Source organism: Pituophis catenifer, unplaced genomic scaffold, assembly GCF_029215685.1.
Source record: "Pituophis catenifer annectens isolate HBS135680 unplaced genomic scaffold, rPitCat1.0.hap2 SCAF_6, whole genome shotgun sequence".
NCBI classification, from domain to species: domain Eukaryota; kingdom Metazoa; phylum Chordata; class Lepidosauria; order Squamata; family Colubridae; genus Pituophis; species Pituophis catenifer.
This window is the reverse complement of record NW_027256886.1, coordinates 51,974,447-52,523,284: the sequence shown is the minus strand read 5'-3', so window position 1 is coordinate 52,523,284 and position 548,838 is coordinate 51,974,447. Positions and strand designations below refer to the sequence as shown.

Sequence of the window (548,838 nt, the reverse complement as noted above, 5' to 3'; positions counted from 1 at the left end):
TAGTTAAGACCTTTTTATTTTTACACACAAATTGTGTGCTGATTTTCAAGACTTTTAAAAGGTTGGTTATGATCTTTATTGTCTGAAATTTTCTGGCAAGTACCTTTTTAGGATCAAAAAAAGACTCTTTGAACAACAAAATTGCTAAAGATTACCATGCTGAAAGGAAGACAGATTACAGTTTGCAAAATGTCTACAAAGGATAAAGCATCCAAAAGTACTTCAATCTGTGTGTATATGTGTGAAAGAGAGAGAGAGAGAGAGAAAGATATACATACACACCTTTATTTTTGATGGAAAGAAACATTTCTCCATCTAAATGAGCACTTTTAGCCTGAAATTTCCTACAAAAATTACTTTGTTACATTCTTCATTTGTAATTTTGTTTGAACTAACTGAAAATGGATACACTTAAAATGCTGTTAGCTGTATACTTCCTTAGATCTGAAATCAATGTCCGTAGACCTCCCTCATTGTATGTTCACTTCAGTGGGCTGGAAAGTAATGAAGAAAAATCTCCACTGCATCATTTTCCTTTTCAGTCACATCCTTTTTGAAATATCCTAGTATCTCTGCAGGGAGTTAATCCCTCTTCACGTCTCTGTAGTCACCAAAAATGTTTCTGAATTGAAGACATTCCTTAAAGGAGGTATGTGCATTGCTGCAGCCCATTAGTTTTTATTAAAATTTAGGCAGTTGCATTTTTGGCAGCATACTTATAGTTCTACAGTTTTTTTAATTCAGTTGTCATAAACTTGGGGTGATTTTATTTTCTGTGATAATTTGTTAATTCTAGCGTATCCTTGGAAGTATTCCAAAGCCTCCCATTTGAAATGTTTATATCAAATATACATTAAATTTAGTCATTAAATAATCATTGAATTAGATCTAGCATAAATTTTAATTCCCGGTGTATATTTTGAGCACTATGAATGATAAATCAATAAATACTTAAGAGATAACTTTCCCTGGATAATTTTTGTTTTGTGCCTTTATTATACTACATTAATCCATTAATCAGATAGAATAACTAGGCTTATACTGTACTATATATACCAAATTTTACCTGATCTACAATTTATTGTATTTCATGCATGTAGCCTACGTGTATCTCTGTGGTCTTTTTATGTATCATATTTTCTTTATCACGTGATATTAAAATATTGGTACTGTACAAGTGCTGTTCTTACAATTTGAGGTAATACAAAGTACTTTAATTGCTGTGTTACAAATGTTTAGGAATATGCAATAATTTGCAGCCTATTGTCAATTATCCCTAACATGTGAGAAAACAGGATACAGCTGTTCTTTCTCTCTTTTTAATGTATTAATATACTATAATGACACATGTTCATAGCATAAATTAAATGTGGATATACAAATGTATACGTATCAATTTCTGGGATTATTTAATGTACTGAATTCTTAATCATTATTTTTTTAAATAGAAAGGACTGTTTGTAATCTAATTCTAAACTGTTTATTCACATTTTAAATGTCAGTGTTTGGGAGACTGTGTTGTTGCTTTCTTCAGTTTTTAATTAGCATATAGATATCAAAAGACATTTGTGATGCCTAGCACATAGATTAAATAGCATTGTATATATTTACTCTCTTTGATATTGCCTAACGCTGCAGTTAAACAGTCCAGAAACTACTTGGGACTTACAAGATGCCAGATAGCCACATCTCTGCTGTTGCATTACCTTTTAGCCTGGTCTTTTAAAAGATTATTGTGTTTAGTGAGGATGCTGTCGACTTTGACTCTTCGTAGAATTTTCCCATAAAAGTGATCAGGGATAAGGGGCGTTAAAGAATTCCTTTCCCTGTCAATTAGTGCAAGATGGTATTTGGCTTCCAGCTGTTCTAATACTCTTACAAAAAGAAATAATACAATTGCTTACTTCAGTATGACTCCCACTACTAACTTCTTTAAGCTTCTGAAAAATGGCATCAATTTTCTCTAATCCATTTGGAGATCGTAGTGTGTTAATTCTCATGTACCTCAGAACATAGATTATTTACATTGTAAAAATAATGATTTCAGGACTTACTTAGAAATTCCATTGTACCAGCATTAATGAAGGATCTATTGTAAGCTATCATGTTGAGGCTTTTAAAGGACCTATTAGTTCAAGGATCATTGACACAACAGACTAATGAGTCTCTTGGCAATGTTGTCATTTGTTGTGTTAATATGTTTGCAGGCTGTGAACTTGAAGACTACATCTTTGGCTGGTTGTTTGTTTCTGCATCAGATATTACTATGCCATATATTGTGATAAAGACATCATGATGCTGTTAAATTATAATTAGAAATATTATAAGGTCTGATTATTTCCAGATTAATTCAGACAATGGTAACAAAACATTTTTGCATTCTAACTTATTCATTCTTTGGTCTGATTCTGATAGGTATTCACAAGGATTTTGTAATTTAGTGAACAAAACATTTAAAAATGACACATGCTATTTTTACCAACTACAATATATGAATATCTTGAAATGTTTCTTCAATACCTAGAAAAAAGTAACTTGAATGTTTGATTATGAAAATTAATAAAGTGCTTTTAATGCTACTTAAATTCAGGGCTTTACTAGAAATTATTTTCATGGGAACACCAATAAATATTTTCAGACTTGACTGCTCATTAGCATGAACTTCATTTGCATTCCCTAAAAACTTACTTACATGCTCATTTTAGAATGCTAAAAAGGCTACATATAATATATCACTGTTGCTCAGTAACAAATCTGGAAGTATTTCTGCTGGAATTAGCAATAGCACTTAGATTTACATACCACTCCATGGTGTTTTACAGCACTCTCTGAGTGGTTTACAATGTCAGCATATTGCCCCAGGAATCTGGGTCCTCATTTTACCGATCTTGAAAAGCTGTCAACCTCAAGCACCTTCAGGATCAAACTCCAAGCTGGGCAGAGTTAGCCTGAAATACTGCATTCTAACCAGTGTGCCATCCAATTGAATGGGAATTTCTCTGAAATAAACAGATACAGCAAGGACAGGCAACCTGGTTTGTCCAATGTTTTAGACTACAACTCAAAGCAAGAAAGTCATACCAGCTGTCCAGCTAAAACAAGCAGGCCTATATTGGGCAGCATCAATATAGGAAGATACCAGAGGCAAATGATCGTTGTGATGAGTGAACATAGCAATAGCACCATCCATAGTGTGCAGCAGGGGTGGGTTTAACTTCTCTTTGCTACTGGTTCGCTCACGTGTGCGCCATGTCTGCATATTTGATGGCGTCCGGGTAGGTGGGCGGAGCCTCCCGCTGTGGCTGCTACCAGTTCACCCAAACTGGGGCAAACCGGTAATAACCCACCACTGCTGTGCAGGAGAAGGCTCATAATAAACCAACCCTCTATTTTATGAAGAAAACTATATGGATAGTTAATAAGAAGTGATTAACAATACAATGTCAGATGATAGGCACCCCAGCTCAAGATAAACAAAGCTGTCAGGATTGATTTAACAAAAAGTTTTCAGAGACCTTTTAATAGAGACAAAATATAGCCAGATAGTCCTCACCAACGGTAATTGGGGGATCTGGAACTTCATCACTAAGCAACATGTCATAATGTGCGACATCACATGACTCACTTACAATCACAATTCCAGCAGTTCCAAACATGAGGGGAATCTTGCATGGTAACAGCACCTTGAAGATATGTGATCACCATTTGTGATCTCCAGCTGGCTTCCCTATTGAATTTACCTCATCAGAAGCCAGTAGTGAAGGTTACAAATAGATCATGTGACTATGAGGATGCTGTGATGGCCACAAGTATGAGGATCTGTTGTACATACCTCTAATTCAGTGCTACCATAACTTAAATCAGTCACTGAACAGGTGTATGTTAAGTGAGGACTACTTACATGCAAACAGATACAGAAAAATAAAATCTTCCAAAAGATCCTTGAACTCAGAGGGAAGCTCAGATCAGTCTGCTAAAGGACACCAAAGTTGGATCAAAGATGGAAGGTGCACACTGAAATTTTGTACAGTACAATGTCAACAATGAGACACCTTAGAAGATATTCCCCATTTACAAGAAAATCTAGCACTACAAGATGAAATAAGATCAGCACTCCAACTAAGTCAGAAACTACAGGTATTAATGGGATAGCTACATAAATATGGCAGTCAGCCATATAAATACGACAATCAGCAGAAAAGGAATCAGTCAATGTTCTAACCAAGTTAGGCCAACAAATCTGTGTCAGCAAGGAGACAATGCCAACATATTGGAAGATGTCAGTCTACATAGCAGTATCAAAGGAGATAACAAAGCATGGAAATTTCACATTAAGAAAATAATGCTTAGGCTCATCCAATACAGAATAAAGGCATATATGAAGACAGAGATGCCAAATTTTCAAGCTGATGATAGAAAAGGCCAAGGAATGAGATACATAACTCTTGTTGCACATTGTGTAATTGTGTAAACCCAAGAATGGGAAAAGGAATCAATATGTGTTTGATTGACTATGGAAAGGCCTTTGATTTTATTAACTATGTCAAACTGTGGAATGTACTTAGGATAATGATATCCAAAATCATCTTATTCCCTTCACATGACACCTACACACAGGATAGGAAGCTATAATCCAGATAGTACACACTGAAATAAACTGGTTTGACTTTGAAGTCAGCAAGGGAGTGAGATAATGCTATATAATCTTTACTTGTTTATTCAACTTACATTCTCAATATACATATATAGATTGGAAGATTAGTGTGGTTTTAAAACAAGAGGAAGAAGCATCGAAAACATGTGTTCTAGACTAGCATTTGGTAAGGTGGCAATAAAGGCCTTGGAAAAGATACTCAGCAATGTTTATGACCTTCATCTATGACATGTCTGTATCAAATGAGATCAGAATGGTGCAGACAATGGTTTTCTGTATGATTTTCTAAGGCAGAAAATTTGAAGAAACAAGACAAAGAGTATTGGCACTTTTGAACTTTGGTATCGATAGAATATTCCTGAGAGTATCACCAAAGAAAGAACAAAAGAAATGTGGAACAAATAAATCCATCACAAATGACCAAACACAAATTATATTTTGAATGTATTATGCAAAGACATAACTTTTTTGAGAAGTCTGTAATGCTAGAAAAGATGGGGTAAAGTGAAGAAGAGGATTACAGGCAGTAAAAACCCTGAAGGATTAGGTTGGAAACAGATCATTTGTAAAATGTCTGTGTATATGGTTTGTGCAGCTGATGATGAAAAGTCCAGAAATTTTGGAATCTTTAGATTCTCCATGCCTCCTATATTGGATTGCAGCTTGAAAGAGCAATCCAAGGGCTAACTGAAGATTAATCAAAAGGTAATTCAATGCTAAGGAATTCTGTTCAGCCAATAGAGAAAGTAGTAATAGAACATTCCTATCCACAGTATCTCCCAGTCAGTAACAGTAACAGAGTTGGAAGGGACCTTGGAGGTCATCTAGTCCAGGGGTCACCAACCTTTCGGACCTCAGGGACCACTAAATTCATAATTTTAAATCCTGCAGACCACTAATATGATCTTCCTGACCGGTTGGGTGGGCATGGCTAGGTGGGCATGTGACTAGGTGGGCATGGCCAACTTGATGTCACTCACGTTGATGGGTGCTTCACCGAACTCTACTCGCCCCTCCCCTCCCAGCCACTTCTCGCCTGCCCGCCTGGGCTCCTTAGGGCCCCAACAGGAAGCAGTTGTTGGAGCTAAGCAGCCACGAGAAAGAGTTGGCAAATCAGGTGACTCAATTCAAATTGGATCTGACCAAGAAGAAGGCTCAGCTGAAGCACCTCACTGAGGACTACGAGCATAGTCTTTCCAAGCAGAGGGAAGACCTGTGGGAGTGCAAGGCCAGGTACTGGTGCCCAGAGGCTCAGCAGGCTGAGATGGTCAGCCAGTTCCAGGCCACGATACACTCCCACTGGAACAAGGCTCTCTGGCTCTTTGCCACCAGCTGCGCTTCCCTCCAGCTTTCACCCAAAGCACCGCACCAGGAGGCTGAAACAGACCACAAGTCAGAATTTCTGCCCCCTCTGCCCTGCACAAAATGACCCCGAAGGGGGAAACTCTCTGTAGCAACAGAAGCATTCATTGCACATATCCAGCCCAGGGGCCGTAGTTTGAGGACCCCTGATTTAGTGCAATATAAAAAATGCAAACAATTTTTCTGTAGACCACCAAAATTTTCTCACAGACCACCAGTGGTCCATGGACCACCAGTTGGTGACCGCTGATCTAGTCCAACCCCCTGCTCACACAGGAGACCTATACTAGAGATTCGAACTGCCACTATGTGATCGACAAGCTCAGCATCTTAGCCACTGAGCCACCGAGCCAGGCACTGTCTACTGACTGGTCTCCTAAAGGTAAAGATAAAGTTCCCCCTTCTAGTACCCCAGTCTAGGGGCAGTGCTCATCTCTATTTCTATTCAGTCAGGTTAATCAATCAGTAAGATTTATCTAGCTAAGACTAAAAAAATTAGCGGCATCCATTCTGATGTTATCAGCATTTTATTGAATGGCTATCTGTAGCTTTCCAAAAAATCAGTAGGCTGGCAGGAAGCTGCTTTGCCCTTGAGAAATTGCCCCTCTTTAATAACTGCTTAAAAGTATTAAGCTTTTAAAAACAACAACCCAAAATTCTTTTCAAACCTAGTTCTGCCTTCATATGTTATGGCCTTCCCCACTTTGTAGCTGTCAATCTCCCAAAATCGACAGTATGCCCTTAGTCCCAAAAGGGCTACGTATCTCTATACGTCACACTGCTAGGTAGCAAAAGGCATGCAGAAAAGGTTGGATAATTAAGAAAATTCTGGATAACTTATTACACACAAATCATTTCTATATTTTAAAAAACATTTTTTTTAAAAAAAAAACCCTTCATATATTGCGTATCTGTTAATTCCCACATATAATAACTAAAGCTTAACGAAGAAAATGGATTTATTTATATACTAAAAAAATAACTATTCCCCATATACCTAGATACTTTGCCAGAGATTCTTCTCTTGCGGTATGATGTATACAAAGCATTTCTACATTCATACAGTTATATTAAATATAAAATAATTTTTGTGTTTATGCATGGGTATAATAATTGTAATTGAAGAACTGGATGCTTTTAAGCAGAAATTATAACTATAGTACAATCCCATTGAAGCCAAGCAAATGATTTTAGCCCTTATGACAAATATTGCTATCCATGGGAACGTTAGAAAATGTCTGAATTGAACTTTTTTGTTTTTTGTTATCTGTAATTGTTTGCACTGCTGAAGAAGCAAACTAGTGTTTTCCCTTAAGAGGCATCCCAAAGAAAACAATACACCCTATGCACTGTTTGAATGTTCAGTACAGTAAAGAAGGCTGAAAAATAACGCTGAAACTAACTGGAATTACAGGAAGTAGCACCTAATTAATCCCTCCCTCCAACGGAACAACTTCAAGCAATACAATGGCTTTGTAACTCAGCTCCTGGCTTTGCTGTCTCCACATGCTTTCAAAATCTTCTCTGGAACTTTGGGTGATTCTTCCACACAGATTTAAAGAATTTCAAGGGAAAAGGGGAAATAAAAAGAAATTATATCTTTCTATATAGAGAAAATGCGCTAAAGGAACAAGATTTGAATCATTGTGCATGCACACATACATATCCCACTTGGTTTTCAGTGCAACTTACTTTGTGGCAGAAGGATCTTGAAAAGAAAGTTTGCACAATCAAGACAGGGGTTTTTTTTTAAAGAAAATACCCTGATGTTTGTCTTAGAATAAAAAGAACATTGCACAAATTCTTAATATGGGTTGAAGAATGACATAAAAGGTTAAAGTAGCATTTCTGCAATTTTGAGGAATGGTTACCTATAATAAAAGACCAAAAAAAGATATGAAAAGTGAACAATTGACTATAGCAGAAGCAAAAAAACCACAGCTCCAAATATCCATTAACATTGGGTTTTTGCTATTTCTTTTCCTTTGTAATAATCAATACCAAAGGTGGAATGAAAAAAAGTAAAGATGTAATTAAAATAACTATAATTACACTTAATTGTGTGTACGTTGTCTGTAAAAGTGCAGGTACAAAATATTCAGCTGAAAAATGCATGTTTATATTTTACCAGCCAAACATTTGTGGAAAAGTAGCTATTACTCAGTGTGCCATTACTTATTTCTATTGGAGATATGTGTTGGCATTTACTCCAGGGGTGAGTTCTACTTACCTTTACTACCGGTTTGCAATGGGGCCGCTCGCGTGCTCTTCTGTGCATGCGCAGAAGCATTTTGATTATGTCGGAGTCAGTGGGCAGGGCCTCCCACCGGTTTTACTACCGGTTCTTTGGAACCGGTGCAAACCGGGGGCAACCCACCACTGATTTACTCGTACTGAAAATATATAGCTGAATAAATATAAGGACATGAACATGAGCAGTTGTCACTACAAGTTTTTCTTCTGAGTAAACATGCCGGTAAATTCCTACTTACCTTTCTTAGGCAGTCTGTCAACTGCACCTGAAATTCTATAACAATTGTGGCTTACTACCAGGAATATTTTGCTTTGTATCTTTTCAGTCTGCATCCAGCTCAAATAATACAATTGCCATATATTTTAGCACAAGTTTACCCACCTAGGATGGCTGTTAAGAAAACATTTAAGAGTCTCTCCCCTCAGATGTAAAAGCTAAAATGAGATAGAGGAAAAGGAATTTGGAGGGTGCTCACTGGTTTAGTTACTCTGATACTTGCTATTTTTCCCCCATTCTTCTTTTTGCTTGTACTATTTGTATTTTGCTTTCTGCTCAGAGTTCAGGCTCATTCTGGATGTTGTCCCTCCCATCTCCGCAATGAAATTCTGCACAGACATTTCTTTTTATAGCATCTCTGTCTCTACACCTAATGGGGTATTAGGCAACTACCCAGAATTAAATTTAACAAAATTTCATTACTTCCAGAGCTTTCTCTGAATATCATAATTATATGCAGTACACCACTCATGAACACAAGGCATTGAATAAGTACTAAGCATCGAGAACCTAATCAGGCATGAAGTTCTTAGACGCTTTTGAACTTCAATTCATATCAGCCTTGTTTGCCTTGGCAAATGGTTAGGAATCATGGGAGTCCCCATTCAAAAATAATTAGGAGTCCTAACCAGAAGATGAATCGCAATGTATGATTCATCGATAGTGTGACTTTCCGAATCCATTTCAGTCTGGCTTTAGATCTAATTTTGGAATTTTTTGGTTACTATAGCAAATATTCCTCTCTAAGTATTGAGCCAAATCCATTTTTTTAAAATGTTCTACAGACTTCTTAGAGGTACTTTGACCGAAACAGCCTTTGGGATCAAGTAGTTTGAGTGGGAATTTAAGATATGATGTTTCAACTCTTCCTGAGCAAGGGACTAAATTTGGTATGTTGCTTATGTCTTTCCTTCCTTATGCATCCAACTGACAGGTCACACAAAGATTTGGAGTTCAGTGTTAGTAAGAAGCAAATGACACTGAATTCCCTATCTTCTTTCCCTTTGTTCTAGACAAGCCAAAAGTGTCATGAACATTTGTACCAGTAACACTGGTACACTGCAAACTTTAGCAAAACAAGTTTCATGCAGAGAAGAGAAAAGCACACTGATTTGGTACAATTGATCTGAAAAAGAAATTCTTCAAAATCTGCTTGAAGTTACTCAGGGTTTTCAGTCTTCTCCAACATGAGATAGTTTTAAGAATTGAAAACAGAGAAAGAAAAGAAAAATATCTATCAATATTAATTACCATTTAGAAGTTAATATTACAATCATAAAATTGTTTTTTTTAATCCAAAGTTAAAAATAGCAACCATTGCAATTTACATCAAAGTATTGGCCATATGATTAGGGTTTCTATTTTGTATCTGTATTTACCATACGCTGCATGATGTGACCAGTAATTACTCTGCATGCACTGGTGCCACAAACTACGTTTTCTCCTGAAGGCTGCAAATCAGGTCAACATGATAACAATGTCTAAAATGGTATAGGGCCGTGATGGCCAACCTATGGCATGCGTGCCACAGGTGGCACGCAGTGCCCTCCCTGTGGGCACATAAGCCGTCACCCCAGCTCAGTTCTGCCATGCATGAGTGCATGCCTCCCGCTGGTCAGCTGGTCTTCAGGTTTCTGCCACGCATGAGTGGGGGGCAGGGCGGATGCGGGAGGGCCGTACGTGCATGTGTGGGGATGGGGCGCATGCAGGGGGCCATGCACATGCGCAGGGGGCATGAGTGGGAGCTGCACATGCATTGCATTTTGGGGATGCAGGAGCCACACACGCATTGCATTTTGGGGGTGAGGGTGCACATGCATGCATTTGTGCACACACATGCGCGGTTTGGACTCTTGGTCTGGAAAAGGTTAGCCATCACTGGTATAGGGTGTCCTGCTTGAGCATGGGTTGGACTAGAAGACCTCCAAGATCCCTTTCAACTCTAATGATGTTCTATGTTCTATGTCTTGTGCATTTTAGGTATTTTAGCTTATGAAGATTGAAAAGCAAGATTGTTTTGAAATGCAATGACACTAGAGCTGCATGGAAGAGCACATGACTCCATTATTAAACAGTTGCAGTTGTTTTCCATTGTCTTCCATTCAGTTCAAGAAGCTACCAATAGTTTTCAAACCCCTTTTTACAGTTCAATATGCTGCCAGTACTTTTCAAAGCATTTATATTTTCTTCATTAAAGATAAACGTAGCCACTCACTGAATTACGTGCACTTGGGAGTTAAGTAAGTCTTAGCCTGATTAATACAATCAAAACTCTGTATGCCTTTTAAATCTTACTGATCTCTATGTTATTAAATTGTTTTTGCTCCTGTGGGGAAAGATGTTTCATGCCTTTTTGTAGTAGGGTTGAATTATTGGTTTAATTTGCTATGAGCCATATTTTCTCCTTTCCAAAGGGAAGCCAGGGAAATAAATATATAATATAAAGTGCTTAAAACCTTGACCTGGAAATAACAGAGGGTTGAAATCCCTACATACCGGTAGCTATAATCTTGGCAGAGGATGTTAGTAGATCAATCATAATGATTAGTAATAACACGGCTTTTTTATTTTGGCTTAACAAATTAGGTGAGCGTCATTTGGCTTTTGGTTTAGCACGAAATGGGCACACACATCCATTCTCTCTTAGCCTAACCTATTCCACAGTTCTCTTTTTCATGCCTTTACTTTAATAATTAGCTGACTAGTTCGGCTTAGATAAATACCCTGCTAGGAATACTCTGCCTAGAACCGCTCAACAAATCACTTACTCTTGGATTTGAGTTTTTTTTTTGTGTGTGTTGCTGCTGCCGCCAAGTGTCCACAACTCAGAGGAGCAGCCTCTTAAATCTCCTGCCTTGCTTCTTCCTCATATTTCAGTCTACACATGTGCACAACCAGAATGCTCAAAATATAGGCAACTAAATGCATACCTGTAACCCAATGTGTATGAATCAGATATTTTTAAAACATGATTGTTCCATTAGTGAATGGTCTTTTAATATTTGTGCCTATTTTTTGGTGTTGTGAGGCATTCTGAGAGTGGCTACCATGGAAAAGTTGCATACAGATAAATATTTTGATGATTATATTGTGTATCAAGAGATATTATATCTTCCAAATGTAATCAGTCCAAACATAAATCTCCACTGGCTGAATCTACCAAATTGTTTGTGACATGGCAGCTTTTTTGAAATATTGTTATTCGTTTTTTAAAATACAATTTTAATAATGGTCAATACAATATTCTAAATGAATTATAGAAACTGATCCAATTTTAACTGTGGAAATCATGTTGGTATTTTGTTCATTTTGAAAACATTTTTTTCCTATTTTTAAATATATATTTTTATCAATCTTTAAAATAAGAAAGAGTTTAAGGTCTAAATGAATGCTTTTTTTTTTCTATCATGATTTTTTTTTCAACTATTACAAAAACTTTATATTATTGGGTCAAACAAAATCAGTTTTAAAAAAATGGCTATGAAATAAACATTTCAAAAAACGTTTTGAAAAAAAAGTCTTCCACTAAGTAATGAGTTCCCATGTTGTCTTTTTTTGTTGTTTTCATAGAAAACAAAACAAAATACTTTTCAAATTTGGAGCCTCAGAGGAAAGTTTTCCATAACAATGATCCATTCCTCAAAAGATCAATGCCTTTAGAAACATAACCAGAAACCTTTAGTTTAATAAACAAGGTTGACTTTTCTACAATGCTGTATTTCCTTTGTGGCATATGTTAACCTTTGTTCCTTGCTTATTATTCTAGGCTACTTTCAGCCAAAACTTTTCCTTGGCTTTACTTTGCCTTTCCATATTATTTTACTCAAATGGAATTTTCAAGTTCATCTTCACGCTGTATAATTAAGGCTTGACATATATGAACAATGTATCACACTGTCAGCATGGAAGGTTCAAGCTAGCAACTGCTTTTGTAGTGAGTGCAGCAGTATCTCAACGACCAAAGCTGCTTGAATGTTATGAATTTTGTGAAGTGGCAAAGTACAAGATGAAAGAGTTATAGGTGATGGACATTTTTAGTAGTATAGTACATTCCTTTTATTCCAGGTATATTGGGTATTGTTTGATGTTTCAGTAGTGTACGATTTTTCTAGAAAATTATCTTGATATAGCTTTCCAAGTATTGCTAGGGTAATATCTTTTACTTTTCAGATTTTCTGGGGTGCAGCTCTTATTCGCTTTTGCCAGCAACATTTTTGACAAGAGCTGTGGAAGTCGTAAGGCAAAATTTATGAAGCACCTTTGAAGCTTCAAAGGAACAGGGAGATGGAAGTCTGGGAATAGCAATAGTAGCAGAGTGAGAGGGAGGTCAACAGGTATGTTCACTCACTGCAAAAAGTATGGACTTTAGTTCAAACTACCAATTGATTTAGTCCCATAGCAAGTATATGAAACAAATCAGTTTATAGCTGTATAAAAAACAATAAAGGGAATAATGGCAGAAATAGGGAGAAAAGAGACTAAGACCCTGGTAGTGTTTTATTTTTCATTTTAAACTTTTGAACCTTCCTAAATATATTTAAACATAGATGCCAAGCAAGCCTCATTATAGAGAGGGTCCTGCCACTATCAAGAACAATTTGTCTCCAGTTGTGGATGCTGCAACACTGGAGGTTTTAAGAAGACCATTTGTCTGAAATGGTATAGGGCAGTGATGGCTAACCTTTTTGCCGTCACGTGCCAAAAGTGGGGGGAGCGCAGGGGAGTCGTGTGAACGTGTGCCCATACCCATAATTCAATGCACCCCACCACCACCACCACGCATGCGCGCATGAATCCCCCACGCTCTCCTCGCTTTTGGCATGCGATGGCATAGTGGACCCAGTAGGCCCATTTTTCGCCCTCCCCAGGGTCCAAGAAAGCCTCTGGAGGCCGGAAACGGCCAATTTGCTGACTTCTGGTGGGACAGGAAGTCCTGTTTTTCACACTCCCTAGGCTCCAGAGGCTTTCTAGGAGCCTGGGGAGGGTGAAAATGGGCCTTCACCCCCTCCGGAGGCCAGAAATAGCCCATTTGCCGGTGGGCCCGGAAGGCTTGAAAATCAGGTGCGCGCGCCAGAGCTGAGCTAGGGCAATGTTTGCGTGCCCACCAATATGGTTCTGTGTGCCACCTGTGGCACGCGTGCCATAGGTTCACCATCACAGGTATTGGGTTTCCTGCCTGAACAGGGGGTTGGATTAAAAGACCTCCAAGGTCCCTTCCAACTCTGTTATTTTGTTAAGAATAATTTCTGCCATAGCTGGATTCATTTGTATAAAGAAGATGGTGGGAACATTGTTTGTCAGATACCCTTTTGCACTTCCTTCATAATATCATTTAAAGCACTAGAGGTTTGTGTGTGTGAGTGTGCTAAGTGAACTCTGGTGCAGTTATTCTTTAAATCAGCTCTGTGCATGGAGTTGTTCTTTCCTTTCATGATGACCTTATGGCTAATGACACTGACCATGACCCTAGTTAAGATGTTGTCAGAAATGGGCTTAAGATTTGTTTTTTCTTTTCCTTCCATCCCTAAATTTGAGGATTGGCAAGGAAGGCATTTTCTAGGATTTAGGATAATCAAAGCATGTGAGTGAGCCAGATGTCTGCAATTTCTTCCTGTGTGAGACTTGCATCATTTATGTAGCACATGAAGGAGCTAATGCCTAAAGTGAATGGAGCAGGGAACTTTGGGAATTTAAGGTGAAAGTTTAAGGCTTTCACTGTGCCTATGATCTTCTCCATTCCAAAAAGTGCAAAAAAGAAAATGTAATTTGATGTCTTACACATACCCATTCACACACACACTGGAGGATATTGGTGAGCTACATGAGATTCTTTAGTTGTACTTATTTCACCCATGATGAATATTGGCAATATAGTTCTATGGATGGTGAGTTGTATTTGTATGGAGCTTATTCTCAGACAAGAATCACCAAAATTAAGAAATCTCATCCCACTTTCTAAATGTGCATGTTTAATTAATATATTTATAATACATGTTAACTGCTTATTGGCAGGGAGGAAGATAACTTTGGGAAACCTTCAGCAACTTCACCTTGATTCCAAATAATATGGAGGGAGGGGAGGGGGGAGACAGAAAGAGAGAAAGAGAGAGAAGCGAAGCTTTTCCAGGTAGAATCGACCCCTTTCTTAGAACGTTGCCATCTAACTGGCCTTTCAATTGCAGTGACATTTTCAGCCAATGACTGAAGAAACAATGGCTTTTCATTTACTTTATCTGCTCGTTGGAACAATCTTGTCCCCGTTTTTCCCTTTATCCCTGCCAGTGGGGAAAAAAAAAAACCCGGAAAGCAATCAAGATAAATCATGGCACAGAGGCAAGATATGTACGCAGCAGAGACAGAGAAAGGGAGAGCTTATCTTTTGAGCAGGTGCCTGAGCTGCAGGCTAAAGGTTGTGTTTAACAAGGCCGGCCCTTTAAGACAATATGATGGGCTTTACCCCCTGCGGTTGTTGACAGTTTGATTCTTCTCTTCCAGGGCTTTTTGTGGGAAGTGTCTGCAAAAACAGCGGCAAAGCCAGGTGGCAGGGATAAGATGGGGAAAATCTAAGGCTTTTCAGTGAGATGCCCAGCTGGAAAGAGGAGACCTCCTAAACGGCTGGGTTGGGAAAGGTCTGTGCATGTGAGGAGGAAAGGTTAACTTGCAAGCATCTGAACATCATGGATTTTCTAACGTGCAATGCTTTTTAGCTTTCTGAGATCTTTTCTTCATCATTGCTTAAAATAAAAAAGTGGTCGGCACAGAAGCACCAAGTGCACCTTTATGATAATTTTTTTAAAAAACCCAGTATCACTACTACATCTTCCTTCATTGCTGCCTTCTGGGATTTCAGCTTTCATCCTATTCTCAATGGGGAAGGCCACTGGGAATTTCATCTCCTCTCATTGCCACACATTGTATTCCCTAGTTAAGCTCCCCTCCCCCTTTATCGGCAACCTTGATTTATCCATTTTAGAAAGCATAGCTACAATAAGGCTCTGTATAATAACTTTGGAAAAATGTGATCTGTAGACATTTTGCTTTTGACTGAATACTCTGAAGGTTTCGATAACAATTGAAAATAAAGATGTTAATGCAGGGTATGTCAAGAAGACGCTTTTAAAAGGACTGCACAGGACTGCAATTTTGAGGTAATTGACCAGAGTCAAACAAAACCTTTAGATTAAATTAAAAGGTGCCCCCAGTTAACTGGGCAGCAGGCTTTGTATTATAATTATTACTAACAATCCGAATGTTAGGGTAAAAATAGAAAACAGGACCTATATTCCAAGATTTGTTGCTCATCTTTTACTCATAAAATAAATAAGAGCTATTATGACACATACCCTTTCTTTTCTGAAATATTCATAGACCACACCAAGAAAAAATGGAATTGCTTGTTTTTATATCTTATTTATTTTAAAACACATTCCATAGGTTTAACAATCCCTAATTTATAATACGTTTTTGAAAAACTGCAGTTAACTGTACTCAGTGTAATGGGCAACTGCAATTTATGGCTTAGCACTCTATGAGATCCAGACCACTATGGCTTGTTCCACAAACCAGACTCGGTATGATAGGAGAACCTAATCAATAAATTGAAGAGACTACTATCCACAGCTAGTTATTCCTGCCTTGAGATATTAAAGGGGGTCCTATCTTACTGTGATCCTCCATTATTTTCACATGCTGTTGCCATGACAATGTTCTTGGCCCACCAGTAACACAAAAGTTTTGCTTGTCCTATTGACCTCATCCTCAAAAAGACCATGCTGGCAATAATCAAAGGGTGTTTCTAACAACACACGATTGCTTATGGACACCACTATGAGATCCCAAGATTTAGATGTACAGTAAAATCTAAGTCTCCAGTATCTAGATATGAGGCAAGTTAAGAATCAGAAACTAACTCCAAAATATTTACCATTGAAATGTATGATTCGTGCTCAGCTTAAATCTAGTAGTTCAAATGTGCTTCCGCCTATGTACTTTATATTCTTTTCCTTGGGCAGAATCACTTCTTATGTGAACAATCTCTGATTTAACATTTTTTATTGGGTTATAAGATAAAATAAGATACAAAATATGAAAGTAAATAGGAAAAGGGTGGGGAGGAAGAGGGGAAAGAAAAGTGAGGGAGGATAAGAAAAAAAGAAAAAGAAACATTAACTTCCAACTCTCTCTATTGCAGTAAAATAAGGCATTAGTATCAAATCACAACTTTTTGTTTTTTCCATAATAATATGGACAAGCATTGATAGAAAGATCTGTCAATCTAATTAGTAAAACCCAAAATCAAAGTTTCATTCTCTTCCACTTCAAGCACAAAGTTCAGAAAGTGGTGCCCATGTGGAAATAAAAGTACTTACATTCTTTTCTTTAATCAAAATAGTCAATTTTGCCATTTCAGCCAACTCCATCAACTTCTGCAGCCATTCATCCATGTTAGGAATCAAAGTGTCCTTCCATTTTTGTGCATAGAAGAGTCTTGCTGTTGTCAACATATATAGTAACAAAGTTCCAAATTTTTTCTCCAAACTTCAGTTGATATCAGCAAACATGAGGTGGATCTATTACCCTGTTATTATGACAAAATGCACTAGGAAAATATGTGTATAAATGGGTAGAAATGAGCAATAGTTACAGGAGAAACCAAATAGACCAAGCTGTGCTTCTTTTCCTTCCATGTGGGCAAATTTTCCTGGAATGCTTCCTGCAAATTAAATATCGAAGCAGACATAATGATAAGGGGTAGCTACTTTTCTATGCTCTCTCCTTGGTAATGGTTAATTTTTTTTACTGTATTTTGTATGTACTAGAGCAGCTACCACATATTTCAATTTTCTTTCTTTCCACGTGACAGTGGTTGATTGTTTTTTTTTTTTTTTTGCTCAGACTTAATTTCTGGTAAAATACAGATTTTTTATTTTAAAAAATGTTTCCTAGAAGGCACTTTTTAACAAGACTGTTTTAAATCCACCTTTCCCCCTGCTTTTACCTCAAAGTGACAGGAAAGTGATAGTGTCTTCTACATTTTAAAACTTGTTTAACCATTGAATATGCCCAGAACAGCTGGAAGATTCTCCTCTATTGCCTACATTCATCTATTCCCCCTTTCTGGCTGTCCACTTATATTCACACTTAAAAAAAAAGTTAACTAATGATGTTAAATGCTTTGCCAAAGGTCCTAGCAGGTCAGTTGCAGAAGTACCATTTTGGCCTAATTAGAGCTTTTGTGGTAGCCCGGAGGCCTCCTTCATCCAGTGGCTGACAAGCTGGGAGCTGACAGCTTCAATTGGTCTCAGTGGAAAGATTGGTCTGGTCATGTTTTCTAACTGAGCCAGGTGTTCACTGAATGTGGAGGGTGGGGAGGATGGGGCCAGTCTCAAGCTCCTGTTTGATCTCTTTTGTTTTCTTTATTTTGAGATCTTCCCTTTGGCTGTACCATCTTGTGTCAAGGTCAAGAATGGCCTTCACAAAAACAGCAGTTCTGCTTATGCCTGGGCAGTCATTAGTGGAAATTCCCTTCTTCTGCCCACAAATGCAGAAATATTGGTGCAAAGACAATGTGGAAGCTCCACATTGTTTTATCTCAAGCCAACTGAAATGAATAACTTTGGAAGACAGAAGAGCCAAGCCACCCTTTAAGCCATATTAGAAACCAGGGCTGTTAAATCACATGTATATTTCTAAAAAGCCCTCTATCAATTCTGTCATGCTTCCAGGTGACTAACCAGATTCAGGGCTCCATCGGTAGCTCCTCCAGTAGCCGGGTTCATTGTAACTGCTCAGAGTCAAAGTATCTATCTGTCTCACTGGTCCTGATATTCTTCATGAAGCAACAGAATATTCAAGGATTCTCCAGTCTCATTAATCCATGCACACATTTGGGGAAGGAATGAATTGGAAAACATGATTGATTTGATTGTGTATGAGACAATTAATAAAGATTACAAGGATGGTAAAGGATACTCAGTATGAGCGTGACCATTATTGCCCAAAATGCATCTGGAGAATAAAAAGCAGGGGGAGAGAGAAAGAGAAAAAAATCCCACCTAGATTGAGAATAACTGCATGACGAGCAGTTACAGTCCTGTAGAAGTATTATAGCAGGGGTGAAATCCAGCAGGTTCTGACAGGTTCTGGAGAACTGGTAGTGGAAATTTTGAGTAGTTTGGAGAACTGGCAAATACCACCTCTGGCTGGCTCCAGAGTGGGGTTGGAATGGAGATTTTGCAATATCCTTCTCCCAGGAGTGGGGAGGGAATGGGGATTTTGCAGTATCCTTTCCCTGGAGTGAGGTGGGAATGGAGATTTTGCAGTATGCTTTGCCTGCCACGCCCACCAACCACACCCACCAAACCATAACACGTCCGCCAAGCCACACCCACAGAACCAGTAGTAAAAAAATTTGAATTCCACCACTGTTTTAGAGGGATTTAAAGAATCAGTTTAAAAAACTGGATGTAACGGAGAGAAAGTGTAGAAGTTTTTTGAAACAGAATGAAAAAAAAAATGTTACAAAATGCTAGAGAACTAATGGGAGTTATGAAAAAGGATGCTTGATGAAGTGAAATGAAAGAGGCTATGGATAAGGGTGAAAAGCAGTGGTGGGATTCAGCCATTTCGCACCACTTTGGGAGAACCGGTTGTTAACTTTCTGAGCAGTTGGTGACCTGGTTGTTGGAAGAAATCATTAGGACAGAGAACCGGTTGTTAAATTATTTGAATCCCACCACTTGGGAAAAGCATGTAAAGACAATGATTGCTACAAAACTAAGGGTGGGGGTGGGGGGTGGGGTGGGGGGGAACACTGTAACATGTATATGAAGAAGAAGTTAGCTATGAAAAAGGATTTTCCGAAGTATGTTGCATCAGAGATGGAACACAATTATATTGAAGCACAAATTGGTTTATTGAAGGACGAATGTGGAGGCCTAAGGAAGAAGGAGGTTATAAGCCCTCTTTATGGATTTTTGCAAATTATACTTTTATTTAATCCATTACATTACAATTATATAAATTCATTATGTGATAAAACATTGTATTCAATGTGATCGATAATGTCCCTGATTGGATTAGTTCATATGTGTGTTGAAATATATACTGAAGGGTGGAAGGAACAAAATCAGACCTCTTTACATAATGAGCCTAAGATTGTGTAAGTAAATTGTTATTTTAGCTCAGCTGCTATCTAGACACTCTGAGTGCTAATTATTAACCCTTCACAGAAGGCTTCTATTGTTTTGGTTAACACTTTCACTGATTCTGTTAGTGCCTTGCTACCTTGATGCTGCTGAGAATTTGAAGTACCTGATTGCTTTGTATTGAATTTGCAATAATGTTTATTTAAGGAATGCATGTGAGTTGGGGGAGAGGGGCGGGATGTCACATTTTCTTCCATGGCTCAAAAGAAGGTAGTGAAAAAGAACAAGGATTCATTAAGATTTTTAAAAGAGGCATAGAAAATGCAGAATGATTCTAATAGATTCTAAAAACCATATTTATATACTGCATGTGCCCAGCAGGAGATAGCCCAGGGTGGTTAAAATTGTTTTGGAAACGTGTGAAATGGTCTAAACAGAGAAACTCCTGCAGAGTAAATGCCATAAAGGGTAATAAAATTATTTAGGATGAAACCTAAGTGAAGTGAAGAAAGTAGTTTAGAGAGTACTTTAATAGTATAATCACTATTCAATACACTGAATAGTGGAATTGGAAAGAGGGCTATTCAAGTAGTCCTCAAGTTACAACAGTAATTGGGACTAGAATTTCCATCACTAAGCAATGCAGTCATAAAACATGACATCACATGACTGCACAGGTAGTCCTCGACTTACAACAGATCTTTAATGACTGTTCAAAGTTACAATGGCACTGAAAAATGTGACTTATCACCATTTTTCACAGTTACAACCTTTGCAGCCTCCCCATGGTCATGTGACCAAAATTCAGACGCTTGGCAATAGGTTCATATTTGTGACGGTTGCAATGTCCTGGGATCATGTGATTACCTTTTGCGACCTTCGGACAAGTGAAGTTAATGGGGAAGCCAGGTTTATTTAACAACCGGGCTACTAACTTATCAACTGCAGTGATTCACCTAACAACTATGGCAAGAAAAGTCATAAAATGGGGCAAAACTCACTTAACAAATGTGTCACTTAACCACAGAAATTTTGGGCTCAATTGTGGTCATAAGTTGAGGGCTACCTGTATTGCTTAGTGACCGCAAACTCAGCAATCTCCATTGCCATCGTTAACCAAATCCACTGGTCATTAGCTGAGGACCCACCTGTTCTGGTCCGCCAGCAGACCTGGCAGTGGAGTCGGACAGTGAGGAGGCTGGGGAGGACAAAGGGCCAGTCCTGGAGTCAGGGGAAGGCCCGGTCGAGGGCTCTGCATTGGAGGCAGAGATGGGGCCAGGGCCATCTGGGAGCAGACTAAGGAGCCTCCAGAGGTGGACAGCAGAGAGGCAGAGGAACAGGAGGAGCCTGTTCCTAGTGCATGCATGCGAAGAAGGCAAGAGCAGCTGAAGAAAAAGGACAAATCGGGAGTAGGGCCAGAAGATGATTCGCCACCCCCATAAGGCTTAAAAGAGCAGCAATGAGCCGTTGGGTTCTTTGTAGAAAAGCAGCGTTGATTCCTATGCTTCTTGTCAGCGTCTCTTGAACTTTGTGGGGTTTTTGCCAAGAAAAGCCTTTGGCAGGTTGCCAAAGACATCAAAGGTTGGTGATAAGGCCGAAGAATTTGTTTTGGACTAAAGCTGAGAATGAATTAATTCTCAGCTTTTTAATAAAATAAGTTTGTTCAGGACTGAATTGTGTTTGGTAATCACTATGTGGGCCTCGGTCACACCACCACCCTAATCCAAGCCATTCTGGGTTTGCTCCCCCTCAGCCCTGACCCTTGGTAAAATAAGGGACTGCCTCCAAATCCCCACATTCACCTAAATGCCCCTGTAGCTATCTTTTTGGCCATCCTGCCTTGTGGAGTGGCAATCAGCCTCAAAATTGCATAGCTCAGCGGCTTCTTGACACACTGCAGCTTGAGATCTGTCCCTGAACTGCAGTACCTTGGGAAGCCCAACCATTTAGCTGGGTGGTACCAAGCCACAGAGTACCCAGGAAGCATCAGCTGTTTAGCAAAAAGCCACAGCTGCCCTGGGAAACCTCAGACACATCTGCCCCATCCCAACTGCAGTCAGTTTTACCATCTTGGACTTGAGATCCCTGCTGCTGTGCATCCAGCGGTGGGTTGCTACCGGTTCGCCCCTGATCGGGCGAATCAGTAGCGATGGCAGTGACAGGCTCCAGCCACCTGCCCAGATGTCTCTGCGTATGTGCAGAAGCTTCTGCGCATGCGCAGAAGCGTTGTGTGCATACACGTGCCCACAAGTGAACCAGTAGTGACAGGATTTGAAATGCACTACTGTGTGCATCCCACTGCCCTTGCTGATCTTCACCTTCTTCTCACTGCTGAGGAAGCACTGCTGAGGAAGCAACAACTGCCTTGGCTCTTTGCAAGGCAGCTGTTGGCCATACTACACCATATTTGCCCTGCCCAAGCTTGGGAAGAAAGCCTCGGGTGGCCTGCATTACCTCACAAAGGGCCAGAACAGGCATGCTTGGTCAGAAATGGAAACAAGAAGATGATGGAGATCAGCTAGAATGGCAGGGACTATGGAGTGCAGGAGACCAAAAGGGCATAAATGGAGGGGAGATAAGCAAATGGGGGAAAATAAGGTGCCCCTGCAGTTGTAAATGCAAGCAGACTGCTGAGCGCTCACATTTTGATCATGTGACCATGGGAGCGCGGCAATGGCCATAATTTCAGAGGATAATCGTAAGCAGGTTTATTCAGCAGCATTGTAGTTTTGACCAATATGCTAAACCGATTGGTCGTAACTTGAAGCCCACCTGTAATGTTAGTGTCAAAAAGTGGATGAAGTCATAAAGGCTGTGAAAATGTTGAAACGGGAGTAGAGCTGCAGTTGTAGATGGTGTAACCAGATGATAAAATGCAGATATAGTTTACTTCTGAAATGGCTCTGTGGCAGTAGTGCGTTTAAAATCCCATCGCTACTGGTTCGCTCGTGGATGCGTGCGTGCTTGTGACACTTCTATACATCCAGGCAGGTGGGTGGAGCCTGCCTCCTGCCATCACTACCGGTTCACCTGACCCAGGGTGAATTGGTAGCAACCCACCACTTCTCTGTGGCTAGTTTAACATGCGTGGAGACTGCATCGAGACCGACTTCTGCCACCAATAGCCTCCCACCGGCCAGTCCGCTCACACAGAGAGGGACTCCTCAGGATGCTGTCGGCCAAGCAATGTCGGCTGGCGACACCCAGGGGGAGAGCCTTCTCTGTGGGAACTCCTGCCCTTTGGAACGAACTGCCCCCGGAAATACGCAACACACCTCGGTGTGTTTCGCTGTGCCCTTAAGACCCTACTGTTTCGCCAGGCAGGGCTAAATATGTAATTATTTTAAATTGGGAGTTTTAAATTGGGGTTTTTTTAATTGTGTAATATTTTTAATAATTTTAAATTTTGATATTTGTATATTTTTTGTTTTAATAGGCTGTACACCGCCCTGAGTCCTCTGGAAAAGGGGCGGTATAGAAATAAAATTATTATTATTATTATTATTATTATTATTATTATTATTATTATTATTATTATTATTATTATTATTATTATTATTATTATTTATTATCTACTGTGCTGAACGGAAAAATATGTCACTGTTCCCAAATAAATGGAAAGGTCGAAAGAGTGAATGCAGCAGGATTAATTTATTCCTGTGGTTTACAGGGTCTTTGGAAGAATTCTATTTGAAAACAAATATACATGTTGTATATTTGATCATTTAATCATGTACTTTTGGATAAATTTATTAAAAAAATAATTGTGATGTTACAAGTATGTTGCTTGAAAAATTTTAATGACTGCACCTCTGAAAACTGTATATTTTCTTCACAAATAATCCTTAGTGGCTTAAAAGCAGCCTATCATATTTTTCATTTTCTCCTCAGAACACAGAAAAAACATTCCTGAAAGCAGAATGGGGCCCTGAAAAAGCAGAGGAAAGGATAAAAAAAAGGGCTTTGCTATATATTCCCTTCTTGCCCATCACTCTGCCTAAATCTCTAATAGCTACAGTGATTAAAAAGAACCTCCTTCATTGTTCATCTAGTGTGTCCAAGTTTGTCAATTAGTAGGCCATATGGCGACCAGCAATCATTTTTCAAGTCTTTGATATTCTGGAAGGATTTGTTTTTACAAATCTTAGTCTCTCCCCTACTCCCCACCCCCTCCTCTCTCTCTCTCTCTCTCTCTCTCTCTCTCTCACACACACACACACACACACACACACACACACACTTTCCTCTCTTCTTTTGGAACCTATTCGTTGGGATCTGGAGACTCCTTTAACTCTGTCCTAGTCAAGCCACATAGAGAGAATGGGATTTTTGCCTCTTTCTTGTAGCTTTGTGGACCCACTGATTTGATAGGCTGTTTTTTCAAATGAGCTTATGTTTCAATTCAGGCTCTTGCATAGCTTGTTGAGCTAGAGATGCTGGAAAAATACTGCTTATGGAAACTACTAGTGCCATTGTAACCTGGAAGCAGTGTCTACCTGAAACCATGTGAAATCTGCCTCCAAAATCCAGTTCAGCTATGTTTTGTAGCAGGTCTCATCCCTCTCAGGGGGAGAGTACAAGTCAAGAGAAGGGAATATAAGGATTTTAAAGTCTTTCTATATTAAAAATATGTTAGTTAAAATCTGTTTTGGAGTCCTTTTCTAACATTCATCACCTAACTTCTCGAACCTCAGACAATTTCATCATCTACATGTTTAGATTCCCATTTGTGGAATTTGATTTATTTTGCCTAAGTAAGTAATGAGGCAATCCACAAGTGGGCTTTTGAATTAGGCCCTATTCCTATAACTGAGTAATTATAACACCTGTAAATGCGAATGTGTTGATTGATTTTGTTCTGTTTCCCCAATCAAATTTGCATCAATTTATTTACAAACAAATTATTTTAATAATCTTATACTGGTGTGCATTACCCTTTTAAGAAGTTGCTAGGTATGTCACTTATTGCTAAGATACAAGTGGTCCTGACCAGGAATAAGGTCCATTCAAACTTGTGACAACTTTGAAGAGTGATATGTATCACCAGTCCAGGGGTGGGCTCTAAATTTTTTTACTACTGGTTCTGTAGGCGTGGCTTATTTTGTGGGTGTGGCTTGGAGGTCATGTGACTAGGTGGGCGTGGCTAGCTGGTCAGTCATTTCTGGAAGGTCCTCGCACTTACGACCAGTCCTCGCACTTACGACCCGACTCATTTGTTTGCTTTTAACATTGATCAGCTGTAGGACAGCCCTTTGAAGCCCCACGGCAAGAGTTTAAACAGTTTTTTCCCTCTAGTCATCAGCTGGGACTCAGGAGGCAGCAATAGATTGGGGGTGGGACCAAATAAAAGGTAAGAATAACGTGGGGGTGGGGGTGGGGAGTGGGAGGGCGGTGGGGGGGGAGAACCGGTTCAGTGATGTCATATCGTCACTGCTACTGGCTCAGCCGAACCGGACCGAACCGGGAGGAACCCACCACTGCACCAGTCCTTATAACCTATCGTCACATGATTGCACTCCTGGTGCCTGACTTTTAATGATGATGCCCCAGCATCCTACAGTCACAGGGTTGCCATTTGCGATCAGCATGTTTGCCAACTTCTCACAAGGAAAATCTTGGGGAAAGCTGGCAGGAAGTTGCAAATGGTGACCATGTGATGTCCCTGCTTAACAAGGACATGGAAATAGCTTAACAATGGAAACAATGGAAACAATGGTGGCTGGAACCACCATTGTAAACATGTCACAGTTACATGATGCCATGCTTTATAGTCATTTCGCTTAGTGATGGAAATTCTGTTTGCAATTGTGGTCATCAACTAAGGATTTCCTGTATGGCATTGCCAATATTCAAAGTTTAGCATGTGTGCATCATAACGTGGATTAAAGCAGATGCAACCACACTACAAAGAGTTAAAGATAGTCCCAAACATATTTTCTTGACACCACTGTCAGCTGGGTTCATCAAAATCTTGCACAATTTATTGGAAATGATTGTGGGACAAAATAACTGACTTTATACTTCATTGGCAGTTGCACATCCCTCCCCCTCCATAATGGTTACAAAACACTGAGTGTAAAAATGAAGCCAACAGAGTTTGCATTAAAATTGCTAGGGTTAATTTGAAGTGTGATTAAGTTGACATCAAGAGAAGAAACCCCTGTGGTATATATAAAGCAGTGTATGTTTGTTGCCAAGCTGTATCATGCTCTGTTCCCCATTTTCAATAACATTAACTGTACAATGTTCAACTTCTCTTTATTGTGACTTGGGGGGGCATTTCTTTTCTGTTCTATTATTTCATCTAAAGATGCACAATATCTCTAAGCAGCCATGAAAGATTGCACAGAAAATGAAATGGTTTAGAGCAAGGAAGGGAAATCATTGAATGTTTTTCTCCCTAAAGCTACCATATCTATATGTAAGGACCAAAGCTGCGTTAAAGCTGCCTTTAAACTCCCTGCTGATTTAATGGGCACACCAATTACATTTTCTGGATATAGCAGAATAATTTGCTAAGAAAAATCTTCACTAGGAAAGTGGCTGCTTGGTGGCTTAAAAAAAAAAAGAACTTCAAAATAAATGAACAATTGATCTGTATGGGCACTAAGATATGAAATTGTTTTATCTGTCACTTCTTCCAACACTAACTTCTTAAAAGGAAAACAACAATCACAGTCAAAGGTGCTTCACTGCCTTGAAGAAAATAGAGGCAGTAAATGGGCAGTTGAATTATATGCTTCCAGTGAGCTTTTCAAGGGAAGCATTTACTGAGGGAGAAAATTGGTTGCTTTTTTTTTTCTTTTATCTTATAACAAGTAAGGAATAGAGTTTGTAAAAATATGGATCACCTTCACAGATGCTTAATTTTTGTTGCATAGGAACACACAACAAATAGGCTTCAAGAAATCTGGGTGAGAAATGGTTTGGTTTTTCATTGTTTGCCACCTTTGTACAGTATAAAGTTCCTTAACAAATCTCTGTGAAACACCTAGGAGACTTAAATGATGTAGAGTTTAGTCCATTACAGAAAAAAAAAGTAGTACTACTACTACTAGTAGTAGAATAGTAGTAGCAGAAGATCAAAAACTTGTGGAACACCCTGCTAAAATCTAAATTGTATTAAATAGTTTAATTTTGTTCTATTACTTATTTTTTTTCTTGGTGTTTATATGTGTAGGAAATTTTGTTTATTATATGGATTAGAATAGAAGACAAAATGAATTTAGCCAGAAAGTCACTTAGAGTTTCTTCAATAAAAAATTCAGGATCTGGGTTAACAGCAGATTTTGCTTGGCTGAACTCAGCACAGTTTGGATAAGTTCACACAACATGTTGGATTTGGGTTGTTTATGGTTCAGGGTTATGCTAAGAAGCATTGTACAGTATCAGGTGGGTTCTACTTACCTTTACTATTGGTTCGCATCATGCCCATGCTATAATACTATACTATAATAGTATGCAATGAAGAGGCCATGTTAAGCCATAATTTCAGTATAATGTGTGAATGTAGCTGTAGGATTCAAATAATACATGAAACCAGCCTCTGAGATACGGTAAGGGCTGGAGAACTAGAATGGGTTAATAAATTTCTAGCATTCTACATAATGCTGTAACTCCTGGACCAAACTGACTCTCTTAGACTAATACACTTACATCAATACAAATTCTGTTGCTTATCCTAGGAGTTCTCGTGTCACCAAGGATAAGTGCAATAAGTAGCACATTAGTCTCAGAAATAGCCTATTACTCATTTATTCTGCTTGCTGAAAGCTTGCTAAATATCCTGAACCTAAGTCAATGCAGACTATTCTTCATTTTTGACAGCCTATCACGTGGCTATGAGTATATGGGAAAGATTGCACAGGTGCCTGTAAAGTGGATGAGCAAATTACATAAAGTTATGACAGGGAAGCGCTCTTCTTGACCATTGCAGAACAGCCTGGGCTGACACGTGCATATTTCTATGTAAATTACAGTATAGCTGCTAAAGGATCAATTACAGTGTCTGAGATCCTCAGCTTGCCATTCAGACCAGATGGGAAACAAATGTATTTAGGATAAAGCAATGAGATTTCTCAGGCAGTTAAAACAGGGCGATCATAAATGCATGTACTTAAGATCTAAGAAGTACAATTGGGTAATGTGCATTGTATTCTCATCCTAGAAGATTTGGAGCATTAAACACTTACATTAGCCTGACTGATAAACCTGAAATGATCTTGTAAATGTTAAATCTGGTGTAATATAGCCTGGAGGTAAATAGTTGGTTTCGCAGACTTCTCTGTAGACAGGGAAGCAGCAGAGAAGGAACTCAGTCTAGTCACCTGAGGAATTACTTGTTTTAATTGAGGAACTGGCTCAGTATTTTCCATAAATAGGGGCAAAGTGATTGTGGCTGAAATTCTGCAGAACAGGAAATTGTGGTTCCTCCCTATATAGCACAGATCAAGCTGACAGTTCTCCCTTCCTGCAAGAGTTCAGAACTTGCCCCGTTTCAAAATCAGAGTTTCTACTTCAAAACATGAAGCACCAATACCAGGGGTGAAATGCTACCGGTTCGGGTCGGTTTGCCCAACCGATAATAAAAAAATGCTACTGGTTTGCCGAACCGGTAGTAAAAAAGTTTTTAAAAAGAGTTCTGAAGATCAGCTGAGCAATGCAGGATCATCAGAACTTTTTTTAAAAAAAACTTTTTAAAGCATTTTTAACTACCGATTCTCCGGAACTGGTAGTAAAAAATGTTTTAAAAAGGTTTTTAAAAGGTTTTAAAAAGGTTCCGACGATCACAGCTGGGGCGTGCGAGCTTGGGAACCTTTGTAAAAACTTTTTAAAAGCATTGTTTACTACCGGTTCTCTGGTTTTTAGCCTTTAGTACAGGAGTGTCAAACTCAATTTCACTGAGGGCCATATCAGGGTTGTGTTTGACCTTGGCGGGATGGGGGGCATGGCCAGGGGGCATGGCCAGCTTGGTGTCACTTGTGTTGGGGAGCGTCTGTGGTGGCCCGAGCACTCTGCCAGTAAAAACAGAGCTTGGGAGGGCTGTGTGTGCTCCATTTTCACTGGCAGAAGGTTGTAGGAGGCCGTCACAGCCGAAAATGAAGCTCAGGAGGGCCATGAGCTCTGTTTTCACTGATAGGGGCACTGCTGGCCAGTCCTTCATTGTTTCCAGGGCAGCCCACGGGCCAGAGCTAAGCAACCTGTGGACCAGATTTGGCCCGCAGGCCTTGAATTTGACACCCCTGCTTTAGGAGATAAAACTGAGATGAGATATGATAGCAACTTTTAGATAGCTAAAGAGTTAGCATAGAGCAGAGGAAATATCTTATTCTTCTTTATGCCGAAGGACTGGACTAGAGCCAGTGGGTTGAAATTAGCATGTTTCTATTTAGTGATGATCTTCAAACAAGCAGGATGTCTATGAGTACAAAATGCTTTATTGGCCTAAAAATGCTCAAATTATGATCTGAGCATTTTATTGGTCCAAAATTCTCAAAGTGTAACCTGAGGACATGTGGGACTCCCCCTTGGGACCTGAGGACTCTCAGGGTCACAAAATCAAAATGATTTGTCAGGTCTATGTTGAAAAATAGTACAATATTAAAGTCCCATCATGTAATTGTGAGAAGCGATAGTGGCAGTGAATGTGTCATTTTTAATATGGAAAATAGCAATAAAATGTACTGCATACAAACAATTTTTTTTTTAATTTTCCATAATTTGTAAAGGAGTCATGAGGGGAAAAAAGTTTAAGAACACAGAATAATAGGGTTGGAAGGGATCTTAAGAGGTCTTCTAGTCCAACCCCTTGCTTGAACAGGAGATCCTATATCAGTGATGGTGTACCTTTTAGACACCGAGTGCCCAAACTGTGTGCGCATGCGCAAACTGAAAGGTGTGCGTGCACAAATGCATGCATGCGCCAACATGTGTGCATGCATGGACATGTGCGCTGATGTGCGCATGCGTGGACATGCATGTGTGCATGTGCTGACATGTGTGCATGCACAGCAGACACCCGAAGACCAGCTGGCCGGCAGGAGGCGTGGCATCCCAACACCGGGAGTTTGGCAAGAGGTAAGATCTTTTTCTTTTGTGAGCTTCTGTTTCGTCATTTGCAGGGAAACAGAAGCTCACAAAAGAAACGCCACAGAGATCTGATCTGGGGTGACGGTGCGCATGCCAGCAAAGAGGGCTCTGTATGCCACCTCTAGCACATGTGCCATAGGTTTGCCATCACGGTCCTATATCATTCCAGACAAATGGATGCCCAATCTCTTCTTGAAAACCTCCACTTATGAACTGTGCTTGAATAGATCTTACATCAAGTATTGCTGACTTTTAACTCTATGATTCTTTAAAAGCATATGAAAGATTAAATATATTTACAAAAAATATATTCCATTTTTCATATCAAAGCAAATTGAAAAAAACACAAAAATCATCGTAGAACAATGTAGTGAAATCAGTGACAGAGAAAATAAACCAGGCAGGAGAATTTTAAAAAAAAGTAATTGCAGATTTAAAAAAATAAAAAATTAGGTTCATTGGGTCTGAGTTGTGGGTGACTGGAGAGCACCAAACAAATGGTGAAAATGATTTAGAAAATTATAGTGTCCGGATATTTGGATATTTAAAATTATAGTGTCCGGATACACTTTTGGTATGCGCAGCCAAACTCAGTCTGATGCAGTGAGGAGAAACAGGTAAGATGCCCTGACCCATGCAAGACTTTTATATGGATGCGACTTACAGATTTCCACAATGGAGGAATGTAGGGTGAAGTTAATGACACTGCCAGAGATGGCAAAATTAGCTACCTTGATTAAAGAAAAGACTTTATCTAGCTTTGTTTCTACCTGGAAACCATTTTTGAACTTTTTGCTATATTAATTTTAGGATTTCATGATTAGAATTGTTTATGATTTTAGAAACACTGTATTTTTGGATTTTAGATCAAATAATGTATCATATTTGTAGCTGTATCGAAGAAAATTGAAAGTTACCTTTTTTGTAATTCTTTTCTTTTTTCCTTATTTCGTTGCACTTTCCTCTTCCATATTTTTTCTCTTTCTTAATTCCTTTTTTTGGTCATTAATATTTTCTTTTAGAGAAATTTAATAAAATACATTAAAAAAATTAAATTTAAAACATCCTTTCTCAGGCTAATAGTCCTTAGATATACTGTATCATGTTACAAAGCTTACGCTTTTTCTTTCTGATATCTCTTTAGGAACATATGCAGATGCCAATCTTTTCCCAAAGGAAGTTCCAGGGACACATGTGTGCAGCTGAATCAAAAATTTACAAAGATCTGACTCAGGTGTGTATTTACACCTTAATTTAACTTGCTATTATCTCTTCTTTATTATTTATCAAGGTAATTGATAGATATAATTTCTCTCAAATTGCTAAATGGACAATTTATTTATTTATTTTTATTATTATTTTATTAGTCCAATTTATATGCTGCTCTTCTCCGTAGACTCAGGGCGGCTTACAATGCATTATAGCAATAGCCTGCATACTTTATGTATATACCTGCTTATTAGGGCTTTCGGGCCCCCCTAAGCGGTGTTATTCTATACAAAGCTGGCTTATTGCCCCCACAATCCGGGTCCTCAATTTAATTGGAATCTTTCAAATATCAAAAAAAGTTTAAACCAGTGTTTCTCAACCTCAGCAAAAATTGAAGTCCACACACACGTCTTAAAGTTGCTGAGGTTGGAAAACACCGGTTTAAATTATTTAACCAACCCAGGAGACAATATGCATCTAGCTGATTCTGGATGACAGCATTGATAAAGGTAAAGATTCCCCTCACACATATGTGCTAGTCGTTCCCAACTCTAGGGGTGGCTGCTCATCTCCATTTCAAAGCCAAAGAGCCAGCACTCTCCGAAGACGTCTCCATGGTCATGTGGCCGGCATGACTAAATGCCAAAGGTGCACGGAACGCTGTTACCTTCCCACCAAAGGTGGTCCCTATTTTTCTACTTGCATTTTTTACGTACTTTCGAACTGCTAGGTTGGCAGAAGTTGGAACAAGTAACGGGAGCTCACCCCGTTATGTGGCACTAGGGATTCGAACCGCTGAACTGCTGACCTTTTGATCGACAAGCTCAGCATCTTAGCCACTGAGCCACTGAGTCCCTTGGATGACTGCATAGCTCTAGTTATAATTTGATGGGAGATCACCAAAAAATTTCAGCTTTGCAGGATAAACTGGAGAATTAAAAACATCCCAGAAAGCAGCAATCAAGTCATTTTCCATACTGTTGTTGGAAAAGCAACATGGACTATATGGACTATATATCTATATAGTCATCACAAGTCAAACTCAACTCAGGGACTTACTTTCAAGCTTCATGTTAATGTGTGCATTAAAAATTGACTGCATATATTTATGCAATTCTGTAACTTTTAATTAACCAACATTATAATTTCCAGAATCAAGCTTTATTGGAAATTAACTATTATATCTGTGAGCCAATTGATGTAAAGAAACAATTTGGCATGCCTAATTTTGAAGGAACACACTGGGATATATTCTGCTGTGCTAGACAGAGTCATTCTTTCAATAACCACAGGATGGCAGTACATTGTAAAATATATAGTAGCTGGCATATGTTTGATGCTGCAGCTTAATAATATGACCATTTGTAATTTTAGAAAGGGACTACTGTTCAAGAATAATTGCTTGCTGGGAAGTTAGTACATTGGCAATTGCACAAGTTAAAATAAATATCTTTTTAAAAACAGAAAGAAAATTTACCGTATTTTTCAGAGTATAAGACACACCGGAATATAAGACACAGCTTAGTTTTTGGGGAGGAAAATAAGAAAAAAAAAAATCTGCCTACTAGGTATTCATCTGGCTAGCATCCTTAGCCTGGTCAGCTTCAGAACATTAGTTTGCTGGTTTTTTTATCCCCCTGCTTGGGGATAAAAAACAGCTTCTAAGGCACAGCTGAGAGGAAGCAGCAATGAGAAAAGCAGGCAAAGCACAGGTGGGGGGTGGGGGGTGGAGATCGCTTCACTCGGCTAGCACCTAGTTAGGGCTGAAAAAAAGCTTCTAAAGAACAGCTGAGAGTCGGAGCAAAGCATGGAGATCGCTTCACTTGCTAGCGCCTAGTTGAAGCACAGCAAAGAGTCAAGGGAGCAGGCAAAGCTGGGAAGATAGCTCGCTAGTATCTCGTTAGCTGAAAAAAAGCTTCGAAAAAACTACATTCGGAGTATAAGACGCACCCAAATTTTCAGCCTCTTTGGGGTGGGGAGGTGCGTTTTATAATCTGAAAAATACGATAGTTGGGCATCTGAATATAGACAAGCACTTAAAGCCTCTTCAGAGAGTTACTTAAATACTACATATTTAAGATGCCATTAATATTATTCCTCATGGGACCATCAGAAGATCATTGAAATACAATTGAGGCTTGGTTTCTGTGTGTCTCGTGCCCAATTCTTCCTTTACTTACTGCTGTTGTGAACACAAATTCAAAATGCATGAGTCTCTCAAGTGTGAAGATAATTTGTGGCCCCTGTAAAGTACTTGGAAGCCCATCCATAATTTTCTTAGTACCAGTGGGGGGTTGCTCCCAGTTCTGTCCAGTTCTTTAGAACCGGTAGTAAAAGCAGCGGGAGGCTCCGTCCACCCGCCCGAATGTCATAATTGATGATCTCCGCATGTGCAGGAGCTTGCGTGTGCACACGTGCTCCCGTTACAAACTGGTAGTAAAGATAAGTAGAACCCACCTCTGCTTAGTACTGCAACTTTAAAGAAATAGAGATCCATTCCCAATGTTATACAGTATATGCAAATATTGTGTACATAAGAATATGGGCATTTATAGTTGTTTTGTCTTATGTAATAAAAATGTAAACATCGCATATATTTTTGCTATGTGCATATTATCTATTGGGTTATCATAAATTCATTTTACTTGGGAGAAGTGCTACAAGTCTATTTTATTTAAGACACAGAGAGAAAGAGAGGGGGGGAGGGAGAGAGAGAGAGAAAGAGAGAGGGGGAGATGCAATGGATCTTAAGACTGCTACCACAGATGTACAAAAATAGAATATACTTCTGTTGAGATTTTTTTAAACCATATTTTCCTTACGAGTTTTGGAGATCAGATATTACTAAGCTTTGCAAACAAAATATTTTGCAGCATTGGCATCTGTTTTTTTGGAGTGTTATAGAACCATAGAAGCTGTGCAAAATAAGCATCATCTGATGCATAAATGCCGCTACAATCTGGGAATTACATAAAAACCCATCCATTTAGTGTTTTCTAGTAGTTCTTGGCGGTAAATTGTTGTCTGAGTGAGCCTAGTATTTTTTTAATGCCATTAAACAAGCTTAAACGTTCAATAAGAAAAAATGTAAGTGCTCAGACCTTTGAAAGCATCAAGTAATAATCTATTCCTAGGGGAGATCATTTCCTGGCATTAGAATCTAGAATATGACCTTTTAACCTCAGCAACCGTCAAGTGCATTCTCTCTAGAAAACATAAGGTAAGTATAGGTAGTCCTCTAGTTACGACCACAATGGAACCCAAAAATCTATGTTGCTAAGTGAAACATTTGTTAAGGGAGTTTTGCCCCATTTTACGACTTTTCTTGCCACAGTTGTTAAGTGAATCATTGCATTTGTTAAGTTAGTAACACGGTTGTTAAGTGAATCTGGCTTCCCCATTGAATTTGCTTGTCAGGTCACAAAAGGTGATCACATGACACCAGGACACTGCAACCATCCTAAATATGAACCACTTGCCAAGCATCTGAATTTTAATCACATGACCATGGGGATGCTGCAGTGGTCGTAAGTGTGAAAAACGGTCATAAATCATTTTTTTTCAGTGGCGTAACTTTGAACAGTCACTAAATGAACTGGTGTAAGTCAAGGATTACCTGTATGATAAATGCACATTCTTATGCATACTTCTTTAGAGGCATGCCCAATTGTTCATTGTTTGACGGGAAACATGAGTTGGGTTAATAATAATAATGTAATTCAGTCAGAACTGAAGAAGCTTCTTCAATGAGAAGTGAAACATCTTCAAGGAAGAACAAAGAAAGTCTAGTTGCCTCTTGAAAAAGCACCTTTGGGACAACCATGACCTGGATGACTGAGAATCTCCTTATACCATTATGTAATTCAGGGTTCTAAAAAGATAAAATTGTCTACAACTCTTGTTCCTCCATTCTCTCAGTATTTTAGACTTGTATCATGTTTCCTATTTTGAAAATTAAGTAGTTAAGGTTTAATCAGTGGGAAAGAATTGTATATGAGATTGTTTTAATCCTTCCTTTGAAGTCGTAAGATCATAATAGTCCTGCAATGTTTTCTGATAGAATTTGCTAATGATTAATATTATACCCAACACAGATTTATTGCACCTTTTTGCTTAGATGAGACTAAATTTGTCTGATTAAATAAGCATACAGCAATAGTGGGAGGGAAGAAACAAAAGAATGAAAGCGGTTTCCATTTTAGTGTATAGGTAACCATATTGCCATCTTCTAGGGTTCCTCCACCCCCTACCCCCTTAACTTTCCCATCTAGCCTACAGTCCTGGAATTTCTTATAAATCTTTCATGCAGATTTTTTAAAAACATGACATCTTTTTCTTGTGCAGTGTTAAGAGGTCTTAGATGTCCTTTTAGGAAGAAATAGAAATGTATTAATTAGGGATTACACTAATCACCATCCTTATTGAGAATTTTCAGATTCCCAATAAAGATTAAACTGATCATGTGGTGCCTCCTAGTGGTCAATGTAACTGAAAATACCACATATAGGCTATATACATTGTAAAAATAGAGAATTTTTCTGCCCCAGGAGACAGCTTGGAAGTAATTAAAATCTTGTACATGGGAAGATGGGTTGCCTATGTCCTTTTGATTGCCTTACTAATTTTAGCAATTTAGAAAATATAGAGTTTTTCTCAATATGAAACATATATCTTTCTCCATGAAAAATATATTCTATCTAATAGATTAGATATACTCTGACAAAAATCTTCTATGGCCATGATTTTGATGAACACATCTTCAAAATTCATAACAGAATAGGCTTCTTTCAGAGACCATCCAAAGTTAGCTAGGTATTCTCACCTGTCAAATTTCTGATAAATCCCCAAAATTGAGAACGTCATGGGCTTCAGAAAGGCATCTTTAACGCTAATCAGTGGTGAAAACATCATCTTGAAAACACAAATCAATACCCAGATGGATATTTAATTGAGCAAGTCAATTAAAGAAGGGTCTCTTTGAAATATTTCATCTCCCACAATCATATCTAGACTGAGATGTTTCTTCTCACCCAATGAGCTGGACCTCTGCCTGATTCCCAACTCACCTCATAGGGTTGTTGTTGGATATGTTCACTGTCTTGAGTTATTTGTAAAAATAATAAAAGTGGTATACAAACAAACAATGGTGAGAGTTGTATGAGTGAAGTTTGCTCTGGATAATCAGATTGAGCATGTGAACAAATGAATAGCACTATAAACAGCTCTGGCCAGCACAACAATGTGGATTCATAGCCTCCCTTACTTCATACATGATGTGGATCCCTCCATCACATATAGAAGTGTCTACTGATATCTATTTTTGGGGGCCCAGCATTATCCTACCATTGCTCTAAGAGGGAGGGGTTCACACATGGCTTCCACCTTTGCTGTTCCAAACACCTGGAAGTCATGCATTGCCTTGTGGTTTACAGTTCTCCTGAGATACTCTGCATGCAATATGCAAAAGGACACACTATATCTTGAAGCCATTATCACCTTTAGAATAGAAAAACTACACCACATTCAGGAACTGAGCATCCAAAATCCCTTCTGAATTCCAAGGAATCTCACTTGCTGTTGGATCTTCTGCTCTTTGTCTTGGATTCTTAGCCTTATATAATGCTTTCTGCCTAGGAAGAAGATACTTGGGGGTAGTGTTTGGGGACCTCTTGCATTTACTCATTTACTTTTTGCCTGTAAATGCTCCAGAATGAGGGAATACTTTCTCCTTAGTGCAACATTATGGGTTTTTTTGCTCAAACATTTCACACTGTTGTCCCAGTTAATTCTGCACTCGAAGGTTGCACAGATGACAAGGCAGAGCTAATCTTCAATGTCTTGGAAATGATCTAATGGAGCACTTACATGATTCTTGCATGAAGTTAGGTTCCTCCCATATCCTTGCTGTCATAACAAGCTTCTGAGTAAATGGAAGATATGGCACTGCTGATGACTGATTTAAAAAAGGACAATTGCTCACAGAGGTAAAATAGATCATGACATCTTTCTTTCTGCCTTTGGGATGTTATTCTACTCACTAACAAGTACCTGTGCCTCCCTATGTGTCAATGGACTCCTGGCCCTGCTATTGAACTTGAATCTCTTCTCGGATGGAGGTGGGTCAGAAAATGTGGTTTTATCTGCACCACACTGGTATCTGCTGTGGGAGGAAAAAATGGAGAGAGACAAATTATCTTCATGGTATGCAAATCCTACCATTGTTTTTTCCCCTCTGGCCTTGAACCTTGTACCATAACTCATTTTATGAATATTTATTCTAATTAATGTAGTAAGTAAGTTTATTATGTACATGAGCAAATTTAAAACATATCTCTTGCAGCATGTGCATTAGTATTATGGTGACTAGTCTGTGATAGGAAAAAAAAAACATCCTGGGTTCTCAGCATGATCATATAACCTCATTCATACACTCAAACTAATTCACGCAAAACACAACAGAATGTTTTTCTTTTCTGTGATGGAAGTGGGGGAAAATAAAGGGGAAGGAAAGAACTGAGAATAGGTAAAGAAAAAACACAGGACAAACAGAAACACAAAGAGGTAACGTAAGGTGATAAGAATTCTGATATAGTTTATTAATGTGGCATATTTAATTGGCCACTGTCACACTATTCAATCACGTTGTCACTGTTCTCCATATATGAAAATAAAGTTGCACCACAAGATCAATGGACAACCCAAAAGCTGTAACCAAGTCAAACCAAACCCAGAATATTGATAGAATCAATGAAGACTTGTTTCCTTTAACTGACTTCTATTTTTAATTAACCAGTACTGAACCATAAAATTTTCAGATCCATTGAAAGCCTACTTTTTGAGTCAGGCGCCAACAATTTTAATTTCAGTATTATAATTTATTGGACTTCCTAAATTTTATTTCTTAATCTCCGCAGAGCAAAAATAAGCTTTGGAGTAAAATTGGCTTTTAAAAACTATTGTAATAGCATATTTCAGAATGGTAGCATTAGCTTATGGAACCATATAGTGCATTGTTGTCATTCTTTCTAGGTAATTATTTTTCAAATTAAAACCACAGGATCAGCCTCGCTGGCACCTGGCCCTAGAACATGATAAACATCCTCTAACCTAATTGAATCATTAATAATTGTCATTCTGCAGAGTTGGAGCATAGAATCCAGATGTATACATATGCTTTCCTGAAAGTTAAGTAATGACCCTAGTAGGGTGTCCTAAAAAGCAATATTAAAAAGTCTTACCTAAACTCACTGAATAATAAAATATATGAATGAGGGTGGGGGGTGGGATAGAGACCATCCAGTTGAATTCCTGTCTGATTTTCTTACTACTTTCAGATTTTGAATTGTTTATTGGAAATGAATTACAGTGATGCTATTACTGCAGACATGTCTGTAAGTTCTTCTCAACTGGTCCGTTACCAATGAGTTTTTTCTCAGAATGGGACAGTATGATTCTTGAAGAAGTATGCAGATCTGAAAAGTCCTATCTATCCATCCAATGTCACTTTTCTCCAGCTTCTCATTTAGCACTTTAATGTTTTGGTTTTTGACAATGTTACTGGACTCTGATACTCTGCCATAACTGTGATACCAAAATACATATATAGCACAGGATTGCCATTTATGAGTTATATATTTCACAAAGCTATTTGTTTCAATTCCACGGGATAATTTGCAATATTCATTTCTGAAGTAGCCAGTCACAGTGATTAAGGCATGATATCAGCCATAAACTCAGCAATGTATTTCCAGGGTACATTTGCTAAGCATGCAAATGATATCTAATCAGAATGCAGAACCAAGTCAATCTGGTTCTCAAGACTGATCAATTCTGCATGCTGAAATAATCTGCATAACTTTTTAATGTCTCATTCTTCTTCACATCCAGTCATATCAGTTCTTGATACAATACTCCTTGACAGGTTTTTTTTTTGTTGTTGTTGTTAAAGACAAAGAATAAATCACCAAGGGAAATATCTTCGTCTTCTTCATCATGTACTTCAGGTAAGAATATGTGAAAATTTAAATTTAAATTTATTTTCTCATTTCACAGGATAGCAGCTCAGAATTCATGACCGTATTACAAAGCTGAAGCAAGAACTCATTTCTCCTTAAGTTTCTGTTTTACTCGGCTTAAATTAGGCTAATTAAATGGTCCATAAAGATTACAAAGTTGATAGAAAAGCTCTTTGGGTGGAGGCAGAGAGTGAGAAATTATCAACTCAATCTTTTGTAGTTTCTATTATGGGACATGAAATCTGAACTTTTATCTGTGGTGGCTTATTCTAGGAAATCCTTTCCTTATATTTTAGTATATAATCTTGTCTGTGTTGCCATGCCTCACTGTATATTTTCCAGTACATTCTACACCATATAAAATTCTCTTATTCTTATTTGTTTTCCCTTGAATCACTGAGGGCTAAGTTTCATGAGATGCTGTGAGGCCATTGATTACATTCCTTTATGATAAATACTATTGATTAATTTTATTTGTCATCCTATTTTTTTGACCTCAGAATAACACACAATGGTTTCTTTCATTTCTAAAAACAATGTGAATTATGGAACAGTTGAGGGAGATGAAATAAGAGAACAGAAAGCCACCGGTGCCTAGCTGAGGTTGAACTGACTGAAAACAGGTTACAGTTGTAATTATGGCCTTGTTGTGGTAAGGACAGTGAAATGGCCTCTGCCATTATTGCATCTGCAGATTGCCACTCATGAATCCTCTTGCATAAAGGAGGCTTAGAGACCCTTCTGTGGGGATACGTGGAGGAATTTGTTCAACATCTGTCGGACAAAAATTGTTTGAAGATTAGGTGGATGGTAATGGGCATCTATTCTGTGGATGAAATTTAAGGTTTCACATCATTCAGATAATTAAGATTGAAAGCAACTTCTGCAGCCTGTGATTTTAAGCAGAAGAGGAGCAGCTCAACTCTTCTTCAATTGCTTTTCAAAATGGTTTCCCCAATTTTTCTTTCCCCGCACGTCTTCTCATCATTCATTTGCTTCAAATATTGTTAAGATTGCTTTATACTTAAGTAACTCCCATTTGAGGGAAAAATACATTCTGCTGAATCAGGGATTGTCCCTTTGTGGGTAGAAGCTGGACTTTTTTTTTAAAAAATGGGGTAGTTTCTGATGGCTGTAGGAATTGTGGCTGAGAACATCATAATGTCACTGAAGTGAAGTAGTATTTTCAGTCCATTTGAATTGGTGATTTGAGGTGTTTGCATGATTGCCAAGGATCAATCAATCGGTAGTGATTCTGTTTATTTTCTTTCAGCCTTCTGAAATTAGTGCTTTTGTGATATACTAGATTATCAACTAGACCATGGGTGTCAAACCAGATTTCTTCAAGGGCCGAATCAGAATTGTAGTTCTCCTCCATGGGCTGGCTGGAGAGAAGGGGGGGGGAGATGGGACGGATGTGTCCTGCAGCATCCTGCCAGCCAAAATGGAGGGTGGGGGTGCACGTATCCCCCTGTGCCTCTTTTTTGGCCCAGACAGCCTCCTGCAGCACTTGGCCGGCCAAAACAGGGAGGGGGGGGACACATGGCTGCCCCATGCCCCATTTTGGCTGCCAGAGGCACCGCAGGCTGGTCCTTTGCTATTTCCAGGCTGGCCCTGCAGGCCAGATTTAAGCACCCTTTCAGTTGGACACCCCTGAGCTAGACTAATGAGAATTACTATACGAAATATCTAGAAAACACCATATTATGGAAGCTTTATTAGAGTTGTATGAAAGAAAACCTATGTTTGGTTGGTTGAAAGCAATTTATCTTTTGTACATTTATCATATATATATATATATTTGTATATGTGTGTGTGTGTGTGTGTGTGTGTGTGTGTATAACTGTTTGATATTGTGTCTATAATAGTAGCTTGAGAATCCTTTGTACAGAGATGCATATATTTAAACTGTTTCAATTTTTAAATGCCCTTGCTGAGATCAGCTGGCTTTCTAGTATTATGAATTCAAATCTTGTCTCCTTTCCAATTTAATTTGTCTCTTTTAATATGTTCTGGAATGGAGTCTCATTTTGAATCTATGTTAAAAGAAAACAGATAAATTAGAAATCTGTCTGCATTTTTTTCAGTAAATCAAATTAATTGCATTATTTGCCATGAAATAAATGCGTGACTATATGCAATCTTTTAACATAAGAAGTAATACTGTTACCAACAAACAGAAAATTCAGTCATTTTCTGCCAGCAGTGAAGTATTTATATAACTTCACCACCAGTATTTATAATCCTCAAATATTCCAAACACATACACACACACATACATGCACGTCTTGACATGCTAACTGGGTTCATCGATGTGCATGCATGGTAGGCAATGCACAGAAGCAATTTCTGAGCAGGAGGTTATGCTATGTGCATTGTAATCTATGCACTGCTTTAATTTACAGACTGATTCAAGATAATCAGCATTATGCTGAATGTGTTTTTTTGCTGATCACAAGAGGGAGCCTTGGAGCTTGTCAGTAACCCCAAATTAGTTTAATCAGAGAACATCAGACTGGAGTTACAGAACCATGGACAGCTCCCTGGACAGATCACCTTTGCTAGCATGGACTAATATTGAGCCTTATTATCCCTTCCGTATATCACTCTCCTTTCTTGAAAATTAAAAATATAAGGTGATAAGATCTCTGGCCTATAGTTTAAAATGGCCCCATCAGGCATAATAATTCCTTTATCCACAAATATGAAAGGCTGCTGGATCTACTGGCTTTCTGCTGGGATGAGTTTGCTCTCTGACATTCTTAGAATCAGAACCAAGATCTGGCATCGCTACAGATAACTTCTCTTTTGAATCTGGATCCTGCAGAGACTAGACCATGGCTGAATGCTAAATCAGTCATTTCTTTATAACTTGTACTTGTCTGGAAGAAGCTAGTTACAAACCACTTCCATACTTTTGTGAAGAAAACATAGATATATCTATGTTGTCTTTAGAAATCATGCTCAAGGTGTGAGGGTGGATATGATGTATAATGACAGAAGCCGTATGAGAAGAATAGGCTTTTGCTTTGTTATGATTTTGCAGAAATATATAGGGTCCCTGACCTACTCCCCTCCCCTTCATGTTTTTTATATTTTGGACAGTACAAGAGAAAGAATTGAAAAAACAGCAAGGGAAGAGCACTGAAAAACTCCAAAGAATCAATGAATGGGCCTGGCTCAGATAGTAAGATAACCTAAGGGTTTTAAAGGGGAAGAGTTAAGAGCCAGGAGAAAGAAGACATTGGGACGTTGAGGATGAACTGGTCCATTGGTTCTTGTTCTTCCCAGCACTCTTTTATAAACCCAATCCTGCCTCTAAGAAGTCAATGTGACTTTGCACAGATGGTGAAAACTATTACGATGCCGAAAGAGAGCCGCTACACCTTAGAAACTTTTTAGAGACATTTATTTTAAAATTTGATTTATATGCCGCCCTTCTCCAGAGACTCAGGGCGGCTTACAATGCGTTAAGCAATAGCCTTCATTCTTTTGTATATTTTATACAAAGTCAGCTTATTGCCCCCACAAACTGGGTCCTCATTTCACCTACCTTAGAAAGGATGGAAGGCTGAGTCAACCTTGAGCCTTGGAGAGATTAGAACCAGCAGAAATTGCAGGCAGCTGTGTTAATAACAGGGTGCACTAAACCCCTGTACTATCAAGGCATTTTCACATGCTTTCCTCACCTTTCTCCTTCCCCTTCCCTCAAATTAGGGTGCTGAGCTCCCTACTTATTTACCAAGCTGTAAGTTTTAAGCTTCGTGTTTAAGAATTTACAAGGAGTAGAATCCGAGTGTTGTGGCATGGCTGTGCCTGAGAGGGAATGGAATGGATTATTGGAGGGGGTGGGGGGGAGATAGAACCAGCATGTGACTGTGATACAACAGGGCCACATTTGGTAAGAATACCTGAAACAATATAAGTCTGTAACTGGGTAAGATATCTCAATTCTCAGACTGATTATGAAACAGGGTAAAACTGAATCAAAGACTTGGCTGCTAAAGAAACCAAATATTGGCAGTGTTTCTGACTGCTGGGTTTCTGCCAAACCTAGTATGGGATCCACAAAGAACTGGGTGAATTGAAAGGAAAGCAAGTACGTGTCTACCTCAAGCCTAAAGTTGAGCATAACAAATTTACCTTTCCCATTACCTACCCACTCTGTAATCAAAAATGTACCGTAAGATAAGGGTGCTACATATTAAATGTTTCTAACACTTTGGTTTTTTTAAAAAAGGAAAACACAATAAAACAATAGATCCTGTAAATATATACACAGAACAGGAAAGATAGAAAACATAAAATCCTCTATTCCAGAGCAAACACGGAATGCAATTTTTTTTTTAAAAAAAAAACGCTACAGAAATGCCATTGTCTTAAGATGAGTGCCAGGCCTCCCATACAATGTATTACCAGCACTATCGCTATGTATGATGACAATAGTTGATGATGGCAATCATTGGCATCAGGAATAGCACCAGCAATTAGGAATGAGGAGAGTAGGAAACAAATACAGGTGGTCATCAATTTACAACAATTCATTCAGTGACCATTCAAAGTTACAATGGCACTGAAAAAAGTGACTTATGACCATTTTTCACACTTACAACTATTTCAACATCTCCATGGTCATGTGATCAAAATTTAGATACTTGGCAACTGACTCATATTTATGACAGTTACATTGCCCTGGGGTCATGTGATCACCTTTTGCGATCTTCTGACAAGCAAAGTCAATGGGGAAGCCAGATTCACTTAACAACCGTGTTACTGACTCAACACACGCAATGATTCATTTAACAACAGTGGCAAGAAAAGTCGTAAAATGGTACAAAACTCACTTAACAAATGTCTCACTTAGCTACAGAAATTTTGGGCTCAATTTAGGTCATAAGTCAAGGACTACCTATAGTCTAATGAAACAGAAACTGAATCTATGTTTCAGCCCCTGTATATTTTCACATATACAGTAAGTCTGTTCAGCAGTTTATCAGGAAACATAAAAGAAATAAGATAGTAATTTCACACTTCAGTTAATCCCAGTTAGAATTCTTTCACTTATGGCCTGTCTTGAAGATTTGTGGTGGCACAGTGATTAGAATGCAGCACTGCAAGCTAATTCTGCCCACTGCCAGGAGTTCAGTTCTGATTGTCTCAAGATTGACTCAGCCTTCCTCCTTTCCAAAGTCAGTAAGATAAGGACCCAGGTTGTTGGGGGCAATATGCTGACTTTGTAAACAGCTTAGAGAGGGCTGTAAAGCAGAAGTGGTATTTAAGTCTAAGTGCTATTAAAACATAACTTTGTATAGAATGGATGTAGGATTTTGATTTTGTCAACCATATATTCCATTTACCCAGGTTGTCTACTAAAGATGCTGCTGTGGTTCTGTTGCTTTTGTTTCGAGACAGCATTTAGTTCCATAGTCTCAGGCTGTTTCAATTTACCAGAGTTAGTGGACTCTAGGTTCCACTAATTAAACATTGTCACCTATCAGGTTTCCAGAAGAGTACCCTCTCTGTACTAGCACTTGCCTTCTAGAATGAGGTATCCCCTGAAATACCACCTCACTAATATTTTGAATAGACCCAAAAACCAAGCCTTTGGTAAGGATGACTGACATCTCTTTCTTCCTTTTTTTGGTTCCCATCTGGGTTTTTGTTTTGTACTGTTTTCTTATTTTTGTATAGGGTCTTGCTTTTAAATGTTTTAGCAATTAGTAAACTGCCAAGACTTGTGTGGCATATTAATAATAATATAGTAACCTCCCTCCCCCGAAAAGCAAGCAAAGCAGATAAGAACAAGACCTAGCAATAGCTAAGAAAAGAAAAGTTGAAGGGACTACGGTAATTCTAGTTGCACAAGACCAAGCCTTATAACAATGTATATAAAGCCAGAATCAAGAAGATAACAACAGAGAGCAAATGCCTCCCTCTGCAAAAAAGCTGAAGAAACAATGGACCACTTAATTAGCAGCTGCGAGAAAATCACAGAGTCTGACTACAAACAATGGCATTACAAAGAAGCAATAATGGTGTGTTGTAATCTCTGCAAAAAATACCATTTGCCTGCAAGCAAGAACTAGTAGGACCACAAAATAGAGAAAGTAATTGAAAATGAGGAAACTCAAATGCTCTGGACTTTATAATTCAAACAGACAAGCATGTGCTACATAACATCCAAGACAAAACAATTGTTGATAAGAAAGACATAATGATCATGGATGTTACCGTACTTGGAGACAGTATACGAAGATCTGCAAATAGAAGTCGAAGGACTGTGGCAAAAGAAAGCAAAGATAGTATGAATAGTAATAGATACTTTTGACTGCAATCCCAAAACATATGGAGCACCACTTGAACACCATCAACAGTGACAAAATCACTGATTTACTTGGAACAGCTTACATCCTGAGACCATTGTCTGTAGAGATTTTCAGTTATCCAGGTCATGGTTGTCCTAAAGGTGCTTTTTCAGGAAGCAATTGGACTTTCTTGGTTTTTGTTTTTCTTTTTTTTTTTTTTTTTTGAAACCATAGCTTTAACACCATCAAACAACATCTGCTTAGCCCAGTTCCTGGGAAAGACTCAGTAGGTGAAAAAAAAAGCCAAATCCAGTCTAAACATCTGGCAACCATAATAATATGTGATGATACCTTTAATATTATTAAACAATAATAATCTGCCTATCCGTCTTGATAGGTGGATAAAATGCCAAAACCAGTCTAAACACAGTTGGACTACACATACAATTAAACTTTTGTCATTGCAGCCATGTTCTTACACTTATCATTCTATTTTGTCAGCATATTGCCATTTGACACGAGAGGATTGGGTTAATATCCTGAACCTCCTGAGTTGGGTAGGATCAGTGTCAATTTCTTAAACAATTGGGGGGGGGGGAACCCACGCTGCTAAGCTTTCTAGAAATGTTTTATTTTTATACCCATTAGTGACAGATATCCAACTGTGTGTTCCTGCATTATACAAAACACCTACAGTCAGGCCTGTAACTTAGGCAACTTGATTTGGAAGACATTGATTTCATCATATGACAGATAGTCAGAAAGATGATTTTTATCCTCAGGTTCTATGTTTACATGATTATTTTGAGTCATTTAAGGGAGGAGGGAGGGAAATAGCAAAAATGCTTCTACTTCCTATTATACATATTATTGGCATTTCCAAATTATATCATGTTAACATTCTGTGACAAAAGAATAGTACAGAAGAAGGAATATCTGGAAGTTTCAGCAATTAAAATACTAGAACAGAGAGTAAAAAAATTGTCCTGTTTCCTTTGCATTTGCTGTCAGATTCTAAATATATAATTGTAGCAGACTGGAGACCAGATGTTACTTCTTACTACATGGCAGCAAGAGTGAAAGAAAAGACCTGGAGCTCCATAGCGTGGCTGTCCTTATCTCCCTGGGAATTTCTCGCATAATAATGAATAGGAGGATCTCATCACCAGAGCAGCTGATGCCTAATTTAAGTGCTGAGGCTGTGTTCAATACAGAGATATTTTGTTTTGTTTTGTTTAAAGGATGGAACCATTTCTCTGTCTGGCTTCTTGCCCAATAAATCTCTCTCTTTGGTTTTTTGTGCTGCAGTGGTTCCCAGAACTTTATTTGGCAAAGGGCCTCTTTTGAAGTGCCAGGGTTCACTTCTGGAAAACAGAACATCTGAAGCACTAGTAAAGTATCATGGATCATTTGCAGACATGTTCAACTCTGCCCAAATAGCCAAGGAACTTAAGTGATACAGCTAAGTTTTCTAACAATTTGGTTTCCTCTGAGTAGACAGCATGAGCATCTTTTACATTGTTAGTCTCCGGCTGCTGATCATTAAAATAGGAATATAAAACAAAAAGTATTTTTTTTCTTTTGCTGCATAAAAATAATACTATTTTATTGCTCTTTTGTTGCATAACAATAAATACATTTTATTGCTCAGTGAATTGGTTTGTCCAGAGGTGGTATTCAGCAGGTTCTCACCAGTTCTGAAGAACCGGTAGTGGAAATTTTGAGTAGTTCTGAGAACCGGTAAATACCACCTCTGACGGGTCCCACCCCCATCTATTCTCTGCCTCCTGAGTCCCAGCTGATCGGGAAGAAATTGGAATTTTGCAGTATCCTTCCCCTGCCACGCCCACCAAGCCATGTCACACCCACAGAACCAGTAGTAAAAGATTTTGAATTCTACCCACAGGGTTTATCCATCACAAAAGTTGTCTCCTGTCAGAATTTAGGGACATTTTCTGATGATTAATGTTAGCATAAAATGTGAATAAACATCTGTTGACTAACTGCATATCTTTTCTACTGAACAGCTACAAACACATGGGAAGTATTTGCGCTGCAGTTATTCGGTGGTTTGATTATAGGTGAGAGGAAGAAAAACTAGTGTCAGAATTCATACTTACATTTCATGAAAGTACAGTATGTTCTATATCAAGCCAGCCAACTGAATTTGCAGTATTGATCACAATGTGAACATAAACATTTATCAATATAGAATTCAATTGTGTGCAACTAATATGCTGGAAGATGTATGGACTCTAAGGTGAGCATTCTTTGCACAGTGGATGAAGAAGCTATGGGGAAGTGGGGCAATTCATTTGAAAGCTTGTTATGGGGATCCAGATATTAATCTAATAAAATTATTCTGTGTGATAATAGTTATTCAGGTTTTTCCAACTTCTGATTACAATTTAGAAACTTCAGTGGTCCACAATAAAACTTTCATCACACTCTTATGGATAAAATAGTTGACATTTGAGGCATTTCAATTACAACAGAGACAAATTCAAAGGTATCCAGTAATGTTTGCTTGTCCCTTCAGTGAGATGTTTTCATTCTGCAGAACCAAGAAAATGCATCTTCTCTGTCATGGCACCTTTCTGCTGCAATAGCTTTCCTCTAAGAATATCTATGGCTCCCACCCTTCAAATGGGTTGGCATGTCTCTGAAGACCAGGTTGTGTTCTACTTTGTGGAGCTCCCAATGATTTATTGTGAGTATGATACAGATTTGTCTGGATGGTCATGTTCCTTTTTTTTTTAAAAAAGTATGTATTCTTTTAAAAACTGTAAACCTCACAGACTCTTTTTGAAGTCAGATGGCTTTGAATTGAACAGACATTTTTTTCCTATTTCTTTAAGGTGTAATATTTCTAAATATACTTATCCTTCTTTCCTGCATTTCATTTTGCCCTACAGCAGTCATAGGTCAGAACATAAGACTTCTATTAATATATATCAAGATTGGGCACTTTGTGTCCTACTGAAGAGTAATTTGCAGGATGCAGGTGTACAATTGCAGGTGTGCACACTGATTAGAAGAGAATCAAGTAATGGTGAATTTGAATCAACCTCTAAGTTGGGAGGGAGAAATTCCCCAGATCAAAGGAAGCTGATTTTATTTTATTTATGACATGTTAAAAATGTAGAGGAAGCAGAGAAAAGTGTAGAAAGGCAGAACCCACATAGTTTCCCCACCTCAAATGTGAATAGTTGGTTGGGCCAGAATAAAAGTGGATGCAGGTATTAGAGACACTGGTGTAGTGGTTAAGGCTGGAACTGGGAGACTCTTGAGTTCTAGTCTCACTGGGTTCAAAGCTAGCTGGGTGACCTTGGGGCAGTCATTGTTCTCTCAGCCCCTAGGAAGGAGGCATTAGCCAATCACTTCTCAAACACCTTGCCAAGAAAACTGCAGGCACTTTTCCAGGAAGTTGCCAGGAGTCGAAAACTGACTTGAAGGCACAAATACTTACTTTTTCTCAGGACTTTTTCCTGTGACACATTGAGCCACACTTTTTTTCCTCTTTCTGATACCTTCTTGTTTCTCTCTGAATCAGCAAGCTATGGAGAAGACAGGGGTTCCTCGACATTTTTGGAGCTGGGATGGTATTTATTCAATACATTTCTTTAAAGGACATTGTGAAATATGCTATATCCATATCTATTTTTAATATTTTTTAAACAATAAATTTGGATTTTCTACTATATTATTAATATACTCGAAGTAAAAGGAGGGAAAATATTGATGTGCCATTGTGCAATCATGATGTGTTCACCAGGAGGGATATTAGCTTTTAAAGCATTCAGAGCAAAATTAGAAATTTGCTCTTATGGTTTGCTCTGCTGGATGCCCAAATATTTGCAATGCAATTAATAAATATCAGGTTTTACTATTTGGTTTTAATTTGCCCAACACTGTAGTTCCTTGGAGCTGGTAAATATACAGCCATTCGCACATTGGTGAATTAAGAGTAACCAAAGCCTATGTGGCTGTGCCTTCCCCCCAATACCCCAAGGTCACTCTATCTCATGAAAATTGTCACCGTGCCTCTCTTGGGACTAAGTCTTCTGCAGTGGCTCAAATCCATTTGCAACATCTTGGGTGATCTTCAGAAAGGGCCCTAGGAGCTGGTTTATTTATGGCTTGAGTGTTTTTCTGTGTTCTCTTAAGGGAAGAGATACAACGCCAGTATGTAAATTCGGACTGTTATTTTATGCAGCTATGCATTAAAGCACCATCTGGAAACGAAATGTCAAATAAGGCGACGTGGTCTGCTGATCCTAACGTCCATACTCTTCCTTGCAAGGCTCCTTGCCAAAACCCTCCTTTGTCAAAGGCGTCTCCGATTCCCTCCCAGGCTGAGTGAAAGGGGGTGGGAGGCAGGCCAGTCGCTGGCTTCAAAAGGGGAGGGGCGCTGCAGAACTTTGAGCATCCAGAGCCTTGCAGCAGGGGGGTGGGGGGAGAGAGAGAGAAGCTCGCTAGCAGCGGGGTCAAACGCTAACCTTTCCCTTCGGCTGTCTTGCACGCCAGGCGTGGGTGGAGAAGAGACGGAAAAGCGGATCGGGGCGGCAGGGGGTGGGCAAGGGGGCTTGTCTGGGCTCCTCATCAGCAGATCTGGAAAGGAAGCGATTGCAGCAGAACCGGCTCCTGCCCGATGGCTCAGACTGCTGAGTGAGAGGCGCGCTCGTGGGTTTGCTCCCCTCCCTCCTTCCCTGCTGATCTCGCCTCGCGTAATTGAAGTAGAGAGCGGAGGGCGCAGTAGACGCCTTCAGACATGGCGGGGACCGAAGGCATCGCAGCAGGTAATGGGTTTGAAGGGTCCTGCGGCGGACAGGGACGGTGGGGGGGACGACGTTGCATGGGTTGGAGGGAGGCTTTGCCAGCAGGAAAAACCGCCCCGCGAAGCAATGCAGAAGATTCCTTGGAGAGGGACAGGCAAGGGATCCGGGCTTGTGGGGTGGAGCTGGGGCAGGAGCCTCTCGGCTGGCGGCTTATGTCTTGCAGGCTGTCACGAGCCTCGGGAGGAAAGCCCTCCACTCTAATGCTACAAACCCTCATCGCGCATACTAGCGGCGGGTAATCTTGCAAGGTGACTATCGAATAGAAAGGAAAGCCCGCGTGGAAAACCATACTTGGCCTCAGTATCATTTCTGCAAAAACGCCAATTATAAAGAGATGCCCCCTACCTGGGCTGAAAAAGATACTAACGGTCTTAACTCGCGCGGTTGGCAGCGCAGAGCGCTCACGTGCACCGGCTTCTGTCCACGCACGGGCTGAGCGCACGCAAAACATTTGGGTCCGATTTCTACATTTTGGGGCGGTTTGCGCAATACGCTTGAAGCAGAACCCAACGGGCCGAATTTACAGAAGACGCCAAGCCGCAAAAAAAAACAAAAAACAAAAAACAAAAAAAACAAACAAACCCAAAAACCCTGCACTTAATAATGCTCAAGGCTTTATCATTTGCGAATGCGGTCGCTAGATGTGGGACCTGAAATATATTGTGCGGGCATCGGAGCGAAATAAGACGACCTGAGCAGCCCCCGCGTATGCAATACAGTTGATAAGCGTGGGTGGGTGTGTGGAGAGAGACTGCTGGTTTGGGACAAAGGGAGGCCGTGAGGTTTGGTCCTTTTTCCTGAGGTAAACTTTGCCCCCGAGCGGAGAAATATTTCTGCTAGAAGCATCTTGGGGAGCTAATAAGGAAGGGAAAGGAGGTTCCACTTATCGGCAGACCTGATTAAGATTTCCAGGGTTTGACTCTACGCGTGGTGGGGCACCCCCCTCTTTAATTGCGGGGTGCACAGAATTTGTAATAGAGCCAATCTAGGGGATGTCCAGGCGTGGGACCCCCCCCTTTTTTTTTAAAGCGCCTGGCGTTGCGTCCCCATTCCTCGTTGTTGGCGAGCTTCGGGCCAGGAGTTGATGCCGAAGCAATCGTCTCTTTTGACCGAGGCTGGTGTCCAGCCGTCACGCGGTCCCCGAAGGCCGGGAAGGCGATTGCAGCAGCAGATCGGGAGGTGAAATGGCTGGCGATAGGATCCAGGTGGAAAAACAATGCGGAGGAATTCGAGCTGCCGCCCCCTCCTCCCTCCCTCCGCGCGGTGGCGCGTCTCTCCAGCGAGGCTGAGCCGCGGGTGTTCCCGGCCTCTGCATCTGCTCTGCGGCTGGGCGGGGTGCGGATCGCCGGTGGCCACGGCTGCCAATGCAGCTCTTGCCGGAACCGGTGACAGCAGAGGCCGGCCGAGGAGGCGTGTCCCCCTCTCCCTCCCAGCAAGGGCATTTAAACTATAAGGAGAGTAGCAGAGGTAACCACGAGTAGGAGATGAGAGAGAGGAGACCGAGAAGTAAAAGTCCCCTTTCAAAATCACAATGGAGATGCTTGTCACTATTTTTTTTTTTTAAATAGTAGCAAACAGAAAACTCCAGTTCTTTAAATTTCGGAGAGGGGGTTATGAGAGTGGAATCCAAACTATTGGCCAGTACTTTCTGACCCTCTTCCCTGCTTTCATAGTTGTGATTGGTCAAAATAATGTGTCGCATAGGACACCTTGGCAGTATTTTCTGAGCTCTGCAGTTTTTAAAGGGAGTAGTTGCAGCTTGGGTTCCTGCTGCTTTCAACTTTTATTTTCATGGCCCTTAATAAAGTAGTTACAGGACAGGTGCAAATTAGGGTAGTTCATCTCTCCTCTCTCCATCAGATAGGAATAGTTTGAAGAAAAAAGAACATTCAGGAAATAGGACAAACTTGACCCTACTCAACAGTTACTTGTGTATGCAGAATGGGAGAGGGTTGGATTTCCTGGATCACTTTTTGTAGTACTTGCTCTGGGAAGTGCAAGTCAGCCATGGGTGTGGCTGTCCCCATGTTGCTTGTCACATTGGCTACTAAAATATGCCAGTTCTTCAGAACTGTCAAAAGAGTAACAGCTTAGCTGTGCAATTTCCTTCACGTTGGGAATGACATGCAAAATTGAATCCTACTGTCAGTGTAGGCGAGATCTACATGGGGTTGATAATAGAAGGACATAAAATATAATTTAAGAACTTCTTCTCTTGAGGTCTGCAACTGAATGGTGCATTACATATAGGGTATCTGAATCAGAAACAAGAAAGAAGGGGAAAAATATCAGAGGAAAAGTGAAGAAAATACTTTAAATTATTGCATTTTACACACTTAGCACTGTGGGCGTATATTGTACAATAGCATCTCCATTTTTTAAAAAAAATGAACAGTGGCTTTCCCCCCCCCCAAATAAGGACTTAAAAATCTCCTTTTTGGTGGTAAATATTTAAAGTATGCTAGAGATAGAATTTGAAAAAATTGAAAAGCAAATTCCTTTAGTTGTCATATAATGAACGTTGTATATTTTACATAAGTAGGCAACTGGCATAAATCGATGTTAAAATAAATCACAAGTATTTAGATACATAACCCGTAGCACTTAGATACATAAGTTGAATTCCTAATTTGCTCTATGAAGTGATTGTGACATCTGTGTCAGTGTGAACAATGCAGATTTTTAATATGTAAAATACCATATTGGATTCCACAAACATTATGTAGTATTAATACAATGACATCTGTGGCAGTAAAATTTGTTACAAAGGCAAACCTGCTCGAGATGAGAGCAGCAAGATGTTGCAGCAAAAATCGGCCATTAATTATGGTGATGGTTCCAGGCCCTCAGCACTGCAGCCTTTTCAGCAGAAGCCTTTATAGACAGCGGAACTGATCCCTGAAACATCCAGCCTCCATGAGTTGGACCACCCCTTCTGCCTTCCTAGCCAACAGGGATTTACAGTCTCACATCTGAAGGGTGTGGCGTTGGGGAAGGTTACTACCATCGGCTCCCACTGTGTTAGGTTGAATAGTGACCTATGCATGGTGGGACAGCTGTAAGGGATGATGATGATGATAAACTATTAGGGAGAATCTGTTATATCTGTTATTAAAAAGTGGTGTGATAATTCTAGGGACACATAAGACTTGTAGGTGGTCTTTGAGCAGCTGGGAAGCATCTATTCCAGCTGCAGCTGGCCTCATGGGTAGCAGTGTTCAGCGATAAAAAAATTTTTTTATGCCAAACAAACAAAACTGGTGGTTTTGATAATTTTTTTAATTTTAAGGCAGGGCTCATTTGTAAGATCCTCAAAATCTTAACCCTTGCTATATAATGGTTGTATGCAATAGGACCAAGCAGAGATTATGACATATGAGAGGAATTACACCAGCTGTGCTTAATTAAAGATAGTCAAGTTCCTAGTGACTACTCAGTTTTACTACAAAGTATTAGAAACTTCCTGGGAGTGAGAAAGGCCTGGTTTCCATTAGAACTAAGAAAGGGTTGCACCTTTGCTCTAGTTCAGGAGTGTCAAACTCGTAGCCCGCGGGCTGGATGCGTCACGTGCTGGCCCCGCCCCCGCCTGGTTTAAGTGAAGGGAAGTCCCAATATGTCACGTGATGCCGCCATGACAATGCGAGTTTGACACCCTTGCTCTAGTTCATGCTTTTACTTCAGTTGAAGTAAATGCTGATAGCCAGAATCCCAGATGGTTGTTGTTGTTTTTTGCTACTGTGCTTATCAAGCCTAAAGATATGGTGAAATTATTCTTGGAATGCTCAAGGGAATCCCTTTCTCCTAGGAATAATAGGGATTTTGATTAGGTGTAGCAAATATAAGATTTAGCCTGACTTACATTTTATGGCTTTGATTAGTTATGTTATTTATACAATTTATTAATTACAACTTACAATTGTAGAAATACAATTAATTTATGTGATTAGTAACCTTCATGCAGAACACTCATAGTAGCTCTGTGTAAATATGCTTGGGTTTGTACCTGAAGCAGAGCTCCTCTTCAAAAATGCTGAAATTTTGAACAGTTTACATATCCTATACTTACATGCAATGAACATGTAAGAGAAAATAAAATGGAATTCTAGAAACATAGTTGCCTGTTTTGAGCCTGCCCAATCACAATGAGATCAGTCAAAGTCCTTTGCAAGTTCTTCAGTCTCATGATTAAAAATAAATCATTAAAAAAATCTCCTCTTCCCCTAACCAGGGCTGTCAAATTCGTGGCCCACAGGCCAGATGCATCACGCGCTGGTCACACCCAGTTTAGTGAAAGGGGAAAAGTTGTGATATGACATGTGACACCACCGTGACAATGCAAGTTTAACACCCCTGCCCTAACCTTTTCTTTTATACATAATTTAGGATGAGGTGGAATTTGAAATCATTTTAAATAAACAAGGCTGACTGTGGTCTGCATCCTTTGATTCTATAGGATAGGCTACTCCCAAATCTTCAGATCCAATTAACTTCAAGCTGCTTTGGGAAGAGTTTTTGTTTTGACTCAGGCATAACTTAAATTATTAAGACAGCCAAGGCTGCCTGTTGTTTGCCCACCTGTCTGTTCTGGAAACGATATACAGTTGATCCCAGCTAAAACTGCTGACATGCAAGTCTTTGATCGCGAGAATATTAAAGAAACCTGATGCTTAATCTTGGCTAGTTCTTTATTAAGATGTGAAATTAAAACATTTGTCAAAATCTCATAAAGTTGCTTCAGACTTAACCCAGAACAGGGACAGAAGAGGTGGGGGCTCCACTGGCGCCCATGGGGTGGGGCAAAGGGGACAGAAGTGACATAGAACCAGTATATAACATCATAGCACTGCATGCCCCTCCCATTTTACAACATCATATGTAGAGCCCAAAAGGGCAGAGCTTGCAGCTGGATGCCCTTTGGGCTCCATAATCATATACATTTGATGAGCAAATGATTAACAGGTTTGAAGGAGTAGATGTGCTTTATGTTGAGAAGATTCCTTGTGTTCAAAGGGTGAGGCAGCAATGCAGTTTTCCCTTATGAGGTTTATGTTGTCTCACCTGATGGTTCTAGTAAGCAAAAGAGGTGCCTGCAGATTTGTGATATGTACCTTAGTCATAAACATTAATTTTATGAACAGGAATCATTTTATGAACAGGAATCATTTTATGAACAGGAATCATTAAAGATACATCTTTAATGTAAGATATATCTATGTGGCATCGTTGACTTTAAGAAGAAGGAAGACTATGTTGCTTCGTGAAGCAACTTAGAAGATGCTTTGCAGGGGATCACATAGAAGTATAGCAATCTTTTGGAAGGTCTGGATGTGCCCAGTGATCAGCGACTTCCCCAAATCCGTGCTGTTCATTCTACCCCTGTTCCTCCTGTTGCCAAGATTGACATAATTTCTGTGATGGGACTTCTTGACCTTGAGTCTCTGTAGAACCCTGGTCATGATCAAAGTCAGGAGTCTCCAACCTTGGCAACTTTAAGCCTGGCAGACTTTAACTCCCAGAATTCCCCAGCCAGCTTTCTGGGAGTTGAAGTCCGCCAGGCTTAAAATTGCCAAAGTTGGAGACCCCTGATCTGATTTATTTTTTTTATACTGATACATTTTTTTTTAGTCCTTGACTGACTAAAAATTAGGTGATGTGTTAACTCTGTTTCATTAAGAAACAAAACACTTGCAATTTCTTTTAAGATGTGTCTTCTCTGAAGAAAGTCTTGTAGTGGTCAGTGGTGGCTACTCACAAGAAAATATGCATTAGGGTGTGTCTTTAAATTTTTCATGTTGGTTTTTTCCCCCTGACAACTCAGATGTAGCTTGTTATGTGGACATCCTTAAATCTGAGTTTGTGATCGTGTGTCTTTAGCCTGGATAAAATAATATTGTGTTTGGTGCTCATAGTGTTAAGTTTCTCAAATACCAGATGCATTTTCCTATATTAAGAAACAGTTGCAGACAAATATCTTTCATCATTGTCCATGATGCAGTAGTTTCAAGAATAGATGTATTGCTGTAATATTTGGAGGAAAGGTAAGATGAAAAGCTAAGAACATTTTAAAGCCGCAACAGTCTATAAAATCTCAAAATGAAAGTGCATTATCATTGTCCATATAACAGTGGGGGAAAAAACCTATGGGTTCTATCAGCCAATTTAAGTTATCTTTAAGAAACAAGAAGATTGTAAAGAGGATAGATAATTGACCTGGAAGCTAACAGACATTAATTGGACTTTACTGTTGTTATTATGGGGGCAGAGCATTCAATCAGGATATTCTAGTCACAACATTTAAATTATCTTTTTCAGTTCATAGGTGTCTTGGAAGTGGTATTCATATATTGTGCTAAATCATGGCTTTAGCCATGGCTTGTTGAGTAAATCTTAATTGGCATATTCAGTTTCATACATTGTAGCTAATTACAAGCAAGCATATCATTTACTACAATGTATGAACTTTGCAAGAGGGAACCTGTTATCTCTACTATGTGCATAGGAGCTAGATTTTTTAAAACTATATTCAAGTAATAATATGTAAGGCGTATATATGGAGTATCTATAAAACTTACTTTTGGGGAGACATGTACAAGAACAAGCTACAAATGTTTTGTTTCTTAGTGAAACAGTGCAACACAACCACCTAAGCTTCAGTCAATCAACATCTAAAGAATTATCAGTTATCATGAAAACAATACTTGCTAGCATTTATTTATTTTATATCCTGGCATTATTATTGTTTTTTATATACGATTCATGATAGAATATTAATTCTTCTGTTCAGTTGTGTCCAATTTTAAGAAACTGGCTGGATATACTCTACGGTATTTTTGGCAAGGTTTTTCAGAAGTGGTTTGCCATTGCCTCCTTCCTAGGGCTGAAAGGAAGTGACTAGTCCAAGGTCACTCAGATAGATTTGTGCCTAAGGCAGGGCTAGAATTCATGGTCCCCTAGTTTTCTAGCCTGATGCCTTAACCACCACACCAAACAGGCCAGTGGTGAAATCTGAACCGGTTTACTACCGGTTCACTGGCTGCACATGCACAGTGCACACCATGCACCAAATGCAAGATGCATGCGTGCCGTGCATGCCAAAAGAGGCATATGGTAAGTAGAACAGCACGCGAGGGGGGGGGGGTAATCAGCTGTAGCATGCAATCTTTTTTTTACTTTTAAAAGCATTGCTTTTAAAAGTAAAAAAAAAAAAGCCTCTGACGATTGTGCTGCTCAGCTGGGATCGTCAGAGGCTTTTTTTTTAACCTTTTAAAAGCATTTTTTCTACAACCTGAAGAGGTTGTAGAAAAAATGCTTTTAAAAGTAAAAAAAAAAGCCTCTGATGATCACGCGGCTCAGCTGGGCGGGGGGGGGGGGCAGGGATTTTTGCTACTGGTTCTCCGAACCACCCGCCACCATCGCTACCAGATCAGGCGATCCAGTCCGAACCGGGAGCATTTCACCCCTGAAACAGGCTCTTTATGTGTTTGTGTATGCATGTGTGCATGGGTGTGCCTATACAGGGTATCTCAATCTACAGTGGGACCATATTGTATATTTGAAGAGATTTAAACTTTCACCTGTGGTTGAATAATTTCCGTAATCTTTATCCATGCAGGAAATAAAATCCACTCTTGGTATCAATAACGAGAACCAATACATTATTGCTACATGAACCAGAATTATTCCAGTTTGTTCAATGGGATTTGTTTTTCTTTGTGTATAGACCATTTTTGGCAGTGTGGTGGCTCAGTGGTTAAGATGCTAGGCTTGTTGGCTGGAAAGTCGGCAGCCCAGGTTTGAAACCTGAGTGACATGCGACAGGATTAACTCCTGTCCTCACGTCAATTCCTGCTGACCTAGCAGTTTGAAAGCATGCAAATGCGAGTAGATAAATAAGTACCACTTCGGTGAGTAGGTAACAGCGCTTTGTGACATCATTCTGGCCACATGACTGGAAATGTCTTTGGACAGCACTGGCTCAATGACCTTGAAATAGAGGTGAGCACTGCCTCCTATAATTGGCAATGACTAACGGAATAAAATCCACAGGGACTACTTTACTTTTTTTTAAATAGAGCATTTTGGTTTTGAACTGTCATTATAAAAACTCTTACTACAAAAGGGTTTCACTGAAGTCAGTGAAAGTTGAGAAAGTTTTGTTCATTTCAGTTGAAAGAATCTGGAGAAACATGCATATATAACTCACACTGAAGTACTAAGTCATTAAAGAGCAACAAGAGAAGCACTGTAAAGCTTTTTAAATGAAAAACGTTGTAAAATAAATAGAAGCCAAGAGCTGTTATGCAAAGGAAAAATGTGTTTTTGTCTTCGTGGCATTTCAAAAAACTTTTAAGTGAACCAACTTAATTTGGTTTCATATTTTGCTATACAGATGGCCGATACCTAGAAACCAAACCAGATGCATAATCGCTGTTATGCAAGCTTATTTCTTGAATGCAACTACTTTACATGGCATTTCACTAAATAGCCCCTCACCCCACTTGTTGTGATTATAGGATGTGTGATTCATTGTGGTAACCATGGAAACTCAGAGGAAACTTGCTATATTTGCTAGAATGAACTAACATAGAATACATTCTATTCCAACAAGCTCAAATCAGTTTCTTCTTTTTCAAGTGAAAATAATGCAAATGCGTAAAACTTTATTTGGAGACTTAGTTTGAAGGGGATACAATCAAATATTGGAATTAAATCACATCTCCAAGCTGAAATCAGAAAATTGAATTGTTGAATGTTATTAGGTGCCTGTGAAACAGTGGAAAATTGAATTAATTTTCTGTTGGATCATCAGAGCCAATCTCTATATCCCTAGAAAATAATAGTGACACAAGAAATATATTTTGATTTCTCAGCTCATGCTCTCACTAAATAAAAGCAAATGCTTGTAAGCTTAAGAAAAAATGGGCACCACTGTTTCTAGCATAATAGCAATTATGGAACAAGATATTTCTCCTAATTCCTATCTTAGTCAAGATGCACAATTGGAAGCCTAAAGGAAGAGTTGCATCCTCTGTTGACAGTTGCCTGACATGGTCTGAATCATTGGCATATGCTTCCTGCCCTTTGAGCCAGCAGGGCAATCCATTTGTTCTTCATCTTTTTATATTCTATTTGATTTGTTTTATTCATATTTTATGTTGCCGCATTAGCCAATATTAACAACCTTTATTTCTGCCTGAAGATAATTAAATAGTCATAAGTTCCCGAGCATCTTAGAATTTAACCCAAACTCCTGAAGAAAAGAAGATGGAATGGACTCCCATACCGTATCTACCCTTAGGGACTTAGTCAAAATGAATAGTGCAGTTTATTCATGGTTAAAAGAATGGCATTTAAATTTTAAATGACCGTGGCATTAATGACTGAAATCAGTAATGCAGAAGATTGTTATGTGCATTGCTTTGGTTATTCTCTGGCTCTGAACCAACTCGACAGTGTGAATGAATGCCCTTTTGGATGCCCGTCCTTCCTCTTTGAAAGATACAGAGTTCATTCAAACGCCCCCATTTTCTTTCAGACGCAGTTTCAACATCTGCCTATGCATCTCCAGCAAGAAGTTTAGGAGATCCAGGAATCACACCATTGTCTCCTTCTCACATTGCGGTAAGATTTTTCATCTATACAGGTAGTCCTCGACTTGCAACAGTTCATTTAGTGACCGTTCAAAGTTGCAATGGCAGTGAAAAATGCGACCTATGACCATAGTTCATACTTAACGATCCATTGTGGCATCCTCGTGGTCACGTGATGAACATTCAGATGCTTGGCTGACTCATATTTATGACAGTTGCAGTGTCCTGGGGGGGGTCATGTGATCACTGTCTGCAACCTTCTGACAAACAATGTCAATGTCAATGGGGAAGCCAGATTCACTAACAGCCACGTTACTAATGTAACAACTGCAGTGATTCGCTTAACAACGGTGGCAAGAAAGGTCATAAAATGGCAAAATTCACTTAATGTTTCACTTTACAACAGAAATTTTGGGCTCGATTGTGATAGTAAATTGAGGGCTACCTGTATTAGCTTTCTCCAACCTAATATTTTATAAATGTATTGGATTTCAGTTCTTAAAATCCCTAGTTATGACCAAATCATCATTATCACCATCATGTACATCTATGTGGTTGCTAGGAGTCAAAGATGATTTGATGGCACATCATTATTTCAAAAACATTACAATATTATTGTTTAAAAGGTCAGCTTTGTTGGCAAATAATTTCAGTCTTCAGCTCCTGAACTGTATCAAAGGAGAATCAAATAGAGCCAGTATTGTCTACAATTCGTTCTTGAACCATCCTGTTTCTGTACCTTGGACAGAAGGACTCAGATGCAAATCATGCCGAGGAGCAGACATTTCTTGTTGTGGTGGCTATTGACTTTGGCACAACTTCCAGTGGTTATGCTTACAGCTTCGCCAAGGAACCCGAATGTATTCATGTAATGAGGTGAGGATCCGTATCCTGGCCTTGGTGCTTGGAACTATATGATTAGTAGATTTTTTAATTAAGGGGACTCGAGAAATTTGGTGGTGCAGTGGTTAAGAGTGCAGTACTGCAGGCTACTTCTGCTGCCTGCCGGCTGCCTGCAATTTGACAGTTCAAATCTCACCAGGCTCAAGGTTGACTCAGCCTTCCATCCTTCTGAGGTGGGTAAAATGAGGACCCAAATTGTTGGGGGCAATATGCTGACTCTGTAAACTGCTTAGAGAGGGTTGTAAAGCAGGAGTGAAATCCAGTAGGTTTTGACAAGTTCTGGAGAACCAGTAGTGGAAATTTTGAGTAGTTCGGAGAACCTGGTAAATACCACCTCTGGCTGCCCCCAGAGTGGGGTGGAATGGAGATTTTCCAATATCCTTCTCCCGGGAGTGGGAAGGGAATGGAGATTTTGCAGTATACTTCCCCTGGAGTGGGGTGGGAATGGAGATTTTGCAGTATCCTTCCTCTGCCATGCCCACCAAGCCACGCCATGCCCACCAAGCCACACCCACAGAACTGGTAGTAAAAAAATTGGATTTCACCACTGCTGTAAAGCACTGTGAAGCGATATATAAGTCTTATTGCTATAAGTGCTATTAACTTAATCAACATGTAATGGACAAAGTGAAATATAAAGAGTTATTCTGTGGTAAAATTGCTGGTTTGATTAGTGCTTATTTTAACTATAGATAGGGATACCTTTTGATTTTATCTGCCTAAATTAATGTGGAAATATCTAAAAGCCACACTAAATTATTATTTCTGAGTGAGTGTAACCCAATGGAGGCAGACAGACTTCCCAATTCCTATATTTAGGAAAAAACCTATCACAGAATCTCTGATATGTGAGGATTCCATTTCAGTGTATTGGCCCTTACACATCCTGTCTTTGCATCAAAAGACACACAGCCTATTCTGATCTTCTATAGAGCAGAATTGAGTGTCATTAGTATATAGATTATACCTATCCCCCCAAACTACTGAACGACCCAAGCAATGATATTACATGTTAATCACTATTGGAAACAAAAATGTATGTTGTAACCCACGTCACAGCTCTTAAGCCCCAGATACCCTCTTTACAAGTAGGAGTAGAATCCCTGCAATACAGTGCCCTCAACTCCGGGGAGGTTGGGCATTCAAAAACTTTCAAGAAAAACTTACATTAATCCTTCTTGCGGGTCTGTCAAAAATTTTAATGGATGCTCAGTGACCAGCCTTAAGTTAAGACCTACCTATATGCAGTCTTCTGATACTGTACCCTGAGCCTGTGTCCTTCCCAAGGGTTGGGTGGTCTGATTTCTAGATCAGGGCTGGGTCACTTGATCCAGTGTGAGAAGTCCTTGATGTACAACCTTTTGGTGAGGCAGGACTTCTTTTACGGTGACAGCACGAAACTTCCTTCTGCTTATCTCCAGACATGTCTGATGATGCATTTTCAACCAGAAGCATCAGAAATATGGAAATAAGCGATTATCTCAAGAGCACCAGTATTTCATAAAATAATCTATATACAACCACTCACGCATTAATCACGAAATCTCCAGAACCGTAAAGCCTACAAACTTGAAATTTGCCATGTATGTTTCTCTTGGCTTCTAGGTGTTCACTAAGAAAGGATTTTTCGAAATGACCATCAGAGCATTAGTATTTTCTATATTATTATAGCACGCTCTGATACTAATTAGTTAGACGTTCTACTCCCCCTCCCAACTTGAAAATAACTCTGGAGAAAATGGGATAGGATAGGACAGGCTTCTGTGGGGCAAGTCTCATGGAGAGAAGGGGTTAGAAAGCCTGAGGGAGAGAAGAGGATAGGATAGGAGACATTTCTGTGGGGCAAGGCTGAGGGAGAGAAGGGGGTAGGATAGGGGAGGATTCAAGCTGTAAGTGTCGATTTATCAAGCCCGATCACATAGTTTCGTAGCGAAGCACGGGGATCCAGCTAGTAGGAAATAAAAGTATTTTTAGTTATATAGTAATGTTCAAAGGTTTTTAGAAATGAGAATTTTCCTGCAAACCAGATTTCAGACTTCTATAGTTAGAAATGGAATGGCCAATACTGTACTGCAATGTATTTCCTTTTTCAAAAAAAAAAAAAAAAAAAAGCCTTAGAATGGCTTTTCCCCTGTGATTTGCAATTTTCCATTAATCTGAAATGAAAAATATATACAAAAGTTGTGAATTGTGAATACTGAATCAAATCTGAACATTAGTTCAAAAGTGAAAACTGGATCAGTGTGAAATACTATCAAGTAGTATTTAGCCAAACTATATTCAAAAGCTCATAAAAATGAACATAAGAAATCCCAACAGTGGTTCTTGTGAGTTCTTCTTTTTCAGAATTGTATCTAGAAAGCTTTTTTAAAATAAATAAATAAAAGGAATAAAAAAGTATGGCAGTTACGGTAAGTATGGCTTATGTTTATTAAACTGTGCGTAATGTAGATAGAATTGTAAAGTCAATATTTATGTAATCAGTGTACTTTGGAAGATATTTATTACAGGAAATGTCATTTCTAGCTACATTATATTTGAGGATGTTTACATTAAAATAAAAAAAATGTTAGTTCTATCTTATTCTTTTTCATTACCCCTCACCCTTCCAGAGTTTTCTTACTTGCTTTGCACTGATCCTTTTCTACTATTAGTTTTCAATAAAATGTAAACAGGACAAAATTACTTTCTTGTCACTATTGTTAACATAGCCATAGAGAAATCAATGGAGTGGATTGGGAGATGTGTAATTGAGTGTGAAGCTTCTGGTAGGTTGTGATTGCAAAATTGTTAGTCCAAGCAAAATCTCAGAGCTGGAAGGGTCAGTAAGTCAGTCTCCTCTGCTATCCTGTTCTATAAAATGTAAAACATTTCTTATAGTTCCTCTCCAAAAGAAAAACAAATACAGCTCCAAGGAGTTGCCAGCCATTCTGCCACAACAGCAGTTGTGAATGCAAGTGTCACAACCTGATTGCAATTTCTGTTATTACCTGGAATACAGATAATCATAGAAAAATCTTATTCTTCCCTCCAGCTTTAAACCTGCAGGTAAAAAGGGGAGGGAAGCAGCAAAGGAAGGAAAATTAAAATGCCCTTACTTGAAGCTCATGCTTTGTCGTGCTTTTTGTTCAGTTGTTAGGCTAACATGGAAATGAAGTAGCTTCTTTATGATATAAAATCCTCTTGCTTTTAATGTAGAGAAACTGCTCCTTCTTAACTCCTTCACAGACGCTTCTAGTTGTTTGTGACTCTGTATCAGAGATGACAAACACTGAGGTCAAAGCAGTGGTGAAATCTAATTTTTTTTCCTACCTGTTCTGTGGATGTAGCTTGGTGGGCATAGCTATGTAGTCATGTGACTGGGGGGTGTCAAAAGACAGAAACTCACTTTAACAATATCCTGCTGGAACAAGGGGGTGGACTAGATGACCTCGAGGTCCCTTCCAGCCCTGGATTGCTGTGCTCTTTCAAGGTATCCTCGGAAGCTGCGTCTAGTGCAAAGTTTGTGGTCCTTCCTTCCTCCCCCTTTTCCCTCACTCTTTTTCTTTCTTTCTCTTTTCCTTCCTTCCTTCCTTCCTTCCTTCCTTCCTTCCTTCCTTCCTTCCTTCCTTCCTTCCTTCCTTCCTTCCGCAGCACCCCACCCACCCCCTGTTTTTGGCCTAGCAGGCCTCAGGAAAGCCTCCTGGGAGCAAAAACGGAACCCCCCCCCCCCCAATAAGTAGTAAAGAAATTTAAAAAGTAAAAAAAAAGTTCTGATGATCGTGCGGCACAGCTGATTGTCAGAACCTTTTTTTTTTACTTTTTTAAAGCATTTTTTACTACCTATTCCCTGAACGGGTAGTAAAAAAATGCTTTAAAAAGGTTTTTTAAAAGAGTTCAGACTATCAGCTGTGCCTTGCGATCGTCGGAACATTTTTTTACTTTTTAAAGCATTTTTTTACTATGGGTTCAGGTGAACCAATAGCATTTTCACTACCGGTTTGGGAGAACCATCCCGAACCGGTAGCATTTCACCGGTCAAGGAGTTGAAACACACAAAAATGGGTCTGTCTTTGAGATGTTAAATCTGTACAGGTTAAGTTGAGGATACTTCATTCGTTTGTGAAAATAACTTCTATTAGTATAGGGTTAGGGTTGAATAGAGTATGTATACAAGAACTGGGGTGAGTGACTGTATTACTAAGCTATTGATTCATTGTATTTTGTCATAAAAAGGGTACAATCTCCTCCAACACATTAACTTTTTATTTTAGTGTAGTACTTGTACACATTTTTAACTTTCTCATAGAATAATAATAAGAGTTGGAAGGGGCCTTGGAAGTATTCTAGTCCAACCATCTGCTCAAGCAGGAGACTCTATAGCATTTCAGATAAATGATTGTCCAGTCTCTTTTTGAAAGCCTCTAGTGATGGAGCATCTGAACTTCTGAAGGCAAGTTGTTCCATTGGTTGATTGTTCTCACTGTTAGGAAATTTCTCCTTAGTTCTAGGGTTGCTTCTCTTATTGGTTAGTTTCCATCTATTGTTTCTCATCTTGCCTTTTGGTGCTTTGGAAAATAGTTTGTCTGTCTTTATGGGAGCCCCTCAAATATTGAAACACTGCTATCATATCTCCCCTGGTCTCTTTTTTTTCATTAGATTAGACATACCCAATTCCTGTAACCATTCTTTGTACGTTTTAGCCTCCAGCCCCCTAATCATTCTTGTTACTCTTCTCTGCATTCTTTCCAGAGTCTCAATATCTTTTTTATATTGTGATAACCAGAATTAGATGCAGTATTCCAAGTGCGATCTTACTAAGGCTGTGTAAAAAGCCTTAGTAAGGTGTTTTCTCTCACTGAAGCAAAGTAGCTTAAAAACACAATTAAGTGACTCCAAGCATATACTATCATGCTACTGATATTGTCCTTGACTTCATCCTAAGAACAATGCAATTAAGCCGAGTCTTGACTCCTGCTTTTTAACCTTTCCCTGTTAACATCAAAGTGCTTAACAGAGAAGAGTGACAGGGAAGACTTTATTTATAGTGCTCGAAATGCATAATAAAAAGACTGGAGGCGTTGCCAAGGTTCCTTGATGCAGAGTAGAGATGTAGTATAGGAGAATTGGCTTAGGGCAGAGTTGCAGTTATAGTGATAACTAGGATGGGCCAGGGAAAAAATGTGACAGGCTGGATGAATAAATAGGGACCGCTGTTTCATCAGGTCTCAATAATTTCTCTTATCATTTATGTATGATAAGATAGTATATAAGATAGTATAAGATAGTATCTTTGATAGTATTAAAATAAAAATGTCTGCAGAAGTAAATGGACAATACTTTGTTAATAAGCAATGCGACTTTTTTTCCACCACTGGAATATCTTAAAATACATCTCTTTTAAAATAAAACAAAATTAAGACTATAGGAAACAGGCTTATAAGAAGCTGTCTATTGCTTTGTGTAGACAAACACTCTTGATTAACAAGTAGCACTAGTTGACTAGTTTCACCTAAGTCAGAGGTCTCCAACCTTGGAGTTGAAGTCCGCCAGGCTTAAAGTTGCCAAGGTTGGAGACCCCTGACCTAAGTGACTATTTTAAGTCTTATTTGGAAATGCTTTGGATTGAACCTGGGACTGTCTGCATGCAAAGCATACGGTTTTCTGCTGAGCTATATCCTCTCTGGATAGTCCTAACTATATCTTGGTGGGAAATTTTATGGTTATACAAAGCTTCTGGTTCAACCAACATATGTATATTATGCACAATTGTGATTGTGTGTTTCAAGAGTTATCTCAAGTCAATGCAGGATTTAAACGTTGGAGGGCATTGGCCTTTTGTCTTACCTAGTGCGATTAGTCCTTGTGGTGGAGCAGGATTTGTATTCTTAACAATCAGTGGGCATTAGAGGCCTGAACTAGCCAAAATCTAGGTCAGAATCTGTTCCTTTTTTTCTAGTTATAAGAAGGTAGAAAGGACTAGGGAAATCCCAACCTGAATCTGTCACAAGTTGTAGACCTTTCTTTTAGTAACATTTCACACAGTATTACTCATATTTACATCCTAAAGGAAGAAAAGAAATGCAGGTTTTGCAATTATTGAATAAAAGCTGAAATTCTCTGCCAGCTGAATTTTGGACCCTGATGTGTACAGTCTGAAGCAGAGTCTCAGAGTGCATTGGCGATTCTTAAACATTGGGACCATCCAAGTTGAGGAAGGGTTTGATAGAAAAACTCATTCGCATACTAAAGATAGCTCTGTGAATCTTAGCCACAGGGTGCACCCTGTGTGCCTGACAGAGCAGCGATGAGAAGGGATTCAAAAGGTTTATTGCAGTTAAAATAAGATCAAAAATGAGTCAAAATTACAGTTATTAGGATTCCCAATCAAAACAATATTTTTTTCTTTGTTTTGATTGTACAGCTGGTGTGCAGGACTTCACAAGCAGCAATCTCAATTCAGACTCTGAATGGCACAAAATGATGCATTTTAATCTTTCTTTTTTTTTTTACCACAAGTCCCAGATTACCATGTGCCTCCACTAAAGTCTAATTCAAGATATTTGGATTTTATTATCTACAGTTATTATTTGTTAATTTAATAGACTTTTACAATTTGTGTATCCCCCCCCACAAACAAGCCATTGGGATTCTCTTTGCTCTATAATGAGCTCCTAATTACATATTGAGAAGGGAATTTCATGGGCTGAGAACAAAGGATGTTTTATTGCTAGGAGACAATTGTGCAGTGCTAATGTATTGACTCAAGAGTAAGAGGTTGTGACCAGTTAGTGTGCCCTTTTGACAAATGACCTCACCAGAAAAGCCTAAGAGATTTAGCTCACTTGTGTTATTGACATTGTTAATAATAAACGGGGTGCTGCAGCAAAGAGAAAAAATAAACACTGTCACCCACAAAATATACTCATATCTATGCTCTTTATTATTTGATTCTTGAATGCAGTCTCTTGTATTAAATGTAGTTTTACATGCTGGGGCAGAACCTGGCTGCTGCAGTCCAGCTCACCTCAGTAGCGAGCAACCTTCTCCAAACCAAGAACTACTCAAAATCAAAACAACTATATTTTTTTCTCTAATAGCCAAGGGCCGTAGGGGACACTTCTTTAAAATAGGGGTCTATTATATAAAGTACTTGATGTTTTTGTTTGTAGAACATCTGAGGAAACAGGATTTACAATGCTTTGGGCAATTTGATGGATTTAATTGACACATCTGCTTTCTTCTCACACAGACCCATCATAGGAATCCACAAGTAAGACCTGGCGACAGTAAGGTCCTGCTTGTGGATTGTCCGTTAGTGCTCGGGGGCACTTTGTGAGAAAAGTGGCACACTTTATACCTAACTGTTGGTGGATTTTCCTCCAGAACTTCTGAATCTCAGAAGTTGTTGTTGGTTGTTGGTTGTTGTTGTTTTTTCATCTTAGAAGGTTGTATACTAGTGGTGGGATTCAAATTATTTTACTACCGGTTCTGTGGGCGTGGCTTGGTGGGCATGGCAGGGGAAGGAAACTGCAAAATCCCCATTTCCTCCCAATCAGCTGGGACTTGGGACGCAGAGAATAGATGGGGGCGGGGCCAGTCAGGGGTGGTATTTACCGGTTCTCTGAACTACTCAAAATTTCTGCTACCGGTTCTCCAGAACTGGTCAGAACCTGCTGAATACCACCTCAGTTGTATACTGATTTTTTTAAATAATTCCATAAAGCTACTGTGTTTGCATGGATTAAATTACGCAGGTTGAATAGGAATAGGTGTAAACTTTGATGGATTTTAAATTATTTTCTCTATGTTCTAGGCGATGGGAAGGAGGAGATCCTGGTGTGGCCAATCAGAAGACACCAACAACTATTCTCTTGACCCCAGAAAGAAAGTTCCACAGTTTTGGTTATGCGGCTCGAGATTTCTATCATGACCTAGATCCTAATGAATCAAAACACTGGCTATATTTTGAAAAATTTAAGATGAAGCTCCACACAACCAGTGTAAGTAGTGAATCCATTTTATATTCTACATAAGAATGTTCAATGTTCATTTGATATAATGAACATTTTGTTTTAACATACTATCCAAATAAATAAATGATATTTTTCTGCAGCATTTTTACATCTTAATTTTTTTGTACCCATTTTCTTTACACCAGAGTTTCCACACACAGAGACACAGAGAGGAAAATACTTGTAAACTCCAGTGTTTTGAAAATGTTAGGATTAAGCCCAAAAAGGACACTGTAAAGTCCAATTGAGTCCAATTCTGTACTTAATTACATCTAATAAATAGAACTTGCCAAACTAAAGCTATTACCGTCTAACCTAATAAATATACCCTGGGAAGTTCTAGGCTATGGATAAATTTTTTCCTCTAAACCTCTAGTTCAGGACTCCTAATTTTGTCTCTTATTTTGGGTTTCTCTCTGGAATATGCTGCCTCCTTCCTGGGCAGGTCTGATATGACTGCCAAGATTCTTCCCCAGCTGCACAGAAAGCCTCAGAAAAGTGAGGTTTGTGTTTCTGCCAGGTTTCCCCTCTCTGCATACAGGGAATGGACCTCAAATCCGCCATTTGCAACCTTCCCTGCTGGCTTCCCATTGACTTTCTGGGGAAGCCAGCAGAGAAGATTGCAAATAATGATCACATGATTGCAGGGCACTTGGCAATTGGTCATAAAAGTGAACCAATGGGATTGACAGACCAGTGCGACAGTTTATGGTGTCTGGAAATGCTTTACAGGTCATAACGTACCCATTCTGAAGATGTCATGATTGCAAACCGTTCTTAAGTGATTTCTTGTAAATTGAGGACTACATGTCTGGGCTGGAATTTCCCTGTGAACAAGCCATTTATGAGTAAACTCACTGATAAATGTAGGATTTAAGCCTTAAGCCTTCATATTGCAGGTCTGTCTTTTATAAACATAATCAAGTATAAAAGAGAGATCATATTGAAATGAAAATCCAGGATAAATAGGACTGTAAAAATGCCTTCTTCAAGGAGTCATTGATAGGTGAAATGAGCATACCCATGTCCCATCCATCGCACGTTTTCCATTTCAGATTCAGATAGGTGTTCATCATTAGTAATATATACAGGTAGTCTTCGACTTACAACAGTACATTTAGTGGCCATCTAAAGTTACAACAGCAATGCCACCTTCTGACGAGCAAGGCCAATGGAGAAGCCAGATTCACTTAACAACCAAGTTACTAACTTATCAACTGCAGTGATTCACTTAACAACTGAGGCAAATCGTAAAGGTAGTAAAATGGGGGTAAAACTCACTTAACAAATGTCTCACTTAACAACAGAAATGTTGAGCTCAATTGTGGTCATAAATTGAGGACTACAATACATAGCAAGCTATAGCAAAAAAAAGGTGAGCCCATCAAATAGAAAGCTAAAGGCTTCAACCCTTTTCCTAGAAGTTCTCTGGGTCTTCGTGCCCCAGCCATAGCTACTCCTGGACTTAGCATTTTTGCATAAATCCTTCTGCCGCCAACTTGTTTTCATGGGGAGCCTTACTTTGCATACCGTCCAGCATTAGTATGTGAGACAGATAAGGCATTTATTACCTGTGCTACCTTTATGGGGATAGATAAAAAAGTGGGATAAATTTCTGTAGCTGTTTCCCCTGGTTATATAGTATCAAGGCATAACTATCCATAATAACACTTCTCACTTTCTCTCATCTGCGCAAGAGGTAGACCAATCTCACAAGAGATGTAGTCTTCTACTTATGACCATAATGGAACCTGTCCAACCTTTTTTGTGGTAGCTATAAAATGGCATTAAGCACATCAGTATCACTATGAATGTGGTTTTGCTAAAAACTGAAAGTAAATGCCCCTTTTTGATAAAATGTGATCACGTGACTGTAGGACCAGCTTTAAATGAAGCCTAATTGCTGAGCACCAGAAGTTTGGTCATGTGACCATAGGGGTCAATAATCAGAACTTTGAATCTGAGTTGTAAGTAACTCCCAGTAGGTCCATCATAAATTTGAATGGTCACTAAGCGGCCAATCATAAGTCAAGGACTACTTGTAGGAAAAGCTTTATTTTAAAACGCTCCTTTTAAATTTTAAATGTTATCATGATGCTACTCTTCACATTCCCCAAGCAATTGCCTCAATAAAACAGATGCATCAATGAGATTTAAAAAAAAAAAACCAAAACAACTAAAGTACAACACAGTGTCCAGTCAGACCACCATATATAATGGTTCTACTTAATCTCAGCTCTACCTGTGATTTACTGGAGCCATCTGCATCGAGGCAGCATCACGGTAAACTTGCAAATCACAATTAAGGGCAAAATAATAAAAATAAAGTGACACAAACTAAAATCAGTCAGAATTGTGAGTATTAATCAGAAGGCATAATGATTGAAGCTCAGTGTTGTATTTCAAGTCAAAAAGCATGGTTTAACATTTGCTACTTCTGAACATTGTTTTCTTCTTCAGAACCTGACTCTGGAAACTGACTTGTCAGCAGCAAATGGCAAGAAAGTCAAGGCCCTTGAAATATTTGCGTATGCTCTGCAGTACTTTAAGGAACAAGCATTAAAGGTAAAAACCCCTCAGATTCTATTTCCAGCTTTTTATATTTGTAGCTGTCACAAAATGCTGTCCAACCATTTTAACCTTGCCAAATTCCAGCCTGCAGCAGTTTTTTTGATATAAACAAAGTGGAGCAGCTGTAGGAAATGTAGAAATACTGATGACGTTAAAACATCTAAACTACTTAACTCCTTCCTTCCTCACTAAGAAGACATTCCAGAAGATTCCGTCCTTGCATACAATGTTGCATACATTGATAACTTTCTTCCACAGTATTCAGTGGCAACCATTTGGTGCTGCTTCAGCATACAGTAGAACCTATGGTCACGCATGTTTCTGACTACGACCAAATCAGGGTCCGACCAAAAAATTCACAATTTTTTTTATGGCCAATTTCCCCTTACACACCATTTTTTTTGTAAGCGCCAAATTTCCAAAATTAGGTTCAGGTCATGACCAAATCAGGTTGCGACCAAAGTTATGGAACGAATTATGGTCGTGACCAGAGATTCTACTGTATTCAGAAATGGTCTTAATGTGACATAATTCTTGGCAACAAATAATTTTGCTTTTATATGTTAATAATTATATGTTTGATCAGAAAGCAGAGTTGAATAAGAACCATCCAAGGATCTGATTTTTGATTGTGGGGCATTCAGAAAGGGATTTCTCCATATTCTGTCATTTGGTAAACAGAGATAAGTCCCTGAGTTGATTTGTCATCGCAAAGTTAATTGGACTACCATTCTCATAGATTCGTGTCATAGGTAATGTTGTGTTCCCTCAAAGTCCTATAGAGAGCCTGCTTATCTGTTCATTGTGGTTGCTTGTTGTGACTCAAGACTATGGGCATCTCTAATCTGTGGAGAAGCCACAAAGCCCATCTCCATGTCAGGCCATTCCCATTAGGCTAGTCTTCTTTTTTCTATTCAATTACAGCTCTGTTGGAGTTCTCTCATAATTGTTTAAGTATAAATGCTATAGACAAAGTACAAGATAATACAATTGAAATCACTTTAATTGTGCTGTTTCTGGAAGTATTCTCAGTGAAGTATTCTCAAGCTGCAGAATTTTTGGAACTCAAACTATCCATTTCATTGGAGCACATATTTTAATGCATTGGCTTCCAAATCTTTCTTCTTTTTCATAATAAATTATTTCCCCCCTTCCTGTTCCTAGTCCTGATTCAGAATCATGGAAGCAAAATAATTCTTGGTTGCAAAATACGTAGCACTGGGTGCCAAAGAAACATAAGAAGAGTTTCTATGAGAAATGTTGTTATAGGTAAAAAATTAAATCCATCTGTCCTGCATACCATAGCCATGATCAAAGACATGAATCTTCCCAGTTGGTTTCTAAGAAATAGGAGTGGCAGATACAATCTCAATAAGAAAGCAATTGCTTTGACTTTGAATGATGGTTTTGCTTATGTCTATTTCCAACTCTCTACATGCTCACAATATTTATTGAGGTTTGGAGAGGTTTTTATTTCAAGTTGATTACATGCACATGAATTTTTTCCCCCATAAAAACTGAGGTGTGAATGTTCAGCAGTGCAAATAGAATAGAAATTTTATAATTTAAAAACTACACAACAAAAAAATATATAAGGAGCTCTTAGCAGATTAATATCAACTGCAGCAAATTAGTTTCAAAGCTAACCTGTCTAGATAAATGTGGCATTGCCAGCCAGTGGCAGAATAGTAGTAACCATAGAGAAGACCCTTTCACATGCCAGTAGGAATGGGATGTAAAATAAAATGTGCTCACAGTCTCTTATGCTTTAGTCCCTTCCCATTTGGATTACTGTAATGTGCTGTACATGGAGTGGCCTTGGAAAGCATTCAGAAGTTGCAAAACGTGGTGTGGTTGATGTTGGGTACTTCTCATTGACCTCTCTATATTGAGAGCAATGTCGATTGTTGTTTCGCTTCCAGGTTTGATTCAAGGGGCTATTTGACCCCATTTATTTCAGCCCTAAATGGCTCTGGACTGGGTTATCTGACAAGCTGCCTTCTTCTATAGTAATTTTCTTGTCTAATCGGATTGAATATAGTCAATGCCCTCCAGGTCTCATTTATATGAGATTATTAGAAGTAGGTTTCTTTCCCATCTAGCCTACAGCTTGGGACGTGACAGATCTCCCATCCCAATATTAATCATCCCAGCCTTGCTTAATATTTTTTTTAGGTTAGCTATGAGATTTATTTCTCATACTGACAATAGGAAGAACAGTTACCAAAACAATTACAATGAACAGTGGGCAGAATACACCAGCTTCATAGAAGAGGTGAGTCAATCAATCAGAATAGATCTTGAAGGGACCTTGGTGGTCTTCTAGTCTAATCCCATGCTCAAGGAGGAGGTCCTATACAATTTGACTCTTCTTAAAAACCTCCAGAGTTGAAGGACCTAAAGGCAAACTGTTCCACTGGTTAATTGTTTTTCTTGTTAGGAAGTTTCTCCTTAATTTCAGGTCCCATCTCCCTACATTAAAAAAAGAATGAGAAAATGGAGAATAATCCTTAGATTATTGTATTGGTTAGATTTGGTTAGATTATAAAGATATAAAGATTTCTCAAACAGAAGTAGAGTTCTTGCTGGAATTTGTATGTTGTAATTTTAACATTCCTTCCAGTAAAATACTATTAATCAGGCTCTGAGGTCCTTTTTCCTGGAATTAATTATTTCCTGTCCAGACTACAAGAAGGAAGGTCTGGTATCAGCTAAGGCTGGTTAGATGCTGTCACTTGAGTTGAACAATATCCAGTCACCGCAGTTCCACCCCAGCCGCATTGCAATATGGCATTGGGGGGTAGCTGACTTCTTGTGTTTGAAAAAGCTATAAAGTTAGGAGCAAAGGCACACATCAAAGGAAACTGGAGAATCTTCACAGTAACATGCTGAGTTGCATCTTGAGGAAAGACCAGATTTTAAGGAAAAAAAAAAGATTTAATAGCATTATTTCTTAGGTTTTTTTTTTAATAGCATTGCTAGAAAGACTTTCCCTTTTCAGCTGCAAGTTTTAGATCTTATCACTGTGCTGTTGGTTAACCACATATTTTTTTCCTCTCAAGGAAATGACATTACACCTTTTCATTCGTTTTCTGGAAAACAAAAAAGATACACAAAGTTGTTACCCGTGATGGAATTCCTCATCATAAATACCACCAGCAACCAATTGGACGCAGATGCCTAAAGAAAACACAGAGCTATTTTCCCTTATACATTAAGAACAGACGCTTCTGTTGTTATTAAAAAAAAAAAACACCAAGCAGTAAACGCCTACACAGGGAAAAAATTTGCAGTTAACTCCCAAGTTTTAAAATGGAAAAAAAAAAAGTGATTTAATTAGAATGTTTCCTTTAAATAAAGCAACCCTTTTCAATAAAGAAAGGATAATAGAATGGATAGATGTTTACAACAAGTGTCATGAAACCTGATTAATTCTAGGAAAAGACATTTGGACCAGACTTCAGCATAATGCAATATTATGTTTGTTCAATTTGGGCCTTTGTTTTGGAGAAATACTTGTCCTTCCTGAATTCTATTTTCCGACTTCCTTGATAGGATGAAATTGAAACCTTGATTTAGCTATCTAGGCAGTCCTCTGTTTCAATCAGGTTGAGTGATATTGACAGACAGACAGTGCAAGAAGCAAGAAAATAATTTCCACGGGAACCACTAAAAAGTGTTACTGAGTTTTGAAACAGCTGGTTCTAATTTTATATCTCACCACTGCATTGCTTCCAATTATTTTAGGAACTGAGTGACCAAGCTGGGTCAGAGTTTGAAAATTCTGATGTGCGATGGGTCATCACAGTGCCTGCTATCTGGAAGCAGCCTGCAAAGCAGTTTATGAGGCAAGCTGCCTACAAGGTAAGGTGAATTTTGCAGGTATAAAGAGTAACAAAGATAAGCTTGACAGAGGTATTCAGGTGTAGTACATAGTACTAAAGCAGTTTTAAATTCCAAAACATTCAGATAACATTTGGAAATATCTCAGAGACTTCTTCTAATTCATTGAACTGTAATGAGGAGAAGGTACAGCACAATTGTACTTACAAGTTTCTGTTAATTATACAAATAGCTTAGAAAACCTGCAGTTATTTCATGGTTTTGTCTAGATAGGGAGGTTGACATCAGGTGAAAATTAGCAGTCTTATCAAATTTGCAACTTCAGAAATTCCCTGGTTCATATTTTTATATCTAATTAGTTATCAACAATTAATTGCTTAGCAACCATTTGAAGTTCTGAAAAATGGGACTTACAACCTCCTTGCAAAGTTGTGACATCCAGGTCACCAACTCCTCCCCCCCCTATTGTCATGTGACTGCATGGCATGGTGCTTGGCAACCAGCCTGCATTTATCACTATTTGCAGAACCTTACAATCCTATGATCACGATTTATCAATGGTTTTGACAGAAATTGGTTTTTATTTCCAGTTTCCGGTAAAATCCAGCCAACAGCAAGCAATAGGGTTGCTTTATGACTGTTGGATTTACTCAATGACCATCACAAAAAAGGTTGTAAAATCAGATCTAGTCATGTGGTGGTGGCCCACTCCACAACCAACATGACTTGCGATTGAAATTGTAGGTTTAATATAGTCATAAATCAAGGACTACCTATAAATAATAAAGAATAAAGACAGAATTGCAAAGTTCCTTTGTTTTTCTCAGCAGCACATGTGTCTCTTGGAAAAATACTAATTTTCTTCCTAATATTTTATAAATTTAGAAACTTCTGGCATTGGATCCAAGTTTGTTTTGCTTATATGATTGATGAAGATAGCCTTATTACATGATTGTCCATTACTTTTAGTTTCATTTCCTTTTTAGACATTTAGATGCATCTGTAGAATATCATCTATTTAATTTTCATAGCTAGCTTGATGTATATAATCCCACTGTCAGTGACTTGGCATTGTACGTTTCCTAAAGGTGTTTTGGGTATTTTGATTAATCCCTAATGTATTCCAATAATTTTGAATAATTTCACCCATCACTGATGTTGAGCAACATTTTTTTCAACAATCTATCTTATAGGATTACTAACGAGGACATATCCAAATTACTTTTAAGGTTTTCAGGAAGGACACAATTGTAGGTAAAGCTCAAACATTAGAGTCTGATGTTAATCTGTCTTGTCTTTGGCCTTATGTTGATATGCATTTGTAACCATAAAAAATAAATGAATAAAGTATTCATGTTCTATTAACAATTCCCGTGTGTGTTGCAGTGCAATGTTGAAAAATGTATGCATCCATTATGTATGTTTGGGACCATATTAACTAATCAATAATCAGAACAATACACACATAGGAGAAATGTATTACAAAAATAGAGAAAATAATGGTAGGCAGGGAAAATGGACATACCTGTAGTGGAAACCAAAGATGTCGGCAGACTATGGACAAAAAAAAATGAAGATGGTGACTGTGACAATGCAGTCTCTCTTCATCTTTTTATGTGCCTTCCATAGAAAAAATGGCTATCCCTCAGATAGCACTATTGCAGTGGCCATCTTGACTTTTTTTAACCACATCCTGGAGAAATTGAGTGGTTGCCTATGATGTATGATTTGAAGCTACTCTCTAAATCAGACAATCTCTGTACAATTAGGGCTCAAACCTATCTGGAAGCCTTCATGGGTAAAGCTTTACATATGGAGGCTTTCTTTAAGAAGTCTTCTGAAATGGGAAGCCATAACAAATTTTGATGAGGATATGTATTTGTGGAAGAGGCTACTCCCTGCTGTTCAAGAGTTGAGTTCAATATGTGTGTTTATATTACCTGAATAGGTATAAATGACTCACATGAAAAGGCAGAATACAAGTTGATGATGATATAGGCTAGTGTTACTATAACAGTACATTTGAGAAATTTCAATCTGCCTTTTTAAAATTGCTTTATTTTTTACATTTACTGAAGGGATACTTCCTTTCAGTTACTATTGTAACTTTCTACCTCTGAATTCAAAAATCTGATAATAAAACTAATAGGTACTTTTTGTTGATTTGAGAGCTGAAACTTTTGCTGTGAGAGTTTCTTAAAAGAAGCCAAATTTTCTAATGAATTATAGAAAATTGATACTAAATCTTAAATATAAAGTAATGTAACATCAGTAGGAAACGTTTTTCTTCGGCTTGACCTGGGCATAGACGTTTTTACATGTCGCATTACAAATTATTCATCCATAAACTAACCATAGTAGAATATCACCCATATGTCATTGAAATTAATAATATCGAAAAGATCTGCCATATTCTCCTATCTCTTTACATGGACTGTCTGAAGTTTTATGGAAAAACACCATCTGAAATAGAATGGATGCTCAGCTTTGCTCGTATATTTCAGTGGAGTTTGGACTGGACAAATGTGTCATTCTTACCATCAATGGGAAAAATCAAGAAACCCTGTGGAAATAACATGAAGAGTCTGGATGAAGGACAGTGAAGAAGACGCAGTGAGGCTAGTACACCATGAAAGCTTACAGAATACCAAAGAGACAAAACTGGCCTACAAAAAAGACTGAATGAAAAATAGAAGAGACATGGCAAGACAAAGTATTACATGACCAGTATACCAAAAAATTAGCTGAGAAAGCAATAACAACAGGCCAGGCAATAGTTATGAGTAGGAAAGTTGAAGAAAGAGATAGAAGTGGATAATTCTTGTTGCACAAGACCAAGTCTTAAGATCAAATGCATAAAAAGCCAGAATTGAGAAGATAGCAGTAGACAGCAAATGCTGCTTCTGCAAAGAAGCTAAAGAAACAGTGGACCATTAATTAGTTGCGGCAAGAAGATTGCATAGACTAACTACAAACAACTACATTACAAAGTAGTAACAATGATACATTGGAAGATCTTCAAGAAATTTGCAAGCAAGAACTGGTGGGACCATAAAATAGGCAAAGAACACCCAGATGTGTAACAATTGTCAATAAGAAAGACAAAAAAAAAAGTCTGGATAATGGATGTTGCAGAACCTGGAGAAGCAAAATGGAAGAGAAAGAACTGAAGGATGCAATAGACAAGACCTGCAAATAGAAGTAGAATGACTGTGGCAAAAGAAAACAAAGATTGTACCAATAGTAATAGTGTAATCCCAAAACAGGTAGAACACCACTTGTTCAGCACTGACAAAAATCACCCTCGTCAGTTGCAAAAGGCAGCTTTACTTGGAAAAGTTCACATCCTGCGACAATACCTTTAATGTCATCAAACAGCAACATTTCCCTATCCCAGGTCCTTGGGAAGGACTTGAGAGGTGGATATAAATGTCAAATCCAGTCTAAATATCCAGTTCACAATGCAACCAACCATAATGATAATAGTAATTCCTCTAACCCATAATACTGGTTCATTGGTAAGGTACTTTTGAGTTACATTTTGCACTTTTACCTATCTGATCATATCCTTGGAGTGTAGTCCTAATTTAGATGAAATGGCTTCAGTCCAACCAATCATGATTAATTGGATCTCTGCACTTTTCCCCAAAAAATCTCAACATCTTTTTTTTATAATGTGGTGACCAGACCTGGATGCAGTATTCCAGGTGTTACTAAGGTTTTATAAAGCGGTACTAATAACTTCACGTGATTTTGATTCTATGCCCTTGATTATACAACCAGAGATTGTATTAGCTTTTTGGGTTGCTGCTGCACACTGCTGGCTCATATTTAAGTGATCGTCCACTAGGATTCTAAGGTCCTTCTTACAGTTTTTGAGCCAATCTAACCTAATCTTATCTGTACTTGTACCTTTGCTTTTCCTGCCTAAGTGTAAAACCTTGCTTTTCTCCTGTTCAGGGTGGCTTGGCTAGGAAAATCAACATAGAATGCCTCCCAATCCCAAACCTATATACAATAAAATAGATTTGAGATTTATAAATAGGATGAAATGAGTCATTCCTCTCCCTTTTCTCTCAAAGCTGTATAATTTGTTACTTTATCTGGTAATTTCCATGAGTCTGTTAGGCATTACTCTTTACAAGGGATAGGCATGTAAATATTTATCTCCTTCCTAATGTATTATCCAACCTTTACACACACATATACATATATATATATATATATATACCCACACACCAGAGAGGAAACTCAAAACAATGGAGTCAGCATGGAGCATGTGATTTCCCATAGTGTACATTGAAGTTATAATTAGTAAAAACCCTTCTGAAGTAAACAAACTACAAGTGGCATGGCACATCCCAAAAAATATAATGCTATTTTGGTAGATTAGGAATCAGATTGGAACAATTTCGATTTGCCTACATTTTTATATCTGTGTGTAGTGCAAAACTTAAAGCTCAGTCTGTCTTGCCTTTTTCCTTAGTTGTAGACAAGAGGCTGAGAAATAAATGTATTTTCCTTCAAGTTTTGTAATGCTAAAGAAAATGACATATTCTGCTTCAAAAAAGAACCAAGGGGTCTGGCTTGGCAAAAAGGGATGGTGTTCGGATAATTTCACCTTGTTATTGAAAGTTTTTAGACAATTTTTCTCTGCTGATCAATTAGAAATGTGTTTTTCAAACTGTCAGTTTTAAGATATGTGGATTTTGATTCCTAGAATTCCTCAGACTCTAGAGCATATTATGGTTCTTACTGATTCATGAGTAAATATTAGTTTATATAAGAAAGATAGAATTTTTTTAAAAAATCATGGCAAGTAGCAATTTAAAGCTTTACCTCTTGATTGAAGAGAGGTTCATTTTCTGTCTGCAGAATATCTAAAGAAATGCATCACATTTGAAATATTAAGGGGAATGGGGAAATACATGCAAATATCCTTTGTTATAGGGGTGAAATGCTCCCGGTTCGGAGCAGATCACCCGATCCGGTAGCAGTGGTGGCGGGTGGTTTGGAGAACCGGTAGCAAAAATCCCTGCTCCCCCCGGCCCATGCCCAGCTGAGCTGTGCGATTATCAGAGGCTTTTTTTTTTTTTTTACTTTTAAAAGCATTTTTTCTACAACCTCTTTGGCTGAAGATGTTGTAGAAAAAAATGCTTTTAAAAGTAAAAAAAAAAAGATTGCATGTCACAGCTGATCATCCCCCCCCCCCTCGCATGCTGTTCTACTTACCCCATGCCTCCTTTTGGTGTGCACTGCACGCACGCACCTTGCATTTGGTGCGTGGTGCGCACTGCATATGCACAGCCAGCGAACTGGTAGTAAACTGGTTCAGATTTCACCACCGCTTTGTTAATGGAAGCAGATGGTTGTTAGTCAATGGTTTGTTGTTATCATCACTGCAAAATATTGTGGATGTGATTCTTCTGGGGATACTTCCACTAATTAATCCCCTTTGTTACATTAGTATTAATGTTTGTTTGGAGCATGTGAAGAGGGATAAGGTTGCATCATTTTGAAGCCATAATTAATTAAAGAAGCTAATTGATCATTTTGTTAAAATGGTCGAAGCAAGAAAAGTATGTTAACAACTTCCAATTTAGACCTAATCGCGGGACTTGGATTGCACAAATACGATTAATGGAATCTGCTCCTCCTGCTTTTTCTGTGCAACATAATAACATACTAATAGATTAGGTGCTTTCCCCAGAATGAACCCTTCACTGCTACTTCTAAATAACCAGAAATATTTTAGAGCACAAAGTAGGACTGTGGAGTTGACTAAGCTATCCAGCTCAATTAGTCAGCAAAAATGTGTGCTATTTGTTGACAAAGAGGGATGTGCATCAGCTGAGAGTCCAGTGTGCAAGAAAAGCAAAAGTTAGCTCCTTCTGGCCTGCTTCATAGAGCAGAATGTCTGCCCCTCCCCCTCTTTTTAAGGCATCTTAAATAAGAGGCATGCAGTTAGTGAAATCAATGCAGGTACCATAACTGAATTTACTTGTGATGTTAAATTCCTATTTTAGATTTCAAAAAAGAATGATAGGTGGTTTAGACCAGTGGTCCCACATTTGTGACTTTGTGACTGGGGGTGGGGAAGAGTAGCGAGTAGCAGGCCGGCACATATGTGAGTGTGCATACATCTCGACTGCAAGTCAAACTGCGCATGAGTGTGCATGCCAGCCGGCCTCTCATGCAGCCCAATTCCAAATAGGCCCTGACCCTGTAGTGAACTGCGGCCCAGGGGTTGGGGACTAGTGGTGGGTTTCAAAATTTTTTACTACCGGTTCTGTGGGTATGGCATGGCTTGATGGGCGTGGCTTGGTGGGCGTGGCATGGGAAAGATACTGTAAAATCTCCATTCCCACCCCACTCCAGGGGAAGGTTACTGCAAAATCCCCATTTCCTCCCAATCATCTGGTACTCAGGAGGTAGAGAATAGATGGGGGCGGGGCCAGTCAGAATTTTTACTACCAGTTCTCCGAACTACTCAAAATTTCCGCTACCGGTTCTCCAGAACTGGTTAGAACCTGCTGAAACCCACCTCTGGTTGGGGACCCCTTACCAACATATAATTCATTAAAATAGAAAATAATTGTAATACTTGTTTGTTTTGGAAAATGCAGGTTCAACAAATGATTTCTCATAACAAGTAGTCCTCAATTTGCAACAGTTCATTTAGTGACCGTTCGGAAGTTACAACAGTATTGAAAACAGTGACTATACTTAAACGATCATTGCAATATCCTCATGGTCATGTGATCAAAATTCAGAAACTTGGCAACTGACTCATATTTGTAGTGTCCCAGGATCATGTGATCACCTTTTGCGACCTTATGACAAGCAAAGGCAATGGTAACTCCAGATTCACTGAACAAGAGTGTTACTAACTTAACAGCAATGATTCACTTAACAACTATGGTAGGAAAGGTCGTAAAATGAGGCAAAACTCACTTAACAACTGTCTCACTTAGCAACATAAATTTTGGGCTCAATAGTGGCCATAAATCAAGGAGTGCCTGTATTTCCTGTAAAGGTGGGCTTGGATTAATTTTTCATTACATTCTTAACGTACTTTCAAAACCAGTGTTTTCTCTCTTTAAAGCAATTTTGCTTCTGAAACCACTTTCAATGCCCATTAGAACCGTGCAAGAGTCTGGTTAGGATTTACACTTGGAATATGGCTCTAGGACAAATTAACGTCTCTTTACTGGTACCAAGAACTGGTCCTGAAGATATATACACATCACCTCATTTTGTGCTGAAATTTCCCAAAATAGAAAATGGCAAAAACCCCAAGGGATCAACAGAAGAGGTAAATGCATATTCTACTCAAATAGCATACTTAATCCATTTCATTTCTGTTTGAACACTCCAAAATGTTGACAAATCCTGTCGTGTTTGAATTCCTTTATGCCATATTATTTGTAATAGAGATAGTGTGTGTGTGTGTGTGTGTGCGCGCATGAAATTCATGTGCATATTTATTTGTGCTATAGTTCAATTCTTTGAATTCTGGTCACACATAACTAACTGGAAGTAATTTTCATTGAATTCTACTTGTCCATAGGCATGAATGAAAGTGCATGTGTTATTCAGTTCAGCTAGATAAAGTGGATAATTAACTCTCAATTAAACAAGGAATCATTTTATCAATCGATGGTTTTTCAATAAAAATAATATTTTTTAACAGAAGTGTTATCATTGCTGTATGTCAGGATCATATTAGCTACTAATTAACTTCTAGGTATTTAGCATTAAATGTTTAATCCAGAGGATTATGAAAAGAGTAAGGGCAAGGGAAAAAAAGAAGTTCACACAAACACAACTAAGCTTTGCCTTTTAATCAGGATAGTACATTCTGTGGACTGAAAATGTTCGAAAACTCTGGCTTAATCCATCAAAGCAAAATGAAATTGATGTGCCAATTTTAAGATGTTTTAAACTTCTGAATGGACAAGTTCAGAGTGCTGCTTTGAACCAGTAGAAGGATAATTGGCAGTGGACAAGGGTTTTGGTTGAAAAGTTACCGACGAGGTTTCTAGATTGGGCCATGCAGTTAGTCTAATTTTAACACTTATTTAGAGGTAGAATCTCTCTCTCTCTCTCTCTCTGTGTGTGTGTGTGTGTGTGTGTGTGTGTGTGTGTGTGTGCATGCACAAACAATATATGTGTGGGTGCATCAGGGGTGGGTTCTACTTACCTTTGCTACCGTTTCGCAACAGGGCCGCGAGCGAGCAAAGCGAGCACGATCTTCTGCACATGCACAGAAGCGTTTTGATGACGTCGGGGTCAGGCGGAACCTCCCACCAGTTTTACTACCGGTTCTATAGAACCAGTGTGAACCGGGGGCAACCCACCACTGGGGTGCACGCACACACACGCACACACACACACACACACACACACACACACACACACATTATGTTACTTGGGTTATGAAACATCTATAAGCAAACAACCAACTTGAGAGATAGTGTTCATTTTTTTTTTAGTTTTTGAGAAATTATGTTTTAGAGATACATAACTATGTTGGGGATTGGTGTACTATACTTCCCCACAAAAGAGGGCTCTAGTCCACTACTTAATAAAAGGAAATTTAACCCTTCAATTATTTAACGTCTTCAATTATTTTTTTAAAATTGCCAATTAGAAAACTTTGTTTCAAAGTTTGTAAAGTATCTTGCCAGTCCAACATATATACCATGCAGATCATTAAAACAGGATGCTTTTTAAATTAAAAATTATACTCTGCTCTATTGTACCCATGCCACTCAAAAGCAGTTTGCAGAAAGCAATGTTATTTTAGTAAATACATGAGATATATTGTTGTGATCCAGCAGTACCTGGATGAAGCTGTCTATCTAGATCCGTACCAGTCGGGCTTCAGGGCAGGGTACAGCATGGAAATGGCATTGGTCGCATTGGTTGATGATCTCTGGAGGGCTCAGGACAGGGGTTGTTCCTCTGTCCTGGTCGTATTAGACCTCTCAGCAGCTTTTGATACTATCGACCATGGTATCATGCTGCGCTGATTGGAGGGGTTGGGAGTGCGGGGCACCGTGTTGCGGTGGTTCTCCTCCTTCCTCTCTGACCGTACGTAGTTTGTGTTGGGGACAGAGGTCGACCTTGAGGTGCCTTGTTTGTGGGGTGCTGCAAGGGTCGGTCCTCTCACCCCTTCAGTTCAACATTTATGTGAAGCCGCTGGGTGAGATCATTCGTGGTTTTGGGGTGAAGTTCCATCAGTACGCTGATGATACTCAGTTGTACATTTCCACCCCGGACCACCCCAATGATGCCCTTGACATGATGTCCCGGCGCCTGGAGGCCATGCAGATCTGGATGGGGAGAAACAAGCTCAGACTCAACCCTTCCAAGACCGAGTGGCTGTGGCTTCCGGCGTCCCGATATAGCCAGCTAGCTCCATCGCTGACTATTGGGGGCGAGATCTTGGTCCCCTCAGAGAGGGCTCGCAACTTGGGTGTTCTCCTGGATGCGCAGCTGTCTTTAGAAGACCATATGACGGCTGTGGCCAGGGTATCCTCAATTTATGACCAGTTGTTAACAAATATTACCCCATTTTATGACCTTTCTTGCCACAGTTGTTAAGTGAATCAATGCAGTTAAGTTTGTAACACAGTTGTTAAGTGAATCTGGCTTCCCCATTGACTTTGCTTTTCAGAAAGTCGCAAAAGGGGATTGCATGACCCCAGGACACTGTAACCATCACAAATGGGAGTCAAGCATCTGAATTTTGATCACATGACCATGGGGGATGCTGCAGTGCGAAAAAAGGTCATAAGTCACTTTTTCAGTGCCATTGTAACTTTGAACGGTCACTAAATGAACTGTTGTAAGGCGAGAAATACCTATACTTTGAGTATGGTATGTACAAATAAACAAACAAACAAAATAAACTCTTTACAATTCCATCTCGTTTCTCACAGGCAGGCATGGCCTCCCCAGAGATTCCTGAACAACTGATAATTGCCTTGGAACCAGAAGCTGCATCAATTTATTGCAGGAAGCTCCGCCTTCATCAGATGATAGATCTAAGCAGTAGAGCACCTGTCAATGGTTACACTCCCAATGAACCTATTGCCTCAGGTTTTACACCAGGTACCACTCTTTTAATTAGATTTTGATTTGATGATGCACCTAATTCCTGCAGCCCATCTGTTTTCTTATGGAAGTGTCTCTGTAAGTTGGTCTGAGTTTGATAATGGGAAAACAAGAGACAGTCCCTTGCTTATGAACTTTCTCTTGGGGGATTTTGGAATTTGCATGCCAACCTATGTGGAGATTCCAGATTTGTTTGTACCACTCCAATCAAAATCTGAACTGTGAACCGGGGTCCTTTTCTCTACCGACTAGGACACAAAACTGGGAGGGGGGGGAGAGGGTCTGCCTTGCCTGCCCACTGGCACCGGTACCAGACCCCTTTTGTCAGGGGTCCTCATGGGAAGCTGAGCTCGGAAAGGACGGGCAGAGACCCCGCCGTGCACCCATCTCCATCTCCACCAGGGCTGGTGCCCAGCCGGGTGACGGGGGGGGGGGGGCGGGAAGGAAGGTAGCTGCTGAAGGGTACCGCCTCTTGTTTTGGGGAGGGGGGCCGAAGGCATCCTTCTGGAGGAAAATTCTGGGCACTTCTGGGGGTCACAAATCATGTGTGCCCAGAGCCGTCAAAGAATTTTTGAGTTCTGTCTTGGTTTTATTTTTCTTCTCCTGTATTTGACAAAAAACAAAACAAAAACTGGATTGTTTTGGGGGGAAAAAGTGAACTGTTTGCGGTTTTAGAGAACAATAAACTGCTATTGGGTGTTATTTACTGATCTAATTTAAGTAAATGTTTTAAGAAATGTATATGGCTGTGCAACTCAAAACACTGCAGCTCTGAGAGGCATAGAACAAATTAAGGAACAGATATCAAATGAATATAAACAATTCTAACTAAAATTTAGTAAGCAATAGTGAACAGTGAACAGAAGGCAATTTTCCCACCAGGATATCCTGTTTGTTTTGTGGGCCTGGAGTCATTGCTGAAGATAAAAAACAATACAATATGCTCTTCTTTTGTTTTCCAGCATGCCTGTTTCCTTTTTTTTTTCAAATGAAAATAATCTTTAAGAAATATGATGGGAAAGGGAGATTTATGAGTACAAAGAGAGTGCCTAAAGACATTTTGGTGTATTTCTCCTCTACAGATCTGCTAAGCTTAACGAGACAGATGATCTGCCTTAAAGTCAGACAGATTTTCTTATTCACAGTTATTTATGAATTAATAGCCTAACTCATAACAAAATACTGCAAAATTACTTTCAGCAGAATTTGGTTTGCTTAATCTTTATTATATGTTTATGGCAAGTTTGCACTAAAAGGTTTGGTTTATATAGAATTAAAAGCCTTCAACCACCACAGATGTCTACTTTGAGTCAATTTGTTGAAAGAATTACACCAAGAGCTATACCACTTTGGGGGCCATAGCTTTGATTATCAATGTATTAGTTCTAATTCATAACCGAATGATGTCTAACCCACTTCCCGGCATCTGCTTTCTGCTCCATATACATACAGCTTTGCTTTTGTTCTTTCATATTTCTCTCATTTTCTCTCTGTGTCGCCACTAGCAAAAGAACATATTCGACGAAATCGACAGAGCCGCACATTTTTGGTTGAAAACGTCATAGGAGAAATCTGGTCCGAACTGGAGGAAGGTAGTGTCCATTCTGTTGATCTTGCTGGTTTTGCATTGCCAGCAGAATTGGGTTCTGAACAAAACTTCTGTTGTTCCTCACTGCATTAGTTCCATATCTATCCAGTGCTTCCCACCATGTGGACTTGTTCTCAACACCAGATAGGTATTGGCTAAAGAATTTTAGAGTTTGGAATTTATCCCTCCGAAAGGTTGCCCAGGTTTGCCTCTGTAATTTATATAAGGAAGTGCTGCTTTTAAAGATTGCCCTAAATTGTCAGCTGGTCTAAGACTGTGCAAGATTGTTAGCAACTTGCCTAATACAAGTCATATCATGACAGGGTTTTAATTTTTCAGTGGCTTTTAGTCAGCTTACATACACAATTCAGCATGCTTTTATTAAAATCTTTTGCCCCACTTAAATTAATTGAGTCGTATGGTTTTCAGAAAGAGGATTTTTTTGGGTGACAGTATTTTAAAAATATTTCACCACCATCTAAAAGTATTTGTAATTTTGTTGATCTATGCATTGCTTAGAAGATTTGGACTGAACCAGACTGCAAATTCTTTAAATAAGTTATTTGCTGCTCACGCAGGATAACAATCAGTGAAGCAATAGAAATTAGTTGCAGTGTTGTGTGACTCATTCAATAACTATTTATTTATATATTTATAAATATATTATAAATTTAGAAACCACTCATCTCCCTCACAGAGGGACTCTGGGTAGTGAGTGGTGTACAAGTGAAATATAAAAACATAAAAAATGTATATAAATATTATATTAGAAGGCAAGGATAGTTAAATTCAAAGTTAAAAAGGCCAGAGAAAGGAAGGTCTTCAAGAGGCCAACCAGCCCCATGGCTGCCTGTTACTTTGGGAGCCACAAGCAAGTTGGCAGAGCCAGGCTTGAGACATTTCCGAAAGGCCAGGAAAGTGGGGGTCCACTGCATCTGTTGGGGGGGTCAAAATGTTCCAAAGGGCAGGGGCAATGACAGACAGTCATTGACTGGATCCTGCCAGTCACAATTCTTTAGCTGATAGGTCCACAACTTCTTTCTAGATAGTGTCCAGATTAAAAGGTTTCATATTTTGTAGTCACATTCGATTGTTAACACTGGTTGTGGCAAAAACCTTGAACCAAGATAGTGTTTCAAGAACTTTTAGCTGATGGGCTCCCCAACATACCGTCTCTGCCTGATAAGCTGGGATGGGCCATTATAATGGGACAAAGATGGTTCAAGTAACCTGGCTTCTTACCATGTAGGGTTTAAAGATCACCTTGAATTGCACCTGGAAACACCTGGAATTCAGTGCAGCAGAGGTGTTACATGTGCTTTCATTGGGCGCTCAAGATTGCTTGTGTGACCTAATTTTGTACCAGCTGAAGCTTCCAGATACTCTTCAAGGATAGCCCCATGTAAAATGCATTGCAATAGTCCAAACAAGAGATGAACAATTGCAGAGTTGTTTAAAAGCATAATGAAAGCACAATGCTTTGGGGTGAAGGAACCACTATAAACCTATTTATCTTTATTAACTCACAGTATAAATAAGTCATTCTAGTTATCACTCTGTACATGGTTCAAGCATCAAGTGCCTAAATGTGCTGCATTCCTAATTTGCTCTCCATTTTCAAATCAGTAGCAAACTAGCTCATACAGTGAAATATATTTGTAGCTTTTGGCATAAACTTCAGTTACATGATTATTATTATTATTATTTTTGTAAACCTCTTGTGATTTTTATGAAGTGGCTTTTAAAATAAATGCAAAATACCTATTGGGGGAGAAAAACCCAACTGTTGTTATTCTCTTTGAATTAACAGGTGACCGTTACATAGTTGTGGATGGGGGAGGAGGAACAGTTGATGTGACTGTGCACCAGATCAGGTTACCAGAAGGACACCTGAAGGAACTATACAAGGCAACAGGTAAAATAGATTCCTCACTCCTACTGTTTATAGAACATTTAATTTCTTCACTCTGAAAACAACTTGTTACAAGGTTTGCTGGAAGTCATGTAGTCTGTTCCAAAGAAACGTATCTTTGCAGAAAAGCAAAAATTGGCATTGTGGTTCCTCAACTGCTTCAAGAAATGAAGAAGAAATTATATAGTGCATTGATTCTACTATATAATTTTGTCCCTCAGGTTCATTATGAGTTTTTCTGTGTTATTGAAATGAGAGTATCAGTTTATTCTAACGGGCATTTTAAATGAAGATACATAGGAATGGCTACATGTGTGTATATATTGTTCACTTGTGGTCTTCTTGACAAATGACACTTTCAAAGAACATGTAAATTATGTCGTGGGATGATCATTTTGGCTAGTCATGCACAACCTACTATACATGGCTTTTATACAGATGTTGCATTCTTCATGAATGAACTACCTGATGGTGCCAGGATGTCTCCCACGTAGATTTCTAGATGCAGCTTTGGGGGGATACATAGAGCTATAACTCTGTCTCCTTGTGCACTGAGTATACAAAGGTAGCATGTTTGACCATGAACATTTTGATGGCAAAATGCTATATCCATAATTTTTCGCTGTATCATTTCTTAAATAATGTTTTTGATTAACAATATTTTATTTCTCATGCAGGAGGCCCATATGGTTCTTTAGGTGTAGACTATGAATTTGAAAAACTTCTGTGCAAAATATTTGGTGAAGATTTTATTGAACAATTTAAAATCAAGCGACCTGCTGCCTGGGTTGATCTGATGATAGCGTTTGAGTCTCGCAAGAGAGCAGCAGCTCCAGATCGGACAAATCCACTGAATATCACCCTGCCTTTTTCTTTCATTGACTACTACAAGAAGTTTCGAGGTCACAGTGTAGAACATGCTTTAAGGAAAAGCAAGTAAGTTAGAAATTAGTTAAGCCATTCTGTGACTGTTTTTTCTGGAAATAAATCATATGGAATCACTGATACTTTTTTAAAAATAGATGTGCATAAGATTCACCATAGAACAATCCAGAACATTTCTTGTATTAGTTGCATGAAATATGAATAATTAATTCAAGTTCAACTGGACAAATTGCTGACAATATGTGAAGAAACACTAGCATATAAACAGTTTTTTCTTCTTTTCCAGCATTAAGCTTGTAAAATTGCCAAACCGAAACCTCCCTCCTTAACTAGTCCATTACAAAAAGAAAACCAGAGCTTTTTCTATCCCTTCGTTAAAATTCCATTTTGTGAAATTGCTCCATTTATCATGATGATGTAGACTGTTTATCATAGCATTTGTTAATGTAAACAATCTTAAAAGTATATAAGAAGGATGTGGGAGGTTTTTTCCTTCTATTTGGAACAATCTCCCATTAATAATTGATAGAAAGGATGGAGTACTATGCAGGTCAATGGCAGATCTTTAGAATGTTATCTTTAGAATTTTTTAAAAGCAACAAAGGCCTCTTCTAATAGGGTAAAAAATCTTGCTCTCTGCTACAAAAATATTTCTGTTTGCACAAAATATGACACTTGAATTTCACCAACCGGCTAGGCCTTATTGTCACATGCTGTTCTGATCCAAAAGACTCACCAACTCAGAAGCAGCTCTTGAGAAAGTGAGTGTCCTTCCTTGTGCGAACAGATGTGTGTTCTGCTAATGGAAAGCCTATACTCATCTTTAAAAGCATGTCCTTGCTGTGAATGACTTTTTGTCTGTAACAAGTGGCAATCAAATCAAGATAAGAAATTCTGCCTGCCTATTTTGCAGGGAGAAGGGATGTCAGACACAGAAAACAAGTTATATTTCAGTGGCAGAATAGGCAAGAGTTTCCTGCCAGTTTTAAACAATATTTTCCTTCTAAGGAGTGTTAAGTGTAGAGGTGTACACAGGAATGTGGACTGGCCTTGCCTTAAGACTTTTCCATCTTGATGTTAAATGGAAAATGGGATTGCACAAGTGAGATTGATTCCTGACATGATAGAGCATTAACTGTTTGACCTCTGACCCTAAAATCTTTGTTCCTACAGTGAGGCTGAAGTTGAAGAGTCAGAGCTGATGTACATCTTTGTACCCTGTTTCCCCGAAAATAAGACATCCCCTGATAATAAGCCCAACTGGGCTTTTGAGTGCATGCGCTAAAATAAGCCGCCTCCTGAAAATAAGTCTTTCCTGAAAATATTTAAACCATGAGCTGGAAATCAGGTAAGACAGCAAGAGGAATCCCATCTTGCTCCACGCACCCCAAAATAATTAGACCTCCCTGAAAATAAGGCCAAGCGCTTATTTTGGGGTTAAAAAAAATATAAGACAGAGTCTTATTTTCGGAGAAAGATGGTACTAACCTTCTACATGTAGACTTAGGTCTTTTTCCCAAATGAAATATTGATCCATCTCTTCACATTCCCTCATTCCCTACAAAAAGTTCCAAGTAATTCTTAACCTGTACAATATTGCCTCTGTTGACTTCATGCCTATTTTCAAGAAAGTTTCTTAGAACTAGGGTAGTTTTTTTAAAAAAAGTTGCTTTCTTTGTTTTTTCAGTGTGGATTTTGTGAAGTGGTCCTCCCAAGGAATGCTGAGAATGAGTCCTGATGCAATGAATGCCCTCTTCAAACCTACAATTGACCAAATTATAGAGCATCTCAGTAGGTATTAAGGGTGTATAAGGCTTTAAAACAGTCATTAAGAGTCAGAACATTCAGAATGTATAGAATTTATCTCTTCAGGACAATTAATCCAAAATGTTTATCATATTGCACTTTTTTTAGCAGTTGTTTAGTCTAAGTATATAAGTCCTATCATAATTTCCACTGAACATACAGCCTGAAAAATACAAATTCTATATGCCAGAAATAATTATTCTTGTTTAAAGATTATCATTTCTGTAGAATTATGGTTGAGATTATAAAGTTATATATGAAGAATGTTGCCCATTTTGATTTATTTACACTGTCTCCCTTCCTGAACACCTATATACTGTATAACATCCTGATCCATAAGTATCTGTATATACCCTCATAGACATGCATATACCTGTGCCTAGTGTTTTTATCAAATTGTTCTCATGAGATAGATTCTCACTGGGTCTTAGTAAATGCACTATTTTTCTCACCCCATGGATTTCTTTCTCTGCTCAGGTGAGATTTTTGAAAAACCTGAACTGACAAATGTCAAGTTCCTATTCCTTGTGGGTGGATTTGCAGAAGCCCCACTTCTACAACAAGCTGTCCAGAATGCTTTTGGCTCAAAATGCCGAATCATCATTCCTCAAGATGTGGGGCTCACCATCCTCAAAGGAGCAGTCCTCTTTGGTCTGGATCCTGCTGTCATTAAAGTGCGTCGTTCCCCCCTGACCTACGGGGTGGGAGTCCTGAATCGCTACGTGGAAGGGAAGCACCCTACTGAAAAGTTGCTAGTTAAAGATGGCACCCGTTGGTGTACCGACGTCTTCGACAAGTTTATCTCGGCTGACCAGTCCGTGGCGCTTGGGGAGACCGTGTCCCGCAGCTATACCCCTGCCAAACCTTCTCAGCTGGTCATTGTGATCAACATCTACAGCTCGGAACACGATAATGTGAATTTCATCACTGAACCTGGAGTGAGGAAGTGTGGCACACTGCGCTTGGATCTCACAGGAAGTGAGAAATCCGTGCCAGGCCGGAGGGAAATTAAAACGCTAATGCAGTTTGGAGACACTGAGATTAAAGCCATGGCAATTGACGTTGCCACTTCTAAAAGTGTAAAAGCTGGCATTGATTTCCTAAACTACTGATATTTTTTTTCTTTTCTTTTCCATGACCCTCACCACCTATTGTTTCAATGTTCTGTTCACTGGCTGCATTTTGGCTAGATAGATAAAGCATAGAAGAAGAAAGCATCAGGATTTTTGATTATTATTATTTTTTGCTCTTGAAATTACCTATTCAGAATCTGAACATAGTTATCAGGTGCTACACAGTAAAGTGAACAACCCAAATATGTAATGAAAATTAAGCGCTGAAATATTACTGCTCTATTTATTTGGGAGACATGTCTCTTTACTTGATGTCTTTCAAATGTTCTGAATTCTAGGGACTAATATAATCTAACCTGTTATTTCTACATTTAGGGTACTTTTTTTTTTTTGAACCACTAAAAGTGAAATTTATAACCATGATTTGTGGTTAACAGCTTCAAAGTAGAAATATCTTTTCAGCAATTTTAAAAGATAACCTCTCTTATTTATATGATGGAGAAGGAATACTGCAATTTAAGCATGTCAAAATGCAAATGAACAGCTGCTGCAAATCAGGATTAGAAATTGAGTCTTTGTAGCACAAAACTGTTACTTCTTTATAGGATCAAATGATGTGTTGGTGGGGGTTTGCTTCTGTTCAATGAAGTTTTAAGTTGGTAAATCTGTTAGAGCTGTAATCTTACTAAAGAAATGATCCAGTAGTAACATTTGTGGGAAATGCTGAAGCAAGAAGTATACTTAATTTCTAGATAATGCCAACACATTGGAACTTTATCGTAGGAAAGGAATTCCTCCCCCCTGTGGAGAGAAGTGACACTGCACCTGAATAATTGGCCATTTATAGTTTTAAAAACATTCAATTACAATGTTCTGCCCAATTAATTAACACCAACTCTAATTTTGCAGCACTGATGCTTGCATTTCCCGCTTTTTCAATATTGAATAGAAATGCTTCCCAAAGATTAAACCAATTCTGTAAATGAGAAAGTGTCTCCACTTCCCATTTTACTGTTGGCAACCTCTGGCTTTATTTATCTATACCTCTCTCAGCCAGTTCTTGTACAAAACAAAGGGGGTGTGGTAGCAATAGTTAACCAGAGATCATCTCTATCCTCAGGTTGTAGAGCGAAAGGATCCATTTTCATTGTCTTTCTCAGCCATGCCAAACAAAGGAAAAACTTCCTGTGTTGATCCTAGAGAGTGGTATCTCATACAAGAAAAGTGATAACATTTTCCTGGGGCCAACTTAATTATTTGATAAAATAATTTATATAAATATAACTCCATAGAAGTTACTCAACGTTTCATTAAGAAAATAATATTAAATTCACAACTAGGCACAATGTCAGTTATATACCAATCCCTGCAGAATCAGATGCTCTTCCTACATCTTCCCTTTGGAATAACTGCATAAACCAGGGGTGTCAAACCTGCTTGCATCGCGGGCCGTATTGTGGTGTATCACAATGTTTTTGCCTTTGTGGAGCCGGGGTGGGTGTGGCCTGCACAAGCTGTATCTGACCTATGGGCCGCCAGTTTGACAGGCGTGGCATAAACTGATGTTCAAAAAGTTGAATGTTCCTTGAAGGAAATGTACTGTCTTCAATTTAGCTCCTTGTGAGCTTCTTCCATTCTGTGACCAATAGCCTGACTTTAGCAATAGGCTCCAGGAAAAGTAACTTCTTGGCAGAGAAAAAGAAAACCCTGCAAAAAAGTAGTTGAGCTGTGTTATTTCTGACCAGAAGAGGGAGTACAGACATTATTTCTGAGATCACTTAAATGGCTTCCAAGGGACACAACAATACATTCAACCTGAGTGAAGCTTTAACTGACTTATGTCCAAAAAGGGAGAATGAAACATCAATCTTCACATAGAAACTGACTAAAACTCTAGTGCCATCTTGTCCAAACTGGTGTCATCCAGTAGTGTTGACCTGTAAATCCCAGAATTCCCAGGCAAGATAATCAGCAGCCATGTTTTATAGGATTTCTGGAAGCTACAATGTCAAAACTCCCTGAAAGCACTACATTGTGGAAGATCCCTAGCAACAGGGGGCTGCTTCTGCTCAGTCTGTCAAAAACTGCCTATGCCATGGACAAATCTTTTGATGTGACTACAGATGATTTGATGAAAATACACTGCCAGCCTAGTGTGTCTTTCTAGGCTAACAACTTACAATATGAAGGCTGCTTCCAGTTGAGCACTACAATTCAGGGCTTGATAGGTAGCTAATTCCAACATGTTGGAATTGAGGCCAAATTCATGACAGCAGAAGGGTCTGTTTTGTCAGCTGGAAGCTGACACTTCTCCCCCCCCCCAACACTGAGAAAACACATAGTCATCCACTGAAATCCATTATGCTTTCAAGATGTCTGAAAGCTAATTGTTTAGCTGGATCTTTTTTCCTATTAGCTATGCATGAACGAAAAGCCATAGAATCATTTTTTTCCCCTCTCAAAATCTCAGATTTCTTATTAAACACATAATTTAGGGACAAACTTTGCATCATGCAAACACTTTGATTTTCTAGGAAGAATTAAGGTCCATTTTTGCATTATATCTTATAAATATTTCCTGATAGAATGAAAATAAGCTTTGATTTACTATCAGAGGAGTAGATTGGGTCATTTTAATGACAACATCTAAACTTTTTCCTCCAATAATTATTCCCTTGGAATAATTATAAAGTATGCATGCTGGCATTTCTTCTTTCATCCCGACTGCTGTGTTTTTAAAAGGTATTTTTTTTCCCTGTATGAGTGAATGAATGCCTTTCTGTAGCTTTCAAATAAGCAACTCCATGGAATGAGCTATGAACAAGAATTATTTGATGTATATACAATATTTAAATATTGTACAGATGTTTTCTTTCTGAAAGTGGTATTTTCTTGTACAGAATGATCTTTATCCCTGTTGATTTGCATCAGTGTTTAATTTTAAATAATATAGTTTCTTCTGTGACTTCAGTAATTACAGGCTTTTAAAGATGACAAGAGATGTAATGCACAAAGATGATCTTATAATAAGGGGAGTGGAGTGTCAGGATGTCAGACAGTACCACATTATTCTCCGTGCTACGCAAATAATAGCTTACAGACACAGTGCTGGATTTTTCATTATTTTTGCTTTAACAGGTACAGGCTGCCTTAATGCTATGCATCTGTGTTCTGCTTTGGATAATACCTACTCTATATAGAAAGTAGATGATCAGTTACCACATTTTCACACCAAATGAACTCCAGTTTCAAGGCATACATTTTATTTTAGTTATGTCTCTTCTGCCAGACAAAAACTGAACCACAATGAAGCATCAGGAAGGACTGGCCCCAGCAATGGCAGATGAGTTGAAGTTAGTACAAGCCCGTACCATCCTCTGATTACAGAAATATATCAAGCTAAGTCAGGAATCGGCTCAATATAAAATCACACATTGGATGCCTGGATAAGCCTCAAATGAGTGTTTCTCAATCTTGGCAAGTTTATGACAGGTGGACTTCCATTGCCCAGAATTCCCCAGGTAGCAAGCATGGGAATTGAAGTGCACCCGTCAAACTTGGCCAAGGTTGAGAAATACTGCAATAGACCAATGGTACTTTTTCTGTATTATGAAATCTATATCCCAAATTGTGGAAACACAATTGTTGACTGAGTCACAAAATTTCACTGTAACCGTACAGTGTACAGACTACTGTGTTTTCCCAAAAATAAGACCCTGTCTTATATTTTTTTGAACCCTGAAATAAGTGCTTGGCCTTATTGCCATGCACTCAAAAGCCTGATTGGACTTATTATCAGGGGATGTCTTATTTTGGGGAAAACAGGGAACATTTCATTTTTTTCTCCTACTCCCATGACTATCTACTTGCTACATCATAACCTCAATAGAATGCTGGTTTATGACTTAGAATTAACATAAGGGCAGAAATGATTAAAAAGTGCCACAAGTGCTTGCTGTTCATTACTGTGGCTTTAAAAGTCATATTAACTTTCATGAGTGACTCTTTGAAGCTGTAACCCCCCCCCCCAAGAAGCTGAAAAGGTCAGACTACTTCAAGCAATAGCAAAAAATGGCGCTGGCAGGAGGTGTGAAACATTTCCTTTTCAAAGTGCAGTACCCTCTTACATAATGGAGATACAAATTTTAACCCAATACTGCACTTCAGAAATAAGCCCCCAACCCAGCAGGGTTTACTCCTGGGAAAATGGTTTTAGAACTACAGTGCTTATGACTTGTATCAGAAAAACTGGATGCAACTACGGTAATTTCCATCAGCCTACTTCAGAGCAGGTTTGTTGCAGGAAGGAAAAGTTTAGGGATGTCTAAGCTATCAGCACTTTTTCCCTCAAGCTGTTGAATTGTCAGCTTGTGTGAGGAAGAAATTTCAGTCACTTCAGATCCTTCTTGCTTATTCTTTTCTTTCTTTGCACAAATGCCGTCTTGTTCTGACTTTGAGGAAGGCTGATTAGAATCACTTTCCAATCTGAATTGCTTTTCAAAGCCATAGGTTCATCAATCCACTTTTGACAAATTCATTTCCCCCTTTTACATAGCAAACCAAATTTAAAATGGATTCCTGCAACAACACCCCCTCCTTTCCAGCATATATTTATTGAAATATCCTCATTTGATTTTAGATTACTTTTCAAAGAGTTATATTTCTGGTACAGAAAGCTTGATAGGAGCAAGGTTTATTTTTGTTATAAACTTTTATTTTCCCTAAACAAAAGTGCATGCATAGCAAGCATCTGTACTACTCTGTCTTCATGAATCAAGCTATCAACAAATTAGCTACTATTCCAGGTCTAAAGTACTATATTCCTACATTATTGAGAAGCCACATACTTGTGATGCAAGGTGTTAACGTGTCGCTTGCGGGAGGCCAGAGGTCCTTTAATTTCTGCATAAAGATTTGTTCCTTTTTAACAAATGGATTACAATAATCTTAGTTAACCAGTTGTTTAGCAGTGCAGAGTTTACATGAAAATATTGCCTTTCGATGGAGAGACATGTAAGATTCTGAACTGATTAATGCCTCAATGTGCTTTGTTTCATATGCCTGCAGCCAATGAAGGGAGATAACTCGTGGAGGGCTGCTATGCTTGCAAGATATATAGTATAGCCAACAAACCACTTTAGCTATAATCCTGCCAACAGAAGTACAAATATATTGGCTGATTTGCTCTTTTGGGGCTTGTGCTACTTTTAGTTATATATATATATATAAAGCTTTCAACAGTTTTTAGAATATATATACACATGGATACACAAACAAATATAGAATGCCACTGATATAAGATTCAGGTTTTGGGAAAATAATTTTCTTCCCTGCTGTCACCTCCGCCCTAAACTGAACATAATTTTGCTGGATGTTCTCTCTGCCACTCAGGTTCCACCCTCCCCTTCCTAAAATAATAGTGGAAATAGGATAGATGTTTAATGGAACAGTTTAGAAATAGAATATGTAATAGAATATGACAACTTCAGGCTTTATTATGAAGCACTAGGTTACACTTAAAATAAATGGTAAATAAATACTTATTTATAGGTAGAATTTATCCTGTCTTAAGTTGGTAGAAACCATCAAAATGCAAGTAGGAAATTGGAAGTTTCCAAATTATAAACTCTTATCTACCATCTGCTGCACAGTAATGGGTTTCAATTTCGTTCGCGACTGGTTTGCTTGTGGGTGTGCGCGCGATACTTCTACGCATGCACAGAGATGTCTGGGTGGAGCCTCCCGCCACCACCGCTACCAGTTAGCCTGATCCGGGCCAAACCGGTAGCAACCGACCACTGATCTGCTGGTTTCTTGCAAATGGACAAGATGTTGACTGTGTGAAAAGACACAGGTTCAAGTCCACTCTAAGCCACAGAAATGTGTTGGGTAACTTTGGGCCAAATGCTTTCTTACAGTCCAGCTGATCTCATGGAGTTGTTGTCAGGAGGGAGAAAAATGGAGTCTCAAGTGCACCACTTTGACTTCCTGGAAAAAAGGCAGGATATAAGAAGAAACATAAATGAAGTTATTTAGTAAAATAATTTAGTAAAAATGTTGTAAAAGGAAAGCTTGTTCTACTGATAAAATCTTCACCCTGAGCAGCAACATTTCTCTGTTTTCAGTAGAAGTTTCTGTTAAGGCAAAATCTTAAGAAATCTGGAAACTAGAAAACTTGTCAATCAAATATGGGCTTGCTAAAAGAGATCTCTGCTATTTGGATAAGCAAATATATCAATATGTTACAAGATCTACTTTTCAAACAAGGATTGTGTAATAATTATGGCAAATTGCAATATTTATGGGGAAAAAAAATCCAGGTACTTGTAGGTTGTGGAGCATAAGGCCAATATATACATCTATGCTTGGATAGCTTCTAAAAGTTTATAAAAACAATCTGGTCCGTGTGATTTCATTGACTGCCTGCCTTGTTCCAGATTCTTAAATACCACTAAATTCTGAAGATTACAGTTTATTACATTTACATCTGAAAACTGCTGTTCAAAATTTCAAATAAATTAGTAAATCATGTTGGAAGTCATGTTTTGTGTTATTTTTAAGGCTTCTTGTGTAAAAGTTATTTTCTGTTCAGTGTAGTTTACAATATTCTTTAAGCTTGCAAGTATTTTCAGATACTTTTCATTGTTTTGCTTTGTCTAATGTTTCATTACTACATATTTGCAACTGGATATTCCAAATTTATTTTTGAAATATACTAAACACTGAAATAACCTTACATAAAATACAAAAGGAAAAAAAGCTCACGCTGAATCCAGAATCAAAGCCTATGGCTCTTCCTTAGTATTTTTGCTCTCCAGAGGACTTCCCTTGGAAATTCTCATTTCTTCTAATAATATCCAACATTCCTGAAAATTACATTTTTTTTTCAAATTAGAGCGGCAAAATCCAACATGCTTACTCTGAAGTAATCACCATGTTTAATGGTCCTTGCTACCAATAAGCAACACCCTACAATCATGATCTTTCCAAATAAAGGTGGACTTCATGCCGACCATGAATCGTGGCTCTAAAATCCCATCAGCCTGATAGTGTCACGTTCAATATATATACTCTCGTGCGGAACTACTATATTCTTGAAAAAAACCTGAATCCTTCCCGTTTCAGTTTTTAATGAAAGGTTGCCTTAATCTAGATCTGGGATGCAATTTAGTTTACCGGAGTAATATTTGGGAAACTCCAGATTCAAACTGGCAGCTAAATACGTCTGCGAAAGACAATATTCCCATTTTCCTCCTTGCTTAGGATCAGGGTCGTTGGAGCACCCAAAGGCAAGCGGTCGATTTGAAAAATTGACCACCAGCGAAAAGAAGCGCATTTCTTCCTCTTTCTTCCTGCCCGATCCCTTTACTCGCACCCCCTACTACGGCTACGCTGCCTGTTCCCGAGTATTATTAAACTCCGGAAGTCTCCCTCCCACCGGTTGTAAAGTTCATGCAGGCTGAGGTCATAATGCCGTGGGATGGTGGCCGGCTATATTGACCTCTTCTGGGAGGGGCGGGAGAGACTCGGCGGAGGAGTGGCGTGGTTGGCAGAGATTCATACTATCGTGGTAAACTCCTCATTCCTCGCGGGTTCCTTGCAAAATTGAAACGGGGGGGGGGGAATCCCACTACCGCTTTCCCGCTCACAACACTTCTTAACGGAAGGCGTTTGGTTGTTTCGCTTTCTCTGACCGCTTTTTCTTTCTCTGACTCGCAAGTTTGCTTTTGCGGGAATGCGCTTCTTAGAGAGTAGACCTCTTATTATTTTTAATTTATTATTTTTTTCTCTCACTGTTTCTCTCTCTTCTGATATTCCGCATTAAGAAAGTTATGGGAAAGCCGTAAAAGCCAACGAAAGCTGGGCAATTGAAAGCTACGGGCTTCTATTGGGAGAGATGGGTGATTGTAGGTGGTCTGAAGAGCTTTGTTGGCTTTTAGGATGGTGAGCTCGAGGAGAGTTTGCTTACTAGAAGCCATATTACAACCCTTTAGTTAACACTGTGTGGCACATTTAAAGGCAGGAAAGGACTACCTGATACGAACGAATCCTGGAAAGTTGGGTTGTTGTTTTGTGGGCTGGTTCTGGATAGCTCCTAAGCTCACCCAAAGGTAATTTTTCAGGAGGCAACTGAACATTCTTGTTTTTTTTCTTTTGAAGACGTTTCGCTTCTCATGTAAGAAGCTTCTTCAGCTCTGACAGGATAGTGGGGAATGAAAGTATTCCCAGTATGGAAGAAATTTTACAGCGAAACTTTTTCTTTTTCTTCAAGAGAAAAAACAAGAAAGTCCAGTTGCCTCTTGAAAAAGCACCTTTGGGACAACCAAGAGCCTTGGTGGCGCAGCAGACTAAAGTGCTACTAAGTAGCATCAGCTGCCTGCAATTACTGTAAGTTCATATCTCACCAGGCTCAAGTTTGAAATCAGCCTTCCATCCTTTCAAGGTAGGTAAAATGAGGACCCAGATTGTGGGGGCAATAAGCTGACTTTGCATAAAAAAGAACACCGCTTGGGGGGGCCGAAATCCCTACTAAAGTATGAAGGCTATTGCTTAACGCATTGTAAGCCGCCCTGAGTCTCCGGAAAAGGGCGGCATATAAATCGAACCAATAAATAAATAATAAATAAATAAACCATGACCTGGATAACTGAGAATCTCTACAGACTCCTAAACTAACCTTGGCTGCTCTTATAAGCTTAATCCTTAAGAGATCTGTGTTTGCTTGGATGAAGAAAAAATAAATAAATCCAGCTCTTTAGAAATCCCAGGGCTGTTGGTTTCACTGGACAGTTGAAAAATAAATGTCCTATAAAAAGGCAAAATCACTTCTGTTGTGCTGCCAAAAAAAGCAACATGGATGTAGTCAACAGGAATAGAGCTTGACTTGAGGGTCCCCGTGTCCTTAAGAAATTGCACAAACACTTCTTTTATAGAAAGGATAGTAGGTCCTTGTTACCATCGTTCTAGGGAGGGTTTTCTTATCCCTGACATTTGCCGTCCTTCCTGAACTGTTTTGAATCTGCTTTGGAAGGCTTATTTCTCATAATTGGTGCCTATATCCATGGAGATGGTCTTCATGACATTAAGATACAGAAGTGATTGAAGAGTTTGACAAACTGGAAGTAATATATTTTAAGTAAACTGGCCTTAGTGGAATTAAAGTATGGATGCCACACTGAGCATTTGCTTTCTGTCATCGTAGCTGGAAAAAGCATGACAGCATTTCGGCGGCAAGTAGATGAATATCATCCGTTGATACCAGGATACACAGGTAAAAAATTTACATCTTTGGCCACTTCCGGCCACTAACTTGACAAGGATTGCAATGTCCAGATAAAGAGGAAGCCAATGATCAACTTTCTCAGCTCGATCGCTTTGTTACTGTTTAATATATTGGTGTACCAATAACAAACAAGATTATAATTTTTATTAGCATTCTAAAGCTAAAAAGAAAGCCACACATTGTGGAAAGGATGTTATGTTTAACCAGTGGCACTTTATCTATATACGACAAATTCTTGTGCCTTATAACCTTCAACTGGGCAAAAGAGTCTATCGAAAGGCAAAACTTTTTCAACTAAGGTACCAGAAAAATGGCTAATTTACAGAATGTATCCAAAATATGGGAGCCATGACTTGAATTGAAATTTGGCAAATGTTATAAAATATTTGTGACAGAATTATCATAAGGTATTTTATGACATAATACAAAATGTCATAAAACATTTCCTGTGGTTAACTGCTGAAGTTGACTGTGCTATACAGTTCAACATGAAATACTTTCAAGGCAAGCTATATGTCTGGATATCTCCCTGAATTTTTAAGAACTGTTCCGGTACAGCTAGTCCTAGACCACAATTGAGCCCAAAATTTCTGTTGTTAAGTCAGACATTTGTTAAGTGAATTTTGCCCCATTTTACGACCTTTCTTACCAGTTGTTGAGTGAATCACTGTAGTTCAAAGGTGAGTTTCAGCAGGTTCTGACCAGTTCTGGAGAACCGGTAGTGGAAAATTTGAGTAGTTCAGAGAACCAATAAATACCATCTCTGATTGGCCCCGTCCCAGTGGTGGGTTCCTCCCAGTTCTGCCCGGTTCCGCCGAGCCGGTAGCGGTGATGATATGAAATAACGATATGAGATAGCAAAGCTGGCTGGGGAATTCTGGGAGTTGAAGTCCTCCAGACTTAAAGTTGCCAAGGTTGGAGACCCCTGCTCTAGCCAATTTGGTAATCTGGCACTCTAATTTGCAATTGAATATGTTCCTTCTGGATTAAAATTAGGTTCCATCCCCCATCTATACCCAGAGTTATTTAAATGCTCAGGTTGTAGATGAATCAATTTCTGGAAAGAAATAGTAAAGATAGCAGTGCCTAAATTGATGCGTTCCAGATGAATTAACCTTCTGTATCCCAGGATTCATAATCACCCCAACCTGCAATTATTGTAGAGGAGTGTTACTATTTATGGAGCTAATACCGTCTGGATACCATCAATATTACATTCTTCTTTGCCGTCTTTCTTTGCTGACAGTTTCATTTGAAGTTTCAAGGTTTAACTCCTTTTTCATTTTCATATCTCAAATATAGAAAGACCCATCTTCCTTTCTGTAGCTCCATTTTAAGGACCTCCTGTTGTCAATCCACCTTGCCCCTAAGTAAAGGTCCTGTAGCATTTGTAGGACAGCTTTGAATACTCAGTGGCACGCACCAGACTTTAATCTTTGCCTTGTGCTAGGAATAATAATTTATGTTATGGGGATGGGTGGGAGAAATATAATGATCAAATGTTATGAATATAATCACCTGGCAAGAGATGGCAAAATAATATAATTTTGAAAGATATAGCCCCAGAGCTAAACATTCTGTATTATAACCCAACAAATGATCTATCATTAGATTAACTAATTAGGTTAACTAATAGGGTTATAATGAAGTAGCTGCTTCCAAGGGTACAAACTCCTTAAATAGGATGGATGGCCATTGGTTGGTTAGGGAAGCAATAGTACAAGAATTTTGCTTTAAGTGTTGGATTAGATTAGGGGTCTCAAACTCGTGGCGTCATGTGATGTATCTACCCACTAAACTGGGCAGAAGTGGGGCCAGCATGTGACGCAACCGGCCTGCGGGCAGTGAGTTTGACACCTCTGGATTAGATCATTGATTCTGAGCTTTAATATGTAGGAATTCTGGGAATTGAAGTCTTAAAAGTTGCCGAGTTTGGAGACCCCTGTCCTAGATATATAAACATGAAAAGTCCAGGCTATCCTATTTTGAAGGTTTCTGAATGGCGCCTTTCTTTGCTTTTTCTAGGATACATCCCTCTCCGATTCTATCGTGTTGGAACTAGCTTTGGAAATGATTCTGTGTGGTGTGTTAATACCTTTCGTGATATTACAGACAGAAATAATGACCAGGAAGCTGAACTGAGGCATACAGCAGCCACCGCGCCACAGCTACCACCTATTTCCACTAACGAAGAAATGTTAAATATACTTGATGACTATAATTGCAAACATCATCCAAATGTGATGGGTACAGTATGCATCATTTATAATAATTTGAATGTATTTAATTCCCTTTAATTGCCATTGCACTCTAGCATTATTGACAAATAATTGCATCTTTAGTTGTTTTGATTATTGAATACAGCAGAATCCAGATCATTTGGTTTTTTGTGGAAATGGGCAAAAGGCTGTTGGGAGTCTTTGTTAAAGGACTTCTCTCTGAAAAACTTCTAGCATAGCTTATGTTTAGATTTGCAAACAGATCTGGCAGTATTGAATATTTAAGATGTGATATAATTCAAGCAAGTAACAGTAAAAGTAAGTAATATATAATAAGTTTGGACCAAAACAATATTTAAATAGGAGTGAAACATGAACTCAATGATTTTAAAATTATTGTCACTTGAAGAGTGAGGTCAAACAGGAGAAGAAATATTCTCATTTTAAAAATAGGCTAACCCTTAGAAGATGCAACTTGGTAAAAGTAAAAAAGCTAAAAAAATAAAAAAGCAGAATAAACTTCCATAGTATTTGAGTTAATCTGCAAAATACAGATTAGGCATTCTCTGGGCATATTTGATTCAGTTGTATTTTGTGATTTGGACACCTAGAGTCTTCAAGACTTACAAGTCAGTCTAAATTCTGAAAAGCATAACCATGCCAAATGGAATAATTCTTGTACTAGGAATGAATAAAGTAATCTTGACTTTGCAATAAAAGATGAAGAATAGGATGCAAAGCTGGCTGGGGAATTCTGGGAGTTGAAGTCCGCCAGGCTTAAAGTTGCCAAGGTTGGAGACCCCTGATCTACTCTGTATCTGATCGATATATTCTCAGTATATAATAGATTGATTATCTTCCCCAAAGTACTCATATTTCCCAAACTGTTTCATTTCTGGTTTCTTTCTAGGAGAGCATGGGGGGTGGGAATCACATTTGAGCTTTTGGCTTTTGGGTGTATTTCCTTCTTTATTCATTCCAACTAGAAATGCATTCTGGAGGCTTAAGTAGGAAAGAGCTTTTTACTACAAGAAATAGTGACAAAAAGAGTGCTCTTTGTTCATTTTATTTTTCCCAAATATTGAAGCTTAAGGCTGAATGGCAAAGGTCAGTGTTTTATCACAGATGCCAAATTCTGTAGGGTTTGTTTTTTTTATTGCTCTACCGAAGGGACCTCATGGCTGTTATCCACAATGGAAGGAGACACTGGATGGGCTATGTGTCCTTGATGAATTGTAGTGATGAATAGGATAACAAATTTCTCATTGAGAGAGAGGTACGAGGAGTATTTCTCCAGTGTCAAGTCCTTTGATGTTTTCTTTTTCCTCTTTAAATTATGTGCAAGACTGGAAACATAAAGTATGGCAAAGGGCTCTAATAACCGTGCTATTTCAGATAGGGAGCCATATCTATTGGCTTCCCTCTGTGATTCTATGTGAATTTGCTTCATGTCCTCTAAAAAGCTCAGCTGGAGAACTAGAAAAGGTACATGAGCTGTGGTGGTGCAATGGTTAGAATGAAGTATTGTGAGTTACTTCTGCTGACTGCTGGCTGACTGCAGTTTGACAGTTTGATCCTGACCGGCTCAAGGTTGACTCAGCCTTCCATCCTTCCAAAGTTGGTAATATGAGGACCCAGATTGTTGGGAGCGATAGGCTGACTCTGTAAATTGCTTAGAGAGGGCTGTAAAGCACTGTGAAGCGGTATATAAGTCTAAGTCTAAATGCTATTGCTACATTGCAAATTTAGAATCAATTTTCCCCAATTGAGGTTCTACTATTATTTGATTTTTATAAATGGGGCATAACAGTTTCTCTGGTCAGAGTTCATTCCTTTCCTGTCAGGTTTACTACATTTCCTGATATCAGAACATCAGTCAGTGAATACTCTGTGGTGAGTAGATATCCTTAGTTTTTAGATTGTCTAAGAGATTAAATATTGTCTAGCAGATATTAGCTCTACTAGGTAGGTCAGACCAGATAGTCAACTACGTAGGAAGAGTAAAACTATTTTTCTCGAGATTGGCTATAACGGAATCTTCCATGTCTAATAGTGCTATACCAGTGATGACTAACTTTTTCGGGACCGTGTGCCCAAATCCCCAAAACACAATGTGTGCGCCCCCTCGTGCATGTGCCCCCCCACGTTTGTGTGCATCTCCCACATGCACGGCAGAGACCCAATGACCAGCTGGCCAGTGGGAGGCATGCATGCATGGCAAAGCTTAACTGGGGCAATGGCTTGCATGGCCCCCCACATGACCTCTCACATGCAGATGCCCCCACATGTGCCCCGCTCCGATGCATGCATGCCACCCCCTCACGTGCAGCAGAGACCCAATAACCAGCTGGCTGTTGGGAGGCATGAACACATGCGCAGCAGAGCTGCCACCTGTGGTACGCGTGCCATAGGTTCGCCATTACAGTGCTATACCTTCTCCTCTTTCTTATATTCCAGTGAATTCAGGAGGTCTCTGCCTGAGCCAAATCTGAACGTTATCTTAATAATTTTCCATCTCCTTTTCCCTAGGTAACAATTCCTGCGTATTTCTGTCAAGGTCATCTTCCTAACTCTTTACAGCAGCCTTCCCCATGCTAGCAATTTTCAAATATGTAGACACCTCCATAAATTTCCCCAACCAATATATGTTTCCTTATAGCAAGTTGTATGCCAGCCACTTGTAACAAAGCTAGACAGCTTACATCGATAAAACATTCATGGCTTTCCAGAATGACAGGAGAAAAGGAATCAACCTGGCCTTATAGAGAATACTATTTGAGAGTGCAGGAGATGTAGTACTATTGGGCTTGTGTGCCTTTAGAATCTTGGTTGGAGGAGAATTCACAGACTTCTTGCCTGGCCCGAGGAGCACAGGGCGATTCAATTCAGAGGAGATGGTCCTGCAGGTGACAACGCAAAAACATATCCTTTGCTGAAAATCCTGAGACTTTGAGATCACAGAACTGGAGCACTGGGAAGATTCTTCTAAAGAATTATTTTAGGTTAGGCAAAGTTTAGAATTCCTTCAAAATTTATTCTTCCCTTTGGTATCTAGGAAGTGATTTTTAATCTGCTGCTTTTCATCTCTGTCTGGAAAAAAATTGGGTCTTGTAAACCACATGGGTAGATGTTGGGGGCAAGGATGAGCCACTCCTGCTCTATGGTAGGCTCTTAGAAAGCTATTTAAGGGAAGATTTACTGAAATGCTAGGGAATAAACCAAAACATGGATCAGTTTCTCTCTGTATTTCAATTATGGTTAATGTTAGACCTGGTTTTCATCCCCACCAACACAATGAAGCCATGTCAGCCTCCCTTAGCTTATCAATAATACTTCTTTTGGTCATTTTGCAGGGCCTGTGGAGACCAAAAGAAGCCTCCTTGAACCACCAATACCAGGCTGGGGTGGCTTTGTGCCTAGATCCAGGGTCACAGAATTTGGTCATGGAGTACGCTATCATGTAATGGCAGAAAATTGCTACCGAGATTTTAAAAACTTGAGTAGAAGCAAAGAAGATCCTGCTGGGAAAGATCCCACGTATGTTCACTTTGAGATGTTTAAGAGGTGTCCATTGCTGCTCTGCCTTCATAGCATTTTGACAGAACAGTATTTGTTAATGGATCAGGAATCAAGTTTGGAAATATAATGTTAATAAATATATAAATTGCATGTAATGAGGCTTTAAAGCCACAAATGGATTTAAAATGGACCATGGGTTGGTCTTTTGTAATGGTCTATTATTATCATAATAGTGGTATAGTGGTTAGGGCACCAGGCTAGAAATTGGGAGACTTTGAGCCCCATTTCTACATTTGGCATGAACCCAGATGGCCAATTCTGGGCCAGTCATTCTCTCTTGGTAAGCAGTGGTGACCACTTCCAAAAATGTTGCCAGGAACCTGTCCAGGTGGTCACCAGAAGACTGACTCAATGGCAAAGGCAACAAACAAATAAATAAATGGAATCAATGTAGAGTATCCTGCCTCTCAGCCTCAGCTGTAGTAAGAAAGCCAAGTATTTCCGGCAACCGAGCCTAGCCAAACAAGTGTTTGTTATTATTTATTATTAAGATAAGAAATTCAGTAGGAATGAAGCTATTTTGTCTCAGCATGGGTGATTATTTCTGCCAAATAACTCTTAAAAACTCTAGGATAAAAGGATGATAGTCTGCCATGAATTTGGATTTTTGTTTTTAAACAATAGAGTATGAGAAGAAAACTATTAAGAAAAAATAGGAGAAGACCCAACAGGGTGGGGAGGGGAAGGGGGGGAGAGGGATGTCTGTCTGTCTGTCTGTCTGTCTGTCTGTCTGTCTGTCTGTCTGTCTGTCTGTCTGTCTGTCTATCTATCTATCTATCTATCTATCTATCTATCTATCTATCACTGTAAAACTGCTACCGTATTGATATATATTCTATTCTTTTCTATTTTAGGAAAGAAGTGCCTGTAACCAAAGATGCACGACAACAGAGATTTTATAGGCCTGAAGGAATGATGCCCAAGTACACTGGCCATATCCCACGTAAGGGTTCAGATTTTATTCTTTCAAACCATGAAATTTACTAATTCCTTGAAATAACTGCAGCCTCTTCTAAGACTACATGGATGCCTCTCCTGCAGCTGCAGGAGAAAATTAGGGAAAGATCCCTTGGTTGAAGAAATTACAGGCATGAGTCTCCTTCCCTGTGCCAAAGCACTTTTGGCCTTCAGGAATGCTATAATTCTAGCCAGCAAAGGCAGAGTTATGAGTGAGGGATGTTATGCTTCAATAAGTATAAATCAGAACTGGAAAGTAGAGGTGAATAACTGACAGCATGCAGCAGAAAACATCAGTCTACAATAGGGATGGAAAGCTGTGGCCCCTCATGATTTGTGAACTTCAACACCCAGAATTCCTAGATCCCAGAATTGGAAGTCTACAGGTCATAAAGGGGCCATAGTTGTCCATCCCAGTCTATCAGTTGTACCACAAAGTTGCTAAAGGAGTTGATTTAAATTTGTAACCTGAATGTTTAATATTCAAGTGTGCTCAACTTAAAGCAGAACAATGACAATAAGCGACAATATTCTAACTCTTCAAGACGAGTATAAAATAGGAGATGAAATATTTCTTCCAGTAGCTAAATAAGTGGCTGAATAAATTGAAAAAAATCTAGACTAGCTAGTTTGAATTATAAAATTAGAACTGTTTCTGCAAGAAATAAATTAGTTTTTATAGCTTCAGATTTCATAAGTAACAAAATTGATTATGAAATTCATTTGGCAGCATAGACACCCATACAGAGTTTAGTGTGTTGCAACTGATACCAAAGAAAAGCATAATGAAAATTTCTCTCTCCCATAGCAATATGGAGGGATCAAGCTTTTCAACATTAAAATTTTGGTAATTTGGTTCTGTTCTTCCCTAAAGAATTGATAAAACAGTTTCCATTCCCCCAATGACTGTTGGTTGAGCTTGTGGAGATATAAATGAAGGGGCATTTAATATCAGGAAGACTGCAAATTGATAATTTAATTTGTGCAGTGAGATGCCAAATTGGTTGCGCATGTTCATGTCGGAAACACCTAAGGCACTTCTGGGTTGAAAGAATTAGTCAGTGACATCACCGTTGCCCGTGGGGGCTCCTTTCATGTCCCTATTAATTGTCTATTGCAGGGGTGTCAAACTCAATTTCATTGAGGGCCGCATCAGGGTTGTGTTTGATTTCAGAGGGCTGGGTAGGCGTGGCCAGCTCGATGTTACTCATGTCAGGGCGCCTGTAGTGACCTGAGTGCTCTGCCAGCAAAAATGGAGCTAGGGAGGGCTGCACATGGCCATCCTGAGCGCTGTTTTTGCTGGCAAGGGTTGCAGGAGGCCATCTCAGTCGAAAATGGAGCTCAGGAGGGCCACATGTGGCCCTCCAGAGCTCCATTTTCACTGGCAGAGACACTGCGGGCCAGTCCTTCAGTGTTTCCAGGGCAGCCTCATGAGCCAGATCTAAGCACCCTGCAGGCCTTGAGTTTGACGCCCCTAATCTATTGTTTCCTTCACTGCCAAGCACTGGGCTCCTAAGTACTGATAAGCTGATGATAAATCAGGACTCTTGTTGACTGACAAAGAGCTAGTTTCTCAGGCTTCAATAATTTCCTTGGTTATTGTTGTACCTGCACGGCCAACAATCTTATTTCAATATTTCAGCAAGTTTGTTTTTCAAACTATTGTGCAATTGTGGTAAGAAGGTTTGCATCTACTTGAATGTCTTTCATTCTTTTAGCGTGAAGATGCAGTCCTTTTAGAAAAGCTAAAGTCTAAGCCTGTGTAGTACTTTAAGTCTTTTGGCCCCAAAATATGTATTTGAAACAGAATCCAATCTTTTACGATGGAGTTCCTACAGAGCAGTGCTTCTTAATCTCAGACTTTTAAGGTGTATGGACTTCACTACCACAACATTATTCACCATCAATTATGCTGAAGTTTACCCATCTTAAAGGCCCTGAGGTTGAGAAACATGGCTATAGAACATGATAAGATGTAATAACTGCCTTCTTTTTGTTGTAACAGTTAATGTATTAATCCAGCCATTTTGCCAGCCAAGAGTGTCCACCCTAGAGAAGAATAAAATTAAAGACCGTATGTTGTAAAATATATTAAAGTATGTGTGTTTTGCAGACGAACGCTCTGGCCTTGGAAGAACATTTGGAAATATATGCAGAAGTTGCTCTGTATGCAAACACACAGACGTGAACTATGGTGCTTATCTTAGTAAGAAACGCAAAATGGAAAAAGGTCAAGAGCACATCAAAGAACACAAGGAAACCTTAATTGCATAATATTTGAACTGTATCATTAGACGATTAAAATGAACATTAATGTCTGGAATGGGGCTATTTAAAAACTTTCTCTCTTTGACCAATCATGTGGAAGTGTACAAGTATTTAAACATATGTAGTATTTCTTATCTGTTTGCAAAAGAGTTATTGTGCTAGGAGAGAACTATAACATGACATATACTGTAGACTGAGAAGTCACATCAGTTGGAGGAAATGAATGATTTCAGGGGCATCTTCAATGAAGAAGAGGCTTTGAGGATATATGGAGAAAACGCAGTTGTCTTTGGGTTTAAGCAAGCATAAAAACTATAAGGTGTCAACAAGTAAGGAATTCAAAAGAGATTTCAAACATTGAGATGACGTTCTGCAAAGATGAGATAGCCACCACTTCCAAATAGATTTGTTGAAGTTTTGAAATAAAGAGTAAAATATTGAGAGTTGTTTTAAAAATAATTGACAAGAGTATTGTCCCAGTTTTTCTGGTGGCAGCCATGGTCACTGGAAACCAAGAAGAAAGAAAGTTACTTTCACATACAATGAAATTTCAATCTGTTTTAAAAGAGAACAATTGTAAGTTTAAAGCAGAAGATGAGAGGTGTTTGTTCGTTCATTGTTTACCAGGCATTTCAGTGGGACTGATTTTGCTCTTAAAAATTCTCCATAATTGTATTTATATTTATTTATGCTTAACAAAAAAGACACCTTGGTGAAGTTACCTACACAGACGATTGTTCCAGAGTTACTGCATTTTGAGAAAAAAAATATATATTTAAAGAAATAGTTTATTATCCTGCTGTTGAACATTGGGTGTTTTGCTATTAAGGTGTAAATATTGAGCAGGGGCTATTTTTAATATAACTACTTTAATATTTGAGCAGTTTATATAATATTTTTCCATTTGAAAGTACTTTTCTGTGTTGATAGAGATCAAATAATTATGTCATGCTGTTTGTTTAAAGTGCAATATATGAAATATTTATGTACATATTAAAATTATCTAGTTAATTACTATTCTACAGTTGACCCTACAATTTCTGCCAGCATTCCTTCTACATAATGGTCAGCGGATTTCAGACTTAGACATTCCTTGGATTTTTAACACTGCGATGTTCACCAACCATACTTAGACATAATATGGGAAATACATGCAAAGCACATGCTGATGCATTCCAGATAGGTATATAGACCAGACTGAAAGCTTATTTTGTGCACACACACAAAATCTAAGTCTCTGTTTTCCCCCACTTCACTTAAAAGGGATGATATAGTAAAACTGCTTGTTAGATAAACATCAGTTAGTCCCTGCCAATCACCAATTTACCAGCTTCTCCAATCCAAGTGCCCTCAGTATGTGGGCCCAAATTCACAGAATTCTTAGCAATAGCTTCCCTCTTCTAGCAATGTCTACTAAGTCCACACATCTTTTGGGGTGATATATGAGGCGATAAAGCAACATTCTCCAATCTTGTGCCCTCAGGGTGACTGAAGTCATTCCAAATGCCAGTGATCCCCAAGCAGAATGTTTTAATTTGGAAAGGAGAGGGAATTGTATTTGACTTGCTTGGAGAGCACCAGGGGTGAGGAAAAATTGTGTTAAAAGTTTTGTGAAGAGATGTTAGCATAATAATAAATAAGTGCCTAACTTAATTACACTCTGGAAGGTTCCCCCCCGCCCCTTTTGCATTTGATTGCATGGTACCTTGTCGAGCATTTCAGTTTCTGAATATTTCAGTTAAACTGTTAACCTTTACACTTAAATTTTTCTCCTCAGCCTATAATTTATATGGTCTGCCGTCAGAAAAGGGAGGTAGATTAGATGGCATCTGCTATACTGCAAACTATAATTATTAACAGTGTTTTGCATTACAAATGCACCCTTCAAATCCCTTCTCAGAAGACAGGTAGAGCTCCTTTGAAGCATAGGTAAGACCCACACTGGGACTACTTCAGTCTGTCTTCCTCAGAAAGAGGTGTTTGTCTGGGAGAGAAGTCCTGCTGAGTGGTTCAAATGGGTTGAAATACTAGATTACATGTGAGAAGTTTGGAGTTGCATTCTGCAAATTAAAAAGAAAAAACCTCCCAAAGAAATTGCTGCCAAGCTGAGAAGACTACAGGTAGGTCTCGAGTTACGATCACAAATGAGTCCAAAATTTCTGTTTGTTAAGGTAAATTGTGCCCCGTTTTATGACCTTTCTTGTCTTTAGTTGTTAAGTGAGTCACTGCAGTTGATAAGTTAGTAACCTAGGGGTTAAGTGAATCTGTCCTCCCCATGGACTTTGCTTGTCAGAAGGTCACAAAAGGTGATCCCATGACCCTGGGATGCAGCAGCGGTCATAAGTATGAACCAGTTGCCAAGTTTCTGAATTTTGATCACATGATTATGGGGATACTGGAAAGGTCGTAACTGAAAAATGGTTCATAAGTCACTTTTTAAAAATGCCATAACTTTGAACAGTTACTAAACAAACTTGTAAGTTGAGGGCTACCTGTAATTTTAGCCTGTAATTTTCACTTACTCATTGACCACCATTATCTACATAAAAGAAATGGTCCAATCCGGACCTCCCCTCTGGAAACAGATAATATAGTATTGAGGAATGTGTAAATCAACACATTATTGTAAGATACCATCATAACGCAAATGTTCAGCAAGGGAAAATCAATGCAAAAAGAATAGAGATAAAGCAGACTTACCAAAGTACAGGCCGTATTTGGATGCACATATGATAACTTAATAAATGGCTTAGAAATAGGGTTTTTTTTTTTTTAATTTGATTTATATGCCGCCCTTCTCCGAAGACTCAGGGCGGCTTACAATGTGCTCAGCAATAGCCTTCATCCTTTTGTATATTTATACAAAGTCAGCTTATTGCCCCCACAAACTGGGTCCTCATTTCACCTACCTTAGAAAGGATGGAAGGCTGAGTCAACCTTGAGCCTTGGCGAGATTCGAACCCTGCAGTAATTGCAGGCAGCTGGTCTTAATAAGCTTAATAACAGGGTGCCTTAAACCCCTGTACTACCAAGGCTCTTTTGAGTTTGACTATGTTTCCCTACCCATTGAACAAAGAAAGCTCTTAGCCATAATTTATGGTTTCAATTTAGAGCTTGGGAACAAACTAATATTAAAGCAGAATTACAGGTAATCCTTGAGTTATAACAGTTCATTTAGTGACCGACCAAAGTTACAATGGCATTGAAAAAGTGACTTACGATCTTTTTCACACCATCACACCGTTCAGCATCCGCATGGTCATGTGACCAAAATTCATGTGCTTGGCAACTAACTCATATTTATGATGGTTGGAGTGTCCTGGGGTCATGTGATCACCTCTGACAAGCAAAGTCAATGGGGAAGCCAGATTCACTTAACAACCGTGTTACTTAAAAACAGTGATTTACTTAACAACTGTGACAAGATTGTAAAATGCGGCAAAATTCACTTAAGAACTGTCTCACTTAGCATCAGAAATGTTGGGCTCAATTGTCATAAGTCAAGGACTACCTGTAGTTGTTCTGATTGTGGGCGGAGCTATCCTTTGTCACAGGATAGCTTAAAACAAATGGAAAACCAAAAGCTAATAAATTTCCTGCCATCAGTTTGTGTGTGATGGAAGGAAAAAGCTTATAACCTTTTTCAGCTTGCTATGAGGGACTAAAACAGTTTCAATATTTACTTGGTTTAAAGGCGATAGAAAGTTTACTTTTAGATCATATTGTCAAAATTAATAACCTGTTTGATATGATTTTACCTAGCATTGGAGAGATGGAGAAGTCCTTTGTTAATAGAAGGTTTTCTTTTCTTTTTTGTTCCCCTTTGCTAGTCCTAGGATATTAAATCCTAGCGAATATAGCACTGCACCAAGGAGATGCATTACAAATTTTGGTCTAAACTACCCCAGTCCTGTGTTTCATTATAGAAGTGTCAGGGTGTTTTCAAATGTTGATAGCAAAAGCTGCATTTTTCTGCCAAACTCTATTGAACAGGCTACATCAGTTTCACAAGTCAAATGTCTCTTAATTGATACGATGCTGATCACAAACTTTGCTATGAATAGTACAGTGTTAAAGTCTGAAAAGACCCATCAATCTTACATGCACTTTGAGCATATTTTGTTGCAAATAGCATCCTAATTGATAGGCCTGATTATATGGCGAGGAGCCTAATTTATATATCACAAACTGCAGTCCTTTTGTTATTGAGGAAGTTGACACCTTTACAAGAGAACAATATATGTCAACCAAAATATATACCAATTAGGCCTTAGTGAGACAGTGAAATGAATGATTTCAGAATATGCTGTATTTACAAATAATATACGGTTTACAGCCACTTGCATTTCAAACAGCAGTTCTCTTTGTTGCTACTATTTTAAAACTGTAAGCATTGAAAAAGGTCACAAAAATATGTCCATTAGCACTGAAAGCCAGGAAAATGGACAATAATTTGGTGTTCATTTAACTTTGCATTTGATGGGATAGCTGTGAAATGTAGTTTGCTTAAACACTACCCAACAAAGTGATTGGTGCTTCACTTCATTATTAAAAGAGGGTGTTTGATGGAAACTCATTGTTAACTATGAATGCACTGATGTGGTGAGTAGTCATACAAAGCAGTTGTAAGCATGGAGCAAGCAAGAGGTTGCTTACCTCTTCCAGTTTCAAATCCTTCCTAGAACAGAACATTATCTTTTTAAAAATTTTTACTTGATTCCATTACCAAAACCAAAGACTGTTTGGAAATTAAAGGCCAAGATTAGCAAGGTGTGCATTCAAGTTAGCTGTGGAATGGGACAACTTGCTGCAGCCAACTTGCCATGGCCAACTCACCATGGCCAACTCGCCACATCCAACTGGCTGCAGGACTGCTTGCCATGGCCAACTCACCGTGGGACAATTTGTCTCAGAACAAGAGTTACACTATTATCGAAGAAATGGTGGAATATAATCATTAAAGAAAGGATGCCAAAGAAGGGACAAAATCAAAAGGGAATGACATAAATTCAAATATTTGTTTAATCATTTTAAATAATTAAATTGAATTGTTGAATTGTTCCACAGCTAGTTGGCCAGGGTGAGTTGTCCTGTGGTAAATTGGCCGTGGTGAGTTGGCTGTGGTGAGTTAGCCATGGCAAATTGCCCGTGGTGAATTGGCCAGGGTGAATTGGCTGTGGCGAGTTGTCAGAAGAGGTTGAACTTGGAACCACACCAGGATAGATTCATGTGCAATTTATATCCAAATATCCAGTAAGAATAACTTTTCCAAATAAGACAATGATCTGAGATTAGTATTGCTGATATATATTTATTTTTTCTCACACAGCCAAGAAATGTTTTAAGTCCATGGAAAAAGAAAAGCATAACATTCTAAGTACATATCACATACTTTTTTATCATGCAAGTTGTCTTCGGTCTGGGTGCACAGAGCTAGCACTAAACCCGAGGACCTTATTTTAGAAATAAGATTAAGAGGTGGACTACCTTGAACCCCCCTTAGCTATTACTTTCCTTTCACCCTTTAGATAACAGTGATGGATGCTCTTCTTTCACCACTACTAAGCAAAGGTGCAAATGCAAGTTCACTTCACTTTTACCCAGGACTTAGTGAGTCTTTTCTCTTTGTCTAATGAAATATAATAATTTGGACCAGTCCTGTATGCTGACAAAATATCTGGATAATCTCTAATTTTACTTGGACACAGAAGCACCAATGCTCCTAAGGTTTTGCATGTCATTTTCTTACTAGAGTAACAACAACTGTACCCCTTGGCATAATGGGAGCAAGGGCACCGAAATTAAAATTAAAATTTAATTTTAAAATTAAAATCCCCTTGTACCATCACTTTGGCATAAGAATATATAAGGTGCTTGAGATGTTATTTTTTTTTATTAAGAGTTGCACAAAAGCTTTCTGCATTTCAAAATCAGCATGGTGTGAGTGTTTGCAGCACATCTTCTCTTACAGTTTCACTGCCGCAGAAATGGAATCTGGAAAGTTTTTAAAAAAGCAAGCATTAATGTATACATTTTGATATCACTGTTGCATTAGCATGAACTTTAGAAATTTTGTATCATCGAATCTCAAGAAATATAATTAATTCAAAATCACATTTGAGGCATTTTATATGGTATACAATAAAATGGTATACGATTAGTTTTGTACCTTTGTTTTAATAACTTTTGTACTTAGTACAAAATTATAAAAGAAAGAAAAGTGAGTAAGAGTAAGAAAAATTGCTGATTTTTAATATTCAAAGAAGATATTTGTGGCTACAACTCTGTGCCCACCGATGTAGAAGTAAAACTCTGTACTTAAAATGGATTGTAATCAATCAGATGGTTATGCCTGCTTTTTTGCTGATCCCCCATCAAACTCTGTCATGGGTTCAAACTCTGTTACAATCTTCTCACGCACCCAAGGCACCCGATTCACACAATTCAACAAAAGAACTTTTATCAAGATCAACTATGTTAGGATTCTGATCAACAAGACCTTAAATAGACTTGACTTTTTCCCCATGGTTTTCAGTGTGTCTCCTTTACATACAACTTTGTCTAACTCAGTGTAAAGGAAATTAGCTCTGAGGAACACAGTGAGGAAGGACCATTCATTTAAGCATCCAAATTAAGGAAAAGCTGGGTCCAATGGCAATAACCAATTCTGCCCTGGCACCTCCTCCTCTTCCTTACTGCAGAATGTTAAACTCTCATTCTCCAGTGAGATGAGCCTCATTCCCAAATCGTATACATGCCACTAGGCATCATGGCTGCAGAAAAAGTAGCTGGTACAGCTAGCCAATGGGTGAAACTGGGGGACAGTGAGAACATAAGCAATGAACAGTGAGAGAGTGTGGAATCGAACAGCTGAGCCCTGCTCCTAGAAATCATGAACTCTCAATTCTACTTGAACCTGCTGGGCATCCAACTTTTCCTTGACAAAGAGAAGGAATTTCACGAGAAATTGATTGAGCTAGATAACACACCTCTGCATCTGTATCCAGACACATACAGCTTTTTGTAATATGATAAGAAATATGCTGAATCTGGCTAAGGGCCAATTTACTTTAGCATTCTTTTCAACTCTGGTCAAACAGATGCATTGATGACTTCTTCTTTTTTTTTTTTTTGCAGTTCTTGTATAGAATCAGCTATTTATAATAGGCTGCTTATTATATAGGAGTTGTGCAATAATCAAACTTAATAGTCACTGATCACCCTTCTCTCAATGAATTTGTAGAATGTTCTTTTTAAACCAGTGTAAATTAGTGTCCATCATGATAGCTGAGAGTTTCAACCATGTTTGTCCTACTAAACTAGCTTTAGAATAATTTGGTACGTACTGTATAAAAACATACAAGCTATTATGTAAACCTGTAAGGCCCACATATGTACTGGTAGGACATACATTTTGTAAGTTTAATTTGTAATTAGTAAGTATGCTTCTTTTATTACTTGTTCTTGAACTAGTGAGGGTATACATACACATTCCCAGTTTCTCCATCTTGTACCGTAATCTTTGTTGCTCCTAGTCGGGGCAAAGTTGGATTTATGATAATGTTGTTCCAAAGAAATTTAACCTTAGTAATGGTTCCAACCTTAAGTTCTACATCTATTAGGTTCGTATGAATCTCACCAGGTCTGAGCCGCCCCCTTAAAATCAAAACAACATAAAACAGATAAAGTCATTTCATTACTTTTTTATATTTATACATACATGCATCTATTTTATTCCAGTCTGCACCTGGATCTTTGCTGCTCCCAGTTTGGGAAAAGTTGAGTTAATGATATCATTGCCCTACTTTTTTTAATGTAAATTATTTTTGAGACATCAGTTTCTAAATCCACAATATATATACGGTATATTTTCAATTTTCATTAGTATTAATATTCTATGCTTTGTATGAGATATTTACTTTAACCAAGACCTTTTCTTAGTTGACTTATCTACTGAGGTTATAGTTTCTGTGAAGTTTACCAAAATGATGATGGCCCAAATGGTTTGTATAAATTTAGTACATCTGAAAGAAGAACATCTGAAAGAATACAGGACTCAAAAATTTATTTAGTAGTATATAGATTTGCATATGAATATATTGCAGTACGGTTTTTCCCCTTGATAACCTGCAAGAGTCAGATTAAATGCAATCTAAATGGAAATAATTACCTGTCATAACCATTTAATACATCCCAGTTAGTAAAACTACTTTCTGGTACTATAACATGTTATTGGCTCAGCTAAATATTAGTGAAGTAGCAAGTGACATATTTGTCTAATTATAATACAGCTTGTAATCCAAACAGTCATAGCAAATGACAAGTGGAAACTTAAAAGCATAATAATTTGGAAAATGTAAATTTAAAAATCCTTAGGAGAAAATGACAGTCATAAACATGAAGATACTAAAATGGAAATGCAATGTGCTTAAAATAATTTTTGAGAGAAATCCTTAAACAATTGAAGATCAAGTGAAGATAAATTGAATTAAACTTCCTGTAATTTTCAACCATCTGGAATACCAGAAATTATGGGAGCTGTAATCTCAACTTTTTGAAAGGACAATTTATGGCAGGGTTAATCTTATAAAAATATCATTTGAATATTTTTTTAAAAATGAAATCCAGAACAAATTTGACATGCATAATTCTATATAGTACATGAATAAATCAGAATCCAGATTCTATTTTTATTATCTGGCAAGATGGAGAATCCAATTTTAACTCTTGATTCCAATATCTTTTGTTGATTTCTTTGAGAGATACTTCTAGATTGCCAGCTAATGATATATTTTGTCATATGTCACTTCTTAGTCTTAATGTTAAGAACATATTTTGTTCTTAGGGTTTTAATAATTTAGAATCAGGTGAGTAGCACAAGGTTTTAGAATTTTTTAAATTTCATTGCTACTATTGAAATGGTTGTAATTTCATTCTGTTATTTTATACATGTTTGCAACTGAAATAAATATTTTATTTTTTTTAAAGAAGAAATGTTAGGTTAATACAGGAAAGTCATCAATAGACAATAAGTGAAAATACTGTCTGAAAGCATTTTACATTAAACTACAGGTTGTCTTCATTTAGTGACTGTCTCATTTAATAACCATTCACAGTTATGATAGGGATGAAAAGGTAGTTTTAGGATCAATCCTTGCATTTACAACCTTCACAGGTCTCTAAGGCAAAAAAAGAAAAGAAAGCTGAAGATCTCAAGCATAATCATGGTTTTACTTAGTGACCACTTTGCTTAACAACTAAGTTGCCAGTCCTGATTGTGATCACTAAACGAAGACTACCTGTATCTATAGTGGAAATATAGATTAGGATTATTTATTGTTTTTATCAGTTTCCTTCATTAGAGAAGTAAATGTACACAGTCAAGGTATTATTATAGCAGAAAATTGTGGCCCACATACTTGCATTTCATTTTTGTTGTACTAGTGTACTTGGCTAAATGCAGTTTGCTTTCTTGCAAAAGGTTGGATTATAATAGAGTATATTGAATCTAAATTTAAGCAATGAATAAACTACCCTCCAAAATATTCTTGAAGATAGGGAACTATTTTTAAAAATTCTGTGGTGTTAAAAAAATGTGCATATTGTTCTTTATCTTATTTTTAAAAGAAATAGTTTAGATACATCTCTCAGATGAGGAAAGAACATCAGAAAAGTGAAAATAACAAGTATAAAATTCTACATTTAGATGTGGTAATTCTGAAAACTTACTTGAAAATTTCATATTGCCTTGTGTTCCCTCCACTCCCATACAGGGCAATATTTATGTTTCCCCAGACGCTGCTTCTTCCAGACAGTGTGACTGATGACTTGTATCTCCAACCTACACACCACCATTTGTGAGAATTTGGTTTTAGTCAAGCAAGTTTCTAGTACTAATAAAATTGACTGTATATAATAAACTCATAAAATAAGCTGCACTTTGAAGACCCAAAACATCAACTAGCTGTAATCAGGAGGGAATACCCTATTTTATTATTCACATGCAACAAAAATAGTTTTCCAGAATCCATGTATTTTATTACATATCCAAAATGTATGAAATCTGCTCATAATCTAGATTCCCCACAAGTAATGTCACAAAATAGCTTCAATGTAGCGTGGAGGTAGAAAAGCTGTAATATAATATCAGTCGTCACATCATATTCTCCTCCTCCCCCTCCCCCCCCTCTTCTTCCTCCTCCTCCTCCTCCTCCTCCTCCTCCTCCTCCTCCTCCTCCTCCTCCTCCTCCTCCTCCTCCTCCTCCTCCTCCTCCTCTCTTCAATTTCAGATAGTGTCACTGCAAAACCCGCTGAAGGTAAAAATGTAGATACAGTAACTGAAGATTAAATCAGAGCCTGTATGTTGTTCCATGAAGCTGATAGGTTTTTGCTCAGCCTTGTGGTCTCTTATGAAGTTAAAAGACAGGCTCCTGAGCACTGTTTGCATTCATTTTTTCAGTGAACCTTAGACTAAGGTGGGGGGGGCAGTTTCCCTAATTTTGCTTCATGCCTCTGTAAGAGGCATAGAGCATCACCCCAATTCTACCTCCTATAGTAATTGAATAAGCAGATATTCAGCACTTCATCTATAACTGCTCCTTGCCGATACATCTGATAGTTTCCTAACTGATGTCTATGAAGATTCTCAGTCATCCAAGCCATGACTGTGGTCAAGAAGCAACTGGACATTCTGTGTTTGTTTGTTTAAACGTTTTGCTTCTTATCCAAGAGCTTTTTCAGATCTGACTAGATGATGAGGAATGGAAGGATTTACATTCCTTGCAGACAGTTAGCCATTTGTATTCTTTTAGAGAGTTGTTGAGAACACTTGGAGATTTATCTGTGTCCTCAGGGTCACCCGAGTAGTGCAAATGGATGTGGAGCCTTCTTGGAACTGCTGAAAGTTCCAAGTTCTTGAAGGCTCCACATCCATTTGCATCACTAAGATGACCCCAGAGGATACAGATAAACCTCCAAGTGGCCTCAATGACTCTCTAAAAGAATGCAAATGACCAGTTGTCTGCAAGCAATGTAAATCCTTCCATTCCCCACCATCCAGTCAGAGCTGAGGAAGCTTCTTGGATGAGAAGCAAAACGTCTTCAAAGAAAAACAAGAAAGCCCAGTTATATCTTGAAAAGCAACTTTGAGACTTCCTACCTGATGTTTAGTGATCTAATCTGCAGAAAAAAACATATAACATGGCTAGCTTTCATGGCTAGGGAAGAGCTAATGTTAGACATTCATCTTCTCTCCCAGGAACAGGAGTGGCCAATCAAATTCTCTGTCTGTCTGTCTGTCTGTCTGTCTGTCTGTCTGTCTGTCTGTCTGTCTGTCTGTCTGTCTGTCTCTCTCTCTCTCCCCCCCCCATTTTTATCCAAACCAATCTTGGTTATGCATCTGGGAGGTAATATGGTTTTCTCCTCTCACAGTGGTAAAAGTACTTGTGTGTGTATACACAATTATATGCAAACACCAACATGCACAGTTGCAAGAAGACAAACATTAATAGTTTCCAATTCCCAGCCCCGCACTTACGGGTAAAATTTTTGGCTTCTCCAGTGTTCAAATAAAGCTTAGTAAATTCAGAAGTGATACTATCTTTAAATCGATCTGCATAATGACCCATAGGAGGACATCCAATTGCTGGACAGGGGAAGCAGCTGCCCTAATAAAAACATATAGAGAGGAAAATATTCGATCCTGTTCATTTTCTTTACGTTTGTTGCTAATTATGCTGTCTTTTTCTTTCCCTGTCCTTTGTACTATTAAATGAGTAGTAATTTTCCTTGTTCAAGACAATAAATTTTATGCCATGTTACAAGAGATATATATTTGTGTATTTATTTTTTTAAAAAACATAATCAGATTATTAAACACTCTCCCTTTCCAGCTGTACAAACTTTAAATGTATCCTGAAAGTTCAAAATTCAGCATAATTCATCTTTTCTAAACCTTCATTATTCTTCATCTCTATCAATTGAGAATGTCTCTCATCATCAAGTTTACATTTTGTCCAGCTGTGACAATGTTTACATACTATTAATGCAAACAAAGTCATATTATATATTAGAGCTGTTCATTGTAAGCCTGCAAATGTCACCTAGATACCTTAAATCATTTCCAATTTCTTATATGTTTGTGTGGCTGCCCTGTACAGCTGATTCTGGAAAAGAGGCACTTGGTTTGTAATGTTCCCAATTGATGCAAAATGCCTATCCAAATCCATGCATACCCCAAATCACATTTTAAATCTTTGAATGCAGAGCTGAATTATGGCATTCTTGCCTTGGATCTTGACAAAAAAAAAAATAACATGACACTTAAGTGTTTAATAAAGTCTACAACCCCTTTTCAAAAAGAGTGCCAAAAGTGTTAGGTGATTATTGAAGAACTATCTACAGTTCAAACTACCTTGCCCATGTACATTCTGTTTCTAGTTTGATGGTTTTTCAGTTAATTCATTCCTGGACTAAGAATGTGGAAAGATCTGTCACAAAGAGAATGGAATTTAGTGTTTTCTTTTTCTTAGCAACTTCTCAAAGAAGATGATTTTTTCCTAGGCTCAGGTGGTGACAAAGCAATTTGATTTGAGGGGATTCTAAGAGATGCAATGTGCATACACCTCCCATGCCCCAAATCATATTTCCATTCTCAGAATCCAGGTTTCTGCACAGCCCTCAAAATAAAAATGATATTTATATTCATATAATTTGGCTGTACACATCTGAGGCTCAAATCTGGATGCTCGCACCTCCTGTTGTTCACTCTGCCAAATAACTGATCGTCTTAGTTTGCAATGCATCCAATTGGACAACCCATAAATTGCCCCTTGACTGCCAAATCGGGATTAAACATGCAATTTTGCATTTGTGTTGAGAGCAGGTGCAAATTGCAGTTAGCCATTTTAGCCATAATTGTAAATTACACTTTGCTGGAAAAAAAAGAGAAAGTCACTGATTAAGCAACACCCAGGACTGGAGAAGGGCAAAGCAGAAGAGATATCATGGGAACAGAAGCTCTTGTAAACTGATGGTCTCATATATATTTTTTTAATCCCTTGTATGCTGCGCCAAAGAAAAAAGTTAAAACACTATAGTCTTCTATTAATATTTTGGGATGATGCAAATAACATACTTTTTCAAATAAGTTGTATGCTCCACAAGGGTAACCCAAAAATCCATCTGGAAATATAATGCTATCTGAATAATACTTATAGCTCCGTAGGTGGTTACAGGCCACAAAGTCACGGGTCCCTATGGAGCAGAAAGAAATGTTAGAGGCTATACTTCTTGACTCTTCCTATCAAGTGCTTTAAAGAAGATTAAATTAACACTTACCTCCTTAGTTCCCGAGCAAGGCCATTCTCTCAACTTTTTTCATCACTTTATTACCTTTGCCAAATGTTGGAACATTTCTTTAAAACCTTTCCATGAGAGGTTGGACATGTATAATACTTTGGTTGGGAGAAGTGCAGTCAAAAGATCAGTAGCAGTTACTAAAAGTAGTAGTTTAAAGAAGAAGCATTCTTGAAATTGATGTTTAATGAATTAAAAGAGATAGATTGAGTGAAGTAGCCCATTTTGAATGTATTAAATTATCCTATTAGTAGTATACTATGTTAGTAGTAATGACAGTTATAGTGAACAATTAATTGCATGATTAGTGCTTCTAAATATTAGACTTCTGGAGCTACCCTGTTTTAGAAACTTTTCATTTTTTTTACTATGTTCTCCAATCCAGTATATATATATCACTTAATAATTAAGATAGTTTTCTTAATCAAGGAAAGATTTCTTGACAATTCTACACCTACTTACTGTCTTTGATTTACCAGAACAGTCATGATTTGGGAAGAACATTGTGCCTGAAAATGCTCCAGGAAGTCTCACATGTGAGGATAAGCAATATAGACAGCAGACTGGCACATGGATTGGGTTGTCCCTGAGAATAAAGCTCATTTCAGGAGGTTCCCCAATTAGCCAGATGTGATGTGTCCATGAACTTTCTCACCACTGGATAAAGAAGTTGTCAGCAAGAGATTGGGGGAAGAACAGTCAAAGTATAAATCTAAAACTGTTAAAACAGGATGCTAGAAGCTGTAGTGTGCTCTGAGATTTAAGAGAACTTAAATGTTTAAGTCACCAGATAACAGATTAATAGAGTTGAAAGGGATCTTATAGGTCATCTGATCCAATCCCCTGCCTAAGCAGGAGACCCTACATCAGTTCTGACAAATGGCAGTCCAATCTTTTCTTGAAAGTCTCAGGTGATGAAGCTCCCACAACTTCCGAAGGCAAGCTGTTCCATTGGTTGATCATAAACAGTATTTTATTGTCAAATTCATATTCTTGCATATAATTACAGTACAATGAAAGCCATTAAAATGTGTTAAGATTCTCATATTTGGAAAAATGCAGAGATAAGGAAACCCAGATGACTTTTGTGAAAGATATGTTCTAAATTCCATGGCTGGATTCATAATGTAAGGTGGCATTTAGGAATTAGGCTGAACGTGGAAATGCAGCAAACTTTAAAAGCTTCTTAGTGCTCAAAAGTTTTGGGTCAAGTCTTTCCAAATCCCTGATCACCAGAAGAGTTAAGACAGAACAATTTCTTTCAGAGAGTTTGGTGCTGTTAATCAAAGTGTCAACCAACTGGCGAACAGCAAAATATCTAAGAAATATACATGAACATTTCAAAACCCAGTTATGGAATCCACTGCAGTGTTTTAGACTTGGGAGAGGGCTATATTAATTGATGCATTTGGTACTGGTTTTGTGAGAGTGAGTCATTTAGGAATGGTAAATGTGGGTTGTGGGGTTTGAACAACAACAAAAAGGTCTTTATTTGAGAGCCAAATAAATTGGCAGGTATACATTTGTTACTTAGCGATTAGGTTAGCTAACTCTGAAGTTTTCTTCTGGGTTTGAAAAATTGTTTAGTAATTGAAGTTGTTTCATAGCAATGTATTTATTTGCTCTATTTTATTGTACTTCATCATTTCTGGGAGCCTTACAAATAAATGAAAAATATCAGTCACAAAGCACAGTTAGAACATACCTAGTTCAAGCTATGCTGTTTATTGTTTGCTGGAATCAATCTTTAGTGCATCTATTATCCTTTCAAGCCTTTACCATTTTAGGATTATTAACAATCTGACAAGGTGCATAACATTTTCCAGGATGTAAAACTGGCTTAAGAAACCTCAACCTACTCATTCAATGATGAGAGTAAGAAACTTGTTCCAAAATAGAAAGGGGATGCTTTGAAAGTCTACTGGGCTGTGGATAAAATCATTTTTATTCTGCTGGGATTTTGATAAAAGTGGGACAAACATCTAATGATAATTATATTAGAAATATTTAAATAAGAGGCAGAAATCAAACTGGTTTCATAGCTGTACAGTGTATTTCATTACTTATTTGATTTTTATTTGGATTTTATCCTCTCTTGATTATTGTTTTTCCAGGCAGTGAACATACTAAATTTCCTTCTTCCTCCATTTTTCCCCCATAACAACAATCCAATTTAGTACGTCTGAAGACAAATACATAAAATATGTAAATAAATATTAATTGAATTATTTTTTGTATATGTCTATGTATAGACTGAGAGCAAGTTTTGCATTTCTGTACTATAGCTGAATATTTCTTTGCAGAGATGATACCTACCTTCCCAAATGCCATCAAGATCCACTATTTGTGAAAGAGGATTTTTCTGACATCCTGGCATTTCTTCTCCTCCATTTGGATAAAAATCAAGATGTCCAATTGCTTGACTCATCCCAAACCCTGAAAATTGATAAGAAGTAGTGTTATGCTTGAATATGTTCATGCTTGTCTCTCACATATTATGTACTACAGTATTCTGTAGTCAGCTTACCTAAGTTTGGAATCATTGGTGCTGAATCAGTATGAATCACGTCAACAAACTCAGCATCGTTTTTGTCCAATCTGATCTCAGGTGGAGTTCCTTGAAAGTAAGGTTGAGCAGGGTCTAGTCCTGTAATGGTATAAACGTTAAATATATGATTTAAAGAGGAGATGATGATTTCTGGACTAATTATGTAGTTATAATGATTTAAGTCCTGATCAACCCTAATTCCTGTCAACACAAAATTGTCAAAGAATGCCCCTAGTAGTATTATTTGAAATCAGTTCATAATTTAATAAACATTTGTAGCTAGAAAGTCTTGTAGGACCTATTGGCCATAAAGAGAAACACTAAGGATTTTTTCCATTTAATTTTTATATAATCACTATGCTTGTTTTATTAAATGCAAGTAAAAAAATGCTGTGAGAAAAATAATAATAATGAAAATTCATTTCCACAAGAGCAAAAACAGTAATTAACACAACTTATTTAAAACAGTTTCTAACTTTTTAAATGCAGTTGTTGGCTAAAAGGAAAAACAAAAAAAAAATATGGTATGAAAAATTATACTATATAATGTAGCATCTAAAATATGTATGTTAGAAAATGCTCAATATAAAAATAAATTCCATTTGCAATAAATACAAGTTGGAAAGAATCACAATAGTCCATATGCATGACATTATATGTGAAATAGTCATGGATAAAAAATAAACTTATTTCCTTTCTCCAAAGTCTAGCTTCAGTCTAAAAAAACTTAAGAAATATGCAAAGGAAGACAAAAGGGCTAGTATGAGAGACTGTAAATGGTTAATTTCTCAGCAGATAGTGCAAGGAATTTTAAAACAGGCTTGTCCAAAAGGGAATTTCCAGAGCAAGGATATATAAAAAAGCAACAAGATATACAAATTCTGCACACCAATAGGAATATTCTGAAGAGATCTAGAAATACAGAATTCCTATTGAGAAATTCAGCTACAGGGACTGGGAAGAATTTATTTATTTATTTATTTATTTATTTATTTATTTATTTATTTATTTATTTATTTAATTTGTCAACAAGTACAAGGAAACAAGTAACAGTATAGACATAGACATGGACACATATAAAAGGAAATAAATAAGCAAAACATAGCCATAAACACATAAAATGAGTACATATAAATGGGAACAGTAGGACAGGGATGGTAGGCACACTGGTGTCCTTATGCATGCCCCCTATAATTAGAGTATAAATTATGATAAAATACTTTGGTTAGAACTTTGCTTTAAAAGGCCATGCAAATTTCTTTATGATGTTGCCTTATTGTTTGAGAAGCAAGATAATAATCAAAGAGCAAGTAAGACAAAATAGTCTGTGTAAACATAGTTTCCATTTGCCCTCTCAGGTCATTTCTTTCATCTAGGATGCTCATTTTAATTGTATTTAAACCTTTTGCCTTTGTACCATGTATAATAGAAAATCTCATTAATTAACAGCACAACCTATCATACGAGACAGGGTAATCCTCTTAATCTTATGGATGCTATTCTACAGAAAACATGGAGGAATATAAAGATATATAAGTATGCATATATTAAATGTAGCCTCATTCTCACATTCACTTTCTCAATTCAGTGAAATTATTTACAGTAGTTCTTTAGAGTATGTGCCATCTTAGATTTAGATTCAGCAATACTTGCTTTCCTACTAATAGGTGCTACATTGCATCAACCTACCAGAGATTCTTCCAATTCCTTTTATTTTTCTTCCCAGCTCAGCAGCTGCATGTGCCCCAAGGCTATGGCCAATGAAATGTACCATGGAAGGAGAGTATCCATATTTCTCCTAATGATAAAAGCAGTTGTAAAGGAACATCATATATTTTGTTATCTCTGTAAGTGTATTTCTGTGACTTCCAATTCCAGTCATGTTTTACCTTTCCTAAGTCATAGATGGCAGTAGTTTCACAAAACCTCAATTGATTGTGAGCTAGCTCTAAGATAAAGTACTTAAACAATTTTCGGTGTGGCTAAAATGCAAACCATTTACCAAATCTCCGCCAAATCATCATACAGGCAGTTGCATTTTAATTTGAGTCCAAAGTTGCAAAACAAAGCTATACTTAATTTAATTAAGTTTATAAATTGCCCAACTCCATTAAAAGTCTAGAGCTACCAGCTTAATTCTTCTCATTGTTATCTGTATGTAGCATATGAGTCCTGGCTATGAAGTGCCCTGACAAATGGGAATCTGCATAAAGACAGATTTCAGTTAGGTCAGAGTATTCCATCTCTGATTTGCTCTTCTTGCAATGTAACTAATACGCAGTTTTGGACAGACCAAGCAAGATGTAGAAGGGTCTGAGATGACTGCCGAAATATAGCCACTCCCATATGTTCACATATAATACAGATTAGTTTGAACTTGATAGCCAAATCTGGCCCTTGGTTCTGCCTTGGTTTACCTTCCCAATAAGCAACATGGTAGGAAGATCATTTAAAAGCAATTTATTAGGGTATCCTGATAAAGTGGGATCTCCCTATGAAAAGGAGAACCCCAAGACCCATCTTATATTTCTTTTTATAGTTAGCACAACAAAGAAGAATGAAAGAGAAAAGTTGGTTGGTCAAGATCAGAGTAACTCCTCCTTGCACAGGAAATCAACTACAAACTTCTTTGAAGTTAGTTAACCAGATGCCAGTAGACACTAAGAAACTTCTTATCAGGAGATAGTATTCAGCCATCCTTCTGTAACTTATCTTTTCAGTTTAGGAATATTAGAAGGTATCTAATCAATCCATACATACACCCATAGGATAAAAGCTTTCCTACATTCCAATTATAATGAACCTGAACACTATTTTAAAAGAGAGAAAATAAGCCAAATTAAAATACAAAATAACTGTGTTAGTTAACAAATTACAAAATCCATGTCATGTGCCCCTCAACTGACAATTGCACCCATTTCAATGCAGGCAATAAATTTGCATTGTAAGCCTAGTTTGGGCTGAGGCGGGTGGGCAGATATCTATCATGACATGTATAGCTTATCGTTCAACCCTTCTAATCATGGCCTTATTCACCGTAGTTATAGATGTCTGAAAAACTACTCATATGATTCTAAAGCTGTTACATGGCAGAAGTGGCACAAATACTGTGTAATTTTTTTTTGAAGCCATGTTATTTTGAAAGAAATTCTCCGTAGGGCAATTAATAACAGCAATGAAAAGCTGCCTTTCTAAACAATATGAACATTTTTGCTTTGAATTTTAAACTCCTCTGCATCTTTAATATAAATCTCATACAAGCTGCACTTAGAGATTTATCCAATATGCGTCCCCTCTGCTTAAGTTCAAGAGCATATCCTCTAACAAAAGCTCTTGGTATAATTGCAACACTTTATATTTACAGCTGAATTCAGGATTATTTCCTGTCAAAATACAGTAATTATTATTATTATTATTATTATTATTATTATTATTATTATTATTATTATTATTATTATTATTTATTTATTTATTTATTTATTTATTTATTTATTTATTTATTTATTTATTTTGTATACCGCCCTTCTCCCGAAGGACTCGGGGCGGTGAACAGCCAGCAGATAAAATACAGAAAATACAAAAATTAAAACAATATTAAAAACCAATTAAAATAAACACCCCCATATTAAAAAACCCCATAATTTAGCAATTTAAAATTAAAGTTAAATATCCACAAATAAAATTAAAGTTAAATATCCACAAATAAAATTAAAGTTAAATATCCACAATGATTTGCTGTAGTTGTTATCAACCCTTATTCTCTTCAACAAAGTATGTTCCTAATAATTAAATTTTAACAATTTATAGGTAGTCCTCACCACCATAATTGAGCCCAAAATTTCTGTTACTAAATTAAACATTTGTTAAGTGAGTTTTGCCTTATTTTACGACCTTTCTTGCTGCAGTTGTTAAATGAAGCACTGCAGTTGTTAAATTAGTAACATGGTTGTTAAGTGAATCTGGCTTCCCCATTGACTTTGCTTATCAGAAGGTCGCAAAAAGGGATCACATGATCCCCGGGCACAGCAGCTGTCATAAATACAAGTCAGTTGCCAAGCGTCTGAATTTTGATCATATGACCATGGGAAGGATGCAATGCTAAGTGTGAAAAACGGTCATAAGTCACTTTTTTTCAGTGATGTCATAACTTTGATTGGTCACTAAATGAATTATTGTAAGCCAAGGACTACCTGTAGGATAATGTGAGATAATGAAATACTTTCAAAATAGTATCAATATTGTTGTTTAGCCATAAACAGAAACTTAAAGCCCTCCGTTATTTGTAAGCTTTATAACCATGAACTAATGACTGAAAACTCATTTACCTTAAGGATGTTTACAAAATAAGCCACTTCACTCCCTACCACACGGATGTTGTTAGCTGCCTGGGTATATGCACATCTGGAACCTTTGACCCAATCTATGCAAATGCAATTGACATCTTCCACCTGAAGCATTCTCTGCAAACAGATACAAAAATAAAATTGAGGGAAATGCTGGGGCCACCACACACCCTGAATTCTCTTTAGGATCTATAAACAGATTTCCTCAAGACTTTTCCTTCCAGATATTCGGAGAGGTAGTTCTAACTCCTCAATTTTTCCAGATGTCCGTAGATGTACTGCTGAAATGCAAGATAAAATTGCCACTTTAAGTGGCAAACAGGAAATGGAAGAAGATTGGTCTGGGCCTTAACCTGTCACTATGTGGTCCTCTGCTCCTTCCATATTTTTCATGCCCCCTTTTTGTACCTAGGTACCCATCTGTACCTAGTTTTTCTCACTGTTGCTTGGACATCTCTCTAAAGACTGGCATGGAGGAGGAGAATTTTGACAAGAGTGGTACTTGGAAGGAGTGATGCTGATATTAGCAACTCTGCACGTAAGTCAGATGCGGAAATGGAAGGGCAACTTCAAGTGTAGTGTGCCAAATAGCAGTGCCACTTGAATCAAACAGTGAGTCCTTTGGAGCTACTTCAGCTAGCAAATCTGGGAGTTATAGTCTGATACACAATTGACAGACATTGGCTTGGGAAAATATGTGTTGGATATTCTTCTTTGCCATTTATTGTATACAAGTATCATAGATATTTGGGCTTTTAATGTCACCATTTTTCATCATTGTGTTCTTTTATATTGTTTGGGGCAGCTGAAAGGCAGACGTGCTTCATTTAAAATGATAGCCTCCTATACCCCAAAAGCAAGTATCTTAAAGACTTTCATAGACCTCAAATATATTTAGAAAGAAAAAACCTATGGGTATAATTTGCTAAAAACAGTCCAATGAGGATTGAGCATGCTGAGTGACAATGCCATATTGAAAGGATCTTGGAGAAGCTAAGAAAAATGGATGGAGTAGAGCAGGGGTGTCCAACCTTAGCCACTTTAAGAATTCTGGGAGTTGAAGTCCACAGTCAAAGTTGATTAGGCACCTTTGGAATAGAGTATCCTGAGAAATATTATGGCCGACTTCTTGGAACTCTGAGCAGAAGCATTTCACATTGCAAAATTTGGTGGTATCCTCTTGTTATATTGCGTAAGGAAGTCAAGCCACATATTGGAGTTTCTCTTAACAGAAAACTCTAGCTCCTTGTGTGAATATTATGTGAATATTATTTTAAGTTTTAGGAATTAAAGGATCGGGACAACCTAGTATGATTTCATGGATCTTGGCTGCAATGACTTTTAAACCTTCCAGTTTGATCACTATGGCAAACCAATTCTGAAATTCACTCTTAACTATAAGTTCTTAGAGGTGGTCCTCATTTAACGACACTTGTTCAGTGACCATTTGAATTTATGATGGCAATGAACTAGTGATAGTTAGGATCAGACTTTGTACTTATGGAACTGCCACTGCTAAGCAATTTTTTTTAAATGACTGCATTGATTAACAATGGAGTTTCAGATCTCAGTGATATAGCTAAATGAGGTCTGCTTGTATTTTCTTTTCTTTAATTGTTCCAGCAGGCACATCTATGTCACACAGAAGTGATGCTTTTCCTAGTTACCTGTCTGGGTATTAAGAGATTTCCAAACGAAGGCATAATATAAATGTTTTAGTTTGCTGTACCTTGCACATATCTGATAGCCACCTCTCTTCCCCCTGGTCTATGAATCCATGGGTGATGAAACGGGTTATTTTGCTGGCATTGAAGTTGGAGTAGTCAATTGTTTCTGGATTAATTGCAGTGATTTCCTGTAAAAATATAAAAATCTACATAAATATTAGATAGAGAACGACAGAGAGAGGGAGAGAAAGACACAGAGAGAGAGACAGAGAGAGACACACACATACACATACACAGAGACGGAGAGGGCATTTGTTTTTTTCTCTACTCTTAAGCATTATCACAACTGAAACAATTTCACTTCATTCATGAGCACCTTGGGAATATGAATATTTCATGCATTAGATAGTTAAGTATGGATGGAGATTTTTGGATCCATTATTAATATTACCCACCTAATTCTTGAACAACCAAAGTATTGCAAATATATATGTTGTAAATTAATTTTCAATTTTCTGCAGCACTAATATACTTTCTTTTTCTCAGTGCGACATCAGAGTTGTTGTCTACAAGAGTATTTTCTGGTGTCTCAGACCATAATTGAAACCATTAATAAATATAATAAGAGTATTTATTTCAGATGCTGTTCCAATAACATTATCAACTACTAGATGGTATTTAAATATATGACTTTATTAAAATGTCTATGTTTTATAAAGCAGATGCAAAAAGAGTTAAATAATGTTGCTTATAGATATTCTCTAAATGGATTTGTTGTTTGAAATACTCTAAGGCATGTACATAGTCACACTATTATTTATGCTATGGAGTCCTTTGTGCGCTCTGAGCTTGCTTGCTTGTTTGTATGCAAACATTTCTTTACACAACTAGGTAACATAATCAGTGCTAGTGAGTGTGGGGTTTGCTTCTTGTTTCTACACAATAGCTTGCCCTGCCACAGTTGGTGGGGCTTTGGTTTTCTGCTTGGTAGTTCCTTGATTAGAGAATTGTATTGTTTTCTGATTATTGCTTATTATTATAATTAACAATTTATTATATTATTGGTTATGTTTCATGGAAAACTGATAATGAAAAAATGAAAAAAGTAGATGGGAAACTCTTGAACTCTTATCCAAGATAACAATCACCATAATTATATAAAGTGTTTAAGAGAATAAAATCTGAACTTCATTCTTTTTATGCACTTCACACTTTACTCATTGAATCAAATACATTACAAATCTTTCATCTGGAACAAGTATAATAAATTATATTATTAAAGGCATCAAGGTAAAAAAAGATAAAGATTCAATGAATCAACTATTTTAAAGATATACTGGATATTGGTTGTATATTACTAAACCACATATAACCAAGAAAATGGTCAACAAACTTTTATATTATATAGCTTTACTTTTGAATACATATGATCAAGCTGTCTATTTAGCCTAGGCTTTTCTTTTGTTAAAGCATGGAGAGGACTTGCTATAAAGTTGCCAAGAGTCGGACATGACAGAATGGTTAAAACTACTACGACTTCTCTTGCTAAAGTATTATACCTATGAAGCTAGGAAAATAGGAAGAAAATCTATTTATGTTTTTTTTTTATACCAGCATGGTATAACACATGCTGACTTCTTTGTCTTGATATTATGGGATGTCTATAATAATACCTTTTAATGTTTTACATCTCAATGAAATGTGGGAAATAAAGTATGTAAAGTCACTTGGGATTCTGTCCATCTATACATCTGTCCATCAACACAATAATGCTCCAAAGATTGAACAGAATGGAAACAAATTTAGTTGTTTATTTATTTAGTTCATTTATCCATTAAAATTCTATGCCACCCATATCCCTACAAGGAGACTCTATATGGATGAAGTAGCTGGCAAAAGCAAGATTGAATATGAAAAAGGATTGAATCTGACTGGGGATTGTAGAGACAATTCTAGACAAAGTCATCCCAGAGCATTCCCATGGCAGAAATAGTTGGGCAGTGGCTTCTTTACTCAACACCTGCATTCCTTTATACTCTTGAATATATGATCCAGAGCAGAGTATATGTAGTCTGCCCTGTGATTGTCATTGCTTACATACAGTACATGAACACAAATAGATACAACCTGAGAGAAAAGCAGAAAAACATTCATACATAACACTCTACTTTGATACAAGAAAAAAAAAAATAGAGAAACTTCCTATAGCTACTGATGAAATAGTTCTGGCATAATTCTAGAAGCCATGTAGTTGTATTCAAAAACCAGTGGTATGGCAGAGTTTTGAGTGCCTTTCAGAAAGCCAATAGAAAAAAGACAACTTCAGGGGACAAATCATTCCACAGTGAGGGGGTAGCACCTGAAAGGCCAAATGCCTCACCCCTTCCCTTTGACTTTTGTGGAAGAGGAATTCTCAGTCTACCTTTTAGACCTGCATAGATTGGATGTGCAGATCTATCTGGGTCATCTAGGAGAACTTAATCCACAAAGAGTTTGATAAATAATAACCAATATCTTGCCTTGAAGTCAGAAACACATTGGTAACTAATACAGCTGTACTAAAATTGACCTTATCGTACTCTTTAGATATTGGAAAACCAGCAAGGTTACATCTGCAATTCTAGATAAGGTAGCCACATGTAGAGCAAACAGCAGAGATTAGGCAGATGTGATTGCATTTTTGAAAGTGTACATGGAACCCACCACTATTTGAAGAACTATGCTAGCAAGTAAGGGAAGACAGCAGAAAACATACTCTTTCTGTGGAAACACAGTGTAACCCAGATGTACACATCTGAATTGCCAATATGTGTTCATTTTCTGCTTATAAACTGTAGATAGTAAAAAGAATAAGGATATATAATGGATATACATTTATGCTTTGGGGAGAGAAGTCTCCCTCTCCTTATTAAAAAAGTTATATACAAATATTTAGTCATTATTTATGCTGCCATTCATATATTTATGCTGTCACTCATCAGCTAGCCATACCCTTCTGGGATTCAAACCTGGGCTTGCTTGCATATTAGGCAGATGTATTAACCTCTAAGCCACAGGTTCTCCTTGCTTTGTCAGCTTGTACCAGGGAATATTATACTAGTTTCAGTGGTGGGTTGCCCCCGGTTCGGACCAGTTCTATAGAACCAGTAGTAAAACTGGTGGAAGGCTCTGCCCACTGACCCTGACATCATCAGAAGCCATCTGCGCGTGTGCTATCATGTTGTGAACCAGTAGTAAAGGTAAGTAGAACCCACCCGTGACTAGTCTCCCTTTATTTCTTTGTCAGTAAATATAAATTTAACACAAAATAGTTTGTTGTGAAAGCGATTGCCTGAGGGCTCCTGGATTGGGGCTGAAAGGCGAAAAGGAAGCAGTATGCTCCTTTCCATATTTGGGTAGACCAGGTTGCTTCGATAGAAAACTCATTTAATCTTCCCTGGTACAAGCTGACAAAGCGAGGAGAACCTGTGGCTTAGAGGTTAATACATCTGCCTAATATGCAAGCAAGTCCAGGTTTGAATCCCAGAAGGGTATGGCTAGCTGATGAGAGCTAAATAGTTTGAAATAGATCTATACTAGTCTCCTTTTATTTCTTTGTCAGTAAATACAAATTATATATAATTTGTCCAAAATGTTTTCAAATTCAACTAAAGGGGGATAGATCTCACCTGAAAATTGTCATGGTTCTTTTTAGTATACAGAAGAAAGCGTGTATTTATTTCTTGAGGTGTCCAAGGAAGTCGTGCAATGGGACGTTCCACTGTTCCAGACCATGGGATGTCATCAGTAAAGCAGCCCAGGCGGTCGTAGCAAACTTCTTTGCCTGTTATATATGTGTCAGATAATTAAGACATGAGTAACTGAAGCAAAAGTTCATATTTTACTGTCTATAGCATATCTTCTCTGGTAATGATGTCAGCAGCGTATCCATTCCTTTATCAAACTACGTAGTCATTCATTTTCTCCATGTTTTCTTTGTCATTTGGGAACTCTTCTGAAGTCAATATGGTTTAATCTAACCTTGAATAAAAAGACTTCTGAAAGCAATTTGCAAACTGTATGGGAAGGAGTTAGGTCCTCAGCTCTCTACATCACTTTGATATGTGGATTAATTTCTGCTGCATGGAAATCAGTTTTATTTGCAAGGAATAATATCGCTTGCAATCCATTTTGGCTAGGTTTTTTCTGTTTTTCCCTGTCCATCGGTAAGAGAGGAGCATGGATAAGCAATTCTGGAAATGCATAAATGAACAAACCTGCAAAAGGATTAGAATTCTAGTAACATTTCTATTTGGGATTACAGGAAAGGAAATTTGGAATCCCAAGACCAAGCTTGACATTTAATGGTTCACAATACAATTCCCTTGACACTTCAGCTGATACAAAACACAGATAAACCAACAGCAGTTTGGAGTTGTTACATAAAACAATCAGATCTTACCTCTAACTGCAACGAACAGTAAAAGCAGCGTGGTCCAAAAGACAAGCATCTAAAATATTTTTTAAAACAAAGAGAGAGAAAGCAGATGAATTGGTATTAAGAATAATTTATACTAATTTTTAACTTACATCTAAGGTAGTTATAGCAAATAATGAAAATATAGCAACTAAAGAATTTTACTTGATGAAATAAGATGTGACTTACTGCTTAGCCTTTGCTTGAATTCCAGACAAAGGCTTAAGCTAAACATGCCTGGCTCTTTTATAAAGTGCCACATCCTTGAGGGTTATTCATGAAAGTAAACAGGTATGTTTCAGATTAAGGTTATCATAAATACACAAAGCTTACAATCATATAGTGAAAATGGAAACTAGGTGAGCAAATCATTGAGGCATTTTTTGGTGGTACTTCTAGAACAAATGCTTAATTAAAAGTTATTCTTGAAGCCTTATTTCTCTATGTAGTAATTTTAAAGGCAATAAAATCCTTTATATTACATTCCTTGATCACCAAGTATTAAATAATATGAGTAAATTAAGTATATGAAAAGGAAGGAAAAGAATCCAAACGCATGCTTTCAGTAACTCTAATATACATTTCATAATCTAAACAGGAATATAGCTGAAATATTTTTATTGGATCTCAATAGTTGCCGGTTCTTACTTTCTCATTAAAGGTTGTAAAATTTGAGTGTAAGTATAAACTAAATATATTATTTAATGCAATGTTTCTTAACCTTAGTGACTTTAAGATGAGTGGACTTTAGTTCCCAAAATTCAGGCTGACTGACTTGAAGTCCACCCATCTTAAAGTTGGAATGGGACAACTCACCCCGGCCATCTTGCCATGAGCAAATCACTACTGGAAAACTCACTGCATCCAACTTGCCACAAGACATCCTATTGCAGGATAATTCAAGAGAGGGACAAGTAGAATTGCAGCAAACTTCACCTTCAATGACTTCTAACTTGAGAAGGTTCAAACCTAAAGCAAGACAAGGCCTGATGCAATTCATTTGTCCCTCTCTTGAGTGATCTTGAGTTGAATTGTCCCACAGCGAGTTGGCCAGGGCACATTGGCCAGTGCAAGTTGGCTAGACTGAGTTGGCCACGCCGAGTTGTCTTAGACCAGGGGTGTCAAACTCGATTTCATTGAGGGACACATCATGGTTGTGTTTGACCTCAGGGAGCTGGATGGGTGTGGCCAGGATGGGTATGGCCAATTCAACATCACTCATGTCAGGGGCATCTATTATGGCCCCGGCGGGGCTGGAGGGATCCATTGTCTCCACCAGAGGAAGGCAAGACCAGGGAGAGCTCTGTTTTCGACTGCAACAGCCTCCCTCTGCCAGCAAACATGGAACTCCATTTTTGCTGACAGAGGCACCATGGGCTGGTCCTTCGCTGTTTCTAGGGCAGCCCTGTGGGCCAGATCTAAGCACCCCACAGGCCAGATCCGGCCCATGTACCTTGAGTTTGACACCCCTGTCTTAGATCCTCTTGAAGTTGCTCAGGTCAAGAAACACTGATTTAATGTATGTTGCTGTTGTTATAGTTTCTTTGCTCTGTTAAGATGTTCCTCCAATTGACAGACAATGAGCAACTTCATTTTTATCACTAGATACCATTCTTTGCAACTTCCTTCCCCACTTGGAGGGAGAAATAGATTTCAGGCACGAAATCTTATTACTGTCATTTTCCAGGTTAGTTTTCATTGCATCCGGCATAACTGTGATTCTATTCAATGTTAAGGCTGTACCCAGCAGCTAAATGGGCAAGGAGATAAATGTGGGAGGGTGGCTAAGAATAGTAACCAATCCAGACACACACGGAGCTGAGATGTTAATTAAAGTGAAATGTATTGCTATATTCACACTAGTACTACCACAACCGTTTTTATTATAATGGCCTATTCCTAGCGTGAATACTTAAGTATAAACCTAACTAAACAAACCAATCCAGCTCCTCTTTTGAAATGTTAGTTAGTCTTCTTTTCACTTTCCTGGGAGAAAAAGGGGCAGAGTGAAATGGAGTGGATGGGAAGAAAGCCAAAAGGCTCACAGTTTTTTCCTAAACCAATCTAGCAAGCTTTGGAATAGTATTTAGAGCAGGACAGCCTTGCTAACAAAGCTGATTTTGTTCCTTGTCAGTCTCTCCTTCCAGCAGCTTCACTTGAAATCTTTGTCAGACAACTGTGGATTTTCTTCAATCCTCTTACCAGTCTGCAGCTGTCAACCTTCTTGGTGTCCTCAGCTCATCCAGTTGATTCTTTCACCAACAGAAGACCAGTGTCTTTCAAACTTGGCAACTTGAAGATGTGTGAACCTCAGCTATGACCTGAAAGAATTTTCCTCTTGACTGCAGCCTAACTATTCTGGTTCTTATACACTCAGATTATATGAGCCAGATTACAAGAATTCCTAGGACTTTTTTAAAAATAAATGACTCCATGGCTTTGGCTTTTTACCTACTGGGAAGAAAACATTTGACCTTGACATTTATGATGCTGTAAAGAACTTTTTTTCCCTCTATCACAGCAGTTCATTCTGCCACACTAAGAAGAATCATGGGCCTCTTCTGAAAAAAAAAAAAAACCCAGAGCCTTAACTGCTCCAAAACCATTTGGAATAACAGCATGACATCTTGCTCTTCTGAGCCACAGCTACCTATGGCATGTGCTCACAGTGTAATATGTGGCATTTCAAGTTCTGCTGACTTTTCCACAATGAAAATGCTGCATTGGGCTCATTAGAAAATGCTCTAAATGCAGGCCTTGATGTGCTGCATTCACTGAGGTGTGCCCAACAAAAGGCATGAAAATAATGCTGGCACTATAATCCCTCAGAAACGAAGAGATATAGATCCATGTTTTATATGGTCAAATTTTAACTTAAAACCTATAGGTGTTTTATTTATTTATTTATTTGTATTCTGCCTTTATTACATAATAATTATTTTATTATTATAACTCTCCAGCTGTGGTAATCCTCTCCTAAAGTTATCAGATAGGTTGAACATATAATTTTAGGTTCTAAAGAAGGTGTAGACAAGTTAGAAATATGATTTATGTCATGAACCAAACTTCATCCATTATGTACTTGCTTATGAAAGTGTAAAAGGGAAAAATGTGTACTGTGACATGACACACACACACCTTTCTTCGGTCTGTGTTGTGGTGGGGGTCAGGCACCCATGGATATAACTTGAGAAAAGTTATTTTAAAAACAGTAATAGAGACAATCCTGTGGATGTTTATTTGCACATGCATCCTGTTAAACTTTGCAAAAATTGAGTAAAATTGGATATGTCTGATGTAATGTTGTCCATGCAATATAAGAGGCAGTATACAAACAAAAGACATACCCACAAACTAGTAAAATGTTAACTTTGGAATAAAAGGATCAATACACCTCAAGGGATTCTTTCTTCAAAGGCTTTTATTTCACCACTGAGGTTTAGTAAAACATCATACAACAAAAGCAGTATGCTATACCAATATTTCCCTGCACATTTTAGCTCTTCATTTCTCTATGTGTGAAAACACAAAAGGGCATCACCTGTGTACACAAAAATGAAGCTGCCAAGGTTGTCCGAAAGTTATTAGCAGATTTTGGAGAGCATTCAGGGTCTGCACCATCTGCTTGATGACAGATGGCTCTAAATGCCAATACCAGGGAAAATCCTAGGAAAATAATAATCAAGCAGTCGGTTTGCAAGCACTTATAAATGATGACCTGAAACCAGCATGGTTTTGCTAAAAAAAAAATGTGTGCCTGACAAACATTATTGTTTTCTTTGATAGTGTGAATAGGTTAGCGAACCAACAGAATGTTGCAGATGTAGTATACTTAGATTTCATCAAGTTGGCTATAAACTCTGTTTGTAAAACTGAAACAATATGGAATGGATGGTCCACTGTTAGATGGATTCATAGGTGGCTGAATAATCATAGTCAATGCATGGTGCTTAATGGGTCTATGTCCATATGGAGGGAAGTGTGCAGTGGGATACCAGTATGCTGCATTGGTCGCATCACACTTGAAACATTGTGCCCTGTTCTGGTTGCCACAATACAATAAGGTCAGTGAGAAATGGAAAGAGTGCAGAGGATGGTAAAGATGATCATGGGACTTGGAGACTAAATCCCACAAAGACCATTTAGGATATGTTTAACTTAAAGAAAAAAAGGCTAAGGAAAGAAATGATAGCCCTCCATTAAATAAAGGGAAGTTACAAGGAAGAGGTTGTGGATTTATTCTACATAGTACCAGAGGATAGGATAAGAACCAACAGATGGAAACTTTACAGTGAGAGATCCAAACTTGAGATAAGGAGAAACTTCCTGCTCTTTAAGCAATGGAAGAGCCTGCCTCCTGAAGTAGTGACTGCTAGTAAAATGTTAACTCTGAACTACTTGAATGTGAGGGTGACTGTGCTCCGTCATCAGAAGGTGTTTTTGGTTTTAAAGGACCATCATTTATCCTGAGCAGAGGGTTGACCTAGACCAGAGGTTGGCAAACACTCAAAGAGCCACAAAGGTCCTAACCAGAAGCCCCCGTTCAATTCTGGAGCTGACTGGAAGTCCCGTTTCCCCACCATAGAGTCTCCTTCTAGCGCAGCATCCTTTTTCCTTTGCCAACTGGAAGTCCGGTTCCCCCACCATAGAGTCTCCTCCTAGTGGGTGTCCTTTTTCCTTGACCTGTCCTAACCGAAAGCCCTATCAATTGTGGAGCCAACAGGGAGCCGCAGCAGAGGGATGAAAGAGCCACATGCTGCTCCAGAACCACGGGTTGCTGACCCCTGACCTAGACCTTCAAAATTCCTATGATTCTGTGATTATATCATTCAACAAGAACCTAATCAGTCCAGAATCTATCCATAAACCTATTAATTTGCTCAATAAGCTGTTTCTCCTATGTTCTCCTATGTTCTCCTATGGCAACATTCACAAAATAAGAATATTTCATGTATTATATAGTTAAAAATATCATCTTATCATCACCTCTGAGCTTTATCCAATCTGTTCCTGGAAAACTATGCATATTTTCAAATACTTGTACATTACAGGTAAATTTAAAACAAAATAAAGTGACATATTTTTCTTTTTAAAAAATGATATCACAGGCCACTTAGAAACCTGAAATAATTGAATGCATATCTGTTGCAGTGCAATGAGCACGAATAGTATGTGGCAACGTTGAAAATGCTGTGCAAATTTGAGATTTGCAGGACCTGAAATTATTACCATTCTATGTATTCTACATATTTCCAGACTCTAGATCATGGTTATCCAACTTTTTCGCTTGCCCGGCACACATTGAGTGAAGAGGAATTGTCCTGAGCTGCATATAAAATAATATAATATAGTTAATGTGTAAAAATAACAAACTTCTTTTATTTTTAAATATTTTTGACAATCTTATGGGGCTGCATTCTAGCTCTCCAGAGCCGCACGTCGCCTGTAGGCTGCAGGTTGGACACGTTCAACCTGTTTTAGATGATTGTTGCAAAACAGTGCTGGAGACTCATTGTCTCTTTGAACCTTAGGAGTATTTTGAACATAGGGCAAATGATGAGAGCTAGGTAAAGGAAGTTCTTTACATAGTGCCTACTATCCCTGTGTTTGTTCCTCATTCGTGTTCAGTAATTTAGGGTGGATGACATCGTCTCTTCCTGTTCAGTGAGTGGCCCATGTTGATGATGAGCCAAGCAGAATGTGTGGTTCTGCCCTGAGAAACACTGACATATTCAATGCTTCCTTGTGAAGCAGGGGTAGGAGCATAGGCTATCTGGAATTTCAGGATTGTTGTACTTCACGTAGATTTTAAAATAATAGTATACTAATTTTATTCTCTACAATTACAACAATATGCATGCTACACACCTACTCTTTTCTCTAGTTCTGGTATAGATACCAACCTGTGGATGCCTTGAATATCAAAAGTATTTAAAATCTGCTCTTCATTCTAAAATATCAGGGTGGTAACAAGGCCTAAAAAGTGCCAAAATGTGTTAAAATTGTAAAGCAACTTTTCATATGAATAACCCAAAGCCTCATAGCAGAAAGGTTTAAACATAATTCAGCATAATATTAAGAAACATCTAGATAAATAAAGATTAACCAGTCATCAATCTGATAGCAATATCAGCTCTGGAACTGATTAGAACTAATCTGATTAGCTTCAGGGCTAAAGAAGAGTAGAAACTGGCTTGTAGATTCAAAACATCATCTTCATAGTAATCCAATAACCCTGTGCATATATTTATTTCTTCCTCAAACTATAGAAAGAAACCTTCAGCCTTGGAAGAAGTTTGGCCTTCAGATGTCTCTTTGGTGGACTCTTCAGCAGGTCTTATCTTCTCAACAACAATCATTTGATATTGGTAACCAGTCCCCTCTAAACCACCCTTTTCCATTCTTTCCAGTATCAAACCATTGTTGTTGAGAAGATAAGACCTGCTGAAGAATCCACAAAAGTGACATCAGAATGCCAATCTTCTTCCAAGCCTGAAGGTTTCCTTCTACACCTTGAGGGGCAAAAGTTGTGCACAGGGTTACTAGGTTAGTTGTCATTTGTCCCTATAGGTTTATATCCCTATAGGTTTATCAGCAAAGATAATACAACTTTTGCAATAATGGAACACCACCGATTTATATATCAAATTACCATATTTTCCGGCGTATAAGACGACTTTTTAACCCAGGAAAATCATCTCAAAAGTCGGGGGTCGTCTTATACGCCGGGTACCCGAATCTGAGTTGCTGGCGCTGACCGATGACACTTTGGGAGCGCCGGCAACATTGAGGGGAAGCTGTACTCCGAATTAGTTCCAACCTACAAGAGGTGCCAGGCAGTGCGCGGCCCACGAGAAAGGAACGCGTCCCCACTCTACCCCGGAATTCGGGTCACCTTCCTTCCTTTCCCAGCAGTCCACGGTGAAAGCGGCGGCGCGGTCGACCTGGGCCAGCGCCTTGCACACCTGGCTCTGAGTCTCCATTATGAGAAGCTCCATGCGACTTCGCATGTCTCCGCCCCAGTCGCGCAGCTCTAGCAATCCGCTCACCGGAGGAGCCATGAAGTGCTCGCACCGCCTTGCCAGATCTTCCTCGTCCTCCTTTCCCCACGGCTTTTCCCGTTGTAATTGCTGCTGCTGCTGCCGCCGAAGCTGCTCCTTCATCTCCGCCCACCGCACCAGACCCAGCCCGGCCAGCACCGCCGTGGCTCCCGCAGTCCAAGCAGATCGGCACCTGGGCTCGCAGGCGAAGGGTGGGAGTGCGCAGTGATCGACGCCGATCGCTGCCACCCACCATCGCCCCAACGGGAAGAACCACCCGGCAGCGATTCCAAGGAGCCCAAAGGGAACATCCTGGAGCAGCACGGGCTGGCCCAGAGGCTTAAACCCCGGGAGCCCAGGTGCCGAACCCCGCACAGCAGAAAAGACATGACAGCCGGTGCCCAGTTCCTTCTGCAGCCATCCGGATCAGCGTCCGGGCTCGCAGGCAAAGGGTGGGAGTGCGCAGCGCATTTTCCTGGCTTGCTTACCTTAGCTCAGTGGTTGGGGGGTCAAACAACCCTTTCACAGGGGTTTTGATGGTGGTGCAATACAGAAAAACGAGCGCAGCCCTCGCCATCCAGAATGAATGGTGCTGTTGTGGCGGTGGGGGAGGGGGCGGCAGAAGCGGGAAGAAGCGGCATTTGCGATGGCTGGAAGCTGTTGGAGTGAAGCATTACTTTCATTTGTACGGCAGCAGCATTCCGCCTTGGTATATTTGTGTCAGGAGTGGCGCAAGGCAGCCTTTGTTTCCTGCTGCCTGGGACTCAGAGTGGTAAATGGCATCTGATCCGGAGAGCTGCTGGATTTTGCTCTCTAATCCGGATGCCAAATCGGCCCCCTGCAAACTCTCGTCTCTCAAGGAGCGCTCCCTGAAGCGGGGCTGGAAACTTTGGTTGGACTGCTTGAGAGAGGAGAGCTTGCAGGGGGGCGATCTGGTGTCTGCAATGGAGAGCGGCATCCAGCTTTTTCTCTCCGCTATAAGAGCGCTGTAAGAGCGGCAGCCCTCATCTCCTAATGTTTGGGACTCGGAGCGGTAAATGGTGACTGGTCCGGGGAGCAGCTGGATTTTGCAGTCCCAAGCATTAGGAGATGAGGGCTGCCGCTCTTACAGCGCTCTTACAGCGGAGAGAAAAAGCCGGATGCCGCTCTCCGTTGCAGACACCAGATCGCCCCCCTGCAAGCTCTCCTCTCTCAAGCAGTCCAACCAAAGTTTCCAGCCCCGCTTCAGGGAGCGCTCCTCGAGAGACGAGAGTTTGCAGGGGGCCGATCTGGCATCCAGATTAGAGAGCAAAATCCAGCTGCTCTCCGGATCAGATGCTATTTACCGCTCTGAGTCCCAAGCAGCAGGAAACAAAGGCTGCCTTGCGCCGCAAATATAGCAAGGCAGAATCCTGATGCTGCACTTTCAGCAGACAGATGAGGGCTGCCTTGGCCATCGGCTGGCGCAAATATACCAAGGCGAATGCTCATGCCGCACAAGTTCAAGTAGTGCTTCGCTCCCACACTTCTTCCGGCCCTCAGTCTCTCAGGGAGATGCTTGACTTCCTCTCAGCCCCAAGACACTGGCTGGCCCATGAGATGAGAGAGAGAGAGAATGAGAGAGAAAGAGAGAATCAGAATGAGACAGAGAGAGAAAGAGACAAAGAATGAAAGAGAGAGAAAGACAGAATGAAAGAGAATGAGAGAAAGAGACAGAGAGAATCAGAGAGAGAGAATGAGAGACAGAGAAAGAGACAGAATCAAAGAGAACCAAAGAATCAGAGAGAGAATGAGAGAGAGGGAGAGAAAATGAAAGAGAATCAGAATGAGAGGGAGAGAGTGGGGAGAGAGAGAAAGGGGGAGAGAAAGAGAATGAGAGAGAAAGAGTGGGAGAGAGAGAAAGAGAAAGAGCGGGAGGGAGAAAGAGAAAGTGGGGGGAGAAAAAGGGGGACAGAGAGAAAGAGAATGAGAGAGAGTGGGGGGGAGAGAAAGAGAGTGGGAGAAAGAGAGAGAGAAAGGGGGGAGAAAGAGAATGAGAGAGAAAGAGTGGGAGAGAGAGAAAGAATGAGAAAGAGGGGAGAGAAAGGGAAAGAGTGGGGGAAAGAAAGAATGAGAAAGAGAGGGAGAGAGAAAGAATGAGAGAGGGAGAGAGAGAGAAAGCGAAAATGAGAGAGAGAGAAAGAGAGAATGAGAGAGAAAGAGTGGGAGACAGAGAGAGAGAGAGACAGAGAGGATGGAGAGTGCCTGAAGGACCCCATCCCGTACTGGGAGTCCAGGTGCTTCAGCAAGCGGGGCACTGGATTCGTATTAGTGGTCTGCGAAATTTAAAATTATGAAGTTGGTGGTCCCTGAGGTCCAAAAGGTTGGGGACCCCTGGCCTAAGACCATCGGAAAACACATATTTTTGATGGTTTTAGGAATAACTTTATCGTTGGGGGTCACCACAACATGAGGAACTGTATTAAAGGGTCGCGGCATTAGGAAGGTTGAGAACCACTGCCTTAGCTGCTTGCCTTGCTTCGCTTGCCTGAATCCATTCCATCAGCAAGCAACTCAAAGCTGGCTGAGGAATTGTGGGAGTTGAAGTCTACAAGTCTTAAAGTTGCCAAGGTTGGAGACCCCTGTTCTATTGGGTACGTAAGTTTTTTTCCCCTTTGGGATCTTTAAAAAAAAAATAGTTAATTGGGTTTTTTTTTAGTTCTTTTTTAGACCTAGCCATTTAAAGTTTAGGAAGTTTTAAATTTAGCTTTCATATAAAAATAAAAATAAAATAAAATAAAATAATATTTGTGTAGCTTTCTGAGATTTAGTGTGTTTCTGTAGTGTTTCACTCTAACTACACAAACACACAAAATCTCACAAAGCTGTATGTGGAATTTTGTGTGTGTAAAGTGTGAAAGTTGGGTTTTTGGGCTTTTTGTGGCTGTGTGAAGTTCCTGCTTGTTGCAGGGGCCATTTTGGGTCTAGCACAGCTACTTTTACATTGTGGATGAGCCAGTTGTGTTGTGTTGTGTTGTGTGTGTGTAAAGCGTGAAAGTTGTTTTTTGGGGCTTTTTGGGGCTGTGTGAGGTTCCTGCTTGTTTCAGGGGCCATTTTGGGTCTAGCACAGCTGCTTTTACATTGTGGGTGAGCCAGTTGATGTTTTTTTAATTTTTATTTGGTGTGCGTTGGAAGAGGGGTACCGTATTTTCCGGCGTATAAGACGACTTTTTAACACATGAAAATCTTCTCAAAAGTCGGGGGTCGTCTTATACGCCGGGTGTCGTTCTCCTGTAACCAGGCTCCTGTAACCAAAAGACTCTGACGAGCCTTAAATGGCTCTGGCGATCGAAGCTCTGACGATCCCAGCTTTGCTTGCTAATCAGGCAACTCAGCTGGGATGCCAGAGCCATGTTAAAGGAAAAAACTTTTTTCTTTTTACGTGGCTCTGCAAGCTCTGACGATCCCAGCTGAGTTGCCTGCCGATCAGGCAACGCAGCTGGGATCGCCAGAGCCCAGAGCCCTGTAAAAGGAAAAGTTTTCCCCCTCCAGCTTGCTTACCTTAGCTGCTAATCGCAATGCTTGCCTTGCTTCGCTTGCCTGAATCCATTCCATCAGCAAGCCACTCCCTGCCTGCAATCATGCAGGCAGGAGTTGTGGACTTCAACTCCCAGAATTCCTCAGCCAGCAAAACAAAGCTGGCTGAGGAATTCTGGGAGTTGAAGTCTACAAGTCTTAAAGTTGCCAAGATTGGAGAGCCCTGTTCTATTGGGTAAGTTTTTTCCCCTTTGGGAGCTTTAAAAAAAATAGTCAATTGGGGTTTTTTTAGTTCTTCTTTTTTAGACCTAGCCATTTAAAGTTTAGGAAGTTTTAAATTTAGCTTTCATATAAAAATAAAAATAAAATAAAATAAAGTAATATTTGTGCAGCTTTCTGAGATTTAGTGTGTTTCTGTAGTGTTTCACTCTAACTACACAAACACACAAAATCTCACAAAGCTGTATGTGGAATTTTGTGTGTGTAAAGTGTGAAAGTTGCTTTTTTGGGCTTTTTGTGGCTGTGTGAGGTTCCTGCTTGTTGCAGGGGCCATTTTGGGTCTAGCACAGCTGCTTTTACATTGTGGGTGAGCCAGTTGATGTTTTTTAATTTTTATTTGGTGTGCGTTGGAAGAGGGGCAGTCTTATACGGCGAGTATAGCCCAAACCCTATATTTTAACAGGAAAAGTCAGGGGTCGTCTTATACGCCCAGTCGTCTTATACGCCGGAAAATACGGTAGTCTTATACGGCGAGTATAGCCCAAACCCTATATTTTAACAGGAAAAGTAGGGGGTCGTCTTATACGCCCAGTCGTCTTATACGCCGGAAAATACGGTATTTCCAATGCATTCTTTCTGTATTAAGCTCAGGGAAACCATTGTAAAATGCAAGGAAAGGTCATAAGACATCATGGGCTCTCCTCCTGTGATCAGAAAGGAAGATCCATGATTGAAAACCTGCTCTTTGAGATGGCAGAGTAATCTAATCCTAGTCTTCAGGTACTAATGGTTCACTAAGTGGGACAGGTTAGAAATGAGTTTATAAGATTAAAAACTTGTTACAAACAATCCTCATCTTACAACAATTCATTTAGTGACCATTCAAAGTTTTAATGACATTGAATAAAGTGATTTATGACTGTTTTTCACACAACTTTTCCAGCATCCCCTTGGGCATGTGATCAGCTAGCTCATATTTAGAATAGAATAGAATAGAATAGAATTTTAATTGGCCAAGTGTAATTGGACACACAAGGAATTTGTCTTGGTGCATATGCTCTCAGTGTACATAAAATAAAAGATGTGTTCATCAAGAATCATAAGGTACAACACTTAATGATAGTCATAGGGTACAAATAAGAAATCAGGAAACAATATCAACATAAATCATAACGATACCAGCAACAAGGTTACAGTCATACAGACATAAGTGGGAGGAGATGGATGATGGGAATGATGAGAAGAATAATAGTAGTGCAGACTTAGTAAATGACAGTGTTGTGGGAATTATTTGTTTAGCAGAGTGATGGCGTTCGGGAAAAAACTGTTCTTGTCTCTAGTTGTTCTGGTGTGCAGTGCTCTATAGCGTCATTTTGAGGGTAGGAGTTGAAACAGTTTATGTCCAGGATGTGAGGGGTCTGTAAATATTTTCACAGCCCTCTTTTTGACTTGTGCAGTATACAGGTCCTCAATGGAAGGCAGGCTGGTAGCAATTGTTTTTTCTGCAGTTCTAATTATCCTCTGAAGTCTGTGTCTGTCTTGTTGGGTTGCAGAGCCAAACCAGACAGTTATAGAGGTGCAGATGACAGACTCAATAATTCCTCTGTAGAAGTGTATCAGCAGCTCCTTGGGCAGTTTGAGCTTTCTGAGTTGGCACAGAAAGAACATTCTTTGTTGTGCTTTTTTAATGACGTTTTTGATGTTAGCTGTCCATTTTATATCTTGCGATATGGTAGAACCTAGAAATTTGAAGGTCTCTACTGTTGATACTGTGTTGTCTAGTATTGTGAGACGTGGAAGTATGGAATGGGTTTCTCCTAAAGTCTACCACCATTTCTATGGTTTTGAGCATGTGCAGTTCCAGATTGTTCCGGTCGCACCATGAGGCTAGTTGTTCAACCTCCCGTCTGTATGCGGATTCATCATTGTCTCAAATGAGACCGATCACTGTTGTGTCATCTGTGAACTTCAGTAGTTTAACAGATGGATTGTTAGAGATGCAGTCATTGGTATACAGACAGAAGTGGGGAGAGTACACAGCCTTGGGGGGGCCCTGTGCTAATTGTACAAGTATCTGATGTGATTCTGCTTAGCTTCACCTGCTGCTTCCTGTTTGTTAGGAAGCTTATGATCCACTTACAAGTGTGTTCAGGTACCTGTAGCTGGTTTAGCTTAGTTAGAAGAGTGTCTGGAATGTTGGTATTGAATGCTGAACTAAAGTTTACAAAGAGGACCCTTGCGTAGGTCTTTGGAGATTCAAGATGTTGTAGGATGTAGTGCAGAGCCATATTAACAGCATCATCTGTTGATCTATTTGCTCGGTATGCAAATTGCAAGGGGTCTAACAGTGGATCCTTGATGGTTTTCAAGTGGGCAGCACTAGCCTTTCAAAGGTTTTCATGACTACAGTTGTTAGAGCAACTGGTCTGTAGTCATTCAGTTCCTTGATGACAGTTTATTTATGACAGTTGCAGTGTTCCAGGATCATGTAATCCCCTTTTGCAACCTTCTGACAAGTAAAGTTAATGGGGAAGCTAGATTCATTTAACAACCATGATACTAACTTAACAACTGCTGTGATTCACTTAAGAAGAGGGGCACTTTACGACAAAAAAGTCGTAAAGTGGGGCAAAAGTCACTTAACTACTGTCTCACTTAGAAACAGAAATGTTGGGCTCAATTGTGATCGTAAGTCAAGGACTACCTGTATTCCTTGGGCAAAAAAAGAAGTGAAAGCAAAAGAGGAGTAGTGACAGTATCTAACCTTCACACATTAGCTGGTATGAACCAGCAGAAATTCAAGTATAGCTTTAGGGATTCACCCAGTTTAGGTTGGAAGGTTCTGTCTGATCCAATGCGAGCCCAATATTTACTCATAAGCAAGTCCTATTATACCATAATAAATGAGTTCAGAAGTGAAATATTTTCACTTCATTATTACTGCATTAATTAATGAAAAGGAATTGTGCAATCACCTGTAGCATTTTGCAGAGTTTCTGGATCAAAAGTTATTTTAACCATACGGTTTATAACAAGTAGACTGTTCTATCCAATTGTTCCAATTCCTTTATTCATTTTTACCTCAGAAAAGTGCTTGATGTTTCAATCTGATAGCTCATAAAAAACCTGACAAATAACAGCAATCATATGAGATAGGCCTTTACTGCACATTTACAAGCAAACACTTTCCCCCATCCACCCACCCACACAAATATATATCTATATATTTGATATATATTGTTGGGAGGTAGGTGGAAGGCAAGGCACATTGTTGTTTGAGTGCTGCCTAACCAGAATGTTAACATTTGCAGAAATATCATCACAACAGCTACACAACTGTCTCCAAATGACAGGCACATATGTTCCCTGCATGCAGTGACACAGAAGTCTAAATGAAGCTTAATATGAGGTCCAGACAAAAGATTGCAATGGCTGTAGGTTCTTTAGTTTGAAGATGCAAATGAACAAGAAAATAAGGTTTAAGTCCATGGCATTTAAAGCAAAGTATCGTGACATTTAAAAATCACAATAAACTTTAAAACGAGAATCCTGTGGCTTTTAAAAGGATTAATCTCCGTAGGATTAATTGAATTGTCCGTTTAAATTCACATAGAGTAGGGCTGTCGAACTCGCGGCCCATGTGCCGGAATCCAGATGCGTCACACGCTGGCCAAGCCCATGTCCATGCCAGTTTAGCAAAGGCGGGAAAAGTCCCAATATTTAACGTGACACTGCTGTGCCAAAGCGAGTTTGAAACCCCGACGTAGAGGATCAAGTAGTAGTGAAGCGATTCTGATGTTGGAAAACTTAAAGACTCAATTTTTTTAATATATGAGGAATGTCTGCTATGGGAAAAATTTAAAAGAAAGCATGGGAACAAGCCTGGGGATAGGTAGAAGGAACCGTGAATCCAAATCTTTAATGTTTTCTTTGCTATGTGCACCATAAGTGAAGACAACTGATAAATATTTTGGAATTCATCTAAATACATTCTTTGCCCTATCAAGCAGACAAATAGCAATAGCACTTAGACTTATATACTGCTTCACAGTGCTTTACAGCCCTGTCTAAACCGGTTACAGAATCAGCATATTGCCTCCAACAATCTAAACAAAACCTCTGAAAAGGAAGAGAAAGATGCAAATTCTCGCTATTCAAATTACACTTTATAAACATAAACTCATCAGAGCACATCAAGTCTTGGAATCTATACATAAAATTAAAAAGCAAATTTACAGAGAAGTATCTTGTCAAGTAAAGATACTCCGTATCCTAAACAGCATTCATTATTTTTTTCTATTCATAGTTTGCTCTCTCTCTTTCCACACACACACACACACACACCACACAGGCTTTATGCCTATTTTATTTCTTTTGAAACAGAAATTGATACCTATTGTTTTATTATACCTAAAACAATTATGATGATTGTGTTCCGAGCTGAGACGATGAAAAGAAATGACAGAAGATTTGTTTCAATAAGTCATACTTCAAACCATCAAGCTCTTTCAGAGGCCACATGAAGAAGCTGTTCCTCATTACTCTTACAATTTATGATTATGTCCCCTTTAGTTTTCCACAAGGTGTAAGCATTTGAGGAACTTCATATTTTACTGTTCCATGGCCACAAAGGGAAGTCCTGGAAGAAGGGAAAGGGAAAATAATCCTTATATAAATCCCACATTTGTTAGTTAACTTCTCTCTTCCATCCCTTAATCCATGTTTTGACTATATACAGAGGTTAAAGATTTAGATTTTTGGACAAAAGGAAGGTTTATAATGCAAGAGTGAACATTACAAAATATTCAGGGTATTCCTATGATAGAAGGTCTAGAATACTTTATCAGAAGAAAACTTTCTTCTCTGAACCTTTCAGGCTGGACTTTCTGAGCCTTCTTCCCTATTTATAATTCTAGAAATGTTTTGGGAGGTGACAAGGGAGAAATTATTGAAAGTGTATTCTGAACTGGAAATCTCTACAACAGTGATGGCTAACTTTTTCCGGACCGAGTGCCCAAAGCGGGCCCACCCCCCAAAATGCAATGTGCATGCAGCCCCATCCACGTGTCCCCCTGCATGTCCCCCACACGTGCCCCACTCCCCTGCTCATGCGCACATGGCCCTCTGCATGTGCCCCGCCCCCGTGCATGCGCAACAGAGACCTGAAGACCAGCTGGCCAGCGGGAGGCACGTGTGCATGCGCGGCAGAGCTGAACTGGGGCGATGGCTCATGTGCCCACAGAGAGGGCACTGGGTGCCACCTCTGGCACACGTGCAATAGTTTTGCCATCACGGCTCTATAACAAACAGGTCGTTCTTATTTTGCATTGTTTTAGAGATGTTGTTTCTAATTTTTACTGCTTATTTATCTATTGATCAATATTTGTATAATTACAATAACCCACCTTGAACAAAACCATCTAACAAAAAAATAAAGTAAAAAGAAGTCTAACTGCATATGTAGCAAGAGGGCATGTAGTTCATGCTTATGTATTCACTCTAGCAGTTTGGAACAGCAGATCAACACTCCTTCCAACCATAATTAGTGGATTTCAGTATGTTCAAATCCCATCCTTGCTCAAGTCCCATCCTTGCTCAGATAGAAAGAATTTTTTCCTGGACTATCAAATAAAGCTTGATACAAATCATGAAAATTAAGTATCAGAATGGCTATACTTACTTGCGCCCATCCTGCCCACGGGTAAGATTTACTTTTTCTGCTCCTAGTTGAGCCCAAAAGACAGTAAAGAATTGCTTGTGCCAAACAAACTCAATTCTTGAAGCATTTTCTGGATTAATTTCTACATCTGTGAGCTTTGAATAGATTTGTTCTTGGTTAAGGCTACCCCTGTAAAAATATAATTGAAGAATTACAGAGCATCAGGACAAGTTTTTTTTTTTTTACAACTTCACAATTAATTATTCGGTGATATTAATATTTCTCATTCACAATTTATCTCAATCAGATAATTCAGATTGGATGAAGGTTAGGATATTTAATTTAGAAGCTGGAACAGTAAAGGGTACAATGGGCCAGAATACACAGTTGTAGTTGATTGATTGGAGAGTGCTGGCTCATGCCTGAGGCAATCTACACTATGATTGGTTGCTGTGGGTGTAAAGGGGAATTTTAATTTTTCTCCCTGCCTTTTTCTTCTGTGTGTCCTCTGTATGCTGTTTGATTTACCTCATGATGTTCCTGTGTTCCTGACTATCTTGTCTGCTATAAATATAAATGTAAAAATATTTATTTATATAAAATTACAATAAAGTGTAAAATGAAGTGTCTCTGACTTCATGTGGACAGTTGCTGCACAATTCCCTGACAACACACAACACATGTTATAAAATAATCTATTAAAGCTATAATAGCTTAAACAATTTGTTTCGTACCATATTTACTTATAAGACATCATAGGTCACCATAAAAGCTATTCCATTCCCATTGTCTCCACCCTGAAAGCTGATTCTATAGCCCATTTCATCAGGTATTAAAACAGAATTTACAAACTAAATCATTTTATTGTTGAAAAAAGGACAACATTCCTAACTTCTTCACTTCCCACTTTTTAACTTTTTTTACATCACTTATAGAGTACGATATGTTATTACCTTTTTAATTTGTTATTTCATAAAACACCTAATCCTTAAATTAGGAGCTAGGGTGTGTAGAAGTCTTTGGAAGTACTCTATACATGATAAATATGAAAAACTCTTAATTGAATTATTGATATAATTATCCTAAACTTAGCAAAACTGAAAATCTGCAAGAAGAAAGCATGAAATATACCTCATAATCGGATATTCCTTCATATCTCCATTTTTACTGTGGAAAACTGTATTTATTTCTCCTTTCACATATTTCATTCCATTTAGTTTGACAGATATATTATATCGCCAACCTAGGTAATATGACACATGTGTTATAAATGCAGCATTAGATAAATACAAAATAGCTAGGTATGAAATACAATTAGGCAAAGGTTATCTTTGTTATTGAGATTAAAATAAGAAAAAATAATAAAATAAGGAAAAAAATGATTGTTTAAAAAGTTTATAATGTTAAAGAATTTTAAGACATTTTAATAAATAATATTTACAGGAGTTTAATTTCTCCAGCCCATTATCAGTACATCCCATCTGGCAGATTATCCTAAAGGGAATATAGTTTTAATAAAAGATATTACCTATGTTGTCTTAATTGATGGTAATTTTAGCCACAAACTCAATTTAAAATCATCCCTCATCCTCAATTATAAGAGTTTGAAGGGCTGGGATATGAAAACAAGAATGTAAATATGTAGTATTCAAACATGTGTTTATTTTTTTTTTTTTTAGAAAAAAACCTAAACATCACACCTTCATTCAAAAGTGGATTTTTGCATAATGAAATAAAAATGAGATATTTAGCACCATACAAATGTAAAACCTAAACACTTTTCTCCTCTGAATTCAAATTTGAACTACCTTGGGAAATAGTGAAGTACTGAAAAGGATGCAATGTGGCATCAGGGGACGTTTCAACAAAGGACACCAAGCAGAACATTCCAATGAGAAGGCATTTCTTTTTTTTGAAGAATTTGTCTATATGAAATAAGAATTTCATATAGACAAGCTATTAAGTAGCTCATGCAGAAAAATATACTATTTTGGTATGTGTCTTTGTGTGTGTGTGTGTGTGTGTGTGTGTGTGTGTGTCTGTGCATGTGTGCATACCTCTCCTTAAACATGTCTATGGAGATTCTCAGTCATCCAGGTCATGGTTATCCCACAAGTGCTTTGGGTAAGAAGCAAAACATCTTCAAAGAAAAAAATGAAGTCCAGGTGCCTTTTGAAAAAGCACTTGTGGGACTCTCCTTAAACATGTTTTACTCATCCTGTATATAAAAAGATTAATTGCTTACTCTTGAAATTCTAATAGTATTATTTTTTTCTTGGAAGATAAATCTTGGCAGTCAGTCTTTCCAAATTTAGAGACTAGAACTTCCTCCTACAATATATGCATGCTATGGTTGCATATATGACCAGCCATGATAAGTAATTGGTCTAGTTTGATAGTTAATCATTTACTGTAGTTAAAATTTCCAGATTTGTCAGAAGAGATTGGCTGTGAACTTAGTCAGATATTCCTTACAACCTCAAACACAGAAGCGAGATCTCCGTGAAGGCATCCAGGTAAGAACACAAGACAATTTCTTGCACTCTTGTCAGCATAAACATGCATGATAATTCCATTTCATGCTACACATAACAAATGGAAAGTTATAACTCCTGATACAGCTTTACATTTCAGAAACATGACCCTGGTACTGGCAGCCATAATCAATCCTAAATTAGTAGGTTTCTTTGCAGATTCACTGGTTACATGATTATTCCACACATACTTTATGTACTCACTGGTGAAGGGTTCCTTAAATCCTGTGTTTAGATAGTAGTTTTGATTTCTTTTCTTCATTTTATCATGGGATTGATTAGCATAGTGACCCATTACTGGGCAGCCTTCTTTGGGACATGGAAAGCAATTTCCCTAGGATAAAATAAATAGATTGGTTCCAAAAGCTTTTTTCAAGTCTTTTCACTGTTTCTACCAGTAGTGGGTTTCAAATCCCATTGCTACTGGTTTGCTTGTGGATGTGCTACGCTTCTGCGCATGCGCAGAGACGTCTGGGTGGGTGGGCAAAGCCTCCCGCCACCGCCACTACCAGTTTGCCTAATCTGGGGCAAACCAGTAGCAATCCATCACTGGTTTCCACTATAGTCTTTATTGTACATTCAAGTATGCACTGCTATCTTGGCTTAGCACCTCAAACTGCAAATAGTAGATGTGATTGCAGGTAGTCCTCCACTTATGACCCAAAATTTCTGCTGAAAAGTGAGACAGTTGTTAAGTGAGTTTTCCCCATTTTATGACTTTTCTTACCACAGTCATTAAGTGAATCACTGCAGTTGTTAAATTAATGACACAGTTGTTAAATGATTCTGGCTTCCCCATTGACTTTGCTTGTCAGAAGGTCGCAAAAGGGGATCACTTGACCCTGGGACACTATGACCATCATAAATATGAATCAGTTGCCAAACGTCTGAATTTTAATCATGTGGCCACGGAGATGTTGCAACTCTTGTAAGTGTAAAAAATGGTCATGTCATTTTTTTCAGTGTTGTAATTTTGAAGGACACTAAATGAACTGTTGTAAGTCACTAAATGAACTGTTGTATGTGTATTTCAGTTCAGTTCAGGCAGATGTTGGCTGCCTTGGTTGTTTTGATTTATTCTTTATTACTAATGCCTCCCTCCCCCTACCACTAACCATTGACAGGGAAAGGTGAAGGTGAATGTTTTAATTTCTAAAACGAGAGGTCACAGGAAGGTGGCTTGTACAAATAGATTTATACCAGATCCTAGATATGGGAAAATTGTGATGACACCTGCCATCACCCCCCTTTTGATAGGATATCCACTGTTGCCCACCAGATTCTCCGTGGCCTGCGGCTAATCCTTTTACATTTGCAGGAAGCACACTCATTCAGTCCAATTTTCTGGAAGTGAGTAGAAGAAACAGCAATTGCAAGAAGATAATGGTGTGCAGGGAGAAGTAATTCATTGAGAGGAATTTCCTACTCAAACCTGGAACCGGTGGTTATTTGATGAAAATGTATTGTGTGAACACATTCAATACTTTGTGGCATGTCACATAGTTGAGGTCTGATGCCAAGAACAAAAGCTTAGAGGTTATGGATTTGTTTTTCCTTAAAAAAATGGATTTGTTCTTTAGCTATATTGAACTTTAAAACAAATGAACTCCAGCATATAGTGCCATGTTTCTACTTTGAATGGACCTATTTAAAGAAGCTAATTGGATTGAACCAAGGCAGAATGGCATGCTTACCGCTTGAAAAGATTCGTATGATTTGCAGGGATAGGCCAGGAACCCACTAGGGTAGAGAATGCTGTATTTGTAGTACTCATGGCTTCGTGAGTGATGGCAATTTCCAACCGAACGAATCTCTAGCAAAAGAAATAACTCTATCATTGCTTGCAATATAATGGAAGCCTGATTCCATTCAGGATGAAAACAGATGCTAAAGTTAAGCACAATGTCATTTTGTTCTGCTTTGTCTGCTGCAAGTGACTTGTTTTAATTAAAATGCTAAGCTCCTTCTCATTTACTATCTTTCAGCCCAACCTACTTCACAGGGCTATTATTGTGAGGATAAAAGTAACAAAGGAACTTATGCGTTCAGCACCTTAAGTTCATGGAGAAGAGGTGGAATATAAATCAAATGAGTACCATTATTATGAGCATGAATAAATTAGTGGGAGAATGAATTATAATGGAATATCATGGTAGCTATTGGTTGGGATCATGATAAAAGTCTAAGATAACTTGTTTATTAAAAAATATATGCTGCATAATAGGCTAAATGTGGCCCTTTCACCCTCTTTGTTCGACCATCAGAATCTCTCAAGATTGTCACATCAAAATGCCATCAAACTGTGAAATAATAGCACTTTGATTTTCAGTGGAAAATGAAATGAAATTGGTGTGATAGGCTTCAAACATCTATAACACATAAATCTCTTTCAACCTTTTCCTCCATGGATGATTTCATAGATCATCTCCTGAATCCCTTGGCAGACAAAATAATATTTTTAAAGAGTACAGGCTCAGTGCACAAAAACATTATTTATTTTTTAGAAGATTATTGTTTCAAATAATAAATAAATAATAGTTTACTGGGGATTTGTGTCCATTATCTTGTTTTGTTTTTCATTATTCTTCAAATAAATTCTCTTGCTAATTGGCAGTGAGGGCCAGCCTCTAAGATGTGAGGGAGGAATTAGATAGTGGTATGTACCCCTTTCCTTTCAGTACATGGTGCATAGAATGTGATACTTTTATTTAATTGTTGAACATGTACAGTATTATATAATTAAATATTTATCTGTTTGTTTCTGTCCTTGGTATGAAACACCATGTAGAGGGAAATGATCTTTTTCATCCTTGCTATAAATCACCTAGTATAAATAAATATTCCTTAACTTTAGAATGGCCTCATTGTTGGCAAGGAGTTGGTCCTTGTTGAACCAAATCAGATAAAGTTACTGAAAATAGGTGTAATTAATGATAGTTTGAGTCTATATTAACTTGTCCCCATGAGATGGAGATTTCATTGGAATGGTGTGCATAGTCACTTGTTTGAAAGGGTTTGCTCTCTGTTATCATATTAGCAGAAGGGGCATACAATCTTTCTTTTTTCTTTTCTTCTTTCATACCGTTAGTAGTTCTCAACATTATGTTGTCATTTTCTCATATTGCCTTAGAATAAAGCCTTAAGTATTCCTACTGGTGTGTCATTACTTCTGAATAAAAACCTACAACCCAATCCTGATGAGCAAGGAACAGAGCAATTCATCTATCCAATCCTAAGAGACTCAGTCTGAATTAGAGTTTTATTGGCAGTATAATGCTTATGAATGTAAATGCTGAAGATGAGGATAGGGTTACCTTTAGGAAAATGAGAATAGGGTTACCTTACCTTCCTGTTCCTGATCCTGTTTTACATCTTTACATCCAACCATAAGCTTTCCACCATTGGGATAAAAATCCATATCACCAGTGGCATTAAACATCCCAAGTCCTGTAATAAATTCAAAATGTGTTACATGATTAATCACTGTTATTGCTTCTATCACAAGATTCAGTTGTATCTGGCCATTTACCTAAAGGAAATCGGGCACCATTGCTGTGTATGACATCCACAAATCCAGCATCAGAAGGATCTAGCCGGACCATCTCAGGGAATCCTTCAAAACCAAAGGATGCTGGGTCTAAACCTAAATAGGGGGGGAAAATAACCCCACAAAGAATTGGAATATATATGCATGCATGCATGCATGCATGCATATTCCTTTTGGACTGAAAATGCACATCAACAGTCCTACCATAGACTGGTAATAATGAATCTATAAAAATACATAAAAGAAGTCCATTATATTGCAATGCATTTTGATTAATTCAATTTAGCATAAGAAACAAGGTGTGCAATTACAAAAACATGTTGACATTTTCCATATGGCAATGACAAATCTATCAGCATTTTCATATGTAAATAGTATTTGCTTCAGTTAAAATAATCAGGTAAAAATACATAGAACTAAACTACTGAACTTTGAAATCATAGCTGCAGTGACCCAGTATTGGTAGGTCAGGTTGACTGCAATTTATTTATTTATTAAATATGATATACTTTATTGTTTAGTCAATTGTCCATATCAAATGTGAGCATCAGCCACAGTAAAATACAATAAAATGAGATGAGATACAGTGAAGTGAGATAAAATAGCTATCACGAGATAAAATATAGTAGGTAAGATAAAGTGAAAGAATAAGATAAAATTCTACAAAATAAAACGGAAGAACTTTATTAAGTCAATTGATTATATCAAATATATCAAATATCCAAAATGCAAATAGATAAAAAGAAAACAGAACTTCCTAATAGATTGTTACCCTATGGTTAACTCCAAACTAATCAAGGTATTCTGTCTTCTTTGAGATGCCATTGGAATAAAGGATAAGGAAGATTCCTTCTTATTGAGAATGTGCAGGTTCGTTCCCTGCAAGAAGGCTATTTCTCTCAAGATTTTTTTAGTTTTTAATAAGGGTCTAAATAAGCAACCCTTTCTGGGGAGTTGAATTAAGCTCTAGAAAGAGGCATATTTAAGTTGTTAAACATTTCTAGTTGGGAGGCTGATTTATGATGAGCTAGCCCTTCAGAGATTTGACACTTTTAAGTGCTGCAATATAATCTTGGGCAACCACATCAATAACTCTTTGTTTGAAAGCTTCTTCGACCTTTAGATCTGATTGGATTGGAAACTGGATGGAGAATCCATATTGAGGGATAACATTTGAAAATTGAGTGGCCCAAGTGCAAGGTTGCTTGTTGTGTAGTTCCTTTTCAAAGTACAGCTTGGGTAGTCTATCTGGGTCCATGGATAGGATCTTCAGCCAGTAAGTAAATACTTTAATTACTAAATAGGTTTGTATACCCAACTCTGTCCTTACTGCTGAGCTGACATAGAGTTATCCAATCCCAACACACATTACAGAAAAGTATCTTATATCTGTTCCTGTAAGGGGGCATTTATATATCACTACAGTTCTGCACCATATGTGGTCATTGGGACAGTTTTGATATTACGGTATATATCTTTATGATTGGAATTGGAGAATCTGGGTAACTATGGTTGGTAAATTGCCTTCTGGTATTGGCATAGGCTGTAGACTTTGAAGAAGTCCTCTTAAAATGTGTGAGCCTGTTTCTGTGAAAACAAATCCTAAGTGTATACAGCCTTGTCTGTCTCTTTTGTTAGTGCTAATTTTTCCTGTTGGGTATCCTGTGCTTACGCTTAGGCATGAGTGAATAATTGACTATAATATTCCTCCCACATGAAAGCAGGTATAAGGGTGTCCATGGAGAACTATGTTCCCATAATAGTCCTGCAACTGAGTGTCAGAAAAAGGCTGGATTCGGATTCTTGGCTGCTGACTCTAAATTTAATCAGAGGGAAGACAAGTAATGAGGCTTCTTGAACTCAATGGTTTCCTTGTATTCTTGTCTGAGTACTAGCATGGCAACATAATTATTATTTGATGGATAGTTCCATGCTGTATGCATATTTTTTCTCAGGCAGCCATACTCTGAACCAAACCAATGAGGGCCTTTTACCTGGGACTTTCTAGGTGGGGCCTTTTCTGTTAAGAATTTTCTAGTCTTTCATTTAGGTTTTTATAGACTTTATTGTGTTTACCAGAGTCAGGGCTTGATCAGATTTCCTGTATTCAGTCAAATCCATCATATCCACACTGGCCCATTTGATCTTTTTATACTGGTGGATCTCTAGATGAAATGAAACTCATCTATCAATTGTGGTGTGGGGTCTGCAATCTGACACCCACAGAAATTAACAATTGGTGGTGGTCATTATTCTTCTCACATAAATCTGGAATTTTGATAAAAGGGACACATTACTGTTAAGAGACACATATGTAGTCTGAAGTACTACTTGATTTCTCTTGACGGTAAGTAAAGGGATATACAAAACTTTGGTCTTTGCTCCTTAAAATTTGGAAGTTACACTTATATACCAACTTTAACAACTGCATATTGGCAGAGTTTCTTTTCTTGTCTGTAAAGGATCATAAAGGTAATGAAATTTGTTGGGAATGTTCAGATTATTAATAAAATCTTGTACAAAAGACTCTTATTCAATTTTTATAGTTGCCTATCTCAGTCCAATTGACTATCATCTTTCAACATGGAGGGCATCTAAATTTTGCATCTATGATTCAGCATGGTCTACCGTTTCCTTCTTTTAAAAAGCCGTATAGGAAAAACAAAGAAAAAATGCAGGCTGCAACTGCAACTCACTGCAACTTTTCCAAATATTAAAAAGTTAAAACAATGCCATTATCGAGTGTCTAGTGCAGAAACAACAGAAAGGCAAGGAGAATGAGAGAGATGGAATGGTGTAATAGCATAACAAGATACGTGTATGTTGCCAGAGCCAACTCAATATTCTTGCATGGCTATCCAGCTTTTTATGTCAGCAGAACAAAATGTTACACCTGTTTCTTATTCTTCTAATTGATTTGTTCAGTGAAAATTAGAAACAGATACTGTATTGTTAGTCTCTTGAACTGGCTTCTTTCCTTAATGGGAATGGGCAGAAAGAGAAATAGTCACCAACCTGGCTGAAACGGGGAGATTAAAAAAAGAGATAAATAGCATTAGCACTTAGACCTATATACTATTTCTGAGTGCTTTACAGCTTTCCCTAAACGGTTTACAGAGTCAGAATATTGGTCCCAACAATCTGGGTCCTCATTTTACTGACCTTGGAAAGATGGAAGGTTGAGTTAATCTTGAGCTGGTGAGAACTGAACTGCTGGCAGTCAGCAGAATTAGTCTGCAATACTGTATTCTAACCACTCTGCCACCATAGCTCTTGCATGCTGCCTTTTGAAATTGGGCATGTTGGCTGCAATTAATGCTGTTGTATATGTATATGTACTATATATGTATATTCATCTGCATCTGCATCTGCATATGTGTGTGTGTGTGTGTGTGTGTGTGTGTGTGTGTGTGTGTGTGTATCTGATTAATAACAGCATTAATTGCAGCCAATATGCCCAATTTCAAAAGGCACATTATATACATATAAAGAATGGGTAATGGAAAATGTGATTATGAAAAGATTAGCAGCATTTCTTAAGCAGGATGCTTAATGCATGTCAAAGGAAGGCTAAGACTCATCAGAAACAATTTATTTTACATTTAACCTGGTTTAGTTCCCCAGATTGATTGACTTCCACTTCAAGGCTTCCTGTCTTTCAATCAAGATTGCAATGTGTTATGACTTTGGATAGCATACCACTTATTCTTCCAATGGCAGGAGATTTTTTGCCAACATATTGAAGTCGTCTTCCTGCCTCTCCAGCAGTATGAGCACCGAGACTATGGCCAATGAGGTGGACTTTGGAAGGACAATACTGATAGATTTTCTAGTAATTCAAGAAAGGGGAGAATGATTAGCAAGTAAAACAGCATTCTTACAATTTGCAAATGAAGCAGAATTTTTCCTGTATTGTAATAATAGTGACCTATTTTTAGGAGTCATAATGATGTTGATTACATTGACCATAGTTCTGTACAGCTACTCAGCTTCAAAGTATACACAAACCAACAGACAGACTTTGACCCATGGTTTAAAGTGAATATTCCGGCCAAATTTTTTTCACTTATTTTAAATTGTATGAAATTGCAATATAGTACTTCAAAATTAAATAATTTTATAAGATTTAGAAAAAATTCAATGGGACTTTTTAATATAGTATTTATATGAAAGTAAATCGGTGCTTAAGTGTTTAATTACAATGCTTAGGATGGATAACAAATTATATAAATATTTCAGAAGAATATGGTGCCCTTTTTAGTTTGTGTGAAATATTTTTTCTTGAGAAGAAATACTGTTTCTATTAGGTTCACCCATAAGGTTTGAAAAGTCATATAAGTGCCATGGATGGGCATAGATAATAATTTTTTCATATTGTCATTAACCGAAGAGATTCCTGTAACAAATATTTTTAATATAGCTATTGACTTGATATTATAGAATCTCAAATTTTGTTTAGTAATTATTGCTTATTTTTATTGTATTCCTGATTATCTGTGCACTGCATTATTGGAACAAAAACATTATCATTAGGTACACAATAAGTGTGAAATCACATCTGCCACTTCTTTAGCTGGTATTGGCCTTCAAGAGCATTTCTTCCCAAGAACCTAGGATGACATAATGTATCAGTGCAGTATATGCACTGATCCAAGCCATGTGATCTTTTGAAATTGACAGATGGAAATTTTATCAACGCACAGACTTTTTGCCATCTAAGATTTTTTAGTATGGCACCGAGTGTGCCAATAACCACAGGGACCATCATAGATGGTTTATGCCAGTGGGGTTGCCCCCAGATCACACCGATTCTATAGAACCGGTAGTAAAACCGGCGGGAGGCTCCACCCACCAACCCCGACATCATCAGAACGCTTCGCTCGCGTGCACACGCGGCCCCATATCAAACCGGTAGTAAAGATAAGTAGAAACCAGCCTTGGTTTATGCAATAAGCTTTCAAATTTGATGTCCATATTTTCATACTTCATTATGTACTCCAATTCTTTCTCTTCTATTTTGCTATCCACTGGTATTGTAATATAAATTATCCAGCCTTTTTTTTCTTTTTTAATCACAGTTAAATCTGGTGAGTCTACATTTTATCAGTTTGAATTTGTATTTAAAAATAACTTTTTAAAAATCCCTCAAGTCAATTTAATAAGCTACATATTCCCTCCAGGATGTGTCTGATTGGTTTGCTTCTAATTTCAGCTGAAACTGGGATTTTGGTTTGGAGTACTGATATTGTTGGTTTATTAATTTTTTTTTTTACAATTTTCTTCTTTTCAACATTTTCACAGCAGTAAACATTTCTTACATATCCATTTTTCTCCCTTACTTCAATTTACCATTTAGACATATGATTCTAATATAAATCAACCTTGGCAATTTTAAGACTTGTGGACTTGTGGAATTCTGGGAGTTGAAGTCCACAGGTCTTAAAATTGCCAAGGCTGGACACTCCTGGTTTAGAGCTTGATCTAAATATTCCTATTTTAACATATAAAATGGTTTTAAGTTTATTTTGTACAATTGATACAGATACGTTGGTAAATAGATTGATAGTATGTCATTTCTACAGGTAGTATCAGGGCCTTTGATGTTTTGTAATATATTTGACTTAAAATCTCACCTTCATAGTAAAGATAAATTTAGCTATCACTGCTCCAAGAACACGGATATTGCTGCCAGCAATGAAATAGGTGCATTTAGCTCCATCTTCCCAGTCAACAGCAAAACAGTTAATGTCTTCCACATCTACCAGAAGCTATAACATCGAAGTGATGTATAAAAAAAATTACATTTGGATGATTAATGTCAACAAAATAGATCCTTTAAAAAATACCTGGTCACTGAGTTCTTAAATTCCACAGGGATTTGTAATTCAGCCCCAAGCCACACAGTCCAGGCTCACCTACCAATTTCCTGTACATCGGCACATATAATAGTGCTTTATAGCGTTTTAGTGCTTTAATGAGTAGCAACTGATATGCCTACTGAAATCTTATGACTCATGAAAATAAAAACACTCCAGTTTCACAAAGGAAAGAAAAACAACAAAACCCAGCAAATGATCCAAGGGCATTATTATAAATAAAAACGATTATTTTACAGCAACCAGTGAAAACATTGGGGGGGTTGTTTGGAATAAACATCGCCTGATGGACTCTAGATTACCAACCTGTGACTTAAACCATATATTTATTAAGCAAAAGATGCATATTAAAATTTTGCTCCCTCCCCCCCCCCCCCCAGAATAAGGAAATATCATACCAAACACAGCTCCACTACCCAGCCATATTTTCCAGTGCTTGTATATCCATGGATAACAAAGCGGGTTTTCCTCAATGGGGAGAAGTTAGAATTTTGGAGACTTGATATTTCATTGTACAATATTTTCTGCAGGATAATTTAAAGATAATGATATAATTCTTTCAAATGTCTAACATTTTCAAACCAAAGAATGTAACGTATTTTCTTGGCCCTAATATTTCATAAGCCAAACTTAATTAGTTTCTATATTTTTTAATGAGAAATAAATGTATATGAGTGGGCTCAATGGTCTTGCCCTATTCATTTCCAAGTCAAGGCAATTGTTAAAAGCTGTTTCTTAAAGTCTGAAGCAACATACTGTATATCTTTTAGCTACATATACTGGAGCTGGAACCATAGACTCTATTACAAACAGATGTTTCTGACTTCTTCCAATTGACAATTTACCAATTAACTTCATAGTTTCTCTGCCTAACACATGGAACAAGTCTATCACTCGATTGCTGTTATCCAGATGGCAAGAAAACAACAAAAAACACTGATTTGCCTCAGTCATCAGATCATAAGTGATCAGACCTTGCAGCCAATCTGTTAAAAAGTCAGCTTTTTTCTTATTCTCAGTTGCAAATATTTTTAGCCAGTTTTGGTATTTTAGGTAACTCAGTGCATTGAATAATACTAATTCAGATAATTGGTGGCCTAATAACTAAAATTGCATGAATCTACAACTAACATTTTAAAATATTTTAAAGCAATTTTAGGGAGGCTCATTCAATCTCATTATACACATGTTGTGCATTGACAATAAAGGTTTGATTTGTACTTTATTAAGTATACATTTTTATCCGTCTAATTAGCCAGTCTAAAAAATAAATCCACCTGTTTCTGGATTATATGAAAGGGAAAAAATAGATATTTGCAAAGTAAGTAACTAAATTATAATAAGATTAATAATAATATATCATACTTGTGAGAGATTTCCAGTTTCTTTTGTGAAAAGTGAGAAAGAAATATTCATCTTTTCTGGAGATTCCGGTAAGCCGAACAGCTGTCTCCCAGGTATTCCTGACCAAGGGGGTTTATCAGAAAAGCAGCCTATTGTTTCATAACAGACTTCATTGGCTAGAGGGTATACAAAGCAAAATCTGAAAACGATTAATTACATTCATTTTTTAAAAAAATTCATTCATTTTAGACATTTGCAAATATAAATATTTCACTGCAGATAACTTTAGGACAGCTCATCTTAACTATTTTAAATGTTCATACGAGCCTTCCCTAACATATTGGCTTTCAGATAAATTGAACCAAGTAAAAGGTAACAATGATCATTTCAATGACAATGGTGATGAATGTATAATTTACGAACTTTGCAGAGTGTGTGTGTCACATATTCATAGTTGTAGTAGCTTAGCAACCACAATTGGGACTGACCTTAAGTACTATGGTCATTAAACAAAACATCATGGACCGTAATGGCATATGACCTCACTTTCCTTTCAATTGTTAAGAGAAACACCAGTCAGTAAATGAAACATCACATTGCCATGACTTATGATTTTAACTCCGCCTTCTTTCACAACCCTGCTTATCATTGCTTATTCACATCAGTTATGAAGCACACAAATGGTAATCACTTCACCATGGGGCACTGCAGTAGTCATAAATGCACATTGGTTGTGAAAGGTCTGAATGGCAATCATACGATTAGGGGATACTGCAATGGTCATAAATGCAAGGGCTGAAAAGCTTTCTTTATTACTCTGTTGTAACTTGGAATAATTGGTCAATGAGGCAGTTGGTAAACAACAAATACCTGTAGGACAGTATTGCATTGTCCTGTGCCTCATCTATTTTTTTTTCTCCCCTCCTCATCCCCCAAAGCAGAGAGATTGCTGAAACAAGCTATCTCTTCCTGAATTGCTTTTATCTGCAATACAGTGCATCCCTAAAAAGTGCTAACTGCGAGTTAACAAGCTTAACCTTCATTAGCTGATTAGATCCCTCTGGCCAGGTGGCACTGCTGCCTGAAAATGGCAGTACCCTAATCAGTTTTAAACTGAAGGCTTTTGCTTGTTCCTAAGCAGGAAACAGCTGCCACTTACACACTTCTTTCAATCTGAATTCCCCATTCTGTGTCTGCTTAGTTGCTTGAAATCTCTTCTACTAAAATGAATATAAATTCAGATATTAATTTTCTTCTTGCTAAGTATTCCAGCCCTGGGTGACCATTCCCACTAATGAGGGAAAAATGCTATAAGATTGCCCTTTTACCCAGCTTTCTTGTGAGTTGAGTTCCAGAAACCTTCCTGTCATTTGGGGTCACCCAGCTCTTTGGGGTTGTATCATTCTGACACTACAAAGCAAAGGAAAGCTGAAATAAAATTGTAAGCACAGTCACCTGATTTTCATTTTAGTGATGACTTCACTTAATGACCAAGTCACTGAAACCAATTGCAGTTGCTATATGAGGACTATCTATACCTTCATGTTGCTCCTCTAAAATTTGGTTCTGATCCGGAAGTCCCAAAGGTGCTTTTTCAAAAGGCAACTGTACTTTCTTTGTTTTTGCTTGAAGAAGTTTCATATCTCATCCAACTATAAGTTCAGAACTGAAGAGGCTTCTTGGATGAGAAGCAAAATGTCTTTAGCGCAAAGAAAGAAAGTACAGTTGCCTTTTGAAAAAGCACCTTTGGGACAACCATGACCTAGATCAGGGGTCAGCAACCTGCGGCTCTGGAGCCGCATGTGGCTCTTTCACCCCTCTGCTGCGGCTCCCTGTCACTCAAAATATGCGTCACAACTGCCAATGTGAGACACCTGCTGCCACGTGATTTATTGAACTTCTCAACTCCCAGTAGGCCAACCATAGATTAATCCAAGAAAAGAAAAGTTTCAGAAGAAAACAGAACATTTAATTCAACTACATATGCTAGTTTTGTGGCTGCTCAAGAAATAATCAGGCACGGGAAGGGTTTTGTGGCTCCCGGTGTTTTCTTTTCTGACCTAGATGACTGAGAATTTCCATAGAGTCTGATTCACTATACTTTTGTCTCACCCTACATAGTCCATAAACTTGAAGAAGGGGAACAATTTGTCACATTTATAAAATAATTAGATTTTATCACACATTATATAACTTATAATAAGATTTTAAGTGGTCGACAACTAGTTAAGAGAAAAATTTCTCTTTCCAAGAAAAATCTTGCAAATTTAAAATTCAGTGGAACTAAGTCTCATAGCTCCATCAATATTCATTTGCTCTTCAAGAAAATACCATCATCTTTTTACTATAATGGTTGGGGAAAGATAACATTTTCAGCAAGCACAAATGAAGAAAATGTCTCTAAAAATTGAAGATCTCCGCTATTCTTGTAGACAGTAACCAAACACACATATCCACACATGAACACATGACATCATGATGGAATTGCACACATATTAAAAGTTAAAACCCTACAGAATACATGTAACTTCATTAGGTTCGGTAGCTGTATTTATTTGCTGATATAGCTGACAAAAAATTGGTATATGAATTAATGAAATTTATATTAATCAATATAAAATGTGAAAAATAAAGAGTATTATTATCTACTTCCTTGTTAAACCAAACATGAAATTGTTCTGACGCAAAATATAATACATGGTAAATTGCCTTACCTTCTGCTGTGCCAAGTAGGAAGTAGACAACAATCCAAATTAGATTACTCTATAATAAATTTGAATAAATAGATTAAGTCTCGCTAAAGCTCATTAGCACTTCATTCCAATTGAATTCATTTTCTTCAAACATTTGCTTAAACAATTTAATCTCATTGTTATCTAACCTTGTATCACATTCAAATGAGTTCTGTGAACCTACCTCATTGATTTTAGTGAAATGTAATCATAACAATTTTTAAAATCTTTTTCTACATGTTGTTTTCATCATAGTGTCATAACCATGAAGTGCCTGTCTTTCATTTTAAGTTAGGCCAGGTGTTGTTATTGTTGTTAGTTGCGAAGTTATGTCTGACCCATCGCGACCCCATGGACAACATTCCTCCAGGCCTTCCTGTCCTCTGCCATCCCCTGGAGTCCATTCAAGCGCACTGCTTCAGTGACTCCCTCCAGCCACCTTATTGTCTGTCATCCCCTTTTTCTTTTGCCCTCAATATTTCCCACCATTAGGTTCTTCTCCAGTGAGTCCTTCCTTCTCATTAGGTGGCCAAAGTATTTTTAGAAGGCCAGGATCTGGCCTTCTAAAGAGCAGTCAGGGTTGATCCCCTTTAGGACTGACCGGTTTGATCGACTTGCAATCCAAGGGACTCGCAGGAGTCTTCTCCAGCACCATAATTCAAAGGCCTCAATTCTTTGGCGCTCAGCCTTTCTTATGATCCAATTTTCACAGCCATACATTGCAATTAGGAAAACCATAGCCTTGACTATACGCACTTTTGTTGACAGGGTTATGTCTCTGCTTTTTAGAATGCTGTCTAGATTTGCCATAGCTTTCCTCCCCAAGAGCGTCTTTTAATTTCTTGGCTGCAGTCCAGTGGTGGGTTCCAAATTTTTTTATTCCCGGTTCTGTAGGTGTGGCTTATTTTGTGGGTGTGGCTTGATTGTCATGTGATGGTGGGCGTGTCTTGGTGGTCATGTGATTATTGGCATATGTGACTGGGTGTTCATGTGACTGGGTGGGGTGGCTCAGTGTTTATGTGACTAGGTGGGCATAGCTGGTTGGTCATGTGACTGGGTGGGCATGGCTAGTTAGTCATGTGACTGGGTGGGCATGCCGGGTGTTTTCAGGTATGTTTTTCATGGGAAGCTGATTCTCTTGTTCTTCCATGTAATAATTAACCAAAAAAGCTTTGTGTGATTTTAGAGATATGAGTATACCTTCAGTTGCTACTTGTTAGTAAACATCCAGCACAAACTTGATTTTGTAAGTAAACCACCAAGCCACTCTAAAATCTATGGTCAATCTTGGTAAAGACTCAGAAATGACTATTCCAGTACAGTTGAGAAAAAGTCTCAAAACTAGCATAACACAAGCATTATTTCATTTTGTAAAGCTGCTTTCACAGTAAATATGGAGTGTTGCATAATTCTTCCCCAGAAAACACTTTTACAAAACACTAAAGATAGGGCACATCCACACAATCTGAATTTCCACCCACCAATCCCCCACAAAGCAGCTGGAAAGCAAACTTTGTCTTCATTTCTTCTGACCTTGAATTCACCAGGGACATCCATGAGCCAATCAGTCCTCTCTAAGTGACCAATAGCAGAAGAGAAAATCAGTAGCAAACATTCCTTCACCCCCAGAAACCATAATGAATTAATATACACACACTATTCTATGTGCAATTATCTGGTGATTTGCCTAAAATTCTAAGAGGCTGCTATGATAAAAAGCTATTGCAAGAACAATCCAGTTGTTTGCTTTGTTTTAAAAGCAATGAAAGGTTTCCCAACTGCCTTGCTAACATTCCTCTGTTGCATTCAAAAGCTCTTGTGAATTGGGAAATCATAGCATGTTGATAGTTGTATAATTAGGCATTTTTCTCAAGAGTGAAAGAAAGAAGGAGATGAGTTCTATCTATGATGGGAGAAGTTATGTGAACAGGATACTGCATCTATATATACCCCAGAAAATGGCAAGAGTTTCAGCTGCCTGCCCAGAAAGAAACTCAAGGGGAAATGAGTTTTGTTATAGTTTCCCATAAAACAGAGTAGAATTTGACAACTCCCAAAGCAGACAATACAGTGAAATTACTCAGATCTTGACAATATTTTAAAACCATGTAAAAAAAATCTGTGGATAATGCCATCTCCAGCATTTCTAGAACTTTTCCAGATTAAAACATAGAAAACTAGTGTGTGAGGATGCAATCTAGCATTGAACCTGACACATTAGTGATTAGGATTTTTCATCTCACAAAAAAACATTTCAAAGATATAACAGAAGTACGTATGTGTGTACATACACACAGTCCCAAACATCCAAATCAACAATGGGTAATCCAAGAACTTTTTTACCAGAGAGATCTGCTAAGTAACCCAGTTTTTAGCATTTTACCTTATGCATTCTTTTAGGGTCATAACTGTACCTGATATTCAGTAGTTCATAGAAGGCATGTGAAGGCGTCCCGGAACTCCCGGGAAGTTTTCCTGTGCAGCTTTTGCTGCAGCAGGCATCAGGGTGGCAGTGGCGCGGTGGCGGGTCCCGGAACTCCTGGGAGGTTTTCCTGCACGGCTTTTGCCACGGCAGGCATCAGCAGCAGTGGTGGAGGTGGAGGGGCATCCCGGAATTCCCAGGAAGTTTTCCCACGTGGCTTTTGCCGTGGCAGGCATCGGCGGAGGGGTGCTCCAGAAATCCCAGGGAGTTTTCCTGCACAGATATATAATATACGAGAAGTCTTGGGCAAAGTTCTTCCAAAGTTCGGCCATGTCTTCTCCTCCTTCTCAGTCTCATATCACAGAGCAAACACTCACAGTCACACAGATCTCAAGGCGCACACACCTCATAATGTGCACGTTTGGTCACACACATTAAGGCCAAGAAGGAAGAGATGACTTGGCCGAATTTTGGAAGAATTTTGCCCAAGACTTTTCGTATATTCAGGAGCTAGCCTACACCTCCCCCAATGATGAGTTTTTGGCGATCTAAGGAAACGTCTTCCAGCTCTTCAAGATCAACTTTAAGAGTGCCTTGTAACCCCTGCTGTGGCTACTTTTGCTCTTGGCTTCTTGGCACTCTTAAAGTTGATCGCTGCCACCTCTTTTCCTCAGAAGTGCAGTGCCTGCCTCCCTTCACATGCGATGCACATGTGCAGCAGCCCCGGAACATCTGCCTGGCCTCCTGCAGCACCACCACTGCCGCTGCCCCTCTCAGCCCCAGCGAAGCGGCTCCACCTCCCCGAAGGGCCACCCGCCCATGTGTGACCCGACCTCGGAAGGCAAGGGTGTGGGGGACTGCCGGGAAGGCTGCATGGAAGGCAGGCAAGCATGGCAGGGCCACGGGGGAGTAGGCTGCTAGCTCTCTTCCCCATGGCTGGGCAGCTCTGGCATGCTTGCCTGCCTTCCATGCGGCCTTCCTGGCAGTCCCCATGGCCAGGCCCGCTTGCCTGCCTTCTTCCCCCACCACCGCCTCCTTGTTTGGGCTGCTTACCTTCTGTGGCTGGTCCAGAGTCCGGAAGGCAAGCTGACTGGAGTTTTTGGCAGCCCCCAGCCAGCCGTAGCTTCTAGGAAGCAGTTGGCAAAAAAGGCTCCGAAAAGGCTTCTTTGCCAGCCCTTTCTCTGTAGGCCGCCAAAACATACCGGCAGAAAATGCTGCTGCCTTTGTCACCATGTTCTTTGTGCATGTGCATCCTTGGACTTACAAGGCAATGGGATGCGCGTGTGTGAAGAACATGGTGGCGACTAATATGGCAGCCGGGGTGAGCGAGCGGTGACTGGAGGACCAGTTCAGGGGCGTGGCCAGCTGGCCATCGTTACCGGTTCGGTAACGATCTTGGCCAACTTTCCTTCAACAGTTTGCACGAACCGGTGTGAACTGGCAGCAACCCACCACTGCTGCAGTTCCCATCTGCAGTGATCTTGGAGCCCAGGAAAATAAAATCTGTCACTACCTCCATTTCTTCCCCATCTATTTCCCAGGAATTGAGAGGGCTGGATGCCATGATCTTAGTTTTCTTAATGTTGAATTTCAAGCCAACTTTTGAACTCTCCTTCTTCACCAGGTAGGCCACGTATGAGCTGATGAAATAGTATCTTCATCATACCTATTTTCCAACACTTTCCCTTGCTCTATTTGGCTGAAGTTAGTATAGAAACATAGTTCTATAGAAGAATTGTTTTAAACTTCAAAGGATTCTTTAGAATTCATATTTATAAGTGAACGAGAAAAATTATATTCACATAATGCTACCTCATTCAGTCTCCAAAGAAATGTAACTAAATCAGATCTATTTGTTTGACTTTACATTTGGTTTCTGTAAGCAACTTCAAAAGTACCTCATGCATCGGATCATAATTATTCATGCAGAATTAAAATAAATAAACATTTATATTAAGATTAAGATTATTCAGGACACAGCATTTAAATATTATATAATTTATATCACAAATGTCTTATGTAGTACTCAGAAACACAAATAGTGGCTCCTCTGTCATTATCAGTCGACAGACTGGAATTTTCATGATGACCTTCCACAACATAGAAATAATATCTTTAAGATTGTAATGCACATGACACAACTGAATGGCAACAAGGTAGATTATTAGGTAAATAGTACGTATATGAACCAGTGCTGGGTTTCAAATTTTTTTACTACCGGTTCTGTGGGTGTGGCTTGGTGGGCGTGGCATGGCTTGGTGGGCATGGCTTGGTGGGCGTGGCAGGGGAGGATACTGTAAAATCTCCATTCCACCCCACTCCGGGGGAAGGATACTGCAAAATCCCCATTTCCTCCTGATCAGCTGGGACTTGGGAGGCAGAGAATAGATGGGGGCGGGGCCAGTCAGAATTTTTATTACCAGTTCTCCGAACTACTCAAAATTTCCACTACCAGTTCTCCAGAACTGGTCAGAACCTTCTGAAACCCACCTCTGGTATGAACTTAAAAGTCCAGACACCTCATTTTTACTCAGCTGTATGAAAGCATGTGCTGTACCTCATAGATACTAAATTCTTGTTCAGTACTCTAGGCGCTGTACAGTATCTTTTTTCAAGTAACTGAAGGTACAGTTCAAGTCTTTAAAAGGAGAAAGTGAAACTTACAGGTATTTGTCATATTTTATACACTTTTGATTGATTGATTGATTGATTGATTGATTGATTGATTATCTGATATAGTTGGTGTTGATTCTTAGTGACCAGATAAATTTGTTCTATGAAGAATTTTGTAAAGCAAATCATTTTTATGAATTGAGAGAAAATAATTTGTACAAAACCTTGAAATAGCCAACATTTGTTTGGTTTTTGAGTTAAATCAGCCAGTTTTAGATTTCCATTATCACTCCATCATTTTTCTAAAATTTGTAATACTGTGCGCATTAAATCTCATTGAACAGATATGGACTTGCTTTTGAAAAACATGCTTAGTATAATTGCAAAAAATAATTATATTAAAGGGATTTAACTTTGATGTTTCAATAAATAATGTCAGGCCTGCTTTGGGCCTTCAGGCCTGCCACTTTTAGTGCTGTGGGAAACTGGGAGGCAGATTGGTTGAAGCAAGGGTGATATATAGTCATAATAACATTCCTTTCTCCCCGAGTCAAGGACATCTTGCCCTGCACCTGTAAGGGTGTGACTGGGAGGCATCTCCAGACAGTGCTTTGATTGGACCACGGGATGAACATGTGGGTGCTGGGCAGGGGGTTGGACTTTCCTTTGGATGGGAAAAACCCAGGAGCTTTCAGATTCGGGTTTTCCCAGATGTGCTAATATGACATCTCTAACAAAATGGAACTTTGAGGAACTTCAGGCCTCGGAGTCTTCTTTTGTTGGGGGTGCTACTTGGAACCCTGCCAAATATATGAACTGATCAACTGATCAACATTAATCTTCTTGTATTTTATCAAATTATATGGAGAACTGTATCTCTGGCCTTGGGGTGTGACTGTTAAACATCTGTATTAAGACCACCTCCGTGATTTAAAGATGGGTGAGCAGGGAGACTGGTATGTGTTACTGAGATCCAGCTAAGTGATGCTAGTGATATTACTGTCTCTGAAATCTGCCTCACTGGGTTTTGGGTCTTCTTCAGCTTAGAGATTAGGACTGGAGTAGGCATAGCACTGATCTATTAGATAACCATTTCTGTTTCTTGCAAGGAGAGAATGCTTATATATTAAGTTGGGCTGTAGAGGCAAGTTGGAGCCTATTGGTGTATTGGCTTCTTTGATACTGATAGGATCCGATGTGATCTGGATATATAGAACATTACTACCATTCCTTTGCAATGATTGGAGTTGTTCTTAGGGTTGGTCCTAATCAAATGATTTGCCTCATGGATTACAATGCTTTGTGATCATGCTTGAAGAATTTTTTGACAATCTGGCAGGTGAATCTACTGAAGGCCTGATTTGCCGTTGTCATTCTGGGACAACCTTGTGGTGTTCATATAAAAACTGTGGAGGAAGAGGAATTGGATTCCTTTAGGTGCATGGTACATAGAACTTTATATTCCCATGTGATGGTTGAGTATGTAACATAGAATTAAATAAGCATTTGTTTTAGTCATTAAACAGTTAAATTGTACTTTGATTTGCCCTTTGTGGTTCATCTGTATAAAGTAAGATCATCTTTCGTATTGTCAATCCAAAAACTTCAAAAAACAGCTGACCACATGACATACAGTCCTTCTTAACTTCGATGGTTTCATTTTTGGCAGAACTGGAGATACAACATTACAACCAAGTAGTATTCCAAGAACTATGAATAACTTTTCTTTGGCAAACTCCAGTGAGATAAAATAATCAAAAAGGAGTGTGAGTAATGGTGGTTCAGAGCCAATATAACTTAATAAAAATGGCCCCAGGATAGAACTTTAATGTAGACTTAACTGGGACAGTGCTGGTTTTGAAAGGCTCTTCCCAACTTCATATTTTAGATTTCCTGTTTGGTAGACGGAATATACAAATGTGCTTAACTTGTCATATTGTGTTCTTCAGTATTCTCAAATATTCTTTGATAGCTGTCATAGTCACAAATGTGAAGTTGTGTCAGGCGCAAGCAGCCAGATTGACATGTGAAAAGTTCAAGTTGATTACTTTATTATAATCTATCTATAACACAAGAATCTCCCCAGACTGCTTCTGTTTCTTGGGAACAAATAGATAAGGTTCTACAGAATTTGGAGAGGTGATGGTCAGTCCTAGGTTTCCTGCAGCTATGCAATGACTCAAGGCTAATTCCCCACTTGATCTTTCCTTGCCTGGCAGTTTTCTAACAAATTGGCTCTATAAATTTGAATGAATGAATGAATGAATGAATGAAATTGTAGTCTTCATTTTTCTTCAATACTATTTGATCATTGTTGTATTCCTCAGAATTTCTGAATATTCTTAAAATGCTATTTCATGTTATGTTATTAGTTTATTTCTTTATATTGCTTTGGAATAAAGCCCTAAATGCTCATTCTGTGTGGTTATTGCTTCTGAATAAAACAAAACAAAACAAAACAAAACAAAACAAAACAAAACACAACACAACACAACACAACATAACAAAACAACAAAACAACAACAAAAACAAAAACAAAACTTGTGCCATTCAAAGGTATTGATTATTTTTTTCACTTCCTATTCTGTATATAGCTTTCAGGATCCTGCTTTTGTTCATTTCCTTTCCACTGCATGAAAAAGATGTTCGGAATGCATTTATCCTATTTTTTTAAAAAGATCTTAATTTCCCTTGTGTTGCAAAAGGATTTGAGCTTGTAAAACTCAACCAATCTATCACAGTGGCAGATAGCATCAAATAAGCAATTGCAATTTACAACTTTGAAAATTATTGAAGCGCATTTCAAAACTGAACCTGACTAGATGTAAAGAGAAATAAAATGGGAAGGAAATGGGAATTTTAAAAAAATAACATTTGATCCAGATGGAAGCTATAAGTATGGATCAATGAGAATTTCATTTACCAGTAGTTCATTTTTAATTAAAACATAATAGCATTTGCAGTTTTCTTCACAAAGAGGGTAGACTTCTCAGAACTGCACAGATGATAGAAACCAACCAGGCACAACTCTCTGAATGTTTACATTTAAAAACTGGATTCAATTGATTATGGATTCATAACCATCTGAATTATGTCTTTTACCTTTTCCTGACTGTTTCTCATCTTTAACAATTATATAGGAAGATGGGAAGAATCTGAGTTTTTAAAGAGTTGCATATGAGAGAAAAGCAACTTCATCTGCTCCTAGGTATATGTAGGGACATGCTCTCTAACCCTCTGGACGATTTCCAACATTCCTTTTTCCTATTAAAGATACATGGTTTCTTGCATTTCCTTTGGAAATACTGGTACATAATAAAAGTCTTTATGCCCAATGTTTCTTTCCTCCCAATCCCGATGCCGAACAGTAGCATCTTAGCAGTTGCATTTCTATCCTCTTAACAGTCAATTGTCCATCCTGCCCTCCCATCCCTATTGTATGTATCATTAGCCACTTACCATTCTAACATTTCTTAATGCTGTGAAGTCTTCCATGCAGAATATTCTCCTTCAATACTTTGCTATCCTTCCCCTACTTTGCTGGGCACTGTTCTGATAAGAGAAGAGATAAGGTGAGTGTTTAGGGAAGTGAGATTGATTGATGCACAGCTGCAAATTCTGTTCCATGAATGATAATTAAGAGGTTTTTTGTGTGGGCTGGGCTGGCAGTTTGCATGATTTGGGCTTGAATATTTCCTGCTATCATTATCTTCATGGATTTTACTCCAAGTGACTCCCACTGAAGTTTCATTATTTGTTACTTTTCAAGAGAATCAGCCATGCAGCCTGATAATTGTGCCATTGAATTTAATAGTGTTTTAGGTTTGCTTTTATATAGTCCTGTCATAATATTTCAGTCATGAACAATTCAAATAACAGTTCTTCTCTTCCCCACCATCATGATTTCACGCTTGACAAAGTTTTTGTGCCAAAGCAATTTATCCATCCATCTATGTGCTGTTTAACATTTTAAGCTCACACTTAAATGTTAACACTGTCATAACTACAAGAAAACATTTTCATGTAATAAAAGGATTTGACTGCTTTAACTTTTAAAAATTAAAATGAGAATGTGTAAATGTTGCATACATGTCCCTCAATTCTGAAACATCCACCACAGTGGTGGGATTCAAATTTTTTTACCACTGGTTCTGTGGGCATGGCTTGGTGGGTGTGGCAGGGGAAGGATACTGTAAAATCTCCATTCCCACCCCAGTCCAGAGGAAGGTTACTGTAAAATCTCCATTTCCTCCCCACTCCAGGGGAAGGATACTGCAAAATTCCTATTTCCTCCTGATCAGCTGGGACTCGGGAGGCAGAGAATAGATGGGAGCAAGGCCAGTCAGAAGTGGTATTTACCAGTTCTCTGAACTACTCAAAATTTCCACTACCAGTTCTCCAGAACTGGTCAGAATCTGCTGAATCCCACCTCTGATCCCCCATCCTATGAAAATAAAGTTCTCTGATCAGGAAAGAAAGAGGAGAGAAGTTTAGAATAGAGGGGCTGGCAATAATCTGAGCCACTATGTAAGTGTTTTCCTGATAGAGATTAACATCCCACCCCCCTGGATTTTTGTCTTCTGCAGATTTTGGCTAGATCCTGATCATTTTTAAAGGCGTCTATCTCCAAATTTCATCCTGTCATATTTCATTTTCAAAAAATTATCCTCCAAATGGACAGAACAGCAAGCAGAGTCCTGACATAATTTCTTTACATAATTTCTTCAAAACATTCCATTCTGTGTCAATTATTTTTTTAAATTAAACAATGGGAAAGACAGCAGGAAATCTAAACTCAATGTGGCAAGAAAAAAAGGGAAGGGGAAGGAAGGGAAGATTTCCAATGTCTCCTAGCAGTTTCCCACAAAGAAGCTCACAGGAACCTGGAAATCATTCCTGCTTCCACTGACTTTTTTTGCCTGGACATAGTTATTCTATTTCTCTGTTTAGGTAAAAAAATATCTCTGAAATAATGATCCAACAGGTCATGGGTTGTCAGAACTGGATCTAAAATTTTACATGCATCCCCAGAAATCATCGGAAAATTTAACATGCGAAAATATTTACATTGACACTGGAATACTACATAGAAGACAGTGAATTCTATTTCTAAGCTCTTGGCTTATTGAAAATTACCTGTCAATAAAAAATGCACTTCCCTTTTATTGTATAACTGGTGTGACAGAAATAGCATGACCCAGGATAGCTTGAATATATAATGGCAGGATATGCCATGCCTTGCTTAAAATTCTTTAAGTGTTGTATGCAAAATGGCAAATAGTGTCAACCCACTTATCTCTTTAGAGCAGGGGTGTCAAACTCAAGGCCCAGGGACCAGATCCGGCCCATGGGGTGCTTAGATCTGGCCCATGGGGCCACCCTGGAAAAGTGAAGGACTGGCCTGCAGTGTCTCTGCCAGCAAAAATGGAGCTCACGAGGGCTGTGGACAGCCCTCCCGAGTTCTGTTTTCGCTGGCAGAGGGTTGCAGGAGGCGGTTGCAGCCAAAAATGGAGCTTGGGAGCCCATTTTCGCTGGCAGAGTTCTCAGGCCACCACAGGCGCCCCAACACAAGTGATGTTGAGCTGGCCACGCCTACCCTGGCCATGCTCACCCTGGCCCCCTGAGGTCAAACACATCCCTGATGTGGCCCTCAATGAAATCAAGTTTGACATCCCTGCTCTAGAGTATCTGGCTTTATAAAAATATAGGGAAGCCCTTATGAAATGTAGATTATTCAAGATACCCAATTTCCATCATGATTATTCATGATACCCAATTTCCATCATGAATGAATGAAAAATTCCTTTTGCATAAATAGGTTACAAAAGGGATTCACATATGAATAAATTTTTTACATTACAACAATTTGACAGTTTTACATTTTTTACATTTGACAGTTTTGTCAAATCCAAATATTTGAAAAAAATCATGACATAGAATAAAAGAGAATTGCAATAGTGAACTGTTTATGAGATTCTGTCCTTCATGGCTGATCTTCAATATATTAATATGTACAGTACGTCTATAGTCATATGAGAATTTTTAAGGATGCAACTTGATGTGGTATTACATGAACATGATTAACTAGCACCTTAAAACTCAGGCATCAGTGGGGAGCAGTGTGAGAGCAGATAATGTATACATCATAATTTATATCATTTTTGTCAGCTATCATGATGAATTAGTTCCTTTGCAAAATGTTGCCATGATGAATATGTCACTAGTTTGATACTTTTATGGCTCCTTACAGACACAGATGCATTGAATATTCAAACTTTTAAAAATTAAGCATAGCTATAGGGTATGACAGGGAGAATTGAATCATTTCTCCTTGCTAGGAGTTACTACCCCATCAAGATTATTGTTGCTATCAGATATAGGCTGGCCATTTATGAATCACCAACCATCAAAAGAGGAAAATACATCATCTGGAAGAAAAATGGTACCCAAATTTCAAATCAAATAACTTTACTGTAGTCATTAACCAGCAAAAAAAAAGAAAAAAAAGAAGAAGAAGAATAGTTTTCAGATATCCAGAGCATCCAAAAATAAATAAGGAGTTGATACATAGAAAAATATGCTTAAAAGCTTCATTCTTATTAGTTAAAACTAACCTAAACTATAGAATTATAGTGCCACGACACATCTGAGGAAGGCACAATACAGTAGCAGACATAAAAAAATGACCAGTGGGTAATGTTAAGGCAAAGCCATTCCCTACTCAAACACATTCAATTGCTCTTGGTTATTCTTTGTCTAATTTTGTATGTCACACAAAGAACCTGGCAAACATATGTTATTTCAGGATTAATATCACAAAATAAAAATAGTGTGTGTTGCTAGTCATTATATCCTATTTTACTAATCAGGTCAAGCAGTAGACCCTACACCATTTCTGACAGATGGCAGTCCAGTCTCTTCTTGAAAGCTTCAATAGAAAAGAATATGTTTAATAGTTTCTACTTGTTATAATAGAATGGAATGGAATGGGATGAGACGGGACGGGACGGGACGGGACAGAACAGAACAGAACAGAACAGAACAGAACAGAACAGAACAGAATAGAATAGAATAGAATAGAATAGAATAGAATAGGAATAGGACTTCTTTATTGGCCAAGTATGATTGGACACACAAGGAATTTGTCTTTCGTGCATATGCTCTCAGTGTACATAAAAAGAAAAGATACATTCGTTAAGAATCATAAGGTACAACACTTAATGATAGTAGTAGGGTACAATAAGCAATCAAATAATATTAGGAAACAATCAATATAAATATAAGTAAGGATACAGCAGCAACAACAACAACAGCAACTTTTCTGAGTCAGAAGGGCATGCTCATAAAGGGTATAGTATCCTTCTGTATCTTCCAGCTAGGAATGTTGTAGATAGTGCATAACATTGGGCTAAGGTGAAGGCTCTTCTCTGATTGGGAGTATTAAGATATGTGAGGTACATGGCTGGTGCCACAATGTATCTCTGACTGTCCATCATGGGAAGCTAAGTAGTATTTCCCACATCTGATTGTCAATCTATGTCATACAGACATTGTTTGAGTTTGTCCCTACATACCTCAGAGATAATAGATAAGTGGGGAGGTAAGTCCTAAGAGGGGGAACTTGTTATAAATTGCTTGTTTCCACTCATTTTGAAACTTATCTTCTAATATCAGCAGCTAGAACTAATGGTCTCCCAATTCCTAGCTTAATAAGTTAGCTAGTAGGCCAAAGTGGCTCTCATAAAATTTAATTAGCAATGTGGAAAAAAAGAGAAGCAGGTACTCAGAACTAAAGGTTAGCTGAAATTAAATTAGACATATGAAAGGGTATTATTTTATTTATTCAAAACATTGTTGCACTTATAAAATACTTATAAAGTGTAACCAATAAGATGTCTCAAATAGATAGAGACAGACAGACAGACAGACAGACAGATAGATAGATGATAGATAGATAGATAGATAGAGAGAGAGAGAGAGAGAAAGTTATTCAAAATATTATCAGATTGAATCTATATAAGTCTTCTACTACTTGTACTACTTTTATCATTCTAGTATTTGTTTGATGTTCAGTCTAGCTACAAGAGCAAAGAACATGTTTCTCAGGTAGCTTTCATGAACTAATACCAGATTCCAAAGTCCAAAAGAGTTAATCGGCTTAGAGAGTGCTTTACTTTGAGGATGGAGTAGGGAAAACATTCTCCATTTCCCTATCTTGTTGATACATTAGAAAACTGTGGTACAAAAATTTTGTAATTGCTCCTGAGTTTTCTGAGCAGCTTTCTGGATAATGTAATAGTTCAGAACTTTTACCATACCTAATTAATTACAATGTATTTACAAACCTAAACTCCAGTTACATAAATATTGCCTCACCAGTATATGAGTATGCATACAAATAAATGGATGGTTAGTTAATGGTTAGTTAATGAGCTCCTTGTACTGCCTTGTCAGGGAAAACCTGTTTCAGCTTTAGACTGATAATAGTAAAAACAGTTCCAGAAGCTTTTCTTTATTCAGTAAGAAACCAAAATTTACTTTTCCCCCTCTTGTGTATTCAATGAGATGAGTCCTTCCTATACATGGATTCAACAGTATAACAGTATAACTTTATTAAAGATTAAAATTAGAAAAAATAATACAAATAAATATAAAGAAAGAATAGAATAAAAGAAAGAAAGAAAGAAGAAAAAATATATAAAAAGAAAATGTAGTAAATACATGACTTTTCACCTTTATCACAAGTACAAACGATTTTAATAATTAATCACCTTCTCTTAAAGTACAACAAATAATCTCTTCTACCCACATCTCATCTCTTAACTATAAACTACAAGGCATCATCATTTCAATTCTGATGTTGGGGAAAATCTATTAATGGTTGCTAGAGATAACAAACCTATTTTAACTTGTTCAAATAAACCAGTTATATTCCTGCTTTTTACTTCCAACAATCATGATTTTATACTCCCTTAAAATAAGGTTGTAGAACTTGATTTATTTTCCTTAATTGTCTGTCTCTTTTCACAAAAGTCTTCAAACTTTAATAAGATTATTTTGTAAATATAATATAGAAGATTTTCCAGGTCATTCTCTTAGTTTGTTGTTTGTAAATCCCTTTTAATTATTTCTATTGTCTTTCCAGTATAGCATCTTTTTCTATGTCAGTTCCAGTTTTGCCAGGTGGAACTTTTTCTTTTCCATATCTTTTAGTCACAGTCTAACTATGTCACCTATATGTGAGGAAGGCAGCTATATATTTAATATATAATGGCTCAACTATATATCATAAATATATTTATTTAATAAATAAATCTATAGAGTCACACACTATTAAAATTAGTTTCTGGGTTCATTGTTCAAATATCCTTCAATATATGCAATGTTTTAAAAAATGCTTCATTCTGTACTTGTAAGCTGAGTTTAAGTGTTTTTCTATTTTAATTGTAATTTTTATCTCTCTCTAGTTTCCTCTAATGTCCAATTTTTAAAACCTTAGTTTTTAAAAAAGATTAAAAGCATTTTCTCATGGGAAGGATTCTTTATAATTAATTTAAACATCTTATTTCAAATTTACCTGGACCCTTAGTCTGTTTATAGTTTCTATAATCAGTTTTAATCCTCCTTTTGCTGTTTACTCCTACAATAACAATTAATAATATTGTATATTATTATACAATAATAATTAAGTTCCAAAATTTGTAGCTAAAATTTATTTTGATAAGGATTGAAGGAAACTCACCTTATACTGTATTGTTGATTCAAAGGATGACCAAAGGTATTTCAGCAAGATGCTTATTCCCTCCAAACTACAACAATGCTAAATAAAAACCTGACAAATAAGCTTAGATATCTCACAGAGAGACATGAATATTCCCTGAACATTCACTACAGTGCCTCCAAAGAATCAAAGAGCTGACTATAGATAGAGATGAAATCATGGTCTCATTTGATGTCACAGCACTCTTAGATCCAGAACTAGCAAAAGAATGATGACAGCACTACTACTACACAGAATAACCAAATACATCAAAATTGAAATACCCAGAATCATGGATCTTATCAACCTGTGCCTCACCTCATACTTTCAGTTTAATAGACAAATATATCAACAAATCAAAGGAACACCCATGGGATTACCCCTTTCAGGACTCATAGCTGAGACTGTAATGCAACTGGAATCTGAAGTACTCCCACATTTACAACCCAAAGTATAGGTCTGGTACATAGATGAAACCTTTGTCATAATAAAAAGGACCAACTACAGAAAGCACAGAAAACTATCAAAAACATCTTCAAAGGAATAAAATTCATGAGGAAAGAAGAAAACAACAGTCTTGTTGTCATGGTCTGATCATTCGCTCCTCCGACTGGATTTCTGTACCACTGCCTCCTGCAGCAGGGAGACAGAACTGGTCAGGTGGTTCCGCCCCAGGCATCTGATGGATCTGGATGGATTCCAGAGGGCGCTTGGGCCATTTCCTGAGGTTCTGGCTCACGATTCGACCAAGGACCTGGTAGCCGCCTGGGATAGGGCGGCCGCCGGAGCCTTGGATCGCGTCGTGCCTTTGCGGCCTCTGACCCGGTGATGATCCTGTGTGGCTCCCTGGTTCTCCGAGGAGCTCAGGGAAATGAAGCACCAGAAAAGATGCCTAGAGAGCAGTTGGAGGGCCAGCCGATCCGAATCCGACCGGACACTGGTGAAGTCTCATATTAAGACCTACCTAGTGGCGATAAAAGCGGCGAAATCTGAGTATTTCTCTGCTCTTATCGCGTCATCTGATAATCACCCAGCCACCCTGTTTAGAGTGACCCGCTCCCTACTCCATCAGGGAGCGAGGGATGATCCCTTATACGGAAGAGCTGAGGACTTTGTGCAATATCTGTATGACAAAATCGCTCAGATTTGAGAAGGATTGGACTCTGACTGGGTAGTTTCAGGTGGGGTGACGGAGGAAGGCCTTGAGAATGTCATTTGGGAGGAGTTTGATCCTGTGGCTCCTGAGGACGTGGACAGGATTCTGGGCAGGCTTAGCACGGCCACATATTTACTGGACCTGTGTCCCTCCTGGTTGGTACTGGCCTCCCGGGAGGTTACACGAGGCTGGCTCCAGGGGATTATCAATGCTTCTCTGAGTGAGGGTAACTTCCCCGCCGCCTTGAAGGAGGCAGTGGTGAGGCCCCTCCTGAAGAAGCTTTCCCTGGACCCAGCTGTATTAGCAAATTATTGTCCTGTCTCCAACCTTCGCTTTGTGGCAAAGGTTGTTGAGAGTGTGGTGGTGCGACAGTTTCCCGTTCCTGGAGGAAACGGTTTATCTAGATCCATTCCAGTCGGGTTTCAGGCCTGGGGACAGCACGGAAATGGCATTGGTCATATTGGTGGATGATGTCTGGAGGGCTCGGGACAGGGGTTGTTCCTCTGTCCTGGTCCTATTAGATCTCTCGGCTTTTGATACCATCAACCATGGTATCATGCTGTGCCGACTGGAGGGTTGGGGATAGGGGGCACTGTGTTGCAGTGGTTCTCTTCCTTCCTCTTCGACAAGTTGCAGTTCATGTTGAAAGCGGGGCAGAGATCGACCACGAGGCACCTTATGTGTGGGGTGCCACAAGGGTTGGTTCTCTCGCCCCTTCTGTTCAATATTTATGCGAAGCCGCTGGGTGAGATCATCCGTGGTTTCGGGGTGAAGTGTCATCTGTACGCTGATGATACTCAGCTGTACATCTCCACCCTGGACTACCCCAATGATGCCCTTGATGGGATGTCCTGGTGCCTGGAGGCCGTGCGGATCTGGATGGGGAGAAACAGGCTCAGGCTCAACCCGTCCAAGACCGAGTGGCTGTGGCTTCCAGCATCCCGATATAGTCAGTTGGTACCATCGCTGACTTTTGGGGGCGAGTCGTTGGCCCCCACATAGAAGGGTCGCAACTTGGGTGTCCTCCTGGATACACGGCTGTCTTTGGAAGAGCATATGACAGCTGTGGCCAGGGGGGCTTTTTATCAGGTTCGCCTGATCCACCAGTTGCGTCCCTTTCTGGATTGGGATGCCTTACGCATGGTCACTCATGCCCTCGTCACATCCCGCTTGGACTATTGTAATGCTCTCTACATGGGGCTCCCCTTGAGGAACACCCGGAGGCTCCAACTGGTCCAGAATGCGGCCACATGGGTAGTGATGGGGGCGATCGACACTCCCATGTAACACCTCTCCTGCGTGAGCTGCACTGGCTCCCAGTGGTCTTCCGGGTGCGCTTCAAGGTATTGATTACCACCTTTAGAGCACTCCATGGCTTAGGGCCCGGGTATTACGAGACTGCCTTCTGCTACCAGTAGCCTCCCAGCGACCAGTATACTCCCACAGAGAGGGGCTCCTCAGGGTTCTGTCAGCCAAACAATGTCGGCTGGCGGCCCCAGGAGGAGAGCCTTCTCTGTGGGGGCACCGACCCTCTGGAACGAGTTGCCCCCGGAGATACGGCACATCCTGGATCTGCGCACTTTCCGTCGTGCCTTAAAGACGTTTTTGTTTCATCAAGCTGGGCTGACCTGACTATATTTTTAAATTGTTTTAATTTTAAATTGCTAAATTATGGGTTTTTAATATGGGGGCATTTTAACTGTGGGCCAAATTAATTTAATTGGTTTTTAATATTGTTTTAATTTTTGTATTTTCTGTATTTTATCTGCTGGCTGTTCACCGCCCTGAGTCCTTCAGGAGAAGGGTTAAAGGGAAAAGGAACCAAGCATCTATACAATAACTTCCAACAAAATGATTATCAAAAGGCACCTGACCACTCAACCTACCATAGCACAACCAACAAAAGTTGTGAAAAGAATAACACTTGCATTACATCAAAAACATCTCAGAAACCACCAACAGACCATTACAACTACATGGCACCACTGTAGAACACAAACCAACTAAAGCCCTCTAAAGCACCCTAAATGACCCAGCAGCCCCAGAAGAAAAAAACAGGAGTCACCTTCACATACAGAATAAGGACTGTAACAGAAGACTAGCAGAGTGCATCCATGAACATCAACTAACAGTCAGAAAACATGATAAAAACTCCTTAATTTCACAACACAAGGATAGACTCAATCATAGTTTCAACTGGAAAACTGTAAGCATCCTAGATCAAGCCAAGTCCAAAAACCTCAGAGAATTCCTGCAGGCATGGTACTCTGACAAAATCAGCAATAAACAATATCTACATGCCACTCAAAAGAGACAAAAAGCCCAAAAGGAAACAAAAAGACCACAATATCTCCTCACCAGCAATCAACACCAATATGAGCAGAGATTAACACTAGACAAACAATCAAGAAGTAAACAATAACCATTCAAGGAATTAACAACACAGACAAACAAATTAAAAGTAAACAACAGCCTAATCAAGGAACCGACAAGAACATTCCCACCAAAGCTGATAGGCAAACTGCTGGTTTATAAACATATGAGCGAATCTCACTCTCTCCTAGCACTGACATTATCTAGTTTGGTAATGAAACATCTCAAGAAAACCGCCAAGCTCAGAGAGCACCAAGGACTCCACAGCTGTCTAGAGCGCTTGTTGGTGATCTCAAATCCTCTCCTTGTCCAGAAAGGATTTTTTCCCCTCAATCCTGCTGAAATATTTCTATCCCAGATTTTTGTGATTTAAATATTTTAATTTTGTGACTTACATATTTTATATCTTCTTCCTTATATTCTGTGTTTCTTATAGACAAATCATATCTTGTTTTGGCATTTTCAAATAGTAAAATATTATCTTGTCTATTTTGAGGAGCATTTGCCCCATTACATTATAAATTGTTATCATATTTTTGGCTTGGTTGATGTTTGAGGCTCTGATTCACAACTTTCTTAGGGTCTCAAATATTCTGAAACCAAAGAATCCAGAATATTGACATTTTTTAATATAGCAATGATAGTTGCTTTCCAACTTATCAAATGGAGAGGCAGTCATATATTTAAAATGGAGCACATACAATCTTTTAATGAAGAACATGTAGTCAGATTGTATATTGTTCAGTATTTTTAAACTAAAAGAAGATCCTGTATGAGCAACATTATAATTCTACTTAATGGTAGACTCACATCTATACCTTTGCAATTGGTTATACCATTTTCTTTTGAACCTTTTAAATAATCTTTCAGGGGGTTTCTTCATTATATATGTTTAGGTATCTTAGTTTATTGTAGGGCTTCAACATCTGGGCTGCAAAATCTAACTGACACAAAGAAGTCAGCAAAGATATGCAAAATCTCTAAATTTACTCTAAACCTGAAATCTAAATTAATTATATTTAATTAATGTATTGTATGTATGTAATGTAATGTATTAATGTATAAGACTGGGAAGTAAATATTCCGTGAAATTAAATTAAATCTATATCTTTGGGCTGTGTGCCAGTTCCACCCATTCCAGAACTGGGAAGCTCTGCTCCCTATTACTCATGCCTTCATGACTTCCTGTATGAACTACTGCTCTAAATGGGGCTACCCTTGTGGAGGATTCAGAAGCTTCAGCTGGTACAGAACAGCTGCATCGATTGTAAATGGTATTGACTATTTGGCACATGTAATACAACTGCTGGGCTTTAACTCCTGTCACCTTTAAGGCTCTTCATTGCTTGAGACCAGGTTACCTGAGAGACCATCTTTTCCCAGTTGTTGCTAACCATCCAGTCCAGTTTGGCAGGAAAGGATGTTCCAGGTCAAGTCGGTCAAGGAATGTCAGCTCACAGGGACCAGGAAACAAGCCTTTTCTGCCATAGATCCTGCCTTCTGGAACATTCTTCCTCCAGAGATTAAGATTGCCCTATCACTTTTGGCTTTTTGGAAGGCCTAAATGACCTATCTATGTGCCCAGGCCTGGAGTCCTGACTTTGTGAAAGGCCACATTTCCTAGTTATGTTGACCCTGATGGATTATAATATCTCTTGGTCACTAATTGCATTCAATTTCTTTTTTATACTACAGTCCTTTAATAGTTTACTTGTTTTTATGATTGTTTGCAACACAGAGTCACTGTTTGACATGGGCAGCTATACAAATTGAATATGTAAATAACAAATAAATAATTCTGTGCTGTCATCCTGTGGTTATCTGGATTTCTCAGCCCACATCTGGCATCCCTTTGTGTACACAGCCTATTAAAAATGATATTTTTATTTGAAAGAACTAAAACAAAATAAGTGCAAATAATGATAACTGATTATTAAAAATATCCAGGTGCTACAGAACATGAAGTCTCCTTATATTGTCTGTTGCAAATGGAATATGCAAACATTTATTATATTGGATGAATCATCAGACTTTAGAGCCAAGGACATGAATTACAAGTAATGATGAAGCAACTTTCCTGTTTTTCCTCATTCTGCCTACAAAAGCCTTGACAAAGAAGCCCTCTAGTGGTGAAAATTATGTATTTAGTTGCTTAAATTAAAAGAAAGCAATGTGACGTATTGTGGAATTTTTCTAAATTAAAATTAAAATATTTCTTCATTACCATCTGAAAGATTGATCATTTTATTGTGGCGAAAACTTACGTTGCCAGATGTATTAGGCAGAAAAGTAAACATTCCTTTAAATGTTTACTTGGGAAGGCTGCTGTGGCTTCTTGGCATTTTTTCAAATTCTTAAACCTGTTTCTGTACAGTTCAAGGGGGACATAACTGGAATCACTTACATGCTTTTTGGAAAAGGAAAAGGCTTTGTGCTTTCCCTGGAAGGGAGTGAATACTGGCTCATGTTCTTTATGGAGATGGCTGATTATATCACATTCCTTCTCAGTATGGCGTGTTTTTCAAGACCAGCTTGAAGATTTAATCAATGTGAGTTTAGGGGAATAGAAAACTTTGAACATTTACTCAATTTTCCCATTGCGGCTATGTTGCTGCAGTGGGTTCTACTGTCATCTTTCCAGATATGACACAAGAATAAAGTGGGTGAGCCACCCAGAGTTTTTGAGAATGGGATGGTATACAAATTTTATTCCTTAAAAAAAAAAAAGGATGGGTGGATATGCGGTATGTGGGTGGGTTTTATTGAGGAGTGTGCACATCTATTCAGGAGAGAAACAAAGGAATGAGAAGGAGGATTCAGGGACGCGGAGGGAATATTAGGATATAACTCAGCAGTTTGTCACTAAACAAATAGGAGTCTCACTGACCATGATTACCATGATAGTGAGTTTGCGAACAGCAATCTATTTCATGTTAACCAGTATATATGAGTACATACAATATTCCCTTATGTGCCAGAACTGTCCACTGCCCCAAAAAGTTGCTTAACATTACGTTAAACTAAGGAAAGTGAGGAAAGGTCAAAATGTTGTTCCATTAATAACTGAGCCAAATCTTGTCATTTCAGTTTCTTTTAGTGATAGACCAGAATTAAATCAAGCCTGCATATCTCCTTGTGATATGGCAAGAATTCCATCTGGCCATGGAATCCAACAATATAAGTCTTGCTCTAGAGTAGGCCCTTCGTAAAAATTGTGACCTCATTGACAGGTATTTTTCAGATTAGAAAACAGTTTTGTTCCTGGCTGAGCAAAAAGATCTGTTTCTAGTCAATAACTGCATGTGTTAGTTTGAACACTGATATGTACAACTCTCTGTTTAAAAATTACCCTTGTCTGGGAGGCTATTGAGAATAAATACTGTATAGAAAACATTGTAGTTCCATAATGAATTGCACTAACTGTATGCATGAATTATTTTTGTCAAGCAAAAGTTAATATTTTGATAAGAAGCCACTTGAGCCCCACTTTAACTGGTTTCTAGAGCTCTGTTCAGCAAAAGACAACAAATAAGAGCTAAGGAATAAAAGGTTTAGGGAACCGGAAATCAGAATGGGTTTCAATTGCTTGAAGTGATACCACAGAGAAGTACAAGAACTATCATCCAAGAATGCATAATACAGTTTTAACTTAGTTTTAGGTTACAGGAAGACAGTTTCCTGTGAAATGCTAACAAAATTTCTTAAAAATAAGATATATTCTGAATGCTAGTGACTAGACATCTCACACCTGTCCTGCACAATAGGGTGATTCACATTAGGGACATTTAGTTACCAGGTGTGCCTTATCACTTGATTTAATAGCATATCAGTAACTAAGCCAGATCTTCCATACAAATTTAATAAAGTATTATAATTTATTCCTAAGAAAGTAAAATACAGAAAAGATATTTAAATTAAACTTTTACACAGTAAGGGTGAGAAAGCTTTTCTGTTTAAATAATACAATTGATGTATCTCTTTTGCATTAGCTGTAAATCAATCTGTGTAATAATCACTGGATAATGCTCCTTTGGACATGGAAAATATTGTCCCTAATTAAAAAAGGCATGCATTTAACATGCTAGATGGTTCCACAAATAACCAAGCCAAGCCCTATGCCATGAAGGACAATGATCCTTCCTATTGGCTCAGCAGAGATGTTTACTCTTCTCTCCTTTAGTCTGAGAATCAGAAAGAGCAACAGGACTCAAACTCTTACATAATTTGCCTTGCTTTAAAATCACCATCAAAATAGATGTCCTCTTTCCACATGTGAGCCTACCAAACCTCTGAGATGCCTCCCACCCGCTCCATGCATGAACCGCTGAAATACCTTTGTAATAAAATAGTCACCGCAAGGTCAAATGATCTTGAGTGGCAACAAGGGAAGATTCAGTTAGGAACCTGTGAGCCAGTAAATGAAACTTTCTATTCACTGACCATAACTCAAAGATAGTATGGTTAGCATGCTGGCCTAGTAGGAAGGGAATAACAACAACAACAACAACAACAATAACAACAACAACAACAACAACAACAACAGAAAGGCATTTGACTCTACATCACATGACTGGATAATCAAGTGCCTAGAAATAACAGAAGTCAGTAGAAACATCAGAAGCTTTGTGCAAAGATCAATGGCACATTGGAAGACAAAGTTGCAGGTCAGTGATGAGAGACTTGAAGAAGTTAATCCCTAGGGAGTTGGGCGGCATAGAAATGTGACTAATAAATAAATAAATATCAAGAGAGGAATCTTTCAAGGAGATTCGCTATCACCACTATTATTTTTCATTACCCTGTTTCCTCTGTCAACAATACTGAATAACTCAGGCCATGGCTATCAAAGATCAAAAACATCTGCCAGACTATCTCTGACTATCCTTTACATGGATGATCTAAAGTTGTATGGAAAAACACCATCTGAAATAGAATTGCTGCTCAACACTGTTTGAATATATAGCCAAGATATTGGAATGGAGTTTGGATTGGACAAATGTGCCACACTCACTATCAAACAAGGAAAAATAGTGAAAACTGAAGGTATTAAGATGCCCCATGAAAATAACATTAAGAGTCCGGATGAAGATGATTACTACACATACCTGGTTATCTTTCAAGCTGACAACATCAAGCACACTGAAGTCAAGAAAAAGATTAGAGGTGAATACATCAAGGGAGTGAAAAAGATCTTAAAGTCCAAACTCAATGGAAGAAATATCATCAAGGCAATACCAGTCATTAGATACACAGTTGGAATAGTGAACTGGACTCAAACAGAATTAAAAGCAATGGATAGGAAGACCAGAAAAATAATGACAATGAATCATGCCCTTCATCCTCGCAGCGACATTAACAGACTCTACCTACCAAGGCAAATAGGTGGGCGTGGAATGTTGCAAGTACATCAGATAGTTGAAGAAGAAAAAAGGCTTTGGAAGAATATCTGAAGGACAATGAAGAAGATGCACTGAAGTTAGTATGCAAGGAAGGCTTGCTGACTACTGGAGAGACCAAACTGCCTACAAGAAAGACCAAATGAAGAAAAGAACTGAGGCATAGGAAGATAAAGCACTATATGGCCAGTACATTAAAAAAAAAAATAGCAGGGAAATCAGATAATAACAAGATCTGGCAATGGCTAAGAGCAGTAAAGTTAAAGAAAGAGACCAAGGGATTATTTCTGGCTGCACAAGACCAAGCCTTAAGGACAAATGTATACAAACCCAGAATTGAGAAGACAATAACAGACAGTAAGTGCTGCCTATGCAAAGAAGCTGAAGAAACAGTGGACTACCTGGTAAGATGCTGCAAGAAGATTATACAAACTGACTACAAGCAGCAGCATGACAAAGTAGCAACAATGGTGCTTTGGAAGATCTGCAAGAAATATCATTTGCAAGTAAGCAAGAATTGGTGGAACCATAAAATAGAGAAAGTCATAGAAAATGAAGAAGTTAAATTGCTCTGGGACTTCAGAATCCAGACAGACAGGCACCTGCCGCATAACACCCCGGATTTAACAGTTGTCAATAAGAAAGACAAAAAAGTCTGGATAGCGGATGTGGCAGTGCCTGGAGACAGCAGAATAGAAGAGAAAGAACTGGAGAAGATAACAAAATACAAAGACCTACAAATAGAAATAGAACGACTGTGGCAAAGGCAAGCAAGGGTAGTACCAATAGTAATAGGCACCTTGGGTGCAACCCCAAAACAACTGGCGCACCACTTGAATACCATAGGCATTGACAAATTTGCCATCAATTGCATAAGGCAGCTTTACTTGGAACTGCTTCCATCCTGCGATCATATCTGTAACACCGTCAAACATCCAGATTTGCCTATCCCAAGTCCTTACCAAGGGACCTATCGAGTCCTTTGGTAAGGGACTTGATAGGTAGACAAAAATGCCAACTCCAGTTTGAACATCTGGCTGACTGTGCAATGAATGATGATGATGATGATGATGATAATGTCACACAAATAGTTCAATCTAAAATAGTTCAATGTTATGCTGTATTTCTCACTCTGTCTGCCTTTTTCTTTGTCTTGCCTTTGTGGCCCAAAGGTACATAAGGTTTTGCTCATGGCCGCCCAGCAAAGTATCAAAGCTTTGCTGAGGACCTAATGTGCACTGTATTATTGTTTGTGTGCATGCAAATAAAATTATGCAGTATTTTCAGAGTGATTAGGTAGCTTTGGATGAGGCATATGTTGGCCACAACACATTTTACCCTGGGAGTGAGATACAGAGCTTATATGACAGGGGCATACCTAGTTTGTTCTGAGTTAGACACTGTGAACAAGATAATCAGAGGATTAGCTGTAAGGAAGGCTTCAGACAAAGAAAGTAGGCATACGAGAGGGCTACTATATTTGGACTGCAACATTTCAAACCACAGAAAGTTTGTCTGTGTATCCCTTAGATGTCATCCAGTCATCATCCAGAATTTTTCAGCTACAGTATGGCTAAGTTGTAACAGAACCTGGTCTACCACTCTCAGATCCTTTATGCAGTCACTGTGGCTCAGTAATTTTGCAAGAAGATAGAAGAATGGATTATTTCATGTATAGGCAAATAAACTGCTATAGATATTCTCAAACTTGCTTTAGGGTTCAACCATTATTTTTTTTGTGCTCCTGATATGTCACTTGCACATCAGTTTGCTACCTTTCAGTTTCTTAGGCCTCCGTAATGTATGCGCTGTTTTCCATGCTTCAACAAATTTCAATAATCCTGCCAAGGGCAGTGAAACAATCGCATAAGACTTTCTAAAAATATTATCACATTCGAATTCTCATTGGGAAGCCTAAATATATTGAGGCTTATTTATTTTAGTGATTTTGGGACAAAGAGTATGTTTATCTTAAGGTAGTACACAAATAAGTCAGCTCAGCTCCAAGAACACAGAGGTTTTGCACTACTTCCAAATATAAATTAACAGTTCCAGTCCGCAATAGCGCAATTTATAGGTTCTTTTAGCTGAGGGGCCATTGATTAACATATAAACAAAACAAACATTGTGCCAGCATTCAAAAATATTATAGACTCAGGAATACAGTAACAAAACAACAACAACAGGGCATAGAAATATAGAAAACAAGGTTGCTTTACACAAAAAAAGTGCTGTGTGGTAAATATCACTGATTTATAAATTAATAAGAATCTTAATTGTAAATTAAGCATTGTAAATGCATTATAAAGATTGCTTGGAGGTGGGAGATATTTCCAATGTAATCTACTGAATTTGCTGCATGGATTGCCCCTGTGACAGTTGTGAGTTGTTCCTGGTTCAGAACGGTTCTCAAGAACTGGTAAGAAAACCGGTGGGAGGCCCCGCCATTACCCTGGATGTCATTATTGGCGATCTACACATGTGCAGAAGCAAGATGTGCATGCGAGTGAACCGGTAGTAAAGGTAAGTAGAACCCACCCTTGCCCTGTGACTATGTAGAACAGATGGGGAGGAAGCTAACCACCAGATTGCAAGGACACAGGTGAACAGTCAGATGAGGAGAACCAAACTCAATTGGTAGCCTCACACTGCAATGAACAAGGACACACATTCAATTTTGCAGCTACTACGTTTGTTGGATGATCAGGCACAAAAACAGCCAGGGAAGTGATTGAAGCTTGGGAAACAGGTCCCTCGTCAGTCAACAGGAGTGCTGATTTAGCACCAGCCAATCAAATACTTAAAAGGCAAGGATTGGACAGCACAGGCAAATGCCAGCAAATACCTAATGACTTAAAAGCCAGCCATCAGCACACCCTAATCAACATCTAAAAAGCCACTTACAACAGGCACTATGAATACCACACACAGAACAGCACACACTCTGCTAGAGTGAAGTTCCCTGAAGATGGGCTCAAACATGAGTCTGAAAGCTTGGAAGACAAAACTTCTGGTCCCGATGATTGACTGGATCCTGCAGAATCATAATGGTCAAGTGCCAATTCTTATCAAGAACTCTGAATGTCTTGTTTTGTTTTGCAGATCCAATTTTCTATATTTTTCATATTGAGGTGGTGATTACTGTTACTAATGTAAAAGATGCCCATATTTGCCTTTTATCATCTAGTACTAATGAGTAATCCATAGCAATTTGGAATAATTTGTGTCCTGTCTACCATGTTTCAATATTTCATTATTATAGATAGTTGGGAAAAGGTGGCATTAGCATCTCCAATCACATATAACATGAAGATAAAACAGGAGATATCTATTATCAGGAGATAGTCAACATTAACAAAATGTATAATGAAGTGTGTTATGCAGTTTGTTCTCATCAAAACTAATTGAACTGCATTAAAACTAATGAGTACTTTGATCAGAGTAATCCTTGTGATCACTGGTTATTCTAATCACAGGAAAGAGTAGAGTTTCTGTAAGAGGTTGCCCTCCATTTCCCCCAAAACCTCTTAATTGTATGATAATCTATTGTGAGCTATTTTAGACAATTGAGTTAACCAATTGGTTCCTTTTTATATTGTCTTCAACCTTGGCCAACAACTGCATTGCATTGAGGGAGGGGTGTCATCACAATATTTTTAATATCATGACTTTCCTTTCCATATCTTTCCCATATCTATTCATCTGAAATGCCTCATGCATTCCTCAAAAGAGAGGGAAAATAATCTTATTATTCTTCCATTCCTTAAGCGTAGGGTTTTCTTAGTTTATAGGAGAAAAGAGGTATTAATAAAGCCCAGTCTGTCATAACAAGCTTTTCAGTCTGGCAAATTATGGGTAAATGACTACTCTTTCAAGATCAGCAATTATTTGACTGATACATTTTGTGTTCCATCAGGAGTGGGTTCTACTTACCTTTATACTGGTTCACAATGGGGCCGCGCACGCAAGCGCATGATGTCAGAGTAAGTAGGCAGGGTTTCCCGTCGGTTTTACTACTGGTTTTATAGAACCAGTGCGAACCGGGGGCAACCCATCACTGGTTCTATTATATTTATGATACAAAGAGAACAGAATGGGGTTTTGTTGAAACTGGAATGTGTCATTTCATTAATAGAATTGACTTTCTTTGTCCTGTGTGAGAAAAAAGTATCTGCAATTTACAAAGCCATCTTTGCTTCTCTTTCTCCAAAACAAATGATGCCCACCCCCACCCCATAAAGACCACACCTTCAGGGCAGGGGTGGTATTCACTTACCTTTACTACCAGTTCACAAATCTGAGCGTGCACATGCTCACGCTCGCACGTGACACCTCTGCACATGTGCAGACCTTCTGCGCATGCATAGAGCATCAAAAATGGGACATGATTACGTCTGGGCGGGTGGGTTGCGCCTCACACAGCTGCTGCTACCGGTTCTCCCAAACCGGATAGAACCGGCTGAATACCACCACTGCCTCAGGGACCTTTTAGCTAGTGATACTTCCATTTCATTTACCATTTACCCTTCCTTCTCCTTTGCATCAATTAGTTGCTCTTACATGCTTCAGTTAGGAGACAATAAAACTAAGGCATACTTCCCAAGGCTATATAGGTAGTGATCCTCCCAACTCTGTTATTCTTATTTCAACTTTGATGCTAGTTCTCTGTCATCCATGTTCCCAACTGCATTCAGACAATATGGGTTACTGTTAGTATGAAATGGACCAGTTTTAATAATTGCTTATCAACAGTCAGTGGAACTATAGAATATTTATTGAGGGAATGCTTGACATCTGAATGCCAGAGATTAGGAAGCCAATATGAAACTGAGGAATAACATGATTTTAAGACGTTCTCGGATCACTTACACATTTCATGTAGAAAAGACAAGCTCACCAATATGTATCAACAAGCTATAAGCTTCTTAGAGGCACTGAAAAATGAATAAAATGAGATCTAGGAAGAGAAAGAGTTCATAAAAAGAGTTCAGCAACCCTTTAATCAACCTTGGCACTTCCCCCTTTGGATATATTATATGATGGATAGGATGTATGTTCAGGATTAAATAGCAGGACTATTTCAGAGTGTGAAGACTGAGCATATTCTGGTTTGGTAAAACTTTTATTCATTTAGTTCTGTCAGAGCTGGGAATTTTTTATATTTAGCAGAATTTTTTTAATATTTGCAAGTTAATACAGAAAATTCAGAAAATATGTTTCTACTGCCACCCAATGAAATTTATGCCACATTGCAGTTTATGTTGTGTCCACAGTTAATTGTTAATGTGATGAAAGTATTGGCAAATTATGGATATGAAAAGCATATAATATATAAAGTCAAATTTGGGGAAGCCTCACCCTCTTGCTCAGATTATATTTTATATTCTTGAGGTCTACATTCAGTTTTAATTATATAAGATTAGATTTTCTTTTTAGTATCATTCAATTTGTTATTGGTTTTAAAATATCAAATGTTTAGTGTTACAAAATGCAAATAAGCTTTACGAAATACGGGATTACATTGTGAAATAACTTCCTCTTTGCTTAGATTCTGACATCTTATTAAAAGCTGGCTATTCCAAAGAGCTTTATGCAACTGCTGTGATTGTAATTGCAACTTGGTGTGTGTGTGTGTGTGTGTCTTTTTTTTAACAGATGTATTTTTTAACATTCTTACAAAACAGGTTAAGCTGCAGAGTGTTTTTATTGATAAGAATTATCCACTCTTAAAGATTTTGATAAGTAGATAATTCTGAAATGCCATTTGTTGCAACTTTAATCTTGAAGAACAAAGAACAAAACTGTGACTTGCTGCGACTCAGTCCCTTTCTATGCATACCAGTATTAAAACCCCGCCTCTCTTTATTCCCATTGAAACAAAGTTGTGATTCTTCTCAAACACCTTTGATAAGAGGTGGTAGCCATGAAGCCCTCTAGTTGTTGTTGTTGAGCTACAGATTTTAGTACCGGCTGGTGTCTTTGGGGTTGTAATTTGGACTGTCCTATATTTCCTATTTTGGCATCTTTGCTTTCATCATGCTGATGTTGTAGAATTGTATCACTCTCCTCCCTCCTTTCAAGTGAGATGCCATGGCAGCAGTGGTGGGATTCAATTTTTTTTACTACCAGTTCTGTGGGCGTAGCTTGGTGGGCGTGGCTTGGTGGGCATGTCAGGGGAGGATACTGTAAAATCTCCATTCCCTCCCCAGTCTGGGGGAAGGTTACTGCAAAATCCCCATTTCCTCCCAATCAGCTGGGACTCGGGAGGCAGAGAATAGATGATGGCAGGGCAAATCAGAGGTGGTATATATTGGTTCTTCAGAACTGGTCAGAATCTACTGAATACCACCTCTGCATGGCAGCGTTAATTCAATCTGAGGGCCATGCCCTGTTGGTAATAAATGTGTCTATGTCTCCAATGCAGCAGACATTTTAAATCAGAGCCATATGGGCTGAACTGGAAACTCAGCTCTTGACCTTATACTGTTAATTCAAATGCATTTGTAGTCCTGAGAGAAGACCTCAGTGCTAGATTGGGCCCCAATGTCCATATCTTCTATGTACATCACAAGTGTCCCGTGGACAACCCTATGGACAATGAATTCTTCCCCACCCATTGCACAAAAAAGCAGAAATCAAACTTAGTCTGTCTCAAACAGCAAACAGTGCCCTTGAAAGCAACCATTCAGCTGAATTCACTACCTATCTGGGTCCTGACTACTATTGACTATATAATTGTCTCTAGGGACCTTCTTCTTATGCCAAGACTCTGCATAAAATTGACAGTGATCACTTCCCAAGTGTGCTCCAGTTAAAATACTTTGCTCAACAGACAGATACTAAGGCCTGTTACCATCTCTTTATAATGCCAGAAGAAAGCCTCCTTGACTGATCAACATCTATTTAATTTATGCTACATGAAGGACCTCACTCAAAGTAAGATGAACTCCCAGAGTCATCTTACCACTGCCAATGAAGTTTAAAAGAGTGCCATGCAAGGCTGCATATTGGTTCCACTCTTATTCAATTTCTATATCAACTCAATGGTGGGCCATCTCCACATGGAGTTTCACTCCACCATAACTTGCTGAAAGACACGTCTCTATTCTACTCTCTGCAGATGATGCAGCAAGATTTTTAATAACACCACTGGCCTTAAAAGAGCACTGAAAACCCTAGCACAGTAGTCCCAGGAAGACTGGGTACAATTCAATTATGAGAAAACTAAAATCATGATACTTGCCAAAAAACCTAACAGCCATTCCTGGAATATAAAGGGCACAAGATTCAGCTTGTCTCCTGTTTCAAATATCTGAGGGCAATCTTTTGCCAGCAGTAGGAATGCCTACAGGGACTATGTTGCTGAAAATACACAAAGGACCTTAACTGCCATTCTTAAATTCCTTAAAACAAGAAGTGGTGACTTCATGCCCATAGTTCTCACATTATTTGAAGGCAAGCCAATAGCAGAAGTTCTATTTTGCAGTCCAACTTTGCACTGTTAGACTAGAATTTATACAAGCCAAATGTTTAAGATCAGCCCTTCAAGTTCCTAATTGGGTCTCTAATGCCTAGACATAGGCTTCATGACAGTGGAACTAGAGTGCGGGTCACCATAATCAACGATCGGCTCAGACTATCCCTTTTCCCCACTTGGCCCTGCCACTATGAGTGATGCTTTTCAATCCACATGGAAACAGACAATTAAAATCTCATCCCTGGGCTTCTCTCCAGATCATCTACTCAACATGGGATATGATCAGGCCAAAGCTCTTATTAAACAGTAAGCAGCTGACACAGAGTTCCAATGGGATCTCTGCCAGGATCCCAAACTTTATTGCCAGTGAATCTAACAGATATTCTGACTCTCCTACAACATACCTAACTAAACCTAAGTATCAAAGTCGTGCAGTGCCTTCACTCTGCCACAAATGGCATACCATCACCTCAGCAGTCCTTGAAGGCTGATGCAGATTCCTTACTTGGGAAGACAATGCCCTGTGACTCTGTACATACAGAAACAAGAGAACATGTATTTCACCAGTGCTTATACTACAAATCAGGGGTGGAATGCTCCTGGTTCGGACCAGCTCGGGCGAGTAGGTAGCGATGGCGGTGGGCAGTTCGGAGAACCGGTAGCAAAAATCCCTTCCCCCCAGCCTCCAGCTTGCTTACCTTAGCTGCTGGTCGCAATGCCTGCTTTGCTTCACTTGCTGTAATCCCTGCAATCCATTGCATTAGCAAGCAACTGAATCTCCCTGCCTGCAATCAAGCTCATCGGTGAGCAGCTCTATCTGCCTGCCTGCCTTGTCCCGGTAAGTTTTTTTCCCCTTTGGGAGCTTTAAAAATAATAGTTAATTGGGGGTTTTTTTAGTTGTTCTTTTTTTAGACCTAGCCATTTAAAGTTTAGGAAGTTTTAAATTTAGCTGCTTTTATATAAAAATAAAATAAAATAAAATAATATTTGTGCAGGTTTCTGAGATTTTGTGTGTTTCTGTAGGGTTTCACTATAACTACACAAACATACAAAATCTCCCAAAGCTGTATGTGGAATTTTGTGTGTGTAAAGTGTGAAAGTTGGTTTTTTGGATTTTTTGTGGCTGTGTGAGGTTCCTGCTTGTTGCAGGGGCCTTTTTGGGTCTAGCACAGCTGCTTTTACATTGTGGGCGAGCCTGTTGTGTTGTGTTGTGTTGTGTGTGTAAAGTGTGAAAGTTGGTTTTTTGGGCTTTTTCTGGCTGTGAGAGGTTCCTGCTTGTTCCAGGGGCCATTTTGGGTGTAGCACAGCTGCTTTTACATTGTGGGTAAGCCTGTTGTGTTGTGTTTTGTAGGTTAAAAAAGGGCAAAGAAGTGACATCAACTTGGCCACACCCACCCAGTCACCTTACCACCGAGCCACGCCCAGTTATTAAGCCATGTCCACAGAACCGGTAGCGAAAATTTTTAGATTTCACCCCTGCTACAGATCCATTCCTACTAGCCTCATCTCTCATATAAGGACTTTACACCACTTTGTAGCTTTCAGACTAACCCTGCTACATCATACAATATTACAGGTTCTATGCAGTAGCACTCAAAATTTGTCATATTCATAAAGAGCTTTGGTGGTGCAGCAGACTAAAGCACAACTGGCTCACACAATGTAAGCAGCTGTGCTAGACCCAAAATGGCCCCTGCAACAAGCAGGAACCTCACACAGGCACAAAAAGCCCAAAAAACCAACTTTCACACTTTACACACACAACACAACACAACACAACACAACACAACACAACAGGCTCACCCACAATGTAAAAGCAGCTGTGCTAGACCCAAAAAGGCCCCTGCAACAAGCAGGAACCTCACACAGCCACAAAAAATCCAAAAAACCAACTTTCACACTTTACACACACAAAATTCCACATACAGCTTTGGGAGATTTTGTATGTTTGTGTAGTTATAGTGAAACCCTACAGAAACACACATAATCTCAGAAACCTGCACAAATATTATTTTATTTTATTTTATTTTTATATAAAAGCAGCTAAATTTAAAACTTCCTAAACACCAGCTGCCTGCAATTACTGCAAGTTCAAATCTCACCAGGCTCAAGGTTGACTCAGCCTTCCATCTTTCTGAGGTAGGTAAAATGAGGATCCGATTTGTGGGGGCAATAAGCTGACTTTGTATAAAAAAGAACGCCGCTTGTGGGGAAGCGAAAGCCCTACTAAGCAGGTGTATACAAAAGTATGAAGGCTATTGTTTAACGCATTGTAAGCCGCCCTGAGTCTCCGGAAAAGGGCGGCATATAAATCGAACCAATAAATAAATAAATAAATATTCCTGTGCTGTAAATTATATTTAATGAGCATCTACTTTGCCACATTACAACTCTTTATAACTTGAATGATAGTGTAATCATCTATGTACCAAACTTTTATGCTCTTTTACGCCCATCTAAGGAACCTATCCCCTTTTTTCAGATTTTGACTTTTAATATATACTTCTATTTTTTAAGTCATAGATCTTTTATATCTTGTAGCTTTTTATAGCTGCTTAGATTTTTTTAATTTGTACTCTTGATATATCCTTTATGTTTTGTTAATGACTGTATACCCACTTTCTTATGCTAATCTATGACCATAACAAAGACTTGATTTGATATGATTAATAAAGTAATACAACCTTTAACATTGTTTGGAAAAGCTCTTTCTCAGCACTTCCAGCTACATTTCTCTATTCATTTCCAGAAGGTCAATTTCCTTCTAGTTAGAGCTAATTTATTAAAGAGGTTGGATATTGAACAGTAGATGGATGCCTTGGAAAAAGTTGATCAATCTGCATTACAATTACATATTATTTAAATGTTTGCATATAGCTTTGATTTTTTGTTTTACTCAGAAGTGAACTGAGAAGAGTTATCAGGATTGTGGTGCTAAAGAAGATTTATTTCTTTTTTTTTCCAAATCTCACTTTCCCCCCCAAATTTTCATTGAGGCTAGCACCATTAAAGGAATAAATAAACCTCTCTTTAGTGTATATTAGTATTTTCCTTTGTTGGAAATTACAGCTGTGTATTCCACTTGGGCTATCCAGCCTATGTTTTAAATATGGCAATGGAGGATAAACCCCAATACTGGCTTAAGATTTCTTTTCAGTCTAGTAACTTTTTGTAAGCAGAATGGGGGTGGGCAGCAGCTGGCTTTCACCTGGGGCAGCAAAATGTTTTGGAGAAGCTTTGCTCTTAAACCAGCTGGCATTGAGAAGTTTCCCATCAATAGATTCCATGAGCTCAAAAGAAACTGACTGAAGCATGAAAAATTAGGACAACTTAAATTGGCCTAGCCTAGCCTCTCCCTAGTTGGCACTCTTTTTCAAACTGAGGCTATTTTAGTAATCAGGATCCCTAGTATTTTCCTATCCAGATCATTGAAAAATAATTACCATCATGATTAGGATTCATGTTTTGGTATGCTTTGTTAATTCATGTTAAACAACCCCTAGCTATTGCTATATTTAAATCTTAGGGAAGTTTCAGTATAAGGATCGCATGTTTTAGAACCAGTCTCCTTTTCAGAGTTTGGAAACAGCTATACCTGTTACAGGTGTACAGCAGCAACCCCAGCCCAATCTTTTGGGCACCAGGGACTGGTTCTGTGGAGAGAAGTTTTTCCATGGACTGGAGGGGGCCTGGTTTCAAATGCTGCCTGCCTCCTGCTGTTGGGGCTTCACTTGTTTGCGTGGCCTGGTTTCTGGCACGACACAGCCTGATGCCGGTCCATAGAACAGGGGTTGGGGTCCCTTGTATTACAGGATTCTTCTTGTTCTCCACCAACCCCTCAGATTAATTGTAGTAATTGTGTGAGTAAGTGAAGCTGAGGTTTTCTGTCTGCTCTTGGAAAAAGCAGCTGCAAAAAAAGCAAAGGAGGGGGAGGAAAAAGAAAAGAAAAGAAAATTGTAGGCTAGATGGAAAATTGAAAAGCATAAATTGAGAGGTAGCAATGGCAAGTCACATCCATACTGTTTCTAAGGAAATTACATACTCATGGATTAAGTCACTAGAAATCAAACATGGCTTAGATACTTTTCCATCTGATAGTTACACCATATCAATATCAATACTTATTCCATTTTTTATCTATAGAGCAGTAGAGGAAAAATGTTTGTGTGTATTAAAATCCAGTAAAAATAGCTACATTTATCATTGAAAATTTTTAACTTATTTCCTGAAGACAAAAGGGTTGAGAGAGTTCATGCCACAGTTTAGGAGCAAAACAGGTATATAGATTTTTATTAGATACCTGACAGAGTTTATTTTTCTTTGAAAATCATATCAGGTTCATATCAAAATAGGTAGTCTCTCAAATAATTCACATTTTTCAGAGGTTAAAAACAAACCCAACATCTATGAAAAGTGGTAGAAATCAAAGCAAATATTTCAAGATGAACATTATATAATTCTGATATCTTACACTGATTAACAGTCTAATTCACACATATTAAAGGAATTGTTTTAGACAATTTATAACTATCCTGCTTCAGGTGTCAAATTCTCATACACAGTTGCAAGCTAAGAGAAACGATTTACTCTAGGCCGTTGATGGCGAACCTATGGCACGGATGCCACAGGTGGCACGCGGAGCCATATCGGTGGACACGCAAGGTCAACTCTGACACGCATGCATGCGCCAGGCAGCTGATTTTTGGGCCTTCTGGCCCCACCAGAAGTCAGGAAACACACTGTTTCCGGCCTCCGGAGGACCTCCGGGGGGGAGGCTGTTTTTGCCCTCCCCAGGCTTCTAGAAAGGCTCTGGAGCCTAGGGAGAGCAAAAAATGGGCCTACCGAGCCCACCGTGCCATCACATGCCAAAAGTGGGGGAAGTACTGGGGGGCAGGGCGCATAGAATTATGGATATGGGCACACATGCGTGTGACCCCACCACACTCCCCCCACTTTTGGCACGCGATGGCAAAAAGGTTAGCCATCACTGCTCTAGGCTGATAACAGCAGAGAAGGGAAGAGATGTAAATCAAAAAAGTTTCTTGGAAAGGCAACTTGCCTGAGTGGTTTTGCTTTCAAAAGGAGCCCACAAATGAATAGTCAAAATCCAGTCCAAAGTTCACAGAGCCAAGTCAGTTTTTTTAGCCAGTCCATACTGAGAATTTCACAAGCAAAATTCATAGGAGCATGTCAGGTGTAAAAGACCAGGTCCATACCTGAAGGTTCAATTTAATTGATTTATTGCTAAAAGATTATGCACATGAATCTTCTCAATTAACAGTCAGCACTTGGTAAGGATTAGATAAGGGTCAACAGCAGCCAAGGGGGGTTGGACTTAATCATTTGGGGATATGTAGCATGATATTTAGGGTTGTCCCTCTTTTCACCCTTCCCCCTAGTTCCACCAGTCCTTCTCTTACAGAACAACACTGCAGAACAGGGGATAAAACAGTTGTTTCCAACAGAGTAACACAGGGCTGCCTCTTAAATCAGGCTACAGCCATCTGTCTGTAATCAAGAGCATCTTTGCTTTACTCTTCTATGTATATATCACCATCTGATTTCTCGCACTGTTCTGATGGTACCTGTGTTTGATAAGTCTCAGGTAATTTCAGGTTTTGATTTTCCCGGGGCTGATATTCCACAGATTCAATTGGAGCAGCTTCTTCAGAGTCTGAATCTGAGTCCTGGGCCATGGCAATAACAGCAAAGAATTATTGAGAATTTATCATTGTTCCTAAAGGATATATAATCAATGTAATATGTAGCAATTTTATACTTTATATTTATAAAACATTCAAAGTGTCCACAATAAATGGACAAGGATGATTTACAGCTTGCTCAGTAAATTTTGGGACCTTGTTTATTTTCACTAGTTCCTACTTTGTTGATAAAATATTATTTATTTTCTATACAATTTGAACATTCCCTACAGGAGAAATATATTTTCTTCTTATCAGAACTGGGTTACAGATCTGGATGACCATTTAATGGAACCAAGGAATTCGAATTTTCAATCCAGCTCTCGTAGCCCTAATTTTATCAGTTTGATCACTGTTAAACATTCCTATTAAGTCTGTCTGAATAAGCTTAATGCATAGCATTAGGCTACAAACTGAGAGACTGCTATACCAACCAACTGGGAGTCATTATAATCCAACCCTAGGAAAAAGGCATTCAGTAAGCCACTTCTGAAAATTTTGCCAGGAAAACTGCTGGCACTTCTTAGGAATCAACACTGGTTTGAAGGAGCACACACACAAACATTCTATAATTTGCTTTAATGAGCCGCGGTGGTGCAGTGGTTAGAGTGCAGTACTGCAGGCTATTTCTGTTGAGCACCAGCTGCCAGCAGTTTGGCAGATCAAATCTCACCAGGCTCAAGGTTGACTTAGCCTTCCATTCTTCCGAGATGGGTAAAATAAGGACCCAGATTGTTGGGGGCAATATGCTGACTCTGTAAACCGCTTAGAGACAGCTGTAAAGCACTATGAAGCGGTATATAGGTCTAAATGCTATTGCTATTGCTAAGTGCTATTAATACTATACATATTTATTCACTTCATTGGCTTCTAAAATATAACTTTATTTGATTCTGTCTTTCTGTTATGTATGAATCAAGCCATTATAAAATGCAAACCATGTTTTATAAATGAATGTAAGAACCAGGACAAACCTTGGCTAAAAGGGATAAAATAAACTTTTGCAAAACATTCAATAGCCTAGCTGCTGTGTTGAATGATCTTCTTGCTCACAAGTGAATATGGTCTGAAGGTGACAGAATTGCTTTGGCAAACAAAAACAAAATCAGAGCCAAATGCAAATAACCCTGCCTTCTGCTGGAGAACATTAATTTCAGCCTTAATAGCCAAGCCAAGGTCCTTGTCAATTTCCGTCAGAAATTTCAGTACATATAATTATTCTAAATGCAACCTGTCATTAGTGAAAGTAGGGCATTTCATTTGGGATGCTAGAGCTAAGGTTCATTTGATATCCTGAATGCTATGATAAATTTATATGCTTTTAGAGAGAGATTATGCTAACAGCATTGCATTACAGTTTATCTTGAAATATGTGACATCCATCTTGACTGATTACATGGACAATACATTGATGGCACTTTAAGATGGTAAGATTCTGCAGGGCTGTCAGTTAACTGTTATCTCGTGGGTTCGCTATCTTGTTTTTCTATCACAGTTTAGGAGAGATTAAACTTTATATTATGAGCAGAATTACACTTGAATAATACATTCGAATAAGCTTTTTAAAATGCTATGTAAGATTTGGGTGAATGCCAAGGCAATGTACCAATAAAAGTCTCTCCTTAGAATTTCTACAGATTATAACGTTGCCTTTAAGAATCCTATCCACTGAGACAGTTCTTTCTTCTTGTACTTTTCTTTCTGGAGATTTATATTTATTTTAATGTTTAATAAAATCTATATCTGAATACGTAGATATACAGTGGTGCTTAAAAGTTTGTGAACTCATTTGAATTTTCATTATTTCTGCATAAATAGGACATGACCTATTCTCCACAAAGTCCTAAAACTATGCCAGAAGAACCCAGTTAAACAAATGAGCCAAAAACATTATTGTTCATTTATTGATAAAATGATCTAAGTGATTCTTGAAATATTTGCACAATATTTGCACCAATGATCCCTCATTTCAATCTGAGCTACAAATATTCTCCTTTATCCGTATACATTTGTACTCCAGCTTACCCATTTGTGATACTGCCAAAAAACTTACTTATCTAACTTATCTATTTATCCAACATATTCTTGCCTCGATCTCTAGACAACACTGAAACATTTTCTGAGTATTCCACTTTATTTTACTACCAGTTTTATTTTCATTATATCCTTTCTTAATATATTCTGGAATTTATCATAACTCAACCCTATTTATTATACAATGCATTTTCTTTAATTCTGCAAATGTACAATTGCTTTATTTCTCATATTCATACATGTCTCAACAACTTACCTAAGAGCAAAAATATGTTTTGTGCCCTATTCTACACACTTTCTACATTTTGCCAATTGTCATCTCTTGTGCTGTCAATTTGGAAGAATCATAATTCTTCCAAACATCTTCCAGATATACCATATCTAACAAACTTACCACTTAGTAATTTTTGCATTCATTGTTTCTTGCTTTGTCTGTGCGCAGAGGAATAACAACAGAATCCATCTGATTATGAAGCCTCGTTGCAGTCTTCAGTTGCGTGCGCTTTTTGTGGCTGAATCAAACAGCTACAAAAGAACACTCCATATTTTAACATTTCTCCTGCTGCACCATCTACACCTCTACAGTAATTGTTCATTTTTCAATGTGCACACTATTTAGGACTTTCTTTTTATAACTTATTTTTTAATACTGACTGTTAGGAAATGGCTATTGCCTAACTAGTTGGTCAGGCAATATATAAACTATCAATACATGTTTGTCAAAAGGTATTATATTGCTTTAAGACTGTATTGCATCATTCTGTATCCTGATTGGCTAAGCTCTGTAGCAAATGTACTTAAGGGGAAGCCTGAATCATGGCTTGAGAACACTACACCAATTTATCTGCTTATTTGCTGTTACTCTCTATCTGATCTCTCTGCATGATCACTATTTGTTTATTGCTACTCGTTGCTTTCTACTATTTATTGAATGTTTTAATACTGAACTTGTTCCTGTTTGAAACTCAAGAAGAACTGTTTTATTGTGTAATGACAACAACTGGTAAGAAGACTTTGTACTTGGAATATCCCTGAATTGATATTTTAACTATCACCTTATCTGTGTATGACTTGTATTGTTATTGGACTTGACTTTACTTTTTTCTAAAAGTAAAAGACTACCACAACTCAGTGTGTCAGTATTAACTGTGGTTATTCACTCTCAGCTGCTTTCATGTGCATACTCAAGGGGTACTCTGCTCAATAACCCATAACATTGGTTATGAGCCAAGAATATCCTTAACACTGACTTTATCAAGTTTCTATCTCTTTGATATCAGTATTATTTCTACCCACAGCTGTAAAATTCTCCTTTCAAATATCATTTCTTCAGATTTATCTGAAATAATTTTATTACTTTCATTTTTCATTCCACTCACTTTGCCAGAAAGCCCCTTATTTAGTTCTCACATACTTTCCAAACACTTATTCCCATCAAAATTTTTCTGCATCTTTTAATTGTTAGTGCTCTTTGCACTTTTTGACTAGATTCTCTAACTCTGCAACTATTTTTTTCTGTTCCATGTGTATTATAGAGCCAATCTGATGTAGTAGTTAAAGCTTCAGACTAGAAACTGGGAGACTGTGAGTTCTAGTTCTGCCCTGAAGCCAGTTGGTTGCTTTGATCTAGTCACTTTTTCTCAGGAAGAAGCAATGGCAAGCCACTTCTGAAAAACCTTGCCAAGAAAACTGCAGGGACACAATTGAATGGAAGGGAAAATGCATTATACAATATTTATTTCATCTTTATTCTTTCCAGCATTCATTCTCTTACATGTATTTTCTTATATACAACAGTCTTCATGTGGTTATACCGCAAACATCCTTATTCATACTTCCCATTAATATAATCCCACATATTTCTATTACAGTTTCAAGTTTCTCCCATAATTTTCCTTTTTTTTGGGGGGGGGGAGAATAATCTATTTTATACTTTTTTTTTCATTTGGAACTTACAGGTTTGGAGGTATTCTATTTGGACATATTCTACTTCCACTCTTATTTCTTCTATTTCTTTCCATGTCTTCCAAGCCATTTTTCTCCCCAAGTTCACTTTTTTTTTTTTTTTTTGCTTTAATTTATATGCCGCCCTTCTCCAGAGACTCAGGGTGGCTTACAATGCGTTAAGCCTTTTAACACAACTAAAAAGTTATTTACCCAACATTAGATATATTATATCCTTTACAGATTATCTGACATATATGTAATAAATAGATAAATTGGGCTTTTAGATTTAGAGATGCTTTCTTTGTTAGAACAGATTTAGGACATATGTTCAAAAATATAAAACAAAGCAAAATGAAAGCAGGACTCTCTCATTCTTTTTTTGTGTAGGGTCCATGAATGACAAATACTTTTTTTAATATGCTTGTCTCATTCCCATTCATTCAAGCCTCCTCCAAGAATTTTTCCTCCTTCTGGATTGCATTAATTTTGAATGATGTACAATTTCCCGTCCAAACTTAATGCATTACCACCTTTCCCTGTAAGTATCATAAAACTCTCCCCACCTATGGATATTTAATTTCTATTAAATTCATACCCATAACAACCTACGTGACACCAATTTATGCTGTCAAATATATGTTTTAGCCATTTCATTCATAATTAAACTTGTATATCTTTACTTCCCTACTTGTATCATTAACTTCATAAGATCTATTTTTATTAAGATTTGTTACAGCTTTCTCCTTTGCCTTAGTATGCCATAAACACACATATATCTATTTTAATTTTTTTCCATTTAATTATTTTTGCCATTTACTCTTTTTAATAGTCACAATCTTCCATATGCTACTGTGTTACAAGAAGGATACTCTGCCGCCCACCATGGCTTTGGTCAGTTGAAGCTTTGACATAATGCATTTTACTAAGGTAAATAAAATGTAGACTATGTTTCTCAAATGTTAATCATACGCATGCTACATACAGCATTTTTAAATGTACAATACAGAGAGTATTGGCCAGTTGTGGCACATTTGAGCCAATATGCCACATGGGTTTTACTCCAAGCATGTGGACATTATTTATGCAAACTAGAATCAGACCAAATATCTTGCAAGCCAATACACCATTGCCTAGATCTTGTCAATTACCAGTTCCATGCATTGTTCCATACCATTCAGGATATAAACATTCCTGTTTATATGCAGGCTTTGAATGCAACAATTGCATTTTTGTTTGTTATTCAGGGGCTTTCTAGTTTAAAATTTATACCTGGGTTTGTCAATACAGTCTGTCTGCTCTGGACTTCTGTCTCATGCTTTGTTGCATCTTTGCCTATTTTGTACTGCTGTAGAAAGACTTCATGGATAAGTGGATTCTTAAAGTGAATTATGTAAACAATGAAGCTTTGACTTCCTTTCATTTCTCCAGGCACAGTTTGTTTCACCATTTTATATCAAATTGCTATTGCCCTACTTTTTAAAAGACTTTTTACATCTGAAACAAGTTGTAGCTTCAGTGCCTCTACAACCAAAGGCATTCAGAAACTTCATTAGTAATCTTTTCAAGTTTAATGGGAGAATGTCTGTAATAGTTGGAAGACTTATCTGAAGAGTTATGCTTCTGTAATCTTTTGTTGTCTGTTCTCTTGTGTAGAATATAGAATTCTACAGAAAGCCTATGAATCGTCACCAGAAGAAGCTGAAGGTTAGAAACTGTTCTTCATAATTTTAGCAAGTTGGGGTTGATAAGGAGAAAAATATCTTTTATATTGTTTCTGTCACTTTCTACATCTCAATTAGAAGAAGCTCAGTGGAGAAAATTCCACAATGAATGGACTGAAATACAAAGTTTCAGGTTCAAGGGCTCAGCAGATCAGGTGGATAATTTTTATTTTTTGCTGCTTATTAACAGAATGAATGTTCCCTAAAATCACATAGAAATCGAATTTCATTCAGTAACACGAACACATCAAAATATTTATTTGTGGTATTCAAATAAATGTCCTATATAAAGTTAAATTATTGCTGATAAAATAGTGAATTCACAGCATAGTTGGCACCATAAGGCATTGCACCTGCTCTTTCCAGACAGAATAATATTACAGAATTCTAAATATTACTAGAATTCACATTTTAGTAACATGTAAATAGCATCTATAGAAATGTTGGGTTGCTAATGAAGAATGTTCAGTAACAAACAACTATCAGGGTGTAAGATTGCAAACAAAACTTCTCCCACTTGAACAGATGTTACCAGTAAATACAGAATTTACAGAAACATATTGGCTCAGGCTCAGCTGAATGACTTGGGACCAGAATAGCAAAGGATTTTACTAATCTTCTTTTTACTATTATAATAGTTCTAACCACCAGATGGCACAAAATCATTCTTTTTTTCTCTAACAGAGAAGCGGACATAATTAAATATTTCTGACCTTATGTAGAGGTTAAATTCACTTTGATTTCTTTTATAACCTTTGATTTGTGGATAGCAATTATGATGGCAGGTTTTTCAGGGTGGTTCTGCCTGTGTCCTGACTGCAAAACCCTGACATGGTTGCCTGGAATGATTTCATAGCTTATGAAGGCAAATGATTAGGATTTTTGCTGCTTTCATCTTGATAGTTATTAAATACAATATTAGTTACTATGCAGTAAAATTTAAGTGGATAAAAATATTGTGGAAACTGTAAGCTGTATCAAGAAAAATATAGTGTTGTTGTTTTTTTTTTTACTGGTATAAATACATAAGAACTCATAAACAGTATACTATCCAAATGTTGGGAACAAACTATATTTTCTCACCAATTTTGTAATTGGGAAACTATCATTGTTCTCTCTTTGCCACTGCTTTTTTTTTTAATTTTATAATGTGCAACATATCTGCAGAAGTCTTTGCTTGTAATATGAGGTCTGTAGATTAAGGAGGATTTGAGGTGTCCCAGTAAGAATGCATTGAATGGGCCAATTCAGGTAAATGAAAATCTTTATAGGGATTTTTCAGTTGTGTAGGTGATCCTATGGATCTTCTATATTATTTTGAATTGCTGTTCTCCAGTTGGAATAATTCCCACAAATTAGGTTTCAATTCTCCAGTTATTACTGTAGTCTATCTGAAAGAGAATTTTGAAAGAGTTAAAATTCCTCTCTCCCCTATCTGATAAATAGAATCAGAGTGGATTTATATTATGAGTTTCTTTTTCATATTTTTCACTTTCCTAGAACTGAATTGGTTTTACCTCCCTTAATGATTATTTTATTCCATTTTATTCCCTTAATGGTTATTTATTTGATTTTGATGCTTCCCAACTCAGACTTTTTCCAATGTTTACATTCTTTTGCAAGAACCCACCATTTCATACAGTTGCCTGGTCCATTTACCGAAAACTTCCAAATCAGGCAGTTTCTTCTAATGTGTAGTTTGAAATTTTATTCTAGAAGTTTTAATGCACCGGTTCTAGTTTTGCCCTTTGGAGCAAGACAATATGTTCACCCTGCTTTTTGTGTGACAATGCTTCAGATATGTGAAGACTTTGTTTATTTATACACCAATAATTTATTATAATTTATTATTTATATAGCCATTCATCCCCCTCCAAGGGGACATGACTGTTATTATGTCTGCCAGCCTTTCTGTATTGATAAATATACAAAGAGCTTTTAAATGTTCCTCATATACTTTGTTTTTTTAGACTTTTCCTTGTCGTGTAGGCATTTTCTAAACTAACTCCATGTGACACTATGATTTTGAACTATGTTGCCTAGAGGTAGACACAAAAGACATCCTCAGGATCCAATACTTTTGTCAAAATGATAAACACAGTGCAATGTAACCTCTGCTCCTTTGGCATATGTGTGCAATAGAAAAGGGGTATAATGGTGTGTGAGAATGGCCTTTGGAGACAGGAAGAACAGCTATAGACTGGACAACTGGCAGGTAAAAGATACCTTAGTTCAGTGGTGGGATTCAAGTAATTTACAACCGGTTCTCTGCCCTAATTATTTCTTCCAACAACCAGTTTACCAAACTGCTCAGAAAGTTAACAACCGGTTCTCCCAAAGTGGTGCGAACTGGCTGAATCCCATCACTGCCTTAGTCCACAGGAGAAGCATGGGAAGTTTCAGAAGGAAAGCTTCCTAGTTTTCCAGAAAGTAGAACTCTTGAAAGAATCTGCTAATATATAACCTTACAATAGATAGACCTGGCATTCATTGCTGTGTTTCTTGTCAGGATTGCCTCAAAAGGGTGGGGGGGGGGCAAAGCTTGCATCATGATGGTATTACATCAGTTTGGTCCCCTTGATCTCTTCCTCAATGCTCTATTTAGAGAGCAGAGTGGGTGATCCGGACACAATGGTCTTACTAATGTAACACAAGAAGTACAGATATGTCTTTTAACTGTTATGATTATGAACAGTTATGATGACTCCTTTTGGTTCATGTCTAATTTGCAGTCAAAGACACCTATATTTCCTCTGACATGTCATATGGTCAAGCCAAGTCTCTGACATCCTGTATTTGTGCCTTACCACTTTTCTTAGATACAAAACTTTACATTTGTCCCTGATAGATTGTCTCCTACTCATTTCATCCCACGGCTCAAATCTGTCTAGACATTTTCTTCTTCATTTAGACTGTTAGTCACCTCTCTCAGCTTTTGTATCACATACAAACTTTATAAGTGTGCTCTCATCTTCTGAACACAAGTAACTGATAATACTGAACAGCATAGGAACACTATTTAAACTGTGGATGATCTCATGAAGTTATAAGAAAATTAGCATTCACTATACAAAACAAAGCATTTCAAAACCATGGTGTGAACCGATGGGCATTTGTCTGAGGTCAGAAATGTGGTTAATCTGTAAACCCAGAAGAGACACAAAAGTTATGCTATTGTTAATGTAAGAAAAAGAAAAATTCATGCATAAATATGGTTAAAAAAACCCAGAAGTTTTTAGAAAAATGTTTTCAAATGCTTTCTCTATTTTACTATTCATGCTGGTAGCTTATCTGTTGTCTGTCTGTTACCTGTCTATCTTTCTCTTTCCCTCCCTCTCTCTCTCTCTCTCTCTCTCTCTCTCTCTCTCTCACACACACACACACACACACACACACACACACACACACGAGGTGGGTTGCTACTGGTTTGGACCGGTTTGGGAGAACCGTTAGCGGAAATTTAGTGTGGTTCCCCGAACCATTAGTGACCTTTGGCTGGCCACGCTCTCGAACCGGCTCCCACTTGCTCTTGTTCTCACTGTCAGGAAGTTTCTCCTTAGTTTTAGGTTGCTTCTCTCTTTGTTCAGTTTCCATCCATTGCTTCTTGTTTTACCTTCTGGTGCTTTGGAAAATACATTGCCCACCCCCCTTCTTTGTCGCAGCCCCTTAAAAGCCTGTTGCCTATCACACTCTTGGGCAAAGTATGTGAGCCATTTCCTCCTTTCAGTGAAAGGACATCTAGATAATATGTAGATAATAAAGTTGAAAAAAGATGAACAACATTTTTACAGAACTATAGATATGTTGAGGCTGGATGTGACAAGGAATGGCTGGGAGGGGACGGCCAGGCGAGGCACCCCTTGACATGACATTCAATTGGCCATGCCCACGCAGTCACATGACCATCAATCCATGTCCACTGTCACATGACCATCAAACCACACCCACAAAATAAGGCACGCCCACAGAACCGGTAGTAAAAAAAATTAGAATCCACCCCTCTCTCTCTCTCTCACACACACACACAGACACATATCAGTGGTGGGTTTCAAAAAATTTTTACTACCGGTTCTGTGGGTGTGACTTGGTGGGTGTGGCATGGCTTGGTGGGCATGGCAGGGGAAAGATACTGTAAAATCTCCATTCCCACCCCACTCCAGGGGAAGGTTAATGCAAAATCCCCATTTCTTCCCGATCAGCTGGGACTTGGGAGGGAGAGAATATGAGATACCTGGTCTACCCTAGCATGTGGGAGGGGAGCATACTGCATCCCTTTTGCCTTTCAGCTCCAATCCAGAAGTCTCAAACAGTCGCATTCATGACAAACCATTTTATACCAAATTTATATTTCGCTGATAAAGAAATAAAGGGAGACTAGTCTAGATCTATTTCAAGCTATTTAGCTCTCATCAGCTAGCCATACCTTTACTTGGATTCGAACTTGGGCTGCCTGCATATTACGCAGTTGTATTAACCTTTGACCCACAACCTCTGAGCCACATATTATATATATTATTTAATATGTACTCGACAAAATAAATAAATAAAAATAAATAAATAAAAATAATCAAGCCATGAAATATTTCAAATCAGCCGAAGTCAAGTGATATCTAGAGATTGATTTGGAATAGATTAATGCAGTTTTACATCTGAAAGTATTAGAAGGTTATCTGGTTTAATCTATAAGGTTTTCCACATCCAAACAGCTAGCCACTTATTTAGTGTCTCTGGAATCAATTATACCATTCTAAAAAGAAAGAAGTAAAAAGCGGAGATGAGACCAAAAATGTGGAGATGAGACCATCTTCATTCACTGTTCATTTGACAAATAATAGAAACAGTATCTTTCCTTGACCACTTTTTATTGCTAGAATAAACCTTTTCAATATTTTCTTCATGTCAAAAGATATCTTTAGATGATTGATGTTCTTAACTTTTTTTAAAAAAAATTAAATATATTCATAAACATTTAACTTTTTTCAGGATATCTGGTATATTGCTAATAATCCCATGTCCTCAAACAAATTTGTAAATGTTCTGTACTGTAGCAGTCTAATTAAAATGACATAAGATTCATCTTTCTCTTCTTGTTATTTCAAGAATTACTCATCTTTGATTTAAAAATTGTACATGCAGACATACCCACGCTTTGTGCACAAATAGATTAAATGAGCCTGAGATTTCTGTATGAGTAAGATAATGGTGCTAATTTCAGCATCTGCATATACAACACACTTGCCTCAATTAAGCTCCCCTCATAAATGTTTTTGGGACATAATTCTATTCTTCACTGATGTTTTATTTCTTCAGTTCACTATGATTGATATGAACCATAATTTTGTTTGTCTGAGAAACATGGACATTCTGATTTTGAAAGTCTATTAAATTTTGCTTGAATATTGCATTATATGAAAAATAAAAAAAAATCAGGATATGGAGATTATGAAAATGGACAGGATAACTGTTATTTTATTTCTATAAATACATTGCTCAGAGGATGAATGGATTTGCCAGGTATTCTTTTAATATCCGCTCTAGTCTTCTAGTTCTTCAGCTCTTCTTCAGTCTAGAGTTGCAGTATGAAATATGCATGATAGAGTAGTAATACAACTTCAAATCTTATAACATGGGATTTCATTGGGATTTCATTCCTTACTTCTTTACATAGTTATGACCTTCAAAGCCATAAAGCAGATGGAGGCAAAATGGTGCCTGTAAACACATCATTTGGCATCTAACAGACTTTATATTTCACTAGACCTTAAAAAAAAAAGATGAGAAATTAACATCCTCTAAAACAAGACATCATGATCTCGAGTAGGTTTCTTGGTGTTAAAATAAACCACTTAAGTATTATATAAAATAAAGTTTGGCTACATGAAAGTATGCTCACAAGTCCAGAAAAAGAAAAAAGGAAACAGATTAAATTGGAGTATTCTAGTGAACTGGCAGAGGAAATACTATAATAATAAACTTTTTTTTTTTTTTTTTGCTGATACACTATTTCTTATTTGACGCTGTCTAGCATTTTGTGAAGAGGTAAGCTTTTCTCCCCATGTTATGCCCATTATGAGAATGGTCATAACATGTCTTCAGAATTCCATCTGTATGCCTGGCTCCAAAGCTTGCCGCCCTTTGACCAAAAACTAATGTATGATGAGATAACCATCTTCTGGATTGAAAACAAGCTGCAGAAGTATTATTTAAAACAAGTTTTTACAAAGAATATTAAGATGTTTGGAAGACCAATTTTTTGGGGGGAGGGAGTATTTCTTTTGTGAACAGCTTGTGGTCTTCCTAGAGACATCCAGCCTTTGTTGGAAACAGGTTACTAGACTATATGGAACAGGTGTGAATTTCCATAGAATTATCAGGGTTGGTTTTATGAACCTTGCATGATTAATGAATCTTTTATCTTTCAGACTATAAATAAATTTAACCTTACATTAAGCAGAGGTACTGAACAAAATTGAATTGGTTCAATACAAACTGTAATCTAAACTGTTAGGGGCCAACTTTCAACTTTTATATAACTTATATAATATTTTATATAATTTTGGCATATACATATATTATATGATCTTTAATTACCAAAACAAATTGTTTTCAGGAATATTTTAAAAATTGTAATTGCTCATCAGCTAGATAAAGATTATACAGTAGACCAAACAAAAAAGTTTACCATAGTAAAACAGGCATAACCATTAGTAGCTATTGCTCATAGCAGTGCTTAATCTATAAACAATATAACACAATTTGGCCATATTTATTTGTTTATTAATTATTACAATTATTTGTATGTTGCCAAATTGATCAATTTTACATTACATTAAAAATATACAATTAACATGTGACAACTTCAACACTAAATAGTTTATAAAAGGATGGAAATTTCAAGCTGGTGAAATGAACTGAAACACCAATTGAAATACATATTAGTATACATAATGGCTATTTATGTAACAATTTATTTCATAATAAAAATGATAAAGTAACATGGCAACATAAATACTGATATATAAACACTGGAATAAAATGACCATTGGAGATGTTATGAAAATCAGAGTTTTATGTAAACAAGTTATTTAACCCTAAAGAAAGAAAACATGTAAATGTCAGCAGATTCTTATTAAAAAGAACAGGTTGTACTCTCCCAGAAGCATTAGCTTCATTTATCATTTCCAATTTTTTTTTTTAAAAAAAACTGCATTCTATAAGGATATTTATGTTGTATGTGAAACTGTTAGTGCTCTGCCACAGATAGGTTTTTACTGTTGAATATGGGAATGGGAACATTGCCAAGGAAAAATCCCACTGTGTGAAAGGAAAATGATTTGTTTACAGTTGTTAGACATTCATGGTAATAAATATCCAGAAGCAAAGATACAACATGTGTTGTGAAAAAATAGACTCCTTGCTCTGCTAGCAGGAAAAGCAGAGGATGATAAATTTAACCAATAAGGATGATAAAAGTAGCATTTTCCAAATGCTACAATATTCTGTTCCTCTGACATTTGAATCAGTCCACAATATGTTATTTATTTGGCTGAAGACTTTTTTTGTAACAATTCCTGCAAGAAAAAAAAAAAACAGAATGGGAATCACTAACTGTCTGAAGTTCCTTGTTCCTTACTTTAAATTAAACACCAAAATAATTTTACTTGACATTTACTAACATAAACCTAAATCCCTAATAAATTCTGCAGAGTGCTGACAGGTTGAATTGCAAGCATAAAGGGGTGGAGGACTTTGCCCTTCTCCCCATCGCTACTGTTGGATTATTTATGAAAGAGACAAAGGAAATAGTCTGGGATCTGCAAATCATATTTTTATAACTGCTTTCTTGTATCTAGCATTTGATGGAAGGTTTTGATTTCATGAACAGCGGATTAAAGGAAGCCAAGTTTTCTTCTGTCAGCTTGAATGTGATGGAGGAGTTTGTTCTCTCTATTATTTGGAACAACTATGAGGTAGATTGCAGGTATCTCTTTTATTCTGCAGGTGAAAGAAGTATGTATGAATAACCAATAGCTGGGACTGTTTTCAACTTGCAGGGGAAGAGGGAGTTTGGGAGTTCTCTCTATTATTTTATTTTGGAAGAAAGGGATTTCTAACAATTATCCCCCTAGATGTTCTAGTGACAAAATAAATTATCCCCCTAGATTAGGGCTGTCAAACTCGTGGCCCATGGGCCAGATGCGTCACATGTTGGCTATACCCACACCCGGTTTAGCAAAGGAGCAAAAAGTCATGATACGTCATGTGACAACACCGTGACGACATTAGTTTGACACTCCTGCCCTAGATGTTCTAGTGATGAAATAAATAGCTGTTATATTACAAACATATATAATAAGCAATGCATTCCAATAGCTTTATCTAGTTACTTAAAACATTTTTGTATCATCCATCTGTCTCTACATCTTCAGCCAGTACAAAAAGGGTTTGTGTGTATTATAGTTGCTCATAGCTAGTGTTCCTGTTGCAACCGAAATGTATACAAGAGATTAGGCTGTACCTCTCTATAGCACTAGTACAGATGGTCCTCAACTTACAATCAGAACAGAGCCTGCCCATTATGGCCATTAGGTGTGATGGTCATAAAGCAGGTCACCCACACAACTCACCTGACATTACAACCTTGTTTGTGACATTTGTCAAGTGAACACCATGGTCATTAAGCAAACCCATTGTTTGCTATGGGGCGTTTTTACTGAAAACTGTAAACAAACACTTTTTGACAAAAGTATTGTAAATCATGATCATGTCACCATGGATGCTGCCACAAACAGCTGTAAAGGCAGGTTAAGGGTCAAGTGCTGAAAATGTGGTCACTTAACTATGGGGGGGGCTGGCCATTAGAACTTTGGAACCAGGTCATAAGTACCTTTGGTGGGGGCAGGTTCCATCTTAACTTCAAATGGTCTCTAAGCAACCAATCATAAGTCAATGACTATGCCTAGAAGCTTGTGGGAAAGAGAATAAAGCTGCTAGAGGCTAGATAGGTTGAATGAAAATAGGGTTGAAAGGCTTGATTGATTAAGATAGGAAAGGGAAAGGCATAGTAAAAGTGGAAAAACAATGAGTTGCCCAAGATACTGTACAATCAACTTCTCCGTCCAGTAATTTGGCAACCACTGCTTTAAAAGTTAAATCCTATGCTATTTTGCAACTGAGTTTTCAGTTATTTTAGCTTTTGTGGTCTCTTAATCATGACAATCAGATTGTGTTGCTATGAATATAATTGCTTCATGTTCCCATTTTTATTGTGGTCTGCCCATTGTTTAGATTGTTCTTTACAAATGTGCATTTCAAAGTTGTTACATTAACAAGGACTAAAAGGCTCAGATACAGTATTCCAGGCTGTGTTGAATGTCTATCCTGAACAATGAATTGCATGAGAGCACTGAAAGTATATAGGGAGAATCACTTGAGATGGAAAACAAAGACTAATCTAATATCTAAGAATCACCCACAAGCAAGAAAATTGGGCTTCCTATCTTTCCAGCAAGTACTTTTGAGCAACATACTGCTTCTAGTAAAAGGGGTGACATGTATATAATGGGAAATACAGATAACTGTCTGTAGAGCTAGTAGATCTACCTGCTTGATAGTACACTATTTATAAAGAAGTATTTTATGTGCAAGATAATAGAATCTATTTCTCCACCTCACACCATAATGATACATGTTAAGTTAAAAGAGTGTACCATCTGCAGAAATTCAATTTCCATTTGAAGAGCCTCACAGGCATTTTCCATTTCATCTTCTTTATAATTCTCCAACTGCTTTTTAAGCCTGTGCCAATATTAAGAAAAAAAAAATATCATGCCACCTGATCTGGTGAAGTTGTCAGCTTCCTCTTAACTGCAAACCTAATCCTCATTTAACCTTGATTACCTTAGCAGGAATTTACAAAGCCCCCAATAATTGGTGGGTCATGCATAATACACAGTTATAAATTTCAACCAAAATTAGTTATGAGGTAACAGCTATATTCAACAATCTAGAAATCACAATGCAGTATCAGCCAAAGATTAGCAGTATGTAGAAATTAAAATAATTTGGGAGCAATGAGGTTTATGTCTTAAACTTGCATTACAGATCTTTGTGTAATTTATTTCTGGCTGGATCTCTCAAGCCTTGGAAGAAGATGGTTGTTTATCCCCTTTTTGATAGTTTAGTTTAACCACAGATTAGATGTTTACTCTTGTGGTCAGCCACATTCTTTTTTTATATCTATTATATCTTATTTCATTTATAAACTATCTAGAGTTGTTGAGGAGTCAAGTAACGTCAACATTTAAATAAGTAAATAAATCTACCATATAACTGTATGAGAACAATGAGGGGAAAAAATCTACCACAGGCTGATCCTTGGCTTCAGAATATTTTGCCAGACTATAAGCTTCCTGGTTTTCTGTTTTCATTCTGCCACAAGACAAAACTATCATTACAGGGTGGTGGCTGGGTAGCTGCTTAGGCAGCTTAAGCATTTTGATGGTACCTTGTTTGCTTGATTCGTTAAGCACAGCATCATGTGACTGTAACTTACAGCTTCCTGTTGACTTCCCTATTGACTTTGCTTATTGGAAGCCAACTGTGATGGTTGCAAATGGCAACCACACGACTCTAGGAGGCTGCAGCTGTCATGAACGCATACCAGTTGCAAAGTGCTTGAAACTTGGTCATGTGACTGTGGGGATGCTACAATGGCTGTAACTTCAAGGGTTGTCCGTAAATCTCTTTTTTCAGTGCTGTTGCAACTTCAAATGTTTGCTGAATAAGCAGCTAGTAAGCAATTATTTGATACAATGTAAGCGAGGGTGGGATAAGTGTGAGGGTTTTGGACTAAGAGTTGGGAAGCTCACATTCTATTCCTTCATTAGACATGTAACTTTACTCAATAACTTCAAGAGTCATTCTCTTTCTCAATGCAATGGTGATAGTTGTAGCGAGAAAAATAGGAGGTGAGATCACTATTTACACTGTCGTAAGCTCTTGAATGAAAGGGATGGATAGAAATCTAATAAATATATTAGATACAGTGAAAGAGAAAATGTGACTATTTTTAGAAGATTCTTCCTTTAAGATAAAAATTTAAGTATAGTCCAAAAAAACTGCAAGAAAATACAGAAATGTATGCAATGGCTTTTTACCTAAGCAAAACAAGGCAACAAGCTTAACATTTTAATGGGGATTATTGAGTTCACATACAAAAACAATAGCAAAATATTGTTTTGAACAGTATTTTCAAAACAAATTTGTAAAGTTATAGACTTATGCTTTTTCTATACTTCCTAATACATTGCTGATGGAGTCTTAGTTCAGGTGACACCCTGAATACATGTCATAAAATGTCCTCAATGAACATGACAACAAATTATTGGTAGTGGCAGGCAAAGTGCTATTCATTAAAAAAAAAATCCTGATTTTTCTAAAATAGTTTGAGAATCAGGTTACATAAAATTCAAAAAGCATTTTTTCATTACAAACTAGTTAATAAAGAAAACTCCTGATAAAGCACAGTTTACTTGTTGAGTATCAGAAATGTTTGTCAGGCTAATAATGCAGGTTACATAAGGGATATGTTTGAAATAAATCTTTTTTAAAAATTAAATATATAACATATGGATATCATATTACATGAAATGTTTTACTAGCACAGAGATTACTTGAAAAATTAATTGAATGAGTGATACTAATTCCATCAGTGACAAGTTAATACATAATCTTATAATAAATAGGCCAAATTTTAGTATTGCCATAAGTTTTTTAAAAACCTTCTGAAATATGGGAGTTATATTAAATTTATTCTGGCTTTCTTTTTGCAGCCTCTGAACTTGTCTAAAAATTTAGACCTGAAGGATAGAAGGCAATTAAAGAAAGACAACAGAAAACTGAATAGAAGTGAGAAAACTATTTATAGCATCTCTTCTACAAGAAATTAAAAAGATCTAAAAACCAGGAATCCACATGCAGCATACTACCCATTATATTTGCTTAAGTAGATACTTGCTGGACCAAGAAAAGGCTATTTCAGATCATTTAATGGTCCGTAGTATATGCAGCCATAAAGTTATACTGCACTCCTTGTCATACCTGTCAGGAGACTGCAGAATGAAAGTTAACTATAAAATTGTATCAAATCCATTCATGATAAGAGAGGAACAATTTCTGGGGTCATTGTGTTGATGTTGAGAGTGATAAGTGAGCTTATATAAGTGTTATATTCTGGGGACAGTATATCTGTTAGAACATGGGATGTGGGCTGAGTTTTTATAGATACAGATATATTAGATATTGGTGAGGTTCACAGGTTTTCTGTATAGAGAATGGTACATTATTGCATGAATGCTGCTTCCATGCATAAAGATTCTGTTAGGCATAATGGTAGCATGCAGTTCTGAATTAGACAGCTATTTTAGTGAAACATTAATTCAAAATGCTTCTGTTAGTATGCCTTTATCCAGTGTAGATGTTTTTATAAGCCATTCTATACCCTTCTGGCAATTGTGAGAAAAAGGATCAAGCAGCTCTCAGAGAGCCTTCAGTAATGTACTCACTAATAAATGAGGGCTGGAGTATATTTATCCACTTTCCAAGATTACTGTCAAACCCCTAATCATAGCACTCCAAGGAAGTTGGATTCACAGTCCCATTAATGAAGCTTAATGTCATAAAAAAAAGCAGTTGGGTCATGGAAACTAGATAAGTTATGTTCCAGCTTTCATTTATTATTATAACACTCCACAATCATCTTTTTCCATAGCTACGGATCTACTATTATGTTTTGCAGTGATATTGTCTCAGGAACCTTTGTAAATGCTATGCACATTTGTTGGCTTTAAGGATTCATATACACAATCATAGATAAATCACTTTTAGTAAGACTGATACAAGAGCATGGTGGCTCACAAGGTTAGGATGCTGAGCTGATGATTGGCAGGCTTGTGTTCGAGACTCGGTTGCTGCCGTAAGATGGAGTGAACTCCCATCACAACTCCAGCTCCTGCTGACCTAGCAGTTTGAAAGCAGGCAACTGCCAGTAGATAGACTGGTACCACTTTAAGTTAATGGGGTCATGAAAGGAGCCCGCAACTGGGTGTCCTCCGACCAATGATGATGTTATCATTCCAGCCTTTCAACCCAGAAGTGCTTTGGCAGTCCCAACTCAACTGTAGTAAGAACAATTTTAGAAAAAATAGTCCGTATTGCTTTATTTTACTTAAAACTAAACAAATATTCCCCAATAACAAACGAAGTCTCCAAACACAAAGTAAAGAAAACAAATTCTCTCATCAGGCCAGTTTTTCAAATCAGAAGAAATGAATTTTGCCTAAGATCTGTTTACAATTCTTAATACTGCTACAGTTTATTCTGTAATTTCCAAATTTCAGAAAGATATTTTTTTTATTGAAAAAGTTTTCAAATACAAGTTTTTCCCCCTTTTCCCCCCCTCTTCCCTAACCCCCCCTCACCACCCATCCCCCCCTGTGACTTCTTCACAACATTAAGCTAATTCATAACTAATTACATAATATTTTAGCATTCCCTTACTCCCTCCTCAAAATACTGACCCTTAGCATAATATTCTTATAACCCCCATTTTCGCAATAATCTGCCCTTTTTCTCCTCCCCCAAACTTATAGTATATTATTACAACAACATAACATTTAATCTTTTATATATATTAATATAACATTTCGAAGCAGCCTTCTCCCCACATCCAAATTTAACATTTATTCAATTCTATCCAATTCCTCCACTCCCCTAAATATATGACTTAAAAATCCTTTTTCTTAAACTAATCAATCAGAAAGATATTTTTTCATCGCTGAAAAATCTTCAATCTTTCCCACCAAATTCATAACAGCTAAAAATGTACGTATTATGCATTGATTGTGTGCCTGGATATCTAAGTAATAGAAGCAGCTGTGATATCATAGGTAACAAAATAGGAAACCAAAACGCACAAGATGTAGCTAAAATATGCAGTAAAATGGGTAAGAAGTAGGGAAAACTGATTCAATCAATTTAAAGAGTATATTTATGTAGGAATCAAATCATCAGTGCTGGAGATATGCAAGAATATGCCTTGCCATGTTACATATCTGCAATCAGGAGGTATAGAAATCACCATATGTGACTATGTTTAACTTCATTGTATAGGGATGATTTATGATCCCATCTAGCAGGGAGGATACAATCTGTAGTTTTATCAGAAACCAAAGACTGGATCAAAACAAAAGTCAGAATATTAATTCCTTCCTAATGTCTATTTAGATTGCAACTCATTTGCTTGAAGTCAATACAAGCTTCAACATGTGCCCATTATAGGATAGGAAGAGCTACTGCTGGCCAGCTAGGTAATCAGTACTAGTTTCCTCTAAAGACCAACTTAATATACTTTGCAATCAGTCCCCTCCAGAGCAATCACTGCAATATTTTTATAGATTACCATAGTCACTATCCTTTCCTGATCTGTTGCTATAAGATCCAAAAGCTGAGTGAGCAGTTTTACAACAGGATTATTCTTCACTGCTGCTCCAGCAGGCATTCCTAATACACACCAGATTTGGACATTTATCACATCAGATGCATTCTTACTGGATACAAACCTGAAGTTTACAAGCAGCAATTGAAGACAAGATATCTTGGTATGTATCAGTTCATTTACATGTGGCCAAAATAGAGGCAACTGGCTTAGAAGAAGGGAAAGTATAGGTCAACTTTCTCCTGTAATGGTCTAGCATACCTTGCTATTTACTCAAGTTCCTTTCAGAAAGGACTCCTAAGATACATCACAACTTAATCTCCACTGATTGTCTGTCCCCAGCCATGGAAATCAGCTGTAGTCAGAAATGATCACAACATTGGTAGAATGGCAGTCACCGTTTGAGTCATTTCTCACTTGAGAATTTTCCCACTACTTGCTTTGATGAACAGTGACTCAAACGGTGACTGCCATTCTACCAATGTTGATAAGAGAGAAAGAAGGAAAAACTTTAAAGTGACAGGTCATTGAGGAAAGGGAGACAAGAGACAAATTATTCTAGTTCTGAAGATTTCCTTCTTCATGCTGCTTGTGCTCTGCTGTCAAGCCTGCAACTTGGATTCATCCGAAGGGATTGGGTAGCAGTTTCCACATGAGAAGGGAATCATCCAATATGTCAGCTGGAGAAAGTTTGTTTTGTCCTCAAGAGAGTAAGGAGGGCCCAGTGTGTGACAGCTGGTGGAATGGATCATGATCTAAGTACAGATAAACAGCCCATTTGGATTTGGATTTGGATTAGAGGCAGTAAGGAGAAGATACAATGGGGCTCAAGCCCAGGAAAGAATGAAACTGAGAAGAAAGGAAACTGCTGCACTAGACTTTTGCAAGACAAATTAGATTGTTGAATTGTATAAATATATTTAGGGTTTAAAATGTTTTAGGCTTGAAAAGAGCTTGCCTGGCTGTTGGGTGACAGAAAGGGAAAGGGAGAGATCATTTTCCAATAATACTCAATATTTTAAAATCTACAGGGAATGACAAATGGATCAACAGCTTTTCTAAATTAAGTTTTCCTGCATGTGCATCTGAATAAATAAAATTATTCCCATGTGAAATTCCAATATCACAATGTACCCTAGAGCAAGTTTTTATTCTTGGATGACAAACACTGATACTGGAATCCATAATAGAAACACTGACACATCTCTGACTATAATAGTTCCACTGTGCATTGATATAAAAAAGTTTTAGGAAATCAAAGAGCAATTGTCATTACAGAAATTCATTCTGTAGCCCAGAGATTACTCCAGAGATGGAAATTTCCTGCTTATAAAATTAACATTAAATTAAATTGAAAATATTTGCTTAAAACCAACATAATCATGGCCTTAGGCAATCTACCACTAATATGAAGGATTTGTTAAGCTCTAGTGGAAATATTTCCTTGAAGATTTATGTGAATGCAGTGTTCTTTGTTCTTATATGGTTTCATTAATACGGTTTCTTTTCCAATAATAAGACTTTAAAAAAACAATTTTCTTTTAGATTAATCAAGTAAACAAAACTGCCACCAATGAAATAAAAACACGATGATATCCCAGTGCTACTTCTAGATTTTAAAATTCTGCAGGAACTCACATCTCAATCAGAACAATTCCTTCTGTAGAATCTGTCTCTAGAAAGGATTCACTTTAAAAAATGAGAAAAGAAACAGGAGACCAAAAATGGACCAGTGTCATACAGCTCATCTGCCTGAATATGTAATTTAACATATAAATATCAGGTATGAGAAAACAGCTGTAAATTATGGATGTCAAAAACCAGGATTTGAAGGGCTGGGGTGTAAACATTAATTGAGTCATTTGTGATTAAAGTAATACCTAATAGGAAAGAAGAGTTCTAATAAGAAAATTTAGTCCAAGATCTACATTTATCCTTTCACAGATCAGATCTCCCACTCTGGGACTCTCCTACACTAAGAAGCAGTGAGTAATGTTGCAGACCAAGCTTTCTCAATGGTGTCTTTTCCAGCTTGGAACCTGGAGTGTCCGCCACAGAGAATCCCAGGTCCCATTCCGAAGTCCTCTGAAAGGAAGCCTGTTATACTCCTATTATCTTGCAAGGTCAGATTATAGCCCTATAGTAATATTCTAGTATAAATGTATTATATATATGATTCATTATGTGCTATCTAATTGTTTTTGACTCCTAACAACCACATGAATAGATTTTCTCCATTTCATTTTGTAATCATGAGATTCAGGACTTCAAAGCAATTCCTGATGTTCTCCTTGAAAATAGTGGGTTGATACTCAACACTGTATTGTGGAAACTAACTGTTCTTCAAACATATTTAAAGCCCAATGACAAAACTTGTTTGGAAACATTTTCCAATATATTTTATACTGCTAACTAATTAGTGAATGAAAAATTATGTGAATTGGCTTTCCAGAATTTGGCAAGTTAGATATATATTGCATTTGGATCTGCTCTAAGCAAAAGGAAGTAGTTTTTAAATATTATGAACTGTATTGAATATGTCACATGAAGTGGTGGGCTGCTGCTGGTTTGGACTGGTTCGGGGGAACTGGTAGTTCCGATGATCAGATGGCCCCACCCACCTGCATCCGTCCTATCCAGTCCTATATTTCCTTCTTTCTGGCTCAGTCGATTTGCGCGGCGCAGCTGATTTCCACACCTCTGCTGTTCTACTTACCAAGGCTGCCTTAGAAGGTAAGCAGCTGAGCTTCAAATTGCTGTATTTTGAACCCTGCGCGCAAGCACATTAGGCGTGTGCGCGCACGGAACCAGTTGTTAAACCGCTTGCAGCCCACCACTGGTCACATGCTTATTTTATTGTTATATATGTCAATAAATCAAATCATAGAATGGAATTTCAAAATAGACACTAGCAGATCAAAACAATTGGTATTTTCTGAACTACATTTTCTAGAAAAACATTGGCATTAACAAAACTGCACGTAGAAAATAGTTAATTGATTACAATAGTTTTCTTTATTCTAAAACTATTTATATTAAACAAATATATTTTCTTAGAATAAAAATGTGTTTTATATTTTATAATGTGTATTATAAAATATATATATTACTTTTGCTTTCACATCTAAGAAGCTGTGTATGTTGTTAACACTATCTTGAAATGTATTTGTAGTAAGCAGAAATATAACAACTGATTTTTCAGGGCAGGAAATAAGTTAATATTTTGTCCTGGCATATATCATATAATCCAGAAAGGTAATGGCCGTTCTTCAAAGCACGCGACATCCCAGTTTCCAGGCTTTGTGGATTTTTGTTATCAGTGGAGTGCATTTTGTTACTGTAATGCTGCTTTTGGACTTCGTTGACCTACAAAGCTTCTGAAACCATCCTACGATATTTGTGCAAACTAGTGTGAAATTAAAACATTTTGGAATAAAATAACTGCTAATATATAATCCTTTTATTTTTCTCAGTGTTTTAAGAATTTCTGTTATATCCTTAATATTATTTTCCTTTATTAGCATAAGTGCAGAATATATCTACTTAATGCATGTTTTGCTTTAGAAAATGTCCTGAAAAAATGCATTTTGATGCTACCTTGTTTCTAGTTAATCACCAATAAAAGTCACGGATTTTAATGAAATTTATTCGAAGGATTATACCCTAAAAACTTTTGCAAGTGATATTTTAACCCGGGATATAGTTATTAATGTGTAAACATCTTAAGATTCCACTTATATGGTTTTATATGATGGGAACAGTGGAGGGAATCAGGATATTTTGCTAACCCAGTGAGATTTTGTAAAGTGTTCTATAGATAAAAGTAACGCTAGTTCAATAATTGTTAATGTAAAAGCTTCTTAAGCTTTCAGTAAATAAATCTCTTTCTTTTCATTAAAATATTTTCATTTTGCTATAAAACAAGCCAATGAATTCAAATGCAGACGACATGCATAACATATATCATGACTCTTGTCAAGCCTTACTGTAATCTTTGTGCAAGATCACAGGTTTTTCCTTGAATTGCTAAGAAATGAATATTTCAAAAAATGTTATACCTAGTAAATAACCCCATCCCATCCCATCCCACCCCACCCTTTTTTCTTTTTTCTCCCTTCTAGCCTTTGGGAAAAAAGATAACACATTTGATTTAAGGACAAAATATGCCACTGGTATCTGCACTGAAATTTCTTGGTCCTATCCAAATAAGAGACAGTCAAATTGCAACTTACATTCATAAGACTATTTCATCCATTATGTTAAAAACTAAATTAAGTAATTCTTTAGTTAGTAGTTCATTACTAGTTTTCTCAGCTTTTATAAAGGCTAGAGCCATATATGGATGAAGAAGTGGCAGACACACAAACAAGCAGGTTTTATAGAAAGATGAGAGACGAGATATCAGATAGATGTTATACAAAGGATATACCATGGATAATAGAAACAATAGGAAAATATAATGAGTAAATTTATTTTTGTTTAATTGACTAAGGCAAGGATTTTGATTATAAAGATCATGCCAAAATATGGAATGTACAGTATTAAGCCTAATGGGCATAGCAAAATAGCTGATTATTCTTCTGACACTAATGTCAGAAGAGAAAAAAGCTATTGTAAGAGTTAATATTGTTAAAAAGAGTGGTGTAGAACAAGAAATGAGACCCTGATTATGTATGTATGTATGTATGTATGTATGTATGTATGTATGTATGCATGCATGTATGTATGTATTTTCTGATAACTATTTAATTTGTACAGGCAATATAGTATGACAGAGTTCAGAAAATGAAAGATCTGAGTTAATCTTAAGGAGGAAAAGTCTATGCAAACTACGAAGCCTATTTCATCAATTGTATGAAAAAGCTTGGTAATTTCACCACTGACCACAATACAATGAAAATAATATTTTTATTTTCTTGGTTCAAGAAGAGAACTAAAGGAAAAATCAATCAAAGACAATGATTAACTTAAACAAAATTGAAACGTCAATGAGACGTTTCAACAAAATCAAAATACATTTAAAGAAATTATTTTTCCAATGGCAAATCATGGGTGTGAAATTTGGCCACTGAAAAAGGAGAAGATATACACTGCAAGAAGATATACACTGCAAGGATCTCAAACTGGCAGCCCATGGACTGGATGAGTCACGTGCAGGCCATGCCCACCCCAGCTCCGCAAAGGGGAAAAATGTCATGATACGTCATGTGACAGCAATGTAACGCTGCAAGTTTGACACCTGTTATACAGTATATCATTGCATTATGGACTTGAGGATGGTTATTAAAAGTATCATAGGCTGTAAGAATGAAACTGCTACTCCTCAATGAAACCAGATTCACTATTCTCTTAAAGCTATGATCAACAAGCACTATGGACTACAAACAAACAAAAATTGTTTGACAATAATGAAAGTAGAAAGAAAAGAGAAGATGGATGGAAAGGATCAAAAAGTTACTGAAATATTTGTTAAAAAGCTTCACATTATCACTGGGAATAAATTTAGTGGACACCAATTCATATATCAATCTCTGGCTAGGCCTAACTCACTGCTAACTTACTTAATTAACTTATTTGTTCAAGAAATAAAAAGCTCAATTAAAAAGATTTCACATTACTGGCCTAATAAAATAAATGATTAAACACTGGAAAACATTTAAACAATGAATGAACTGATAGGAACAGAATTATTTTTCTGCTAAATTTCAGCTTCTCAAGTTTACTTATGTTTTCTTCAGTCAGTGCCGGCTTGTCACTCCTTATGTATTCCTTATCACACTGAAAGTTCAGCTGATTCATAGTAGAGACTCTCAAATTTCTCTTGGAATTCAGATTAAAATCCTATGTAATCAATTCCCAGATCTATTTCTCTTTCCTTCTTCTCCAAAAGCTATTGTTTTCTTCTCTCAACATTTCTTTTTTCTCTTTAAAGGGTAAATCAAGTTAACCCAGCTAGAGCAGGAACAGCAGAAACAGCTCTCCAACTTTATTAGTCGAAAACAATTTTTCCCATCTTCACCTTCACTATAAAATTCAGAGAAGCTCTCAGGGATTCTTGAGAAACATCAATTTCCCAGCCCAGGGAATTATCTATCTATCTATCTATCTATCTATCTATCTATCTATCTATCTATCTATCTATCAATCATCTATCATCTCAGAACCATTATTCTGAAATGAAGAAATAGGGGGAGGAGTAGGTGATATGGAGAGAAGTGTTCATAATAATCAGAATTAAAACTGTTTGGGAAAAAGAATGACCCTTAGACCTCATAAATCAATATACAACGTATATTTTTTTATAGGTATAGATATGGATTCTTGATGTTGATATCATCCATGCAGAACCAGATATTTGGGGAAAAGTACATGCCCACAGGATTGGAAATAATCAGTGTTCATTCCGTTGGGGAAAAAAAAGGGGAGGGGGTAACTCCAAGAAATCCTCCAATTGCCTTCATAATTTATACTAGCTTATTCTGCTTAAGATCATGCAACATCTAGTGCTGACCATAAATAAGGAATTACCAGATGTTCATGCTAGTTTTAGAAGGAGTCATGGCACTTTTGACCATATTGCAAATCTACACTGGATCATGAAACAAATATATTTAGATAAAGGGCCAGAGAAATAGCAATAGCACTTAGACTTATATACCGCTTTACAATGCTTTACAGCCTTCTCTAAGTGGTTTACAGAGTCAGCATATTGCCCCCAACAATTTGGGTTCTGATTTTACCCACCTCGGAAGGATAGAAGACTGAATCAACCTTGAGCCTGGTGAGATTTGAACTGCCAGATTGCAGTCAGCCGGCAGTCAGCAGATGTAGCCTGCAATACTGCACTCTAACCACTGTGCCACTGATAACACTGTATCACTGTTCTTACCACCACAAGAAAGGCCTTAAAGGCAGCTGTAAGTCATGTTCAGTCAGAATCATCTTTTGTTTTCCTCCAGCAGTGCTCTATATTCCCCTTGCTACTAGTCACTTTTTGAGTGATGTGCACTTTGAGTTTTAATTTAATTAAAAATAGCTTGTCCATGGTATCAAAGGATTGGATACCACTTAAAAAATTCAATAGAAATTGTGGGAAATTTGACAGAGTTAATGTGCCAGTCATACAAACATCACTTAATTTATTCTATTAAGCAGGGTAACAGATTAATAACATAAAATAATTAATTAGATATTTAATTAATAAAAGTTAACAGTTAATATAATAATAACTATTTGTCAATAGCTAATTAACAGATTAATAGAGGTTAACACCTATACTGATTGTGGGAAGAATGGAAATGTGTGTGTGTATGTGTAGTGTATATAGAGGAAAACATAAAATGCATGATTTTAAATATAATACAGTAGGGCTCAAACAGTTTAAATTATAGAAAGTAAAATTATAGGTTACTTCTATTTTATGTATAAACCTTTATTTTAGATAATGTTCAATAATTTGAATAATGATACATCACTTTCAGTTTATCTTGCAAAAATCTCAATATTTTTCAAATGTATATCCTTTACATCTTAATCCTGTTTAAACTTTTTATTCAGTCTCATCACCAGAGTTTAACTGCAAATTATAAGATAGTAAATAATCTTGGTCCTCAGCACTTTTGTACTTAAAATTCAATAGCACTTTCCTAGTTATACTGTACTGAATGTGTAATGATATCATAATAAAAATACTCCAAAGGGAGTATATTATTTATAAAAAGATGACAATTTCGAAAGTTTACTTACATAACAGAATATATAATACAAAAGTGAGTTTTGTAGTGTATATTGTATCATAGGCTTACAGACCTGAAACTGATCTTATCATTTAGAGTTTCTTTGTAATGTCACCAATTCATTTTCTCTATCTACACACAAATACTGAAGCAAGGTATAGCTAGAACATTTATTTATGCTTCAACCTTTTGTGACGATAAGAAAGAAAAACTGGCAGAAAAAGCTCCATTATGCTCGGCAAAAAAAGAAAGAAAGAAAGAAATATTAAATGCAACTTGTTACATTATAAAAGAGAGTTTTTACCTTATATATTCTGAATTGGTCTGAAGTTTTTCAGAAATTGTTATTTTTTCTAATTCTAAGCAGTTTGTGATAGATTTAGTTTCCGCTATTTCTTTTTCAAAATCTAAAAAGAAATGACACTGTTTTATAATAAACTATTATCCATTTATACTATACCATTAAAAAAATTACAATAAACTCAATAGATTTGTTCTTTGAACAGCTCCAGGCCAAAGGTCAAGTAGAGCCTCCACAATCCAAAATTCTCAAGTTCAATTTGCAGTTAAACCAGATTAGGAGCAAGAGGGTTTGAACTGAAATCCTGGTTATTCCTAGTAGTGAATGCAGACTCCTGCATGTCAAGTATAGAAGGGAAGGGTCTGGGTCAGAAGTACAGGAACATTTTTCAGATCCTCTGTTGGATGACCCCACTTGCCTAGACCGACAGCACACATAGATAAAAGCAGGGAGCAGTGAATAACAGGCATGGGAATGTTCCTTAGATGCTTAGAATGGGTGGGGAAAACAATAAGAAATCCTAGTCTTTGGAAAGAGAGAGTAGAAAGTTAAGCAGTTGCAAATAGAAGGAAACAGCAGCCAGCTAAGCATGTCCAAAGCTACCACAGTTGGATGAAATACATCTAAAGCAGCATCAAGGCCGGAAAAGCCCAGACTAAGCCCAAACCAGCATCAGTAAAACAGCCACAGAGGCCGACTCTGAAAATGTCAAGACTTTTATATGGATTAGTAATGCGAAGCCAGAAGCAGTGATAATGAAGAATGCAATACATTTAACAATATGAGGATAGAAAGTGTAAAACCAGAGCTTATTTTGTGCGTTTTGTTATAGTAACTTTCAGAAGTAACGAGAAGCTATGTTTAATTTTAAAGAAAAAAGAATCCTCTTTTTAGCAATAAAATTTGCTAAAATTCCCAAGTCGTGCAGGATAAGTTTGTTCTTTTATTGTTTATTTATATTTTACTATGTAGTCATTTTAAAGTAATTGAATATATGGTATTTTCTGCTTTCTCATAAAATGTCTTCCTGTGAGGATAAATTTCAAACACTATTTCTCAAATTATACTTGAACATTAAATCAGCTAAACATCAGGTAAGCAATATACCTGTGAGTTTCCTCTGAAGAGTAGATAAATCTTGCTTTAATTCATTCTTCTGTAGATGAAATATTTTTAATTGAATTGTTTCATGCTCCATTGATTCTATTTCTAAGGAAGTAATAATTTTCAAGTTAGAAATCTATTAACAATGTAATATTTATTACAAAACTCTACGGCATGCCCTTTCTAAATATTTTGAAATAGAATTATATAAAGAAAGTAATAAAATCCAGTTCTGCAAGAAATTATATACAGTATACTTTTGGATTTAATAATCGCATATAGATTTCCTGCTAACAGATATATGCATGTTTTAACTATTGTACAGGATTACATCTTATTCTATGTGCATTTTTATTGATAGTTATGTTGTCCATTTATATGAGAAAGTATAATATTAATTTGAAAAATATGTGACTAATTTGAACCTAAATATGAAGCAAAAAATAAAATATTTATGATCAACAACAAAACAGTAAGTGTTCAAAAATTGTTCTCCCAAATAAGAGAAAAGTAATATAAGAAAAACACTATATACAAGTTGCTTAGTAGCAATGATACACCGCAGATGCTGTTTTAGTTAATAGTGTGTTGGAGACTCACAGCACAGTTTGAATCCTGTGAAATACTAGTTTAACTACTGCTGCTTCTCACTGGTTCATTTTAAAATTCACATTTTCTCATACAAGAGCTTGCAATTATACAGATTTATCTGACTAATTACCTTTATATAAAAAAATGATATGAAAATTGCTGTCTGCTTAAGTTAGTCATTTGATGGATACATTAGATTCTACCAAACTACCTGTGAAATTAAAGTTGGCAACTATTGCCTGAATAGTTGCCTCTAGTCACTTTGCTTTTAGAAAGTATTATTTTTAATACAAATTTTATACTTATTTTAATAACTGTGTGAGTTTAATGTGGTTTTCTTTTGTATTTTTGCTGTATGTGTTTCTAAGCACAATAATGTTTCTTATCCCAAAGGGCATAATATGGTATCCTATTCTATTGTTGATCAAAGCAGTATTTAGCATGTGATTAGGGTTACTTTTCGGAGTAGGTAACTGATAGATCCTTTCTTTGGGAACAAAAGAAACATTTTTGTTGCTTTTGATTTTCTGTTGGAATAATTCTACAATCTAAAGTCTTTATCAAACTTTCAGTCTGTAACACTACAAATGCCACAAGAGAAAATTTTTCCCAATGTAGCAGTTCTTAGGAGCCACATATCCTCAACAAACTGGTAAACCATTCTGTTGCTATATGTTACTGATGTCATGAAGCTTTCTTGTCTGCGACTGCTGCAGTTATCCTATGACCAATAGTGTGTGATGCAGCTGCCATCCTTGTCATTAATATTCGATGCTTGTAGAGAAGGCCATGAAAGAATGTCTGTGATGCTATCCTAAAAAATGATCAACTTAGCATGAAAAATGGTCAGCTTGACTGCTACCTGTGCTAATTACAGCTCACACTGACTCTAGCGCTAGACCAGGGCTGTTAAACTCCCAGCCCATGGGCTGGATGAGTCACAAGCTGACCACGCCCATGCCTGGTTTAGCGAAGGGAGAAAAAGTCACCATATGTCATGCTATATACTGACGTGGATCGGCAGAAATCGAGGCAGATTCCCTTAACAGTAACAATGTCTTTAATTATTACGTCAACAAGCAAGAGAACAATTGCGAACAGCTAACTGCATGAACAGTGTGAACAACCCGAAACCTCGTAAGCTGACAGCTCTTATATACCCGAGCTGTCAGCGTCTAACCCAATCAGCGCCCTCCTATTTCCCACCAGGATAGCACCTCTTCTGGCGGCTGCGATTACGCATGCACCGACTACCAGGATATAACATGTCACATGGCGCCGTCATGACGCCGTGAGTTTGAAACCCTTGTTCTAGACTTTGAGGTTTAGAATTATTTTAAAAAAACTTGTTACATACAACTAATATTATTTTCATATTCTAATATTTACTAAGGATGCAGTAAGATAAAATAGCAAATGGAAAGTTGAAAGATAAATAACAATAACTAGAGACCGCCTACTACCACCAATAGCCTCCCATCGGCCAGTACGCTCTCATAGAGAGGGACTCCTCCGGGTGCCGTCAGCCAAACAGTGTCGACTGGCGGCCCCTAGGGGGAGAGCCTTCTCTGTGGGGGCACCTACCATCTGGAATGAGCTCCCCCCGGAGATACGGAGGATCCCGGATCTGCGCTCCTTCCGCCGTGCTGTGAAGACCTTTTTATTCCATCAAGCGGGCTTGGCCTGATCTCTTCTCTTTTTAAATATGTAAATTTTAATCTGTTTTTAAATTATTGGGGTATTTTAATTTGTCTGGGCCAAAAAGTTTAATTTGATTTTATCGGGTTTTTAAATTTTGTGTATTTATGTATTTTATTGTTGGCTGTTCACCGCCCTGAGTCCTTCGGGAGTAGGGCGCTATACAAATCAAATAAAGTAAACTAACTAACTAACTAAACTTAAATCTAGGCTCGAGTATATCCTACATAAATATAATAGAGTGTTGAAATCCACAGTTAAAGTTTTCTGCAGCAGACAGGAAGCTTCACTATAGTATACTGTTTTTCACTTTAGTCAAATGGTTATATTAAATAAAAAATTTAAAGTCTGGAAAAAGTATTATTTTGCCAGAGAGTTTTAGTACAAACATTTATGTTCTGCAGTAATCTAAGTTAAAATGTTTAAACTGAAGACCTACCTTTTCTCAGAAGACTTTCCTTCTCATCTAGTTCACCTATTTCAGTCTGAGCTCTTTTTTTAATTACAAGTTCCCGATTTAATATTAACCCATATTCATTGTTGAAATTTTTAATTTCCTTCAAAAATGTTTCATCTTCTTCAGCAATTTTTGTCTTTAGATTTTTCTTATTATGTTATAAAATATAAAAAGTGTAAATGAAAAAATTAACCTTACATTACTTTTTAAATATACATTTTAATATATAGAAAATATTGGGAGATATGTCAAAGCACTATCTATAATACCCAGTAATGGGTTTCAAATTCCGTCGCTACTGGTTCACTTGTGGGAATGCATATGTGCATGCGTCCAGGCGGCTGGGCGGAGCCTCCCACCGCTGCTACCTGTTCGCCCAATCTGGGGCGAACCGGTAGCAACCCACTACTGATAATACCACAATACCACTATATTGATCTTAGAAATAGAATACAAATATTAGAGTATGCATTATAAGAACATAATAAAAATATTCATCTTACATTTATACACTATGGAAATTTCCCATTTGACTATGAATATGGGAAAAATTACTTATTTTTGATGCATGGTCTAAACTGCATTTTATCATAAATAATCTCAACTGATTTCAGTATAATTTATTTCAAGGTACATTTCCTTATATTTTATGTTTGTTAATATTAGCAATAACAAAGTTATAAATCTATTATGGCAAGGACATTGTTGGTCAACACAAAATCTGGGCCAAAAAAGCCAATTGCCAGGAAGCCAGCCATCATGACAGCAGATGTCCTGTTAAAATTAATAGTTTATTGTTAAACACTCAAAGAGCCATTTGGACCCATTTCCCACAGAAAAGAAAACACCAGGAGTCACAAAACCTTTCCCATGCCTGTCTATTTCTTGAGTGGTCACAAAGCTAGCATATGAATTGGGTTTTTAAATTCGGGGTTTTATAAATTGGGCCTACTATTTAATAATTTTAATTATTTTTAAATATTGTCTGTCTTTGTGTTTTTAATTAGGCTGTACACCGCCCTGAGTCCTTCGGGAGAAGGGCGGTATAGAAATAAAATAAAATAAAATAAATAAAATAAAATAAAATAATAAAATAAAATAAAATAAAATAAAATAAAATAAAATAAAATAAAATAAAATAAAATAAAATAATAAAATAAAATAAAACAAAACAAAACAAAACAAAACAAAACAAAACAAAACAAACAAACAAACAAACAAATAAATAAATAAATAAAGGAAGTTGAATTAAACGTTCTGTTTTCTTCTGAAACTTTTCTTTTTCTTTTTTATTTATCCATGGTTTGCCTACCGGGGGTTGAAAAGCTCAATAAATCGTGTGCTGGTGGGTGTTGCACATTGGCTGTTGTAATGCATATTTTGAGTGACAGGGAGCTGCAGCAGAGGGGTGAAAGAGCCACATGTGGCTCCAGAGCCACAGGTTGCTAACTCCTGGTGTAAGGGGATATAACGATATAACCGTATAAGGGAATAATAAGATTGTGAGCCCAGAAAGGGGAAGTTATGAGGGAATGGTCTTGGAAAACGTATTTAAAGATCTGTATTCCTTTGTCTCATAGCCTTTCTGTCAGCTACCTAGATTAGCACAGAAGACCAGCTTTTGCAAAAGCTTCAAAAAAGGCTCTTGTATTGTTCAACGTGTCTCCTGTTGATTCAGTTTGAGAAATTCAAATCTCACAGAAATAGTAGCAATTTATTAGTTACTAATAATAATGATTGTGTTAAATAATACATTTTTTATTTTTTTATTTGTGGAAATAAATTATCATAATTACTTGTAAAAATCAATTATCTTAATTTATGGGCTGAGAACCCATTAATTGTTGCCTCATTAGAACCCCAAACCTTTGGGTTAAGTGTAATTCTAAAAAGGTTGGATACTACATATTTAAAATGCTACCATTGGAAACATACATATGCTTCAAGATTAGTATTCTTCTGACTTAGAAGATCAGCTTTCTGTTTTTCTAAACTCTCTTTTCGTTTCTTGAAAAGTTCTAAGTTAAAGAGCTTTTCAGATAGCAACTGAGCCTATAAAAAGAAAAACATACAAGTTGTGAAATTAAAAACAAGTGGTATTTTTGTTACGGTTTGTTGTTGGACAGATGTTACACATATGACAATATTTGTAAGATTTTAAAAACCAATATAAACACATTTTAAAAATGGTATTATCTGTTAATTCCAACTGATCAAAATAAAGCAAGTCTTTTAAAATAGATAGAGGTCCTGCATTTAGACAAACTTTCTATTTCAGAAGAATTTGGAAATGCAGATCCAAGTTTTCTCTTCCAAACCTCTAGCTGCCAAACTTTATCTCTGGTTCAGTTTTCCTTACATTTGAGACTGCTTGATTGCAAATGACTTGGAAATAGCTCACTGATGGAGAAACAGAGCATTCCATCTTCCAACCAGGACTCACCGTTAGTGAAGGACTTTGTCTCTTTGGTCATTATAGAACTGGGACATGCTGGCCGAGGAGTGACTACATTTATATTGGATTATACTGGTGAGATCAGCTGTGGCCCAAACTACTTATGCAATATATTCTTGAGAGCAGCATTTTTGAAAAGAAAGTACTGAACCTTGAAAGGTGAAATGCTATAATTCAAAGTTCTAATTACATGCTACCTAGTTTTTCATAAGAACATACCAAAAATGTATACTTCCTTGATCAAAAGCAGTTCAGCCACATGAGCTTTGTATTTCTCTATATATTTATAATATCTTGAATGCATGAAAATTAGAAATAAAATTTGTAGAGCAATCTGGAAATGGAATTTAGAATGGAACTGCAGTCAACCTAATACACTGCATTAGAAGAGCATATTTTGAATTTTTTACTATCCCAAAACTGATAAGTGGTGACAATTTTAATGGTGAACTGAATTTATTTTATCCAGCAGAAGTAATGCATATTGGCTTTTTCAGGATTGTGAATGCATACAACAGACTTTTGAAAAATAAATTGAGCCAAATATATAAGTTAATGTTCATTGACCTTTATGTAATTAATTATGTGAGTTTAAAGTTATAATTGGTTTAGGAATGCTTTTCTAGTTTTCCTCATTTGTAATTCATAGAAATTGTTTCCCCACTTTCACAACCTTCTATATCTGCCATAGTAACCAAAACTGTAAATCAGAATGAGTCAATAGCAAATTAGTGATGTATACAGTACATGGAATTATGACTGTCATAAATTATTTTATAAACAGCAACCAAATGAATGTCATTGCCTGTCAAAAATATAGTTCTTGTAATTTTGCAGAAGGGACAATGGGTTTTCTCTTCTGTGACCTTGGTTTATGGCTAAATGAGAGGTCATGAAAAATTCAAGAATGTTCAAGAACATTCAAACACATTCTTTTGATAAACTCTGTGAATTTCTATATATTTGTATTATATCTTCCTAACTTATTTACTTATTTATAATTTATAAATAAGTTATTTATAGTCTTTAGAAATAAACAAAAAAGACCCAATATTTTAAAAAATGAGATATAGCTGGACAGTCTTCTAATTGAAAGCAATTAGATTGATTTTAAATAGCTTAGGAACTTAATGGGCAGTTATAGATTTTATATCTATATGATCTGCTTACAATATGCTGTTGAAATGAAATTACAGAGATGGAAAATTTTGAATCCTGCCTCAAACGAACCTAAAAAAAATAGTCCCTTGAGTTCTTGCATTTGGAATCTCTCCTAATTTTTTTCAAGGTGGTCTGAAAGGATTTGGAAAAATGGTCTACCCATTTTTATGAAGTTTTGATTAATTTTATGAAAAACTCTCCAATGAAAGCAAATGCAATCAAAACAAATTTCTAAACTTGCAAGGAACTGAAGTGAGAAAAATTTGCGAATCTTCTAAAGCTTATTTCTTTTTTAAGAATTCCTGAAAGTTTTTTCTGAACATGTTTGAGAGCACTTCTTACAATTCCTTAAATGATACCTGAAATAAGTTAAATCATAATTTACCCTATCCTCTTCTAGAATAATTGCAAGGATTAGATCAAAAAATTGTCTTTTATTCACATCTTAGTATTGCCAAAGCATAATAAATAGATAATATTTTCCATTATCTGGTTCATTTTTGTCATCAGACACTATGATTGAACTTGATGTCCACATTTAACCACTATCAAGAAACATAACAAAATTTAATATCAATTAATACCAAAGGTAAGAGAATTTTCCTTCCTTCCTTCCCTCCCTCCCTCCCTCGCTTCCTTTTGTATCTTCTATGCCTTTAGAATAATCCTGTTGAACACTGCTAATACTATAAAACAGTGATGCTCTGTATGCTAACACATATGGATCATGATAAATTCCACCAATTTTTTAATATAAAAGTTGATATATAACAAAAAGAAAACAGTAAAAGATATCAAAAGTTATAACATTAGTTAAAAAATCCATTGCTCTTACTTCAATTTCCAATTTTTGTTTTTGTTCACCAAGTTGCTGTGTAATTTGATTAGCTTTTTCATGATTTTTGCTTATATCCTGTTTAACTGCAATATAAAGCATACACTTATACATTGAATATATTCAGAAACAAACATTCTTTTTCCATAAACATGAAATAGTTAAAAAAATCTCAAAGATATTTGATCAATGAACTGAGTTGTGGTACCAAATAGTAGCAAATTCGTTATGAGTACCACTGTGAATGTCAGCATTAATCAGTTTTAGGAAAAATAACACCTTTTTTTGAAAATAGGCTGTCCTATTTATTCCAGAGAATTAAAACCTTCAATAATTTTGATGAGCCAGAAATCTTTAAGGGCAATTCTCTCTCCCTCCCTCCCTCCCTCCCTCCCTCTCTCTCTCTCTCTCTCCCTCCCTCCCTCCCTTCCCCCCTCGTACACACACACCATTTTTCCAGTTCTCCAAAATCAGTTCCAAATCCCTGCAGAAAGGAAATAAACACTTTACCATCTGGCAATTGAACAATACAAAGCATTGTTAGGATATCGTAATTCTTCATGATTGCTGTGATGTTCTTTTATTCAATTACTTAGTCTCAAAGGGACATTTAAAGTTACCATGTTGTGCCAATTAAAAAAAGACACACACATCTATGGTTTTGAAACAACAGGGGAAGTTGGATCAGGAAAACTTGGACAAAATGAGTACCAATAATAACAACAATAATAGCAACCAGGGCAACAACAAAAGCTAGGGCTTCTTAACAATCAGATGAAGCAATCTGTGGCACTTCTACGCCTTTGCTTCTCTGCATTCGTATCACAGGTCAGTCTGAAGCAGCAAGCCTGCTTTATATATTTAGGCCTCCCCTCTTCTAAAGATCCCTGCGTAGTATCTGTGTCTTAATCTTAATTAAATAAGGGTAGGCCCTGACCTTGATGCATCAGACACCTCTTTTCTTCAGCTTTCTGTTCCACGAGGAAGATTTGCTGGAACAAGGAGTCTAGGTTCATTTTGAGATTTCTGAGTATGAGGAAAGGAAAAGAGTAATTGATCTGCTGTGTTTTTAGCTGTGGAGCTACAAGGTAGAAGCCTTTTCCACAGAGAAATCTGGACAAAACCACATCAGATGTGTGGTGTATGACAGTAATTTTGCTCTGATTAATAAACAAAGTCTGGCATCTATTAAACTAGCATATGACAGAAGGGTAACTAACTCTGGCTTGGTTATGTAATGTGCTATGGACTGATAATTTTTTATGATGGTGAGGTTTTAAATTTCTCTCTCACCTTCAGTTTAAAGTGGTACCGCCCACTTGCTCACTCTGTCACAGGAATGTTTATTTGTTTAATTCACTTATGTGGCCGCCCAATGCAAGCCAAATAATTCTGATTGGCAACAACATCTAACAAAAAGTATACAACACATACATCAAGAGGGAATAATACAACAATAAAATGGTGGCTCAAACAGCAGCAACACTATCATCCAATCGGGGCTCTGACATTTCAGGGTCCAAAGGCCTGGAGGAAGAGCCAGGTTTAAAGTCAGAGTCAGAGCCATTTATAGATAAGGAGGAAGGTCATTTCATATGACCCAGTCATCACGAAGAAGGCTTGTCTTCTGAGTCTTACAAGGCAGCCTCTTTTCAGTGAAGGGTCTTGGAGTGTCCCCTCACAGTGTGTGGCATCCTAGGGAAAAGGCAATTGTACAAGGATTCAGATCTATGCCATGTAGAGTTTTAAAGGTGATAATCAGTACTTTGAACTGCACCCAGAAGCCAATTGGGAGTGAATGCAGCTTGCAAATTAGTAGTGTCAAACGGCCCTTGGAAGAAGTGCCCATAACTCCTTGCAGGGTTTCATTCTGGACCAGCTCTAGCTTCCTGATGTTCCTTAAGGCCAACTCCATGTAAAGTGAGATATGACTGAGAAGTGAGGGACTTCTCAGGTGCCCCCAAATCAAAAACAGGTCAAGTGGCACGTAAGATGAAATTGTGCAAAGCCCCCCGGCAGTGTCAACCACAATTGCCACATGATTCTCAAGTAGAAACTGTTCACATAGAAAGCTACCAAATTGCTCATTGAATCTGAGTGGGCAATGCCCAGAGTCAAGAATGGGATTCCTCTGATTCTGGGATCCAAGAGGCACTAAATTCACACCCATATAGTCTTGGCAACATTGAGCATTGTTCTTCCCCATCCTGGCCTCCAGGAGGTCAGGGGCTGCGCTTGTTTAATTCACATTAAGACACAGATACTACGCAGGGATCTTTATAAGAAGGGAGGCCTAAATACATAAAGCAGGCCTGCTGCTTCAGACTGATCTGTGATATGAATGCAGAGAGGTCAATATGTAGAAGTGACACAGATGGCTTCATCTGATTGTAAGAGATCAAAAAAAGCCGCAGTCTTTTTTTGTTGCTGTATTATTGTTGCTATTGTCAGGACAGAATTTTGACAGCATCTTCAGAATGGCTGGAGTGTACCCTAGTATAGTCATGTGAAAAAGTTAAATACACCCCACTGAACTTTTAACTTTTAAAATATATTGCAACATACAGATATTTGATCTTCATTACAACAATATTGATAGATAAAGTGGATATAATATAACAAATATTCTGTGTACCATCTAAATTAGCTGTCTCCAACCTTTCTGGCTTGGTGGCCTGGCGGGAGGGTAAAGGAATAGTTCCCTGCTAGTGGTAGGCAGGCATGCATGAGTGCTCCATTGTAAGAACCAGACATGCGCACCAGCCACTCATGCAAGGGGAGCTTCGAGCGCGAATGCAAGATGGCTGCCACTTGCACGAAGGAAGCTTCGCGTGTACACTCTCGTCTGCCACTTGCATAGCCTGGTTCCGAACAGGCTGCAGCTTGTTAGTGGGCCATAATCCAGGGGTTGGGGACCCCTGATCTTCACACATTATAAGGTAATTCTTTAAACTGTAAACAAAATAGACTAGTATCTGATAAAGTTCCTTTTTGACCTTTTTATCTTCTCCTATTACTATGTAGATATTAATTTATGAATAAGAATTTTGTTGTTCATTTTTATAAGAATTTACTCAAACTTGCAAATTGTTTCACATATAGGATGAAAATAATCTATATTTTTAATCAAACCTGTAAACTTAAGACCTTGGAATTAACATTCTAGATTTTAATATATTATTATTATTATTATTATTATTATTATTATTATTATTATTATTATTTAGATTTATATGCCGCCCTCTCTCCGAAGGACTCAGGGTGGCTTACATCAAACGAAACAATCCCAATAAATACAAATTAAAACAGACTAAAACAGACTAAAAACCAATTTAAAACAGTAGACCCCATCAGTCCTGGCTAGGGCGTTTAAACAGCCAGGTCTTACGCTCACGGCGGAAGGTACGAAGGTCGGGGGCCAGCCAAAGACCCACGGGAAGTTGATTCCAAAGGGTGGGCGTGGCCACAGAGAAGGCTCTACCCCTGGGGGTCGCCGGCCGACATTGTCTAACCGATGGCACCCTGAGTAGGCTCTCTCTGTGGGAATGCACCAGGCGATGGGAAGTCGATGCTGGTTGCAGGTGATCCGATCTGGACCTAAGCCACAAAGGGCTTTATAGGTTAACACCAGCACCTTGAATCTCACCCGGAGGGCAACCGGCAACCAATGCAAGTCGCGCAGGAGAGGTGTAACATGGGAGTATTGGGATCCTCCCATTACAACCCACGCGGCCGCATTCGGCACCAGCTGAAACCTCCGAGTGGTCCTCAAGGGCAGCCCCAGGTAGAGAGCATTGCAGTAGTCAATCCGGGAGATGACTAACGCATGAGTGACTGTGCATAGGGCATCACAATCCAAATATGGGCGCAACTGGCGCACCAGGCGAACCTGGGCAAATGCCCCCCTGGTCACGGCTGAATATCCATTCATGATTGTAGTTTTGGCTTAGAATTACCATATTTTTTCTGGAAAATTGCTTATCTTTAACAACTAATGCTAGGCACATTCTTCTCACATGGAAATTAAAGCTACTGAATTTGATTGAGGAATTGAGGGAAATAAATCTATTTACTTTAAAAAAAATAGTAATTCAAAGTACTGATTGACAAAGTTGAATAAGGGAAAATTCACCTATTCTGAAAATAAAAATGTCAAGCATACAACACAGACCAACAGAACACACAGTCAGATAAGAACAAGAGGAAAAATGGGAAGTATTAAAATTAGAATGTTAAATTTAAAATCAAAGGATTAATCAAAGAAGAAAAACTAAATTTCCATATATATTACAAATTAGGAGAGTAAGCAAAAACATTTTAAAAAATGGAATTAGAGAAAATAACTTAGGGAAAACAATTGGTTGTTATAAAATTAATTGTATCACTGAAATAGCAGGTTCAAGAATTTTGGCAACCTTTCTAGAAATATTTGCCCAAAGACTGGATTTACCACATCAAGAGCCTGTCATTGTGAAACTGATTAAGGTCTGGTCAGTTTCAGGCAGCAATGCCAGCTGGCATAGGGTTCTAATGAACTAATTAAGGTTACAGAGCTGTTAACTTGTGATTAGCACTTTTTAGGGAAATTCAGTGCTGTGGTGAAAAAGCATCTTATGAAAAGCTTCTTTAAGCAATCACTCTTTCTTGTAATAGGAAAAATAGGAAAAAAAGAAGTCAGGCACAGCATCTTATCTAAATGATAGAACAGCAACCAGCAAACTTTGCAAATTTCTCTGTCTCTCTGTCTCCTTCTCTCTCTCACACACACACACATTCACTTAGCAACCATGTTGTTTATCAATAATTTTGCAGGAACCACAAGGTTTACCCTGAAGATTGGGCAATGTTAAAGGCTGTCTGTGGGATGGATATACCCACTGACCAACATATGTTACTTTAATTCTGCAGAATAGAAGAGGCTGATATCACCTGGATATCTTACTTTATTACTTTCCATTTCTACCTTTGTTTCCCTGAAAATAAGACCCTGTCTTATATTTTTTTGAACCCTGAAATAAGCTCTTGGCCTTATTGCCATGCACTCAAAAGCCCGATTGGGCTTATTATCAGGGGCTGTCTTATTTTGGGGGAAACAGGGTATTTTGCTGCTGTTATGTACACATAAGTTTGCTAAACAATATTAACCATACTTTATTGAATAAACCACAATTGCAATGTCACATAAAATCTTACAGGATAAACTATATATTTACAGCAATAGCTGAGACCACACAACACATATTAAATGAAAACCAAAGAAATCACTGACTGTCTAAATGAACTTGATGTACAATATTGTGTCCTGTGTCATGAACTCTACTTAACTTTTGAGTGGTGTACCAGGAATCTAACCTCCAAATTATTCAGCAATCATTTCAAAAACAAAACTTGATTTGGTTTCAGGTACATACATTTAGATTGATTGAAATGGTTAACTGTCCACATGTTTGATTAATAATTTTCCCATTCTGTAATATTAACACATTATATGCTGATAATTCTTTGAGTTCTCTGAGATCACATCTAAGAGTTCACCTCTACCTTAGTGTAATGTCTGAAATGAGTAATAATTTTTGAAAGTAGATAAAACAGAGGAAATATTATGCATCTAGGAACTGTGATGTGCCTTAGTAATAAAATGTCAGCTCTATAAAGATTTATGTCTATTGCAATCCCTGTGACTGATGTGAAATGTCAGTGAGGAACTTGTCTCATTGTGCTTTTCCATATTAAGGAGCTGTTCAGTGATTCAAGATTAGAAAAAATGGAATGGCATAGTTAAGTAGTAAACTGATGTTTTGGCACTTAAAGAATATATATTTGGTCTCAAAACATTTAACACTTGAGTGGCTTAAGTTCTTCAGAAGCATGACTAGAAAACAGATTTTTTACTCTGTCTCTCTCCCTCTCCCTCCCCCTTTCTCTTTTACATAGAAACAATTGCATTGGACTGCTTTTTTCACAGAGTGTACTGAATATTTTTGAAAACCCAACTCCTCTTGTTTTAACACTTGTTTTATTTGTTTATTAACTGCATTAAATCTGAATAGAAAGAACAAATACAGCTGTAATTATGTAAAGTATTTGACATCTTATTCCCTTTGCCCTGTAAGTTTGTTGAATAGCTGACAATAATTTTCCAAGTTAAAATATGATAAGCCTATTTTGAGACATTTTAAAAATTAACGCGATTCTGATTTCAATTCTTTAGATTGTTCTTTTTTCCCTTAAAAAAGGGAATACTCTAAATCAGTGGTGAATGCTACCGGTTCGCACCAGTTCGGGTAAACTGGTAGTGATAAAAACTACCGGTTCGGGCAAACGGGTAGTAAAAAAAAAGCTACTGGTTCATCCAAACTGGTATTTCCGACGATCAGCTGTGCTGCATATTTTAAAATTGCTAGAAAGCAGGAAATCCTGCTTTCTAGTGAATCTAAATCATGCGGCACAGCTGTTCGCCCCCTCACTGTTCTACTTACCTTCCCAAGCCTGCTTTTTCTGTGCGAAGCGCGCATTTGGAGTGTACTGTGCATGCGTGCGCACAGTGGGCATTTGGTGTGCATTGTGAATGTGTGCACAGCGTGCATTTGGTGTGCACTGTGCATGTGTGCATGCAACATGCATTTGGCATGTACTGCGCATGCACAGCAGCATGCATTTGGCACACATTGTGCATGTGCACTCACAGCATGGGTTTGGTATGCACCGCGCATGTGCGGATAGTGGACTGGTGGCAAACCAGGGAGGATTTCACCACTGCTCTGAATCTTTATATTTGCCTTACATAATATATAACATGAATTACTTTTCCAGTAGATTTACATAGGAATATTGGTTAGAAAAATGTTGTGGAGCCAACTACTGCATTATTTGTCTCATGGCACAAAGAAAATTCTATGCCTGCGCACACACGCATGCATTTGTTGTTGATGCTGAGACAATGCATCAGCAACTTGCTCTGAGAACATCTGTCACCATTTTTTAGGTATAAAAGCACAGTTGAATTCTTCTGTGATAAGAGAATAATGAAAGAATAATCTCTTTCCCTGTTGTGACTCTGACCCCCGAGCCCGTCTTTTCAAAGGGAGAAGACTCCAAAAGTGAAGGAGAGGAGTTGGCAAGGCCTCCCTCTCCAGGACCCTCCTCTCTGGCAATGCCTCAGGTGTCTTCCGAAGAAGAAGAGATAGGCCAGGAGCCAGGCATTTCCGAGCAGCCGCAGTTAGACAGCGACGGAGATAAGTCTTGGCTGGATCCCCGACAGCGTCGGAAAGACAAGCACACGCAGCAGAAAAGGAGGCGTGCCAGAGATTAAATTGAGTCACTGGACCACACCCCACAGGGGATAAAAGGGGGTGTGGTGGCCATTCAGGCTTTGTGACAGACAAAACTGAAAGCTAACAAGTCATTCTGCATTTCTGGAACTTTGTTATATACTCTGCTTGGACTGATTTTTTGGACTGGACTTGACTATTCTTTGGCTTTTGTGGACTTTGATGTTTTCGGTTGGAGGAGATAAATCTCCCTTTGTAAGTAAAAAACTGTTGGCAAGCAGCCACTGGGTTGCTGCCAATTCTGTTATCAAAGGAAATTCTTGTCTGCTGGTTTATTTTAACTCTTGGTCAACTGCTGGTGTGCGTGTGTGAGACGGGGACAGAACATTCCCTATGAGATTGAATATGTCCAAAAACAGCCATTACATGATGCCAAAAGAGAAGTGAAGACAGTGAGGGGGGTGAAGAACTGAATAAGAAACATTTGATGATAGATGTTTTAGTGGCATTGAACTCTACCAAATGGGCTTATAAATTCCAAAAAAGAGGAATCAGCAAAGTTTTTAGTAAGAAAAATGTTATTTGGGAAACTAAGGTCAGAAATAATCTTTAGAAAACAGGCAGTTTATTTCTTGCATAGATTAACTTCTGAGAAAACCAAGAAATGATGTTTTGGTGAACTCTTACCGCCCCTCTTATGAAAAGTAACAGAATGATATTTAATTGTAGAAAATCATGTCCTTATAGGACAAATTCAAATAAATCTTTTCTTAAATCACCTCCTATGAGTTGGCCATCATATAAATGTGATTAATATATAAATAATACTTCTATAACATGTGTTTTTTATAAATTAATATTCAAGCAAAGAGAGCAGTTTTACTTCACTAGTTTGTACTGGGTTTGATTAGAAAAGGATCCTTCAACATGTACAATGGGTTACTTTTTCCCAAGATTAGCTACAAAAAAGTAGCATTTGTTTCTCCAGAACTTGGATTACCGTAGTTTTGAATTAATCTAACTCATACTTCGGAAATCATACTGATCTCTGGATTCAGATTATCCCCATGGAGACTTATGATTGAATTCAATTATGGCATTTGCCACATACAAAATTAACTGAAAATTAGCTGGATTGTTATTTTCTTTTTCAGAAGCTTTTAACATTAAAAAAAAAAGCTTTACCGTTTTTTCATGTCTTCACTTCAGTTGTTTTTTGTTTTGAGAAATAATCATTGGCATATTTTATCATATTCCATGTGAAAGCAAAGCATTAATTTTGAGAAAAATATTGCAGATAAAACAAGCAGGTATTCTTTATCAACTACTCTGTGCAAACATAATAATAAATTTGGCTGGGCCTGAATCCTGCATTTGAATGCCCTGGACTATCTCTTCTGTTTTCTTGTATTACAACCATGGGAATAAATCATATTTTATCTTATCTTGCTACAGGGTTCTTTGTTTTATTTTTTGGGAGGAGGGAAAAATAATAAAAAGAAGGAAATTATGGTGAACAACAAATGTTATTTTTTCAATCATAACAGTTTTCTAATTTTCATTCAAATATTTGTGCAAAGAAATTGCTTCCCTATAACTTCTTTCTTTAATAGAATAAACATATGAGAATGTATTGGTTTTGCACAAGAAGAGAAAGAAGGAGCACAAGCATCTAATACTTGCTGCAATTTTCTAACGAATCTTATATTTTGTTACTGGACCATTTGAAGGTCCAGGCATCATTTTATGAGACATACTAAATGAGATACAGTTAAATAAAGATTTTAATTTTAATTGCTGAAAAACCATCAATAAGTGTAGTTATTAAATAATTTATAAGCTATCTTTGTAGGTTGCTTTCTTTCGTATGAGCTGTAGTGGTGCAATGGTTAGAATTCAGTATTGCAGGCTAATTCTGCTGACTGCCAGCAGTTCGGCAGTTCGAGTCTCACTGGTTTAAGATTGACTCAGCCTTCCATCCTTCTGAGGTTGGTAAAATGAGGACCCAGATTGTTGGGGGCAATATGCTGACTCTGTAAACTATTTAGAGAGGGCTGTAAAGCACTATGAAGCGGTATATAAATCTAAGTGCTACTGCTATTTTTAATGTATAAGCATTTTAATCTAAAACAGCAGCATGAAACAAATCCTAATAACAGACTATTAAAATAGATTCAAATAATTGCAACAATAATAATAATTAAAGCAAATAGAAATAGAAGTTAAATTACTTTAATACTGGAAATTATAAAATTAACTTTAAAATGGCAACACCAAATAAAGTGAAAAAATAAAGCTACATTAAAATTTATAACACGTAGGAAAATGAAAATGTTCATTCTTTTGGGGACAAAAAAGATAGTAGAATAGCTATCAGACATCTTTTCAAAATAAAATATTGTAAACCATTTCCAAATTCTATTTTAAAAATGTGTAAGAATATAGAAATCTTGGCCTTTACACAGTGTTTACATTAACTATTTTTGTACATTGCATGTAAATGGCTCTGTTTATATATCTGATTTTATATGTCAAATTTTTTGCAACTTAAATAACATTTTTTTAAGGTTCTTATGTGTTTGTTGGTTTATTATTATTTTCACTTGTTTTCTATTCTGAAGGAAGTTGGCAATCAAAAGACAAGGCGGCAAAGAGCAGCATTTGACTGAAACAAGGTCCTAGACCTGCAGTTTAATGAGGTAATTAGTGTTTTAATTTGTTTGACTTAGAACAGCTGTTAGGATGCCTATAAGGCAGCTTTCAGTTTTTTGAAACATGTTTGTTTCAAATAGATTTTATAATTCATCCAAGAAAATCTTTCCTCTTAGCTTGTTAAGATGTTTTCTTTATCTGTTTGAAGTAGGATGGATCCTTGCCACGGATAAGGGGTTGTCATTGAGAGTACTTTTCTGCACTGGAGAATAAAATAGAGGTACAGAATATTAACATTGAGTTTTACCCAAGAAAGAATGTGGAATTTGGCATTCCATCAGAGCCATCTTAACATAGGCAGCCAGCCCAAATCTCAACTGTAACTTTAAGGGATTTCATTCTGCAAGACACATTCTGATTTGTATTTAAACTTTACTATCAGCACACTGAGCTGTCTACTTAAACATGAAAACTTTTTTGGCTTTTCCACTATATTGTTTTTTAAACAATATAGTCAGATAAGTTTAGAGATTGTATAGGTCTGTATTCTGTGAAGATGAAATGTTCTCTAAAATTTTTCTATAGTTATCTGGAGGTTTTAAAATTCCATAGTAGGGATTCTTATATCTGCAAAAGAAAAATATCTTCAATACATGGGTTAAACATAAGTCAGTTCATATATTCTCATGGCCAAAGGAATTACAGTATATAAATCTAAAGTTGTCACTGATCGTCTTACTTATGATGAAAAACTGAGAAAATTAGCAAAGGAAACACAGTCATGAACTTTCTGAACATGAGAGCATTTTGGGAGCAGTGTCAACAGTGGATCTTGAGGAAAAAAGCATGAAATAGGCACCCCCCCCAAAAAAAGGAAAAGGAGTGAAAATAGAATGATGTGAAAGATAAACTATAATTGCAGTAGGAAAAAAAAAATTAGATTCTAGATTAATCTCCCAATAGAATGAGTGCAAAGTAGATGAAAGAAAAGCAGAAATGAGAATATGGAAGCTGCTTGGAATAGGGAAAAATAATTTTACACCTTTGGGGCTGTTTCCATCAAGTGGATTCTGCCACTTAATTTGTGCTAGTTGGGAGGCAATACTGCAGAAGTTCCTTCCCCCAAAAAATCAGATTACAGTGATTTGAAAGATACCCTTCTCTGTAACAGTATCCTTGCTCTGGAAAAGCTTATATCCTGAGGCTAGGATGTTGTCAGGTAAGTTGTCATGAAAATAAGTGATGGAGGCAATATATATATGAAACATTTAACAAACAGCTCAGTAAAGAGCAGCTTTTCATTACCTCTTTTCCTGTGGAATTTAAAGATTAAATTTGTTTATTGCATAATATTTTTTACTGGTTAATAATCTTCTCAAAATAAGAGAATTAATCTTGATGTACACTGTTTTCAAATTTTCTCCCATTTTGAAAATGTATATGTATGTATATATGCCATTAGAGATATAGTTTTTTTTTCATGGTAGAAAAAAGAAGGGGGGACAGCTAATGCTCCCATTATCTTAATTAACATCCTAGATTCATGAAAAAGATAATGTGAGTGACCCCAGATCAACACTAAGAACTGGCTTTTTCTCAGCTGAAGCTCAGGGCCTAAAGCCTGTTGTGTCCTCTTTCCATAAACCTTATTTTTTTTTAATGCAAATTGATTCTAAAAGGGTTCCTAATTATCAAATTTTGATTGCTAATGATTTGTTGTATACTGTAAGAGAATGTATACAACATTTGTTTAAGATTTTCAAGAATTCCGTTGACAGTTGCAAAACAAAATGGCAGCTCAGAGCTGAAACTCCGAGGCTAGGAGGGAGATGTTTTGACATTTTCAAGAGTGTGGGGGTCAATTAACCATCCACAGACCCCCCTCCCAGCAAGCTGAGGTATTTTCGGCTCAATAGAGCTGTGGATGGAGCCCAAGGATAAAACCCGAGCCGAGCCCGAAGATCAGCTGTTTGTCAGTAAAAAGACTGAGGGCGGTGGGGAGGATGTCAACATGGCTGGCTGCCATGACCGGGTCAACCACTGAGTCTAATATAGCTGGTGAAATGGTTGGCGAGACGGTGGCAACAGCGACTCCAGATAGGGTGTTGATAATGATGCCTGGGCTAATAGGCACTGCTTGTAGCAACATGGCGGCGATGATGTCTATGGCAAGGGGGGTTACAATGGCGAGGGGAATGGCGCTAATGACAGCGACGGCGACGGCAACACCAGGAGGCTGCAAGGAAGCCCTTGTTGTTAATAGAGGAGAGGGCAATGCTGCAAAGGCTATAAATGTTAGGATCCCTTCAACCTCTAGGGATCTGTTGCACTCCTCTTTCTTGAAACTCTGAGGACTTATTAAACTAATTGAACTAAGTAGCCTGAGCAAGGTGATGGATAGGGACTGAGGATTACAAACTGGAGATGATGACTTACTCTCCCCCTCAACTGTCCCTCTCTCCTTTATCAGATCTAGATCTATTACGACCACTCAGCGTTAACTTGCAATCTTAGATTGATCTGCAGCTTTATTTACCACCTGTTCCCCCAAGATTACCCTGATTATTTAACCCTAAATACTTTGTCCAGTGGCTCTGCCTTACTTTTTTGATCTAATCCTCGGCCATCGCTGGTATCAGGACTGGAGGAGATACAGACATCGAGAGTCTTGGATTATGGGGAGATAGACCACCTTCTCTTTGTTTGTTTCAAATGGTTTGGTCGCTGTGAGAGGACGACCTTTTGAGACCTCTACCCCCACCTCCTTTGGATGGACTTACTACAACCACAAGACTTCCCATCGTCGTGAGAGGGCGATGATGTTCCGATGTATTGACATTTGTAACATACTGGTCTCCCTTTTACATCTATTTCCTCCCTTATTTTAAATTACCTGTCTTAACCATCTCTAACACTCTTAGAAGAAAATGATCCTTCATCTCCTTCAACTCGCTCCTATCTTTGATGTATTCAACTGCGGAGCTCCTTGCACTGCGAGATTCCCCCCTCTCGCATGTCTGGCCCTCTCAGTTATCAAGGGCCGCCCTTGAGGACGGGTTTTGGAACCCTGAGAGGTGGTTTGCAAAAAACCGACGGCTTTGGGGGTTTTTAGATAAATCTTTAAGTTCTATTTTAAGGGGTTCTGGGAGGGATTGTGGGAATGGATCTGGGGGGATCCATAAATCCACTGAAAGGGGTAATGGGTCTGATAATCATGGTGGGGAGGATGGGGACAGAAATCTGACAAGGATGCAGGGGGATGAAGCAATGGGCATTAGTATAGTAAGTGGGAGGGGCAGATATGACGGCTGCAGGGGGCCATATTATGTTTCGGGAGTGCGCACTCGATGTTTACGAGCGATTGTCCACTCCGACCCCCAAAGCACTGCTCGTTTCCCGGGTTGTTCAGAGTCTCAGACCCTGGGTCTACGGCTGATGTTATGTAATGCCAGGTCAGTGGTAAATAAAGCCCCCCTCATTCATGATCTTATTTCAGAGGGGGGTGCTGACCTGGCAGGGATTACGGAGACCTGGTTAGGCCAGGAGGGAGGAGTTCCCCTTGTGGAAATGTGCCCGCCAGGTTTCCGTGCATTCCATCAGCCAAGGGCTCAGGGAAGGGGTGGGGGAGTGGCAGCAATCTTTAGAGAAAGTCTTTGCCCGAGGGAGGCCACTGTTCCTCAGATAGCCGGATGTGAGTCCCTCCTTGTGAAGTGGGGTCAGGGGATTCAGATGGGCCTACTGATTGCATACCTGGCTCCCTGCCACGTAACAGCGGTCCTGCCTGAGCTGCTCGACATTATAGCCGGGGTGGCGGTGGAAACCCCCAGACTTATTGTTATGGGGGATTTTAACCTGCCATCTGCTGGTGAGATGTCGGAGACGGCTTGGGAGTTCATGGCTTCCATGACGGCCATGGGCCTGACCCAGGTAGTTCAAGGCCCCACCCACTTGGGGAATCACACTCTGGACTTGATTTTTATCTCTGATCAGTGGCTGAATGATCTAAGAATAGGGGATATAGACATCAAGCCCTTGTCATGGTCTGATCATTCTCTCCTTCACATGGACTTTCAAGTCACTTCCACCCACCGCAGGGAGACGGAACCAACCAAATGGTTCCGTCCCAGGCGCCTGATGGACCCCGAAAGGTTCCTGATGGAGCTTGGGCCATTTCCTGAGACTCTGGCTCACGACTCGACTGAGGACCTGGTGGTCGCCTGGGACAGGGCGGCTACTGGGGCCTTGGACCGCGTCGTGCCTTTGCGGCCTCTGACCCGATGCCGATCTCGTCTAGCTCCTTGGTTTTCCGAGGAGCTGAGAGAGATGAAGCGTCGGAAAAGACGCCTGGAGAGTGATTGGAGGACAAGCCGATCTGAATCTGACCGAACACAGGTGAGATCTTATATTAAGATCTACCTAGTGGCGATAAGAGCAGCGAAGTCTAGCTACTTCTCCGCTCTTATTGCATCTGCAGAGAACCGCCCAGCTGCGCTGTTTAGGGTGACCCGCTCCCTACTTCAGGTGGGGGTACGGGAAGATCCCTTAAAGGGTCGAGCTGAGGATTTTGTACAATTCCTGCATGATAAAGTCGCTCAGATTCGGGAAGGCCTGGACTCCGATTGGGTAGATCCAGGGGAGGAGACGGGGGCAGGTCTTGAGAGCGTTATCTGGGAAGAGTTTGACTCTGTGGCTCCTGAGGACGTGGACAGGATTCTGGGCAAGCTTAACGCTGCCACATGTTTATTGGACCCGTGTCCCTCCTGGTTGGTACTGGCCTCCCGGGAGGTTACATGAGGCTGGCTCCAGGGGATTATAAATGCTTCCCTGAGTGAGGGTGTCTTTCCCGCCGCCTTGAAAGAGGCGGTTGTGAAGCCCCTCCTCAAGAAGCCTTCCCTGGACCCGGCTATATTATCAAATTATCGTCCAGTCTCCAATCTTCGCTTTGTTGCGAAGGTTGTTGAGAGTGTGGTGGCGCGACAACTACCCCGATACCTGGATGAAGTTGTCTATCTGGATCTGTTCCAGTCGGGCTTCAGGTCACGATACAGCACAGAAACGGCATTGGTCGCATTGGTGGATGATCTCTGGAGGGCTCGGGACAGAGGTTGCTCCTCTGTCCTGGTCCTATTAGATCTCTCAGCGGCTTTTGATACCATCGACCATGGTATCTTACTGCACCGGCTGGAGGGGTTAGGAATAGGGGGCACTGTTCTTCGGTGGTTCTCCTCCTTCCTCTCTGACCGTTCGCAGTTTGTGTTGGCAGGGGGGCAGAGGTCGACCTCGAGGCACCTTATTTGTGGGGTGCCACAAGGGTCAGTCCTCTCACCCCTTCTGTTCAACATTTATGTAAAACCGCTAGGTGAGATCATCCGTGGTTTTGGGGTGAGTGTTCATCAGTATGCTGATGACACACAGCTATACATCTCCACCCCAGACCACCCCAATGATGCCCTTGCTGTGATGTCCCGTTGCCTGGAGGCCGTGCGGATCTGGATGGGGAGAAACAAGCTCAGACTCAACCCCTCCAAGACCGAGTGGCTGTGGCTTCCGGCGTCCCGGTATAGTCAGCTGGTACCATCACTGACAATAGGGGATGAGATCTTGCTCCCCACAGAGAGGGCCCGCAACTTGGGTGTCCTCCTGGATTCACGGTTATCTTTAGAAGATCATTTGACGGCCGTGGCCAGGGGTGCCTTTTATCAGGTTTGCCTGATCTGCCAGTTGCGTCCCTTTCTGGATCGGGACGCCTTGCGCATGGTCACTCATGCCCTAGTTACCTCCCGTATGGACTACTGTAATGCTCTCTACATGGGGCTCCCCTTGAAAAGCACCCGGAGGCTCCAACTGGTCCAGAACGTAGCCGTGCGGGTGATTATGGGCGCAGCTCATTACGCCCATGTAACACCTCTCCTACGCGAGCTGCACTGGCTCCCGGTGGTCTTCCGGGTGCGATTCAAGGTGTTAGTTATCACCTTTAAAGCGCTCCATGGCTTAGGACCTGGGTACCTATGAGACCGTCTTTTGCCACCAATAGCCTCCCACCGACCAGTTCGTTCTCACAGGGAGGGACTACTCAGGGTACCGTCAGTCAAATTATGTCGACTGGCGACTCCCAGGGGGAGGTCCTTCTCTGTGGGGGCTCCAACCCTTTGGAATGAACTGCCCCCGGAGATACGGAATATCCCTGATCTCCGTGCTTTCCGCCGTGCCCTCAAGACCCTGATGTTCCAACAGGCAGGGCTAAACATACAAACATGCAAATGATTTTTTAAATGTTATCTAATTCTGGGTTTTATTTAATTGACCAAACTAAGTAACAATTTTAATTAGCAATTTTATGATGTTTGTGTGTCTATATTTTTCTTGACTGTACACCGCCTTGAGTCCTACGGGAGAAAGGCGGTATAGAAATATAATAAATAAATAAATAAATAAATAAATAAATAAATAAGATGTGTAGACGTTTGTTTTTTTTTAATTGAGTGAAAGATGCCAGCTGGGGAATTCTGGGAGTTTAGAAACATTGGCATATGGGATTCCTTTCAGAAGTGTTTGATCATAACAATAGCACTTTAAGTGATCATTGGTCAATGGACAATCAAGCCCCATTTTCTTTCTTAAAAGGCAATTCTCTTACCTTTATCTTTATTTTACAGAAAACAAGGGGCTGGATTTCAAATAGCTTTATATTGTACACAGACATCATTAAAATGCTTGTGATACTTTTCTACCAAGAGAAAAGGTAGTTATTTTAAATGCAACATTTCTGTATTTTGTTCTAATTTAATTATATTTTCCATCTGTAATTTTCCTGTTAAGTATATTTTCATAGTTAAATATCTTAATTAAATCACTGACATAATTGCATCATCAATGTACACAATGTCTAGTCTACCAGGTAGACTAGACATTTTACTTTATTGTAAGATACATGAACAGAATCATGCAAGTCTGAAAGTACAATTCTCCCCTATCTCCTTTACTCAGAAGAAACTAGAGAGGGCTTCTTCTGAGCCTTTTGCCATGCCCATTATCCAGTTGCAGTGTACGCTGTCTCTTAACTGAGGACCATCTCTTGCCCAGTCTCCCAAGGTCATTCTCACCTACCATTATATATAATGAATCCAGCCAAGCAATCTCAGTATTAAAATGTTTTAACTATCTAAGAAGTGGAGCATTTTCTTAGAAGTGCAGATCTATATGCCCTAACTTCCTAGTTCTTTGGTGCATCAACCCTTAACAGATGTACAAGTACTGTCAAAAGAATGAATTATACTGCAGAGTACATGCGGCTTATAGTTTATTGAAGTTTCTGTCAGTGGAATTAAATAGGATACTCAAAAATTCTATCAGAACTAGTCCATGCCTGATTTCTTTAGCGCTGTCTTGATACATCAAGATAAATGTTCATGAAGTACAGAGAAAACTACAATCATTCATACATACAATAATGCCTGTTATCTCCTCATTTGACATTCTTCAAATAAAAAAGAATTCAATAGTGGAATTAGCAGTGAGGATGGTATAAAAAATTTTTTTTGCTAACTCACTGGAGCTATGTAATTTTTAAAAAGAAGCTGTCCACAATTGATTAGTATATTTTATGCTAATACATAGTGGAAAGTTTTGCAAAGTCAATGAAAAAGAAAAGTTAAGGTCACACTATATATTAGATGTCATATGATATGAAGCTGAGTATGAGTCATAATTCATGCATAGAAAGTATGCATTTTGCTTCTTAAACCTTTCCAACCACTTGCTTAATTTCTAAATTTACTCCAGGGCCTGGTACACAGTTGTTCTTTAAAAAAAAAAAAAGGAACCATCACCAACAATTTAGAAGGATACACAGTAACTGGACAAGAAAGACCAGTTGCCTCTTGAAAAAGCATCTTTGGGATACACAGTAATTGTTCAAAATTTTTAAAGTATTGCTGTCTCACATTAATGGCTTTCACATCATGATTAGCATAATGTGTTGATTGATTATGCTGGATATATTTATACATTTCTCATGATAAGGCTTCCATCTGTTTCACTGCCTTTTGTGCCAGCCTGAAATGAATGACCAGTAACGTTAAATAAGCAGTATCTTTGATGCTAGACTAAATTATTTGAGACCACATACAAACTACTTAGTATTTGATTATTATGCATAATTCTGTATATGAATGTGTGTGTATGTGCATATGTTTATGGATGTGTGGATGGATGGATGGATGGATGGATGGATGGATGGATGGATAGATAGATAGATAGATAGATAGATAGATAGATAGATAGATAGATAGATAGATAGATGATAGATTCCTTAATTTCTTAAGTATTTGTCTTACTACATGTATAGAAATACAGAAAGTAGAAAAAAGCAAAATCATTGAAATATGTAATGCAATACTTCATTTAACATTTATACAGCAGGTGTGTTGAATTTTCTTAGCAGCTACACATTCATTTTGGGGCCTTAGTAGTAATACTGGAATTATATGCTTTATTGAATGTGTACATCCATGTCAAACAATGTATCCGTTTTAATGAATCAGTAGATCTATCTCCTATACATATTAATGATTAATGAGATTTTGAGATACCGTATTTATATTAAACTATTCTGAGCCATGCATTGTTTGGAGCAGCTATTCAGCATTCAGCTGACTGATTTGTTTTGCAAGGTTTGGCATGCTTTTCCCTTTCAAATTAATTTGTGTGCTAATCCCTTGCAAGAAATCAATTCTAATTTGAAAGCTCATTAGTTTGAATATATATTTTTAATTAAAGTATAGTTAATCTAGCTTTTTAACTCTATTTTTCCCAAATCAGTACGTATTTGAGCAATAGAATAACAATCGATTTTAGATTATCGTGTTTTTGTTACTTTTGTAGTTCCCTTTGTTCTGTTGTTCTAAGAAATATATTTCATATTCTTTATTTTTTTATTTCATTTCATAGAAGCTGCCTCTTAATGAACTTCTGAGATGTTTTTAATCATTATCTGAATGCATGTTAAAACACCATTAAAGGTAACTTTTTTTTAAAAAAGGAAAATTTTAACACCATAATGGAAGAACGTTAAATGTTTTTCACCATTCTATCTTAAATAATAAGAACCAAAGCAATCCTACTACATTTTCTGAGTTACCAGATTTTCAAACTAAATTCCTTATCAGAGTCATCCTGAAATGTGCAGAATAGATTTTCCTGCTCAAAGAAAGAAAATAAAGAAAGCCTTTATTCCACCATACCCAATGGGAAAATGTTTTTAATTCTACAGCGAGTCATCTTGGGAACATAAGGGGATGCCATGGGGACACTGGAACTAATCTTTCCACCATGTTGCCTGTAGAGCCTTCTTGATATCAAATTTTATTTTTCCCACTACTTGGAAAAGAAGCTGTGGAAATGGGTGGATAAATCTAATTATGAACTTGAACATAATAATGTGATAGTTGAAAACATATCTCCCATACACAGTGCAAATAGTCCCCTACTTACGGCCATTCATTCAGCAACTGTTGGAAGTTACATTGGCACTAAATCAAGGAACTTAAGACCCATGCCTTACTTTTGCTTCTACTTATGATGATGTGTCAAAAAGCCCCAATCTAGGACACCATGAAAAGCAAGCAAGCAACAGCCAGAGATCAATGGCACACCAGGACGCCCACCCCCAATTCAGCCCCACAGTGTGGGGAAAGGGGGCTTCTTGGTGCAAAGGGCAGAGTGGGCATGCCCTTTAGAAACATGATCAAGAAGATAGCAAATGGCAACTATGGTGGTGGAGTGTATGGTAGGAGGAGGTCAAAAATGGGGATGGGGGAGAATCAAAGGCTGTGTCTTATCTTACTGAGGCTTGGGGCTGGAGGGATCATACCTGGAATGGCTTGGATTAGGGTGAGTACTCACTTAACATCTGAATTCACGGTTAAAGACAGAAAGCAGGAAATTCTGGGATTTCTGTCACTAAGCAACGTGGTCACATGACGTCTCACTTTAGGTCACTGTCACTTAGCAATGGAAATTTCAGTCCCAATCATGGTTGTAAGTGGAAAACTACCTGTATATATAATTGTGTTCTGTTTTTTAAAAAATTAGCAGTACCTAAAGGATTATCATCTGATGGTTATTATTTTAAAACAGTATCCATCATTAAATTATAATAGAGGGAAAATTGTAACTACATTTCTGCCTAAATATTTTATTAAAAATGTTCTCTTAATTTCCACCCTTTGTGGGTAGTGTTGGAAAGGAATTATGAAAACTGTTGCTGAATACATCTGACAAAGCCTAAGTTGAAGATAGCAGAATAGACAATTATCTTAAGGTCTGTATTTTGTCACTGCTTTACTTTTGTGTTACCTTTTGTTCTCTCACAAAAATGCATGTCATCCAGATTGATTCATTCATTTACAAATGGACACATTTATTCTTAATAGATCAATTCACACATATCTACTCCCAATTATTTCCCCAACTCCATTTATTTATCCCTATCTTGTCCTCCATTTTGTTACTTATTGATTATATCAGCTTTATTGTTACTCCTTGCAAGTCCTCTACAAACTAAGTTATTACTGACCAGTAAAGGAAAATGTTTAAAAATGGAGACTGCAGGGTTCCTCTCTTTCTGCTTTTTAACTTCACAATTGCTTTCTGAGGTAGGTCAGGTAGAACTCTAAAATCATCCAGTAAACTTTTTGGATGAGTAGGGATTTGACCCATGGGTTTTACATTAGCCTCACATTCTTTGTTCAATGTGTATAGAGATAAAAGCTAATTCAACTGTAGTTTCTGGGCATACAGCCAATACCATTACCTCTCATAGTAATAATACAATAGCTTCACAAAGAAAAGACTTGAATCTTCAGCCATACCAAGTGAAAAAAAAAAACCCTAATGTAAAGCTATGGACCTGACCCAGTTAATTCATGACCCTACTCACACAGGGGGAAACACGCTGGACCTGGTTTTTGTCTCTCGACAGTGGTTGAGTGATCTTGAGATAGGGAATATAGTCACTGAGCCCTTGTCATGGTTGGATCACTCTCTCCTTCGCCTTGACCTTCAAACTGCTGCACCCCACCGCAGGGAGGTAGAGCCGGTAAGATGGTTCCGCCCCAGGTGCCTGATGGAGCCTGATAGGTTCCAGATGGAGCTTGGGCCATTCCCTGAGGCTCTGGCACACGCCTCGACTGGAGACCTAGTGGCTGCCTGGGATAGGGTGGCCACTGGAGCTCTGGATCGGGTCGTGCCTTTGTGGCCTCTGATCTGGCGCCGATCTCATTTGCCTCCTTGGTTTACTGAGGAGCTAAAGATGAAGCGCCGGAAAAGACGCCTAGAGAGTAGTTGGATGGCCAGTCTTTCTGAATCCGACCGGACACTGGTAAGATCTCATATTAAGAATTACCTAGTGGCAATAAAAGCAGCAAAACGTACTTATATTACTGCTCTTATTGTGTCATCAGATAACCGCCTGGCTGCCCTGTTTAGGGTGATCCACTCCCTGCTCCACCAGGAAGCGCGGGAGGACCCCTTGGAGGGTAGAGCCAAAGACTTTGTTCAGTATCTGCATGACAAAATCACTCAGATTCGGGAAGACTTGGACTCCGACTGGGTAGTTTCAGGGGGGATGACTGAGGCAGGTCTTAAGAATGTTATCTGGGATGAGTTTGATCCTGTGACTCCTGATGATGTGGACAGGATTCTGGGCAGACTGAACACGACCACATGTTTGTTGGACCTGTGTCCCTCCAGGTTAGTGCTGGCTTCCCAGGAGGTGACACGGGGCTGGCTGCAGGGGATTATAAATGCTTCATTGGGTGAGGGTGACTTCCCCGCCGCCTTGAAAGAGGCGGTGATGAGGAGTCTCCTCAAGACGCCTTCCCTGGACCCGTCAGTGTTGGCTAATTATCGTCTGGTCTCCAACCTTCGCTTTGTGGCAAAGGTTGTCGAGAGTGTGGTTGCGCGACAGCTCCCCCAGCACCTGGATGAAACGACGTATCTGGATCGGTTCCAGTCGGGCTTCAGGTCTGGGTACAGCACGGAAACAGCATTGGTCGCATTGGTTGATGATCTCTGGAGGGCTCGGGACAGGGGTTGCTCCTCTGTCCTGGTCCTATTAGACCACTCAGCGGTTTTTGATACCATCAACCATGGTATCATGCTGCACCGGTTCGAAGAGTTAGGAGTGGGGGGCACTGTGTTGCGGTGGTTCTCCTCCTTTCTCTCTGACCGGTTGCAGTCTGTGTTGGCAGGGGGGCAGAGGTCGACCCCAAGGCCCCTCATATGTGGGGTGCCATAAGGGGTCCTCTCGCCCCTTTTGTTCAACATTTATGTAAAGCCACTGGGCGAGATCATCCGTGGTTTCAGGGTGAAGTACCACCAGTATGCCGACGACACTCAGCTGTACATCTCCACCCCAGACCACCCCAATGATGCCCTTGAAATGATGTCCCGGTGCCTGGAGGCCGTGCGGATCTGGATGGGGAGAAACAGGCTCAGGCTCAACCCATCCAAGACCGAGTGGCTGTGGTTTCCAACGTCCCGATATAATCAGTTGAAGTCATCACTGACTATTGGGGGCGAATCATTGGCCCCCATGGAGAGGGCTCGGAACTTGGGCGTCCTCCTGGATTCACGGCTGTCTTTAGAAGAGCATTTGATGGCCGTGACCAGGAGGATTTTTCATCAGGTTCGCCTGATTCACCAGTTGCGTCCCTTTCTGGATCGGGACTCGTTATACACAGTCACTCATGCCCTCGTCACCTCCCGTCTGGACTATTGTAACGCTGTCTACATGGGGCTCCCCTTGAGGAGCACCGGAGGCTCCAACTGGCGCAGAGTGCAGCCATGTGGGTGGTTATGGGAGCGACATGGCGCTCCCATGTAACACCTCTCCTGCGCGAGCTGCACTGGCTCCCCATGGTCTTCCAGGTGCGCTTCAAGGTTCTGGTTACCACCTTTAGAGCGCTCCATGGCTTAGGACTTGGTTACTTACAGGACTGCCTGCTACCACAAATAGCCTCCCACTGGCTGGTACGTTCTCATAGAGAGGGGTTCCTCCGGGTGCCATCGGCCAAATAGTGTTGACTGGTGGCCCCTAGGGGGAGGGCCTTCTCTGTGGGGGCACCTACTATCTGGAACGAGCTCCCCCCAGAGATACGGAGGATCCCGGATCTGCGCACCTTCTGTCGCGCTCTCAAGACCTTTCTATTCCATCAAGCTGGCCTGGCCTAATCTTTTCCCCTTTTTTCTTTTTAATGTAAATTTTAATCTGTTTTAGATTACTGGGGTGTTTTAAATCTGTCTTGGGCCAAATTGTTTAATTCAGTTTTATTCTGCTTTTAAATTTTTTATTTTGTGTTTTATTTTGTGGCTGTTCACCGCCCTGAGTCCTTCAGGAGTAGGGCGGTATATAAATCCAATAAACAAACAAACAAACAAACAAACAAAGCATTCAGAGAAATTACAATTTCTCCCAGATTTTTAAGGAAATATTTTATGGAATAAGGTACATTGCAAATCAGTATCATTCAGGGGTGGGTTCTAACATTTTTTACTATGGGTTCTGTGGGCGTGGCTTATTTTATGGGCGTGGTTTGATGGTCATGTGACAATTCTTTAGGAGTTAGCAGAGGTACTGGTCTACCAGGCTTTTAACTGCTTGCAGAGCTGTACTGATCTACCCATTTGTTTTTGAAAGCACCAATCTACCCATTTGTTTTTCGAGTGCACTGGTCTACCACCACACTGCCTTTTAACACTGATCAGCTGTAGGGCAGCCTGTTGAAGCCCCACGGCAAGAGTTTAAACAGTTTTTTTCCTTCTAGCTGATCAGCTGGGACTTGGGAGGCAGCGAATAGATTGAGGGTGGGGCCAAATAAAAGGTAAGAATAATGCAGGGGGTGGGTGGGAAGGCCCAGCTCCCAAACAAAGAGAACCGGTTCGGTGATGTCATATCGTCACTGCTACCAGCTCAGCCGAACCAGGAGGAAGCCACCACTGGTATTGTTGCTGGCATAACAGAATGTGGGAACTTTGCCACAGAGAGACCTAAACCCAACCACTATGATACTCTGCCTTACTGGCTCCATACCTTCTCCATAAACTTCCAACATGATTGTGGATGAAACTTTTGTCAGTTCTAAGACTTTAATATAGTATTTCAGATAACGAGAACCAACTGACAGAAGATGTAGCTAGAAATGCGTTTTCAGGAAAGCATTAAGTAGATCACAAAATGTTGCCCTTTACTGCTGAGCTACAATCGCAAATTAAACTGACAGATGATTCAACTAAAACATTTCTTCCAAATGATAGCTGTCAAACTAATGCGTCACAGGAACCAGCCCCCAGAAGAATCACAGGTTCCATTCACCCGGCTATGCTTTAGTTCTTTGAGCAATCAGACATACTGTGACATTTGTTAATTGCAACTAGAGAACTACATAGCGGTATCACTAGAATAAAGAGTCAGTAGCTCAACTGAGTATCAGGATGAGTCATCCTGCTGCAAACCTGGATGCAGACAGTAAAATATCTTCCAGCCTTGAAACTCAGAATTCTGTCCAATCCAAAACTCTGATACAAGAAAAGGAAGAGTCCTATTCTTGAAAATCTGATTTACAAATATGTCTGTTCCAATTTTATCTTGTACGTAGACACCCATTCACAAAAAATGTCCAAGTAACTAATAATGACTTCTCTATGAATAAATGGAATATAATTTGTCCTCACCAAAAGAATGGGAGATGGAATCCTTAAAAGATTTAGATAATAATCTTTTAACCCTGTGCAGGAATTCAAGTTCCTTATTAATTAGAGAGATCAGGACAAGACAATTATTAAAAGGCAGAAGTGACACAACTGTCAGTAATATTTTGGAATATTGATGGATGGGGTAATTACTGTGCATGTTTTTCTAATACCAAACCCAGAAGAATAGTAAGCCCAACAAACGGGCTAAGATTTCCCAATTTTCCTTTCATACAGAACAGATTGCCACAATGCCTGTGGACTTTGAACATTTCATGCCACTGTGCATCAACTTGAATTTAGCATCCCAGAATCAAATTAAATATAATTAAAAAAGGATTACACATAGCTCTAAATTTAGGTCCATATTTGAAGCAAAAATTGGAATCCGGGAATGTTCCTTTTGGAATCTGGGAAGACAATTCATAGATTGTTCAAATATTTATTCATTTGTTTATACCAGAATGAATGAATTTATTTATTGATTAGCCCTTGGGCCATATCAAAGTGCAGAGTTCATTTGTTTATACAATTCCTATGGCAGCCATCTAAAAGCTATGACTCTGAACAATGAATAAGAATTAAAACCAAAACAATTAGAGTAACAATCCAAGTAACAAATGACTGAGATCACAAAAAGCAACCCCAGTTTACAATAAAAACAATTCCATCCCGCATTGCTTGAAAAACCGGTTGGTCCAAATGCCTCTTTTTTTTTTTTGATTTGATTTATATGCTGCCCTTCTCCGAAGACTCAGGGCGGCTTACAATGTGCTCAGCAATAGCCTTCATCCTTTTGTATATTTATACAAAGTCAGCTTATTGCCCCCACAACTGGGTCCTCATTTCACCTACCTTAGAAAGGATGGAAGGCTGAGTCAACCTTGAGCCTTGGCGAGATTCGAACCCTGCAGTAATTGCAGGCAGCTGGTCTTAAGCAGCTTAATAACAGGGTGCTTTAAACCCTTGTACTACCAAGGCTCTTGGTCCAAATGCCTAGGGAAATATCCAGATTGGTAACTCTTCCTAAAAAGATTAGGAATCTTTGGATTATTTGGCAAAAAAGAGTGCTGCAGAAATTTAAGGTTCCATTATATTTAGGGAAGAAACTTCATTCCAGACACAAGTAAATTATTTGTTGCAGTACAATTATTAAATGGTGTGCAATTAGGCTTATATTCCAATTTTGGACCTCTTAAAAATCCAGTCAGGTTCACTTTTTATAATACCTAGACATATTCCAAATGTAGCCTTATGCCTGGAAGCCAAGCTGATTAGAATCCAAAACCAAATTTGGCAAGGTTTTTTATTAACATTGCTGAGAATCCATCTGGGTTGTTTTTCATTCTAATATCTGGCAAACATAGGTCACAAAAGTGGAACAGAATTATCAGCAAATAGAAATCATATGTCCAGAATATTTGCTATTTGTAGGGTTAGATAAGGCCAAAGAGCTAATCAAACAGTAGCTTGGCGAAACTATTTAATCCAATCTTTATGAATTTTATACTGATTATTAAACTTGCTTCCAAGGTCCAGAAAGAAACTTACTTAGTTGTAAAATAACATTTTTTTTTGCAGTTAGCAGGTAACATCTGGCAAATTGCTATCTCATATTGCTATGAGAACATATATAGCAGTTACCTGCCTAATATTGAGAGTAAAGCAGATGACATTTTCCAAGTATTAAATTTACTCAGATTTTATTGTAGCATTATTTTTTTTGTTCCTGTTTAAGAGCATAGTAAAGTTGTTTGTATTGAAACTCTAACCCTAGCACTACACTGAGTCTCAAAACTACTTTCATCAGCTCCCCATTTCTTGTCTGTGTAAAAAGATTAAAGAGTAGAATGAGGTGGTTAGATTTGTTTTGCTTCCCTGTAATGTCTCTAACATGGTGCAGATTCTTCTGACATCACTCCCATATTTCAAGGAAGCCATTTTTAGGAAACTCCTAAATGGAAATTCAATATGGAGTAGGGTTAATCACAGGCACTTGAAAAGATGGTGAAAATCTTCCTTCTCCTATTACCAAGCGTTAAAGTCTTTTTCTTTGTCTGCTGTAGAAGAAATTTAACAATAACTGTAATCCAAACTATCCAACAGTAAAATACAACTGTAATCCAAAAACTGTATCCAACAACAGGAGCAACATGTTAATATTGTAGTGATTGTTTCTAAATCATCCAAAAGTGGCTTTTGTTGTTTTATAGCTGTTTACGTAAAATTTAAGGTGGAATATTTGCTGCCATCTAATGGTTGTTAGATTTTGACAGCCCTGATGAATAGTTTTACGGTAATTAAGACATATCTTGAAATGCATTCTTATATTGAAAAAAATAGGAACTGGTTTATTTAAAAGGAAAATTTTCTACTTATGAGATCATCATATTTTCAGTTGTATTTTAATAGTTCATGTCTATACTGAATAATTATTATAGTGAGCTCTTCTCTTTCTGCGAAAACAGAAAGCAGTGAGCCTTGGCTTAGCCTTTTTTCCAAACCGAGATCACCTCTCAGTCAGACTGTGGATGAGGCATGGCTCCTTAAGTATGATTTGTAGCCCTGGCTTGTTTTAGATAAGCTTACTTTACTCATAGTTCAACATGTTATCTGAGCCTGTTATAAACAGCCATTAGTTCAGCAGAAAAACAGTGTAGGGAGCACAAGCAGTCCCAAAGCAAAGCCATTCCTTCAATAGTATCTCCTCTGTGCCAGTTTTGTTTTTCATAAACATGATGGGCTTTTATGGTAGTAGGAACAAAGACATTAGAGGAAGGATTAGCTTTTCTCTGTGCTGCATGTCCTCATTCTGCCTCGTGATTGAACCACCATGAGGTCTATGCTGTTTGCAAATAATAATTTTTAAAAGGCCAAGTTATACAGCACATCAGAAACTGCTGTAAGTTCTAAAACTATATTAATAGCTATTTCTATCTGTCTACTGCAGGGGTGGGCAACTGTGGCCCTTTTACAACCTGTGGACTTCAACTCCCAGAATTCCTGAGCCAATTCTGGGAGTTGAAGTCCACAGGTTGTAAAGGAGCCACAATTGCCCACCCCTGCAGTAGACAGATAGAAATCCCTGGTCTACTGTATTTACAAACAAAAAGTTGTGGTGTGTGTGTGTGTGTGTGTGTGTGTGTGTGTGTATGCTTAGTTTTTCAAGGCCACTACAGAGTTTACAATAAAATTATATTTAGGCCATAAATGGACGGTAGGAGTGGCTTAACATGAGGTATGAACATGGAACAATGAATAAACTATTCTGTATATGACCTGATGTTTGTTTAATGCAATAAGAACAGTACACAATAGAAGTAAAGTGTGTGTTAAATAGATGGAATACTGAATGCATGGTTCAACACTGAGCAGGGAGATTTGGGGATGTCTCCTTGGTTATACATTATCTGTTAAATATCTAAAGAATCATTGTGATAATAAAAGAGGTGTATTGGTTGTGAGCATGAATGTGCATGAACTTCTGTATGCAGACTGTGCCATGCCAAGAAAATCACAATTGGTGGAATTTATAAATTCTTCAAAATGAGAAAATTGCTTTTTATTACTCCCCCCCCCAAAAATAAAAGGCAATGTGTGAGGCAGTCTATATGTGCTGTGGAAGTAAGGATGGTTAGAATTATAGAAAGATACAGTGAATGAATTGTTGTATACTAAGTTTGGCTATGTTTCCATCTTTTTATCTCTTGTCACAATATTTCTTACTCCTTTGCTGGGTATAAAGTTGCTTACCCTGAAAAAGGCTAGTGTGATGGGTATGTATGCATGCATGTAAGCCCATTTAAAAACCACAGCTGTTTACTGGCTGTTAATCATAATTGGCCTGTAAGGTGATATTTGAGTAGGCATTGTTTGTTTATGGTCTCTAATCAATCAATGTATACAAGAGTACTGCTAAAGGAGAGAAAGCAATCCCAGAATTGACCAAATAAGTCAGAAGTGTTTTGCGGTATGCCAGATTTTACTGACAAACTTCAGCATGACAAACCCTAGTGTACGGTGATTAGCAGACAAGTTATTTCTATTTTCATTCTCACTCTGCTGCTTTCTCATTGATTATTTCTCACATCTGGCTCAGGACAGGAATATTCCTTGCCTAATATAGCTAGCAAGGGAGACTAACTGCAAACATTATCCATTCCCTTCCCAGGTGTATTCTGTTTATGTTTTCTCAGGCTGCTATTAGAAAATATTTAGCCCTTCCAGCATTTATGCAGCAATCACTGTAGGCTAGAGAATTACTGTCATCTTTATTCACCTTGCTCTTCCTCAATCTATCCATATTTAATTTACCTTTTATAAAGATATTTTGAAGCATTATCATAACTAACCAATACTTTCTGCTGTTAAATCAACAACAGAAAGGAGAAAAGGGTAAAAAAGATAATGGTATTGTCTCAAGCATGATCATGTTCTACTAAATCAAAAAGGAAGCAATTTATCTAAATTTCATTATCAAGTTGCAGATTGATGGGCTTCAGCCATTTAAAAAATCTCTTCCACTTCCCAGACTACAGAAAGCCAGTTTTACTTGGAAGCCATGTGCTTTAGAATTGAAAATTGTCCTTTCCTGAGTTATTATTGCTACAAAGATTGTTGACACTAGACAGAAAATGTCATGTCAAAAATAAAATTAGGCACCCAGGAAATTAATTGTTGCAGAACCAGAAATAAAGATTTTGTTTCAGTTTCCCAGAAAGTGTAGATACTCATACAGTGATGACTACAATTAATCTTTCAACTTCATTCCTCCATTTTGTCCTTCTGGCTCAGCAATTTAAACAGTGAGTAAAAAGCCATTTCTCCCCGGCAAATAGTTATTTCCCGCTGGCTCTTTGTTTTTTTTTCAGTCCAGCACAATGTAGAGTTACCAGAACTCATACCTTGTGCTTTATGTAAGATCTGCTTCACAGAATATCCAGATGAAGAATTAAAAATCTCTCTATCATAAATCTGAAAAGAGAAAGAACAATGATGGATAGCCTGTGATGACTGCCTGGTAGATGGAAACATTAAAATGACTCTCCATTTTGTAGTCCAAACCAGAAACATACAATCTACCATTTCAATCTTTAAAACATTTCAGTTTACTGAAAACTGCAGTCATAACAAATAATGTGTTTTAATATTATTACCAACCTTATTTTAGATGTTCTAGTAATTTTGCAGCATTGCCTTTATGTTTTTTCAAACTTTTTAACACACATATTATTTTTTTAAAATTATTCTTTGGAAAAGGAACTGTCCATGCTATACCTGTTCTGTCATACAATTCAAAAGAAGCACATACAGCAATCAGAAACCTGATAGTGATAATGTTCCCTTCATTTGCCTGATTTCTTTCATTATAACAAGAGGACATCCCTTTGAACTACAGCTAGGGGGCTCTCCTTCCCCATCTTTGAGTGATCAGGCCTTACCCTGCAACAAGAAAATCTAGGTTTTCCATTGTTTTTTTCACCCTCTATGTTTTAAGATAATAATCAGCTTGAAAACCAATATAAATTGCACAATTTCAATCGGCGTACTAGTATCTTTTCACAAGTTATGTTTAGATTTAATGAGAAATATGAATTATATTTTCATGACTCTGTATAAACTAGAGTGGGCCAACTTTTGGAGGATACTAAATTTCCTATTTCAACTGAGATTCTACTCAAACTACAAACTGGATCTTTCAAGTATAGTTGATCCTGTCCATGAGCAGTTATACGTCTGGTCAGATTCGATCCCAATGGATTTTGAGCATAATTTCTTCCTCGTGAAGATTAAGTTGATTACATCATCAACCATCCCACTGTTGATTGGAGATTGACTGTGACACTTCGACCATTTGCAGATAACCCTAAATCTTAGTAGCAACATAAAATGGCCTGGGAGATAGCTTGGCACTCGGCACTCTGAAGTGGGGCAATAATCTCTCAGTAATTTTGCCCTCCAGGAAGAGCTGCAAGCACCAGTTCTGATTCAAACAAGGAGATGAAAAGGAGTTCCATTGGCAGTTTTATTGAAAGAGGATAAGAAAACCAGCCCTGATCCACGTTTTGAAGCCTGATGTCAAAAACAGAAAGGGGAGGGGTGGTGGTTATGAAATGAACTTGGGATATAAAATGCACATGGAGATGATAAAGGCTGAAATTGAAAACTGTGGTAGAGGCTGTCTGACCAGCAGGAAGAGTTTTGTCTTGTATTCCCACAGCAAACTTCTGATCACATCCATCACTGATTGTTGGTGTTGTCTTTAAGGTAAATGGTTAACCTGTAACTGATTTCAAACCCTTGAGGCAGTTAGAATACGTAGAAAAAGGCTACTTTTATGCCAGTACAGCTAACGACTGCCCAAGTCTGTCTCACTTGTGAGCTGGGAATAAGGATGGAAAGCAGTGCTGTCATTAATGATTATACCCTGGGGAAAAGTAAATAGGGATAGAGACCTAGGCTTGATTCTGCACAATTTCCTTTTCATTTACCTCTCAATTTCACAGTTTTTGATCTCCCTTATTAAATAGAAAATATTATTACATAATATTAAAAATAATATTAAATGTTATTTGGGGAGGGTTGCATTTCATTTTGGTGGATCTCTTGAAGAAAACCTGTGCAAAATCTGGCAAAGTTGCATCGTGCTATTAATGAGCCAGATTACCTAGTCTATTTAATTATAAAGTATTTTTCTTCATACCCAGCAACAAAAAGCATTGTAATGGATCTGGCTTGCAAAGCAAAGACTAGCTTGACATGAATATGCTACTTATTATATTATAAAGTGGATTATACGTTTTAATGGCTTTCATATTCTTTGTTTTATTCTGAGATTTAAACAATTTCTGAGGTAAATCTCTATGATAGACCATCTGTTTTGTAAACCAACAAATATCTTCATATAGCCAAAGGCTATCAAAAAACAAATTTACTCTAAGAAATCACAAATTTGATGGTAAGAGATTTTAAGTCTTATGACACCATTAGCAAATCTGTTCTAATATTACATATACAGACACAAATATCTGAGGTCCATTATGACATCAGAACAGTTATATCAAAGGCTATTTATATTTCTACAAATAAAGGATTGCTATGGTAAAAGTTAGATGCCACTTAAAGGACAAGGAAATATTTTATAACACATTCCACTGTAATGAAGAATATTTGACTAGGTTGAAAAACTGACTTTATATTAAAGTCACAAGTAGACAGGTATTTATGCAGGTTATGGGACAGAATTTTCATTCAAATAGCTCTAATTATGGGAGAATCATTAAGTTTCTCCTCCTTTTTAAAAAAGTTCAAAACAATTACTGTGTTTCCCCGAAAATAAGACATGGTCTTATTTTTTTTGACCCCATCAAATAAGGGCTTGGCTTTATTATTGGGGGGGTGTCTTATTTTAGGAGTGCAGGAGGTGGCGAGAGAGGAACTGGATGTCCGGTCGCTGCCATTGGCTCCCTTCCCTGTTCTTTGCGCCAGCCGAGCAGCCCAACACATCCCACCCCACCCCAATGGTAACAGCTGCTTCCCTTCCCTGTTGTCTCTTTATCGAGAGGGGTGGCAGATGAGGCGGGGGAGAAGTGAGACACATGCAGCAAGATGTGGCTCCCCTTGCCGTCTCTTGTTCTCCCCTCACCGGGCATGACAGGGCTCCTGCCCCTTGCTTAGCTACCCGCCCCCTTTAAGGATGCAATTTGGGAGTGGCAGGTAGGATGGGTGAGAAGCAAGACACATGTCTTAACCTTTCAAGCTCTGTCACTTTCCTCACCGTTGTGTCCAGGGAAACACACTGTAAAAGAAAACCTTATTGCGAGTTCAATCAAACTTCTCAAACTCAATATAAGGTTTCTTTCCCCCTACCAACAAGAGATAGACCTGACTATGGCTATTCTCCTGACTACAATGGGTATGAATATCATTATTATTATTACTAGGGCTATGATTACTGTAACTATTGTGGTGGATGTGAAAATTGGTTCTGGTTATGAAAATGTTTAAGTAGGAGCTAGAAGAAGGGATGGTATAAAGAATGCTACTCTTTCTAGAGGTCAGGAGCTGCTTCTCACCATAGCAGAGATGATTATGCACAAAGAGTTGTCCTGGATCAGCAAGAGATGTTTGTGGTGCCCACCAACAGGGAAGCTGCAGACAAGGAAAAGGGATTGAGGCGGATCCTGACCTGTACTGACTTGCTAAGTGGGAATACCCCAGAAGCTGTCAGTGGAGTAATGATAAAGAAATCAAGATACATTGGAGCAAATTATTTTTAAAAGATTTTTCCTGTAAAGATCTTGAAATTAAATATGGGATTCTTGGACTTTCATATGAATTTCTAATACAGTTTCTCTGCAGTGCAAATTATAATTCTAAAGCTAATGTTTTTCCAGTATGTTCAACACAGTAGTGGGTTCCACTTACCTTTGCTATCGGTTCAGAACTGTGAGTGCACAAGGGGCACTTCTGCGCTTGCGCAGAGCGTCTGTGATGATGTCCGGGCGGGTGGGCAAACCCTCCCGCCATCGCCACTACCAGTTTGTCCGAACTGGTAGAAACCCACCACTGGTTCAACATAGCAGGGCCTCTTAATACTGTGTTTTCCTGAAAATAAGACATGTCCGGATAATAAGCCCAATTGGGCTTTTCAGTGCATGCGATAATATAAGCCACCCCCACAAAATAAGCCCCTCCCACCAACTTCTTACACATGCACAGCCCATGCTGCCATTTCCTCTTGCCGCACAACCAAAATGAGTTGAGGTGAAGCCGGAGGGGGGGAAGGGAGGGACATGCCCTCCCCTTCCTGTTCTTCACACCAGCCGAGTGGCCCCACATGTCCCACCCCACCCCAATGGCAACAGCAGCCTGGCTGCTTCCTTTCCCTGCTGTCTCTTTATCGAGAGGGGTGGCAGATGGGACAGGGGAGAAGCAAGATGCGTGGAGTGAGACGTGGCTCCCCTTGCCTTCTCTTCTCCCCTCCCTCGCTGGGCATGGCAGGGCTCCTACCCCTTGCTTAGCCACCCATCCCCTTTAGGTATGCAATTTGGGGGTGGCAGGTGGGATGGGCGACAAGCGGGACGCAGATCTTACCTTTCAAGCTCCGTCGCTTTCCTCACCATTGTGTCCAGCAAAACACACTGTAAAAGAAAACCTTATCATGAGTTCAAGAAGTTTGATTGAACCACATCCAGACGTCATCACAGATGCTCTGCACATGCACAAAGCGCCCTGCATGCGCTCACAGTTCCACACAGTTACTATGGAAAGAGCCATAGTAGTAATAATAATCATACATTTGATTTTTAGCAGCTTGTCTCTGCTTTTTGTTCTTTCCTATTTTGAACTGGTGGCTTTGCGGACACAGTTTCACTACTTTATCCTTATAGGAGGGGTGGTAGAATAGATGTAGATTATTTTAAGAGGCAGTATTATAATCATTGTAAGAGATGGTAGAATAGGAGGAACACTCGTATTCTACCAACTCTTACAGTATTAGGCAACATAGTATCAACAGTAGAGACCATCAAGTTTGTGATTCTATAATATCCCAGGACTTGAAATGGACACCTAACATTATAACTATCATTTAAAAAGCATAACGAAGAATGTATTCTTCCTGCATCAATTCAAGATGCTCAGACCGCTGAAGGAACTGCTGATACTGTTCTACAGAGGAATTATTGAGTCTGTCATTTGTACTTAACATAACTGTCTGATTTGATGCAGCAACTAAACAGGACAGGCACAAACTTCAATGGATAGTAAGGACTGTAGAAAAAAGCAATTGCAACCAGCCTGCCTTCCATTGAGGACCTGTATACTGCACCAGCCAGAAAGAAATATCTACAGACCCCTCACGTCATGGACATAAACTGTTTCAACTCATTCCCTTAGGACACCACTACAGGGCATTGCATGCCAAAACAACTATATACAAAGACTCCCCCTCATGCCATCACTCTGCTGAACATATAATTTCCAAGCACTGTCTATGCCTAAAGATATATAAACATATTGGTATTGATATATCCTATTGGTATATTATGATTTATCACTTTGCTGCTTGTATGTATACTGAGAAGTAATGCAATGGAGACAAATAGTGTGTCCAATCACACTTGGCCAATTAAGAATATTCTATTCTATTCTATTCTATTCTATTCTATTCTATTCTATTCTATTCTATTCTATTCTATTCTATTCTATATTCTAAATCTTTGCCATTCTTGCCTCCCTTTTGGAATATTATCACACTCGCCAAAATGAATAAAAGCATAATAAAAAGATTTTTCACCCTCTCTCCAGCTTTACAAAATTACTAAAAGCTGTTTCTAGTACTTCTTTTGGGACTGGATTTGCAAGAATCCAACAAATAACACTTTGCCATCACTTTAGAATCTGGATCTTCTATGGAGTCAGCTCATTCAACTGTAACAACTTTAGCCTAAACTTTTACTTTTCCCCTCTTTAACCTATGCTTGGCTTGAGCTGCTGCTTTGTGATTTTCATATTCAAGGAAACAAAAGCTCTGTTTTTTTTCTTGTCATCAGGTTGATGATACAATATTAATCTGTGAGACCCTCCCTTTGCTAAATTCTTCTGCAATTTTTTCTTTGGTTTTGCTCTTAGGAATACAGACAACAAAGAGCCTATTACTGGCAGGAAGATATATGTTCCAATGTATTTTCCAGTACAAATGTCATGATTGTTAGCATGTTTAACAGCTTCCTGAGCTGTGCCTTTGTTACAAAGTGACAAAAGGATAGCCTCTATTTAGACCTGTCAAGGGATTCATCATTAAAATGATGACCCAAATAGATCCATATTTTTTTTTTTCAAATAATGGAACAAGTTCATCTTCAAAAAAGTCCCTTGGAATTTTATCTACAAATATCTCAGTGCCAACAGAAGGCTTGAATAGACACACTCTGTTGGAGGACCACCATACTTCCTCTGTCCAGTAGGATATAATCTAACCTACTGGATATAACCTGTTCTTTACAAAAGTGACTAAATTTTTGCCTCATCTGGCCCTTTGCTGGAAGTTATCACTTTGGTCCCTTGTTTTTCTGTCTATATGTTTTCATGATGCCCACATAAAAGGCACTTTTGTTCAGAACATGAGAGAGATCACTGGCTTTAAATTGCTGAAGCATTGCCAGTGCACCTTCTTCATTAAATTCTTTTGAAGCTCCTCTAGCTCTTTCATCTAAACCACTGTGAGCAACTAGCCCTGCATGGTACACTTCACTTAATTTTTCAGCACCTTTTTGTGATAAACCAGCATCAAGGGCCCCATTTCTTGGCTTTTTTGTTAGCTGGTTAACTATCTTGGCTGTTGTATGTATTTTTCAGATAGTTTTGTTGCTCTTAATGGTTTTAACTGTTTTATCGTTTTAGAATTGTAAGCCACCCAGAGTCATTTAGCTGGGAACGGTAGCTATAGAAACTGAATAAATAAAAAAAACAAAAACAAGTGATGTCTGGAAATGCTCAGGATGGGTAACTGAAGCAGAAGTATCCATGGGCTCTTCGGTACCAATCCCATTAACAGGATCAGAAGGCATGTTTTCAGATATCTGTGTGGGTGAGAGGCAGAGGTGATGAATGGTGAGCGAAAGTGCTTGGGAGGGATGGGGTAGTGGTGTCGAGTAGCTAGCCGCATCAATGTATCTGGAGAACATAGAACAACATAAAATGGCAGCTGCTTGAGCACTCACTCCCTCTGCTCGAATAGTAAGTCTACTACATATTGATTCCAAGACAAATTCAAACTGATAAAATGACGACCCCCTCCTGCAAAGAAGTGTTGACAATAGCCTGGATCCAGTCTCCAGTCACCTCCCGGGCAGCCGAGACAAGCCTGGAGGGACACGAATCCAACAAACACGTGGAGACACCCAGTCTACCCACAATCCTGTCCACTTCATCAACGGAAACAGGGTCAAACTCAACCCAGATACTACTCCCAAGACTTGCCCCAGTCTCCTGGATGGATTCTGCCCAGTCGGAGTCCAGACCAATCCAGATCTGAGCGATTTTATCTTGCAGAAACTGAACAAAATCCTCAGCTCTGCCCTGTAAGGGGTCTTCCCTCGCTCCCTGATTGAGGAGAGAGCGGGTCACTCTAAACAGGGCTGCTGGGCGATTTTCTGCAGATGCAATGAGAGCGGCGAAATGATCCCGCTTCACCGCTTCCATCGCCACATGATAAGACCTAATATAGGTTCTTAACTGTGTTCGATCAGATTTGGATCGGGAGGACCTACAACACTCCTCTAGGTGTCTTTTCCGACGCTTCATTTCCTGGAGCTCCATGGAAAACCAAGGAGCCACCCGGGATCTGCGTCGGATCAGAGGCCGCAAAGGTGCGATTCGGTCCAAGGCCCCGGCATCTGCCCGTTCCCAGGATGCTACCAGTGCCTCAGTTGAGTCGTGGGATTGGGAAGCAGAGAATGTCCCAAGCTCTGTCAGGAATGTCTCTGGATCCATCAGGCACTTGGGGCGGAACCATACAATGAGATAAACTACAATGATGCAATTTTCTTAATTGAGAGTAGAGAAGTGGCTCACTATTGCCTTTTCTCTCCCTATTAATATAGCCCTTATATTGTTCTGAATGTTCATCATTTACTTCCTTACAATAAAGTTGAATAAACTTGTGACAAGAATATATGCCTAAACTGTTCTTCAGCTGAAGATTGCTTCTAAAAGTAGCACTTTTACCAGAAATATATCAGCCCAGGATAGGTCAGAAAAAAGCTAAGATATTGATTTTGCTTCTAAGAGGCTAAAATAAGTCTCTCCACCAGGCTGCTCTGCTTTCTACTATTTGTTCTGGGTAGAAAACTAGTTTTGTCCTTTTAACAAATAATTACAGTGGAGAGGCTTGCAATATACTTTGACTATATTGTCTGATGCTTTATTGTAAAGTTGGTGTCAAATAAATGTGGGAGCAAAACAGGGAGCAGAAAAGTAAATATTTGAAAGAATCATCCAATCCTCATTTTAGACTCATGAACATATTCCTGTTTGTCTGTAAAAAAAAAAAAGATTCTGGCTCCACGTCTATGGAAATATTGTAAAAACTCATTTACATTGAAATTATGTCACTTTTTTGTGTACGCACAGATGGTGTAGTAAACTGGCAGAAACTTTCTGCAATAATAGGTTGCATGTAGTCTTGTCTATTCCTCACTCAGGATTGATATATTGTCCATAATAGCCAGATGTCTTAAGTCACTGGGCCAGCTACTACCGCAGTTCAAGATTATATTCCCAGTACTAAAGCAGAAAGTATAAATGAAAGTACATGGAAGAATGACTATATCAGCTTATGTTAAAGTGGCTTAAATTTGAAAACAACAAGAAGAAATATTTATTTTTCTTTTCTCTTAGACCAGGTGGGAGTAACTTAAATCAGATATTTATATAATATCTGAAGAGATTCTGTAGTTCAAGAAGGACTCCTGGGGAAAAACACAGACATGGGAATTAAGCTTCAAATTTGTAAACATTTTCTGAAGTCCCTCCTCCCCCCAATATTTGGTGTTGGAATTGGGTTCATTTTGATTGTCAAGCATTTCTTGGGTTAGAGCTTAAATATGGATGTCTCTTACCTTATGTAATATAATGTAATGTAAATGCTTGACCAAGACACTGAGGTTTAATAATTTAGGTAATATTATGGTTTAACAAATGACAGTTTAGAACTGTTTATGAATTTAGCTACTGAATAGCTTAATGTAAAAACAAAGAGACATTAGCTAATTAAGACTGTATGCGCAACTCATATAAGAATGTGGATGCCTATGTGGAGTTTGCCTCAGATATTTTCTCTTTGCACCCTGATAGAGAAATGTCTGCCACTGCCTAGGATCAAACTCTTGACCTTCCAATGGGAGGTGAGTGTCTTTACTTCTAGGCCAGTGCACCACTCACCAATGGTAGGACAAAATGATAGATGTTTATTATGGGAAATCTGTATACCTTGACTGGATTTTGTGGCATACAGCCAGTGTACAACAGTCAATGTAAAGAAATAAAATTATAGTTTATAATTCACATAATTATTTATTTTATTTTATTTTATTTATTGAATTTCTATACCGCCCTACTCCCGAAGGTCTCAGGGCGGTGAACAGCCATGAAATAAAACACATACATATACAAAATTTAAAATCGAATAAAATGAATTAAATAAAGTTGGCTGAATTAATACCCATAATTTAAAATACCCATATTTTAAAATACAGTAAAAATTTAAAATTTACACTTAAAAGGGAGAAGATTTAGGCGAGGCCAGCTTGATGAAATAAAAGAGTCTTCAGCTCGCGGCGGAAGGTGCGCAGATCCGGAATCCTCCGTATCTCTGGAGGGAGCTCATTCCAGATCGTCGGTGCCCCCACAGAGAAGGCTCTCCCCCTAGGGGCCGACAGTCGACATTGTTTGGCCGACGGCACCTGGAGGAGCCCCTCTCTGTGGGAGCGTACTGGTCGGTGGGAGGCTATTGATGGTAGTAGGCGGTCCCGTAAGTAACCAGGTCCTAAGCCATGGAGCGCTTTAAAGGTGGTAACCAGAACTTTGAAGTGCACCCAGAAGACCACCAGGAGCCAGTGCAGCTCGCGCAGGAGAGGTGTTACATGGGAGCTCCACGCTGCTCCCATAACCACCCGCGCGGCCGCACTCTGCGCCAGTTGGAGCCTCCGGGTGCACCTCAAGGGGAGCCCCATGTAGAGAGCGTTACAATAGTCCAGACGAGAGGTGACGAGGGCATGAGTGACTGTGCGTAACGAGTCCCGATCTAGAAAGGGACGCAACTGGCGAATCAGGCGAACCTGATGAAAAATCCTCCCGGTCACGGCCGTCAAGTGCTCTTCTAAAGACAGCCGTGAATCCAGGAGGACGCCCAAGTTACGAGCCCTTTCCGTGGGGGCCAATGATTCGCCCCCAATAGCCAGCGATGGCGCCAGCTGACTATATCGGGACGTCGGAAACCACAGCCACTCGGTCTTGGATGGGTTGAGCCTGAGCCCGTTTCTCCCCATCCAGATCCGTACGGCCTCCAGGCACTGGGACATCACTTATAATTCATTTATAATTATATAATTTATATAAATATATAAAACCCAAACTGGACAGAATAATTCTGTAGTTCTACAAATATGCATGCTGTTGAGTTTTTCAGAATACTTCAGTAAATAAGGTATTATCCCCAAAAAAGGAGAAGAAAATATCTGTCCTTCCGCCAAGAAGGAGCTCAAGGAATCCCAAATGGAGTTTGTAGATAGAATGCAGAAATGGTACTAGGTGCTTTAGGTATCCTGTTATCCTAGAGCTGGACAATTTAGGGTTCCCTCAGTTCTCTGTGCTCAAATCTTAATATTATTTTGTTCGCCTCATCAATAGCTGCTTATGATTTTCCTGAATCTTTTTCCTGACATACATATTTTTGTGCTGACTTTTTCTAACAGTCAGTCTATTGAAGGTAATTTTCCATAACGTAATAGATTTGCCAATGCAGGCATTTTTTATTAAATTGGGAACTGCACTACAAGATTCAGAAAACTGCAAATATCAAAATATAACTATGTTTTGGCTGGTACACTGATTAAGGGAAATTTGAAGTATGGATAGATATTTGAATTTTCCCTATCCAAATTCCTGTAAGAATGTGTTAAGATTTAAGACTCATCTCTGGGTGATTTTGGCTTACCTTAGGGGTGGGCTCCCATGTCATGGTACAAATTACGACTTGTAAACTGAGGTCTTGAATGGGGACCAAGTTGTTTAAGGAGCCATAATTAAAATAATCCATGGTTTATATGAATTTGTGAGCCCATCCTATAAAGTAAAGCAAAACTGGCAGCAATAATCATTTGAGGGAAACTGAACAGAATATAAACCTGTCATTCTTGAGTCCTAAAATGCAAACATTTCCCAATTAATTCCTTGGAGATGGTTTAACAGACAAAAGGAAGAGAAAAGATAATCCTGACACTTGCATTGTAATATATTTCATAAAATGTATAAAGGTGAAAAGTTTGATTCAGTTATTTAATCACATGTACTTTTCTTCCTAGACATTTTGGGCAAGTTCAAAAAAAGATCACTGCCTGACTGAACTTAGGCTTTGAATTGTATTTCAACATTGGCAATCTTGCAAATGAAGGCAAATGTATGTGTCTCAGGATAAGGTTAGAGAATCCAATCTGAGTCGGTCACCGGGACCAGAAGTTTATTTTTCCAAACTTTTGGACTTGTGTTGGAGCCCATCTTCAGGGAACTTCTCTCTCCAGACACATTCTGGAGAGGGAGAGAGATATGTTCCCCAAGGATGGGCTCCAACACAGGTCCAAATAGTTGGAAGAATAAACCTCTGGTCCCAGTTACCATCGCGTATTGGATCCTGCAATTAGCAATCTTACTTGAATATCAACTGCTATGCAACTGAGAACAACAGTTTGTTTAGTTAAGAGGTAGCAAGGAACGCCAAGAACAGATCTAGATCTGGTTCTCAAGAATTTCCTATTGCTCCTTGCAAAATCACACAAACTGATTATAAACAGTGACAAGGTGGTCACCAAAATAATTCATTGGAACATCTATAAACATTACCATGTGCCACTAATGAAAAATTGGTGGGCATATATAATTAATCAAGCAGTCAAAATGAGCAGGTTAAAATATTGTCGGATTTCCAAATACAAAGTGATAAAATCTTGGCTTATAACCCTCCAGATATAACTCTGGTTGAAAAGAGTATAGATAACTCATGTGGCAATGTCAGGAGATAGTAGAAGACGAAGAACTGGAGATGATCAAAAATATCAAGAAGCTGAAAGATTATGGCATAAACTGCCTTTGGTCATCCCAATGGTTATTGGCACATTGAGTGCCATGCCAAAAAATCTTGGACAGACAAAATCTGCACATTGACAAAATTTTCATCTCTTGATTACAAAAGGCCATACTGCTTGGATCTGCACATATACTATGCCGGTACTTTATGACATTCTAAGTTTTGGGAAGAACTCAATGCAAATGAAAGCCAACACCAGCTAAAGAACAGGCAGCTGTAAGTTTTGCCAGAGGTTTTCCAATTTTTAATTACATCTCCTTGAAGTGTATTGTTAAACTGCTTAGCAGTGAGTAGCTGCAGACTAGTCATATATTATGAGAGACAGAGAGACGGGGACAGAAGGAGAGAGAGAGAGAGAGAGGAAGAGGGAGAAGGAGAGAAAGAGTGCGAGTGAGAGAGCGAGAGCATTCCAATTTGGTCTAGTTGTTAGGGCACCAGGCTAAAAACCAAGAAACTGAGTTCTACTCCCACTTTAGGCATGTAAACCAGCTTGGTGACTTTGGGCCAGTCCCTCTCTCTCAGCCCAACTCACTTCATAAAGTTGTTGTTTTGAGGAAAATAGAAGAAGAGAGGAGTACTAGGTAAGCTTGTCACTTTGTTTATAAAAATAATAAAGGCAGGGTAATTTTTTTTTTAAAAAAGATGCAGCTCAACTTCACTTGGTGCTGACTAACTCTTGATTTTCCTTGCATTTTCTCAACCATCTTTATTATTACATTTTTAAAAATTTCAGCTTCTTCTTTTTCTTCTTTTCCACCTCCTTTATCCAAGCTGTATTCTTGTTGTATTTCTTTGGGTTTCACAAAACTATGCCCAGACCTGCACTGTTTCTTGCACAAACTGATGAAACAATGGCATGACAAACTAGCAACAATGGTACATTGGAATACCTACAAGAAATGCCATTTGCCTGAAAGCAAGAACTGGAGGGACCACAAAACAAAGTAATAGAAAATAAACAAAATAAAATATTCTTGGACTTTAGAATCCATTAGCCACAAAACACCTAAACTTAACAATTCTTGAAAAGAAAGGCAAAAATTTCTGTATAGTTGACTCTGCAATACCTGGAGATAACAGAAGAGGAGAGAAGGAATTGGGGAAAAAATAACAAACCGTAAAGACCTGCAAATAGAGGTAGAATGACAGTTGCAAAAGGGAGTAAAGATGGTAGCAGTAGTAATAGGCACCTTAGGCAAAACTATAAAACATCTAGAGCACCATTTGTACACCATTGGCACTGACAAAACTACCATCAGTCAATTGCAGAAGGCAACTTTATTTGGAACAGCTTACTTCTTGTAACAATACCTTAACATCATCAAACACAATATCTACCTATCTCAGGTCCTCGATAGGTGGACACAAATACCTAATCCAGCCTAAACATCTGGCTATCTATGCAATCAATTATAATGTAGTTTACCATAAAGTAAAACAACACTAATTTATTAAGTTTCCAGAAATTCAGTATTCAATAACTTAAAAAATAGTATTTCAGAAGTGTCTAACTAAAGTCAACAAAGCAACAATCATTACTACAACTGAAATACTGTAGGTCTGACTGAACATTCATTTTGTTCCTATAATGGTCTTTCATCCAGGGTCTCTCTCAAGTGTGCTGAAATCATTCTTTTAGAGTCTGAATGCTGAATATCTGTTTACAGAAGGCCCATTGCCTACTTTTTAGTGGGCCTGGAAGCAATCTTATTTCTATTACCATAAGACTGAACAATGAATTAAAATTTGGTATCTATTTGGGAAAGGTTGCAGGGGGAATATCAGGTGACACAGTGAGATTATTGGGTAGGCAGGACTGATATCCCTGGCAGTTTAATATATGAGATCAGGATTATTTAATGCAATACAATGAAACTAACCAGTTACAAGCAGAAATACAATTATGTATGTATCAGTGGTGGGTTGCTACTGGTTCGCACCGGATCGGGCGAACTGGTAGTGGCGGCAGCAGGATGCTCCGCCCACCTGCCTGCGCAGAAGCACCGTGCACGCACATGAGTGAACCGGTAGCAATGGGATTTGGAACCCATCCCTGGTATGTATGTATTTTATTTATTTTTGTAATTTTATTTTGGAGGTGGATAAGGAGGGGTGAATTCTGTGTTTGTTTGGGCTATCATTACCATGTTGTAGATTCTTTCTTAGTTGCTCTTCTACTGCTTTTCTACTCTATCACATCTCTATATTTTTTTTTAAAAAATGTCCTTTTTCCTGAAAATGCCCTTCTTGCCTTTGACCAGTTGTATCAACATACTGTCTATGGCCTACAACCAGATCATCAGATTAAAATCCAGGAAAAGCTTCCTTAGGTCCATGGAAGTCTTTGAAGAATTTAAAAGCAGAGAGGACCTATGGAAAGCTACAAAGAACCAACACTGGATGGAACCAAAGGAGGAGCTGACTCCTGGGTCTGATCATAGCTAGGAAGTATCTAGGAAATCATTGAATAGACTGTGCATGGGGACAACAAGATCCAGAGACACTATGAACAAATGGGGCTATCCGGTGGCTTCTGTTCTTTGCAATTGTGATGACATGCAGGCAACAACACATATGTATACCTGCCCTTTGGGCCCTGATCAGTGTACACTTGAGAACTTCATGGTAGCATGACAGAATGCAATTAATGTTACTAGTTTCTGGCCAAGATCTGTTTAACTTGTACATACTTCAATCTTATATTTTATATTTTAAATGTTATATCATATTGTATGTCTTACTTTAATTGTGATGCTTCTAACACAAATAAACAAACCAACCTTGTATCCTATGCAAAGGACTTAAAAGATTCAAACACGGGAGAAAAAAATGACTTGACATTTATTATAATACATTGAGACATATGTCTATAGTAAAATATTTAGTACAATATATTATGTTGTCACCTTTTAGTTACATGTCACCAAAGATATTCCAACTAGCTTAGAAAAAGGATAATGCACATTTTTTGCTCTGTACAGAGTTCTCTTTAGGATTAATATGCTGTGGAACTGTGAATGCAAATAGCATTCATTATATATGAATGAAGCTTTCATATAATTTTTGTGCCTATCTGGATTTAAAAGAAAAATAAAGCAAACTGGCTTTCAGGTTCCTTTGTAGAGCTTATATCTTAATTCTTCATTCCATCACAGTTGAATATCAGTTTTATATTTTAATATGAAGTTATTTAAACTTTCTTTGATGTTTTTGTATATGGTGATGCTTTAGAAAATACTGCTTGATTAATACTATATTTGTGCAGTGAGAAAAGAGCTTTACACTGCTTATATAAACCATGTTAAATATATAAACATGTTCTATTTGTATTTGTAAAAAATAAAATAAAATAAAAATTATATCATTCAAGCATTGCCCAATCACATCACCCAGGTTTTATTTGAAAACCTCTGCAAGGTCAGTTTGAGTCTACATATAATTAGTATTTAAAAGACATGGACACACTAAAATGCTAAGGAGATTGCTTCCAGTAAATGGATTTTTGGACTTAATATTCTTATGGTGATATTTCATAGAAGTAAATTCCACTTACCTAATATATTTTGATGGAGGTGAAAGTATCACTGAAGAGATAGCACTACAATACCAAATTTTGTTTTAAATCCTAGAGTCTGTATATGGGCAAAAGTCAGAGGAGTTAAATATGCCCAAATCCAGTTGAACCAATAGATTTCAAGCTTTCTTTATATCATAAATCAGTGAAATATTAAGAGAGTTGGGGAGAGTAGAGTACAGAACAAAGGGCGCTCAGCCATAAATCTCAAATGGCAGCATTGTTCTTATCACCAATCTTCCCCTTTAACCTATGTTATTTTTGTGAGGATAAAAATGAAACATCTTCATGTGTGCCATCCTGAGTTAAATAAAAATGGGATACATATAATCAGTATACTGGCATATGGAAACATAATAAATTATCATGATCACAATTTATCTTCCATTTTATGTTTATCTAATTACATAATAATTAATTATTGAGAGCCAGTTTGATGTAGTAAGACTAGAAACTAGGAGACTGTGAGTTCTAATCCCAACTTTAAAACATGAAACCAGCTGAATGAGCTTGGCCCAGTCACTCTCTGTCTCAGCCCTAAAAAGAAGGCAATGGCAAAACAGTTCTGGAAAACTTTGCCAAGAAAATTGCAGGGACTTGTCCAGGCAGCCCCCAGGAGTCAACTTGTGAATATTTAAGTTGAACCTGGATTCTCACTACATGGGGAGGAGGCACCAGATGCAGTAGCAAAGAAATGTTGTGGACCATTTACCTTGTAGCAGCTCAAGCATCCTTTGCCTTTTGCACTCAAACATCAGAAATAACATATTGCCCAATTGTGTGTATGTCTGCTTTTTCATGTGAAGATAATGGTTGCCCTCGACTTACAACTGTTCATTTAGTGACCATTCAAAGTTATAATGGCACTGAAAAAAGTGACATGATTTTTTTTTTCACACTTACTACCATTACAGCATCCCATGGTCACATTATCAAAATCCAGACTTTGGCATCTGACTCATATTTATGACAGATGCGGTGTCCTCAGGTCATATGATCATCTTTTGCAAGCTTCTGATAAGCAAAGTCAATGGGGAAGCCAGATGCACTTAACTGTGTTACTAATTTAACACCTCCAGCGATTCACTTAACAACTGTGGCCAGAAAGTTCATAAAATGAGGCAAAACTCACTTAACAAATGTCTCACTTAACACAATTTTGGCCTTGATTGTGGTCGTAAGTCTAGGACTACCTGTACTGTGGCTTTTACCATCAATTTATCCTTTAGCATTCATTTTATGCTGATCACTTTGGGACATAATTCAAGATGTGCTTTGGGAGGGAGACTGGAATGGACTGAAAGGGAATTTATATCTGAGTAAATTTAAAATGAGGACGTTGATCAGTTTTAAGCCATACTGACATATGTGAGAGTAAATCTCCCTGAACACAATACGCCTTCTGAGAAATGTACCTAAGATTGTTTTTTCCCCTGTTTCCGAGGATATTTGTAGACTTGACTTTCTTTTCCTGCTCTTCAGTAAATGTCAAAAGATCTGTAAATATTGAGAAGCTAACTTGAGTTTTGTTGTATGTGTGCACAGAGATAAAACTTTAGATTTTTTAAAATCTAATTTGCATTGTTTTTTAGATTTTGGGGATATTTTGGGAGGGGGAGATTCTCTATATAAGTAGAAACTGTGTGAAAATAGCTGACAGTTCTCTGCTAGAGCCATCTGTCATATAGCTGTGACATATGTTTGATTTGTTTATTCAGGACTGAAGTGTAAATTGATACATTGAAGTAATGTTTGACTTTAGCGATTAGTGAGTATCTGAACAGATACAACAAGTACATGCCTGTACACATTTTCCCAAGCCTGATAACATTTTCAAAGGAATGGTCATGTATACAAAATCTTACCCACTTTCTTCACATATACACAACACCCAACAGAAAGATTATGAGGTTGATTTCATCCAGCTCTTCGTTTACTTGGCATGGTTTACCCTCAACTCTACCTAATTCAGAAGAAATTAATCTATGCTCCTGAGGACCAGCAACTTAATTCAGTACCCCCTACCTTGTTGTTCTCCATATTGTTGGATAGTGAGGGCAATGGTGGCAGGGTGGTGGTGGTGGTACAGGAATTTAAATAACACCGTTAAAAGCCATTTGTTGGGCAAACTAATTAAATTAATGTGTTTAAGGTCGCAGCCCTAGCAAACATGCTGCCACTCTGCTCCTAATCCCAAAACTTGGGATAGATGTGATAGTGGAGGATGTGTTCCCTGACGGTTTCACAGGAGATATTAACTTGCCTTGTTTCTTTCTGCTGCCAACGTTTTGGAAATTTGAAAAAAAAAAGTGTGCTACAGCCAAGCTACCTGCAGCAAAAAGGCCATCCCTAGTCGATATAATTCTAAGATAAAAGGGGCCATGCACGCCTTTGTTCTTGAATGGATAATTTAACTGCCTGTGACATTTATCCAATATTTGATAGCAACAGTCAATACAAGCCAGCGGGGGCGGGGGGGGTTATCTTTGAAACAGACCGACCCTCAAGAGCACCGCGCTTGTTCCTCCTCTCACCCTGTTACAAGCTCCGGCCAAGGGGCTTTCCGAGATTTCCCCGAGATTGGCTGCTTTGCTCCCTTGCGCACCTGGAAACGCGCGCAGGCTGGCCGTGGGAAGGGCGCCTGAAAGTTCCTTTCCTCGGCAAACGTGAAAGGCAGGGACGCGCTCAGTGGGGGGGGGGGGGGAAAGCGAAAGGGAGGCGCCTTCCGCAAAAGCGCTCGCTTGCTGGGAAGGGTCTACACAAGAACGGTGGTCGAGGACTGTCAGGCGAGACAGTTCTGAGCGCGAACCAATTTCTCCAAACCCACGGCTCATTTGGCTTATAACTAAAGCTCCATTGAGTTTTTCTTTCTTTCTTTCTTTCTTTCTTTCTTTCTTTCTTTCTTTCTTTCTTTCTTTCTTTCTTTCTTTCTTTCTTTCTTTCTTTCTTTCTCTCTCTCTCTCTTTCTTTCTCTCTCTCTCTCTTTCTTTCTCTCTCTCTCTTTTTCTTTCCATCCATCCATCCATCATCCATCCATCCATCCATCCATCCTTGATTTATAACATCGCCTCTCCTCCCCCGTCCGGTTGGTAGTAAAGCTCCCTCCCGCGTCCACTCGCGAACGAACGTGGTGTCTTGCTTTTTTTTTTTTTTTTGGATGGCGACTGGGTGAAACCTAACCGAGCGCAGGAAAAAAACTTTTCCGGGGACGGGGGACGAGAGCCGTCGCCTTTGCTTTCTCCGACTCTGCCCCGTTCAGTCCAGCGGAGGGACTTTCCTCCCTTGGAAGCGAGAGCGGTTTGCCTCGAGAGCAAGAGCTGCACCTGCTGGAGCGCTTTCTCCGGCGGGATCGAGAGCCCCGGCCGTTGCCGTGTCTCTTCGTCCAATAGAGGGGGCGACTGGAGCGCGTCGAGAAACGCCGGCGGCGCTACAAAAGGGCTTTTTTTTTTTGTTGTTGCTCCGGAGGCTTCGGTGGGGCTGGCCGGCTTTCTAGTGCCTTTCTCCGAGAATCGAGCTCGGACCCAGCTAATTGGGCGCAGACCCTGAAAGGCTGCAGGTTTCGGGGAGGTGAAAAAAGTCCCTTCAGAGAAGGCAGAGGGACCCCTTGGGCTAACCCGGGGGTCGCCCACAGACTTGGAGGCGGCTGTAAAGGAGACCGGCGGCGGGTTGTCGGACGGCAGCGGGACTGGGAAACCAACCTCTGGATCACTGTTTCTTTTCTCCCCCCCTCCCTCTCGGCTTTCTTGGAGTTCCTGCTAGGGGGAGACGTTGCCCCCCCCCGCCCCCCGAAAAAGAGGCTGGGGAAGCTCCAGCTCCGAATTGCGCTCCCGCGCTTGAAGTGGGAAAGGCTGGCTCTCGTTCTCGCTCGCTTTTATTGAGAAATCGACCCTTCTGTTTTCCGGGATCCTGGGATGTAAGCTCCTCCATGTGAGAAAATCTTCGCCTTTCGCCTCGCCTCCCCCTCCTTTTGCAGAGCAGCTGCTCTTGCTTTTGCTCCCGGTGGACGGAAGAGAGAGAGAGAGAGAGAGAGAGGGGAGAGGAGAGGGTGGGGATTTCTTTCTTTCTTTCTTTTTCTCTCTCCCCCTCTCCCTTGTAAATTCAATGGATATGAACTTGGTGGCTTTGGAACCTTGCTGGTTTGGAATATCTTAGGTGCTGAGATCGCCTTCTGGAGCGACGGAAGCAAGTTCGTTGGAGAGAAGGATTTGTCGAGGAGCAAGATGCCTCTGGCTACCTTCTACTTGGTGTTGCCCTTAATGGGTAAGTGGCCGGTGCGTTAAATCATTGGTATGTGACTCTGTACAATCTTTCTTGGCTTTGTGAGTTCCAAGCAGTGGCTGATAGCCGATTGATTGTCTGGGAAAGACACGGTGGTCTGCCAGTTTTACACCAATATTTGCAACGCGGAGAATAGATTTTTACACTGTAATTCAGCGCCTGCTTACTTGGCTGTAGGTCGTTGGGATTTAGTTGGGCTTACTTCTGAGTAAAACTTACACAGGGTGGTGCTGTTTGCAAAAGATATGCTGCCTTTTGATTTTTAAACTGGAAGTAAGTTGGAAGTAAAACTTTCCAGTATATTCATCTTTATTAGAAGAACGTGAGGGTTGTAATTTATAAAAGGTATAGCTGTATCTTGACTGTTCTGAGCTGTGGCAATAAAAAAGACTTGTACCTCCAGTCTGCTGTGGCTTGCAAATAGATATGGGGTGTGTTTGAGTGCACACAGCCCAGTTTGTTTTTTTTATTGGAAAGGAAATAAAGAATTAAAAGATGACATATTGGTTGTACCAAGAATGCTGGAGGAAGAGGAATTTGAAAATTCCTCTTGTTGTTTTTAAATCTTTCCAATGGAAGACATCAGAAGCCTAGCTTTTTAAAAAGAAGCTGAAGTTTGAAAGATTCCTGGATGTTTAAGAATATTGCTCTCATTTGACCTTTTTCCTGACTGAAATTAAAATCACAACACTGCCTTTGTGCAGATGAACATTTAACTTCCTAATGCTGTTGTTAGAGCATAAAGGGGATGGTTTCTATACTTTGAAAGTTAACTTCCATAAATATGGGTTTTCCAAAGAAAATGAAACTTGGGAGAAAAAAACTGGCTGTAAAATGGGGGTAATTGGTGAGATGACTTTATCTTACACAGCTGATGCATTGATTTGGCAATGACTTTTAAAAAAAACCATTCAATTTTAAAGAATTTCCTGAAGAGGGAGAGACCTTAGCCTTCCATTTGTCAAGTTCTCTTTGGTGTCTTTGCTATCCTGAGAAAGGCAACCAAAGCCAAGCTCTCTCTGTATCTCCTTCCCCACCTCCTTGGATCCTTGCAATTATTGTTGTTTTGTGTATATTCTCTTGGGCTGACCTCTCAGGGGTTGACAGGTTCTCTTTTGCTCTCTTTGAATGCAGAAGTGCTCTTCTCGACTGAAGTGAGTGGGCTGCTTGGAGGAGACCATCTGGATTGTGTGAAAGCCAGCGACCAGTGTCTCAGAGAGCAGAGCTGCAGCACTAAATACAGGACACTGAGGCAGTGTGTAGCTGGCAAAGAGAGCAACTTCAGCCGGGCAGCAGGCCTGGAGGCAAAGGACGAGTGCAAAAGCGCCATGGAGGCTCTCAAGCAGAAATCCCTCTATAATTGCCGCTGCAAAAGAGGCATGAAAAAGGAGAAAAACTGTCTGCGTATTTACTGGAGCATGTACCAAAGCTTACAGGGTACGTGATTGTCATACACAACATCTTTTCCTGCCTCCTTCCTTCCCCAGTGCTAGAAAGGAATGCCCTCTGTCCTGCCCCCCAGGTCCTCCATCAGCTGACCTTGTAATTTTCTTTGTGCTCTTTGGCTGCAGAGGGAGGACCACTGATGCCACCCAGCCAGAGCAGCTGTTGCTGTTTCCTATTGTTGAAAATGAAAACTCAAAAGATTTTCCCCAGAAGGGACTCCTCTGACCTTTGTAAACCAAAGTCAAAAGGGGAGTACAGATCTACAAAGCGGTTGAATTAGGAACCCCTCCTCCCAGCAAAGACCATCAGCCTTTGTTAATGAAATCTAAAGTCGGGAGATTATACAGGCCAATTTCTCACCTGTGAGGTCAAATTGAAGTCACACCTCCCTTAGCCAAGCTACCCAAGACATATCTAACAGCAGCATCCTTTCTGTAGTGTGGGAGTAGATGAATTTTGGGAAAAGCTTCCTTTAATAACATGCTGACATCAAGCCAATGAAAAAAATTATAGTCATTGTTTCCTGAGGCAATAGGGATCTCCAGCATATGGCTCTTGTTGACAATTTAAAGTTCAGCTATGCTATTCTTGTTATTCTATATGTCTTACAAGAATGTCTCTTTATATCTGAGAGGCTTAGCTGAATCAATATTTGCTGCTAAACAAAATAGTTTAACTTTGGATTATTGACTTCCTACTTGGGGTCTTTCATCCAAGTATCTGAATGCATTTTTATTTCTCAGATTTATACTCTGCTTTATCCATTATTTTCTCAAGGCAGTGGTTTTTGGCTTATGTGATAAAATAGGCTGACAAAAAACAAGTAGCCAAGCCTAGGGTCTCCATTGCTTCAAGTAAAATGGTGGAATTTTTGTCCCAGCTTTGAAGAAGGCTGGTGGCCTGTATCTCACATATTAAACAGATGAGTTTTCCCACAGAATTCTGTAAACACCCATACATTTCTCATAGAATGTCAAATTTAAGATTTTTTTGAGGAAAGAATTATTGTGATTCTCATAGATGTATGGATGAGGTTTTTTCCTTAGTTTTCTGGCACTCTCTTAACTAAGAAAAATACTTGTTCCACGTGTATTGGATGCAGTTAGATGTAGATCTAAATCTATTTGGTTTACAAGAAAAGTTGAAAAAAAAGTACTTTTTTTCTCTTAACATCTCTAGAAAATGATTATTATAAATATAACATCCCCTGCCATTTTTTTAAAAAAAACATTTTTTACTTCTCTTAGTATTATTTATTTGATTTCTGTATTACCTTTTATTTGGAAGTAAGTACAAAGTATTTATAAAATATAATAGTGATTGAACTTCATAGTAATGAGTCCTTGAAGTTTGTTCCCCTATCTTTAACAGCTATAGATACAAAAGAGAAAGATTAAAATCCCTTCAATTGAAGTTTCTGTAGGATTGTTACCAAAGAAAAAGAGTTGAAGAAGATGATATGGTGGCATGGGAGGCCAGATAAAAAATGGAAAGTAGTAATAATTGAATTCATTTTCATGTTTGTTGTTGGGAATAGCCTGGAGATCCTAGGAGTGTTGTAGTTTAGAAAATGTTTTAAAAAGCATGAAAGAAAGAAAAAAAAATCATTTTAAATTGTTTTTAGGAAATGATTTGCTTGAAGAATCACCTTATGAACCAGTGAACAGCAGGTTAACGGATATATTCAGGCTAGCACCAATTGTATCAGGTAAATGGCTTATGTTTCTTCTACAGAACTGTAGAGTAGCCAAAATTGAGCATTTTAGATGAATAATGCATTTTCTATGGTTTAAAAGCTTTAATAAGTCTGGTTCTATACTTGGAATGAAAAAGTTATAATCAAGACTACAAATAAAATATATCAACTTAGTCTATTATTATTAATTCTGCAATTTGATCTTATGCAAGTTTAATCAAAAGCAAAGCCCATTTTGTAGGTTTAGGCAAATTAAATTTAAGCCAAAACTGTAAACCCTCTTGACTTTTGGTCATTGTATTATTATTGTTTCCTTTTGTTATTATGAGACTTGGAGCAGAACCTAGTCTGATATTATTATTGGTCTGATATCAGTGCTTGATTATTTAAAAACCTATAGCTTAGATGAGTACATATTCTTGTTCAATTACTGTAATATGAAGTGATTACTCAGAAGAGTAAAACAAAAAGTACAACCCAACAATAGCAAGAAGCAGCATATGACATCAATCCAGCTGACAAGTCATAATGTTTCTGTGAAAGCAGCCTATACATTCATTTGTGACTCATCTGATGTGCATGCTTATGTGGGAAAAAGTCCTATGTCAGCTATATTTATGAGAAAAGATGATCTGTGTTCTATTGTTCTTAAGGGACATTGTAGTATAAATGGACTGCAAGACTCATCTAAAAAATGCTTTCTATTATGTTCCAGATCTTTTGCATTGTTTATGTACTTTCAAAAGAAATTTTTAAAAAGGAGGTGGGGAGTGAGAAACTAAATATGCCTGTAGGTGGCAATCTGATCTTCTGCCTTTAGAGTGTACAATGCAAGTTCTGGTTGCAAATGTAACTGGTACCAATTTCTTTCATTGACATCAGGGTAAATAAGATGATTCTGTTTCATGTTTAGATGGATGGGAGGTTTTTTTTTTTATACTAAATGGAAAAATATTTTCTTAACTTTTTTTTCTTGTGGAGTTAGAAATAAATCTCGTGGAGTTCATTGAGATTTACTCCCATACTAGATTTGATCTTTTGTTCTTTTATTCATTTTGCTTTCATAATTCTTCCACAGTATTATCTTGGACAATTTGTGTTATTCCAGTGCAAAGTGAATCTGGATCTTATTTGGGCTTTCATATTTAAATTGCATTTCTCAAGTTAAAGCCAATTAGGGATTGCACGGCACCGTCAAAATCTTGTTTTGTAATTCAATATAATCAGTATATCAGCCAAGTTTGCATGTTTGCACTTTAAACTCAGCTCCTCGGTGAAAAACAGGAGTACCAGCATGCCAGGATAAGTGGCCTGGAGAAGAATTTTTTTTTTTTGAAGGCTTTCCAAATAAGTACTATTACTATTTCATCTGAATTGGCTGATGCAAACTTTGCAGCTAAGCTTTTAATGTTCCTTTAAAATCAATTTGAAATCATTTTTTATCTGCCTTTTAGAGCTAACTTGATTGAATGTAAGCTTTTCTGGCTCAGTTGTGATTTCTTTTTTCCTTTTCTTTTGACAAGGCAAGTGTGGTTGCTTTCTTTGTTTCCCCTTCACCTCAGTCGTTAATTGTTAGATCTTGTTATATCTCATAACTGCCTAAGCTGCATAATCTATTTATGCAGCTAGAAGTATTGTGCATTCTTCTCCTGATATTCCCATGTATTCAGCAGTAGGATTGGTTTTTGAAAGTACATAGAAGTTTCTTTAATTTAGACAATACTGTGAATATGAATCACTATTCTAATGCTTTGAAAGTATTGAACAGCAACAGTTGTCTCCTAATTAGATTCTTACTGTGTTAATTTATTGATCTGCTGTACTTTCCTGTTTCAAGTTCACTGGGTGTATATCCAGAAAAAATACTGTGTTTGAAATGTTGGCTTTTTACTAATTTGATTGTTAAACTTGCTTAAGGCAGCAGGATTTCTATCTGCTTATCTGCCAAATCTGGTCAGTGTTTACCTTGCATATTAAATATACTCAATTCATTGTTTTCCCTTGTCAGAGTTATATATGAGCATAACTGAGGTCAGATGTTGGTCTGTTTTATATGACCACAGTTTTGTGTGTCTCCCATATGGCTTTCTTTACACAGTGAGACCAAGTTTCTGAATAATTTATTAGATGCAAGTTGAAAAATCTCGATAACTCTCTCTGGGTATTTTGTAAAAGATAGTGGACTAGTGAAAAGCAATGGTTCATTTTTGCTTCATGTATTTTTCAATAAGCAACAGGTTATATGTTTCTAGAATCACACACATGCGCACAAAATGAGAATGACACTTTCCATATTTGCATAATTTTCTTTTTTCCCTCATTTCTTTTCTATGAAATTGTGTTAAGGTAGTGTGGCATATTTATGTGAGTTACTAATTTTTGGTGTTAATGTTTGGACAATGAAATAAGGCCATCTTTTTTAGCCAGTTGTATAAAGAATCCTGCCTCCCCCCCAATCCTGTTCAATTGTGTCTGATTCTCAGAGATTATCTGTTGCAATCTGTTGCAGGATTTTTGGCAAGATGTTTTGGAAGGGGTTTGCCATTGCCTTTTTTCTTAGGCTGAGAGAATGACAGGTCCAAGTCATCCAGTTGGCTTTGTGTCTTAGGAAGGGCTAGAACTCACGGTCTGCTGGTTCTGAGCCTAATGCCTTAGCCACTTCACCAAGCTGGCTCTCAAAGAATCATATTCACTATGTTTATTATAAAAGTTTTTAATTGAAGCAACTCACTATAGCAATATTGATGATTGAATGATTAACTCAGTAGTAGAACAGGTGCTTTGTTTGGAGAAAATCTCAGGTTAATTGCTAGCCTACACAGAAAAAGTAGGAAAGACCCAGGGGTGAAATCCAGCAAGTTCTGACAGGTTCTGGAGAACCGGTAGTAGAAATTTTGAGTAGTTCGGACAACCGGCAAATACCACCTCTGGCTGGCCACAGAGTGGGGTGGGAATGGAGATTTTGCAGTATCGTTTCCCTGCCATGCCCACCAAGCCACACCACACCACGCCCACCAAGCCACGCCCACAGAACTGGTAGTAAAAAAAATTGGATTTCACCACTGGAAAGACCACTAAACAATTGCTACTGATAAGTGTAAGAAAAGTATCTGCTGTTCAGCCTACTTATAAATGAACTGAAGAAGGAGTAAGAAAATAGGATTATCAGATTTGCATATGACAAAAAGATAAGGGAAATGCAAACACTGTAGAAGACAGTAACAAGATAAAGAAAGGTCTTGACAAGTTGGAATAATGAACAAAAACCAACAAGATGAATATCAATAGAGACAATTGGTAAGTCTTACCTTTTGGTAGGGAAAATCAAAGGCAAGAATATAAAATTAGGGTAGGGGACAAACTAGGCAAGATGTCAGCACTTCAACCTGCATTTACTCTAGTGCTGACATAAGAAGGAGAAGAGGGGGCAGCTGGCAAGAGGACGCTTGACATTTCACCTACTTATTTTCCTTGAAGATAATATCCCCTAGGAGATGAGAGGGAGGGGGACATTCCTGGGAGCTTAGGTGGTAGATATGGGGAGAGTGATTTGGAAGAAGGCCAATGAGACGCAGAGATTTGGGGAAAGGAAAGGGAGGATTTGGGGTCAGCAAGTCAGAGATGGCTACGCCACAATCGGGGGCAGATTGTCGTGCTTAATAAAATGAAAGATTTCCTCAAAGACTATCTGTTTGGAAATGCAATTTATTTTATTTGAAGATGATATCAAAACCTGATACAAAGTATATGCAAGAAGTAATCTGGCTGGATTGGTGTATCACAAGCTGAATGTCAATTAAGAATGTGATGTTGCAGAAAAGCAGTTGTGATTGTGCATTAACAGATTCAGTGGCAAAAGCAAATAAAACATTGTCCCTCTCTATTTTGTATTAATCAGACTATCCCTACAATGCTGCATTCAGTTTTAAGAAGGACATTGGCAAATTGAAAAATGTCAGAGAAGTACAATCAAGATGACAGGGATCATGGAAAGAAAAATCTATGAGAAACTGTTGGAAACACTAGTTGTTTTCAGTCCAGAAAAAAGGAAACGGCAGGGAGGCATGAGAGTTGTCTTGAGATATCAAAAGGTCTGTCATGTAGATCATGGGGTAAAATTAGTCAGAGTTCCTTATTGGCTTTAAATTACAAAGCGGTAGATTTTGGTTATAATGGGGATTATATTTGTTATAATAGTGCAAACTCCTAAATGTTCTCCAAAATTCTATAATTTATATTATATTCTACTATTGATATCTATTGTTCTGTCTGATTCATTGAGTCGTTGTTTCAGAGATACTTCTTTATCTAAACAAGAAACAAGTATCATGGGGGCAAGCAAAAAAGCATGGGAGTGCGAGTGACTTCTGACTTCCTGCTGGCTGCTCATCGACTTTCTTTGTGGGAAGCTGGAGCATTTGAAACAGGTTTGTAAAATTTCAGTCCCACAGGAGTAATGGGTCCTCGCTAAAATTTTGAAAAATTTCAATCCCTGAGGTATATGGTACTGTCATCACCTCGAAAGAGTTCAACTTCTGCTGACATCCTCATTGACTTGTGGGAAGCTGACAGGAAGCATTCTTCTTTTCACATTATATTCACAATAAGGACTGGCACCGTTTCTTCACTACCCTCGATTGGAAGCAGGGACCACACGGAGGCAGGAAAGGTTGAGATCAACCCATGATAATCATGTGATTTTGGCCAATCATGGCAGCATGGAGTTGCAGTGTAACTGAAGTAGCCACAACTTGCCAAATTTCAATTCCATGGGATTAACGAGTTCAGGATTTTGGATGCACGCTGTAAATTATCCCATTTGAGGTATATTGGTTCAAAAATGGTTGCCTTATGATACACCATTTTGCCCAATTGAAGATTATAAACAGATACAAGACATTTAGTAATATATAGATTATTATTGTAAGGCAGCATCTTGCCTTAAATGGTAAATCTGTGGATAACAAGACTTTGAAAAAGAATACTTTATACATGTACTAAAGCTGTTCCACCAATTTGTGCACACATAAAATACATACAAAACCTTTCCCAAGTTCTTCTAACAAAATAATCTCCGTTAAAAGAGGGATATGTGTTATTCTTTATTATGGATAATAATATCCATATTATCCATAATAACTAATAATTATTAGTTTGTACTTATTATGTAACCATGATTAATGAGAGATATTTGATAACAAGGCCACATGTTTTGGTGTTATAAATATAATCTTACATCTTAGGAAAGTATCTAGTTATTGTAAAGAAGTGGCCTCATTTGTACAAGCAAGAAGTACTTTGTGGGAAGCTGTTGAAATACTGTACACAGCAGGACTTATCCGATTGTTTGGTATTCTTTGCTTTTTATTACTTTTGAGAGCAATAATATTAAAAGAATTTAATAGAGTTGAGATTTGGAAAATATTTCAGTGCATTCTTAAAAATGCTGCATAATGTTTGTTAACATGCATTTCATATTCATTTTTAAAAACTATCCAAGTTTCTTTTATGTGAACAGCCTTATGATGTATATTGGTTTCATATAAATAGCTCCTTACATAATCCCTGCCTCCAACATAACCCCTCTAATTCTTTCAGTATGAATGATGATAGTCCTTTTTCTTTTATGGAAACAGAACATCATTATGAATATTATCCATTTCTGCAGGGGAAAAAACATTTCTCTTCAAAAATCACACCTGCAAATCTATCCAGTTCTGTTTGGTGATTCTTCCTATGGTGGTAGTGGAAAGTATTACCTGAAATTCACGTTTGGGCTCAAGATTTAGGTTTACTGATTCTTGAATTACATTAGTCTCCGAAATAAATCCTGTACTATCCTACCTGTACACATAGTATTCAGCCAGAGATTCTTACTGATTACTGATTCTTACTGATCTTGGAGATTTTCATCTAAGTGCAATCAGTACAACTCAGATTGGGCACACGTTTTTCATTTGTGTAGTTGCACTACAACTGTTTTTCTGTACTCTTGGTACTCTTTCTAGCAGTCTGAAGAAACTAGATAAACTTTGAAATTTGTATTGATCTTTCATAGCTGATTATCACTGAGTCAGGAAAATTAACAGTTGGGACAAAAAGAAATCATACTTTTTCATTGGCACATATTCACATATTTGCCAGTCATGAAAGATTTCAGATTGCTTGGAAGGAGAGAGAGAGTGCTTTTAAATCCTTCTCCTCCATTCAGCTCTTTTTCAAAGTAGCAGCTACTGAATCTTTCCAGTGAATGAAAGCAAGAACATGTAAGAGTGGCCAACAAGGCTTCCAATAGCCGCTGGGTGAGATCATCCGTGGTTTTGGAGTGAAGTGTCATCTGTACGCTGACGATACTCAGCTGTACATCTCCACCCAGACCACCCCAACGATGCCCTTGATGTGATGTCCCGCTGCCTGGAGGCCGTGCGGGCCTGGATGGGGAGGAACAGGCTCAGACTCAACCCCTCCAAGACCGAGTGGCTGTGGCTTCCGGCGCCCCGATATAGTCAGCAGGTGCCATCGCTGACTATTGGGGGTGAATCTTTGCCCCCCACGGAGAGGGCTCGCAATCTGGGTGTCCTCCTGGATGCGCGGCTGTCTTTAGAAGAGCATATGACGGCCGTGGCCAGGGGGGCCTTTTATCAGGTTCGCCTGATTCGCCAGTTGCAGCCCTTTCTGGATCGGGACGCCCTGCGCACGGTCACTCATGCCCTTGTCACTTCCCGGTTGGACTATTGTAATGCTCTCTACATGGGGCTCCCCTTGAAGAGCACTCGGAAGCTCCAACTGGTCCAGAATGCGGCCGCGCGGGTGGTTATGGGCGCAACCCGTTATGCCCATGTGACACCCCTCCTGCGCGAGCTGCACTGGCTCCCGGTGGTCTTCCGGGTGCGATTCAAGGTGTTGGTTACCACCTTTAAAGCGCTCCATGGCATAGGACCCGGGTACCTCCGAGACCGTCTTCTGCCACCAATAGCCTCCCACCGACCAGTTCGTTCCCACAGAGAGGGTCTCCTCAGGGTGCCGTCAGCCAAGTTATGTCGGCTGGCGACGCCCAGGGGGAGGGCCTTCTCTGTGGGAGCCCCAGCCCTGTGGAATGAACTGCCCCCGGAAATTCGTAAGATATCTGACCTCCGGGTGTTTCGCTGCGCATTGAAGACCCTGTTGTTCCGCCAGGCCGGACTATCAATACAATAGTTTTAAATTGGGGTATTTAAATTTATTGGGGTTTTAAATTTGAGCCATTTATTTAATTATTTTAAATTTTATATCATTGTTTTGTTTGTGTTTTTAAATAGGCTGTACACCGCCCTGAGTCCTTCGGGAGAAGGGCGGTATAGAAATAAAATTATTATTATTATTATTATTAATTACAAATAGGTATACTAGAAAGTTTGAACAACTTAAACTATATAGGTTTGATTATTATCTTAACGTATTCTGTTTGATTCAACTGAGAATTATACACACACACGCACACACACACACACACACACACACACACACAAAAGCATATGTATGCTAGTATTCCTTCAGCTAAATCAGATCTTGCAGGTATTACAGAGAGATTTGTCATTAAATTCTTTTCAAGGACTAACAAATTGTCATTTAATTGAAACAATCCAGTACAGCTCTTTTGAAATATTTCTCTGCTTCTAAATTGCACACAAATTATTCCTATTTGGAGAAATTGCATGCAGAACATATATCTTTAGGCTAGTGGCATACAAAATTCATACAGAACATACAGATATTTGTACAAAGTACAGATAATCCTTCACTTACTATAGATTGCTTAGCAACTGCTCAAAGTTACACAAGACTCTCCAAAAGCTATTTGCGACTTGGTTTCAAAGTTATGACCACTGTAGCACACCCCTGCAGTCATTTGCTCTTATGACAGACTGCAGGGATGCTGCAGTGCTCACCCACCCATCCCGCTGGGTCCCTGCAGCGACTCATCTACCCAATGGAGAGCAGGTGGGTATAACGGCATGAACTTGCTGTGGCCAACTCACCATGCGGCCAACTTGCTGCACGACAGCTTGCCACGGCCATCTCATCACAGCACAAACCGCTGCAGGACAAGAGTTACACTAATAGCAAAGAAAGGGTGGAATAGAATCATTAAAGAAAGGATGTAAATGGAAGGACAGAATGAAATGTGAATGGCAAAAATTAAAATAATTTTTATTTATTTTAAATAATTAAATAGAATTGTTAAATTGTCCCACAGCCAGTTGGCCATGGCAAGTTGTTCTGCAGTGAGTTGGCCACATGGTAAGTTGGCCTCAGTGAGTTGGCTGTGGCAAGTTGTCCCATTCCCCCAGCAATACCCAATTTACCTTTCTATTGTTTCAATTTCTGAGAGAGGCACCTGGCTTGGTAGGAAAAGTTCCTTATGTAGCCAGCCTTATGGCAAACTCTTCTGATTTTGCAACAGGTTCTATTCTCGCAATACTGTAAAGTTTTTTTTAAAGGCGCCTCCATTTCTTAAAGGACATCCCAATTGTTTGTGCAGTTTGCCATCCGAAAGATTCTGTTTACCCACATCTCATCTCACCACCCCACCCCACCCCACCCTGAGATTGCCGGGATTGATGGAATTGAACTGGAGGGAGAGTGCTGGTTGGGGAAGATTAATTTTGGATGCATAAAGCTGAGATATTGCACAGGAAGACAATAAAGGTTATGTTGCCTCTCATTGTAACAGATCATAAATGTGGTTTTAATAAAAGAGCAGTTTTTGCACTTTGCTTTTTTAGCTTTTGGTAATGGCAGCTGCAGCAATATGCTTTTGACCTCTGCAGAACCTTTTCCTGTGGAAGTCGGGCCCCCACTTTCAAATATTTTTACACAAGTAGCTGCAATAAATATGTAGAAGTACTCGTGCTGCTGACATTTCTGACTGCAGCTCCTTATTGTAGAAGAACCAAATATACTTGCAGGCAGAGAGCAATTATGCACATTGTGTGTGGAGATCAACAGCTGATGCCTACTTCTGTTTTTCTTCATTTTTTTCTCCCTGTAATCGGATTGCATCCAAGGAAGTCTTTTTGCTTGACTGCTTTAGCAGCTTCCTATTTGCACTCCTTCCGGATCTAATTGGGATATTTTATTAGTTTCTTTGTCAGATTTGGTCTCTCAGTCATTCTTTTCAAGACTTTGTGATGTCAGGCACTCTCAAGAGACCATTTCTTTTAAAACTTCTCCTTCACTTTAGTTGCTGCAGTTCCCTCTTCTTGTAATGGAACAAATGCTCTCATGTAAAATGCCATGCCAAGTCAAAATATCCTTGTGATCAGAGATTATTTATTTCTTTTATTGAGAGCTTGAGAAGTTATAATACAAAGGTTTATTTGAAGAATTTTAGTTTATATTCAGTTTGATGATAAAGAAAAGGAAAAATAAGCTGATGATAAGTTCATGCTCATGGTCTTCTTTCATTTTGGTCTAGTGTTTTGTGAGAACGTGGCCCTTGCAGTTTGGAAACCAAGATCTGTAGTTTTGTAAATCATGTGAACCAGTGGTGGGTTGCTACTGGTTTGCCCCAGTAGCGATTGGGCGAACTGGTAGCGGTGGTGGCGGGAGGCTCTGCCCACCCACCTGGACGCTTCTGCGCATACGCCCATGAGTGAACTGGTAGCGACGGGTTTTGAAACCCGCCCCTGATGTGAACCCAGTGAGTTGTGGTTTATGCAGAAATCTGGGGGTAAGCCAACCATGGCTTGTTGCTATGTTATTATTATTGTAATAGTTATTATAATAACTATTATTATTATAATAGTTGCTATTATAATAAGCTGTTTGATTCATATAACCCTTCAGGGTCTGGGACTTCTTTCTTGAAATGGGTTAGTTGCAGTTGGACAATGGAGAAAATGGAACCTGCTGGACTTCAAGAGAAATGCTTTGCCAGTTCACTCAGCTAGAAACTGTAATAGAATTCTTAATGTATTTTTGGAATAGAATACCACTTGGGATGTTTGCACAAGTCAATGTATCCATAAATGGAGTGTGTATACTAAAAAAAAAAAGTGTAACCAAATTCAAGAACGAATGGCTTCTATAGATTACCTCACACAGCTAGGCAAATACAAAAACAGTATTGTGGCAGTATGTGCCTTGGGTGCAATCCCAAAACAACTGGAGCAGCACTTGAACACTGTCGGCGTTGAGAAAATCACCATTGCAACAGGCAGCTTTACTTGCAACAGCTTGCGTCCTACCTTGATACCTTGAAACAAAAATATCTGTCTATCCCAGGTCATTGGGAAGGACTTGACAGGTGGATGAAATTGCCAAATTCAATTCAAACATGTGGTTCACTGTGCAACAAACCATAATAATACAGGTAATCCTTGATTTACAACCACATTCCCAACATAAGTCATTGGTGTTCATAAGATGAACCAGACAATCAAACATTTGTGAACTGATTCCAGCTTCCCCAATGAGTGTTTTTTCCAGAAATCAACCAAAAAAAGAGGTCCCAAATGGTGATCATATGGCCACAGGACACTGCAAGTGGTCATTAATGTGAACTGGTTGCCTAGTGACTGAATTGCAATCATGTGATCGCAGGATATTGCGACACTTAGTTGTAAGTACAACTATAGGTTGTAAGTCACTTTTTCCAAGGCTGCCATAACTTTGAATGATTGTTAAATGGTAGTACATTGAGGACTACCTGTAGTAAGGCAACTCTACTTGGAATGGCTTACAGCCTGCAATGATACCTTTGGCTCCTTCAAACATCTGCCTAACCAGGTCTTTGGGAGTGATTTGTTTGCTGGATAAAATGCCAAATCTAGTCTAAATATCTTGCTGGCTGTGTGACTATCCTTTAATGCAATTGAGACTTTAGTAGTAGGTTCAAAGATCTAAACTTTTTCTATTATAAAATAATTTAAGTTACTTTGCAACTTTTTATTGATGTTATATTCATTAATTGTACAATTTAAGCAATTCTCCCTTTACATTTCAGAAATAATAATTAACATTGATATAAAATTTCTGTTTTGAAAGGTTTAATTTACTTTAATCATTACAGTGTTAATAGCTATTGTATAAATATCATTTTACTTGGCTATATTTATATTCTATAATGTAATAAAATATATTCATATCCCCAACCAACACATCTCTAATATCATTGCAAGCACTCTTTATGTTTTTATCCATGAATAAATTAAACAAATGTATGGAAACATTTTAAACATTTCAAAAACCGTTAAACAGAATACCATTCTTGATGCTTTCATGAGTCAATATACACATGCTGGACAACGTCTTAACAACAGCAGTACATTTATTTTTGTATCCTTAGTGCAGTACCAAAGGAAATTAGCACATCCTCTCTGGAATGACTTTCAGTCCTTTGATAAATGATCTTGAGTTTCTGAGCTTTGGAAAACTTTGAGGATGACTGGCTGCTTAGAAGTTCATGCAGAAATTAAGCCTTTTTTAGTACTTTAGAGAACATGTTGTGGACATTCTTTCAAATGGCTGCTGTGAAGAACATAGCCAGTCATACACATTTATAAATTGTGGAGATGCTTTGTGTAACCTCAGGATAGTCCCTTCTTCTGAATTAACTTGCTTGTACATTTCTAGGCAAAGCCTTCAGAAGTAGCCATCCACAACTCTTATTTTCTTTGAACGCATATGAAACCTATGTGAATTCCAAAAACATTCTTGCAAATAAATATGGTATTAGAATCTGGTACTTTGCAACAGGCGATCAACGTATTTATTTTTTATTCAAACAATCTCTTTATTATAAGTCAAATGGCTAAGAAACAAACTGGAGATATATGTATGTAGGCAGACTAAATAGCAGGGGATAAATGGTGCAACCCAGACTGGGGAAAAGAATTGAATTTTGAATTCAAAGCAGAAAAATCTACATCTATTTGCAAAGCTGTATAAATCAAAGCTCATAGATAGCCATGTGTTTACAGTTTTATAGATTTTATATCATTCTCACTATGTAATATTTGACTTTCTGCCCTTTATATTTTTATTACCCAATTTAAAGTTTAGTTGCCAGAATAATTCTGGTTCATAGCATACATCAATTATTGACTATGTGTTGAAAATACTAGAAAAAACGTGTTTGTATTTTAGGTGTTTGAAATATATTACCAAAAGGTAATGTATACAGAAATAAGATATATGTGCTATAATTCAGGTCACTTAAGGAGGAATACTGTTATTAAATAAAAGCTCCAGGAGAAAGTCTTTAAAATCTATATAGAATTCTTTAGTTTGCTGTCGACACTTTTTTCCCCATGTAAGCCTGACAATTTGTTTTTTTACATCAGCATCTTGCTATCATCTTAAAATAAGCAATATGGCAGGATCTGTGCTGCTAAAACCCAAGCAATTACTTTGAATCATTGCTATTGAAATAAGTCATTAACACAATTTCTGTTACTTACTTGCTACGAAGCACTTCAGTTCTAAAGCTGAATGAATGAAAGGCAATTTTTGCAAATGCCAATTTATTGTCTTGTATGGGCTGTTCTTCCAGCAAAACTGCAACATGAAAGATATGCAACACAAAAAAATGTGTAATGGCAGAAAATAGTCCATTTGAGGCGCAAAATGCGAAGAACTGACAGGTTGTTAAGAGAGCTGATGATACCAGACAATTTGAGTAGCTAAGATGTATCTCTACCCTCACAATCTATATGAATGCTATTACTAGCTGTTGTCCCAAAGCTCAATTTTTCTATTAGAGTTTTGAGACAGTAGAACTCCCCCTTGTACACCTCTCCACTTGTATAATGTCTAGTGCTGAAGTTTAAGGGCTTCATTAAGCATTCATGTTTTCTCAAAGTGTTTTTTTTTCATTACGATAATGGATAAATTCCATTGATCTGACTGCTCTTCTTGGCATTATGTTTCTCCTGTTCTTCATCCCTTATTTTTTCAATTCTAACGTAGGAAATTCCTATCGGTTCTTTGGAAGATAAATAACACTATCAAGTTATTCCCACTGTCTGAACTTTGAGTGACATGTCAACTTTTGTACTAATCCTACCATTCATTAATTGGCTGTTCAGTTCGTATGTAACTTTTCAATTTGTACTGGTATCTTTTTATCAGCTTGTCCTTGTCCTTTGAGATGAAGGGTAAATGCTCAATTTCCTCTTTAATTTACTTGGAAGTCCTGATTTAGTATCTTCCTCATTTTTTTTTCTTTTGTTGTTGGGTTATAGCTCTATCTTCTAATCTTTTCTGTCTTGCCAAAGATCTTGTATATTCTCATGGCATTGTCTTTTTTCAGATTTGTGTCTACTGTAGTGGACTGGATCATTCTTCAGTCAGAACGATTTTGGTACCTTCTTGGGCCTTTTATTCTGCTAGGCAGAACATGCTTTGATTCAAATAACATTTTGACTTTTCTCTTCAATCCTAACAGGTTGTAATTATTTTCTCACTTAATCTCTAGCACTATTCAAGCATTCATGAAATTTGTACATAGAAGAGAATCGCGAGTGTGTATTCCATCCCTTTTGTTTTCCCTTACCACCATTCTATGCAAAAGGGTAGTCTGAAAGAAAAATGTATTATGTGTCTTAGGAAGACACTTCATTACCTGAACTAAACTTTGCAGGGATATTATATTAGAATCTGTACTATCCCTGCAAAGTGTAATTTTGCTTTTGTATTTGTGCTTTTGTATTTTGGCAAATGTGTTGATGTTAGGGTTATCTGGACATAATAGGTTGTCTGGAAAAAGAAAAACAAATATTGTAGAAAGTAATATGCAGCCTAGGTAGTTTGTGAGATTGTCAGATATGAATGTTGCCTTATCTACATGGATGCTTAGGCAAAAATGATGGAACTGGTTGACTATAACTGCAGAGGGTACTGAGAACTTATTACTTTATATAGAGTTTTGCACAGTGTCCAGCTCATTTTTTTCATCCAGTTTGGCCTGGCTGTATAAAATACACTGACTCTGTAATCTTGATTCAGTTGTTGGAAGTGTCCAAATCATGCGACGGCCTGTTTTCGTGTATAATTCTTAAATTTATTGTAGTAAGAGTCACATGTTAGAAATCTAGAGGCACATAAGACATGCCTGGTGAAGGACAATACGTTTTGGCATAACAACTATGGAAGAATGGTTCAGAATATAAAAAAAAATAGACAAGTTTGCATATTGCCCCCTATCTTTGCAGCAAATATATCATAGAGAATGACAAGATTTGAAGAGATAACATTTAGAATCAAAATTGGAGGTCAGAACATTGAAGCATACAGACAAGTGTCAATTTGTTAATTGAAACTATGGAATATTAGAATAATTCATTATCAAAAAAAAAGTGGAAAGTGAAAAATCTATGTTAATTTTAGATACTGTAAGGTAAAGATATTTTCAGGCCTCATGTTTACTGTGTTTAGAATTGGGTTGATTGTTTGCTTGAAAAGTAAAGGGGAAATCAATCCAATGGAGGAAATGACTAATTTAAACTAACATAAGGACATTTAGACATTTGGATGACAACAGAGTTCAAAATAGTTAAAACAATACTCTTTCTGGTGGTAATGTGTGGTTGTAAAAGCTGGACAATGAAACAGAGTGAAAGAAAATATATGTCCTTGAACAATGAGTTTGAAAATAATTACTGAACACATCATGGACTGTGAGAAGCACCAGTTAATCAGTACAAGACTGAATAAAAACCTGACTGCTATCTTGAAGCAATGATCAGCAAGCAGAAAGTCACATATTTGAGGCATGTGATGGAAGTGGATGATGGAGTAGAAGTGTGCTTGGCAAGGTTGAGGATAGTAGAAGAAGGGAAAAGAATAAATAAAGTTGATAGATAAGATGAGTACTTATACTGTAGTATCCTTGGAAGAGCTTCAACTTTTTATTGAAGGGAGTTTTTATAAAGCTTCACACTTTTGAAGAACAATATCATAAAATACATTTTCTGTCTTTTGGTTTTTGAGTCTTAAGTATTTATTTATTTGACATGGCATGAGTCTAAGTATATTTGCTAGATAAGATAGCATTCAGTTTAACTGTAATATATTCATATTAGTCAAACATAACATTGTAAATCCAAGTTTTATAGATGAGGTCTTGTTGTATTTCTAATTTTGGATATTAGTAATTATAGACATACTATATATCTGGCAGAAAAACTGTTTAAATATTCAACTATGAACATGAACAGATCCATCCATATAAAATTTGAGAAAGCAGTTGTATTTATTTCTCTTCATATATATAACCAGATATGGATCCAGATGAAATGACTTCATTATCATATATGGTTGTTGTTGTTGTTGTTGTTGTTGTTGTTGTTGTTGTTGTTATTATTATTATTATTATTGCTGATCTAGAACTTTTATGAATATTATAAATATATTTCATAACTATAATAAACATGAATCTTTCCTTTCAGTTACAAAAAGGTGTGGAACTATTTTTAAGAGAGAAGCTTTGGAAGAAAAAAGGAATGTATCTCCATCAGGGAGATGATTAGACTAACATCATTTTTTTTTTAAAAAAATGATTTATATGCTGCCCTTCTCCGGAGACTCAGGGCGGCTTACAATGCATTAAGCAATAGCCTTCATACTTTTGTATATTTATACAAAGTCAGCTTATTGCCCCCACAAACTGGATCCTCAATTTACCTACCTTGGAAAGGATGGAAAGCTGAGTCAACCTTGAGCCTGGTGAGATTTTATACTTCTGCATATGTTAAACTAGTACCCATATGCATTTTGTCCCAGTTAATCATGTGAATCAGTCCACAGTCAATGCTGTGTAATTGCCTAGTGGCAAGATTGAAGCCACAGCCTGTCTCAGGAGTTGCTTCTATGGGATAGCGTTTCCCAACAGTAATATTGTCATATAGCTTACGCAGTGCCATGAGTTTGTCATATTTCATACATGATCTTTGGTTGATATCCGGTAAGGAACAGGTCTTAACATAACAACATGTCAGGGCTTCAGAGTTACCTGAAAATATGTGCTCAATAAAGAGACACAAAAACATGCACATTTAAAATTCAGTCCAGCTTTAGTTTTATTACAGCTTTTATATTTTTAAAAGGTATCTATTCCATCAAAAGCTACATTTTAGAATATTGCAGTTTCAGTGCGTTCATATTGCAAAGTGATAGAAGATTTCAAAGGGCAACAAGACAGTGCCCAAAGAAAAATTCATACATAATGCTATCGTCTAGTTATTAATTGAAGCAGTCTGAGAAAATGGTTGCTACTAATATTGCGGTTGCTACTGCTATTGTCATTCGAACATCATTTCAAAATTTTACTCTACGTAAAAGTGAAGAGGACAGAAAAACAGGAAACCTTTGGATAGTTGTTGAAGTAAGCTGCTTTGAAGCTTTGAGAGGTCAAATTGTATGTGTTTCCAAGCAAGTGTTCCCAAAGGCAGACAACGTGTGAGATGTCTCTTCCTATTGTTAATGTTCCACCTTCGCAAAACAAAATTGAAGAGGATACTGTGAAGATGACTAGAAATGCAATATTCTCTGCAATATTAGTGTTGAAATGGTAGGCAGTTTCGGATGTGTTCAGATGAGAAGTGTGGATTAATAGGAACAGCTTTGAATTGCCTACTGTCAAGAACTCAGGAGGGGAAAGCTTTTGTTCTGTTAAGCTTTGGGGAAGAATAAGAAAGAAATAAAACAAAGATTTCATAATGTTTGCCCAGGCCAAATGAATATTTTTATAATTCTATAGAGTATCTAATACCCTGTAATATCTTCCCTCCCCTTTCCTAGACTATGAACAATGCAACTTCGAATATCAGTTTTTGGGGAGAACAAACAGGAGAATATCAGGTAGATCTGGATGTGAAAATAGAAGCTGAATTTCTATCTGATCAACTCAGATTGATTCAGAACATCTGGCATATAACAGATTGGGGAAGACTGATCTAATCTAGTTGATTTCATCATCTGAAGGCTTAAAATCAATTTCCTTTAAAAACAAATGAATAACAGCCAGTTTAAGTTATCTTTGATAACTTCATTAAGAGTTTCATCAAGGCTTTCGGTTTCTGCTGGAACTTAAAAATAGGTTTTTGTATCATCACCAGGAAGCGAGGTTAATTTCTTATTGTATGCATTACTGACTCTATATAATTATTTTTGTTCTGTATACCTATCTGAAAGTTATTTATTAGATAAAGAGTGCAAAGTTTATGCTAATGATATCCAAGCATTGCCTAAAAAGGGAGGCACCAAATTGACAGAGAAAGACAACCTTAATTAGTTTCTCACTTTTTTCCAATGCTGATTCCTAGAAAAACTGGCTCCTAGTTTGCTTTTGAAAAATTTCATTCTTGGGTATAGCTGAATGGTTTGTGAAGGAAGAGTATTGATGTTTTTGAACTTCGGTGGTGGAGAAGATTTCTGAGAGTATTGTGGGTAGCCAAGAAAACAAAATGATGGATCATTGAACAAATCAACCCAAGGTTGTCAGCTGAGGCACAAATGACCAGGCTCAAATTATCCAACTTCAGACATTATGTGAAAACTCAGCTGTCTGGAAAAGGCTCTAATACTGTGAAAGATCGAAGGAAAGAGAAGAAGAGGAACCAGCAGCAAAATGTAAATTCTGTTACAGAGGCGCGACAAATGCACCATTGCGGTTAGGGATAGATCGTATTGGAGAAAATCTGTCTATGTGGTCACTATGTGGTCACTAGGAGTTGAAAACATCTTGATGGAGTATAATGTCCGGGTGGCAATTAATCCCATTCCACTTTGGGGTGGGATTAGATTAGAGACAGGACCGTGGCTTTTCCTTGGAGTATACTTTTTAAAGCAAAATAAAACTCGAGATGCATTCTAATAAAACACATTTTATTATAAAGAAGTAAAAAACTATCTTACTAGCTAATTAATTACATCTTGGCAGCGTTCCTGCCTTGCTGGCAAAAGTTCTGGCAGACAAACAAAGAAACTTAGAAGAAAGTGAAAGAATGTGGACATGAGCAGTGGTTTAGAAATAAGAGTCAGACAATCTACCGTAAGTCTCAGAATGGGAGCCCAGCTGACAAATACAAAAATGCAGTGACACATAATAATTTGTGGTATAATGTTATTATAACAAAAAGGGTTACTTGGACTGTAAAATTGAAAGAAAGATTTCTGCTCCCCCTAGAAAATAGGAAATGGTCTGGTGTAATATTATCAAGTAAATATGTTTCTGATTTTTTTCTCACTTGCCCAATTGGGGATGTGGTGTATAATCATGTTCCAACAAGTTTTTTGTAGGAGTTTGCATACATGCAGGAATTTTCCTAATCTCGAAGGCAAACCTCAGATAAGGAAGGTTACATGCATGTAGGCGCCAGGAAATGACATTAGAAAATAAGACCCTAAATCTGTAAATAAGAGGAGAGGAAGTGGGATGTATGTTAGACTTTAACTAACTAAACATTATAAGTGCTTAAGCAAGCAGTAGTAATGGTTAACCAAAGATCTTATAGTTGCTGGAAGACTTTTGTGAGCCAATGAGATGCTGACCAGTGCTCTGTAGCTGAAAGTAACAAACTATATAATGTCACTATGTAAAGCAATAAAGACACCACATATATCTTCACCCCTTGTGTGTGTGGTCATTTACAATAGTTTTTGAATATTTCTTTTAAATTAATTGTTCTCATTCTTAAATCTCTATTTTTTTAAAACCTCACAAAACTCACTAGTTATACTCTGGTTATATTAGAAAACAAATATTTTCCATTGTAGTCCATTTGTACTTACTAAAATAACAACAAAATTATTAGTTGCTTCCTTTTTGGATGTCATTGTGTTCAACTTAATCATTGTTGGATAAATTTTGTTAATTTTGACACCAGATAATGGTGACTATTCTTGTTTTAAATTTCTTAACTTGTCTGATTGTTTTTAAGAACTCTGAGGAGATTTCATTCTTGGTGATTGCCAGAAACTGTCCTCTTCTTCTATTCTGGTCATCTTTCACACCTTCCTTACTTCTGTCCATTGTCCAATAATTCTGTTGGATGACTAATTTGTCCTCTTATGCTCTGTCATAGAGCACTCAGACTTTTATCTTCCTCAGTCAGTCTAAAGGTAGCCTTGACTTATGAATCCAATTGAACCCAGAATTTTGGGTGTAAGTCATTGCAGTAGTTAAGCAGTTCACCATGTGACCTGACTTGATTTCATTACCATTTTCACAATAACTTATTCACCATGGTCATTAAGTGAATCCAGCATATCTAATGGACATTTTTTACCCAGTAAGGAGACAAAAAAAGTTGTAAATTATGGTTACATGATCATGGGACACTGCAACCCGACATAAATGCGAGCTGGTTTCTAAGCACCCAAAATGCTATCATGTGATCATGGAAGGATATGTGTGGTAGTCCTAACTTTGAAGATGGCTCATAACTAATTTTTAAAAGTCCTTGAATCTTTGAATGGTTGTTAAGCAGCTGATTGTTTCCCTCTGATTTCTTTTATTTCTTGCCCTTTGTTACATGTCCATTTCCCCCTAGAATCTTCTCTTGATGCTACCAAATAATTGTCTGTCCCACATTCAGAAACTCTTCAACTTAATAATCCTTCATTAATTCTCTTAACATTTCATTACAGATAGTCAGATCAACCATGCTTTTAGGTTTGTTATGTACAAACATTATGTACATCCAGTATTATTTAGATATACTTAAACTGTATATTGAAAGAAATAGATGTTCTTGGGAGAGCCTCTGTCAACACTACATAGGAATAAGTCACCACCAACCCTAGCCATAACTGGAAGTGTCCAAACTATTGAACTTGGCTTGGTTTTTTTCTTTTCTTTTGGATATGTAACCAATTGCATATGAAATCAATATGCATTTGGATCTATAAAAAGTTGTGTTTATCTCTGTACTGTAAGCAGTTTTTTTTTAATTTAAAGATTTATTTATATATATGATTTGGCCAGGGAAGCTAATCTTCTAAACGCAGGTGTAATTTTAAATGTGGCATTTAAACTACAATTTGTCAATAGCTGCAGCTATGTATATCAGTATCCAGCTATAGTGCTAAGTGTCTATCTTGTTATATGATAGAGCTCTTCAAATGAGCATTGTAAAACTGAACCTGGAATCATGAAATGTGCTTATCATTATGTTTTATGATGTTATATGCAGAATCAATATTTTTCTTACAAAAATAGTTATGATTATCATTGAAATTACATTTTGTTGCATCAACTATATTCCACACCTTTATGTTTATTTCTACCCTCCAGGCAGCTTATTTTCTGTTTTTATAACAACATTTAATTCATTTCTGAACTTGAGAAGTTCAGAACTTGAGAAGTTCATTCTAGAAGGAGAAGTTGTTTTGGATATGTTCACTACTGTGAGTTATTTGGAAAAATAAGAAAGGATGGATGCAAATAAATAAATAAATAAACATTCAAATATAAAGAATAGCAACATCTAACAGATTAAATTCTATCTGTAATAAATCAGTTGAGTTGAGTGGCATAAGCATACAAGTGATTCCAAAGCCCCATACACAGCTCCTTAGGACATTTTCTAGAATTACGGTAGCAAACCATTGTATGAAAATAATAGTAAAACCAAGGCTTTAGATCACTCAATCAATGTTTTGGTTAACAGTATGAAAACTGTGTAAGCCATCAATATAGAAATGGTCTAAATTAAGTATTTTGAAGGATAAGATGAAAGTTTGGTGGACATCATAAGCCACAAGTGTACAACTTTATTTTTCAGGTTGCATTTGGCCTCTCCAAACCTTGGCTATAAAGCTTCCAGAAATTTCCAAAAGTTTTAACTAAGCTGTCATTTTTAAAATAACAGAAGGGAAAACAATAAATAACACTATATGACAGTGTTTCTCAATCTTTTTTTCATTATGGACCCTCTCTAAATACTTTTTGTGGCCACAGACAATGGCCACCGACCCCCAAGATTTTACTCAAGATTTAAATCATAACACTTCTTCAAGCCTTCGTGAACCTTCTGTGATGACATTGCCGCCCCTCCAGATCACAGGTTGAGAACCACTGCGGTATGAAGTAACTTTGATTTAGCTTAAATGATTTAGTTTTTGAAACCAACCCAGTTTCCCTCCTCATGAAGAAAACACACAATTTGTCTTATTGAGGCATTTCACTTCACTTTGCATTAATGCACTCTGTTTCACTCTCGTCTGTATCTTCCTCTGGCACTTGCAGAAACTGGAAGAAGATTCTGTGCAGCTGAACATTTGTGCAGAAGCTACTTCCAATAGCTGACAACACTGCACAGAAATGGCTTCTGGCTATTGGATGTAGCACAGAATGGAGCAGGAGATGGCAGAGGAGGGTAAAACTGAATGTACTACGTGGTCACTTCATTTCCCTCCTTGCATTTTCATGTGACAACTTAATGATAATGATTTTTGTACATATATTATATAGCAATGTATACCAGGCATGATCTTGTTGAACATGTTTAGTCCCAGTGATCTGGACAACGTATTTCTGCTCCCTCTTGAATGATGGGATTTACTTTATGCGTTTGCACAGACCATATATTTTGCCCATTTCAAAACAGCCCTGTTGAGTCTCATGCATTGTTAATGATACAGAAACATTCCACATGATGACACCTTAACTTCCTTGGATATTTCTTGCTCATATTTATGCAGGAAGAGGCAGTATATGCCCCATTTCCTGGAACTGCATAGGAGGCTGCTGATCACATATATGCTTCTGGGGAGAAAAAAAAATATTCTTGGCTAATGGAGCACACAAGTGCAATTTTCCATTTCTGCAAATTGCTTATCATTTGTAAGGCTCATCCTAGAAGTCTGTGTTAATCTGCTTGTTTTGGGGTCTATGTTTAATCTTAGAGATTTTCCGCTTGATTTAAGAATCCGGTTTGCTGTGGTAGCTTCAGGTAAGAAATTGAAAAGGAACAAACAAGATGATAAACATGGAAATAGGAGATAGAGATTCATGAATATTTATTTGATTGATTTATATCCCACCTGTCTACTCAGTTATGGACACTAATATTCAATAAAATCTGAGATGCAAAGATCATTTTAAGAAAAAAATAGCTTAAAAACTGTAAACATGAATTAACAGTTAAAGGCTTGGTTGCTGTTCCAAGGGAAGAGAGTGTCTTGGAGCCAAACTGAATTAACAAAACTGTGTGTTGTATAGCCTGTGAACCTGGCCAGAAAAACAAGATTTAACAATTGGAGTAATTTCAGAAAGTTTTTTTCCCTTCTGTTATTTAATCCTGATTTGTAACTGAGAGATGGTCTCTCATGTTCTAAGCCACTTAGGACATTAAGGTCAATACTGACATCCTAAATTGTCAGTATACATGAGGTGATCAAAGTAGTTCTTCGAATACAGGTAAAGGTAGTTCTCGACTTACAACAGTTCATTTAGTGACCATTAAAAGTTACAACAGCACTGAAAAATGTGACTTAGGCCTGTTTTTCACCGTTATGACTTTTGCAGCATCCGCACAATCATGTGATCAAAATTCAGATGCTTGGCATAAATAGGGCTGCTGCTGTGTCCCGGGGTCACATGATCTCCTTTTGCGACCTTCTCACAAGCAAAGTCAACGGGGAAACCAGATTCACTTAACAACCGATGACTAACTTTATCAACTGCAGTGATTCACTTAACAACTGTGCCAAGAAAAATTGTAAAATGGGGCAAAACTCACTTAACAAATGTCTCACTTAACAACAGAATATCTGGTTCAATTGTGATCGATCGTAAATCGAGGACTACCTGTATCACATTGAACCCAGTACTGTGCAGCAATGAGCAGCCTAGCACTCCTATTTTATACCAATTGCTTCCTTTGGGACTTTTCAAACAGATCCTAATACAAAGCCCATTGCAATAAATAAGATGAGAAATAACCAAGAAATTAACACCAACCTGCAGGAATGGTCATGCCTGTGCATTCATAACTATTGTACAAAAATGTTCTCATCATAATTGCCTTGGGAAGCAAGGTATATGTCCAGGTTGTAAAACTTGTTCTTTTGAAAAAATAGAAAGCAATTTCTGTTCAATAAAATACAGTGAATTTGTTTAAGAAAAACAGATCTGTTATGCTTTATCTTTTAGAACTAAAATAATTAATGTATAGTTTTCAGTGGTCCACATTTGTAAAAAATATGTTGCCTCTCATGTATGTATGTCTTTAAAGTTACTCTGACAATTGTGTATGGTCACTTTAAAGAGTTTTAATTAGACATTTCATGGCTAATTTATAGCAAGCCAGGCCTGGTCACAGTTGACTGACTGGTTTATGTCCTCCAGTGCTTCTGTCACAGCTTCACAGTAGGAAGGCAACTTTCATTAATGCTAATGGAGCTTAAGCTTGTAAATTCTTCATGGTATCAATAGAAGAGTAGATTGCTTTTTATTTCATTTATAGAAAACTCTAAAAGTAATGGGTTGTGGAACCACTTTTATAAATCAATCCATGTTCAAAGCCAACAAAGCAATAATAAACTACTGTTCCATTTGGGTTTGTGAAAAATTAAGATTGCAGTCCCAAAATCTGCACTGTAGGGATTGTAAAATCACCTTTAAAGTGAATATGGATAGGAACAGGTGAATCAAATACTGTCCACTATTTTGAGTTTTAAATAGGTTGAAAATCAAAAATAGAGGCATGCAACCGCGGAAAGAGGAAAACAAAGCAAAAGGCATATCAAAAAGCTAATCAATAAATAACTATACCCAGGACAGTGACTTGAGGCAAAAGGAATTGATTTGGTAAATAGCAATCTTTTCTCTAAAACGAAGCTCAGTGGGATTTTTAGTAAACCATTGAAAAGGACGGAATGCAGCCTGCAATCAGTGTCTTTGCCAAAGTTCAGTAAACAAGGAAATTAAGATGCTGTCATTTAAAAGGCTATGATTTATAAGCTGCTGAATTTATTTTCTGCAGACCAAATAGGACAAATATTTCTCTTTCCTTTCCATGTTTCAAATGGTAAAATATACTAATGTTACTTTGGTTTCATTGTGACAGTAGATATTGATAGAAACTGCTCTCAGGCCCTTAACTGATCCAGAAATCACATGCGGTTCCAGAATCTAGAAGATAACTATAGCAAAACTGCATGCAGTACGAATTTGTTCTCCTATCACACACATTCATCATGTAATTTATTTTTGGTTTACTACAACGATGAAGAAAGTAACCATATTCGATAGTGTTTAACAATCAGAGTAATTCAGATACCATGACAAGTCAAAATAAAGCAAAGCACAGAATTGGTTAACAAAACCATAACGCTTTGTGATTTTATGATGGCTAGAAATGGTTCTGTAAGGCATTTAGTTCAATTTTGTTTTTCACTTTGCTCCTTAACTTTTATTACTAAAGCTTGCAGATCATTTGCATTTTTGGCTATCAGGTCATTAGTATAATGCAGGTATTGATGTTTCTTCCTCCAACTCTAAAATCATGATCATCTTCTTCCAATGCAGCCTCCCTTATTATTCAGCATATGAACTGAATTCCTAATGGAAATCAACACTGATTCTTCTTTGGAAGGGCATATAACTAAAGCTGAAGCTCAAATATTTTAGCCACCTAATGAGATGAGAGGACTCTGTGGAAAAGACCCTGAGGTTGGGAAATATTTTAAGGCAAAAGGAGAAGGAGACAGCAGAGCATGAGATGGGTAGATAGTGTCATTGGCACAATGAACATGAATTTGGGCAAACTCCGGAAGACATTGGAGGACTGGGGGGCTTGGTATGCTATGGTCCATGGGGTTATGAAAAGTTGGACATGATTTAATGCCTTAGTGACAACAAATATTAGCTCAATAAATATGGGGAAAGTAGGCAGCCTTATTGCATTCCTTTTCCAAAGTGGAACCATAATTCTCTGTCCATATTGCACCTTCCTGATCTATACATAAATTTCTCATCAGGACAATAAAATGTTCTGGGATCCCCATTTTTCTGAACATATTCTATAGTTTCACACAATCAACATAAACAAATGAGCACACCATGACCCTTTTTGGTATTCTTTGGTTTTCTCATTTTTCAGTGTGCATTAGCAATAACATTTTCATGTTCCTTAGCCCTTTTCAAAGCCAACTTGAATGTTTGGCATCTTTTTTTTCCCCTCTGTAGTGCTCTAATCTGCATTATATGATCCAAATCATTATAGAATAGAATAAGAATAGCATAATAACTTTATTGTCACTTTGAATGTACACTAATCAGCATACATTAAAATGAAATTTCATTGCATACAGCTCTCAAAGGGTCACCACCTCCAATATACGCTACATAAACATGACAACCTTATTTTGCTAATATGTAAAATTAAGGATATTATATCATAGTTTGTACAATTTGTTAATCTCTCTCTCTCTCTCTCTCTCTCTCTCTCTCTCTCTCTCTCTCTCTCTCTCTCTCTTTTGGTATCAGAATGTAGATTGACTTCTTCCAATAGATTAATCACTGTCTCATTCTTCATTTGCTGGTATAATTTGGTTGGAAACATGACAGCTTAGTACATAGAATAACAGAGTTGTAAGGAACCTTGGAAGTCTTCTAGTTCAACCCCCTGCCCAGGCAGGTAACCCTACATCACTTCAGACAAATGGTTATCCAACATCTTTTTAAAAATTTCCAGTGTTGGAGCATTCACAACTTCTGGAAGCAAGTTGTTTCACTGATTAATTGTTCTAGCTGTCAGGAAATTTCTCCTTAGTTCTAAGTTGCTTGTCTCATTAATTAGTTTCCACCCATTGCTTCTTGTTCTACCCTCAGGTGCTTTGGAGAATAGTTTGACTCCCTCTTCTTTGTGGCAGCCCCCAAGATATTGGAACACTGCTATCATGTCTCCCCTCGTTCTTCTTTTCATCAAACTAGACATACCCAGTTCCTGCAACCATTCTTCATATGTTTTAGCCTCCAGTCCCCTAATCATCTTCCCTGGCTTGCCATATTTCAGTGGGTATGGCATCATGACCAGACTGCTGATCTAAGTTCATCTTTTAGTACTAGAGAGTCTTGTAAGTAGAAATATCTTCTAGAGTATCTTGGATGTTGATATCTTGACTATACTGTATTTCAGAATAATCTTTCCATCTTCCTTTGATTTCTTTTGAATCAATTACTGTCTGTTCATTGACAAGTTTTAGCATATCAATTTGAGATGGAGACATTTTTCTGATTTCAGAGATCTTTTGAAAGACTTTCCTAGAAAACTATAAATCACTGATGAGGAAATGGATTTAGCTGGAAATATGGAATTATGTGGCTCTATGAAAAATATGTCATTTTAACAAATCATTATCTTCCAAGGGCACCATAGAAATACATTTTCTGTGGTTGTGTGGAATTAGGAACACTGGAACTTAAATTGTCTCTTATTAATATGATCATAAAAAGTATCTGAACATTCTCTCTATGTGCTGTTTGACAACAATCCAAATTTTTCATACTTTGAGAATTTAACATGGTTTACGATTTGCCATGACAAGTTACAATTGTTGGACATAACACTTACAGGGTTAATACAAACCTGAGTACAATTCAGGGGTTATGTACTTTGAGAATCTTGAAAAGAGAATAGCCAGGTGCTTACTTTCAAAATATAAATTTGATAAATATACTTTAGTTGTGGAACAGGTGGTGAGTAAATGGATTTTTACATACATACATGCCACCAGACTGAAATCTAATCATAAACTTGCTTGTTTTGAAATATGCATGTAGTAAAATTGGCCCAGGTCCTGTATTTTATTATAGTTAAAGCCATTTATCACACTATATTGGATAGATTATTGGACTACTTAAAAATGTAAAAAGCTTGGCTTGTGCCCATTTTAAAAAGAGGATATCCTAATTTACAGGACATTAGTATGAATATCTACTATGGACTAATTCTCAAGTATAAAGTAGGTAAACAGATTTGCAGTCTTAATTTACTGAGGAGGAAGTCAATATTTTTTACTATAAAGAAAAGAGAAGATTAGACTTCACTACATAATAACAATCTCTAAGAAAATATTAATTTAGATGAAGGTAACAGCCAGATAACTTTAATATATTCTGAACTTCATCTTCCATCAATCCTACTTCATTCATAAGAGACTGTGGAAGCTTTACTCTAAAAACCTGGAGAGCAAAATATCATTTACCATTTACCTGTGTACAAACGGGTGGTTCATTGCACAGTGAATTAGATAGTCAGATTGGATTTGGCATTTTTGTCCACTTATTGAGACATTCCCAAGGATCTGAATAGGGAGATGTAGTTGTTTGATGGTATTACAGATACCTTCGCAGAATGTAAGCTGTTCCAAGTAAAGCTACCTTTTGCAATTGACTAATGGTGAAATTGTCAAAAATTATAATAATTATTGTAATGATTACTTTAGGACTATTGTGCTATTAATATTATTATTACCAGTAACCTTTTTTCCAAACTTCTCAAAATAGTTGTGCAGTTTTTCTACTTATAAAAATACTGGGCATATGGAGCATATCTGAAGTGCATCATAAAAATGATAAAATCTATAGGGCTTCAGCGAATTAATACCAGCTGGCATTTGTAAATATCATATAAGAAAAATTACTGAGTGAAAAAATCCTAGGCATAGGAATATAAAAATTCCACAAAACCAGTTCAGTTGAATAGATTGTTACAGCTATTTATGAAACTCTTGTTTGGAGCTTTGAAAAAATTAAATCTACCAATACAAGAATATTTGTAGCTCATGTTTGAACTATGAAGTTCTTGGTGGTCTGAGAGGTTGGATGATTTCTTGCAGAAATTTCATTACCCAAAATCTTCAAATATCTTCTGTCAAACATCTGAAAGAAAACCAAGCTCAGCATCAAGGATTACACAAATTAGCCTAACAAAGTACTAATGCTTTGATAGCCGGAAAACATGTGGTGGTTCACTCTGAAAACTGCACATGGTTACCTGCCCAAGGGAACACTTGAAAAGTAACTATGAAATCCAACTGTTGAAGCTTCCGTCTATCCAGAGAAGGTGCGGTTTTATTTGTTTCAAGCTTGGCTTTTGGGATAGTTTTGAGGGCTTCCTGGTTTGTTGTCTTCATGACTGTGCATCAGAAAAGAAACTCTTTCTAGACAGACTCATGAAGTCACTTCATATCAACAAAAACATTGTCACCAGCATTGTAAAAACTATCCTTTGATCCAAATGGCACAGCTTAGAAAAACTGTTGCCTTCAATGAACCAAATGTAATATCTGTCAGCAGTTTTTACTTACAACTTTTCATCTTTTCATGTTCTATTCAAACATCCTATCTGTCATTACTATTTAGAAATGTATCTCGGAATGTCTGTCATGTTTTATTAAATTTTATGCTATATAGTAGTTAAATTTCAAATGAGCACATTTTCTGCATTTTTTTCTTGACTGAACATTAGAAAATGTAGAGATCAATTGAAATAAGATGGGAAGAATGGCATTTTATGCTTTGGAGGTGTGGATGTCAGAATAGACATTTTATAGTTTACTTAAACTGGAAAATATTCAGATTTAGGAAGAAAAGAATGCTTTATCAATGCTTTATTGTTATACTGTGTGGTGCATATAAAACAAAATCACAGCATTTTAATATTGCATTGTACTGGTGATAGACTTTGTCTTCCAGGGAAAGGAACATACTGTGTTTGAATCACATTTTGAGATGAATGGAAAGTTTATAGCTGTTACCTTTTGCCTAAACTATTAATCACTATAAAGTACATAGATGATTGTTTGATTTGTATAACTTTATGTCAGTTGTTACCTATGATTTCTAAGCCATAAAATAACTAACAAAATTGATTTGACTTACAGCTATAAAAATCAGAACTGGTTGACCTGAACCTATTGTTGCACGGAAAATATGAAAACTAAATACACAGATTATTTTGCATATGAAAAATATTCAGTGCTGCAAAGAAATAGAATATTTAGTAAATGGAAGTTCTTTTATTTGGCAACTAAAATTATCAAATTAAATGTCCCGGCAATACCATGGACAGTAATTTATTTTTAAAAAGTTTGACCTATTTATATATGGATGTTTATCTGTTAGCGTGATCACTTGTGAAAATCTATGTCAAGATATCTTCTATGAGCAAAAGTTGAGGCTAAGTGCAATGTTATTTCAGTCTTTCAGACAGGTTGTTGTAGACTTCAGAATCCAGCTGAAGAGAATATCTGTGGTTTAGGGTTGGACTCTTGGAGCTTGGTGGATTGCTTTCATTACCCAATTGAGAAATGTTATCCATGAATCATAATCATAATCATAAGTTTATTTGTCAAGCATATATAAGTTAACAGGTAAAAGTATAAACATAATTTGAATACATGAAAAGAGTAAGTAAAAAAGAATATTAGGACAGGGATGGTGCACTTATGCACGCCCCTTACAGACCTCTTAGGAATGGGGTGAGGTCAACAGTAGACAGTTTAAGATTAAAATTTTGGGGGTTTGGGGAAGAAACTACAGAGTCAAGTAGTGCATTCCAGGCATTGACCACTCTGTTACTGAAGTCATATTTTCTGCAATCGAGTTTGGAACGGTTTACCTTGAGTTTGTATCTATTATTTGCTCGTGTATTGTTGTGGTTGAACCTGAAGTACTCACTGACAGGAAGGACATTGTGGCAGATAATTTTATGTACTATGCTTAGGTCAGTCTGAAGTCAGGATGCCACGCTTTCCAACTTGAGTTGGAGCATGATGGGAGAAGAACTTCATCTGTTTTAGGGGCAACTGATTAAACTTAAAAACAATTTAAGCCTGTTATACGTAAAAATAAATAACATTTAAAAATACTTACAGCAAAGTCGACTGCTTTCAATGATTGCAAGTCGTATTCTGCAGAAACCTTCTGATCCAAATTGACCTGGAGGAATGTTAGCATTTAAACATCCTGGGCACCCATTTTTAATGGCAATATGTTAGTGAAACACTGCAGAGAATCAGCATCTCTAACCATAGGAACTAATAAGTGTGGCATTGCAAACAAGGGACCTTTGGACCTCTTCAGGCAGAACAGCATGGATTTTATAACCACTGAGGATTGTTCTAAGTTAATTAACATTTACAATCTAAATAAAATAATTACCCAGGAAAGGGGAATTGGAACACAATTCTGGTAGTTGCCTTCACAGAAGTGTGGCTTTAAGGCAGAGGACTTCAAACTTGGCAGCTTTAAGACTTGTGAACTTCAACTCCCAGAATTCTCCAGCCAGGGTAACTGGCTGGAGAATTCTGGGAGTTGAAGTCCACAAGTCTTAAAGCTGCCAAGTTTGGGACCTCTGCGTTAAGGCATATGTGTTATATCTGATTTTCAAGTTTTGTATTAGGTTTCTTCTTCAGAGACTGTAATGCACTTCAAATATTTTCTCCCAGTGCAGAGAGATTAATTAATAGATGAGCAAAAGATGTATATATTTTTATTACTATATGATAAAGCCTGATTTTCTTATAATTCTTTACGTTGTCTTTATGTGGAATGCTTTCTGGTTTGGATCACATTTTCTGTTTATTTGTTTTTTCTTTAAATTTGATTCTGCCTTTTATGTACCAAAATATATCAAAGAATTGAAAATATAGGCCAAGTTAAGAAATAATGAAATACATTCTTCTGTCCTGGGATTTTATGTCTAAAGATTGAGATATTTTGTTGCTTTCATGGGGCAAGGTTTTATGAAATTTCTAGGTTTTGCTATTTTTTAATGCCAGCCACTATATCACATTCCTTTCTGTTTGAAGTCATGAAACCAGACAGATGGTGGTAAGTGTGGTATTTTAAACCCATAGCTTGGGAAGAGGTGCCTCTGTAAGTATAAACTTAGCTTAAGAGAAAAGAATACAATAGTTATTTTACCAAGGATGCTTTATATTACTTCCTTGCAAACAAGAATGAGTCAGCCCATGATGGTTTTACAAATATGTTGATCCAATGCTCATTCACAACAATGAAATAAATGACAATATGTTGAGTACTGTTTATGAGTTTCTTAAATAGTTCACATTTTTGTTCTGGTATGATTTTTTTTTTTTGCATTTATATATGTAAATAAATTTCATTTTCTGAAATTTTTAAAAATTTGCATATGAATCCTTTTGATTTCTCAATATTTCTGTATAAATAGGACCTAGAATGTGATTGTTTATTACACAAGTCCTAAAACTAGAAAAAGAGAATTCAGTTAAATAAATGAGTAAAAATATTCTTGTTTATTGGGGAACTGATCTAAAGCTACATATGTGTATGTGGCACTGTGGCAGTAGTGTTTTCAGTGAGCGTTGTGCCCCGATTGGGTAGCAGAACTGCAACTAAACATTCTGAGAACTGTTTATTAGTTTTGCACATTGGCTTGGACGGACTTTAGCCCATTCCAGCTTACAGAACAACTTCAGCTAAGGTATGTTGGTAGGCTTCTTTGCACAAAACTAGCCATTCCACAACATTTTTATGGAATTCGGGTCAGAACTTTGACTTGGCCATTCAAAAACATTAACTTTCTTCTGCTTTATCATTCTTAAGTGTTTTGGGTCATTGTTTTGCTGCATAACCCAGTTTTTCTTGAGCTTCAGTTCACGGACATATTCCCTGACATTTTCCAATGCAATTTGCTGGTACAGTTCAGAATTCATAGTTCCATCAATGATGGCAAGCTGCCCTGGTCCTTAGGCAAAGAAGCAGGACCAAACCATGATACTGCCATCATGCTTCACAGTACTTACGCTAGAATGCTGTATTGGACTTTTGCCAAACAGAATGTGTTTCATTCAAGTTTAAAAAATTGTTTTGGTCTCTTTTATCCATAGAACATTTTTCCAATCGCCTTCTTGTTTATCCATGTGGTCTTTCACAAACTATAGATGGACAGCAAAGTTCTTTTTGGAGAGTGGTGGCTTTCTCCTTGCAGTTCTGCACACTATTGTTTTCAGAGTTCTCATAATAGTGGTTTTCTGAACACTGACATTCACCAATGCAAGAGAGCGGTCTTTAGGTTCTTAAAAATTACCCTGGGATTCTTTGTGATCTGGAATGTTACACATTTATTTATTTATTTTATTCAATTTGTATACCGCCCTTCTCCTAGTGGACTCAGGGCGGTGCACAGCCAGAACTAAAACACATACCAATACAAAATTTTAAAATTTTAAAAGAATTACATTGGCTCAGAATTTAAAACATTCAAACTAAAACCCATCGACAATTTAAAAAGCTAAAAAGGGGGGGGTGTCACATATTGGTGTGATCTTGGTTTGTCTGCTTATCGTGGAAAGGATAACAATGGTGTTTTATTTAAAGAGAAGCAGGGAGCTTTGCTGATAAAAAGTAGCAGCATGTTTTTCTGCATGTGAGTCTGATGGCATTCCCATTCTTTCATTTCTTCTGTATTTGCTTAGAGCTGGGCTCATTGACCTTTCATAGCAATGAATACTGTGGTAGAAATTTATATCATACATTGTGCACTTTCTTTAAAACTCCTGAATTCCCCTAAAACTGAGATACAAATAATTTTACATATAATTATGTTTTCACACTTGTGTGGAATTTTTCACTCCCCACATGGATGAAATTGCCGAAAGTCAATCATGATTTGAAGGAGGCCCATTGGTCCCATCACTGATCTTTTTTATTATTTTCTCCCATGCTTCAAAGATTTTATTTTTAATTTGGTAATCTTCCATTCATTAATTTGGGATACACTATGGGCTGTTTTATTATTCTTACCTAAGCCACGGAAGGTCACGGCAAAAGAATGTTGTATAGACTGATACAGTATATGGGTTTTTAAAAAAGGGTGGGAAACTATATAATGTTAATCATGAAGGATTTGGGATTTTGCACATTATTGAAGTATATGAGAAAGTTCTTTGTATATGAAATAAAAAATAATTATTGTGGTCCTTTTTTTTTTAACCTGAGTTTTGGAGACGCTCAAGAATTCTCCAAGGAATTTGTTAGGAATCTGTGCAGTCAGCAATAAAGATTCAAAGAACCCTGTCTCATAGTTTAATCTTTAATTACCGCAGGCCTGCAGAGGCTGTCTGGCTAGACTCTGCTTTGGAACCAAGGTCTTGGTGTAATGGCTATTGACATCCTTTTATATATTATTTTAAAAGTGTAAGTTGAAATAAAAGCCCAACCCAGAGAGTTATACGTTACATAGTCGGGCTCAGCAGATGTTTGCATTTGTGTTTAGGAGCTGTTAGCATTCAATAAGATCTGTCATATACCTTATGAGCTGTCCGTTGGGAGTATATATATATATTTATGATTAAATTAGCCAGTGGACTCATAAATAAAGCTTAAGGAGCATTTGCCTAGAGAAGTCTGAAAATATTGATTTGTATTGTAGCAGACACAACTTTAAAAGCGGTTGGAGATATAACTGCTGATGTGAAAGAAGGGAGGAGGGTGAATACTTCCATAAACTTCTGATAACATTTCTAGTCTCAAAATTGATACATATTTTAATTGTGACCTAAAAATGGAAATAAAATTGGGTTATAGGGATGACTTGATTTTGTAAAAGTAGTTATTTTACAAGGTGAAGGCTGACTAACACTTCAGTCCTATGAATTTCTGTAATTAGAGAGCAGCTGATGAGGTCTGAAACCAGGGTTTACTAACTGGTATAAAAGCGTAAGACCATGGTGTTCTTTTGAAACTGATTTATCTCGTGGCATTAGGGTTAGGATGAAAAAGAATTAAAATAAGAGCTAAAACAGACGATCAGATTTCTACCAACAATGACTTTGCTATGTTATTGATAGCTTCATATATCTCGGGTCTAAAAGGCTCCCAGTGGTTTAAAATAATGGTAGGATCAGTGGTGTGTTTCTATCAGTTCGCCCTGATTCGGGCAAACCGGTAGTGGTGGTGGCGGCAGGGGCTCCACCCACCCACCCGGACATCATCATGAATGCTCTGCGCATGCGCAGAAGTGCCACATGCGCGCTCCTGATTCCAAACCAGTAGCAAAGGTAAGTGGAACCCACTACTGGGTAGAATGTTTAGAACTATAAAATCTTATCAGCATGGACAGTGAACAAAGATTCTGGGAGTAGGGACAGTAGATCTCTCTGTGGATCTCTCTGGGTCTGAAAGTAAACCTTTCAAACAGACTTTCCAATGGTAAGAGAGTTCAGGCATCCCTTAAGCATCTCCCCCCACACCGCTCCTTCTGGTCCTCTAATTACTTAAAGTCCCTTAATGGTTACCTTTCACTTCCTGGAGTTCTTCCTTTGCTTCACTGCCTGAATGTAGTTGTCTGAATGGTGAAATAGATGGAGGGGGGTGGATGGGTAGAGGAAGAGTCAAGAACAGCAGAAAGAATGATTGGGATTTTGGTTTTATTTCTACGATTAAATTTAAAAAGCAGAGTGAAAAAATAAAAAGAGACAAAACAAACAAAATGCTAAAGCACTTGTAAAATGGACCATCTGGGTTTAAGGTTAAGGTTTAAGGTTTAAGAGCATTGAAAGTTCAACATATGCTGATAGCAATTCCTTCCTTAATCACAACACTATCTGTCCTTTAGCACTGTGCTTCTACTATACATCCTGTAGTCAGCAGAGAATGCAGATAATCCTTGCTTAACAACCACAATTGGGGCTGGGACTTTGTTGCCAAATGATGTGGTTGTTAAGCAATTAAAAAAAAAGTGGCTACGCCAGACTTACAACATCACTTCTGCCACGGTCATTGAGCGGTTGTTAAATGAGACATCATGTGATTTGTGATTTTACTGCCAGCCTCTCCATTGGCTCTATTTGTCAGGACCTGCTGTGAATGTTGCAGATGGCAATCATGTGATTGCAGGGGTTGTAAGTATGAGGACCAGTTGTAAAGGTATTTGTTTAGTGCCATTATAACTTAAAACAAGTCACTAGAACAGAACAGTTAAGTGAGGACTGAGAACTCCTTAACTATTTTCTGTAACCCCAAAGGTGCATTTTAAAGTGGCAACTGGACTTTCTGTTTTTCAGCTGAAGAAGCTTCTTGGATGAGAAGCGAATGTCTTCAAAGAAAAAACCGAAAGTACGGTTGCCTCTTGAAAAAGCATCTTGGGGACAACCATGACCTAGATGATGGAGAATCTCCATAGATATTTTCTGTTAATATCTGACACTTGCAGTCCACTAGAGTAAACCCTCCCCTGGCAATCAAGCATGTTGAAATTATGGGATAATAAATGGGCACCAATGGGAACTTAGCAGTCTCTTGACCCTCCGGTCTCTAGTTGCTGCCTCATTATTCATGCCACTGGCTGAGAGTTCCAGTCCAAAACTTATGTAAAGCCCAGTTTGTTTACTTCCCAGTTTGTTAAAAACATGAAGTGAAATTTTTTTTCAATCCTATACATTCACAATAGTTGATTTTTTTTGTTTCTTATGTGCATGGACAGGTCAGTAATTTCTGATCATTAGCAATTTCATATGTATCATTCATAAGCCTATTTTATCCTACTTCTATACATTAACAAAACTATGAAAATGCATATACTATATACATTAATAATTTCTTATTAGCAAAATGCTATACACATACACCTATACTTTTAAATGTGTTTTGATACGTTTCAGAATTGAGAATTGATTGCTAAATTTAAAAAGATAATGGAATCTGAAATAAAAACCATAGCCTATATTTATTATGCTGGAAGATGTGGATCATGGCAGTACTTCAAAATAAGGATGGGACAACAACAACGAAGGATTTTAACCAAAACTAAGTATTTGCATTATTTCTAAGCAATTCTAATTCCCCCTATGTGAAGTTGGAGCATGGAGACAAGCTTTGACTGAATTCCAGCTTTAGTCTCCCTATTAAAGAAAAACACGGAGTAAAATTATTTTTCCTGTTGCAAAGATTCTGAATGTAAAAAAGATAAACAAGAGACTTAAATGCACTCATGCGTCTCTTTCAACCTGGCTATAAGCAGAGGACCAGAAGAAATAAGGTTGGTGGGCTTATTGCTGTCTCTGTTTATATTTATATATGGACAACTTTATAAAATCTCATTCTAAGGGTTCCATTGTTGAAATGAATATTGAATTGTTATTCAACAGATTAAATCTTAAATAAAAAAATTCATTGCAATTCATATTCCAATAGCTTTCATAGCATGAAGTTTCATTTCAACAGCAGCAATTGTATTTTATGGAAACTAGTCAATGCTGTAGTAGACAACTTTTACATGGTTGGATAAATATTTAAATAAATACATTAAAATCAACCTAAATAAGATAGCTATATTAATAAAAATCACTGTTGCTCTGCAAATAGTAAAGATTTGGAATGAATAAAAATAATGTGTGCCTAATAGTTATTCAAATGTATGCTTTAGTTTCACCAGTCATAGAAAAAGAAACTATTAGATTCCTTTGAGATTTTTTCAAAAGCTGTGCCAAGAATAAATTGTATTTGAAATTGTATATGTCTTTGATTTATGTATAAACCGTGCTTTGTTATTAAATCTTATGATTCTTATAACAAAAAGTGGAAATGTTTTCTCAGATTTCATTCAGGTGTTGGATGAAATAATACCATTTTTGTGAAGGGAACCTTTGTAGTAACACAGATGTTTGTGGATTTATGTCTCTATTTATCTATGTATATATGCAATGATTTGCGAAGTGTGTGTGTATATCTTTATATAGATATAAATATAGATATAAATAATATAGACATAGATATAATCTACATCTATATAGATAAACACACACACACACACACAAATACACAACTTTGCCAATCATTGTTGCTTCGTGGTTCAATCTTTCAGTCACTTTAAACTCTTTATGATCTAATAGACATCACTTTACCAGTATTGTATGTCACTAACAGTTTCTTTGAGTTCCTATTTCTTCATGCCTCTGTCCTCAATGGCCTCTTTTTCAATTGCATATGATTTCTCTAAGTATCTGAGTCTTCTCCAAAACTCAGTGTTCAACAAGTGTTAAGTGTTTAAAATACTTAAATTTTATTATGAGTGCTTCCAGTGAAGTCTGATTTTCCTTCTTCTAGCACTGATGGTCTGGAGTTCATGGCCCAAGATATTTTCACCAATTTTCTTAGTTCACTGTTTAAAAGCCCTATTTTTTTTTCTTTGTTCAGTCCTTGTGGTATTCCAGTTTTTACAGCCATATATTGCAACTGGAAAAACCCTAGCTTGACCAATACATAATCAATACAGTATGATTCTTTGCATAATAAAGTTTCATCCAGATCTATCATAATCTCTTTATTTTGTAATTATAGTCACCATTCCTGCATTTTTGAGCCTGGGAAAATAAAATTTTCAAGATTTCTTTGTATCTTTACACATATAAACAATTTTCCCCAAGACTCAGGAGGCTGTAAGATCTAGTTCAAGTTTACTTATGAAACCACTTTAATTGTTTAGTTTTCATTGTTGAAACTCTTCTGGCATAATTATTTTATCTATTACATCTGTATAATAATATACAATATTACTGAAGCTGTATATTGTTGATAGTTTGTTACATTTGTTTAATTTAAGCTTTAATCAGCACCAGGCCTTGGTTTTGTCTGAATAATCTGAATAGATGGAGAGTCTGAATAGACTTTTTCCATCTTTAGTTGCAGAGTATGTAGAATATATGATGTGTATATAATTTGATTATATACAGAGTATAAAATTTAAAGTTAGTGTTGGCAATCCACTGATGTCATGAAGTTTGGTCTTCTATTTTGTTGAAAGTATTAGCCATAAGAATCAAAATTTCTTGGCAGTACTCACCTTAGTCTTGTCTCTATTTTTTTATACATATTACCTTTCTGGTTATGTCATACCTTATTTTATTTCAATTTTAGCATTCTAAAATTCTAAAATACCTAATTTGGGGATGTTATATTGACAACATCAGCTTCTCATTTGTCTGTATCTGAGGTTGGACCAAGACCTGGATCATCAGAACATTGATTGCCTTGCCTTGGATTCAAATTGAAATTATTCTCTTTTTTCGTTTGCATCCTATCATGGATTTTGACATCCTTTTTGGTTAATAATGATGGCTGCTCCCTTTCTTCTGATATGCGGTGCTGACTCATTCTAATCCAGTTTAATTCAATGATTCTCAGAATGTCAGTTTTTGATCTTAACATTTCTGCTTTGACAATATCTAGTTTTCCTTAATTCATGAATATGATGTTCCACAGTGGTATACTGTATACTGTATATCTTTACAGTACTTAATTTCTCTTTTACTACTGAGTACATCAGCAACCAAATATTCTTTTGGTTTTTATCCAACTGGACCATAACCACCTGTGCTGTTCATATTTGTCCTCTCCTCTCAATATTTCACTGAATGTCTTCCAACCTGGGAGCTCATTCATCTTCATCATGTTGGTTTTACTTGTGAATATATATTCGGTTTCTTGGCAGAATGTTGGGATAGATGCCACTGCCTTTTCCAATAGCTTGTATTTGGTTTTATATACTGCCTGTGATGTAGCTCTCATGGATGATCCTTCTGGGAGAATAATAGAAGCTCTTTAATATTGCAAAAAATTCATATAGGCAATAATGATGAAATAATGTAATAATTTTGCCATGTTGATTTTTTTTTTTTAATTTGAAGTACAATTTGTAGCCATGCCCAGAAACCCTATTCCAAGCAGGGCTTAATTAGAACAGAGTTCTTGTCTACTCTATATTTTTTGCAATTGCTTACAGATAGTCCTTGACTTATGACCACATTTGGGATAGGAATTTTGCTTGCAACAACTGTAAATCATGGCACCCATGTCACCGGATCCAATTTTACAACCATTTTTAGGATGATTGTTAACTACATCCAATTATTGTGCATCTGAGTCTATTCTCCCAAATGGGCATTTTTTTGGCTGGAAATCAGCAAAAAAACACTGGAAACCAGCAAAAGTCACAACTTGTGATCATGTGATAATGGGATGCTGCAACTAGATGTTAATATGAAATGGCTTGCCAAGTGCCTCAAATGCAGCCATGTCAGGAGTGGCACAACGTGTTACAATGGCTGGAAATGCTTTATGGGTCATAAAACACTCCGTCCCAGGCTGTCGTAATCCCAAAAGATTGTTAAACGACTGATCATAAGAGAGAGTTGAGTAATTAATTACCTGTATTCAGTTTTATTTACTTTTGCATTACTCCAGACAATTGGTTATCCATGTAGTTTCTAATATCTAAATAATATCTTTTTTCACTATAACTGTAAAACATTAGTAACTTAATGTTAGTATTATACCTGCCTAATTCAAACAATCTCTCAGAATTAGTTCATCTTATAAGGGTGATTTCTTTTGTTTAAATGCTTGAAGGACTCATAGTAAGCATGACCCTTGCTTTTCTTCAGCCTACTTGCATTTAGATGGGCGTCTGAAGGAAAACTTTTCAGGTAGTCCTTGACTTGCAATAGTTCATTTAGTGACTGTTCAAAGTTACAACGGCACTGAAAAAAAATGACATGATCATTTTTTACACCTACAACAATTGAACCTCCCCATGGTCATGTGATGAAAATTCAGACACTTGGTAATTGACTCATACTCATGATGGTTATGATGGTTGCAGTTCCTGGAATCATACAATCACCTTTTGCGACCTTCTGACAAAGCAAAGTCAATGGTAGTCAAAGCAAAGCTAGATTCACTCAACAACTCTGTTAGTAATTTAACAACTGCACTCAACAGTTGTAGAAAGAAAGGTTGTAAAATGAGGCAAAACTCACTTAAGAACTGTCTCACCTAGCAACAGAAATTTTGGGCTCAATTGTGATCTTAACCTGTACTTGTATTGGCTTGCACATACATATAGCCCTTTGTGTTATCCAAAACACAAGAATTATTAAATTGCACACATAGCTGTATTTGTGGAGCTAACAAGACTATAGCTTCCTTTTAGTTCCCCATAGAAAATTGTGAAGCTGGATATGACAGTGACAGAACTGTGTTCACTTTCTTTGTGCTTTTAGTTCTCCGTGCATTTGGGCAGACATATGAGCTGGCTTCTTTTCAGGAGATTTTAAACATATGATTCTTCTGTAGCTAAGAACTTAAAGCAAAATCAGGCAACTTATGCTTCAGTTGTTAAACCTGGCCTTTGGCTTTATTTTAACTATCCCCAGTACTACCTACTTTTACCATTTATCACCATGATGAAAGCAAGAGAGCTGCACACAAGTAAATGCATTAGCTTGGAGGCCCAGCTACAGAAAATTGTGGTTAGAATAGCATAGAATCTTTGGGAAATGTAGAAGCATCTGACAAGGATGTGGTTCCTGGAAAAAAAAAACCTCTCTTGAATAACACCATGAAAAGTGAAGGAATTGAAAGAGAAAAACAGAGAGGAAAAGAAATAAATCATATCTGTTTGCAAGGAGAAGATTCAGCCTTCTGTCTGCTTTTGCCATATAATTCCTGTCTGCTTTTGCCATAGAATATAAGATTACCTCCAAGGGAATGTAGCCCTTTATAATAACAGCAACAACAACAAAGGTTGCTTACTCCTTGCTTTAAAGAGATATTTGTAAAATGTAAAGTGTTGATAGAAATGAACAGGAAAATTCCAAACAAATGATGCAGATCTCTAAGGAAAAGATGATTAGATTGTGAGTTTTCCCTCTTTTATCCTTAATTGAGCCAGATCAAGATAATCCATATACAACCTGGCCAATCAATTATTAACTGTAAAAGATAGAGTGCAATCCATAACCCAAGATTTATGGATATTGAGTACAAATGGAACACAACTGGCTTAAACCCAAAAACTCCAGCTTGATGTTATGCTGATCTGGCAGTCTGCTGTCTACTTGTATCTGTTTAAAGTGGAAGGCCTTAAATAGTGTTCCTTATGCAGAAATAGATCAGTTACTGATTATTAGCCTGACATTCTAATCCTGTGATCAGCTTTCACTGAAGCAAAAAGCATTGCCTTTTTCTCCGTATTCATTCAACAATTACTGAAATCTATTCAAATGATAGCTTGAGTGAAAAACAAGAACAGAAATGTTGGGCTTATTCAGGAAGAACAGTGATGTAGATTTGTAGTCCAGGTAGTTTTCAATTTACAACAGTTCATTTAGTGATGGTTTCAAGTTACAACGGCACTGAAAAATGTGACTAACCCCTAACCCCATGATCATGTGATCAAAATTCAGATGCTTGGCAACTGGTTCCTATTTATGACCGTTGCTGTTTCCCAAGATCGTGTGATCACTTTTTGCGACCTTCTGATAAGCAAAGTCAACGGGGAAGCCAGATTCACTTAACAGCCAGGTTACTAACTTATCAGCTACAGTGATTCACTTAACAACTGTGGGAAGAAAGGTTGTAAAATGGAGCAAAACTCACTTAACAAATGTCTAATTTAAGAACAGAAATTTGGGGCTCAATTGTGGTTGTAAGTCGAGGACTACCTGCAATAGCACTAGCATTCCAGTTCAACTTTTCTTTTAAGTTTTGCTCAGTAATAATAGTAAGAAATTCACAAGAAGGAAAATATCTAGACGCACTGTCTTTTTTCATATTCTCAGTAATAAGTGTTATGCATTCATGCATATACCAGAAAGAAACTTCAAGGTTCCAATTTTAAAAAAAGGATGGTTTCTTACCACTCACCAAGAGCAGTGTGAATTAGAACAAAGGCTACACAATATGTAATAACTGACAAATATGTATGTATGTGTGTGTGCATATATCTTAGTCCTTCGACTCATGATTACCTTATTATTACTTTCCCACCTGATGTTGGGGCAGAGACAGATGTGTTGTAGATCCATCATCAAATCTCACTGTCACTTTCTCTAATGGGGCTGAATCTTTGAAGTTGTTTTCTTGAAGACCTGACAGAATTGAAGGGGTGCCTCAGCAGTTTATATCCACTGCTGGCAAAATATCATTTCTCCTTTCAGTGAGACCGGGAGCCTGTTCTTTGTCTTGAAACACCAGTTTGAAATTCTTCCCCTGGACAATGGTTGCTGAAATTATATACAACACCATACATCAGACAAGATTCCTGTTTAATTTCTTTCTCACCTTGAGTTGAAGAACCACAATAGGCTTGGATACTTTTTACTAGACTATTTGTTTTCATATTAATCAACATTTGGTTAGTTCACAGCTGTGAGCGCCTAATATAAAGCATTCATGATTTTCTAAAAATTAAAAGAGCATAACCTTTGCTAACTGACAAGTGTGTTTGTTCCTGTATTTAGTAAATGTTTCCTTACAGAAATCCGTGGACGTAAAGGAAAGGAAAATTAATTATGATGGCTCTAATTATATGCTTCAGGCAAATGTTAATGTAGCAGATTAGGTCTTTTATGCTTTACTACCTGTATTCTACTTTCAGGAGATGAAATGTCACTTTAAGTTGTTGATGATCATCTCATAAATACTAGAAATACGTGCTTTTATTTATTTATATTGTTTGTTTTTATACCAAAAATATAACTTTAATTTGTTAAAATGTAAGATGCAGCTGTGTTGAGTGATTCATATGCAAAAGCTAAGACTGAAATTAGGCTGTCTTCTAAGTGTTCCACATGGCGATTTTGCCCATATTTTGGCTTCCCTGAAAATGTTAAGCTGTATAGACACTTGTTTATATTTGCTCTGCCAGAAACAGTGTTATGCCACTTGCCAAAGTTTAAATCATTTGGTAAACTTCAGCTGACAGTATGAAAGGGCTCTCCGTTTTGTTTTTGAGATGTTCATCACAGAGAAGATCGCATCCATCAGAGCCATGGTGGGGCAGTGCAGGCTAATTCTGCTGATTGCCAGGAGTTCGATTCTGTCAGGCTCAAGGTTGACTCAGCCTTCCATCCTTCTAAGGTCAGTAAAATGAGGACCCAGATTGTCGGGGGCAATATGCTGACTCTGTAAACCGCTTAGAGATGGCTGTAAAGCACTATAAAGCAGTATATGTCTAAACGCTATTGCTATCAGAGAACTTATGATCAGCTGGCAGAGAAGTTACATCCTTGAAAAACATTAAATGGGCACAAATAAAAACAAGTTCTGGTGGCAAATATTGATGTTTAATGTTTCAATATCAGCAATGTTAACACTTCAATATAGCCCCAACAAATGTCTTCTTTTTGGAAGAAGATTTATAATATATCTGGGGCACTATGAAGGATACTTTATAAGGGAAGTTTATTATCCTTGACTCCTGCATTAGTACTGAGTCAGAATAAGGATGATTGGTAAAGAGTTGTATAGAAATGAAGGGTTTCTGATTATTTTTTCTCAAGGTATAAGCATCTAGATAACAGAAAAATATTAAACTGGACATTAAAAAAGGTAAAACTTTGAAAAGCTGAAAAACCTGAAAGCTAGATTACATCCATAAAAAGCAATAGCCTTGAAATATTTGTCAAAGTTGCTGTTTTGAAGAACAGCGGTTCAGCTAAAAAACTGAACTAAAATATCAGGAGGAAGCTTTTCATATACTTTCCAAATAAGGTTTATGAATGTCAGTTGAATGATTCAAGAAATAGACCATTCCTAAAAAGACCACTTTCCAACATGTGATAAAGAATGAATCATGTCTGAAACTCAACAAAATAAGGTAAAACAGCTAAGCGAAAGCAACACTGAGGTTTTTTGTTAAGCAATAAAATCCATTATTTATCAAGACATGTGTTCCAAAGATTGGAAGGAAGCACTAGATATTTTGCTTATACCCTGACCTGAAGTGGATCTATTAGGGCAATAACTGGTAGATTGAGTGTGAGTGAGTGAGTGCGATCAAGTTGGTGTCAACTGTTAGTAACTAGATTTTCTCCATGATAATTAACCTGATCTCATGTCTTTCAACAGTATTCTCATCATCACTATAATAAAGTCCATCCATCTTGGTAATTCTCTTCTTCCTTTACACCTTTCCTAGCATTAGAGTCTTCTCTAAAGAGCTAAGTCTTCACATAATGTGTCCAAAGTAGGATAATTTCAGTCTGGTCATTTGTGCCTTGAGTGAGAATTCATTTGTTTGTTTTTCTTGGCTGATTTTGGTATCATCAAGAGTCTTCTCCAACATCAAAGATCAAAAGCATCAGTATTCTTCCTATTTTGCTTCTTCAAACTCCAAATAGACATATAAGTCTCCCATATGAAAATCAGACTTATTTTTGTTCCATGTTGGAGGTAGAATCACTCTCACATGGGCTATTAAAATATTCTTTGTACAGCTAATGGTGATCAGACTTAATGCTTCCAATTATTAGCAACTCTAATTGCCATTGCAACCAGGAGGTCATTACCCTTCTCTTGCATGTCCACTATACAGAAACCTTGAAGAAGATTGCAAAATCCTTATCAATAGCTATAGCTGTTAGAAGCCATCTGGTTCCTTCCTCATGTTATTAATTGTTAGTTGCTAATTGCTTTAGGATTTTATTGCACTTTTTAAATTTCCCTTTATAATTATTGTATTGTATACTGGTCTTTAATTGCATTTAGTTTTTGACCATAAATAAATTTTGATTGATTCCCAGTTGCTTTATCTCCTTCACAGTGGCTTAATTTGAGTGGTAATCAGATTATTGGCTTCGAGAAAGAAGTGCTCTTAAATATGTGGCTTTTAATAGAAAATTCAACAGTGGTTACTCTTTATGTTGTGTATATATGAATTATTGGTTTCGCTCATGAAAGCTTTCCTATATGCTGTTTTTTTAAAAAAAATAACATCCCAATTCTACATACTGTTGTTATCAGCAAAATTCCCCTCTCATCCCTCCAGCCAACTTGTGTAAACTACAGCTTTTCTAGCTACTAGTAATAGCTGTCATTTACTCATCCAAAAGATTAGTACCTGCCATCACTGCTATTCCCTATTTCCCAGACATTCCACCTGATACCTATTGTATCCAACATTTTTGTATTTTGTGCAAAGGAACAGGTTCAAGAAGATTCATTTGGGGCTGATATTAATGTAAGTACATCATTATGGAGGAACATGATGGTTTATTGGTTAAAGGTTTTGAGCTTGTCAGCTGAAAAGCTGACAGTCCGGGTTTGAGACTCAAGCACTGTGCCATGGGTTGAACTCCTATTACTTGTCTTGGCTCCTTCCCACCTAACAGTTTGCGAGCATGCAAATTCAAATAGATAAATAGGTACCACTTCAGTGGGAAGGTAACAGCGCTTCGTGATACTTTGGCGTATAGTCAGGCTGGCCACATGGCCATGGAAGTGTTTTGGGGCAATGCTGGCTCCCTTGGCTAAGAAATGGAGGTGAGTACCGCCCCCTAGAGTCAGACATGACTGGATAGGGGAAACTTTTACCTTTACATCATTACAGGATCAAGCATTCTTGGATTTCACATATAATGGGAAAGTGGTTTTTTTTATGTAAAACTTTTTGTGCAAATATTCTTTCATATAAAACTTTTTGTGCAAATATTCTTCTGTAGTTAGACATAAAAGCTATGATTCTACAGATTTTAAGCCTCCTCCTATTCCTTTTACAATGAACAGCATTTATATTCATATGAAGTGCAAGAAAAAGCAAAGACCCTGATGCATTGTCTCTTTTCTAGAGCAGGTCTTGTGTCACTTTCAATTCTTATACTCCACCTTTTCTTGTATCTAGTTGCATTGTGGCTAAGTTGAAGATGCCAGACAGTTTTGCAAGAGAAACCTATCTGTGTGTATTGTTCTCTAATTTCCTTTTCTTTTTGATTGACATTTGAGTGCAAATCCTTTGGGCTGCTAGCCAAAGGTTACTGGCACAGACAGAAGGATGAGACAGCTGCTTTTCTTTTGGCTAGGATCCCATTTTTCTCCAAAGTCTAGAGCTAAGAGGTGATGGGTCTAAAATTCTCTTCCTCCCAGTCCTGATTGAACTTGTAGCTTTATACAAGCTCAAACGTCTCTTAAGGCCATTCATCTTGAACAAATCAGATGCCAAATGAAGGAGGAGAAAAGGTTTTCCCAGTCCTCTTTTTTGTTGTTGTTGAAGCTGCACTTCTACATACCATGTTACATTTTAAAGAGATGGAAGAGGGCAAAGGTTTAAGAGGTTGGATAAGATTCAAGGGGTTATAATTGATTAGAAAAGTCAGGCATTTTTTTGTTTTTGAAATTGTTAAAAATGACAAGGATATCAGTATAGAAAACATCAAAGGAAATTGTCTTCTGGTAAATGACTTGCCTATTGATGCCTGGCCACCTTTTTTTTTTTTTTTGACTTTTCTACTTACAAAAACAAGCACGTTACAAAAAACAAGACTGAGAGCATTTTGAAGCACATAAAACCAGCTTTCGTGGGCTTATTGAGAATATAAATGGAGATTAAAACCATGGGGGTGTTAAATTGTGGATATTTAACTAGATTTTTGCTGCACACTACCCAGTGCTCCATGTATGAGACATCATGGCTCTCTTAGTTTGGGTCCCCTCTTAATCAAGACAGGCAGGTAAAGCATTCTGGGTCTTTGTCCAAGAACTCTTACTAGTAAGATAGGAGGTAGGTAGCAGCCAGTATTTGAACCTCAGTCTCCTGCATCAAAAAGCAACACTCTTACCACTATTCTATCCAATTGCTATATAGATGTATATGTGCCATGATTTTATCAAATGCCTGCCAGCACACATTGCTTACAATATTTCACTGAATATCAAAACTATAATCTGTAGTGAGATAAAAAATATATATATTGCTTTGGTACAAACCAGGAAGTAGCATATAACCCTTGACACCGATTACCAAGGCTTAGTGAATAAATGTCATCAGATTAGACACTAGAAGATGCCAATATGGATTTGGAGTGGTAGCATCACATTCTCCATAGTGTAGAAATGGGAGGTGCCAGTCTGGGTATTCCTTGCTCTAGCTCTATGTCCTGAGCTGAAAAGTTCTGAAGATCCGCCTCCCTGGTGACGTCTCTTCAGTTTTTTTCAGCTCAGCACAGCTCATGGTTGCAAAGTTTTAGCTCCTGAGCTTTGAGCCAGTTTAAATAATTTCTTTTTTCCCTGGATTTTCTTTCTTTTTACTTTCTTTTTATTTTGGAAGCTGCTTTCTCCTCGTTGCTTGCAGGTACTGTTTAAAGGGAAGCTCTCCGGTTTTGGATTGAGCGTGGGGGGGGGTGGCTGTTGTTCTCCCCTCAATCTCCCTTATCGTGTGGGCGGCTGTGAGGGGCTAGCCGGCTGGCTTTCGCCCCGGTCCCTCCAAAAATTCTTCGGAAGCCTCTCAGGCTTCACAGACAGCCGCGGGAGCCGCGCGCGCCATTTTGAAGGGCCGCGGCCTCCCTTTGATCACCGCTCGTCAGCTGGGAGGCGGAGAGGCATTTTTGGGCCTTATTTGCCGGTTTGAGGCCTTCTCTATCTTGCTGCAGCCGCACCAGCTGGAATTGGCTGGTGGTTTGGAAGAAGGTGCCTTGGCTGAGGAGTGTGGGCCGGGCGCTGGGCCACGCTACTCCCTGGCTGGCAATGGCGGCCTGTAAGTCGCGGCGGCCTTCGTCCCCGCGCATTTTTTGGCGCGAATTAGTCCAGCCGGCTGTGATCCCCTGGCAACCTTTGAATACAGAGCTGGTGTTTTTTTCTTTCCTTGGGAAGCAGAGGAGAGAGTGGATTTCTGACCAGCGCAACTTTATCTGCGGGTTTGCTTGGCGGCCTGATCTGGTATTGCTTCTGATTATAGAGAGAGCCTTTCTTTGAACTGGGCAGTTGAGGAGCGGCCATTTTGAGACCTGGGAGCCATTTTGTATTTTTGTTTTTGTTTTTTTGTTTTTTGCAGAGTCTTTGGAATTTGGTTTCCTGTGACTGCCATCTGACTTACCATCATGGGGGATGCTGACAGGCAACCATCTTTCTCTGCTGAGGGCTCCTGGTCACCTCTACCTGATAGGGGTAGGGCCTCTAGGCCACGAACTGCCAGCCTTGCTGCAGCCAATAAAATTAAGGCCAAGGCTAGAGCTCGCCCCGGGCGTTCCAAGGCTGAGGAAAAGTCAGCTCAAGTTAGGCACCGTGCTTTGGACAGAGAATTTGCAAAGGCCGCTGCCATTAATATGGCTGCTGATCCCCCTCAAGCCACTGTGCCTGCGCTTCAGCCATCAGTTCAGCCTGTGGAAGATTCTGTCCCTCAGACTGTCCATTCTCCTACCTTGGCTGGGCCATCCAGGGCATGGTCTCCAGAATTGCAGGCCGAGCCCCAGCAATGTCCAGGGCCTTCTGGTACCAACAAACGTCCTGAAGCCACCTATACCCCCACAGCGGCTGGCCTTCGCCAGGATGAAGGGGGGGAGCAGGAGGTTCAGAATTCCATGAAGTCTTGGGTGGAGCAGGCTATTAGGCAGGGCATTGCAGAAGGGATGCAGCTTCAGTCACAGATGTTTGCCCAAATGTATGCCCTTAGACCTGAGGTGGAGTCCCAGGGATATCTTGCCCCTTCTGAGGATTACCTTGGACAGGTCTCTCCTTCCCCTTCTGAACTAGTTGACTATGCAGAAGATTATCTGGAGGAGGGAGAGATTTCGGATGGGGATCAGATCCAACCATCCAGGCCCGCTTTCAAAGGTTTATTTAATCCAGCCCTTTTGAAACCACTTCTGATTAAGGCCAGGGCCACTGCTCGATTGGGTCCTGACCCAGCACTCTCTGGTACCCTGGGTGCTGGAGAGCAGGATGATTATCTTTTCACAGAACAGGCGGTGGAGGCAGATACTATTCCTATCCCGGGAATGTTTCTGGACATGATCCGTAGACAGTGGGCGACTCCAGCTCTTCCCTCCAGGGCCTCAGGGCTGGACAACCAGTTGTTTACGGTGGATGCGGACATGATCAACTTGCTGGAGGTTCCAAAGGTGGACACTCCGGTGGCGGCTCTCACCTCTTCTTCTGTTTTACCACCTGATGCAGAGGACGCCTTAAAGGCTGAAGATAGGCGAGAGGAGACGGCACTTCGTCGTGCGCACCAGGCGGACGCCTGGGCTATAAGAGCTTCCTCGGCAGCATCCTTTCTCACCAGAGCGTCGGTCAGATGGCTTCGCCAGCTACAAGGCCATTTGGCACCAGATGATGTTCGGGCCCACCAAGACCTTTCTAAGATTCTGGCTGCAGCTGAATACACGGCGGACGCTACCTTAGCAGCTGCCAGGTTCTCTGCCAGGGCCATGGCTTCGTCTGTCACCGCTAGACGTATGCTATGGCTACGCCACTGGCGTATGGACGGGAAGAACAAGTGGAAGTTGGCTTCCGCTCCCTTTGAAGGGGGGTTTCTTTTTGGACAAGCTTTAGATCCCCTACTTATCGAGACTAGGGATAAAAGGAAGGTACTCCCGTCCCAGAGCAGGCGAACGGATTTCCGTTCATCCCCTTACTATAGGCGGCCCTCCTTCCGCCAGGGGGGAGCTGGGCCAAGCTTTCCCCGTCAGCAACGGCCCTTTCACTCCTCCAGACCTAATTATCAGGCAGATAGATCAGCCTTTCCCCGGGGTCGCCAACAGTCATCCAACAAGCCCTTTAGGGGCTCCGGTGGCAGAGGGGCCAGGAGATCTAAGTGACTATCCGTCACTGGATCCTCTTGGGGGCAGGCTCGGCCTGTTTGCAGACCGCTGGGACGACCTCACTACAGACAATTGGGTGAGGGAGACAGTAAGAGCAGGGCTCTCCCTCGAATTCCTTTCATCCCCTCCGAGGCGTTTCCTCCACTGCCCCGTTTCTGGAGACCCGCTCAGGCGGGAACTCATGGAATCGGCTATCCAGCATTTGCTGGATATCCGGGCCATCCAGCCGGTTCCACGGGGGCAGTGGGGGCGAGGGTTCTATTCCATCCTATTTGTCATCCCAAAGGCCTCGGGAGGGTGGAGGGCAATTCTAAATTTGAAGGGCCTCAACGAGTTTATCGTTTACAGGAGGTTCAAAATGCACTCCCTGCATTCCATTTTAGCCGGAATCAGGGAGGGAGACTTCCTAGCCTCCATAGATTTGACCGAAGCCTACCTCCACATCCCAATTCGGCCGGAGCATCGTCAATACCTGAGGTTTTGCTATTCAGGCCGTCACTTTCAATATCTTGCCCTGCCGTTCGGGCTGGCCTCCGCCCCCCGGACGTTTACCAAGATTCTCTCTGCCTTGGCGGCGTATCTCAGGTCTCTTCCCATCAGAATTCAGTGTTACCTCGACGATCTGCTCATTCAAGGGTCCTCCCAGCGGCGAGCGGAACAGGACTTGGCCACGACAATACAGGTATTGAGGGACCACGGGTTCTCGGTGAATCTGGCAAAGTGTCATCTCGTACCGTCTACAAGGTTAGTTCACCTGGGGGCCCTGATAGACACGATAGCGGGACAGGTCTTCTTGTCCCCGGACAGACAGGACAGTATCAGGGCGCTGATTCAGTCCATTCAGGGATCCCAGACAGTTCAGGTAGCCCGGCTATCCCAATTGTTGGGGAAAATGATTTCTTGTATGAACATAGTTCCCTGGGCCAGGTTCCATGCGAGACCACTACAGTGGTTCTTGCTCCCCTTTCAGAAGGCAGGAACGAGCTCATCCAAGATGAGGGTTCAGGTTCCCCCACGGGTCCTACGATCCCTGACCTGGTGGACGTCGGGGGCCATCCGGAAGGGGTGCTTCTTCAGGGAACCCCGCAGGGTGATAGTAACGTCGGATGCCAGTCTGACGGGCTGGGGGGGCCATTGCGGGTCTCAGGTGGCCCAGGGCCGCTGGTCCTGCCAGGATCTATTCCATCAGATCAATTGGTTGGAGCTCCGGGCTGCCCGTCTGTCTCTTCAGACCTTTCTACCGCAGGTGAGGGGGCAGCATGTGCTCCTTCTCACAGACAATACGACGACGAAAGCCCATATCAACAGGCAAGGGGGAACTCGTTCCGGGCCTCTAATGCGAGAGGCGGAGACCCTCTGTCTTTGGGCAGAGACTCACCTTTTGTCCCTGACAGCGGACTACATCGCAGGGACGGACAACGTAGAAGCCGACTGGCTGAGCCGAGCCATTGTGGATCCCTCGGAGTGGAGGCTCCATCCCAACTTGTTTGCGGAGATAGTCGACCGGTTCAGCCGCCCGGTAGTGGACCTCTTCGCCTCCCCAGCGAACGCACAACTCCACCTTTTCTTCTCCCGGTTTCCTGCCCCAGGAGCGGCGGGGGTGGACGCTCTGCGGACCCCGTGGCCCAGGGGCCTCCTTTACGCATTCCCTCCCCTACCCCTGGTCCCGGCCGTCATTCGGAAGTTGATACTGGAGGGGGCGGAACTGGTTTTAGTGGCTCCTTATTGGCCCAGACGCCCTTGGTTCGCCGACCTGGTCGACCTGTCGGTCGCCACTCCCTGGCGGATTCCCCCGGACAGAGTCACGCTCAGCCAGGGCCCGGTTCAGCATCCGGACCCACAGAGACTGCAGTTAGCCGCTTGGAGGTTGAGCGGGGCCTCTTGAGACGGGAGAACTTTCCGACCAGGGTCATCAGGACTATGCAGGCGGCCAGGCGGCCCTCCACCACGCGAATATATGAGGCAACGTGGAACAGGTTTGCCGGGTGGTGTGCCTCCAGACAGTTGAGCCCGACTTCAGCATCGGTGGTGGAGGTGCTGGAGTTCCTGCAGGACGGGTTGGACATGGGACTTTCCACTAACACTCTACGGCGACAGGTGGCTGCGCTAGGCACTGTCTTGACATTTGGGAGGTGGGGCTCCCTTGCTAACCATCCGAGGGTAAAGATCTTTCTGCGTGGGGCGACTAATTTAAGACCGCCGCCCCTTCACCGTTATCCCACTTGGGATCTCGCTAAGGTTCTTCAGGCTTTGACTAAGACACCTTTCGAACCGTTGAGGGAGACTAGTCTCCGTCTCCTTTCGTGTAAGGTTGCTTTCCTTGTGGCCGTCACGTCTGCCCGACGGATCTCAGAGTTGGCGGCTTTATCGGTGCGGAAAGACCTCTGTATTTTTCATCCCAACAGGGTGGTTCTGCGGCTGGACCCTGCCTTCCTTCCTAAGGTCAACTCATTGTTCCACCGAGCACAGGAGTTGATCCTGCCAGACTTCTGTCCTCAGCCTCGGCACGCCTTGGAGCAGAGCTGGCACACCTTGGATGTGAAGAGGGCCCTCCGTATTTACATTTTTAGAACCTCTTCTTTCCGGAAGACGGAGGCTCTCTTTGTCTCTTTTCAGCCGTCGACTCTTGGCCACAGGGTGACCTCCTCCACGGTGGGACGCTGGATTAGGACGTGCATCTCATCTGCATATGAGCTTCAGGCTCTCCCGGTGCCTTCAGGGATAACGGCCCACTCCACCCGCAGTGCTGCCACGACTGCGGCCTGGTCTACTCAGGCGTCAGTGGAAGACATTTGTAGGGCGGCCACATGGACTTCTCCCACTCCCTTCATCCGTCACTATAGACTTGACTCCTTCGCTTCGGCGGAGGCGGCCTTTGGGAGAAGGGTTCTGCAGCGGGCTCATGAAGATCCGGGGCGTCGGCCCAGGACAGCTCCCTCCCTTAGGGCTGGTCAGTCTTTGGTATATCCCAGACTGGCACCTCCCATTTCTACACTATGGAGAAGGGACGTTGGTCTTACCGTGATACGTTCCTTCTCGTAGTGTAAAATGGGAGGTGCCAGCCCCACCCTGCTTGAGGCTGCCTGGACCGGCTCCCTTGGTGGAGCATGTTGTTTCTATCTTTCAGTCTGCGTACATTGGCTTGAACTGCGTACCATTCGCTTTCGCTTCGCTGGCAAAACTGAAGAGACGTCACCAGGGAGGCGGATCTTCAGAACTTTTCAGCTCAGGACATAGAGCTAGAGCAAGGAATACCCAGACTGGCACCTCCCATTTTACACTACGAGAAGGAACGTATCACGGTAAGACCAACGTCCCTTCTTGGTCTTTATATCAATACCTCTAATCGAGAATTAAATGTCTGCTGCAATAGGAAAGGTGCATTCTGATAGAACTTCAAGGTAAAAATTTCATCAACTCGCCACTTAGATTTATTGCACTATTGAATGGTCAAGGATTTCACCCTATTACAGTGTTTAGCCTTTTATATAAAACTCAGTGGAATAACCAGGGCTGATATTGGCACAGGATTATAAAGACAACATTTGCTATTGATGCCAAGCTAAATGGAACAACTACATGGAGTCTGGTAGCTCCAGGTGTGATATGATTTGGATGCTAAGTTAGCTTTAAAATATATTTTACTTTAAATATCTTAGGTCTGTTTTATGTATCTACAAAAATATATATACATGTCTTTGTTTCATATTTATGTAGCTGCCTACCGTTTACTTTAAGACAACATCATCAAACAGTATAAACAGGTCAAATATTGTAAGGACTATTAACAACAACAGCATACGAGGTCAGTTTTATACAGGTTTTTCTCATAAAGTGAAAGTGGTTGCTTCTGTTCCTATCATTATTACAAAGCCAAAAATAACATTGAAATGATAAGGAAAGATAATGTGTTGAAATGATAAGGAAAGAGATATTTTGTTTCAGTAATTAATAATACTCTTTTCCATAGTAAAGCTTTGACAAAGCTGTCAGCTTATATCAACATGACCTGGTAAGCCAAGCAGGAAAACTGGATTATTTTTATCACTATTTTCATTTTAGGACATAAGCCTTATTTCATTATTAGGCATGCTTGTTTGTTTTTAATAATCCTCCTCACAAGTTGACAATATCGTAAAACTGATTGCGACAGTCTCCAGAGGCAACCCTTATCAAAGCAGTCCGGATGCAGTTAAAAATTCCTTTTTCTCTTCTCTCTAAGTTCCGTGATCACATTAGAATTTAAACCATTTCCAAAGAAAGATTTCAGCCTAAGTTATAAAAGGGCATACATTTGTTCTTGTTATAGATAAACTGAAACCCTTTCATCATACCAGCAACAATAATCAAAAGCATATTTAATGTATGCCACTCAAGATTGATTTGTTTGAGTCCATTACAGATCTTGTCTCCAAGCCAGTAAAAAAGAAACCACCTTGAACAAGCTTATATTGCCTCACAGAGATTCAAAGATACATCTTAGATTTATTATAATCTCTGTTACTTCTTACGTGCCCCAATCCTTACAGTAAACTTTAGCTCTGTGATCATATATTATTATTCATGTCGTCTTGTATTTTTGAATGGACTGCACCAGTAGAGACTAAACCAATTTTGTTGTATACATGATGTACAATGACAATAAAGACTTTGACTTTGTGCTCACATTTTCAGTGCTGGGTGAACCGGTTGTTAATTCATGTGCCGCCTACCTCTGACTAGAACACCATTGGCATTGACAGAATTACCATCAGTCAATAGCAAAAGAAGCTTTACGCAGAGATGCTTACATTCTGCAGTGATTCCTTTAACCCTATCAAATGACATATGCCTATCTCAGGTCTTTGGGAAGGATTCGATAGATGGATAAAAATGTTAAACATTTGCTTGACTGTGTAACCAACCATAATAAATGGCTAGCTTCTCCAAAAAGACTCTGGAACATATCAGTGTGGCAGCAGCTTCCATACTTCTCTGATAACACGAATAACGTAGACTATATGACTTGGATCATATATATTGATCCACGTCATATAGTGTACAGTAGATATATATAACTTCCCATTTGACAAAATACCTAGACAGTTTTTTATCAGATCACTACAATTTTATTTACTTAACTGTTTGGCTGATGAGTTAATTACAATTGTGTGTTAAGTATTTTACTTAAAATAAACCTGTGCATTTTAATTACTTTCTTACCTTGCAGAATTCTGGCCATTGACCATAATAAAGACTGCTAGTAGAACTACTGGCATTGCTTATTTTTATGCTAATTCATTGTACAACTCAGTTCGGAAATTGAAAACAGGATTTTCAATATTCATCCATCTCTGGAATTTGTTAACGCATATAACAACATATTTCATTGGGAAAGAAAGAACAGAATATTGCAGTAAACTCTATATAACATGGATGTGTTTATTTGCTCATAGGAATTATGGAGATATGAATCATATATACGTATATAGATAAACCCTGTGATGGATCTGTTGGTATTGCAGTTGCTATGATGCTCACCGAATGGTTAGAAATACAGAATATGATTTTTACTAAGTTCCTTTAGAGTTCATAGCCTTTAAAATCTTTTTTTTAAGGGTCAAATAATTTTCTAAAGTAAGCATAGAAAATGAAATGAGAAGCTGCACTATTCTCTATATTGTTTGGAGGTGCTTCTGCTGAATGTCCATTTGTAAAAAGGATGTTCTGAATCCACACTATTTTTTTAGAGTAGACTCTTTCAACCTGTATGCTCTAGAAATTTCAGAAATGCTTATAATATCTGATGGGTTCTTAGAGTTCAGGTCCTTGTCTTGAGGGGCATTCACGTTGGATAGATGCTGTAGGACTCACTGAAATAAGATAAAAATGTGATAATTTTGCTATTGTATGTTAAAGGGACATTTCCATTTCAGTTTAGGTCAGGGGTGTCAAACTCAATTTCATTGAGGGCGGCATCAGGGTTGGGATTGACCTTGGGGGGCCGGCCAGGCATGGCCGACTGGGAGGGTGTGGACGACTGGGTGGCTGTTGCCGACTGGGTGGGTGTGGCCAACTCGGTGGGCAGTGATGCCACTCACTGGGCGTGACTGACTGGGTGGGTGTGGCCAGCTTGATGCCACTCCCCAAACTGTTGGCATGATTCCTCTTCGCACTGGGTAGACAGGGCCAAAGCCATACTGGTCCGATATTTCCTCTTTGCATTGGTTAGACCGGGCTGAAACCACATGGGCCGGCCCCTTACATTTTCCAGGATGGCCCCGCGGATCTGGCCTTGTGTTTGACACCCCTGGTTTAGCTAATGGATGTCCTTGCCTGTGCCTTACTGAAGAGTTTGTATTGGATCTTTATTTATTCAGTTGTGAGAAAGAATAAAATTGCTATTATGTCAGCCTTTATATATTCTCCCATGACCCATTCCATTCTGAAAATATGAGACATCTTGGGAGACAGTTGTCTGGATGTAGTTAGCAAATAATTAAAGCAAAGTAAAATAATTCCTGATATACTTATATATTAATAGTTGATATGTCCTGGATGGCAGTTTAATTTTTCAGAGTTTCAAAATTACACTGAAAGTAGAAGACCGACATAAAAGTAGTAATACAGTGGTGCTCTATAATAAAGATAATTGTCTTGTGCTTTTTTATGTTCTTAAAATGAACCTTCTTATAGATTGAAAAGCCTAAAGCCAGTATTGTTGATCAGAGCTTAAAATTTAGTTTTGTGAAGATGATTATCTATAACAATACTTCCATCATAAAAAAAAAAAAAGGAAGCAGAATGCACAGTATCTAGATTGCATTGACAGGTGGGTTCTCCAGCTTTTAAGAAGGATATTACCTCTATCTTTCTATGGCACAAAATTGAATTGAACTCAGTAGGGCTTACTTCTGAGTAAACAAGCCTATTAGGCTTTCATTTTGTTTGTTAATATTATATAAAATCAATTAACATTGTAATAGTTCCCAAAGCCATTCATAGGCAATTAAGTCAGTGAACTTCAGTACTTTGAATGGATGGTACAAGGAAATATCCATAAAGACCACATTTGAAAATCAGATGGCAGGTCTTTTATTCCTTTTATTTCTTACCAATTACTTCCAAATGTTTCCTTGTATTAGAGTACAACCGTAGTATATAATGCAGTTAAAACACTACAATTTAGCACTTCTAATAAGTGTTGCCATTTCCTACAGAGTAAAAGAGCATCGTTAGAAATGTGTTAGCTTAGGTGACATTTGCTGGCTATACCACAATGGCTGAAAACTTTATTACCTGTTGTCAACAAATGCATTTTGATTTAATTTTTGAAACTAGAATTTAAATCTTAGGAGCATACTTCCTTTATAATTATATGTACTCATTTGAGGAGCATATGGTGAAAATGTATGTAGCTGATCAGAGTTAAAGAATAAGAACAAGAAAATGAGGCTTTTATGGTGATTGCACCTGTATGGGGGCTTTTGAAGCTTATGATCTGCATCATTTATAGGTGCATAGCTCGGATATAACTAGTACCGTGTGCTTTTATGCTGACTAAATGATAGGCAAAGCAGTTTTCAACAAATATCTCCCAGTAGGCTGTCATCACAGAAGCCTTGTAATATAGCTTTTTAACCTCCATACTGGCAGCTATCCAGAAATTATTACATTGATATCAAAGCCTCCTGTATCAGCCTTCTGCTTGTTGGGCCATATGGGAACAAATGAATTTTAAAGTTTATCTTTCCCTGCACCTCTTGTGTTATACATGATTAAAAACTTAGTTCGGCCCTTTCCTCTCCCTTTTTTCTCCATGCTGGCTAGTGAGACAAAATAATACTACCTCACGTAGGGTTTTTTTTTTTAATGGATTATATAAATTCCTTTGATAGAGTTTTGCAAACAAAAGGTAAACTCTGCTTGATAATATTCAAGCTTGAATGTATATTGTTCCTTATAATTGCTTTAATTGGTTTAAAAGCCTAGCTTAAAGTATAGTGTGACTAACTCAGAAACACTGCAAAAACTTCTTCACTTACAAACCTTTTTATTTGTTTCTGTATGTTTATGAATATCTTCAGTTAATATTTTAACGTATCGTTCTAGGGAAGGCAGCATCCAAAGCAGTTAAATTGAAATGATATAAGTAGACAAATTTTAGATACAGTTTATGAATTAAAACTACATTTTATGAGTCAAGTCGTGAAGTGTCTGCAATATAATTTTCTAGAAATAAAAATGTCCTATATACAAGCTTTTGCATAGAATTCAGATGGCTTTTAAAAGGTAGAGGCTCCCCTCCCACATATGTGCTAGTCGTTCCCAACTCTAGGGGGCGGTGCTCATCTTTGTTTCAACGCCAAAGAGCCAGCCCTGTCCGAAGACGTCTCTGTGGTCATGTGGCCGGCATGACTAAATGCCAAAGGCGCACGGAACGCTATTACCTTCCCACCAAAGGTGGTCCCTATTTTTCTACTTGCATTTTTTACATGCTTTCGAACTGCTAGGTTGGCAGAAGCTGGGACAAGTAACGGGAGCTCAGCCTGTTACATGGCATTAGGGATTCGAACCACTGAACTGCCAGACTTTCAATCAACAAGCTCAGCACCTTAGCCACTGAGCCACCGTGTCCCTTCTAGATGGTTTTTAGGTTCTGTGTTAACTTTGGCATACCTCTGTTTATGAATGCTTGACTCTCATGCAGCTTCTTTGAGTATTTCACCTCCAAAATTTGGAGGATATTTTCCCACTCAGTTTAAGCATAATGGAAACAATTAATTTATGGAACAATAAGGATCCTTACTATGTATTTGCTTGATCACCTTTGCTATTAATTAATAAATGAACTCGGCTTATGAGGTGTTATCTATGTAAAGTTATCCCAAGGACATATTAAAAACCCATTAATATGAGACAATTAATTGGATAACTTCCAATTAAGAAAGGAGAAAAATGAAGAATAATGGTAAGAAATGTTTAACAAAAATAGAGGCTAAGTATCAAAGGCATGGTTTCCAAATACCCAGAAACTTGCAATCAGAAAGAAAAACTCTAAAAACACATTGATAATTCAGAAGTCATAAAGAATCAAAAGATACTTTAATGGACCTAAACTCCTATTCTCTAGGAGGCAGTCTGATTGGAATTCAAAATAGTTTCCCTATGTTGCCTGCAGTGTGTGATTCTATGTTGATTGTGTGATTCTATGTTGATTGTGTGATAAATGAGGTTAGATGATGTATGCATGTTTATGTGATTGGTACTGATTTTAAGTTGCAACATTATTCAGAATGCATGAATTTGCAGGCATAAGGGCAAATAGTATTAATTTTAAAAGTCTGAAGTTTGTGCTAAGTCATGGTGGGTTGCTGGCATTGTTTATTAAAAAAAACCCTGAAATTAGTGTGTTCATCCTAACCTACAAAATATTATTGCTAGGCTCATGCAACATATGAAGCCAAGATAAAACAAAGGCATGGTATAATAGATGTATGAACCTAGCATTGAAAGCTTTCAGGATATTGTATGTCAGTAAGGACATGTGTATTTTTAGGTTAGCAATTGACAAATATTTCATAAGAATGAAACAGATAACCTGCAATGAGTGATTCATGTAGACATTTCTTTCACCCACAAGTTCTAATGGAAGAATTCACCCACAAGTTCTAATGGAAGAATTCAATAATCTCTGAATAAAAATGGTTTCTCCTTGCCCAGTCAATGACCAAATAATTGTGAGGCAGAAACATTCCATAAATCCCTGTTTCTGAGAATAAAAACATAAAATAAAAATGTAATGGTGACAAATTAAGCAATTCATTTGCTACTCTTTCATGTAATTTCAGATTAGCTAGCTCAGATGGCTCCCTCATGCTTAATCTGCTAATGTTGGGATTGGCTGTGATGATGATAAAGCGGTTTCTGGATATGTAGGTTTATTATTGAAAAGTGTGTGTGTGTGTGTGTGTGTGTGTGTGTGTGTCTGTCTGTCTGTCTGTCTGTCTGTCCGTCCGTCCGTCCGTCCGTCCGTCCACCCACCCATCCATCCTTGCCCTTTTTTCATACTTTGGAGATTTGTCCACCAGCCAGGCATAATCCACTGTATAAATATGTCAGCCAGATGCCATTAATAGAGCACATTTATTAGAGTCTCTTGAAGCCAAATGCTCCCAATACTCTTTGCATTTGCGGGAAGAACAGTACAGCTCATGAATAAATAGCCTGTCAAACCTGGAGGTTTATAGCAGATGTCCATCGAAAGAGAGAAAGGAAAAAGCGGCTTGAATTGTTGAGTTTTTACAGCTCATGAATGGCTATACTATTTCAGTCATGGATTGCTACCCAGAATCCAGGTTTTTATACAACTGGTTTCAGTCTTTTGGTATTACTTCCCAGGGCACTGCCAAAAACAAAGTTAGCTATTACAGAAGTCTCAAATACACTATGGGAAGGAAAATAGTAGATCTGACATCCTTTGGAGGCCAGCCACTGTTCTTCTGCATTCATTATATTTCCCAAATCCTTCTTTATATAGCTTTGTATAAAATCTTTTTATTGTTTTCTCTGAACACAGCCACCTTATTATGATGTTTTTATAATGTTTTTTTCTGTCTACATTGCATAGCATACCTTGACAATATAAATTACGTTTTGTTCACAAATATTTACAAGTGTACATTGGATGTACTATCACAAAGAGACCATATTGTATATTTAGCTCTGACCTTGCACTTTGTGCATCTGTCATTTGATATTTTCTCTGATAGAACATAAAACGCAATGACAAAGATAAGTTCTCTGTAGCATCAGGAACACAATATCTGTGACATAAATCAGAATCTGATAAATTGCCATGAGATTCTGATACTTTTCACCAGTGTCATCCTTGTTGAAATGGAATCAAATTGAAGCAAAACCCCCTGGAATATAGGGGTTAGGAATAAAGTAGTGAAAATTATTTGGATTCTTGATTTTAGATTACCTTGCAATAATGGCATTTTCTACAGATTCCAGCTAGCTGGTCAGATTGGCCCACAGATGTCTTCTCTTATCAAGTGATGAATGAAGCTGATTCTAAAATATTTAAGAAATGGTCTGATTTGTATAATAGTCTCCACAGATTCTTTCCACTATGCTGTTCATAAAATTGAAGCAGTGCTATTGGGAGATCTTCCCATTCACATTTTCTGTCTGACTAAGCAGTAGCAGATAACTCAATTCACCTGTATTTATTAATACAGTTCTTCCTGCACAAAGGGGAAATGAAATTCTGTGGGAATCCCTACAAATGCCATAGCTACATAGGAAAAGATTGTGTTACTGATATAATTCTAACTGATTTTTTTTTAATATTAGAATTCAAGCTTGCTCGTCAACTTTTGGTTTGTTTGTGGCTGATAGATAGGCTAGAAAATGGTTTGGGAATCAAGAATTCATGCTTGCTTTTCTGTTGAACCTGAAATTATAGATCATTGGCTAATGATAATTAGACATCCTTAGATACAGGGACTGCTCATCTTCCACTGTTTGCTGTTTTGGGAAATCAGGATATGCAAAGCTGAGTTTCTAGTGGAGACGAATAAATTTAAACTCGATACCTATGTTTTGTGTTAATAGTGTGAATGCTCAACTATAATTCTAGCAAACTATAATATCAATGTATGTCTAAGCCTAGCCCTTTTGTTCTTAAACATGTTTTATGAGGGATACATTTAAATTTTTATTGTACTCAATTTTGTTTTCACTTGAAATGATATGTAATAAATCCAATTAATATGGATTAATAAATGTCTAGCTGGTTTTACTTAGCCAAATGGGGTTGTTCCAGTGGTGGGTTTCAAATTTTTTTTACTACCGGTTCTGTGGGCATGGGTTGGTGGACGTGGCATGGCTTGGTGGGTGTGGCAGGGGAAAGATACTGTAAAATATCCATTTCCACCCCACTCCAGGGAAAGGATACTGTAAAATCTCCATTACCTTCCCAATTCAGGGGAAGGTTACTGCAAAATCCCCATTTCTTCCCGATCAGCTGGGACTTGGCAGGCAGAGAATAGATGGGGGCAGAGCCAGTCAGAATTTTTACTACCTGTTCTTCGAACTACTCAAAATTTCCGCTACTGGTTCTCCAGAACTGGTCAGAACCTGCTGAAACCCACCTCTGGGCTGTTCCTATAAACTAAACAGAGCTGAACTTATTCAGTATTTGGATGGGAAGTCCCAGGAAAACTATAGACGAAGACTATGAAAAAGCATACTACAAGAAGGCAAGGGCAAATCATTTATGTATTATTGCCAGGAAAACTACAGGTAGTTCTCGACATACAACAGTTCATTTAGTGACCATTCAAAGTTACAACAGCCTCGAAAATTGTGACTGATGACCATTTTTTACACTTATGACCATTGCAGCATCCCAAAGGTCACATGATTTATATTCAGATGCTTGAACAACTGACTGATATTTATGACGGTTACAGTGTTTAGGAGTCATTCATTTAACAACCATGTTACTAAATTTAACAACTGCAGTGATTCACTTAACAAATGGGGCAAGAAAAAATTGTAAAATGGGACAAATTCACTTAACAATTCTTTCACTTAACAACATAAATTTGGGGCTCAATTGTGGTCATAAGTTGAGAACTACTTGTATATAGACATAGCTGTCACCAGGAGTCAGGCTCAACTTCTTCAAGGTTTTAACTTTTAAATCTTTTTATTTTTAAATCAAGCCATTTTAAAGTACATTTGCAAATGATATTTTTCTATGCTTATTTTCCAGAAATATGCTGTTTCCTTTGCATGTCATTGCTAGTGAACTGGCTTACAATTAAAGATGGAAATAGACAGGTTGATAAATAACATGAGCTTTCAACATGTTTTATTTGCATGAAGGTTTCAACAAATAATTGGAAGTGAAGTAATATAGCTTTTAATGTCACTATAGGAAAAGTGGAACACATTCTCCTCCCAAAGACAATGAGATTTCGGCTCGCTAGAATTATATAATATCATAACACGCAAGTAAAACTAATCGGATGTGCCACATGCCTTCATTTTGTAAGTGCAATAACTCATTTGGCTGTTAGCAAAGCTTTGTTTAGTGATGCATCAATAATTAGAAACTGTCAGAGTCTATATCTGACATCATGCTTTTCCCTTTCTTTGCTGTTTTGTTCCCTATTAATAAAACCTCTATGGCTGTATTCAAGAAATATTGGAGAACAGTATATATTTCCACACATCTAAGTACCCATAGACTATTCTCATTTCATGTCTGAAATTTAGAATGATAATTTTAAAAATCTTGCTAATAGTATTTTGATGTAACAAACATCTATGTGTGTAATTCAATATTTTGCCATTCATGGTATTTAGTTTAAAAAGATGCATAAGGAATTCTTCAATTCCTTTTCAACAATTCTTTACCTGACATGCTATACTCTGATGCTATGATTTTAAACACGGTTTGGCTAAATTGTAATTTACTTTTTTTTTTTACTGATTGACTAAGAAAGAACATGGATGTTTGAAAATATTAAATTCTGTCTTGATATCAAAAGACTTTGGCTTTTTAAATAAAAAAAAAACCCACATTGTAATTTCTGCTCCCCATTGCATTTGTTGAAAAAAAAAAAAAGAAAGGTAAATCATTGTGTTGGAAGTGCAATGAGAATAATATTTCATTAAAATATGTTTTCACAGTATCCTAAAATCCTGGGAAGAAGTAATTACCCTTCATAATAATACATTGAGAAAGTGGGTATGCATATTCTTAATAAGGGTAGAAACACTTGTACGTTAATCCTCTTTTCTCCCTCACATCACTATAATTATCACTGTACGTAAGTGAGCTATGACAGACTTCACTGCCATCACACAGCACTTACTCATAGAATTGCTTTACTTAATTTCAACTATACTGTTTTTCAGCATGGACAGTAGCTTCACATAAAATACAGGAAATCACATATCCACAAAATCCAAACTCGAAAACCTTACATAATAAATTAGGGTTTTATAAGTACAAACATTATGAATTAATTTCAGAAGTGGGCTTATTCCCAACCAGTTCCTTTTGTGAAGAGAAATTTTGGTGAGGAATTGTGGGCATTGTAGTTCTGAAACATCTGGAACAAAATGGTTGGGGGAAGGCTAACATACAGGTCATATATACCCTGCATTGATCTGAACAATTCAGGTGACTCAGCAATAAAAATCGGGAAAGCCAGGATTGCTGATATAAGACTCTTAAAATAAATAATTGTAATTAGTTTAAGGCACTGTACGATAGTGTTAATGCTTGTCTTTTCAAGTAACTGTCAAAGCCTTGTATGAAGTTCTCATTGTAGTTTTTATAACATTGACCCAGCAATTCTTATTGACTTGCAGATTGTGTTCGTGCAAAGAGCCATTTTGTGAGCCCAAAATGAGCAGCTCTCAAGTGACACCATCAGCTCGAGGGGGAAAAATATCACACTTCTGCCTGAAAATGTGCTACTAATGCTACTTCTAACACCTTATATAACTATAATTGAAAGTGATCGTGGACAAAACAATTTCTCTGATGTGAATTATTTTTTTAGCTTGTATGTTTTGAAAGCATTTACTTTTGTCATTGCTTGAGCAAACTTTTGCCATAGGAAGAATTCATTTTGTTTTGCAAAATGAAAAGTAGAAATATAACTATAAATCAAATAGTAAATATTATTTGATAGCAAGGCAATAAAATATCATTTTACAAGACACTGCTTTTTAATCAGTTTTTTTTTCTTAATAAGCCTTTGGCCACCATTTTAAACACAACACCGTATATTCTTGCATTTGGCATGTGAGTTAGGTATGTGATAAAACTCAAATATTGCTTTGGACAGCTTTTTCTCTTTTAACACTTAGAATATTTTTTTAAAATCACAGAATTCTTTTTAACAAGCCATGGGGCCAGGTTCACACATAATACTAAGCAATAATGAATCAGTTTACACATAGTAAACCAAAATACACAGGGCATCTTAAATTTGCATGTGAATGAGGCTTCTGTTTTCCTGATCCCACAATATTTGTTCATTTGAGTAACAATTTAAGACAGCGTGTTTTCTCTCCTGTGGGAATATATCCTTTGTTTCCTTTAGAGATTTAATTAGGGCGCATGAAGTAAAATATATGGGCATTAAGTGGCAGCCTTAAATCAAGGAGCATACTGGTAGCATCTGAGGGCATTTAGATGATGTTGGCACATGAGATACAAAGAAGACAAACTCTCCTGTCTGGCAATCAACATGAAAAAATAATAAATTAAAAACTTAACACCTCACTACCCTTCTATGATAGGCATGAATAGATCACTTTTATAACAATCACTCCAAGCAGTCACTTTATTATGTCTAACCATAGTAGTAAATTGTATTGTATCTGACATGATGTCGATACAACTGGGTTTGAAATAAGAATTTGAGGTGGATTTGGAAATTCAGTGGCATCATTCCTAGCCTGGCATCTTCCAGGTGTTAAGATTCAAATTTGTAGAATCTCCAACCCGAAGGACCATGCTATATGGCAATTCCAAGAGATATATTTCCAACAGTTTTGAGAAACACTAAAAAGGAAAAATTACACAAATGAAAGCAAATATACATGTCCCAGGATAATGTTGCAAGATCCAATCTGAGTCAGTCACTTGAACCATAGGTTTAGTCTTCCGAGCTTTCAGACTTGTGCTGGAGCCCTTCTTCAGGGAACTTCTCTCTACTGAAATATGTGCTTTGGGCTATTCTATGAGTCATATTTATGTGGTGCCTTCCTATTGGTTGATTGGTATGTTGATAAATAAATACGACTCATAGAATAGCCCAAAGCACATATTCCAGTAGAGATAAGTTCTCTGAAGTTGGCTCCAACACCAGTCTGAAAGTTCAGAAGAGTAAACCTCTTGCCCTGGTGATCGGCCAAGATTTGAAAAAAGTACATTTCAACAAAGGGAGATGAAATGAGTGCAAAAGTTAAAAGCTGTAGGGGATCAAATATGTATGAATATAAAGGAAGGTGAGAGAATTGCTCTGGTTCCAGGAATCGGTACCCTCTAAATTACATACTATACATTTTCACTATTTGAGCGGTGATTTTGGCATATATCAATACGTCCTCTTAGTTTGTCTCACCAAGATTAATACATATGAATATACACACATATGCATGAATGCTAAAGACATCGAACAGGTCAGTCAATCACTGTTACTCCAAGAATTGTGAGAAAGAGTATAGGAATGAATTGGAATTCTTTACTGTGATGGGAAGACATGCTGACAATTGAAAAAGGCTTTTAAGAATCCCAGTTGTGTCAGTATTCTTAAAAGGCAATAGTTGTCCAAAGCTCCAGGGTTTTTCCGTTTTCTGTGATAATGTGATTGGGAATAATTTTCTTTTGATGTGTATTGTTCATGTCAATGTGCCTGTTATTATTACCGTCCACTTTACATATAGTGATTCTTAAATGATACTTTACAGCTAGAGGAAGAATGACAGAATGCAGCTGCCAGCTTGCCTGATAGAATTGGCATCAGGAGGCATATCATATTTGTTCTCTAAGGCATTTATAGATTGTTATTCATTTTTTTGGTGTGTCATTCAAAAAGGGCCATCATTGCAGTATGGAAGTTTAGTTTCTACCTAGAGAATTACTGCTTGTCATACCTAAAATGAAATATCTGGAGACTGCAGGATATACAGAAACTAGAAATCAATACTAAAATATTTATTACTCATATTCATTATGTAAATTAACAGGCATGCTAAGTACAAACAATGAGAGTAATTCGGTGCAGCCGTCTAATAATAACATGGGCAGGAGTCTAGTATTTCATTATCAACTGTCCAAAGGATGATAAACAGAATTGAATTAAACCATAATCCAGGCAGGAATTTTGCCCTCTTTAATTTGGCCAATTCCTCTGCATTTAATAGCAGCCCTAGTCAAAGAACTGAGGCTAACAACGGGCTAACCAATAACAGAATAACAGATCTGCACGGGACCTTGGAAGTCTTCAAATCCAAGACTTGCTGCTCAAGCAGGAAACCCCATACCATTTTAGACAATTGGCTGTCCAATTTTTTCTTAAAAACCTGCAGTATTGTAGCATGAAGAGCCATGGTGGCGCAGTGGTTAGAATGCAGTACTGCTGGCTACTTCTGCTGCCAGCAGTTTGGCAGGTCGAATCTCACCAGGCTCAGGGTTGACTTAGCCTTCCATCCTTCCAAGGTTGGTAAAATGAGGACCCAGATTGTTGGGAGCAATATGCTGACTCTGTAAACTGCTTAGAGAGGCTGTAAAAGCACTATGAAGCGGTATATAAGTCTAAGTGCTATTGCTATTGCTATCCGCAGCTTCTAGAGTCAAGTCTTTCCACTGATTAATTGTTGTATCTGGAAATTTCTCCTCTATGTTGTTTCTTTCCTTGATTAGTTGCCATCCATTGCTTCTTGTCTTGCCTTCAAGTGCTCTGTATAATAGGTTGACCTCCTTTTCTTTGTGGCAGCCCCTAAAATACTGGAACACTGCTATCATGTCACCCCTGTCATGTCATCCCTTTTCATTAAACTAAACATACTCAATTCCTGTAACTGTTCTTTGTATGTTTTAACCTCCAGCCAACTAATCATCTTTGTTGCTCTTCTCTGCAACAGATGAGGACTCAAGTTTTTTCTCCAGTTTTGTGGAAGCTTGGCTCATCCTGTTCCTGGTATTTTTGAAGATGCAGCAGAGCAACTTAACATCTAGTTTAAACAAACTGGAATGTACTGGCTAGATAATGCTCCTGAATGTTGAGCATTGAAGCTTAAATGATTTGTGCTGATCTTGATAAGGAATCAAGATGATGGTAGGATAATGGTACCATATGATATGTTAATCACTTAGAAACAGTTGTCAACATATACAAGTAATGGTAACAGGATGACTGATAGCTAGAAAGGTTGGCAACTTGCAATCTGTGGACCATATGCAACTCTCTTGAGACTTAACTGCAACCTGTTGCCTCTTCTTTCTTGTAACAGATAGTCTCATTGGGAGAATTTTCCTTTTTATTCTTTTCTTGCTCAGGTCAAAACACCAGATGCCATAATTCTGAGTTCAAAACTTCATTAAGCAGCTAAGACAGAAGCATTTGGTGCATTTATCTCTCACCAGGGGTGCAACATTTTTTCATAAATAGGTACAAACATCTAATCTGGGCATGTCTAACCCTAAAATTCCCATGTTTAACTTCCCGTAACAAGACATAGCTTGATTTCCCACTTTTTAATCATTGCAGCTTATCTTTGCCAGAAGCGTAAACATTTTCCTAATTTTTACCTTAATCTTTCTATCATTTCTCTGTAATGGTGAGACTAACTTTCCATCTAAAATGGCTGTTGCCTTAGCTTTCAAATATTTTTCCCAACACACTCAATGTGCCAAATTGAAAGCAGCCCTTTGTATGCGTATTGCCTTAGATGTAGAGCACAGATAACAAACTTGTGGCATCATGTTGTCGTCACATGACTTTTTGTGATGTTTTTCCCCTTTGCGGACCTGGGCTGGGCGTGGCCTGCACGTGACTCATCCGGCCCATAGGCCACCAGTTTGACACCCCTGAATTATAGAGAAACAAAGGCAAGATAGTCAACAGGTCTACTGTCAATTCCCTGACTGAATTTCAGTTTTGTAATTTCTAGAATTTTTTTCTGCAAAAATTAGAGAAAATTGACAACATGGTTTCCTGCCAGTTTAAGACTGGAAACAGTTAAGAATGTAGTGTAGTCTATAAAATAGTTTCAATGCTGTTTTCAAAATGAAAGGAGCATCTCAAATTATTTCCCACAAGTCAGGAAAATATAGAACATTGGAGTCTGTTCCTATACATGCCATATCATCTGTTTTGCAATACTACATTGTTAACTGACAGTACTTGAACTAAATAGATCAAATCAAATTCAGCCTCTGGTGAAAGTATGCCACGAAATTGTAAACAGATATTTACGTATTTTCTAATACTTTTCATTGGTGGTGACCTGTAGAGCAGTGTATTCTCACACTGAAAATGGAATGGACAGAGAGATAAACATAAGGATAGAATTAAGAATTTCCTAGGCTCAGTTTTTATTAGTTTAAAGAATAGTAGGAGGCACAATGATACCTGCCTGTGGGTTCAAACCTTTGGTTAAGGTTACTAGAATGAGTTGCCTAGTTCAGGAAAGACACAGAAACCTAAGAGAGGAGCAAGTGAAATTCAGACTTCAGAGATAATATTTTAAGAGCTGGATAAGTAGGCAAACAGGTGGGATCAAAATGCAGTAATAGAAGGGAGCAGAATAGTAGCATCCTGAACTGAAAGTGATCTTCATTTGAGTGCTCTTTAGCAAGCTGTATTACAATCAAAATTGTAGTGATACAAGAATTCCAGCAAGTAAATTGTTTTCAATTTAGAACAAATAGATCTATGTAGCTATTAAGGGCAGGTATTTTCTGAGTTTGCTTTTTTCTCATAATGGAATGGGAAAAGGTATGGTTCTCTTGTCTAATATTGTAAGCTGTGATTTATTTACACAATGGCATTATTTTATTAAATTTTTATTTTATTTTATTAAATTTCTATACCGCCCTTCTCCCGAAGGACTCAGGGCGGTGAACAGCCAAAAGATAAAACACAGAAATACAAAATTTAAAATAGATTAAAACAGATTAAACAATTTGGCTAAATTTTAAAAATATCCCATAATTAAACAAATTAAAATTAGTGTTAAAAATTTAAATTTTAAAATTTTAAAAAGGAGAAGATTTAGGCCAGGCCAGCTTGATGAAATAAAAACGTTTTAAGCGCGCGGTGGAAGGTGCGCAGATCCGGGATCCTCCGTATCTCTGGACGGAGCTCGTTCCAGATCGTAGGTGCCCCCACAGAGAAGGCTCTCCCCCTAGGGGCTGCCAGTCGACATTGTGTGGCCAATGGCACCTGGAGGAACCCCTCTCTATGGGAGCGTACTGGCCGGTGGGAGGCTATTGGTGGTAGCAGGCGGTCCCGTAGATAACCAGGTCCTAAGCCATGGAGCACTTTAAAGGTGGTAACCAGAACCTTGAAGTGCACCCGGAAGACCACCGGGAGCCAGTGCAGCTCGCGCAGGAGAGGTGTTACATGGGAGCTCCATGATGCTCCCATAACAACCCGCGCGGCCGCACTCTGCGCCAGTTGGCGCCTCCGAGTGCACCTCAAGGGGAGCCCCATGTATTGAGCGTTACAATAGTCCAGACGAGAGGTGACGAGGGCATGAGTGACTGTGTGTATGGAGTCCCGATCTAGAAAGGGACGCAACTGGCGGATCAGGCGAACCTGATGAAAAATCCTCCCGGTCACGGCCTTCAAGTGCTCTTCTAGAGACAGCCGTGAATCCAGGAGGACGCCCAATTTGCGAGCCCTTTCTGTGGGGGCCAATGATTCGCCTCCAATAGTCAGCGATGGCACCAGCTGACTATATCGGGACGTCGGAAACCACAGCCACTCAGTCTTGGATGGGTTGAGCCTGAGCCTGTTCCTCCCCATCCAGATCTGTACGGCCTCCAGGCACCGGGACATCACTTCAAGGGCATCGTTGGGGTGGTCCGGGGGTGGAGATGTACAGCTGGGTGTCATCAGCGTACTGGTGGTACTTCACCCCGAAACCACGGATGATCTCGCCCAGCGGCTTTACATAAATGTTGAACAAAAGGGGCGAGAGGACCGATCCCTGCGGCACCCCACATATGAGGGGCCTCAGGGTCGACCTCTGCCCCCCTGTCAACACAGACTGCGATCGGTCGGAGAGAAAGGAGGAGAACCACCGTAATACGGTGCCTCCCACCCCCAACTCTTCCAACCGGTGCAGCATGATACCATGGTCGATGGTATCAAAAGCCGCTGAGAGATCTAACAGGACCAAGACAGAGGAGCAACCCCTGTCCCGAGCCCTCCAGAGATCATCAACCATTAGATCAGCCTGATCAGCCTGAGAACCAAAGCTTACACCAAGTGAATCTTCTCTACTAATATGTAATGATCATTCATAGAAGCAAGTTCTGAGGCTAGGATTTCAATAGAAAGTGACAGAGAAGCAGTGGATTACTAAATATTTAGCAAAGTGACTGAACTCTTACTATACCTAAGTGATGCCTCAGAAGCACTGAACTCCATCTATCAGCTAAATAGCTGTTCAGATTGTTGACAGATTAGGAAAAAAACCCATCAGATTATGGTTTTGTTTTTTTTTAATTTGATTTATATGCTGCCCTTCTCTGGAGACTCAGGGCAGCTTACAATGCGTTAAGCAATAGCCTTCATACTTTTGTATATTTTATACAAAGTCAGCTTATTGCCCGCACAAACTGGGTCCTCATTTAACCTACCTTAGAAAGGATGGAAGGCTGAGTCAACCTTGAGCCTGGTAAGATTCGAACCTGCAGAAATTGCAGGCAGCTGTGTTAATAACAGGGTGCATTAAACCACTGTACTACCAAGGCTCCTTGGTTAACTTCTTTCTTTCATGATTTTCACTTATGGCAAGCCAATATAAATAATAATACATTACAGTAGAGGGACTGTAAGCTTGGATTATTTTAAGGTGGAATGTAATTTAAAAGAAAAAGAAAATATGCACAGATTTTTCTACAAAGAGATGATTTCACCCCAAACCCCAAACCGTATTGTTTCCATTCAGTTGCTAATTGTGTGACAGTACAAACCCTTTTCTTCCCAAAATTATGCCTGTAACAATTGAATAAAGAAGGTACAATACTGTATTTGGAAATATTATATCTTTCTGTGTTCTAAGCACTGTTTTTGAAATATTTGACTCTGTAGTTTACTAATTCAGCATAGAAGTGATCCTTTACTTAGCAATTGTTCAAAGTTAAATCAGACTCACAAAATGGTACTTATGACCTGGATTCGAAATTCTGATGACTGTCCCTTCTCTGTGGTCATGTGATCACATTTTGGACACTCAACATTTACAGCTATTTGCAGCATCCTGTGGTTATGTGGCCATGATTTACAGTGGATTTTTTTGGGGGGGGGGGCAAAAACCAGCATTTACGTCTTCATCTTAATAGCTAATATACTTCCACTCCTGGTGGACAATGGGTTGACTTAATGACTACCATTTGCTTAATGGCCACTACAATTTTTTTAAAAAATCAGGTCAGTCACATGATAACCCACTTAACAGCTAGCATGACTTACAACCATAATTTCAGGCTCAATTGCGGTCATAAGTCAAGGACTACATATATGGTAAATATTATCATTAAAGTATATATGAAAGATGTCTGCTCTCATTAAAACAGCCTGACTTTTTGAGACTTCTGTATAAATCTGCAAAAGATAATTTTCAGGCATCCATTTGCTGAAGTTAATTCAATCATTCAACTTTTTTCAGACATCCACAGTTGCTTAATAAATACCAGAGAATTGTTATGGTTGTATGAAATTCAAAGAATTTCTTCCTAATTATTTTCCAAACATGCTTAGTTTTAATGGTGCAACTCTTAATTATGGTATGTTATTTTTTAAAAATAATGCTACTTATAATGCCTGAATATAAATACGTGGGGTGTGTGTGTGTGTGTGTGTGTGTGTGTGTGTGTGTGTGTCACTCCTATGGGTGGTATGTCTTCCTCAGTCTTGAGTCCTTGACCATAGGCTTGGGAATTTGAGGGTATAGTGCAATAAAATAGCTATTCCTAGTAATGCACTCTTCTGGACAGGGAGCTTTGATGTTGTTGCTTGAATCTGCTGGAACTACTCTCCCAGTTTATGGTTCATACTTGGGATTATTTTGGCCTTTACTTTCCACATCTTTAAGGCCCTGGTACTTCTCCAGGTTCTCAAATTCATCTTCCTGATGTTCCTGTGATTGGCTAGATCTATCACAACTACTGTCTTCTGATCTTGTTTGCTACCATGAGATCTGTCTGCCTGTCTAGATATGGAAGTCCTACAGGATCTTAGTCTCATTATTCTCTGCAACATTCTGTGGAATGTCCCATCTGGACTTGGTGGGTCTAGCCCACACACTATGCAGATCAGGGGTGAAATCCAGCAGGTTCTGACAGGTTCTGGAGAACCGGTAGCGGAAATTTTGAGCAGTTCGGAGAATCGGTAGCAGAAAGTTTGAGTAGTTCGGAGAACTGGCAAATGCCACCTCTGGCTGGCCCCAGAGTGGGGTGGGAATGGAGATTTTGCAGTATCCTTCCCCTGCCATGCCCACCAAGCCACACCATGCCCAAGCCACACCATGCCCACCAAGCCACACCCACAGAACTGGTAGTAAAAAAATTTGGATTTCACCACTGATGCAGATGTTATTGAACCCAATGCTAGCAGAATCCACTCCACCAGTCTTAACTACCTTCCCACTCTTTACTACTATTTAACCACACTTCTCCAGTTTCAATGGCAACCCAGTGTCCTCAGTGTAGATCCATGTCAGGTGGATCAATGAGTCAATGACTTGTTCACTCTTAGCATTCAACTTGATTTCATCTATGTAGAAGAGGTGGCAGACAGTATTTCCATTCTTAGACTGCAGTCCTCATGATGAACTGGTGAGATGATTCAAGCCTATGCAGAATCACAACAGGGACAGTCACCTTGGTATATGCTACATTTGGTGGCCACGTTAGTTGACTTGCAGTGTTGTCTTCCACAGTCCAAATGAGTTCCTGAGCAAGGTTTTAGTATCCTGTTGATTTATATAGTGCCAGCCATTCACAAATCCATATGTATTGTTAGGAAATGATTTTACCTAACTTGTTGGGTTGGCAATATATAAACCATAAATATAGCTTTAAGACTGCTGTATTGCTGTATTGCATCATACTGTGTCCTGATTGGTTAGCTCTGTATCCAATGTCCTTAAAAGGGAGCTAGAAACCTGGTTTGTTTCTCTTTGCTTCTCTTTGCTAATATCTTTGCTGTTTGCTGTATTTGCTACTGTTTGCAAATATAGAACAACTGTTTATTGTGTATTGGTAAGACTGGTAAGAAGACTTTGTTATTGGATTATCCCTGGACTATTGTTTAACAGTCTACTGCTTTATCTGTGTATGACCTGGACTGTTTGTTGGACTGTGCCTTATTACTATTTACTGAAAGTAAACACAACTCTGTGTATCTCTGTGTTGGCTGTGTTATTTCCTGACTACTCTCAATCACTTTCCATGTGCACACCCTTGCTACTCAAGGATTGCTCTGCAAATTCCTCAACATGTATGGCATTGAGTTGTAGACTTAACTGTAGTCAATCCAGGCTGTGCTCAGATTGATCAGTCCAAGCCTCGTGGATAACTGCTCTTCTATGAGCAACTGTTATTTTAAGCTTCTGCTGTTGTTCACAACGCCCTTCTGACCCATGCATATATATTGGCTCATATGTCCTTCCTTTATTAGCTGGTCAGGGTGGGAACCTGCTGCTAGCATCTGTTCATCTGTGCCATTACATGTTATTAGTTTTTCTTAGCAAGCAGGTATGGATTATGTCCAGGCCAGGTGCTGTTCATCTCTTCGTGTTCTGATTCTGCTATTGGATGTCTGCTGTTGTAATGATGACTGGGTCTTGTTCAGGCCGATTGTTGTGGTATGTTCTCAGGTCCTGCAGCCATTTTGCAGTGATTTTATGTGTCTTCATTTTCCCATAAGTTCTTTCAACAGTATTCTGCCGTTAACCGTTTTGTTGCATTGCAGTTGAGAATATCCCTGCTAGTCGTTCCCGACTCTAGGGGGTGGTGCTCATCTCCATTTCAAAGCCGAAGAGCCAGCACTGTCCGAAGACGTCTCTGTGATCATGTGGCCGGCATGACTAAACGCCAAAGGTGCACGGAACGCTGTTACCTTCCCACCAAAGGTGGTCCCTATTTTTCTACTTGCATTTTTTACATGCTTTCGAACTGCTAGGTTGGCAGAAGCTGGGACAAGTAATGGGAGCTCAACCTGTTATGCGGCATTAGGGATTCGAACCACTGAACTGCCGACCTTTCAATCGACAAGCTCAACGTCTTAGCCACTGAGCCACCGTGTCCCTCCAGATATAGTTAGACAGTTGTATTTTTCAGGAGCCAAGTTTTATCTACCTGGCCAAACCAACCTTTCTCCAGTTTGCTTTAATCTTATGTCCCAACTTCATTTTCCAGTTGGGTATATACAGTTGTTGTTCTTGGTCATATAGCCATCTCCAGGATTACAGCAGCTATAGAGCATGTCAGTTCATTTATTAGAATTATGGTGCATAGGGATTGTTGTGAGGGCTCTATTGACATCTTTTAGCATGCTATTTGATGGTACTTCTCCACTGAACATCAGTCTCAAAGTTTGACTGAAGGTAATTTATGCATGTTGTGCTCTGTCATGAGGTAGATGGCAATGAGGTTTTATCTTCAGGTGTTGGCTGCACATCCAGTTGTTTTTTCAGGTTTTCTTGAGTCTGGGATATAATGTTGGTCTGCTTCAAATTGTGAGACCACTTTCCTCTTCACTATGTTGAACTGTTTGATTAATTAGCCATTTCTCGGTTATTGCGGATATACGGTAGGTTTATGTCCATCCATAGTTCCCTCATACATATAATTATCCCTGCTCATTATGTCTATTATTAAAATAGCATTCCAGGTTCTCTTGTCTTGTTCCAGTAACCCACATAATCATATTTTCCTTGTTCTCCAACATCTGGAGTGAATCTTGTTAATCTAGGTGATGTATGAGCCAGCATGACTCTCTCAGATACAATATGTGTCACTCTCATATCTGTGACACAGATATGTGAGACATAGATACGTGTCATTCAAATCTCAGATAGGCAGATGAAATGTTAGGGGGTCTTTGCCCAAGGATCCCATCTGGTAAGATGGGAACCAGCCAATAATCAAACTCCATGCCATGATTTTATCAAAGTATCTGACAACATTCATTGCTGAGGATATTTCATTGAATATCAAATTACAGCCTTTAGTGAGATAAAGCTAAACTATTGTTTTGGTGCAAAGCCAGTCTCATCAAAGAACAGCACTCTAACCATTCTCCTACCTGGCTGCTAATCTATATTTGGATTAATATTGTTCTAATACAGGAACTTTTAAGATTCTATCTGAAAATTCATGATAGGGACTGACTTAAATGTCTGCCAGAAGGACAATGGAAATGTTTAGGCATTATTTTTTTTAACCCCCAAAATTGGTTTTCTGTTGTGAACTTTGTGTGTATGTGAAGTGTGCCTGATAACTAAAGGAGTAGATAGAATGCTTAGATTTGTCTTTTGATAATAATATAGTGGCAAATGTTTACATTCCACAAATATCTGTAAAAGCTTTGGTCAAGATGTTAGTGTCTGAAACATCAGTTAAAATTTGATCAGAAACAATAACTGATCAAATAAAATGAATTACAGTAAATAGACATGCATTGTCTTAAAAAAAAAAAAAGAAAGCTCTGGATGTGGCAACACAGCAGCAATTGATAGTGTATAAAGAACGAAGATTATATTATACAGGATGATTGGCACAAAATAGATATTTTCATATTTGCAGTATGTCTCTTCTCTTTTTTCCCCGCAAACTTTTTTGCAAATATGAAGGGGAAGACAAAGCAAGTGGTGGATTTCAGGATAACATTGTGACAGACCCAATTCAACAATCAGATATTTAAAAGTGGTTGAATTGTAAACAGCAGAAAACATCTTGAGAGAGGAAAAAAAACAGCCTTGCTTTCTAGCAGGGTGGATTGATTTAAATCAAGTTGATTTAAATCACAATTTAAATCATGATTTAAATCACTAGTAAAAAGGCTTGATTTAAATCAACTTGATTTGCCAACTTCCAGGCCATTTCTGGCTTCCAGAGGGCCTCCAGGAGGGGTGGCGAATGCCATTTTCACTCTCCCCAAGCTCCTAGAAAGGCTCTGGAGCCTGGGAAGAGAGAAAAATGGGTCTACCAGGCCCACCATGCCATCGTGTGCCAGGAGCAGGGGGGGGGCTCGCATATGCGGGGCAGTGCACATAGAATTATGGGTGTGGGCACGCATGCGCATGACCCCCCTTGCTCCTGACACACGATGGCAAAAAGGTTAGCCATCACTGGGTTAGTATATGCTTCCCAAACTTCTGCTTGTAGTTGTCAGACAGATGTGTGTTAGGAATAAGTATCAAGATACAGAATAGTTCCCTGCTAGGCCATACCAATTTTTGGGAGGTGTCTGATCCTATTCTGATTATTTTTCTAAGACAAATAAGTAGAATCAAAGAGGAATGTCTGCACAAATGAGTATTTATTATTTTACTGTACCACATACATAATAAGGTTTTGGAGGTACCATTACACATCATGCTGAATAGCAACTTGTTTCATGTTTCTCAATCTACAATAGAGATATCTGTGTATTTGTTAACAATGTTCTAATTCCCTTTTCATATTATCTCCTGCACTTCCTATACATCAACATCGCTTCCTCTTCCGCATAGTCTTTCCTCTCCATGTTACGGATTTTGAAAATGAAAATTTCTAATTAAAAATAAGCTATGAAAACTGTTTTATGGAATAGCAATCTATGATATCTGTTTAAGAGAATGTAAGAAAAGGTCAGAAAGAAGGTGTCATCAGAAGAATATTTTGAAACAGTCAAACATTTTCTATGTTTGTAGTATTATAAATTGGTTGATATTCTTGGTCATTTTTTAATAATGTGGTTAGAGAGTTTATTATTATGGCTGTAAGATATATGCTACAGTTATATCCCATAGGCCCTGATTTGTTCTGAGTAGTAGGCTGTGCATTCTTCAGAAGTAATTTGTAAAATGTGATTTGAAGCATATGGGAATGCAGAGGTAGCATGTGCCTGCAACCCAAGATATAAAGTTGCATATATGTGCAATGTTTATGCTTCTTTGCACATTCCAAATTATTTCTAAAGCACTGCACATCTTTCTTGAGTTGATTCTTCTTTCTGAATATTTTTTTGTGCTGTTGTGTGCGTAAGTTTCATAAGTTCCATTTACTTCACCAAGATATAAGATTCCAAACTGTTTAGTTGTTGTGGCCCCGCCCTCTGAGCCTGTCCCATCGGAGGAAGAAAGCTCCGAGCATGAGGAAGAGGAGTCAGCCAGGCCTCCCTCTCCAGGCCCCTCCCCTCTGGCATTGTCTCAAGTGCCGGCTGAGGGAGAGGAGACAGCTGATTCGAATCAAAGTGATAATGAAACATCATTCCTGGACGCACGCCTCCGAAGGCGTGATAAACGTTTGCAGCAGCTTGGGAGGCGTGCTAGGGATTAGAACTGAGTCACTGGACCACACCCCAGAGACTATATAATAGAGGGTAGTGGTCAAAGGATCCTTGTGACGAACAAAGCAAAACCTTGGACAGTCACTAAAGCCTCGTCCGGAACTGCTGGGAGGAATATTATTTCTGTTTGGACTTTCTTGAACGTTCGTATCTTATCTGTCTGTTTGTGAAAATAAAGTCCCTTGGCAGACGGTGTGTCTATCGCTGCCAAGAGGGAGATAAGAACTGGGTGCGTTCCAAAGTGTTTCCTTAACCCTCGGCTGGCTGTGTGGTGTGTGTGTGGGGACGGGGACAGATCATTAGTTCCCAAAAAAATGTACAAAATTATTTTCTATTATTTAGTAATGAACCAGATCAAATAGTTTGTGGATTGAGCCAAGATTACTTGATACTTTATGACTGTAGTCCTCGATTTACAATCATTTGTTTAGTGACTGTTTAGTTATAACAACACTGCAAAAAGCGACTTATGTCTGTTTGACCATTGCAGGATCCTCGATCAAAATTTGTATGTTTGGCAACTGGCATGTATTTATCCTGGTTGCAGTGTCCTGGAGTCATGTGGTGGTGATAGGTAGTTCTCAATTTACAATGACAAATGAGCCCAAAATCTCCATTGTTAAGCAATGGAGATTCTGGGCTCATTTGGCGTTGTAAATTGAGGATTACCTGTACCATAAATATTTGCAATTTATTTTTCTTATGTGTATGAAAGCAGGGGTCCCCAGTCCCCAATCTGAGGCCCATTGGGAACTGGGCTGTGTGAACAAATCTCAAGCGACAGATGTGTATTCAAAACCTTCCCCTCTCTCCTTCATGTCACCACAGCTGCCAGTCTGCGGAGCTGGAAAGATTGAGAACTGTTGTACTAAAGATGTTTCTTGAAAAGATGGTCCTCTCTACAGTAGATTCCATAATGAGTCATGTACTGTACTTTCATTTTTAAAAGAAAAGTACAAGCAAAATAGTTAAGGGAAAGATGGCTTATAGGCCCAGTGTTAACTTTATTTTCTTGATCCTTGATTTTCTAATGTGTTTGAGAGTCCTTTTCTCCCTCAACTGCTTGATTTCTAACATGAAAAATGAACAATGATTATTACTGGGACTGTGAAGGATATAAGAATCACTGTAGTTAAATCCCTCTTTATTTGAATAGGATATATTCAAATAAAGAGGGCACTCTTTGTACCATGACATTCTTTAGATTTGCTAAGATCTGGAATGGAAGAATGTAGTGTATTGAGTTTGCTTATAATTAATGTGATATTTAAGTCTTTTTTCTACAGTTAATTGATATATTTGTTAACATTTAAATTAGCTTTCTACCTAATTGTCTTTCCATTTAATGTAAGTTATAATTGTGAGCTTACTATGTTTAAAGGAGAAATTGTCCTTTTTTGTCATGTTAAACTTTTAAATTTTTTGTTCATGCTAGGACAGCGGCCCCCAACCTTTTGGGCACCAGGGAGTGGTTCCGTAGAGAGAGGTTTTTCCGCGGACTGGAGGGGGCGTGGTTTTGTGTGCTGCCTCTAGCCCTTGAATGGGGTTTCACTTGTTTACGTGGCCCAGTTTCTGGCATGCTGCGGACTGGTGCCACTTCACAGACTGGGGGTTAGGAACCTCTGCAGTAGGACATCTGGACCACTTTATGCTTTCTAAATGGACTTACTCACAGCTAAGAGTTTACAGGTGGGGAAAAATACTGGTAGTTTAGGGCTCTGTTTGGACTTTTTGTTGAGACCTGAATTGGAGAAGATGTTACTTGTTGGATTTGCCTATAGTTAAAAGTTGAATTATGAGATGAAGAATTTTATACTTGTTAATTAAGAAGGAGTAAAGAGTTTGTGAAACTGTTCTACTTGTAATGAGTGTTTTCTTATTCTTCTGCTTTCTTGTATCATTTTCTTTTTTAGTTTGTATTACCTTTTATTATTGTAATTGAAATTTTTAATAAAATTATAATAAAAATAATTGCTGTAGTTAAAATAAAAGTTGCTTTGGATTAATCACAGGCTGGGAAAAATGTGAACTATGTTCATTAAATGATTAGATGTAACTTCTTCTATTTAGTATGTATTATTAATGGAATGTTTTGGGGAATGATTGCTTCAAACCTGACTGGGCCTATGACTTTTCTTCAGGCTAAGCTATGTTACAGAGTTGTTGAAGGGAAAACATTGAAAAAGGAAGAACCTTGAGCTTCTGAAGGAAAGGCAAAATATAAATCTAACACATAAAATATAAATGTCCTTCATAGAGACTTTTGACTTACAAGGGAGGAAATGTACTGGTTACTCAGTAAATTATGAACTGCCACTCAGTTGTCCAGGAAACATGGCTGATGCTTCAGAAAATTCATCTATGCATTATATTTTATTACATTTGATTAACAAAAGAATTAAAACTTGAATTTAAGTACTAATAATTACATTTTCAGACCAAGTTACAGAAAGATTTTGTGAATATTTGTGAAGGATGTATCCCTCCAATTTTTAAGAATATTTTTTGTTTTAAATATTTGTACAGATAAATAATTTAAAATCGTATCAAAATTTTACATGGATATTTTTCAACTTCAATTTACACTATCACTATTGCATGACCTTTCAAATGAATAATTCATGGCTCTGAGTAGTCACGTTTGATAATCTATTATAGTGTTTTATGTTGGCATTCCATTAAGAGATTAACACTTATTGGCCAAGTAATAGAACTGAGGAAGACAATATAATTCATTTGTTTGCCCGTCCTCAGCTACAGACATTTTCTTAAATTAAACCTATTTGTTTAATTTCAGAACGCTAAATCAAAATATATTTCATTTCATTTTCATTTCCTTCTAAGAAGGAAGTGGTGCACAATATACCACAAAATCAAAATTGAGACAAAAACAAATGTTTTTCAAAAAATTAAAATGCATTAGCTATTAAGATGAAGAATAGTTTGAAAGCTCTGTTGGATGGTGCAACAAATGAATTAATATCTCTTTTGTAGGTTGGATATTACATTTGATCACAGGAAATTTGTTATGTCTTGAATGGAACTGGATTCATTTTATTGAGAGTGAAAAACTGTAGAATTTAAAACTTTGCTACAAGAAAGTGTGCAATATTATATTAGGCACAGCTTCTCTATCAGCTTCCTATCTGAAAAATAGCATTGCAATGCTTTTATTTTCCATTTTTTATTATATTAAGATGCCCGTAATATTTTATTTCAAAGAATAGTCATAGCTACAAAAGCATCTATGAATGCTAGTATTCTTTTCGCTATATCTTCTCAACATTCCACCTTTATTTAACATATATTCTAATGTATATTTTTAAACCCACAAATCAGTGGCTCAATGTAAAAACACAAATATCAGTGCTTGCAGTAGTGTTAATAAATATATATTTTTACAGAGCAAATGATCAACCCTAACGAAAGAGTTTGTAGTTTAATTTAGGGGATTGGGAAGAGATTCATCTGTCACCATAGTATAGGTGATATAATGAGATAACATCAAAATCCAAGTTATAGTTCAAAAGAAAACATGTGGAAAAGGTGAACAGCTTTAAATAGGTCAAACCAAACTGAGTAAATTAAGCATGAAATTATGTGTGTGTATACGGGGAGGCATTAATAGTGCTAATTTTAGAACTAGGTCTCTAAAGAACCACCATGGGTTCTTATGAATTTCACTGCTAAAATTTTCACGACCACAAGTAAATACAGTCATTTGGAGTGTTTTCTGTTATCATCTACAACTCTTCCCCCAGTCTCTTCATAGATATTTTGCAGGTTATTCTTCTGGTATATCCCATCTTAAATAATTTGCTGCTGGCATTATCTGATCCCTCTCCCTTTTATAGTTTACAGATAAGATTAGAGCAGAAGCAGGCCTTTTAGAGCCTTACAAACTTAAGCATCTGTTTTTTGTGGTTTTAATTGATACCTTGAATTTTTTTATAGTTATTATATTTTGATAAGCTTCCATTAGGCTTGGACACTATATAAAATAGCTAAATAAGTAGACAAACTAAGTACCACTAAGATACATTTATTTTGTTTTGCTCATTGAATACTTTGGGATGAAGACAGGATATTTTTCCTTTTATTCTGTGGATTGGCTAGGTTCTATGATTCTAATTTGTTTTTATGATCCTGTAGTTCCTTAATTTGGGGTAAAGTTGGCACGACTGGGTGGAGCTAACATTTACTTGCTGGATGCCCTTCCCAATGCCTATGTAAAGTGGAATTCACAATGAAGTGGTTCGGGAATAACGAGAGGCACAAGCAAGCTAGTGACAACAGCCCTTTAATATACAGTGAGACTTCAGCAAAAACTCAGAGGCTGCAGCCCTCCTTATATACAATCCTGGAGGGACTGTCAGCCAATCAGAAACTTAGGCAGGTTTGAAACTCCCGCTGAAAAGTATCAATACATAACACACAACACCCTCCTTTGAAAATTAAGGATGCTGTTTATTTCAACCATATGAAAGCTGATCTGGCTTAAAGCATTTCCACAGTAGCAATTTATAGCATCACCCAGCTACTGCTGTGGCAGTATATCACAAATGAAAACAGGCTTCATATCACCACAGCAGTGGCTGAGTGACCCCATAAAATGCTACTGGGAAATGTTCATATTCAGGCTATTAGATCTATTTCATGCTTCTGCAGTTCCCAAGCATGTTTTCTTAAATAATGCAAAGCAATGTATTCATGATAACCAATAAAATGCAAAAAGGAATTTAAAACGTGTACTTATGTCATAAATCATTCAAACTGTGAGTGGTATTTTGCAAAGTTGCCTCGTTATTTTCATTTAATTACTGTAACATATTTAAGGAAAGAACAATGTTTTATAGCACAAGTTATTACTTTAATAATATCCAGCCAAAAGAAAGTCAATGTCTTGAATCAGGTTTGGTAGGTATAGAACTCTTTAAAGCTATTGTTAAGGGAACATGGAGGAAAAATGAAGTAGTTGAATGTAAAACAATGTTTAAGACCAAAATGGTCAAAATATATTTACACTGTATTACAATTTAAGATAATTCTCGTAATGGAGTCCACTTCTTCCCACCTGTTAGAAGTATTTTATCAAATGCTGAAATGGAACAATATCATTTTCTATGGAGAAATATTCAGTGCTGTTTTGCTAAAGTAAGCTAATATGCCTGAATCAGAAATAAATGTATAATTAACCCCCTTTTCATGAAAAATTAACATTAATTTTGTAGGATTAGTGGAGAAAAGTGTAATATTGGGTAGATTTAGCATCTTCTCTTACTGTCTCAGGAGACCTTTAACACTCTTACAAGATTAGTGTTGCTAGTGATTCATCCACACCATGCCTACAGAAATAGTGCACTGCTTCTGACCATCAAAGACACTTTCCTAATTATCGGCTTTTATAAGTGAATGCAAAAGGATCAGAATATAAATATGGTAGGAAGATGGTTTTTAGGGTTTTTCTTGGAACAGGATAAAATGTGTTGTTCTCTCAAAGAACTGTAGGGTTGCTGAATGAAACTTTGTTGACTTGTTGGTGACATACCAGTATTTGGATTATAAATGAAGAATGGTCTGGTTGCCTTAGTTGAATTTCACTGGTACATGGCTCTACAAGGATAGGATCTAAAGATTTATCTATAGATATCTATAAATACTGTATATAACTTTGGTAAAAACTATGAATTGAGTTTTAGAAAAGGCCCAAAACTTTGAAAAATAGAAGAAGATGAGATTGAGAAAGGGGGAACGGCAATCCTAATAAGCACCACTATGCCAGTTAGAAATAATATCATTAAAATATAGATCTTCTTTATATATTTGTGAGTATATAGTTTGGATTTGTTACAGTGCATAAGAAGAAGTTTATGCACTACCAGATATGGTGTAAGTTAATAAAATAGGAACGGACGTTCTTTTGAAGAAGGAGGAAAATCACAAAGAAATTCTTTGTCCTCTAAAAGTCAGTCTTTCTCTCTCCCCCTCCCCCTCTCCCTGTCCTCGTCCCCCCCACCATACATAGCGGGGAGAAAGGAATCCAGTCGGTTTGAGGGCTGGATGGCTTTTCATTCTGAACAAATTGGTTAAGAATGTTAAGAAATTTTCTCTTCTGTGCTTTAACTCACAAAGTCACAAAAATCATGGAAAATGATAGTGAACCTTTCCAGTAGCCTAGAACTAAACTGTTTGTTGCATGACTACCTAGGGGACTGTCTAACTAGAGCTACCCAAAGCAAAGCATTCAGAGGAGTTGTTCTGCAAAATGTGACACTTCTAGCAAAACCACTTCAGAAGCTTTTCCAGGCTGTCTGCACACATCTTCAGTCTTAGATCACACTTAAATCATAAGCAGAACAAAGTGACTGTGCATGGACATGCAAGCAGAAATAGTTAAGAATAAACTACTTGAATCTGCTTACAAAGGATATTGTTGCTTTAAGGTTTGGAAAGAAGGCTAACGTACATTGGGAGCTATTTCTTTTAAGAGGTTTGCATGGCCCTAGCCATTGACTTCTCTTTGGAGTCCTTATTACTGATCCTTAGGAAGACGGTCTTTCCCTGTTTCTCTCTCTTGCTTTGAAAAGCACTCCATAATTCTTTCTTCTTTCAAAAAAGGAATGAAACTTATTTTCCAGCCAAGCCCTCAGAGTTGTGCTGGTAATTTTAGTTGCTTTCATCTGTTTTTAGTTGCTTAAAATTATTTTACTATACTTTAGGCTTTTAGCCAAGAATTTAGAAAGGTGCTTATTAATTGGAAAAAAGCAATAATTAATAATAGTTGTGTTTCTACTTTCAAATCCTTGAATGGGAGTAGGGCTATGATAAATGCATATAATTTCCAGATTTATTGTTAGAGACAAAGATTGTCACAATGTCATTTCCATCAGGAAATTTTGAAAATAGAAAGGAGTATTTCTTGGGTACTTGGTTAAACTCAATTATTACTTAAAAATCACAGACAGAGCAAACAGACAGTATTTTCAATGTTAAACAAAAACCAAGAGCACAGGGGCATAATCTCCAACTGACAGGAGAAAAGTTCAAGTGTGAACAGAAAGAATAGTGGATGCTTAGAATCGACTTCCAGCAGAAGTAGTAGGTCAGTCATCAGTAACTGAATTTAAACGTGTTTGGAATAAACACATGTCTATCATCTGTCAAAAATGAAAAATAAATAAAATAAATAAATAAAAAGAAATTTATAATTAAAAAGTAATAAAGTAAATAAATTAAAAAGAAACAAAAAAATGAAGAAAATACTCAAAGGGAAGATTTGGTGGACCAGTGGATCTTTTTCTGCCATGAGTTTTCTATGTTTCTGTTTGTATTGTAAGGATAAAAGATGAGAAAAGGAGGTAATATATCCATCTTATCCTCAGTGCTGAAGGATAACTAGTTAAAAAGTGATATCTAGTGTTTAATGAAGCTGAAGAAAAGCCAAAGATAGCATAAGGTCTATATAACAAATATTAAGCAAAACCAACAATGTTAATATATCGAAAATACATTTTACATTCTATAATGAAGATGCAATCCTTTTACACTCTTTTTTGTTTATGTCAAACTAAAGGTTGCATGGTAACATAACTCTGAAGCAATATATTTTCTACTACTTCACAAAGGGAAAAGAGCCCAACTCTTCCCCTATCCTCCTGTACATCTGGAATAAATATGGATCATTATTATTGTTGTTGATGATGATTTTAGAAATGTTTAAAGCTTGTGATATAAACTTGACTTGACTATATAAGCCAGGTGAACAAAATTTTCTGGTTTTTTTCTCAAGCTTGTATATAGGAGAAGGATATATGTGGCGAAATGTGAAGTTGGCTCCTTTCTGCACATATGCATTCTCCCATAGAAAGCAATAGGCATTTCATCTAAATCATAAATAATTTAAGTGATCTTACTAACTAGGCTAGTTTTGATCTATAATCTAGCAACATGTGCATTTCCCTAGCTCAGTCCTGGAAACCATAGAATAATAATAATTTAAAACAAAGCCAGAATGTTGCTGTTTTACCATTGAGAACTGCTGCAGTTGATATCAATATGATTATGCATCCATGGTCAGAAATGATAAGATTTCAATTTTAAATTATTTTGAGGTCTGCACTTCTCATTTTTGAAATTAGATATGGTAGGTTGATGACATGGATTTCAATTCAGCAGACATTTACATACTGAACAGTGGGCCATTCATTATCACATTTATTCAAACATTATGGTATCAATTGCAACCCATTTGATCAGTACAAACATTTGTAATAATATGAGTGATGCATGAAATTGGTTAATAGTTAAATTGCCTCCCCTTGTCTTTCACTATGGCCTGCTGTTTTTCATTCCTCTGCACTTATTTCATCAATTAACTTCACTGACTTTATTTTGGTACCCATCAGCCTAAAAGCTTGCTTTTCACATTCTCCTCCTCATATTTCAAAAATCAATTTATGGAATTGGACTGGCAGAGTAGATTAAGAAGCACATTCTTGTAATATGTAACTAATAATATGCACCTTGGATACCCAGTTGTGATTTAACTGTTATGTGGCTACATCAATTCATAATGATTCCCTTTCTTAAATTATAAAACTGAATATAATATATGTAGTTCACCATTTTTTTAGTTACTTTTTCTGGTAAGAGTTATTTGGTGAACATTGTTTCCTTTTTCTTGCATTACAAAATAGAACAATCAAAACTGCATTCATTGTTTATCTGCAGATATAGAATCGCCAGATGCATTTGGTTTAAGGAAAAAAAAATGGTATGAACTGAGGTGTTTGGATTTGGCTTGGAAGGCTACCAAGCTACCTCATTGGACAATTTCTCTATTTTGGTTCCACCAGACCTGTGCTCTACCTTCTTGCAGTCCTAATGGGCAGAACTATCTGATTTACTAAAGTTATTATATTATTCTTCATCCCTGCCACCACCAATACGTTACAGTGGGCAGGAATCAGACACTAACAGTCGTTTTGACATTTCACAGGACAAGGCTCCATTAAAGGACCTTTAAAAAATAAAAAATGTAAAATGATAATAATCTCTGTATGTTGTATGTGTGCACACAATGTGTGTGTGTGTGTGTGTGTGCGCGCGCATGTGCACAGGCACAATAATATATAATATCAATAATATTGTATATAATAGTATATAATAGCAATAATATTGCTTAATGCATTGTAAGCCACCCTGAGTCTCCGGAGAAGGGCGGCATATAAATTAAAGCAAGGGGGAAAAAAAAGGTGTCCTTGACATTCAGTGCACTGGGGTTATCTCAGTGGTGAAATCTAAAAATGTTCCCTACCGGTTCTGTGGGTGTGGCTTGGTGGGGGGTTGGGCGTGACAACCTTGACGTCACTCACAGCCACGGCCATTCAGTGACATGACCACATCCCCATCAAGCCACGCCCACAGAAGTTAGCAGGAAAAATAATAATTTCTATTTTCCTTTCTAAAACCCTATTTTCCCCTGTCGCGAGATGCCTGCAACTGCAGCCTCTTTTTTTTTGGTGCACCTGGAGGCACTTCTTGTGCCGAAAGATGCAGGCTTCTTGTAGCGAAAATTACCAGAGCCGGTCTCCCCTTCTTAAATGCGTGGGGAGAGGGACAGGCCCGGCCGTGCCACTGCAGAGACTGCGTCGCTTTCCCTTCGGCCTGGGCGGCGGCGCTTATCCAACAGGGCCAGTGCAGGTAGTCCTTCATCTTGCCGAAGACCAGGCCTCCGCACTTATAGTCACACAGCCAGCCAGAGTGGTACATGGCATGGGCGGGGAGGCCAATGCAGCTCCCGCTGAAGCCGTCCTGGCTGAGCGATCACAGTGCCTCCACAACAACAGGCGTGCTGCCACAGCCATCTTACTTGCCTTGCCTGCCTTGCTCACCTTGGCCTCTGTGCACTGTGCTTGGAAGGGACCTCTGCCGCTGCACTCCCTCCCTGTCTGGCTGCACACTGTGCACATGTCCGCCTGCACTTCCGAAGCAATCCTGCTGCCGTTCACTTTCATTTCGCTGCGGGAGAAGGAAGAAAGCAAATGGCAGTGCCATGGCACATGCAAGACGCTCTCCTTCTTAAATGCACACCGTTGCATGCTGCAGCCCTGTGGAACCGGCACGGGAGGCATGGGAGGCACGCAGGCCTGGGTGGAAGGTGGCCTTTTCTGCAGCATCCCCCTCCCCTCTTTGGAACTCCCCGTGGGGGCGGGCTCTACCTTTGCAGAAATGGGGCATGTGCATGTGCAGCAGCCCGGGCTGTTCACTTGCCCTCCCGGAGCACCGCCGTGGCCCTTCTCAGCCCCAGCTCATGAAGTGCCACCTTCTCACCCAGTGGCTGGGCTGGGCTGGACATTGACCTCGGAAAGCAAGCGGGCATGGGGGACCACTGGGAAGGCAGGGTGGAAGGCAGGCAAGCATGGCAGGGCTGTGGGGAAGAGAGTAGGCTGCTAGCTCCCTTCCCGGCAGCCCTGCCATGTGTTGTGGTCCGCTAGCAGCCTGCGGACCTGGCAGCAGAATTGGACAGTGAGGAGGCTGGGGAGGACAATGGGCCAGTCCTGAAGTCGGGAAGGCCTGGATGAAGGCTTTGCGTCAGAGGCAGAGATGGGGCCAGGGCCATCTGTGAGTAATGTGCAGAGTCCGGAGCCTCTAGAGGCAGAGAGCAGAGAAGAAGAGGAACAGGAGAGCCTGTTCGTAGTGCACGCATGAGAAGAGCTGCCAGAAAGCAAGAGCAGCTAAAGCAAATAGAATGGCTTGGGAGTAAGACCAAGATGGAAGAGCCTTGGTACTACAGTGGTTTAAAGCACCCTGTTATTAACACAGCTGCCTGCAATTTACTGCTGGTTCGAATCTCTCCAAGGCTCAAGGTTGACTCAGCCTTCCATCCTTTCTAAGGTAGGTTAAATGAGGACCCAGTTTGTGGGGGCAATAAGCTGACTTTGTATAAATATACAAAAGTATGAAGGCTATTGCTTAACGCACTGTAAGCCGCCCTGAGTCTCCGGAGAAGGGCGGCATATAAATCAAATTAAAAAAAAAAAAAAAAAAAAAAGATATGATTGGCCCCTCCCATATGCCTTAAAAGACCAGCACCGGCTCTTGGGCTCTTTGTTGGAAAACAACGTTGATAGATTTGTTTCTAGTCTTGCTGCATTTATTTCTTGTCGGCATCTCCTGCTTCTGAACTTTTGCCAAGAAAAGCCTTTGGCAGGTTGCCAAATTAGACCAAGGTTGGTGATAAGGCTGAAGAATTGTGTTATGAAGAATTTGTTTTGAATTAGTTTGGACTACGCTGAGAATGAGTTAATTCTCAGCTGTTCTAATAAAATCTCTTTGTTTATAACTGATTGTGTCTGATAATACCTACTTGGGCCTAGGTCACAACACCATGCTTTCCTGCCTTCCACATGGCCTTCTGCTTGCCTGCCTTCACAAGCTGGCCACGGGGATGCCAGGGGATGTGTGGAAGGCAGGGAAGCATGGCAAGACTGTGGGCTGTGGACTGGTTTTGGGGTGTGGCCAGCCAGCAGTTGCTACCAGTTTGGCAAACCAGCCCCAATCTCTGCTACCGGTTCACCCGAACCAGTCTGAACCAGTAGCATTTCACTCCTGGTTATTCTTCAACAAACTGAAGTGAGCAGTCAAACTGAACAGGAGAGCTCAATCTGAGCTCAGATTATGAGCAACAGGAGAGCATAATCTGGCAAAATAGCACTAAATGTGGAATGCAGGGGTGAATGAATGCATTTCTGATCTCAAAAAATAATAGCTGATAACTGGGAAGAATAATTATACTATACATAGTCATCACACTGTCTCCTTTTGAGGTTGTACACGCTATCCAAAAACATAGAAAAAGAAATAAGTAGTAAGCAAAAGAAGAATGTTTGGTGATAAGAGAATGAAAAGAAATACTGAATCTAGTTTATATCAACTCAATGCATTACACTTCCCTGTATGTTTTATCAACGCAAACACCCTTGTTTCAATCATATCATACATTATTTATACTTTGTCTTTCCAGCCGTCTTATTGCTGATCTCATCAACTCTATCTAGACACAGTTTTCTCGGTCTTCTTCTCAGTTGATTTTACCTTTCTTTCATATATATATATATATATATATATATATATATATATATATATATATATATATATATATATATGTGTGTGTGTGTGTGTGTGTGTGTGTGTGTGTGTGTGTGTGTGTGTGTGTTGCAATTTGATTGTCATTCTTTCTATATCATAAAAACATCTCAACATATTTTTGTATTTTCGCTAACTTATTCATTGTATTAATTTTTTGACTCTATTTCTTCCGTTGCATTCAACTTACTTTCATATTTTTCCTGACATATTCTTGCTATCATACAAAGTAAGAAAGCAAGTAAGAAGTATATATAGCTTTATATATAGCTATATTCATTTTTTCCAAGAAATATTCCTTGAAACACATTTCCTTTTCCCTGATTTGCAATCTTCCAAGGTAAAATAATTCATCTACTTGAATTCTATAAAATTCTAATTTTATACCATTTATGTATAACTTGCACCTGTTCACTGTGTTTCATCTATTAAATATAGCTACCTACCTAAGTTTTCTACATTTTCATTTCATACCGGCTTCTTCAGTCAGTAAAGTTCTTGGCTGACTTTAAAAGATTTAAAACTCTCAGAAGAATGGACAACTGTAGTGTGTTGTGGGGAGTCATAATATCGTTATTTTGTAAATTATGCTGAAATGGGTTTATATCAGGAGTGAAATCCCTGAGTCTCACTGTTCCCTTCGCCCCCACCCCACTCAAACAGCAGCTTCCCTGCTCAGCCCCAACAAGCTATGCATCCATGGTGCCTGTACCAGTACCTGAGAGAAGCAGAGAAGATCATCACTTGCAAGCAGACAAGCAGAGGTAGCAAGCCTATGCTGTGCTCTGGGAAAAATGAGAGGTCCTGCAGAGCCTGCCGCTGCTTGAGTGGGGTGGGGGGGCGAGAAGAATGGCAAGACTCAGGGAATAGGTCAGGTGGAGCTGGCTGACTCAGGGCTGCTCAGCAGCCGCCCCCACCAGTGCCAGAAGTTTGGGTGCCTCCTGCCTCGGCTTCAGATCGTTCCGTCCCTCACACACACACACACACACACACACACACACACACACACACACACACACACACACACAGAGGTTGGAGAGCTCTCTTGCTCGCTCTCCAAGCTCCCCATGCACAGCCCATTTGAGGAAAGGGCAAGCAAGGCTGGGGACGTTTGGCTGCAGGAGGAGGCGCAGCGCAATGGGGTTGTTTTATTCCCTGTGGTGGTACTTCGAGAGGGCAGGCGGACCTCTGCAGCTGACAACTATAATGAATATGTGCACCTGCCCTTCCGAAGCACCACCGCGGCGAACAAAACACCCCCATTGCTATGGATGCATAGCTTGTCGGGGCTGAGCAGGGAAGCCGCTGCTTGAGTGGGGTGGGGGGGGCGAGTAGTTGTTAGCTCCTTCCCTGCAACCCTGCCATGCTTGCCTGCCTTCCACGTGGGCTTCCTCTTGCCTGCCTTCGCAAGCTGGCCACCCGGACCCCAGGAAGGCAGCGTGGAAGGCACGCAAGCATTGCAGAACTGAAGGCCATGGTCCGGTTCAGGGGCGTGGCCAGCCAGCCATTGCTCCTGGTTTGGCGAACTAGCCTCAATCTCTGCTACCTATTCGCCCGAGCCAGTCCGGACTGGGAGCATTTCACCTCTGGTTTATATGCTGAAGATTTTAAAGATTTATATGCTGCTCAAATAACATGAATAAAAGTTCCAAGCTATAAATGAAAACTCCAAAATTCAGGGTGAGGGTGATAATACAAGAAGTGGGACTAAACCAATCCCTTTAAAAGTTGGGGCGGGGGAGTATATATAGTCATTTGAATGGCTTTTTAAGCATCTTTGAAAGTTGGCTGCAATATTAATAATTTGGAGGAGTGATTTTCCATGATAGATGAGATAGCAGAGATTTGCGGTCTTTTCTAGTTCTTTTCTCCACCACTCATAAGTAGATGTTTATTTACGATAAATTTATTATCATAACTTATTATAATCCACATAGTATATTGTAGTATAGTTTAAATGAACCATGTTTGTTATCATATGTGCAATTGAAATAGTAGTAAAACTTTGAGAAAGGATATTTTTCCCAATTATTGAGTTGAATCTGTATTGTGTTGAACCACTGAGCATACAAAAATTATGTAGATTATTGTATTTATTAACATTGTCCTGGAAAAAAAAACTTTTCTTACCAAATAATCAGCATATGTTACTTTCACTGTTGTTTTGTGTTTTCAGTCTGGAGTTAATCGTCTTTGTGACAGTATTTGCCAAAGTTTATCACATTGTACTTTCCTCATCAATATTAAATACAAGGATTACCTAGTCTAATACTCGCAATGCACTGGAAAGCTATTTAAATGATCCATGAGAGTGACTATCCAGACTCCTTATAAAAAGAGGGAGGGAGGGAGGGAGAGTGGGGGGTGGGGAGAAAAACTTGAAGAATGGAGAACCCCCAACTCTCCTAGAGAGAATGTTCCAATTGTTCCATGATTCTACAGATCTGGACATTTTTTCCTCATATTTTAGATAAATCTGTATAATGGAAACTTGTATCCATTATTTCTGAACCTAGTTCCTGCGGCAATGGGAAATAGTTCTTCAACACCTTCTGTATACAGCAACAATTTTGGGTACCCAAACACATTATTTCAGTCATTCGTCCTGACTGATCACAAGTTTCTTCTGCTTGTCTTCCTAGGCAACATTCTCAAACCCTTCTTTCATTTTTGTTTCCCTGCTCAGGGTCTGTTTTAATTTCTGGAAATATATAACTAGAATAGTGCCCTGTATTCCAGATTTGGTCTCATCAATGCAGAGTAAAGGGGAGTAAAAGCGCATCATGTCAGGGATCAGTTTTAACTGGTTCATATATTCCCACTTGCTAGAAACACGGTCTGGTAATTACTGAGCAAAATAATATTTCTCTATGAGATGGAACGTTAATGACCACGCAGAAAGATTGAATAGCTTATAAATATTCATAATTTCAGAATGGAATACGTTGCAGAGCTGAGTTAGTTGAAAGACTTAAAAGTAAAATCATCCATGTGGGGTTCATGAGATATCTTGCTGAAACATAGGATGATATCTTAGGATGTCATGAAAGCCTCCCCCCCCCCGAACTAAGGCATAGAAAAGCATATAATGTAGCTGTAAATGACTGCTATTTATATTGTTATCATAAACTAGCTATTTCTTTCTTTTATATTTTTTAACATTGAAAGGAACCTTCAATAAGTTTGTTGAATAGTGTTTTTTCTGTTTAAGTGTAAAATTTGTATTAAGTTCAGAATTGCCTTTAAAACCACATTAAATCTTATAAAATATGTAATTAAAATTTAAAAGTTGATTTTAACGTTTAAAATGAAAATACTTTTTGTATTACAAACATAATTTACTTATTAAAAAACCCTGCACATTTTAAAGTGAGGATGGCCACACAAGGTGTGCAACAAATTCAGTTAAAGTTGCTGATTATTTTTTTAGGACTTCTTTTGAGTGGCAGGTCAAAGAGTATATATAGCAAGGAGAGGAAGTAAATCTTAATAACATATGAAAGATGTTTTGAAGATCTTTGTATCACATTTCTTTCAAAAATGGCATAACTACATAAGAAACAGCTTATTTTTTACTTCTTTTTCCTTTTATTTTCCACTTTCACCTCAAATCTCATTTAACATTTCAGCACCTGGCACATTTAGAATTAAACAGCAAACTAAGAAACAATTTCTTTGATATAGCAACCTGTTTAATAATCTATTTTGGAGCTGTGGTGGTTAGAATGCAATATTGCAGGCTAACTCTGCCCACAGCCAGGAGTTTGGTCCTGAAAGTCTCAAGGTTGATTCACCCTTTCATCCTATTGAGGTCGGTAAAATGAAGATCCAGATTGTTGGGGGCAATATGCTGACATTTGTAAACTGCTCAGAGAGTGCTGTAAAGCACTATGGAGTACTTTAGAAGCTGGATTGTAGAAGCATGAGTATATGATTATATACTACAAGGATGTTTCCAACTTTCTCCCTTTGTTTAAGATGAAGGAAACTTAAGAAAAGGTTAAAAATAGAATGCAGATAGATTTTGCAATGTGAGAAGTAGTGGAGTGCCTAAGAATATACAGTAGCATCACTGTTTTTTAAAGTCATCATTACTTGTTTTATTGAAAGTGAGTATTCTGATAGTATTAAATTATTTGGATAAGTTAAAACAAACAAAATATGATAAAAAAGGACTCCCAAAGTTGATATCCAAATAATATCATGAAATTTAATATCATTAAAATGAGAGATGTTGCTTATTCTGAATAAAATTATACACTTACTAAATTTAAAAGGTGACATAATTAATAGGTCTGAGTGAAATCATCCCTGTGGGAGCATTTGTGCATGAAGATGCATGTCCAGATAGTGGTGGAGGCTATTCTAAGCACTTTCTGTGATTCAGTCATTGGATTCAACTTTATAAAGCACATTAGTGTGGTTTTTTACAGTGCTAGTAATTTGGATCTAAATTGTTAATTTTACATATATACAAATATCTAAAATCTTGGAAATACTGACCTGGAAAGAACTTTGGAATAGTTATAGATAGGTTTAATCAAATATATATCATGTACAGTATGCCCTGTGGAAAAGTCACTTCTTTGTTCATAATCATTTTTGGAGACATGTCTAGGAGCTGCGTGAGAATGCAGCCTCTGAATCTTCTGGATGATATGTGAGAGGGCCCTGCTCTCATGTGACTTCCAGAGGCTGTGCAAGATAACACCACATTCTCATGTGGCCTCTGCAGTCTCCAAAAAGTGTGGGAAGTTCTCACATCATTTCTGGAACCTCTAGAGGCTAGACAAGCATGTGATGTTCTGTCATATGCCCTTCAAACTCTTTGGAAATTTTGTGAGAAGGTCCTGCTTTCGTGTGGCCTTGGAGCCTCAGAAAAAGGTGCACACGAACAGGGTATACTTACTTGCTCTTTTGGGAGGCTGCAAGACTATGCAGGAACATTCTCTGAAGTTTGCTATCTGGACCTGCCTGGGATAGGCATTTTTCTGAGAGACAAAGATAAATTTAAAAAATACAATTATGTAGGTTTATTTATTTATTAAATGTGTATACCAGTCATCTTTACTCTCCAGAGTGTTATAAATTGTTTTTCTCTTATTGTGGAGGGTGACACTTCAGCAGAAACAAGCTAGGCATTACTGTGTCTGATTTGTTGACACGTTGAGCCCACCATCATTGATCTAAGGTCAGTTCTGGTTTCAGTGATTTTAGCAAACAATGTCTATGTGCTCCCTGAAACATATCCCATAAACATCTGCTTGGATATATCCCCGAAAAGGTCCCCCAATATATATAACTGGAGTTAGTGTGATGTTTGCATCTCTCTTTTTACATGTGTACCTGATATTTCTAATAAGTTTTAACAACATGTATCAAAGACTAATCATCATATTGTCACTGTTTTCTGCAACATGTAAAGGTACCTAATTCATGCTGACAAGTACAAATTTTATTAGAATGATTTGTAATCCTTATTTCTTCGAAGAGACAAAAGTATCAGTTAAGTATAAGATACAGCCACAGGGATTCTTAATATTTTTAGAAGAAAATTAATAGTTTGTAAATTGTTTCGTTGGATGTTTATCCCATCCATACTGGAATTAAAAAGCAACTATTTAAATTTGAAATCTCTTTTAAAGAATAGCACGTATGTGTATTCATGTTTTAAATTATTGTTCCCTTTTGTGGTTTCTGATAATACATTGGAATGGGAAAAAGGTGAATAGCCTTTAAAAAATGAAGCTATTGTTTGTTCACAAATCAAATCAACTACCGACAGCTGCCCTCATGGCTTCCTCCTCCAGCTAAATTAATGCCTAAGGCCTCGAGTTGAATAGTCTTCTGGGGAGAATGCGGGTATTAATTTTCAAATCATATTCAGTATAGGGTTTTTTTTTTAATGCCAAATCCTATTTAATGTGTTCTTGTTGGATTGAACCCTGTGCAAATTTATTCTGTGGTCCGCTTGACAAAATTCATACTGTTCAAGTCATGTACATTTTAAAAGTGAGACATTCACTTTGGAAAAAACAGTGCGCACCTTTGTTTTTATTACAAAGGAAAAACAAAGATGAACTTTTTTGTGGTGAAGTGTTGTTATTATTTAAAACATTTTTAAACTGCTTCCCATTAAAAGTCTTGAAGTGGTTTGTAGTAACATTTAAAATGGTTAGACAATCAGTTGAAACAAATTGATCGAAAATATACATGAACAAGAATAAATAATAATAACATAAACAATAAAACAATAACATAGGAAAGAAAAGTGCCAATAAGGAGGGTTAAAATAATCAGCACAGCATCTAAATCACCATTTTATTGAAAGGTCTTAGAGAATAAAATTCCTAAATATTTGCAATTCCTAGTACAATAATGAACTGACCTTTCAAAATTGATTTTAGATTTTAGGATAATAGCCCTCCAAAGATTACTTTAAAACTGGAGGCCCTCCCAAACTACAAATGTAGGCCTATCCACAAGATATTAAACAATACTCATGGGGACAAATAAATTAACCCTGTTTACTGTTTCATTTAGACCAGGTGTGGGCAAATGTGGCTCTTTTACAACCTGTGGACTTCAACTCCCAGAATTCCTGAGCCAGGAATTGCAACCTCAATTACAAGCCAATATGGACTATACTCAGGGACCCCATTCCCCATCACCTTCCCTTTACAGCGATGTTTCGCTTGTGGGCGATGAAGAAATGGGGGTACTGTGAATTATCAGAAAACGAAGGCGTCACTCCAGATAAGCCTGTGTTCACCGGGCTCTTTCATCCCAATTTGTTTAAGACCTTGTTGTTCAAAGCCAAATCAACGGCCAATATGGGGGTAGCTGGTGAACTGACAAATAGTTCCACAGACTCTCAGGATCCCAGTATCCTACTCTTCATGGAGCCAGTCACCATACAGGAGTTGATACCTTCTCCTAAGCTTTTTGTAGGTGTCATACAATGGCAAAGGAATCAACCTGGCTCCATCTCAGCCCCCAGTGGGATGGACAGGAAGATGTATACTGTAGAGCAGGATTTAGAGCAGCTCCTGCAGTTACCAACTGTGGATGCTCTCCTGGCCAATCTGACAACAGTGACAATCCTTCCTTCTGACACTGCAGAAGGTCTAAAGACCAAGGACAGAAAAGCAGAGCTGTCTGCTCGTAAGACGCACCAGGCGGGCGCTTGGGCAATTCGATCAGCGACGGCCGCATCCTTTTTCACTAGGACATCACTAATCTGACTGCATCAAATGCAGGCCCGAGCATCCCCGGAGGACACCAGGCTGCATCAAGATATTAGTAAATTGATGGCAGCAGCCGAGTATTCAGCAGACGTGACCCTCAACGCCTTGAGGGCACTGGCGTCTAATGTCACCTCCAGGCACCTTTTATGGCTTTGCCACTGGCAAGCCGATATCTAAATGGATGCTAGTGTCCGCTCCATTCAAGGGAGGCAATCTCTTTGGGGAGTTGCTAGACCCTATCCTAGTAGATGGTAAGGATAAGAGGAATGCTGTTCCTCATATTTATAGGAGAGCAGAGAGGAGGACCACCCCTTTCTACCACAGGCACTACTTTCGGGGCCTGGAGGCTGGGTTTTATGCCCCGGCCTATCAGAGATCATACCAGGGGGAGATCATATCAACGGGATCGCTGAGAACTGGTAGCCTCAATCCGTCAGCCTCAAACTACTGACATTCAAGGTTGCCTTTCTTATAGCGATCACATCCTCTAGGCAAATTTCTGAGCTGACAGCCCTCTTTGTGCAACAAAATGTGTGCACCTTTCACCGAAATAGAGTCATTATATGATTAGATCCAACTTTCATTCCCAAAATTAACGCTTGGTTTCACAGGGCCCAGGAGGTCATCTTACTGGATTTTGCCCAAATCTCAGCCATCCCCATGAATGACGATGGCATACCTTGGATGTAAGCAGAGCCCTTCGCAAGTATACCAGCAGAACTGCCTCCTTTAGGAGAACAGAATCATTGTTCGTTTCATTTCAACCCAGATCCATGGGAAAGAAGGTGATCCCATCCACCATTGGACGCTGGCTGAAGGCATGTATTACATTGGCCTATGAAAATCAGGCCAGGCATACATCAGGCTGCATCATGGCTCATTTGACCAGAAGCGCAGCCATCACGGCTGCTTGCGCTATGCAAGCCTCCATTCAGGATATTTGCAGGGCAGCAACTTGGGCCTCTCCTTCACCATTTATCAGGAATTACAAATTGGACATATTTGCCTCGGCTGAGGTAGCATTCAGGAGTTGAGTACTACAGAGGGTTCTTCTGGTAGAGGGAACCCTGGACCAATCTGTTTCCCATCCTATGGATATTTAGCTTGGGTATATCCCATGCTTGGCCTCTCCAAGCAGTGCACAGGAGAAAGAACGTTGGACTTAACCTGAATGTTCATTCTATGTGCACTGCAGGAGAGTCCAATCCCACCCTGGTTCATTATTGGTCCAGTATCCAAGAGTGGTCAATTTTATTGTACTGGCTATGTCCTCTCCAGATCCAAATCTTTGTCTAAAAACTGGAGCTCAGTCGGGCGGAAGAGGCATGGCCAAAGAAATTCAGTCTCTGGCTAAGCAGACAGAATTAACCCATGCTTGGATTCTCCTATACTGCACATAGAATGAACGTTCAGGTAAGTCCAACGTTCTTTTTGACACTCCAGGTAAAGAGGTATCATTTAAGGATGAGTAACCTGTTGTGGTCCGCCAGCAGCCTGCGGAACTAGCAGCGGAGTCGGAGAGTGAGGAGGCTGGGGAGGAACATGGGCCAGTCCTGGAGTCTGGGGAAGGCCCAGATGAGGGCTCTATATTGGAGTTAGAGACACTGCCTTCGGTATGACCTAAGCATAACTCATAAAACATCTGCTACAATGTCCTACCTGTCAACAACTACTTCAGCTTCAACCACAACAATACACGAGCACATGATAGATACAAACTTAAAGTGAACCGCTCCAGACTCGATTGCAGAAAATATGACTTCAGTAACGAGTTGTTAATGCCTGGAATGCACTACCAGACTCTGTGGTCTCATCCCCAAACCCCTAAAACTTTAACCTAAAACCGTCTACTGTTGACTTCACCCCATTCCTAAGAAGTCTGTAAGGGGCGTGCATAAGAGCACCAGCGTGCCTACCGTCCCTGTCCTAATGTTCCCTTTAATTGTATTCATTTTATGTATTCAATTCATGCTTATCCTTATATATATGATCCAATATGTACTCAACAAAATAAAATATACAAATAAAAATAAACTTGCCAAGACTGAAAAACACTGATCTACAGATAGGGATTTTTCCATTCCTCTTTTACTGGTTCCTACTATACTTATGAACAATCATAATGCAAAATCCCTATTTCAAACACACCCCACAGTAATGATCATGCAAAAATTCCAACTATTTTCCTGCACTGCCCTGGAAGCCAAAATGGGATACGGGGGGGGGGGGGGCACGCGATGCCTCCCATGCGCTGTTTTGGACCTGGAAGGTCTCTTGCATCACCCTGGAAGCCAAAATGGAGAGTGCGGGGGGGGGGGGGCAGTATGACATCTCCCTGCATCCCATTTTATGCCTGGTAGGCCTTCTGCACTAACCTGGAATCAAAAATGGACATGCGGGGGCACTCCTGGGAGGGGAGGGGTGGCGTGGGGCCAGCCAGAGGTGAGATTATCCGGTTCTGCAAACTGGTAAAAAAATTAACAACCAGTTCGCCTAAACCAGCTGCAGCCCACCTCTGACCTAAGCTGAAAAACAACTTTTTTTTTAAATAGAATTTTTTATATTTTTTTAAACAGACAAATATTTAATACATCAATCCTCCCTTCCCTGTGACACCTTGGTGTTATCTTCTAGGCTTCTTTTCCTTCTTCTATCTTCATATTCATCCAAACCATTCTAACATTTCATTTCTAAATCAATATTATAATCATCATTTGTACATAATTATAGTATCACTCATTTATATCTCTTTTCCAACCAACTATAAAAATAATTCCATGTTTTAAAATATTCTGATTCCTCCTTATCTTTAATCATCAAAGTTAATCTATTCATTTCTGCACAGTCTACATTTTTTTTTATTACTTCTTCCAAAGGTATTTTCTCTGATTGCCAATTTTGAGCATACATAATTCTTGCAGCTGTTATTACATGTATAATCAAATATACATTTTCCTTACTATTTTTTTCTGGAAAGATACCCAGTAGGAACAACTCTGGTTTAAATTCAATACGTTGTTGTATCATTTCTTCCAGCCAGATTTTAATCTTGTACCAATAATTTTTTGCTTCGGGACAAGTCCACCACATATGGTAATAAGATCCTGGTGTTTGATGACATTTCCAACATTTAGCTGATTTATCTTTAAACATTTTTGCTAACTTCTCCGGTGGCATATGCCATCTGTAAAACATCTTATATTGATTTTCCTTATATGCCGTGGACATTGTTAATTTATAGTTCCTTTCCCATAGTTGTTGCCATTTTTCAAATTCAATTGGATAACCAAAATTTCTTCCCCAGGCTCTCATCCCTGAACAACTTCTTGAGGAGAATATCATAATTAAGGGTATTGAAAGCTGCTGAGAGGTTCAGACAATTAATAAGAGTTGCAGTATCTCTTTCTACTTTAGCAAAAATCAATGAGTTGGGCAACTGAAAAAGTTTCTTTGTCAAATTCGTGGATCAACCTTAGCTAAAATAGATTTAGAAAATTTATTTGCACTTTGGAGAAGATTGGCCAACAAAGTAGACTTCAATCTTCTGGGTCTCCTTTTTCGAAGCACGATAGACATTGCAGGATTCATTAAAGGGATTTTTACGACATCTGGGATGTAACTGATAATTGATAAGTCATGAGAAGCAAGCATCAAGAGAATCCATGGTTGGCTCAATTCTAATAATCCATATAATTAGACCTTAAAGCTGAAGCTAATCCAAATAATCTGGCCAAATGGCACCCTGGGCATCTCTGCTTGTTGAACTGCCAAAACGATAGCAGCTGAGACATGAAGCGTTGTATTGATTTTGTCTTTGAAATATTTGAACACACACACTGTAGTGATGTTTATCTATATGATATTTACCTGGGTATGATCCCCAGACATCTAACCCATTTGGAAAAACCCTAGTTGGCAATACTAAGAGGACAGAATGGAAGGAGAAAAATTGCTTTGATCTAGAACAGGGGTGTCAAACTTGTGTCGTCACAGTGTCATCACGTATCATGACTTTTTCTCCATTTGCTAAGCCAGGCGTGGGCGTGGCCAGCACATGACGCATCTGGTCCACAGGCCACAAGTTTGACAGCCCTGATCTAGAAAGTTTATGACCCTTCTTTCTTTTAATTTAATCGTTTTTACTAGATTTTGGTTACATTTCATTATTGTTTGTTCTAAAGTAGCATATTGAAATCCATTTCTTTCTTTCTTTATTGATTCGATTTATATGCCGCCCTTCTCCGGAGATTCAGGGCAGCTTACAATACGTTAAGCAATAGCCTTCATACTTTTGTATGTACCTGCTTAGTAGGGCTTTCGGCCCCCCATAAGCGGTGTTCTTTTTTATACAAAGTCAGCTTATTGCCCCCACAATCCGGGTCCTCATTTTACCTACCTCGAAAGGATGGAAGGCTGAGTCAACCTTGCGCCTGGTGAGATTGCAGGCAGCTGGTGCTACGTAACAGCACTTTAGTCTGCTGTACCACCAAGGCTCTTTCTGACCTCCATTTGTATCCTCCCTTATATTTCCTACACAGTCTCATAATGCAAAACATACCATATTTCTAAGAATTCAATGAGATCACAGCATAATAGAAGACTTACATGTAAGGCAGCAACCGGTTAGGTAATATATGCTATTTTTATTGTTCAGCTTTTGCCAAAAGTAATAATATAATGAGTTTGTCATAGAAAAGAAAAGTATAGTTGCTATGTGAAATCATGAAGAAAGGACACTTTTTTGTACAGATGGTAAGATGAAAACCCATATATAGATTGTAGAATATGACTCATAGGCTTGCAAGCAGGCTCTTGTCTATAGCTGGCATTTTTAGAGTGGTTAAGACCACACTTTTCTCCTGATTGGCAAAGAAAAAGAAAACACAAAAGAAGGGAAGAGAAAATCAAATGATGTTTTATATATAGGAAAACATTCCATGTAATTTTAAAATCTTGACCATATAAAATAAAGATGATAAAATTTGCCATCACAGCAATTCAGAGCCAGTTTATAAATAGAAAGCAAAGCATGAATCAGCAATAAAAAACTGTCAGTTTAAAGTAGCATTGTCTTTCCAACATGGAGGAGTAATAGTTTTTTGTTGTTTCCATGGTTCATACTCAAATCCTTCATATAATGATAAATTCAGAGTTTTTGATTTGCAGTTGCCTTACCCTAGATCTCAGAGGGTATATTGGGTTCAAGGTCACCCAGCAAGTCCTAGAACTCACTGCCTCATGGTTCCTAACCTTTGCTTTTAATTATAATTCTAAACTGACTCTTTGCTACATATGTGGAATCTCTTAAATCTTTCTATTTTTGTTAGTAAAGGTAGTCCTTCATGTAGTGACTGTTCGAAATTACAACGGCACTGAAAAAAGAGACTAATGATCATTTTTCACACTTACGACAATTGCCTGTGGTTGGTCACATGACCAAAATTCAAATGCTTGGCAACCAACTCATATTTATCATGAGCTGAGATGGCACAATGGTTAGAATGCAGTACTGCAAGCTACTTCTGCTGACTGTCGGCTGCCTACAGTTTGGCAGTCCGATTCTCACCGGCTCAAGTTTGACTCATCATTCCATCCTTCTGAGGTTGGTAAAATGAGGACCCAGATTGTTGGGGGCAATAGACTGACTCTGTAAACTGCTTAGAGAGGGCTGTAAAGCACTGTGAACCTAAGTCTAGACTGTAAAGTCTAACCTTACAGTCTAACCTTAGACTGTAAAGTCTAAGTGCTATTGCTACTGCTATCATGGTTTCAGTGCCTTAGGATCATGTGACCAGCTTCTGCAACCTTCTGACAAGCAAAGTCAATGAGGAAACCAGACTGACTTAACAACCATGTTTCTAACTTAACAACTGCAATGATTCACTTAACAGCTGTAACAAGAAAGCTCGTAAAATGGGGCAAAAGTCATTTGACAAATGTTTCACTTAGCAACAGAAAATTTGGGCTCAATTGTGGTTTTAAGTTAACGACCACCTATAATTCAGATAGTTTAAATGCTATTAAGTAAATGCTGGACCAAATTGTGAAATCCATAGATGTTTTAATGGAATGTACTGCCATTTTGTAATGTTAGACAATTCAGTCTTCTCTCCAATAATAGAAATGTATAAGGAGTTGTTTGGCAATGACCTCATCTAAAGTGAACTTCCTAACTAAGAAAAAGAGATTATTTAATCTTGGTAAAAAGTGGTCTTGCAGTTGGATAGTTGTTTTAGTACCCAAAAGTATGAGGTTTATTGATTTTATATTGACTATATGCCTACCTATTTTCATTGCTCATTTATCCCCTTGCTCAAATATAAAACAACAAACTGTTTCTTTCAATATACCAAGTTTTAAAAAACACCTTTCATATTTTAATTAACACCCTCTAGCATGTTTGAACCTTTTGCATACATTTCCAGAAACCAGACTTTTGTGATTGTCACAGATCTAAGTAATATTTTATTTAGGCATAAATTTAATTAACGTCTCAGTCTTTGCTTCACTTGAACCGTTCAGCAGTGTGTTTAAAGAAGCACAATTCTGCTACTCTAGATAAAGAATTTTTTAAAAATTAACATAGCCTAGCTATATTAAATGAAATTGAAATTGGGGGAAAAAATTAGTTCCAGCTATCACATTTTACATTCATTTTTTCCGCTGAGCTTCCTTTCTTCTGCTTTTTTCTTTTACCAAGCAGGAACGTGTAAGCAATATAAAAATTCTATACATATTTGCTACATAAGAATTGACTAAAACTCATTTGCATGTATTGAACAAAAACATAATATTTTCCCCCCTGTGTATAATTTTTTGCAGCCATTTTAGGCAAGTCTTCTAAATCGGACCCTCAAGTTCTGGACTAAGGCCCACTACTGTGCCATGGCCTATTTGGAAACCGGACTGCACAAGTAGTGGACTGGCGTACACCTAAACACACACAGTTCAATTTGTGCGAGCAGCAGGCTGGTGTGCATGTGCATATACAGGCAGCTCAACTTGTGAAAGTTTGGCTTTGTGTGAGTGTGTGCACGCCAGTCCACCGTTTGCACAAGTTTCATGTGGCCAGGCTGCCATTAGTGTGGCTCAGTTCCTCTTCCCCCGCCCCTCAGCCGCAAAGGTTGGGGACCACTGTTCTAAATGCTTGGATGGTTTCCCTTTGGTGAAATAAGAGTTTAGTCTTGGAAATCTGCCCTACAGTAAATAATTTACACATAAAGGCAGCCTTTTGCTGGCTAAGTGTTTCCCAGTTATATTATTTTTTCTTATTCACTCCCTTTGGTGATGCATTCCAGGGGCAACATTCACCATTCATCATAACAGTAAGGCTTGGTTAGCTTAGGAGAAGCCTGTGAAAGAAATACTTTGAATCTTAACAAGAAACTCTTTGGCAATTGTTTTACTGACAATTCTGGAACATGCTGCTGAATCTTTCATGTACTTTGTCTGATGTGAGAAGGCTTTGTTCTTATGAACATCTCTTCTGTCTGAGTCAAGGGATTATTTATTATTATCATTTATTCAATTTATATACCGCCCTTCTCCTAGTGGACTCAGGGCGGTGCACAGCAAAACTAAAATACATAACAATACAAAATTTAAAATTAATTAAAAGAATTATATACTTTGGCCCGAATTAAAACAGTGCGAATTAAAACCCATTAACAAATTAAAACTAAACAATTAATAACCATTAAAAACTAAAAAATCTTCCAAGCCATTCAGCAAGCAGTTTATCTGCATACCAGATTTTCCTTCAAAGATAAAAAAAACCCCAATCCTCTCCTACCTCTTCACTGTGTAAACAATCTTCTGGTTTTAGAGCACTTCACAGTTTATATCTTTTCTTTGAAAGCAACCTCTCTTAATCATAGATCAGTGTGAGTTCCAGATGTGACAGCTACAGATGCTGATCTTCTCAAGGGACTCCGCTGCAGTTTCATTTGCCTGCAACCATTTATTATAACAGATCTTGCATTCTATATTAATTTATCTTTCTTTTCCCTCTGCACATTGCTAAGTCCTACAACCATTTTGGAACTGCATTTCTAGTCTAATGAAGTTATAGAATAGCAACTGGGGCATGGCTCTGAAATCCTTCTCTCTCTCTTGTCTCTCTCTCCCTCCCTCCCTCCCTTCCTCTCTCTTCGCATGTCAGAGGGTAGTTTCATAAAAGTCATTTTAACATCTAAGGATATTCACTGTCATTATGATAATTAGAACTTGGGCTGGAGATGAGATTGCCTCTGTCTCTGTGTGTGTGTGTGAATACAGCTTGTAGTTTCAACTAAAAGCTGTGTACAGAGGTTTCATTACACATAACTTCATCAGTGCTAGTAGGGAGTGGGATTTACTGTCATTTTATATACCAATGGCCTTTTTGGTATTAGTGGGAGAGGTTTTGGAAGTTCCTTGGGCTGTTGTTTAATGTTACCTTGTTTGTCTAAGTCCAAGGAACCACCAAGTCCTCGTCCACCAATACTGACAGGGCAAGCCATGATAGAAAAAAAATGAGATCAAATTCCATTCCCTAGAAGCACTGATGATGTCACATACTTGGGTAATGAAATGTCTGCAAGAAAACAATCAAGCTCAGAGAGCAGCATGACTTTCACAATCTTATTAAAGAAATAACTTAGTGAAATATACAGGTAGTTCTCGAGCTGCGAACACAATTGAGCCCAAAATTTATGTTGCTAAGTGAAACATTGGATAAGTGAGTTTGTCCCATTTTATGACTTTTCTTGCCACAGTTGTTAAATGAATCATTGCATTTATTAAATTAGTCCCATGGTTGTTAAATCAATCTGGCTTCCCCAGTGACTGTCGCAAAAGCTGATCAAATGATCCCTGGACATTGCTACCATCATAAATATGAACCACTTGCCAAGCATCTGAATTTTGATCATGTGACCATGGGGATGCTACAACTGTCATAAGTGTGAAAAATGGTCGTAAGTCACTTTTTTCAGTGCCACTGTAACTTTGAACGGTCACTAAATGGACTGTTGTAAGTCAACGACTACCTGTATTACTGGATCACTTCTATGATACTCTTCATCTCTTTCTGATTTTCATGGATAGTTCTAGAACAAAAATGTTCATATTAATTTAGAGTTGAAAATTTATTTCCGGTTTTCATGTGATTTTGCATATTAAGTATGAAGTATGCATGATATGGGATGGGAAGCACCTCTGATGGATGGATCTGCAGTGTGCTTTTTAGGGCTGCTCTTTCACCTTTAATCCCTACCTGGCATTCGCCACTCAGCTCTCACCTTTGACTCCCAGTAGCTGTAACATATGCATTAAACATCTTGAGAAATAGGCCAAACCAGGTGAGGGTAGCCCTTGATTAGGTAAGGGATTTTTCTAACTCAGTATATAAAATCTGGCCCTGGCATGTTGAGTGGAGAAGACCAATCAGTCCAAGTGCCAAGTAGACTTGCCCAGGATGACAAGACATTTATATGTCCTTCTCATTCACTGCATGAGGAAAGTCTACAGTCATAACAATTGTTCGTGCCACTGGATTAAAGTCTCTATCAGGCCTGGAAGCCATCTTTTGCAATGAGTCTTCAGACCTGCTGTGGGAAACTGGAAGGGGGGATTGTATGGAGCAGGAGTGAGATATAGTCATAATAACATTTCTTTCTCAGAGAGTCAAGGACATTTTGCCCTGACCCTGGAGGGGTGTGACTGGGAGGCATCTCCAATTGGGACTGTGCTTGATTGGACCATGTGATGGACATGTGGGTACTGGGCAGGACTTGGACTTGGACTTTCCTTTAGGTGGAAAAAAACTGGGAGTTTTCAGATTCGGATTTTCCCAGATGTGCCAATATGACATCTCTAATAAAATGGAACTTTGAGAAACCTCGGAGTCTCCTTTCGTTGGGAATATAACTTTAATCCAGTGGTACGAACAATTGTTATGACTGACAGCCCCTGTGTAACCACTGCTCCATTTAGAATTCTATCTCACAGAGATTTCTATTATGCAGTTCATCAATCCATCTTCAATTCATCTCAGTTCCAAATCTAAGCCATCTTGAACGTCTTGAAGAATGGCAGAATATACATTTAATAAAACAAGCTAATAAATATGTCTAATAAAAAGCTCTTTGGCATGCATATTTAGAGCTCTGAGCAATTCACTATCATTCACACCAATAAACATTAAACATTGTCATATTATATAGATATTTGAAGTAATGTTTTTCTGTATCGTCTTTGCATTTGCTAAAGGATTGAGAAAATTGACATGTTCAAGATGACCTTTATTCATATTTACATTATAGTAGAGTCCATAAATGTGCCAACAATCATTTACTTGTTTCTTTGTTCTCTCCAACCAACTATTATATTCTAAAGCTCATTTATTCTGGATGCCTTTTTTCTGTGTCTGGAATAACTAGCTTCCCTTCATTTACCAGATGTCTTCTGCTTCCGGATTTTCTTTAAAACCTAAGGGGTTTTTCCCTAGCAAATCTACCTTCTTTTCTCTTTTCAAATCTATCCATTTGGCTTTTCAAGTCTGAATTGATATGACATGCTACATATCTGCTTCTTTCTGTAAGTTTATTTGAAGAAAGGAATATGCCTTCTAAATGTTGAGCAAACTTGAAGAGCTAAACCACAGCTTCTGAATAATAATACTGATTTTAAAATGATAAGAGTGGGGATAATCATAGTAACATTTACACAGATTCACATTTCTTTTCATATCAGCAGATGTTTAGAAACTGGCAGACCATGTTTCTTTTATGTGATTTAAAATAAACTAAGAAGGAAGAAAAATGTTTTGCATTATACAGTGAAAGATTAGATACATATGACACAACCACCTCCGCAATGAAAAGAATCTTCTAAAAAAATGAAGAAAATCATTCAAACCCATAATATAATTTGAATTTACACTTAATGACCTGTAATTTCCTTTTTTCCTGAAATTTGCTTCTGTTACATTAATCAAATTGACATTGCCAAGATATATTAGTCTCATTTAGTATTTCCATACTGAAATAGTACTTATCAGTCACAGTTTTATACTTATAGGATGTTAGGATGAGCCATGAATAATGCTTTTAATAAAAATTAATACCACTAGGTAGCCATGTGGCATCTACAGTCAACTGGAACGCATAGAGAAAAAATTGAGTATAATTTTTAAATTAATGAGTAGGAAATAAATATGATATAGCTGGCCTGCAATATGATTCAAGAATGTATTATGTTGTTGACATGTTAATGGTTAAATTAATGGTTAAATTTCAAGCAGCAGTCAGACATTACAAGTTACTGTACCTGAATATTTAGTTTATGATGTTTTGGAAGTGGAAGTGTTAGAAAAAATGTTAGGAAAACTTTCATTTACAACCAAAGTATTCTGATGGAAATAATTAGGGTGATGTAAGATAAGAAATGATAAAGATGAGACAATTCTCTTCAGATCTATTATAATGATAATATTACAGGTTTTCAAATAATTTTCAAATAATTTCATAAAAAGTCAGTCATATATATAGTGTTTTTCTGTCGAGACACCTAGTCTACCCCAACATGTGGGAGAGGGAATTCTGCTCCCTTTCGCCTTTCAGCTCCAATCCAGGAGCCTCAAGCAGTCGCATTCACGACAAACCATTTTATACCAATTTTTTATACCAAATCTTGGAGAGATGCAATGGATAAAACAGAGGGAGACTTGGAATAGGATGTTTATAGAATCCGATATTTAGTATATCTTGTAGAAATTAATTTTAATGGATTGATACTTTTTGAAATATCATTTAGTAAAGACCTGCGGCTACTTCAAATGTGTACTTCTAGGATATTGTAATCATTCTTGAATAGTCTGATCTGAGTTAAAAAATCATCAATAACACCTGGGATAAAGTCTGAGTATAACTTACTGATTGAAATGAATGGTGCATGATTAGGAATGCCTGGCTACAGTTGTGGATTCTTTGTTTATTCCTTATTTATGCATTTATTTTTCCTATCAAAATTCTTTACCAGTACAGTAACATGTATGTCATGGGTAACTAAAAAACAAACAACTAGGGAATTAAACTAAGTGATATGTGCTTATGTTGTTTATTTGCAAGACTTGCACTGGATTGTTTCCAGCTAATGAATGGATAATAATTTAAAACAAATAATCATTTAGTGCAATGTGAAATATAGATAAGTGATAATGCTTTTTGCTATTATTTGTATATTGGTGTGTACCTGTGTGTCATTACCACACACATTTCTCTTAGGGACACCATGCCATACATAATTACAGCTTAGCCCTGGCGTTTATTAGTGCTTTGAGGCTGTGTTGAAGACATGTTCATGAGAACTTTCACTTCAGAATTTAATTCTATACCATTGTCAAAGTGATTTTTATCCTAAAACTTTGGGGAGATCTTGCTTGTGAAATAGTGCAATAGTAAGCATTAAGCATCTTCTACAACTGCTTGCATATCTAAAGATAAATACGCCTGGCATTAATCTTTTAAATATACAATGCTATATTTAATATTTTCTGTTATATTTTTCATTCTTTTTACAGAAAGATAAGAGATGATGCTCAATCCCATTTGTATGGAAATGTGTATTTTCTACTTGATATCCAAAATAAATGTTTGCTCGAGAAACCATATCTGTTTCTGGGATGAAATAGCAAGGATGGTTAATTTTGATGGAAGGTTGATTTGGTAAATATAATTCTTGCACAGCTCATCTATTTGAAAATAAGATCCTTGTAATACTTGTAATACTTTCAAGGTCAATGAGGCCTGCAGTGATCTAATGAGTAAGATACACCTGAAGGTAGCATTAGCCTTTGAACCCAATCCCTCATTATATTTTAAAATATTTGCATAGAATGAAATATTTACTATATTAACCCATCAGTCTATTTCCTAGTATTTTTTTTCACATGCCTAGGAGCTCTTTTACATTATTTAATGCAAAGAGGGTGGTAGTAGGCACAGAGCTGCATTTTCCAACCTGATGTATTTAAATTGCAAATCTTAACATTCCAAGCTAGCAGGCCCAAAATTTATACTGCTGGGAATTTTGGAGTTCCAACAATAACTCAAGAGGTGGCAAAGATGGAGGTAAGAAATCTGTTCAAAATGTCAAACATCTGGATCAATCAATCAGAATAGAGCTGGAAGGGACCTTGGAGGTCTTTTAGTCCAGGCCTCCGCTCAAAAAGGAGACCCTATACCAGGGGTGAAATCTAAATTCTTTCGCTACTGGTTCTGTGGGCGTGGCTTGGTGGGCGTGGCTTGGTGGTCATGTGACTGGGTGGGCATGGCCAGTTTGACATCACTCACGTCATTCACTGTTAAATCCAGGAGCTCCACATTCTGACACAGAAGCACATTCTGTCTTTAACAGAATGTCACAGAAGCCAGGAGCTGCACAAAAGCACATTCTGCCTTTTTGAAGCCCTCAATCCTTTCAGTTTCCCTCTGGCTTGACTGCCCAGATGAACCTTGGAGCCTTGTCTTGCCCTGCTCTTTATCCCGGAGGGCCGCACATCCCCCCCACCAAACCTCCATACAAACTGCCCATTTCTGCAAAGGCAGAGACTCCTCCTTGCAGGGCGATCCAAAGAGGGGAGGGAGATGCTGCTGAAAAAGCCACCTTCCACCTGGGCCTCCTGCAGCCAAACGCGCCCAGCTGTCTGTGCCCTTTCCTCAAACGAGCTGTGCATGGGGAGCTTGGAGAGAGAGCGAGAGAGCAAGAGAGCCCTCCAACCTCTGTTTGTGTGTGTGTGTGAGAGAGAGGGAGGGAAGGAGGGAGGGAACGATCTGAAGCTGAGGCACCCAAACTTCTGGCAGCGGCGGGGGCAGCTTCTAAGCAGCCCTGAGTCAGCCAGATCCACCTGACCTACTCCCTGAGTCTCGCTGTTCTTCTCGCCCCCACCCCCACCCCACTCAAGCAGCGGCTTCCCTGCTCAGCCCCAACAAGCTATGCATCCATGGTGCCCGCACCAGCATCCTGAGAGAAGCAGAGAAGATAATCGCTTGCAAGCAGACAAGCAGAGGTAGCAAGTGTACACTGTGCGGTGGCAAAAATGAGAGGTCCTGTTATCCCGCAGAGCCTGCTGCTGCTTTGAGTGGGGTGGGGGGAGCGAGGAGAATGGTGAGACTCAGGGAGTAGGTCAGGTGGAGCTGGCTGACTCAGGGCTGCTCATAAGCTGCCCCCACCGGTGCCAGAAGTTTGGGTGCTTCGGCTTCAGATCGCTCCCTCCCTCCCTCCCTCTCTCTCTCACACACACATACACACAAACAGAGGTTGGAGAGCTCTCTTGCTCTCTCTCTCTTCAAGCGCCCCATGCATAGCCTGTCTGAGGAAAGGGCACGGACATCTGGGCGTGTTTGGCTGCAGGAGAAGGTGAGGCGCAGTGGGGTTGTTTTATTCACCGGTGATGCTTCGGGAGGGCAGGCGGATGTCTGCAGCTGACAACTGAAATGAATATATCCATCTGCCCTCCTGAAGCACCACCGCGGCGAACAAAACCACCCCATTGCTATGGATGCATAGCTTATTGGGGCTGAGCAGGGAAGCTGCTGCTTGAGTGGGGTGGGGAGGCGAGTAAGCTGCTAGCTCCTTCCCCACAGCCCTGCCATGCTTGCCTGCCTTCCACATGGGCTTCTGCTTGCCTGCCTTTGCAAGCTGGCTGCAAGCTGCCAGGAAGGCAGTGTGGAAGGCAGGCAAGCATGGCAGGACTGCGGGCCATGGACCGGTTTGGGGGCGTGTCCAGCCAGCCATTGCTCCCGGTTTGGCGAACTAGCCTCAATCTCCACTACCTATTCGCCCAAGCCGGTCCGAACCGGGAGCATTTCACCCGTGCCCATACCATTTCAGACAAGTAATTGTCCAGTCACTTTTTTAAAAACCTCCAGATCAAAGTAATAACATTATGAAGACAGAACACAGATAAATTTTCTTTTTAAAATAGAAAAGGGAAATGGAATAGTATCTTAGAGAATTTTGCTGGGAATCTGTTATTGTGAAAATATTGTTATTTTTCTATTAAAGACAATTATGCCATTTTTAAAATGTGTAAACATGATAAAAAATTATATTGAAGTAGTTTGCCATGTTAACTTTGCTGGAGATCAAGGCTAGTGATATACTATTTTTCCTTTAGTTAAAATCCAATACTTCATTAAAACAAGAACCTGAGAACACGACAAAATGAACTAAGGGTTTTGAATTGGTGATGCCCTAAGTAAGAAGTGAAAATGAATTTGCATCTGCATTTTTCTGTCTCAAAACAAGCTGGCCTGTATTTGCAGCAAATGCAAACTCATAGCAGTGCTTGTCTCCCTCCCTCCACAAAAAAAATTAAAGATATTGGACCAGTGAATGGCCACATTTTAGTTGATGAGAGAGGATGAAAATTGATTCCAAAAAGACTTATTGCAACACAACAGTCTGTGGAACTAATTCTCCATGAGGAAAGTAGAAAAGCCAGTCCACTGTCTGACAGTAACAACCAGCAATAAGGGAATTTAGAAGAATTCTGTAGTGTGAGACTTTAGAAATGTTTTTGTAAGAAAAAAGACCTGCAGAATGGAAGAATAGTATGTTGGATCTCTAAAGAGCAGAAAAGATTCAATTTTGACTTGTGAATACAAAATGAAAAATTATGGCAGTTGATTAATTCTTATGAAAAACTGAAAAGAAATGTATTCTTAATTAGACCTATTGGCTCATGATATGTGCTATATGCTAAGAGCAAAGATCAGAGATGTCACATAATATTTCCCACTAACAAATATTCCTTTCAGATAATATATGCATAGACATACAGTTAATGCAGTAAATAGCTAAACCTTCTCACTTTGAACATCTTGAAAGAAAGCACAGGAGCTTGGGGATTCAGATATGATATTTTCAGCCATCCTTCCAGTTCATTGAAAAAGACTGGAGAGGAGAATATTGCAAATCAATTACTGTACTAATTATCCAGAATGATGTCAAAAAGAGAAAACTAGCTTCTAAGACCATAGTCTGAGTTATTTAGATGATGGACTCCTGGCATGATGGATTGCATATCACAAGGGTTGGTAAAGTGTATTTGGCCAAGCGTGGTGAGCTTTATTAGGAGGATTTGAAACTAAATCCTATGAGGATTAGAAACAAAAACTCTGAAACAGAGTCACTGGATAAATACCTGTTCATTGTGGAAAGTAAAAGTGTTTCAGACATTGGTGTCTTAAATTGCTCGATAAAAATCAGAGAAAATCAGAGAGAATATTGGCTCATAAAGTTAATGGTCTTCGTTCTCTATAAATTTATTTAGTTAATTACTTACTAGGCTTCTGCTGTTCTGATTCAATAGAGTCTTACAAAATAGAATATGCTTAAAGTTTGGCAAATAAACTCATGTTCTTAGTCTAGAAAAGAAGGTAAAATATAATATGTGTAAGAAAAACATAAGGGGATGACTTCCACAACTGGAATATAAGCAATTAAAGGATAACATTTATTGAATGGGAACGGAAACGAGAGAAAGGAAAGAATGATTGAACATTGCGTTTGCATAGCACCAGAGATTGCTGGGACGAGCAGCTCACAATGATTTCAAGAGGACTGAGACTCTCAGTCCTCTTGGAGCAATCTAAAACAGGTAGGGTGCAAGAGAATTTACATTGACTCTGTAAAATTACTCATTGTGAGGGCAAGTGATCTTTTGACCAGAAAACAGCAGTAGTTTGAAAACAGCAGTAATTCACCCTTGGTAAATGCTTGTGTGTTTATGATTTCATTTTAAAATGTCTGGATTCATTGAATGGGTGGAAACTAATAAAGGAGAGAACCAACCTAGAATTAAGGAAAACTTTCCTAACAGGTAGAACAATTAATCAATGGAATGACTTGTATCCAGAAGTTGTGGGTGCTCCAACACTTGAAGTTTTAAAAAAGAGATTGGACAACAATTTGTCTGAAATGGTGTAGGGTTTTCTTCTTGAGCAGGGGCTTGGACTAGAAGACCTCCAGTCTCCCTTCTGTTATTCTGCTTAAAGAGACTCTGTCAAGCATGCACCATCCAGAAATTCTTGACCTCTTTCTTCTTCAGAGGAAGTAGGATGGCACAATGACTTTGTTATATGTGTGACAGAGAACTTAGTCGGGGTCATGAAAATAGCAGCATCTTGGATGAAATGACCATGTAATGTCAAAGTTATCACTTTAAAGGAAACTAAAATTAAGTATAGTAAAAATATATTTTGCATTTCAGAAAATTGGATTTTAGTAAACTCAAAACACTAAATAGAATCTGACAACAGGAGAAGGTAATAGGAAAAGGAGCTCTACGTTGATGACAATCCCTAAGAAAGGAAATGCTAAAAACCAAATTGCTAACTTTCCATTGAGATCAAAAACAATGGGCATCAAAAGCAACCTGTTGCATGAATTGGTAATTTAAAAAAAGCCAGGAATGTTTCCCCAAGGAAACGTACACACAAGTAACCAGAACTGCAGATCCGTTGTCAGGAAAGCAAGAGCTCAGGATAGTTATGAAAGGTGCTAATAAGACAGAAGAAAAATAAGTTCATCTGCTGCTGAATAAAGAACACAAATGGTCTTATTTTCCTTATATTTCTAGTATGAAAAAAACATCCAAACATATTCAAAACATCCCAGCAAAAAAGTGACCAACAATTGGTCCTCACACTTATGGCTGCTTTCTCCTGGTCATGTTATCAAAATTGTGATATTTGGCAACTGGCATGTATTTACCATTGTTGCAGTGTTCCGGGACCATCTGATGAGTCTTTGTGACTATCCCAGTATAATGTGACTGTAAAAAAGCTAAATGCAATTTTAGTAGTATTGATAGAAGCATAATTTAAAAATAATGGCCAGTCACTTTATTTTCTTTTGGTTGGGTGCCAGCTTGAGTACTGGATTCAGTTCTGGACTGTACATTTCAAGAAGGATTCGGAGAAATTGGATAACTATCAGATGATCAGAGCAGTAGAAATTAACTCCTGTGAAGAAAGATTAAGGAGCTGAATATATTTGGCCTTGAGAAATAAAATTGGGGGTAGAGAAAGAAATATGGTATAATACCTAGACGAATGTCACGTCAGAGGTCAACACATCAGTGTTTCCTCTCATTTCAGAAAAGGGGACATGGAAAAAGGTTAAGTTGTAGGAAGGCACATTCTGATGAAATGTTAAAAGAAACTTCCTAACAATATGAGCAGTTGAATATTAGAACCAATTATCGAAAGAGATACTTGGTTTGCCTTCACTGTGGTCCTCTCTGTGTTCAGAGAAAGTAGCCAGTCTTCTTTCTTAAATGCTTTAATTTAGATTCTTGTTCTCAGCAAATGGTTGGAATCAACATATATAAAGCCTTATAACTCTATATCTGCAAGATCACAGTTCCAAGCCATCCAATCTCATGATACACATATAAAACTTTAATCAACAATTCAGTGATCAGTGGAGCACAATTCTCGTGACATGCCATAGATATCGTTCCTTATAGATAGGTAAAAATCTTCAGGGTACCATATCCAGATCTTGTTCCATAATTTTTATTTTTAACTGGAGGTTGAAAATAGAAGAATAGTAGTCATTTAAATCAGCTGACTTGTGAAGCATAACATGGACATGTTAAAGATAGAGGCAGTTTTTTGTATCCCTTGCCTAGCACTTAACCCATACTCATTTTTCCAAGACTGTTTATGTCAATCAATGAACTAACTGATTGTGACATTGCAATTATTGAATACTCCCTGTATGCTATATTTATTGTATAATAAAATTTACTAATGATTTGTGGTAATTTTTAATATGTTTGCCTATTGACCAATGCTATAATTTATGGGAATGAGGTAATGATTTTAAAAAGAAATAGCTTAAAAATCTCCTGGCTTAATTCTTCTACCACCTGTAATGAAAATATGTTTCTATCAGTTTGAAAAGTTTTATTTTGCAGCAAAAATGGAAAATAGACACCGCCTCATATTATTTCTAACAAAGAAAATAATGTTGATAACCTTTTCTGGTAGCTGATCAAATCTGAAACTTTTGTGATGCTAACCTTATTATCTTGATGAGAATGGAATTGTAAATGGAAATAAATTGTGTCATACCATAATACAGTTTGGAAGAATACAGTGTCTTTTCTTGTTTATCTGAGCAAATTAGGATGTAGTCTAACAAGGGTCAGGTTAACAGAATAACTGTTGCCACTTATAATTAATGTCAATACTACATTTTCAGCTACACTTAACATAAAAGTTTTACACTTTCTGATTAGATGTACAAGTTAAGAGTGGAGGAAAAGGTCAGAGATAAGCAATGCACCCTGTGGAATTTCATAGTTACTATTTCTTAAACTAATTTCTACTTGTGGCACTGAGGGGTAATAAATTTAGCACATTTTATAGTTGGAAGAATCCTGACAAATCCTAATGAATACCTATCTTTGCCAATACATCTTATTCAGCAATGCCTGATTGTTCTTTTTCTTTTGAAGGACATCTCTGGAATTTTGAAAGTATATCATGGAGTCGCTCTCAAAATACCTGCAAGGGACAGTTTAGTTATTTGCAAACTGGCTGCCACTATGAGCTTAGTCATAAAGTGCCATTTATGGGAAACTGAAGTTATTGCTCATCACCACTTCAATCCATCACACACATACCTGAAGTGGTTGTGTAGCTAACATTTGTCTTTTAGGCAGCAAATGGGAGCACTTCCAAACAAAATCCCCATCTATAGCCAAGTATCACTTTTAGTTTCCAAGGCTGCCAATGGGGCCTATGTGTGTTCCCCAAATTCTAGTAAATAAAAGAAATGCTAGTGACTGTTTTATTTGTCAACATGCTATTTCCCCATTTCGTTTTCATTTAAAGGAATCATTAAAAAATGCAAATAGGTCTCAATAGGCAGCAGGCTCCTTTTTGCTTGCCCAGAACTAAGAAACTTTTCTATCAGAAAAGTCAAAAATGTGCTTGATGGTATTTATTCAGTTTATTCAATTAACCCAATTTTCTGGTTCACATGACATGCTGATTCATAAAGTAATATTTAAGGTGGTTCACTTACTCAGCTAACAGATAGCTGTCTAATGCAATAGCCAGTATTTTGTTTTTTATTTTTCCCAGTTAGCAGTCATGGGGGATTGCTAATCACTTGGGATCATAATTAAACAATAAGCTTAGGATTCAAGAATAATAAATCTGAAACTTTTATCCAGTTTTCTGCATGTGAGAACTTCTACATCTGAGAACTTCAAGAATCTTGTCATCCTGTTGCCACCTTTCTCTTCTATAAACTTTTGGGGATGAAATCTTGTTTCTTTAGTAATGGCTGTGGTGCAGCTGAAGAGCTTCCAGCAGGCCTTGGATGTGAAGGAAAAAGAAAAGCATTTTCTTGAACACTTCACAGGTTTTCAGAATCAAAGGAAGAAAACACAGCAACATCATTTATGTGAGAAGGAATTGATAAGGAGGATAAATTTCAGGGTTGGTTTTGGTCAGTTTTTCAGCTATTTCGCTGATCACATCAAGTTTTATCTATGGAATAAAAGCAAAAATTCCATTTGTAGTGAAGCAACAAAGTTTTTGAATAATAGCATTACTACTTTAACTTATGTATAGCTTCACAGTGCTTTACGGCCCTCTCTAAGAGATTTACACAGTCAGCATATTGCCCCCAACAATCTGGGTTCTCATTTTACTGACCTCGGAAGGATGGAAGGCTGAGTCAACCTTGAGCCTGGTGAGATTTGAACTCGCAGTAATTCAATTCCTAGGTTAGGCTACTATTTGGGCTGACACTAAATTACTATGCTTTATTATATATTTTAATTGTTGAATAGTTTGAGGAGTCCTTGGTGTTTTCTGAGCTTGGTTGCTTTCTTGCAGACGTTTCATTATACAATACTAGATAACATCTAGTATTTCATTTCAACTCTGAGCTCTAAATAGTCTTCTTTATTGTTTAATAACTTATTTGTTAATATTCTCTTTTTGGAAAACACTGGTTTTGATAGCTGGCATACATATTCAGCCTTTCTGGCTCATTCTATATAGTCTCTCTTGGGCCCAAGAAATGGAACATACTGCTGAGAAGGTAGACTTTAAGAGATACTTTACAGATATTTATTATACTCCAATATTCACTTTCTCAGTGACTGTGACAGGTAGCATTTGAACTTTAATAAGAATGTTTATGTTTACATTTTCCAAAAACAATAACTATTTTCTCTATTCTGATTACCTTAATACTGCTATGCCCATGAAGTTTCAATTTGCAATAAAGTATTGCACCACTTCAGTGTTCCAGTTTTTTGATCCCCTTGCTTATTAAAAAATGCAAATCTAAATTGTATCTTATTAATGTGTTTCTTTGTGTTAAAGCTATGGGGGGTTAAAATCCCAGCTCTCCCAGTGCATTTGGATTTTTAATGTGCAAAGTGCAATGAGAGCTAGACTTTCTGCAGGCTGTATTTACTAATCAACTGTTATGAAGGGTTTTTATTGTACTTCTACTTCTTCCTTGCGCAGAATGCATGGATATTAAAAGAATAATGAACCTCATTGTTGACACAAAGCTACTTCTAATCATACATTAGAAACTAGTTTGCAAAAACGTTTCGCAAGTAGTTGGTAGTGAAAATCATAAAATCCATCCTAGGGATAAGTGAGAAATTCAGTTGACAGTTTGGTTCCAAACTTACCCAATTTGCAACTTCTGACAATATCTGTGAGTTCCAATGCATTAATTTGCTATCTTTCCAGATTTATATGTATCCTAATATTTTTGAATTGCAGATTAGAATAAAAACAGGCCAAACTATGTTTAAGATTTAAAAAATCAGAAATAAAGAAAAATCCAAGTTCAGATGTTGTATTTTATACTTACATAAAAATTCATACAGAAATGTTCATACTCATACATATCACTCTGTTGATCTGATAGGAAAGTAAATAATATTTTTTTTGTTTCAAGCACATATAGTAGTTGCTCATAAACTATGCTATGGAGACAACAATAACTCTTGTCTTTTCTCAGCTATGCATCAGCTTTGGCTTTGTCCAGTTTCTGTACTAGCTTTCAGTTGGATTCTATGTCTTTTAACTGTCTAGGGGAATCAGTGGGAGATGGAGCTTTTAAATATACTGATGCAGTTTAAGCCATTAAGCTGCTCTTGACATGCTTGTATTACTCAACATGATTGCTGTAACTCTACCTACCTCTCTGGTCAGTAAAAGCTTTCTCTCTGTGCTTAATGTTACTGTTCTTATCTTTACAGATTATTTTGAATAGTTTTTTTTTAAAAAAAAACATGCATCCATTTAAGGCATCAAAAATCTAGGCAGATCATCCTGACTTAGTGTTTTTTGGCACAGAAGTATAACATCTTTGAAATCAAGGAATATTTCTTAGATACTAATTTTATTTTTAATATATCATTAGAGTCCAGTGTGCGAACTAGTCTGTTATTCACCAATTTAGTTATGTCTTAGTTAAACCACTAAGACTTCTTTTTAAAAAAGTTTATAATTCGACCTCCCTTTTTGACAAAGGCTTTCCCAAACAGTACAGTAGTTATAAGTACTTTTCTGTTCCTCCCGGTCTTTCAGAAACAAGAAGAAATGGGAGAAACAGATGTTGTAATTTACGCAGTCATTATTGCAAAAGATAACCGCCATACTTTTCTTAGTATAATTATTTCATTGGTCCCAGGGGTGGGAGAAGAACAAGCAATAGTTTTAGAAAAGACAATAAAGTGATGGCAAGTAAGACAAACCAATGCCTTCTTCGTATTTTTCAGGAAATAAATCAAATGGTGAAAATATCATTCAAATCAGAATTTATATTAAAGAATTTGGTGCACCTGTTTGTTAGCTATTCATTGGATTTGGACCGCTTGGGAGTGAAGTCACTTCCAGGAATTGCAAAATTGTTCTTCATTAGGAAAGAGTTAGTGTGATACATGGCTTTGGACTAAGACCAGGGAGATTCATGTTAAGTTTATCCTCTGACATAGGAGACCACAGGATTACATTGGGCCAGTCAATCTCATTCACTCAACACATCTCATGGGATTTATGTCAAGATAAAATGAAAATAGATGCCTTTGTAAGGCACTTTGATCTCAGGAAGGAAAGGCAGGGTCTAAAACTACTAAACAAATATATTGCTTCCTAAACTACTGTATATGCCACTATCCTACAATGCCTGCGTTTTTCATTTTCCATATTAAATGAAATGTGAATTGATTTATTTTTAAATAATTCTATTCACATTTACTTATTTATTTATCTCTCATTTATTTCTTGCTTTTTCTAAAGCTTGTTTCCTTGTCTCCTTTTTAAGTTCATTTTTTTCACTGCCTAGCTTCATTCTAGTATTAGTTCTTTGCTAGTGTATCTTTTAGCATCTCCTGCATTTTCAGCCTCCTCTACATTTTTTTTGGTGTTCTAGATTGTTGAACTTTGTAATTTGCAACCCTCCATTTTTCTATTTATGCTGCCTTTATAGAAAGTGAGCTTTTTGCAAATGTATTTCCTTATTTATAATTTCTTCAGTGTTAAAGAGTGCAGAAAAGACCAACAAAAAGTGATTAGGGGACTGGTGGCCAAAACATATAAAGAACAATTGCCAGAATTGCGTATGTCTAGTTTAACAAAAAGAAGGACTAGGGGTGACATGTTAGCAATGATCCAATATCTCAGAGGTTGTCGCAAAGAAGAGGGAATCAAGCTATTCTGTAAAGCACCTGAAGGCAGGACTAGAAGCAATGGGATGGAAACCAGTCAAGGAGAGAAGCAACCTAGAGCTAAGGAGAAATTTTTTGACAACTAGAACAATTAATCAGTGGAACAACTTGCTTCCTGAAGCTGTAAATGCTCCAACACTGGAAGTTTTGAAGAAGAGATTGAGCAACTATTTGCCTGAAATAGTATAGGGTTTTCTGCCTCAGCAGGGGGTTGAATTAGAAGACTACCAGGTCCCTTCCAAGTCTATTATATATACAAATGTGCATATTTCCATAAATGGTAAGGGGAATAAATTACAATAGATGCATGACAGTGTCATCAGGTCAATGCTGTATTTTATGTACTTGCATTAGATGTCAAAATTTAGTATTTGGTGACCACAAATGGGACTGCTGACTTGGTGAAGTGAAACAATTGCTTTTTTTTAAAAAAAAATCATACGACCAGGACCCTACTTACGATTTTGCTTCAGCTTTCCCTTGATTTACAACATCAGAAGGCTAAAACACCAAATAGCTGCTAAAGTTTCCTGAACTTAATTCATAAGGAAGCAAAATAAAAGGGCACATCTTATATAGGTGGCTTAATAACCATTCAAAGTTACAAATGACTTTTAACTGTCCTTGAACCGGTTGTTAAATCAGTAGGATCCCACCCCTGTAGTGAACCTTATATCCATAATATCTTTATACACACAATTATTATCTCCCTGTCTTGGAATTTTAGCTGAGTGAGATTTTCCTGGCCTTCCATATAGCTGGTCTTTCCATGGCAATTCCTGTTGTCTCCAGAACTAATGTCATGCTATAGGCCATATTCTGTTTCTGATGTTCCTCGTATTGTCAATTCAAGGTCTGCCATTTTGTATGCTTTACTTGTAAGCATCCATTCTCATTTATGCAATAAAATGTCTGAAATCTTATCTCCCCATCCAGTGCTTCTCATCAACTAGAAGGGCAATACCTGGCACTGTGAAACATAAATATCAAAATTCAGCATTCTGCTTTATAAAGTTACGAGCTGCATAGTCAGCTTGTGATGGGAAACTGCAAGCTAGTTCAGTTTACTAAGTTTTCCAAACTGTCTGCTCCATATCTAGCTTGGCACTCAAAGGCAATAAATACCTTTCTAAGGTTGAAACAAGACATCAAGAAATTGCCTCTGAATTTATGTGCAGTCTTTGGACCATTTTGTTGCTTACCCCTGTTGTAAAAGCACTTGAAATGTGGAAAAGAAAGAGTTTCTGTATTAATTTTTTTAGTGTTCCAAATAAAGCAATAAATGAAATTATTCACACTCTAATGTGGGATCCTTTGTTCTTCCCTTGGAAAAAACAAGCTATACTTCGATTTAATGTGTTCCTTATTTGTTATGAACAAAAAATAAACTAATAACTTCCTAAATTAAATCATGAAAACTACCTGAGGTTTGAAGCTATCTTATTAGCAACAGAGTGAGGAAAATTGAAATTATAATTCATACCTAACAACAAACCTGAATTGAAACTAAATTCTGGTTTATTTTCCTTCCTGATTACAATGAAGGACCGGGGAGAGAGCACATAGGAGCCTTGGATTCTATGGGAGACCTATTTATGCTTTCAGCCTTAAATTATGGGTTAGCTTTACAGGTGAGCCTTCCCATTGTGTGTTAATAATAGCATTCTTGTATGTCTCTATGATTTAGCAATTTTGTAAAAATGAAAGTTCTTTGTTTCTAAAAACAGTCTATGTATTAGAAGGCCCTGCTGCTCCTTTGATATGAATTCTATTCATGGACATTACGCCAAAATAGATCACGCCTGAAGCCTAGATACCATTGAATGAAATAACCCATGTTGTTCCAGCTGCTTTTTGCATTAACATGACAAAATAAAATCCAATTAACTTCTCAGTTAATCTGGTTATTTTGTAGCTATACTTCCCTGGGACATAGTGGCTAGCAAATAGGACTTCTTTTCAAGCTTTTGCAATGTTTTTTTTTTTTATTCCTCAAAGAACCAAAGATTGCTGTCCATAAGTCTCCTAATTGGAACTGTTATTGCTTTCTACCACCACCACCCCCAAAATGAAATCAGTCATTTCTTATTGGCAACTCCATTTTTCCATGCCTATCTCTATAAGCTAAAATAGTTAGTTGAACGTGCTTGAAATACCCTGTGTCTGTAAGACAGTCTGAAAGGGGTCCAGCTAATTAAGAAAAAAAATAAGTTTTTTCTAAGCTATGAAGCCTGGCTTTAGATCATTCCTTTTTTTAATACTATCGTACTACAGAGGTTTACTGTATGGGCCAAGGGAAAATCCTACCATCTTCACCTCTTGTAAGACGGGCCATATTTCTGCTTAATATTTCTGCTTAATATTTAATATTCTACTTAATATTTCTGCTTAAAAGATCAGATATAAATTAAAGCTGCATCCTTGGTGCTCTCTGCACTTGCTTGTTTTCTTGCAGACATTTCATTACTCAAACTAGGTAACATCATCAGTGCTAATCACTGATGTCAACAGTACTTGGTTCTGGGGGGGCGGGAGAAATTGTCCCCCTCAGAACGGGTTCGCAATTTGGGTGTCCTCCTAGACTCACAGCTAAGATTAGAGCAACATCTGACAGCTGTTGCTAGGGGGACCTTTGCACAGGTTCGCCTGGTGCACCAGTTGCAACCCTACTTGGATCGGGAGGCTCTCCTCACGGTCACTTATGCCCTTGTCACCTCATGGTTAGATTATTGCAACACGCTCTACATGGGGCTACCCTTGAAAAGTGTTCGGAGACTACAGTTGGTCCAGAACGCAGCTGCGCAAGCTGTCGTGGGTGCATCTAGGTACACCCACATTACACCAATTCTCCGCGAGCTGCACTGGCTCCCTATTGGTCTCCGGTCACAATTCAAGATGTTGGTTATTACTTTTAAAGACCTACATGGCTCAGGGCCAGGGTATCTTTGAGACCGCCTTCTACCGCATAACTCCCAACGACCGGTAAGATCCCACAGAGTTGGTCTCCTCCAGCTCCCGTTAGCTAAACAATGCCGGCTGGCGGGCCTGCGGGGAAGGGCCTTCTCTGTGGCTGCCCCAGCTTTCTGGAACCAGTTACCTCCTGAGGTCCGGACCCTCCCCACCCTATTGGCCTTCTGAAAAGCGGTGAAGACCTGACTTTTCCGGCAGGCCTGGGGCTGTTGATCTCGCTCTTGCAATCCAGCGAGATCCAGCCATGAATGGTGTGAATGAGTTTTAATGTTTTTAATGTTTTTAATTTTTAAATGTTTTTTATAATGATTTTAAATGCATTGTGAGCCACCCTGAGTCTTCGGAGAGGGGCAGCATACAAATTGAATAAATAAATAATAAATACTTAGTTACATAGTAATGAAATGTCTGCAAGAAAACAAGCAAGCCCAGAGAGCACCAAGGACCCCTCCTGTCAACCCTGAGCTACAAATATTTGCCTTTATTAATGCATTAAAGCTTATTCAAATTTAAAGATAGCAATTCTTTACAGATTTTCTAATAGTGGGGCTGCTGTCTCAGGGATAAAGGGTTTTGAACTTGAATTTGTACTACTGTACTAACTCTACTATAAAAATACTAGTAGTTGAAGTGACACTTCATAGTGTTGGTGACTCTTCTAATCCTCCTTAGAAATGTCTAACATAACTGTGTAAAATTGTCTAACTTATGGCACCTTGCAATACCATACCAGAGCTTGCATTATATGCCATATTAATTTAGGTGACAGCAGAATTTATATTGTTACAGATATTAATATGTATCTAAAATTGAGTATTTTAAAGTTCGTTTTTGGTGACAGATAAAGGCTGTGTAAGCCTATTCTTTTGTTCCAGAAAGATTGTCTGCAATCTTCAATTCATTTATATAAAATGTAATTTCCCCATATTAATGATATGTCACATTTTGTGACATATGTTAGAATTTCAGGAGTCACGATTGAGATAAGAAGAAGTATGACTATAGAAAAGTTAGTCCAATATTGTAGTTCTTCATATGTGTTGAGCCTTGTAACATTTTTTCCCAAGCTCTACAGAACATGACAGCCATGTGGTACATTGGACTGTAGAAACCCAAAGCCTTTAATACTATTGAAGAACTTGGCCTCCAGATGTTGGTAGTCTGCAACTCTTACCATTTCCAAGCACTATAATATATGAGGGATGCTGGAAACTGTAGTTCAACACATCTGGAGGGCTACAGGTGTTCCATCTGCTAAGCAGAAGAAATACACAGGCTATTAAATATAAATTGCTTCAGAAAATCTCTGACGTTTACTGAAAAAAATTGATACTAATGTGGGAGGGGGGGATTGCAGAGGAAAATGCCATTTATTCTATTTTTCCATATTTTTCCTTTTATTGATATAAAACCCAAACAAATAAATAAATTTTTCTAAAAAAAATTATAAAGTGAAATTGAAAACAAAAACATACATAGCAAATTAAGTCATAAGGAGATGGAATTATCGGTTGTCAATAGAAATACGAAAACACATTTTATTAATAGTAATCTTGGAACATCACACTGGTAATTACTCTGAATAGGGTTGCCCTCCCCTCCCCACAGACACACACAGACACACACACAAAAGGAATTGCTTAATGATTTAAGTTTCTGTTTAAATAGGTTTGCCTTTACCAATTTCTATCTGAATTGCAGTTAAAACTTTATGTAAAGCAGGGAGGCCTGGCATGGTAAAGTCATTTATCAAAGTAGTGCCTTGACTATTACATGCTAAACTACAGGTTACTTCAGTGTGTTCCACATGGGATCGCCTTTAGAGACAATTCAGAATCTGTTGTGCCCGCCGGCAGCCAGAGGAGCTGGCAGCAAAATCAGACAATGAGGAGGTTGGGGAAGAACATGGGCCAGTTCTTGGGGCTGGGGAAAACTTGGACGAGGGCTCTGTGTCGGAGGCAGAGGGAGATAGACAGCAGTGAAGCAGAGGAACAGCTGGAGTCCATTCTTAGTGTGTGCATGCACAGAGCTGCCAGAAGACAAGAGCAACTCAGAAAGCAGGGTTGACTTGGGAGTAAAGCTACACCTTGGAGATGATTGGCCCCTCCCATAGGAAACAAAAGCGGAGAGAACAGAGAGGGAGGCTTTTGCAGGAAACAATTTGTTTGTTCGGTAGTTTCAACAGTGAAAAGTTCTGTTCATGACTCTAAGAGACTCTGCCAAGTTTTGCCGTACTCTGCGTTTGGAAACAAGTTATGTGGCAGCTTGCCAAGGGAGATAAGGTGTGTGGAGAAATATTCCTTTGAAAAATTGTTTGGACAAACCTTGCTGACTGAATGAAAGTAATTCACAGTCCTGTAAATAAAAGAGGTTTTGCCGGGACCAATTCCTGCTTCCTGCTTTTTAAGGGAGCCTAAGTCAGAACAGAATCTAAAGTTGATACAAAATATAGTGGCTCTACACCTGAATCTCAACCCCATTTTAAAAAAGAATTATATCTATTCTTAAAATGCTGCATTGGTTGTCATTTGGCCTCCGGCCCCAACTCAGAGTCCTGACTGTCACATTGAAAGCCATTTAAGATGCAGCATTGTTGTATATCAGCCACCACCTTGCCATAATAAAATCTGAATATCTGGTCAAGTCATTTTAAAAAGGCCTGCTGTGAATCCCACCTCTACGTGACGTTCTTGAGAATTGACAACCGACTTTCTCAGCTTTGATTACTGTTTAATGGAACACTCTCTTCCAAAGTTAAAAATGGGCTTTATTTTGCAATAATTTCTATTCTAGGGCTATTCTAGTAGACAGTTTGGTCCATAAGTTAATTAAATGGTCCCTTTGATAAACCAGTTGTTTTTATTATTTATATATGTTTTAATGTATTTTGAGGGTTTGTTCTATCCTAACCAGAGTCCATTAGGATTTAGTCAATATTATTAAAACAAACACAAAAATGAATAGATTCCCAAATACCTACACTTATTAAAACTACCATAGAAGGATTTCAGGGATTTCATTATATTTCATTATAATCTTCTATAACATCAATCATAAATTGCTCATATTATCAACTCTGCATATCATTGTATATTTGGGGCCATATGTTTATCTTTCCAAAGTTAAATTCTTTTAATTTTAAACAGTACATGGAGCATCCACTTTCTTCAAATATTAATTTTCATGAACAGGAATATAGTTCCAAAAAATATTAACTTTTGAGAATATTAAATCTTGTTTCAAACTTGAATTAAAATATGTAGTAACATCCTTCTAAATGGGGCAATTATAAGATACTGTATCAACTTGTTTAAATGAAATGTTAATCTTACTGCATCCCCAACAATTTGACAAGTTACTCAAGCCTATTTTACATGAACACATTATTTTTTCTTGAATAAGAATTTAATGTAAGTTCTATTCAATTTTTAGTATTAATGTTAACATTTATTGTCTAGACAAACTAAGCATCTCTAATTCTTTAGTCCATTCACCCATTAAAGTTTGCATATCAAATTAATTCATCCTGAATATAATTTTGGAAAAGTAATTGTGGGTTTTTCCCCACAGGATTTAAATAATCACTTGTGGTAGAGTAGGTATTTCTGAGGCTGAAAATGTTACAAGTCTAAACTAAGATTTCAGTTATAAATGCTGACACTAACCCTTATTAAGCAAATAATGTTTGCTTTATAGTAGAAAATGATTAAAAAATATTCATTTTACTATTATTTACTTCAATATTTTCCCCATAAAATAGGATTTTTGTTAATTTTGAAATCTGAAATTATGTGAGTAATGAGAACTAATTCCTGAATTGGACTTGAGTTATAAATCACTGAAATTAATATTGTTACTTTGAACTGTGTTAGGAAGTGAGGGCAGTGGGCACAAATAGATGCAATATGATTTTAATATTTTTCCAGCGCTTGGGGTATTGCGTTCTGCACAATTGTACAATTATAGTTAAATCCATATACTGTTACAGTCAATTCTGAATGCTACAGCACAGGAGTATTTGAAAGAAGATTTACCGTGTTTTTCTGAGTATAAGACGCACCTTTTAACCCTGAAAAGAGGATGAAAATCTGGTGCGTTTTATACTGCAAATGTAGCCCTGCCCAGCCTTGCAAACGGAGATTTCAGAGGCTGAAAGAATCCTCTGAAAGAAGCTTCAGAAAAAAAGCCTCAGAAAGGCTTTTATTTAAAATAATATGGCAAGCAACAAAAGAAGAATCAGTAAAGGTTCTAACCAAACTATGCTAACAAATCCGGAGAATGACACAATAACCAACAGATCGGAAGAGGATAATCTATATACCAATACCAAAGAAAGGAGATTGAACAGAGTACAGATAGTCCTTCAGAATAAAAACCTCTGAAAGAAGCTTCAGGAAAAAAGCCTTTTTTTTTCTGAAGCTCTGTTTCGGAGGCTTTCAGAAGCAGAAAAAAAGTTTTTTCTGAAATGGAGTTTCAGAAGTTTCAAAGGCAGTAAAAAAAGAAAAAAAAAGAAAAAAGGCACAGAGCTCACAACCAAGGTACCTGTTGCTAAAATTCACATCTGGAAACAGCTGATTGGGGATATTCTGGGAGGCCGATCCACCTACCAATCAGCTTTTTTCTTATTTTCCTCCCCAAAAACTAAGGTGTGTCTTATACTCCGACACTGCATCTGATATAGCTAGTGTCCTGTGGTAAAGCTGCTAAACAGTTTTCCTAGCTATCCCATCCCCAAATAAAGGACCCTCTGCTTCCTTTATTCCAAATGCCCCCTGAGATAACCGTTTTGATACTAGTTTCCTGGACTAATAGCCAGGGAATATGAGTGAAAACGATGTCTCATCCAAATAGGGAAGCTGCTTTAGTCTGAAGCTTTCCATGAAACTGTACGTATATTGAAAAGGATAGGCTTTTCATGAATATTGAAAAGCCAAGGGCTGTAGGATAAAATAGAAATTGAACTGTGCTACTGAATAAATATGCCAGCCAAGAAAAAATGAAGTCAGGGTAATATCAGACACTCCAGGGTAACCCTGGCCTAATAACCCCAAATGATACCATGCTGAGTGTTCTAGGAGGGCAAATATGATTCATTGATACAAAATCACAGTTTGGAAATAATAACCTGTACATGAAATATGCATCATTCCTTGTAATATATTATAGAGCGTTAACAGTTCTGAACTGTGAACAGGAACATAGAAACTTCAAAAGAATCTTCAAAGCTTCCCTAGAATAGTGTACATTTGCAGCAGTGGTGGCTGAAAATATTTTCAATTTTTATTTCCTTGACTAAATCATTTCACTTAAAATAATATTATTCCCTAAAGCTAAGGGAAATGACATTCAGTTGACTATCCAGTGGCTGTACACCACTGTACAAAAAGTCTCCTGTTTAGTAGATTTCAGAACTTATCAGTAGAAAATAGTTTATTCTTGTAAGCTGTTTTAAATCTGAATTTTGGCTTAGAATTCCCTAAGGCGGTTAGGTGCTATACTCCCAATCAGACCTTGTACTTTTATTTTAGTGAATTTATGAAAAAGGTATTCTTAACATGCATAAGCCAAATGGCAACTTTGTGGCATGTAGGATTCATTAATGCTTTAAAATCCTTACACAATTTTAAAGAACAATTTTTATTTCATTTTCATCAGTAGTTGCTGTTTCTGGGGCTCTAGAAAAGAATGAAAAGCATTACAGATAAAGCATTACAGTTATTATCATGTCAAAAATATAAGCAAGTCAGAGTGTATGCTTTATGTCAATGATTCTTTGGCTCGGCTAGAAGACATGAATTGCAGGCAGTAATTTTAGGCAATTGACAAATAAGTCCAAGTTTTACTTTTATCCACTTTCGTATCAGTTTTTGAGTATTTCTTGTGAAGGAATGAATGGATGCACCCCATTTGACTTGGAACAATATTTCTACATAGAATTAATTTGTAGATAAATGTGGGTTTCTACTATTGATATTTCTCAGTTTCCCACAAAGTGGTTATATTAATACGGAAGCGTTATCAATCAATAAGTAGCTCTTTAAAAATACATCAGTAAGACTACTCAATTGCCTTTAAGTACATATCAAAGGCCACAGAGCAATTTGATGTACACTCATGGTCCATTAGAGAATATCACTCATTTTAATTATAATTTTTTTTAGAAAAAAAAAAGCATCAGTGACTCTAACAAAGCTATTTAAATTCCTTATTTGGGCATTAAGAATTTTTAAGCATGGTTGCTTCACAAACTCAGCCCCAGCTCTGGAAACCATTTAGCCATATGATCAATCCCATCTCATTTCCCTGTATCAAGAATATTAAGATTATAAAGGGGCATTCCCTGGCAATAAGGCTAGAATAGCTCCACTGAAGCTTGCAGAAATTCTTAGTCTTATAATTGATTCCCAGTAGTTTCAGCCTAGCTATGCTATGATAACAGTTTATACCAGCATTGCAAAATAAAATGTGGCTTTATCTTGTATCCGCAAAGTCTCTCTTAATTTTGACAGGTATTTGGCTGCAATCAGTAAACCATTTAGTTTGAAACATCTCACTTATTTCAGTTAATTACTCTGGAGTAAGTGGTTGCGGATCGTAGCTTTTAAGTTACAGAGGCTAAAGCTGCATTTAAAGGTTGTTATTTGGCACAATTCTTTTCATAAATGCGAGAAAAAAAGAAAGAAAGGAAGAAAGAAAGAAAGAAATTACTGGACACAAAAAGCAGTCTGCCTAACCAGTTGTCTTCTTTTTATATAGAATTATGGATAAGGAAATTTGACATAGTTGGTACTGTAGAGTGTGAGTCTATATTCCCTTTACTGAAATGACAATTCCCCAGACAGTAGTGATACAGTGGTTGCTTTTCTTGATATTTTGCTCATTTTTGAAACCTAAATTGGGAGAAATGCAGAGGATCAGGAATGGAGAGAAACCTGTCAAATTAATGTCTTAGGGGTTAGTATCTGGATTCATCCCTTGTTGCTTGAATGTACATGGAGGGCTTATGCACTGCAGACAAATTCCTTGTGTGTCCAATCACACTTGGCCAATAAAGAATTCTAATATGAAGTAGTCATGCAGCATAAGGTTGTGGTTTAGCAGGCCGTGCAGTATAGCAGGTGGACATCCATAGGGAATCAGTTGGTTAATTATCATCAGAAAAAGTTGCAGTGTTGTCTACAAGACTGACTGGTTGTTGGAGCAACCAGCAACTTTAGTATTGGGGATTTTTTGAACAACATGCATCGTTTTGGAAGCAGCAAGCCTTTGATTAATGATCATTGATGTGTGTTCAGAAGTTGTGCTTTTTCATTGACCATGTTCACTGGCTTCATGCATAATGAACAACAAAAGAATGAAGGCAAGACAATGCCTAAACTGAGTTCAATTTCAATTTAAGTCAAATAAAAAGTGGATTAATTTTATTTATTTGTTTGTCTTGCTTCTATATCTGCCTAATTGCCAAGTGATTAATTAAATGTAACTAATACACTGTAATATTGTTTAGATTGGATTGGTTTGGTTTGGATTGGATTGGATTATAATGATTGAATAATGAATGATGGCGGTGCTTTGGAAAGTATACCCAAAATTAGAGCTTCTCATGTTTTGGGAGGATCAGTCTATCATCCTTTAGTATTAACAAATTTTCTTATCAATGTTTTGAACTCCTTCAGTTTCATTATTCTGATTAGTAAGTATTTATTTTTATGGTTTTTTTCCCTAAGATTTCTTTCTTTTAGCTGCCATTGTACTTCTTACAGTGGTGTAAATACTACTTCCGACATTGGCAGAAACGTCACTTTCATTTACAGCTAGGCATTTCATGTTTAAATAAATTCATATTTGTTTTTTAAATATCAGTTTATTTATTTTTTCTAATGGCGTCTCTATGCATAACCATGTTCCATGAAGATGTAACCATGAAGGTCTGTGCAGAGATTACAAAGGGGAAAATGGGATTTATTGCTCATATGAATGGGCACGTAATACCTATTAGGAATACCTTAAAGCAGCTTTTTTGCTGGGCTTGAGTCTACCTCGGCATCTGAAGTGTAGTCTCAGGAAAAGACATGTTTGCTTTAAGGTGTTTCCAACATGCTATGCCCATGCATGCTCCAAATCATATTTTGTCCTCAGGTCTGGAACCCTGCATAACCAATTTAATTAGACTTTCTCTCCCTACCTTTTATCTATTGTCCATTATTGCATGTAGTCATTTTGCTTAGAATAGTGTGAAATGAACTATTGTCATCCACTGCAAATGAAATCTTTAAGTGAACATTAGTCACTGTTTTCGACATCCTAGCCTGAAGTGGAAGCAGTCAATTACAGACTAGAGGCTTTGTGGCTACATTATTGCTATCATGCTATTAGGTTTTCAGTAGGCAGCATTCTGTTTGATCGATCTGCACCCGGGACATTGATGGATAGCTTTGTTCTTCAAATGTCAAATATATGGAGCTTTGACACTCTATATATTTACTGATCCACTAATCTACTCTGGATGCCCTTCCTCTCCCCAGTGTAGTACCTGAATAGCTAATCATTATTCATGTTGTTTAAAGTCTCTGCCACATTTAATAGTATTCTTACTCTTATTTTGCTTTCGTGAGTGTTAGTACACGAGGCCTAGGTTGTTGTTGTTGTTTTGTTGTTGTTTTGTACTGTCTGCATATAGTTTCCATAGCATCACATGTATTTCCACTGCTTGCACTCTGGGTCTACAATTCAGAGTAAAAACTCAAGTTCAGCTTATATATAGGGAATTAAATTTGTTTAGATATGAATTTCTGTCATTTCTGCAGAACACATTCTGCTACGGAAAAAAACAGCGACATTGAACTAGATTGCCATTCCTTGTTTTCACCATGCTCTGCAACATGTTTGTGGAAATGCATCTAAAAAATAATATACTCTATGTTTCTGGAAACTTCCTATAGTAATAGTCAACTGTGAAAGCTCTTGACACTTTATTTTGGAAAAACATATTTTAAAAAGCTAATGCTGCTTAATAAAGAATGACAGGAAAGTAATTTTATTTGCTTCTGAGAATTTGCCTTTAAAAGTTAGAGAATTGGAGAACTTGCATATGGAAGCCCACTAGTTTAGTTGCAACTAAAGGAAGGAAAGTTGCAAACAAGAAAAGGTAAATACAAATTTATATTTAAAATAGACTTATATTAAAAATAATAATTGGAACCCTCTCCTACTAACAGGGGCTTCAAAAGATATGAGATTTATTTGCACACAGTACAGACAAGAATGATGCAGCGAAGGGGCAATAAAGCAAGTACAAATTTGAGATTTTCTTATCTGTGTATTTTCTACAACACTGGTTTAATACTGCAGTTTCAAACCAGTGAAGGGAATATTGCTTGAGCAATACTTTTTTTGTAAAATAATAAGACTCCTCTGTGGAAAAGTGGTTTGCATTTTCTAGTTTCCAGCTGCAAATATAAATGCAAGGTATATCTTTGAAATTCTGGCAACTGTTGCCGTTTTAGGCAAAGTAATGCAGAGACAGCAGATTTTCCAACAGCATAGCATGGAAATGAAAACACAATACATTTGGGAAAAAAATCTTAACGATAGCTTTTCACTGCTCAAAGCCCTTTATTAATATAGAAACATGCATCTTTTATATTATTAATCTTATTGTCGTGAATTAACAGGGGAGAAAGTTTGGTGAGACTTAAAGAAGGAAATAATGCTTTTTTCTCCTTTCCTCATATCCAGCAAGCAGGCAGTCTGTGATTATCGTTTTTTTCATAGTATTAATGGTGCTTATCAAAAGGCTCTTAAAATAATGAATGAATGGGAAGAGAAATGCATGCCTGTTTTTGTAACAGACATGAAATTCTGACTGCATTTTCTAAAAGAGGGTTTGTAAATGACATCCTTCGCTACTGTTCATTGATTCACACAAAGTACAAAGTATGTCCACAGTTTGATTTTTGAAGGGCTTTTCATGCATTTCTGTTGCCCATGGGACATCATATGAAGGATTGCAGGACTGTTTCTTTTCCCCATTCTGGGTCTTCATCACAATGCCAGATGAGTCAAATGACACAAATTATGGAAATGTGTTTGGTTGCCCACACCACCCACAATTAGGTTGCTGGGCAAAAATTTTAAGTAATTAAAAATGAAAACATACAGTGATAATTTATTAGAAGCATGTCTTGTAAATTTTCTGAAGTCCTCTTTGTTTTTGCTGCACTTTTTCACCACATAATTGTGGTGAAAGAGAAGCTTTCAGTCTCCCAGCCTGGTCCCACCAAACTATTTAAGTTTGTAATTCCCATTGGCACCTATCAAACAAAAGTCTGGAGGGATTCACACTGGGAAAAGTTGTTCTAGACCAGGGGTGTTAAACTCAATTTAATTGAAGGCCACATCAGGGCTGTGATTGACCTTGGGGGGCCAGGTGGGTGTGACCGATTGAGTGGTTGTGACCAATTGGATGGGTATGGCCAGCTTGATGCCACTCACTGGATGTGGCTGAATGGGTGGGTGTGGCCAGTTTGATGCCACTTCCCAAACTGCTGGCATGTTTCCTCTTTGCATTAGGTAGTGTTTCCTCTTTGCATTGGGTAGGCCAGGCCGAAGCCACGCTGGCCTGATGTTTCCTTTTCACATTAGGTAGACCGAAGCCATGCTGGCCGGCCCCTTACATTTTACAGGATGGCCCCTTGGGCCAGATTCAACCACATTGCGGGCCGGATCTGGTCTGCAGGTCTTGTGTTTGACACCCCTGTTCTAGACTTAGTGATCAGTGTCAACGGCATAGAATTCTTTGTTATTATAAAGGCTCACAACCCTGTCATCTTCAGGCTCTTGTTTAGTTTAGAAGCTATGGGTGTGTTGCGAGGTTGGAGCTGTCGCTTTTCTATGTTTGCTGCTGCTGACGTATGCTGGTTAGCCTGTAACTCTGTGTCCTGATTGGAAGACAGCAGTTTTTCTTCCTGCTTCCTCATCCTGGCTGTTTGGCTACGTGTTACAGGCCTATCTTTCTCAGGTTCTCTATTATTATCTGTCTGCTGTAGAGGAAGCAGGATGAGGAAGCAGGAAGAAAAACTGCTGTTTTTCAACACACCCATAGCTTCTAAACTAAACAAGAGCCTGAAGATGACAGGGTTGTGAGCCTGTTGAAACGTTGCTAGAAAGAAAAACTTTTAAGGTACTGGTAGGATTTTAGCTAAGGTTTTAAAGGACCTTGCAGAGTGCTCTGTAAGGATTTTTGGAAGATTTTAAGCTAGGATTTTAACCAGAATTTTAAACATTTTAACTAACTTATTTAACATGATGCGGGAAAACACCCAAGATCCTCCCTGTAAAGGTATAGTATCTATTTTCTTAGTTCTTCATAGGATTTATGTGTGTTTTTCCTCTAGCCAGGTTTTTCCTACTTTCCTAGCCAGGGAGGATACATGAGATGTGGGTGTGGCTTACTGATGAAGGCTAACGAGCTAGAAATAGATCTATATAAGTCTCTCACCTGGCAGCAGGAACTTGCTGGCTGCCAGAAAAGAAAAAAGCCCAGAATCGAGTGGATGTGATTCTACTGAGCTAGGGCTGCAGAAAAACCTTGGTTATGTAGGAAAAACCTGGCTAGAGGAAAAACACACATAAATCCTATGAAGAAGTAAGAAAATAGATACTATACCTTTACAGGGAGGATACATGAGATGTGGGTGTGGCTTACTGATGAAGGCTAACAAGCTAGAAATAGATCTATATAAGTCTCTCACCTGGTAGCAGGAACTTGCTGACTGCCAGAAAAGAAAAAAGCCCAGAATCGACTCCTCCTTTAGGGAGGACAGTCCTTCTTTTGTAAGTTCTGTCCTCTCTCAAAAAGTGTCCTCCTACATGTCCTCCTTTTCGATATTTGAAGTCTAATCTGTAAATCTCCATATTTGATCGATGCTGAGCTGATCCGTTGTGTGTGATGTGATGTAAATCATTTGACATGATTTGTCTAGGCTTGGTGCAGTGCGGCGAGATGCGATTATGAGATGCATGCGCTCTGCACAGGAGAATTGTTTTGAGAGAGTGCGCCGCGCACAAGAGTGCGCCGTGTGCAAGTGGCTTTGTTTACTTCTTACCAAAACACGACACAGCACACACACATGCATTAGATTCATTGTTGCAATGAATAAAATGTTTCTTTTATTTACGATATTTTTCTTCAATTTTTTTGTGTCCTCCTTCTCATTGTAAAAAAGTTGGTCACCTTAATATATATAATGCAAGTAGTCCTCAACTTGCAACCATTCATTTAGCAATCATTCAGCGTTACAGTGGCACTGGAAATAGTGATTTACAACTGGCCCTTACACTTACAACTGTCATCCCCATGGTCACAGGATCAAAGTCTGTGTATTTGGCAACCAACATGGATTTACGATGGTTGCATATGATTGCTGTTTGCAACCTTCACAGCCGGCTTCCAACCTTCCTAGCTGGCTTCTTCAGTGGGGAAAGCTGGATTTACTTAATGACATTATGGTGGATTAAATAGTGAAAATGTAGGTTGGTAAAATGCTTACTAAACATGGGAAAACAGATATAGAAGTTGTAAGTCATGCAAATGTTAGTAGAAAGTTAGTGGATATAAGTGACCTGTTTTCTCAGGAAATGGAAACACACCCCACTGCATTTTTAGAGCTATCTCTGTAATATCTTGAAGAGTTTAAAAAGCTTTAAACTCTTTAAACTCTACCTCAGCTAGGTACTGCTAGCTGGTTTAGCTTAGTTAGAAGAATGTCTGGAATGGTGGTGTTGAATGCTGAACTAAAGTCTACAAAGAGGACCCTAGTGTAGGTCTTTGGAGATTCAAGATATTGCAGGATGTAGTGCAGAGCCATATTAACAGCATCATCTGTTGATCTATTTGCTCTGTATGCAAATTGAAGGAGGTCTAACAGCGGATCCGTGATGGTTTTCAAGTGGGCCAGCACTAGCCTTTCAAAGGTTTTCATAACTTCAGATGTTATTCATCTGTATTAATTCAGTACCTTGATGGTGGGCTTCTTTGGCACTGGAATAATAGTATAGCATTTGAAGCAAGAAGAAATATAGCACATCTTTAGTGATTTATTGAAGATACGGGTGAAGATGGGGGCCAATTGATCAGCACAGCACAGCACAAATGGTCCCATTGAAGACATTTTGCCCATCTCCTCTCTAAGATATCTGATGCTATTCTTGTGTTTTTTCTTCCACCACTTTCCATATTTAAGAATCACTGACCATAGCTGAGCAAACTTAATGCTATGATCCTGTGTCATTGCGGGAAGAAACAGATTTTCCATTTCAGAAGAGGGATGTATGCAGGGGTGAAATGTAAAATCTGTTCCTACCGGTTCTGTGGTGGGGGGAGTAATGTGACTGGGTGGGCGTGGCCAATTTTATTTTTTAAACTTTTCAAAGCATTTTTTCTAATGCTTTGAAAAGCCTCTCTGCCGATCAGGGAACTCAGCTGGGATCGTCAGAGAGGGTCTTTTAAAAACGCCTCTCTGCCGATCAAGGAACTCATCTGGGATAGGTAGAGACTTTTCAAAGCATTTTTTTTACCACCTCTTCAGCCAAGAGGTTGCAGAAAAAAATGCTTTGAAAAGCCTCTGATGATCCCAGTTGAGCCGCGCAATCATCAAAGGCTTTTTTTTACTTTTAAAAGCATTTTTTCATCAGAAGAGCTTGTAGAAAAAATGCTTTTAAAAATTAAAAAAAAAGCCTCTGATGATCGTGCGGCTCAGCTGGGCATGGTGGGGGGGGCGGGGATTTTTGCTGCTGGTTCTCTGAACCACCCGCCGCCATCGCTACCAGATTGGGCGATCCAGTCCAAACCGGGAGCATTTCACTCCTGGATATATGCAATTGTCATCCAAGTATTTGGGGATATTTCAAGTATTCAAATTCTGCTGAGTGTTTTCTTGCTCAGTTTCTTTTTGTGATGCTTATGAAGTAACTAATCCAGTACTTTATATGAACAATCAATCTTAGTTATATTGTATTCCCTTGTGTGCATCACAAATGCCAATTTTAATTTAGCTACACTAATCTAGAATTTCTTCTAAGTAGGTAGACTTGATTCTTACAATGTTTGAAATTATACACAATCTAGGAAGAAATATAGATGGTTGCTTTATGTTAAATTTGACATTACTCTTAGATACAACCTGTGGCCCTTGCTGATTTACAATTTCAATAACCCACACAGTTTGTTTGTCAGAGTTTGTTAGGTTATTTGGAGAGCCAGATAGTTAAGCACCCACAAGTTTGTTTGTTTGTTTGTTTGTTTGTTTGTTTGTTTGTTTGTTTGTTTATTTTGTCAGATTTATATGCCGCCCTTCTCCCATAGGACTCAGAGCGGCTCACAACAATAAAACAACCCAACAATAAATAAGAGTTAAATAATATTAAAACCAATTTAAAATCCCCAATCCCCAAATTAAAATCCACAGCAGATCAGGGAAGTTGGTGAAAAAGCCATGTCTTTAGGTCAGTGCGGAAGGTGCGGAGGTTGGGGGCCGTCTGGAGCTCAGTGGGCAATCCATTCCAGAGGGTCGGTGCAACCACAGAGAACACCCTCATACTGGGGACCGCCAGCCGACACCCTCTAGCCGAGGGGACCCGGAGGAGGGCAGTCCTATGTGAGCACACTGGGCGGTGGGAGGCCAATAGGAGGTGATCCTGCAAATACCCCAGGCCCATGCCATGTAGCAGTTTTCCAAGATTTCAAACAAAAGTTATTTTTTATATAAAGCTATATCCAAAAGTACTTTTGCTTTACCTCTTTCTTCTACATTTCTCATACCCAACAATTCTGGCATTATAATATATAAACAGATTAGCCCAAACTTAATTAATCATGGCCAGAGACAGAAGGAAAACCCTAGCGTTGTTCATATAATCTATAGTTCCTAACAAGTGGATCAGATCCCTAATGATGTCTTATTCTCTAAATCATAACTTCTTGCCCATAATCTTATTCATTCTTTCCAAACCAACAGTGGAAATCTAAGTCCAGATTTCAATTTCTCACACATTCATCTGACCAGACTAATGGTCCATAATCCAAACTAAGGATTATGGAATTTAAACAAACTTGATGGAAGTCAAGTTCAGGAAGGCTGATTTGTATAAAAGTTCCTTTATATTTTTTTAGTGGTGCTCTTTTCCAGTGCCAATACATTATACTAATATTGATGGCTGTTTTGAATTCCTGCTGAGTTCTGATTAGTTTTTGAAACATTCTCTTTTGTTGGGATTTTATGTATTTTACTGTATGTATCGTGAATGAATATTTTACAATTCTGTGTTCATTGTATTTTAACATATGTGTGCATTTCTTAATACTGGAAATATGGGGCTAAATCTATAGCAAATGTATAACAAAACTAAATGCGTTGCTTAGACTCTTCTTTTGAGGTTAGTTTATTATCAGTACTGCAGAATTTTACTGAATAAACCAGTTATAGTGGCAGAATTACAACCCAACTAAATAGGGCAGGAATAGGGATAGAGCCATGTTCAGTTTTGATGATGTCACTTCCCTTGAATGTTTTCATAATTCAGGAGACTTTTCGTATTTTGCATTTTTATACTTGGTATTTCTGTGTTCACAAAGGGGCTGTTTGCATACAAAGAGAAAGAGACTGGAATTTTCTGGGCTCCTGTTGGGTGGATTCAAATGCTAGGTTAAATAATGCATGAACCTAAAATTTGTATAATTGATCATTGTGTGATTTATACATTGTAATTATAATTAGGACGAGAGAGAAATTTTGAAAAGCCAGCTTCCTGGTAGCCAGAGCTATTAACGAACAGTAAGCTGCCAAAATAAAAATGAGGTGGGAACAAAGCCACCATTCAGAATATGTGTCCTAGATCTGATTTATAATACCGTGTCTTCTAAAAACACGTACAATGCTTTCTAATTTGTAAGACTCAAGGGTTATTTTAACAAGCTGGAAAAATACTTTTCATCTGTTTATTTTTTTTTTACCTAATCAAATACAAACAGCTATAAAACTTTGAAAAACTAATGTGTAACAAAAGTTGAAAGGTCAGGAGGTCGAAGAGGTTAATTAACAAGGTAACGATTGTAGTTGCTGAGACAGCAATATTAATCACCTTGCAGTGATCAGATGACTTGCAAACCATTGATTATTTTGCAGTATTTTATGTTTAATAGTGTAACATCCTGTGTATTTAGAATCATTAATTCATATTTATTGTGTTTAAAAAACAAATGACTTCCCCAAGATACACAAGAGTGAAGACTAAATTTTCCTGGTTCAGTATGGGAAAAATATACTGTAATAATCACAACAAATCATGGCACAGATGCTACTGATGACTGAGTCATTGATCTACAGATCACTTCCAGCATTCCGCACCATCTGCTAGATTGTGCAAGAATGTGGCATCCCATACCCTTCTGCTTTTTTGGATCTAAGCCAAAATGTATTTAAAAAATCCAGGAGCTGAATAACCTACAAAAACCATTTTGCGTAGCTTTCTGGTCTGGTAGTCTACTGGATAACAATTGCCAGGTTGTACAGACTTGGGACTGAAAATTCAAAAAGATGATCTTAATGATGTGTTTATAGCAAATAAGTATAATTTAAAATTAAAAATAACTGGGTTTTGTTGTAAAAAACAAAAAAACAAAATGAACCACGATTTCAGCATTTTTTTTAAAAAAAGATACAATTTATCCTGTAGTTTAATTGCTGAAGTACATGGAACGTTACACAGAAAAAAAACTATTGATTAAGTAAAATCGTCTAGAATACCTTTAGAAAATGTGAAATAAGTCCACACACAAAAAATTATCTGGGACTCTCTAACCATTTCCATCTTTTGTGATGCCAGAAATTGTTCCATCAAAATGGCCATAAGGAATACTTGGATTATTTTGTTGATGGTTTCCTGGATCTTTAGGGTTTTTTTTTTTTTTTTTTTTTTTTGCAAAAGACTCTTTCCCACACATTGCACTTTACTCAACCTGGAGGTGATATATTATTCTTTTGCCTCACAGTTAAACTATCAAGTCCTATTAAACAAAGAAAAAAATAGACTCAAACCCATGGGTTTCTTCTTGTTCTTGTCTGTTGTTGTAAAGTAGGGCTAGAATGAATGAGTTGTAATTTCTACACACCATCTATTTTTGGGTCAGTCTCTTTCTGGTTAACCTTCTTCCCCTACAGGATACTGTATACAAACCAATTCATGAGTTCTTTGAAAGAATGGTGAGACCTAGGCATTCCATATTTCAGTCTTCTTTGGCGGGTAATGGTTGCATTTCAATAAATATAATAAATATTCAATAAATACATCTACTTTTCAAAAGAGGAGCTGAGGTTTGCGTGCTACAAATGCTGAAAGGAATATTACCAAATTAGCTTCTAAAAAGTTAATCCAAGAAATCGAAACAGTAGAGTATGTATCACAGCATCATTCTGGGAAGAATGATGAACCTACGGTAATAAGAAAGAAAGAAAACTTAATATAAGTTGGCAGTTCTTAGTCATTTCTGTAGCATGAGACAAATTCATGTTTTGATTCTTTTTAAAATAAGCATTAGTAGTAATCGGTAAAGCTCCAGCAACAAGAATATTTTGTCACAAATTTATGTCCTGTAGAGACTTAGTATTCTATGGAGTTTTTTTGATAGTAGTACATCCATCATGTTTGAAGCCTTACCTGCCTTGAACCAATCAGTAGTGAGTATAATATTATCTGTCTATTTATCAATCTATCAAACTATATCTATCAAATTTATATACTGCCCATTTCACCAGAAATTACTCAAGATAGATAGATGGATGAATGGATGGATGGATGGATGGATGGATGGATGGATGGATGGATAGTGTGTGTGAGAGAGGGAGGAAGAGAGAGAGAGAGAGAGAGAGAGAGAAGGAGGGAGGGAGGGAGGGGGAGAGAGAGAGAGAAGGAGGGAGGGAGGGAGGGAGGGAGAGAGAGAGAGAGTAAGGAAGGAAATATCTTGGGCTTAGTGATTTTGCATCTGTTCATGTTGCATTTATAGCTTGCCATGATTCTGCTTGCACTAGATTTGCACTTTCTAAAGACCATACTACAAGAGGAAGAGCTAGCATAAATCCTGTTTTATTTGACTAGTATGCATTTTAAAAAAAAACATTACCAACAATTTAGTCCTGTGCTCACACTATTCTGTCTTGCGCAAATGTCCCATTGAAATGAATGGCAGCTTTGAGAAAAGCTTATGGTATTTGCTACTTGGTTATTATACTCTCAAAATGTTGCTCAAGGGGAGGATTCTTTTTACATTAATGCTTTAATATGGTATTGGACATGGGGTGGGGTACACCAAGGGAGAAGAAATTAATCAGCAATGCAATTTCTCTGAAATTGTGTACCTGATCAACAAATTGAGTTATCAAATGCTAACATATACACTTAAATGCAATATTTACCAAGAGAAAAGAAGAGTGGGAGGGGAAATCCCCAAGACCTAGAAGGAACACTTAAAGAGCTACCCCCTTCTTTACTTTATCTGATTTGCTATAATATTCACACAAGCTCTATTGGAAAAGACCATAAATTTGAAAAATAGCAAGGTTAGGGAGGGCTGCAGTACTAAAAAAAGAGCTAGAAGCTTTTTCCTGTTTTATTTTTTGCAAGACCAGCATTTTAGAGAGAGGCCATTTATAAGAAAGGGAACAGTAGTTACGTTAAGATGGTAATTAATCAAGTTCGAGGGAAAAAGGAAACAAGTTGCAAATTGACTTCTATAGTAATAAAAAGGAATACTGAGTGATACTCTATAAATTGGCAAGGGGCTGTTACATGTTGTCTCTCTTTTGTGTGTATGTAATTTTGGAATTTTGTGGGCACTAAATCAGCTTTTCTTTTGATTCCACAATCCAGCAACAGAGTCTTCGAAGGTACACCTAGCTTGACACAACATTTCTCTAGTGAGTTGGGATCCTGTCAATGCATAGTCAACATATAACACTGTTTGCATAATGGGGGGAAAGCAGGGTTATGTAAACTGCACAAAAAGAATAAAAAATAGTAAGTAAATAAATTAAGCCAGGAGGAAAGGAATAGGAAAGGAAATGCCTAATTTACGCCAGCCCCATCACTACATTTCTCTAATGTTTTTTTTCCTTCCAAGCTGTGCATACAGGCCTCCTGTACATGCACTGATTCCATATTTCGTCCTTCAATCAACTCTTTTTTTTTTATTGTTTTGAGGTCTTCACAACAGTAGTGGGTTTCAAATCCCAGCACTACCGGTTTGCTATTGGTAGCGTGCGGGTGCACGCGCACGCTTTGTGAGCGTACAGTGCTTCTGCACATGCGCAGAGCATTTTTGATGACGTTTGGGTGGGTGGGCAGAGCAGGCAAGGTCTGTTCTACCACAACGTTCACTCTTTTTAAATATTTATTATGTGATTTAAGCCTCATTCAATCTCTCTGTGCAACTAAATCAGTTCAGTGTGTTGCTCTTTTGACTGTATTGGTCAGTCTCTTTTGCGTTCTCAATCATTCAGCAATCGTCCCTTCCAGTTCGTATTTTTTCTACATCTACTTCTAGCTAGCCCATTTTTGCTGCAATCCATTTTTATGTCTCTTCATATCCCCAATTCTCACTTCCATAGGATAAAATGAGCGATTTTTGCATCTACCAACTTTCATTCCTTACATCCAATAACATACGACATAGTACTTTTCCACCAGTATTATGTAGATGGTCCTCGACTTACAACAGTTCATTTAGTGACCGTTCAGCATTACAGCACCACTGAAAAAGTGACTTATGACCATTTTTCACACTTATGACTGTTGAAGCAGCCCCATGGTCATGTGATCAAAACCAGCCGCTTGGCAACTGATCACCTTTTGCAACCTTCTATCAAGCAAAGCTAATGAGGAAGCCAGATTCACTTAACAGTCATGTTATTAATTTAACAGCTGCAGTGATTCACTTAACAACCGTGGCAAGAAAGATGATAAAATGGAAAAAACTTACTTAACAAATGTCTCACTTAGCAACAAAAATGTTGGGCTCAATGGTGGTTGTAAGTCGAGGACTGCCTGTACATTTTAACATTTTTCCACCACTGTCCCCTCTTTACTGAACATTCTTAAAATGTTCAGAAGTTAAATTATATATTTATAAACTCATTTATGTAGAATTCCACTTCTTTTTCAAACCTTGATCTTTGATATATTAATTTTTCATGCTACTAGTCTACATGATATATTCAAGGTATATAACTCTTGCTGCACATCACTTAAATTCTCAGCCTGACATGGCATCTTCATACCAAATAACATCTACATTTAAATCCACAGCCATATGTCTTTAGCATAACCACAGGCATTTCTCATATATTTATCTATAACTATATTAAACAACCAATGGAAGATACCTTTGTCTTATACTCTGCATAAAGCAGAAACATTTATTAAGCTTTCCTTTTAAGACTCATGCACTTTATTTCATATACTGGTCTTATTACATTCAATAATCAACCTTCAATTCTATGTGCATGCAAATGTGTGCTCACGATCATCTGCTTGTTTTCAAACAGGGCATTTACAATTAATCTCCAACTTTCATTATTCTTTTATTAAATTTAAATTTAATAAAATAAATATTAAATTTATTTTCTGCACACGGTTCAAGGTGACTCTGAGTGGCTTCATAAGTTCTTCAGTGACCTGCTGAAGGACAAAATCCTCTGCCCAGTCTAAAGATCAATTGCTCTTCCCAATTTTGCTCATTATCACTTCTTGTTCTCTTTCAATCAAAAGGTTATCTTATCAGTCACACTTAACAAACTAATCTCTCTGTGGATTTTGCAATTGTTCGTTGATATGTTTGATATCATTTCTATTGGGGAACAATATTGGAATTATTCCAGCTTTCTGCCACAGCTACTCACACTCACAAATGACATTCATATTTTAATATTTCTTCAGATTGTACCAGCATCAGTGCTAACAATCTCATGGCATTCATGATTCACCTTTTATCAATTTTTTTGTTGGATGTTAACATATGTAACATTTGTCTTGGGTGTACACTTCAGTGTGCGTGTGTGTGTATGTGTGTGTGTATATATGTTGTCACTCACATTCAAATGTTTAAAATATATCCTCCCAGTATTGCCTTGCCCTCAATTTCATCCAAAATAATTTCATACTTGTATTTATATTTCATTCAGCCTGCTGCAGGCTACTTGCTTAATCCTCTTTTTCCATGCCTGAAACATTTTTTTCAAAAACTTTCATCAAGATTGGTCTTCTTTTTCTTTTATTCTTTATCATCCCTTTCTATTTTTGACACTATATTTTTCAGTTACGTTTTTTTCCCTATATTCTTTACACAATACTGATCAAAAAGATTATATATATTTCTAAACCACAGCTTCTTTCACTTCACCAAACATCTTTTTTTCATATCTATCATATTGTAACTCCACCCAGTTCTATGGCACTCTATAAAGCAGCTTACGTATTTCCTTTCCTTGCAACTTGCAACTATTATTCTTTTCATTGGGAAAGGAAACCTGTCTACTAATACTTTTCATACAGTACTTGTACTTATTCTTTCTGTAGTCATTCTTTTTTCACTCTTTTCTTTCCTTTATCTTTTCTCCAATATCCTTTTTTTTCCTCTCTCAGTCCACTCTTGACTGTATTAAAACACGGTGCGCCCCAGGCCAAACGTTTTCATATGTTTTCCTTATCCTTATATGTTTCTTTATACATTTCTCTAACTATATTAACATGGCATATTAAGCAGTCAAAATCAACCATGCTTTTATATTTATTCCTTTGGCCTATTTAAGTTTATACTTAAATTGTATATTCACAACAAACAGAGTTCTTTGTAGCAAATGTTCACAAGTCAGCATTATCTTTTCCTTTGGACCTCTGAATGGTTCCGTTACTTTTTCTTTACTCACTTACTCATTCCCACCTATCTGTTCATGTGTCACATTAATTCAGATCGGATATTTATACATTGTATTATTTTGTTATGTTTGTTTTCGTGATCTGATTTTAATGTTGGTAACTTGGCCTGTAATTCATAAATGCTACACAAATAGAAATCTGCTACTGTATTTATTCAAAATATTGCACAATTTTCCCTAAATTCATCTTTGGTTCTTCGTTTATCTCAAATAGAGTAATGTCTTCCTATCTTTAAATGCATTCAAAACAATCAGATGAGACTAATTCAAAGTTTTAGAAGTAGATGTTAGCCTTTTCATATATAATTAAATTTATACCTCCAGTTGCCTGCATTTAATTTATAAATACGAGTCTATAATATGACAGCCAGCTTGGTCTAGTAGTTAGAATTTGGCCTAGAAAAGAGGAGACTGTGAGTTCTAGACCAGCCTTAGGCATGAAAGTTATCCAGGTGAATTTGGGTTAGTTACTCTCTTTCAGTCCAATTCACTTCACGGGGTTGTTGTGGGGAAAATAAGAAAAAGAACAATAAAGGTGAGAGATGGATAGAGATGAATAGATGATAGATAGATAGATGATAGATAGATAGATAGATAGATAGATAGATAGATAGATAGATAGATCTCCAACATACTGCTGTCTGCAATCTCCCAGTTCAGAAATCCTTGCAGAGCACTGACGGATGCTTGGGATACAGTACAGTGACAATAAAATATAATAATAAAACTATAACATAGTATAGTCTAGTAACTTATATATTTTACATCTCCTCAGTATACATCTGTTTATAGCACAGCATAGGGATGATATCGTTTTGATATTTTTTGAGGTGCCAAGAAGAATTTAGGTTTCCAAATGTGCCACAAACACTACTTATAGTATATGAAATAGCAAATTCACCAGAATTTTCTTCAATCTGTAGAATGTAATATTTTCCCACTAAAGCTCCCTCTGTTTAATTATACTTTCCTTTCTGTGCTTATCTATTCACTTTAGCCCATGTCCTAATTGTGCTGCCCTTGATACATTGGCATTAAAAAAAAGACAGAGTTTATAGGTAAAGCGATTATAGGCAGAAGTTTCAGTTCCCACTCTATTATACTTAAATGTGCTTGCCACTTATTGCCTTTAAGGATAATGTGCCAGCAATCAATGATCATAATGAATAGATGTGTATAAGCTAGAGCTCATAGTAACTGCATTTATAAAGTATGAAATGCATATGATGTTGGTTTGAGACAAAAAATAACTTCTTCCCTATATATTTATCTAACCAGTCTCTACATCTTTGTTGTTTCCCTTATATCATAATTACATTATAAGTTCCATGAGTCAAAGACTAGACTTTTATACCATTTAAATCATGGTACACATAAATTGCGCTTAATTAATGCATACATATCTACTACAGAGAAAAGGCATTCTTTATATACTGTATATTGGACCAATAGGCCCTGAAATCTTACTGGAATGTAGTTTACTTTCAGGGAGCGTAAAAAGCTTCAGGCATAGTATTTGAAAAGTGGATAAACGCACAAAATTTATAATACATGCTTAACATGTAACTCTATTGAGGACTTGTTATGCTGAAATCATCCAAAACAACCCATTCAGCTCCTAATTCTGCAACTTTGTAGTCTGCATGCATAGAGTTGCTCTCAGTTAGATGGATTGATTACACAGAAAATTCTTCTAATACATAATGTATTTGTAATTCTAGTATAGAGTTACACAACAGGAAGACATCTTAGCATTCTAAAGTCCCTCTGGATTAGCAGACCATCAATGTAGTAACATATGAGACAGTTACCTAACTCTGGATCAGGTATCCTCTTACCATTTGTTTAGTAGTTTTTCTAAGTTTCTTGGGAATACTTTCTCTGTAATGACAGCCTTGTGAGAATATGAGAAGTGGAAAATGAACATCTTGTCCATTTATACTGGAGAATGTTCTGACCCATAGAATGCAAGAAACCAGAATGAGAAAGAGACCCAGTAAAATTTAGATCTATTAAAACATCTGTATAGAGACCAGTGGTGAAATCCAAATCTTTTTACTACTGGTTCTGTGGGCGTGGCTTGGAGGGCATAGCAGGGGAAGGATACTGCAAAATCTTCATTCCCACCCCACTCTGGGGCCAGCCAGAGGTGATATTTGCCAGTTCTCCGAACTACTCAGAATTTCCGCTACCGGTTCTCCAGAACCTGCTGAATTTCACCCCTGGTAGAGACATTATAGCTATAGAATTGTTCAGACCAATATATGAATCTAAACTCAGTCAATACAGTACTGTAAAGAAGATGCTTCAGACTAGAACAGAGGTGTTATCTGAATTAGCAACCACTTTGTAAGCAAATATAAAATAAATTGAATGGTAGTTCAGTCAAACCCAGTAAGACACACATCAATCTGATCCACTCAACTATCTAGGTTGGGGTGGGATTCTCACTCTTATTCTTAGTCATGACACTTCTGGACAGATATCACAAGAAACTTCCCTTAGTGGGGATATGCCACCATCTCTTCATTTTTTAAAAGTGCACCATATTGGCTAAAAACTGAACTGAAAGGTGTCTCATCTTTTATGGAAAACCACAATGGATATGGCTGGTTTCAGTTACAAAACCTGCTAAATTGGTGCCTCCTCTACTTTGAATTTCAAAACCAGAGAAACAAAAGCCTTGCATAACTAATAGATTGATGGGCTACATTAAACAGTTAGAAGAGTGATAACAGCCTGGGTGAAGAACAGAATTTTCATAAAAATGATTCTTAAGCCAAGGGTGTAGATGCAGGGACACAAGGTTAATTAAAGTGAAAGTTCTCTCCAGCCTTTGATAATGTTTAATTTCCCAGTCAGTTTTGCTTTCATTCCTCATTGTTTTGATTTTTAGGGAAGCTATTTCACCCAAGAAGGCCAAGCCTACATATCGATATTGTCTGCCATTCATCTTTTTCTTTTATTTAATCCTACCTTTATTATTTTGTAAGTAATGCGGTGAACATACCTAAAACTATTTCTTTCTCCTGTTTTCCCCACAACCTGGTGAGGTGGGTTAGACTGAAAGACAATGGCTGGGCCAAAGTTACCCAACTGACTTTCATGCCAATTGAGGGATAGAATTCACAGCCTTCTGGTTTCTAGCCTGGTGCTTTAACTACTAAACCAAACTGGTTATCTTCCTCTACTTGATAGTGGTTAGTAGTATTTATGATTCAAACACTAAGATTATTGTCCCAAAGGTGTTTTTTCAAGAGCTAATTGGACTTTCTAATTTTTCTTTGAAGACATTTCATTTCTCATCCAAAAAGCTTCTTCAGCTCTGATTGGAGCTGTAAAATTCAAAGATGTTGCAGGATATACTTGTATTTCCACCTCTGTTCCTGACTTGAGCCATGGTTACCACAGATAATTTGGGCTTTTTGTTCCAATCCCTTTATTCTTTCCTTTGAAAATAGACTCAGAGCAGACATGACAGGAGAAACCACTCAAGAACTCAAGAGTATGTAGGATTTCATGGATATTATTCAATGCTGTGATGATTTAATTAGCATGAAATTAATGCAGCATGAAGTACTAAATATGCACTGATATTTTGCTACCAATTTGCTACCTGAAACCTGGTTAAATTGGTAGTAAGAGTTCTGGGCATATTTATATTATTGATGTTTATGCCTTTCTCTTGAACATGTCCAGGCAGATTTATTTTAAACGACAATTTATCTTAACAAGCACAATATGATATCCTGACTTTTTTATTCACAAAAGAAACCTGAGGTAGATAGGAACTGACTCTGGTACATCCAATGGTGAAATGCTACCGGTTCGGGCGAACCGGTAGTGATAAAAACTAACGGTTCGGGTGAACTGGTAGTAAAAAAACTCTACCGATTCCTCTGAACTGGTAGTTCTGACGATCAGTTGTGCTGCACATTTTAAAATCACTAGGAAGCAGGAAATTCTACTTTCTAGTGAATCTAAATCGCGTGGCACAGCTGTTTCCCTCCATCACTGTTCTACTTACCTTCCCAAGCCTCCTTTTTCTGTGCTAGGAGTGCATTTGGTGCGTGTGCACGCATGCGCATAGCATGTATTTGGTGCACATGCGCACACAGCGTGTGCCTGGCATGCATCACACATGCATGGTGGCAAACTGGCATGCACCAACAAACCGGTGGCAAACTAGTTCAGATTTCACCACTGGGTACATCGTCTGTTCAGTCTGGAGCTTTTCAAAAATATTTCCTCCACAGAGAGGTGTATAATCATATAATGCAGGTATTCGCAGCCATTAATCGCTGATGAATTATTTCTGTGCCAGAGAGTGAATATGCATTGATCTAGGTCTTCTGAATAAATCTCAAATTAAAACTTGGCAGCTGATTCCAGGAGTTTATACACTGCCCATGTTCGGTGAAATGCAGTGCCTACAACCAGTCACCGGGTATCAAACAGACACAAGTTGATATCATTCTCCCCCATTTGAATTATTTGAACATTAAAGAATTTCTATTGCTCTCTATTAATTTGAGGAAAAACATCTTTTATATTATTTATTTACTTATTTCATTAGATTTAGACTCCAAGCTGACTTTGAGGAGGACACCTAAATGCCAATGTTCAAAAGAATTATTTTGTTTTGTGTTTTGCTGTATTGTTTATTATGAGCCATAGTGGCACAGTGGTTAGAATGCAGTACTGCAGGCTTCTGCTGACTGCCAGCGCACTGCAGTTCAGCAGTTCAATTCTCACCGGCTCAAGGTTTACTCAGCCAGCCATCCTTCTGAAGTCAGTAAAATTACAACCCAGATTGTTGGGGGCAACATGCTGACTCTGTAAACCCTTTAGAGAGGGTTGTAAAGCAGTGTGAAGTGGTATATAAGACTAAGTGCTATTGTTTAGTGCTATTATGGTTGGTCATACAGTTGTTTAGGCATTTGTATCAATCTACTTCCCAAGTAGATTGATACAATCTACAGATGTTGTTGTTAATGGTGTTAAAGAAATTGTCACAAGATGTAGGTTATTTCCTGTAAAGCTGCCCTCTGAAATTGATTAATGGTGATTTTCTCAACTTGGAAAGTATTCAAGCATTCAATGGACCTTTTATTATTTATATTATTTTATTTATAACCTATTATTATTATGTGTGGGTAATCTACAACTAGAATTACAGTCTAATACATGGAAATTGTAACAATTAAATCCTAACCAAGAACCTAAAAATTATCAAGATAGCATCTAAGAATATAGGCAGCTACAAGTAGAGTTTTCTTTTTTTGAAAAATTATCATTACAAACCAAATATATTAGCCAGATTTTTAACACATAGCAAGCTAAGTGTCATGGCATGTAATATTTGGCCATTATAATTGGAGCAGGCTAAGTTTGGAGAATGGAAGACTTTATCCATGTTTTTAAGAAAGTATCAGCTAACATCAGCAAACATAATAAAATAAACCAAAGGTAGAAAATCCTGATGTTATGGTTCTAAAACTAGCATTTTTTAGCTGTGTTGGAACTGCAGCTTTTGAAATTACAAGCCTAAAGCTAAAAACTCTGGGAATTACAGTATAGCCTACCATATATTGGCAGTGCCAAGGTAGAAGAATAAAATATTTTTCTATATTATAAGCACCATCCAGCAAAAATAAATCTTTTGACATGCCATTGTTGTTGTCTTATCAAAAGACATTTAGTGTCATGTTGAACTTTGCATTTGAAATCACTAGGATTTGAAGTGCCCAACTTTGTCTATATTATATCTGTTTTCTTAAGGATGAATTATTCTTGTGTTATCAATATTCTGTTTACATGGAATCATAGGAAACAGTTATGTGCTGATTCTAAATCTGCTAATTAACCAATTAACTTTCTAATCTGAGAATTCTCAAATGATTTTATGTGGAGTCAAAATAACAGGTGTAACTGAGGAAGATACATAGATTTTCATAAACATTGAGTCTGAACATCTGCTTCAGTGAAAAATTCATCTCATTTATGAAGAAAATGGGGTATAAATCACCTGATAACTGTCAGAAATGTCTTCAAAGTATTGTCTAGGCATGTTCCAAGCTAAAGTTAATGGGACTTGCATCTGCACACACTTCTGAAAATTAAGGGGTGTGATTGTTCTGACCATTAAATACTTTAATGTTTTGTACAATTTCAGTTGCTGCTAATCGTAAATTTGCAGATCACATATAGATTTTCTGACAGGATTGCAATGCATGCCACGATGCTTTTCTGCTTCGTATACTTGCAATTCTTTTAAAGGCATATTTTCTTTTAAAGGTTCCAGATGTGATGTTAATTTCCCCATGCAGCATAAAGACATTCTGATTTAAACATTAGGTGAAAATAGCAAGTGTATACTATAGATTATGCTATAAATTTAAAAGAACCTTTACTAGGCTACTTTCTTTCATAGGACAATTTACAATAATATTAATACTTCCTAGTGATAATTGTATCAGTCTTGATGGGGGTGGAAACAATAATAATAAAAAACAAATAATTAAAAAAGCAACATACCATACAGGTAAATGGTATGTGGAAATGCCCTTGGGAGACTGCACAACGAGATGCTGCCTAGAGAACATTCAGATAATAGGGAACATGGCTACAGCTATATAGTGGGTGGAGCAAGAGTATCAGGAAAGTGCCACCTCCCCAAGTTCTTGGGCTCTAAATGTTATGCGGAAGAATTGTTGTTTCAGATTTCCAAGATTCTGCTAATGTAGCTTTACAATAAAGTAGAATTAGCTTATCTGGCCTTGAGTCCTGTCTGATCTACCTGATAAAGCTGACAGTTTGTTTCTACAGTCACTGTTTGAGCTACAGTTGTTGTTGCACCTGAACTTACTGTTCTGGAATGAAAATAACTGATACAAGGACTGGGACTGCCTCCACATAGATTTGTTCAGTCCTTGAACAAAGGACTTCATTGTTTCTTTAAAAATATAACTTTTACACCGGTGATGGAAATCCTTGTTTGGGTTACAAATGCCTTCATCGCTCAGCCTTCATCACTCAGTTTGAGTTTGGTTGTGGAAGCCGAAGACATTGAAAGAACAAAGATTTTCCATTCCTGATTTAATTTCACAGTGGAAAATCTTTAGTTGGCGCATTCTGATTCCATGGAAGAATCAGTGTTAGCTCAGTGGTGCAAGTAGACCATGTTATTCCTTCACTTAGAACTGAAGATGGTTCATTAAAAATTAGTCTCCAGTAGTTAAACTTCATGGCTGCTAGCCTCATTTTCAATTTATATGTTACAATGCACCAATAGATACTTAGAGGAATGTACACATTGGCTTTATTGATTAGTATAGATTCAGAATCAGGAGATTCAGAAGAAACTGGACAAGTTCCAGTTGTTAAGTTTTTCAGAAAATGAGTCTCTTGAATTGATGGACATAAAAAAAAAAATCACAGGGTTGTTGTTATGACAAAATAGGAAACAGAACAAGTATTAAGTATATTGGTTGCTTTGATTTATTTATAAAAAATAAAGAGATTAAAACCTAAAAATAGTTATAAGCAGTATATTAGTTGAACTAGCTTGTCAAGGACAGAATCAAATGATTGTAGCAATATTATAGTAATGTTATATGTTTTAACCAAGAAAGCGTTAACATCGACAATTTTGCAAACTGTTTTGATTATTTAGCCAAATAGAAAGATGTACTACATAATTAAAATGTGAGATATCACAAAGTTTTGTAATTTGTAATTACAAAAAAAATTGCAGGCAAATCACAAAAAAATAATTATCTGAAACATCTGCAAGCAAACAACCAAGTTCAGAAAAAAGCATAACAAATATATTTTGGAGCAAATAATTATTTTTTTGGGTTCTAGGTCAACTTTAAACACAGCATATAATTTGAATGTCATACACCAAGGCACCAACAATTGTTCAGTATTGGTAGAAGCAGAACATTTCTGGAACTTGATGGGAATCTGAATATTTATCATGAGTCAGATGATAGATGTCAGATATCTTGGATTATTACATTAATTTAGAACCTAATTCTGGATTACTTCTATTAATGGTGCTTGCTGATGCATAAAGAACATGTCCAGAAAGGACACGTGCTTTAAAAAAAAATACTTCATGTTTCTTGGCAGTCATAGAATATCAAAAAGATTTAATATTTGCTTTCACTGTAGACTTATACGTAGCATGGCACTCCCTATGTTTTTCATTGAATTTTACTGCTAAAAAAATCCATGAATTTGTGTCAGTGAAAATAATATTTGTCAATAGCCTCATTAGATTTTATTAGCCATGGTGATGTAGTGATTAGAATGCAGTACTGCAGGACTAACTCACTGCTCACTCCAGGAATTTGATCCTGCATGGCTCAAGGTTGACTCAGCCTTCCATCCTTCCAAGGTCGGTAAAATGAGGACCCAGATTGTTAGGGGCAATACGCTGACTCTATAAACCGCCTAGAGAGGGCTGTAAAGAACTGTGAAGTGTTACAGAAGTCTTAAGTGATATTGCTATTGCTATTACTTGCACCTATAGAGGTGAGGTGATCCTCCATTTTCTCCATGCATTCTATTTTCATGCCGAGTTTTCTCACCTTAAATCCTGTTTGAATCCTACTAAACATGCACATCTCTTTCCTGAAGTTAAAATAGTAATACCTGAATGTGAACTACTTTTTCTTGGCTATTTTTTTTTAAATATAAACTTTAATCAATGTGTATTAAAAATACAGGTAGTCCTCAATTTACAACATTGTTTAATGCCCATTTGAAGTTACAACAGCACTGAAAAAAGTGACTTATGATTATTTTTCACACTTAAAACCACTGCAGCATCACCATGTGTCATGTGATTTACATTTGGATACTGGGCAACTGGTTCATATTTATAATGGTTGTAGTGTCCCGGAGCCACGTGATCACTTTTTGCAAACTACTGACAAGCAAAGTCAGTGGGGAAGCCAAATTCATTTAACAACCGTGTTACTTAAGTGAATAACCAGTGATTCACTTAACTTAATGTGGCATGTAAAGTTGTAAAATAGGGCAAAATTCACTTAACAAATTTCTCTCTTAGAAACAAGAATTTTGGGCTCAATTGTTGTCATAAGTCAAGGACTACCTGTAAAGAGATAAAAATAGATCTTGGTTCTTGATTAATGCAACTGGAAAAGGCATGATGGACTTACTTTCTACTATTTTTTGAAGCTTTGCTTCTTAAGAAACTTATGTATCCTTGTGGTTGAGGACAAAGTAGCAAGGTGACAAAAATCTGAGTCTCAAATGAATTTCTACTACCCTGTTTCATTCTTAACTGGAGGCAGCATGTTAGACTGCTAGCAATATTAGAATATACCAAGATAAATCTATGTTTTGACATGTAACAGCTCAGAATCTTGGTAACTGCTTATTGCAGGCAGCATAGTTTAAGGCATTTTGCATAACATTTGCTTTCTAGAAACAAATAGGCATATAATTACTCTGTAATCGTATAGTAATTAGTGTCTACCATGCCTATATTGCATAATTATATGCCCTGCAAATTATATGGAAATTATGCTTGGATTTAGCTTGCATTTCTGCACACACTGTTGTAGACAAAATAAAAACTTGGGATTTAATGTATAATTATTTCTGTAGTGATGTTAAAATCTAGTAGGATGCTACAACTATTTTTTGCCAATTACAGTTTTTTGGGTTTTGTTTTTGGTTTTTTTGCTGAGATTTAGAGATTGGTCTTCAAAAATCTGTGACTGAATCAAATAATTCCTGATGTTGTGACCTGAGCATCACAACTAAGATTGTAGTCGCCCCAAACAGCGAGCTTTATAAATTTGGTACATAAACAGTGGTATATAAATTTGAAAGCAAATAAATAAACAAGCAAACAAATGAACAAACTATGTCTTTATATATTTCCTCTCAAAGGCTACTTTCTGCCTCATGTTTTCTGCAATAATTACGAGTTTCTTGAGTTAAGTTTCAACTTGCTGCAATAATCTTTTCGTCTAACTTTTTTCTTTCTCTAAATGCAGCGGAGCCTGTCATTTCAAAAGGGAACAACTGTCTGGATGCTGCAAAAGCCTGTAACCTGAATGATACCTGCAAGAAATATCGATCGGCGTACATAACACCCTGTACCTACAGTGTGTCTAATGAAATCTGCAACAAGCGGAAGTGTCACAAGGCCCTAAGGCAGTTTTTTGACAAAGTTCCCCCCAAGCATAGTTATGGAATGCTCTTCTGTTCCTGCCGAGATATTGCATGTACAGAAAGAAGACGACAGACTATTGTTCCTGCGTGTTCTTATGAGGACAGAGAGAAACCAAACTGCCTGAATTTACAAGATATTTGCAAGACGAATTACATCTGCAGGTAAGATAACACATGACACTTGGGTGATTAATGAGGTGGTGCAAGGAACTGCTGAAATTGCCAGAGCTAGAAAACAGTATTTTCATCAGGGAACAGGGCAATTGGGAATGAAAATTTGTATTCTTTAACAGAATAATAAAAACATCTAGTTACACTTGCATATCACTGAAATATCTATTATCCCTGGAAACACTCTCTCCCCCCCCTCTGTGTGTGTGTGTGTGTGGTGTGTGTGTGTGTTTGTATGCACACACAATATATTTCTAGCAAAAAAGAAAATGAAGTAGTCTAACCTTTCTAAAGAATTCTACAACTCTAACTGTTCTTGGCATCTAAATCAACAACTTTTAATTAAGAAATATTGATGAGATGAAAAAATAATAAAGCAGTTGGTATAAGTATAATTAGTTTTTCTAAACAAATTGGCGTTGGTTCTGATATTTAAAGGAAGAAAAGGGAAGGTATTGAATAGACTAAAATGGTAAAAAAAGACAATTTCCAAGAGATGATATACATGACTCATTACACATGAACAAAAAAAATCAAAGAAATCTTGGTATTGTAGGAGATGAAATACTATTTTAAAAAAAACACCAAGTGATGGGGTCAGTCCAACTGCAGATCATCCAAAAAGATACAATCTTCTTTAAAACCCAGACTTAAACTATAAATGCAAAATTCCATTTCCTACCAGTATGTAATTTTTATGTTGCAGTATTGCAGATTTTATAAGTTTATTTATTCATTCAATTTTTAAGACAACTCAGTTTAGATGGTTCACCAAAACATCAACAAGTTAGAATGTCAATAAACATGACATCAGTTGTTTTTTTAAACTAATTTGGGAACATTGTAATTTAGAAATTCAATTACATAGAATTAAGTTGAAGCATTAAATAAATATGATAAATAAACAAACTTTTTGGTCTTCTACTAAAGAGGCCATTTCCTCATTAGTGATTTATACTGCCAAGCACTCACCATTATTTCAATATAATAAAAAAAGATCATAACACAACTATAGTCATATTATGATATAAAGACTTTTTAAATCACTGGTGATATAATGGCCATTATGCCTGATTTTCACACATTTATTATTTAAATCATTCGAAGGGTCTGCATTTCTGTTATGTATAGTTCTTCTGATTAGTACAGCTCTGAAATAATATTTCCAACTGTATGCTTCCTAGCTGTGTAGTTATTTTCATGAAACTGACAACTAAAATATTGGTCAATCAATTCTGTGATTGTTGAAAATAGGAAATCAAATGGTTAACCAAGATTGCCTCCTCTCTGAAACTACAGCATGTATTTCTTTTCAAATGCCATCAGTACTCCACCTGCTATCTTCATTCATTTGAACATCCAACTTTCTAAATGCTATTTCATTTTCTCACTTTCCCTCATCTTTCTTGACTTTATGCCTTGTGTTCTCCATCATTGCACTTTCCAGCTCCTTGGTAAAAAAACCAATAACATTATTGCTATTTTTTGAAGCAGGAAGAATATGAAAATAGATTTTTGTGCAGATTACATATTACAGTTCTCTTTTCATTGTAGCTTCTGCTTGTAGGTTTTACCTTAGTCAATTTGGCTGTTCAGGTAATTGTTTCACAGCTAGGTCACCTTTGCATGTTCATCACTTGTTTGCTGTAATATTAAATAATGACTTGCATGTGCAAGTCATTATTTAATATTGCTTTATTTATATTGCAATAATATTGCTTTATTATTTAATAAAGCAAGTTATATCAAAATGGCTGATTACTGAACTTATAATGCTGACATATTTTGCAGGGAGTCATTTTTGCACATAGACTGATAAATTCCACTCTTAATGGTTAGACAACTAGCAGAGCAAAGTGTTTATTTACTATGCCTTGTTTTGTGCCTTTGAGTCAGTGTTGAATTTTGGCCGCTGTTGTTACTGTCTCTCTTAATTTTACTTGTAATTTGGGTTATTCTGTCTGTTTTAAGAGCTGTTTGAAGCCACTGGAATCATTACTCTTTCTTGTCCTTTCTATATTTATTTCCTGCTTTCTTAATAATCAAAATTAAACCTGTACATCAAGAGTACTTTTCAAAAACAGTATTCTGCACTGAATATAGATACCTTGCAATCCCATATTTGAATTTTTACATTGTCCCTGGAGTTGGCACACAATGTGAAAACTCTTTGTTAGCTTGAATTCTGGAAGCTATATTTTAAATAGGAAAGTATTAGTTTTCAGAAATATGGAAAAATGATACGTGAATTTATTGTAGAGGCAACATTATTTTGCTTATTCACTTCACAGGTCTTAACCTACAGATCATTTTCTCATCTTATGCCATTTCCTATCCATCAACTCTGATATGAAGAGCTTCAATGCAGATTTTATTTTTAATCATATTTCTGTGGATTGAATTATTCTATTGATAGGAATATAATATCACCAATTTTCAATCATATCATGTCTTCTCTTATTTTGAGAAACTAATAATCAGTGCTGCTTATTGACACTGGCAATAAGCTTAATCCTGATCTTATAGTCTCGTTTAATGACGCAGAGACAATTTATTATGTGGTTCCTAAAAGCCTTTCCAGAACATTGATGACTAGGAAGAGAGTCAAGGTAGACAATTTAGCAAGCATGTGAACACTGTTTGCCCATTGCATGAATATAAATTTGCTGGATTTACTCCATTGAATATACTGCGTTGAAAACAAGAATTAGATGGACCTGAATATAAAAATGGCTTCTTCTCCTTCTCATTTTGAAGCATGCACACTCAATTGAAAAGCATTATACAAGTAGTTCTCAACTTACAACAGTTCATTTAGTGACTGTTTGAAGTTATGACAGCACTGAAAAAAACTGATTTATGAGTCTTTTTCACACTTATGAAATGTTGCAGCATTCCCATGGTCACATGATCAAAATTTGGATGCTTGGCAATTGGTTCACGACAATTGCAGTGATCTCCTTGTGTGACCGTCTGACAAGCAAAGCCAATGGGGAAGCCAAATTCACTTAACAACCAGGTTACTAATTTAACTACTGCAATGATTCACTTAACAACTGTGGCAAGAAAAGTCGTAAAATGGGGCAAGACTCACTTAACAAATATCTCATTTAACAACCTAATTTTTGGGCTCAATTGTGGTCATAAACTGAACACTTATCTATATTTTCTCCTGGTGCTTCTATTTTTGTAGTGTTTTTTTTTACCGAAATCCTTTTTGACATTCTTTTGATTTACATTTATCTTTTGTTCAGTGCTGTAGATTGAAAGCATGTATGACATGAATGTCCCAAAGGTGCTTTTTCAAGAGGCAACTGGACTTTCTTGTTTTTCTTTGAAGACGTTTCAAGAAGCGAAACATTTTCAAAGAAAAGTCCAGTTGCCTTTTGAAAAAGCACCTTTGGGACAACCATGACCTGGATGACTGAGAATCTCCATAGCCATTTATGACATGAAATTTTCACATGCACAACCTGTTACAATAAATGAAAAGAGCAGGGCACAGTCACCTAATAAGAGTGATGGTTAGTATAAAAATTTAATAAATAAATAAAATCCCAAAACATTGGTGATTTTGCATGTTACTTTTGGTTTTTTTAGAATGTCAGGAGAAAAGAAAACAGATAATGGAAAGAAAGGCCACCAATTAGATGAGAGCTGATTGGATTCTCCCTATTAGTCCTGCATATAAGAAATGTTCATTTGATCTATGTTTCATTAATGATAGGAAATGTGGTGATTTACTATCTTGCTTATCTAACTTTATTTATATATTGGGATGTTTGCTTGGAATATAATGGGAGGACGCTTAGAACAAGTTACGAAAAGTTTCATTACTTGGATCAGATAAAGAGACTTTTAAGACTATAGGCTCTGTGTTATTAGCCAAAAATCCCCTTTGTAGGCTGCGTGTTTAGATAACTCTTTTTGCTTCTTTAATTTATTATTTAAAGACTATTGCCTTTGCTCTTCAGCCACAAGACTCCAACAGCTACTATGGTAACAAATAAATAGGTAAACAATGCAAAAGGCATGAAAAATAAGGAGAAGGAAGCAGAAAAGAAACAAACAAATTGCACTGATCATGTTATCTAGTTGGGTAATGAAATTTCTACAAGCAAAGCCCCTCCTCCCCCCCAACTCAGAGACCATGAAGGATTCCACAGAATACTCACTGATTGCAGTCCAGTGTAATGGTTTCCCTCAATAATAATTGATAGCGAAAAGAGCCTGATGCTTTTTAGCATAACTTTTGGTGACCTTGTTTTTCTTCATTTGCTCTGCTCAAGTTTATCTGTATTCATTAACTACCTTTTCTACCTTCCCCCCCCCCTCCTCAGAAAGGTTGGGAAAATGCTTCCAGTGTCCCAGTGCTGTGATCTAAAAATGCTAGGTCTGTTAAGACATTGCAGGGAATAAATGAAAATAATTATGTCCAATGGCCTCTAGGCACTTCTTTTGGACATTGAGAGTTGTGTTTAATTTTGTTTTCTAATTGAAGGAAATAAATCAACCGAAGAGCATGTATGGTAACTTCTGGGATTCCCCCCATCTTTAGGAAGGATCATTATTTGTATAGATGCTTCACATATTAAAACAATAAATAGAACAATTTACACTTGGAATACATAAAGCCCATTGTTGAAATCCCAGAGTTCTTTCACTGGCTCTCTGTGTGCTTCCAGTGTCCATTAAGAGAAAATGGATTGAAAAATGCTGACATGCAAACAGTCTCCTAGCTTATCTTCCTTTAGCCTTTCACTGACATGTTTTCCTTAGAGATCACACAGACACACACTGTAAAAGACTATCTTTTAAAAATGTGGGTCACAAAGGAACTACTCAGGAACAAAAAGTATGGTAGTTGAATAGTCCTTGCATTCTGTTATTCCTTTGTCATAATATCCCAGATAAATATTGATATCTACCAATGAGAACTGGAAGCATGATCTTGTTAAATCAAAATAAAAACTCATCCAAAAAAATGACATATTCTTTGAAAAATAATGCCAATTGGCTGAAATTTTACAGTCACTAAATTAAAAAATGCAAGAAATGCAGTTGTATAAATGAGATTCCTTTTCTTACAGTTAGTAAAGTTTTTCATCGATTTTGTTCTTAAGCTTATAACCGACCTGGATGTTCCATGTGATTAAATTCTCTTGTTTGACTTGAGTTTATTGCACTTAGGAATGCCTCAGATTGATTATATGTGAAACTACTTTGTGTGCTGGGAACTGTGTGCCACGGTTATATCTTGGCTCCTCTTGTTGATTTCTTTATTTCACTTTGAATTAGGACGTTGTACTACTACTATGTTATTTTTTGGGCAGATATTATTTATTGTCATTGTATAGAAGAGTTTATGCCTCTGAAGGCCTCAGGTTTATTCACTATGTACTACCTTTAGTATTGAGTACCAAATTAACTTCAATAAAGTCTTCCCTGAATCTCAGTAGATATCCAGAGATAATTATACAATGGCTTTTATGGAATCCAGTGACTTTTACAGGAATGAATATCCAGTAGGTAGATCCACAAAGTTTATGCAAATCCTTGTTTTTCTATAGTAAACCTACCCTGTTTTCCTGAAAATAAGACCTCCCTCCCTGGATAATAAGTCCAATCGGGCTTTTGAGCCCATGTGCTAAAATAAGCCCACCCAAAAAAAGTAAGCCTTCCCTGAAAAATAATAATAATAATAATAATAATAATAATAATAATAATAATAATAATAATAATAATAATAAATATAATAATAATAATAATAATAATAATAATAATAATAATAATAATAATAATAATAATAATAAAAGCTCTGCATGGCCAATACTTGAAAAGTATTGAAGGCAAAGCTGACCAGAAACTAACTTGGAACTGGTTAAGATCAGGAGTACTGAAAAAAGAAACAGAAAGCTTTATTTTGGCAGCTCAAGAACAAGCCCTAGCCACAAAATGTATGAAGGCAAAAATTCAACATGTTACCACCAACAGCAAATGCCGCCTCTGCAATGAAAAAGAAGAGACAGTTGACCACCTGATCAGTGGGTGTAGCAAAATTTCACAAACTGACTACCTACAACGCCATGACCGTGTTGCTAAAATCATTCACTGGAAATTGTGCCAGAAGTTTGGATTTGAGTACAGCAAAAACCACTGGGAACATCAGGTTGAGAAAGTTTTAGAGAATGAGAAACTCAAGATCTTGTGGGACTTTAGGATTCAGACTGACAGGCACTTGGTCCACAACACACCTGACATAACAATAGTTGAAAAGAAAAAAGTATGGTTCATTGACATTGCAATACCTGGTGATGCACGAATTGAAGATAAGCAGCAAGAAAAAATCACAAAGTACCGGGACTTACAAATTGAAGTTGAGCGACTGTGGAAAAAGAAATCGTGTGTTGTCCCGATTGTAATTGGAGCCCTTGGAGCAATACCCAAAGGGCTACCCCGCTATTTAGAAATTCTAAATTTGCCGGACTTGAACATTTTGACTCTACAAAAAACCACCTTACTCGGAACAGCTTACATCCTCCGACGATACCTTAACAGTTCCTAGGTCCTTGGTTAGGACTCGAGCTGCTGAGCTATTAACCAGCCTCAAAGGCTGTGAATCTCACTAAAGATTAACCAATAAATAATAATAATAACAATAATAATAATAATAATAATAATAATAATAATAATAATAATAATAATAATAATAATTTTATTTCTATACTGCCCTTCTCCCGAAGGACTCAGGGCGGTGTACAGCCAATTTAAAAACACAAGACAAAACAATGATTAAAAATTAAAATAATTAAATAGATTTGGCCCGGTTTAAAACCCCGAATTTAAAATACCCCAATTTAAAATTATTATGTTGATAGCCCTGCCTGGTGGAACAACAGGGTCTTCAGTGCACAGCAAGACACCCGGAGGTCGGAGATCTTACGTATTTCCGGGGGCAGTTCATTCCACAGGGCTGGGGCTCCCACAGAGAAGGCCCTCCCCCTGGGTGTCACCAGCTGACATAACTTGGCTGATGGCACCCTGAGGAGACCCTCTCTGTGGGAGCGAACTGGCCGGTGGGAGGCTATTGGTGGCAGAAGTCGGTCTCGAAGGTACCCGGGTCCTGTGCCATGGAGCGCTTTAAAGGTGATGACCAACACCTTGAATCGCATCCAGAAGACCACTGGGAGCCAGTGCCGCTTGCGCAGGAGGGGTGTCACATGGGCACAACGAGTTGCGCCCATAACCACCCGCGCGGCCGCATTCTGGACCAGTTGGGGCCTCCGAGTGCTCTTCAGGGGGAGCCCCATGTAGAGAGCATTACAATAGTCCAGCCGGGAGGTGACAAGGGCGTGAGTGACCGTGCGCAAGGCGTCCCGGTCCAGAAAGGGCTGCAACTGGTGAATCAGGCGAACCTGATAAAAGGCCCCCCTGGCCACGGCCGTCATATGCTCTTCTAAAGATAGCCGTGCATCCAGGAGGACACCCAGATTGCGAGCCCTCTCTGTGGGGGGCAAAGATTCACCCCCAATAGTCAGCAATGGCACCTGCTGACTATATCGGGATGCCGGCAGCCACAGCCACTCGGTCTTGGACGGGTTGAGTCTGAGCCTGTTCCTCCCCATCCAGCCCACACGGCCTCCAGGCAGCGAGACATCACATCAAGGGCATCGTTGGGGTGGTCTGGGGTGGAGATGTACAGCTGAGTATCATCAGCGTACAGATGACACTTCACCCCAAAACCACGGATGATCTCACCCAGCGGCTTCACATAAATGTTGAACAGAAGGGGCGAGAGGACCGATCCTCGTGGCACTCCCCATGCGAAGTGCCTCGAGGTCGACCTCTGCCCCCCTGCCAACACAAACTGCGGGCGGTCAGAGAGGAAGGAGAACCACCGCAGAACGGTGCCACCTATTCCTAACCCTCTCAACCGCTGCAGCATGATACCATGGTCGATGGTATCAAAAGCCGCTGAGAGATCTAATAGGACTAGGACAGAGGAGCAACCCCTGTCCCGAGCCCTCCAGAAATCATCCACTAACGCGACCAATGCCGTTTCTGTGCTGTGCCCCTGCCTGAAGCCCGACTGGTACGGGTCTATAAGCCCTCCCCGAAAATATTTAAATGCATGCGCAGCTAGTGCCCATCATTTCCTCTGATTAAGGTTAGGGAGACAGAGTTGGAAATCAGGTAAGATGGCAAGAGGAGCCCATGCGCCCCAAAATAATAAGACCTCCTCGAAAATAAGGCCAAGCGCTTATTTCAGGGTTCAAAAAAATATAAGACAGATACTCTACTCTACTCTATTCTATTCTATTCTATATGCATGCCCTATTTACTAGTTCTGCTGTCTGTCTATCTCTACATCATGCATTAAGCATGACAGTCACAAACCTTTTTTCCCATAATCCTAATGAACAATGAACAAATTTATCACTTTTAGCAATATTTCTCTTATTTGCAAGCATATCATGTAAGAATGTATTGATTCACTGAATGAGAAATAAGTTATTTGTATGTTTTCTTCCTTAATATGTTGGTCTCTTATCTCAAAATCTCATTATATACAGAAGCATAGAAGTGAGACTTGTCTGCCATGACCCTGCAAGTTTTGCATATGTTCAATTTTTCAGATCACCCACTTTAGTTTCAACTTAGTTCTTAAAAGCTTGGGGCTTAATGCTCTGAGCACACACTTAACTGATATTCCTTTATTTTATTCTTCCCATGACCCCATTTCTTTTCCTTTTTGCATTATATTTCTTAGCATATGCGCCTGCAGTCAGCCACTGTCATATCTTTTCAGTTATAGATAAAAATTTAAGACACTACCATTACAACATGCTCGATTCAAAATATTCAATAATTCCCACATCTAGGATGATATTTTAGCATCATACCATTTTTGTCTTTAATTAAGGAAAACTGAATAGGTTTCTTCTTCTTTCTTCTTTTATATTCTGAGCTAAAGTTTGTTTTTAACCTTGTGGTTAAAAAAAATGAATCGGCCATTTAACTGGCATGGTTCCTTAATTACGGCTCGATTCTTCATCGTGATCCTGGTGCATCACACATATGGCTTTTCTGCTATGGCATCTGCAGGATTTTGCTGCTTTGATCAGAATGGATGAAAGCAGTGGTGCAGGGCAGCACCATAAGCTCTTTTTCATCAGTCTGAATCTTCTACGCACCCTCCTTAGGTTTCGTGCTTGCATACAATATGCTATCAGATAAGATTCTAGCCAAGAAGGCTCATTATTTAGTCCAAAAGATGAAGGTTTCATTTTTCTCTCAAGCCTGTCTAGTTGCCACATATCTTCCTGCAATATTGCGCAAATTCAGTTTTCTCCCCCATTATTTTTTTCCCTACATCAGGGGTATCAAACTCAATTTCATTGAGGGCCACATCAGGACTGTGGTTGACCTTGGGGGACTGGCGGGCATGGCCGACTGGGTGGGCATGGCCAGTTTGATGCCACTCACTGTGCAGAGCTGACTAGATGGATATGGCCAACTGGCTGGGCATAGCCAGCTTGATGCCACTCTCCAAACTGCTGGCATGTTTCCTCTTCGCACTGGGTAGACTAGGCCGAAGACTGGGCTAAAGGCACATTGGGTAGGCCAGGCTGCAATAACGCAGGCCGGACCCTTATATTTTCCAGGAGCACCCTGCGGGCTGGAATGTTCCAAGTAACACTCCCAACCAAGTAAGATTCCGAGGCCGGCAGTTCCTCAAAGATAGCAATAACAATAGCAATAGCACTTAGATTTATACACCACTTCATAGTGCTTACAGCCCTCTATAAGTGGTTTACAGAGTCAGCATATTGTTCCCAACAATCTGGGTCCTCATTTTATCCACCTCGGAAGGATGGAAGGCTGAGTAAACCTTGAGCCTGGTGAGATTCAATCTGCTAAACTGCTGGCAGCTGGTGAACAGCAGAAGTAGCCTGCAGTACTGCACTCTAACCATTGTGCCATCACGGCTCTTGGTCCATTTTATTAGAGATGTCATTCCCACATTTGGGAAATCCCGAATCTGAAAGCTCTCGAGTTTTCGCCACCCAAAGGAAAGTGAAAGTCCCTTCCCCTGCACCCACATGTCCGTCACATAGTCCAATCAATCCACTCTCACAACTTGAGATGCTTCCCAGTCATGCCACTTCAGATGCAGGCTGAACGTCCTTGACTCTCAGAGAAAAGAATGTTGTTATGGCTAATTAATTCTATCAACTACATGCAACCCCCCTCCCACTTTCCCACAGCACTAAATGTGGCAGCTCTGAAGATCCAAAGAAAAGATGGCCTCCAGGACCGACACGGAACTGACCACATTGTGGGCCACATCCAGTTCACGGGCCTTGTGTTTGATACCCCTGCCTTACATCATTGCATTCTCACATTTCTTCTCCTTCAAATGTGAGCAAACAAAACTAAAATGTTGTTTGTTCCACTGTTTGCTTGCATCCATTGCTGTTGGTTTTCTTTTTTTCTCAGAAGATGGTCTTATTGTTAGTGCCTTTATAGACTTCCAATAGGCCACAAAGTAGGTGCATAGGTACCAGAGTCTCTGCTCTCCTTTGGGGGAAGGCACTATATGTGGTCCTTGTTTAATAACTCATACAGTGATCATTCAAACTTACAACAATGCTGAATGAATGATAGTTATGACTGGACCTCATACTTAAAAAGCATTGCAGTGTCTTCACAATTATGGGATTGTGATTTGCAAACTTTCCTGATGCTTCCCACAAGCAAAGTCAGTGGAACAAATGAAGTTGGAAGTCATGGTCACATACTGTAAAGGTCTTCTCTTAACAACCCACAGACTCCTCACTTAATGGGACTTCTGGAACTGGCAATGCTAACTATGGTGGGATTTTTTTAAACTTACAACCATACCACTTAATGATGGAGTTTCTGAACCCAATTAGCATTGTTAAACAGGGACTACTGTATCTATATAATAACTCAACATTTAAATTGAATTAATGTTGCCTCTGTTTAGTCATAGCCAAACTTGATTGTGACCCAGATAACAGGTCACACAACAGTACCAGACAATAGACTACCCATTACCCCATTTGACATCCAACAAGCAGCAGGTACTTGTCTGCCATCTTCAGAATGTCATCTTCACCATTAATGTAGTACCATTAATTATTCTTAAAATGGAAAAAAAAATCAGAGCAAGTCTGATATCACTTTGTCCAGCTAACACATTTTATTAAAAATAGGATATCTTTTTTTGTCAGCTCTTCTGTTAAAAGACAAGTAAGAAGAATAAATGACCAAATAGGCTTTTATAGGAAACTGCAGGTCCATCAAATCAACCAATGTTATCCATCAGAAAGCAATAAATACAGGTTAGAATCAGAAGATTGTTAGTTGGTTATTTAATGTATTTTTATTTATATTTATCTTACCTCATGGATGCCATGTTTAAAGAATATCACTTGCAGAAGCCTATAACTAAACATCTAAAAAGTAAAACAACAACTAGAAATTGTGTAGTGTAATAAACCTTTGAAGAGAACAGCAAAATTACCCAGTATCTCTAAAAAATAAAAATGTAATTAAAACACATTCCCATTTTGTTCTCCACAGCTGCTGTACACATAATGGTCAAAGAAAAGCTTGGCAGCAATTTATTTAGAAGTAGCCAAAAATATTATTTTTCTTGGCTTGTTTCAGAATCCAGATGTATTTTTCTACTGAAATAATCACACTCCTTAAAGATAAGTCTCTACAGGTATCAGGATATAGTAATGTCACATAAGGTACTTTCCCTTCCTTGCAAACAAACGAACGAACAAAAACCCACTTCCAAAATCAAAATAATGAAATAACTTTCAAAATGCAGAATTTAAATATTGCTTTTTCAAAGAAAATAGCAATGTATTTTATCATGCTACTTCAGTCATCTTATGCAAATGTTCTTTCTAGATGTTATTGGCATGGATCTCCTGCAAATATAAAGTACAAGCAGGTGCACAGTGTGAATCTGAAAAGTCTTCCATGAAAATCCCAGAGGAAAACCATTCCAAAATGAAGTAGACTCATAGATTTGTACATATAAATATCAGTTGCAGTATCATTTTGAAAATGCATAAATTTTCTAGTTGTGACAGTTCATTGATCCTCATCCATAAGGATGCAAATTGACATTGGCTGGCTATGGGAAACACAATATAGCCCTATTCCAGAGCTCTGTGGAAGCTTTGATGTGCTCCCTAAGCTTCCATGCAATAAGCTTTTCCAGTTGCATCGTTACTGGGAGAATTTCATATTCAAGAGTTTCTCTGGCTTTTATAGAAATATAGAAACTTTTTTTCCTCACACCAAAAGTGTGGTCTTAGAAGCCACATTCATAATCTTACTAACCACACAGTGAATCCAGTCATAATTAGCAAAAGGCAAAGAAACACAACTGAATTCTTTCAGGGCCGATAATAGAAAAACTCTGATATATACATAATGCTTACATTTTTATTTTATTTATTAAATTTATTAAAACCAATCTCATTTCAAAGCAACTATGGACAGCTTACAGCACTAAAATCATTAAAATAATAAAAGATAAAATATTTCTAAAAGAATAAAAATGGAAATTACAATCGTAAATAGAACTATAGTTAAATGATGGGGAGGGAAAGAGCGGGATGTGCAGAGAAAGAGGTGGAATTCTCTCTTAATTCATCAACCACCTCTACTGCGATGCTCCTCTGTTGAGACCACAAGTCATCTGGCAGAACCAGGTCTTCAGGCCCTTATGGAAGGTTAGAAGGATGTGAGTTGATCTCACCTCAGGAGGTAAGATTTCCAAAGGGCAGGAGCCACAGAAAAGGCCTTTCTGCTGGACCCCATCAGTGAGAATTCCTAGACTGGTGGGAACCACAGCACCCCTCCTCTGCCAGTGCAGGGACAGGCCAGTCCAAATGGGATAAGATGGTGCCTCAAGTAAACTGAACTATGTCATGACTATGTCATGACTAAAGCCATGTCATGCATGGCTTTAAAGGTAACCAACATCTTGAATTGCACCTGAAAGCAAATTGGCAGCCAGTGCACGTTGCAGAACAACATTGTACCCTAGAGTTTTCAAGAACTGCCCACACCCTGCACCAGTTGAAGTTTCTGAATGCTCTCCATGTAGAGTGCATTGCAGTAGTTCAGACACAAGATGACCAGGGCTTGAATGACTGGGTGCAGGGATTCCTGATCTAGGAAAGACCGCAGTGGACATAACACAAAGTTGTGCAATGGCTCTCCTAGCAATGACTGTTACCTCCTCTTTGAGCGGAAGTCACAAATCCAGGGAAATCCCTAAACTGTAGACCTGGTCTGTCTGGTAGTGCAATCCCATCCACACCTAGGTTAATTAAAGTCCAGGATCTTGAAATTCCATGCACCCAAAGCCATTAGTCTTGCCAGAGTTCAGCCGAAGCCTATTGCCCCCTACCTCAGATTACATTCTGGATAATTTGCCCTTTATTTACTACGTACAAAGCCTTATGGATGCACACAAATCAAAGAAACTTTTGCGTATTGAACTGTTTGATCCAGATTGAAAAATGGTTTCAGATTAAACCTCAAATGTGTGATCGATCTAACAATAAACACAGTTCTTTTACTTTTACAAGTGACTGATTGATTTATAATTGAAAATGTTCAATTTGTAATTGAAAGAATAGAGTGGGGAAAAGAAAAGACACAGGCAAATTAGTGATGAGAATTTACAGTTTATCCAATTCATTCACTGGAATCTTTCAAGAACAGACTGGACTGCTATCTGTCAAAAATGGTGTAGTGGCTTTGGACTAGATGACCTTCAAGGTCCTTTCCAACTCTATTAATCTGTAATCTTGTTATTGCCTAAAAAATAAAACCTTGATCATTCAAATCGGAAATATTAACTTCTACATTACCTGTAAGGTCAAACAAAAAGGATATACATCCTTAGTACATTATAAAGTCTATATAAATTATTAATTCTGTAGATCAAAGAATATTACCCCAACTCTAAGGTTCATGCATTTTTGAAACATATATACATACATACATACATACATACATACACATACATACATATATCTGTGTGTGTTTCCCCAAAAATACAACATGTCCTGAAAATAAGGCCTAGCCTTATTTTTGGGGTGGGTGTAAATATATGCCCTCCCCGAATTTAAGTCCTAGTGAAGGGGTGAGGGTGGGCGGCACAGGAGGCAGCCCTTCCCTTCCCTGGTCACCTTATGGAAGCTGAGCACCTTAATTATGGCCCGGGATCAGCTGAGCCAGCAAGGGCCGGGAGTTACCTCTCTGTCTCTCTGCAGAGGCCTCCCAGTGCAATGCTCTGCCACAGCTTCGGACCAAACCTCCACTTTTCCTGTGCAGGATTGCAAGGCTGAAGGCTTCAGAAGGAGCATTTTTGGGATGTGTGTCTGCAGAGCTCCCCAAGGATAAAACAATCGGCAAGGAAATGTGGGGGAGAGATTTTCCTGCTGATTGGAGCAAGGCAAAGCCTCCAGGCTTGCAATCCTCCCCAGGGAAGGCAGAGGTTTGGTCGGAAGCTGTGGCAGAGCATTGCACTGGGAGGCCTCCACAGAGAGACAGAATGAGAGGCAGCTCCCGGCCCATGCTGGCTCAGCTGATGGAAGCTCCCATTTGGGGTGCGATCGAACCTCCAACCCCAATGGACCAGGTGGGCGCAAGCTATCCCAACCCAGAAAGTGGAAGGAGTTGATGGGGGGGCTATGGGAAGTTCTGGGAGTTGAAATCCACAAGTCTTTAAATGGCCAAGAGGCCTCTTCGCCCTCTTGGCAGCGCTGAGCTTGGCAGCGCTGCGGGACTGCTCCTGTGTGGCCAGGTTGAATCATCCCAGATTAAAAACCTCAGAAAATGTCCTGAGCGCCACCAGTCTGCCAGGGCCCCTTTAGAAGCGGCTGTCTGTGTCGCCTTGCCTGCTGCCACCTTTGGGCTGCTGAGTGCCATCCTGCACACCTATTCAGCGCTGCAGACACCGGGCTTTCCGTACATCTACGCTGAGCCCAACGGTCTTCGGACCCTGGTAGGCACTACAGCTCTCTTACCAGCTGTGCGAGGTGGCACAGGCAGCATGGCTCCACCCATGACACCAGCAGCATGGGGCCTGCCGCAGCCAAGAAGTGTCCCAGCAGCAGCCGGGCCAGCAGGCAGGGTGGGTAAGAAGTTTCCGGCCAGCCAGACACTGAAGCTCCGCCACTGCCGCTGAGAGTGGGGAAGAGAAAGAGAGATCCCCTTTCTGGCTATAGTGGAGCCAAAGAGTCTAAAGAGGGCCAGGTGTGGGGGGAGGGCTAGGTGAGGGGGGAGTGAGAGCGAAGGAGAGGAGCGGTGGGTAAGTTTTTGCGGGCGCAACACACGGCTCTGCCTTCCGTCTTCCTGGCCGGGCTCCACAGCTGAGGGGCAATGGAGCAAACTGTGCACACACTTTTTCCCGTCCCCTTCTGGGCGTGGTACTAATGCTTGTTGGGCCCCTTCCCGAAGCTGGCAGTTCCGCGGCCAGCCACTTTGCTTTTTCCCCATGGGGCGCTTGCGGCAGGCACTGACAGCAGGTGGACGCAAAGCAATCCCAATTCACTGCCCACACTGTCTCTCGGCTTGCCTGCAGCCGTGCCGAACAACCAACACCATAGAATCTGGATTACCTGCCTCCCCCATGCCTCTGCCTCCATCTGCTGCAGGTACGACCGCGCAAGCCTCCTGCAAGGCAGCTGCGATCTCTTCTTTCCCTCGCCCCCGTCTCTTTCTCTTCCATTTCTGCTTCTGGGGAACAGACAGCATGACAGAGAGAACAGGGCCAGTGGTAGCATTTTAAAAAAGTAAGATCTCCTTGAAAATAAGCCCAACTGCTTATTTTGAAGCCCAAAAGAAAATAAAACCCTGTCTTATTTTCGGGGAAACACAGTATATATAAGAGCCGCGGTGGCGCAGTGGTTAGAGTGCAGTACTGCAGGCTACTTCTGCTGTTCACTGGCTGCCAGCAGTTTGGCAGATCAAATCTCATCAGGCTCAAGGTTGATTCAGCCTTCCATCCTTCCAAAGTTATATTTTTATATAACTTATATAAAACAATATTATTTATATAAAGTTATATAACTTTATATAACACAAAGAATGACACCAGACCCACACTCACGAGAGCCACACAGGATGTAACCACCACACATCCATGCAGAAAGCAGACTCAAACCCACACTGATGATGAGGCACGACCACAGACTAGAAGCCAGACCACAGCTGCATCATTAGCCACTTTAAACCCCTCCAATCCATACATGAAGCAGACTGATACCCACCATGAAGAGGTGGCATGGCCACGAACACGAAGCCAAACAACAGCAACACAGCTCACCAGCTCAAATCCCCCTGCTACTCAGACTAACCCGAGCACAACCAAGCCCCCATCTAAACAGAACACACACCCATCCAATCAGAGCACAGCTAACCCCCCATCCAATCAGAGCACTGCCAAACCCCCAACCAATCAGAACACACCTCTACCCAATCAGAACACAGCCAAGCTCCCACCCAATCAGTTCACACCCCCACTGGTAGTTAAAAGGAAGAAACAGCTGCGATCACACCCATTGCTCCTAGAACCATGAAGCCGAAAACACCAGCCTGAAGATGACGAATGAGACTTCGTCGAAACGTTGCCAAGACACCTCCAATTTTACGCAGGAGAAAACCTGAATAACCAAAGACCTACATATATATATATATTTCATTTGATGCCATCTGATGAATAAATTTACAACTGTGTCCTACAGATTCTTACTGAAAATGTGACCTTTCATGTGTGAAGCTCTTTCATTACCTTATTTTGAAAGACTCCCGTTTTCAAGTTATTGGAGCAGTTACAGTGTGCCAAGAATATAGAGTCAGGCCAAGAGGTTTTCTTGTAGAACATTCTCTTTCATGAACCCATATTTGATCTCATTGATTTGTTCTTCCCTGGATTTTATGTGTGCCATAAGGAAAGAAAAGGGGATATAGACATTTAGTAACAGTGTTCTTTTTTCAGTTTTTGATTAAATGGTGGAGTCTAGTCAGTGCGCATGAGAAAGAAATGTGACCGTATCCCCATAAATTAAGGAAAGTGCAGTAAGAAAAAGAAAAAGTTATCATTTTAGGCTTGTATCACCTTCTACAGTTTTTATTCTATACTTCTCCATTTTCTGGGGAAGTTGATGGACATTGTCATCCTATGCAATGAGAGACATCCCTTCTCACAAAACCAGCATTGCCTTGCAAGATTTAAACCCAGCTGATGAATTATCTGAGCTTTTAGGATGTCTTATGAGTATGGAGGTGTGTTGGCTTGTTCAAGTATCATATTAAGGATTTGGGATGAGGTGTAGAAATGTCTGCTTGCTCCTGTAAATACCAACAACTTCGGGAAGAATAAAGATGTATCAACCAAGGAAGAGTTCTCATTCTGACTCAGATAATGGAGTGATCTGATTCACTGTTGTCAACACTGATTGGCCACAGTTGTCTTCTGTTGAATCTAGGTCCTTTTCCGTGAGAATCATGTGCTGTTTCCTTGACTTATAGCTTTGTTTACAAATAGAGTTCTGTGGGATTATATATAGTGTCACAGTTCTGGAGTTTAGGCAATTTCTTTGGCAGTTGCTTAATATATGAGAGTTGGTTCCATATATTTCGCCTGATATATTTGTGGTGGCTCTAGAATAACTTGTGTCCAGAACAAAAAAGCTTCTCTATTTACTTCCCATGGCCTCTTGAAACTTTTTTTTTCTTTTTTGGTCTTGACATGCTATGTGACTTTTTTGGTCACTGGATGCCTCTGGCAAAATCACATTCTTCTTTACCCATCTACCGTTGTTTTGAGGAACCTTTCCCATATACCTCATTTTGAGCTTTCAAAGGAAAGATGAGACATAAAAAAATAATTTCCTTTACTCTATCATATCTGCAGAGATAGTTCATTAAAACCTGCTGCTCTTTGAAAAAAATCGATTTGATTTGATTTTATTGCCAATCTCCAAACTCAAAAATGAAGCAAATAGCCAAACATTTCTTATTTTTATTTATAATTGCTCATATAGTAAGAATTGTTTTTGAGCTATATATGAAAAAGAAATATAAAGATAAAGGATTTAAATATAAAATAGTATTTCCCATTTGCTTAAATCTCCTATTGTTGTTTTGATGAAAGTCATGAAAACCCAAAGACGGATAACGGCATTGTTAACAATAGCAATAATTTAGACTTATATACCACTTTACAGTGCTTTACAGCCCTCTATAAGCAGTTTACAGAGTCAGCATATTGTCCCCAACAATTTGGGTCCTTATTTTACCCACCTCGGAAGGATGGAAGGCTGAGTCCACCTTGAGGCTGGTGAGATTCAAACTGCCAAATTGCAGGCAGCCGGCAGTCAGCAGAAGTAGCCTGCAGTACTGCACTCTAGCCATTGCACCACCATGGCTCATGGTGTTCTGATGGAGTTTTTTCAGAAGGAAGAGAAAAGACAGGCAAGAAGGCTACAAATATAATCCCTAGGAATTTCATATCTTCATTCCTTGTAATATTTTCTCACACAGTTTGGGATCAAGCTTTTACCCTGTTTTCCCCAAAATAAGACATCCCCTGATAATAAGACCAATCGGGCTTTTGAGCGCATGGCAATAAGGCCAAGCGCTTATTTCAGGGTCAGGGTCAGGGTCTTATTTTCGGGGAAACACATTAGGAAGTAGACAAAACAGTTTTTTTGCGAAACTGTTCAGAAAATTTTACATTTTGCTTCGTAATCTAGAAGTTCTTAAAACCAAAATTGCTGAAAATGTAACCATTTAGCTCTGCAAATACGGCTTTGCAAAGTAATTTGGCCAGCTTAAATTATTTTCTGAGTTTATCATAAACCTTATAGCTTTGCTGATTTTAACTCAGTTGAGCTATCTTAAACCCAATTAAGTCTTCTTGTAGACAATGGCACTGTTTTGGATAAGTTAAATGACCACTATACAAAATGTTAAATGGCATTACTGGCTCATTGCACTTTCCCTTTTCAAGGAAACATGGCAATCTAAAAGAGCAGTATCCTTCATACCGGTGGTTAGTATCTGGGTGTATCTTGAGATAAACAGTTTAGCTAATTTCAAACTCTAATTGGTTTACATGCTCAAGCGATTAAACAAAGGCCACAGAAGCAAGCTGAAAGCAAGATAAAGAGACCCCAGTTAATTAGATTCTGTTCTTTCATTGTAGAGCACTTTGATCATTATCTTTCTGATTCCGAGCTAAGTGAAATCCAGAATTTACTGCAAGTTCACAGTGACCTGTAAGGCTGCTCTAGGACAGCAATCTGAAAGTAGCTTCATGATATTGAACAAAGATGCCTAACTTTATTTTGTGAAATTCTCATATCCACATAAAGAAAGAAGAAATCGGATTATTGTTTTCTGTATGAAAGGTAGTTTTTCCATGTAACATCCCAAGACTAAATCTTTAATATCTCCAGGTAGGGTTGGAGATAACTCCTGTCTTAGTAGGGTCATAGGCCTACATGATAAAAAAAAAAGTGTACTATGAGTTTCTCTAACTGAACTTCTCTGAGTTTGTCTTTTGTTTTGTCCATTCATATGATGAACCAAGCATTTCATGCAACACTAACAGTAATAATGTTCAGCTGTGCGGCTGTGGAAATGTAGGGAATCTGAGGAATGGACATTATAATTATAAATATAATTATAAATTATAAATAGCACAGTGTCTCTAGATTTTTAAGTGGAAAGTTATGAATAATTGTGTTCTATAAAGCTGAATTCTCTAAGACTTTGAAGCAAGTGACATTAAATAAATTTCATAATGCATTGATTTCATAATTTTAAAGGTGTTGAACATTTAGAAGTGATTTTCTTTGTGAGTATATATTTATGTTTATATGCCATTTTTAATTTTAGATTCCAGACGCTTACATCCATGCATTCTAAAATCTCTTAGTGGACTATCTTCTCAATGAGGTTGCCAGTTCCTCTCCAGTATGGCTTCTTATTTTTTTCATTGTTCAATAATACTCTGTGAATAATCCTATCCAGTATCATTCTGCCATTTTTAATTGAGCAAATTAAATGTCACTTTCTGCTTCCAAAATAGTCTATTGGGAATGCTGCTATTATGACAGCACCAGCTCCATGGTTGTCAGAGCTATCCATTTTACTGCCAAGTTTTCTTCAAAAATTGGAAAAAGGTACAAGCTTTTCTTTTAAAAAAGCTGTGATGGTAATATGTATATAGTAGTTATGTGTGTGTTATAATAGAAATTATTTTTCAAGTTGAAAAATAAGAGTTTGTCAGATTTTTTATACCATTCAGAACTCTCTTAAACTATTTCTAGATATATATTGATGGCTTACCAAATTAGGTATTATATTGTAGTGTCATTATGAAGTAATGTCAATTGGAATTACTCAAATAAAACTGCATTCTAAATAAAATTGTTATTTACGTTGTGCTCAGAAAATATTCACTTAATTTTAGCTGAATGTAAAGAGCTCTCAAATTGATTTCTACAAGTGCCAACAATATACAAAGGAAATATGTACAATATGACAAAAGACTGAAAATAGGCTCAGATATCAAAATATTTGCATCCACTTGGATGCATAGATGCTGATCCCTTCCTTCCTTCCTTCCTTCCTTCCTTCCTTCCTTCCTTCCTTCCTTCCTTCCTACCTACCTACCTACCTACCTACCTACCTACCTTTGTACATCAGCACAGGTGGGGGAGAAAGAATAGTTTTGAAAGATCTAGACTTTAGCTCATTGAAAAGTTCTTGAACCAATCTAACATGGGATAAGAACAGCTAGAGTGGTACACATCATTGTTTAAAATTGAAACAGCCAGAGGATATTGTGATAAATTAAGGCCATATGAGAACTTCCAATATCCCTAAAGCTTTGGTGATCTGAATGCAATTAGAGGGAAGCCTTATTCTACCTAATGGTCTATTCTATTACATATCATTAAGTTCTCTGACTTGATGTCCTGCATTTTAAAATCAAGGTCAATTATTCACCCTATATCATTTATTCTAAATGAGGGTGAATTCACAAAATATGCCAAAATATGTGGTTTGGCCCTCTTGATTTGATTTAAGAACTGACTGATTAGTTGCTGAATGTTCCCAATCCTTTACTTTCTCTTTCCACTGTAGTTTTTCATGATAGGAAACAACATTTTTAAAAAATTTGTGTATCTCTCACAGCATGGCCATTGTAGCAGCATGGCAGAGTCACTAAAGATTAATGTCTTAGAAGTACAGGCTAACTAAAGATTGTGAATTGGTACAGGATAGGTTACAGAGTCCAGCTTTGAGCTTTGTTCTGAACTGGAATGCATACCTAATCAATACGGGATCCTTGATGCTCTCTGAGCTTGGTTGTTTTCTTGCAGATGTTTCATTAAGGAAACTAGGTAACATCAACAGCGCTAGTGATGACTGGCACTGGTGATGTTACTTAGTTTGGGTAATGCAAGAAAACAAAGAAGCTCTTGAGAGCACCAAGGAACCCTTGATTTCAACCCTGAAGTACAAATATTCTCCTTTATTGATACCTAGTCAAAGCTCCCACTTGGAATTATGAAAGGAAAGTTATTAGAAACCAGTGCAGATCTTTCAGCATTGGCAAAATAAAAAGCCACAACCCTCTCAATTGATTAGCTTAGCTAACTTTTGCAACAGCTGCAAATTTCTACGGTAGATGCACATGATTAAGAAAAAGGAAGTAAAATGTTTTTTGCAGCCAACCTATTTTCCAAAGCACCTGAAGGTAGGACAAGAAGCAATGGATAGAAACTAATCAAGGAAAGAACCAACCAACCTAGAATGAAGGAGAAATTTCCTGACAGTTAGAACAATTAATCAGTGGAATGACTTGCCTTCAGAAGTTATGGATACTCCAACACAGGGATTTTTAAGAAGAGAGTGGACAACCATTTGTCTAAAATGGTATAGGTTTCCTGGTTGAGTGAGGGTTGGACTTGAGGAGCTTCAAGGTCCCTTCCAACTCTGTTGTTCTATTATTGTTTTGATTTAAAAAACCCACCTTACATAGCTGTTTGTAATATTCCATTTCTGGGATGTAAGCATCACTTTCACAAGAGTTTAAAAAATAAAAATAAAATCAAGATCTTTCAAAATAATGTTTTCATTAAGGATGCCAGGATCGTGTGGATATTTAAAGCTAGTGCAAGAAAGGAAAACCTCCCAAACACGTTTAACATAGGATTATTTCCTGTGGAATGATTTCCAGATGTTTTCTTGTGTCTTTAAAAAATGGTTTTAAAAAGTCTTAGGCTTTTCTATCACAGCATCAGAAAATCGCAATTTTCATGCTTCATTAAATTATCCAGGTTCATTATTTGCACTGTAGTTCTCAAAGCTATTTTGTTTCACTTAAAGGTCATTCCTATAAAAATATTTTTCCACAGCTGACTATAAATAATTTTAGGCTTGCTTCTGAAGTGAGGTTAACAGTTTCCCTTTAGACTCATTGCTGACATAATAGACTAATACCTGCCCTTGCCTTATTTAATTTTAGTGCTCAGAACACATTTTTGGCAAATTCTTCATCTTAATATGCCTGACATAGAACCAGATGATATGCCTAATGTGATGAAGAACAAATATTCTATTGCTGTTAAACATCTATATAACACTTTCATATGAAGAACGCACTGAAAGTCAACTGGTGATATCATTGGGAGAAAAGCAAGCTTTATTATTTATGGCTTTCTGTCCTGCTTTTTATCCAGTGGGGAGTTACAAAACAATGTAAAATGGAGGAAATTGATTAAAAATACAAAAAGTCAAATCAGAAAGCCAATTGTGCAACAGGTAAGATAACAAAAATAAAATAACTTTGACTTCATTAGCAAGATTTGGCTAATGAAGGGATGCAGTGGCTCAGTGGCTAAGACCTGAGCTTGTCGATCGAAAGGTCGGCAGTTCAGCGATTTGAATCCCTAGTGCCGTGTAACGGGATGAGCTCCCAGCTTCTTCCAAGCTTCTGCCAAGCTAGCAGTTCGAAAGCACGTAAAAAATGCAAGTAGAAAAATAGGGACCACTTTGGTGGGGAGGTAACAATGTTCCTTGACTAAACATGACTAAACATGCCGACCACATGACCACGGAGACGTGTTCGGACAGTGTTGGCTCTTTGGCTTTGAAACAGAGATGAACACCGCCCCCTAGAGTCGGGAACGACTAGCACATATGTGCGAGGGGAACCTTTACCTTTACCTTTAAGGAGAGAGCTGTGCAGATGCTGATTATATCATTCTTGAGTTTCAAAAGCAAAGATAGGAACAACCCCCTTCACCTTTCATCTTAAGAAGGCATTAGCCGGTTTTATATTTTCAATTGTTTCAAGCATTCTAGTACTAAGCCAACATTGGCCTTTTTTATATGTAAATATTTAAATCATGAAGTAATAACTCAGTATTTTGACAAGCTGGAAAAATAGTATTATTCCTGATATTAGGATTCAGATTTAAGACTTATTTGTTTGTTTTTGAAAAATGTGGTTGTATCTGTTGATCAAAACATGACATAATATGTTTTTGGGATAGAGCTTATATCATATTTTGTACTTATTTAGATTCAGAAATCTGCTGAATATTTCATTAGACATATTTATATAACTATTTTTCCCCTACACTGTTTCTGTCTGTTTTCATTTTGCAGTTTTGTATTTTGTGTGGGATTTTTTGTTTTGTTTTCTTCTGTCAAACATGTTAACATAAAATATTTAAATATAAAAATAAATCAAATTTTAAAAATTGAAATGAAAGAAAAGAGCTATACAAATCCTTTCAAAGACCGGTTTCAAGTGGGTACATAATGAATCATCAAAGTAGCCACTGGAGTAAAGAGGCTGCACATGTTGTGTGTAGAAATGAGAGTTGTTTCCAAACATTTTTATGTGTGTAGAATAGATATACCTGCTTCAATCATTCAAAAACACTCACCCAAATGTTCCAGAACACTTTTTCCAAAGCATTTTTCATTTTAGAAGGTGGTACTAGGAAACGAACTTTAGAAGATTATTGTAATAAGTCTGTTTGCATTTTTTCTTCCTTGAATACCATTTTTCCCCCAAATTGTATTACTGACAAATCCATGTTTAAAATCAAAATATTCCAACTTGTGAAATCAGTGTGAAAATATTTCCTACTATAGGTTGTCTTTGTCAAAGTAAGCACTAGTACTTACAATTGAAAAAGTACATATTGGGCCATATAGATTGGTTGTATAAATTCAAAACTACAATCATGGTCTCACTTTGTGGGGAATTGGGCAGAAATTGGGACTTGAATTCAATTATTTCTGAATACATATTCAGATGATTGCATTGCAATCATATATCTGAATCACTCAACAAAATTGTAACATTCTCCTTAAAATATGTTTCATTTTATTGGCTTTTCAAGTATAATCTCTCCCGCCAAAAATAAATAAATTAAAAAATATATGGATAGAGATCAGAACAGTAGCAATAATTGACTTGCTGAATCTGAAGCAGGTTTGTTTGTGTACCACTAAATCAGCTCAGGGCTTCACAGAAACATTCTGTCCTTGTGGTATACAGCAATGTAGTTGTTTAGTATGTGATAGAGGCAGAAAGTAGCCAGAAGGAGATTCTAATGCATTTTTCCTAGTTCTAGTTCTCATTCAGTTTGATTACCTCTGTTTAAGGGGAAGAAAGAATTATGGAGAAATTGTAATCAGTAGAGTTTTAACTGTACTTTTGAGTTCCTGTTCTGCTCTAAAGACAAAGATGAGAAAAGATGGGAGGTATACGGACAAAGAGAGTGATGAGTGGATGGGGTCAAGAGCATATGTCACTTCTCACTAAGTAACTGGGCAAAAGAGTAATTCATATTAGTCCAAAACTCAACAGTTAAAAGTATGTCTGAATCCAAAGGAGAGAGAATGAAAAGAATGGCCAAGGGGAAGCAATGTTCATAAATCAATACAAAGCAAAAGATTTTAGATGCAGGGCACAAGAGTAACAAACAATTTAACTTCATTGATGCTTCTCGGAGCTCAGCCCACATGGACTCATCTAGCATTCATAGTATTCCTCTTGCAGTGAGATTTTCTTACCAAGAACTCTAGCCTTTAAATTTAGCATCAGGTCATTGCCCTTCTATCTGCAGCATTGCTATTATTCAAAAAGCTGGGATTTGAGAGTATGTGGAAGAGACAAAGATATTGTTCAGAATAATTAGGTAGCAGTTATTATATGGAATCCATTTCTATTTTTTTTTATCAATGACGTATTGGAAAATACTTTCCATTGGGTTTATTTAGGAGTAGTAGTACTTCTTCCAAAACACTGCTACTGTGGCTACTTAAAGAACAAGCCCTTCAAAACTTGAAGAATTTCTGTTCCTTGACAGATTTCTGAGAAAAATTCCTATTTCTTAGGCCATGAATTGGATGGGATATTTCAAAAAGCCATTTGTGCCAGCTGTCATTGAAATAAGTTTTTACATTTCTAGTTCATTCCTAGAATATTTAAAAATTTCTTCTGGTGACAGTTCTGAGATTTCCTTATAGTTGTGGGATCAATGGTGATAAGGTTTTTTTGTTAGCCATCTCTCCATCATTCTCTAGCTTGTCTGATTATTCTTTGTCATCAGAAAAATCAGGTCACTAAGTATTTAAATCAAAACTTGATGATTGCCATTGATGAGAAATCCAGTATAATAAATAATGAAACATTAAATATGAAAGCAAAGTTGCTAAAAATTGTTAGTGATGTTTTGATATTGAGAATTATCTAGTTAACAAGATGATTAAATGAACCTTCAGAGTTTATTATTTCTCTACAGCATATTTTACAATTTTTATTCAGTGAGTTTATGCTCGAAGTTTGAAATTGTCCGTCTTCACACTTTACTCTTCTTTCTTTTTGGTTTTGATAAATTGTTCCCTTATGTAAAAGCTCTCTTGATAAGTGGTGCCTGGATGCCAGAACTGACTTTATTATTTATTGTAGTCAGCCCAAGGATTGATGTGACAGTTTTGTTATTTATATAGTTTAATCCAAAATGAGAAATGTGGAAATCAATTACAAGCATCTCTCATAATTCCAAAGAAGAACTCTTTTTAATTTCCCCTTTTTGTTTAGACATTTCTCTCGGTATTATATCGGAAACTTCTATATTGTAAACATATAATATAAAATCTAGTTCAAGAAAAAATGCCTGCTTCCCTGGCCTCTCATATTACAGACATCAGTTGGATTAGGGGAAAAAGTTATAGGAAACTTTTGAAAATTTGGAGGTAAATTAGGAAATGGGACAAAATGTCTTAATCATTGAACTTTTAATAGTGTATTGTGTTTGTCTTAATAATTAATTAATCCTACTTTATATTGCTTGAAGTAAATTGCCCTTAAACCATGGGTTATGAAACTAGCTTGTAATAACAAACCACTGTTAGGATTTTAGATCACTTACTAATGGGAGTTGTTAGCTCTTAAATAATGGATGGTCAGTCTCTGATTGCTCTTCCTATAGCTTCCATTATACACAGAGAGTTCTGTTCATTTTACTTTAGTACTTAATTAATTTTCTTTAGAGCTGATGACCAGAAAGTTCCTTTAGCTGGGATGGCAGTGTAGAAATAACATTCTTCAGCAAGAATTTTGGAATGGTGAGAAAATCAGCCATGTGATTCTGCTGTGGATGGCTGCTTCCTATTAGCATTTACTGACATACAATATCAGTAAAATGTGACAGACTTTGTGGCTTCCAGAAGAACCATGATTGCCTCTTTCTTTCTTTTTTACTGATTTTGCATGTATTTTGTTATACAGTATTTTATTTTCAACATTCTGGTAATGAATTTTTATGCTTCTTTTCATTCCAACCCCTCCTATCTTCTCACAGATATAACCCCTCATAACTCTAGTAGTATAGTATTATACAAAATCTCGTAAGGTTAAAACTTTTTTTATTAAGGATCAAACAAAAATCATACAAGCACTCCTTCTCTTCCTGCTCATTAAAATCTAATTTTGACCCAATCCTCATTTAAATAGTCACTTTCCAGACAATTCCCTCTGACCTATAGAAGGTTTTTCTTGTTCATGGGCCTGATACCCAGAAATATCTCTCCATTCCCTTTATAGGAAGAAAAATCTGTGACCATACAGATGGGGCTCGGTCTATACTGACAATTGTGATTCAGCAACATTTGAAGAGTCATCTATTTCTCTACCTTGACCTAGAATATATTTTTTCCTGCATTTTTGCTTGCTTACAATTATACTTATAATTGTTGTAAGTTCAACACCTTTCTGTATTCAGTTGAATCAGTTGAGAGTGAACAAGGTCTGTGTCAACAGAATCAAAAAGAAAAGAACAAACTAGGTTATAATGTGCTGAACACAGAGCCCTTGATCCTTTGCAAATACATAGTATGCACTTTACAAGGAGCATGTACTGAATTTCTCATAGTTCAATTAAACGATCATTAAAAAGGCTATAGTGATAATTGCTTCAGATCATTTCCAAACATCAATGGTTTTTTCAACTATTCCAAATAAAAAGAGAGGTAAAGGTCTCAATTATTTGGCTTGCACATTTCCATGAATACTGAAGTATATACAAAAGTATAATCAGTATTGCTTATTTTCAAAATGAGGGCCACAGACATTTTAAATTCCTCTGTGGAATTTGGGGAAATTCCGGAGTCCTGAAATCTGAGAAATTATGAGCACGTCCTTTATGTGTTTATTTCTGTAGCCAAATATTAACAAGCAGAATAAATACCATGTTTCCCCAAAAATACAACCTACCGTGGAAGTAAGTCCTAGCTTGATTTTTACACGTGTGCCCAACATAAGCCCTACCCCCAAAATAAGCCAAGACATCACCCAGTCCAGGGTGCACGGGTAAAAACTAAGCTAGGGTGGGGATGAGGAGCTGGGAGCTGCCTTACTACTTACTTTCGGACAGTTGCAGCCAGGCCTTGCACACCCCAACACCTGCCTTGCCGGCCCATTTCTTCTGCAGCTGGCAAGGCCAGCAAGGCTTTCCTGTTATCAGCTGTAGAGGCCTTCAGGAAAGCCTTGACGGCCTTGCCAGCTACAGAAGAAGTTCTTGAAGGCCTCTTGACAGCGAAAAGGAGACCGGGGCCAACGTGCACAAATGAGGTGAGTCAGTTTTTGTGTTTTCTCCAAAGTACTGTTATTTACATTACATTATTTCCATGATTTCCAATTTGAAAGTTACTTCATCCCCTTCCCCTTTAACCTTAGACCAGGGCTGTCAAACTCACGGCCCACAGGTTGGATGTGTCACACGGTGACCATGCCTGGTTTAGCGAAGAGGGGGAAAGTCATGATATGTCATGTGACGACAACGTGACTATGCGAGTTTGACACCCCTGCCTTATACCCTTTTCTGGTGAGGAAAATAAGTTTTTCGCTTCTAGAATTTATTTGCTGAGCCAGCTAGCCATCTCTAAAAGCTATTTCTAAATACAATATGTATATTGGTAAATACCTCTTTGAGGATCAAACTGAATAGATTTAATAAAATAGAAATTTGAAAGTCTCTGCTTTTATATGACATGGTATTATTGCTGCATTTTCTTTAAAGAATGGTTAGGAGGAAACCCAAAGCCAGAGCTAATCTTGCTGCTTATTCACCTTAATCCAACAGTCTTTCCAAAGTGAACTCCCATTCAGCTATTTTTTTCTTAGTCAGGAAAAATAATTTAACTCTTTAGTAATAGTCACCCAATGCAATATTACTGGAATAATTTTGCTTGCATATTTCTGTGTCTCCTGCTCCTAGTTTTGTTTTTGTTTTTGTTTTAGATTGATCTTTACTGGCCATTTTGAGATAAGTCAGTAAATAGGGTGGTACTTATAATTGTTAATACTTTTAAACAATAAAAAAGATTTTATGACAAAATATAACATGTTAATTAATGATTCTCCTATACATTCCATAAAGTTTGGTTGAATTTTCTTCTAATAATGTAAATAACCATTTAAGGATTATGATGCCAAATTTAATCTCCAGTAAACTTGGCACCACCTGTACTTAATTAGGGATTACTCTTTAACAGAGATTGAAGGTCTTTTCTTTAATTATTATCACAGTGGGAGTTGCAGGATTTGTGAGCTAGTGCTTCTCTTAAGCACTTCCATAGTAAATTCATGTTCTATCGATAGCATCTTTATACTCTCATCATCTTAGTGAATCCCAGTCCACCTATGTTATTTCCACTCTACACTTTTTGTATGTAAAATTCTTTCAGAAGTGTTAAGTGTCACATGAAAATGTTACACAACATTTATAGCAGCTATTAATTTTAAAAAGATAAGTTAACTATGAAATTATCGACATCATTGCCAATTTGTATCTAGAGAGCCAATTTTGTCTAGTGGCTAAGGCATCAGGCTTGAAAAGGGAAAACCCTGAGTTCAAGTCCTGCCTTATCCATGAAAGCCAGCCAGTCACACTCTCTCTCTCATCTCAATCCAGTGATTGGGTGATTGTTGGGAGGAAAATGGGAGGTGAAAGCTATGCTTGCTGCCTTGAACTATTTGCAAAAATAATAAAGGTAGAATACAAATAAATACATAAATCCATAAAAATTAACCATATGTTTGAACAGATGTGGGTTTCCTTCTGATAGATTTCAAACGCTGATGAAAAAAACTTACTGTGAACATATTGTTGATAGCTTCTACTGTTCTCTATTTTCAGGTGGAAGATAGCTGAGTATAAAAATGTACATTTTCAAAGCAACATTTGTGTGGGTTGAGGGGAGTGTTTGCCCATTATATCTTCACACATTTTTTTGCTGTGCATCGAGATAAGTGCTGAGCATTTCCTTTCTAAGAAACCTTTTTAATACTTTGATTGTGTACATGCACAAAAAGAATTAAATATTGATAGAAAGAAGAGCAAACGGTAAGATCACCTGGAAGTTTGATAGTTTTTTTTAAAAAAAATATGTTTTTTATTTGTTCTCTCACTCTCTCTCTCTCTCTCTTTTATACCACATTGCAGATCTCGTCTTGCAGACTTTTTCACAAACTGCCAGCCTGAGTCACGGTCTGTTAGTAGCTGCCTGAAAGAAAACTATGCTGACTGCCTCCTTGCTTACTCAGGGCTTATTGGTAAGGCTTATTTTGGGGAAGGATCATTTTCTTAAATATTTAAAATATGCTTCCTTGTTTTATGTCAACAGGAGAAAAGAATAATGAGGAAAAACAAAATGCATGGATAACTTGGAGACTCCACAAAAGAATTTGCATTGGCTATACATGACTATTTTTAAAATGAAAGTCAATTTATTTCCCCAAATTATAATCTCATACATAAGGAGGCTAAGATTGAAATGAACATAGATAGGAAAAAGGATTCCATGGGATGGGAAAAGGTTCTATAGAAGGAAAGACACTACATAGGCACACTACTTGCAAGAATTGTTTTTTATTCAACATTAGTTCAGGGTATATTGTCGCCGCCTAGCAATTCATTACTTTGGAAGTGACTACTTCAATTCATTCACATAATCTAACAAGGGAATATCACATAACTAGATCTTCTTTGAAAAATTGGATGAATTGTTTTATAAAATATAGGCCTACCATTACCATTTTCTTCTGTAGCGTAGTTTTGTTCATAAAATAGAGCCAATGTTATCTTCCTCTCAAAGTCATAGAATACCCCATTGCTTTCTGGAACTGCCTTCTGCAAACCAGACGATATCCAGAGGCAGAGACTATAATTCCCATAATTCTGATGCTTGCCATGCTGACTAAAAATCCTGAGACCTGAGGTCCATACTTTGCAAGGGATTTATAATTAGGAAGACCACTTTAATGAATATGTCATGGAATTGCACAACAGGTGTCCTAATGAAGTTAGAGATCTTGTAGTTTTATATAAATAAATAAATATAATTTACATCTATATATACTACAAACAAGATAGTCAGGCAAACAGGAGCATCATCCAGTAAATCGAAGAGCATACAGGACATACAGAAGAAAAAAGTGGGACAAAAGGGAAAACTCCCCCCCCCCTGCTCACAACAACCAATCACAGAGCAGATTGTTCATGCAGGAGCCAGCAATCTCCATCCAATCAACTATAACAGTGTGTTTTGGCTAACTGCACAGCCCCACTGTTCCAGCTACTAAATTTAAATATATTAACAGAACACTTCTCATTAGCACAGCTTGCAAATACTCTTGGTGTGACTTGCCTTCATTTTAGGAGTTTCACCATCCATCAGAAGCTCACAGTGTAATGGGTCAACAACAACGGTGTTCTCCTTGTAACATTGGTTGTGTTATATGAAAAGCAACATTACAATGGCAGTGCACAGTAAAATATGCTCTTTTTTTGAGAGAGATATTAGTAGTATATAGGTCTTCAGAGCACTTAATTGTGCAGAGACAATTTCCTGCCATCTCATATGAGAGAGGGGCTGGCTGAAAGCAATTATAGATTGCTTAGTCTGCAAAAAAGCCAGGACAATTGGTATTTCCACTCATGGGGATGCCTGTATATATATTTGGCTGATACAGTAGTTATGATCTTCCCTAGTTTTTGTAAAGTCCAGTGGACAAACACAGACAGAGGCTTGGTTGCTCGAACTTAACTTTATTAACAAGAACACCAAACAAGAAACACCAATTATGGCAAGCAACAGAACGGAGCCTGACTCCTGACAGCCACTTAAATAGTAAGCTGTCAGATGCGAGAACCAATGAGCGAGCAGCGATTTCCCTCCACTTAAGCTGCTCGCATCAGAACCAATCAACATAGCCCGGCAACAGCCGCGGCCACGTAGAGTCATAACTATGGGAACTCAACAGTTTTCCTACTCAAACTAAGAGGATCAGGATTGGAAGGAGTGATGCCCAGTTACAGTTTTTCTCCTTTCTGTACATAAATAGGAAAAATGATCAGAGTACATATAACTAATATTAGCCTATATCTCTTTTTATATCAAGGTTTTGAATTTCCTTCAGTCAATTTGTATATAATTATTATTTCTTCTACTTTTTGAGTAAAGATAAATAAATGGGATAAGTAATAAATTACAAGTTTCTCACTTGGTTCTCAGTCTTTCTGCTTGTAAAACAAATTCTTTGATGCAAAAATCATTATTTTCCTCATTATTTCGCATATTGAACAGTTTGGCATATCTGTCATTTCCAGCAAAGGCAAAAGTCTTTTAAGTTTCATTTCTTACATGATATTTAGTTCTATAATACCATGACTGCTTCAGTGACTGTCTTTCGAAACAAGACCTTTGGTTTGATAAGAAATGTTTCATATATATGTATGTATGTATGTTTGTATGTGAATGAATGAATGAAATATGGTGAGCACATAATATAAAGGCTAGGTATTTGTTTTGTTTCAAGTTCAGATTTTGCACCTGTCATGAAACATTTCTTGTTGCTTCTGGAAGGTGAGAAAACAGCAAATCAGATTCTGATGAAATATGATCTGAGAAAAACATAAGTAAAATAAAATATGCTTGTTCAGAAGAATAGGCAGATAGCAGGACAATAGAAAATACAGTGAAAACTTCAGAGTAACTGATACTTCAGAAGCCAGAAGCCATCACATTTAAATAGCCACTGGAAGTATCTAAATATGCTCAATATAATGGCATTTCTGTTTTCTCAACCAAACAATATGTCTTTTTGCATTTTTTCCCCCTCCAGAACCAGTAGCTATCAAAGAAATGCTGTCACACCATTGAATGTTGTCTCCTTCTTGGACCAAAGTATTAATTTAGGAGAACGTGCAATGTATGATAGCTTTGAAGAATCTCATGAATGATTTTTATGGGGGCAAATGCAAACAGATGGCTTAGTTAGCTACAGATAAAATAGACTTTTGTACAAAGAACTAGGCATCTTAGACATCATTCAATGAAATGATTATAAATGCTAGCTGCTGGTAGGAAATAGGTTTAATACTATGGTTAGGTCAGAATAACAACTTCTGGCAAATAGTCCCAGATATGATAACTTTTCCTGGAAGTTTTCTTGAAACTGTTCTTCAATTTAGCGTTACAATAATTATAGTGTTTACAGAGATACACGTTCACGTATTTTCCTTTTTTATTTTCTGTAGTAACTTTATTAAAGTTTAAACAAGAAAAATAAAAGCTAACAGAAACTAAGAATTAGGAAAAGAAAGTGAAAAAGCAAAGAAAGAAAAAGAGAACAAAGCCAGAAGTGCACTTTCATTTTTCCATAGGCTAAGGTATTACACAAATGCTAGAAAGATCATTGCAAAAACATCCTTTGGTCTCAAGTTCAGTAGAAAGGATCCTGAGGAACCAACATAAGTGGATATATGATTCTGAAGGGAAAACACATTCTCCTTTCTTACTTATAACAAGGATGAAAACAAGAGTTTTTGCTTCGTCTACTCTCATTACACTGAGAAACTTGCAGACCACACAAAAAAATTGTTTAAAAATATAAGTCTTTCAATTGTGTTTTTGGCAAACCAGACCAGCCATCAGTGTAGAATACTAAGTTAAATTGATTATTGTAATGTTATATATTAACAGTTTGGTTGCATTGCAACTGGCATTTTTATCACAGAGTGTTTTTGCCTATGTTTTGTCAATGAGATGATTCTTTTCTGGAAGATGCCGTTTCAAAATACTTTCTATTTACTGAAATTACACATTCAAAAAGCTTATTATGGACTACAATTATTGTATTATGAAATTTAATATTATGTATTCCAGTTCAAATATTGGCAGTTATTCATGCCAAAATCGCCACAATTTGCTTGCATTTCTTTTTATCTTCAGTACTGTATTCTTTATCAGTCAATACACTCAGTTAGATTAACCATTGCTAACAAAACAAAGCTATACAGTCATATAAATGTTAAATGGCAAATTATCCATACACATTTTCCACAAATTAACCACAGTAAAACATTCCTTAATATTCTTCTAAATCAGAAGGGACCATGCTTCTTCTTTCCTCAGGAAAAGAGTTCTGGACTGATGGATTATCCCAAAAAAGTCCCTTTCTGAAAACCATATGACTAAATATCCTTGCCCCTTGTCACCAAAGAATAGTTGATAGAAGCCAGTGACCATCACCTTTCAAATTAAGCAAAACATATGACATATGTTTAAGAACTATATTGGTTCCAGATGATAAATATCTAAGCCAGGGATGTTAATCTCAAGGCCTGGGGGCCGGATCTGGCCCATGGGTACTTACATCTGGCCCGCAGAGCTGCCCTGGAAACAGCAAAGGACCAGCCCGCAGTGCCTCTGCCAGTGAAAATGGGCTCCTCAGCTCTGTTTTTGACTGCAACCGTCCTGCAACCCTCTGCCAGTGGGACCCAAGCTCCATTTTCACTGGCAAAGGGTTAAAGGAGGCCATGGCAGCTGAAAACAGAGCTCACGAGCCCGTTTTCACTGGCAGAGGCACCGTGGGCCACCACAGGCTTTCCCGACAGGAGTGACGTCGACCTGGCCATGCCTACTCCAGCTCCCTGAGGTCAAAAACAACCCTGATGTGGCCCTCATTGAAATTGAGTTTGACAGCCCTGATCTAGGCTCTAGAAAAAAAGATTGTGGTCCCACAAGACAACTGTCTGTTCAACTTATTATCACTTGGCCACATTATAAGCTAATGAGAAAAAAAAAACAATATTATTTGATTTGGGAAATACTGCTACAAATTCCAGATTTAACAGAAGCTTTTTCTTTGATTCCTTATCCTTCCACACATGTCAACAAACTGTGACCCATTGCTGCTTATTAGCTAACCTTGTGGGCAAATGTGTATGTCAACTGGATTACATATATAGTTGTTTATTTATTGGGCTGCCCATCCCAAATTCATGACCCTGGGTAGGATAACAATCTTAAAATAAAATATAAAAACAAGAAAACAGCATGCAAAGAGAGAGCAGCTGAGGTAAAAAAACAAACTCGTTCCTCTCAAATCAACATGACCAATGTACAGGCTCAGCCATACTTCCTGACTCCCAGGCCTTGTCACATATAATAATGATATATAGTATTGTAACCGTATAATGCTGTTAGTGTGGGATTGAGTATAACGCATCCCCCTTTGAAAAATTAAAATAGCTTCAACCAGGGTCATTTCTGTAAGCAGACTCTGGAAAAAGACATAGGTATTTCAACAATTTGAAAGGAAGTGCTTTCTACATGTTTTCATATGATGTGAATCATCTCTTGCAAACAATTTGCATAATGAGGAGGAGGAAGAACAGGAAATCTTCACCCTATCGTTTGTTTGTTTGTTTGTTTGTTTGTTTGTTTGTTTGTTTGTTTGTTTCATTTATTTATCTAATTTGTGTAACTGCCCATCTCACCAAATGTGACTCTGGATTGCATACAACAAAGATAAAAACAATGAATAAGTATGTAAAATCACTATCACTATTAATGGCTTATTAACTTTTACTAACTATAAAAAACAAACAAGGAAATAACAGATGAAAGTAGTGTGTCACATATTTAGTTAAATAATCACTGGCCCCTGTATGTGTGTGAACACTTAATTCTTTGTTCTGATGTACACTGTGATCTTCAAAATGGGTCATCTGAATTATTAGTTTGATCAAACTAATGTGTGGATTAAATTTGTGTGGATTAAGCAGCAATATTTCACTCTGTATTTTGTTCAACAGTGAATGATTTAACACATCCTGTTTGCTATATACCACGTGGGTTACAAAATCAATGTAGTGAGCTAGACCAGGTGTTCAAACACTTTGAAACTCCTCCAATTTTTTTCTTTTTAGGGATATGATTTTAAATAAACACACACACACACACACACACACACACACACACACACAGAGAGAGAGAGAGAGAGAGAGACAGAGACAGAGACAGAGACAGAGACAGAGACAGAGACAGAGACAGAGACAGAGACAGAGAGTTTATTCTTACATTAATGGTTCTAGTCTGATTTATTTAATACCCCTTTGCATCTCCCATGCGAAGCATTTTCTATACTAGCTCTCTTTTGTTGTATTCATCAACTTCATTCTGTGTTTTTATTTGGAATATATTTATTTCTGATGATATAAATTGTGCCCTAGATACAATATTTAACTGTTATTGTTTCACTCATTTGAATGGGAGAACTTTATTAGCCTCTTTATTCCTGATTGTGGTATGCATGTGATATAAGGGTTATTCTTCAATTTATCTTTCCTATTTATCTTTCATCAAGCTTTGATTAATAGGACTTGTAATAGTTGTTTGTTTGTCTGCATTCTTCCACCTGCAATTCATTAATTCAAAGCTCTGTTACTGAAGTTTGCCATGCTTCTGTAGACAGTAGGCAGTTATCATCACTAGAGTTGTTTGTCAGAATTGGCAAATGGATCCAGAGAGTAGGTTAGCCATTTTATTCAAAAGAGCAATTCAAGATCATGAAATTGGTGAGTATGCCCTTTTGTACATACATCTGATTCCCATTCATACTATGGCAACTATTAATTAAGTTTTTTAGCTATTTTGTGAAATACCAGATCAGGGTTAACTTGTAAGATCTTAGCCAGGGCTTCAGAGCAAACTTGTCTCAAGTCCTGTCTCTCCTCCTCTCGAATTCCCCGAAGCCGTATGGCAAATTCCATCGCCCGGAATTGTATCATGACAATCTCATCTTCAATTCTCTGCATTTTATTATCAGCTTCTTCAATTTTATAGTCATTATCTTTCATCCTAACATTAACTTCTAATTTGAGTTCTTCAACTTTAAAATCAACTTTCCCAATAAAATTTGCCAGGCCAGACGCCACTTCTGATATTTTTTTGGTCACCATATTTTGATTCTGCTTCACCATATCTTTAACTTCATTAATTTCCTGCAGAAATTCCTCATGTGATTTTTGAAGTTTATGATCTATTTCCTGTTGAGATTCTTGAAATTTTTCATCCAAAGTTTTAGAAATAAAGTCTTTTAAATCTCCCACATCAATTTCTTTTTTCTGAGTTTGTAACTGTTGAGCAGGGGGAAGTTGCGTTTGGTGTTTATGTGTGGGGGATCCCCCCCCTGATGCCTTCCCTTCCTGCTTCTTTGAAGCCATTGTGCCACGTAAGCTAATTTTTCTAAAGAGGGAAGTTCTTTTTCCTTTCCCTCTTCCACAAAAGCTTCTAAAAAAGTCCCCCAGATTTAATCAAGTGAAGCTGAAGTAAAACAAAGTCAAATTTTAGAAAAAGAAATTTTTTCTTTAGATAGAGCAACTTTGTAGCAGCTTTATAACTTTGTAACAAAGCAGGAAGGCTTCACAAATCCACTTTCATTAGCTCGTTAACTCAAATGCTGGGCGCCATTTTTTTTCAAATCACTTTCACTCACTCACTTTCTCTTTTAAATTAGAAAGTCAACAAAGCACTGATACTTGCAGTTTTCAAGTTTCTGGATTCAAGTTGATATTTCCGTTGTTTGTTAAAATTAGTTCCTTTCGCTTTAAGAGTTTGCTGCTGCCGGCTTGTTCTGCTAATTAGCAGAAACGTCCCACGCCGCCCGGAGTTTCAGCAGGTTGGAAGGGAGCCACACCTGTTTCCTCCCCAGAAACAGTTCCCTGGGGGGTTACAGGGGCTCAACCTGTACCCTGCTATCTCTTCTCCTTCAATCTTCAAGATTTTGGAGTTTTCGAGCCGCTCCTCGATCGCGGGGCGGCTCTACAGGCGGCGGGGCTGGCGGTCTTTGAAGAAACACCGCCGTCGCCGAGGCTCGCAAACCGGAAGTCCCTGATCTGGTATTTCACAAAATAGATAAAATTTACAGAGTGAACTCTTGGGTGGCCAGACAAAGACAACTGCCTAGAGATGTGGTCATATATTTTACTGAGAGAGAAATTAGAAATGAAATCCTCCAAAAATCTTTTCACACCTCTGTACAAGTGGGGGGCTCACGACTTGTAATTTTTAAAGAATTACCTCCTAAAATGCTGAAAGCTAGAAAAGAATTTGGTTTTCTTGTTAAGGAATTGAAAGACTTACAGATACCCTTCCGGTGGGATGCGCCAGCTGGGATAATTTTTAGATATAAGGGAGAAGGATATCGATTGAATACTGTGGAGAAGGCACAACATTTTTATAGTACTATTCTTAAGGAAAGAACACCATCTCCACGTACATCTACAGTTTTGGAGATTAAGGAGAGTGAAGAGAGGCAATTGGAAGAACAGCCTAAGCAGGAATTAGAAAATGTGCAAGGTGCAGAAGGAGGTTTTCTGAGTGAGCCCTTGCTGGATTCTTCTCCAATTTTGGATTTGATTCAGTTGACTGAAGTTAAAGATCAACGTATAACTAGAGCTCAATCCAAATTACTTAAACAAAAACAACAACAACAACAGGAAAGACAAGACAAGAAGGCAGCAAAGAGTACCCCACAAGAGAGTGGAGCTATGGGAGGAGCAAGATCGAAGCTCTTGGATGAACTTCAAATATTTTGCTCTGCGCTCCAGAAACAGGCCGATGACCCTTAAGTGTTTATCTTGGAATGTTAATGGGTTGAATTCAGCACAGAAAAGGAAGAAACTATTTACATATTTGAAACAATTTAATAATGATATAATATGTTTACAAGAAACGCATATTACAACTCAAGATCAGAAATATCTGATAAATTCAAAATTAGGAGTACATTATATATCTTCAACTTCGCAGAAAAAGAATGGTGTGGTTATTTATGTAAATAAAAAATTAACAGCAAAAGTTATAGAAGTAGATCAAGATGGTAGGTTTGTAGCAATTGAATTGCTTACAGCAAATGGTCAAATTCTTTTGATTGGAATTTATGCTCCCAACCAACAACAGGATTGTTTTTACAAGATGTTACATACTAAAATAGTGCAATGGGACTATAGATCTATTTTATTTATGGGAGATTGGAATGGAGTAATTGATTCTAAATTAGACAAAAAGAGCTTGGCAAAGTCTAGAATTAGACTACCGCAGACCTTTTTTGATTTGAAAGAAGATATGGAACTAAAAGATGTTTGGAGAATACATAATCCAAATGAATTGGATTATACTTTCTTTTCCGATAGACATAGATCCTTTTCTAGGATTGATTTTATCCTGTTGTCAAATGATCTACTTATTAAGACAAAAAGAACAAAGATTTTTCCAAGAACTTTGACTGACCATAGCCCTGTATGGATAGAAATTGAGATGGATAAGGTTGAGAGACGTTCTTGGAGATTAAATGAGAATTTGTTTAGATATGAAAAAAATACAATAGAACTTAAAAAGCATTTGAAAGAATTTTTTGAGATAAATTTGAATAAAGGTACCCCAATTGAAATTGTTTGGGACGCTAGTAAAGCTTATATGAGAGGGGTACTTATCTACATGAATTCTAAACATAGACTGTTCCGACAAAAGAAAAGATCTGAGTTGGAAATGGAAATAAAGAATAAGGAACAATTACTTATTAAAAACCCAACAGATGAAAGAATACGAAGTGCTATAAAACTTTTGAAAGACCAATTTCAAATGCTTATGGCGGAACAAGTTGCAACAAGTTTACAATACGCGAAGCATAATACATTTTGCAATGCCAATAAACCGGGCAGATGGTTGGCTTACACACTGAGGAAAAAACAAAGTATACGGACTATTGATAGTATTAACATTGGAGGGAAAGAAATTTTTCAACAAAAATTAATTAAAGAAGCTTTTGTGGATTATTATACTAAATTATATGCCAAAGAAGAGGTGCAGAATGGACTTATAGAAAAATATTTAAAGGATAAGAGAGTTACAAAAATTACTGATCAACAAAAGGAAAGAATGAATTATCCTATAACAGAGGAGGAGATAATAGCAGCAATTAAGCAGCTAAAAACAGCCAAAGCTCCTGGCACGGATGGTTTGACTGCAGTGTATTACAAAACTTTACAAGCTGAAATGGTGGAACAACTTAGAGATTTATTTTGCAATATTCAACAAGGGGGTAAAATACCCCCATCTTGGACAACTGCTTATATATCTCTGATACCAAAGGAACAAGTTGGTCCTAAAAAACCAGAGAACTACAGACCAATATCTCTTTTGAACACAGACTATAAAATTTATGCGAAGGTATTAGCCAACAGGTTGATGCCAGTAATCCAAAAAGTAATTCATGAGGACCAAGCGGGATTTATTGAGGGCAGATATATGAAGGATAATGTAAGGCAAGTAATAGACTTATTGGAATATCTTGATAAGAATAAACAGATTTCTGCAGTGCTGGTTTTTTTGGATGCGGAGAAAGCCTTTGATAGAGTGGATTGGAACTTTCTACTAAAGACTTTAAAAAAGATGGGCTTTGGGGACCAATTTATACAGTCGATTTCAGCAATTTATCAAGAGCAAAAAGCACAGATTATTATTAATGGAAGTTTGACAACAGAGTTTAAAATTGAAAAAGGAACAAGACAGGGATGTCCGTTGTCCCCACTTTTATTTATATTAACATTGGAAGTCTTGCTAAATACAATACGGGACTCAAAAATTTTGAAAGGTATAGTGATAAGGCAAGAGGATTATAGAATAAAGGCATTTGCAGATGATCTGGTTGTTACCCTATCACAACCAATGGAATCAATAATCCTGATGAACGACATTATACAAGACTATGGTAGAGTTTCAGGTTTTAAACTGAACTCAAAAAAGACTAAAATGATAGTTAAGAATATGACACAAGATCGTAAACACGAGCTTGAAAGGAGGGCAGGTTTTGAAATTGTACCTAAGGTAAAATATCTTGGAATTCAGGTTGCAGAATCAAATATGAAATTGTTTCAAAATAATTATGAGGTGTTGTGGCGAGAGGTTCAGAAAGACATGGAGACTTGGAAAAAGCTGCAACTGTCTTTACTTGGAAGAATAGCAGCAGTTAAGATGAATATTTTGCCAAGATTTCTGTTTTTGTTCCAAATGATTCCGGTGCTTAAAAGTGATAAACAACTGAAAGTCTGGCAGTCTGGTGTGAATAAGTTTGTCTGGAACGAGAAAAAGCCGAGAGTGAAATTGAAAATTATGCAAGATGTTCCAGAAAGAGGAGGCCTTAAACTCCCAAACCTACAGTTATATTATGATGCAGCAGCTTTAACTTTAACAAGTGACTGGTTTGGAAATAAAAAGGCTGGAATATTGAATGCAGAAAGTTTTGATCTTGAATTTGGATGGCATGCTTACTTATTCTATGAAAATAAAGTGGATAAAGTATTTAAAAGTCATATACTTAGAGACTCCCTGATGAAAGTTTGGAAGAAGCACCGACTCAAATGGGATTATAAAATACCGCTATGGCTGGATCTTGGTCATACCTTGTGGAATACAAATATAATGTCACTCGGGGGGTTTTTATATAAAGAGGTTCTTTTTACAGATGCGGGCAGATGGCAGCTGAAGACATTGCAGACACTGTTGGACGAAGGGATTAATTTAACCTGGTTACAATATAATCAATTACAAATGAGATGGAAAGAGGACCAAAAAACTGGTATTATGTTGCATGAGGAAGAATTGGTTAGACATATAAGAGAGAAAGGTCCAATGCATATTAAAAGGCTTTATAATGTTTTGTTAGAAAGAGATTCAGAAACGGAATTAGTTAAAGATTGTATGATTAAGTGGGCACAGAATTTTGAAGAACCAGTGATGCTGGAAACTTGGGAAAAAATTTGGGTTCAGAATGTTAAATTTACACAGTCGCAAAACCTGAGAGAAAATTTTTATAAAATGTTTTATAGATGGCATTTAGATCCTAAAAAGTTGTCATGTATGTACCCTAATGTTCAGCCAAAATGTTGGAGATGCGAATGTTTGGATGCTACGTATTATCATGTATGGTGGACCTGTAGGAAAGTTAAGGCTTTTTGGATAAAAATTTGGTGGGTCATGCAGAATGTTTTGAAGAAAAAAATTCAATTTTCTCCACAATTGTTTTTATTGGGTATAGTTAAGGGTTTTACACGGGGTGAAATAAAACTAATATTGTATATGATAACAGCAGCAAGATTGTTGATAGGTAAATACTGGAAGAATGAAGCTTTGCCTACTATCGAGGAATGGACTTTGAAGATGGCCAGTTTTGCAGAGATGGCGAAGATTTCAGCGTATTTAAAAGATTGTTCACAAGAGACTTATGAATGGGAATGGAAAAGGTGGATAGAATATGTTCAGAACAAATACCAAACTAGAAAGTATCAAATAGCTTTTATTTGAAAATAATGTATTAGAAATATTTTAATGTAAAGAGACAAAGAGGAAAAATTATATAGGGGGAGGGATGGGTTCAGGTTTATTTATTAGTGTTATTAGTTATGAGTATGTAATAGGGAAGTCTGGGGGGGGAGGGTTAGGGAGGGTTAGGGAGGATGGGAAGTTTGGGGAGGGTGGTGGGGGGGTGAAAAAAGGGGTGAAAATGTAATTGTAAAACTTTTGCAATAAAAAAAAAAAAAGTTTTTTACATAATTTTCAGCCAAGAGTCCTAGTGAATTAAATTATGCCTGTTATAAACCAAGATAATAGGGAACATATTGCTAATAGTGGTCAGTAATTTTGTCCTGAAATATATTTTTGTTTTTTCAAGAACTCAGAAAATGTTGTGAAACACCGATTTTTTTCCTGTTTCCCAGTTTCACATTATATTTTTAATCTGAGTGTTTAACCATGCTACTAATACTACATGATTATTACTACTTCATCAGGGTTGCTGTTTAACTATGCTACTTTTTTCAAATATGAATGTGTGTCACGAATAACATATCTATAGCTAAACTATTCTGAAGAAAGTTATTTCTCTTTTAGACTATAATTTCCAGAATTCCAAGGCAACGTGGTCAACAGCTGGATGTTACAGTCTATCACATCTGGACTGCATAATGTTGGAGAAAGCTGCTTTGCTGTTGCTCCAAATTTTTGAAATATTCCAATATGTCCATATATTCTGGGTTAACTATATATTCTATATTTTAAAGGTGCAATTAAAGTACACTTTTCCCCCGTAGGGTTAAAAACAAGCACTTTTGTTAGTAATCATCAATATTTTAGATTCACAGGGTACTTTTTGTGATATTATAATTTTTATTTAAGATTACCTAGCCCTATTGGTTATTCTTCAAGACCACAAAATAAATAAAGCTGAATAATGCTTTCCGTTACATTAGTACTAAATGATAAGTCTTTTTACTGTAAGTTGTCGTTCTATACTTAAAATAGTACTTTAATATATGAAGAATAGCCAGTCTGAAGATTCAGATATTCTTCACTGATGGCATTAAAGCAGTTAGTGCTGGATTCATAGTGTCCTTCATAATCAATAATGCCATATTTACCGCATACACAGACACACACAACCACACACAGACACACACAGAAAAATACCTCCGAAGTTTTGAACTGAATATGACCAAAAGCTTGCTTATGCTTACACTGTAAACATACACTACTTCTGTCACTATACTATCCGTTCATACTTTTCTTCATTGTCTTGAACAATAAATAGATATAGCTTATCTGTTGGTAACAGATAAGCTATACAATTAAGAAAAAGAATACTAGGTTATTGAAAATCATATAGACAGCTCTCACTACTGGATTTCTATAGCCCAGCCTCAATATTTTATGCACTTATTGAAATAGAATGTCTTTTCTAGAATATTTTATTGTGTTCATATCTTTTGATACCATTCTAAATTAATTTATATATTTATATTTTCAATAGAGTATTCCTGAACAACTGTTTTTCCAGTACCTCTTTACTTTACTTCTTTACTGTCTCTTTATGCTACCATTATTATGTATGAATTATTATCTAAATAGTTATAACTTACCTAGCAATATCTACCTTTATAGAAATTTTAAATACTCAATTTCTTTGATGTTATGTATAATATTTGGTGGGGGGTGGGAGATTGTGTATAGCAACAGAGCATTCATAGAACCTGTATTTAAATATTTTGTTTTATATCTTTGAGTAGCCTTTTGGATTTATACAGTAAGGATTGACTGATTTAAAAAATGGTCACATAAACTGTTGTTTTTGATTTTTTTTTCAATAGGCACAGTTATGACACCAAATTATTTAAATTATAATAATCTCAGCGTTGCACCTTGGTGTGATTGCAGCAGCAGTGGCAATGACATAGAAGAATGTCTGAAATTTCTGAATTTCTTCCAGGATAATTCATGCCTTAGTGAGTACCTTTATGTTACCTTTATAACATGCCTTTATGTGCTATAAAATAATTTCAGGCCAACAGAGTCATGTACCCTAAAATTACAAATATGAGATCTATTTACACAGCAAAGATGCAAGAACTCAGGGTCATTATTCCAAGGAGGCAAATACTCTCTAAAGATTAAAAAAAATCTAAATCGTCCACAACATATTGTTGCTCTTCTTTTTGAACAACTTTGAATACTTAACCACAACCGTACCCCAAAATTGATGTATTTAGATATCATCTCAAATCTGCTTTTCCTGAACTTATTTTTTAAGCTGTTTCTGCATGATATTAGATGTGTGCATGCCATTGGTTAAGAAATACTGATAAGAGATTTCATGTATTTAGAAAGCCCATGCAAAAAAATTGATCCAGCCTGAATACCAAACAGGAAGATTTTAATATAGAATCTGTTTAAACATTTAATATAATATGTACATTTTAGTACAGCGTATTCTAAATGGTGATATGGTTTGACATTTGTTTCCCTGTTAAGTATGACATTATTAGGCTCTGCATTATCCTATTGTAGGAGAAGGAGTGGCAGAACCTGGAGGCGAAGTCAAAAGAGGAATCAGCCTAGTATCTCTACATAGCCAAGTCCAACCCTCCTTGAATCCCTTGCCTAGAGCAAAATAGTGCTAACCATTAGTTGAATATAGACATGAGCAATAAATCAGTTTCATTGAAACTTCACATGTAATTCTGGTCTTTTGTGCCTGACCCATATCTCTTTATGTACAATAGTAAAATATTTTCAATATAATTGAAATCATCACCTTCTTTCAGGTTTATGCACTCAGATCTTCTCCTCTGGCATAGCATTCCATTTGAATGTTTGGTTACTATTTCCAACCAGCTTTTATTTGGTGTCTTGTATAAAGTCACATGTAATCCTAACACATAATTTGCTTTAATGCAAGAGAAAAAAAAGCAGAGCCAGAGGGGGCAAAGTTAAGTGAGTCATCGCCGTAGAGTCATTATGTTTCCACAAATGGTCTAACTCCAACCCCTCTTCTGTTGACCATTATTTACCTCCAATTTAGCTTTGAACATTAGTTGAATTAAATTTTTGTGTATAGACTTGATCAATAAATCTTCTTGACTACGACTTAACATTCGGTCCTGATTTTTTGCACCTGACATTTAGATGGTTGTTTCTATTTTGGTCTGTTATATGACTCCATCTTTTTGTCTTGGAGTTATGAGCTAGAAAATCATTGTGGCTTGTTCAGCATACCATAATTTAAAGTATCGAAATTAGCTGTACTACCAAGGCTCCTAAGGTACTACCAAGGCTTCTATTCTGTATAATGAAAGAAACTATTTGACAGTGGTGATGAACTGTCCAACATTTTGCACATTACAAGGTTTCTTTGTACCTATGCTAGAGCGGAGAATACTCATGAACTTAAATTTGCTATATGTAATGCTAGACTATACTTTAAAACTCAGCTATTAATTCCAGGATGGGGAAAAAATATTACCCAGAAGCCATGGCCTTGAGTTGTGCATTTGAGAACTTCATCAAATGTAAAAAGCTAATTGAGTGGTAGAATCATGGTTTAGGAATTTTCCATCTAAATTTGGTTAAATATCTATTTTTCTAATAAAAAAAAATAGTCCGTAGATTTTGAGAAGCTTCAGTTCCCATTGAACATTCTTAATTGCTTTAATATCTTGAAACTCAATTACCATTGCATAATTTTGAAAAGAAATACTCCTTTTCTATTGTTCTTTTGCTTTTAGAATAAAAATGTTAATGAAGATAAAGCAAGGACATTAGAGGACAGTGTGAGGAAAAATTATATCTAACCTGGCAGAGACTTTTTCTTAGGAAGAAATTAAAGGTGTCCCTGCCTTAATAGCATTTCACTGAAGGGGATTAATGTTCCATTGCCTTTTTTTGTTAATGGAATGACTTTTGTAAACCTTTATTTTAAATAAAAGATACAATTATCTTTAATATACAGAATGCCTTGTTCATACATAAAGTAGAGCTACACTTTTTTGAAATAATAGTTGAAAGATCATATTAGTCTGGTTCATGTAATAGAAAATCAACCCAAATGAATTCACTCATAACAGTGCAAAATATGAGAACCCAAAATATGACTCAGTTAATATGTGAAAAGGATGTATTGTATTAAAAAAACATGCAGTTGTGTTTGTATATTTGAGGTAGTTTGGGTTTTTTAATTGGGAATCAATAACCAAAGACAGGTGTGCATTTTTGATACATAAATCCTTGCTCCAAAAGATTTACTCTTCTTTATCAGAAATGTTCATTGAATTAGGCCAACAGCCACTTTCCTTCTGTTGTAAATGTGGGCCAAATAACAGATTCAGAATTATCATAAGGATACAGGCAACTAGTTCAGAATCTCGGTAGAGATATTACATGTAAGACAGCAAGTGTCTAGGCAGAGATGCTTAAAAAGTGAATCATTCTCTGCACACTGAAACTTGAAGACTCAAAATATTAATTCTAATTTAGTGTCCTCACTGACGTGTTACTAATCTGATAGGAAGATGAGGTTTTTTCTTTCCAAATAATTTCCTATGAGTTAGAGGAATATAAATCATCTTATATTCTGAGAATAGAAGACACTTTGAAAACAAATGAATGGCTGAAGATGCAAATATTTGCAAATAGCATTGTGAGAATGTGCAAAATTTGCACTGTGCAAAAAAATAGTGCAAATAGCATGTTGAACTAGCATGTTCTAAAGATCAGCCTGAAGATTAGCCTTGTTTGAGAGGGACTATTTGCATCCTAAACTGAACTTTTTTTTGAATCCTTAATTTATCCTTTCCTTCCCTGTTCAGATAACTTTCCTTCATCTATCCACCTAGTTTTTTTCTTTACCAAAATACTTTTCTCTTGTTTTCACTTCATTCATCCTCTCTCCTGTACCTTTTCTTTGTGTATGAAAGAAAAAAGCAAACATTTCTGAATTTAAATATGAAAGGTTTGTAAGTGAAACAGAATAATGTTAGTATGAGCTGATAGAAGATCTATTGATTATAGAAAGAAGCACAATTCTTAAGTATTGGATATTCAGTCAGTTGATTAAAAAGGAGAGACATATATAGAAACACACAAATATGCACATATATGTCATTTTTTATCAATTAAATCCTAGCAGTTCTTCCTTCCAAACGTGTGTGTGTGTGTGTGTGTGTGTGTGTGTGTATGCATGTATGTATGTAAACACACAGACATACAATTTTGTCATATCCACACATTTTGGGGGAAGGTGAAACTGCTAGGATTTATTTCAACTGGAGTTAGTAAGCTTAGGTAGTATCTTGTACAGGATTTTTCTTCTGTGCTTATGTTCTTTTTAATCTACTTCTTATTCAGAAAAGACTCTTAAATTCAGAATTTTTCACCCGTTCATATAAATACAATAGTTATCTGTGTACTAGTGTTTTACCCCTTCCTCTCTTTTTTTTTGAGATTTAGAATCTCTTTCAAATATGCTTTAGTCCCCAAAAGAGAACACTTCTCCCCATGCTAAAAAGATGTAGTTGCATTTTAAATAGAAGGATATTTAAACATGCATAGGGTAAAGCCTTTAGAATTTGCTCAATAGTATTTGAGTAATGCCATGCTAGTTTATTTGTTCAGGTTAACTATCTGTAAACCCACTGTTATCATTTTTTAATTTTTCCTGGCTTCATTTTCATCTTTTGTGCAAGACATTAAAACTTTTAAATTTTTCCTGGCTTCATTTTCTCACTAACTGTCTGAACCTGAAGTCTATTTTCTACTTTTATTAGAATTTTTTGAAAAAGTTAAAATGAAGGTAATCTTTTCAAGGTAAGCAAAAGTAAAATGATTTATAATAAGCGTTAGATACTGTGGAAGGAATGTGTTAATAGCTACCATACTCAGGTCTCCAGTGAAATTGTTTTTATTTCTTATACAATGAGTTTCAAATAAGAAATCTCCAAATCCATGCTGAATCCCCAAAGACATGATTAAAATCTGTTTTTCTATTCATTTGTATTTATTTTTTAAAAGAAACACCAATTTATTCTTGTCATAATTGCAGTATTTAATCCCATGAAAAACTACACCTTTCAAGTTTTACATGTTCAATATTGTGGCTGAACATATATTTCCAGCTAATTATGCACATTTTGTTTGAAGACTTGAAAGGGGGGAAAAGAAAAATAACCAGTCAATTAATTAATTTAATGAATTTCCTATAAATAAATCAGCAAATTTGTCGCTAATATTTTAACTCATGAATTTACACTACATCATTGAACTGGTGAGTTTGTTTTCTTGTAAAATACCTGGAATATTTTTTTATGATACTATTACTCACTACAGATTTGCAACATCCAAAACTTGCATTCATAACCTGTATTAGTATGAACTTGTTTATATCATAGAGTTAATAGCATTGGGTACTTTTACTCTATTAATTAAGATAGTTGACTCAACCTTCCATCCTTTATATTAGTTGTTTCATCCTTCCAAGGTTGGTAAAATGAGGACCCAAATTGTTGGGAGCAATATGCTGACTCTATAAACTGCTTAGAGAATGCCGTAAAGCATTGTGAAATGATGTCTAAATGCTATTGCTATTATATGATATGTATTATTTATTTTAAAAATGTCCTGTATTACTTTTATGGTTTTCCTACTTATTTTGCTAAGTGGGATTTTCTATCCCATAGTCTTGTCTCAGTAATACTATTGTTGCAAACAAACAGTTGAACACAACTATCACTTTCCACTTAGCTAAATGTCTATGGAGATTCTCAGTAATTCAGGTCATGGTTGCCCCAAAGGTGCTTTTTCAAGAGAGAACTGGACTTTATTGTTTTTCTTTAAAGACGTTTCACTTCTCATCCAAGAAGCTTCTTCAGCTCTGACTGGATAGTGGGGAATGGAAGGATTTATACTCCTTGCAGGCAGCTGGTCATGTGCATTCTTTTAAAGTGTTGTTGAGGCCACTTGGAAGTTTATCTGTGTCTTCCGGGTCACCTGAGTAGTGCAAATGCGTGTGGAGCCTTCTGCAGGATGTTTTCTGCCCTGTGTCCCTTCACTGTTGAACACAGGCACAGGTTGTTGGGGATGAGTCTGTGTTGTCTGCATCTTAAACTGAAGTGCAAATGGTTCCTGTAATATGCATTTTTTTCTGGAAATCCATTCACACTCCTGCACCATGCAGACCATTCCCCACTATCCAGTCAGAGCTGAAGAAGCTTCTTGGATGACAAGCGAAACGTCTTCAAAGAAAAACAAGAAAGTCCAGTTGCCTCTTGAAAAGGCACCTTTGGAACATTTACCACTTAGTTGTAAACAGGTCAGTTTACAAAGAGACAGGCATGACAATCAACTGCTTTATAACTTGACTCAGACACCATGAATTGTAGTCCTTTCATTCTTGTTAATCCAAAAGAGTTTTTCTCTTTTATTAGTTTTGTTTTTTAGAACTATTTCTGTTGGTTTTAATCCGTTGAGGGGGGAGGAGGTGACATGGAAAAAGGAAAAGTCTGCTATTTGCTTATTTAAGAAATTGCTGTGGATTTTTTTTTCTTTCTACAGAAAGTGCAATTCAGGCTTTTGGCAATGGTACAGATGTGAATGTGTGGCAACCGTTCCTACCTGTCCAAACCACCACAGCTTTAACTACAACAGCATACAGATCAAAGACCTATGACTCTGAGAATGCCAACAATGAAATACCTACTAATAATGATTTGCCAGCCTGTGCCAACATCAAGGTAAGAAATAACTGACAATTATTTAAAATCTGGGAGGGGGAGAGGATTGATGAAGTGCATGTGCTTGCTAAATGTTCATGTATATCAAAAAATCCAAGCTTCCTTTTCTCTGTCTCATGCCATCTAACAATATATTGTTGGAATGATGAATCCAAAAGATTATGTTAAGCCAGTTAGTTCTGATTTTATAATACTGGAATCAAGTCGTTCCATAGAGCAGGATGGGTCATTAACTGCAAGAAATTTAGAAACGAACTTGACAACTTCAATGGATGAGTTTCAGTCAGTGGCTGGATCATTAACTCATGTTATGTCATTGCTTTAGACATGATTCCTTTTAAAAGTCCCATAATTGAACCATATATAAGAGGGGTGTCAAACTGGCGGCCTGTGGACTAGATGTGTCACGTGCATGCCACATCCTACCACATCACGCATCACGCATGCCACATCACGTGATGGCAACGTGACGCCACAAGTTTGATACCCGTATTATATAGCATTAAACCATAAACAATTCATAATGGTAAGGGTCTACACATTGCACTGTGCTAAAAGAACCATAGTGTTTTATTGTTATGTGAGAATGATATCAATAATGCACAGTTCGGATCAATGGTACGTAGAAATTAAATGGTGGATTGTTAGCAAAATGGTGCAGAATATGGCCACGGGAGCAATTTTTGGCATCCCTGAGGTGGTGTATATAACACCTTTGGTGCATGAGGTCTGCTGGATGCCAGTTTGCTTCCAGGTCCAATTCAAAGTGTCAGTTACAAGATGTCGGTTACTACCTTTTAAGCCTACATGTTTTAGACCAGATTATCTGAGGAACTGCCTTGCCCACATCACATTGACCTATCCCACCCACCATGTCAGGCAGGGAAAGAATTTTGACCAGTGGAGTCTAGGAAGAGACCCTTCTCTGCTGTTGCCCCCCACCCTGTGAAACATCTTTCCTTAGAGATAGAATGACCTGGGTCTGCCAATTCCCATGGAAGTTGAAGAAAGGCATGTAATCCTAGGGACGTGCATTCTGAAGGTGTTCTGCAACCTTTTAATTTTCAACTTAGTTTTCTTTTTACTCTCCTGTCATTTTGCTGAACTTTATATATATCGTGTTTTATATGGTTTTGTGCTTTTTATCTGTATTCTGCACCCAGAATAACTTTGAATGTAAGAAGGGTGGTATCTAAATTTGATAATTAAACAAATAGAAATAAATAAAATCCAGCAGGGTAGAGTGCCAAATATATATGTAAGAAACCGTTATGATGCACATTCTCTTTTTCTGTTGATTGTCTTGATTCAAAATTTTAGAATGTAATTCTTGAAATCTGTTTTATTCTTCTCTGTAAAGCATGCTCACAAACTGATTAGAATGAGATGGCTATCTTGTCAGACTGACCTTGAAAGCATGTATAATCTAGGCAGAAACAAAAATGTTAAAATATGACATATAATTTATTTTTATTACTGTGAGATACTATTTTGAATAGAGAAACATTTTCTAGGTGAAATTGGCTGCTGTAAAACCAAGTGGAAAAATCACTGGTATTTTAAGGGCAAAGTAGCGATAAAAATTCTGTAAAACACAAGCTTGCTGACTGCATTATGTCAGCGAAAGCTGAAACTCAGAAGGATAAGTATAAATCTTTTCTACTAAGAAACCTTTACCCAATTTTCTAAATACTTTGATGTAATTTATTCTAAAAAGAGGAATAGTGGTTCTGCATTCTTAATGCGTCTTTTGGGAAGAGAAATAACTCTTTCAGATCGGTAATAGTGTCAGGAGTTAGTCATGAAAGTCTAGGCTTCTGCATTGATAGTGGGACAAATGAGGAACATGTTACTACTTCATTACACAAATACTGCAACTTGCATACTTACATCAATTGTCAGCTACAAGTAAATTAAGCTTGCATCTTGTCCACATATAATTTCATCATCGTAATGGTTTGTTGTGGATACCTTACAATGAAACAAAATATTTTTTCCAAGTGAATTGGGATACTTTGTTCAACTTAAAATGGCTAAAAATAGCTACACTGGGTTTAAATTGCACCTTAGTTATGTTATAGCCCCATTTCTTACAGTGGCTTGTGTTAGGACAAACCACTGCTATGGCTCCTTTTCTCTGTAGAATTGATCCTACTTAATAGTTTAAACATTTCCCAAGTTAAATGCGAAGAACTTGGAAAACCAGTTTTCTACAGAATGTCCTGCTATGTTGAAATGTAGGCAGAAGTTTCCTGGTTTCAAATGGAATGAACACACTGAGGAGGTGAAAGCTGAAAGTCTTTATTAAGCATAGTTTAATAGAATAACTTTAATTGCAAAATATAATGTAGATAGGAAGTATCTACTACAGACAAGGCAATAAAATAAACATGGCAACAGAAATGTGTAAGTGTAAATATAAGATGAAATTTAATATTCCTTTGGTAGATGGCAGTCCCTTTTCATCAAAAGCAGTAAAAGATGTTCTCCAGTTTAATCCAGCTGGTTTATAAGAAGTTTCCTCGATAAACTTACCATGAGGCTCACCTCATGTAAGTTTCTGAAAGCTTATATAATATCCTCCTGTGATTATTTATTCCTCTAATGGTGCATATTTATTGTTTATGCAGAGGAAACTATGGTGGCTTAGTGGTTAGAATGTAGTATTGTAGTATCTGCCCACTGCCAGGTATTCAATCCTGACTGATTAAGGTTGACTCAATCTTCCATCTTTCTGAGATCAATAAAATGAGGATCCAGATTGTTTGGGGCAATATGCTGACATTGTAAACTGCTTATAAGAGTGCTGTAAAGCACTGTGGGGCAGTATATAAGTATATTGCTATTGTTTCTCCTCCTCCTCCGATAACTTTTTATAGTACCAAGAGTTTTCATATGAGATAATATCAACTCCTAGATAATAGCAATAGCAATAGCACCTAGACTTACATACCACTTCACAGTGCTTTACAACCTGTCTAAGCAATTTTACAGAGTCAGTCTATTGTCTTTAACAATCTGGGTCCTCCTTTTACCAATCTTGGAAGGATGGAAGGCTGAGTCAACCTTGAGCCGGTGAGAATCGAACTGCCAAACTGCTGGCAATAGGCGGTCAACAGAATTAGCCTGCAATACTGCATTCTAACCACTGCATTACCATGGCTGTAACCACTGTGCCACTATAGCATGATACTCTCCCTGTTAGGTTATTGGCCCTCACAAAGCAGTTCTAAATGAAAGAAATAGGTTTCTTGAACTGAACTGCTTGAGAAATTGAAGGGGAGGTGGGTGACTGAGTGCTCAGCCTCGTAGGCCAAAGCATCTTCCACAGGAAAAATGGAATAAACCACCTAAATCTCCTTGCCATTTATTATCATCTATAGATAAACATTGTTCTTGTTAGGGTAACATTCGGAAATTCTCAAGCTATAAAAACAAATGAAAAGAATACCTCAAATACAAAACAGAACTGTCCTGTGTCTAAACATCCCTTCCTCTCTCCAGGTAATTCTGATCCTGACCATGTGAAAGCTACCAGATGTTGTCTGCCCTTGTAATGATTATCTGGATTTTTGCAGCCCAGATCTCTAAGCTCTACTGGGAGCTCTGGGCAGAATCAGAATTGCTGTGGGAGGGGGTATTTTGTATTAGTTCCTAGAGTAGCTTTATTCTACACTGACTGGGGAATTCTGGGAGTTGACATCCACACATGTTGGGGTTGAGAAACACAGCTGTAAGGCAATCAGGTGAACATTTTCCTTGCTTTTCTTCGTTCCCTCCCCACTCCATCAGCAATAATGTTCATAGAAGTGACAACTTTTTGACTTGTCTGTTCTCCCTTGATCATAGCAAATAAAACAACACAGATTATCCAGAACATTGTGCCCTTTGTTTCAGACTATACACAATTTGCTCCCCTGTTCCCACTTCAGCAAAATACCTCCATCCCTTGCTGTTTCCTCTTTAAGCTCACCCACTTACGAATTACAAATCCATGAAGCTTCCTCACACTTGCTGTGAACTGAACCTCAGAGCCCCTTATGAATTTAAGCCAAAATGTCTGAAGAAATCCTGCACATTGTTTGATAATAACAATACTAATAAAAACATGGCTTTATTATAGCTACTTATGATCTCTAACATTAGGCATAGTCTGAACTCCTGCAATTTTCAGCAAGGCTCATGATGGGAACTCAACGCTAAGTGCTTCACTGCCCACTGTGAAGGCCTCTTAAGGCCTCCCTTGGAAACTAATCCTTTGGCCTTCCCATTTTTACACGTATCCTTTTCTAAAGAAGCAAAAAGCTCTGAATTACCATGCCAGGTACTTATATGTGAGAAAGCTCATAGGTGTTTCCCATCACATATATTATTATTTAGGAATTGTGGCATGCAATCAATATCAGTTCTCTGCAGTGCTCCACAGTATTATTTCTCCCATAAATGGAGTCATAAAACTTGAAACTTCAAATAGCTGTGATCTATTCAAATATATGCTTCATGTACCTGACCACATACGTATAGAGGCCACCTCAAGTAGGATGCATTCTTTGCAGGCATAGTTGTTTTGCAGGTTAGCAATGTTCTGATTAAATAGCCAGACAGTAAAAAAAGATTGTTATGATACTTTTACTACATTTTGCCTTGCTAACTGCAGACAGGAGTGATTAAAAGAGATGGATTCTGTAAAAACCCTGATATGCATCTTCCTGTGTTTGCAGTGAAAGCATTAGAAGGATACACTGTCATTTCAATTTGTCTGTAGAATACTAGCCCTTGTAGACTCATGAGCATTTGACTTTCTAAAGAAGCTGAATGATCAAAGCTTTTTAAAAAAACTGCTACTCAGATACAAAAGCATTATTATTTGGCAAGCCTGCCTGAAATCCTAAGAAAAAGGGGCGAAATGAAGTCAATGATACATTAGGTAATGGACATGGTTGTCATATGTTTGGGTCCATTGTGCTCCACAAACATAGGACTTGCAAGTGTACATACTGCTCCCATTTGGTATTTTCTAAATTTGTTGGACTATGTCACTATCAGACCTCCGCTGCGAGTCTGCCCCGGATGGGAAAATAAAACGCTACCAACAGCTTCGAGTTGCTTCAGTCGTTTAATCCACCCGAACAGCCCCGTCATCGGCAAGTGAACATGAGCGTTAAGACATGCAAAGTCGGCGTTGGGAGCGTCTGCCTCCCAACGCCTTTTAAATCCTCACGCCGGCTTTACCAACGCCCTTCTGGGTACGGCCTCTGCAGCGCAGGCGTGGAACGTCTCCTCTTGCTTCGCGACGGATGCACAGGGCGTCAGAAGCCTGGATAGCCTACTCCGGCCGCTGGGTGACCACCCGCCTAGTTTTAATAAGCACCCACCACCACCGTGTGGACTTTATACCCGAACCACCCCCCCCCCCCCCACGATCTTCTCACTGCTGTAGGCTGACTGCCAGGATTTCCTGGTTGGTAGGGATCACTGTCGCCGCTACAACTTGCGGTGTCGAGAGAGCTCGACAGGCGGCTCCCCCTACCAAGGACGCTCCTGGAAAACATAAACAGACATGTTAGCATTGGGTCAAGGTGTTAGACCATATATTATGGTCTGGGTTTTTGTGGATAGCGTTTATGGAACAGCTTAAGCAGTCGGTTGGCTCTCACATGAATAGCACCAACCCAGGACGCCTCCTCGAAAGGATACCCTTTCCACTTGATTAGGTATTGTACTTTACCCCTATGAACTCGAGAATCCAGTATCTCCTCTATCTCGTAGTGATTCCCTTCTACTGGACCAGGCCTTGTCAGGTGTTCTCTAACCTTTTCTACCGGTTTCAGTAAGCTGCTATGGAACACAGGGTGAACCTTACCCAGTAGGGGGGGTAGTTATAATTCTACAGTTACTGGATTGATGACTTTAACAATAGGGAATGGTCCGAGGTACTTGGGGCCTAGTTTACGGCTAGGAGTTCGTAATTTCAGGTATTTTGTTGAGAGGTAGACTTGGTCTCCTATCGCAAATGGTTTATGGTCGGCTCTTTTCTTATCTGCTTGGTACTTATAGGAATCCATTGCTTTTTCTAAAGCTTCTTTTATTTGTGGCCATTGGTTTCTAATACAGGTGGCCCACATATCGGGGGAAACCTGTTCTTGACTTTGCATGTCTAGGTCAGGGATGGCAGAGAACTCTTTACCTGACACAACCCGAAAGAGGGTAGCACCTGTGCTGCTATGAACAGCATTATTGTAGGCTATTTCGGCAAATGGGAGGAATTCCGACCAGTTGGACTGTTGGTATGCTACATAACAATGTAGGTACCGTTCTATCATGGCATTAGCCCTCTCGGTGGCCCCGTTGGTGCTTGGATGAAAGCCCGAACTGAGGCCCTGTGACGATCCTATCATCCTTACAAAATCGCGCCAGAATTTTGCGGTAAATTGGACACCCCTATCTGAAATGATACGCCGAGGTGCCCCATGTATCTGGTATATATGCCAAACGAACATCCTTGCCAGCCTTTTAGCTGACGGTAACCCGTGGCACGGAATGAAATGTGCCTGCTTGGAAAAGAGGTCAATCACAGTCCATATCACCGTATTGCCGTTACTGTCCGGTAGGTCTACGATAAAATCCATGCCGATGTCATCCCAAGGCCGGGTAGGTTCTGCTACGGTTTGCAGGAGGCCGAAAGGCTTTCCTGGCCGAGGTTTCGCCATGGCACAGGTTTTACAGCTTTTTACATATTGTTCAACCTCCTTTCTCATGCGTGGCCACCAGAATTGGCGTCGTACTAAGTGTAACGTTTTCAAGAAGCCAAAGTGACCAGCTGTTTTGACTGTCGCAGCGACTCAGGGATATACAGTTTATCGTTCACCCAAGCAAAACCGTCCCGGTGTGTTATCATTGTTCCATGTTCTAACACCCATGGATCGGTAGCTAATTCCCGTTGCAGATCGTCTTTCTATGAGGATGACGATTCGCTATGAGATGTTCGGGCTACCTGTTGACATTTTGGCATCATCGCCTGTACAATGTCTTCCCGTTTACTAGCAAACTGCGGTAACCGTGAGAGTGCATCTGCCAAAAAGTTCTTTCCCCCCAGAACATACTTCAACTCAAAGTTGAAACACTGGAAATATTGTGCTCATCTTACTTGTTTGGGCGATAACCGTCTTGGGTTCTGGAGTGCCTCTAAATTTTTGTGGTCCGTCCAGACCTCAAATTTAATACCGCTGCCTTCTAACAAGTGTCGCCACGTAAGCAGTGCTCACCTCACCGCAAAAGCCTCTTTTTCCCAAATAGCCCAGTGTCTTTCGGTAACGGAAAACTTGCGAGAGGTGTAAGCACAGGGATACAATGCTCCTTCATGGGTCCGTTGCAGTAACACTGCACCCACAGCGACGTCGCTAGCATCCGCTTGCACAATAAATGATATCGCTGGATCAGGATGTCGTAAGACAGGGGCCTGCAAGAACATAGCTTTTAGTCCATCAAACGTCTTTTGACAATCCAGCGTCCAGGTTAATATCTGTCCTGGTTTCGCCTTCATACCCGTCTGCTTTGTGCGTAACAGTTCGGTTAACGGGAGGGCAATGTGGGGGAACGCGGGGATAAACTGCCGGTAAAAGTTCGCGAAACCAAGGAAGCTCTGTAGTTGTCTCCGTGTCGTAGGTGCTTGCCATTCCAATACTGTATTCACTTTCTTCGGGTCCATTTCTATCCCGGTTCCCAAAATGCGGTATCCTAAATAATCCAACTGGGTGCGATGGAATTCGCACTTCGACAACTTCACGAAGAGCTTTGCACAAAGCAATTTGGAAAGTACCTGTCGCACTAAAGCTATATGTTCCTCAATCGTTTTGGTGTAGATTAGGATATCGTCCAGGTAAACGAGCACCCCGCAATACAGGTGCTCGTGGAGCACCTCATTTATCACCTGCATAAATACGGCCGGGGCACCCTGTAGGCCAAACGGCATCACCCGAAACTTGTAACTGCCTAACGGACAGTTGAAGGTGGTTGGAGGGATCACTGTCGCCGCTACAACTTGCGGTGTCGAGAGGAGCTCAACAGTCACCTAAAGCAGGGGTCACCAACGTTTCGGACCTCAGGGACCTCTAAATTCATAATTTTAAATCCTGTGTACCATTAATATGATCTGCTTAATGACTGGCTGGGTGGGCATGGCCAACTTGATGTCACTCATGTTGAGGGGTGCCTCGCCAGCCTCTACTTGTCCTGTCCCAGCCACTCCTTGCCTGCCAGTGTGGGCTCCTTAGGGCCCCAACAGGAAGCAGTTGTTGGAGCTAAGCAGCCACCACGAAAAAGACAGCTCAGTTCATATTGAATCTGACCGAGAAGGAGGCTCAGCAGAAGCACCTCATTGAGGACTAGGAGCATAGGCTTTCCAAGCAGAGGGAAGATCTGTGGGAGTGCAAGGCCAGGTACCGGCGCCTGGAGGCTCAGCGGGCTGAAATGATCAGCCAGTTCCAGGCCATGATGCAGTCCCACTGGAACAAGGCCGTCCGGCTCTTCACCACCAGCGGCACTTCCCTTCTTTGCCCAAAGCCCTGCACCAGGAGGCTGAAGCAGAGCCCAGTTGGAATTTCTGTCCCCCTCTGACCCACACAAAAAGACCCCGAAGGGAGAGATTCTCTGCAGCAACACAAATGTACATTGCATGTATCTGTCCCAGGGGCCGTAGTTTGAGGACCCCTGATTTAGTGCAATATAAAAAATGCAAATAATTTTTCTGTGGACCACCAAAATTTTCTCACAAACCACCAGTGTTCCATGGACCACCTGTTGGTGACCACTGGCCTAAAGTATACTCAGTCCAATTGTATGAAAGTTGCTATGCTAGACTAATAGTATTTGGATTTTCAGTAACAATATAAAAAAGTGACACTACACAAATAAGTGATAGGAAAACATGTGCTAAATATGATTAAAGAAAATCAGTTTTCAAAAAATAAGCCTTAAAATATGTAATATTACAGAGCTGAATTTCATATTCAGTGCCAAATGTAGCTGCTACACAGCTGCAGTTATTACAGTTCTGAAAATATTTATGTTGCCTACATGCACAGATATCCATCATCCAAGTTCTGTTCAGAATAGATTTGGGGAAACAAATTATTTTATTTTTTAACCCAGTTTTAATTTTGGTCCAATCTCCAGGGATTTTATTTCAAGTGCAATATGTTGTAAAGATTTCTTTTTTCCAACCCCTTAGATCGAAGTCTGTATGCCTACCTAGTTATATCCTTCTTTTCCTTACAGTTATCTATTTTTCCCCTGCATGTTGATGCTTGGGAGAAAGAGAATGGAATTGGGGGATGGAAAGGGAGAGAATCCTGGAAAGTCAATGTTACCATTTTTTTTTTTTTTTTTTTGCCATGGCTCCATCTCTGTTGGCTTTAGCTCAGTCCATGAGATTCTCAAGAGATTCCCTACAAAAAAATCAGGAGAATTGTTCCATACAACTGGATGATGTTGATTGATTGATGATGATGATGATGAAACTTTGGGTAGTTTACACAAAAAGAGTATATATGGCAGGGAAACAAACCAAGTGAAAACAAAAAAAGGCAACCTAGGTTAAAAAGAGGTTTCAGTCAGTGGCATCAAAGGACTGTGTGAAAATCAGGTTCTCAGGCTCCTTTAAAACATCAGCAAGATGGGAGTCATTTGGATCTTGGAAGGTAACCTCATTTCAGAAAGCTGGTTGCTATCACCAGAAGGCATACTTCCAGAATCCCAATGAATAGTCTTGCTTATTTGAAATTTGCCATCCCTGTCTGATCAAATGAAATACAATGGTAACAGGTAACCCCACAAGCAAGCAGGCTGCATGATATATAGGGATTTATAGATAAGAACCAGAATTCTGAATAGCGCCTGGAAGTAAATTGGCATCCAGTACAGCTATAAAGAGGCAGAAGTGTTACATGGGCATACTAGGACATGGCCTGCTCTGAAGTCCCATGTAAAGCAAATTTAAATAGTCAGGCCATGAAGCGACCAGGGTATGAATATCTGAAGGGCCACAATCTGAAAGGGTGCACCTGGCACACCAGATAAAGCCAAGGCTTTCCTGAACACAGCTGCCACCTGCTCATTGAGTTCAAAAAGAGCCCCAGATTACACACCAACTTTGTAGGGGGAAAATTCAACAGCCTCTTATGGCTGGGGCAGAATAGAAAGATAATTGGATATCATAGAGACATTATTATGCAGTCAGAATACATCTATTACCATAACCATTGCAATTTTCCTATGTTGCTAGCAAAGGAGTCAAGATTTTCCTACTTAAGTGGAGCTTTGGGGATTGAGTAATGATGATTTAATTATGGTTTTAAATGTTCTGAATATCATTTTTATTTTAACCTTCTTGAGGACTCTGGAATGGAAAAGCAAGATAAAAATTGAAATTCTAAATTCCATATAAACAAATATAAGAGAAACTGTTGACATCTATGCAGGCTTTCAACAAGCTGATCTGTTTAATTAATACTAAATGTTTTAATCAAAATAAAGTTCTAGTGACCACTGTTATTAGGGTTTTGAAGCATTTCATATTCAGTCTTCAAAAAATAGACAGAAACAGAAAAATAGCCTTTCAGCATCTTAAATCAGTCATGACTATTCTCAGGACTGTATAGCTTCAGAAGTGCTTCATGATTCCCAAAAAGTATGAGATTGCTTTATAGTATTATAGACTGGTACTACATTTGACTCCTGTTTATTTTGAAGCACTTATTAGAGAACAGATTTGAAGCACTGGAAGATCTTAAATCATAATATAGTTAATTTACTCTTTTTAATATAATTTTATGTAATATTCTAAAAAAAGGGAAATAAAAACTAATATGAAAGTAACATAAAATAAGAAAAAGAAAAGAAAAAGATGGAAAGAAAGAGAGAAGAGGGAGAGAAAGAAAGAAAGAAAAGAAAAGAGCAAGAAAAGAAAAAATAGAAAAGAAAGAAACATGATACAAAGAAGTAGCTTCCAAGCTTCTTTACAATAGTTATAAGTACAATATAAATTACCTCTTACTCTGTGGTTAAAACAGATACCATTTTTCTATAATTTCTTTTGTCTAGTCATCAAACTATAAATTATAAGCATTTTTTTCTGCTTTATGCAAAAAAGTCCATAAAGGGTTTCCAATCAGCAAATTGGAAGTGTTTTCTCTGAACAAAAATGTTAATTTAACCATCTCAGCAAGTTCCATCATCTTTACCATCCATTCCTCTATTGTGGGTAATGTTGAATTATTTCATCTCTGTGCATGCACATTATCTTGCTGCAGTTATCATGTACAAATACGAATTTCCATAACTTTTTTCCAACTATTTGTCTATCAGTTTAAGGGGACATGCAAAAGCGCACTAGCGTGCCTATCGTTCCTATCCTACTGTTCCCATTTATATGTAATCATTTTATGTGTTTATGGCTATGTTTTGCCTATTTATATCCATTTATTTGTGCCATTTTTTCATGTGTCCATGTCTATGTCTATACTTGTTTCCTTGTACTTGTTGACAAACAATTAAATAAATCGGGGTGGGCATCTGTGGCCCTTTTACAACCTGTGGACTTCAACTCCCATAATTCCTGAGACAGCCAGCTTGGCTGTCGCAGGAATTATGGGAGTTGAAGTCCACAGGTTGTAAAAGGACCACAGTTGCCCACCCCTGAAATAAATAAATCCCAAAAGAAAAACCTCTGGTCCCAATTTGTGTGTTAATCTTTAAAGTTCCTCTGAACCAACGTTTGTATTTGAACCTGAAATTTTCTAGCTTTTTACATATCCTCCAAACAGAATTAAATGTCCCTTAGTGTTGTTCATATAAGGGTGAAGTCCCCTTATATATTTTAGATATTTTTTGGCTTAGTGTGATGGTAGAATGTGGTTTAAAAGCATCAAGGTCTGGATTGACATGGGAGCCTATCTTCAAACACTTTATTATATTCCAGTGTTGACAGCTTTTCAGCATACAAAAATAGGAATCATGTAAATTAGTGAGTTCCTTTATTCCTTGGTTTTTCATTAGACCACTTACAAGAAGCCTGAGAAATAAATGCATCCATAGTGGCTGAGGCTGTATTATGCTTGCTGATATTATGATGGGCAATTAATTCTGACATGGCAGTTTGGCAGGCTACCTAATGCTCGGCGCTTTACTACTCAGGAGGTTACTACTTGGCAATTTCCATGACATTTATACAAATTAATCAAATTCTTACCTTCATTTTATTGCACAAGGGTTTTCTTTCTTCCTAGCAATAAATAAAAATTCAGATGCAAAAGCATAATACCCCTCAGAACTCCTACAAATGTTGGTAGAAGCTCTGTTAGCCTATGTTGTTGCCTACTTTTCCGTTTCCAGGGTATTTTAAGAATGAACTTAAGGTCTCCAGAGAAGGAATAACTAGGCAATCAAACAGAGATTTTTCTAGGAACAAAATGGCATGTTTCTGCGATGTTACAGTCTGGGAAAATTGATACAAGGGTTTATTTTGTCTATATCTATGTGTGTGTGTGTGTGTGTGTGCGTGCGTGTGTGTGTGTGTGAGAGAGAGAGGGGGGGGAAACAGACACATACACAGAGGGACAGAGACAGAGACCGAGACAGAGACAGAGGTGGAAGTGTGGAAAGGTGTGGTAGAAATAGTGAGAAAGATAGGACAACAACTCCTGGAAATCAGAATAATTACCATTGGCCAAGATCAAATATGACCTGGGCTCAAGAGCTGTACCTCTAATTTTGAGAGCATAACGATAGATAGTGAGAAATAATAAAAGTGAATAAGGTGTTATGCTAGGAGTAAGGTTTGAATTTTTTTATGATTAACTTCATACAGATACTCTTCAATTTACAACAGTTCATTTAGTGACTTTTCAAAGTTACAAGGCCCTGGAAAAAAAGTGAATTAAGACTGTTTTTCCCACTTAAGACTGTTGAAGCATCCCCATGGTCAAATGATCAAACTTTAGACACTTGGCAACTGACTCATAGTTATGCCTGTTGCTGTGTCCCGGGGTCATCTGATCACCTTTTGCAACCTTCTGACAAGCAAAGTCAAGGGGGAAGCCAGATTTACTTAACAACTGTGTTACTAACTTAACAACTGCTGTGATTGGATTAAAAAAATAGTAGAATTGGGGTATCGATGATGAATATTTTAAGAGGAGTGAGAAAAAAATAGATTCTAAAACTCTTAAGCATTTTTCTTATGTTATGATAAGTGTAGCATGTTATAGCTAACTGTAAAAACAGATTACCCCAATAGGAATCATGCAGTTTTGTTTTATGGCTTAATAATTGTTTATTTGAAAATAACATGTGCTTCTTAAAAGCAGCAGTAAGTACTTATAAAGCTAGCATTTTGTCAAAAGCTATTGAACATCTCTAAAACAAGCAGTGATATTTTATTGTTATAGTTATCGTTCTCCAAGAGCACACCATTTCTCAAGTAAAGAAAATAAGTTAAATAGTCCATTTGTTTTCACTACTTTATTACAATACTCTCCTTTATGAAAATCTGATGCAGAATTGATAGACTTCCATGGTAGTGGATAATCCTCCACCCAGTGTCCAGCATGGAAGCTACTTCCTATGAAATTTTAACTTTTCACCATACAAATCTAATGGTTTAATATTGATACATGGATGCCCATCATTCTGTTCCCTTTAGGGTAAAAAACATTATGCAGTGAACTTAAAAGGAGTCAGAAATACTAATCTAAAGATGCTAAAGAAATAAAGTAAGAAAGATAAAAAGAAATAAAGTCAAAAGTAATTTATGCTACACCATTCACTTTATCTCTCCATACTTTTCTATCCTTGCAAACCATGCTTACTCTGATTCTAGTAACACTTTTCCTTAAATTCAGGTTTCTCATTTTTTACATTCTTGGGTTTTTTTTCTTTCTTTCAGTCTATTCATTTTTTCTTTACTGTATAAATTCCTTTTGCAATTCTATCCTCATTCATTTTCTCTATGGAACCAAATCACCATAGCATTACTTCTTGCAGACTGTTCATTCACTTCTGTATTTCATCCACATTCAATGAGCATTTAGTCATTTTTTTTTCTATCTCTTTATTTTTGTTAACCACACAAACATGATTGCATAGCACATTCCACTGTGTTCAGTTTGAATTTGTTTGTCCTGAATCTTCACTTCCATATAATGGACTGAAGTACTCACTTATGCATACTCATTTTTGTTTCCTTTAACAAACTATTTCTCACAACATAATACATATTACCCAACATCTTTCTGCTACCATAGTACTTACACTTTTTTGGGTCTTTGCTATTGATGCAATTGTTTACTGTTTTCTCTGTCAACCCTTTGGTTTGATATCTTAAGTTTCAGATATCTACTATTCATTGTACAGGTAGTCCTTGACTTACAATCACAATTGAGCCCAAAATTTTGGTTATTAAGTGAGACATTAGTTAATTGAGTTTTGCCCCATTTTACAACCTTTCTTGCCACAGTTGTTGAGTGAATCACTATAGTTTATAAATTAGTGAAATGCTTGTTAAGTGAATCTGGCTTCCCCATTTGACTTTGCTGGTCAGAACGTCACAAAAGGGGAACATGTGATCCCAGGACTCAGCAATGGACATAAATATGAACCAGTTGCCAAGCATCTGAATTTTGATCACATGATCATGGGGATGCTTCAAAGGTTGTAACTGTGAAAAGCGGTCATAACCCACTTTTTTCAGTGCTGTTATAACTTTGAACGGTCACTAAATTAACTGTTGTAAGTCGAGGACTACCTGTATCATATAAGCTAACATTTGCCAAATATATCATGGTGGTTCTCAGCTAACCACATGGCATCATCTGTATATAAAAGAATACAAAAAAAAAATATGCCAACTGTAGGAAAAGGAGTGGCAGAAACTGAGAGTAGGCTCAAAAGAAGAATCAGCCTAGAATTTTTATGTAGCCACAAACAGACTAAGTCCAACATCTGTTGAATTTCATTAACCCTTATCCAGTGCTGAAATAGTGCTAGCCATTAGCTGCGTAGATTCTTGTGCGTAAGCATGAGCAATAAATCAGTTTAATTGGAACATCATATGTGGTCCTCATCTTTCACACCTGTCATAACCAGCTCTGGCCCAATGGGGGTGTCCCATTTGGAGGTGTTTAGTAGATTAGTAGAAGATCCCATCTGCACTCCATTTACCCTTTGGTCTCTTTTCATCTTACCGTAGTTCTTGGTTAATTTTAATGTTTTAATTCTTAATGTTGAATGTTTTGATGTTCTTATCATTTTATATTGTTGGAAGCCACCAGAGTCACTTGACAGTGAGAGGAGTGGCATATAAATGTTATCAATAAGTAAATATTGCCATCCCTAATCAATGTGTTTCTAGTGTCACCACAAGAATTCATTATATATTGAACCTATCCATAAATATATTAAAAACCCATGACATAATTCAATGCATATTTTACTTCCATCATGTACTCTTCTTATCATATTCATCAGTCAATCCTCAATTCCATATGTGCTCCAGAAATTCCTTAATTCAAGCTCAGAATTAAACATATTTTGTCACACAATTTATCTAAATCTAGGGTGTCAAACTTGTGGCCCATGGGCCGGATGCGTCACATGCTGGCCACACCCACCCTCATTTTAGCGAAGGGGGAAAAAGTCATGATATATCACATGATGACAACATTACGCCACAAGTTTGACACACCTGGTCTAAATCAATAAATATTTTTTTCACATCTGTATATTTCTCAGATATTTGCTGAAAGCAAATATCTGTTCTGCACATCCTCTGTACAATGTAAAATCTTTTTGTATTTCCTAAGAGTCCATCAATTCTTATATGTTTTTAGTTAGAATCCTGCTGGCTGCCTTCCTGGACCCCCATAACAAACTGACTTCTGGATCTTACCTAATTTGTTGAATAAGGGAATATTGTTTTTGTTTGTTTTGTTTTTTGTTTTTATTAAAATTTATATACCGCCCTACTCCCGAAGGACTCAGGGCGGTGAACAGGCACAGAATAAAATGCATAGATACAAAAGTTAGAAACATAATTAAAACCATAATTAAAACCATAATTAAAACCAGATTAAATAATTTATCCCGACACAATTAAAAATTCCAATAATTTAAAACAGATTAAAATTTTGATTTAAAAGAATTTTAAAAAAGGGGAGAAAATTAGGCCAGGCCGGCTTGCTGGAATAGGAGGGTCTTAAGAGCACTGCGGAAAGTGTGCAGATCGGGATCCTCCGTATCTCTGGGGGGAGCTCGTTCCAGATAGTGGGTGCCCCCACAGAGAAGGCCCTCCCTCTGGGGGCCGCCAGTCGACATTGTTTGGCTGACAGCACCCAGAGGAGCCCCTGTCTATGAGAGCGTACCGGCCGGTGGGAGGCTGGTTGTGGCAGTAGGCGGTCCCGTAAATAACCAGGTCCTAAGCCATGGAGCACTCTAAAGGTGGTGACCAAAACCTTGAAGCGCACCCGGAAGACCACCAGGAGCCAGTGCAGCTCGCGCAGGAGAGGTGTCACATGGGAGCGCCATGTTGCTCCCATAACCACCCGCGCAGCCGCACTCTGCGCCAGTTGGAGCCTCCGGGTGCTCCTCAAGGGGAGCCCCATGTAGAGAGTGTTACAGTAGTCCAGGCGGGAAGTGATGAAGGCATGAGTGACTGTGTGTAGGGAGTCCCGATCCAGAAAGGGACGCAACTGGTGAATCAGGCGAACCTGATGAAAAATCCTCCCGGTCACGGCTGTCAAGTGCTCTTCTAAAGACAGCCGTGAATCCAGGAGGACACCCAAGTTGCGAGCCCTCTCTGTTGGGGCCAGCGATTCACCCCCAATAGTCAGCGATGGTGTCAACTGACTATATCGGGACATCGGAAACCACAGCCACTCGGTCTTGGATGGGTTGAGCCTGAGCCTGTTCCTCCCCATCCAGATCTGCACGTCCTCCAGACACCGGGACATCACTTCAAGGGCATCGTTGGGGTGGTCCGGGGTGGAGATGTACAGCTGGGTGTCATCAGTGTACCGGTGGTACTTCACCCCGAAACCACGAATGATCTTGCCCAGCGGCTTTACATAAATGTTATACAAAAGGGGTGAGAGGACCGACCCTTGTGGCACCTCATATTAATGCCACTTTTCCAGTCAGCAGGCACTGATGCAATCTTAACTGTCTTAAATAATCTACACTCCTTAATAAATCACTCTGATATATTTTGATATTTTTCAGGTTACACAATATACCCTGTTTCCCCCAAAATAAGACATCCTCTGATAATAAGCCCAATCGGGCTTTTGAGCGCATGGCAATAAGGCCAAGTGCTTATTTTAGAGTTCAAAAAAATATAATACAAGGTCTTATTTTCAGGGAAACACAGTATACCTGCAGCCTTTTTCACTATACTCCTATTTATGATTTACTTTCTATCACTTTTTTTCTGGATGCATTAATAACATGCGCAAGATTACTAAATCGCAAACAATACTATTTCAAACAGAGAGAACTGAGTATATGGAAAGAAGTTATTTAGATGCCATAATCCAACTTTTAATAACAGCATATTATTATTATAATATTTCCAGTAATAATTTTATATGCAAAGACATTGTCAGTTCATTCATATGATAAACAGTATTTTGACAGTAGGTTATTTTTCTCCTTTAATCATTATATTATTGGTATTGGGGAAAAATAAAAATTAATTCAAATAAGAACATATTTAGCTAAGTAGAGAATGAATTAAGCTTGCATACTTTGTACAACATTAAAAATATGTTTAATTTACTGCAGGAAATTAAGTGCATTAGGTCTTCCAGTATTTTTTTTTAATTGCTCAAGGTAAATAAGTGTAATTTGTAAATAAGTTTTGTAACATTTCCATGCAGACCAAATTTAATTTTTTAAAACACTTTGGATATTTGAAAATTTAGTTTATGAAAGATGTTAATGAAACATCTACACACACACATACACAAATATAATAAATAGCCTCTACTTCTGACAGTTTTATTTGTCACTTCTGATTATCTAATGATATTTGTAAAAGAATGAAATTTGACTCTAGTTGAAATACAGGAATCTCATTTATATGAGATTCCTGTGTGTGTATGTATGTATGTGTATGTGTAGATGATAGATAGATAGATAGATAGTAGAGATAGAGATAGAGACATAGATAGATAGATAGTTAGATAGATAGATAGATAGATAGATAGATAGATAGATAGATAGATATAAACATATAAAGTTTTAATATTTTTGAGACTAGTTCTTTTTGCATTTTTGCCTATTTAACTAGATTTGGCAAGTCAAGAACAGACCATGTAAAGTAGGGCATTATCACTATGGTGTGCACTTGCAAAGTCCAATTTTTATCAGAACATTTCATGGTTTGCTTCACTAAGAAACAAAGAAATTAAAATAGCAACAACAATACTGCTGTAACATCATATTTTGTGACCTTGTACTGAGGAAATGGTCACTACCTTCCAGTCTAAGCATTTCTTAATATGCTGTTAAATCAGGTCTACTAATTCTAGCATGGCTGAAAGGATTTGCTTTCCCAACAGCTTTGATTCTTGCAAAAACCTGAGGATGATCAGTCTGTGCAACTCACATTGCCTGAATTTTTTAAATAGGTATTTCTTTTTAGTAGTCCTTAAAAACGATATGAACTATTAGGACATTTAATTCAATAATTGTTGAGGAAGGTCACAGATTGCCCACAATTGCATTAAATAACATCTTTTTAAATATAGTCATAAGATTCATGGTTGGGTATACTTGGCTCAACTGAGAATTTTTTACTAAATAGCTATTGTTTCAAAGTACTAGCCCAAATTAATTATATAGAAATAGCACTAAGACTTATATACTGCTTCATAGTGCTTTTACAACCCTCTCTAAGCGGTTTACAGAGTCAGCATATTGCCCCCAACAATCTGAGTTCTCATTTTACGCACCTCGGAAGGATAGAAGGCTGAGTCAACCTTGAGCCGGTGAGATTTGAACTGCAGCTAGCAGTCAGCTAAAGTAGCCTCCAGTACTGCACTCTAACCACTGCACTACCTCGGCTCTTGGTAACTGTTGCAGCTATGTATGTAGGTGTATTCTTTATTTACCTGCTCTAAATATTACCACAGTGTTGCATTCAGTTCAGCAAAGAGAAATGCTGAATGTTAGAATATATTACATGCAAGTTCTAGTCAGTCAGTACTGTTTACAATTTTCACTTTAGCATCTGTCAGGCTAAAGAGAAATTGGCCTCTTGTCCTTTGAAGGATTCAAATTTCACCATTCATAAAAGAAATTTGCCTTTTCAGACCTTTTATGCTTTTTGGCCTTTAATTCTTAAACACTGTAAAAAATAGCTTTCTCGATCTTTTTAGGTGATTTGAATAATAGGACTCAGGTTTCAAAATGCATGACATGAATACAATTGGCCTTGGGCTTTTACAGAATGCTTTCTACCCTCACAACTTAGCAGCACAATGCAAAGTTCATGAAAATGGTACCTACTCACATTAGTGTAGCGTTTGCTTTGATGATGAGAGATGTCATCATTGATAAAAGGACAAAACTGGCCTAAATAAATATCACCTCCATGGTATGATTAAACCAGTGAAAGGTGGCAGTATTTTTCAGAGGAAAAGTACAAAGTTCAAAAAGGTTTGAAACATTATTCTGAGACCTGATGTGAAAATATATCAGAGGCATTGTAGGCATTTAATTAAAAGTAAGCTTGGCTCCGACTCAACCCTTCCAAGACCGAGTGGCTGTGGCTGTGGCTTCCGGTGTCCCGATATAGCCAGCTGGTACCATCGCTGGCTATTGGGGGCGAGTTATTGGCCCCCACGGATAGGGCTCGCAACTTGGGCGTCCTCCTGGATGCACGGCTGTCTTTAGAAGAGCATATGATGGCCGTGGCCAGGGGGGCTTTTTATCAGGTCCGCCTGATTCGCCAGTTGCGTCCCTTTCTGGATCGGGATTCCTTACGCACAGTCACTCAGGCACTCGTCACTTCCCGCCTGGACTACTGTAATGCTCTCTACATGGGGCTCCCCTTGAGGAGTACCCGGAGGCTCCAACTGGTGCAGAATGCGGCCGCGCGGGGGATTATGGGAGCGAGGGGTCGCTCCCATGTGACACCTCTCCTGCGTGAGTTGCATTGGCTTCCAGTGGTCTTCCGGATGCGCTTCAAGGTGTTGGTTACCACCTTTAAAGCACTCCATGGCATAGGACCTGGGTACTTGCGGGACCGCCTTCTGCCGCCGATAGCCTCCCACCGTCCAGTACGCTCCCACAGAGAGGGACTCCTCAGGGTGCCGTCGGCCAGGCAATGTCGGCTGGCAATCCCCAGGGGGAGGGCCTTCTCTGTGGCAGCCCCCGCCCTCTGGAACGATTTGCCCCCGGAGATAAGAAGGATATCGGATCTTCGGGTCTTTCGCCGAGCCCTGAAAACTCTTCTTTTCCAGCAAGCAGGGCTGACATGAACCCCGCCCCCCTTTTTTAGTTTTTAATGGTTATTAATTGTTTAGTTTTAATTTGTTAATGGGTTTTAATTCGCACTGTTTTAATTCGGGCCAAAGTATATAATTCTTTTAATTAATTTTAAATTTTGTATTGTTATGTATTTTAGTTTTGGCTGTGCACCGCCCTGAGTCCACTAGGAGAAGGGCGGTACATAAATTGAATAAATAATAATAATAATAATAATAATAATTTTAAAATATAGGTGTAGATATAGATATAAATAGTATATAGGAAAAAATAGGGGATATTTAGAAGCAAGTTGTTAGGAATTGTCAATAAAGATTACATGATTCCAAGAGATGTACCTGTTCTCTGCTTCTCAATGTTTCAGTTTCCTCATAGCAGCCCTGATTTAAATATGTTTGGATAAGTGGGTCACCTGTCAGGCTCAAGAAATCAGGAAGCAAGGTGGTTCAAACAATTCCAGGTTTATTGCATGCTACAAGAATCTGAACTACTAAGGTCAAAGCAAATTGGACACAGATAAGAGTCAATGGAATTCAAGGTTGGCTGGACTTAGATCATGTGTGGACATGAAGGGACTCAAGACTGATAACATGCTTGACCCCTCCCTCAGGTTCAGCCTTGTCATCCCCTACTTCATCCATGTGAATTTATGACCTTTTCTGTAGCAGTTTTTAAGCAAATATTATGACCATTAGATGAACCAATGGTTTGCTATGGAACTGGTTTGGCCAACAATTAGAAGTAAATACTGACTTTCAGCAAAATCATCACAAAACACAGTCATGTGACCACAGTTCAGAGGTGGGCTGCTGCCCGTTAAGACTGGTTCGCCCATACCGGTAGTTTTGACCACCGGCTGGGCCAGGCCACCCACCCCGGTGCTATCCCATCTTATATATCTCACTCTCTGGATCGCTCGCCCCACCCACACAGCCCAGCTGATTTCCGTGCCTCGCCCGCGCTATTCACTGCGGCTGCCCAAGAAGGTGTGCTGGAAGCCATATGCATGAAATCACTGTGTGTTTGAAGCCACATGCAAGCGCGGAAGGCCTGCACGCTCACATTTTCGGTTCTGCACTAGACGAACCCCTTGTTAAATTATGTGAAGACCACCTCTGCCAGAATTATAAATGCAACCTAGCTGTTGAGCACCTAAAGTATGGTCACATGACCACTAAGGAGCCAACCATCCTTACTTTAAATCCAGGTCATAACTTCTCCCAGTGAGGTACTTATAACTTTGAATAGTCACTAAGTGACTTTCCATAAGTCAAAGACCACCTCTTTCTTTCTTTCTTTACTGTATATTATAGAAAAAATTGGACTTAAGTCAAAATGTGTGTGACAAAAGATAATTCTGTTGGCCATTAATGTTTCTTTCCAGGGATGTCGAAATCATGTCTCCCTAAGCAGATTGATCCTCTGCTTAGGGAGCATTTCTAATTTTGTCATCAGTTTCTATGTACATAGTTCTGTTCCATCCTCCCATTTTAACATTTGCTTTTCCACTGTTACATTAGTCTGAAATGAGAGTTTGTGTCAGCAAGGGCCAGTGAGAAAATTAGATTTGCTTTCCCAACAGTATGTTTCTTCTTTTATATGTTGTTTTGTATGTTTAAGTGATAGAGCAGAACTTGTTTGATTATCAAGTTTGTCAAAACCTGATAAATTTTCATGGGAGAAAATTTCACTAAATCCAAATCTACATAAGTATGCATAAGACTGGATGAAGCTGCATACAAACTCAAGCCTATCCTTCACTTGCTGAGTTTCTTTTTCTAAACTAACTCACTAACTCAAACATTGTAACTTTTCTTCACTGGGGACCTGCTTCAGTCCTTTGATCATTTCTATTGATCTTCCTATAACTTCACCCACTCTCCCATTTAAAAGAAATGTGAAAGCAGGGATCACAAGGAATCCACATCTCTTAAGAAGTTTGAAAGTCTGAAGCTGCTCTCATCCGAACTCAAGTGACAATTGTATTTATTGAACATTATCACCCAAGTTGAAAGTCTGATTTAAAGAATGCCAGACCAGATTTGGAGTAGCTGACAACTATTGTGAAGCTCAAAAGCTTGCACAAGTCCTTAGCCTGCCCAAAAGAGAGAGTAAGACAGATAAGTAACCTTATAATTTTTTTAAAAAGGACCGGTAGTGGATCTTTGTTCTGTTTTTTTGGGAATGACACACCAGAGCTGTGCTCTGTACTTTTGATGGCTGACAGTGTAGCATGACAATACATTTACTTTCTTTTAAGCTAAAATAACAACAGCTATAAGTACCATCATGAATTGTATGTCTTTCATTTTAAAAAGGGAGAGAATGGTAATGCATGCTGAAGTGCAATATCACACCACAGTAATATATGATAAACATATCAGTGTATCTATGAATGTTAAAATAGAACTTTATAAGTCTGCACTTCGAGCCGTACATTGGAATTACCTCACTCTGTAGCCAGACCACCTAGAAAACCCCCATCTTGGTCTGATTTCTATAAGATGCCAAAACCTTTACAGACGTCATCTCATTTATGAAAGAGTAAGTAAAGTGCAGACATTTAACTGAAGTGTTTAACATACACTCTTAATAAAAAGCCATTAGTGTATTGCTAACGTTCTCCACATAAATACATTTTTATTCTGCTTTTAAACTGTCTTATTCTTTGCCTATAATATTCAGTGTGCATTTACAATCATTGACTGGAAATAAATCATGTTTATTTCATCCTCGTGACCTTTTATTGTAGTATGTTCCAGTCGGTTGCCTTAGCTGAATAAGAGATTTTAGCATTAATCTAGCTCATTTCCCACTCCCCAAATTGCTATTCAGCTCCTGGAGCATATAGACTGCCACCCACTTTTCAGACTTTAAAATCAATGGGAACCTGAAATGCTGTTTGTTGTGTCCCTTCTCTGCATTAATAAGATTGTATCTATTTGTTCTAATAAATTAATCGGTGCTCAAACCACCCCATTCTCTTGGGCCTCAAAGCGGCCTTCGTTACTATTATCAATTTTGATCTACTTTGTATCAAACTTTAAGAAAGTAATTGCGGAGTACAATATTATATTACACAGCATCTTGTAGATTAAAGGTGCAACATAAATGATTTATAAGTGTGTTCCACACTGCTATAATTGTCTTCCTTTTAGGCAATTTCTTTACTTGTCCTGTGGGACAAAAAAGCTCTGAGTGGTGAAGCACATGCCTTGAATTTCTTGGGAACTTGATTTTAACCTTTTTGCTAGTTAATGTGGAGTCGGAATTGCTTAATGCTGTGGGTGCCCAGTTTTTTTTTGAGTCAGTGGCTGTAAGAACCTGTAGAATGGGACAAAAAAGGTGATTATAGCAAAAGATTGGCCAATGCAATAAAAAACCCAAAATCTTATCTATTTTATTGATATGTAGATCCATTCTCTTCATATTTATCAGAACCATATATTCAGTTGCAAGTTATTTTACTAAAAATTAGTGGCAGCTGAACAGTACTCTGGAGGCTACACTTAAAGGTTTATATGTTATCCCAGAAACAAATTCTGTGTTTTTCACCTAATCCTAAGAAAAGAATAACTCTATATTTGCACTGAAGTATTAGAACTTTTCCCAAGCAAGGTTCATCTCAAGCCTTGATCAATGGACCAAGTCTAAATCACTTGAAATGACATTTGGAGCTTTGAGGTCCTAGCAGGGTCAACATCTAGCTGATTTTGGTTTAAAATGGGCTTGATATTTGTATAGGAAACTACCGGAAAATTTTAATGGTTTTGATTAAGATTTGGAAGTTGAAAAAATATCCAATAAGAAAGCATGCATTGTTTTCAAAAGAACAAATAGCAGTGATGAAATCTAATTTTTTTTACTACTGGTTCTGTGGGCATGGCTTGGTCGGCATGGGCAGGGGAAGGATATGCAAAATCTCCATTCCCATCCTACCCCAGGGGAAGGATACTGCAAAATCTCCATTCCCTCCCCACTCTGGGGCCAGCCAGAGGTGGTATTTGCCAGTTCTCCGAACTACTCAAAATTTCCACTACCGGTTCTCCGAACTGCTCAAAATTTCCGCTACCGGTTCTTCAGAACCTGCTAGGTTTCAGAACCTGACAAGTAGGCATATCGAAACACTTTCCCTCTCTAAGTTGAAATCTAACATTTTTAAAATAAGAAAAAAGCTAAAACATTTTCCCTAATAGAGCTGTCATATCTTTAACAAAATTAAGAATCCAGATTTATTGGATTATGCTTTCAATTATGTAATTATGAACATTTATTAATGGAGAACAAATATACATTCAGGTAGTGAATATAAAATTGTTCCAAAATTGTCAAAAGAGCTTGATGTGTTCCAATACTCCAAGAAGGAACAGTACTCAGTCTTATCCACCTATAAGAACTGTGGTGGCACAGTGGTTAGAATGCAGTACTGCAGGCTGCTTCTGACTGACTGCCAGCTACCAGCAGTTCAGCAGTTCGATTCTTACCGCCTTACATCTTTCTGAGGTCGGTAAAATGAGGATCCAGATTGTTGGGGGAGATGCTGACTCTGTAAACCGCTTAGAGAGGGCTGTAAACACTGTGAAGTGGTATATAAATCTATGTCCTATTACTATTGCTAGGTATAAACAACACATGAAAAAAATTTTCTGCATCAGTCTTCATGTGTTACTTCTCTTTTTTCACTGGTCTATAAATTATGTTGAAACTTGCACCCTGTTTGCACATGCCAAGGCATGCAGCAAGTGGAAGAACTAGCAACTAACTTTTGCTGGCATATCCTAATGTGAGAATCGATTTAAGTACACTTTCAGCATGTTAATTCAAAGCGCCTCGTAGTACAAACTTACATTTCTAAGAGACTGCTGGCTTTCTTATGGACAGCTATTTAAGCCTTAAAACATATAAACTTCTGCTCTTTTTTGAAATTTAAAAACAAAGCAAAATGAATACCAATACATCCATCAAATCATGCAAGACCCATACAAGTTCTCCTTCAGTGCTTTCAGTTGCATCACACTTTTCTTTTCACTGACAAAAATTCCATCTTTGATGCAATTCCATTGGCTGATCTTCAGATTCATTATATGAAAATTACAAGGCTTGCTAAACATTACTTTATGACTATCCAAATTATGTCAGAGGATGATAGCTTGACAGAAGAGTGGTAAATGTTACTAATGTTATGGCTGACTTATAACTGAGATTGGAATCTGTAACCAAAAGAAGCATTCGTGCCTGAGCATAGGAAATGCGCATTTTAAGAGAAAGTAACTAAATTTATTCCAAATACAAGCTTGGCGGTTTCTGATTATAGAGTACTTCTGACTCTTTTGACAGGGAATGTTGAGATAGATGGAAAGGAAGCATAAGGAAGAAGAGATTAATGGCTGACATTAATGGAAAAGAAACAGGTGGAAGAGAAGGAAAGTGGAAGAAAAAAGCTGTAAAGTACAAAAACAGCCATGCCAGCAATGAGAAAAGAATTATTTGAAAAAGGCAAAAGTAGACATGACATTAAATGCCTCTGTAAGCATTGACTGTTCACTTTTAAAATGTAAATAGCGGTTACTAGAGACCAATAATTATTGAAATTGCAGGAGATGAAGACCAACACAAACTTCAACTGATGCAGAATGCGGCAGCTCAAGTATTGCCTGGAAGTGCATATTTTGAAAGAATCTGCTATAGTCCTCCCACTTCTGAAAATTGAGAGAGGACAAGGCTTGTACTTTAGAATAGCCAATGCCCTCCACTGGTGGCTTTCTGCAAGCTTGAAAATAACTTGGATTATTTCAGAGAGCCTTTGAGATATGAATTGCCATCTTTGATTAGTGCTATGCATGCTAGTATTCTTTTATAGGAGCCATAGCGGTGCAGTGGTTAAAATGCAGTATTGCAGGCTAACTCTGCCCACTGCCAGGAATTCAGTCCTGATTGGCTCAAGGTTGACTCAGCCTTCCCTCCTCACAAGGACGGTAAAATGAGAAGCCAGATTCTTGGAAGCAATATGCTGATTCTGTAAGATGCTTAGAGACTGCTGTAAAGCACCATGAAGCGGTATATAAGTCTTAAGTGCTATTGCTATTATGTATATCATTTTGTTCCATGTGGTTTTAATTTTTAATGAAGTTTTAATTTACTGCTTCGTATTGATAAATGTTGTACTTTTAAGTTGTTTCTGATTGCACTGAAGTTAAATCCAATTATTTCATTATCAATGTGGGGAAAAAACCCTGTGATGCTACTGTGTATGTCAAATTAGAAAATCACAACAATGTTAGTGCAATTTTTGTATTATATTACAAAATTATATTTAATTTTGTTGATTATAACAAAAATAGTTATGCTACACCTCAAAAGTCACCACGTACGAGAGGTTCAGTGGTAAATAACTAAGCAGTTTCAGTGTCATGGGTGTTTAGAATCCAGCATTAAAGGTTAATCCAACTACTTTTTAGTTTTAAAAAAATTCCAAATTCTAAAAATTTGAATTCAAAAATATTCATAAACTCGGTTATCTAGATGGGATTAACTCTGTTGTCTAGATTTATTAAGACAATAAATCTCATTGGTACATGTGATTCAAATCGATATTATGAAGTGTGGTGAACTTCTAGGTAGAAAATCATGGTTCTCTTAGACAAGAATGTAGTTTTTATTTATCAGGTCAGAGCCACTCCTTGTCTGAACAAGGGCAAGCTTGCTCAAACCATTCCAGTGGTCCTTGGTTAATTGTCTTCTTTTTATTTTATATTTTAAATTTCATAATGAAGGCTTTGAAGTCTTCTTTACTTTCAATCCAAAAGTATTATCATCTCCATATCTCATATTATTTCTTTTTTTACCTCAAATTTTAAGGGAGGATTGGGCAAATTAATGCTCATTTGTCTTATTCCCTTTGCTATTGTGAACAACTCTCTTTCCACTCAATTCTTACTGTTGCTTCATTATTGATTCTACAGGTTTTTCAGAAGGAACAACCATTTGCCTTAATATATTGCACATTTTGGCATGAAATATGTGAAGTCCTTGTTGTAATCAGGAAAGCAAAGATAAACCTCCTTGTTAGGTTTTCTTACTCTCTCTATTATCCATCTTACGTTAGCTATCTTTTCTCATGTCCCACTGACTTTTCTGAAATCTGTTGGTGCATTTGTGTTTTTCCATGAAGGCCTCTACTTTTCTTTGTGATTCTTTTTTTAAAATAATTTTTATTAAAGAATTTTGTTACAAAGCAAAACCATAAGAGAAAATAAAGATAACAAAGTAAAACTAGAACATAGTGGAAAAATAAAACAGAAAAGGAAAACAGAAAATATTATAAAGAGGCAGCTTCCAGTTGTCTTGACACTTATAAATACATTTTATTTTGTCTTCTCTTTCTAAGGTTACGTCATAATTTCCTTCTTCTTTTTCTTAAATAAGCTATCTTTTCTAATCTTTAAATCCATAAATCATAGGTTATTTTTTTTTGTTTTTTCAGCAAAAAGACCATAAGGGATTTCCAATTACTAATAAATGTAGTTGTTGATTTTTCTCTAATCAAATACATTAATTTTGTCATTTCTGCTATTTCTTCATTTTCACCAAGCATTCCTCTGTTGTAGGTATTTCAGTCTTTTCATTTTTGCTCATATAATAGTCTCATAGCAGTAATCATATATTAAATCTACTGTACTTCTTTTCTAATTGACTTCCCTCTCTGTTATTCTAAGGCAACATTTTGCATATTGCATTTCAGTAATACTGCATTTTCTTTTGCATTTCCCATCTTTTCTGTAGATACATGGAGCAAAATAACCCAGTATCTCTGCTACACTATCCATTGATATAAAGATGTTAGCATTGTAAATGTCTCTTCTTCTGGAGCTTTAAACATTTCAAAGGTTATTTTGATGTAGTCATCACCTCCATGCCACATTGTGAAATTTCAGGGATTTTTTTTCAATAAGGAGAATCTTCTGATATTGGAGAGTTCTCGGGTGTCTCATCCTTTGGCTTCCAAACTTGTCTAAATGTTTCAATTATGTCCATATAATTTCGTTGACAACTATGTTGAACTGGTTTATTATTATCTTCTTCCAGGTTTGATTTTGGAATTCTTTCCATTTGGGTTGGCCTGTCCTTCATCTTGTGGATTAGTCTTTATCTTAATTCATTCTCTTTTAACCATACTAATGACGGTAATAATCCCATTAGATGCTTCTGTTACTACTAGCATCACCAGTGAATACAGTTGTTGAATTCTTGAATCCCTTGGGAAACTAAATTCCAAAAGATTTTGAAGCTGAATCTATCTTTCTTTTTTCCTTTTCCTTTTCCTTTTTCTTTTTCTTTCTTTCTTTCTTTTTTCTTTTTTTTTTTTGTAGCAGTAGAACCTTGTATTTTGTCCCATTGAAGTGGTAGCTAACAACATTTGAGAGGTATGAAAATAATTCAGAAGTGTGTGTAATCTTTGAAAGTATAGATCAATTCAGTAATAGCTATTTAGGTAAGGTAAAAATTAAAGTTTAAAAAAAAAGGATTTCCCAGTTGAATTGTAACTAACTTTACAATGTAGGCGTTGATCCCCTGTTGTCATAGCAAGCAGAACAGTGGACAAAAGAAAGAGAAAATAAGAAAACAGCTGTTGGTTTAAAGTAGTACAACAGTCTTTGAGTTGCTGCTTGGTGATTTCTTTAAAGAGTCTACATTACTCTTTTATGTATGAGGCAAAGCTAATGTAAACATGCTACTATGAAGGCCAGTGAAATCTCGACTTAGTTTGACTTGTAAATTAATCAGTGTTTCTTATTTCCAAGAAAGGCTGCAATTGTAAGCATACTTATTTTGAAGTCAGCCCTATTGAAATAAGTGAGATACTTTTGAATAAACATGACTCTTGGGACTTACGAAGCATTCTTACAACCCAGCTTTTTAAATACATTACTTCAAAACAAGTCATAAATTGTAGATTTCAAAAGGAATTACTTCCAAGTAAATTTGCAGGTGGATACACTCTTAGGTAAATTGACCGCATGCAATTTTCATGCTCCAGTTATGGAGTTACAAATGAACTCTTTCAGTATCCAAGAAGGGTCAGATCTTTTTAATATTGAAAAACTCAGGTGACTGGCCTTCATAGCTTAAAAAGCATTGTGTTTAGCCTTATGGCTCTGAATTCAGGATCGCTTTATTCTGAATCAAATTCTCTTTTATTGGTCTTTGCACCTGATATACAGTTGATTTGTTTTTTCCAGTTGAATGCAGTGTACATTGTAACGTGTTGCTAGACAAATAATATACTGTTGACAAGTCTGATGGATGCAGCTGGTAGTCAGAAAAAGCAGAAGAGTTAAACTGATTGCATTTTTGCACTTAGATGCATTTTTTCTGTTTATTGTTTGGATCTTGCTGCTAAGAAAACAGGTTGTGTGTTTAGTAAATCTTTTTAATCAAAACAAAAGAATTATGTATCATCGTTGGCTATGAATATGTCAAGGATACAGCTTTCCAAAGGATGACTGAAGGAAAAAATATGCTTCCTTTTTTTTTTGTTTTTAACATTTTTAAGTAGTTATGGTTGCTAACCTTTTACTCGCCTACTGTAACTCTGCCTTTAATACTGGCAGGCACAATATCATGAGTTACTGAATTTCCATATAAAGCTGCCATTAAAAACACATGATGTTAAAACCACCAAAACAAAAATGATCTTGTTGTTATTCTTGTTTGTCTATGGTCAATGATCTGGGATAATTTTATCCCAGATTTGAGGAAAAGTGATGTTCATAACTGTGAATTTTCATAACAGTGAAAACAAATAACTAGATGAATGGAAGTTGTGGGTGCTCCATCACTGGAGGATTTTAAAAGATTGGACAGCCATTTGTTTGCTTGAGCATGGGATTGGACTAGAAGACTTCTTCCAACTCTGTTATTAAGTTTGAAACAGGACTGGTAATTCCATAGTAGTAATATACAGAGGATTATGAGACAGCACAGATATGGTAAGTTATGGTAAGAAAATTCATTCAGAAGGATCTGTTACAGCAATGCTTTCAGTTCCCTGAACTCTTCTTGCTTCTCCAATTCTTCTAGAAGATCAGTATCATTTTAACAGAAGGTTTCAGCATCAGACCTTTGTGTTAAAACGTACATACTTCTTGGCCTTCTTGAGATTGTTAATTTGCCTGCAAGTTTGCATATTTATTTGCAATGTTGTATTTATTTTTCACCCTTATGTATTCCTGACCTTACTTCATCTTTTGTTACTAAAATAATTGTAATTCATTACTATGAGCCTAATGAATGCACTTTCTGAATTGTATTAACAAAGTTATTGCTTTGTTTCCATTGTCTAACAACATTGAAGAGTTTTAAGGGAATTAAGCTTTGATTGTTTGATTTTGTTTCATAATACTTAACTAATTATACATTCACCATAGTGGCTATATGTAAGGCATTACCATTTTCAATCCAGGAAGCAATTTGTTTTTTAATGTAAAAACTTTTAATTAAAAGATGGGGAAAAATGGCTTTCAGAGGATTTGTAACTAGATTTCACACTAGGAAATGAATCCTGATCAATCAACACAAAGCTGTTACTAGTTTCAGAAAAGTCTGTCTGCCATTTAGTAATGCCTGTGCTAAAAATTTGGAGAGACTACAACTCAAATAAGTAGAAATCACTGATTATCTATACATTTACTGGGAAATTTTAGCAAACATATTGTAGCAGGTCTTTGGAAATTACCAATTTTACCAACATTTGATTGCTTTTTTCATTGTTCTTTCAGGGAGGTTGTCTTTTGGAGGGCGCAGGGGAAGCTGGGAGATATTTTCCATTGATCCTGATCTTTACTGCCTTAATTTGAAACCTTTAAAAACTGAAGCTTTAAAAAAAATCTCAATGTTTGAGTGATAGCTAATCAGAAACTGTTATCTCATTACTGTCACTTAATTTATAACCCACTTCTGAAAGATGAAAGAAGCAGTTCAAACAATTAGAAGGCCATAACTCAAGGATTCTTTTATTTTATTAATTTACTTTTATGGCCACCCATCTCCTCTTTGTTACTGCATAACACGTGATGGCTCTTTGTCAAGCTGAGCTGTAGGTAACCAGCAAGAAATGACCAATCACTTAATTGAAATTCATGAAAGTCTGGAAGAACAGAAAGCATTTAATAGTGTTTTTTTTTTCCTGGCAGATTGGGTAGAAAACATCCAGAGCTTCAGAAAATATTATTGTCATAAAATGCTCCGAAGTGCACTTCTTACAGTACATAAAATAATAATTTCACGTACAACTAAAACATTCCTGGCAACCCTATTGATATGTGAAGGAGATTTACTAGTTCTGTAACCAATCTTCAGTACACAACAGACAGAAAAATATGTGGAAGGGGCTTAGATGAATAGCTCCCTAATTCACAGGAGTATTAGAAAAGGAGGAGGCAAACACAATCAGATTTGCAAGATTCTGTAGGTATAGCCCAGCTCAATAAAAGTGGCTTTGGGAATTCCTGTGGAGTTGGTTTCCTGGTAAGGTCCACCTGGTAGGGTTGACATTATGTGCGCTCCCAGAAATGTATGGAATGACCATAATAAAGGATGTTCAACTGACAGTTCTCACCTATTCTCACATTTTATATTTGTGGTTCTTCTTTGTTTAATAAATAATATGACTGTTAATTGTAATCTAATAATTTTATGAACTTCCACGTATATTCCAACCCAAAACTCAGACTTTTTTCAGCATAAATATATGATGTGCCAGTAGAATAATCACAGCAGAGCTACATTATCAAAAACATCTCTATGGCTCTCTACGCTCAGCAAAGTCAAAGGCCCTGTGGAACAGCCAATAGCCAATCTTAACTAGTAAACCTTTTTTTTAACTGTCCCGAATTCTTCTATTTTGAGTAAATATATAAATATCAAAATTAAATATCAGCTTATAAATGTTAAAAATAATCTTACTTTCATCTCATAAATAGAGGGATAGAATCAAGATCACATGAAGTGTTAATACCACTTTATAATGCCATGGTAAGGCCACACTTGGAATATTGCATTCAGTTTTGGTCGCCATGATGTAAAAAGTATGTGGAGACTCTAGAAAGAGTGCAGAGAAGAGCAACAAAAATGATTAGGGGACTGGAGGCTAAAACATATGAAGAACAGTTGCAGGAACTGGGTATGTCTAATTTAATGAAAAGAAGGACTGGGGAGACATGATAGCAGTCTTCCAATATCTCAGGGGATGCCACAAAGAAGAGGGAGTCAAGCTATTTTCCAAAGCACCTGAGGGCAGGACAAGAATCAATGGGTGGAAACTAATCAAGGAGAGAAGCAACTTAGAACTAAGGAAAAATTTCCTGACAGTTAGAACATTAATCAGTGGAACAACTTGCCTCCAGAAGTTGTGAATGCTCCAACACTGGAAATTTTTAAGAAAATGTTGGAAAACCATTTGTCTGAAGTGGTGTAGGGTTACCTGCCTAAGCAGGGGGTTGGACTAGAAGTCCTCCAAGGTCCCTTCCAACTCTATTCTATTCATCTGAGTAATTCCACTGTTTCAGCCTTTCTTTCCCTACCCACACTTTCTTTGTGCTTGATATATATTATATTATTGTTAGCCCTAATCAAGCCACTGTAGGATGAATGCCTCTTTATTAAAGGCCATGGACTATACAGGTAGTCTTCGATTTACAACAGTTCATTTAGTGACCATTCAAAGTTACAACAGCACTGAAAAAGTGACTTATGACTGTTTTTCACACAACCATTGCAGCATTCCCATCGTCATGTGATCAAAATTCAGACACTTGGCAACTGACTCATATTTATGATAGTTGCAGTATTCCAAGGACTACTGTATTCTACCATGATAACCTAAAGTAGATTGTTAGATAGATGTTTTTTTTTGAGTTTGCAGTGTAGGTTGAAAGAGTGATGCCTGACCCAAACTCACCTAGATGCAACTTCTGCATCTAAGAAAGGTTTAAACTTGCTATTCCTAGTTTGTGTTGTAATGACTACCTACACTGGCTCTAGTATATATGTATGTATGTAATATGTAATTATTTGTGAAGTTCTTTATGTTCAATATCTGCTGTGAACGAATGTATATATATTTAGTCTTTTATTCAGCCTTGAGTGAATCTGTTTAATCTGCAAAGCCATACATGTGAATGCTTATTATTGTTCGAACTAGAAATATTTCAGGTTCTTTGTCCAGGATCTCCTATAGTTGGAACAAAAAAAATTCTAGTATAGAATTGCCGTATATTCTTATATACTTTTCCCTATTACTTGTGATTTAGGGATAGGCTGATACCTTTTAGTACAACAGTCATTGCCAGCTTTTCCATTATAAGTGCTTTTTACAGCTTTGTAAGTCAGCAGTAAAATGTACTTGTCCAATTTGAAACTTGGCATGTAACATCTTCGTTTAGAAGCTAACTTTTTCCCCCATCTGAAAATGTTCAGGAAGTAAAGAGATTAGGATGTCTCTTTATTCTCTTTGTCTAAGAGATATTATTTACAGCAAAAATTAGTTTGCTGGTTTTGCTGAGGTCATTGTTATTCTAGATTGAAAAGTAACCATTTCTCTTATGTGGGGGGTTTTGTCCCAACCCTTTCCTTAAGAACTTCCATTGTTTTTATATGCCAATATCTTTGTCTTTTTTCATATCTGAAATTAAATACCATAACAGTCATTTAATCCTGTTAATAAAATAACACTTGATCTATTCAGTTGGTTAATTTATTGCCATTCAATTAATACTGGTAAGCTCTAATCAAATCAGCTGATAGAATATAATTAAATGCAGCCATGTTTTAAACAATAAAGATGAAAATATCCAAAATAAAAAAAAATCCAGAGAGATGTAAAAATAAATACTATAGACATAGCATTGAAAAAAATATTTCACCTCTCGGCTCTCTAACATTGATATACACGTATGCTTGAAATATGCTTAGCATTAAAAGAATCAATATGCTAAAAATATTAATATGTAGCAAAATATTTATTTTATCTAGCAAAATAACTATAGCTTAGACTTATACACCATTTCACAGTGCTTTGTAGCTCTCTATAAGCATTTTACAGAGTCAACATATTACCTCAACAATGTGGGTCCTCATTTTACTGACCTTGGCAAGATGGAAGGATGAGTCAACTTTGAGACTTGAACTCTTGGCAGTTGGCAGAATTAGCTGCAGTACTACCTTCTAACCATTGCGCCATCACACAGGCTTCTATCAACTAAATAGTATCATGCAGACTTTCCAATAGGGTTTTGAAAAAGCCAGATCATTAATAACCTACCATCTGATATAGGAACACTGGGAGTAAGAATTCTAATTATTATCTTGGAGTAAGAATTTGAAATACAGAAAGTCCTTCAGTAAATTTTAGGATCAGAATAGTTCATAACATTAGCTGTGAAATCTACTACTACCAGGTTTCATGTAGGAGGAAGAATCAGGCAAGAATTTATGTAAATGAAAAAAACAACCTATCCCAAGGCCAATAAAATATTCCCAATAAAAAATAATCATGGAAAAGAAATTCTCCAATATGAGATGCACTGTAGGGGAATAAAATAGATGTCTAAGAAAAGAAATACTATGGAATCTCCTAGATATTTTCCTTTCTTTTTTTGGTCTTAAAAATAATTTTAAAAAATAAGCACATAAGAAGGACTTATTTGCCAATGTAAATGGCAGAAGGCCAGATGGTGATTTCATATAGTGATGTTTCAGAAAGCATAGTGATATAATGGTGTTGCTTTAGCCCAAGCAATACTTCTGAATTATATGATTGGCATAAAAAGAGCTAAGAAGCTATTATGATTTCTTCTTTCAAGGGAACCATCCTTCATATATCAAATTTATCATTAGACTCCTATATTTACCAATGCCATTTTGACAGTTATTGAATAATATATAGGTAGACCTTGACTGTGTGACTACAATTGGGACCAGAATCTTGGTCACTGAGCAAAGTGAGATACCAGTCTTTGTTTTCTTTGAGAGCAAAAAACAGATTTCAACTCAGGGAAAGATTTCAATTCCCCTTTGTCCATTTCACTTGGAAACTTCCTTCCAGCTTCCCAATTGACTTTTTGGGGAAGCTGGCAAGGAAGACTGCAAATGGTGATCACGTGATCACAGGGTTCTTGGCAACATGTTGTAAATTCAGGCCAATTGCCAAACATCCATAATGTAGACATGTGACTGGAGGAGGACAACATTTTATGACAGCTGGAACTGCTTTATGGCTCGTAAAGCATCCTTTCCAAGACCATCATAATTTTGAATTATTATTAAACAACCAATCATAAGTCAAGGACTATATGTGTAACATTAGCTATAACATTTTTTCACATTTTTATTATTTTTTGCTTTGTGATTTGTGAGCAAAATTTCTAAAGAGTACATTTAATCAGAATGTATTGCCATGTATTTTTCTTCAATGTTAGCAGTCGCATGAAGGAAAATTGCAGCCTTTTTTCCAAATGGACCAGTGGCAAGATTAACCAATAATTGAATTTATTAAGACACAAACATTTAATTGTACAGGTAGATACAATGAGAAGACAATCATTATAGTAATTCTGGGTCTCTATACGTACTTAGCTATTCCTGATAAACGGTTTGGACTTTTACTTAACTTTGGTTACTTAACTTTTAATGCAGCTCAATGATGTATTCCACCAATATTGGAAGCAAAACAGAGGTCTGTAGTAATGTTTTTTATTTTTCTACAGGGACCGAAGCAGAGTTTCAATGAATCTATAATAACGGAACCCTGTGTGACTGGGGTAAGTTCTTGCACTTTACTGCAACAATTGTTTCTGACACTATATAATATCAGAATATTTGTTCTAAAAATTTTCAAACAAATTAATTATTTTGAGGAGGAATTTCCTGTTCCAAGTTTGGGGATGTAAATTCTATTTCTCATTCTTTGGTTTGGTAGGTTAACATCCTACATTTCAGCTGTCTTTATGGTCTGATTTTTGAGGTACATCTGTTCAAGTCATTTGAAATAATTTCAATTATTTTTACATGGAGATATATATTTAGGAGGGGTGGGTGTATTCCTGACAGAATAGCTATTCACCTTCAGCCATGGTAATTATATTTTAATTCTTAAGCAGACTATGATTTTGTAGGTCACATGGTAATTGCCCTTGATCTGTGCAGTGTAATTAGCTCGTAATCGGGAAGAACATGTAATCACATGGCTCTTTGTAAGACCTTTAAACATAACAGATCAGATTTTATGGCTGACAGAATAGTGACCTGAGAATGTAGGATGAATGACAAGAACAGTAAAATATGCTAGGAGGTGCTAATACAAAGTGACAATTGAAGGAAGTTTTTTCTGTCTTGCAGAACACAATTGGGAAGGAAAGTGTGGCAGGAGGCTCCACCAGTCATATATCTTCTGATCATTCGTCTTCTCTCCGTGTAAGCGTCAGATCAAGCGCACTTCTTTTGCTGTTGGTGATTGCATTCTCATTCTGTTGGTGCCCACTTTCAGAAGAAACCTTGTATCTGCTCTAACAAAAGGACCCATAAAAAGAAAAGAAAGGAAAAGAAAAGAAAAATAAATTGATCTGTCTATCCTCCATCCTCCTCTGTTGTTGATCGAAAATTACAGTTCTAGGAATTAAGTTGAAACGCTCCGCTAAACAATAGGACTGGATCAATGTTGTTGTCATTATCATCATATTATATCATTACTATTCTTTTCTATTTTCAAGGAAAGGTTCTTAGAAGCTTTGCATATACTAGATGCGACACCCACATTCCAAACAGAGTAGAGTTTTGAACAGGCAGTGTTTGAAAAGAGACAAATAATTTGCATGTAAACCATTCAAGGTTTATTCTTTTCTCTCTTCCTCATTTTACCCCACCCCCCCACCCTCCCTGTTTTAACCTGGACCAAGAAGAAATAAATCAGACTCTTAAAGTCCTATTTTTTTTGTATTTGTCACCCAGGAATTTTTCTTTTGCCAAACCCATTAAAATGAATGGGATCTACTGTACACCATCATAGGTTTCAGTTATTTCAATGTTACTCAGATAGAATCTGGGGACAAACCGTGGTTTCCAACAACTTGGAAACATTGCCAGAATGGTTAATAATTTAATGGTATGTTTATTCCCGATAGATTGGGACCCAGTTTAGAATGTTTGAAATGTATGTATTGAAAGCCTAGATACTGGATGGACTGCATTACAAGATTTTTTTCATTGCTCCCTTTGGAGATAAGACGCTGTACAGCAGGCAAAAAAAAACCCTGCATAAATTGCCCCTTAGCAGGTTTGGGCTTTTTAAATTGAAAAACAGTAGGTTGAACATATTTTGAGGTGATTGTGGATCAGGCTTTTGACATGCTATGAACGTCTTCCTGAAAGTTTTTTTTTATATTTAACTTATTCATGTTTGGCTACCAGTATTTTGCTGTTTTAGCATTCTCTTCTATGTTTGTATATGTATGTAGTTTTGCAGTCTAAAATGAGAAGCCATTGTAAATCATAGCAGTATAATACACATATTTTCTTCAAAACTTCTTCAGAAATATAAAATAATATTAAACTTTCTAATGCTATTTTTATTTTTGTGGTTATGCTAATTCAGCCTTAAGAAAGGTATTTAAAAACTACATTAAGAAGAAGCAACTGTTGTAATGCAAAATTTGTTTATCTTTCTGAGGATATATTTTAAAAAAAATAGAAACTTGCTTTTGTTAAAGAATTTCAACTTTAGCATTGTTGACCTTCTTTCTGTAATTATAAAGTTTAATTATTTAACTGGTGAATGAGTAAAAAGTATTGAATTTTGATTATTTAAAAAAACACCATATCTATTAATATTTACTCTTAGAGAAAGATAAGTATAATTGTTTGCTTTTAATTTCTTGACCCAATACAGAAAACCGTAAGCACAGGCAGAAGGCTGTATCATGTTTCCATATTTTCAGAGATACATCCAATAAAGATGTGAACACATAGCATTCAACAGATCATAATAGTTTCTTGTATGTGAAATTTTCTACCCACTTATTTTTGAACATGAAAATATTTCAGCTTTGGTAAACATTTAATCCTCTGGACAGGGGTAGGTGCACAAAAAATTACCTTGCACTGGAACCAGATACTAAAGATTGAATCTGATACACTTGTTGCGAAACCAGTTTTAAGAATTGATCAATGCTGCCTAAAATCCCAATAATACTGATCCAGGTGTTCTCAACTTTCCAGGTGGGCACTATACGCATGCACACAAAAACACACATTCTCCATAACCAAGTATTATTTCATGTGGAAAAATTATTCCTGACTTGGTATAGTTTTTTTTTAATATGTACCATTTAATATGTACCATTTTCCTATTAAAACATATGTGACTATGGCAATGTATAACTTTATGTATGCCATGTTCATATATGTATTGGAAAATGGAGCTTCTTGTGGTTCTTTCTGACATTTGTTGAAGGCATTCCATATTATGTTAAATCATTTTCCCTTGTTTAACACAATCAAGATGTTATATAATGTCAACTTCTTATAATTTGAAAGCAACAGATAGACAAAGATAGAATAGACCTGCTTCCATTATCTTGCACAATGTATGGAAGTAAAGTCTGATATCATAGATGCAAAAATACAATCAGGATAATAAATGGTTTGCTTCTAAATGATATAATTTGAATTGTACAGGACTGTGCAGTTACAACCAAGTCTATCATTTTCTTTTTTCTTTTCAGTTTAAATTGGTGAGAAATGGGAAGTAAGATCAGAATCTTTATTGTTTACTTTAAAGGGTTCTATTTGAAATAGATTCAATTATTTTGAGCTACGGTCTTGTCCCTGGTTGATCTGTCAAAGATAAGAAGATTTTATTCGAATTCTAAAATAAAGTACTCAAACTTCAGGTATCAAATAGAAACAACTTGTTTTAATAAACTGATAGGTTGGCAGCTTTTACTGAAAAAGTAATGGCTATTGAGCAGTAATGCTTAGCTCTTATTTAATGAAGACTGGCAGAATTCTATGTAAGACAAAATCCATTATTTAAATTTAATTCCAAAGAATTATAGAATGTAAAGATTGGAAGGGATTTCTACCCAACTCCCATCCAATACAGGGAAACACTATACTGTAGCATTATTACAGAGAGCTATCCAGCATCTCTTTAAATGTCTTCAGCAAAGGAAAACTTCTCAAGATAGTCTGTTCTATTCTTGAAGAGTTCATACCATTGGGAAATGTTTACTGATGTCCAACTGAAATCTAGTTCCTTGTACTTTAAGTCCATTGTCCTTTTTTATGAAACGTTACGCCCTGCCCTGTTTTCTACTCAAAAAGCCTTAATATATATGAAGACAGCTAACTATACTTCCTTTTCCAGGCTAAATATTCCCATTGCATCCAAACTTACCTCATAAGTTTTTTCCTTCACTAAGTCTTGGTTGCTCTGCTTTGGATATGCATCAGTTTAATGTCCTAAAATGTGGTGCCTGATGCTTATGATGCTTATGTAGTATTGACATTCCAGTTTTCTCCAGATGTGCAACCTATGGCTGTATTTGCTTTTTCTTTTTCCCTTACATTTCTTTCCACTGTTAGCTCCTAGTCATCTTGTGATCTACAAGACATCCATATGCTTTTTGCATGTAGTTCTATCCAGTACAGTTACCCACATCTTGTCCCTTTGATTTTTACTACCCAAATGTACTACTTTTTATTGTTTTATTGTACAACTGTTTTTTTCTGTGCAATATTCTCATTTTTATAGATCCTCCTGAATTTTAATTCTATATTTAAAAGGTTTTATATCCTCTTGTATATGTGCATAGCATATCTATACTGTGATTGAATTTATCAATTCCTTGTTTAACTTGTTTATCAATTCCAGTTTAATTTTATTGCATAGGCAAGTTAGAATTATGCAAAGGTGAGCATCCTATGACTAAGATGTGATTATTAATTTATTTTTTTCTTGTTCTTAAGAAATTCCCCAGCTGTTCCAAGCCAACAATTTTTTAAAAAGACATGATTCTTCATTGTGAGATCCAAATAAAGATTTTTTTTAATGAACAAGGTCTAGTCAAAGGTTTAAATTTGGCTATTAGAATCTTTAACACTTTATATGACTTTGTATTATTTAAGTAGCACTAAATATATAAATGATTTGTATTTATTAAAATAGCATAAGTTCTAATCAAAACCAGAAAATTATTTTCTACTTAAGTGTGCATCCAGAAACCCACCTTATTCATTAAATAACAATCAGCAAATCATCTGTGTCATTTTTTTAGTATAAAGTTCAGGGAATTTTAGACTATTATAGATTAGTAATTTTAACCCTTTTGCTCCCTACAATTCTTAATTTGGACAAAATCAAATTAGGTTTAGGTTTGTCATTAACATTGCCAAAGACATGAAATAAATGCTAACTTTTAAAAATTAATTTGTAGGATAGGTATGAAAGGCCCAATCCAGATCAGAGCCCTCTATTATATAATTAAGTGATAATGTGGATTAGATCCTCTGTTTTGTATGTAGAGGAATAAGTTTTAAAAGAGCTGCTTTTACTTAGACCAAAGAATTGGTTATATTTCTCTTTGGAGAAGGAAGGAAGGAAGGAAAAAAAGGGAAAGAAAAAAGAAAAGAAAGAAATAAAGAAGGAGAGGGAGAAAGGAAGGAAGGAAGGAAGACACTTGGAAATAAAATTGCAGCTCATATGTAGAAACGTGTATTGAATGATGTAAAAGTTCAGCTGTGATAATCATCATCTTGAATACAATTAATCCCAGCTTTCTTCTTTTAAAAAAATGACTTCTTCTATTAGAGTCAACAACGCTTAACAGAAAAATGGCAGATAGAGCTTTCATTCACTCTCCATTGTGCATCCTGGACCTACTTTCTCCATATTTTGGATCTTGGCCAGTATTTATATTGCTTGTTTTACTTGTGTGATTCTCTGTAATTCAAATTGAAAACTATTGATCTCATGTTTTAATTGACCTTTGATTTTAAAAGCATCATAAAATTCTTAAGTAGTTGTTTCACTAATAAATCCCTATGTATTAAAATCAAATATAGGAGTTGCTAGGTGTCAGGCAGCATATAAATTTAATAAATTATTATTTTTCAGAAACAATGTTTCTGTAACCATTCTGTAACCAACTTACAAACCCTGTAAGTTTATATTATTTCTATTTCCTTCAGTACTGACACTTAGTAGTTTTCTACAGTATATTCTCATGTAGCTGGAGATAGGATTGCATCTTAAATTGCTAGTAAAACAAGCAAACAGAAAAAAAAAGATTAGTTTTAAGCTATTATCTTTGGATAAATGCAGAGCTTTTTTAAAAGAAAATAATATGGCATTGACAATGTCACTTAGAGCATTGACTTTGTCAACAGAATCACTAGTTTGAAGTAAGTTGTTTTTCTGATGTTTCTTTGCCCATTTCTGCCTACTCCAACTGCATATTAAGTGCTAGGCAATCCAAATTTTTTTTTTCCTTGAGTTCTCATTGTGCAGCATGAATTTCCAGATCTTAAGTTACTGTGAAGTTAGGATATGTCAGAAATCTCCTCTTTCATTGCAAAATCCCATTTTGTGGAAGGGGAATGCAACAGCAGATTCCTCACTTCAAACACCTAAAGCTCTACATCTTAAAAGATCTTGGTTATATTTTCAACCAGTTATGAAATAGAATACATCAAATTCATCCAAAAACTTGAAATATATTTCTTTACTTTACAATGCCTCACATCTTAGCTATTTCGTATTACCTGTTGTGAATATATTTTTAGGGCAAGCAATTTTAAACAGTTTAGTATGTAGATGCTCAGGGATCTGTTTTAAAGGGCAAGATCCTACTCCAGAATATATGTGGGAATGCCTTGAATCTGGTATGTTTTTTCCAGAGATCATTGGCAGGGAACTCAGAAAAGGGTATGGTTACTTTAGGCCTTTTCAGGGGCTGCTCTCTGTGTGGCTACCCATGCTGCATTTATGTTTTGCCCTTCAAAACTGGTTTTCTGCACAACCCTATTAGTTAGTTTCTGATAAGACTGGAGTCTAGCTTTCAGCAATCATTATCTTTCCTCTTGCATTATGCATTTCTCAGATTCCAAGCAACGTATTCCAGCCCTCCATTTTCTATAACATCACCTCAAATAAATTTGCTTGTGATGAACGTGGCAGAAAATTAATCCAGCTGACTGTGAAGGATTTCTCATCTTTAAATATTTGCTTTCACTTACCAGCTCGCTTCCTTCTATGACATTTCAATTAGTGGCCATTCAAATACGTTCTGACTTCAGAAGGTCATTATTGTTTTGTTCTTAACTGGATTCGGCCTCTTTAAAATCACTACTGTATTTTTTTCCCCCTCTCATTTCCTACATATTTATTGGTTTTTATGCAACAGAAATTTAATCTTGCTGTAACCTATTAAAATATTATTAAATCTTCCCTGATCAAGGCTGTTGCTATTGTTTGCCTGAAAAAAAGTTATTTACTATTTTACTTTATCCCAGGTTGATCATCTGAAATCAAAGTCTAGGTTTATAATGAGAAATATTTCTTGTAATACTTAAAGTTGGTTTCTGTTAGAACCCTGATTACAATATAATAATTAGATCAATCCAGTCTATGTTTCAGAAAATGATTGTCCAATGGAAAAAGGAAATCTATGGAGCATTTTTTTCCCATCATTCAGAATTTGTAGGTCTTTCATATCTTTTCTTTTGTATTGCCAGATACAATTGGCATTTGGATCTTTGCCAGATATAAGTAAGGTTTTACTCTTTTTCAAAATTGATTCAAATAGGAGAGAGAAGTAATTATTTTAAAATTTCATAAATCTCCTGCTCTTTCCTCCCAAAAGGTTTTTGTGACTATACCAGCTGAAGTCTCTATCTTTCTTCTGCGGGAGGCCAATAGAGAAGGTGGTTTTTTGTCATGCAACCATTTAGAATTATATATTGCCTCAAAATAGCAGCCAAATTTCCATGAGTACAAATGGGATTTTTTTTCCCTATCCAGCTTTGCCTTATTTTAATGGCTTTAAGTAACTGCATTACCCCTTTGCTACTGCTTCCTAATCTGTCAAACAGGGAATTTCCTATAGCCTGATGAAAAATTGGGTCATGTACTTATATATGATTGGTTTCTTAAAACCCTTCCCACCCTGAAGGACAGTCTAATTTCCTTTCTTGATGATGATGGATCTATGTACTATCTTAAACTTCCACTGAAAATATTTAATCAAGGTGCATCCTGAAGAAGTGGTTTGATGATGAAGGATATCCAAAGCTTGTGGGTATTTCTGTCTATTAGGCTGACTTATAAACAGATGTCGGCAATTACTATTGCCTATCCAATATGCCTGTTTTAGCAATATTTGTGGTTTTGCTTGTAATGATGAGTTTCAGGATTTTTCTTTCACAAAATACAGGACCATGGGGAAACAAATATTGGTTCACAGGGACTGTGATAATGCTGCTGCTCCAATTTCCATCCAGTAGCAGTAAATCAAATGTTGGAGGCAATGATCTGTTTAAAAAACATTGTGCGTTCACGGAATATATGGCAAGGGAGACTATATATCGAACAGATGATTGAAACTGAATGAGTGTATCACTGCAAAGCTAGATCATGAGAAACAATAATTGTGAGTATGACAATTGGGAACAACATTCATTGAGACTCTTCAGTCACATTCCAATATATATATTTAGGACTGAAGACCCAATATAATGGTATTGGTTGTCATTTCACCCAAATATACCTCAAAATCTAGCTGAATGTAGTTAGAAGATAGGGCATTCTCCTTCATTTTAAATTAGAATTGGAATCTAATCTATAATTTGATTCTCTTTATTGACGAAATACAAGTAATCCTCGGATAATAGAAACAGGCCATTCCCTTGCAATTTGATTTCTCTGCATTTTGGTATGTGGGCCATTCACCCATGCAAGTATGTCACTGTCCTTTTCTGCATGATCAAACATGTCAGCCACCATTTTTCATTTACCTAAGCCACAGGTTATGTAACCTAGGAACCACTTATAGCAAATTTTCTATATCAGGAAAGGATTAAACCACAATAGAAGCATCTTCTCATTCTTCCTTGTCTTCCTCATGCTTATGAATTTCCCACTGCACCTGATGAATTAAATGGGCAGAAAGGTCGGCAGTTCGGCGGTTCAAATCCCTAGTATAGGTCTCCTGCATGAGCAGGGGGTTGGACTAGATGACCTCCAAGGTCCCTTCCAACTCTGTTACTGTTAAACTTGATATAACACAGCAGGCACTTACGTTGTATGCTTCTATTCTAAGATGATTCTCTTGGGCTTTTTTCCATTTAACAATTTCAATACCCAAACAATTCATACATTTCAAACACGGTGACTAATCAAAAAGAAAAAGCAACAGATCAAACAGATTTCTACACTAAATGTAGATGCATGAAAGGGTGAGTAGTAGAAGATTGTATCTAGTGTACAGATAGTAAGTTCTTTTAGCTTTGACTAATTTCCTATGTGTGTTGTGGAAATCAGATGGTTCTGATTCTAATGATGTTTTCAGACAAAAGCTTGTAGTGCTGTCCAATAGTCTCATCCAACTATTCCAATTTCCCTACTGTGATAAACAAAAAGTGGGTGATGTATTCCAAAACATGAGTAGGGTGTATTACATGCAGAGCTATGACGTTTTAGTAAAATTCCATAGGCAAGGCACAGCAAGCCAAATTACATTTCTTCTTGGAAATATCTTTGATGTTGTTGTTCCAGGATCCAAAAATTTATCAGAATAGAAGTCTTTACCTATTTTGTCTGTTGAATGAGTGGCATATACATTATTTTAATTAAATATTCAAGACTGTTCATATGTTCAGCCCATAACACTCCAAGAGTTAAAGCAACATTAATGCAGAGATCCAGATTCAAAGGGTAAAATACATTAGAGTATGTATGGGCACTGTCACGAGCACTTAAACCAAACATGCATTTTCTTGGGCTCACATGGCAGCTGCAGCTGTTATACCTCTAAATTGTATGATATTGTTTACATCATATGTACAAATAGTCCCACAAGAAGCCTAATTCATCTGTACAGAATACTGCAATATTTAAGAGTAATTTGTTTACCAATGAAGTTACATTTTCATCTAGGATATTGAAATAAGTGACTTTCCCCATATCAAAAATAATTGTCTAAATGTTATGCTTTGTCTAAGCTTATGTAAAAATAATGGCAAAAAATAATAAAATATTCAATTTCTAAACTACTCTTCACAAATGTTTCTGTTTTTAGTATTTGAGGATCAGACAGAAGGTAAATACAGTGGTAAGGGTACAAAAAGTGTATGATAGTTACTTTTTTCTCATTCTGATTGTTTACATTTTTCCTTTAATACTCATACACCTGTCTATGAAGCAAGGAACTTCAAGATTTTTTGTGAATTAATATTCCTGCCTTACTAGACAGAGAGCCTGCTAGTAATCTCTGTATATTCTTTTTTTTCCCCACCCTTACAATATTGCTCAGAAGGAGGCCCAAATGCCTTCAGATATTTCCTGAAGATCCAAGAAAGCACTGACTGTCTAATGGGATTTCTTTGAAACCATATGCCTCAAGTTAAAGTGAAAGTATTAGTTTTGGTTAATCTTACTCAAGTTGGGGAAAGGGCCTGTTTCCTTTGCCCAGGAATATATAAACATTTGTGTTATTTTTGTATAATTCAAGTTGTCATGAACTGTCACAGAAAATATAATACATAGTTTGTATTAAATAACACTATATTCTATTAAACTATTATAGGGATGATTTGGAGTAAGGAGTAAAATCAAAGATAGCTTTTGATTACAGATGATGAAAATACACTGAATAACCTCTAGAATATAAGGGCATTTTTTTCTAGGTATGGTTTGAAAGACAAATTTGTCTTAGTTTCCAGTTGAAGGCAGTCTAAAAGTGCATCTTTTACTATTCTGATGTAAATTATATGTATGTTGTCCTACAAAATTCTGTGCCCTCCCTTCTTGCAGTTCAAAATTTGTCAGGTATCTCAATTGTTCTGCTGGGTACAAAGGTGTCTGCAGGATATGGTTTAAAAAAAGCCAAGATGGTAGCAATACCGATGTGATAGAATCTCCTATTTTTATATGTGAGTCTTCCATCACATCAGCATGGCAGTCAGATTGACTTTTTTGGCTATATCCTGTGGACTCCTTTGGCTGGGTACATTGTTGTTAAGGAACAAATACCATAGT

The 548,838-nt window shown here is 37.8% G+C and overlaps 6 protein-coding genes and 1 pseudogene across 6 annotated transcripts; 3 read left to right on the top strand and 4 right to left on the bottom strand.

Annotated features, from left to right (window-relative positions):
- The first annotated feature begins 50,082 nt into the window (after positions 1-50,082).
- Positions 50,083-92,475, top strand: HSPA12A (heat shock protein family A (Hsp70) member 12A). Its single transcript, XM_070945760.1, has 12 exons — positions 50,083-50,110; positions 59,685-59,770; positions 60,488-60,615; positions 68,438-68,624; positions 71,097-71,201; positions 74,955-75,071; positions 84,998-85,169; positions 86,678-86,764; positions 88,571-88,675; positions 89,350-89,608; positions 91,245-91,348; positions 91,841-92,475. Exons 1-12 carry the CDS (start codon positions 50,083-50,085, stop codon positions 92,473-92,475), a joined length of 2,013 nt encoding a protein of 670 aa, XP_070801861.1.
- Positions 92,476-101,643: 9,168 nt separating this feature from the next.
- SPMIP5 (sperm microtubule inner protein 5) lies at positions 101,644-110,748 on the top strand. Its single transcript, XM_070946229.1, has 5 exons — positions 101,644-101,707; positions 103,745-103,966; positions 107,292-107,475; positions 108,372-108,460; positions 110,588-110,748. Exons 1-5 carry the CDS (start codon positions 101,650-101,652, stop codon positions 110,746-110,748), a joined length of 714 nt encoding a protein of 237 aa, XP_070802330.1. The 5' UTR covers positions 101,644-101,649.
- A 5,924-nt stretch (positions 110,749-116,672) lies between these two features.
- Positions 116,673-137,146, bottom strand: LOC139318008 (inactive pancreatic lipase-related protein 1-like). The gene is made up of 12 exons (XM_070945243.1): positions 137,098-137,146; positions 136,325-136,479; positions 132,719-132,844; positions 130,972-131,106; positions 128,336-128,444; positions 126,626-126,745; positions 126,415-126,534; positions 123,878-123,996; positions 122,279-122,408; positions 120,472-120,583; positions 118,231-118,398; positions 116,673-116,736 (listed from the first exon to the last, which is right to left on the bottom strand). The coding sequence occupies exons 1-12, from the start codon at positions 137,144-137,146 to the stop codon at positions 116,673-116,675; spliced, it is 1,407 nt and encodes a 468-aa protein (XP_070801344.1).
- A 15,277-nt stretch (positions 137,147-152,423) lies between these two features.
- Positions 152,424-173,213, bottom strand: LOC139318704 (pancreatic lipase-related protein 2-like). The gene is made up of 13 exons (XM_070946285.1): positions 173,034-173,213; positions 169,541-169,589; positions 166,848-167,002; positions 165,881-166,006; positions 165,240-165,374; positions 163,306-163,435; positions 159,589-159,702; positions 159,405-159,506; positions 157,754-157,872; positions 156,264-156,393; positions 154,657-154,768; positions 153,547-153,714; positions 152,424-152,505 (listed from the first exon to the last, which is right to left on the bottom strand). The coding sequence occupies exons 1-13, from the start codon at positions 173,211-173,213 to the stop codon at positions 152,424-152,426; spliced, it is 1,602 nt and encodes a 533-aa protein (XP_070802386.1).
- A 46,484-nt stretch (positions 173,214-219,697) lies between these two features.
- On the bottom strand, positions 219,698-244,010 carry CCDC172 (coiled-coil domain containing 172). Its single transcript, XM_070945400.1, has 8 exons — positions 243,932-244,010; positions 242,995-243,080; positions 240,479-240,595; positions 238,526-238,691; positions 235,801-235,902; positions 234,697-234,799; positions 221,870-221,957; positions 219,698-219,730 (listed from the first exon to the last, which is right to left on the bottom strand). The coding sequence occupies exons 1-8, from the start codon at positions 244,008-244,010 to the stop codon at positions 219,698-219,700; spliced, it is 774 nt and encodes a 257-aa protein (XP_070801501.1).
- Positions 244,011-277,876: 33,866 nt separating this feature from the next.
- On the bottom strand, positions 277,877-279,241 carry LOC139318703 (heterogeneous nuclear ribonucleoprotein Q-like; annotated as a pseudogene).
- Positions 279,242-292,239: 12,998 nt separating this feature from the next.
- GFRA1 (GDNF family receptor alpha 1) lies at positions 292,240-539,096 on the top strand. Its single transcript, XM_070944987.1, has 9 exons — positions 292,240-292,369; positions 293,522-293,824; positions 295,458-295,541; positions 451,569-451,908; positions 482,031-482,140; positions 496,077-496,211; positions 501,811-501,989; positions 538,295-538,348; positions 538,926-539,096. Exons 1-9 carry the CDS (start codon positions 292,330-292,332, stop codon positions 539,094-539,096), a joined length of 1,416 nt encoding a protein of 471 aa, XP_070801088.1. The 5' UTR covers positions 292,240-292,329.
- Positions 539,097-548,838: the final 9,742 nt, after the last annotated feature.

Bases quoted from the DNA above. Each gene is read 5' to 3' on its own strand.
- HSPA12A (XM_070945760.1), top strand. From the start codon at position 50,083: ATGGCGGGGACCGAAGGCATCGCAGCAG. The intron at 75,072-84,997 runs GTAAGGTGAATT...CGTTTCTCACAG, and splicing joins TGAGGCAAGCTGCCTACAAG to GCAGGCATGGCCTCCCCAGA. The intron at 89,609-91,244 runs GTAAGTTAGAAA...TTGTTTTTTCAG, and splicing joins CATGCTTTAAGGAAAAGCAA to TGTGGATTTTGTGAAGTGGT.
- SPMIP5 (XM_070946229.1), top strand. From the start codon at position 101,650: ATGACAGCATTTCGGCGGCAAGTAGATGAATATCATCCGTTGATACCA. The intron at 103,967-107,291 runs GTACAGTATGCA...GTCATTTTGCAG, and splicing joins ACATCATCCAAATGTGATGG to GGCCTGTGGAGACCAAAAGA. The intron at 107,476-108,371 runs GTATGTTCACTT...TTTCTATTTTAG, and splicing joins CCTGCTGGGAAAGATCCCAC to GAAAGAAGTGCCTGTAACCA.
- LOC139318008 (XM_070945243.1), bottom strand. From the start codon at position 137,146: ATGCTTGTCTTTTGGACCACGCTGCTTTTACTGTTCGTTGCAGTTAGA. The intron at 132,845-136,324 runs GTGAGATCTATC...ATATTTTTACAG, and splicing joins AGAACCATGACAATTTTCAG to GAAATCACTGCAATTAATCC. The intron at 118,399-120,471 runs GTAAGTTTTCAG...TTTGATTTTAAG, and splicing joins AGGCAATATGAAATTTTCAA to GGGGCGGCTCAGACCTGGTG.
- LOC139318704 (XM_070946285.1), bottom strand. From the start codon at position 173,213: ATGGTGACAAAGGCAGCAGCATTTTCTGCCGGTATGTTTTGGCGGCCT. The intron at 166,007-166,847 runs GTATGATATATT...ATTATCCTGCAG, and splicing joins AAACTGGAAATCTCTCACAA to AAAATATTGTACAATGAAAT. The intron at 159,507-159,588 runs GTAAATGGCCAG...AATTTATTACAG, and splicing joins TGGTGCCCGATTTCCTTTAG to GACTTGGGATGTTTAATGCC.
- CCDC172 (XM_070945400.1), bottom strand. From the start codon at position 244,010: ATGAACCTAGACTCCTTGTTCCAGCAAATCTTCCTCGTGGAACAGAAA. The intron at 240,596-242,994 runs GTAAGAGCAATG...TTCTTTTTATAG, and splicing joins AACAAAAATTGGAAATTGAA to GCTCAGTTGCTATCTGAAAA. The intron at 235,903-238,525 runs GTAGGTCTTCAG...TTACTTCCTTAG, and splicing joins GGAAAGTCTTCTGAGAAAAG to AAATAGAATCAATGGAGCAT.
- GFRA1 (XM_070944987.1), top strand. From the start codon at position 292,330: ATGCCTCTGGCTACCTTCTACTTGGTGTTGCCCTTAATGG. The intron at 496,212-501,810 runs GTGAGTACCTTT...TTCTTTCTACAG, and splicing joins CCAGGATAATTCATGCCTTA to AAAGTGCAATTCAGGCTTTT. The intron at 501,990-538,294 runs GTAAGAAATAAC...ATTTTTCTACAG, and splicing joins CAGCCTGTGCCAACATCAAG to GGACCGAAGCAGAGTTTCAA.